General features: G+C 42.7%; 1 protein-coding gene and 1 pseudogene across 1 annotated transcript; one reads left to right on the forward strand and one right to left on the reverse strand.

The window, feature by feature from the left end:
- The first annotated feature begins 36,497 nt into the window (after window positions 1-36,497).
- On the forward strand, window positions 36,498-429,244 carry LOC117353835 (POU domain, class 6, transcription factor 2-like). The gene is made up of 5 exons (XM_033930243.1): window positions 36,498-36,559; window positions 65,056-65,227; window positions 335,539-335,630; window positions 337,122-337,350; window positions 429,043-429,244. The coding sequence occupies exons 2-5, from the start codon at window positions 65,062-65,064 to the stop codon at window positions 429,075-429,077; spliced, it is 522 nt and encodes a 173-aa protein (XP_033786134.1). The 5' UTR covers window positions 36,498-36,559; window positions 65,056-65,061; the 3' UTR covers window positions 429,078-429,244.
- A 37,660-nt stretch (window positions 429,245-466,904) lies between these two features.
- On the reverse strand, window positions 466,905-467,874 carry LOC117354890 (annotated as a pseudogene).
- Between the last annotated feature and the right edge of the window lie 69,038 nt (window positions 467,875-536,912).

Raw genomic sequence — 536,912 nt, forward strand, 5'->3', positions numbered from 1 at the left:
TTTAAAGCTAATATCCTGCTTTTTAAAGTTTATATTCTATCTTAAAAGTGACAAACCCCCTGGACCGGATGGAATTCACCCAAGAGTCTTAAAAGAATTGAAGGTTGAAATCGGAGAGTTATTGCAAAAACTTGCCAACCTGACAATTAGAACTGGACAGATACCGGACGACTGGAAGATAGCGAATGTTATGCCAATTTTCAAAAAGGGATCGAGAGGAGAACCGGGCAACTACAGACCTGTGAGCCTTACGTCTGTCCCTGGAAAGATGGTTGAAGCACTGATCATGGATAGCATAGTCCGGCACTTGGATACACACGACCTGATGGAAGCCAGTCAATATGGCTTCAGGAAAGGGAAACCATGTTTAACAAATTTACTTCAATTTTTTGAGACCGTGAACAAACAAATTGATACTGGAGAACCGGTGTACATAATATACATGGACTTCCAGAAGGCGTTTGACAAAGTTCCACACGAAAGACTTTTCAGGAAACTACAAAGCCATGGAATAGAGGGGGATTTACAAAGATGGATAGGCAAATGGCTGGAGAACAGAAAACAGAGAGTGGGCATAAATGGGAAGTTCTCCGACTGGGAGAAAGTGACTAGTGTTGTACCTCAGGGCTCGGTACTTGGGCTGATCTTATTTAATATTTATATCAATGACCTAGAAGAAGGAACATCCAGTGAGATCATCAAGTTTGCAAACAACACAAAGCTATGCTGGGCAATCAGATCGCAGGAGGATAGCGAGGAATTCCAGAACGACTTGTGTCAGTTAGAGAAATGGGCAGAGAAATGGCAGATGAAGTTTAATGTGGAGAAATGCAAAGTAATGCATTTAGGCAGTAAGAATAAGGAACACAAGTATAGAATGTCAGGTGCAACTCTGGGTAAGAGCGAACAAGAAAAAGACCCTGAAAACGTCAGCACAATGTGTGGCGGCGGAAAAGAAAGCAAATAGAATGTTGGGCAGGATAAACAAGGGAATCACAAGTAGATCAGAGAGGGTCATAATGCTACTTTATAGAGCAATGGTCAGACCCCACTTGGAATACTGCGTCCAACATTGGTCTCCCAACCTAAAGAAGGATATAAAACTGCTGGAGAGGGTGCAGAGAAGAGCAACGAAGCTAGTAAAGGGTATGGAGAAACTGGAATATGAGGATCGACTTAAGAGACTGGGATTGTTCTCCCTTGAGAAAAGGAGACTACGAGGGGATATGATCGAGACCTTCAAAATACTGAAAGGAATCGACAAAATAGTGCAGAAAAAATTATTTGCATTGTCCAATTTGACACGTACAAGAGGACATGGAATGAAGCTAAGGGGGGACAAGTTCAGGACAAATATCAGGAAGTTCTGCTTCATGCAGAGAGTGGCTGACATCTGGAATGCTCTCCCAGAGGAGGTTATTGCGGAATCGACCGTCCTAGGATTCAAAAGCAAACTAGATGCACATCTCCTTACGAGAGGCATAGAAGGATATGGGTGACTAAAAATTACGCCAGGTGTACACCTGGCAGGGCCTCCGCGTGTGCAGATCGCCGGACTTGATGGACCGAAGGTCTAATCCTGAGATGGCGCTTCTAATGTTCTTATGTTATGTTCTTCCGAATGTCATCTTCTTTTGCAGCTAATTAGATCTGTTTTGCTTTATTGTGAAGTAATGGTAGTAGATGAATGGCTGAGAGGTAATCTATAGGTTCAGATGATATAATATTATGATTTTTACTGATGTATGTGATATTGTGAACCAACTTGGATAAAGGCGGATTAGAAATGTTTTACATAAATAAATAAATAATTGGCTGCCAACAACTGATTGACATAAATTGGCATCAATTAGGATTTGTTTGTGCATCTGAATGTGTGCTGTTCTATAATGCTTGGCACCTAAATCCTAAAGTGCGCAGCTCACAAGGAACATGGTCATGGGAGGGGCATGGATGAGTTGGGGGCATTTTGAAAAGTTGTGCGCACTGTTACAGAATACTGCATCAGTATTCTCCAGCATTTATTTATTTATTTTTATTTAAAATTATTTATAACCTGCTTATCCACAAATCTAAGCGAAGAACAAAAATCACGTACAAAATCACATGGGCGCCAATATTTATGTCACATTTCAGCAGGTGTAAGTCTGGCACCCAAAGTTAGCATGTGGGAATTGGAGCTACATGCGAATCTATAAAGGGCATGTACCCTTCATACTGTAGAACTGTACTTAGTGCTGATTTTCTCTGGTGACCGTTTTCAAGTGCTGTTTATAAAATGCAACCCTATGTGCTGAATGTTACACTTAACTATGCTTGTACACACAGACAGTGGAACGCTTTTTTGTTTGAGGGCCCAAAAGCTCCACCCCAGACGCACCCAAACTCCGCCCCTGACTCTACTCCCATAATAATAATACTAATTGTAATGCAATTTTTTCTATCCATTTTTCATATACACACAATATAATCTTATTAATACATAATGATAACCACAAAATTTAAAAAACATTTTATGTATTGAATTACTTGTTGCCGAATTGTAGTTTGAAAATCTAATAAAGATATTTTAAAAAACCCACAAAGCACACTGTAGAGAAAATGTTAATTATCATTTATATTCGGGGTTTTTTCAAAGATGTCAAGGCAGATGACTTTTAAAATATGCAATGTCACCTCAGTAACAACTATAGAAAAATAGACAAATATAGTGCAAAATATAGACAGCAGATATAAATTCTCAAAACTGACACATTTTGATCACTAAATTGAAATTAAAATCATTTTTCCTACCTTTGTTGTCTGGTGATTTCATGAGTCTCTGGTTGCACTTCCTTCTGACTGTGCATCCAATATTTCATTCTTTCTTTCTTATCCAATATTTCTTTCACAATCCATCCCCATCTCCTTTGGGTCCAGGTCTCCCTCTCTTTTCCCTCTGCTTACCCTCCTCAGATCCAGTATCAGTTCTCCTTTGTACCTACCACCACTTTTGTTCCAGGTCTCCCTCTCTCACTCTCCCTCCTCTGTTATGATCTTCTATCTCTCTGTTCTTCCTCAGGGTCTCCCCCCCCCTCTGTCTGCACCTCCCATAGTCCAGCATCTGCCTCCTGTCTTTCCCCTTTGGGCCAGGCCTTTCTCTCTCTCTGCCTTTCTTCTGCTTACAACCCCCCTCCCCGGCCTTTCTCTTCCTCTCTCTCTCTCCTTCCTTCTTCTCTCTTTCCTATGTCCCCCTCACTGCCTTCCAGCCTTTGTCCCACCCCCTCCCCAGAAACTAGCCTGCCTGCCTGCCTCACTTCCTGCCACGCTGAAGCCAGCCTGCCTGCCTCCCTCCCGTGCTGAGGCCTGGTCTACCCACTGCCGATTCTTCTTTCCCCTGGTCTGCCATGCCAAAGCCAGTCTGCCTCCCTCCCTGCTGAAGCCTGGCCTACCTGCCGCTGATTCTTCTTCTTCACACACACAAACCCCCACGGTCTGCCTCCACTCACCTGCTGCTGCAGCAAATCCAAGAAGGGAAGAGCCATGCACATGCAGTGGCGCCAGCTCACAAGCATTCACCTGACATCAATTATGGCTGGCCCAGATCTTCTCTCCGACGTCAGAATTGATATCGGGGGGGGAGGCTTATGAGCCGGCGGCATGCATTCACTGCAAGCACCTGGCCTTTCCCTTCCCTTCCCTTCCCTTCCTGCAGTTACGGTGGTGAGTAGCGGCAATGGCAGTCAATGGTCAGCCCACGTACCCCCCTGACCTATAGGACAGGCAATTTTTGGGGAGGCCATGGCCCTTTACTGTGACGAACTTGTAGTGCATTTCGGAGATTCACTGGTGTGCTACCAAACGCTATTTTTCCAGGCTTCTTTTTGTGATATTTTTCTTTTTACCTTTATTACCATGGACCCCTGATGAAGGTTGTCCGAAACACGGACCGTGTTGGGTCCCCCGTCTGGTAAAAGGTTTTTAGTTAAGATTTATTTGTCAAAATAAAATTTGCCTGCACCGTGTACAAGTCTGCAGTTTTGGTTTGTTTGCTCTGGTCTGTTTTTTCACTGCAGACGAAGTTGGACCTCTGGTTCTTTTGTTGTTTTGTTGCTTTGCAGTTTATTAAGTACAATCATCTATTAAAATGCAACACATGAGATAATCAGTTCGTCTTTCTAATCCTTCTAGGTCCAACGCGGTCTGTGTTTCTGCTTCATAAGGGAAGCCTGCTTCAGGGGTGTAGATGTAAATCTAAAAAATACATATACTGTACATTTTACAGATAAAAAAACAAGGAAACTGTGTACATACAAAATCTTAAGGAATTCCATGAGTGTTGGAGTAACGGAGCATTTAGCCCTCTAGGCCATGGTAGAAACCTTTACTGTGGCTTAGTAAAAGAGGGCCTAAGAATGTTATAATGCCTCTGTATTGCTCTGTTTTGCAACCTCACCTTGAACATTGCATTCAATTCTGGTCATTGAATCTCTCAAAAAAGAACGAGCAAAATGATAAAGGGGAATAGAATTCCCCTCGTATGAGGAAAGACTAAAAAGGTTAAGGCTCTTCAGCTTGGAAAAGAGGCACCTCAGGGGAGATATGGTCTCCGGTCTCCCGTTTGCACGCACGGCAGCAGTCTTCTCGGCTGCAGAAAATGAAAGGAAGGGTGTGCTGGGTCCAGCTAACTCCAGGGTTGTCCCTAAAGCACAAAGCTCCTGATCGATCATGCCTCATTCAGTACCTTCCCCTGCTTCATGACGCCCAGGTCCTGGGTCGGGAGTTCATGTGCGTGGTCCTGCTCCATTGAATCTCTGCTTAAAACCCTAGTACCAGCTTTGAGCTGGTGTTGAGCTTTCAGTGGTAAAGGCAGGGTTTCATGTGTGTGCTGTGTCTGAGCATTGGGGAGGGAAGAGCTAAGCACCTCATTTGCATCTGTTTGACTACATCTGCATATTATTTGTGCCGATCTACAGCACCCATTATGTTTCCTGTGCTTGGTGCCTTCTTAACATTGTTGGCAGCCTGCACTAGTTTAGTGCAAATTGCATCTAGCGCCAGCGTTAGGTTCTGTGCATTGGCCCTTAGAAACGCGTGTTTTAGAATAGGGTAGAGGGCAGATCTATGTGTAACTGCAAATTACTGCCCATTAACACCAATAATTGATTGTTATAACCTAGTTAGCGAGTTTACTCGATCTGGAATCCATGCCCAGCTGTGGGTGACCTGAACAGAATCCAGTGGTTAACATTTGGTTTACTACATGGTAACTGCTAGTCTAAATCCGCATTAAAGGGCTTTGAAGTAATTATCAGTTGTCATGCGGTAAACCGCTTGTTAAGGGAAGGGGTAAAACGCAGACCTCAAGGACCTGACGGACCTCGTGGATCTAAAACCGCATGTCCTTAAAAATCTGAGGTCCGTGCCACTTGTAGTTAGTTTCTGGCTCTGACAGACCTCGATGACAATTGAGCGCTAACGGATCCATCTCGGCATAGGGAGGGAAAAGTATTAGGATCCGTCAACGCTAAAATGTCATCGAGGTCTGTCAGAGCCAGAGACTAGTGCTGGAGCGGCTCTAAAATGAATCCTTTAAACCGGTTCCCTGCAACCCCAATAAATGTAAAAATCTGAGGTCCGTGGCTCTGACAGACCTCTATGACATTTTAGCGCTGACGGATCCTAATACTTTTCCCTCCCTATGCTGAGACAGATCCGTCAGCGCTAAATTGTCATAGAGGTCTGTCAGAGCCAGAAACTAACTACAAGTGGCACGGACCTCAGATTTTTAAGGACGTATGGTTTTAGATTTGCGAGGTCCATCAGGTCTGTGAGGTCTGCATTTTACCCCTTCCCCTTGTTAAGTGCTTCTGGTGTTGGGGTCATGGCATGGGAAGACAATGGATGCAGAAGGCATTTGACAGTTAACCTGTTGCTACCTTTGCTTGAACCTTTTGAGAACATGGGTATAGTCTGAGTATGGATAGATAGAGACAGGTTTTTCACCCTCTCCAAGGTAGAGAGAACAAGAGGGCACTCTCTAAAGTTAAAAGGAGATAGATTCTGTACAAACGTAAGGAAGTTCTTCTTCACCCAGAGAGTGGTAGAAAACTAGAACGCTCTTCCGGAAGCTGTTATAGGGGAAAACACCCTCCAGGGATTCAAGACAAAGTTAGACAAGTTCCTGCTGAACCAGAACGTGCGCAGGTAAGGCTAGTCTCAGTTAGGGCACTGGTCTTTGACCTAAGGGCCGCTGCGGGAGCAGACTGCTGGGCACAATGGACCTCTGGTCTGACCCAGCAGCGGCAATTCTTATGTTCTTATGGTTTGGAATGTGATTTGATTTGACAGTTAACACCACACTTACTGCCTGCCAACTCACTAATGCAGAGTTAACACAGCACCATTTACTGTCTCTTAAACAGGAGGCAATAAAAGATCCCACGTTAAACAAGAGCAACCACCGCACATCAATGTGAATGTTATCGTATCGCCTTCAGCAGGGAAACTACTGGGAATGTTCCCAATTGGTGCTATGTTAAATGTGCAACTGCCACACAGTAAAGCTCCTCATTAAGCTGTAGTAATTACACATTTTACCACAATTCAGTGAAAGGGCCCCTAAGATATTGAATATCCAGTTGAAATGAACCAAATTAGTTAACTTTAATATGTTGTAACTAAACATATAGGCCCTTGTTCATGAGTAATAGTGGTATGGACTGGTGGTGTAATGTATTCTATTATTAGCCACAATGTTTGTACTGTATAGAGGAAAACCAAACAAAAGCCTTAATCTACTCTGCTGTATGCTAGCACTATCACTCTCCTGGTGTCGACTGTCTCTATTGAGAAGCATTGAAAGGAATCACAATGGTTATACAATCATACAGTTCTCTATGAGTGACACGCTAAGGCCATCATTATACAGCTCTTTGTTGGTGAGGCGTTGGGTTATTTGGCGAAAGAGCACCAAATTCTTCCCCTACCTGATTTACTAGGGAAGCTGAAAATATGTTTTAGGGGAAGAGGTATAGCCACTTTAGTATTATTGACGCAAAGGTTCTGAGGGCCTTGATTGAAACTCCTAAATATGTGTTTGCATACTGTCGTTCATTCTGTATCAATTGGTGGGGGTGGAGAAGAACAGTGTTATTGTTACTGTTCTTTCCAATTGCACCTGAATAAACCATGGCACATGAAGAACTGACCTTCCAATACTGTACAGACAGAGGAAAAATTAGAAAGCTGAAGATCCTGGCTTTCTGATTGTCAGCTCTATAAATCCTCCCTTCTATATTTGATCAGAAAATAGAAGGCCTTAGTTGTCAGTGATTGTCAGTACAGAACATATTGTAGAGTGTCAACAGGAAATACCAAGAGTACTCTTTAAATGAGTTATTTTTATTACACTTCAAAATGTTAACAAATAAAGAATTTTTTTAAACCCTCTTTTCTTGTGACTTGTAAAGATCCCACCTGTTTTCATCAGTGCTGCCCCCTTGTGTCTTTATTACAACATTATAACAGTGCTGCCCCCTTGTGCCTGTATTATAACTCTGTGAATGCATCTTGATGGAGTTCACATCAGTACATTTCATTTAGCTTTCCTGCACATTTTGAACATTTTCATTTCTGTAATTTTCTATGATTGAGGGCTTTCTTTTACACTGGGAGTGCAAACATTCATATATTGAGGCTGACGTGACTCAGATCACAGGCATCTGATTGTACAGGAGCTATGACAGGTTCCTAAAACAGTGATGATATGTGGAATATATTTTGTTCTTTCATTTGTATGACACTGTTTTTGATTAAAAATCAATAAAGAATTAAAAAAATATATATTATAACCCACAACATCCAAAAATTCTGTGCAAGGTGTCTGTAATGATGACAAAAGTTCAGAGTTATATAATACTTTTAATAAAACATGATTTTTACAATTTTTGTTGTTCACAAACATGCATTATTTTTTACTTCAGGGGTTGGTATTCAAAGAGATTAAAAGATCCAGGATTAAAAGATCCAGGAGAGGCTCCTAACTGTTTAAATCACTTGTCCAGGGGTAGCCACGGACATTTGGCAGCATTTAATTGGCTAGTACCATTGAATATTTTCACTTAGTGCATATGCTAAAACAGGCTAATTTGTGGATGGTCTGGAGCAGACTCTGCACTTATGCAGTTAATTGCTGAAATTCAGCACTTAACTGAAGGAATGAAGTGATTAGTGGAAATGTTATCTGTATATTGTTTTGTTGTGTTTTATATTGCTTTTTGGTGTTTTATCTTATGATTATGGTGGGTTTTTTTTCAGTAATCCGCTTAGGTGTGCTGCCTTCAAACATGTGGTAGTTAAACTGCTTCTCAAAAAACTCGCTGGACCCCATCTGCCGCTCCAACTATCGCCCTGTTTCCCTTCTTCCATTCCTATCTAAGCTACTCGAGCATGATGTCCTCTGTTGCTGTCTTGACTTCCTTTCATCTCAACATACTTTTGATCCTCTACAATCAGGCTTTTGTCCTCAGCACTCCACAGAGACTGCCCTTACCAAAATCTGCAATGACCTGTTCCTGGCCAAATCTAAGGGCCTTTACTCAATCTTCATCCTCCTTGACCCATATGCTGCCTTTGATACTGTTAATCACTTCTTATTCCTTGATACACTGTCCTCACTTGGATTACGTGAATCTGTCCTCTCCTGGTTTGCCTCCTACATCTTCCATCGCACTTTTAGTGTACGCATTGGTGGGTCCTCCTCTGCTGCTATCTCGCTTGTGGTTGGCGTTTCCCAGGTTTCTGTCTTAGGACCTCTTCTTTTCTCTCTCTACACCTTTTCCCTCGGTGCCCTGATCTCCTCCCATGGCTTCTAGTATCACCTATATGTAAATGACTCCCAGATCTACCTCTCTATACCCCAAATTTCACCTAAAGTTAAAGTCTCAGCCTGTTTGACTGACATTGCTGCTTGGATGACTTGCTGCCACCTTAAACTAAATATGTCTAAGACTGAGCTGCTCCTCTTTCTTCCTACAGCCTCTGCTCCTCTCCCTATATTCTCCATCTCTATAAATAATACTATTATCATTCCAGTCTCCTCTGTTTTCAACATTGGAGTCGTCTTCGACTCTGATCTCTCATTTTCTACGCACATCCAACAGACTGCTAAAGCCTGTCACTTCTATCTCTACAACATCACCAAAATTTGCCCCTTCCTCACTGAGCATACAACCCGGACCATGATGAGTCATCCATTCACATACTTTTGTCATACAGTGATTCAATCATATCTCGACTTCTCTCTGTGGACCCTCAATTGGAAAGAATAAAAGGGTATCATCTGCATAGAATCTATGTTGAACCCCCAAGGATTGAAAGACCAGCCCAAGAGATACCATATAAATGTTAAATAACACAGCAGACAGGGTAGAACCCTGGGGGACTCCCCTACTGATCTTTTTTTTTTTTTTTATCAGAGACTCTCCGTTCCCTTCTCACACAAAAGGATGAAAACCAATCAAACACAGCCCTTTCATTCCTAACTTTTTTTTAATTTTGAGAGCAGCACTTCATGATTAACTGTATCAAAGGCCCCAGATACATCAAGGGAATCCACACAGTAGGAACAACTCTTATCCATGCCTCCCCTCAAAGTATCAACCACTGAAAGTAATAACATTTCTACACAATGAGCCTTACGAAATCCATATTGAAACGGATTCAAGCAACCAATATCCCGTACATATTCTTCCAGCTGATTTAACACCAGTTTTCCCAAGAACTTTTCCAACAAAAGTAACAACCAATATAGGCCTGTAACTGGACATCTGTGTTTCATTGAGCCCTCCCTTTTTTAATATTGGCCTAATTGTTGTCACTTTACAAGTTGAAGGAAAAAGACCATCGGCAAGAGATTTATTAACTATAGATGTTACAAATAATGCAACTTCATGTGCTATCAGACACTTTTGTGTTACATGGATCATTTACTAATTGAGTCAGAGTAAGGTTTTTAATAACCTCAGACACCTCTGCTTCACTTATTTCTTTAAAGCAGTCCCAAGATCTGTAAACTGTCAGTATCCATAATAGCAATAGGGCTAGAGGCTTCCCCATTTATCTTATTTTCCAAGAAACATGCATATTCATTCTCCCCCAAACTGGTCTTACCCCTAAGCTCACATCCCCCATCAGTATGAAATAGCTCCATGGGGCGATTCAAAGCCTTTTGTATTCTTCCCTGAAAAAAGCGACTTCGAACAGTGTCACATAAGACCTTATATTCTTCTAATCTAATCATGTAGTCTTCATACTCCTCATTTCCCTTATGTTTTCTCTATAACCTCTCAGATTTCCTCAGTTCCTGTTTCACCACAGGGGGAATTTCTTTTCTCCACATCTGTGAACCGTGGTATTGTTTTTTACAACCACTTCTTTCTCAGGTGCTATCACATCAAGCGCAGCTTGTAGCGTAGAATTCCAAAGCTGGACATCATCATGAAGATGTCTGCTATCATCTATCACCAAACAAGGTCGCCATTTGTTAATTAGTTCAACCATATCAATATGCTGTCGCACTCTAATTTTATCCTGCAAACCATTTTCATCTCATATTTAGACAGCGTACAAGAAAGAAAGCAATGATCCGACCACAGGACTGCCTTTATCCTCACCCCGCCATCAACTCTATCACATAAAATGTTTGCCAAAAAAATTAGATCAAGCATATTTCCTGCAATATGGGTAGTTTCCTTTACTAACTGTTTTCGCTCTAAGCCTGCAAATATCACCTCTACCCCTTTGCTTAAGTCACTTGTATCCCACTCCATCGGTGTTACTGGAATGTTAAAATCCCCTATTACACACAGATTTGAAATGTCACAGCAACAACCCAACAAAAAATCAATGAAGGGAAAACCGTTAGAATCACTCACTCAAGGCGGTACATACACCACACACAACACTAAGGGCTCCTTTTAATAAGCTGCGGTAGCGTTTTTAGCGCGTACTAACCCCTGCGCTACGCAGAAAAATTAATGCTAGCTCTATGGAGGCATTAGCGTCTAGCACGCGGGGCATTGTAGCACGCGCTAAGCGTGCGCTTAGACCGCTAGCGCAGCTTAGTAAAAGGAGCCCTAAATCTTCATTCTGCACAACCAGGCATTCGCCTAATTCATTCACACAAGCATCCACCAAGGTAAAAGCCAAATTTAGTTTGTACAAAATAATGATTCCACCACCCCTTTTACGATGTCGACATGCCCAGTGACCCCTGTATCCGGGTGGACAACATTGCTTAACTAACACAACATCAGATTTCAACAGCCATGTCTCCGTCACACAGAGAATATCTAAACCCTCGGTTTCCAGTAGATCAAGAACAACTAACCATAAATATTATTCTGTTGGGCAGAATAGGTCTAAAGGCCCCAATCACAGACGAGCTGGCTAAATTATTGCAAATATTACTAAATTTAGCAATAAAAACAAATTCTTAGCCATAGGAAAGATTTCATGAGGATAGAGTATATTACTTGATGGAATTCTGTTATGTCTCATAGCTAAATTCTCATAACTAAATTCGAAAGGGCTTTTGCAGAAAAAAGAGGTAATTTGCACACATATCGTAAGATATGGAAACCTCTCATAAAATATAGGGGTCCTTTTACAAAGCCGCGCTAGCGGTTTTATAGCACGCACCGGATTAGCGCGCACTAGCCGGAAATCTACCGCCTGCTCAAAAGGAGGCGGTAGCGGCTAGCGCGTGCAGCAATTTAGCGCATGCTATTCCGCACGTTAAGGCCCTGGTGCGGCTTTGTAAAAGGAGCCCATAGTGATGTAGCAGATTTATTTTGTTGAAATTTATTAATGCACACCATGCTGTTAATTATATGTTGATTATTCTTATTATCTATTGGTAGTTGCTAGTGATCTACCTTTATTTGTGCTTTGTTTTAATTGTGTTAATTAATACTTTTTTTCTGATGTATTATATAACTGTTATTGTATAGGACGATTGTTGGTTCCTATGTATAATGTAAATCTGTTATGACTTGGTTGTATCTATATATATTATATAATAAAATTTATTGAACTAGAAAAAAAAAAGAAGAGAATATCTACTGTACTTTATTTCTAATTGATCTTGCATTAATATAACCCCATTGCAATCTTGAAAAAGTTAAGTCACCCATACCATAAGGGGGTATCTACAGTAGGGAAACGTACTCCTGGATTCAGCAACCTGCAGTACCAGGATCTCGCAGGGTTTCTGAATCCCATGGGGCATCAAGGTGTGGTAATGAGTGAAACTTTACCATACTTTGATGAATCCTCCCCCTTAATATCTGTATTATTTTCTATATGTTGCATTGTTCCGAGATTGAGCTTTGCTTGGATTTAGCTCAAATCGTGCACTCAGCACTGTTGCTCATACCCTTCATGGTTTAGCGTGGCACAATGATGACACTCAGGCGCTTGTCAACTCAAGTGGAATTTATTCGGCCGCAGCCATAACAGCACAATTACAACAATTACATCAAACTGTTATCAACTGAACATCATAATCAAGCATGAACGGTGATGAACTGTACACAGTAAACGCACTTCAGAAAATGGCATAACACACAATGTACATCACCAGGCAACATATAAGGAACTGATGGTCAGGCGCACAGCATCTGGCTCTCTATCCCGCACAATGTGGGGCGCCGTACAAGCTTCCCCAGCTCACCGGACCCTTCCCGTTCAAGGAGGTGTCCCCTCGTCAGCTGTACGTTGTTGTGAAGATCATGGCCTGGCCCCCTGCCGTCCAAGCAAGGCGACGTGCCCCATGTCTTAACCACTGTAAAGATGTCAGCCTTCTACCCATATGCTGTGCTTACCTGCCACCTGCCAGACTGGCTGCGACAGTAGTGAAGGGTGGGCGGGAGGGAAGTCGCGTCGATCTCCCTGGACCACCGTCGGGAAAAGGGGCGACCTCCCTTCCGCTTCCCCCTCATCTCCTAACCCTCCCCTCCCCCCCTCCCTCGCTGATTGGCGTTTCCTATCCTCCTCCCTCCCCCCCCCCTCCCCCTCCTATCTATTCGCTCCGGCTTCGGCCGATTTGGCCTCGCTCCTCCCTATACGGGATCGGAGCTTGTTCTCAAATCGTGCACTCAGCACTGTTGCTCATACCCTTCATGGTTTAGCGTGGCACAATGATGACACTCAGGCGCTTGTCAACTCAAGTGGAATTTATTCGGCCGCAGCCATAACAGCACAATTACAACAATTACATCAAACTGTTATCAACTGAACATCATAATCAAGCATGAACGGTGATGAACTGTACACAGTAAACGCACTTCAGAAAATGGCATAACACACAATGTACATCACCAGGCAACATATAAGGAACTGATGGTCAGGCGCACAGCATCTGGCTCTCTATCCCGCACAATGTGGGGCGCCGTACAAGCTTCCCCAGCTCACCGGACCCTTCCCGTTCAAGGAGGTGTCCCCTCGTCAGCTGTACGTTGTTGTGAAGATCATGGCCTGGCCCCCTGCCGTCCAAGCAAGGCGACGTGCCCCATGTCTTAACCACTGTAAAGATGTCAGCCTTCTACCCATATGCTGTGCTTACCTGCCACTACCCGTGATAGCGAAACCTCGCTTATCGCGGGTTCCCCCCAAGTGTCATGGCTGCGGCCCCGCCCACGTTAACATATGCCATATATCCAGACCGATGTCGGAGCAGTGTACCCCGCCAGTACAGACGCGGACCGCTGTCCTCTAGCAATTAGACTTTTGTTTTATTATTATATATACATCCACCTATTTGGATCTAAATTGAGGACTAGTGTGTGATTAAGATAAGAAATGTTTTTTCTTTTATACTTTGATTCATTATTAGGATTGAAAGTAAACCTAAATGTTATCTGCTGTGCGAGATCTCACACCCTTCATACTTACCGGGGTATAATAGTTATCTCCACGGCTGTGCGAGATCTCACACCTTTCATACTTACCGGGGTATAATAATTATCTCCACGGCTGTGCTCACACCTTTCATACTTACCGGGGTATAATAATTATCTCCACGGCTGTGCGAGATCTCACACCTTTCATACTACATTCGTCTACATTTAACTTGTTGAGTATATTCCGAGTTCTATATCAATAAGGTAGGGCCTGCTGGCTGAGGATAAACCATCGGTCTGCATTGCTGGCTGAGGATAAACCATCGGTTCGCATTTTCTGGACTAACTGTACACTGTTCGTGGTTTCTAGCGCCCACAGGATCAATGTAATGAGGAACTTCTGCTGTTAGAACCATACCCAAGGTACCTATACCCTGTAACTGTGACCCAAAGTATCTCGTCACCACCCTAATCTCAGAATGTGAGACCAATAAATGCTTTCGCAAATAATCAGGGAAGCCCTAATTATCTCTTGAGGTGCAGTAAGCCGACAGTGAAATCCCGTAATGTAAAACATCAGTATGAAGGTCCGTGAGGTGCTGTGAACCAAATGCGAGGCAACATCCATCCCTAACCCTGATGTAAACCGAATAGTAACAGCCATAAACCGAATGTAAATCCATGATTTTCGAATTGTAACTTTTGCTAGGGTAAAACGCAGTTGAAGTAATGTCACTTAATTATGAAGGTCTTGCGGCTAAACTATAAGGTAAACGATGTAAACCCGACGATGTAAACCCCGCAACAAATGTAAGGTAGTGCTCATGAGGTTATGTAACCTAATTATGAAGGTACTTCTAATTATGAAGGTACTTCAAACTCTAACCATCCCCGATGTAAACCCTGCATTGTAACATCCATAACCCAAAGGTAGGCCCTGGAATTTTTTTTTTTTTTTTTTTATAACCCGATTGTAGACCCGGATTACAAGCTCAATAAACCCTTCATAACATTAGTAAAACTGAGCGTTCGTTCTTACCTCTCAGATGTTGATGCTCCTTGCTGAGTAGGGGGCTCCTTACGTTCTTATGTTCCTGATGCCTGCGAATGTAAGCTGGTCCCAAGGCTACGGTCTCCGGTAATAAGGCAATTAAAGAAGTGGTAAGTAGCAAGGCCGTGTAGCAGATGAAGAGAGTTGAGTGATGCAAGCCAACAGTTAATAGAGGAGGTACGTGCACATCTGTTGTCAGTAGCATCGCCCCGTATAAGGGCCCGGTAAGGAAGGTAAATGAGGGCTCAAGGCTTACGTCTTTCTTCCCGTTTAAGGTCGTAAGCACGGTGGTAAATGATGATATCAAGGCCGTGTTGCCGATGAAGAGTGAGTGAGGCACGAAACAGTTAATACATGCGGTACGCATGAAGTGATATCATGGCAGTGTTGCCGATGAAGCGTGAGTGAGGCACGAAAACAGTTAATACATGCGGTACGCATGAAGTGATATCATAGAGGAGGTACGTACACATCTGTTGTCAGTAGCATCGCCCCGTATAAGGGCCCGGTAAGGAAGGTAAATGAGGGCTCAAGGCTTACGTCTTTCTTCGCGTTCAAGGTCGTAAGCACGGTGGTAAATGATGATATCAAGGCCGTGTTGCCGATGAAGAGTGAGTGAGGCACGAAAACAGTTAATACATGCGGTACGCATGAAGTGATATCATGGCAGTGTTGCCGATGAAGCGTGAGTGAGGCACGAAAACAGTTAATACATGCGGTACGCATGAAGTGATATCATGGCAGTGTTGCCGATGAAGCGTGAGTGAGGCACGAAAACAGTTAATACATGAGGTACGCATGAAGTGAGGGCCAGACCACCCTTGCCTGTAGCACCCCGTCTAAGGGGCCGCCCTAGTCATGGAGAAAACTCGAGGAAGCCAAATATGAGGGCTCAAGGTCTACATCGTAGTACCCTCTGTAGATAACTGGAGGAACCTGGATAGGAGCTGCTCCAGGCACCCAACTCATGGGCGCCCTTACCCATGAATGATCCATAGAAGCGATCCGTTGTTAGTACCACGAGAGTCCTTCAGCGGCCCGAAGCCACTGGAACAGAACATACGGATTAGCTGGGATAAGATATTAATGATGAGGGAGCTATTATGAGAACCTGACATGAAAGTAGGTATATCCTCCTGCGACACAGAAAGGTAATTTAGCTGACAAGGAAAGGGTCTTTCTAGTAATTCCGCTAATCGGGACTCGCTGAAAGGTTAATTGATCAGCTCTCTATGAACATGTCCAGGTCTGGGGTTGCTCTCGGGATAAATAGATAAAGGTTGCTGCCGATGGGCAGCCCAGATGGTCAGCATGACTCTTAATCGCCATCCGGTACACATCCTGGAGGGAAATATCATAATTCCATAGTCTTTTCTTATCATGAGATTGAATTCGAAAGTCCTAGATGGTAATTCAAGAAAGCTTGGGACAAGTACAAAGAATTTGTAAGGGAATAAAAGAGAGAATGTATGGCGGGCAGAATGGATAAGCCATGAGGTCTTTACATGGTTATCACGTGGAAGTGTAAAGTGATGCATGTCATATAAACCTAAAATAGAGGGCAGATAAGGGCCATGGCCCATCTTCCAGAAATGCGACAAGGAGGTGCCGTACTGTGAAAGATTACAGAAAATCGTCCTCTTCTTTCTGGGGTTATTTGTGGGGTTATGTTAGTGGCCGCCATTTCCAATTGTGGGGTTCTATTAGAGCTCTCAAAGGTGGCTATTGCCTCCCGTATGACTTGAGCTAATGTTAAGTGGTCCCTTACTAACCTATTAGTGGAGGGGATAGTCTCCCTCATAACAGGGGGGGCAACTTGTGTGGTGAGAGCTACCAGAGTTCTTACCCTGTGTGCTGGTATTCTGTGGTGATATGTGATCCACCGATGCAGATGAAGGAATCGGTGCTCCGGCAGGAGAGTCAAGTGGTGCATGTCGTGGTTGCAGTGGCTCACCTGGGACGGCCGCTGGCCCCGCTAATAGGCATTGGCGCACTGCGTTAACCCCATGTAGAGCTATCTGCTGGTGAACCTCGGTCATTAAGTCGGCGAGCTCCTGCAGCGCGTGTGGTTCTCTTCCTTTGTGTGTAGGCCGCGGGCTTTTTCTGCTGTGGTATCTTGGATCTTGGCTTCCGCTGTGATGGCATGGCTACAACAAATGCTAAGAGAATGAGACTGTCAGTACAAGAATAAGTACAGTGGAAACCCGATCTAGTACAAACATGTCATGTATAACTTTGTTGTAGACTGCTGGCAAGAAACTTAGCTGGCTATGAATGCTGTCTAAGCAGAAACTTAATAAAGAAAACATGAATGCTGTCTAAGCAGCAACTTAATAAAGAAAAGGAAAAAAAAAAAAAAAAACAAATATTGAATTTTACAGGTCACCCGCAGTGGATTGACAGTATAATAAATAGCCTCATATTACTGTGCTAGACTAACCAGGCCAGGCGGAAAACCGTGAGGGAATGGAAACATTATTATTATTTATTATTATTATTTTGAGGAGAGTAGTATTAAAGCAATGGTAGCAAGCAGGACAAATCCTGTTTCTCAGTAGAGAGAGCACAGTGAAAGCAAGCTATTAGCTCTCATGTGAGCACAAGCAGTGCAAATTAAGAGGCTTATGCGTATTGAAAATTGAGTCTTAGATGATTCCAAATGAAGGCCAATTTAGAAACTCATATTAAGGATTCTGTTTCTTTTTCTCATTTTTTCATGATTTTTCTGAAAATATAGAAGGAAATGCATTTTGTTTCAATAAATGTTATTATAATGCAGAAGGAATGTAAATGTGCGTGTATATTCCTGTTGTTAGGTGCCATCGACTCGTGCGACTTGATGAATTGCGGATCTAAAAAGAAATCAGTTTTCTACTGTATATATGTTGAAATATTTTCTATCAAAACATAGCACTGCTCCTCTGATTTTCACGGTGCATCAGGAACAGCATTCTCTTCCTAACTATTTTTACTTACAAAAGTAAATACAAACAAGAGTCAGATTCTTACCCCCTCCCTCCTTATGATTTTAATAGCTTCATAATTTAGGCTCTTCTATATTGTTATGCATTTTATTTAAACATTTATATCACAATTATAGGATGGATCAGATTGGAATGGTGGTGCTATATATTAAAGAGCTGACACGGAGCGAGGCCGGCGGTGGGCCACGTGGCCGCGCGCGCGGAGAACTTACCCGCTCTGTGGCCGGGGTCCTTGCGAGCGCGGCCGGCCGGCGCCTGACCATGTGGTGACGATCGAGGCCGGCGCCGGGCCTCATGGTGCCGCACTCGGCCATCTACAAATGGCCCGCCCCCTTCCTCACAGGGTAAAGGAGCGCACGGCGATGGGGAGCAAGGCCGACCCCCACCTCCCTGAGTGAGGGATCGAAACTCCTGTGGGCGGTTTTTTTTTTTTTTGTTTTGTGTGTCCCTGCGGGCGGCGCTCCCGACGTCCCGCAGGGGTCCGCCGCAGCGACGACGCAGGCCGGCGCCGGGCCACGTGGCGCCGCACTCGCTCCCAGCGGGCGCCCCCTCCCTCCTCTCCCGGCGCGATGGACAGAACCACAGGCGGCGAAAACTAGGGATTTGAGGGCTGCGAGTGCCGCGGTCCTCCCATCCGCCCGCTCCCCGCACACCCACCGCTCCGAGTGCAGAGCAAGGCGGACGGCCGACCCCGCAATGGGCCCGCCCCGGAAGAGAGGCGAAGCCGCCGGAGGCAGGCCGCCGGCCCCAGAGAGCTGAACTGTAGGCCAAAACCCCTCGATGCGAGAGGAGGCAAGAAGCCGCGCCAGCCTCCCTGGGTCTCCCCCGGGAAAACGGACGACCCCACGGGCCGCGCCGAGGCCAGCGGCCCGCAGCACAGACAGCACCCGACCGCTCCCCCAAGCGCCCAGGGCCCGGCCACATGTGCAGCGGCCCAACCCCCTCTCCGCCCGGACCCACCTCTCCGGCAGCTGTCCCAGTGGGGAAACCGACACCAGTCCCAGCCGGAGAGAGGACGCAGGAGAGGAAAACCGCGCCCGCACAGGCGAGGGAACAGCAGCCGAGGGCGGGAGGAAGGGAAGTCGCGTCGATCTCCCTGGACCACCGTCGGGAAAAGGGGCGACCTCCCTTCCGCTTCCCCCTCATCTCCTAACCCTCCCCTCCCCCCTCCCTCGCTGATTGGCGTTTCCTATCCTCCTCCCTCCCCCCCCCCTCCCCCTCCTATCTATTCGCTCCGGCTTCGGCCGATTTGGCCTCGCTCCTCCCTATACGGGATCGGAGCTTGTTCTAAATATAAATTTGTAATCATCATCCATATAATAACAATAATTTTGTTGGTTTTGTAGATGGGAGTGCTTTTCATTTGAAAAGTAGGATGCGGAGGTTTGTTGGAGTATGTTTGTTAGTATTTGTTAATTTTCAAATTTTGTTATTATTATTTTTCGTGTATATGGTGTATGAGAAGAGTTGTGAGAGCTGTGATTCCTGTTGTATTTAGGGGGGATGTTATACAGAGTGAGGTAAAAAACAAACAAACCCCCAACTAACTCCCTAGAGATTTTTGCTATTTTCTCAGCCACCACTTGTAAATTTCAATGTTAAATTTTATAGCTCCCCCCCCCCCTTTTACAAAGCCTTGTTAGGCTTTTTATCGCCAGCCATGGCGGTATTGGCTCCGATGCTCATAGAATCCTATGAGCATCAGAGCTAATACCACCGTGGCCGATAATAAAAAAAAAAGCCTAATGTGGCTTCGTAAAAGGGATGGATGGGTGGCTGGGTATTTATTGTTACTATCTACATTTATGTGTTGAATAGAATAAGATTATCTTTAAACATGGTAAGGCTGCCAGATGTCCAGATTTACTCGGATATGTCCTCTTTTTAGAGGACCGTCTGGGTGTCCATCCGGGTTTTGAAAAGCTTCCAGCTCGGGACTGCTTCGGGAGGGCATCTGTGCATGCGCAGATGAAACGCGGTGACATCACATGCATGCATGTGACATCACTGCATCACATGTGCGCATGTGCAGATGCCCTCTCGACGTGGATCCGTGTGCTGCATAAACTCGGCCACTGGTTCAAGCGGAGTTTTTGCAGCACACGGATCAGTAGATAATCCATGAGCTTTTCTTTATGGACCACAGGGACCCCTTGTCGAATCACGGATCGTGTTGGGTCTCACATTTCCAGTGGATTGAGTCATATATGTTTATATGTGTTTTTTTGTGTGTGGATTATTAAGTTGGATAAATAATAAAGTCTTTTGCTTTGGTTATATTTCTCTACTGCGGAGTCATTGGGTCAACTTCCTTGGTTTTACAGTGTAGTGATGTAGACATTTTTCTGGGGAACACTGTTGGAGGCCTACTATAAACTCAACCCCAAACCCCGAACAGTTGCCAAACAAGGAACTAATTATGAGCATCGGAAGCAGTGCTAAAAACTGCTTTTGTGGTTCTGTAAAATGGGGGGGGGGGGCGGTAAATGCAAATTATTGCTTATTAAGAAACCAATGATCAGTGCTAATTGTCTTGTTATTTACTTAAGTTGCAGGTGCAAATTGGACATGTGCAACTCAAAGTGCCATTTCTAGAATTTACGCGTTAGTGCATAGCATCGGTGAATGGAGGGACCAAATTATAGAATTTCCTCCTTAATGGCTTTTAAATATTTTATATTATAAACTCTTGTAGGTCCCCTTTCACTAAGCTGTGGTAGAGGTTTTTACAGCGGCCTGGAGTGCTAAATACTCTGACGTTGCTTTAACGCTCCTAGGAATTCTAGGAGCTTTAGAGCATTGAGGCCCGGATTCTGTATAGGACGCCTGTCCCGGGCATCCTATACACAATTGGAACAAAACCCGCCCAAAGTAAACCCGTTTCTGTAAACGACGTCCATGTTGCAGACGCCGGTTACAGAATTGGGTTTGTTTAGACGTGGCCGCTATACTTAATCGCGGCAAGGGATCTCCCTGCCGCAATTAGTATAGCGGCCACAGCTATGGCTGCCAGTCTTCCCTCTTCCCCCCGACAATCATGGCAGGAGGGTGCCCAACTTCTCCTGCCAACAGAACCTGCCCCCCCCCCCGAAGATCGCTGGCAGTAGGGTAACCAACCCCTCATGCCGGACCACCCCCAACTACCCCCAAATAAAATGCCCTAATCCCCTTCCCTGGCCCCCCCAATGGCCCCCCCCAAAGATCAACGGCAGGAGGGTGCCCAACCATACCTGCCGGCCCCCCCAATGACCCCCCCTCCGGAATCCCCTCCTTGGACTTACCTGCAAGTTGGCAGGATGGGTCCTCACACCGTCCGGCCAGCACGCCGACCTCTGTCCAAATGAGGTGGGCCTGCCTCTCCCCTGCCCAACCCACAGGATCCTAGGGCCTGATTGGCCCAGGTGCCTAAATCCCCTCCCGCTATAGGACCTGCATAAATTCTCCGGCACTAGATTTAGCCCCCAATATTCAGTATTAGTTCCTGGACATGGCCTGATACTAAATATTTGGGGCCTAACTAGGCAGTGACAGTAAGCATTAAAAAAATTATTGCCGCTGGTTAGATATTGCCCAGATGGTATTTTATTGTTTTATACTTTGTTGTACACTGTATTGGGTAGATTTTAGAGATGAGATATATAAGTCTAAATAAATAATGCATCTTCAAGGCCCCCCCCCCCTCCATTTCTCAGGAAATGATTGCACTCCCAATGCCTACCCTCTACTCCCTAGCACCTAATGATATAGTCCTGGGGATCTAGTGGGTGGCAAGTGTAATTCCTGGTTGCTTCTACCCTGGCACCTCTACTTCCAAAAATGTTGTCACTTGACCCCTTATGAGTAATTTTACAGTAGTATCACTAGGTTTCAACTGTGAAGTCAGGTTGTTGTTTTTGAACATGTAGCTATCAGAGAATGGGGCTGGGGAGTCTTTTAATGTTTTAAGTAAAAAAGTTGAGACCAAGGGTGAATATTTTTACTGTATACATTGGCTAATTAGTGTGTGTGTTTGCGTATATGGGAGAAGGGGAGTGAAGTGGGGCATGACAGCACTTTTAAACATCTTATTGCAAACTTTGATAGTGAGCCCCAATCTCCTATGGGAAAGGCCTTAGATGCCTGGGCCAATCAGAGCCTTAGGCCCCTCCCTGGTGCAGAAGGGAGGTGGGTGTAGGAGGGAGGGGGGAACAATTCCCTCTGCTGCTTTCCCTGCTGGGCAATCAGCTGAGCCAGGAGGACTCAGAGAGATCTGTGGCTCAGTTGATTGGGGCAGGAAAAACAGCTTTGACAGAAGGGAGGAGCTATGCTTAGTGATTGTTATTCTGAGCAAGTACCAGACACAGTTCCTCCCACTTTTACCAGTGATTCTCCACACAAATAGTGAACATATAATTTGCATGCTATTATGCTGAGAATTGCCCAAAACATAAAAGTAGGCATGTTTGGGGGTGGAGATGGACATAGGTGCCACTAGGCACGATTCTCTAAAGAACTTAGGTGCCTGCAGTGTAGGCCAGTAAAACCCTGACACCCAGCACCTAAGTTTTTGACAAGTGCCGTTAGGTGCCATTCTGTGAATGGCGCCTAAGCATGATTGACATGCAGCTGGCACCTTTTCTAGGCACCTGCTGATTTAGGCACTGTTTACAGAATCTGGCCCTAAGTCCAGTATGACCCCATCCTGCGTGGGTTCCATTACCAACTGCTGGAACAGTTCTCCTTGTAGAGAATCCAGGATCTCCTTACAAGGGAGAAGACGACCCCAATCAACATCTGGCATGTTAAAATCACCTATTAGTAAATATTCCCCTTTTTTAGATATATTCTGAATGAATGCCATTAAATCTCTGTTTACTTCTGTCTGTGAAGGAGGCCTGTATATCACACAAACGTATATACATTTTCCATTTCCTCTTTCCGGATTGACCCACAGTGCCTCTTACTCTGCTGATGGACTGATGGGCTAAAGTGAAAGATAGTAGGTGGGAAATGGACTTGGGTTTCTTTAGCATCAGGGCTTGGGTGTGAGGGAAAAGAGATTGTGTTTCTGGGAAAATTTTCTTTTACCATTGGAGGTTTTGAAGGGTGAGTGATGTGAAGGATTCTTTTACCATTTTTTTAAAAATAAAACTTTATTGATTTTCAAAACTTAACAGTGCAGTGTATTAAATCTTAACATATGACAAATCAAGAAAAGCACTTTAAACATACACATTAAAAAAAATAATAATAATAATTCCCCCCTTAACTAATCAAAAATATAAATGCATACAAACTTCCAATAATCTAGTTATAATAAATAATAGTGCATTCCTTCCTCCCTCCCTTCCTCTCCCCCCTTGATCTATAAGGAAATCCACAAAAATTAAAGGGACATGACCACTATATTGAAGCAATAAAAGATGCCAATGGGCCCCACACCAAGTTAAATGTTTTACTATGCCCCAAGATTTCCGCATTCATTTTTTCATATTTATAGGTGGAGCATACATTCGCCCACCAGAAAGTAAAGTTAAGTTAAGTTAAGGCAAAATCATCATCTTAACTGTTTGAACTCTCTCCCACCAAGATAAATATAAAGGGTTCCATTGCTCACACATTTCTGTAACCTTCAGCAATAAAGATTTTTCATTTACTTTCATTGTCTCTTCCAATGTTTTTGTATCAAAATACCTAAATATTTTATACCCTCTTCCTTCCAAAGGAAGGGGAATGAATCAAATAATCCTCCTGGACAATGTACATTTAGTGGAAGAACCTCAGATTTACTCCAATTTATTTTATACTCTGAGAATTTCCCAAATCTATCAATAAAAGCAAGTAAATGTGGAATGGTGGTTTCAGGATTCCTCAAATGAAGCAAAATATCATCTGCATAAGCAGAGACCTTATATTCCTGACCTGCATAAGGAATATCCTGTATCTCCTCTGCCTGTTTAATAGCCAATAACAAGGGTTCCAGAACAATATCAAACAGCAAAGGAGATAATGGACACCCTTGTCTAACTCCCCTCTCCAGATGAAAATGCTCTGAAAAAGTATTACATTTCTCCCTCCGTATTTGCTGTGATAGGGGATTAACAGAACCACAAATACAGAAAAACTGCAAATAACTTTTTCATATGTTATTCGCTGTTTTCTATTATAAACCATTGTGAATATGGTGAAACTGTGAATAACATGGCGGGAGGAGACCTGGCCTGTTCCTGAAGGAGAGGCAAAACACGGTGAAGAAAGTGCTGGGAATCGGCAATTTTCTCTGTAAATACTTGGAATCAGTGATTTCTCTATGCAAGCTGATGTAATTTTGAGGGAGGAGCCAGCAAGCTAAAAACCATGAATAATAGAAACCGTGAATACTGAAACCGCGAACGCGGAAGGAGAAGTGTATTAATATATAATCTGGCAGAAGGGGAACTATACAAGGTTTGGATCATTTGAATAAAACCTGATCCTATACCAAACCAATCTATTGCTTAATACATGAAGGTCCACTCCACCCGATCTTAGCATCCAAGGATACAGAAACTCTTTCACCATTAACATAGGGACTGTGCAGGTGGAAGGGAAGGAAGGCTGAGACTTGGGGGACACTTCATTTTATTATTAACGTTTTGGGGATGTCAAGAGAGGGAGACTCTCTTTAACCATTAAGGATAGGTTTGTGGGGTCATTTTTATTTAAAGTTAGGCAGGGTACAAATTTTCATTAAGCTGCTCGCCAGACATCTGGCTAAGGTAATTTTTAACCAGTTTGGCTGGGGCTGAAAATTATCATAAAGATAGCTCAGTGACTCCATGAAAATTTACCCCATATATACAAAGAAATACTCCTGTGTATCATACATCAGATTATAAGTATCTAACACTTTCCTCTTCCTACTCATACTTGAGCATTATGGTGGCATCTCCCCATAAATCAACATCAGCATGGAACATTGCTCGGGAAATACAAATGCGAGTGCATCACAGACTGATACGAGATTACAAAAATATATCAGAAGTCAAAAGTAGCTAGCGGAGAAACGGGTTTGTCTTTAACTTATTGAAATTGTTTGGAAGATCCTAATGTCCTGTCAGTGAAAGAATAATTTTTTCCCTTTACAATCTACTTAGCAAAGATTTATCGATCCTCTTTCCCCCTTCGCAGAGAATTACTGATCCATTTTAGAAAATCAGATTTTCACACCTTAGAGGAGAATGTGCACAGCACAGTTCCTGGGGGATTGCCTTGGAAGTTGACTTTGACATGAGGTCCCTAGGCAATGATGCACGGCAGCCTATAGCCTCGTCTCTGATTTGTTACACAGGATGGTAAAAGACTTTCCTGCATTTATAGAGAAGTGTTTGCACGGCAAGGATTTATTTTTTCCATGCCAGGGGATGTATTTAGGCAACTGTAATTTGTGTAAACAGCATTTTTTTTGTCTCTTTCCTCCCTGGTTGCATAGTTATGAACAGTAAGGTAAGATAAAAGTTCTTGAAATTCATGTTGAAAAGCAATGGGATACTGAAGAAAATGTTCTCCCTTTGTGTAAATAACTTCCCTGGCAGTGTTTTGCCCCTTCATTCTCATTACAGCAGCATCCTAGGTAGCTCAGCATTAGGTGTGCTATATTGAAGCATAGATCATAATGAAGGTGATTTATTGTAATTAAAAGAGCACCGAGAGCTTTTTTTTTTTGTTAGGCATATTGTTTCAAAGGCAAGCTTAATAAAGAGTATTATGGTTAGTTATGGATCTGTGTGCAAAGGATGCTGTTTGCGGAGAGTCATGTGAGGATTTGTCAAAGTCTGAAGTTGCTCATTTGAGCTGTCCTTGGTAGGGGAGGGGGAGGCTCTCAGCACAGCGAAAGGGAGATTTTTAACATCAGTAAGCGACAGGGAAGAATTGAACAGGAAAGGCAGCGGGTGTGAAGCATTCTTGGCAGGATTAGTTCTAGAACACTTGATATTATATAGCCACAAACATAACGGCATGGAATGGAAGTCGCTCCTACGTCTCAATATAATAAGGTGCATAGAGCTCGGGTCAAACTGGGTCACTCAGGGCTTTGATGCTGTGAGAAGGTCACTAGGGGAATCGATGGGCAAAAGCGGGACCTCTATTTTGGCCAATCAATGAGAAATCATATCTAAAGTGGACACTGCCGGGTGCAAGTCTCAGAGCTTCAATTGCAGATTTTACTTGTTTTCACAGACTCAGAAGGGAAATACTGTATTTTTTTTTCAATGCTGGTTTTTCTTATTGGCCTTCATGCATTCTCATTTTTTTATACAAGCACTAAGAAATAAGCCTAAATAAGAATGGTGATTTCCTTAAATTCTGTCATGCTTGAAATATGGTTTCAGTTTTCTTAAAACGGACCAATGAGAGGTCTTTGACTAGCTATAAACAGACAACAGTTGCTAGTTTAATTGGGTGACAGCATGCTGACATCTCAGACCAAACTGATCAAATGGCAGTACTGTGCTATGAAATTCACTCTGTGATTGTATAGAGGTTACTGACTCTCCTAGTTTGCTTCCAAGTCTGGATTCATATTGTGAATGAAGCTTTTGCAAGGCCAGAGGTAACTAACTTAAACAGTTTTCAAAGGTGAAATGTTCAAAATCCCTTTTGCGAGGCCGTTCTAAACATTTTTCTTTTCAGGTTTCCACTTATGCAGTTATCACTGACAGGGAAATGTGGGGACTTGATTTTTTATTTTTTTTAATGCTGATGACGGTGTAAAGGAAATATGTAGCTACCTAGCCATAATTATAGATTTTAGCTGAAATTTGGACGTGAAAGAGATCCAATAAACTGATTGGGCTGGCTACTAATTGTTCATAACAGTAACTTCAGTTGCCAAAATTCCTTTTTTTCCCCCCCACCAACCAGACAGCACTCTGACAGTGGAAATACTGAAAAGCAGCTATTATTGTACAACATCTGTGTAGCCCATAGTGGTTGATGAAAGAGTGTTGCAAGGTCGTTTGGGTATCATGGGGTTCTGATAACATCAATAAAACCACAAGAATAGAGCAAGAACAGTTGAACAGCGTCATCTGAGTGCTGAGATACCCCAATAAGCTCTGTAATACAGCTTTCATCAGTCATTGTTCTTTATAATATATCTCCCCTGAGTGGTGGATGAGGCTAACCAGAGAGTGATGGGAGAGAAGGCCGAGGACAAACGCTGCATTTTCAGAGCAGCAAGAGAGCATTTAGTGCAGAGGATAGAGGAAGCAGGGAATGGCTTCTGCCCTAGGATCACAAAGGCAATGAGGTTGGTAAAGCTTGGGGACAATTTGGCAACACGGACAAACACCAAAGTGAAACGGAAGGAATTTGGTTACGGGTGCATAAATATGCAAAATGAACGCCTGTAATAGCATCGATAACCACATTAAGATGAGGTATTTAGGGCCTACATCGACTGGCGCTGCCATAGGTGGCACTGGTCGCGTGTCAATCACACTTGGGTGACGTTAAGAGAATTGCGGTTTACGTTGAACATAGGCACAGGTAACGTAGGCCAGGGTTTTGCAGGCCCAAATTATCGGCGCCTCTGTTTGATGAGAATCGCATCTACAGAGGCACCCAGGCCCAAATTCTGTAACCCGCGCCTATTTTGGAGACGCCTAACTAGATAGGCGCCTATCTAAATTGATTAACAAGCTCAGTTAAGCTTTTTAATCAGCCTTACAAAATGTTGTGTTTAGTTTTTAAACCTCTCTGTCAGTATTTTTTTAAACACCAGCTTTATATATCCTTACTGCAAGTGATGCTAAATATATATATAGGGAACACTGATGTCAGAGAGGAAGTTCTGGTCCAGCCATTTGCTGCCTGGCTGGCCCAGAACTTCCTCTCCGATGTCAGAATTGATATCGGGGATAAGGCTTCTGCGCCGGCGCCTGGACCTTCCTTTCTTGCAGTTGTTGCTGTGGCGGTGAACGGGAAGCAGCAGCGTGCGGTGGCAGCAGACCGATGGGGTGAGCAGAAGAATCGGCGGTAGGCCAGGCTTCGGAGGGAGACAGACAGACAGACAGGCAGGCTGGCTGGCTTCGGTGCAGCAGGGAGGGAGGTAGGTAGGCTGGCTGGCTTCGGGGGAGGGGGTGGAACAAAAGCTGGAAGGCAGTGAGAGGGACTTAGGAAGGAGGGAGGGAAGAAGAAAGGAGAGAAAGAGGCAGGGGGGGGGGTTGTAAGCAGATTAGAAAGACTAGAGAGAGAAAGGCCTGCATTTCAGCTGCCTATCTTGGTCTGATTCTCAGCTAGGTAGCAGCTTTAGATCGCCTAACGCAACTTCGGGGGTTGCCACGCCTACTTTGGTGTTCCGTGGTCTAAAGCGGCTTCCTAACCACGACTCCAGCAGCCATTTCAGCCGCCTTTTATTTAGGTGTTGGTAGGCACTTCAACCCTGCCGTTTCTGACTATTGGCAGGGTGCCTACCAATGCCTAAATTTAGGCATTGGTTATAGAATTCCCCCCTTTGTATTTATACTGTGTTTTGTGGTATACATGAGCTTTATTATAAAAATAAATTTAACTCCTCTCTGTTTTGGACATAAGCAGTGTTCTTGGTTCATAAGCAGAATTTTGGTTGTTTTACTGATGTGAGTTTTAAGTTGTAAATAGGTTATATACTGAGGGGGAAATTCTGTACAGGATGCCAATCTCAGCAGCCACCTAAGAAGTGGCTGAGAATCGCAGACTGGCATCCTATATACAGAATCATGTCTGCCCTAATGGAGAGACACCTAACCCTGCCTAACCACCCAGATTTTCTAACTGACGTCCATGTCACAGACACCAGTTAGAGAATCACGCCTGATCCCTTGCCATCAGCTGATCATGGCAAGGAAATCTCCCTGCCCTTATCAGCTGAGTGGCTGTGGCAGGGAATCCCCCGAACCCCTTCCACGCGAAGTTGGCCAGCAGGAGGGATGTTCACTCCCTCCCGCTGCCATCCCTGAATCCCCCCCTGAATGTCCACAGCAGGCAAAATGCCCACTTCCTTTTGTGCTGAAAAATCCCCAGGTAGGAGGGATGCCCACTCCCTCCTGCCCCCACCCATTAACACACCTTTTCAGAGCCCCCCCACCTGTAGGACTTCCAGCACCCCCTAACCAGTAGCCCCCCCAGGCAGCCCCCCACACCCACCTGTCCCCTACACACCCCTGTAGGTTCATAGTTAGTGGCGCGCAAGACACCAGCGCGCCGACAATCCAGCACAAGAAAAAAGTGCACTGCCGAAAAACTTATTTTTAAAGAGCTCCGACGGGGGGTGTGGGGGGAACTCCCCCACTTTAATGCATAGTGTTTGCGCTGCCATTGGGGGGGGGCGTGGGGGTGCAACCCCCCACATTGTAGATAAAACGGAACTTTTTTGATTTTTTCAGGAAAAGTTCCGTTTTCCCTACAATATGGGGGATTGCACCTCCCACACCCCCACAACGACAGTGCGAACACTAAGCATTAAAGTGGGGGGGTTCCCCCCACACCCCCCATTGGAGCTCTTTAAAAATAAGTTTTTCAACGGCTTTCGGCGGCACGCTTCTTTTTTGCGCTGAATTGTCAGCGCTGGATTGTCGGCACGCTGGTGTTTGGCATGCGATTATCCCATTACCCCCCTGTACCTTTTAAGATGAAAGTCCAGCCAGAGGGATGCATACACACTCTGACAAGTAAGCCCGCCACTCCAAAATGGCAGGCCTTCCCCTTCCTGGTGCATTCTGGGATGCACCGGAGAGGGGTCTAAGTCTCTATTGGCCCAGATACCTAACATCCCTCCCAAAGGAGGGCCTTGGGCACCCAGGCCAACCGTATTTTTAGTCCTCCTTCCAGTGCATTCTGGGAAACAGTGAGAGTGGCCTAAGACTCTGATTGGACAGATTCCTAAGGCCCCTCCCATGATATCTGGCCAATCAGAGTCTTAGACTACTCCCACTGCATCCCAGCATGCACTGGTAAGGAGGCACAGGGTCACAAGGAGCAGCGTGAGGCTAAAGCTTTAACTACTTCCTAAATACGCATCGTTAAACCCAGCTCTTTCCAAACCTGTCCTAGGAATCCCAGACCAGACAGGCCTTCAGAATATCCACAATGAACATATATGAGACAAATCTGTATGCATGGCAGACTCAACATATGGATATTTATCTCATGTATATTCACCATGAACATCCTGAAAACCTGTCCATCTGTGGTGTCCCAGAATGCTATTTTTCTAATGGCCTTGTTTGCACGAAGGTAATACAGCACACACAAAAAGACTACAAATAATGCATGCAGTTTTGCACAGTTCAGTGCACTGGCCACTTTGAGTTCTGGCTGTCCCATCTCAAAAAGATAATAGCAAGAGTGGTGGAGTAACCGATTGTTATAAAAGCAGGTGGAGAACCAGATAATCTAGTGTTCAAATCCTACTGCTCTCACTGACACTCCCTGTGACCTAGGGCAAGCTTCTTCATTTTCCATTGCCTCAGGTACAATTTAGATTGTAGGTTCTCCCTGGGTAGAAAAACAACTTAACTGGAACTAGCCTTGGAAAAAAATGAGCAATTAAATCTAAATTCCAAAACTATAGAGTGACAAACAGGGGATGGAACTGCTTCCGTATGAAGATATGATAAAAAGGCTAAATAGATTGTTTCTTCAGCTTGGAGAACAAAACAGTGCAAGGGGATATGATTGTAGTTTAAAAAATTGTGAGTAGTGTGGAACAATCCTTTCAAATAAACCTAATACTGGGAGGCACTCTGTGAATTTAGCTGATGGCAGATTCATAGCAGTTTTATTTTTCAGTGAATGCACAATTAAGCTGTAGAATTTATTACAGTAGGATGTGATCATTTAGAAGTATAACTAGATTTTAAAAGGTTTGAATATATTCTGGAAAGGGAGAGGGGAAATACTAATTAGCTTTTATTAGCACTACTCCTATTTATCACTTATATAGCGCTAAAAGAGTGAACGCAGTGCTATACATTTTGACATTTAGGGCTCCTTTTATGAAGCTGCGTTAGGGCATTAACGCGTGGAATTGCGCGCGCTACATTGCCACACGCGCTAGACGCTAACGCCAGCATTGATCTGGCGTTAGTTCTAGCCGCATAGTGTGCGGTGTAGCGTGCGGTAATATCCTGCATGCGCTAAAAAATGCTAGCGCATCTTAGTAAAAGGAGCCCTTAATAGACGGTCCCTGCTCGGAAGAGGTTACAATCTAACTTGGACAGACATGACATGACATATAGGGGGTTAAGGATGCAGAACCCGAGGTGAGAGGAGTTAGGAGTTGAAAGCAGTCTCAAAGAGGTGGACTTTTAACTGGGCCTTGAACGCTGCCAGAGACGGAGCCCACCGTAGGGATTTGGGTAGCTTGATCCAAGCATAGGGCCTGGAGTCTGGAGTTGGCAGACTCACTTGGATTTACTGATTTTTGCTCTAAATTGAGGTTTCCAAGTTTCCAAGTTTATTGGTTTTTAATATCCCGACCATCAAACAATTGTCTGGCCGGTTAACAATAAAATTTTAAAAAAGAATTAAATGTAGTAGTATGTGCAAAAAGATGTCTAAAGTTAAACATAAATGACAAAGACTTGACGTACTGGAGTGTGAGGGCAGTAAGTGTGGAAAGGGAAAAAGTTAAGGTCTAAGGAAGATTGTATTTTTCCTATTTTTAGTTAATTTCTTGTTTAAATGATTCTGTACTTCCTAAACAAGTTTGTACTTGGTTATAATTTCTAAATATCAATAAAAAAAATAAAAAAAATATATATATTTATATATATATATATATATATATATATAATTTTTTTAATATAAAAAAAGGAATTAAGAACATAAGAATTGCCTTACTGGGACAGATTGAAAGTCCATCAAGCCCAGTATCCTCTTATTGGATTTTTCACTATTTCTGAATCACTGGTTCCAGCAGTGGCCAACCCAGATCCCAAGTAGTAAAACAGATTTTATGCAGCAAAACATAGCATCACAGAAAACAGTAACCCTCCCCCCCCCCCCCACCTCACCAACTAATGAGAACAAAATGTTGCATTATGACTATTCAGTACAATGCCCAAACAAATAGCAAATTATACTATCCCCCCCCACACACACACTCTCCCCCCCGGGGCCTTAGCAACAATCAATAGGCAAGCACGTATGTGTGCATGGAGCCTAAAAAAGTCAAGTTTCAAGTTTATTTCGTATTTGATAAAATTGCTTTTTTCAAAGATTACAAAGCGATGGCACCTATTTTAAGCCTATTTTATAAACTGGCAACAGAAATCAACCAGGCAAAAGACAGTCTCAAACAAAACAGAATCAAAGCTACAATCCCACCATTATGCTCATACCATATTTCTATAAAATATATTTTAAGGACTTCATACATGAAGCAACAGTCCATCACTGAAATAGTGCTTTCTTAATATAATCATCAGTCTATAGAAGTTTTTATATATGATTTGGTGATTTACATGAATTTATTCAGGTACTCAAGCATTTTTCCCTGTCTGTCCGTCCCGGTGGACTCATAATCTATCTAATGTACTTGGGGCAATGGGGGACCAGGTAGCCCACTCAGGTTCACAGGGGACAACAAGGGCTTAACCCACAACCACAAGAGGTTGAGGCTGTAGTTATAACCCCTGCACCACACTCTTAGGCATGGTATGGTAGAAAATAGCAAGGCAATCATTGTCTGATAGAGATGGCAAATGTAGTTAACAACAAAGCATGTAAAACATAACATGACAAAACATGGTATTGTGAGAAATACAGTAGTATGGTGAGCGTAGAATAGCAGAGCAGAGCCCAGCAGTCATAGTATTACAAGCATGGCTGACAAAGTGAAACATGACTTGGCAAAAATCGTAAGGCAAGATTGTATAGCATGGAAGACATGGTACAGTAAAGTTTGTCTTGGGAAAAAAAAAATCACTGTCTTTGTAGTATGATATTTGTGTGATGTTTTATGATGGTTGATATTGTTGTCATGTATGTGATTTTGCTTATGTTTGTACTCTGCTGTGACCCGCCTTGGGAAAGGCGGGATAGAAATCTATAAACTATAATCACTGACACAAATGTGTTTCAAGCTTGGGCTCTGTGTCAGGGTTATAATTTTGCAAAGCTCACACAAACAATATCCCCATTAATTTTTAGTCCCAAATTCCATATCTTTTTGAAACAGAAACAGAAAAATGAAGGAACTGAAAAAAACCCACTGTGGATATGGTACCAGAACAGCCTACTTTGTGCATTTTCACTTTGTACATGTATAAGCCTAATTTTAAAGTTTGTGATACGAATACGACAGCATCATCGAGTGGACTGACCACTACGCCCCTGAGGCAGGCTTCCGTTTGGAGGCCGAAACACAGACCGTGTCAGGTCTATATATGTATTTTGTTTGAGTCTATATAAATAAAATCTATTGTTTCCAAGGTTGACTTGCAATGTCCCACACCCCTCTTTGTGGTCAATTACCATGCCATTTAAGTTAATTGAAACAATTTGAGTTGTGCACTGATTTTAGTTAGGCATTGCTAGGCGTCTACAACTAGGGCACTTTGCAGCACCTAAATAAAGGTGTACTTTATAGAATCTAGCCTTCAGTGTCCACATTCAAGCCCATATGGTGTAAAAATGTCAACGTGTAAGCCAGAATTGCTCTCTATGTTGTGACAGGGATCTGGCTAGTCCTAATAAAGCCCGGGGAAAAGCCCAGGGAAAAGAGCAGGGAAGCATTAATAATGTGCCAGGGACTAAGGAGAAGAAATATCCTGTGTATAGGGAAAATCCTGAGCACAAGGTTAAGAGGGAGCCTGTCCCTTTAAAAACTCTCAGAGCTCAGGCTGGAACGGGAAGGACAGGGCTCTTTAAGGAATTAGCTAAAGCTGCTGTGAGGGGGCGTGGTTATGTGCCGAGTCTCCCTTTTTCTGAAGTTCCCTCGTCAGTGAGAGTGGAGGGACAGCTGGGACTGGAAGCTCAGGGGAAGCTGAGAAGGAAACCAGCTACAGCAGCTAACTTTTGGCCAGCCTTCAGAAGTTCTCACCAGGATAGGGAAATGCAAAACCCTGAAACACAATCTGAGGTTTGTGACATGGACTGGTTAGAGAATAATGCTATGTCTGGGGAAGAACACCCTATGGAATGGGAATAGGTTTAGGAAAACCTGAATGTCCTTTTTCCTTGGTAAAAGGGTTTTTGGTTTTGTTTCTTCCTTTTTGAGTTTTATGTTTTGTGAAGGATTGTGTATCCTGTTTTCAACCTGGGCTGGAAGCTGCTGAATTTACTGTTGGGTTAGATAAGTGGAACAGTGGCCACACCTGTGGGAGTACAAGTCCCTCTGCTCCTAGGAAAAAGGAACTGCCACTCAAATCTGCCAGAAGCCTAATTAGTGCCTAGAACCAGGTAGCCTAACTATTGCCAAGGCAGGTAAGGTTCTAGCACTGCTTGTGGAAATAATACCTAACAGGAACTGTATTTTATGTTCTCAATTTGTGAACTTAAATTGGCCAGCACTAAAGGGTGCAGTGATAAGAACTGGCACATAAGAGAAAGAAAGCAGAACAAGAGAAAATTGGAATGTTTTGGGTTTTTACTTTGAATGCCAAATTTTGACCTTTTTTTGTTGGAAACTTTTCTTGTGGATAAATAAAAGTGATATATTTGGACAAAACCCAGGCCAGTGTGGTGTGCAGTTTATGGGAGGCACCAGGCCGCTGTGATCCACCACGGTTACGCTCGCGCCAAGACTGGGATTCTGGGAAGTTACTAGGCCTCGCCAGGATCCCGGTCCCACAATGTACAGCTTGGCACTCAAAATTACCTCCCCACACTGAAATAACAGTGTCCTCAAGTACTCTCCAGCCAGAGTGTAACCAATGTAGCCAAGGAGACTCCAGTGTGCAATAAACATTTATACTCATTAAGTCAAAATCATATGTACCTTTGAATCCTGACAATATACACATCAGCCCTTGAAGATCCCATCATAAAAGCCAGAAAATAAGCAAATCTATCTAACACACATAGACTGACTTATGGGAAAACTTGCTTTCAGTTGATGAGGATGGTGCCTGGTAAACCAAAGGTAATTTATTTTCTCAACTTTATTACAATGCACTGTAGCAAACTTACCTCCATCATGTTTCATAATACGAATATGCAAGAAATCAACAAAATTCATACTCCAGGTGGATGAACTAACTAGAAGATTTATAGATCATCAATATAGTTTATCAACATTGAAATGACGTCAATTATTGTTACAATATTGTTGCAAAGAAACTTTGGGTCTAAATGTCTCTAGAGGTTCCGGCCCTAGATATATTTATGTGGATTACTATTTTGTTTTAATAAAGCCATTAACTTGTATATCAATTCTCCACAAGTTTTTGTTTTTCTGTTTGTGGTTTTTTGTGGCGTGAATAAGGTCAATTCCTTTTGCTGTTTTGTGCAAAAAAACTTTGTACAAATGGTTTTGTGTCAGGGGCAATATCTTCAAATAGTTTTGCGCATCATAAAAAAATTCAATATAAAAGGTAGCAAAAACTAATGCCACAGCTATATTTCAATTGTTATCAAGCCAAGCAGTGGAAGGAACCTGCAGAGTATCTAGCAGTCACAAACATGGAGAAAAAAACCTCAAACTTAAGTAGCAGCATAAATACAGAACTTTCGAGCTGCCTTTAATGTTATCATTGACATAAAAAAAATCTCCACAGAAAACTTTCTCCTTATCTCAAAAAGGTCCAAACCACTGTGCACAGGAAAGTTAGAAAAATACTTATCTTTAGCTGGAGAATCAAACACTCAGTTCAAAGGGCTAGATTCACAAAGCAAACCGATCGTGTACCGATCGGTTTGTGACCCAATTTTACTCCGGCCCGATTCACTTACCTTTCTGCCAATCCGATTCTGATCCACACATGCAAATGAGGGGAACGGCATGCAAAATAGGCTGGGCTGGCCGATCAACCCAAGAAGCGACCCAGTCGCAAACGTCCTTTCCCACTCTCCAGCAACATTGCCGCCCTGATCTCTGGCCTGCTCTCTGCACGCCATGCTCTCTGCTGCCCCGATCTCGCAGCCTTTACTCTGCAGAAGCCTGGGGGGAGGGGGGAGAGGAGGAGAGCAGTGGCTGTTTGCCACATTGTTTATCTCCTCGCACCGCCCTGTTCTCTGCCCTTCTCTTGCCTTTCAGCCCTGACTTTGCCGCCCCAAACTCCCCCTGCTCTCTGCCGCCAGGACTGATCTCTGCTTCTCTGACTCTCCTGCTCTCGGGCTTGCACTGCAGGGAAGGTAGCAGAGAGCAGGAGAGTCAGGGCCAGTGAGTTTTTAGCCTTTTAAGAGGCTGCTGCTGCCGCTGGGGATCGCCCTTCAAGACAACTGATGGAGGTAGCAGGAGAGTCGGGGGACCCCCCCCAAAAAACCCAAAACAAAACACAGCAAAAACGAACACGAACGCATGTGCAGACCATGTACAGGGAAAGCAGATGGTCTGCGCATGCGTCTGGATCGCACACTAGCGATCCATGTTGGTGCATGGGGGCATTCCTCCGATCACTCCCATTAGAATATTATTGCTTGAAGAATCCATTGGACCTGCCTGGATCGAACATGGATCAGTCACGATCGGGCAGGTTAGTGAATCTAGCCCATAGTCCCCAACTGTTCACAAAATCTTCAAGTCTTTAACTCTTCAAACACTCCAGTAGCTCAAAAAGTGGAATGGTTTGCATCTTCTAAGGCATGATGCATTTTGGGAACTTTTGATTGTGGGGGTGCCCTGGAAATAGTTCCTCCAGTGTTCTTTTTAGGGCTTGCCATGTTGAGATCCAACAGTTCATGGAACTGAAGGACTTACCCTGAGGCAGCCAGGTGATCTTGCAAAACAAGGATCCTTGTTGTGATTATGGATTCTTTTTGCTGGCGTGTTTGAAGATTTAAAGACTTGACGATTTTGTGAACAATTGGGGACAATGAACTAGGTGTTTGATTTTCCAGCTAAAGATAAATGTTTTTCTAAATTTCCTGTGCACAGACAGTGATTTTGGACCTTTCTGAAATATGGAGCAAGTTCTCTGTGGAGTTTTATTATGCAAGTGATAAGACTGAAGGCAGCTAGAAATATGCTGCTACTTAAATTTGAGGCTTTTTTTTCTCCACATATTTGTGACTGCTTAGATACTCTAGATCAGTGATTCCCAACCCTGTCCTGGAGGAACACCAGGCCAATCGGGTTTTCAGGCTAGCCCTAATGAATATGCATGAGAGAGATTTGCATATGATGGAAGTGATAGGCATGCAAATTTGCTTCATGCATATTCATTAGGGCTAGCCTGAAAACCCAATTGGCCTGGTGTTCCTCCAGGACAGGGTTGGGAACCACTGCTCTAGATACACTGCCTGGCTTGGTAACAACTGAAATATAGCAGTGACATTAATTTTGTGCATACCATGAGAGGATTGAACCTCACTCCTAAGCCAGGGCATACAGAGTATGATCTCAGTCTCAAATTTACCGCTACTGCTCGCTGTAGTATTTGGATTGTGCTTCTTGGAGGAGTTCATAAGATATAACATATACAGTATAGGCAATTTATCCAGGTGCACTTGGAAGTTCTTTTTAATCAAGCCTGCAGCATCCAAAACGATGGGAAATATTTATATCTTGCTGCCACATTTTCCTGATCTAAGACTGCATTTCTTGGTACTTGAGAATTTTTCTTCTCTCCACACGATTCACCAAATAATTTGTGGACTGCCTTATACGATGGGATCTTCAAGGAATTAGTTTTGGCCAATTTTGTCATGACATATTTCTGCAGACTTTTTGACAATTGCGTATCAATGTCATAGGAAAATTGGTAAGCTGCTTCCCCCTTCTATATATACTAAAACTACAGTAGCACAAGATGGACATAAAGGTTGTGGAACATATTCCTGGCGTGTCTTTGCCACTGAAGGTATAACTTGGAACTCCTCTCACTTTACTGCTTCTTTCACACTCAAGCTTGTGTGCTAAATGCTTCTAATTAAGTACAAAACTCGTGATGTTTTGAACTTATAATTTTCAGGGGGAAAACACAATTTTTTTGGGGGGGTCAGATGGATTAAGGAGCAGACTTCCTTTAATACCTCCTGTAAAAGGCAGCTCAAAATGAGCACTTTTAAAAATCCTATAAGTGCTTGGCAGTAGCTGTAAATAGAAACATGATGTCAGATAAAAGCCAATGGTCTATTCAGTCTGCCATCCACAGCATGCACTGTCCCCTCCTATCCCTAAGAGATCCCACATGCCTGTCCCATGCGTTCTTGAATTCAGACAGGGAAGAGGTGGTGGAGACAGAGACTACCGGTATGTCTAAATTCAAGAAAGCCTGGAATATGCATGTAGGATCTCTTAGGGAGAGGGGGAGATAATGGTTGCTGTGGATGGGCAGACTGGATGGGCCATTTGGCCTTTATCTGCCATCATGTTTCTATGTCATTGTCTCCACCATCTCTACTGGGAGACTATTCCATGCATCTACTACTCTTTCTGTTAAAAAAAAGTATTTCCTTGTGCCGAAGTTCATATATTTAGGCATCAACTTTCATCTTCTTTTTGAAATAGAGCAGGGGTGTCAAAGTCCCTCCTCGAGGGCTGCAATCCAGTCGGGTTTTCAGGATTTCCTCAATGAATATGCATGAGATCTATTAGCATACAATGAAAGCAGTGCATGTAAAAAGATCTCATGCATATTCATTGGGGAAATCCTGAAAACCCACTGGATTGCGGCCCTCAAGGAGGGACTTTGGACACCCCTGAAATAAAGAGTGCATGTTAGAATTTTTCTCCCTCCCAAGCCCTATTCCCTTGTCATCTGCAAATAGTGATTTCAAATATTTTTATTGAATTTCAGTAGCAAAAGAGAATACAATAATGGAAAAAAAAACAATAAGCATCAGGTAACAATTGAACAGTAAGGTTCAACACAACCAACCAGAACTCCAAAGGCATGACATACAGAGTATCTCAAAGGGAAACATATGGGAAAATCAGAAGGTCCAGGAGAACCAAGTGAAAACCTGAGGAGGAAGCAATGAAAGGAAAAAGAAGAAAGGAAAGAAAAAGATGAAAAAGGACCTAGAAATAGAAAAGAGAAAAGCGAGAGTGTAGAAGATGTAGGACGGACATCCCACCCCTAGGAGGGGAAACAGGTGGAAATAGGATAATGTAATGTAATTTATTTCTTATATACCGCTACATCCGTTAGGTTCTAAGCGGTTTACAGAAAATATACATTAAGATTAGAAATAAGAAAGGTACTTGAAAAATTCCCTTACTGTCCCGAAGGCTCACAATCTAACTAAAGTACCTGGAGGGTAATAGAGAAGTGAAAAGTAGAGTTAGAGGAAAAATAAAAATAAAATAAACATTTTAACAAGACAGCATTGATCTAAATACTTTGGAAGGTAGAAGAGAGGAGAGAAAGGAATAGAAGCAGAAGGGGGAGCCGTTGAACAGTAGAATTCTGGAGAAATTTAAATGATAGAAATAGAACAAAACAAAGACAAAAGGCAAAACAATAGATAAGATTAAAGATGAATCATAAGCTGGAAAGAAAAATAAAATAAAACTTTGTCTTCAATCCACGGTTTCAGCGTCAGTGATGAAGTGGAGCAAGTAAGTTTAGGAGGAGAGATTGACGTTTCCAGAAAGGGCTTCTTCAGGGAAGAGACTTGGCAGACAGTCCCAGGATGCCTATGTCTCCTCCCCTGCGATGTTTTCCCATCCATGCATTCCCTCCCAGACACACTGCCCGTGCCCCAGCCGCTCCAAGGAGGCTGCCCCAGATGAGGCCCACGGTGAATGCAGGATTCTCTCCTCTGCGGGAAAGCCGCCCGGAGCCGACAGTCGATCTTCTTAGCGGATTGCATGAGGGGAAGAGTCAGTAGAATCACAGGGAAAGACAACGGTTAAGGAGAAAAATGTTGAATAGGTTCCCATATTCTGGAGATGGGCAGAGTTCTGTTAGAAAATTCTGCTGCTTTCATCTCATATAAATGGATCATAAGAACAGTATTCCACCAGAAAACAACATTAAGTAAATCGGCAGATTTCCAGTTGTGAAGAATCATTTGAATCGTTAAGGCAATTAGAATATTAAGAAGAGATTGTTGACTGGCAGACAGAGGGTCTGGTACAGCTAGAGCTCTGAAAAGTAGAACATCAAATGAGAACTCAGAAGAGATAGGAATAATGTAATGTAATGTAATGTAATTTATTTCTTATATACCGCTACATCCGTTAGGTTCTAAGCGGTTTACAGAAAATATACATTAAGATTAGAAATAAGAAAGGTACTTGAAAAATTCCCTTACTGTCCTGAAGGCTCACAATCTAACTAAAGTACCTGGAGGGTAATAGAGAAGTGAAAAGTAGAGTTAGAGGAAAAATAAAAATAAAATAAACATTTTAACAAGACAGCATTGATCTAAATACTTTGGAAGGTAGAAGAGAGGAGAGAAAGGAATAGAAGGTCTTGATAAGGCGCCATATGTGTGTCCAAAACTCCTTAATGATAGGGCATGCATAGATCATGTGATGAAGGTCCCCCAGCTCCGAGTTACAGTGCCAGCATAAGTTGGAATCTCTAAGACCTGCCATGAACATCTTATTAGGTGTCCAGAAGACCTTTGAAAAGTAGAACATCAAATGAGAACTCAGAAGAGATAGGAATAATGCTCTTGATAAGGCGCCATATGTGTGTCCAAAACTCCTTAATGATAGGGCACGCATAGATCATGCGATGAAGGTCCCCCAACTCCGAATCATCTGCAAATAGTGGTAGTTTACACATGTAAATACTTAGAGGGGCATAATCAAAACATACATCTAAATCAAATTTGGTTGTATGTTATTAGATGCCCAAAGTTGGCAGTGGGAAAATGTCCATTCTAGAAAAATACATCAAACATATATATATATATATATATATATTTTTTTTTTTTTTTTTTTGGAAAATCATCTAACTAGACGTCCAGACTATTGTTTGTCCAGACCACCGGTATGTCTATCTTTAGACCACATTTTCAACTAAAATTTTGTGTGTGGTGCGTGGTTAGAGCTACAGCCTTGGTATCCTGAGGTTGTGTGAGTATGAATCCTGCACTGCTCCTTGTGACCCTGGGCAAGTCAATAAATCCCCATTGTCCCAAGTACATTAGATAGAGTGGGAGCCCATTGCGACAGTTAGGGAAAAATGCTTGAGTACCTGAATAATTTGTAATCCACATAGAATTGTAGGATATGCAGAATATAATAATAATAAAAAAAGTCCCAAACGCCCAGAACAAGACCATTTGGGCATGGGAGGGGCCAATTTTGTAATGGACTGGCCACCCATACCCAACAGAGCAGTGGGGCACCTTACAGGGCACTACTGTGAACTTTACAAAAAGGATGTCACATAAACATCTCACCAAAACTCCCTTGTAGGTTATGATGAGCCCCCCAAAACCCACTATACACACTTGTCTACAACCCCAATAGCCCTTATGGCTGCAGGTGGCACCTATATGTCAGTAGAGTAGGATTTGGGAGTGTTTTGGTGGGTGCACATGTTCCACCATAAATGTAGTGGATAGAGTAGCTTATGGGCCTGGGTCCTCCTCTCTATAGTTCACTAGCCCCCCCCTTCCCCCAGCTATTTAAGACACCTCTGAAGCTCCTCTAGGCTTTCCTATACCAGGTGCTGATGTTCTGGAGACAGGTATGTACATTTTTATTCCGATCTTTCTGGGTGTGTGATGGGGTCAGTGAACATCGGGGGAGTGTGTGTGGGTCTTTACTTTGTCTCTACAGTGGTTACCTGGTCACTTTGGATACCTTTTTGGATACCTTATACCTGTTTTTACATCGTCTAACTCACAACGTTTAAGTTCTGTCCTGGATGTCTAGTAAAACCTTCGATTATTCCTGCCTGATGACTAAGTCTAGGTCGACCCACATCCCACTCTAACCACTCCTCCAGATACGCCCCTTTTAGCTCTGGGCGCACAGTGAGATTCAGAGGCCTAAAAAGTCCCTTGACACACTTTCAGAAAATCTGTTTGATTATCGGCACTTGAACAACTTGTTTTTTAGGTGTCCAAGTACCAACTTTGGTGAGTTTTTAGATGTGTTTAAGTTTTGATTATGAGCCCCTTAGCTTTCTAAAACTGGGTGTTCTACAAATGTGTCTGAGGTACATTTGTGAATGTACAAATCACAACTAGAGCTCTGAAAACAACCACTACACTACAGACAACATCACCAAAAGTTTTTTTAAAAAAGGGGGGTGGGGGGTTTAACATTTATTTTATTTCATTTAAGCTTTAACCTTAAGTCATTAACATTATTGCTTTGTGGTACTGAATTCTATTTTACATCAGCACAATTAAGTTAAAGTGTGAGATAAACTTAAAACAACAACTTAGATATTTCTTCTACTTTCCATCAGTTTTATCATATAAATCATTATTTAATTACATTCTCATTTTCATTTGCTTCTCCAGCCAATACTAATAACTGGGAGTTCATAATCACCAGGGGTAGATATAAATAACTAACCTCGGTTCTGATCAATGTCAATTCATTTACTTTAGTTATTAAAAGCTTTTAGTTCGTTTCTTTGGTATGAGATTATCCTAGGGCTAGAAAACTTCAAAAATTGTCATTTCATCAGTTCTATGAGATCATGACACCAAGCTGCATGATAGAAACTCATTCTCTTCATCTTCACTAATTATTAAATATTATTTTTGTGTTAAGATGCAAAAGTTTCTCTCTTGTATGTAATTTCTTTTGAGGATTCACTTATACTGTCACTTTAAGCAGAATTCCCTGTCCCACTTTCATGATTGGCTGCATATGATATTCGCTCTACAACAGGGGTGTCAAAGTCCCTCCTCGAGGGCCGCAATCCTGTCGGGTTTTCAGGATTTCCCCAATGAATATGTATGAGATCTATTTGCATGCACTGCTTTCATTGTATGCTAATAGATCTCATGCATATTCACTGGGGAAGCAAGTGCAGTCCAGTGAGGAGGTAACCCACACATTTCCTTTCCTTTTAGTACGCGGCATCATAAATTGTGGCAAAAACTAACAAGAATTTGCAGCTCAACACAGAAGAGAAGTATAGCTGACCAGGTACATGCTGCCATCTTGGCCACTCCCCCCGAAGTCCAGCCAGAGTTCATGAGATATTGGAGGGGGTGGGGAAAGAGGTGTCAAGCAGTAGGTAGATATAGTGAAAAGAGGGAAATTGAGGACTGGATAGTAAGATAGAATTTAATCTAGGTAGAGGCAGAAAATAAATCGAAGAAAGGTGAAAGGAAAAGGAGGAGAGAAAAACAACAAACAGAAAATATTGGCAAGCGAGTTAAGAGAAAACGAGGAAAGCAGGAAACAGAGACTGGGACCACAATTGGGGAAAAAAATTAGTGTGTTAGTTGTGTTAATAAATAAAAATAGAAAATGGAAATGAGGTGTTAATTTTTTATTGAACTCATTTAAATTTTTTTTTACTAACTTTCAGAGAACAAAGCTACATTCCTAAGGTCAGAACAGGATACCATAACAGCTATGTACTGTACTTACCTGAAGAAAAGGGTTTTGATCTTTGAAAACTAATTGAAAAATGTATTTAGTCCAATAAAATTGTATCATTTTTCCATTGCTTGTATTATTTGTATTTGTTAGTTTATAATGTAGTGATTGGAATATGTCAGTTTTTGACATTTACATCTGCTATCTTTATATTTTGTAAAGTACAAGAGTCTGATTACCATTCTCAAAATTATGTGGTTATCATAATGGATTGTTAATAAAATTAGATTGTGTGTATATGAAGAATGAAAGGAAGAAATGGCATTACAATTAGTACTATTACTCTTTATTATTTCTTTTTTTATATATATGATTTGCAATAACATACAAGTTAAACAATCGTTACAACAATACAGAAAACAAATATACTAGATTACAAAAATAAAAATTTCAGAGGTCAAAGTATTTTTTCTTTTCTTAAACCACAATTAAGCAAGGGGCGTCCATAGACCCATGGAGAGGATTCAAAAGAAGAAAAAGAAAATCTTTATATAAGAAAGCAGACTACGCTAACCAAACCCATAGATTCTATTTATTCCAGTTCTATTAATTACTAGAGATCTTCTTAAGGTCTAGAAAGGCTCTCAGTTGTGAAGGTACAAAAAAGTTATACTTAATCCCCAGATATCGAATTAAACATTTACAGGGGTATGCTAATAAATAGGAAGCCCCAATCTTTTTCACTTCTTCACGCATAGATAAAAATTATTTTCTGCGATCCTGTGTAATTTTTGATATGTCCAGGTATATCCAAATCCTTTGTCCAGAGAAAGTCAGATGAGAATTTCGGAAGTAAAGTTTCATTACAGAATTCAAATCCTACTCAAATACAAAGGAAGCTAGTAATGTTGCTCTTTCCTTTACTTCAGAAAGAGAATCTTTTAATAAAGCAGCCACTTTATCTAAAAGGACCCCTCTGAATTTCTAAACAAACTGTATATTGTAATTGCTGCTCTTACATGATTCTGTATACTGTAATTTCATTAATTATCTGCATATTGTAACTCGCTGATTGTCCAGCTCTCTTCAGTTGTAAACCGCCTAGAAGTCGCACGATTGTGGCGGTATAGAAGAATAAAGTTATTATTATTATTATTATAAATCTTTTAAATCAGTTGTTTTTTCACCTTGCACTATATTTCCTTCATCAGTAGCCTTAGAAACAGAAGTTGGAATGTAATATATCTTTTTAAGAGGAGGAATAGCTTGTTGAGGAAATTTAAGAATTTCAATCAGTTATTTTGTGAAATATTCAACTAGGTTTATGGCTAATGATTTAGGAAAATTCAGTACTCGAATATTGAGCCTCCTGTTAAAGTTCTCAAATTGTTCTAACTTTCGATGTATAAAGTTCTTATCTTTTATCAAAGTTGTTACTTCTTTTAAATCTTTTATCTCAGATTTAACCTGTATATTTTGTTCAGTGGAATCTCGTTGAATTTTCTCAACATTTTTAGCAAGATGGTCAACTTTTTCTGAGTGATTAAGTATCTTTTGAGTTGATTTAATCATTAAACCGTCCATCCTTTGCAAGGCCTGCCAAATGATCTCTAGAGTCACCACCGAAGATGTTGTAGGTGGTGGAGAAATCACCACAGCTCCAGATGTAGATTGCTCGGCTTTCACTTCCTCAAGCACTCCTTCCTCCAGGCTTGAGTCCAATTCTGCGACTTCCACCCCTGGACTCACCACCGGGGCAACCTGTTTGAACGCTGGACACAGTGGCATGTTGGAATCCAGAGGGGACAGAGATACTTCATGTCCTAGAAGACCAGATGCTCCATCATCTAGATCTTTAGCAGGACCCCCTTCTCCCGGAAAATGGGTTGAGATTTGGGTCAAATACCGCTCCAAGGTCTGTTGTTACAGCGGCGATGAGTTGCTAAACTGGGAGGAAACAGGTTTAACAGCGCCTTTCCTTTTAGTATGAGGCATTTTGTAAAGGAGGCAATATCTGCAGCGGTATTAGCCGGTGTCTTGGAGAGAGGTAAGAAAAGCCAAAACTAGCGTGCATCCATCTTGGATCCACCCCTCGCCAGTGTGTTTAACATGCCAGCGAACTGAAAGTTAACTGTCACTCTTTATTATTTCTATAGTGCTACCAGACACATGCAGCGCTGTACATTAACCACTCAAGAAATGGCCTCTGCTCGAAAGAGCTTACAATCTAATTAAGATGGATACTGTGACAGGGAAGCCCCTGTCACGGGTTTAAAACCTGCTTTAAACTCTGCCACTAAAGAAAATGTACCTATTCCTAAGCCAAGGAAGCTGCCCATTAATCCTGTTCCCAGTGCTAAGATCAAACAGGCAGAGCAGAGAAGGGATGGCAGAGAAGAACAGAATACCTGTTCCAAGTCACTATAATCCCTTTTATAAATCATCTGTTAATTCTCTAGCTAAATCTCTGGTCAGGCAATCTGACACAGTAAGGGTTAAGGAAAGGGGTGGAGCTGACAGGCAGTTGTGATAGTTACACAGCAGAATAAATCAAAGCCAGCTAAGAACACCCACAGGCAATCAGGAACCTGGAGGAGAGGATGTTCCTCACAGAACAGGGAACTGAAGGCTAGGAGCTTTGTCTTACTGCCTTCTGTTAAGAAACTCCCTGTCCCACAGCACTTCCATACTATCAAAACTTTGCCTTCCAAGTAGAAACAAAATGAAGGGAAAAGCTCCATGAGCAGGGTTTGCCAAATACTGCTTCAGAGGATAGCCTGTATCCAGCTTCAGAGAGTGAGGAATCTCTTATGGAGGTAGAGGGAGATATCTCTGAGGGAAATGAAATGGATTGCAGCCCCGAAGCTGTGGACTATATGTCTGAATGCAGCATGAGTGAGTAAGGTACTGTGTGGGGGAAGGGAATGAAAGTTTGTTCTATGATAATGGTCTGGAGTACTTGAAGAGACATTTCTGTCCTTATGGGAGACTGTATAATGAATGAGAGTTTGATGTATGAATGTGAGGATTGGTTAGTAGCAGAAATTAAATCAGAATCCCTGTATGCAAGCAAAGCATAGTGAGTGGGGGATGGGTAATGCTAACTACCGGTAATTGTAAAAGGGAGAAATAAAGCCCGGAGTGGATTCAGTGACCTGACATTTCACATTCCTGATAGTGGGAATGTTTGGGAGGGGAATCTTAGACCATTAAAACAAGGGTGGATTGTTCCCAGCCCCCTGCCCAGAAATCAGAAGGCTAGTGGGGGTATTTATACTTCAGAGAGTCAGGTGGGGAGAACTTCCTGAAGAAACAGTGAGCTCAATACAATAATTGTGCCCAGTCTAAAAAGAGTGGAGCTAAACTCTTGTATTTGTGTTCTTGAAACCCAAAGGCTGCCCAGAACTGTGCAAAGCCTGGCAGCAGAATTATGAGAAAGAGAAATCCTGGTTTAAAGGGAAATGTTTGGGGATTTTTTCTTTCCTGATTTAAACACGGACTTGCTATTAAAGAGAACTTTTGTTTATGATAAATCTTTTCCAAGCCTCATCAGCCAATGGGGCGGCCTTAGAACCAGTGCAATAGAACTGGATAATAAAACTTGGAACTTGCAATTATTGGTGGAGAGTTTTTTTTTTCTCTGCTGTGTTTATCCCAGAGTGGTCCTCCAAAGAGCGCTAATACTTGCGCCTGGGGCGGGAGCTGGGTTGCCAGTGCTAGGCTTACCCCTGGCCCTGTCACAATACACAGAACAAAAGGTGAATCTATTCATATGCAGATAGGGATTTACAAGGGCACTGATGAGGCAGATAGGGTAGGGGATTATAAAAGGAATGTCACAGATATTGGTGGTTTACAGGTTGGTAGGGTTAGGACTTCAACACAGCTTCAAAAAATTAGGCCTTCAACCTGGATTTGAATACTACCACAGAGGGAGCTCGACACACCAAGTCAGACGAGTTGTTCCAGGCATACATACAGTGCAGCAAGGTAGAAGGGACAGAGTTGTGAGTTGGCAGTAGAGGACAATGATACTGACAAGAGAGACTTATCTGATGAATGGAGTTTTTGGACGGAGTGTAGTGAGAGAGAAAAGATGAGATACAGAGGAGCTGCAGAATGAATATTCTTGTAGGTCAGTAATAGGAGTTTGAACCATATGCGGAAACTGACAGGGAGCCAGTGAAGTGATTAGAGGAGAGGGGTACTGTGAGCATAATGACGCTGGTGGAATACGAGGCATGCAGCAGCATTCTGAACAGATTCATGGGGAGAGAGATGGCTTAGAGGTAGACCTGCGAGGTGCATATTGCAGTAATCTAGGCGTGAGGTGAAGAGATTATGAATGAAGGTCTTGGCGGTGTGCTCAGAAAGGAGAGGCTGGATTGTAGCAACGTTATAGAGAAAGATCCAAAAATCTTGGCCATCTGTTGGATATGTAAAGAGAAAGAAAGAGATGAGTCGAAGATGAGCCTGAGGTTGCAAGCCAACAAGATAGGGAGGACGAGAGCATTATCCATTGAAACAGAGAACAGAGGAAGGGGAAGGTGGGTTTAGGAGGAAAGATAAGGGGTTTAGTCTTGACCATGTTTATTTTTAGGAGGCAGTGAGACATCTAGGTGGCAGTGTCAGACAGGCAGGCTGATACTTGGACCTGGGCTCCTGTAGAAATTTCAGACATGGAGAGGTGGATTTGTATGTTGTCCACATAGAAGTGGTACTGGAAGCTGTGAGAGGAGATTAGAGCACCACGGAAAGAGGTGTAAATGGAGAAGAGAAGAGGCCATAGGACAGAGCCCTGAGGAACTCCGACCAATAGAGGAATAACTCTGGAGAAGGATCCTCCAGAGCTTATGCTAAAAGTGTGACGACAAAGATAGGGAGACAACCATCTGATAATAGAATCCTGAAACCCAAGCAAGGACAGTGTATCGATGAGGAGGAGGTGATCTACAGTGTTGAATGCCACAGATAGATCTAGGAGGATGAGGATGGAGTAGAGGCCTTTGGATTTTGCCAGGAGCAGGTCATTGGAGACTCTAGCAAGGGCAGTTTCCACAGAATGAAGAGGGTGAAGCCCAATTGAAGCAGGTCAAGGGTAGCTCTAGATGAAAGAAAGTCAAGACAATGGCGATGGATGGCATGTTCAAGTAGTTTGGATAAAAAGGGGAGGAGGGAGATAGGGCAATAGTTGGAGGGGTAGGTAGGATCCAGCAATGTTGTTTTTTTTTATGAGTGGCATAACTATGGCATGTGTGAAGGCATCGAGTACAGTCACTGTGGAGAGCAATAGATTGAGGATATGGCAGATAAAGGGGATGACAGTAGGAGAGATGGTGATGAGTAAGAATGGGATCAGAGGAACAGGTAGTGAGTTTGGAAGAGAAGAGAAAATGCGCAGTTTCTTCCTCCTTGATTTCAGCAAAGGAAGAAAAGGTGGCAGGGGTCAATGAAGGGTGGGCAGGGTGGACGGAAGGAAGGAGAAGCAGAGGCGATTCGGTCGAGAGCTCAAGGTTGATCTGGTGAATCTTGTCTTGGAAGTATTCTGCAATAGTCTGGAGAGAAAGTGAAGGAGGAGTCAGAGGTGAGGGCACTTTTAGTAAAGAGTTGAATGTGGCAAAGAAAAGACGAGGGTTGGATCCAAGAGAATCAGTCAAGTGGGCATAGTGGTCTTGTTTTGCAAGTGAAAGGGCGGATTGGAAAGAGGTGAGCAGGAATTTGAAGTGAACAAAGTCAGTATGAGCATAGGATTTCAGCCAGTGATGTTCCGCAGATCAGGCGCAGGAGTGTAAGTAGCGAATCTTAGAGGTCAATAGTGTTAGAGAGGAGGGGGAATACAGTGGTGGAGAGAGTGCATGGGTTGATAGTCTGAAGATTCCTGAAAGTGTTCGTGAGGAATCGGTCATGACTTGGGGAGGGGGGGAGGGTGATGAGTCATGAAAATTATGAGAAGATGGCAATTGAGCAGTCTGAGAAGAGGGCAACATCAAGGCAATGGCCGCCCTGGTGCCTGGGGGTATGGAGCACAGTTAAAGATTGAATGAGGATATTAGACCAAGAAACTTTGAGACATAGGAGTCAGATGTGTCCTCGGCATCAATGTTAAAATCAAGGATGAAGGAAGGAGATAAACGTTCAAGAAAGACAAGAGAACCAGGAAGATAGGGGTTTGTGAGGGGTTCAAAAAATGATGGAAGGGAGTGAATATATGGATGGAGTGGACTTTGAAGTAGGAGAAGCAGTGAGACTGGGGTAGGAGAAGAGGATGAAATCTACAGGAGGGAGAGAGTAACAGCCCAACCCCTCCTCCATGACCAACTGGGTGAGGTGTATGGGAGAAGTGGTAACAATTAGTACTATTATTATGAGGGTGGGGTCTGAAGTGGGGGTTTTGTCCTTCCCCCAAACAAAAAAAGTGTTCCACTGCCTGTCTGTCAGGCTCATAATAAAAAAAACCAGATGTCTAAAAAGCATCTTAAATCAGCACTTGGACGTCCAAGTGCTGATAATCGAAACTGTCTTTCTGTTTGTTTAGTGAGGTGTTCAGCCTCTGTACGTCGAGAGCATGAGATGGGCATGGTGGAGGTATGTTACGGGTAGGCTTTGGGCAGTCTCAAGGGTGGATTAGACATGGACGTCTTGCAGCGATAATAATCAAACATTTTTCAAAACATCCTGGATGGAACTTATGTTTGGAACTAGACCTGTTTTAGAAGGTGCCCAAACTGACCAGATGACTGCTACATGCAAGAAAGGAAGACACCTCCACACTCCCCCAGTGTTTTCTGACCCCCTTCCACCACACAAAAATGAGAACAAAAAGGTACATACCTGTCTCTAAAACAGCAGCATCTGATATGGGGAAGCCTAGTAGAATTGCATACAGGTGTCTTAAGTAGCCTGGTGGATGGGCTAATGAACTGTAGAGAGGAGGACCCAGGCCCATAAGCCACTCTAACCACCACATTTATGGTAGAAATTAACCCAAATCCTATTATACTGCCATAATGGTGCCACCTGCAGCCATAAGTGCTACTGGACTGGTACATAGGAGGGTATAGTAGTTTTGGGTAGTTTGTTGTTTTTTTTTGGGGGGGAGGCTCACCCTAAATTATAAGGGGGTTATGGTGAGATATACAGCTGGCACCTTTATATGAAGCTCACAGTGGTGCCTTCTAAGGTGTCCCATTGCTCTGTTGGGATATCTATGTGGCCAGTCCATTACTATGCTGGCCCCACCAAAATACAAATGGTCAGGATTAGGACATTTTCAACCTGGATATTTTCTGATTGAAAATGGGATATAAAGTTAGACGCTCTGGCAGCCCAGACATCCCAGTGGCCAAGACATCTAAGTAGATGAGGGGTTGTTTTTGGGTTTTTTTAAATTATATTTGGATGTCTGGCATTTTGCCATTCAAAAATGGCCATTTTTGTACCTCTATCTTTATATGTCCAGTTGGAAATGTCTAAGTTGGACTTAGACATTTTTTTGAAAATGCCCCTTCACGTGTCCATCTACTGCTTTGTGCCATTTTGTTAGGATGATTTTCTGTTTAAAAAATGAGCTCCATTATATAAGGAAGTGGAAAGCTAGTAACTCATTCTTTTTCAGAATTATCTTTTCCCTTTATAAACATACATCTGATTACTTAATTGCATATTTACTGTCTGAGTTACTTTTTCCCATGCTGCATCTATGGGGGGAAAAAGCAAATTGAATCCCATTAGCCCTAGTAAATGATGCCCTTAGAGGCTTTTCAATGTAGAACAGAATGGCAAAATGAAAATAGGCCCTAAAGTGCATGAAAAGAGGTATCTTTTAGTTCCAAAGTTTATAATTTTTGCCCCTCTGAAAGGACACCACCTTGTAGAGATGAAGAGGCTAGTGTGTTTCAGTGACTTGGGAGGCTATGCTGTAGAGCTACTCATATCACACAGGCCTCTGAGGAGAAACCAGATGAAGAGTGTCCCAAACTCGTGGGAGTCAAGATGGTATTTGAAGCAAAAGTGCTGTTAGTCAGCTCCTGTGTTGGTATCTGCTTTAAACTATTTTCTCCCCATTTGTACTGGTTACAGTGGGGAAGAAGATATGTATCTACAGTACCAGTGGGTGCAAAATTTTGTTCTTGAGCTGATTCAGACCATCCTTGAGGTTGCTGGCATCATGACCTATGGATCCACTACAGTGGCTTTAAAGGGCCCAACGTTTAATGAGTCAGGCCTTAGTGCAGTGCAGGCATCTTTGAGCCCTGAAAAGAGACTAACCTCTGCGGAACCAAGAAGCATGCTTGTTGGCTTCTGCACTGTCTGTGAATCATCAGGAGAAATGAGCCTCACTGAGCAGGGAGCTAGTTCGTAGAATGTTCCATTCGCCCCCAAGTTGGCCAGGGGTGAGATTATCGGGAAACAAGGTTTGACAACTGCAACAAAATCTTGTGCTGTTGGGTTGGTGCAGCACGACATCCCCTTCGGTGGTGTTTACAAACCAGTGGTAGTTGACTGTGATGCAAACTGTGGAGAAGTCTGGGGATATCCAGGAAAAAGAAAGTACAGGGTGTTTAGATCTACCCTATTAGTAACCTTTGCCTAGAACTAGATAGAATTTTGGAGTTACGTAATAATTTTTCAGATATATATATATGAACAATTTCTGGGTTCTAATATTTGTATTTTTTCCTGATCTTTCTTTGGCAACCCCAAGGTAACTTAAAGGACTTTTTCGGGATTCTTCCCAAGGGATTTGACAATGGGACTGTCTTTACTTATTAAAATGTCCTGTTATAAGTCATATAAAATTTTAATGGTGGTGATTTGTCATTTCTTGAACCTAAGCTATTGCTGGAATTTTTGGTTCCTTGAAGTCTGACTTTGTTGGTGGTTCCTTTTGGTTAGCACATAATTAGACTGTCACTGTATAGGATTCATCTGCCTTGTTGTTAGGGTTTTTTTCCTTGTTCTGAATGTATGTTTCATGCTTGACTGGCAGTAAATCCCAATGGAAACAATCAAATAAACAAAACAAAATGGGAAGGTCGAGATGTTCCAGTAGGGGCCTTTATTGTCAGTGACATAAAAACATTTAGTGACTCAATGCTGCATGTGTTGCGGTACTCAGGGTACCTTCCTCAGGAGTCTTGAAATTTGTTGTTTAAAAACCAAACGGTTGTGTTTTAAAGGTACGTTTTGAAAAAACTGTTGCCTCTCTCATAAAGAAGATTTAGACTGGCTCTCAATAAAAGAGTGCAATGAAATTTTCTGGCTCACTGTTGCAGAGAGCTTCACTGAGTTTGATCCTTGATAGGAAATCAAAACTGAGAGCATGCTCAGACAGGGCTAAAAAAAGCCAAGTGCTCATTAAAAATGCAAAAGGGCTTTGAAACTAGGAACTTGCTCAGACCAGGCTAGAAGTGAAAGTGCTTAATGAGTATGTAAAAATGCAGTAATATGTAATATATTTAAAAAGTTTAATAGTGTAACTAGCTCATTGAGTGCCTATATGTCCACAAAACTCTTCATAAAAATCTAATCTAATCTACAATTTGTGAATCGCTCTATGCCTAAGTAGGTTCTAGAAGGCTTACTGGCTCACTGTTGTAGAAGGCTTTACTGAGTTTGTTTCTTGGCACTATTTAGACTAAACTAAACTAAACCTTAAGGGGCTCATAATCGAAAGAGAAAAAGTCCAAAAAACGTCCTAAGTCGGCACTTGGATGAACATTTCCCAAATACGTCCAAGTGCCGATACTAAAAACGGGTTTTGGACATATTTCTAAATGGCCTAGGCCTTCATAGTGCCGCTGAACAACCAAAGCTAAATGGGGCGTTTTGGGAGGAGTGTCGAGGATGGGAGTTGGGCGGGACGTGGCCGGCTTAGACTTAGTCGTACAGCATGTATAATCAAAAGTTATACAGCCCACGATCGGAACTTGGACATGTAAAACATGTAAAACATGGTCTAAGTCACAAAAACCCACCTAAAGTCACCAAATAAGCACTGCAAACACATAAAACAGACCCCCACACACTATCCCAGTGATCATCAACCCCCACCCCCATAAAAATATTAATCAACTTTAAAATTCAGCCTCCAGATCATCATCACCTAGCCACCTGGTATAGGAAAGCCTAGTCATCCAGCACAGAGGCAGCTTAAGATGTCTTGGGGGTGGGTTAGGGACCCATGCCCATAAGCCCCTGTAATCACTGCATTGATACTGAAACATATGCACTCTCCTATACACCCCAAACTCTTTTTACTGGCATATAAGTGGCTCCTGCAGTCATAAGGGCTATTGGAGTGGTAGATAATTGGGTCTAGGGGATTCTGGAGATGATTTGGGGGCTCACCGTAACCTATAAGGGAGTTGTAAGGAGGAGAAGCCATGGCACCCTTTTTGTGAAGTTCACAGCAGTGCCCTGTAAGGTACCCCACTATTTAGGTGGCATGCCTGGGTGTGCAGTCCATCACTTTGCAGACCCCTCTAGACGTTTTGGACTTGGACGAAAAGTTGGACGAAAATGTAGTACAAAGATGGACAATTTAGCGACTTGGATGATCATATCAGCAGGACGTATAATTAGACGATTTTCGAAATGAAAAAAAATTTGGACGTATTTTTCGAAAATGTGTCTTAAGCTGTTTTTTTTATTTTGGATGACTTGCGAGTTGGACTTAGACATCCCTTTCGATTATGCCCCTCTAAACTTATCTTCTCTATAAATATAGAGCTCGACACGGTTTACAAAATTTAAAAGGGAAGTACAGTGGGAGTTTGTGGTAGGGGGAAGCGGAAATGTACATTTTTGAAAATAGCCAAGATTTCAGGTGTCTTGGGAATAGTTGGAAAGAGCCCAGGTTGCGCAGCTGGGCAGGGAAATTATTCCAAAGCTCTGTAGTTTTGAAGAGATTTCCCTAGTTTTCCAATGTAGGTTACGCCTTTTAGTGAGGGGAAAGATAATTTGAACTTTTGGATAACTATTAAACTATTTAACTATTAAACTGATATGTACCACTTCAGTGAGTGAGATTGAAGTCCAATGAAAGAGGTTTTTCTTGTGGTGCATTCAGGGTATATTCGTGGGGTTTTTTAAAAGTCAGAATTGAATGACTCCAAGGAATCTGAAAATTTTTCTTTTTCAAAGTAGTGTCCTTCACATTCAATACATTTTTTGCAGTGTTTCAAAAACAATTCAAAGACATGCAGTAGACTGTTTTGCAACATCACTTTTAGCAGTGCAGCTGTGGCATTTTTCACTTCATTTGGAGAGAACTTTCCATGCAATTGTTTCTTTCCACACTGTAACCAGGGCCAGATTATCAACAGGCTCAATAGGCATGTGCTTAGGGCCTGAAACTTTGAGGGGGGCCCGCTGAAGGAGGACAACTCACCTTGCTATATTTTTAAACAGCAATGGGCCCCCCCACAGCAACAGCAATGGCAACGGGCCCTCCCCCTGCAGCAACAGCCCCAGCCCCCAGCAACAGCAACAGACCGCTCCCCCGCCTACAGCAATGGCAACGCAGCCAGATATGTTACTGGAAGGTCCCGCGATGACTGCTTCTGCCGGTCCAACTCCCTCCAATGTCACTTACTTGCTCTGGAAGAAATGATGTTGGAGGGGGATGGACCGGCAGAAGCAGTCATCGCGGGACTTTCCTGTAACAGATTGACCGTGTTGCCGTTGCTCCGGGGGGGGGGGGCCCATTGCTGCAGGGGGCATTGCCCTTACTGTGGGGGAGGGGCATTGCCGTAAGGGGGTAACCCATTGCCAGCAGCTGCAATGTTTGGAGGGGGAGGGAGAAAGGAGAATGGAAGGGTGGTGGAGGGAGAGATAGGGGGCAGGGTAGAATGGAAGGGTTGTGAGAACAATGGTATGGAAAGGTGGTGGATGAAGAGAAAGGGGGCAGGGTGGTATGGAAGGGTGGTGGAAGGAGAGAAAGGGGCTGATGGAATTGGTGTGCAGGAGAAGGGGAGAGATATAAGGGGAAGGATACTGCATGGAATTGGGTTGAAGGGAAAGAAAGGGGGCAGATGCTGATTGAAGTGGGAGAAAGTGAGAAGAGAGAGTGAAATGCCCGACAATGGGGGTGTGGGAGAGGGAAGGGAAGGAGAGAGATGCCAGATCATTGGAGAAGGGAAGAAAAGATGATGGATGCCACACCAATGTGGGAGGGGGGGGAAGAAGAGATGGAAGGGAGAGGTTGACCAGCATCTTTTCTATCCCTCTTCTGCATTCCAGAAACCTTGCTTATAGGCCAGAACCTTCTTGTCTTCCCCTGTGATCCAGCATCCCTCAATCTCTCATCTCATCTCCTCCTCCAATGTAACACTTCCTCCTCTCTACCCCCAATTGTCCAGAAGCCCCCAAATACTCAATGGCTCAGTATTCTCCTTATCTCTACTTCTTCTTTTCCTCCAATCTCTCCCCTATTGCTGCCATTGTCTAGTATTTACTTGTACCCTCTTTCCCATACCATAGACCAACATCTTCCCCTTTCACTTCACCAGCAGTTCTCCCTTGCTGCTGTGGGTAGTAGCCAGAAGTCATCACGGGGGGAGGGGGAAGTCAGATGGAAAAGAAGAGTGGGATCTTTCAGCCAACACAAACTTCCTTTTATGGAGTGGGTGGGATATACTGTAGCAGGTCTCCAGCACAACTTAGGCTGAAAAGTCCTGCACTTCCTTTTTCATCTTAGCTTGCCCTGCCACTTATAAAAGCTTGAGGCCTTGATATGTGACCTGGAAAAGAAACCAAATGTGTATCACAAGCCTAATGCATATTATTTGGTATGTCTGCTTTTCAGCCATACAAACATGAAGCTGAGACTGGGCCTAAATCTACATGACCATAACTTTGCTGTCTAGATTTAGGTCTACTATTTGGCTTCTAAAAGGTGGCATATGATTTTGATCCCCTAATGACTGCACTAAGTACAGGGTTCCAGGAGGCACCTTGGTTGATGGATCCTGGCAGAAGACTATTGTAGCAATGCCTCGCCTAAGGAAATTGGGAGGGGATATAAGTTTTAGCATAAAATTCCTGAGTAGATATGAATGAAAGCTTATGGAGCGGAGGACCCTTCTAGATAATTAATTAATTAATATAACCCTCCTTTCACAAAACTGTAGCGCAGTTTTTAGCCCGGCTGCCACTGTAACAGCTCTGACACTCATAGGAAGTCTATGAGCATCAGAGCTGTTACTGTCGTGGCCGGCACAAAAAAAACACGCTACGGTTTTGCAAAAGAGGGGGGAGGAGGAAATAAATAAGAGTAAATAAATATTTAAATAAATAAAAATACATAAATAAAAAATTTGAACTACAAGTTCATAGATGCAGTGGGGGCAAAAGTAGAACTGGTTTAGCCTGTTGTATTGAGTGGGATTAGGTGGTAAAGTGTTCCATTTTGAAAACCTGAACTTCATCCTTGATTCTCAGGCAGCCTAAAGAGAGCTGATGCTGTTCCATTAGTGGTCATACCTTTTAGCTTGATGACGTGAGACATTAGATCAGTTCAAAATGGACCAAGTCCTACCCAGTGGGCAACACTAGATCGCTGCAATCATGAACATTCAATGGGGACCGAGCACATGAAGCAAAGGGAGAGAAAACAACAGTGTGAGAATAAAGGAAGAGCAGTGACGAGCCTCGGTTCTCTACATGCTACAAATAGTCATGAGTTCAGGAATGCTCTTCCTTGATGCTTTTGTAACTTAAACTGTACTTTTAAGGCCGACTTAGATTCAAGAAAGGTTTCTACCTTCAGTTCCCCCTCCCTTTGTTATTCTTTCTCTTGAGTGTTTTCTTTCTTTCTATCAACTGTAGTTCTAACCCTTCTTCCCTTTTGTTCCCGTTTGTCAATGTCTTTAAAAAATGTCATTTCCCCTGTTTTTTTTTTTTTGTTTAAATTGTATTTTAATTGGCGCATTGTTTTGGCGTTTTTGTACACCGCCTAGAAGACTTGATTGGGTGGTATAAGAAATTTTAAATAAACTTGAAACTTGGTGTATATAGTGCTGGGATAGAGATTAATATGATAGAAGCCTCCAAGGAAGAAAGCCAGAACCTCCCCTCACCCTCACCCCAATCATTGGCAATTATTTCATACATATTATACTGGTATATATTTCTCTGGTGGAATATATTGGCATAAAGAAGATACTTGTGAATCCTGTCTGGGGGGGGGGGGGGGTGGAACTGTTCAGTCTACTTAAAACATGCAGAAGTTCATACATAGCTTTCCCACAACAGATTATGACTGACTGCAGGGTCTCTTGTGAGATTTGTTATTCAGTGATATTATTTTACTGGATTTCATATGTAGGAAAAAGGAGATGATACTGCCAGTGGCGTACTTAGCATGTGTGACAGCCGGGGCCCATCATTTTTTGGCACCTCCCCCCATCTGTACGAAAAACATGATTTTTAGTAACAAGCCACATGTCACATATGAGTACCTAGGATAAGGCAGCATCTTACATACTGCAGTGAGAAGTACAACAGCAATACACCCATTGTAAAACTAAACAAGCCAGACTAATATAGATCAATCCTGCAGTGAATCCTAACAGAAAACCATGCCTTTCAAATACACAGAACACAGAAAACACCTTCGCCTAGTATGGAATATGTAATCACAAACTTACCCCTCCCCCTTTTACAAAACTGTAGTGTGGATTTTAGCCACGGTGGTAACAGCTCTGACGCTCATAGAATTTTGAGCATCAGAGCTGCTACCACCACGGCTGGTGCTAAAAAACGCTCCATAGTTTTGTAAAGGGGGGGATAAAATAGAAATATATAGACAAAGGTTAAATTGAACCAGCAAGAAGTTGGACTCTGCATACAATGCAATACCACAGAAACAGTGACACATGTCTCCTAAAGCAATAAATAAATAGAAAATTTTTGTTCTACCTTTGTCTTCTCTGGTTTCTGCTTTCCTCATCTTCTTGTTACTCTCTTCCTTCCATCCACTGTCTGCCATCTCTCTGCCCCTATATGGCATCTTCTCTCCTTCTATGTCCCTTCCAGAAACTGTATGCCTCCCACTTCCATCTCTCTTTTCACCCCATTGGTCTGGTATCTGTCTCCTCTCCTTCCCCCCTGCTCTGGAATCTCTCTCCGCTCCCTTCCTCCTGTTCTTCCCTGGTCTTCCTTCTCAATTTATTTTCTGCTTTTGTCTAAATTCTTTTTTACTATTCAGTCCTCAATTTCCTTCTTTCACTGTGTCTACCTATAGCTTGCCACCTCTTTCCCTCACTCCTTCCAGTAACTAACTCTATCCTCTTCCCTCAATCCTGCATGTGCCCTTTTTTTCTTTCTCCTCCCCACTTCCTTCCAGCATCTGCTCCCCCTTTCCCTCACACTTCCATTCAGCAGCTGTCCTTCCTCTCCCCCACACTTCCATTCAGTGTCTGTTTCCCTCTCTCTACCCCTTCCATCTACTGTTCACCCTCTATCTCGCCCCTTCCATTCACTGCCCTCTGTGCTCTTTCTATCCAGTGTGCACCCTCTCTCTCTCTCTCTTCCATATGGCATATTCCCTCTTTCTATGCTCCTTCCATAAACTATCTATTCCGTGCCTCTTCTCTCCTTTGTATATGATTGATTTCAACTCTGTCACCTCTCTGGTTTTCTTTCTCTGTCACCATCCCCTCCCCTATGCTCTGGCATCTCTCTCTTCTCCTTTCTTTCCTTCCCACCTCATAGTCTGGCATCATCCCTTCCCTGATTCCCAGCATCTCTCTCCTTACCTTTTCTTCCATCTCTCCCTCCCCCTCCATGCTCTGACATCTCCTCCTTCCTTTCCCCCTTCCTTTTCCCTTGATCTGGCATACCTTCCTCCTTCCCTCCATGCCCTGGCGTCTCTTCTTCCCTTTAAGCCCTGGCATCTCCTTTCATTCCCTCCAGTTGGGTAGAGCAACACTATCCCCAATTCTCTCCCCCTCTTCTCCCTTTCCTCCTTCTGTCACCCAAGGCCCGGTGTCCTGAACTTCTTTGGGCAGCAGCAGCATTCACAATTCACTGCTGTTGCCGGCTTCAGGCCTTCCTCTCTGTCGGGTCCTGTCTTCATGAAAACAGGAAGTAGGCAGGACCCGGCAGAGAGGAAGGCCTGAAGCCGGCAACAGCAGCAAATTGTAAACGCTGCTGCTGCCCGAAGAAGATAATGGCACCAGGCCTTGGAGCACCCGAGGCAGACCGCTTCTCTCCCCTCCCAGCCAAACCCCCGCTGACCCTCCTATCTCTCCCCCCCAAGTGAACCTTTCCGACCCTCCCAGTGAGAGCATAAAACCTCCCTCCAGTAGCGTCGGCTGCTTCGCGGCTTTCTCCTGCCGGTGCAGCATTGCTGATGATGTCATAAGTGACGTGGCAGAGGGAGGAGCAAGCCGCGAAGAAGCCGACGCTACTGGAGGTTAGGTTTGCTGCTCTTGCTGGAAGGGTGGGAGCACGATAGGGACCGGGCTGGCTGTGCACCCCTCCTAAGGCTGCACCCGGGGCAGACCGCCCCCCCCTTGGTACACCACTGGATACTTCCATTGTACAGTACGTGTCTCTGGTGAGGCCCCATTTGGAATACTGTACTGTGTGTGATTCTAGAGACTGCACCTTCAAAAAGATATAAATAGGATGGAGTCAGTCTAGACCAGGGGTAGGCAATTCCGGTCCTCGAGAGCCAGAGCCAGGTCAGGTTTTCAGGATATCCACAATGAATATGTATGAGATGGATTTGCATGCACTGCCTCCTTGAGATGCAAATCTATCTCATGAACAATTATTGTGGATATCCTGAAAACCTGGTCTGACTCCGACTCTCGAGGACTGGAATTGCCCACCCCTGGTCTAGACAGCTGCTACAAAATTGGTTAGTGGTTTTTGTCATAAAGGATATGGGGACCAGACTTATACCTCAATATGTATACTCTGGAAGAAAAGCGGGAGAGAGGAAATATGATAGAGATGTTTAAATACCTCTGTGGCGTTAATGTACAGGAGGTAAACCTTTTTCAAATGGAGGAAAACTCTGGAATGAGAGGGCATAGGATGAAGTTAAGAGGTGATAAGGCTCATGAGTAATCTAAGGAAATTCTATTTTACAGAAATGGTGGTAGTTGTGTGGAATAGTCTCCCGGAAGAGGTGGTGGAGACAAAGACTGTGTCTGAATTCAAGAAAGCATGGGATAGGCATGTGGGATGTCTTAGGGAGAGGAGGAGACAGTGGATGCTGCAGATGGGCAGACTGGATGGGCCATTTGGCCTTTATCTGCTGTCATGTTTCTATGTTTAATAATGTTTTTGAACCTGATTAGCTGGTAAATTGTTTATAAGACTAGTGGAAAATTGTGCATGTTAAGTAAATCCACTAATGCATACCTTACTGTACCTTCATGTCTGCAAAGTTCCTCCATGTGAGGTAATTTCTTGGATATTTAATCATATGTTTCATAAGCACCTTGACCTGGATTTTCAAAACAGCGCTCAATTGGCACACTAATTGACTGCACCAATTAAAAAGCTGTTAAAAAGATGAAGGCGCCTAACTGCTGTTGTTCCATCTAAGCTCTGGAACACATTGGCAGAGGATGTGGTAAGAGCGGATAGCGTAGATGGTTTTAAGAAAAGTTTGGACAAGTTCCTGGAGGAAAAGTCCATAGTCTGTTATTGAGAAAGACACGGGGGAAGCCACTGCTTGCCCTGTATCGGTAGCATGGAATATTGCTACTTCTTGGGTTTTGGCCAGGTACTAGTGACCTGGATTGGCCATGGTGAGAACAGGCTACTGGGCTTGATGGACCATTGGTCTGACCCAGTAAGGCTATTCTTATGTTATGGTTAATGCTGGAAGTGGCCTTGGGTGCAATTCATGTGAAAGGCACCAGAAATGTAGGCCTTTAAAACCCTGGCCTACATTTCCGGTGCCTACCTTTCACGTAGCCGCGATTCTCAAAACAGCGCCGTTGCATGATTCACACTCGATCAGCGCCGCTTTTGAAGGTGGCTGCCGATAATGGCACTGTTTAGAGAATCTGATCGCTTGTGCATTCAGGAACTTCTTCCTCTCACTTCTGGAAGGGCTGCCAGTAGAGGCATCATAACTTATTGATGTTCTGTTGACTCATGAGTGCTGCGGCTAGGCATAGTAATGAGTGTGGCTTTGCCCTCTTGAGGCCATTTCCCCCGTAAGTAGCAGGACTCTGATTTCAAAAGTAAGCAAACCTCACTGTTCATTGCTTACTTATCACACTTACATAGGCCTCCATTTGCTCCTCAGTGTGCAGTTTCTCAATTCAGACAGGCCTACGCAGTAACCAGACTGAACATTTAGCGAAAAAACAATTGCTCAAAGGTCCAAAAGGAGTTTCTTGACCCATGCCCTGTATTCTCTTTTGAAAAAAGAGCCTGCAGTGTCTATAGAAATGCAGAATTGTGATAATGCTTTAGATGTGTTGGCAATCACTGTTGAAAAAGCATAAACTCAGGACCACTCTTGCGAAAGATTATAAAAAGCCATGAAATGTTCAGATAATGGATCCAGGAGTCCTTATGGATCTTTCTCTTTTCACTAGAGAATGACACGGGGACAAATTTTCCCCTGCCCCCAAGGGAACCTATTTTCCCGGTGTCAGGTCAAAAGCGCGCCGGGACAAAGGCGCGCGCAGACAATTGAGCGCAGCGCGGAGGCGTGCGCCACAGAAAATTACTGTTTTTACGGCTCTGACGGGGGGGGGCGTGGGGGGAACCCCCCCAATTTACTTAATAGAGATTGTTGTGGGGGCATTATGGGGGGCGTGGGGGGTTGTAATCCCCCACATTTTACTGAAAACTTCACTTTTTCCCTGTTTTTAGGGAAAAAGTTAAGTTTACAGTAAAATGTGGAGGGTTACAACCCCCCAAACCCCCCCACAACGCCGGCGCGATCTCTATTAAGTAAACTGGGGGGGCTCCCCAACAAAACCCCCCGTCGGAGCCCCTAAAAACTGTAATTTTCTTCGGCGTGCGCCTCCATCTTGCGCTCAGTTGTCGGCGCGCGCCTTTGTCTTTCGCGGGGTTGTCTATGAACTATTTTCCCATCCAGGCAAGTTCTTTTTCTGCCCCTGCAAACTCTGTCCTCATCTGCACAAGTCTCAAACCCTTTAAAATCATAAGTGTTCAAGGCTTGTGCTTGAGCTTATAGGAATGGGACAGGGACGGCGACAGCAACAAAACTCACGGGGACAGGACAGTAAAATTGAGTTACTACGGGGAAAAATTTGTCCCCGTTTCATTCCCTATACCACACCCTGATTGTCACCAAATATATCAGATCTTATCAGATAATATGCTCACACTTATTCAATTGATTATATATATATATCTGTATGGATTCCTAACTTCTTTCCTGAGAAGTTGAGTGTAGGTATTATTGGGTTAATAATACGAAAACATACAAAAACAATGGTAGTAATGGTTGTGCTGCTAATCTAACACTGACAAGGAGCAGTATTTTATTTAGTAATTAACAGTGTAAAGGGGAGAGGAGCTGTCATGTCGGTTCTTATGCTGGGGAATGTGATGAAAGATGATATCAGCGGTCTCATCCTTTCCACTTGTTTAGGATTGTCAGAATGAGAAATGCCAGCATTATGAAAGCTCAGCTCTGTTCTTGATATGATAAAACCCTTCAAAAGCCAGCTTTCCACTCCCCCATCACACGCCAATAGCACCATCACCTCTCTCTCTCTGTTGCTTTTCTCCCTTTTCTTTTTCCCAGTACTTGCCCTTTTTTTTTAATTTATCCTGTTTTGTTAGATGGCAGAAATATAATTCTTTTCTTTCTTCCTATTATAAGCCACCATTTTTGTTTTATTATATGTTTCACATCCCCTAATGCCCTGCTGAAAATTACCTTGTTAAATGACAGTGTTTCAGAGCCATGAATCCTTTCCACCATTCCCTCTGAGGGTTGAACCAGTCAACAGACTGTAAAGAATAAATAATAAAAAAGTATTGATTATTTTGATGACTGTGAGATTCAATTAAGTATTAATTTTGCCCTCCAGTGGACCTATCAAGGTATTCAAAAGGGAGGATTCGGCTTGGCTAAATGTGCTCTGAGTGCTTCAGCCTTAAATAGGGAGAAAATGCGTTTACCTGCAGTATTTGAAGAGGAGTGCATTGATGCAAAGGGGGGTGGGAGTGCAATATTTAAGTGCTGTTCAAATTAAGCCCCAGCGACAGTGACAATGTTTGCAGCAATATGGGTATTGACTACAGAAGTGCATTTCATGACAGTTTAAACTATTTGTATTGATTAACATTTTCATAGATTATCATGTGTCATATCAAAATTCACTTTTCAGACATGAATACATTAAAAGCCCCACAGGCAAGCATCGACCAATGTGGTAATGGGACGCAGGGAGCACACTAGCCAACCTACTTGCAGGCTGGTCACCTGTTCTCTGCTTAGAAAGCATTTAGGCGTGAACTCCAAAAATAAATAGCTGCCAGAGAGTACAACCAGGTCACTCCGATCCATGTTTTATTTTATTTATTTTTTTTTGGGGGGGGGGGGCAGTGGTGGGGATCTCACTTCTGAGTTCTGTACTTTCTATTTCAACATCTATTATTGAAAATTTTTCGAATATAACAAATGAGCCCCTTTTGAGGGTGCATCTTTGACTGGGTATCTGGAGTTATGGGGCGTTCTGGGCATGATACCTTGACCCCCCCAAATGCCCTTCTGACTGAGACAAAGATAAACCGATCCAACTCATCAAGAGGCCTCTAAAAACTTTGGGCGTGTAACGCCCCCTTTCGCCATCCCAGGCACAATCACAGCAGTTTGTAAGTATCTTCACCAATCTTATTTGGAAAAGAAACCGCTGTAAATGTTTGTTACTGCCTTCTAATGTGTTTGCATCTTAATCTCACTTCTGTAAATTGACCCGAGCCCTTCCCTTCAGTCTTGTGGAAACTGTTTTATGTTAATTATTAGTTTGTTTAAAAAAAAAAAAAAAAAAAAAAAAAGTCTGTCTTCTGCCCAAGTAGCTCTCTGGAAGCAGGAATTGTTCTTGAAATAGTTATCGACTGTTCACTCTTTTTGTGCTGTTGGAATTCTTTCACAGCAGTTGTTGGTGGTTTTTTGTTGTTGTTGCTGTTTCCTTACTGCATTAAGCACAGAGCGAGCTGTAAAACAGTACTTGCAAAGCGCAGCCCAAATTAAAGCTGTGTTGGTTATTCTGCTTTCAAAGAAGTTGCTGTGTACTCTTCCACCCCCTCCCTCTCCTCCCCCCCCCCCCCCCCCCGCAGACTCTTGAATCTCTCACATGCCAGTTGGGCTTTAATAGGGTGGGGAATAATGGAAAACTCATTGGATCTGTAATAGCTCTTCACTTGACTGCAGCCAGCGGTAACAGCGCAAGCTGCCAGAGATAAGAGGGAGCGCGCGCGAGGAAGCTGAAGTGAAAAGACAGTGTACGGAGAGGGAAAGCTACCACTTCCCTCCCTCATTCTTATTTTTTTTTTACCCCCTCCCCCTCCTTCCTCCCACCCACCCCATTCCCGTCCTAGGATCCAATGATAGCTGGACAAGTCAGTAAGCCCCTGCTGTCGCTGCAGTGTGAAATGAACGCAGAGTCCAGAGGTGAGGACAAGGCAGCGACTTCAGACAAGGAGGTGAATGAGCCCCTGCTTGCGCCCGTGGCATCAAATGACAGCGAGGACACTCCCAGCAAGCTCTTCGGTAAGTCTGTCTAGCTATTCTGATTTTTTTTTGGGGGGGGGAACTATCGTGTTAGCCAGAAGAGCACTCCCCCCCCACCTCGTGTGTGTGTCTCTCTCTCCTGCTTTCTTTTGTGTACTCAATTTCCTCGCAAAGTGCTATGCTATGCAGTACTTGGTCATTATGTTGTGCTTTTGGAAAGCGTACAACTGTTCGACTTTTATTCTCGGAGGTGGGGGGAGATGTGGCCCTCATGGAAATTAAAGACTTCTTGGGTGCGCATCCCCAAAGTTTGATTTGTAGGTGAGAAATGGCAATAAGCAATCACTATACCAACATCCATTCCAGCATTTTGGTTTATTATGGGTCATCACAGACACGGGAATCAAAGGTTTCAATGGACAGTGCTGGAATTCTTTTTTTTTCTCAATGAAACAATATTCTAAAAGGGATGTCCTTGTTGTTAAGAGTTGAAATATGTTCCTTGGCAGTAACTACCTTGGACATAAAAAGCATCTTCTTGGGGCCATAGTGCCATCCCAAGTTGATTTTGAAGTCGAAAAAAAGAATTTGAAAAGCTCCCCAAAATCGCTAACATTTATCATGGTGAGAGCATAAGTAGTTGTCTCAGCCCTTCAACAAGCCAGAAAAAAAATCATTTGCCAAAATGCCACTAATTTTGTGTCCATCTACCTGCCGTTGTTATGAATGACAATCTGCCAGCTTCCTCTGACAACTCTTGATCTCCGATAAGGAGGATGAATAAGGCTGCTAAGGCAGGAATTTGAGTGATAGGTACCTGCAGCCAGGTGCCCCCTACATATCCGTATTCACTGTATTGGAAGTAGTGTTCAAATTCATGCTTCTGTCTACTGTTTGTGCTCTCACCCTGTGATGTGTACATCACTTTATTTTTTTTAGTAGCTTAGATGCTTATTTGAATTTAGAAACTGCACCTTTAAAAAACAACAAAAAACAACAAAACAATACCCACAAGTGGTTGGCTGGACAGATGCAAGTGACTTGACTGACAATTTGAACCTCCACTGCTGCTCCATTCTTGAGAAAAGATATTATAACATTCCAAGATTTTGTTATGCCACAGTTAATTAATTTATCATGTATTAACTTTTGCTTTACTGCCAAATTTGCACAAGCAAATCAAAGTGATGCAAAATAAAGAATTAAGTACATAATCAGGGAAAATGAAACCATCCATACACTACTAAAGACATTTAAAATATAATAAAGGCTAAAATAAATTATATTTAGTACGTGGTCTCTGGTGGCGTATAACTCGTGCCCCTAATAAAAGACAGGGCTCTTATACCAGTGATTAAGAAGGGTCAAAAGCAGACTGGAATAGGAAAGTTTTCAATTTCTTTCTATTCACCTTGTCCCGCAAGGATGGGCTGTCATCTGAAACGAATGTCATTCACAAATAAGAGTGCATAACATTTGCATTTAATGTGCACTTGAGTGTGTGTTATATGCACACAGTGTCGTCTCTTTACTGATTGTATGTGATATCACGCATGCATGCAGTATTGGGAAAGAGTATGAACTATGCGCATATAACACACTTTTAAGGAAAAGTATGCATTAGTGACATTTGATTTGAAGTGTGTGTGTGTGTGGGGGGGGGAATTAAATGAAAAAATTTCTGGTGGCACATCCCTCCTCTCTTGCAGGGCAACGTGAATATGGTGAAAATCACTAAACTTAGAATTCACTTTCAGGAAAAGCATACTTCATAGAAAAACAAGAGATGTAGTTTAAATTTCTTCTGTCCTCTCAGTAGGTGGTGTTTCTGGGGATGCAAAACTCCGTTTTTATGGTGCGTTTGTTTCAGTTCATTTCATACCAGTGAAAGACTGTGACTTGTTCTGTCATACTGCTGGCCTGCCTCTGTGCGGGAAATCCAAATTGCTGATAACACAGTGGCTTTTTTTTTTTATTTTTTTTTAAGCTTTCAGTTGTTTTGATCTGGACATTTTTTCTCTTCAAGTCTTTTAAACTCTAGTGTCTATGACAAAGTCTATATTATTCATACTCTTTGGGGGCTGTTTGTTTTCTGCAAGATCATTGTTCTATGGTGCTTCACAGTGAATTTACTGTAGTTTTTCAACAGGCATCGGATGTACTTATGGTATAATTAGAGAATGTGCTTTCCTTTTTCATGACTGATAGATCGTAAATAGATTGTGTTAATAACCTGTTGTTTGTCCCAGAAGTTACAGAGGCGAGAATGAACTAGAAATACTTTGAGCGAGCCAGGATGGAATAATCAGCAGTGATGATATGAATGTGAGAAAGAGAGAGAGAAAAAAAAAAATGCTGGAGAGTAAAGATCATAGATTCTCATTTAGCAGTTTATCTAGCATCTAACAGTAGCAGTCTGTCAATAAATTATATAAAATGCAGTAATGCATGTTAGAATGTGCAAAATGTCAATTGTGCTTCTGTGGTGCTTGCCCTGGCCTTACTATGGTTTGTGTATTGTGGTTTTATGGAGGGGGAGGGGAGAAGTGGGTTTTATTTTGGAGGAGGAAATAGATATAGACAAGTTTCACAATGGTGACAACCCATTCCCAGCCCCATTGCCTGTTAAAATCCTGATTTTGCACAGGTCGGCTCAGAGTATCGTGTTCTGTTCATGCATTCATTTGCACTGTAGTGATAGATCTGAAAGGGGGATCAAAGGGGGTCAACACAGCAATGCTCTCATTGAATTCGATTCAAAGCGGTGGGAGTGTATAAGCAAGAGAAGATTTCAGCGTGCGATGTAGATTTATAAGTGAAATTTTAAAAAGTGGGGTATCTAAAGTATTGTTTCTTTTTCACTGCTAACTGAAATATCTACAATACTCAAACTCAAACCCTTTGAAGGGCCACATTTTGGATTTGTAGGTACTTGGAGGGCCTCAGAAAAAGTAGTTAATGTCTTAATAATAATATTGTAATTTATAGCTAAAGAGATATATGATTAAGAAACTGTTTTTACTTTTGTGATTATGATAAACATACCGAGGGCCTCAAAATAGTACCTGGCGGACCGCATGTGGCACCCAGGCCGCAAGTTTGAGACCATTGATCTACAACAAATTCCACCCTTTACTTCTTTGCCACTACAACTATAGTCATAATATGTTGCATAGTCGATGGTGGCATACTCCTTACACATCAGACTTAGGGCTAGATTCACTATCAAACCGATCGTGTACTGATCAGTTTGCGAGCCCTTTGCGACCCGATTTCTCTCCGACCCGATTCACTAACCTCTGTCCCGATCATCCTCCGATCTGCGCATGCAAATGAGGGGCAACGGGATTCAAATGCAGACATGAAGCGATTCACTAAAATAAAAAAGCAGCACCGATTGGGCTGGCCGATCCAAAATAAGCGACTGCTGAGGACCAGTCGCTGAGGTCTTTTCTGACTGCCCTGCCTTCTGCCAGCCTGCGCTCTGCCCTGCTTCTATGTCCTGATCTCCTGCCCTGTCTCAGCCCCGATCTCCTGCCTGCTCCGATCTCTCCTGTCTGCTGCCCTGACTTGCTGCAATGCTCTCGCCCCGAATCTCTCCTGCCGCCCCGACTCTCGTGCCCTTCCCTGCACTGCGAGCCTGTGGTTTAAAGCGGGTTAAAACCATGGTCTTGCTGGGCTAGTAAAAGTAAAAAAAAGATGGTCTGCGCATGCGTCGGGATCGCACACTAGCGATCTGTGCGGTCGGAGGGGGGCATTTCTCCAATCGCCCTCATTTGTTTTGTAAATTTGTCGGGCCTGCACAGATCAACCACGGATCAGGAACGCAATGGAGGTTAGTGAATCTAGCCCTTAGGGCATCATGGCTCAACTAGTGCTTAGTACAAGGGCAGAGCGGTGTGCTATTTTCTCACGTTAACCTCAGAGGAAGTGTAATCTCTTGTTTAGATCATGGCTTCATACTGTTAGAATAAGTGCCAAGAAAATAAGACATTAGCAGGCTAGATAGATTTGAATTTTTCCATGCAGTTTCCATGCACATTCAGCTGAAGAAGTAAAGGGATAATGTTATATAAAAGTAGAAGAACAAACTTGATTTAGATCTTGCTAATGATGAATTCTGACTCTTGTGGATGACAGCCTTCTCTCTGATTGATGCAAAAAAAGAAAAAAAAGGCTTCTTATGATTTGCACTTTCTGTTATCATGTCTTCTTATATTTCTTTTGTAACACTTAGGTATTTGGATTTTGGAGATGCATGCATACTAAATGAAGTTTAAAAAAAAAAAGTTTCTGATTGCTTAGGGAGACAGTTTTGCCAGATACTTGTAGGCTAACAACATGACTGCGACCAACAGCATAATGTATTAATACTGAAAAATGACTACAGAAGCTCTCCCGCCTCTTTATACTAGCAAGCTTCTTCCAAAAGTCAGCATATATGCAACACCTTAACAACTAACAAGTCTGGTTTATTAAGATTTCAAAAAAGCATGCACTTGATAATCGGAACCAACTACCCAAGTCTACTGTACTTTTGTGACCATTCCAGTCAACCAGTTGACACTTGATTTGCAGTTTGGAATACTATCTGATAATGACATAATTAATAACATGTTTATGAAGCATTTTGGTCCAAAGCATCTCATGCACATAAAGCATCACTATAGTTAAAAAAATTAAACTTGGCTAAAGTGGGGTAGTTGTCATGTTATTCTGCTTTAAAGGTTAATGGCTGTCCTCAACCAAGGAAGATTTTAACATCCAAAAGACAATCAAAAAAATGGTTCTCCAATTAAAAAAAGTATCATCATATATTCATTTTTTTAAAATCTGTTTTTTTTAATATAATAACAATCAAAATATGATCATTCTTCTAAAATTTCCAGTGAATAGTTTACATAGTGCGACTTCTTCTGTCCTTTTACATTATAGACGTGAGACTTTACATTTTATTTTCTTTTATTAATTCCTCTTTTTTTTTTTTTTTTTTAATACCTGAGCATTACTTTAACATTTTTATTCTTTCCTTTCAAGGAAATACTAGCTGGAGTTATTTTGTGCCACACAGACGCTGACTGTCTGATATATTTCTCTAATGCACTTCTGCACATTTCTAAATAATTCAGGTGTAACCAAAAGCAGCAAAATTGAGCCGCAGAATCTTTTCTTCTAGGTGTTAATTATTTTCAGTGCATCTCTGGGACAAAATTTGTGCATGATGTTTTGAAGTGTTTAAGGTATTAGTAACTTCCGAGTTGACTAACCTAAGCCAAACAGGGCATTCCTGACCTTCTCATCAAGTTTAAATAACACTGGGTTCTGTTTCTACCAGTAGGATGATGTGATGCTTACCAAAGAAAGAGCAAAAATGAAAATAAAATGTAGTTAGTTTAGCTGAAGATGAAACAAACTGCAACCCCTAGTAGTCATATTTTCTCTGATTGAATGTTTTCCCCTAAGGGTTTACTAGTGATTGTAGATTTTTTTTTTTAGAGTGACTCCTAACTGAAGGCTCCTTTTACTAAGCCGCGTTAGGGCTTTAACGCGTGGAATAGCGCACGATAAATTGCCCCACGCGCTAGATCTTAACACCAGCATTGAGCTGGCATTAGTTCTAACCGCGTAGCGTGGGTTTAGCGCACGCTAAAATGCTGCGTGCGCTAAAAAGCTAACGCGGCTTAGTAAAAGGAGTCCTTAGATTTTATAAGGGTATCAGGAGCTAAGAATGCTGCTGCGCTGTTTGTTATCAGAGCCCATTTGTGCTGCTGAATACGCCGTGAACGGATAAAAGGTGCAATCAGTGAAGGTGATAAACAAATAGGAAAACGGAAGAAGAAACGTACTACTGAAAGGAAATAAAACATCTTAAAATGAGTTCACATAATATTTAGTTTTTAAAAAAAATTATTTTAGTATTTATATACCACTTATGGTTTACATTCAGGTACTCAAGTATTTTCCCCTATCTGTCCCGATGGGCTCACACTCTTATCTAATGTACCTTGGGCAATGGAAGATTAAGTGACTTGCCCAGGGTCACAAGGAATAGTGTGGGATTTGAACCCACAACCTCAGGGTGCTGAGGCTGTAGCACCAAGCACCGCACCACACAATAAAGATATGAAATAACGTATGTGATAGTAAATGAATAAATTACAGTGTGAAGACAATTTTCCTGCTTTTAAAGCAGGTTTAAGCTGTTCTATGCAGAGGGGAAATAAGGATGACCGCTGTGAGCCATATGCTTTGAAGTTTGCCCCACTTGTCTTTCTTCTCTTAGGACAGCAGCCCCTCTTCCTCTGAAGCTTGAACTGCTCAGGGCTGACAAATCTTGCAAGACTAAGAAGCTTAGCGTGGTTTAAACTTCAGAGGAGGAGCAGAGGTAAGTAAGTAGATAGGCTTTGTTCTCCTTCCCTTCCCGAAGAGAGGGGAAAGGAAAATCATGCCCGAGGAGAGGAGTTTGAAGAGAAAAGGAGCTCACACAAGCTGATTTGCCCCAGTTTTTGAAGCATCTTAAGTCTGCCCTGGTCATATGTTTAATGCTAAATTTCTCACTTTGGGCCTGTGTTACCAATACCTCAAAGCACCCAAATGCAACATTAATAATTGGTTAGTGATTTCACTAGGAATAACTTTAAGATACACTTCAGTTATATTTCTTCAGTTTCTTTATCATATTCCAGCTAATATATGTGAATTTTGTTTTAAAGATAAATTTGTATTAGGTTATCACCCCCCCCCCCCTCCAGAAGTTTGATCTAGACGTGAAGAAACATATTTCCTGGGGTACATGAATGTTTGTATTTGTATGTGTGTAGTTTACAGGTATATGTGGCTCTAAAAAACCCATTCCTGGCAGAGTCCTCAGATCCTCCAGACATATCTTTGAAAATGTGGCGTGGATATGACTCCAAGGGGAATATTTTCTGAACTGCACTAAGCAGGTAGCGGGGGTGGGGGTACAGGCGGGGTGGGATGTTAGTGTGGATTTGTAGTAATGGCTACTGCACGCTGGAGCAGTGTGGTAAAAATTCTGCACCAGGTGGGTGGGTCATGGGTAGAAATGGGATGTGGCCTGTACTAAACTAGCGCACAGGACATTGCCACATGCTGCCTCTCATAACTGCCAATATCTCGGCTGCACTTAACAGTCAGGTAAGCATGGCAGCTGGTCCTACAGAAATAATCAGCCCAAAGCTCTAGAACAATGGTTCTCCCCCATATCAGGCTGCCCCTCCTAAATCAGTACCTCATCCAAACTCCCCCAATCATATTCTCCCAAGTCAAAAGCCCCCTTCTTCAAGAACCTCCCTCCCCTGCCCAGCAAAGGCCCACTCCAGAGCAAAGCCCTATCCCCCCCCCCCCAGTAAAGCACAACTGGTCCTTACATGATGTATGGACTCTGGCGGTAGTACAGCAAGTCTATTTGTAAGGCTTAGCGCCGTCATTTGTACCAGGACTCAGATGGGGCAACAGTGGTGGTGGTGGTGGTGGTGGGGGGGGGGGGGGTCTGCTCCTGCCCTGTATACTTGGCTACTAGGGATTGCTTGAAGAAATGATGTAAGAGGGGTTAAGGAGTAGGTCAGGGCATGGTCCATGGCCAGGGGGTGGGGGCTTTGCTTTAGGGATAGAGGCTTTGCTTCAAAGAGGGGAGTTTTGATTGGAGGGATATTTTAGATTGACTCCTTATTTGGGGAACAATGGATGGTGATCTTGGAGGGTTGACCTGACTAGGGGGGTGGGGTGCGGGGGGGGGGGGGGGGAACGGATTATCAGGTAGAGTTTGATTTGGGGGCTGGGATCAGATCAGAGGGAGGAATTTCTGGCTGTAATCATTTTTATAATTATGATATGGGGCAGTGCTGGGGTCAGCCGATGCATATAACATGGACTCGTGTAATGAATATCTATCCTATTCAGTAAATTCAGGACAGACGCTGGCCCTACACCCCCCCTGCATTTAACACACTACTTAAGATATGATAAGTGTAAAAATGTACTTCATTTTAATAAACAGGTCCCAAAATATAAAAGCTATTAGGTGGACAAGGAGACACACACATACACACTTTGACAATAAACTTGTAAACCTTCTTAGGAAAAGAAGGCTATAATGGTGACCAAAAAGAATCAGAGCTCAGTAGAGAATAAGTCCAGAGAAGGCAAATTGAATATTCAGAGACACATGAGTAGTACCTCTTGATTAGAATATAGTATCTCTAATTTCCTTTTCAGGCCTCCCTCTCTTGTCAAGAAAATTCTCTCTCAGATTTTGCCATGTGCTTTTTAAAACAGCTGTAGCAATAGGGTGGATTTTTTTTTTTTTTGAGAATTTAATGATTCCGCATTTTTCATTTGGGATTTTGTTTGATTCTTGAAGGGATTTATGTGATCAAAAGCTTTTTTGAAAGTGCCTCTTAATTTTAGTGGACTGTAAATTGGGCCTCTGCTGTGCCTATTCTTATCAGTACCCCATGTCCATATCAGGCTCCTGCACGTAAAGTGGGAAATAGATCATTTTGTTGAAGGGGGAAGTGGATTCAGAGAAGGGAAGAGAAGGTGCTTGCCTTTCATTTGGAAAATGAGCCCAATTGCAAGAAATAATAGAAAGTGGGACATAAAAAAAAATATGGTGATTTAAAAATAAGATGAAAAGGAGACATGACAGTTGCTGGGTCTAATTATCTAGCTTGTACTGCTGCTTTGAAATCTGACAAGGAAGTGGCTGGAGTTCAGTTCACAAAAATAGCCATTTCTAATATAAAAGCAAAGGAAATCTAAAGGACCTTCCAGCACTTGAGATAGTGGTTTCCCTGGGTCATTGTGAGGTTATTTTGGGGGGCAGGGTGAAGAAGCTCACATCTTATATCCGTCAATCAGAGTGTTTATATTATATGTCCACTTGTTTGCCATTCTTTGAACTTTCTGAGCGGAAATTGTAATTTACGAATGCTTGTGAAGAAAAATTCTAGCACGATAGAATATTTGAACTACAGTTTCTAGAATGCTGTCAAACCTTTCATGATTTTCCTCTTTGTATTGTTGTTTTGTTTGTTTTTTACCTTATATTTTTCTGAAAGAGGAAAGAACTAAATATCCATGTTATGGATATATCGGATAGAGCAAGCTTCTTTCGGTAACCTGGATTTCTATCCATCTGTGGTACTCAAGATTACTAGATCAGTTTCTCTTTTTAATATTTTTTGTTTTGTTTTGTTTTAAAGAAAGATTTTGCTTATGTTAATGTTTAGACATAAGCCCCTGGCTATTTGAAAGGAGGTGCAATTACACATGCTTAGCAAGCCAATAGTTTGTAAGAAACCTGGTACTTTATGAACCTTGCTGTGTGGGGAAGCAGCATAGTATCCATTGGGCTTGAATATTGCTTGTACAGTTCTATGGCAGTGCCATGGCGGAAATCTCATATGCCCAGCTATGTACGAACAGGGTCCTGATTCCTATGCTAAAAGAGAAAGATGGTGACACACTCATCTTGAGCTGGCACCCCGTTGGGTTACAAGGTGTAGGTAGCAGTTTTTCCTGATGTCGGATTAATTCGTTTTTTTAGCAAGGCAAGCGTGGCCGTAGAAAGCTGTTACAGTAGCTGCTGTCCTGAGGATGCATGCTCTTTCTATTGATGGAGTCAGTACAGTTCTGGTTATGTTTTCATGTTTTGCTTTCTGCCTAAAATGAAGGTTGCCAACTGGATCCAGATTCGCCCAACAAGTTTGATCCAGTCCTGAGTTTACCCTATTGCATGCAGGGGCATGTAGTTCTGATTTCTTCATTGCATTCCCTAAGAAAAGCAAGATTACATCCTTGTGTGGAATGGGATAAACCCAAGACTAGATCAACCCTGTCAGATGAATCTCGATCTAGTTGACGTTCTTACCTAAAATAGGTTTCTTTTTCTTGCTATTAGAAATGCAAACACAGTAATGTACAAATAAATATGAGACAGCTCCCCTTTCATGAAACTTAAGGCCAAATCAGGAACAACAAAAAGACTTCAGGAATTTTATTTATTAAGAAAATGGTTAAAACCAACAGGGCAAATTTTGGCTATTGTAAACTCTTTTGAACTCCATTTGTCATCCTGTCATAATTAGAACGTTATTGTTAACACAATCAGTGCTAATTAGCCTTGTTAAGGATATAGTAAACATTGCTTATGAATGATAAAAGGGCTTTAATTTTGCATAATGTACATCCTTCTATGGATATGTACTATGTATATGTAAATACAGAAAGGGAAAGCTTAAGTTAAGGCTCTGCATTTGTTAACACACACACATACACACAAATAGACAGACAGACACATACATACAGATAAAGGCCAACTGGCTCATCCAGTCTGCCCATCCACAGCAACTACTATCTTCCTCCTCTCCCTAAGAGATTGCATGGGCCTAGTCCATACTTGAATTCAGACAGTCTTTGTCTCCACCACCTCTACTGGGAGACTTTTCCATGCATCTATCACCCTTTTTGTAAAAAAGTATTTCCTTAGATTGCTCCTCTTAACTTCATCATATGTCCTGTCACTCTGGAGTTTCCTTATATGCATATTTGTGCCACAAATGTATTTAAAAGACTCTATCATATCTCCCCTCTTCTGCCTTTCCTCCAAAGTATACATGTGGGGTTGGGGTCTTTCAGATAAAGCAGTGCAGTCATTTGCAAAGGGTGAGGCCTCCTAAGAACCTCGGATCTAATGTAGTGGGCGGAGTCCAACTGAAGGTGGGGCCCACCTTAGCCACAAAATCCTATTTCTTACTTTAGAAATAATCTACTTAAAGAGAATACAGTGGTACCTCGGTTTATGAGTGCACCGGTTTGCGAGTGTTTTGCAAGACGAGCAAAACATTCACAAAATCGGCGCCTCGGAAACCGAGCGGGCCTCCCGCAATTCGGCACCCCCGCTCGCATCGCACCCACCTACCCACCCACCCGATCACATTCCTTACCCCTATTTGGCACCAGCACCGGCGCCGGCACCGATGCACAGGACGTGCGGATGCCAGTGCCCGAAGATCTGCCTTCTTCTTTGCGCTGGGCCTTGAGCATCTGCGCATGTTCAAGGCCTTCGGGTTCCAGTTCTCTCCGAGATTCTCGGATCTCCGAGAATTTCAGAGAATGGGAACCCAAAGGCTTTGAGTATGCGCAGATGCTCAAGGCCCAACGCAAAGAAGAAGGTAGATCTTTGGGCACCGGCACCGGCATCGGCATGTCCTGTGCGTTGGTGCCGGTGCCAAATGGGGGTAAGGAATGTGATCGGGTAGGTGGGTGGGTGCCTAGGGGATGCAGGGTCATGGCAGGGGTGTGTGTGTGCGATGCGAATGGGGGGGTGCCGGATCACAGGGGAGGGGGGAGCGCCACGAGCGGGGGGATGGTGGATCATGTGGGGGGGGGGCGATACAAGCGGGGGGATGGCGGATCACGTGGGGTGGAGGGCCTTCATGAGCGGGTGGAGCAATGCCGGTTCTTGGGGGGGGGGGGCGGTAGAGCAGCGTCGCTGGTCTCAGAGGATGGGGGTGGGTGGGAACAAATCAAGCGAGTTTCCCTTAGTTCCTATGGGGAAACTCGCTTTGATATACGAGTATTTTGGTTTACGAGTATGCTTCTGGAACGAATTATGCTCGTAAACCAAGGTTCCACTGTATCACACTGTGGATGGGAAAGATCCAAACAAATAACTGCCACTAACTTTATGAGTCACCGCCGTCTCCAAACTACCCAAATTAGAATTATAGCAAATAAACAGTAAGAATTAAGGTTAGATTCAGCATATAGACCAGCTAATGTGTCCATGTAAAGAAAAGGGAGATCTACAGGGGTGTCTTAGAATCTGGTGACCTGATCTGAAGTTATATTACAGGTCTAGGGATGAATTTTGCAGCTACTAGCTTCAGGATTTTGTTTAAAATTGCAGAGGCAGAAACTTGACACTTGTAACCAAAAACCATAATTAGCAATGTAGGGAATCATCTGTTTATCCTGGAGTCTTAAAATGAAACACATTTGAATCAGAACAACTTAGATTTCTTTGTGCTACAAAACTCTTTGGAAGGACTCATGCTAGCATCCTCAGCATCTTAGAGTTTAATATCTGCAGCATCCATACTTAGCATGTTGAGCAAGGTGTGATATTTCTTCTTCTACCTTTAGTACTTCACAGACACATTCTTTTGCAAAAACAGTTTCAGCGGTAGTTAAATTACACTTCTGGTTATTATCTGGTTTCCTCAGTTTATTGAAAGTGAATCTGATGGAGCAGCTAATTAAAGCAATGTACACTTTCAGGACCAAGTACTGAGCTCGGGACACTGAATAAATCCTTCTTGCTTTTTGTTTGTACAAGTTCACGTAGGAATGGCTGGAATGGATAAAGCAAGGTATGGAAAAAAATGTGCCTTAAGTGTGTTCTTTGCCTACCGGAGAGAAAAGCAAAAACCTTTTGGGGATTAACAGAAATCAGATCAGTTTCTTTGCAATTCTCTTTAGAGAGTTGGAAGGGTAATTAGTGCAAGAAATAACAAGTGAAAGAAAAAGCCTCAGACTATTGGAGAGATGGACCCGCACTCTTCCACCCAAGCATCATAGGCAAAAAACTTTTGCATGTGGTATGTAATAGCAGGTAGGAGCTTAGCAAAAAATAGCCAAATGAAATACTATTGTAGAAAAACCACTATTAGCAAAAAAGCACAGCCAGGCCGACGATCGTTTTGTGGCAGAACGCCACTGCCTGGTGGCCTTGACAAAACTTCAGGCTATCTGTTTGAAGATCAAAACCACTGCATATACCGTATTTTACGCTCCATAAAATGGATTTTTTTACACACACCCACACACACACCGGTACCTTTTTAAAGTTGCAGTGGTCCAGCGCGATCTCCTGCTGGATGGCTGGCTTTGGTAGCAGAGTGGCGAGATGCGGGAGTGTGACATTTGCGTTTCCTGTCTGGTCCCACGCCGCTCGGTGATTGGCTGTGTTAGCATTTTAAATCAGTTTGCGCGTGCTAATCGGTTAGCGCACCTTAGTAAAAGAGGGGGACAGGTTTTTTATATTTCTCAAGCAGGCAGACTGGCTAGTGTTGAGATGTGGCTAGCGAGATGTCTATGTCAACCAACAGTTACATTTATTAGCATAAAAAGTCCCAGGATAGTTACTTGGCTTGATAATCTAATCTAATCTTTGATTATTTTATTTATTTTTTTTTATACCGATTCATCCCAATAGGAGGCCTCGACTCAGTTAACAAAATATTAGTAAAATTATACAGGAGATTAGAGCAGAAACTATGGGCTCCTTTTACACAGGTGTGTTAGTGTTTTTAATGCATGCACTGGATTAGCATGCGCTAGCCAAAAATCTACCGCTTGCTCAAAAGGAGGCGTAGCAGCTAGCGCACGGGGCAATTTAGCACGCGCTATTCCGCGTGTTTAAGGCCCTAGCATGGCTTTGTAAAAGGAGCCCTATATCTTTTAGGCCAGAATTTTATCTTTTATGATTGATTATTAGAAAAAGAAGGATCATTAGTAAATTTCTGAAATCAATATGTCGTCAGTATTTTACGAAAAGTGGGTAGGTGAGAGAGAACTCTAATCATAGAAGGAAGGTCATTCCAAACTTTTACAAATAAAAAAGAAAATGATCGACAAAAATTGGCCATAGTTTTTATTCCTTTAACAGGGGGAAAGCCAAGTTTATATTTCTGAGAACTCCTAGAATTAGAGATTTCTTGTGAATTAAATGAGACAGGAACCAAAGGAAAAAAAAAATACCATATAGGATTTTGAAAATTACAGTTGCACATTTAAATTGGATCCTCCAGTAAACAGGAAGCCAGTGAAAGAATCTCAGTAAAGGTATGACATGATCACATTTATGTTTACCGTATATCGGTTTAGCCGCCGTATTCTGGAAAAGTTGTAGCCTCCTTTTAAGCTTTGTTATCAAGCCAAGTATCTGTACTGGGACTTTTTATGCTAATAAATGTAACTGTTGGTTGACATAGACATCTCGCTTGCCTTTTTCTGTTTGTTTGGTTGTCACATATCGAGGCAAGTTCTTTCTTTTGTTTAGTGTTGAGATGTGACTGTGTTAACAATGAGAACCTGACTAGCTGGTGGAGGTGTAGTGTCAGATCTCTTCAGAAAGCCACAGGAGTGTGCTTTGTGTAGTCACATTGGGCAGAGGGACACTCGTTTGGACATAGGGCTGAGGTTTGGGGGAGTAGACTTTCAGGTTAGCCTCACAGCACTATGGTTAGCAATGCTAGAATTCTTTATTGTGGCTAGGCTGCAGGGTAAAGTTCAGATACTATGGCTTGTGTTTAATAAACCTGAAGTCAAAATTTTCCCCTATACTGCATCAAGTGCAAATTCTGTCTGTTCTCGTTTGAATGTGTCTGTGCGGAGGAGTGGCGGGTGGAGAATTTGTTACAACTGCTGGTATTAATACAGTACAAGTCCAAAAATCCAGATGCCAGAAATGCCAGAATCCTTTAAAATTACAATCCAGACCACCTGAGAATCTGGACTCTTGGGGAAAGAAATAGTAATGTTACAAACAGGAAAAAATGGATATTCAAAAACAAATTTTACAGTAAAATTCCTTTGTTTTATATGATTTTCTAATATAGTCTAATTCAATGAGAAATGGAAGGCCCTTTTTGATAGTGTGTCTAAGTCCAACTTTGGACATTTCCGGCAAGATGTCCAAAGGTTGTGGCAGGGAAACGTCTATTTTTGAAACCGCTACACATCCAAATTTTTTTCAAAAATCATTTACTTAGATGTTTAGCTTCCAGGATGTCCAACTTTAAAATGCCTAACTTTGTTCACCATTGTTGACCACAGAAACGTCCAAGTTCAAAACATCCAAATCCAGCCATTTGGACGTGGGAGGGGCCAGCATTGTAATGAACTGGCCACAAAGACATTCCAACAGAGCAGTGAAGCACCTTAGAATGCACTGCTGTGAACGTCACATAAAGGGTACCAGAAGTATATCTCACCATAACCCCCTTATAATGTATGGTGAGCCGGACCTACTATACCCACCTCAATAGCCCTTATGACTGCAGGTGGCACCTATATGGCAGTACATGAGGGTTTTGGTGGCCTTACACTCTCCACCATGGCTTATGGGCCTGGGTTCTCCTTGTTATGGCTCACTAGCCCACCCACCAGACTACTTAAGACACCTGTGTGGTGTTCTATTAGGTTTTCCCATTCCAGGTGCTGCTGTTCTAGAGACAGGTATGTACTGTTTCAGATTTTTTGGGGGCGAGAGGGGGTCAGTGACCACTGGGAGAGTTATTTTGGACCAGCATATGACTATGAAAAAACAAATAGATGCTGTGGTACGTAAGGGTTAGTAGCTATGGAAACTGCATATCATGAAACCTTTTTTTGAGTTTTCTGCTTTTAAACTTCTGGTACAATCTTTATTATTGAGTCTTTTGGATTATTGTAATATTGTGTATTTAGCAATTTCCAAGAAAGTCATGGTTCGACTCACATTGATTCAGAATATAGCGGTTAGAATGATCTACGGTCTTAAAAAATATGATCATGTGACTCCATTTTATTGTGAATTGCATTGGCTGCCAATGGAGGCTCGTGTTTTGTTTAAGTTGGGTTGCTTTTGCTATAAGGTTATGTATGGTACCGCTCCGTCTTATATGGTTAATAGATTCTCTCTAGCATCGTATAAAAATAGTAGAAAGTCTCATGCCCTGTTCACCTTTCCGTCAGAACAGGGCTGTAAAAGTAAGAAATTTCTGGACCATACTTTAGTATTCCAAGCAGCTTCACATGACAGAGAATTTTGATTGTTATTTCTTGGAGTTTGTTCTTATAAATATTTCAGAACTCAACTGAAAACTTATCTCTTTTCAAAATACTTGGTCAAATAATTTGTTTCTGTCATTCTTAAATTGTTTTTAGTTTATAATCTTTTGTAAACCGCGTAGAACTCATGTTTACACGGTTAAGAAGTATGATGTTGTGTTGTGTGTGTGTGTGAGGGGGGGGGGGGTCATTACTTAATCCATCCAGTAGTCATCTGGTCAGTTTAAGTATCTTTTTGGTACTTAGACGCTTTTAAAACAGGTGTAGCTCTGGTCGTATTGGGACATATTGGGAAATGTTCAATTATCATTGCAAGATGTATAAGAACCAAGAACATGCCTCCAACACATCCCCTTGAGTTTTGGATGCACAGCAGCTAGTATGCATCACAAAATATCCAGAGATATGGTTTTGAAAATTGGCACATGGACGTCCTGGCGATTAGGACGTCCAAGTGCTGGTTTATGCTGTTTTTTGGACATCTACATTTTTTTGAAAATGAGCCACATAATATTTACGTTTCTTTGTATGTATTCCTGTAAATATATCTATTTTGACATATAAAGCATTCTGTATTTGCTAATGAATATAGCAACAAAATTGGCTTGTTCATCTCTTCTTTATTCCTTAAATTTGAATTTTAAAAGTACTGCCCGAGAATCTGTAAAATCTGAAAATCTACATGGACCGAGCAATCTGGATTTTTTGACCTGGATTGTTTATCTATATATATGTACAGTAGGACAGCACCATTGAAGCTTTAATGCATGAATTGGCTCCGTTTGGAGTGAATTAATGATTGGTTGGCGTTTAACTGAATTTCTTTTTTGATTTTTATGCGATTTTTGCTTTTGAGTTTTGCTTGAATGTTGTTTTGATTATATGGACACTGGACACTGGTTTATTTTTCACTGGGGGTTTTGGAGGTGTGCACCGCAGGGCTACCAGAGCATGAAGCAGTGAAATTAAAGAGTGACATTACAGTTTGTTACCACATAGCCTCTTCCTGGTCAAGATAAGTAACATCTTTTTTGTCATTTTGACATATGCTTGAGAGATCATTGACGATAGATATACCATCTAGGGAGGTAGGGAGGGTGCAATGATGTGTGGCACGCTGCTTCATTAATGCCGATACTAAGGGCTCCTTTTGCTAAGCTGCGCTAGTGGTTTTAGCGCGCACATAGCGTGCGCTGAATTGCTGCATGCGCTAGACGCTAATGCCAGCATTGAGCTGGCATTAGTTCTTTGCGTGTAGTGCAGGGTTAGCGTGAGCGGCAATGCAGCGTGCACTAAAAACGCTAGCGCACCTTAGAAAAAGGAGCCCTAAGTATGATAGCGGTGTTTTACTGAGCACTTTTCAATCATTTTTATTTTATTATAGTGATTTATAGATTTCTTTATTGTTCTTTATCTTGTTAACTATCTTGTCCGCTTATCCCCCTCCTCCCTAACATCCCCCTCCCTGCTTACCCCACCATATAACCAACCCTAATCTCCTCCCTGCCTACAAGGTTCCTCCAATGTCCCCCCTTCCTTAAATTTACCCTCTTAGCCTCCACTTCCTTAAATTCACCCTCTTAGCCTCCACTATGTATTTAAACCTATCTCTTATTCTAGCATCTCTATGTATCTTTCCTTAAAATTTGTAACTTCCTGGAAATGTCCAGCCATCTTCAATTGTAATCCGCTTAGAACTGCAAGGTACAGGCGGAATAGAAGTCTCTAATGTAATGTAATGTATGCTACATACATGGAACTTTTGTACAACATGCTTTCACATGTGCTTCATGCCTGGACTGCTGTCAAAGCCTATTTGCCCCGTGCATATAGCTTTTCTATAAGGTACTTCACACTGTGTTTAACTTTTTTAGAAAACATTAACAGTTTTTCTGGGCTTCCGACCCTATCACGGAGGCTTGTTTATTTCAATTGTAGTGTGCTTGAGAATGTTATGGAGGATCATACTGTGTTTCAAATCCTTTAATCTAGGTAAACATTCTACAGACTGAAAAGAGACCCTGAGCGGTCCTTTTACTATGGTATGTTAAATTATGCAATCACTGTGTCATAATGCAAGAAATTAACATGTCGAAAGTGCAGATTTAATGTGGCATCTATGCGGGGGGGGGGGGGGGGGGGAGGTGTCAAGCAAGTTGTGCATTCAAAAGTACATTAGCATTCAATTGTAAACACTGATCGAAGGAGGCACCGTGGACCTGCACTAATTGCAAAATCGGTGAGTTTGCATGTGGTAGTTACTATACCTATACTATACCTTTTGAATCTGCGGCACACTAAACTCAGGGCCACATCTGGAAGGCGCAGATGTCGACACGATGACATCACACTCATCTGTGATGTCATTAAATTATGTCCACACATGTGCGGAGGCCCACCAGATAGAGCCCTGAGCCTTTGTGTGTGTGTGTGTGAGGGGGTGGGGGGGGGGTTGTGAGAGGAGGAGAGGCGCTGGCTGACTGTCTATAGTAGTGGTTCCCAACGCTGTCCAGGAGGACCACCAGGACAGTTGGGTTTTTGGGACAGCCCTAATGAATATACATGAGGCAGATTTGCTTGCCTGTCACCTCCATTATATGCAAATCTCTCTCATGTATATTCATTAGGGATATCCCAAAAACCCAACTGGCCTGCTGGTCCTCCAGGACAGGGTTGGGACCACTGGCCTACACTTGCCACGAGAGGCACATCCTGTAGGCAGTCAGCTGGTGCCTCTCCTCCTTGCCGGCATCTTGGAGTACATCTGCAATCTCACACAATTTGTGATACACTATACTACACTAAAGCGCAGATTCTATAAGAGACACTTGAGGTTAGGCACCTAGATTGGCATGCCTAGCTGATCTAGGCACCTAACTTAATTATTTAAAAAGCTTAATCAGCGCCAATAATGAGCAACTAGAACCTCACAATTGGCTTAAATTGCATTTAATTGGATGGTAGGTGCCTAACTTGGTGGATGCCTACCACATTCAGTAAGTGTGGTTAGGGGACGGATAGCGGGCGTGTTTGGCATGTAGGTGCCTTTTTTGACTAAGGTGCTGGTAAGTGCCTAACTTAGGTGCACTTATTTAAGCCAAGAAAATCCTGGCCTAACTAGAGTTTGCCTAAAGTTAGGATGCCTACCAGTACCTAATTGCACTATAGTTGCTAGGTATAATTCTAAAAATGGCGCCTAACTTATGATTGACATGCTGTAGGCGCCATTTATAGAATCTCCATCCTCATTCTCTGTCCTTGCCCTACCTAGTTATATCCCCTAACACAAAATGCCCGTAACACGTGAATTGGTGTACATTAAATGTAAAAATAACACAAAAGCAGATTCCATGTTTGTGCGGTAGCAATTAACATGCACCAATTTGCACATTAATCCCCGTAGTCTATATATGGGTGTGTTTTTGAGGTGCGTGCACAAGATAATTGGCTGATAATTAAGAACATAAGCATTGCTCTGCCGAGTCAGACCATGGGTCCATCATGCCCAGCAGTCCGCTCCCGCGGCGGTCCCCCAGGTCCATGACCTGTAAATGATCTTTTACCTAAAATATTTTATTCCCTAATCATTTAATATCCTGTATAGTAACCCTCTAACTATACCCTTCAATCCCCTTTTCCTTCAGGAAATCTTCTAATCCCATTTTGAAACCCAAAATCGTACTTTGCCCTACCACTTCCTCTGGAAGCGCATTCTAGGTGTCTACCACCCTCTGAGTGAATAAGAACTTCCTAGCATTTGTTCTGAATCTGTCTCCTTTCAATTTTTTTGAATGCCCTCTTGTTTTTGTTGCCCTTGCTAGTCTGAAGAATCTGTCCCTCTCTACCTTCTCTAAACCCTTCATGATCTTATAAGTTTCTATCATGTCCCCTCTAAGTCTCCGCTTTTCCAGGGAAAAGAGCCCCAGCTTCTCTAGCCTTTAAGCATATGAAAGGTTTTCCATGCCTTTTATCATCCTTGTTGCTCTTCTCTGGACCCTCTCGAGTATCGCCATATCCTTCTTAAGGTACGGCGACCAGTATTGAATGCAGTACTCCAGATGTGGGCGCACCATCGCTCGATACAGTGGCAGGATAACTTCCTTCGTTCTGGTAGTGATACATTTTTTGATAATGCTCAACATTCTGTTTGCCTTCTTTGAGGCCGCTGCGCATTGTGCCACCGGCTTCATTGTTTTATCCACCAAAACCCCCAAGTCCTTTTCCAGTTTGCCTTCCCCCAGTACCATCCCCCCATCGTGTAGTTATACATCAGGTTTCCTTTCCCTATGTGCAAGACTTTACATTTCTCTACATTGAAACTCATCTGCCATTTATTTGCCCACTCACTCAATTTGTTCAGGTCCCTTTGTAGTTCTTTACATTCCTCCACAGTTTTAACCCTACTGGAGAGTTTTGTGTCGTCCGCAAATTTTATAACTTCGCACTTCGTCCCTGATTCCAGGTCGTTAATGAATATATTGAACAGCAGCAGTCCCAGCACTGACACCGGCGGGACGCCACTCATGACCCCTTTCCAGTCAGAGTAGTGTCCCTTTACTCCTACCCTCTGTTTCCTGTCTGCCAGCCAATTTCTGATCCATCTGTGCACGTCCCCTTCCACCCCATGGTTCCACAGTTTCCTTAGTAGGCGCTCATGGGGTACCTTGTCGAAGGATTTTTGGAAGTCCAGATATACAATGTTTGTGGGGTCACCTTTGTCCAATTTTTCGCTTATCCCCTCAAAGAAGTGCAGTAGATTCATATGACATGATCTTCCTTTACAGAAACCATGCTGGCTTGTTCTCATCAGATTATTTTTTTCTATATGTTCATTGATACTGTCCTTGATCAATGATTCGACCATCTTCCCCGGAACTGAGGTTAAGCTCACCGGTCTGTAGTTCCCCGGGTCGCCTCTTGATCCTTTTTTGAAGATAGGTGTAACATTTGCTATCCTCCAGTCCTCCAGGATTACCCCTGTTTTCAAGGATAGGTTGCAAATCTGCTGCAGTAACTCCACTGTTTCGTCTCTGAGCTCTTTCAGTATTCTCGGGTGGATTCCGTCTGGGCCCGGAGATTTGTCAGTTTTTAATCTATCTGTTTGAGTACATCTTCGAGGCTTACCTCCATGCATGATAATTTTCCCTTTTGATCCCCCTTTGAAGATTTTTTCCGGTTCCGTCACATTGGATGTGTCCTCTTTTGTGAAGACCGATGAGAAGAATGTGTTTAGTCTGTCTGCCACTTCTTCTTCCATCTTCACCACTCCCTTCCTGTCTCCCTCATCCAGAGGTCCCACCTCCTCTCTCGCCGGCTGTTTTCCTTTCACATATCGGAAGAATGGTTTAAAATTCCGTGCCTCCCTGGGAAGTCTCTCTTCATACTCTTTTTTTGCTTTTCTGACCAAGCGGTGACATTCTTTTTGATGCTTCCTGTGCTCTTTCCAATTTTCCTCGGTTTTATCCTTTTTCCACATACGGAATGATTTTTTCTTGTCTCCTATCACATTCTTAACTTCATTGGTTATCCATGCCGGGTCTTTTGCTTGATTCTTTTTGCACCCTTTTCTAAATCTGGATATATACAGGTTTTGCGCTTTGTTTATCGTGTATTTGAATAAGGACCAGCCGACACTGTGATCTTGTGGAGAGCAGAAAGTACAGCGCTGGCGGCCAGTCCTGTTGGCGAGTGTAGGTAGGTGCTGGGAAGCAGTAAGGCTGGAGACTCGCGCATGCGCACTCCTGCGGCCACGGACCTACATCTCACGGATCAGGGAAAATGGAACATGCAAGTAGGAGTGCGCATACGTGGGTAGGGTTTTATTATATAGGATACTTATATAGTTGGTAAAATTCACTTACACTCAGAAATGTGTAATTTGGCCAAGAGCCAAAGCTCCTATAGCCAGACCCTCCACATAATCACTGTGTATGGCATTGTCATATGATACTGTGCTATTTGGTATGGCAATGACAGCAAAAAGTCAGATTTCTTCAAATAATAACAAATTATTACTTATAATGACTGGTGTTGCCATTCAACAAATTACGTATAATTGTAAAAACTGGAGTAGATTGAATTATAATTTCTGGTGGAATTCCTTATGTCATATTTATAAAATGGAAAGATTTATTGCAATACAGTGAGGATGTTTTAGGAAATTTCAAGATGTGTGGGAACCATTACCAAAATATTGTACTGATTAGATGGCATTTTTTCCCTTAAATTTACAGGTTCAAATAAGAGGGGGAGGGGGTAATTTTATGATTACATATTGTACAAGATATTGATTATATAATAGGAATGGGTGGGAAGGGTGGAAGATAGGAATATGTCATTTGTACTATTGATGATTATTAAGTGATATACTTATTGTTAATCTGTTGTAACATATTGACACACTTATTATAAGTTCGAAAATGAATAAAGATTTTTTAAAAAAAATACATGTCCTAAAAGAGAATCTTCTTATACTAAACATGCTAAGTAGCGTCTGATGTCATAGGCACTGTTTGGACTTCCCACTAGACAACTTTCAAATCTGATTGGGTGTGCTTTAGGTGTGGTTTGGGCAAACACATCTGTCCTGACTTTTAATCAATTCCTTCCCTTCTCAAAGCTTTTACTAGAAGCCATTAGTCTGTAGGGGCACTGTTACCAAATTCTAAACAAAGTTCCCTCTATAGCTCTATTCCTTAAGGGGCTACTTTTATCTTCCATAGGTCAGGGGTTCAAGTCTTGAGTGCGATTAGCAAATATTTCATATTCATTTTTCTACCAGAAAACCTTCAAACTCTTTGGCCATTCCTTTGCTTAAACATATTTGAGTTGATCTTTAAAATGATCTGTAGCAATTCTCAGATGTCTAAAGCAGCCTGTTCTCTCTTCCTAAACCCCCTTCCGCATGAAACCACAAACAGCCAAGCTGAACATACCAACAGGAATGTCTCTAGGGTACATCTCAAAAACATGTACCTTCCTTCAAAACCTGTCCAAGCCCTCTGAAGTTTTAGTAAACTCTTCTATCTGTTGCCCTGTGCAGATATTGCATAGAAAGAAATCCATTCCTACCACAATGGCTTGTAGCAGAGAGAAGATGAATGTATCTGCACATGTGCCTGCAAACTGCATAATGCTGCTGAAAAACAGCAAAGTCCACCACTTATGAGAGCTGTTAGGATGCTGTTCAAATGAGTAAAGGTGAGGGTGGGATTTGAACTGGGGAGCTTCAGAAGATGGACAAGGTGCAACAAGGCGCATTAACCTGGTGAGCCATAAATGGCATCTTTCTGTCAGAGGAGATGTTTCCTCCCATGACAGCTTAGGATGTCCTAGCCATGGGAAGGAGAAAATAAGTTTGCCTGGAAAGGGAAATGTGCTGCTAAAAATGGCAAAGTCCATCTTCTAGACCAGTGGTTCCCAAACCCTGTCCTGGGGGACCCCCAGCCAGTTGGGTTTTCAAGATATCCCTAATAAATATGCATGAGAGAGATTTGCATATAATGGAAGTGACAGGTATGCAAATCTCTCTCATGCATATTCATTAGGGATATCTTGAAAACTCGACTGACTAGGGGTCCCCCAGGACAGGGTTTGGGAACAACTGATCTAGACCCTCTTATGATAGCTAATAGGAAGCTGTTAGAAAGTTGAGATTTGAACCAGGAAGTTTGAGACAGACAGAGTGCAACAAGGCGCATTAACCTGGTGAGTCAGAAATGCTTTTTTTGTGGTGATTGTGATATGATAGCTAATTAGATGATACATATGCAGGTCAGTCAACTATTATATGAAAGGGCACTGAGATCCACCTGAGTAGAAGCTGATGTAGCTCTATGGGTTAAAGTCCTGTACTGATCATACAAAGATTGTGAGTTCAACACCCAGCGCATCTTTTAATTGTGGCATAATACCTTGAAGGTGCAGCTTGATGATCTCACAATGAGGTCAGCTTTGTGAAGCTGAAGAGCTCCATTTTGCAATGAAGGAAAATGCATGTTAAGATCTGTATCTGGTTTTTCTCTTTTTAAGCGCTGAAAAATGAAGTAATGTGTGCAATAATGATATGTTTTTCATGTTCTTTCTTTGCTTTCAAGAAAGAGCTGATTGCAGCACTGTTTGTTGAGAAAAAAGGGGGGTTCTTTTTAAGCAGGAAAGCCAAAGGTGGTGTAATAAGTAAATCATATTACTGTTTGAGCAGAAAAGTACTATGTTTTCCATGCAATATGTTTATATTGATATGCTCTATTGATATGGTGACTTATTAAATCTATTAGGAAGGAGAAAGAAGAAAAAAACCATATTCAAACTCACTATAGGAAATATCATTGTGAAAGCTGAAAGCACGCCTAATCTGTGTCTATATGAAGTCTCCGACTAAGAAAGCTGAAACTCCAATGAAATGAAGCAAAAACTACACTTAGACCAGCTTTTCCTTCGCTTTAAGCAGAGCCCAGTGTCTGATAAGCCTATCTTAAACAAGACAACTGATTTTTCTTCTCCTGCGTTGGGCTTTAAGCAGTAAGCCTAATTTAAGCCTAACTTTAAGTAAGCCTAACTTAAGCCTAATTTATGCCTAACTGAAGCCTAATTCATGCATAACTTATGTCTATCTTAAACAAGACAGCTGATTTTTCTTCTCCTGTGGTGGGCATTAAGCAGAGCCCAGTGTCGTCTGAGGTGCAGGGGCAGAGCAAGCTCACATGCCATTCATCAGCCAGAAAGTTGAAATTTTGAAAGTAAGCCTAACTTTAGCCTAACGTATGCCTAACTTAAGCCTAACATATGCCTAAATTATGCCTTCCTTAAGCCAAAAGTATGCCTAACTTAAGCTCCATTGAAATAAAGCAAAAACTACACTTAGACCAGCTTTTCCTATGCCTACATTTTCCACACTGTTTAGATGCCCTCTGTCGCCTAACTAGCGTCTATGTGGTGCCTATCCTTAACCACGCCCATGTTACGCCCATGGTAACAAACTTAGACGCGACTATTCCCTAAATCTGCGTCTATCTCGTGTCTGTGCTCTAAGGATGCTTAAAGGATGCCTAAGTTCGTCTAAGTTCCAATTAATGCTTCTTAAGACCCTTAAATCGCTCATTATCCACTTAAATTGAACACCTAAAGCACGCCTAAAGTTAGGCACACTTTACAGAATCTATGCCTGAGGGTCTATTTGTAGCTTAGGAAGCTTGTAAAGGCTTTGATCTGATAGACTTTGACCATGTATAGGGAGATAATTTCTTCTTAGATGATGCCGATTGGGTGTAAAATTCTTGGTTAAGCCTCCCTTTTATAAAACTGCGGTTTTTAGTGCAGGCCAGCATGCTGAATGCGCTGCGCTGCTCCCGACATTCATAGAGTTCCTAATAATCCATCTTTGAACCTAAGAAGCAATAATACTTTTCGGTATCAAGTCATTAGGAACATTAGATACAATAGACCTTTTAACTCCACATGGGCATATCAAGCAGCAAAACTGTGGAAAGCATTACCAACTAATATTAACCAGCAATCTAAATTTAAATGTTTTAAAAAAAAGTCCTAAAGGCCTATTTCATGAATTTATTTTTACTAATAATTCCTAAATATAGTAACACTAATGACTTACGTAAACCGCTGTGAACTTCATGGAGGTATTGTCGATATACAACTAAAAATGGTATCGTATGTATAATTGCTGCTTTATTTTTATTTGTGTTTTTTTAAAGTTTCTGATTCTATTCTAAGTCACCCAGAGCACATTGAATAAGGTAACTTATAAATCAAAATATGATATATAAAGGTACAAATCGTAAACAAATACATAAATGAATGCAATCTTTCTTAAAAAAAAGCCTATATAGACTCTCACTGGCTTCCGATAAAAGCAAGAACTCAATTCAAGTTCTATTGTCTGCTGTTTAAGATAACCCATGGAACTGCCCCCTGTTACCTAAACAACCGCCTAAACCGCTACCTCTCATCCAGATCAAGAAGAACTCAAAACCTATTCACCTTCCCACCTAATAATGGAACCCGTCTTAAGAAACTATACGACAGCCTTCTAGCGACACAGGCAGCAAAAATTGACCCCACAATCACCAAACTAATAATCAATACAACAGACATCAAAGTATTTCGAAAAGAAATCAAAACATTTCTATTCAGAAAACACGTCATTACCAACTAATATCCTCCCTTTATGCACAAGCTCTCCCTCTATAGAATAACACATTAATCAATTCTTAGAACCTTTCCTATCATACATACTCTGATTCCTATATAAACATTTTCCACCCTATCCAATAAACTTCTTATGTCATTATTAGGTAACTTCCAATCTGTAAACCGTATATACTGATATTCTCCACTATATTCTCTTATCACTTGATTCCCTGATATGTAATTTTCATAATTGAATCCTCTACCACACCATGTAATATACACGAATCACTGTTATGTAATTTATCTAAATAATCTTTATTACGCAATTCTTTTGGTAATGTCCAAATCTCCTATAATTTGTATTCCGCCTTGAACAATATATAATGTATTCAAAATTAATTTTCCTATGAACTGTTTTCCTACCTTCTTCTACTCTATGTTTATAACCTAACTAATTTATTTTTCTCAAGTACTTTAGCAAGAATGTGAGCCTTTGGGACAGTCAGGGAACTCTAAGTACTCTCTCTTCATCTTAATTAATCTTACTTATTGCATTTCTTCTGTTTCAACTGTAAACCGCTTAGAACTTCACGGTACAGCGGTATATAAGAAATAAAATTATTATTATTATTATTATTATTATTAAATGTTGACATCCCAAAGAAGTAATGGTTGGGACAAGCATACAACAGGACCCCAAGCAACAAGGCTCTAGCAATCTAGAAGAGAAGTGCACTCAATGGCTTCCACTTTATGATCTGAGAACATAAGAATAGCCTTGCTGGGTCAGACCAATGGTCCATCAAGCCCAGTAGCCCGTTTTCACTAGGTCACTAGTACCTTGCCAAAACCCAAAGAGTAGCAATATTCCATGCTACCGATACAGGGCAAACAGTGGCTTCCCCCCAAGTCTTTCTCAATAACAGACTATGGACTTTTCCTCCAGGAACTTGTCCAAACCTTTCTTAAAACCAGCTATGCTATTTGCTCTTACCACATCCTCTGGCAATGTGTTCCAGAGCTTAACTATTCTCTGAGTGAAAAAAAAAAATTCCTCCTATTGGTTTTAAAAGTATTTCCCTCTAACTTCATTGCGTGTCCCCTAGTCTTTGTAATTTTTGACGGAGCAAAAAATCAATCCGCTTGTACCCATTCTACTCCACTCACTTTGGCATCTCAGGCAGCTCTTCATGACAATGACTTTCGAATACTGTTGCTCACTGCTCGTTCCTATAGACATTTTAGAAAACAATTAAAGACCCATCTCTTCTCTAAATATTTGACCGACTAACTATCCTATTTTATATAACATGCTTATTTTCATAATCTTTTGTAAACCGCATTGAACTTCTGTTTGCGCAGCCAATAAGCACAATATGTTATTATTTTGTAGACTTCAATCATATCTTCCCTCAGCCATCTCTTTTCCAAGCTAAAAGAGCCCTAACCGTTTTAGTTACCTTCAAAAGCTAATCATAAACCATATTAACCCCCCCTTATCAAACAAATCCACATTAGGCTTTTTTATTGCCAGCGTTGGAGCTAATACTGCTGCGTCTGATGAGAAAAAAGCCTAACGTGGCTTTGTTAAAGGAGCCCTGCTCACCTAATAAAAAAGGTATTTTTTTCCTTTATGATTTTTGTTTTATTTCTACATATTACCTTGAAGAGTGGACTAACACAGCCACCACACCTTTTCTCTATTATAAGAAATAAAGAATAAATAAAATCATAGTCAGGCATTAATTCCCCCGGAAGAAACTTGGTTGCAGTTAAAGCTACCTTCTTTTACTCTTGAATAAAGAGAAACTTTAGCTTTCATAGCAATAAGAGTCTGCCGAGAGTGAGACATGAAAACAGACACAGCAGGAAATAACTATAATGACTAACCACATAACAATATATATACACAGAGACCTCAGTCATCTTAACATTTGCAATAGTGCTAATTTCCAAGTGCTTTTAAAATATGCTTCCACATGAGCTCTCTGAGCCCATAAAAGCCTGGCATGTAAAGTAAATTGTTTGTCACATGTCGACGACCTGCCATATTTATTGTCAGGCGAAATGGACATTAGTTGGAAAAGCAGTTGTTAAAGGCCAAACAATTTTTTTTAAAAAAAGATGGCGAAGATGTGCTAGGATTTTCCTTTTTTTTGCAACAATGAGCCACCCCTTCAGACATCAAAAGACAAGATAATAAGACACTTCAAGCACAATTCAAGATTATATTCAACATCTAAAGACTCATCTCTTGTCAGTTTGCATTTAGTCTCCCAGGGATGCGATGCTTCTATCATCATTCTGTCAAGAACAGCCTTGCAGAAGCGATGAGGGCTCTCATTTCACACACTTAGGTTTCCTTTTTTTATTTTTATTTTTTATCAAAAAGCCTACACTCATTCTGATTTAGCCAAAATGGAGAGATAATTTGAAAAAGGTCATGCACAAGAGCAAAAATCTTGTATTGATTTGTGTGATTAGAAGGCATTAAAATTGCACGTTTATGTTGGCTTCCAACATGTTTTTCCACTTTAGTAATATACTTTTTCAGCTCCTTTTCCTTCTCTCCTCCCCATCCTCAAAAAAGAGAAAAGACACTGTGATTTTTCAAGACTTGTCTCTTATGTGAGCTATAAGACTCTATAAAGCCAAATGATAAGTGAGGCACTTTTAAAATATTTACCTTTTCCTCCATTTCTTTGTTCCAAAGCATAGGATCACTGAAAATGTAGACACAGAACTAAGAAAAGTTATATGAACAAAAAATAGAATACAGTTGGCAGAAATAAAACAATAAAAGAGAAGTGGACATAGCAGAGCACAAAAGATGTACTTTCTATCGAATTACAAGCATGGTGTAAGAGGGGGTGGGCAGAGAGGTGCTGGCGCCCCTACCAAAATGGAGCTGGGGCGGTCCGCCCCCCCCCCCTCCTTCTTATTATTCCACTGTATTTGTGGTCTTTGTTTAATGAGAAGCATTCACACATGTAGGTTTGCAAAATGGCTGACATACACATGTAAATTGTATTTCTGGCGTTGACATTTTTTTTCATTTATACTTATAAAATGGCTGCTCCTGCTGCATGAACCTAGTATATGCAGGTGCACTCTTACAGGTATTTTAGAAAAGACTCTACGTTGGCAGATCATTTTCTAAAATATCATTGGAATTTAGCACATCCTGACACGTCTATCTCAATTCAATTCTCTACGATTTATCTAAAATGCAGCTCCACATATATTAGGAGAAGTAAACCATAAGCCGTAAATATCTCGCACCTATTCCTTGTGGATATCCTGAAAACAGAAAAAGCTAGAGTAGCACGGAAGTCCCTGAGGATCGGGTTGAGAACCTCTGGAACAGAGTAATGAGCACTGCCATGACCGAAGCATGCTGCTATTTTCCACATTTCACTTCTCGGGCTCAGCAGCCGGCCTTTGCCATTAATGCAGTACTTTGATATAGTGAGCCATGGGCATGTAATGGCAGGTGTTTTTTCTAAGATGCCATAAGGTGGTAAAATATCTAGAATTATTGGTTTAGTGAGTGCAAATACCCATGGGACTTCATTCATTTTCAGCTAGGAGCCGGCCTCTTAAATAGCAGTAGGACAGGTCATAAATGCTACTTTGAGTACAGGTACACAAGCCATGCAGTTTGCCATCACCGCGCTATAGTACCCTTTAATTTCTAGGTTCTTTTTCTTTTTTAAAAATCTTTATTAAATTTTCAAACTACAATTATGCATGCAAATAATTCACGTCCAAAAATTTAAAAATATCACTCCAAAACAAAAGCACCACACAAGCCAAGAAAGCTAGCTTATTACTTAAGCGAAAGAAAAGCCTCAGACAAACGGAGAGGTATACCCACACTCTTCCACCAAAGCATCATAGGCAAAAAACTTTCACACAAGTTTAAAGTTAGCAGGTGGGAGCAAAAAATAGCCAAGAATGATTAATAGTAAAAACCAATGAAGTTTCAAGTTTCAAGTTTTATTAAATATTTGATGAATCGCCTATTAAAAAAAATTTCTAGGCGATGTACATAATCAGAGTAATAATGTTCAAGAAACTAAAATATAACAAATATTGACAGGTTACAATATAATTTCATACAAGACATATCTGAGGAGTAAGGAAAAGAATAAAGTTACAATGTTGGGTTAGAAAAGAGGGAAAAACAAAAGGCTGGGTTTAACATTATCAAAGCACAAGATAGAGATATCTCTAAAGAAGGCAAATACTTTAAAGCTTAAGAGGGTCTTTAAATAAATGGGTTTTTAAAAGTTTGTTAGGAGTTAAAAGCGTCTTTGAATAAATAAGTTTTTAAAAATTTTTTAAAAGTTGTAATATCCTGTTCGGTTCTGATATATTGGGGAAGGGCATTCCACCATTGTGGTCCCATTACCGTGAACATGTCGGCTCTTCGTGTACCTATGATTTTCAAAGACGGTACGGTAAGAAGGTTTTGTTTGGATGATCGTAATGGACGTTGGGTTATATAAGGGATTAAAGATTTTGAAATGATTTTGAAATGAACACAAACAGACCAGGCCGACGATCGTTTTGTGGCCGGTAACCACTGCTTCAGGGCCTTAGCGCCAAATCCAGGCTATCAGTACGCAGATCCTAACTGCTGCTTTCAACCACCTCCCTGATTTTTGTGCAAATAATTCATGTACATATAATATTACAAGAAAAGCACAATGAACTTACAGATATTAATAAGCAATTATTAATCTTCATCTTCCCACCTAGTAATCAAGAAAATAAATACCCACAAGAAACTACCTAAAAAACATCCCCAAATCAATTCCACTGCAAACCTCTCCCCCCTCCCTCCCACCCTGGATGTGTATGTTTAAAGGTCAATAAAATAAAGTTAGTTATCTTTCCTTACAAAATTTAGCCAATGGCTCCCAAACATCCAGAAATTTCCTGCAACTTCCCTGCTGTATAGCCATCAAACGTTCTATTTTAAAAGTATAACAAAGAGATTCCCACCAGAAAGTGTAATTTAACCTATCCCAATTCTTCCAATTCTTCAATAAATGTTGTATGTCAACTCCTGTCATTATAAAGAGAAGTTTGTTATTCCTAGCAGATATTTGGCTTTTAGCTCTCATTAACGTACCAAATAGGATGGTATCGTACGTCAATGCCACTGGATTTTCCAATATTTTGTTCACCTGATCTCCAAAATTTAAGTATCAAGGGAAAATAGTACAGTAAATGGTCCAATGTCCTGGCTTCGAGATGACAGTGCTAGCATCTATTAGACTTTGAACTATCTAATTTCTGTAACTTAACTGGGGTCCAATACATTCTATGTAATAAGAAAAACCATGTTTGTCTCATAGATGAAGCCACCATTCTTTTTCTATACAGTATAGGGAAGGGCGTAATCAGGCCTGAGATTTCAGTTCCTCAGTCTGAATGAAGATGCCACAGAAGACAGAAGAAATGGAGGATATGGGAGTGTTGGAGCACGTCACGATTTCAATTTCTTTTAAAAACGTAGCCGAACAAAACATCCTACAATTCTAGGTTCCATGCAATATCCTTAGATAGATTCCATGTATCTATGTGTGTGTTTATCTGTATCTATATCTATATTTATCTATGTGTGTGTGTTTGTGTCTACCTATATCTATTCACCTATTTATGTGTATATGGAGAGAGGATTCCAAACAAATTATTTAGTAGTATACAAGAAATAATAGATACTGCCATTTTACTGCTTGTCAAAAACACCAGTATTAATAAAACAGCTTGAGATATTCTTCATTGGTATGCATCATCATCCTTCAGTGAAAAGGCAATATACTTTTCCATTGCTGCTTGGAAAATATTTTTTAATTGACCTTTAAGGCCATTGTATGGAACCTGGAAAATGCAAGAAGTTTGGCTCTAGTATTTGTTTCGCCATGTAATCCCACCTCTTATCTCCAACTTTCTGTGGGACTGATGGCAAGTCACTTTAAGCATTTAGGGGGAAATTCTAGAAACGGTACCTATATTTAGGCCCTATTGGTGCCTAAGTTAAGTAATAAATGCCGTTTAAAATGGCAAAAAATGGCACCATTAAAGTGCCTACCAACACCTAAATAATATGTGCTTGAATCGCACCTACATAGGTGCTTTAGGCTGCTGAACGCCACTGTGGGCATGGCTAACACTAGAAGTGGCGTCAGGCAGCCTTAAGCACCTAAGTAGGCACAATTCATGGCATAGGCACCAGAAATGTAGGCCCAGAAAACTCTGGCCTACATTTTCGGTACCTATCTTTCGCGAAGGTGTGATTCTCTATAGGGCACCATTACATGTTTGACACACAAGCAGCAGCCACTGATATCGGCACCTTATAGAGAATCTGGGCCTTACAGTCTAGTAGGTAACACTGAAAGAGATGCTTTGGGTCATTTAAATGATCGTGGCTAACTGCACCTATCACAAAACTTAGGATAGGGTTTTACTGGCCTACATTGCAGGCACCTAAGATCTTTTGAGAATCACACATAATGGTGCCTAAGGTCATCTCTGCCCCTAACCGTGCATACTTTGACCTTAAGTGCCGCTAGGCACCTTGCTGTAGATACGATTATGATGCCTCTCCTAAATAATAATATATAAAATGATGCCTACCCAAAAAATGATATATAAAGTATCCAATGATGCCAAAAAGCATACAATAGCGCTAAATCCAACTTCACTCGTTACAGGATTCTCAGAACGCCACCCAAAACAACAGCTGAGGTGTGGCAGCACTCCTCATTGATCCTTTTTTAACATGTGATTCAAATACTATTTATTCTTCTAGCCTTATTTAGTCTTTATTAATCTTTAATATTATTGCTTTGTTACTTCCTAAAGACTTAAATCATCAATGTGCATTACGATTAACTTAGCTTTTTCGTGGGGAATCATGCAGCCATGAAAAAGCTAAGTTAACTTTTAATGCACATTGGTGATTTAAGTCTTTAGGAAGTAACAAAGCAATAATATTAAAGACTGATAAAGACTAAATAAGACTAGAAGAATAAATAGTATTTGAATCACACGTTACAAAAGGATCAATGAGGAGTGCTGCCACACCACAGCTGTTGCTTTGGGTGGCGTTCTGAGAATCCTGTAACGAGTGAAGTTGGATTTAGCGCTATTGTATGCTTTTTGGCCTACCCTAGTAGGCACCTCCCAGTGCCTACTTCTTTCTAACAAGTTTTTAATTGGTTTTTAATGGCACGGTCAATTACTGCACCAATTAAAGTCAATTAAAACAATTGTTAGGTGGTAGGTATTTTAAATTCAACATTAGTTCAATTCAACTAGTTCAACTTCCCCAAAGCCCATAGAGATTTAAAGGGCTTTGGGGCTTTTGTGGCACAGCTTTGTAAAAGTGAGGGGAGGATAATTTGGCTAAAATGTTGTCTGGTTCTTCTGAAAAATAAATTTGGAATCAATACATGCTGTTCACGACAGATTAATTGACAAATATACGCGGGAACAAATTTGGGTTGTATCCTTTATTAGACAGTTTCTGGCGCTGATAGAAGGATTTCAATGTATCCAAGTGGTTGTCATTCTACTTGTAAGTAGCATTATGTGATCGCGCTTAAAATGTGCCTTGGCATTTTATTTTAAATTCAACATTAGTTCAATTAAATTTATTCTGCCTCTTTGGTTTTTTTCATTCTTAGAATTTTTTTCCCCTGCTTTCTGTATTTTAATTTTATTTCTCTTAGTGCTGGAAAGAAAAACAACCTTGTTTCAGATTTAAGCAACTAAACCAGATTCTTTTTCAAGTGCATGTATTGTACAAGCTGCCATTACTGCTTCTTTTGTAGGCATAGGAGCCAGCTCTGTAGGTACTAGTGGGTGCTGAGCACTCTCTAATATCGAACAAGCTCCTTCAATGTGTTCAAGGAAAGGCAACTTGTATTGCGTTTGGCACTCCCAATCATTTTGAAATGTTGGTGCGCCTATGACTTCATGTTATATTCTCTATAACTCTAAAGGTAAAGAGATGGGACTTGATATGTTGCTTTTTTAATGTAGTTTATATGGAGCAATGAAGTGTTAAGTGACTTGCCCAGAGTCACAAGGAGCTGCAGTGGGAATTAAACTCACAACTAGAGAATGACACGGTGAAAAAATTGGTCCCCGTCACCGCCCCGTCCCCGTCTCACCATCCTCTGCACCGCCCCGTCACCGCCATTCCCTTCACCGCCCCGTCACCGCCACTGCCATCCATTCCATTCACCGCCCCGTCACCGCCACTGCCATCACATTCACCGCCCCGTCACCGTCACTGCAGCATGCATAAAAGCCTCAAACTGACACATTTTGATCACTAAATTGAAAATAAAATCATTTTTCCTACCTTTTTGTCTGGTGATTTCATGAGTCTCTGGTCCTTCTTCTGATCCTTCTTCTTTCTTCTCCTGCCCCCCTCTTTCTTTCTCTCTCCCCCTGGCTCCCCTCTTTCTTTCTGCCTTTCTTTCTCTCCCTCTTGACCCCCTCTTTCTTTCTGCCTTTCTTTCTCTCCCCCCTTGGTCCCCCTCTTTCTTTCGTGCCATCGTGCCAATTTCTCCACTTCCACGATTCTTTCCCTACCCTCACCCCCAAGCCAGCAGCCGATTTCACCCTGCTCCTTCCTCGATGTCCTGAACTTCATCGGGCAGCAGCAGCATTCACAATTCACTTCTGTTGCCCGCTTCAGGCCTTCCTCTCTGTCGGGTCCTGTCTTCATGAAAACAGGAAGTAGGCAGGACCCGGCAGAGAACAAGGCCGAAAAAGAAAACCGGCAAACTAAGGAAAGCTGGAGAGCAGTAGCGTACCAAGGGGGGGGGGGGCGGGAGGGGCGAAAAAGGTAATGGCGCCAGGCCTTGGAGCACCGAGGCAGACCGAACCCCCGAACCTCCTCCCAGCCGAACCCCCGCTGATCCTCCTATCTCCCCCCCCCAAGTGAACCTTTCCGACTTTCCCAGCGAAAGCAGCAAACCTCCCAACAGTAGCGTCATCAGTGACGCGTCAGAGGGAGGAGAAAGCCGCGAAGGAGGTTTAATTACAGGTGTGGCAGTAGCGATTGGTCCTCTTCTTAGGGGGCGGAGTCAATGCGGCAACGTGCAAGTCGGGTTGAGGAGACAGACCACGCGAAGACAAACATGGCCGCTGGAAAAAAAATGACACCCGGTCAAGACCAAAGATTCACGGTGAAGACACGGTAAATAGCGGTTCTTTGAAGGGGGTACATTGGCCTGCGGGGACAAATCTTTTCACCTGCGCCTGCGGACGGTGAAAACTTTTTTCCCCGTGTCTGCGGCGATTTGAGTATAGAGTCTCTGAAGCCCGCAGCCAAACCGCAGGCTCCCCGCGGCTCACTGCGGGGATCTCTCCCCGTGTCATTCTCTACTCACAACCTCAGGGTCTAACCACTAGGCCAGGGGTTCCCAAAAGGTCGATTGCAATTGACCAGTAGATTGCGTTGCCTTTGCATTCTTCCTGCTTCCCCGACGCTGCAAAAGCCAGGCCCACAAGCCTCCTCCCCCACCCTGACATCAATTCTGACTTTGGAGAGGAAGTTCTGGGCCAGCCCATCGCTACCTGGCTGGCCTGGAATTTCCTCTCCAACGTCAGAATTGGGGGGGGGGGAAGGCTTGTAGGCCCGGCACGGGCCTGGCTTTTGTGGCATCAGGGAAGCAGGGAGAAATCATTAGCGGTGGCTTGGGGGTCAGGGAGAGAGAAAGAAAAACAGAAAGAAAGGGGGGGTAGGGAGAGAGGAAGAAAAAGTTGGACTCATGGAGGGACAGAGAGAGATGTTGGTTGGGGAATGGAATGAGGTCTGGAGGATAGGAAGCATGCAGGAGGAAGAAAGAAAGAAAGAAAGAAATATTGGATGCACAGTCAGAAGGAAGTGCAACCAGAGACTCATGAAATCACCAGACAAGAAAGATAGGAAAAATGATTTTATTTTCAATTTAGTGATCAAAATGTGTCCGTTTTGAGAATTTACATCTGCTGTCTATATTTTGCACTATTGCCTCTTTTTACTAAACCGCTATTGCAGATTAGTAAAAAGAGGCAATAGTGCAAAATACAGGGAGCCTATGAGCATTGGCAGCAGCACGGGGCATTCAGTGCAGCTCCATGCGCTAAAAACCGCTATCGTGGTTTAGTAAAAGGGGATTGTCTAATTTTGTATAGTTGTTACTGAGGTGACATTGCATATTTTAGTCATCTGCTTTGACCTCTTTGGAAAAAAACTCAGAATTTAAATTATAATTAACATTTTCTCTGCGTACAGTGTGCTTTGTGTTTTTAAAAATTTTATTGTTGGTAGATCATTTTGACTTGGCCATTTTAAAAGTAGCTCGCAAGCCAAAAAAGTGTAGGCACCCCTGCACTAGGCTATTCCGCCACTACCAGTCAAGCTGAGTCCATCTATTTAAAATTGGCATTAGGAATATCTTTGTCTGCCTATTCAGGAAAGAGTACATTTTAAGACCATTGCAATCATTCATCAGGTATTATACCATATTGCTCCAAGGGTACTAAAAGAATTGTTTGAAATTTACCAACCTAGAAGAAATCTAAGGTCTGAAAACACTATGAAATTGAGTTTAGAGGGGAGGATGCCTATTATTCATGTTAGAATTGGAGCATCAATGATGTCAGTGGCGGGTGTCAAACTTTGGAATGCTCTACCAGGTATACTGCGATTTTGTGTTGGAAAGATCGACTTTAAGAAAATGTTGAACACGCAGCTCTTTGTTAATGCTTTTCTATGAAATGTTGCTACTTTTATTCTTCCTGGAAGATATAGTGCCAATGAATATCTTGGTTTTAACTTTTTACAGTTTTATTGTTGAATGTTTTATTGATATGATGTTTGTCTATTGTTTATTCATACACATGGCGACTAAAGGGCGATCAGTATATTATGTGTGTAACCAATGTGTTAACTGCATAGTTTTATGCAGTATATACATTTTTAAATAAATAAATAAATAAAATCTTACTTTACATTTAGGCCGGAGAGAGGAAAAGTATGTGGAATGGCTAGGTAAGAAGTTTATGAAAATAAGAATTTTAAAACTTCAAAACAGGCGCTTTTGATAACTTGATTTAAAAGTTGACCACATGCACACCTACCTAGGGTTACTTATGTCCTTCTCATTCTTTCCCCAACCCATGCTGAAAATGTCCACGTTAATCTCTGGTTTTTAGTAGGTCTGGGTTGCCCTATGTCTTACTAAAGTTTCACAACCGTGTGTAAACAACATGCTGAATTCTGAGATGTAAAAATGCAAATACTTGGTATGGATTGCTGTGGAGAACAGGTTTGACAAAGCTGTAATTGCAACAGTATAGAACAACAAGTGGAGTAAGAAGATTGCAACAGTATAGTCATTACCACGATGTAAATTTATTTTAATGACTTCAATAGCTGAAACTAGATTACAGAAGAGTACCTATTTGACATAATATTGTAAACAGTAGTTAAGGCCATGGGGCCGAAATAAATACATTGTTCAAGACCGTAACTCGCCTTTTAAATTCATAGCTTTAAATTTGTATTAAACTGATTAAAACCAAATGGTTCTGGTACAGTGTGGCAGATTGATGAGACATGTTAAAAAAAGGTATTTTTCAAATCCTTTTGACTGTTCTCAGTAGCTTTAATCATAGCGCAACCCCCCTGGCCTTTAACAGAGTATCTTGGTACACAGCATCTGTATTTTGTAATTGTGGCATAAACTTCTCTGCATTTCACCTGAGATTAGTTAGATTGTGAGCCTTCGGGACAGTAAGGGAACTTTTCAAGTACCTTTCTTATTTCTAATCTTAATGTATATTTTCTGTAAACCGCTTAGAACCTAACGGATGTAGCGGTATATAAGAAATAAATTACATTACATTACATTACATCTCATCATAATCATGGTTTATCAACTGTTTTACTTGCCATTCTGACAAACAATGCTTCCTAAAATCTACCTATATGGATATCTAATTCCTGATGATATGGCACAACATTTTTCCTACTTATCTTTATACAGTATTTTATTTTTAGGAATTACCCTTTCTGATAGGAAATCTGAGGGCAGTAAAACTATGAATTGATCAGCTGCTAAATTGAAGGTTTCCACTTATGTTAGAAGAAACAAAAAAACAATGTAGAGAAATGATGCTCCTGAGATGGACTTTAATAATATTAAAATAATATTAAAACTTTGCAAACCACATAAAAACCTCTAGGACACAGTCCGCTGAAAAGCTTCTCAGGAACATCATTTCTCCACATTGTTTTTTGTTTCTTCTTGGATTTGAGTCAGTTCAGTGGCGTACCAAGGAGGGGGGATGGGGGGAGGGGTGGGGGGAGGGGCGATCCGCCCCGGGTGCACGCTCCAAGGGGGTGCAAAGCCGGCCGTATCCGCAACTAGAGAGTGACACGGTGGCTGTTACCCACGGCTAGCCGGGGGTAACCCGCCACAATGTGAGGAAAAACCTGGCTATGGGGGCAAGGCCATTCACTGCACCAAGGAGCGGTGAATGGCCTTTTCCCCACAGTTAAGGGAGGGAACGCGTGTGGTCACCTATTGCGCTCCCTACCTCCTTACTGCCGCCGCCGAGTTGAAACAGCTCCCTACTCCCTCCCTGCCCCTTACCTTCATGGCCACGAGTCTAAATTGCCTTCTTACAGCAGCCAGAGTGTTGAAGCTACGTGTGGCTGCCGTAAAGGTCATCTCTGACGCAACCGGAAGTTGCATCAGAGACAACCTTTACGGCAGCTATATGCAATTACAACGCTCCGGCTGCTGTAAGAAGGCAGTTTAGACTTCGCCGGCCACAGGAAAGGGCAAGGAGGTTTGTCGCACCGGGCCTGTTGTCCGGGGTGGGGGTGGGGGGTGAAAGCGCCACGAAGGTAAGGGGCAGGGAGGAGGAAATGTGGGGTGGAGAGGAAAAAGGGAACTGGGTAAAACAGAGTGGGGAGAAGGACACTGAAAGCACATGGGGAAGACAGAGGGGGGAGAAGGACGCTGAAAGCACATGGGGAAGACAGAGGGGGGAGAAGGACGCTGAAAGCACATGGGGAAGACAGAGGGGGGAGAAGGATGCTGAAAGCACATGAGGATGACAGAGGGGGAGAGAAGGATGCTGAAAGCACTTGAGGATGACAGAGGGAGAGAGAAGGACGCTGAAAGCACATGAGGATGAGAGGGGGAGAAGGACACTGAAAACACATGGGGAAGACAGAGGGGGGAGAAGGACGCTGAAAGCACATGAGGATGACAGAGGGAGGAGAAGAACGCTGAAAGCACATGAGGATGACAGAGGGGGGAGAGGGATGCTGAAAACACATGGGGATGACAGAGGGGGGAGAAGGATGCTGAAAGCACATGAGGATGACAGAGGGGGGAGGAGAAGGACGCTGAAAGCACATGGTATGGAATCATGGTGAAGGGTGAGAAAGGGGGTCAGGGTGGTATGGAAACATGGTAAAGGGTGAGAAAGGGGGTCAGGTTGTTATGGAAGGGTGTGGAGGGTGCAGGGGCGGAGCAAACTCACATGCCATTCATCAGCCAGAAAGTTGAAATTTTGAAAATGAGCCTAACTTGAGCCTAACTTGAGCCTAACATGAGCCTAGCATATGTCTAACTTAAGCCTAACTTAAGCTCCATTGAAATGAAGCAAAAATTACATTTAGACCAGATTTTCCTACGCCTACATTTTCCACACTGTTTAGACGCCCTCTGTCACCTAACTAGCATCTATGTGGTGCCTGTCCTTAACCATCCCATGTTACGCCCACGTCAACAAACTTAGACGCAACTATTCCCTAAATCTGCGCCTATGTCGCATCTGTGCTCTAAGGATGCCTAAGTCCGTCTAAGTTCCAATTAACGCTTAAGACCCTTAAATCGCTCATTATCCACTTAAATCGGATGCCTAAAGCATGCCTAAAGTTAGGTGCACTTTACAGAATCTATGCCTAAATATGCAATAGACGGTCTCTGCTCAGAAGAGCTTACAATCTAATTTGGATAGACAGGACATGATTTTAGCCTTGAAAGAGTACTTGCTCCTAAGAGCAGCTCAAAAATGTGTGCATAGTTTGCTTGAGATCATTTTCAAAGCTTAAGTATGCACTTTCATTTTGAAATCTGCAAGCACGTACTTCCATCTATGTGTGCAATTATAAAATTACCCCTTTAGGGCCTCTTTTATCAAACAAATTAGCGCAGGATGGCGTGGCAAGCGCACTAAAGCCCATAGGGATTTAAAGGCCTTTGGCACATTTGCTGTGCAGCACTCGCTAGTGCAGCTTCATAAAAGAGAAACTATAACTGGGCGCTTAGGTACCCCAAGGGCAAATGGTAGGGGCCATTTACGTGCTTAAGTTCAGCATTTATATACCAACCTTTACACCTGACATAGACCAGGCGTAAGTGCTTGCACTTAAATGTTGACACACAAATGCTGACTTACTCTATTCTATAAGGCAGTGATGTACCTGACCTGGTGGCCACCCAGTGTGTGGCAGTGTGTGTGGGGGGAAGGGGGTGCGTGTTGTGATTGTTTGGCTGCGGTCCACATGCACATTGTTTGGTGAAGCTCCAAGCTATCTCTTAAATCACTTTAATCATTAAAAGGATATATATATATATAAGATTTCTTGATAGGACTTTATCTTTCCAAGCAGGGAAATGGAATAAGAGTTTAAGGTTGTGGTAAGAGCGGATAGCTTAGCTGGTTTTAAGAAAGGTTTGGACAAGTTCTTGGAGGAAAAGTCCATAGTCTGTTATTGAGAAAGACACAGGGGAAGCCACTGCTTGCCTTATATCGGTAGCATGGAATATTGCTACACCTTGGGTGTTGGCCAGGTACTAGTGACCTGAATTGGCCACCGTGAGAACGGGCTACTGGGCTTGATGGACCATTGGTCTGACCCAGTAAGGCTATTCTTATGTTCTTAATCTTAAAAAAAAAATGTGATTTTATCAAATTATGTATTTTGATGGACTATTGCTGTGTTTTCATAGTTCGCTTCTTGTTGTGAACCACACTGAACTGTGAGGCATTGCGGTATAAAAATAGTTATTATTATCAGATCTGCTAATCCCCGGCTCTGTAACAGGACACTGAAGTCACAGGGGGTGGGGCAGCGGAGTCAACAGCCGCGTGCATGAGGACTGTGGAACCCTGACTGCTCCATGTCCCCCTGGTACACACACAGCCTGCACCCACGCTAGAGCTATAAGGCATCTGGGTGTTCAAAGCCTCCAGCATTTTGCCTATGTTTTGACCCCCTAAACAGAATTGAACCCTTACTGACTCAGCTCAAGGGTCTTCCACCTGGAGCTGGAGAACCCCCCCCCCCTCCTCAATACCTATAATACAGTGGTTAAATACTACAACAGCAGCATGTGTGGCCTGTGAGGATACAGGAAACCTAAGTGTTATTTTTGAATAAGTGGTGTAGCTGTTTAGCCTTATTGCACCTTAACCACAGTGGTTAAAATGTCATGTTCTATTTTAAATTCTTCTTGTTGATTTACCTCTACTGAGATCTGCAGTGCTGAGTTGGTGGTGACTGTAAAAATGAATGAATTGTACGCCTGAGGAGTATTGACATCATGTACTCATGCATAAAAAAGAAGTTAGCAGAAATTTACATATGGTTTCTTACACTTGCTTGAATGAACTGGTGGATGACTGTACATGGCTGGCACAGTGTAAATACTGCAGCTTTTGCCACGCTTGGTGGATTAGTAAAAATAATTGTGTAGTTTGACGGAGGAATTTATATCGTGTTTGGGAGTGAAAGCACATTGCAAACCTGGTGAGTGCGATGTACTTTGGGGAAGTTTAGACGGAAGCAATGCTATAGCCCTGTAGAGCAATTTCATTTTCTTATGGTCTTGAAATATCTTGTGCAGCGTGTTTTAATCAGTGAAATAAAATTATGGAATTTGCAGTTTATATTGATCTGGAAACCTTAAGTAGCCTAGCTTGGCCATGCATTATTGATAAGGTATTGTTTTAACATGAAGATTTTACAAAGGCAAATTTTAAGCTAATATATAATAGATGTAAAGCCCGGCTTGAAGCCTTCATCAGAATTTATGTGGCATTAAAAAGGATAGTGTTTACCTGGGGGTTATTATTTTGAAAGCCTTCAGGAGGTGTTATTTTTTGTATTATTGGCCTTTTTGAAAATATAATCCTGTCACATGCAGTACTGTACAGATTAGGGTATTAGGGTTCAATATTCAATGGTTTTAACCAGCCAGGAGAGGCTCCTGCTTAGCCAGCTAGCAGCAATATTCAGTCTAAGCTCATAAAGTCAGGACAACAAAAAGCATGCCTTAACTTTTACACTGAGCTAACCAGGCACTGGGTGAATACTGGCAAATGCCTGGTTAAATTCTGAGTTTCTGTGTTGACCCAAATATTCATGCCCCAGCATTGAGTATCCAGGGTTAATTCAGCCCACAGTTGTGAATGACTTATAAGTCTCTTACTGCCACAACTCAATATTGACCCCTAATTTTATAATAGGTCATTTAGATTGGGAGACCATTAAGAATCATAAAATCAGATTTAAGTTAGGTTAGTTTCAGGACAGCTGTGTAAGCAGTTCTACTTCCTTACTTGGATTACTGCAATTCACTATAGTATGGCATAACAGAAAAAGAGTACAAGAGATTACAGCAGCTGCAAAATACAGCAGCCAGACTGATCTTTCGACTAAACCAATCTGAGAGAGTTAGTCCACTGCTGAGGGAATTACACTGGCTACCCATTATAAAGAGAGTTCAATTTAAGGTTGCTTGTATGGTCCATAAAGCAATATACAAAGAAAATTCCAATGGACTATTCTAGAGGTTCTCAACACGCGGTACATGTACCCTAGGGCTACGCGTACCATTGTCAGGGGGTATGTGGCGTGGTGTGTCTCATTTCCTTCTACCTTCGCATATTTCTCGCATTCCTCGTCTTCTCTCTCCAGCCTCTCTCACCCCCACAGACTAGTAGCAGCAGCTCACTGTGTGCTTTTAACTAGAGAATGACACAGTGACAAAATTCATCACCTTTCCCGTCCCCGCGGATAACTGCAGGAAACCATCTTCATGTCATTCTTTAAGGAGAGAGGAAAGAATCAGAGTATGAATGGCCACAACCACTGACCCACAAGCTTTGCTTTGAAGAATGCTGGTGTAGAAGGACTGAGGTTGAAATAGACACTAGAAAATGACATGGGATTATTTCCCGCGGTTATCCGCGGGGACGGGAACGGTGATGAATTTTGTCACCGTGTCATTCTCTACTTTTAACTTCCTCACACAGCTGTCGCTAGCGTTAATTTAGCCAGCAATTCCATCAGGCAGCCTCGGAGCTTTGCTAGATTGAACAACCTCCAATGAAAGAGGAAGTTGCATCATTGGAGGCAGACCGACGTAGCAAAGGTCCCGTGACTACATTAACACTAATGACAACTGAGTGAGGAAGTTAAAAGCGCACAGTGAGCTGCTGCTAGGGGGGGAGGAGAGGTATTGCTGGACATATGAAAGGGATAGGTGCTGCTAGAAAGGGGAGGAGGGAAAGAGAAAGGAGAAAAGGTACTGTTGGACATGGAGAAAGGAGAGGTGCTGCTGGACAAGGGAGGAGGGAAAGGGAAGAGAGAAGAGGTACTGCTGGACATGTGAAAGGGAGTGATGCTGCTGGACTTGAAGGAGAAGGGGAGGGAAGGGATAGGTGCTGCACGCTGGAGGGTAGGGTGAGATAGTGCATGGGAAGAGAGCATATTAGCTGAGAGTGAGGTTGGGGGAAGGGAAGGAAGGAAAATTGTTGCAGGAGGGGTGAGTGATGAGAGAGTGAAAAGTTGAACTCATAGAGGGGAGAGAGAGAGATGTTGGTTGAGGAAGAGATTGAGGACTAGAGAAGAAGCATTCAGGAGGCAGAGAGAGATATGTTGGACTGCTGGAGGGAAAAGAGGGAGAAATGTTGGACTGGGAGGGGAGATGTTGGACTGCAGGGGGCAGAAAGGAGGAAGGGAGAGGGGGCTTATTTTTTAATTTCACTTGTAATATTCTTAATGTACAAAATATACTAGGAGTACTTGGTTCAATATATCATTCATCAACTCGCTGCCAAACCCGATGCCGACATGCATGTTTTGCTGTTTACGTCAGGGCAGGGTTTGTCTGCAATGAAAAAGCCAAAAGGCCAAATAAAAAAAAAAATATCAAAAATATTTATTTTGTACATTGAGAATATTACAAGTGAAATTGAAAAATAAGCCATATTCAAAATATTAATGAAGTTGAAATTAAAAAATTAAGGAAATTAAAAAAGTGAAGCTGATGAGGACGCTTGCGGCTGAACATTCTTGTCTCAATGGGCGAAATATGTCCTGTAGGAGAGCCATTTCTGATGACATCTAAATAATATTCTCAAATGAGATTTATTTAATATAACAGATATGCATATTGACATATTTAAAAAAATATTTACTGATCAACTTTAGAATTAATTTCCTTTTCTAAATGTTAAGTATCTGCCCTCTTTTATAGAGTAGACTCTTATCACATACCCCCTGGATGCTTAATTTTCCTACCACACACCCTCCGGATGCCTGATGTAATAATGTGCATGTGGGTATTATCATACAACATTGCACACAATGGGGGAAATTTTACATAAAGCGCCTACAAAATTGGCACTGAAAAAAGCGCAATTCTCAAAACCATGCTTAATGTTGGGCGTGGTTTATAGAATAATGCTTACGCCTGGGTCCTGCGCCTAACTTTAGGCACGGCCATTTGCACCAATAAAAACATAATGCAACTTCTATACTTAAATTTAGCCCAGTATCCTGCTTCTAACAGTGCCCAATGGTTCATAGACAACCCCGCGAAAGACAAAGGTGCGCGCCGACAACTGAGCGCAAGACAGAGGCGCACGCCAAAGAAAATTAGTTTTTAGGGGCTCCGACGGGGGTTTTTGTTGGGGAGCCCCCCCAGTTTACTTAATAGAGATCACGCCGGCGTTGTGGGGGGTTTGGGGGGTTGTAACCCACCACATTTTACTGTAAACTTAACTTTTTCCCTAAAAACAGGGAAAAAGTGAAGTTTTCAGTAAAATGTGGGGGGTTACAACCCCTCACACCCCCCACAACGCCCCCACAATGCGGCGCAATCTCTATTAAGTAAAGTGGGGGGGGGGTTCCCCCCGTTGGAGCCGTAAAAACAGTAATTTTCTGCGGCGCGCACCTCCATGCTGCACTCAATTGTCTGGGCGCACCTTTGTCCCGGCGCGCTTTTGACCTGACACCGTGCCCAATCCAGGTCACAAGTATTTGTCAGAATCCTGAATAGTAGTAAGATTCCATGCTACCAATCCCAGGGCAAGCAGTGGCCTCCCCCATGTCTGTCTCAATAGCAGACTATGGACTTTTCCTCTAGGAATTTGTTCAAGCCTTTTCTAAACCCAGATATGCTTATTGATGTAGCCATATATTCTGTCAATGAATTCCAGAACTTACGAGTATTTGTTGAGTGAAACATATTCCCTCTTATTTGTTAAAAAAACCAAACATGTAACTTCATTGAATGTCCCCTAATCTTTGTACTTTTTGAAATAGTAAAAAAATCAATTCACTTTTAGCCGTTGTATACCACTCAGGATTTTGTAGACCACCCCATTCCCTTTATCATTTTGGTAGCCTTTATTTGAACCTTGTATCCGTAATTTTTTTTTTTTTTTTGAGATACGGTGACCAGAATTGCATGTAATACTCAAGGAAAAGTGCACCATAGAGCGATATGAGTACAGAAGTGTTTTAATAATCTTTGTCTTATTTTCTATCCCTTTCCTTATAATTCCTAGCATCTTATTTGCTGGCCTTCAGTTTATTTGTAGCTTGGAGGACTTAAATATCTGTACCATTTCTCCCAGTCATGCCTTTGTTTGAAAGTATACGCATGCATATTTAATTTTGTAAGTCCATCCCTACATGCTTTATAACATAGGCCATGGGTAGGGAACTCCGGTCCTCGAGAGCCATATTCCAGTCGGGTTTTCAGGATTTCCCCAATGAATATGCATTGAAAGCAGTGCATGGAAATAGTTCTCATGCATATTCATTGGGGAAATCCTGAAAACCCGACTGGAATACAGCTCTCGAGGACCGGAGTTTCCTACCCCTGACATAAACCATTAGTGATATTAGTAACTGTTTTCTAAACCTACTCTACAGTATATGGTTTATATCCTTTTCAAGATGTATTTTCCAGAATTGTAGACAGGACTCTCTCTGAGATCCTACCAAAGACTTATAGGCCCAGATTCTCAAAATGGCATCGGAATAAGCTGGCACCTGAAAAATGGCACCAATCGCACGTCAAAGTACGGCGCTGATTTGAGAATCATGGTATGTGTCGAAAATAGGCACCGTAAATATAGGTCAGGGTTTTACAGGCCTACATTTCTGGCACCTATCTTCAATGTAGAATCATGCTTAGGAGCACCAAACTTCAACCCCGCCCATAATCATGCCTCTTGACGTTTGGCGCCAGTAAGCGTCTGTGTAGACGCAATTCAGGTGTCTTTTTTTTTTTTTTGTAGCTGCCTCGTGGCGCCTACTTTTTTTTCTTATTTACTTTTTAATTACTGCACTGTTAATGGCCAATTAAAACACTTAACTTAGGCGCTGGTTCGTGCACCTACTGATGCTTTCTGAATGGCGCCATTTTGAGAATCCAGGCCATTATGTACAGAGACACTATCACTCCTTTTTCCTTTTAACAGATCCTCTATTTGTGCATTTAAGCATCCATCTGGCTTTGCTTTCACTTTATCTACTTACTAGCTATCTTAAGATCAGATATGATCTCCTCCAGATCCTGCTCTGCTTTATTGCATAGAAGAACTTCATTCTCTCTTCTGTACCAATCCCTTGGGTTTTAGCAGCTGAAATAGATGACCCTGCATATTTTAACATTAAATGTTATCTGCCAATCTCTAGATCATTCCCCAAGCTTCACTATATCCTGAACTGATATACACAGCTTCAATCTAGCTGCAAATTTTGCTGGATTATCCATATCCATAGTATTTTATGAAGCCAAATAGGTGCTTATTTGTCATTAAAAATAAGCCAAAAATACTATTTGGTAGAGCTGAACTGAATAGCATATTTTACTAATTGACCGAATATGAATAATGAAAAATATTATTCAACTAATTATGAATACCGACTATGAATAATGTGCATTGAGCTTTAAAATAAAAAAAATAATGAAGCAAGGTGAAATCAGAGACCATGAAGGGCATTTTCGATATGACAACCAAATCTGTGTCTTGTTAAGTGATTATTTATTAAATTTGTCTCCCTTTATTATTATAAATTGTAAAACACTTACAAATTCTGATTTATGTTCAATCAAATTTTTAATAAACTTGAAACTTATTAAAACTTGAGATACCTAAGGCTACTTCTATGGCTGAGTGTTTCAATATCAAGTAAGGCAACACAAAGAATGATATCTAAGGGATATTTGTCCAAAAATTGAATCGGAACATGTAAATGGAAAAAACAGATTAGCATATAAGAACATAAGAATTGTCACTGCTGGGTCAGACTAGTGGTCATTGGGCCCAGCAGTTCACTCACGCGGCGGTCCTTAGGTCAAAGACCAGTGCCCTATTTGAGTTTAGCCTTACCTGCGTACGTTCTGGTCCAGCAGGAAATTGTCTTGAATCCCTGAAGGGTGTTTTCCCCTATAACAGCCTCTGGAAGAGCATTCCAGATTTCTATCACTCTCTGGGTGAAGAAGAGCTTCCTTATGTTTGTATGGAATCTATCCCCTTTTAACTTTAGTGAGTGCCCTCTCGTTCTCTTCACCTTGGAGAGGGTGAACAATCTCTGTTTCTCTACTAAGTCTATTTTCTTCATTATCTTGAATATTTTGATCATGTCCCCTCTCAGTCTCTTTTCAAGGGAGAAGAGGCCCAGTTTCTCTAGCCTCTCACTGTACGGCAACTTCTCTATCCCCTTAACCATTTTTGTCGCTCTTCTCTGGACCCTTTCGAGTAATACTGTGTCCTTTTTCATGTACGGCGACCAGTGTTGGACGCAGTATTCCAGGTGGGGGTGCAACATGGCCCAGTACAGTGGCATGATAACCTTATCCGATCTGATTGTGATCCCCTTCTTAATCATTCCAAGCATTCTGCTCACCCTTTTCGCCGCTGCCATGCATTGCGCGGATGGCTTCATTGACTTATCTACAAGTACTCCCAAGTTTCTTTCCTGGGGGGTCTCTCTGAGTACCGCACCGGACATCCTGTATTCGTGTATAAGATTTTTGTTACCGACATGCATCACCTTGCACTTTTCCTAGTTGAACCTCATTTGCCATTTCACGGCTCATTCCTCGAGCATGTTTATGTCTCGTTGTAGGTCTTTGCAATCCTTCTGTGTCCTCACTACTCTTAACTTTGTATTGTCCACAAATTTAATCATCTCGCTTGTACCAATTTCCAGGTCATTTATAAATATGTTGAGGAGAACCCTGAGCACCAAACCCTGCAGCACTCCACTCGTGATGCTTTTTCAGTCTGAGTATTGTCCATTTATCCCCCACTCTCTGTTTCCTATCAGCCAACCAGTTTTTAATCCACGTGAGTATATCACCCTCGATTCCATGGCTCGCAACTTTTCAAAGTAGTCATTCATGCGGGACCTTGTCGAATGCCTTCTGAAAATCCAGATATACAATGCCGATCGGGTCACCTTTGTCTATTTGCCTGTTTACTCCCTCGAAGAAGTGCAGTAAGTTTGTCAGGTAAGATCTTCCTTTGCTGAAGCTGTGCTGGCTAGTCCTCACCAGATTGTGTCCATCAAGGTGATTAATGATGCGGTCCTTTATCAGTGCCTCTTCCATCTTTCCCGGTACCGAAGTCAGACTCACTCAGATCTCCCCTTGAACCTTTCTTAAAGATCTGCGTAACATTCGCCACTTTCCAGTATTCCGGAATCCTTCCTGATTTTTGATCGACAGATTGGCTATTAGTTGAAGCAGTTCAGCTATAACCCCTTTCAGTTCCTTGATTACTCTCAGGTGGATGCTGTCCGGTCCAGGGGATTTATTGTTTTTGAGCCTATCAATCTGCCTTTATACCTCTTCTAGACTGATCGTCGATCCTGTCAATTTAACGTCTTCCTTTCCTGTGTATAGCCTGTCGGCTTCCGGTATCAGGAGGTTAAGAGATTGAGGATGCTTAAAAATGCCAGTACAATGATAGAGAATGATCCAGAAAGCATTAAAAAGAGATGGAAAGAATATATGGAAAATCTATACAAAAAAAGGCAATGAGGATAACATTGAGGAAATTTAACAGGAAACGGACACTGAAGAAGAACCAGATATTTTAAAAGAAGTCATAGAAGTAATTAAAGCTTTATCGAAAAACAAGTTACCTGGTTTGATGGTATTCCAACTGAATTAATCAAAGGCTCAAAAGCCTTTGGTCCTCTCTCGACTGTGTCAACAGATGTGGAAGGGAAAACATGGCCAACCAATTGGAGACGCCAAGGACTGTAACAACTACAGTATAGAACGATTGAATTAATTCCACACGCCAGCAAAATTTTGCCAAAAATAATACAACCAAGGCTATAATCATATGTTGAGAAAAAAACTACCTGAAGTTCAGGCTGGTTTCAGAAAAGTTTGAGGAACAAGAGACATTATTGGATATTGGAGAAGAGCAAATAATACTGTGTGGATCATAATAAACAATGGAAAACCCAAACACATAACTCAGGTGATAAAGAGCCTCTACGAAATCAAGAAGCTGCAGTGAGAACAGAATATGGCAACACTGATTGGTTTCCAATAAAATGTGGCGTCGGACAAGGATGCATCTTGTCACCTTACCTGTTCAACCTTTATGGTGAAGCCATCTTCAGAAAAGCAAATTTGAAAGAAGAGTGCATTGGTTTCAAAGTTGGTGGCCACTTGCACTATGCAGATGATACAACGCTCATCACCAGCAACAAAGAAGACATACTGTATCTATTGAGAAGTCAAAACCAAAAGTCATAACATGGGATTAGAACTAAACATAAACAAGATGAAGATCATGAACATAGAAAATGTTGAAGATTTTGAGCTTGAAGGTGATTGAAATCCTTTACAACTTCTATTCTATCTCCTGGGCTCTTTCATAAACAAAGAAGCGCCTAGCAGGGAAGAAATACTTCACAGAATAGCACTGGGTCACTCTTCAATGAAGGCTCTTGAAAAACTATTCAAAGGCAAGGAAATAAGACTCCAAACAAAGATCAGACTTGTCCACGCACTCATTTTCAGAGTGGTCAATTATGGATGCAAAACTTGGACACTACAGAAACAAGAGAGCAAGAAGATTGGCTCATTTGAGTTTTGATGCTGGAGAAGGATTTTATGTGTGTTGTGGACCGACAGAAGAACTAACAAATCAGTTCTGAAAGAGATCAAACTAGCTATGTCACTCAAAACCCAAATGATGAAGTTACGTGTCTTATTTTGCTCACACTCTCAGAAGAGAAAGATCATTGGAGAAGAACATCATGTTTGGGAAGATTTAAGGAACCAGGTGAACAGGGTGACCTGCAATCAGATGGCTGGACACATTGAAAACAACCATGGGGATGACTCTGGAGGACCTTACCGGACTAGCACAAAACCAATCTTTTTTTTTAGATCTATAAATTCATCAAGTCTCTAGGACTTGAGCATGAGTCAATGGCACCTAATTAACTTTACATTTCTGGCAATTTGCTCTTCTGATTGTGCTTTCCCCATATGTATATCTCTCTTGGCTTCTTTCAGTTTCATCCAATATTCCTTTCTGTGTTCCTTTTCAGTTTTTCTGTATTTCATGAACACCAACTCTTTTGTCTTTATCAGTTTGCTTTCTCTCGTGCTTTTATTTACTCTCCTCACATAAAGGTCAGTAGCCAGTTTTATAGTTCCTTTCAACCTTGACCACTTCTTATATATCTTCCCACTCTATCAGCTCTTTCGTCAGGTCCTCATTTTACTTAGGTCAGCATGTTTTAAATCCAGGGCTTTTGAGTTTTGTATGGCTATCCTCCACTTTAGCTGTTATATCAAACCAAACTGATTGATGACCAAAACCACCCAGGTGGGTACCTACTCTGATATTAGACACATTTTTCCCATATGTGAGCACCAGATCCAGCATTGCTCCTTCCTTCATAGGTTTGCCTGAGCAGAGTACTTTGAAAGGTATCCACAATCTCTCTACTTCTTTTCAATTCTGAAAATGGAACATCCAATCCACATCTGGCAGATTGAAATCTCCCAGAAATAGTATCTTTCCTTTTGTTCCTAACTTTTGGATATCTGCAACCAGATCTTTGTCGAGTTGCTCTGATTGTGTCTCACCATAAGCCCTTTCAGATGCGGTAAGCATGTGCAAGTATTTACCACTGCTTTGTAAAATAACCTTTTAGTATTTTACTAATTGATACTCCCATTTTTAAAGGATTTTTTAAAATTAGGAATTTTTAATAATTTGGGTCATTAGATAAACTACAATTTAAAAGATGGAATTTTCTGTATTGTTCTTTCTCATCTGATTTAAGAAAATTTACCAGGAAATTAGATTTTAAAAGCCTCATTGGTAATGGGCGCAGTTTTCAGCACTATGACTGCCCCCTCCTCCCCCCACCCTCGGTTATCAAGCTGCGCTGCTGAGCTAAATTTGCACTGGCAAGCTAAATTTTAAGCCGCCCATAGGATTAGAATGGGTGGCTCGGCATTTAGCTTCTGTTGCTCAACAGAGTGACTTTAAAAAAAAAAATCTTTATTCATTTTTAAATCTTATAAAAAGTATGACATCAAATAATAACATTTTAACTTAAATACAACACTTAATATTCTCCAATAACACTTGATAAAAAGGTGTGTGTGTAAAATACTGTTTTTCTTGATGTCGGTTGCAAGTGCCTCATGGTAAAAAATAAATGGTCTGTCTTCTCTGGGAAAGTATTTTTGATTAATAAGTGTTTCTTTAGTGAAGTTTTAAGCTTTTTACTTTGCCAATTTGCTGCTGCCATTGTAATTTTAGAACACGTTAAATAAACCAAAATAATGGGTCCTTTTACTAAGCTTCATTAAGAAATGGCTTTAGCACACCCTTTTGTGAGTCTTTCCCATGAGCTGAGGCCATTTTTACTGCAGCCATAAAACTCCCAATTTTCTGTTTTCTTCATTAATTGCCATGCGCTAGTTCTGCCATTAGCACATAGCCAGCCATTTTAAAAAATTGCCAAGGGAGCACTTACTGCCACTTGTTTTGTAGGTGTAAGGGCTCCCACACGTTATCCATGCTCTAATCAGTTAGCAAGCAGTAATGTAGATGAACTAATTGGTTAGCGCAGAAACACCTACTTTTTGTCCCTGACATGCCCACTAAAAAAATTCCCCCCAAATATTTTGCTCATGGTTACCTTGCACATATGCAAAAATTAATGTGTGATACTTTAATGCATTCCACACTAGGTCATTTTTTGCTGAATTAGATATGCGTTAGCACTTACCACAGCTTAGAGAAATGCTTTAAGCATTTAAAACGTGGTTTACCACACAGTGACTGCTAGTGTAGAGCCGTACTAAGAGGCTCTGCAGTAATTTAGTAGTTAACTACACTGTAGACCACACGTTTTTTTTGTGTGTTTGTATGTGTGTGTCATTTTTTTTGTGTGTCATTTTTTTCTTGTGATCTTTACATAGAAGAACACACGTCGGGATGCTGTGGAGCAAAACAAAAGGGGGGGGGGGGACCCGTTCTTCAAAAAGCCTTCGGGTGAAACTAGTTGAACCTTAAGGTCCTTCCCAAGGTTTAAAAAAAAGAATGAAGAAATAGCTAAAGCTAAGTACAAAAGTTTTGAAGTTGTATAAGAAAAGTTTATCAATTTGCACAAAACATAGAATATAGAGCACAAGCACTTTAAAAAACACTAAGGTCTGATGATGAATAAAAGCCAGAAAGAGAAACAAGCCTTCAAATAATTTGGCTGGTGGTTGGCTGGAACTGAAGACCATAGAGGTACTTAGAAATGTATTATCTGAAGAAAAAAAGATTGATTAGAAATTAGGCACTTTGAAGTTTATTATATGCCATTGTGGATTGATGGTGTATTTTTTATTGTGTGTCATCTTTTTTTGTGTGTGTGTGTGTGGAGGGGGGGGGTTGTGTGTGTCATGGAATTTGGCTTGGGTGCAGAGTGGGCATAGAAGGCATATGGCAGTTAACATGCTGATTAATGTGAAATCAATGCAGGACCACTTACTACTTTCTAAACAGGAGGTGCTGAGTGCTTCTTCATTAACTAGGAGCAGGTACCACACATTAATGTGAATGTTAATGGATGATCTGCAATACTGGGAATGCCCCCAATAGTTGTAGCATTAATTTTCTAGCTACCACGTGGTAAAATCCTGAGTAACTGCAGTTTTACTGGGTGTAATAAAAGAGCCCTTTATTTCTTATTACAGTGATTGAGTTGGGGGTTAGTCTATTGCATCCTTTTGTTGCTAAGTTTTTCTTTACTTTTGGTAGCGTTGTATAGTAACTAAGAGGTCTTTTTACTAAGCTGTGTTAGGCGCTAATACATGCCTAATGTAGCGGAATGGCCTAATGTGGAAGGTACTAGAGCATTCCATATTTTTTCCATGTGTATGAACTAACCGTGTGCTATATATTTTTTTTATTTTTCTGAGGGGGGTATATCAGGGCAGAGAATGGATTTCCTGCACTAACTAGTTAGAGCAGGGGTGCCCAAGATCACGATCGACCAGTAGATCACAAAGGCAACACAAGTCGATTGTAGAGCCATGATAGACTCGCGTTGCCTTTGCATTCTGTTCTCCCTGCTTCCCTGACGCCAGGCCAGGCGTGTACAAGCGCTGGGCCCACAGCCTTCCCACCCCAACGTCAATTCTGACGTCGGAGAGGAAGTTCTGGGCCAGCCAATTTCTACCTGGCTGGCCCGGAACTTCCTCTCTGATGTCAGAATTGATGTCGGGGTGAGAAGGCTGTGGGTCCGGTACTTGTACGCGCCTGGCCTGATGTCGAAGAAGCAGGGAGAAATTGGCAGAGGCAGGGAGAGAAAAATACAGACCAACAGAAAAAAAAAGAAAGGGGGGGCAGGGAGAGAGAAAGAAAGACAGATAGAAAGAAAGGAGTGCACAGAGAGAGAAAGAAAGAAAAGGGGACAGGAAGAGAGGAAAAGATAGAAAGAGAGAGAGGGAGGGGAAAATTTTGGGTTGGATAGTATTGCCTTATACTGAAGAGTACCAATATGACTGTTTATGTTTTGGGGTGGGGATTTGGCTATCTGGTGTATTGGTTGTATTGTTTTGTGCTGTATTTGCCATTTGAAAATTCAATAAAACTTGTTAAAATAAAATTTTAAAAAAAGAAAGAAAGGGGAGGGGGCAGGAAGAGAGAAAGAAAGAAAGAAAGGGGGGACAGGGAAAGAGAAAGAAAAAAAGGGGAGGGGCAGGGAGAGAGGAAGAAAAAATTGGACTCATGGAGGGACAGAGAGAGATGTTGGTTAGGGAATGGAATGAGGTCTGGAGGAGAGGAAGCATGCAGGAGGCAGAAAGAATGAAAGAAATATTGGATTTACAATTAGAAGAAGGAAGTGCAACCAGAGGCTCATGAAATCACCAGACTACAAAGGTAAGAAAAATGATTTTATTTTCAATTTAGTGATCAAAATGTGTCCGTTTTGAGAATTTACACCTGTTGTCTATATTTTGCACTATTGCCCCTTTTTTACTAAACTGCAATAGCGGTTTTTAACACAGGGAGCCTATGAGTATTGGGAGCAGCGCGGGACATTCAGCACAGCTCCCTGCGCTAAAAAACGCTATCGCGGTATAGTAAAAGGGGAGGGGGTATATTTGTCTAATTTTGTATAGTTGTTACTGAGGTGACATTGCATATTTTAAAGTCATCTGCTTTGATCCCTTTGAAAAAAAACTCCGAATATAAATTATAATTAACATTTTCTCTGCGTTCAGTGTGCTTTGTGTTTTTAAAAATTTTGTCAGTAGATCATTTTGACTTGGTCATTTCAAAAGTAGCTCGCAAGCCAAGAAAATGTGGGCATCCTTGAGTTAGATCATCTACATTACCATGTGCTAACTGGTTAGTGCATAGATAATGCAGGAGCCCATATTGCCTACAAAAGACTTAGGGCTCCTTTCACTAAGGTGCTCTAGTGTTTTTAGCGCGCACTGCAGATTACCGCACGCTAACCCCACATTACGCGCCAAAAACTAATGCCAGCTCAATGGTAGCATTAGCGTCTAGCGCGCGCTAAAACCGCTAGCACAGCTTAATAAAAGGAGCCCTTAATGATAAGTGCTTCCATGGTAATTTAAAAATGGCTGTGCAATAATGGCAACAATAGCACATGACCATTAACAGAAAAAATAGAAAATTGGGGTTGTTTATGTTTAAAATTTCATAAATATACAATTAGATTTGGGCAATAGTATGATACTTTTCTAAGGTTATTTTCCAATATTCAAAAAACACGAGCAACCTTAGATATTTTCAGTTCAATCCCGCTTTAAGACCTCAGCGGTGCAGCCTGCATAAGGATTTCATTCACAGTTTCACCAAGGTCTTCATCGGTCTATTTTTTATATATATTTATTACAAATGATTTATCTATAACTCTATATTTATTTGTTTTTATTTGTTTTTAATACTCATCTCTTTTATGAAGCATAGCAGGGGTTCTTCATTCCAACATAGGCTATGTTTCGCCTGTAGGGCTTTATCAAGGTATTTCCCCTGACAATATAAAAGAGGTATATCAGTAAATATAACTCAACCATAGTTGTTTTTCAAACAATTTTAAAACTACCCCACAGAAACATAGCTTAAAGTCTCTAAGGGTAATCTTACTAAACTTCAAACAGTATATTTACCGTAAATCAGAACATCTAAACTTAAAGTATTCTTGCAAATACCTTAGTTATGCCGGTTCCATGAGTGCTATATCATCAAAGTTCCTCAGCAAACATGGCCGCGGCTTTTTATGGAAAGAATTTAAACGTAATGATCTCATTTGTACATATCCAATCAGATTTCAAAATAGGCACGGAACTATTTAAACTGTCATCAATTCTACTTCCGTATTAAGACCCAGTGGTATAACAGTATTTAGTGAAAAAATCCATTTTTGTTCTTTAAAATTTTAACGTTCTACATAGTATTAAAAACAAATAAAAACAAATAAATATAGAGTTATAGATAAATCATTTGTAATAAATATATATAAAAAATAGACCAATGAATACCTTGGTGAAACTGTGAATGAAATCCTTATGCAGGCTGCACCACTGAGGTCTTAAAGCGGGATTGAATTGAAAATATCTAAGGTTGCTCATGTTTTTTAAAATTTCATAATACATTTTTTTTTAAATCAGGGTTTTTATGGCCATGTTAAAAATGACTATAGCCCATTGTAAGGGCACCTGTCAATTTCTACGTTTTCCTCCTTTTACTGGTAAAGAAGTACAGGAAACATTTGTCACTTTTACTTTTACCAAAGTAATAATTTTACTAATTTATACTACCTTAGTTACATGTGATGCTTGCAGTTAAACGTAAAAAGTAAAAGCCGACGCAAGATATAAATAGCAATCCTCAGTAAAACAAACGAAGCAGCAAAAAACTGGAATAGGATTGTGGTAGTGCAAATCTTGTTATGACAACAAAAGTAGATCATTTCAAAGTTTGTTGTTCAGGGAATACAGCCCTATGAGGACAGCAGAGTTGCTTGTGTTTGCTGAGTAGTTACTGGTCTCCATCCAAACAGAACAGTGATAAGTTGGGTCACTTTGAAGTAGAGATCAAGCTGAAGCTGATTGTAGTTTTTGATGAACAGAATAGACTGCTAAGCTCATTCCATGGAAAATTTAACATTAGAGTGATTCTTCACTGGATTGATAGTCTCTATATAGACTAGAGAAAATCTCCTTGTCTAGCTTAAAGAAGACCAAAGGATTTGCACACATTTGTTTTTCTTGCATCATTTCTGACACTCATAAGTTTGCCATTGGATGAAAAATTGTTAGAACAACAACAGACAGTGATTGATTCCAACTTTGTGAAAGCTTTCTCTGTAATTGGATATCACGACAATAATAATGATGAAGAAAATGAAGATGCAGATGATAATGACAATGATGATGATATAGCATTTTTTGCTATATAGAAATCAAGTGTTCCAGACAAAGATACCCTTGATCAATATCTCCAGACCTAGTCAGAAGACATCAGTAATATTACAGCTTGTTCTGATTTGGAGGACATATTTATTAGACTGAACATCTCACTTCCTACCAGTGCAATTGTTGAACGCTTTTTTAGCTGTATTGGTTTAATAATGATTCACACATGCACCTGTATGAGTGAAATTTAGTTTTACTAAAAAGAAAGTAGATTGAATTATAGAGCCATAAAGTTGTTGGGATAAAAATGTAAAGAATAATTGCATTCATTGTGGTTGCAGTACTTCCCCATTTACTCAAAAAGTATTATATTAGGCAATAACTTTGTGCTTTTGATTGCACTTTTACTTAAGTGTTAAAGCATATTTATTTTTACTTTTATTTAAGTGCATTGATATAGTACTTTGAACGACTTGAGCTTCCACTTTTAGTCTATCACCTACAATAAAACTAAGCTTTCATATAAATACAGTACCTGTAAGACTGAGCTTTGCGCTGAGAAGTAGGGTTAGTCGCAGGGGGAAGTGGGAGCAATAACTACAGAGACAGTGCCTTCAGTCCTTCTTTTCCCTGCAGCCTTTTGTCTTGATAAGCTTCCTTACGAATGTGTGACCAGTGGGCTGCAGGGGGAGGCGGGAGCAGTCGCTAGAGAGTGTCTTATCAACTTTCAGTCCTGCTTGTCCCTGCAGCCTATTGGCTGGCTAAGCTTCCATAGCAATGTCTGACCAGTGGACTGTAGTTATCTTTGTATCACTTTCCATGGCTCCCCCAGTTTGCATTAACTTCAAGTGTGTTTTCCCTTTTACATTCCATATCTCTTCCCTCAGCCTCTCTTCCCTTCACAACTCCTTATCTACACTGCAGCTCTTCTTCTGTAGCCAGCCAATAAGCTGCAGAGGAGACAGGACTGATAGGTTATGAGACATCAGCCTTCATTCCTGGTTTCCACAGCAGCCTACTGGCTGGCTAAGCTTCTTTAGGACTGTGTGATCAATGGGCTGCAGAGGGAAGCAGGAACAGTAGCTACAGAGACACTTCCTTTAAGCTTCTTTAGGAATATTTGAGCAATGGGCTGCAGGGGGAGGCAGGAGCAGTAGGTATAGAGACAGTGCCTTAGCAACCTTCAGTCATGCTTTTCTCTGCAGCCAATTGGCTGGCTAAGCTTCTTTAGGAATGTCTGACCAATGGGTTACAGTTATCTTTATATCACTTTCCAAGCCTCCCCCAGCTTGCATTAATTTCAGCTGTGTGCTCCCTTTTACATTCCATATCCCCTCCCTCAGCCTCTCACAGAGACAGTGCCTTAGCAACTTTCCTGCTTTTCCCTGCAGCCTATTGGCTGGCTAAGCTTCCTTAGCAAAGTCTAACCAATAGGCTGCAGGGGAAGGAAGGAGCAGTAGCTACAGGGACACTGCCTTTAAGCTTCTTTAAGAATGTCTGAGCAATGGGCTGCAGAGGGATAGTAGGAGCAGCAATTACTGAAGCAATGCCTTTGCAACCTTCAGTCCTGCTTTTCCCAGCATCCTATTGGGTGGCTAAGTTTCTAAGCTTCCTTAGGAATGTCTGACCAATGGACTTACAGGGGGAGGTGGGAACATCATAAAAATCCCTCAAATGACTCCCCAAATGAATTTTACGAAACTTCAGATCTAGCTAAATCACTTTCATATACACGAAAACCGTAGATTCACCTCATTTCATGAAAATCCTTTGGGCCATTTTCAAGATAAAATTTACCTACATTAGGGTTGTCCAGAAAAACCTAAAGTTGGAAAAACCGTGTGAATTGATTTTTCACATGAATTTGATTGTGCTTGGTCAGAAAATAATTTTTAAAGACCATCCTGGGGTCCCTCAAAGCCACTGATTACATAAAGCTCATTTATTTTCTTAAAATTTGCTTTTATTTTTGCTTAATGGAGCAAATTTATTGATATTGTAGTTATAACTTTTATGTTTTCACACTCAGCAATGATACATTGATAAAAATACATTTTCCCCCCTCTTTTACTAAGGCGCGCTAGCTGATTTAGCGTGCACTAAATGCTAACACATCCATAGAATATAAAAGGACCCTTTTATGTCAAGTCTGTTTTATTGAAAAAGAACAATAAATCAGTACAGAAATAACACTATAGAGGCATGAGGCTTTATCTTTACTATCTTAAGAAGACACTGAATGCTTGAGTGTTTGGAACACCATTGATGACTATACCAAATATATCTCATGCATATTCATTGGGGAAATCCTGAAAACCTGACTGGATTGCGGCCCTCGAAGACCGACTTTGACACCCCTACCATATGTGATCAGATGACTACACCAAAGTGTATGTGCTTAGTTATTAGTGAAGTATGTTAACTGCTATTTTTCCACAATTCAATGCAGATATTGGAAGGTTCATTTAATAAAATACTGCTACATTTTTTTTTTTTTTTTGCATAAAATGCCTTTTAATCATTATTTGCTAACAGAACGTTTTCCTATTCTTTTGTGGTTGTAACACTGCATTAGTGGTATTCTAAGTAATTCAACCCCACTTGTTATAATAAGCATACTGGAGACTCTAGTGTTATTTCTGTACTGATATATTCTTCTTTTTCAGTAAAACACACTTGACATAAAGGGCTCCTTTTACGAAGGTGAGCTAGTATTTTTAGCGTGTGCTACAATGCCACGCATGCTAACCCCACGCTACACGGAAAATACTAACGCCAGCTCTATGGAGGCGTTAGCGTCTAGCGCACGCAAAAGCCACTAGCGCACCTTCGTAAAAGGAGCCCAAAATGTCTTATCAATGTATCATTGCTGAGTGTGAAAACATAAATGTTATAGCTATAATATCAATAAATGTGCTCCATTAAACAAAAATAAAAGCAAATTTTAAGAAAAGCAGAGCTTTATATAATCAGTGGCTTTGAGGGACTCCAGGATGGGCTTAAAAATTTTTTTAATTATTATTATTTTCTGATCAGTCACAATCCAATTCTTGTGAAAAACTTTAATTTGCAGTTTTTCCAACTTTAGGTTTTTCTGGACAACCCTAGAGTACCATATATAGAATCCAGGGGTAACTCCCAGTATCAGTCATACAATAACAGACACAGTACATGGCAAAGAAAAACCTGCAATGTCCATCCCATCTGCTCAACAAGGTGGTCAGAGCCATGCTCATCACTCTCTGCAGGCCGCAGCCACCCAAGCATAACCTATGTTTGCCCATGGCTTTCCCAGATACTGTCCTATCTGTACTAAGCAGCTAGTGAGCAATTTTTTCCAAGCCAGATGGTTTTACTGTGCAAGAGCTAAAGGTTACTCTATGCTAGCCACATAGCACAGTTTAGTAAAGATCTTTTTTATCACCTCTATATAAATAGTACTCGTCCTAGCCAACTAGGAAACAAATCATCTACCAACAATATAGCCTGTGTAGTGCCATGAGGTAGGTGTGAAGAAAGTTTTGCAGATCAGTTTTTTAAATTTATTTTATATCTTTATTAATTTCAAGACTTACGAAAAGTGGAAACAAATATGCATACAGATACAACAATTAACAACACTTGTACTTGAACAAATATTAAAACAATTTACCCTCCCCCCCCCCTATCTGGATGTGTGTGGAAAATTAAGAATTCCAGGAATTAAGGATTTTACTAATTAAATCAATCTTCTATTTAACATATGCTTCCAACGGACCCCATACTTCTTTAAACTCATTCTTTCATACCTGTAACACAGACATGATGTTTCCCACCAAAAAGAAAGGTTTAACCTATCATAATTTTTCCAGTTCCTAGTTATCATTTGTATGGCCACCCCATCATAATTAGAAGTTTACTTTTATGTGTGTCAATTGGACTCTTAGATTTCAACATTGCCTCAAATAAGACCATGTCATAAGACAATGGCATAGAGACACCTAGTACCAGATTAATTTTCCCCCATATTGATTTCCAAAAATTGAGTATCAATGGACAATAAAATAACCAATGATCCAGTGTCCCTACTTTAAGATGACAGTGCCAGCATCTATTGGACTTTGAACTATCCAACTTTTGTAAATGAACAGGGGTCCAAAAAATTATTTGTAACAAAAAGAACCAAGTTTGTCTCATAGATGCTGATGCTGTACATCTCATCCTCCAATTCCAAATCAAACTTTCTTGTGGGAATTCAAATAAAAATGAATGAATATTTTCAATTCAACACCTCAGAGGAAATCTCTTTGGAAACTCTATGGGAGACTTTCAAGGCTACTGTAAGAGGGCAGATTATTTCATATTCAGCGCACATTAAAAAAGTATTTAGATCAATGCTGTCTTGTTAAAATGTTTATTTTATTTTTATTTTTCCTCTAACTCTACTTTTCACTTCTCTATTACCCTCCAGGTACTTTAGTTAGATTGTGAGCCTTCGGGACAGTAAGGGAATTTTTCAAGTACCTTTCTTATTTCTAATCTTAATGTATATTTTCTGTAAACCGCTTAGAACCTAACGGATGTAGCGGTATATAAGAAATAAATTACATTACATTACATTACATTAAGAAATTACTTAGATTAGAATTTTCCAATTTGGAACAAACTATTGTGACTTTGGAGTCACAATTGACTTTGAAATGGGAACAAGATACTTTGACTGCCCTGTTGAAAGCTAAATATAAATATAATGACATTTCCTCACAATTGGCTAGGAAAGATTTGTTTTGTCAGCAAGCTGTGTATTATGGAAACTCGAATAAAGTGGGACGATTATTGGTTAATTATCTCAAAGCAAGAGAAGAGTAAAGATTGCGGCCATTAAGGATGAAAAAGGTAAAATTTATACCCATATGTTTTAAATCAATTTTTGGATTATTATAAAGCTTTATATTCTTCTGAGCTATATTCAAATAAAGAGAATGAAGGAAGATAATTTTTAAATTTAATTAATGGGCCAAAAATTCCAGAGCATATAAAAGAAAAACTTGAGGCGCCTATATATGGTCCAGAACTCCAGACAGCATTGAAGTCTCAGAGCTGGATCTGCTCCGGGAAGTGATGGATTCACAGTGGAGTTTTTGAAATCTTTTCAAAATATACTGTTATCTCATCTCTTTAAATTATATCAATCACAACTGACGAAAGGTCACATATCAGGTACTATGGCAAAAGCTTTAACAATTGTTTTGCCAAAGCCAAACAGAGATCCCATGTTGGTTTCAAATTACAGGCCTATTTCTTTAATTAATGTGGATGGAAAAATTCTGGCTAAATTATTGGCTGTGAGGTTAGCTAAGGCTCTCCCTTATATGATTGGAATCCACCAAACGGGTTTTGTTGCTCAAAGACATTTTGTAAATAACACCAGATTGGCACTTCGTATGCTTAATTTAGCAAAAACAATAGGTAATCCGGCTTTCTCGGTTTCTTTGGATGCAGAAAAGGCCTTTGATCATGTAGAATGGACTTTTATGTACCAAGCAATGGATTGGTTTGGAATAGGTTCTGGATTTATTCAAATGATTCAAACCTTGTATAGTTCCCCCTCAGCCAGATTATATATTAATAATACATTTTTGGAGCGTTTTTGTCTGAAAAGGGAAGTTAGACAAGGAAGTCCCTTATCTCCTTTGCTTTTTGATATTGTTTTGGAACCCTTGTTGGCCATTCAGCAGGCAAAGGAGATTTAGGAATTCCATATGCAGGTCGAGATTATAAAGTTTCAGCTTATGCAGATATTTTGCTTCATTTGAAAAATCCTGAATCAATTATTCCTTATTTACTGGAATTGATTGATTTGGCAAATTTTCTAGTTATAAAATAAATTGGAGCAAATCAGAGGTTCTTCCATTGAATGTACATTGTGTAAAAGGTTTATTTGATCCATTCCCATTCCCTTTGGAAGGAAGAGGAAATAAAATATCTGGGTATAATGATTAAAAAAACATTGGAAGACACAATGACAGTAAATGAAAAGTCTTTACTGTTGAAAGTCAAAGAAATATGTGAGCATTGGAATCCATTACATCTTTCTTGGTGGGGGAGAGTCCAAACCATCAAAATGATGATCTTGCCTCTGGTTTGTTACCAAACGAGTATGTTGCCAGTTTATTTTCAAAGTTCCTTTTATTAAAAAAAACTGAATGGGGTTCTTACAAAATTTCTTTGGCTAGGTAAAACTGCTAGAATAGCCTTAGTATCTTTGCAAAAATCTCAATCGGTGGGGGTAAATTTTTCAAATTTTTACAGATATCAAGCATTTAACTTGTATCAGGGTATGTATTGGATTCTTCCTGAACTCATGGAGAATCTTCCGGATTGGCTGATATTAGAAAGTCATCTTATGGCCCCTTTACATCTTAGTCACAAATGGAAAATAGGGAGGTTTTTTTGTCTCTAAACGTTAGAGGTTTAAGGAATCCAAATGATGAATTATAATACTAATAAATAAAGATTCCTCAATACGAGAATGTATAAGTTGAGTAATAAATCTTGAAAGGTGAGTAAATAAAGTTTTTGCATCTTAGCCATATTTTGAGTATCAAGCTGCCTAGAATATACAAAGGCAATATGATTTTTCATTCAACCTGGAAGACACTAAAATTTATAGGTGCCTTAACTTCTGTTCCAATACAACAATCTACGTGTCAGTCCTTATGGGTAAACTTCAAGATACAAATCGGCGAGTCTAAAATTCTCTGGAAACATTGGTTGCAGGCAGACATATGTACTCTAGATCAGTGGTTCCCAAACCTGTCCTGGAGGACCTCCAGTCAGTCAGGTTTTCAAGATATCCCTAATGAATATGCATAAGAGAGATTTGCATACCTGTCACTTCCATTATATGCAAATCTCTCTCATGCATATTCATTAGGGATATCTTGAAAACCTGACTGGCTGGGGGTCCCCTAGGACAGGTTTGGGAACCACTGATCTAGATGATGTAATTCAGAATGAGAAAATGGTAAATTTAGTACAATTACAACAATCATTTGGTATATCAAAGTCCCAAGATTATAAATGATTACAGATGAAGCAGGCCATTCAGAAAGGGATCCCTGACTGGCAAAATTTAAAAAATCAGTATAGCTTGCTGGGCCTATGTTTCCAAACAGATTTGCAAGGGCATCAGGCCGCCAAGTGGTACAAATTAATATCTGAATATTTGACTAAAATACCTGAAACAAGCTTAAAAGACATTTGGAGTATTGAAACAAAGCATCATATTTCTGCTATACAGTGGCCACGGATGTGGAATTTGCAAATCGGTTTTAAACAGGGCCTACGTTGTGTTTTTTAACAAAGGATTTAAATATACAGCAAAACCTTGGTTTGCGAGCATAATTCGTTCAGGAAACATGCTTGTAATTCAAAGCACTCGTATATCAAAATGAATTTCCCCATAAGAAATAATGGAAACTCAGACGATTTGTTCCACAACCCAAAAACTTTAAAAGAAAATACTTTACTGTAGTACTGTAGTATTTAAAACAGTGACTACACTCCTGCGTCATAGAGAGAAGAACCATCGGCTCAGTTGTGACATGCGTATACAGTGTGTACTTATATTGCAAGACCTGCCAGCATCTTCAGCTCAGTTGTGATGATGTGCCGCACATATACGTGCTCATATTGCAAGAGATCGCTCGTTTATCAAGTTAAAACACTTGCACGCCAAGTTATTCGTAATCCAAAGTTTTGCTGCATATATATTTGTTTGCTTGTTTGTTTGCCATGGTCAGAGAATATCTTTCTGAAGGAATGTTTTCTCTATCCCAGTTAGATTTCTGTGAACAGGCCAGAAAGCCTTTGGATCACATGCCTATTTCAAGCTGTTACAAGGTTTCCAGGAAAGTTACAGACATGCCACTGTAGAGCCATTTCAAATCCACTGAGAGAATGCTAGAAAAAAAAAAAAAAGGGATAGATTATTGTTTCATAAAGCAGAAATCCTTTGTCAAGCCTCAGTCGACACGAACTGTGGCAAGTAGCTGATGACGGCGATGATCGTCTTCAAGATTACAATACCTGCTTATCCATCTCCTAGTAATTTCAAGAAGACCCACGGCTCATCCATCTTCTCCGAAGGGTGGAATGAATATTTGACTGTAGGAATTTAGCATTTACCCTTCATGGGTCAGCAGATAGGTTAGTCTTAAAATCTCTATGTCGAGGGATTATTTTAATAGAACCTTTTTCTTTGCCAGGCACATGCTAGCATTTCATTTTTCTCAAGAGAAACAATGCCAAGGGTGATATAAGTCCTTGTAAACCATGTAGTACCAGCATAAGCCATTCTGCAATGATGAACTGCATATATAGGAGGCTTCTCTGTTGTTGTGTGAAGGTTATTTTTATTTTCTGTAAAATTGGGTTAATCTTAAGAATAAAAGTGTAAATATAACAATAACTGGCATCAGATGCCTATTTAATCATTCATTAAAGGAACATTATAATATTCTCATTAAATCTGAAAAGCTGCTAGAAATTGGGTTTTCATTTTAGTTGTCTGCATAGCTCGGAGCAGTAGCACACACTTATATCAGAATTTTCCATCTGCCTATCAGTCAATAGTAAACCTTTCTTTTTTTTTTAAGTTCAATCTGTTTATTAAGTATTTCAAATATGAAAAAACAGTACAACTATCAGGAAATGTCAAAATCACAATCAGTGTAACTCACACAGATCCTAAAAGTAAAGAACATCATGTTGTCAATGAGAAAGTTACAATTTTTGTGTAGCTATAAAATCGTCAATGGGAGTCCACAACAGAAGCTGTGAATGATTGAGTAGAGGAAAACGTTTCTCCAGAGCAAATTGCTCAAAGTGTTTGAACAGACAAACCAAATTCCACCAGAAGGGATAATTGAGTCTGGAGGCCGATTTCCAGTGTTGTAGCACTTGTTGAAGTCCAACGGAGATTAGTAAGTCATTCAATTTGGGTTTACACGGAGAGTTCTTAAAGCATGGATGTAGGGAGCGTAAAATTATAATGTCATAGGAGACATCAACAGTACACTTCGTGAGGACTTTAATCGTGGACCATATAGCTTCCCAGAAAGAGTGTACAGCTTCACATTGAAAAAGCATATGTTGTAAATCCCCTGTTGCTGAATGACAGTGCCAGCAGCAATCATTATCTGTGAGTGAAGCTTTTTTCATACGTGAAGGAGTCCAAGTGATAGTCCACATGAGGAAGTAAAGGGATTGGGATAAGCTAGCTGATAGGAGAGGTCTGTTCGTTTTAGTCCAGAATGTATTCCATTCAGAATGTGTTAAGGAAACATTAAGATTCTTAGACCAAGTAGCTTCTGCCCCTACGAAATAGGAGTCTCGTAGGAGTTGATAGTATAATGAGATAGCTTTTCCTTTCTTTTTGACCATAGTACATCAGTTAATCATACATGTAGTTATTGACAATTGCAATTGAGATATTATATTCGTTAACAATGTCCATTGTTGATGCTTGTTATGCAATATGGGAAAACATTCTATAAATTTAGAGAATGGCATAATATTATCACCATCATATAATTGGTTCACAGTCCACACTCCTTGTTTTTGCCACAATTTCCAGGAGAGAGATTTTTTTGCATGTTTAATAGCTATATTATTCCAGAGTGACATGTTTCGGTGACCATATATAGAGTTTGTGGCAAGTTTATCAAGAACACGAAGGGCAACTTGAGTAGCTTTCATAATAGGAAAATGTTTGAGAGTGGATGGATAGGACATTGTGGGTAAAGCTTGGATAGGTATGGGAGAACATATGTGGTGTTTTAATTCCAGCCAGGTTGGAGGTGGAGATGAAGTATATATAGCAGCTTGAAGCCATTGGGTGCCATATTGAAGTAATGAGGCTAGGTGATATCTATAGAAATCAGGAAGGTTAACACCTCCATTCAGCTTGGCAGCTTTTAGTTTTTTCAGAGACAATCTAGGTTTTTTGTTTTGCCATATAAAGGAACTTATTTTTTGGTCTATCCACCTATATAAAGAGGATCTACATAATGATGGTAGCATAGCAAGTTGATAGTTTATTTTAGGGGCCAGAGTCATTTTAATGGAAGAAATCCTGCCCCACCAAGTGAGATAAAGTGGAGACCACTTGGCAAGTTGTGATGTGATCAAGGATTTGAGCTTAACTACATTAAATTCCAGGCTACGATTATAGTCTTTATGTACATAAGTGCCCAGATATTTTATTTCTTTTGAGGTCCACGCAAAGTTGAAGTGACTGACATCACTCGCCGAGATATGATCGTTAAGCGAGAATATAACAGATTTATCCCAATTAACTTTATAACCCGATAATTGAGAATAAGTATAAACCAGTTGCTGGAAGGCCGGAATGGATGATTGAGGATTTCGCATAAATAGGAAAATATCATCAGCATAAGCCGCTAATTTAATTTCTCTAGACTGGGATGAAATGCCTTGAATTTGGGAGGATTGGCGTATACCTGACAGTAAGGGCTCTAGTGAAAGATCAAATAAGAGAGGAGAAAGAGGACAACCTTGCCTGGTGCCCCTATGCAAGTCAATTGGTTTAGTTAAGGAGTTGTTGATAAGAATTTTGGAGATAGGTTTCCAATACAAGGATTGTATCCAAGAGATAAAGGATTCACCAAAATTAAACCATCTTAAAACCTGCAGTAGGAAAGGCCATTCCACTCTATCAAAAGCTTTTTCCGCATCAATGGCCAATCCCACTGCAGGTTCCACGAGGTGTTTTGCACATCCATTTATATTATGGAATAGTCTAAGGTTATCCCCAATCACTCTATGTTTGATAAATCCCACTTGATCAGGTGAAATCAACAACTCAATAACTTTATTGAGACGATTAGCAAGAAGTTTTGTCAGAATTTTGTAATCTACATTAAGCAAGGATATAGGTCTATAGTTTTTGACCAAGGTGGGATCTCGATCTGGTTTTGGAAATATTATTATCGTAGCTTCAGTAAAATGTCTTTGCTGATTAGGAAAAGTATGTATATGGTTAAAGTAAGTGAGTAAGTGAGGAGAAAGTTGTATAGCAAATTTCTGGTAAAACTCACTAGTTAATCCATCGGGGCCTGGGGACTTATGTGCAGCAAGAGAAAAAATAGCATCTTGAATTTCTTGAGTAGTTATTGGAAGATCCAGCTCTTGTTTAAGGTGTTGTGGTAGGGTTGGATGTTGAATAGTATCTAACATATGCATAATATCCTGCTGGGATGGGGAGATTTCCGAAGTAAGAGTGTAGAGTAGAAAGACTCAAACTCACTTTTAATTTTCGTGTTATCCGTTATTATACTATTATTTGAGTCTGTAATAGAGGATATACGGAGTTTATCTTTCTTACCTTTGAGAAATTGCGCTAAAGATCGTCCTATTTTATTATCTCCAATGTAATGTCCCGTTTTTTGTATAAATATATCTTGGTGAGCAAGACCGGAATATATAGAATTAAGTTCATATTTGAGTTTTATGTAATTGTCTAAAAGTATTCTGATTTCTCATGGGATCATTACTATATCTGATTTCTGTATCTTTAATGGTATTTTCCAAAAATTTAATACGTGCGGTGGTCTGTTTCTTTTTCCAAGCTGCCATGCTAATAATCTCTCCTCTCAGTGTGGCTTTATATGCTTCCCAATTGGTAGTGGGTGTGATATCAGAATTGGGAGTATTGTTATGAAAAAATTCAGCATTAAATTGAGTCAATCTTTCTACCAATTGCTCATCAGTGAGAATGCTGTTATTAAATCTCCATGTGCTGTGGGTTGGAGAGGCCGGAAGTATTTTTAAAAATAATGAAACAGGAGCATGATCTGATAATGAAATGGTATGAATGAGACTATTACTGAGGCAAGAGGCAAGGATGGAGGAAGTGAGAAAATAGTCAAGTCTGGCATAGGAATCATGTGGAGCAGAGTAATGAGTATAGTCTTTTTGAGTGGGATTCAATATCCGCCAAGGGTCTATAAGAGCAAAATTAGAAATCATAGATTGCAGTTCAGTTAAAGTTTTGGATTTGAATGAACGACAGCTGGAAGTTCTATCTAATATTAAATCCAAAGGTTGATTATAATCACCCCCTATAATTAAGGGAGAAGCAGAGTATGGAATTAATGCTGTTTGTATTGATCTAAAAAATTCTGGAGAATCTGAGACCGGTGCATATAAATTAAGTAGAGTGAAAGGTTTATCTTGAATCAAAACATGTAATAAACACCATCTACCCTCACTATCAGCTAGTTGATTTTGAATCTGGATTGGTAAGGATGTTTTAATGTATATGGAAACTCCGTTTTTTTTCCTGATGGCAGGAGAAAAAAAAGTCGGAGAATAACCCTTAAATACAGTTTTGGCATTGTCAGAGGCTGAAAGGTGGGTTTCTTGAAGCATTAAAATATCTGGAGCTAGAGGCTGAATGTAATGTGCAATTTTCTTACGTTTTATACAATTATTCATTCCATTGACATTAAATGATAAGAGATGTAAGTCTAGCATGTAAATCCTAAAAATAAAATATAATGCAGAGATACCTTAAAAAAAGACGCTGTGAAGAAAAAGATGAGGTTAGTTCACATGTAAATTGAACAACATAGGTAAATAAAGTGGTATGACATACTGATATGAAAAGATAACAACAATGACACACATAAAGAAAACCCCTCCTAAAAGGGTAGCAATGTGCCATCAATATAACAATAAGAAAAATATGGGTGGGATTGAAAACCACAGTGGTCAGCCGGAGCAAAATGCGGCCTACTCCAGAACTATGGGCATGTTAAAGAATTCAAGCTGCTTCATCTGCAACAGTGTCATGTGGGAAATAATGAAGTCTCCTCACTGCATTTTGATAGAATCTATGAATTTTTGCAGTTCCGCTGGATCCGAGTAAGTAGAAGTTTTGTTGTTATACGTGATTTTCATCCTGGCCGGATAAAGAAGGCCAAATCTTGCGCCGATATCTTTTAGCTCTTGTCGTTGTTGAAGAAATATTTTTCTTTTGGCAGCAGTCGTTTTCGCCAGATCTGGAACAAAAATAATTTTCCTGCCTTGAAACAGAAGTTGTTTCTTAGATTTCATCTCATTGAGGATCGCCAGCGCATGTTGGTATCGCAGAATCTTTGCGACAATGGGCCTCGGCGATTTCTGGTTCGGTAGAGGCCTAGATGGAACGCAGTGTGCTCTTTCGATTTCGAGCGGGAGAGTTAACTGAAGGCCAAGTAGGGACGGAATGAGATCCGTTAAAAAGAGAATCGTATCCGACCCCTCAGAAGATTCTGGAATGCCCAGAATACGAATGTTGCTCCGACGGCTCCTGTTCGCCAGATCTTCCAGGTCCGTTTGAAGTTGAATTACCGATTTCTCTAGGTTAAGAGCACGTGTGATATCTTGCGAGTGAGTTTTAGTCAGGTCTTCCAACGTATCTAACCTTTTTCTGGCATCCAAAAATTGAGAGTTCAGAGATTCAATTTCTGTACGAATCAATTGGGATTCTGCAACCTGTTTGTGCATTATTCCCTTGACTTCTCTAACCTCTGATATGAGCAGTTCTATTTGAGAGTCCAGCGACTTTGGCGCCATTTTATCAGGCGAGCCCGGATCATGCTTAGGTCTCTTACCACTCAGTAAAGGAGATGACAGAGGATCCGGTTTACCAGGTTTAGAGAGCGACATCTGTGAGCAGCACACTTGAAAGGGCAGAAAAGCGATTCTGAGTAGATTAAGAAGCAGCACGATTAGCTAAAGCAGAAGCCGACAGTGGAGAGGACTCACAACATGCTTCCGACCACCATGTTCGTCAGGCCACGCCCCCAATAGTAAACCTTTCTAATAGACTTCATACACAGGAATAAACCATGAGTGTAGGAAGGAATTTCTCCAAAGTAATTCTTTGCATTTCCCATCATAGCTTATTTTTATGGAAGGAACATGGAGGGTGATACTGAATAGAATCACCTTATAGGTGAGATAGAGGGGGGAGGATTCATCAAAGGATGCTACCTTGTTAGCGCGTGCTAAATGCTAAAGTCGCCCATAGGAATATAAAGGGAATATTTAGGGCTCCTTTTACTAAGCCGCGTTAGGGCATTAACGCGTTCTAAATTGCTGTGCGCGCTAGACGCTAACACCAGCATTGAGCTGGCGTTAGTTCTAGCCACGTAGCGTGGGTTTAGCACGCGCTAAAATGCTGCATGCGCTAAAAACGCTAACGCAGCTTAGTAAAAGGAGCCATTAGTGTTTAGCGTGTGCTAATCATTAGCATGTGCTAACGTGGTAGCGCCCTTTGATGAATTTCCCCCCGACTATTTTAGAGAATGACACAGTGACAAAATTCATCACCGTTCCCGTCCCCGCGGATAACCGCGGGAAACCATCTTCATGTTATTCTTTAAGGAGAGAGGGAAGAATCAGAGTATAATTGGGCACAACCACTGACCCGCAAGGTAGAAGGACTGAAGTTGAAATAGACAGTACAGAATGACAGTCTCTGGTATCCAGAACAGATATTGTGATGTCATAATGCCTCATTTCACCAATGCCTAAGAACCAGTCACATCAGTGATGTTACAATGGCTTCATTATCCTTGGCTCACATAAGAATCAGAGTATGAATGGCCACAATCACTGACCCTCAAGCTTTGCTTTGAAGAATGCTGGAGTAGAACAACCTGAGGTTGAAATAGACACTAAAAAATGACATGGGATTATTTCCCGCGGTTATCCGCGGGGATGGGGACGGTGATGAATTTTGTCACCGTGTCATTCTCTATTTAGAATGCTTGAGTAGATCAATGTAAGAAATCATGAAAGCATCAACACACCTTCATTTCCCCATAAAATTGACTAGACAAAAATGTCTCATTCTGCTGTTGTCTCAGTAACAGCCCCCAAATCCAAAACTGGGATAACTGCTTTGCCTCCTGTGGGTGATGTAACTTAATATGAAACAAAATCAAAAATACCCTCTGTGCTTTTTGTCAACTGTTAAATGTGGAAAAAAGTGCTCAGAAACTTGCAGGTAAGAGACAACAAGCGGGGGTCAAGCCCCTAAACTGTATGCCCCTAACGTTCAATCATAGCAATTTTAATTAATTATTGGTGCAAAATACTTTTCACTCTACGGATTTTTCCATAAATTTACTGAGTACTTTATAAATTTATAGAACACTTTTGAGTAATAAGAGTAGCGCTGTACAAAGTGTTATTCTTCGGTATACTGTGTAATTTACCGTTTCTCATCTCCTTTATTCTAAATACTTACCCTGTTCTATCCTGTTGATTTAAGGTTATATAAGTGACTGAACACATTTGGACAACAGTGAGCCAAACCAGTCATTCTTTGAGTATTTTATAAACCACACTTTTGAGTAATAGGAGTAGTCCTGTACAAAGTATTACTTATATAACCTTGGCAGGTAGCGACCATTACCAGGTTCACTAATTCCTCAGTTTTGTCCCAAGTCATAACGCATTATAACGTGCTCCAAAAATCTTTTGACTGAGCACCTTTCATATATTTTATTAGATATTTAGTGTTAGATTTTTGGTCAGATCTTCCTATTTGTATTTGCATTTTGAATTCAAAATCTAGAATTATTTAATATAATTTTTTTCTTCCGATTTTCTTTTTACTTGATCATATAAACCCAGAGTTGTCCCTGGAAGGCAAGATTACCAGACAGAAACTGACCTATGTTGGACATGTGATAAGGGGGAATTCACAAGAAAAGGAGGTGCTACGTGAAATGATCAGTGGTAAAAGGAAGCAGGGAGACCGAAGGCCCACTGGCTGGACACGTGATGAAGGCTAATTCACTAGAAAAGGAGGTGCTACTCAGAATGGTCGGTGGCAAAAGGTAGCAAGGGAGAACAAAGGCCCATTGGCTGGATACAATCAAGTATGACACAGGAATGAACATCAAGCAATTGAAAGAAACCATGGAAAACAGGGAAGCATGGTGAGGACTGACCTACAGAGGATCCAAGGGTCGGACACGACTGAATGAATAGTAGTAGTAGTAAATAATAGAAACAAAACGTATAAGAACCTACCACAAATCTACCATTACAGCATTGACTTCCAAAACTCGTATAACAAGGAGCCCAATTAGTTTCTTCATAGAGCTAATTTACAACAAACTTAAAATGAGACCTCTTACTTGCTTTAAAATATTGCCAGAGGATGCCGCTAAGAGGCAATACATGCCTTTTAGAGCAGGAAAAGGAGAAACCAACCTCTCCTGCCAAACATAATCATCCGGGTGTCACTATTTAGTGTGGTCTATTTAGTGTGATCTTGCAGACAGGGTCCATTCCTGGATTTTCAGTGGCATTAGCCAGCTAATGCCATATGTCACAGGTGTCAAAGTTGGTCCTCGAGGGCCGCAATCCAGCCGGGTTTTCAAGATTTCCCCAATGAATATGCATGAGATCTATTAGCATACAATGAAAGCAGTGCATGCAAATAGATCTCATGCATATTCATTGGGGAAATCCTGAGAACCCGACTGGATTGTGGCCCTCGAAGACCGACTTTGACACCCCTGTCATATGTGATCAGACAACCTTGTACTATCTAGGTAGTGCCAGGCAGTCCAGGATCAGAACCAGGAGTTACATGGTTAGCAATGATTTTAAGTCTTTTATCCAGTTACCTCTCAGGATACTGATCTGAATATTGCTGGTACCTAGATAAGTAGTACCAGTCTATGGTGCTGAATCTTCAGGTATTAACCAGCTTAAAGAGTTTTTTGTCTGCTTCTCTTGCTCCCAGCCATACAACCAAATTATCACAATTATTTCTGAATGAGTCTTCTCTTTAGTTGCTTTCTCAGGAACAAAATGCCACAGATATCTGCTTCCTTGCTCCATACAAACTGTGTAATGTTCCTCTTCCACCATACCTAGATACATTTTGCTGTTCTCTTCTGCCTCTAACGTGACCCTTTATCATCACAATGACCATCAAATAACGTGCAACTGATTCCATTCTGCTGAAGTTCCTCCTCAGATTGTACATCCAATTTTTTCGTGATTCTCACCTCAGCCTTCTTCACCATTTCTGTGATCAGTCACCAAAGCTGTGTCCAAGTGAGTGATGAGTCCTGCATCAATCCAGGCAGTAGTAGCACTCTCTGCTGTCTCTCTCAGTCCAGTTTGATGTCTTAAACTGGCAAGGGCTATGTTGGTTATATCTTCAATCAGTATAATATTTTGGCTTCTTCCTAGCTTTCTCTAAATCAGGGGTGTCAAAGTCTCTCCTTGAGGGCCGCAGTCCAGTTGGTTTTCAGGATTTCCCCAATGACTATGCATGAGCTCTATTAGCATACAATGAAGCAGTGCATGCAAATAGATCTCATGCATATTCATTAGGGAAATCCTGAAAATCCGACTGGATTGCGGCCCTCGAGGAGGGACCTTGACACTCCTGCTCTAGAGCAACAGGAGTTTCCTCCATTGGTTCTTCTGCCACATCATCCAAATCTTCCTCTTCTACTTCAAGCACAGATATCTCTATCATCTCTTGCTCTTCTACTGTTCTTTTTTCACTCTTCATTCTCCACTTTTCTTCATCCTCCTTTCTTTTTGTCTGCCTTTCCCTCTGTAGTTCTTGTCTTCTGGTCTCATGGAGGTCAACTGCTCTAATCTGATGAGGTCCAACACTCCTAACTTTCTCTCTTTGATCTTTTATAAAGGCTAACTCAGTCACAAAGAGTGTGTATTCCACTGACACTGGTAGAATTGCATCCTACATCAGTAGAACTCTTTATTTCACACTTGCAGGTATGTCCATCAATGTGTCGAGCTTCTCCATAAATCTGTCTTTCTCCTGCAGTTTTGCTCTGCCCTCAGAAACTTTGCTGGCTTGTTCCCACATGGATTTCAACTTTGCTTTAATCCTAACATGACTGTTTATAAAATCCACTGAATTTTGGATTTGCTTTGTACCACTGAGCAACTAATCCAGTCGTTAGGTCACTGACTAGTTCATCAGTGCTGCAATTTCATCTGTCTTGATCACTGATGCTTCTCAAATACAATCCATATCTAATGAGATCCCTGATAGTTGGTAGTTCAGCTATGGGTAGTTTTTTGCCTGATCACACCAAATGATGTAAATGAGGTTTTTTTTCTTTTGGACATTTTCAATATTAGATTGGGAATATGTTGTTTTCTATTTTCTTGGAACAATTACCTGATCTTACTGAGAGGACCCCCCTGTTCATTGACTGGAGCTCTGAAAAGCTCCTATCCCCTAATTTTTGAAGCCTTAGTGGGGGAGGGTGTTGCGTCAGTTCATTCCTTGCTAAGAGAACAGGTTGCCTTGAGTTGTCATTGAGTCCTGATATCTGCATGGTTCATTGTCCTTAAGAAGTGTGTGTGTGTGTATGTGTGGAGGGAGGGGGGAGACACCAAAGCAAAATTGGGCTCAGGGCACCATAACCCCTTGAGTTGGTCCTACATTTGTTTATTCTGTATGAGTTGTGTTTTATTTTTCTTATCTCAAACATTGGCAACTACAAATATTTAAATAAATACAAAAATCAAAAGCATGGGGGAAGCTACTGCTTGCCCTGGATCGCTAAAATGGAATGTTGCTACTCTTTGGATTTTTTGCCAGGTATTAGTGACTTGGATTGGCTACTATGAGGATGGGCTACTGGGCTAGAATGACCATTGGTCTGATCCAATGGGGCTATTCTTATGTTCTTATACCACAATAGCCAAGAATGACTAAAAATCAAAGAGCTTTCACCCATTGCAGTTTTGAAGTGATAAGTGTTTGTTTTTGTGTTGTTGTTTTTTTTTTTTTTACAATAAACAGATGCTGCCTAACAATGTCCACATTAATAATTACATGTATTGATTTACATATGCTGTTCTTGTTTCCCCAGACATTTCCCAGTTCATTTTTAATTGTAGGTGAAACCTATTCTAGTTGGGGTTTTGTTGCTAATGTTATGATTACTGCTAATGATACTAATTCTCTTTTCTGTTCCAAATATCTGCATTGCATGTACTAAGCCTGAATCACATGCACATTATGTCATTCCTATTAAAAAAAAGTGCCAATATTTCTTTTATTCCATATAATTTTCTATCTAGTTTAAAGAAATCTCATATCTGAACAAATTGGGAAAGCACAGAGACATGGCTTCAGGAATACTTTCCAACATAGATTTGTTAGAAGGTACAGGCATGAAATGAAGGATGTGGATGTATGTAGAAGATAAGAGATAGAATGTTGGATGGAATGTATGTGGGAATGTGTGTACTATATATACATGAATGAATGGGGGGGTGTACGAGGGGGCATAAGAACATAAGATTTTCCGCTGCTGGGTCAGACCAGTAGTCCACCATGCCCAGCAGTCTGCTCAGCGGTGGCCTGTAGGTCAAAGACCAGTACCCTATTTGAGTCTAGCCTTACCTACATATGTTCTGGTCCAGCAGGAACTTATCCAATCTTGTCCTGAATCCCTGAAGGGGCCTCCGGAAGAGCATTCCAGATTTCTACCACTCTCTGGGTGAAGAAGAACTTCCTTGTATTTGTACGGAATCTTTTCCCTTCTAACTTTAGTGAGTGCCCTCTCATTCTCTTCACCTTGGAGAGGGTAAACAATCTCTCTTTCTCTACTAAGTCAATTCCCTTCAATATCTTGAATGTTTCGATCATGTCTCCTCTCAGTCTTCTCTTTTCAAGGGCTAAGAGGCCCAGTTTCTCTAGTCTCTTATTGTACGGCAACTCCCCCAGCCCCTTAACCAGTTCTCAGCCCAACTAAGAAAAGAATGATGTAGAGTGTCACACCCGCATCCCTGAAATGTGCAGTGAGCTCACGGGGACATGACAAAACCTCTGACCCAGCGTGTCCCTTGCTACTAAGGGACCCTTCAGGACTTTATTCTGGCAAGGTAACTGCCTAATGGGGCATGCAGGTAATGAGTTCTAGACAGAAATGGCAAAATAATCCCTTTATTCCGGCCATTGACCCAATAAACACAAATACAGGCTTCAGCCTGGCAGTTGCCGGAAAGACATATTTTCCATGAAATCATAAGAAACAAAATATCAAAATCAAAAGTGTTCAAGTCTATTAGCAATGGTTCAAGTGTAGTCCCCTGCTTCTGGGCTTCAACATTAAAATAGAGCTTAGTCCTCTTCACCAGAGCAGATATATTTGCAACCTTAATCCCACAGTCCATTCAAAGAGTACTTGGTTAGTTAATGAACAGGAACAAAAATCCAAACTCCCTGAATATCCACTGCTTCTTCCTCCTGCTGCTCCCAAAACTCAGAGGAAGAACACATCTCCTCTGCATCAGACATTTACCAGTCTATGTTGCCAGCCTCCTCTGGCTGGGGAGAGAAGGACTTGCTCTCCTCTTCTGGTTGCCTCTCTCCTGTTTGCCTCCTTCCTCTTCCTGTTCTGAGGAGACACGTTTTATCCTGTGGAGAGCTACTCTCCCTCTGACTGGGTGAGGGAAGGGCTTTTCACATACTAGCCTTCCCCCTATGATAACAGGCAGGATTCTTTCTAGCCCTAGTCCTAACAGGCACAGGCTACTGAAAAAGTAGCAAACCTCTAGCAGCTGCAGGAACAGATTTGAACTGGGTACAGCTTTCTTGCCTATCCCTTTCCTGCCATGTCTTCTCTGACCCCCATCTCACTATCTGAGCAGTAGTCAGCTAGCTCTGTTAATTGTCATGCCACCTGATCAGCTCTCTTGCATCTGGGCTCAGTGTGTTTTCTTTCCCTTTCTGGGACAAAACCCGGGACGGATTCAGGTTTATTAAAGACAAGACCTGAAACAGACTTGAGTTTGTCACATTAGTCACAAAACTTACAAGTTATTCCACAGTTTTCTTGATACTTTTCATTTCATTTCATATCATTGAAAGTTCTAAGCTGCTTTTTATTGCTTGGACGGGGATACATCCGAATACATTCAACCTTATCCACCATAGGTCTTATGTGTCCCCTCCCTACAATATATCCTAGATATTTGACCTTCCATTGTGCTAGGAAAAACTTTTTGGGGTTCACTGTCAATCCTGCCTTCCTTACTGCCCTCAGTACTGTAGCTAGGTATACTAGATGCTGTTCCCACATTGTGGAGTGTATCACGATGTCATCGATGTATGTATCCGTGTACTCATGGTGGTCCCTGAGCACATCGCGGACTAAGCGTTGACATTTTGTAGCTGCCCCATGAAGGCCAAAAGGCATCCACCTGAATTGGAACAACCCCCACGGGGTGCTGAACGCTGCCTTCGGCTGCGTGGACTCTGTGAGGGGAATCTGCCAGTACCCTTTTGTTAGATCCAGGGTTGTCAAAAACTGGGCCTGGCCTACTCTATCCAACAGCTCATCAATCTTGGCATCAGGAATGCGTCAAATTGAGACACCACTGTTGAAAATTTGTCCAAATGTTAAACTGTGCTATCTTATTCTTGTGCTAGTGTGTCACTGTGCAAGAGAATAGCTACAGAAACGCATCACCGCGGTGAATTTCCTTCACATCGTGTCAAAAGTCATGTAGGATCTTGCAATAAAGATCCACATGCTATCCCATTCCTGAAGGCCTTTGGCACTTTCTGTTTGAAGTATGCATGAAATGTATTATGCATACATTTGTGCATTTAAAAAAATGGCACATTTAGTAAGGAAAGAGTATAACACAAGTCATATCCACAGGTTTACACCACTTCAGAGTTCTCTAACAATGCAACCAAGGTGCAGTAGCCATTTACTTCAAACAGATTGAAACATTCCCTCCTCTAAGACAAGATTCTAAGACAACAGAAAGCTAAGTGATAGACAAGCTTGTCGTAAGAATAAACAGAGCCCAGCCTTCTCTTTCTTCCCTGTCCAAGTATCAGTTAAGGGATGTGAAGAAAGGCCAGTTATTACCCTGGAACTCCTGCTATAGAGGTATGCATGCCACTGTGAAAAAAACTACTAGTAGAGTGGCCTGCTCCCCTTGAGCTGAAACTGCTACTCTGGTCAGCAGTTCGTCCCATTCCATGCTTACAAATGTGTTCAGTACTAATTTGACAATAAAGGAGAATTTATCAAAGAGTGCTACCACATTGGCGCACATTAGTGATTAGCGCATGCTAAATGCTTACGAATCCTATTATATTCCTATGGGTGGCTTTAGCATTTAGCGTTTGCTAATCGTTAGCACATGCTAATGCAGTTAGTGTATGCTAATGTAGTAGTGCTCTTTGATGAATTTCCCCTAAGTGAGAAAAATTGATAGTATTGATCGCTGCATGGAGTAGTGTAAAGTCAGCTCTGAGGCAACTAGATTTGAAAAAGTGTAAGCTATAGATAAAGCTGACACCTAGCTGCAGGCCAAACTAACTGCGGACAGTCATCGATGCTTCAGTTGGACATGGAAGGAACCTCCTCTGAGATGTCAGCCTTAATGAGTTTTTCTGTAAGGAGAATTGCAAGAGATTTGCAAGTGCGGAAATTAGAAATACTAGAGCAAGTCAAATCTGTGAGATCTGAAGTCATGACATTGGGCCTAGTGTGGGATGTGATTAAAGATTGAAGGCTTTTTTCTCTATATTTGTGGGTAAGATTAACCAAGATTTTGCGACCTTGTCTGGGGCTGTTATTGAGCAGGGAAAAAGGCCAATTGCAGCACTTTACTGAGCTAGCTCAAGTGGATGAGTGATTGAATAATTTACAGTTGGTAGCAGAGACTCAGGTTCAAGATAGAGGAGTGTTAACTTGAAAGTTGGAATTTCTGGAAAATCAAATTAGAAGAGACAACATAGGATTCCTTAGTTTTCCAAGGGCTCCATTAAGTTCACCAGTAGCTATAATCTAGAAATATCTAAGAGTTCTTCAATTTACATCTGATAATATGCCTCCAATTGTGAGAGCATAATATTTACTGGGACTGCAAAATCTAATAGACCTTAGGAATGTTCTATATGACAAGCTCTAACGGGGATTATGAAGTTGTCATACTTCTAGAAAAGTTATTTGGAGCTGCTTGAGATACTGTGCAGGGATTTGTTTTCTACATGAAGTATGTGCCAGGAAGATAGGTGGACACCTTTTCTGAGGTGTTTGTACAGTCCCATGGTGCAAGTGAAATATTAAGTGCGTAATGGTTCTCATTGTCAGACATTTAATGGACTATAACCAAGATACATTTATCTTTCAAATTGTTCCTAAGTTTCTTTCTTTCAGCATTGTATAACTAAATCCCAGTCATGGTTCTCTGTGAACCACGTCTCCGTGATCACCACTATATCCAACTCCTCTTCTTCCATCACAGCTTCTAGATCCAGAATCTTGTTTCCCATACTTCGAACATTAGTATATACTGCTTTCCAGACATTGCCCCCTTTTCTCATCTGTGTAGAGGTATTCAGTGATTTATTTACCTGAGGGCTTATGCTCACCCAGGAGCTTTGATCACCCTTCCCTATCACTTCTAGTTTAAAGCCCTCTTCAGTAGATTAGCCAGCCTACTGGCAAAGACACTTCTTCCCTTCTTTGATAGATACACATCATCCCTGCTCAGCAGTTCAATTTCCACTGGTATACCACTATTAGGTACTATTTATTTATTTATTCAATTTTCTATACCGTTCTTCCAAGGGAGCAAAGGAATGTCCCCTTTCTCCCCTCCTTTTTAACATAGCATTAGAACCTTTACTTATTCTACAATTCAGGGTCTATCCTCAATATCCACAATGCATAAAACCTTCACCATATGCTAATGATTTATTAGTATTTCTAACAAATCCCAAATCTTCAATTCTTGCCTTATTACAACTGGTTTCTAGCTTCTCTAGTTTTGTTGGATAGCAGATTAATTGGGATAAATCTCAAATTATGTCACTCAATGATCACACCACCCTACATGATAGTGGTAATATTACCTTCAAATGGTCTATTTCTCATTTAAAATATCTAGGGGTATTATTTCACAGGGATAACCCCCCCACACACACACACAGTTGATGTTGTTTAATCCTGCAGCAATATATATATATATAAAATCGGATGTATCTGTGTGTGTGTGTGTATGTATGTATGTTCCCCCACAGTATTTCTGTATAGCCAAATTCATTAGTATTGTCCACACCTTATAAGTAGTATATCAGGACAATATTATTTCATCCTTTTATATCATTTTTTATGCCCCTTCAGGTCTTCAGAAATGGCAGTATTAGCCAACTGTTTTCAATGGCTAAAATATTTCATTTGCACTGGCCTCGTCATCAGACCTGGTTAAATCCTTTTTTTGGGGGATTTTTAAAATAATTATAAAGTGCTATGTGCTTTTCATTCAATTAAATTATTTTTATAAGTTGAACTTATCTTTTCTTTAAAGATGCTCGTATCGGGAAGGGACCTGTTGCTTCAACATGTTTCGCTGTTAGGCTGTGTCAAGAAGATGCCTCCCTTTGTAACTTATTACACCATCCTGAACTTATAACTTGTTCGAGAGAAGTTACAAGTTCGAAATGGTGCAATAAGTTACATAGGGGGGACTCTTGACACAGCCTAACGGCGAAACATGTTGAAGCAACAGGTCCCTTCCCGATTTGAGCAACTTTACAGAAAAGATAAGTTCAACTTAAAAAAATAATTTAATTGAATGATAGGCACGTAGCACTTTATAATTATTTAAAAAATTTTTAAAAAGTATTTAACCGGGTCTGATGACGAGGCCAGTGCAAATGAAATATTTTAGCCATTGAAAACAGTTAGCTAATACTGACATTTCTGAAGACCTGAAAGGGCATAAAAAATGATATAAAAGGATGAAATAATATTGTCTTGATATAATACTGCATGTATGTTCCAGCATAACTCTGAAACACATGGACAGATTTCAACCAAACTTGGTATACATATGACTTACTATCTGGGAAAAAGTACTGTGGGGGTGGGAAGGGGTTAACATGTAAAAATTATCAAAACACCAGATATTAGTGTCTAACCCATAGTTTTTGGGCTCACTGAGATGAATACTGACACTCCCGATGCCGTTTATGTCCAAGTTCATCCCCATAGAGAGGGACATTCTTGTAGGAAGGGGGCGACATGTAAAAATAATCAAAAACGACAGATATTGGTGTATAATCCATAGTTTTAGGGCTCCCTGAGATGAATACTGACACTCCAGTGATGTTCAAGTCCAAGTTCAGCCCCATACAGAGGGCCATTCTTGTTGCTAAAAACGAAGATGTCCATGAAATAAACAATCAAATACTTCCCATTTTACCAGGCGTAATCACTAAATACAAGTCTATCGATACCAGATGATTGGAATAAATAAATATCTGGGCAACGCCGGGTAATCATCTAGTTAACTCTAAAATTGATAAACTCATAAATGGACTCCAATGTCATTGTCTTGGTGGGGCTGCTTAGAAGCTATTAAATGACCATAATGCCAATAGTTAATAAGAACATAAAAATTGCCGCTGCTGGGTCAGACCAGTGGTCCATCATGCCCAGCAGTCTGCTCACGCGGTGGCCCTTAAGTCAAAGACCAGTGCCCTATTTGAGTCTAGCCTTACCTGCGTACGTTCTGGTTCAGAAGGAATTTAACCTTTTCTTGAATCCCTAGAGGGTGCTTTCCCCTATAACAGCCTCTGGAAGAGTATTCCAGATTTCTACCACTTTAAACTTTGAGGAATAACTTCCTTACATTTGTAAGGAGTCTATCCCCTTTTAACTTTAGAGAGTGCCCTCTCGTTCTCTCCACCTTAGAGAGGGTGAACAATCTCTCTTTCTCTACTAACTCTATTCCCCTCAATATCTTGAATGTTTCGATCATGTCCCCTCTCAGTCTCCTCTTTTCAAGGCAGAAGAGGCCCAGTTGTCTTTCTATGCTCCCTAGACACACTCCTCGGTCCTTTTATAAATCTATTGAAAGCAGACTAGCTAGATACCTTTGGAGAAATAAACCGCCTAGAATAGCACTAAAAATTTTGAAATAATCTAAAATCAATGGAGGGGCTAGTTTCCCTGATTTCTATTTATATTATGTTGCAGCCCTTCTAAGATATAGGGCTCCTTTTAAGAAGGTGCGCTTGCATTTTTAGCGCACACACACGATTAGTGTGTGCTATAGCAAGCGCTAGCTGAAAAACTACCGCCTGCTTAAAAGGAGGCGGTAGCGGCTAGCGCGCACTAAAACCGCTAGCACACCTGTGTAAAAGGAGCCCATAGTGTCCTCTGGCTTAACTAATCAGGTGGCTCAAATAATCACTCCTCATGGCTAGCAATAAAAAGAGGACTATTATCCCCTATTCCCATAGAATGTCTGCCATACCTTTCTTCTACTCTGGTCCCAACTACCTCTGATACAATAATATTCACGCTTCATGCTATCCACATTTCTGATGCTATTCTTCCCACTAATCATTGGCATTCCTAACCCACCCCTTTATGGTCTAATGCAAAAATTGTGATTGGTAATCGTCCTGTTAATTGGAACTCTTGGAAAGAAAAAAGGGTTTAGTCTATCTACCATGTCATAGAAAATGGAAAGTTCCTCACATTTTCCCAATTAATGTCCAAATTTCAATTACCAGAATCAGAATTTTACCACTAGCGTCAAATGCAACATTGTCTACATAACTTAACTCCCTCTATCTTTTATTTTCCAGCTTATTCCAAATTTGGAAATTTATGTAAAATTGGTTTTATGCAAGGTCACACCACCCCTTAGTCTATAAAGAATTGAGAGATCAATTTTATCCAATCTCCAATAAACCCAGAGAATTGGGCTATATATTTTACACATATAATCTATCCCACTGCTTCTACCAGTTTAAGCCAATCACTTAATTTTATCAGTCATAAAGTAATATGGACTCCTAATAAAATGCATAGGGCTGGCCTCAGAGACAATAATATGTGTTGGCATTGTAATAATGATTTAGGTGATTCAATTCATATGTTATTTTCCTGCCCTTTTATCTATAACTTTGGTCTCAAGTATGGTCAGTTATCTATAACTTTGGTCTCAAGTATGGTCAGTTATTAAAAATATATTGCATATCCAATCTCCTATAACTTTTGATATTATTATTTGTTGTTCCCTAGCCATTAAAGACATTCTAGATCCTTGGCACAAAACTCTTCTCAATATTTTATTAGCAATAACCTTACAACAGATTCTCAATAATTGGAAATATAACCTTACAACAGATTCTCAATAATTGGAAATCTGCCAATCAACTTAACATTACCTTTTGGTGGATGTCAGTATGCCTGATTCATAAATACGAAGCAAAAGCTGCTGAATTTTCTAATAGGTTAATTACAGTTAATAAAATTTAGGATCCTCTATTAAAGTCTGGTCACACCGTTGATTCTCTAGATTCATGAATACAACACATCTCTTTCTTATCACATATAAATAGAACCTTATCTCTTTATCATTCAACATTGGGTTTATTTTACTTTACTGCCTGATATCTTTGTAAAATGTATATTACTATAACACTTCTTGTACAGCTAATTGACTGTTGAAACATCTTTCTCCTGGTTGTTGTTGCTAATATACAAAGTTTGTCTTTTGTATATTATAAAAAAATTGAAGTTTAGAGGGCATGGCTGTGAATTTCACATATAGAATGCCAGATGTACATCTCACCATAACCCCCTTGTAATGTATGGTGAGCCCTCCAACACTCCCCAAAACCTACTAAAACCACCCATCTACCACTCCAATAGCCCTTATGGCTGCAGATGGTACCTGTATGGCAGTATAGTAGAGTATTGGTGGCCACACACTTTCCACCATAAATGGGCCTGGGTCCTCCTCTCTATAATTCACTAGCCCGCCCATGCTAATTAAAACCTGTGTGCTGCTCTACTAGGCTTTCCTATACCAGGTGCTGCTGTTCTAGAAACAGGTATGTAGTTTCATTAAAATCTTTATGGGATGGGAGAGGGTCAGTAACCACTGGGGAAGTGTGGGGAGGTCTTGACTTAATCCCTCCAGTGGTTATCTGGTCAGTTTGGGTACCTTTTGTGGCACTTAAAAATTTTTGAAACAGGTCCAGTTCTGAATATCTAAGTTCCATCTGGACGTCTTGGGAAAAGTTTGATTATTACCACAAGAAGTCCAAGTGCTAAGCATGCCCATAACATGCCTCTAACATGTCCCCTCAAACTTTGAATGCACAGTGGCTAAGAAGCCTAGCAAGGCGTCTAGAAAGTCAGCTTTGAAAATCGGCACTTGGACGTTTTGGTGAGAAAAACGTCCAAGTATCAATTTATGCCATTTTTAAGCATTTTAGTGTTTTGAAAATGCCCCTAATAATGCATATTTTGCAAGGTCTACAAATTCTGAGTGGTGTAGAACAGGTACAAGTGAATTGGTTTTTTTCTCTATCAAAAATTACAAAGACTAGGAGACTCTTAGGCCCATATTCTATAAACAGGGCCTTAGGTTAGGCACCTAACTTAAGTGCAAAATACCATTTAAAAAAAGAAAAAAAAAGCATTAAAAAGATGTAGGTGCCTACCAGCATCTTAAAAAAAAAAAAAAAAAAAAAGGCAACTACATCGTGGCTACAGAAGTGCTTTATGGCACCTAACACCACTGTAGGCGTGGCTAATGCCTGAAGTGACATTAGGCATCATAACGTGCCTCTGTAGCCACGATTCACGTGAAAGATAGGCACCAGAAATGTAGACCTTGAAAACCTTGGCCTACCTTTCTGGCACCTCCTACCTTTCACGAAACCGTGATTCTACAAACAGTGCCGGTGTGTGATTGACATGCAATTGATGGCCGTTTTTTAGGCAGCCGCTGATACTGGTGCTGCTTGTAGAATCTGGCTCTTAACGAAAATAAACGAAAATGCAGGGAACTATTTTTAAAACCTATAGAAGGAAATATTTTTTCATTCAGAGAATAGTTAAGCCCTGGAAACACATGTCCAGAGGATGTGATTACAACAGTTAGAGTAGCTGGGTTTCAAAAAAGTTTGGACAAGTTCCTGGAGGAAAAATCCATAGTCTGCTATTGAGGCAGACATGGAGGAAGCCACTGCTTGCCCTGGGATCAGTAGCATGGAATGTTGCTGCTATTTGAGTTTTTGCCAGATACTTGTGACCTGGATTGGCCACTGTGGAAAAAAGATACTGGGTTAGACGGACCATTGATCTGACCCAGTATTTCTATTCTTATGTTCTTATGTACTGGGGTGGAGCATGTATTTGGATGCGTTCCTGCAAGACGTCCAAAGTAGGAACAGTAGAAACATCTATTTTCAAATGAAATGTCCAAATAATTTTTTTGAAAATCGCCTATTTGGACATTTTGCCAAGCAAAACATCTAGACTTTATTTGCTATTTTCAACCACAACAACGTCCATAGAAAAGGTAGACAGGGACAGATTCTTCACACTATGGGGAAGCACAAGTACAAGGGGGCACTCGGAGAAATTAAAAGGGGGCAGTTTTAGAACAAACGCTAGGAAGTTCTTTTTTACCCAGAGGGTGGTGGACATGTGGAACGCGCTTCCGGAGGCCGTGATAGGACAGAGCACGTTACAGGGCTTCAAAGAAGGTTTGGATAGGTTCCTAGACGATAAGGGGATTGAGGGGTACAGATAGGAGTTGAGGTAGGTTATAGGAATAGTCAGGGACCACAGCACAGGTGATAGACCTGGAGGGCCACCGCGGGAGCGGACCGCTGGGCGGGTTGGACCTCTGGTCTGACCCGGCGGAGGCAAATTCTTATGTTCTTGTAATGGACTGGCCATCCAGACATGCCAACAGAGCAGTAGGGCACTGTTATGAACTTCACATAAAGGGTTCCAGATATACGTCTCACCATATACCCCTTATAATTTATAGTGAGCCTTCCAAATCTCCCTCAAAACCTACTATACCCACCTGTCTACCGCTCCAATAGCCCTTATGACTGCAGGTGGCATCTATCTATATGACAGTATTGTAGGATTTGGGTGGGTTTTGATGGGCTCAAACCTAACACCATAGATGTTGTGGTTAGACTGCCTTATGGGTCTGGCTCTTCCTCTCTAAAGTTCACTAGTCCACTCACCTGGCTACTTAAGACACCTATGTGATGCTGTACTAGAATTTTCATACCAAATGCTGCTGTTCCAGAGACGGGTATGTACTGTTTCATTCAGAAATTTGTGGGGTAGGAGGGGGGTCAGTGACCACTGGTAGAGTGTGTGTGTGTGAGGGGGGATCATTACATCATCCCTCCAGTGTTCATCTGGTCAGTTTGGGTACTTTTTTGGCACTTAGACGCTTTCAAAAGAGGTCTAGCCCAAAATGTGTAAATTCCGCCCAGGATGTCTTGGGAAAGATTGATTATCTCTACAAGACGTCCAAGATTAGCATGCGCTCAGTATGGCCATAACATGCCTCTTAACACTCCCCCTTGACCTCTGGATGCACAGTGGACAAAACGTGTCACTAGTTGTCGTGGGACCCTTGAAAAAGAAGATATCTTCCTCCGCCTCGATGCGGCCCGTAAGATACTTGAACGTCTCGTATCTTATGGGCCGCATCGAGGCGGAGGAAGATATCTTCTTTTTCAAGGGTCCCACGACAACAAGAGGGCATCCGTTGAAAATCAGGGGCGGGAAACTACGAGGTGACACCAGGAAATTCTTTTTCACTGAAAGAGTGGTTGATCGCTGGAATAGTCTTCCACTACAGGTGATTGAGGCCAGCAGCGTGCCTGATTTTAAGGCCAAATGGGATCGGCACATGGGATCTATTCACAGGGCAAAGGTAGGGGAGGGACATTAAGGTGGGCAGACTAGATGGGCCGTGGGCCCTTATCTACCGTCTATTTCTATGTTTCTATGTTTCTATGTTTATTAAGGAGTCAATAGATAACAGAACCATCGGGACTTCATCAGAAAGGTTTGATTCCTAAACAAGTGACTAAAGATGATTAAAAAAAATAAATAAATAAAAGATTCCCAGTTTTAGCTATGCCTTCCTCAAGGGACTAGCAAGTAACTTAGCAGAACTTGATCCACAATTAACAGATCTGGACAATGTGAAGTGTAGAGCTACAAATTCTGGACAATATAGGGCTCCTTTTATCAAGCTGCGCTAGCGGGGTTAATGCGCATGACGTTTCATCGCGCGCTAACCCCCGCGCTGGCCAAAAACTACCGCCTGCTCGAGGAGGCGGTAGCGGCTAGCACAGCCGGCGGTTTAACGTGCGCTATTACGCGCGTTAAACCGCTAGCGCGACTTGATAAAAGGAGCCCATAAAGTAGAAAACTGAAAAATCTGCATATGAAATAAAATAACTTATAGGTAAGACATGCTAATAACGATTTTTATTGTGATATTGTTATTTTTTTCAGCGTTCTAAACTGAACATTTTTGTTAATTATGAGAATGTTTGCCTTTGGTTTATGTTTTGACTAATCTGTGATTAGTGAGACTTTGACATTGAAGCAGGAATTGCTGCCAGGTGAGAGCAATAATTTAAGTAAAGAAAGGTATGATGAGGTGATTCGGTAACACTTGAAAGCTAATGCACAGTGCAGGGACCGCTGGGCCTCTTTCTTGACTGGGCCTCCAGCAGTGAAGGGGCTGCTTTGGAGAAAATTGCACCGTTGAAGGGGGAAGTTATGAACATGGGCTGCTGTTAAGTTATTTTACAAGTCAGGTTATTTGAGCACAGGCTCTCATTTTACTAATTTCTGTAAACCAGTTTAATGTTTGACAGCTATTCCATTCAAACCGTTGCTTCTTTCTCCTTTCTTCTCAAGGTCAAACACACACATTCACCCCCCTCCCCCCGGAGGAAAAAAAAGAGACGATAGAGCTACAGTCATGTGAAAAAATTAGAACACCCCATGAAATATTCAGTTGTTTCTTAAGAAATGTTCACCTATGGATATCAAATCTTTTTTTTTAAATTTATCTCTGGAAAAGAAAGTGATGTAATTGCAGGTAAACAACAAAAGTTTTCCTTGATTTACTCATGAAACAAAAGATATCCACAAAAATGTGTATTCTAACTGAGGAATAAATTAGGATACCAGAGATAAATTAAAAAAAGGATTTGACATCAATATGTGAACATTTCTTAATAAAGAACTGAATATTTTATGGGGTGTCCTAATTTTTTCACATGACTATATAAACACATTTATGAAAAGCCTGTACGGAAAGAAATACATGTATCTGTGCACAGACAGTGCACTCTGTTAATAATTTGTATTAATTAGATAGATAAAAGTACAATTATGAAAACATATTTTAGAAATAAACAAGCAAAATTTTGTGGTGATACAGTATTAATATTTCCCGATGTGGCTAGATCCACTCAGATGAAAAGAAAGACTTGTCGTTCTTTAAAATCTAGAGTATTTAAAGTTTCCCTGCAAGTGCCTAGTGCAACTGCAGGGCAAAGAATATACTGTATTTTCTGGGATTTGATTCAATTGGAGAGTTTTTTGAATATGAATGAACAACATAAGATTTAAATTAACTGCTATTTTTTGAGAATTGTAATGGTTTCACCTAAATGTTTGAGGAAGTTTTCCTTTCCTAGAGTTTAATTATGTTGATAAATTGTTATTTAATGACTTTTTCTGTTAAGGGGAATCCTCGGTTTTCTTGTTTTAAATATTGCCCTATAAAGGAAGTTAGTCCTTTCGGAATGTAGGCTAGATGGAAGTAGTTAGATAATTAATGATTTTTTTCCCTTTATGATGTATGAGTTTAAAATTCCATTCTTTACTATTCTGGATATTGAACTGTTGTGAAAATTATATAAATTAAAAAAAAAATCCAGATATTGAGTGGTACTATCTAGATACTGGCTGTTGCTAAATATTTGGTAAGGTGGTCAGCAGCAAAATCTTATCCAGATAGTGACAATATTTAGTCTGCTACCTGGAAAACATAGGACAAATATGCTAAGTTAGAAAAATGTCCTAAGTTATCCGGATAAGTTACATTGAAAGCAGACTGAATGTTGCCGCAATCTGGATAGATTTCTGAACCACCGTAGCACTATCCACATACTCTCTTATTCTATAACAGCAGCAAGAAAGCTTGAGGAGTACCCTGGTGGTTAGTGCAGCGGACTGTAAACCAAAAGATCCAGGTTCAAATCTCACTTTAGCTCTTTTTCATTGTGAGCACAACAGATATACAGTAGAAAAATACCTACTGTGCCTAACTAGCCCCCTCTTTTACGAAGGTGTGCTATCCGATTTAGAACGCGCTAAATCGGCTAGCATGCCTTAGTAAAAGACCCTATATATAAGTTACCTGCAAGCCTGAAGGCTATTGAAGTGGTGTATATTTGGGTACAGAAGATACAGTATATTTCTGTTCCTGGATGGCTCACAATTACAAAATAAAAGCGTTCAATGGGGAATTGAACCTGGGTCTCTTGGTTTAAAGTTCATTACACTAACCACTAGACTCACCTTCTGCTCTCAGGGACTTTGCTGTGGCTATTCTCCTAAGAATGTTGTCAGATGGATGTCCTTGTCCATGGGGTGACTTTTTTTTTTTTTAAATATCATTCATATGTTGGACATTCCAGTTTGTGAAATGGAATGGCTGTTCATGCTGGATATTCTCAGAACTTAAACGCCCATCTCATGTACTTTTGAACAGGAAATCCTGTTGGAAAATAAATGTGAGATGATGTCCATCTTGGACGTTATGAGCTAGATGTCTATTCTGACTTGGATGTCCTTTTGAAAATGCTCCTTCACGTGTAATGTTGAGTGCACCACTTGATAGAATTAGGGGAAGACTGTGTCATAATAGGCACATTCTGAATATCAAACTGAAAGTTGCCACTATCCTGAGAAGTTCTGGCATTTTGATTACCTTATTAGGATATTCAGTGCCAGAAATAATCCAATGACTGCAGCAGCTGATTGTTGACCTGTTGATGTCATAGTCAACTGAACTGAAAGGATGGATTTTATAGTTCAGTCTGTAAGTGAAATGGTGTGGTGGCCGTGTTAATCCATTCTTCAAGGTAATATGTAGAAATAAAACAAAAACATAGATTAACTCCCTAATCTGAGGAAGAAGGGGTTTCTTTATGTGTTTGTTTTATTTCTACATATTACCATAGTTCAACCACAAATTGCATTACATTACATTTACTGTTTTCTATCCCGCCAATATCTTTCAGTTCTAGGCGGTTTACAATAAGAATTGGTCTGGGCATTCCCAGGGAGCTTACAAAGTTGAACAGAAAGAATGAACTTACAAGAATTGATGAATAACATGACCGATGGGATTTGGGGAGGTTTATAAGGTTTAGCAGATCATTTGACAAATTTTTTTGAATAGCGCAGTTTTCAATTCTTTCCTGAATGTTTTGTAGTTGGTCGTCTTGGTCAGTAGCTTGGAGATCTGGCGGTCTATTTTCGCTGCTCTGGAGGCTAGTAGGTCATCATATAATCATACAGGAAAGCTGTACGGTTCAGCCATTAGGTTTCACAGTAGAATGTCCTACAAATAAAATGAAATACACATTTGAGCACTAAGAAGCAGCCAATCAAGGATAGATGGGTGGCAGCAGTGGATTGGAGGGGGGGGGGGGGAGGAGGGGACAAGCATGCAGAGTCCTCATGGAATTATTCTAATTCTGTGTGAATATCTGTCTGTATTTTATTATGTGTGCCTATGCCTGTGTTTTGTCTTTGTGTGTATGTGTGTATCTGTATCTATGTGCTATAACTGACTGGTTTTTGTGAGTATGTTTGCCTGTGTGGTACTTGGGTTTTTTTGTGGCCATGACTGAAAGAGTAGAGAAAAGGGGAGAGGCAGTTTGAAAGAAGCAATTCCTTATTTCAGTATCCCAGAGTTTCTGTGCTACAGACACTGGAATTGCTTCTCCTTTAGAAATGCATTGTGCCATTTTTCTGGGGAGTTTCTTTCACAGAATCCTCCAGTCCAGTTTTGCCCATTTTTGAATTCAGGATATAATTTCACGGATTATTTCCCCATGCCAAATTTCGGCCCATTCCATTATATTTTGAAAGCATTTTGCTCTCTCAGAACAAACACTTTTGACCCAGTGCATATAATTTCTTTCCAACATTTGTTCAGTTGTAAAGAAAAAAGTACCAAGTCAGGTTCTACAGGAGTCAAATTTGACTGATTGGGTACATGTGAAATAAAACAGAAAAAAAACAAACCTCTTAGGGTCCAAACCAAGTGATACATGATTCCTTATCTTCAAAGAACAAAAAAAAAAAAAATCACAAAATGGTGATACACTATAGCTGTGCTAGAAACCACGTAGGTCTGCCCTTGGCCAGCAGTATATGTTCTGTAGTTTACTTGAACACATGTGCATATGTGCCCTTTGATGTGAGCAGAATCAGGCACAGATGGCATATGATATTGCACGGTATTCTAAAGGATTAAATTAGTTTAGGCTTTTTACAGTATTTCTCTCTCTCTCTCTGCTTTGATTATTCCATTGTGGGCCTCAGGTTATATTTTAGTGATCTTCACCTTCCCTGTTCTATTATTTATTACCTCCACACTCTTTGAGCAATGACCAGTGCTAATATGGAACCTCGTGTCCTTCTGGCTGAATCATTTTCTTTTGAAACTCAGATTGGAGCAAATATTCTGATATGTTCTACAAAAATAAATAAATAAACAGTCCCTTTTTTTTTTCCAATATACTGTACTTCTGAGACTGAGTTAAGAGTGGGGATTTTTTTTCTAGTTCATTCTCAGCAGACTTGCTGGAGAAAGGGATACACAGATTTGCTATTCATTGCCTTGTAATGTATATTTCTTACTTGCATGCACACACATCCACCCCCCCCCCCCATATCTACAGTATATCAGAGATATATGTGTGATATTAAAAATTATCAAATGTATTCTATAGTTTTCATACTTATATGTTTTTCTTTTATCTTTGTGCATAGATATTCATCTGCATCTGAAGACAGAAATGCTATCTAGATTAGTGCTTCTACATCTTTATGTGGCTGTGACCCCATGATTGTGACCAAATAAAATTATGTGACCCCCTGGAGGTGTAGAATAATGATACACCTAGGTTATGACCCCAAGCTCTCAGCCATCAGCTGTTTACTGCCTACACAAAGTCCCGCCTACTAGGTGAATACTTCTCTCGGCGTCTATAAATTTCACACAGCTTTTCTACAGGACGAACTGTCGATGTGTTCCATTTTGCGTGATGAAGGAGCACATCATTCTCCTTTGTGTGCTCCTTCATGCACCTTCTATAAAATCTTAGATTTGTTGTTTTTCCTTTTGTTGCTTTACCCTTTTTTAATTCTTGATGATCACTCTTTTTCACAAACCATTCCAGTATTATGGGGTCACAGACCCCCATTTTCCCCTATAAGGTCCCTCTCATCATCTCGAGTAAAGACTTTAGTTCCAATTTTTTTGGTACCTTTGGCTGTACCTAAATGTTTAGATGTACACTTATCAAGCTTAAATGTTTGCTCTCTTCGTTCAAAAACTCACTTAATTCATGCATTGTTGGAATAGGAATGCCCAAACATTTTTGTCCTTATAGAGACCTGACTTTCTCATGGGGATGAGACTCTCCTACATCAATCATGTTCTACTGGATATACATTGTTTTTGGGGGTTTTTTTGCCAACACCGTGATCGTCGGAAAGGGTCGTGCTGGCCGTTATGGTTTCTTCTAAAATAACTGCTCAGATGCAAAATCACAGTTCTTTCCACTCCTCTACTTTGGAGTACGTAGTTTTACAAATTTCTTCTCCTTTTCCTATGTTTCTCCTTCTTATCTATAATCTGTCCCCAGTAACACGTTCCTCACTTTTGGCCCAACAATTTCTTATTAGTTTTCATCTTACCTCTTCATCTGCACGTCTCATCCTAGGTGATTTTAATATTCACTTTGATGATTCTTTGAATATTCTTGTCAAGGGTTTTTCTACTTTGCTCCACGATTCTGATGTTTTACAAATAGGCTCAGATTCTGTATACGACACCAAGGAGGGGTGTCCTATATAGAATCGGGCCTACACTAATCCCAATTCTGTAATTAACATCCATGTTACAGACACCTGTTACAGAATCGGGTTAGAGTAGACGCGGCCGCTACATTTATCGTGGCAAGGGATCTCCCTGCTGTGATAGGCAAAGTGGCCACAGCCGCCTGCTCCCCCCCACGATCACCGGCAGCAGGGTGCCCAACCCCTCCTGCTGGAGGATGCCTCCTGATTGCCAGGAGGAGGGTGCCCAATCCCTCCTGCTGGAGATTGCCCCCACACTAACCCCCCTGCGGACCCCCCACTAACCTCTAATCATTAGCTGGATGGATGGGTCTTGCTACCGTCTGTCCGTCTGGCCTGCCTCATTGAAATGAGATGGGCCCACCCCTTTCCGGCCCATCCCTGCTAAGCCTAAGGCCTGATTGGCCCAGGAGCTAGAAGCCTTGGCCAATCAGGCTTTAGGCTTAGCGGGTTCGCCCATCCCCGTCCATGCCAGCTAAGCCTAAGGCCTCCTAGAGCCTGGACCAATCGGGGCTTAGGCTTAGTGGAGATGGGCCGTAAAGGGGTGGCCAGTAGCAAGACCCATCCATCCATCCAATGATTAGAGGTTAGTGGGGGACCGCAGGGGGTTTAGCATGGGGGCGTCCGGAGGGGGGGATGTCCTCCGGCAGGAGGGGTTGGGTACCCTCCCGGCGATCAAGGGCATTGGGGGGGGCATCCTCCAGCAGGGTGTTTTAGCATGGGCCTACATTGTAAGTGTCTCCCGCTCTACTAAGGAGACACGTAGGGCCGCCTAGGTTCGCCTAAGGCTACCACCTAGCCTTAGGCGAGCTTATGCAGTCTTGCGGGACTCCCTAGGCTCCCAGAGGTTATATAGGCGGCCTGCCTGGAGAGCATTTTTTTAAAAAAATGTGCGTCCCAATTGGTTGATTAGACACCTGTAGGACGCCTACAGCTGCCTAAAATCAGGACCCACGTTGCAGAATCTAGGCCCAAGTCTGCGGACTTACTCATTTTGCAGGTCACCTTCTTGACCTTGTCTTGATTCCTAAATCACTCACCTCCTTGTTTTTCTGTTCCAGTTTCTCTCCCAATACCATAGTCTGACCACATTCTCTTGCAGTTCTCATATACTATTACCAACCCTATGTCTTCTTCTGCTATTGTTACTTCTATGAAACCGGTCAGAAAACTTAAGTCTCTTGCTCCTGAAACTTTTTTGTAAGCACTGTGAATTTTTCCCGGATAATTTTTCATCTTCTCTTCTGTCAGATCAAATTAGCACCTGGAATAATATTCTTGGGTCTGCTCTTGATCTTTCCACTCCTTTGCACTCTCTCCCTTCAAAGACTCGCTCTTCTCAATCCTGGTACCACTCAGGCCTTTCACTTCTGTGTCGTTAACTTCACAGTGCTGAGTGATCTTGGCGCCACAACCCTTCATCTTGTACATTGTTCTTCTTCAAAAATACCTCATTAGATTATTCTTGTATGTTGCGAAATGCAAAGCACACATATACTTATAATATTCTTAAACGTGAACTAAATTCTTCATAATCTTTATCTCTTATTACATTCTCTTTCAAATCCACCGCATTCTATTCCTCTTTCTTCCCTTATTGCAGAAGATTTTGCTCTAGGATTCCATGTCAAAATTATCAAATTACAACAGTCCATAGTATCCGTACCTTCAGTGTCTCTTAATTCCCCAAGCGATACCTCTTTTTCTTCCACATCTATGGTGCCTGTAGCAACGTTATTCTTTTTTAATCTTCAAACTACTTTTTTGAAGAAGATAATCTTGTTTTTAAAGTCCTCATCGCCTCCAACTAAACCAATCTCAGCGTCTCTTCTCTTGCGCTTCCTAGATCCACTTCTGAAGCCGTTATTAACGATGGTTGACTATAGTCTTCTCACTGCTGATTTTCCTTCAGACTGGAATAAAGCAGTGGCGTACCTAGGGGGGGGCGGGGGGGGCGGGCCGCCCCGGGTACCAGCCCTAAGGGGGTGTTCCCGGCCTTGCCGTTCAGTCCCCCGCCACCCCCGAAGGACCGCTCGCCCCCCTGGCCTCCCCGCACCACCTATGAACAGCCGCAGCAGGATCGCGAAGTCAGCGTCAGCATCCCTGCGCTGCTTCCTACGACGCGATCCCGCCCCTCCTCTGACGTCAGAGGAGGGGCGGGACCGTGGCGCAGGAAGCAGCAGGGATCGCTGACGCTGACTTCGCGATCCTGCTGCGGCTGTTCATAGGTGGTGCGGGGAGGCCAGGGGGGCGAGCGGTCCTTCGGGGGTGGCGGGGGACTGAACGGCAAGGCCGGGAACACCCCCTTAGGGCTGGTACCCGACGCTGACTTCGCGATCCTGCTGCGGCTGTTCATAGGTGGTGCGGGGAGGCCAGGGGGGCGAGCGGTCCTTCGGGGTGGGTCGGGGCATCAGGCCTTCAGGGTGGGGCGGGCGGGCAGGCAAGCAGGCTTTCAAGGGGGAGGGGGGTGACAGGCAGGCAGGCAGGCCTTCAAGGGGGGACAGGCCTTCGGGGGGGGGTGCAGACATTCAAGGGGTGCAGGCCTTCAAGGGGGGCAGGCAGGCCTTCAGGGGGGGTGCAGACCTTCGGGGGGGAGGTGTAGGCCTTTGGGGGGGTGCAGACCTTCAAGGGGGTGCAGGCCTTCAAGGGGGGAAAGGCAGGCAGGCCTTCAAGGGGGGGTGCAGGCCTTCAAGGGGGGGTGCAGGCCTTCAAGGGGGGGGCAGGCCTTCAAGGGGGGAAAGGCAGGCAGGCCTTCAAGGGGGGGACAGGCCTACAAGGGGGGGGGACAGGCCTACAAGGGGGGGTGCAGGCCTTCAAGGGGGGGTGCAGGCCTTCAAGGGGGGTGCAGGCCTTCAAGGGGGGAAAGGCAGGCAGGCCTTCAAGGGGGGGGCAGGCCTACAAGGGGGGGGGACAGGCCTACAAGGGGGGGGGACAGGCCTACAAGGGGGGGGGACAGGCCTACAAGGGGGGGGACAGGCCTACAAGGGGGGGGACAGGCCTTCAAGGGGGGGTGCAGGCCTTCAAGGGGGGGTGCAGGCCTTCAAGGGGGGTGCAGGCCTTCAAGGGGGAGACAGGCCTTCAAGGGGGGGAAAGGCAGGCAGGCAGGCCTTAAAGGGGGGACAGGCCTACAAGGGGGTGGGACAGGCCTTCAAGGGGGGACAGGCCTTCGGGGGGGTGCAGACCTTCAAGGGAGTGCAGGCCTTCGGGGGGGGGGTGCAGTCCTTCAGGGGTGGGGTTTAGGCCTTCAGAGGGGGACAGACCTTCGGGGGGGAGGTAAAGTCCTTCGGGGGGTGCAGGTCTTCAGGGGTGGGGTGTAGCCCTTCGGAGGGGGGACAGACCTTCGGGGGGGGGGGGGTCTGGGGGTAAAAGTACACAGAGGGAGAGAGGGAAGGGGGGGTTGAAAGATACATGCATATGCCAGACTTTGGGGGTTAGAAATAATGGGTCTAAAAACAGAGGAGTGGGAGAGAGATGGTGCATAATGGGATTTAGGGAGGGAAGGAACAGAAAGGGAGAGAACTTGGAAACAGGGGATGGTGTGGAGGGGGGATAGAGATACTGGATAGGAGGATAGTTGGGAACAGAAAGGGAGAGATGGTGGATCCTGGGGTGGTGGGGAGTTGAGAAAAGGTGAATCTGTGGATGGAGACAAAAAAAAGGAAAGATGCCAGATCTCCGGGAGAGGGAAGGGAAACGGAAGGGGAGAACAGAGATGGCAGACGGATGGTTAGCACGGAGAAAGGAGACCCTGGCAAGCAAGACAACAAGAGCCTGGGACCAACAAGATTTGAATATTGATCAGAGAACAAAAGGTAGAAAAAATAATTTTATTTTCTGTTTTGTGATTACAATATGTTAGATTTGAAAAGTGTACATGAGACAGCTTGAAATGGGAACTTTTCTATTTTTGTGAATGGCAAGGCTGAGTTCAGTTAAAATATATGCTTTATAAGAAAATATAATAATGTGTTTTATAAAGTTTATAAGCATTGCTGGCATACTCGGTGAGGTGTTCCTAGTGTTGGTGGTGGTGGTAGCATGTCAGTGTGTTGAGAGGAAGAGGTAGTCTGGGAAATTCTGCTGAGCAAACTCTGGGCCCATTTCCACCCCCAGTTAGTCCACTCCACTCAACTGGTTCACACACTGAGTGGGTCTTTGGGTGTTATTTCTGGGTAGTTGTTTTAGAATCTCTTCCAGTGGTTTGTCAGTATCTCCTTCTGGTCCAAGGAAGGAAACTTTGTCAACCTTAGCATTGACCTTCAGAATATGTTTGTAACAGCGCTGCTTGTGTGGCATTAGGCTATGTAGTGATCGAAAGAAAAAAACAGACCTTTGCACATTTTTGCACTATATGGTGGGTGTATGAGGAGATTCATTTCCTGCACAGTTAAGTCCATTTTTTCTACTGAATAATAGTATAGGTACAATGAAAGTAAATAGCAAAAATGTTTGAGTAGATAATTAAGGAAATCTTTTTCATATTGCTTGCTTATGGACTGGGAAAAAAGACTGTTCAAGCAAATGTCTCCAGAACTGCTTTAATGGAAAAATGTGATTTTTTTTTTTTTTAAGTACTTTGTGAAATTTATTGTTGTTGTGAAATTTATTGTTATACTTTGTTTAAACTTAAAAAGCGGTGTCATTAACAGTGAATCTAATCGAAAAATCGATTCAACAGGGTGAATCGGATCGAATGAAATATTTTTCTCTGAATCGGGCAGCACTATTGGCTACCATGAGAATGGGCTACTGGGCATGATGGACCATTGGTGTGACCCAGTTAGGCTATTCTTATGTTATGTTCTCATCTGTAGGGGCCTTTGTTTTCACTTCTTATTTTAATGTATTTTTTTCCTGGGAACTTATCAGTGTTTTTTTATAATGGGAACAAAAATGGAAGAGAATTAATGTGTGTGGAATGGGGGGGGGTAACTAATTTCTTCAGCTAAATAATTCAATCCACTTCAAACAGACATAGGAGAACTCACGCACCATTCACACACCCTCCAACCAAAAACGTCAAAAGAAAAAAACTGTTCGACAACCTCCTAGCCATTCGAGCTGCAACACTTGACCCCCAACTCTACAACCTATTGACCTCGACCACAAACTACAAAACCTTAAAAAAAGAAATAAAAACCCTTCTATTAAAAAAACACATAAAACCAAACTAACATAATCAGAACTGTCCCAAGCATCACCTGCAACTACTCCATATGTACTTCTGATGTCATGACAATTCAGACATAATTTATGTTATGTTATGTTTGGAATAATGGTTACATAAATGAGGTTCAATAAAAGAAAATTTTCTGTGGGAGCATTTGTTGGAACTTCTGTTATCCTGATTTCTTCTATCTGTGGGCTTTCTTTAGCTAACCTACTTATCTGGGGCTTTCCACTTCTGCAGCTGCCCTTTTCACGGTCCACTTTGCGCTTGCACTCTCTGGGGAGGGGGGGTTGGGTCTGGGCTTGGTGGGGTAGGTGTGTCTGGTAGTTTTGTCTGGGTGGTGGCTGGGTGTTTCTTGGGTGCTTGTTGTGCGGTTTGGTGTGTCTGGTGAGCGGTCTGGGTGTTGTTGCTTGTGGGGGTTTTTTTCATTATAAAATATGGCTGAGGGTCTAGTCCGGCTTATTATTCTTGTGGGTTCTGGGGTGGGATTTGTTTGCTTGCCCCAAGTTTTGGCCTTTTGTTGTGTATTGCTATGCCTCTCATTGGCAATTTTCTCTTGGGAGAGGCTTGTTCATGCTTGTTGTTGCTGTTACTCTCATTCTGTGTTCTTTTTGATAATGTATAAGTTTCTGTACAGACCATGGTTGCTTGTCTGGACCTTTTGCCATTCTCAATAAAAATACTTTGGAAAAAAAAAAAAAAAGAAAATTTTCACTGCCTGTTTCTATTCTGACCATTTATTCCATTTCATGGTTATTGCAAAAAAAAAAAAAAAAAAAAAAAATTTTACATGAGGGGGGGGGGGGGTGTCAAAAAATGATGGGCCCCGGGTGCCACATACCCTAGGTACGCCACTGGAATAAAGCAATAGTTACTCCCTTGTTAAAGGATCACAAATCTGATCCCTCTACTGTTGCTAACTATACAGTAGACCAATTTCTATCCTTCCATTGTTTACAAAGTTGTGGAAAAAATAGTTGCTTCTCAGCTTTCTGATTTTTAAAATAACATTAATGCACTTCACATCCATCAGATGGGATTCCATTCACATCATTCCACAGAGCATACACTTTTAGGTCTCAAATCATATAAGACTAATTCTTGACAGTGGTCATGATGTAGTTCTTTTCTCTCTTGACATGCCTGCAGCTTTTGATCTAGTAGATCTGGTAGATATGCTTCTTATCCATACATATGCTGTTCATTATTCTAGTACTTTTCTAGTTCTTATCTTCTTCAATCCGGTGTTCTTCAAGGTTCTATTTTGGGTCCTATTTTATTCAATATTTATCTTACTCCTTTGACTCTTCTTTTCAGTCTCTTGGTTTCACATTCTTTATTTATGCAGATGATATTCAGCTTTGTTTTCCACTAGACTCTCATTCATCAGCTCTTTATTCATCTATCTCTGCTAAACTGGATAGTGTTGCTGATTGGCTATCATCTAACAAACTAAAAATGAACTCAGAAAACCACTGTAATGCTTTTTTCCTCAAGCTCTTTATTTTTAAATCCACCTAAATTTCGTGTGAAAGGTGTCTCTCTACCATTTACAATTACTATCAAGATTTTGGGAGCTGTGATTGAAAATACCTTATTTTTTCATGCTCATATCTCGAAGGTAGTCTTGTCTTCTTTTTTTGCTCTCTGTCAAATTTGTTCTATTTGTTTGTTTGTTTTTTTCATTTGAATTCTCTTTGTAATCTTATTCATTTTTTAGCTCTTTCTAAACTTGATTAGTGTCATTCTATTTTTATTGGTCCTCCTAATTATCAGCTAAACTGGTGCAAAATACTACAGTTAGATTGCTCTATCGCCACTCTAAACATGACCGTGTTACCTCGCTCTTAAAAACTGGGCATATTTTTCCTATTTTGTATCACATTCCTTTTAAATATAATATCTTATCCTTTCAGATTCTGTCTAGTGGGCTACCATCATTTCTATTTAGTTACTCGATTCGATATTCATCACATCAACATTTGCTGTCTGTTCCTTCTTTCAGGCAACTATTTCTCAATGTCCACAGAAATTCTTTTTTCACAGTCATGGCTCCTACTCTGGGATTTGCTGCTCCTCTATCTTCACACTGAACAATAATTTCTAACATTTAAAACCCAGTTAAAAGCTCACTACTTCTCTCAGTCATTTTCCTCATAATCTTTAGGTTTTTTTTAGGATATTTTTTTCCCTTTTATATTCCCTTTTGTTTTTTCCTTCCCTTCACGTCCTTTTTTACCTAAGATTTTATTGTAATTTCTTACCTACCATTTATTCCTCGTGTTTCCAATCATATTTGTTTGTTTTAAAGCCTCTCCTCTTTTTTTAAAATCCTTTTATTGTAAACCACTTAGATTTTAATCTTGGTTTTATATTGGCGGTATATCAAATAAATTGAACTTGAACTTGTTTTGTGACTCAGAGCTCCTTTTACAAAGGTGTGCTAGCAGTTTTAGCGCGTGCTATATTGCCGCACGTGCTACACGCTAACGCCTCCGTAGTGCTTGCGTTAGTATTTTTTCTGTAGCGCAGGGTTAGCGCGCACTAATCTTCAACGCACACTAAAATTGCTAACACACCTTCGTAAAAGGAGCCCTCAGTTTGGGACCCCAATCCAAAGTTTGGGAAGCTCTGATCTAGATCAGAAAGATTTTATATGACTTACAAGGGGGGTGCTGAAAAGTTCTCTGTACCATCAAGAAGAGAATGATATGGACATAGTTCAATCAATGACCTGAAACAATGTCAAAGCACAGAATTTTGTTTCTGCAAATAGGCACTTAATGATATAAGATAAGAACACACTTTACAGCTGCAGTGGCAAGATAACGCTCTTAATTTAAGAAATTTTGTTGGTTGGGCTGAGAAATTTTCAGCACCCCTTCAAATACATGTTAGAGGTTTTTCTCAGTTTTCTTGTGTAGTATAAGCTTCTTCTCAAAATGAAACAATTCATTTGTATTCACTCTGCATCATAGAGAACTGGGGCATAAAACAGCATTAGTGGAAATCCCCCTGCGGATCCAAAAACCACACAAGGGTTTGGTGTTCTGAATGGTCTCTGTCACTCCCTAGTAGCTAATGACTGAAACAGGATTTATGCCACGGGGAACTTTTAATTTTCCTGCATTGTACAGATTTCTGTGATGCAATGTGTAGTGACAGCTCCCATTTCACTACAGCTCATTAACAGCTTGTGGGCAAGACAGAATGCACCTGTATTTCTATGCACCTTCTGTATCCAACAGTCACACAGCACACTCTGCTTTTGGTCAAGCCATAGAATATCATTGCACAGGCATAATAAATTTAGCCTACAGTAAATATCTGAGGTTAGGGAGAAGAGTGAGGAATGAAAACATTCTCTGAGTGTTCTGTTCTCCTTGCTTTTCTGGAGGCCAAAACAGTTGCATCTTGTGTAGTCATGCAGGGAAACCTATACTTGCACCATCTGGAACTAGTCTGAAAGGACAAAGTTCAGGAAAAATGCAGCAAAGAATGACATCTAGGATATTTAAGCCAGGGTTAGGGCAAATTCAAAACAATAATTGGAAAAAGAAAAGTTTATTAGGACGCACCGAAGCTCTGTGTTACAAATGTGTATTTTTGTTCAGCTTTGTTTCATTTTGGTGGGTGCTATTTTGTTGAACACACGCTAAATTTCATCTGCTAGCATAAAATAATAAGTTAGCACAGAAGAGGGGGGCGCTAGCGAGCCCGATGGGATAAGTCGTGGTCGGCACTCGCTCCGGTGCTGATCCAGCAAAAACAATCAAAAAGAGCTTCATATTCAAAGCAATTTCGCCGGCGGAGATCGGGCTGAGAAGGGGAACTCGGTGGGGCACCATGGCAACGAGCAAACCGTCGAAACGCAAAAGCGCCGAGCCGGCTTCCCCGTGTAAAACTCCTCTCCCTAAGCCTGAGGACGCGACTTCCGCCGCCATCTTAGAAGAGCTGCGCTCAATACGTGAGCTTTTGGTGGACACGAGGCAGGACATCAACGAATTAAGGTCGGACTTTGCCTCCATGAAAGAGGAATTTGCCTCTACCCAGGCGAAAGTAGGTGAGCTAGAAACAAAATATATGGGAGCAGAAGCATCCATCAAATCATTACAAAAACAAACTGCTAGGATCCCAGCACTTGAAAGGGCACTTGAGGCTGCTGAGAACCGAGCACGACAGAACTGCTTCCGATTGCTGGGGCTACCGGATGGTAGAGAAGCCTGTGATCTTACAGAATTTTTGGCAGTATTATTACCTCAGCTGTTGAAAATGAATGATGACTTTAAAATTGAATTTGATAATGCTATCCGGCTCCCACAACCAAATGTGGTCCACAAAAAATATCCTCGTCCCATATTGGTCTCTCTGCTAAAACACCAACAAGTCCTAAAAATCATGCAACAAGCCAAACTGCATGCACCTCTTACCTTTGAAGGTAACAAAATCCTTATCTTGCCAGACTTAGCTAAGGAAACTGCTAAAAGACGGAAGCTACTATTATCATATCGTCCACAGCTCAAGTCCATGGGGGCTAAATTTGGAATGTTTTATCCTGCACGCCTGCGGGTGACATACAACAATGTGACTAAAGACTATCACTCTCCATCAGCCCTAGCTGACTTCATTGAATCGGTGAATCCTACCCTGATTGACAAAACCTGATGTTTTGTATGCCACACAGACTTGTGATGTATGGTTTTTACACATGTTGCTCAGTATTTCTCAGTGTTTGCGCCAGGAGTGTTGCTGTACCTGTGACTTTTCTCTCACTGTTTGCTGACCCACAGTATGTTAGTTGTCTGTTTGAAGTTTATATTTGTTATTGCAGTGCTCATCATACATACCTTTACAAGATCTGAACTGAAGATATTAGCTAATGAGAGGTTAATTATGTATATTACTATCTACCTAAAGTATATTGTATTTCGTGAGCTGTATCATGTTATGTTGATCTCATGTCTTTAACCCTTTTTTCCTTAAATGTGAAAGGACTTAACAATCCGATCAAAAGACTCAAAATCTTAAAATACACCGAATCTCACCAACCGGACGTGGTTTTTTTCCAGGAGACCCATCTAAATGTGCTGGAAGCCTCCAAGATTGCACCGAAGTGGGCATATCCACCTCTTTTCTCCCCATCTTTGGGTCGTAAAAATGGTGTCCTTACTTTAATACGTAAGAGACCAGACCTCAAAATTGTTTCCTCTGCCCATGATATGGAGGGCAGATGGCTTCAAGTTCAACTGCTGATAAATAATGCTCGTTTTTACCTCTATAACATCTATGCACCCAATCAAGACTGCCCAGACTTTTTCGACAACCTCATATCTGTAGTTGGAGCCTCCTCAGACGGTCCGTGTATCCTAGGTGGTGACTTTAATCTCATTTTAAGTCCAGAGAAAGATAGGAAATCAAGAACGCCTTATAAAAAACCCAAAGCCTGGTATCATCTTCAAGATTTGCTTTTTCAACTGAAACTACTGGACCCTTGGCGCCTACAACATAAAGATGATTCTACCTTCACATTCTTTTCACCACCACACACGTCTTACTCCAGGCTAGACTTTTTTCTCATCAGCTACTCCTTGGTGGAGAAACTGAGCAATTCAGACATACTGACATTATCAGTCTCAGATCACTCTGCTATTACATTGTCTTTACATAATCTCCTTCCACCTAAACCTCGTGGTATGTGGAGATTCAATGCCTCCTTACTGTCTGATCAGATGTTTATAGACCATATTAATCTTCACATCAGAGAGTTCTTCGAGCTCAACCCTGTAGGTGATACCTCTTGGCAAGTCACCTGGGACGCTTTTAAAGCCTATATAAGAGGCCAGATCATCGCTTATGCATCAAAAAAGAAGAAGGAAGATAGACAACACCTGTTAATCTTGGAAAACAGAATTTCCATTTTGGAAAAAGCTCATATTGCAGATATTACCAATCCTGATATATCTGTCCAACTTAGTAAACTCAGATGTGAATACAATTTACATCTTAGCACTAAGGCTTCAGCTGAAGTATTCTTTCAATCTGCAACGTACTATGCTACCAATAATAAAGCAGGACATCAACTAGCCAACTATCTGAAGATACTTACAGAGAAGACCCAGATACCAGCTATATGTACAGATACTGCCATCACCTTGACTGATAGTACGGACATATGCAACTACTTTAAGGATTATTACGAACAACTTTACACCTCGGATATGCCAGATATATCATGTGTCAAAGCATATCTCGATCAAACATTGGGTCCTAAACTAGACGAGCATGATAATGTCTCTATCACGCAACCCATACAGTTATCTCAACTCTCTGAATCCTTACAATCAATGGCCAAACGGAAGGCTCCAGGTCCAGACGGATTAACGGTTGAATTTTATCTGGCGTTCCAAACACTTCTGTTACCACTAATGTTGAAATATTTCCACTTTCTCATTGATACAGGGTACGCTAAAGGCTCCTTTACTGAAGCTGTGATCATCGTCTTACCAAAACCTGATAAAGATCCGATGAAGGTGCAGAATTACAGACCCTTATCACTCATCAATATAGACGCTAAACTATTTGCAAAAATTCTGGCATTGAGACTACAAACGGTACTTCCAAAATTGATCAGTATGGAACAGACTGGTTTCCTGAAAGGAAGACTCTCCAGTGACAACACAAGACTCTTTGCTCATGTACTCTCACTGGCTCCAACATACTTACCTGATGGAATCACAATGTCTCTCGACGCTGAAAAGGCTTTTGACAGAGTGGAGTGGCCTTTTCTAATTCAAACACTACTGTGGTTCGGCTTTTCCAAGGACTTCATCAAAATGATCAAGGTCCTATACTCTAATCCCTCCACTAGACTTCGCATCAACAATGTCTTCTCAGAATCATTTATGCCAACTAGAGGAACAAGACAGGGCTGCCCATTATCGCCTCTGCTATTCAACCTAGCGCTGGAACCTTTACTTCTTACTCTGAGGTCTGATCCATTGATTCAGGGACTCTGCATTGATGATATACATGTTAAAATGACGGCATACGCAGACGACGTTCAACTATATGCCTCTTTATCTTCCTTACCTTCCATTATCAATAATATAGATGCCTACTCGAAGGTATCTGGATACAAACTGAATAGAACCAAGACAGAAGTCATGCCACTAACGGGTAAGCCATGTGGAGATATTATCAAGCAGTTGAATCTAAAATATGCTCCAGATAAACTCAAATACTTAGGAATATATTTTGGTGACTCAATGGAAGAAACCTTGGTTTTGAATACATCTTTGATACTCCAGATCATCAACTCCACTACTTCTAGATGGTCACCATTAAAATTATCATGGTGGGGTCGGTTGGACTCTCTAAAAATGATACTGATTCCGAAAATTACCTACATATTATCAATGATACCTGCTCTTCTTCCGGCGGCATCCTATAAAAAATTCGAATCACTTTTATCCCAATATTTATGGAACAAGAAGACACCACGGATAGCTCTGAAAAAACTAAAATGCCACAAGGAAGGAGGTGGAGTCAACTTCCCTGACCTCTATTATTATCACTTGGCTTTCATTTGTAGACAGGGCTCCCAGTGGTTGTCTACCACCATAGAAGAACATCCCTCAATTTGGCTTATCCTAGAATGCAAACTTTTTGGTGAACAATATCTAAAATACTTACCATTCCTACAACCGGATCATAAGACTAAAGGAAACCCTGTCATTAATGCTACTAGGATTGCAATACAAACAGTGGACGATCAAGCTCCCCTTTCTTGGAGTGAAACAATGGCTTCACCTATTTGGCGAAACCCACATTTGAAGATTCAGGGCCAATACATAGAATGGCAGTCCTGGCGCAGGCTGGGAATATGGTCCATTCAACATTTGAGAGACAATGATGGTTTCACACCCTTCAACCAATTGATCCAGAAATTCGGTTTGTCCTCAAATCATTACTTTCGGTGGTTACAGTTAATGCATTGTCTAAATGCATATCTTAAACACAAAGAACTTTCCAATGATCAGCCTACTATATTACAATGGGTTACCCAACTACAATCTCTCCCAGGCCAAGCTTCGCGTTGGTATAAAATCTTACATAATAAGAAATTTACATCACCAACGGTACTTTATGAGATCTGGGCCAGTGACGTTCAACATCCAGACCTAGTCCCGGAATGGGAGGATATATGGAGGATATCTTTTAAAGCGATGAAATCTTCAGCTATGTCTCAGCTAATTCTTTTTCTATACCATAGAGTGTACTGGACCCCTGTTAAACTGCACAAAATTAATGCATCTATATCTGATAAATGTTGGTCTTGTACTACACACACTGGCACCTATGCTCATATGATATTTCATTGTTCCTTTTTACAACATTTCTGGAACATGATATGGCTCACCATATGTAAGATCCTACACATTTCTGATCCCATATCTTATAAGGTTGTTATATACGGTGCCCCTGCTCTCGTATCTCAGTTAGACAAATATGAATCTAGATTGTTTGCATGTCTGATTCTTATTGTTTTTAAATCTATATTATCCTCCTGGAAAGATTTCTCACTTCTCTCCTATGCCCACTGGTGGAACTCAGTGTGCTTATATGCCAAGTTTGAAAAGGTTGCTGCGGAAAAAACTAACTCTCTATCGACTTTCTTGAAAGTATGGTCTCCTGTTATAGATTATTGCTCGATATAGAGTCATAAATTAGCTTGACTAAGCCTTCACAGCCTTTCACATTGTGTATACTTACCTTTTTGACCTCTCACCGACGATAGTAACTGGTTGAACTTGTTCATAATTTTGATATTCACTGCTAGTTAAATTCAGATGGTCTCAATTGTAATTTTTGCTATTGATGATTACATTTGTTCATGTTATGGTTTTATTTCTGTTTTTCTTTTGAAACTTACAATAAAAAGATGGAACTTAAAAAAAAAAAGTTAGCACAGAACAACGGATTATTTTATTTTTAAACAAAATAGGGCACACCAAAATCGAACAAAACTAAATGAACTGATAATTAAAAAAAAAAAATCCCAGATGAAATGAAACAAAAAATTCTGCAACTTGTATTATATGTGTTCATATATATTTTATGAATTTATTAAGATTTTTATATACAATTTTCAATTAATTCAACTGGGAAGATATTACTTCTGTATTGAACAGAACAGTGGGTCTAGTGATGCAACAAAAAAGTTTGCAATTAAAAACCAGGAGTACAGGGAAGATAATGTATAGATCCTCGATATGTGAAATTGGGCATCTAAATTGTTACATTAAATATGGCATGCATGTGCCTCTGTCCCTAAATGTAAACACAGAACATAATACTGCACTTGCAACATTTAGAAGATAAATGTGCAAATGCTGGTGTTTGCACATATAGGGCCCAATATATAGCTGGCGACAGTATTTTGTATGATATTAAGCACATAACAAGCTATGGGTTGCCACATAAAGATAGGACTGACAATCCTATTCAGTAGCATAGCCAAATCATAGGTTTGGGTGGGGGGTTCTGAGGTCAAAGTGGAAGGGGTGCACAAAATGTTGTCCTTCCTTCCCCTTGCTCTCTACTCCTTACTGATGCTCCAACCCCACATACCTGAGTTGGTGGCCACCCAGACATGGCAACAGAACAGTGTGGCACCTCACAAAAAGGGTGCCACATAAACATCTCACCAGAACTCCCTTATAGGATATGGTTAGCTCTCCAAGCACCTCCAAAATACATTATACCCACCTGTCTACAACCTCAATAGCCCTTATGGCTGCAGGTGGCACCTACCATATTTCTCCGCATATAGGCTGCCGTTCTGCATATGCCGCACCCATGTATAGGAAGATAAGCCACCCCATGGTATTTGCCGGGGCTTATCTTCCGGTACCTCCCCTGCCTTTTGACATCATTCCCCCCCCACCCTCCATCCCCGATACCTTTATTGAAGCCCCTGGACGGTAGACGGCGAATCTCCAGCGGTGCAGGGCAGCCGCAATCTCTTCGGCATCCAGCCTGCCCCTGCACTACCCGCTGAATGGCTGACGTCAGCTCTCATGGGACTTCGAGAACTGATGTCAGTCACTCAGCAAATGGTGCAGGGATAGGCCGGAATGCCAAAGAGTTCGTGGCTGCCCTGCACTGCTGGAGATTCACCGTCCGCCATCCAGGGGGCTTTGATAAAGGTACCAGGGGTGGGGGAATGATGTAAAGTCCGTACATAGGCTGCCCTATATAACTAGGCCGTGCCCCATACATGGGCTTGTAAAACCCATGTATAGGCCGCGGCCTATATATGAGGCAATATAGTATATGGCAGTACAGTAGGGGTTTTTTTTTTTTGTGAGCTCACATTTTCCACCATGAATGTAGTGGTTTAGAGCAGTGGTTCCCAACCTGTCCTGGAGGACCCCCAGGCCAGTCGGGTTTTCAGGATAGCCTTAATGAATGAGAGAGATCTGCATATAATGGAGGTGCCAGGAATGCAAATCTGCCCATGCATATTCATTAGGGCTATTCTGAAAACCCGACTGGCCTGGGGGTTGAGAACCACTGGCAGGCCTAGTGGCAGGCAGGCAGGCCCCACACATCCCCAGTACCTTAAATCATCTCCCATACCCCCTCATGCCCCCAGTACCTTAAATCATCCCCTATACAACCACATGACTCCCAGTACCTTAAATCACAGTTCTTCAACCGCCGGTCCGTGGACCGGTATCGGTCCGCAGAAAATTTCTGCCGGTCCACGCAGGGCCGGCGAGATCAATTTGGCAGTTAAATTTCCTGCCGACTGCGGTTCCTGCTCACTAATGTTCCTCCCAGCCTCAGGCGATTAAGACAGGCTGCCGATGTCGGGTCCTTCCCTCTCTGAGTCTCGCCTGTTCGGAAACAGGAAATTGAAACAAAATAGACGGGACTCAGAGAGTGAAGGTCCCGACGTCGGCAGCCTGTCTTGATCGCTGCCCCTGCCGAGTTGCTGAAGAGGGCCGCGGAGAGAGCTGCAGCTTCAGGTGCAGGTGGAGGGAGATGGTCAGCGTGTGAAAGCAAGATCCTGGGGAGCCTTCACAGTGACTTCCTCCCCTCCCACCAGCTCTCCTACTTGCCAGGGCAGTGATTTACCGGCAACTTCCTGCAGGCAAGTACTGAGAGCTGCTGGAAGGGGAGACAGCCACTGTAGGAGGCAGGGAAGCTGCTGGATAAAGGGAGAGCTGTTACTGGACTTGGAGAGAGTTAGAAGGAGAGATGCTGCTGGGAGGGGAGGAGGGAAAGGGATGGGAAGAGAGTTAATGTTGGATAGAGGGAGGAGGGAAGGGAGAAGAAGGAGAGATGCTGCTGGGAGGGGAGGAGGGAAAGGGATGGGAAGAGAGTTAATGTTGGATAGAGGGAGGAGGGAAGGGAGAAGGAAAAAAGGAAGGAGGGAAGGGAGAAAGAAAAAAGGAAGGAAACAGCTGGCAGGGAGATTACAGGAGGGGAAGGGGGTCAGGGTGGAATGGAGAGATCAGATGAGGGAAAGGGGAGAGAAAGGAATGAGAAAGTAGAGAGACATTGATGTTGGATAGGGAGTCAGCAGAGAAATGAGAGAGGGATAAAGATGCTAGATCTGGTGTAGGAGAGATAAAAAGGAAGAAGGCAGTGAAGCTGGAATGAATGATGTCAAAAAGGAGAGGAGGAACAGGCTGGATGGACAGGGAAGAGGGGCATAGAAAGAAGTCAGATACATATGGAAGGGGGAGAGGGCAGACATTGGATGTAACGGGCAGATGCTGGAAGGAAAAGAGTGAAAAGAAGATGAAAGCAGAAACCAGAGACAACAAAAGGTAGGAAAAAAATAATTTTATTTCTATTTTGTCATTAGAATATATCAGAATTGAAATATATATCCTGCTAGAGACATAAGTGGGGACTGCAGTATTCTGTTAGCATGATATTTCTATGTAGCATTCTATAATAACTTGGCTTGTTCAATTTTCTTGATAGTAGAGGGGATATATGTGAAGGGGAGGGGAGACAGGGGTTTTGTTGGTCCGTGCTCTGTATATTTGTATTTATAAAATCACAATTGTTCAGAATATTGTTTCTTTTTATACTTTAATAAAATACGTTCAATATAAAATCATAATAGCGGCTTGAGCAGATGGGATCAGATGGTTTACGGGGACCGAGCTCGCGGAGATGGGGCGTAAACGGGGTTTTTAAATTTTAGTCCTAGTAGTTTGCTGGTCCACAAAATAATTATTTTATTTCTGCCGGTCCACGGGTGTAATAAGGTTGAAGAACACTGCCTTAAATCATCCCTCATATCCCTTAAATCATCCCCCATACCCCACGTGCTCTCAGTACCATAAATCATCCCCCACGTATCCCCCAGTACCTTTTTTTAATCATTCCCCTGTACCTTTAATCATCCCCCCTCGGTACCTTTTTTAATTCCTCCCATCTTTCCCAGTCAGCGGCGCACAGGCCAGAAGCGCTGCATTTTTTTTTTTTTTTTTAAACCCATCACTGCTACAACTTTATTTCCACCCGCCCACCCACTCGCCATTCTACCTGGTGGTCTAGCAAATTTCCTGGCCAGAAGCGCAGAGATCAAGAGCCAGTCCTCCGTGCTCCTGCCTGGGCCTGCGCCGATCTCCAAATGGCTGCAGTCAGTTCTCGGATAACATGCTATCTTCATTTGCTGTAAAAGTCAACAACACTACGTCTTTAAAGGTGGATATCACTGGGTCCATAGATCCCGGTGGCAACCATTTTGGTTCTCTGTAAATACAAAACAAATAAAAAGCAAGAAAAGAGCATAACACAGGCATAATGACTGCTAAACACAGGTAGTGGTGTAGCAGTGACATGACTGAGATGGCTTGGTTGGCACGACTTAACCCCTCTTCTATCAAACTGCGCTAGCAGTTTGTAGCGAAGTGGAACGCGCTGAATGGTCTGCACTCTATGAGCTCCGGGAGCAGCGCGGACCATTCAGCTAAAAACTGCTAACGCAGTTTAATAGAAGAGGCCCTTAATTAAAGAACTTGACAGAAATGTAAGAACCAAAGGGGAAAAGGAAGAAAAAAAAAAACAAGAAAAGAAAAAAGCATATGTGAATATGTTTGAAAAGTGCTGAAACTAAAAGGAGAGAATTAAAAACTGAATTGAGTCCTTTTGGAGAAACAGTATCATGCATATAGATGTAATGTTGCTCCTCTCTTAGGTAAAATTTGATTGTATCATATTGGGACAAACGTTGGGGGAGAGATTTGCAGTTGTTGCATTTTATAATTGTATTTTAAATTTTTATAATCTTTTTTCTATTTTTTATTTTAATTAGAATTTACTTTGTAATTTATTATTTTCTTTGTATTTTACTTTCCTATTGATTATGGAGTTCTTTTCTTTTTTGTTTAGTACTATATAAACCACTATGTTGATGTATCGAATAGTAGTCTATAAATACAGATGATCCAAAGTCCTTATATTAATATGATTTAGAATTATCTATTTTTTGTAATCTAACTGGGGTCCAAAAAATCCTATGTAATAAAAATAACCAAGTTTGTCTCATAGATGCTGACGCTGTACATTTCAACCTCCAGTATACATAATTGGAAGAACCATGACAGAATTAATTACACTTTTTGGTGGGTAAATGTGTGTACCATATATAAGTACAAAAGGATGATGGCGGAACGTTTAGGGACTAGTAAGTCTTTTAATGATGCATGGAGTCCATTGACTACTTTTGTTGCATTACAATAAGGGTCATGTTTCTTCCCTTTTCATTAGATTTTCTTTACAGATCCAGGGAGGGTGGGGGAAGGGAAATGTACATTGAGGAGTTAAATTATTAATTTAATTATAATATTGAAATCACATCATATGTATTATTGTATTAATAATTAAGATGAGGATGGGCGTAAATGATTAATGTAATAATTGTATACTTATTAGTGTATTTTATGCAGTATTTATGATTTACCAATTGCATTGCACTATCAAAGTTTGAAAATCAATAAAGATTTTTAAAAAAGCAGTCTATAAATACTAATAAACAACAACAACATAAACATATCACCTCCTCTCCTTGATGCAGGAACCATTTTAAAAATCAAAATTCTTAAATCAGCAGACAAATGATTTGATGCATACCAGTGTTCAACTAAAGATGCTGTCTTAACTTGTCCCGCAATGCTGCTCCTATGTTCTGTGATTCTAATCCTGATACATCTCTTCATTTTACCAATATATAAAAGGCCGCAAGGGCATTGTATAATATAGATGACATTTGAAGTACTGCAATTTGAATTATGCTTTAGCACATAAACCTTCTTAGTAACTGGATGTGTGAATGAAGTACATGCCATACTATGTTTACAAATAGAACAAGATCCACCTGGTGAGGTGAATAGCGGGTAGGAGAAGGTAATATTGAAGGTACCAACTTTTCTCTTAGATATTTATTACGTGCATATGTTATGGTAGGTATAATATCGTGGAAACAATCATATGCGGATAGAATATGCCAGTGTTTCATAATGATTTTGTGGTTCTTATGAGCTTGGTGGAAAAATCTCAATTTACAAGCTAACCCCATATTTTACTAAGGTGCGATAAGCATTTTAGCGCATGTTTAGCATGCGCTAAATCTACACGCATGCTAACCGCTAACACGCCCATAGACTAACATGCACGCATTAGCATTTAGCGCGTGGTTAGCACACGCTAATATTTAGCGTGCTCTAAAAAGCATAGCGCACCTTAGTAAAAGGAGCCCTAAGTCTGGTTTTGGTCTATGAAGACATGTCTCCAGCAAAGCAATGCTATCTGCCAACCTAGCTCTATTCAGACCATCTGTGATACGCTTAACAGGATAACCTCTATTGATAAACCTAGATGATACATCACACGCATTTGTTTCAAAATCACTCATATTAGTGCATAGTCTCCGCAATCTCAAGAACTGGCTAAATGGTAGATTTTTCTTAAGGCTTTTATTATGGAAACGAGTATAATGTAAATATGAGTTCCTGTCTGTTTCTATAACAGCGGAAGCTGGAATGGCCCGCTTTCTTAATGTTAACATCATCCTGCCCATCAAACCCTTGAACAACTCCCCAAAGAAGACCCGTAAACTTGCGTGGTGAAACCTGGCCGCAGCCCTGTTTATTGCAAATTAACATACTTAAATAACATTTAAATATTATAAATAACATTACAACAACTTTAAATAACCGTTTATATATTCAAACCTTCACAATGGTATCACCATTGCGACCCAGATCCCGAGCTACTGATACACAGATGTAAATGGCCCCCGACCCTGCCATCTAAGCAAGGGTCCGAGGGGTGGCATGTCCCCACATGCCCCATTGTCCAAGGTCATCCGACCAACCAGGCACGGCTCCCAACCGGCCCACCGCTCATCCCCATGATGAGACCAGCCGCCAGTAGCTCGGGATACCGCCACAAGCCTGTAACCCGTTACAGGCTCCCCCCAATAAACAGAGCTGCCACTAAGAGTCCAACACACGCTCGCCGCAGGTAGCAAAGTCATCCAGTAAGAGATCCCACCCAATATCTGAAAGATGCACCTGATCCCGGAAAAACAAACCCAAACAACAAACATCAACCCAGGAATGTCTAATCTGAACCCCGCCCCGAGCTTCCACCCACCGACCAATCTGCCTATTCACCTTAATGAGTCCCCGAGTCCATCGTCGCGACACCAACCGCTTCGGCCGCGGAATAATGTCCGACCAGACGAGCCGTGCACCCGGAAACCAACCCTGTATCACCCCCAGATCTCCTATTACCATGTCAATCAAATGCTTCCCACTAAGCACATCCACATCATTGCCCCCGAGGTGGAAAAGCAATAGATCGGGACGCCGAGCTCGATGCCGCAGATCCTCCATTAGGGGGAGCAGCTGGTGCCAACGCATACCCCGCTGACCCCACCAGGAGACGTAGACTCCGCGATGATGTAGACCCAAGTGCTGACCACCTGGTCGAATCACTGCGCGCTCCCCGGCCCAATGTACAAAGGAGTGCCCAACGATCCAAACTGACAGGACACGTCGCGCAGCACCTGAAAAGCAAAACTCAGCAGTCAGGCCCACATCCCCAGAACACAAAAGGTTAGTAACAAAAGGCCAAGCAGTGCACCCGCCCACATGTCCCCGAACAGCAGACATCTAAGCCCAGAACTCTACCGCCCGCCAAACCGCCCATCCCAGGAGCACCCATTAACCTAATCCATCTGACTGAGCATTCCCATGCGGGGCAGCAATCGGGCGAATGTAGCCACGATAAGCACCTGAAGACCATCTGCCCAGCCTTTGAATGGCCCCTTCAGGAACACCAGCCTCAAAAGCACTAGTGGCAGCTCCAATGCGAAAAGAGTGCGTGCCGAAGCGCGCCGGCTCTTCACCACACCGTCCCAGAGCCCGACGCAAGACAGTCAGAAATTGATAACGAGTGAGATGGACACCGTTCGCGTGCAGTAACAGGGCCACGTCAGAGCTAGGTCGAATCGCCATATAGGCTTCCAGGGACTGGACCGGGCATGAAGCACAGCCCCCCACTTGGCGCAAGACCAACGTGCGCCCCCTGCCCAGCTGATCCGACTTAGACCGTGCAATGAACAAACGCACCGCATCCCCTGACACGCGTACCTGACTAAACAAGAGACCTCGCAAACCCAGGGTGTCAGCCGGGTGGACCAGCAACTCACCCACCCGCAGCGCCCCGAAGAAAGCCAATGAAAATGCCACCCTAAACAAACAAGTCTCAAAACTAGAACTTGCTACCACAGGCAATGCCGCTATGAGACGAGACAATAAGGCATGTGTGATGGGCAGCCGAGCATCCGGCAGCCGCGGAGCCACCCGATCCCAGGCCGCCAACATCCTGCGAGGCAAAAACCCGGACGTTGGGCAGGACCACCCGAAAGCCCTACAAAAGTAAGCAAAGCCCGCCAGGTGACCCGCAGCCGCACTCCGGGAATAACCCTCCTGTTGAGATCCCGCTAAGAAGTCCGCTAACAAGACCTCCGAGACCGGACCGGGGACCCAACCCCGTGTATGCAGAAATCTACAAACAGTCACGAAACCCCGATTGTATCGAATCCACGTGGCTGGCGCTACCGATCGCTGCAACAAGCTCCAGATCCGTTCACCAACAAGCCCCATAAATGTTCCGGCATCGGCGACCCTTCCTCCTTCGCTGAAGGCGCCAACTGGCGAAACTGCAAAAATTGAAAGCGAGAAAGGGTATCAGCAAGCCTATTCAGAACCCCAGGGACATGGCGAGCCCTGATGTACAAATTAAGGCGCAAACAGCGCAAGACCAGCTCCCGCATTACCCGATTAACCTGTAAACATTTAGCAGCCTGCCTATTCACTACTTCGACCACCCCCATGTTGTCACACCAGAAAACCACTCGCCGGTTCCGCAACTTTTCTGGCCACAACTCACACGCGACTAACAAGGGGAAAAGCTCCAGCAGGGTCACATTACGAGTAAAACCTGCCACCCGCCAACTCTCAGGCCACGCCGCCGCGCACCAGTCCCCCTGACAATAGAGTCCGAAGCCTACTCCCCCCGCCGCATCCGATTGTAGCTCCAGATCCACGCTGGAGGTATCTGGGAACTGAATGGGAAGCGATCCGTTGAAATGCGCTAAAAAGAGAGACCACATATGCAGATCTGCCCGAATCCCAGCCGATATTCGAACAAAGTGTCTGCGATCCCGAACACCGGACATCGCCGCCGCTAAACGACGTGAAAAAGCCCGTCCCATAGGCAGAACCCGGCAAGCAAAGTTAAGAGATCCCAACAGAGACTGCACAACTCGCAAAGTGGATTTATGGGTACCCCGCACCATAGAAATCAAGGTTAACAACTGTCGCACCTTACCCTGAGGCAGCCGAGTCACCATTGCAACCGTATCAATCTCGATCCCCAAGAAGGTGAGGCAAGAAGTGGGCCCTTCCGATTTATCGGCGGACAAAGGAACTCCGAATTCGGCAGCCATCGCCTCGAAGGTAGATTTCAGCAGACCACAATCGCCCGCGCCCGCCCCCCCAACGAACAGAAAATCATCTAGATAATGAACAACCGAGTCCCTCCCCGCTCGGCGAACAGTAACCCAGTGTAGAAAGGAGCTGAACAACTCAAAAAACGCGCAGGAGATGGAACAACCCATCGGCAGACAGCGGTCAAAATAAAAGGCACCCTCAAACCGAAAGCCCAGCAACGGATAGGAGGACGGATGCACCGGCAACAACCGAAAGGCCGACTCAATGTCCACCTTCGCCAGTAAAGCACCGCAGCCCGCGATTCTCACCAGACGCAAAGCACTGTCGAATGATGCGTAGCGAACCGAACAGAGATCACGAGGAATACCGTCATTCACCGAACGACCCACGGGCCTGGACAAGTTATGAATCAGGCGGAATTTCCCAGGTTCCTTCTTAGGAATAATTGCCAAAGGGGACAACACCATCACCGGGAACGGGCGATCCGGAAAGGGGCCAGCAATCCGCGCCAAAGCAAGTTCCTCACGCAACTTACGCCGCACCTCACCCCGCAATAGCGAAACCGAAGAAGCATTGGAAGCCTGCACGGTAAACAAGGGAAGCAAACAGGGAATGACAAAACCGTCGCTAAATCCCCCCGCCAATATTGCAGCCGCCTGCCTATCTCCATAAAGGTCCAACCAAGGTCTCATGGCACCCACCCGGACCGGAGTGGGCAACCCCCGCACCCCGACCTCACTTGGTTGGAGCAAGGGGGGCCCCAGCCCCTTTTTTGGGGCACTTGAGAGCCGAGTGTCCCTGGCCACACAAGGAGCAGGCATGACGAAAGCGACAGTCTGTAAAGGAACAGGAGGATTTATTGAATTGCCAGCAGAGACCTGGACCCCCCCCCGGCTCCCGGGCCCCCTGTGGGACGAAAGGAACGACCCCCCCCCCGGCTACCGGAAACCCAGACTTACCCACGACACTCAGGCCGGACCCCCCAGGTTTAGCCATATGGGTGAGCCATAAATTAATGTCCTGAGTACCCCAAGACATGTGCCTGTTCTCTTCCATCTTGTCTCGGAAAGCTTCATCATAGTTGAGCCAGGCCCAACCCCCGAACCTCTGGTAACCATCGAGAATGGAATCAGCATAAGCCAACAACAGGCCGTAGTCCTGAGGACGCTCGCGTCCCCAAACACTGGCTAAACGCAAAAATGCCCGCGACCAGTTCACTATATTGCGGGACACCATACCCACTCTAGGCTTCCCCCCCTCCTTCTTACTCTTCCTCTTCCGACCTCGCACACGGCCCTCCAAAAGCCGAAAAACGTCCACGCACGAACGCTTCCTAATCTTACGACGAAGTGACCGTGGAACCTTCTCCCAAAGCTCCGACAGCGCCACCAGAGCCGGGGCCCCCCGATCGGCCCCCTCCTGTACTGAACTCTCACCCGTCCCCCGCCGAGGTGACTCTGAGGACGACGAAGAGGAAGAAGAGGTTAAAGTAGACGAAGAGGAAGAAGAAGAATCCCTATCCCGTCGACCTTTCCTACCTTTACCCTTACCCTTCCTCCGCCTACCCTTACCCAGAGCCCCAGCCGCTAAGGCCATGTTACCCGTGGTCAGGTCTCCAGCCAGTCTGCCTCCATCACCCCCTGCCCCTCCAGGAGTGGCGCCCTCCGCAGCTACCACCATAGCAGGACTTCGATGGGTAGCCCGATCGTGCTCCTCGATTCCAGGCCTCCGTGCAGCATCCAATCCCTCGGCGGTCACACCAGACGTCGAAGTCCCGGCGACGCACTCACGGTCAGCAGCAGAAGCCTGAGGGAAAAAATCAAGACTGGGGCCAGCAACCTGCACAGTAGAAGATGAAGTTAGCTCAGAGGGCCAGACCCCCGCCCTCTGGTCCCCCAACCCCTCATGCCCTCGAGAGGTACCCCCAAAGGGGATGCCCGAGCTCCAAGGCGGCGGCGGGACAACACCGAAGTATGGAGGGGGAACCGGGGCCCAGGGATTAGGACCCCAAGGAGACCCCCAAGGACCCGACGGCCAGGACGACCACCAGCTGGCCACGCTGCTAGGCAGCCCGTGGCCCATTCCCGAGGTAGAGGGCAAGACAGGGATCTCCGCCAGACCACCCCCATGGACTCCACCCCCCGCCACGGAAGAAGCCGCCCCTTCCTGCCGGCTAGACCCCGACCCTTCACTAGAACCCACCACCCCAGCTCGAACAGCCACAGGCACAGCAGCAGGAGGAATCTCTGCATTTAACACACCCACAGCCCCAGCAGCAAAAGGAGAGAAAGGCTCTTCCATCCTATCCCCTGCCCGTGCAGCACCACGGCTCTTCCCACGACCACCCTGCGATTTTTTACTGCCCCTGCGGGCCGACCCCGTGCTGCCTCGAGCAGCCAACACCTCCCCTCCTACCTCTAGCGCTATCGCGGTTCGGGCAGCCGAACGCGAGCGCCTAGGAGGTAAAGATCTACTCCTCCCAGCAGAGGCACTCACCGGGTCCCGGTCCTCTTCGTCGAAGGAATCACCGGCGATCAGGGACAGCTCCGCGGGATCCGCCGACATCGAGGAGGGTAATCGCGCCATAGCCCGCCCGACTCGCGCCGCCGACAACTGCGCACACCACAGGGAACCCGAGAGGGGCCGAGAGTCTCCCACGTGGCAGGCCTCAGGACTCGAAATCCGCCGACCCCGCAAAGTTGTCTCGGAGGACCGGAAACCGCTAAGGTCTTCCGAGACCCTCCTTACATATACCCTCCACCCCCCCGCCCACCCCACGGCCGTGACACTGACCTATCAGAGGCCAGTCCCTCGGCGGGAAGGCCTCCACCCCGATTTTACATTTTTTTACCTAACCCCTCCCTCTTCCCCAAAGCCTACTCGGCGGACGGCCCCGCGGGCCTCCCAGCTCCGCGTTAGAGCCGTCCGTCGAGACTAGCTCTTGGACTTTTTATTCTGTAAAAAGTAGTAATAAAGGAACAATCATGTTTCTTAATCTTTAAATTGAGAAAAGGAATCTCGTAGGCATGAAATTGGATTTGAAATTTGAGATTTGGGTCAAGTTCATTGAGCCAGTCGTAGAATTGCAAGAGTCTGTCTTCAAACATGGTTTTCCCATGCCAAATTTGGTTCCACTCTTAAGTTTCTGGAGTTATTTTGCTTCAAGAATAGATGGACCATCGATTAGATGTTCTCAATCCCTTAGTCACATGCTATTGGGTTGGAGAGAATAACAAATAAAGAAAAATGCGTAGAATGGCTCATGGAATTCTTTCCATCCCCTTTGTATGTGTGAGTGTGTTGTCTCTGGGTGTGCCTTTGTCCTGGAAGAACAGTTTGAATAGACTGGTGGTTTGTAAAGAAGAATAAAATGAAACAAGTGCGATAATACATCAAATCATTAGATGTCACTGACAAAACATTTAAAAGAATGGATGTTATAGTCTTACCACAGGGTGCCACTGTCTCACAGCAACATTTATTGATAGTTTGCAGTACATGAGAAAGCTATATGATTAAGCCGTTTCACAGTAGAATTACAACATAGGAAATGAAATAAATAAATCTGAATCCCCAGCCCCTAATCTATTGAATGTGGACATCGATTGTGCCGGATGGGCGCCAGATCAGCGATTGCATACTCCATGCCAGGTACAGGAGCTTCGGACTTTGCCTCCATCATGTCCTCATGGGCTGGGGAGCTGGCATGAGTCTGTACCTTCTGAAGAAAGTCGCGCCCAGTGGCTGTTCTGGAGTCTGGCGCAGTACGCTTGTATTCCGAGTCTGGGGACTCGACGCGATACATGTACTTCAACAGAGCCCTACCATGTTTGTGGAGTGGGCCTTTTCACCGGATTTTATTTGGCTCCTTTGAACAGCGTATCCTCAGACCCTACTTGTTTGATGCAGCTGGTGGGCATGTCGGGGCTATTTCGGTCTATGGCATATGTGGCAAAGCTTCCTTTTCTGGAGCTCTCTTGTATGGCCTTTGCAAATCTTGATTGCAGTAGTTGCCATGCAGATTTTATGTTTCTTCTGTCTCCTGCCACTGTATTTAATTTGGATCCGGCTGATGCCTTTGCTGAGACTGGTCTCCTCAGCCACCTTGAGCGCCTGGACTTGGAGGTGCTGATCTTTCTTCACATTTTCAATGGGCTTCTGTCTGCCTCTTTACGGCTGATGTTCTGAAAGAACTCCATGAGGGGGCACTTCATCTTTCCTTGCCCTTCGTTGAATATTAACATTGTTTTACAGGACCTTGGTGAGGCCCCCTTTGAAAGACGGTTTTTCTGGTCACCATTGTCTCAGCACAGTGTATTTGGGAGTTTCTGCTCTTTTGTTCAGGAAACCCTTTTTCCATTTGTCGGATACAGGCGTTTTCTTCCGTACTGTACCTTCCTTCTTGCCGCAGTTGATCTCGGCTTTCCAAGTAAATCAGGAGGTTAAGTTGCCAGCATTTCATCTGACAGGTTCGGAGTGCACAGATCAGGTCTTCCGTAATTTGGATGTCTGGAGGCTCTTGCTCCTTTATTTGGAAAGGACAATTGAGTTCAGGCTGTCTGATCACTTTTTTGTTCTCACTGCTGTCCCTCACTGTGATAGGCCAGCTTCCAAGTCCTTGATCATTTGATGAAATAGAATGGCCATTTCCGTGACTTCCATCGCCTGTGGCAAGCAGCCACCAATCTTTTTTTCAGCATTCAATAAGAAGTATGGCTGCGTCACGGGGTAGCATCTTGCGCGATTCATCTTGATAAAATTTGCAGGGTGGTTTCTTGGTCCTCTCTTCTTATTTGTGCCCAGTTTTATCGAGCTGTGGCAGTGCATCCTGATGCCATTTTCGGGACCTCAGGTGTGAGGACAGGCTCTTCCGCACCTCCCTAGCTACCTTGGCTTTTGTACGACATCTAGCGTATGGAATCAGGAAGAGATGTAACACAATGGAAAATTAGGTTTATACCTTCGAAAATTTTCTTTCTGTTAGTCTCTGGAAGATACCATATGACCCGCCCTATCTGTCTTCACTTGGTTGTTGGAGTAACCTGCTCCTTTCTGCCTCGGTCACTCTCATTAGAGGTGGAGCTAGGGCGGGACTGGAGCAGAGATGGGCGGTCCTGGGGGTGGGTCTAGGGCAGTGGTCTCAAACTCAAACCCTTTGCAGGGCCACATTTTGGATTTGGCGGTACTTGGAGGGCCGCAGAAAAAAATAGTTAATGTCTTATTAAAGAAATGACAATTTTGCATGAGGTAAAACTCTTTATAGTTTATAAATCTTTCCTTTTGGCTAAGTCTTAATAATAATATTGTAATTTATAGCTAAAGAGATATGATCAAGAAACTGTTTTATTTTACTTTTGTGATTATGATAAACATACCGAGGGCCTCAAAATAGTACCTGGCGGGCCGCATGTGGCCCCCGGGCCACGAGTTTGAGACCACTGGTCTAGGGTATCTGGATCTTAAAAACGTAAAATCTGGCAACCCTACCCATATGAATATTACAAGTTGAGTTGCACTCTTTATAAATAAATGGATTTGTGTTCTTCAAAATCCCTGTTTTGAGTAACATTAAAGTCCAGTGTTGCAGCGTGCTATTCACAGCAATGACAATAGATTGTTATTCTTCTTTTTAACAGCACATATTCATTGTTGCACAAAACACATAATTGTGAATTAACAAATGCTGCAGTGTTACTGATTCTTAGATCTAAACTGTACAGGTACTAGGTTAAACTGTGGACTCTAAATCAGATAAAATTATGGTTCTGGAAGAAGAAAAAAAAATAAAAGCCCCATTTATTTAAACAAGAGCACTTGGGATTTCATTTGGTTTTATTAGAAAAGGAATTTCGACTTTCCTTCACCACCACCTGCTGTCAGGCTGAGCAGCAAACACTGTTACAGTGCCTTGCAGATGCAGGCAAATTTTGCTGCTGAACCACTTTCACAGTCCAGAAAGCGTGACATTCCTTGTTACCAGTGGGAGGAAAGGGCTAATTGAGAAGTGTGTATAAAGGCTGTAATGAGTAGCATTTACATGTATTGATTAGAAGCGGGGCCACTGTCTCTCATTTATCACTGCCAGCAGCTGTGAAATTTTCCCCAGGTCGATTGCCATAGCTCCCATTCCTGCCTCTCTGATGCTTTATTGCTTTCTCTCCCCTTCCTGAACCGGATGCGGATCCACCCGCTGGAATAGGCTGGTAATTACTCCGGCTACTCCACCAGCTGCCACAATGGACGAACTGCTGGAGTGAAAAAATCCCATCCTGAATTTCTGATTCCCCCCCCCCCTTTTTTTTTTTTTTTTTGCATCATCGCTGCATAATCACATTTGACGAATAATTAACCTAGGTTAATACATCAAGGATCCATTTGCAAGTAAATTGAGTTCTGGAAAGGATTGTGGGTCTAAAGACTTTAGGTGACTGTGCCCTGCAGCTCCATTGAGTTGTCTGTTTTTACAGCTTTGATCCTGCTGAATGGTAGAGGTCTTTTGAACATGTTTGCACCACTGTTTAATGTTACTTGAACTTGGGGAAGAAAAACCTTCTGATTTTCCGCTTAGTAAGAACTATAATATAGTCACGTGTAATTACCCCAACCCCTTGAAGTACTACTAGGACTAAGGGGCATGTAATGAAGCTATTAAGTAGTAGATTTAAAACAAACATGAGTAAATATTTCTTCACTGAACTTGTGATTCAACTCTGGAATTTGTTCCCAGAAAATGTGATGAAAGCAGTTAGTTTAGCAGGGGTTTAAAAAAGGTTTGAGGCAGGAGCGCAGCCCCCTCACACCAGCCCCCTTACTCTTGCCCCCTTTTTCAAGTACCATGAACTTGAAACCGCAAGAGGTCACAGCAGCCTGCACAGGGGAGGGGGTAACCTGGTGAGGGGAGGGGGAAGCAGGAGAGAGGATCATTGTTGAAGGACAGAAGGGGTCACAGAGGAATATTTTTTAAAAAAAAGGCAAAATACTTATGTGGCCCTGGCCTGATATTTAGCTGGGGCCCACATAAGTTGAGTTGGCAAAGTTAGGACAATTTTTGAACTGTCTTAAATTCACCTATTCATCTTATGCAAGTTCCGGCTGAATAACCCCAGAGCCCGCATAAGCTCTGACTCCTCCTCAGCACTGCCACTTGGCCCATCCCTAACTTGCCCACTTTTTTTGTGGCTAGTCAGAGCTGATATTCAGTGGCACTTCCTGGCTTAGTGACGCTGAATATCAGCATTTAACCATCAATAAGCAATTTAAGTGGGTCAGAGCCTCTCTTGCCCGCTTAAATTTCTCTGAATATTGTCCCTAATACATTTTTTTGGCCTGCCTAGCTCTACTTTATATGCCGCTGCATTGCTCTAACTTGCAAGTTGATTGATCAACAAAGTGCATGGTGCCGCAGTTCAACAGCAAGCCAGGGCTGGCATTTGTCACCATATGCGGTAATGCAAGGCAAAGCAGTTTCCTTCAGAGCTCAGCTCTAGCACTAAGTGAAATCAATGGCCAAACAATCTAACACAATTGGTCACATATTGATAGAATTAAACACTGCTGTTAACGTGACGTGTCATTGATCTGACAAAAACAGAGTCCAGAGTAAAAGTTGCCTGAAGCTCTGAGACTTCTGCAGGCTCGTGTAGCAAAATGTTGAGAAATTATTTTTCCTACCCACTTCAAGTGTAATCTATTTTTCTCTCTCACACAATGTATATCACTCATGTATAAATTTCATAACTTAGGCTTCGTTGCCATAGAAAACATGAAGGGGAAGGAATGTTTGAAAATTGTGTTTTGCACCTCATAAACTGCATACATAAGCTGACATTAATGGGAGTTATAAAATAATTTGCATTATTGCAAGTATTGCACACCAGATAATTCTTGCTTTCTAAAAAGCTTAGAGTACAATTTGCATCGCTATTTACCAGCTACAGTCAGGTAAATTGCTACGTTAGCTGGTGCTTTTAGGATGCATATATGTGATGATATTTTTCAAAGATAAACTTCTTCTCACTTTGACATTCAGGGCATGTTCAAAGTTGTTAAATTGCAAGAAGACCTTGTGAGACTGGGAGATTGGGTATCAAAATGGCAAATGACGTTTAAATATGAGCATGTGCAGTGAGATGTGTGGGAAAGAGAAACCTGAACTATAGCTACATGATACAGGGTTCCACTTTAGGAGCCATCGTCTAGGACAGGGGTGCCCACACTTTTTGGGCTTGCGAGCTACTTTTTAAATGACCAAGTCAAAATGATCTACCAACAATAAAATTTTTAAAAAAACCACAAAGCACACTGTATGCATAGAAAATGTTAATCATCATTCTTATTCCAGGGTTTTTCAAAGAGGTCAAAGCAGATGACTCTATGCACTGTCACCTCAGTAACAACCATACAAAAATAGACAAATGTACTCCCTCCCTTTTTACTAAACCACGATAGCAGCTTTTAGCGCAGGGAGCTGCGCTGAATGCCCAGCGCTGCTCTCGACACTCATAGGCTCCCTGCGCTAAAAACCTCTATTGTGGTTTAGTAAAAGGGGACCTTAGTGTAAAATATAGACAGTAGATATAAATTCAGACACATTTTGATCACTAAATTTAAAATAAAATCATTTTCCCTACCTTGTCTGGTGATTTCATGAGTCTCTGGTTGCACTTTCTTCTTCTGACTGTGCATACAATCTTTCTTCCCTTCTTTTAGCCTGTATGCTTCTTCTCCTCCAGACCTCATTCCTTCCCCCAACTTTTCCTTCCTCTTCCCTGCCCTTTCTTTCTCTCTGCCTCCCTTTCTTTTTTTTCTGTTTCTCTTCTTTCCTTCTGTATCCCTGCCTGCCCTTTTTCTTTCTTTCTCCCTGCCCTCCCCCAAGCCACTGCCACTGCCATTACCATCGGGGACCAGGACCCAAACACCACCAATAACAGGCCCCAAGCTCTCCCTGCTTCGGCCAACCAGCATTCCTCTCCCCGACGTCAATTCTGCCGTCAGGAAGAGGAAGGCTGATCAGCCCAAGATCGTGATCAACCTATTGGGGGAAATGCTGCCAGGTCCTGCCTTCGCGGAAACAGAAAGTAGGCAGGACCCGGCAGGAACAAGAAAAAATGCTTCACTAACCTGTCTCCCGCATTAGCCTGTAGCGAACGCTTGCTTCAGGGCTCTCAACATGTGCGTGCCGGCTTCCCTTCTCCCCCCCTCCCCCCCTCCTGGACATAACTTCCGGTTTCGGAGAGAAGAGAAGCCGGCACGCACACGTTAGAGCCCGGAGCATAAGTTCGCTAGGGGCTGAAATCTCCAAGCCGGTTTTTTGGGGGTTTTTTTTTAATGTTCAGCAGCGGCAGATGACAGCTGGGCGGACCGCCCAGCTAAAAGGCCCTAAGGAGAACACTGGAGAGGAAGGCTGATCGGCCCGCAGATCAGGACGGCAACACGAGTGCGATCGACTCGAGTTGCCTTCCTGAGCTACTGGTCGATCGCGATCGACGCGTTGGGCACCCCTGGTCTAGGAGAAGGATCTAGGTGACATTTAAACCCTTAGCTCAGTGTGCGATGGTGGCTATGAAACCAAATTAAATATTAAGAATTATCAGGGAAGGAATGGGAAACAAAGATGAAAATGTTATAATGACTTTGCATCGCTCTATGGTATGTCTGAACCTCAAATGCTGTGTGCAGATCTGATCACTGTATCTCAAAAAAGATAGTAGAATTGAAGCGAACGGGGTCCATTTCTTGGTCCCAAAACTACCCTGCCCACATCCTGTCGCCTGGGTACAGATATCCGGAGGCATTCCCCTTAGAAAGAAAGGATACGCAGACAGTGTTCTAAAGAGATTGCCTAATCTTTTATTAGTTTACATCCAGCTTTATACCTTTTTTTGTACAAGGGTTAGTGGTAACCAACACAGGAAAAGGGGGTTGGACAAGAGAGGGGAGTGGGTGGACGAGCAGGATATGTGCTTCATTGTTTAAATCTAAAGGTGTTAAAGCTTCCCTTATCTCTCTCAACCAGTACATGGCAGTGGGGGGGTCGAACCTCCATCGTCTCAAACAGTTAACTTCTTTAACAAGATTAAATGGCCTTTTCCCAGAACATCAAGAGAACAAATACAAAACTGTGTCTGTGTTTGAGCCCCCCCCCCCCAGCACAGATAGAGACAGAAGACATAAGATATGTGTGTCCTTTTAAATGTGTCCTTTCAAGAATTAGAAAAGGTACATAGAAGGGTGACAAAAATGATAGAAGGGATGGGATGACTTCCCTATGAGGAAAGGCTAAAGTCATTAGGGCTCTTCAGCTTGGAGATCTGGGGGAGATATGATAAAGGTCTATAAAATACTGAGTGGAGTGGAATGTGTAGGTATGAATCACTTGTTTAACCCCGCCTAATCCAGCATAACTACTCCGATTCTCTAAACCAGGGGTGCCCACACTTTTTGGGCTTGCGAGCTACTTTTTAAATGACCAAGTCACAATGATCTACCAACAATAAAATTTTAAAAAAACACAACGCACACTGTACGCATAGAAAATGTTAATCATCATTCCTATTCCAGGGTTTTCAAAGAGGTCAAAGCAGATGACTCTATGCACTATCACTTCAGTAACAACCATACAAAAATAGACAAATATACTCCCTCCCTTTTTACTAAACCACGTTAGCAGTTTTTAGTGCAGGGAGCTGCGCTGAATGCCCAGCGCTGCTCTCAACGCTCATAGGCTCCCTGCGCTAAAAACTCTATTGCGGTTTAGTAAAAGGGGACCTTAGTGTAAAATATAGACAGCAGATATAAATTCAGACACATTTTGATCACTAAATTTAAAATAAAATCATTTTTCCTACCTTGTCTGGTGATTTCATGAGTCTCTGGTTGCACTTTCTTCTTCTGACTGTGCATACAATCTTTCTTCCCTTCTTTTAGCCTGTATGCTTCATCTCCTCCAGACCTCATTCCTTCCCCCAACTTTTCCTTCCTCTTCCCTGCCCTCTCTTTCTCTCTGCCTCCCTTTCTTTTTTTTCTGTTTCTCTTCTTTCCTTCTGTCTCCCTGCCTGCCCTTTTTCTTTCTTTCTCCCTGCCCTCTCCCAAGCCACTGCCACTGCCATTGCCATCGGGGACCAGGACCCAAACGCCACCAATAACAGGCCCCAAGCTCTCCCTGCTTCGGCCAACCAGCATTCCTCTCCCTGACGTCAATTCTGCCATCGGGAAGAGGAAGGCTGATCAGCCCAAGATCGCGATCGACCTATTAGGGGAAATGCTGCCGGGTCCTGCCTTCGCGGAAACAGAAAGTAGGCAGGACCCGGCAGGAAGAAGAACAAATGCTTGTCTCCCGCATTAGCCCGTAGCGAACGCTTGCTTCAGGGCTCTCAACATGTGCGTGCCGGCTTCTCTTCTCTTCCCTCCGAAACCGGAAGTTATGTCCGGGGGGGGGGGAGGGGAGAAGGGAAGCCGGCGCGCACATGTTGAGAGCCCTGAAGCAAGCGTTCGCTACGGGCTAATGCGGGAGACAAGCATTTGTTCTTCTTCCTGCCGGGTCCTGCCTACTTTCTGTTTCCGCGAAGGCAGGACCCGGTTTTTTGTTCAGCAGCGGCAGATGACAGCTGGGCGGATCGCCCAGCTAAAAGGCCCTAGGGAGAAAGAAAACTGGAGAGGAAGGCTGATCGGCCCGTAGATCAGGACGGCAAAACGAGTCTATCACAGAGCCCGGGATAGGCTCCGCGATCGACTCGCGTTGCCTTCCTGAGCTACTGGTCGATCGCGATCGACGCGTTGGGCACCCCTGCTCTAAACTGTGTTAAAGAATCATGTTGCCATTGAACTGATCGCAGCAAGGGAATCTCCCAGCCGCGATCAGCTTAGCGGCAACCGCAGTGGCGGAACCCTCAACCCCCTCTACCCCACAAAGTAGGGCAGCAGGAGGGATGCCTACTCTCTCCTGCCACCCCCCATCCAAAGCATCCCCCCAAGCATCCCCCAGCAGAAGTGCACAATTCCTCCTGCTGAACCCCCCCCCAAGCAACCCCTGGCAGAAGGAGTGCCCAATTCTTCCTGTCAGAACACCCCCCGAAACACCCCCACCCAACCGCGATAGGCAGGAGAAATGCCTACTCCCTCCTGCCACAACACCCCCATGAAACACCCCTCTACCCACCTGGCAATCCCCCTAAAGGGGAGACCACAACCCCCCCAAATCCCCTCCTACCTTGTAAACAGAAGGTCCGGCCAGAGAGAGGCATACTCCCTTCGCCAGCAGGCCTGCCTTTGGAAAATGGCAGACCTTCCCCATCCCCCACCTGGGCCAACCTTCCCAGTGCATTCTGGGGGTTTTAGGTATCTGGCCAATCAGAGTCTTAGCCGCCTCCTAATGCATCCCAGAATGCACAGAGAAAGAGACCTAAGACTCCGGTTGGCCTAGGTGACAAGGTATCTGAGCTAACCAGGGCTTTAGGCTCCTCCCTGGTACATCCCAGAATGCACCAGGAAGGTGAAGGCCTGCCATTTTGCAGTGGTGAGCCTGCTGGCCGGAGGAACTATGCCTCCCTCCACCTGGACCTTCTGTTTACAAAGTATGGGGGATTTTGGGGGGGGTGGTCTCCCCTTTAGGGGGATTGCCAGGTGGGTGGGGAGTCGGTCAGTTGCCAGGTGGGGGGTGTTTCAGGAGGGAGTGGGCATCTCTCCTGCCTATCGTGGTTGGGTGGTGGGTGTTTCATGGGGGTATTCTGGCAGAAGGGAGTGGGTATCCCTCCTGCCTATCACAGTTGTGTGGGGGTTCTGGCAGGAGGGAGTGGGCTTCCCTCCTACCTATCGCAGTTGGGTGGGAGTGTTTCAGGGGGTATTCTGGCAGAAGGGAGTGGGTATCCCTCCTGCCTATCACAGTTGGGTGGGGGGGTTCTGGCAGGAGGGATACCCTCCTACCTATCGCAGTTGGGTGGGGGTGTTTCAGGGGGTATTCTGGCAGAAGGGAGTCAGCATCCCTCCTGCCTTTCACAGTTGGGTGGGGGTGGGGTGTTCTGGCAGGAGGGAGTGGGCATCCATCCTGCCCATTATGGTTGGGTGGGGGTCTTTCAGAGGGGTATTCTGGCAGGAGAGAGTGGGCATCCCTCCTGCCTATCGTGGTTGGGGGGTTTGTGTTGGGGTGTGTTCTGGCAAGAGGGAGTGAGCATCCCTCCTGCATATCACGATTGGGTGGGGGGTGTTTCACGGGGTTCTGGCAGGAGGAATTGGGCACTCTTTCTGTATTGGGTTGCTCAGGGAGTTCCGACAGGAGGAATTGGGCACCTCCTTCTGTGAGATGCTTCAGGGGGGATGCTTTGGGGGTGGGTAGCAGGAGGGAGTGGGCATCCCTCCTGCCGCCTGACTTCATGGGGGGGTTGAGTTCTCTGCCGCAGCTGCTCAGTTGTTCATCACAGTGAGATTTCTTTGCCACAATTAGCATAGCGGCCGTGTCTATTTGAAATGTAGACCAGCTTTTTGTTGGTCTACACTTCAGGCTCCTATTGTGGCCTTAGGGAGATGTTTAGGGCCACCTAAACTCACCCAAGGCCACTTCCAAGAGAATCCACTCCCATGCCTAGCCTTGGGGGAGCTTAAGCATCCCTACATGTTTCCCTCAACCACGACAGATGTCTAAGGTGTAGGCAGCCTGCCTCAGGGTTTTTTTTAATGTGTGTCCTGATTGGCTGGTTACACAGTGATAGGACACCATTTATAGAATATGCCCTCAAAAGTGTATCTAAATTCAAGAAAACTTGGGACAAGTATATTGTATCTATATGGGAGGGAAGGGACTAGTAGATGGCATGGTTAGATAGATATACCATATGGTCTTTATCTGCCTTCATTTTTCTCTGTTTCTATTTTTCCAACTCTGCACTTCCATCCTAGCACACTTCTATGACTGCCATTAAATCCAAGTCAGTCTCTTCTATCAAAGCCTCTAGATCCAGAATTTTATTTCTCATATTATGGGCATTAATATACAAAGCTCTCCAGATATTGTCCCTTTGTCCTATTTTTCTCAAGATATTTAGGGGTCCTTTTACTAAGGCATGCTAGCCGTTTCAGCGTGCTAAATATTAGTGCGGGCTAAACACTGTGTCCATTTTAGTCTATGGATGTTATGGTATTCAGCCTATACCTGCTAGGTCTGTCCCCAGAGCAGTGCAGAAACCTGAAGCACAGGCACTAGAAATAGCTCATTTTAAACCCCAAACTAACCATTTGGGGACTTTTCTTCTTTGACCTTTAGAGGGAACAGGAGAGCAGATTTGCCTGTTCTACAACACCCACACAGCTCTAGTTTAGTTCCCAGCAGTCACGTGCAGGTTTGAAGTAGAACCATCCTTAAAGCCTTTTCACCTGAGAGTTTGGGGTGTGGCTACAGGCTATTACATCAGATAGCAGAACTGCTAGAGAGGCAGAAGGAAAAGCAGGAGCAACAAAGAAAGCAGGGAGGCTCAAGACTGATATCTCTGGATGGCAGTTAACAGCCAGAATGTATGGAGCTGACAGAGGCTGGTCCGGAGCCACCAAACTTAATGCCCCAGGATTTTCAAACCATGGAGCTGGAGCTTTATCCTAAGCTGCTGAATGGGGCCCTTCCAATGGAAGGTTGCTGGACTGAAGGCAAGTGAATTAAAATTGTCTAAATGTTTGACCTGGATACTGTTTGGCTAAGCTTTCTAAATGCCTTTTGTTGGGCAACCCTGAAGAAGGTGTGATGTTTGGTGGCACCTATAAGAACTTTAAAATAACTTTTTGGGATTTTGTGTGTGTGTGTATGTGTGTGTGTGGGGGTTATTTCCCTCTGGGTAGGGGGAAGGGCTGTTACCAGTCCCAGGAAGTGGGGACTGCTCTGTGTATTCTGTGGTGGGTTTGAGGACATATTATTTGCAAATTGTGACCACACAGCAAGTCAGATGCTGGGGCCTAGTGCCGTAGCACTAGCGCAGCCTGAGGTAGTGATATCATCCCAAAAGACTGTTTGTGAAATATTTGAAAGTTTTGAATCATTAATCTGCTGGAGAACCAGCTGCAGCTTTGAAAAGTCTGAATTGTACCGATTAGATGACATTTTATTTTATTTTTTTTTCCCTTAAATTTACAAGTTTGATTGTGAGGGGGGAGGGGAGGGTAAATTTATTGTTACATATTGTATAAGGTATTGATTATATGATAAGAAAGGGTGGGAAATAAGAGCATATTATTTGTACCATTGATTATTAAGTGTTATATTTATTATTAATTTGTTTGGATATATTGTTACACTTATTGTAAATTTTTTTTTTAAATCTTTATTCATTTCAAATCTTAAATCAAGTACAATATTGACATTTATCAATTAAGCATTCAAATACTCTTGAAATCCTATAATTATTATTTTTTAATTATTTATTATTTATCTTTTAAAATTTTTATTGTAAACTGGCCAGATACTTGCTGATGGTCGGTATATTAAAACTCAATAAACTTGAAACTTGAAAATATTACCCCCTCCCTTATTTATTTATGAAAATGATTTGTTTCAAATCATAATAAAAAAATGCCCACCCCCCCTTACCCCCCTTAATGTCTTAAAATTTTTATACAGGGAAGAATTTTTTTAATCTTTACAATAATCTATTAATGGCCTCCACACATCTTGAAATTTGTTATAATTTCCTTTTTCGACGGTTCTTATAGGTGCCACCAAACATCACACCTTCTTCAGGGTTGCCCAACAAAAGGCATTTAGAAAGCTTAGCCAAACAGTATCCAGGTCAAACATTTAGACAATTTTAATTCACTTGCCTTCAGTCCAGCAACCTTCCATTGGAAGGACCCCATTCAGCAGCTTAGGATAAAGCTCCAGCTCCATGGTTTGAAAATCCTGGGGCATTAAGTTTGGTGGCTCCGGACCAGCCTCTGTCAGCTCCATACATTCTGGCTGTTAACTGCCATCCAGAGATATCAGTCTTGAGCCTCCCTGCTTTCTTTGTTGCTCCTGAATTTGATTATGTTCCCAATACTAAGGGACCCAAGGAAAGGGTTTCCAAGAACTTTATTGGCTGGCACTAATCCAGGGACTGTTTGGAATTACAGTTTGTTTGCTTTGGACTATATTTTATATTTTTGAACATCCCGACAAGATTGATTTTCTTTCTTCCAATGTGGAACTGTTGAACTCTAGGTAAGCCGGCTGGTTTTAATTTTTTTTTTTTTTTTTTGTGAATAAACCCAAACCTTGCTTGATGCAATACACTTACCTGGTGTTGTGGTGTTCTCTTTTCTTTCCTTGTGCAGCACATAGCGGCTCACAAGAGTTTTCTTTTGTTACTGGTGCCCTAGGACCCATTGCCCTGAGGCTGCAGGTGACAACGCATTAACATTTAGCGTGCACTAAAATGGCTAGTGCGCCTTAGTAAAAGGACCCCTTAATATTTTACTTGCCTGAGGGATTTTAATAACCTGGGGGCTTTGTATACCCATCCCCAACAATTTTAATTTAAGGCTATTTTCAATACGTTCACCAGTTTGCTGTTGAAAATTTAGCTCTTAGAAATCATCCCATGTTCCAAGAAACTGAAACACTCTCAATGACCTGCACAGTGAGGCATTTATCTCCAGGATGTGAGCTTCTACTACTATTATTACACTAGTCAACAGTAAAAAAAGGGTTTTTTTTGCTACTGAGAACTCAAGAAGTGTTCTTAGTTAATTTAATGACGCTGATTTCAGATCTGTAATTTAAATTCAGCTAGCACGTCAAGTTTCTGAGATACACGTTACTGATATTTTAAACAGTTTGCTCTGAAAACAAACATGAAGATGATAAGGAGACACGTTTCAGCATATATTTACGCCTCTCTTAACTCACACAAAAGTGATGTCAGCATGTTCAGAAATGTTTGAGAGACTAGGACTGAACTTTACTGATATCTGCTTTCCATCACCTTGATATCTTGATGAAATCTTTCCCCATGCTCATCGCTGACATCACCAAAATTGGGTGGGAAGAATTTGAGATGAGAATGTAAGAAGTGCATTTTAAGTGACATTCTGGCACCCATTAGCTGATATGTTATCAGCATGTTCTCCACAAGCTCAGCATAATTCTCTGATCTTTGTTACCAAGAAAATTCTGAATCACCAGCCCAAATGCTTCCCATGCTGCTGATTCAGCTGGATTCAGATTTGAACGCATCATCAAGGATCTGTTCACGGATTTTGGATCCAACAAAAACACCTTCTTTGATTTTGGCTTCACTTTTCTCGAAACCAAACATACCGTATTTTTTGCTCCATAAGATGCACCCTAGATTTAGAGGAGGAAAACAAGAAAAAACCAAATTCTGAACCAAATTCTCCCTGACAGGCTTTGCACCCAGTTCCACACTCCTTGCCAGGCTCTGCACCCTGTCTCCCCCTCTGGTGGTCTACTGGTAGGCCGGTACAGGACATAGTGCAGGCAGGGACAGGGCAAAGAGCAGGCAGGCTTAGTGGCAGGCAGGCTCCATACCCCCCACGTACCCCCCAGTACCTTAAATCATCCTCCATGTACCCCCAGTAACTTTTAAAATCATCCACCATACCTTTTTTTAAAAAATTTCTTTATTTATAAATTTTAACTTTTTGACAAATAAAAAGAACAAGAAATAATACAATACCAGTATATTCACAGATACAAATATATCTTCACAATTTTAACAAAGAAATAAGTACCCCATACCTTTTTAATCATATCCCCCCTTTTTACCTTTTTAATCATCCCCCCTTGTACCTTTTTTTTTTTTTTAAACTCGTACCTTTTTAAATTCTTCTCTCCTTCCCTCGACAGCTCTGTATTATTTCCCGGCAGCAGGCGCACGAGTCAGGAGCGTGGCGGTCAGGCCCAATCTTTACATGCTCCCGCTTTGGCCCACGCTGCTTTCTGAATGGATGGCAGCAGTTTTTGCAGGATTCGCAAAAACTGCCGCCAGCCATTCAGAAAGCGGTGCGGGCCCAAGCGGGAGCGTGTAAAGCTTGGGCCTGACCACTGCGCTCCTGACTCGTGCACCTGCTGCTAGGAAATAATACAGAGCCATTGAGGGAGGGATATACGCTGGACCACCAGGCTTGAAAAAGGTACTGCAACGACAGCAGCGGTGGCGAGGGGTTTGCTTTAAAAAGGTGGTGCGGAATGGGGGGTTGCAATTATATGGGGGGGGGGGGCGGCGTGTGATGTTTAAAAAGCTGTGCGGGGGATTACAATTTTGCAGCTTTGCTTCATAAGATGCACTGAAAAAAAGTGTGTCTTATAGAGCGAAAAGTATGGTACTACTTAGGCACTGAAATACATCACCATTTCTGTCCATCACCTTGACAAAATTTTTTAGCAGACCCAGTTTTATGTGAAGTACTAGAAGATAAATTTTCTCATTAAGTACTAACGACAGGTGCTTCACATTGTATCTGACAGGTATGGATTCATCTCAGTTTGGCCATTGTTTCTTCCTGTAGTGGTTGGCATCATCATGGCTGTTCCAAAGACACAAGAAGCACATATATTTGGTATACCCCAGTTGCAGACCCAGGAGTGATACAACTTTGAGATCACCACAGAGATTCCACTGGTGATCTGCATAGCATTTGGAGTTTTAAAAGTGTCACCATCGACTCATACGTTTCCTTCAAACCAACTGCATGAGCAACAGGAACAGATGGCTTCTGGTTTCCATTGTGTAAAAGTACTGCTTTAAGGCTTGCTTTGCTTGAATCAATGAGTAGTCTCCATTCATCAGAAACATGTTCATATCCCAGTTCACGCATGAGACCATTAATATCAGTACATAAGAACTGCCATCTCAGGATCAGACCTTCGAGCCATCAAGTCTGGCGATCCGTACACGTGGAGGCCCAGCCAGGTGTACACCTGGTGTAATTTTAGTCACCCATATTCCTCTATGCCTCTCATAAGGAGATGTGCATCTAGTTTGCTTTTAAATCCTAGAACGGTGGATTCCGCAATAACCTCCTCTGGGAGAGCATTCCAGGTGTCCACCACTCGTTGCGTGAAGGAGAATTTCCTGATATTTGTCCTGGACTTGTCCCCCCTTAGCTTCAGTCCATGTCCTTTTGTCCGTGTCACATTGGACATTGTGAATAATTTTTTTCCTGCTCTATTTTGTCGATTCCTTTCAGTATTTTGAAAATCTCGATCATATACCCTCGCAGTCTCCTTTTCTCAAGGGAGAACAATCCCAGTCTCTTAAGTCGTTCCTCGTATTCCAAGTTCTCCATACCTTTTATTAGCTTCGTTGCTCATCTCTGCACCCTCTCCAGCAGTTTTATATCCTTCTTTAGGTTGGGAGACCAATGTTGGACACAGTATTCCAAGTGTGGTCTGACCATTGCTCTATAAAGCGGCATTATAACTTTCTCCAATCTACTTGTGATTCCTTTCTTTATCATGCCTAGCATTCTATTTGCTTTCTTTGCCGCTGCCACGCATTGTGCTGACGGCTTCAGGGTCCTATATCAGTACACCCAGGTCCTTTTCCTGTTCGCTCTTACCCAGAGTTGCATTTGACATTCTATACTCGTGTTCCTTGTTCTTTCTGCCTAAATGCATTACTTTGCACTTTTCCTTATTAAACTTCATCTGCCATTTCTCCGCCCATTTGGTAAAAGGAAGCCAGGATGGTGTGACGATCAAGGGAAAAATATATTTTGGTGTCCTGCCTTAAAAAGATTCCATTGCTTCAGCCTTGAACCCAACAATTCTGCTTTCTCCTTTGACAGTGTCAAGTCTCTAACCAAATCATTGAGATCTTCTTGAGTTAGCAGGTGAAGTTGTTTTTCATCCACTTCAGGTTCATACAACTCCTCCACAGCAGCAGAGGCACATTCTTCATCTGAACTTTTGGCACATTGTGGTGAAAATGTGGAGGAAGGAATTGGAACTGGATTCTCAGAGTCATGAGGAACGAGTTTAATTGCTGATGGGCAATCAGGATGCACAATTTTTGATTTATTTTTCTTTGTGAATTCAATAAGTTTTGTCATGCAAAAATAAGTCTCAGTGATGATTTGTTGGTTCACGCCACACCATGGGTACAGCGAAAGGCATCTTCTTCTGTTTCCCATTCAGCCACTGTGTTAATCTGGACTAGCAGACAGTGTAGCACACATGAGATGCCCACGCTTAATCTTGGTCGCCAACTTTACATCCAAAATAATGCTTGTATGCACTTTGAGGCCTGCTGGACAGATTCCAGCAGTAAATTATTAGCAGACATAACAGAAATTATCAGGATGATTAACACAACCTCGTCTGTTCATAATAATTATAATATCTTAGACAAAAACAAACAAAATATAAAAATTCACAGGTAGAAAAAGCAGCACAATCACTTTTTAGTATAAACTTTCAAATTACTGGTATATGTGATTGATTGAGCTGTCCTAAAATGCAATTTTGTGTTACAGAAACAGTAAAATACTGATGCTTCATGGTAGCATTATTGACGAAAATGATATAAACACAAAGGGCCTCTTCTATCAAACTGCACTAGAGTTTGTAGCGTGGTGAGCCGCGCTGAATGGCCCGCGCTGCTCCCGACGTTCATAGCATGGCTGTCTGTACTAAAAATTACTAGCGCAGTTTGATAGAGGCCCAAAGTGATGCATAACTTAAACAGGATGTGATAGATGAAAACTGGTTTCAGATTTAGAATCAGCATGTGGCTCTTATTAAGGTACAGGTGACAGAACTCTAGTAGCAAAATGCTTGTTGACCAGGGCTACTAATTATTTCTATTAACCTGTAACTCATACTGAGCTCTTTGGGAAGAACGGGATAGAAAATGAATGAATTAAATATATAATGCTTCCAGATGTACGCAGCACTATATAGTCTTGAAGGAGCTTACAATCTAAGCAGACAAGACAGACAAACAGATGCCATGGATACAGTTAGGGGGAATAGTTAATCTGCTGGCTTGGGTGGTGGACAGTAAGGAGTAGGGTTCTATGCTACAGCCTTTACCCTCAACATGGAGGATTGATAAGAACACCACCTGTACGCCTATCTTCATTACCCTCTCTCCCAGAGTCATGGAGTCAGTTTGCAGCCCCTAATTCTACCAACTGAAATCGCCACTGCAGTTGCTCGATATGTTCACTTGGATACCTAGCAGTATCTTTTGTGTTGACATGGATGAGCAGCAAGGGAAAATGGCTAGTAGGCTTGATGAGTCTTGAGAAACCCTCCATAATGTCTAGAATCTTGGCAGCAGGCAGACAGCAAACCTCCTAGGACATCATGTCTGGTTGGCAGATAGGCACCTCTGTACCCTTCAGAAGGGAATCACCAATCACCACTGCGCTTTACTTCTTAGTGGTTAGTGATCCAGCAACTTGGGATTTTTGAGCTTCATTTCCTCCTGTTATTGGTATATTTTAGTCTCTTTCACTTCCAGTTCTGCATATCAATTCTTCAGTTTTAGTGAAGATGGGAGTAGGGGAGTTATTGTGTAGGGTATGGTGATTTGTGTCCAGATGTTCTTTTTGAACACAGCATCCCCTTCCCTTTTTCTGGAAATCCTGACACCTCAAGAAGTATATCAGTGATGTATTTCTTATTGTCTTAGAACTAAGACTGAAAAGCATCCAAGACATTCTTTCCTGAAGATTTCAATGCGCAGACATCTTGCATTTCTCTTCCATCTCTCCATCCATCCCCCCTCCATTCTCTGGTTTTACCTCTCTTTCCTTTCCCTCCATCCCTTCTTTTTCTCTGGGCTGGCATCTGTCTCCTTTCCTTCTCTCCCTCCCTTCCCCATGGTTTGGCATTTCCTTTCATGCCCTGGCATCTCTCTCCTCTCCTTCCTTTCCCTCCCTTTCCCCTAGTCTGGCATCTGTCTCCTTTCCTTCCCTCCCTCCCCCTCCATAGTCTGGCATCTCCTTTCCTTCCTTCCTTCCTTCCTTTCCCTCCCTTCCCGAAGGTCTGGCATCTTTTTTTCTCTCTTCACCTTTCCCCGGCCTTTCTTCTTCCTCCCTCCTTCCCCAATTGGGTGCAGCATTTCTCTCCCTCTGCCCTTCCTCCCTCGTTCCTCTTTCTCTTTGACATACCTCCTCACATACAGAGCTTTCACAGCTCACTGCTCTTGCCAGCATTGGGTTTTCCTCTCTGCTGTGTTCCACCTGTTTACACAAATGTAGGACCTGGCAGAGAGGACGGTCTGACTCTGGCAAATATAGTGAGTTGTGAAGACTGCCACCACGGGGAAGAAGTGCACATCGCTGGCCCTCGGAATACCCCCTAATGGGCTGCAGCTGAGGTGGATCGTCCCCTGCCCCCCCCCCCCCGGGTATTTATTTATTTAAAAAATTTCTATACCATTTGGAACTAAACGGTTTACATAATTTACATACATAATTTTAAAACAAAAACATGATAAAATAAACATACAAACAATCCTCAGAAATCATGACAACAAAATAATACCATAACTTGCATAGTAAAGATCATGAATAGTTCATCAACTCTGCCAGAGTTATTAGCTAGAGAAAGGCATCTACAAATAATTGCATCTTAAGTAATTTTCTAGACATGCCCTTTTCATGGCAATTTTGTATCTGACCCACCAGGGAGTTCCATAACTTAACTCCTGCCCAACAAAAAGTCATTTTACCTGTCTCGGCAAGCCTTGGATTCACAGTCGTCTTCAGTAAAGCTAGATTCTCAAAGTGCAATGGTCTTTTTGGTGTATAACTAAATATATTATTTTTAAATAATTCTGTAATGTTTCCATTCAAGAATTGTTGACAAATCATTACTGCTTTATACTATACTCTGAAGGTGACTGGTAGCAGTGCAATTTTTGGTATATCACAGAAGTGGAGTTCCAGACCAGGAAAAAAAAATCCCAAATTTTCTTCCTTACAGCAAGTTTTGAGTCATGCCCTGACAGTATAATCTGTCTTCTCCTTTGCCAATGCCACACACAGTTAACACCTCAGAAAACACCACTAAACTTGACAGATGTCTTAAGACCCTCTCCTAATTTTCAGAATTCTTTTTATATATACCGAGTTCTTTTCTAGCCAGATTGTTTGTCATCAGATGGATTAAAAATTCCTTTCTCCTGCTGAGCCATGAAATAGAAGACCTGAGCTAGGAAATGAATCCAGAATACTATGGATGTTACCAGATCAGCCAACATTTTTGTCTTAATGGGGACATCTATAGAAAGATCTTCTCATCACTGAGAGAAGACTATATCAGTGTTCTTCCACAGAAATTTCCTGCCGGTCTACAGGGCCGGCATGTGCATCAGGCCCAAAACTGTGTTCTTCAACTGCCAGTCTACAGTGCAATCGATGCATTGTTAATGAGATTATATTGTGTGTATATATGAAAAATGAATGGAAAAAATAGTGTTACAATTAGGACTATGGGGGGCAGGGTCTGGGGTGGAGATTGGGTAATGGGCAGGGTCTGGCCCACAACTTAGCCCAGTGTTCTTCAACCGCCGGTCTGCGGACCAATGCCGGTCCATAAAATAATTATTTTATTTCTGCCGGTCCATAGGTGTAAAAAGGTTGAAGAACACTGGACTATATGATACAAATACGGTATACCACTTTGAACTCCAACATAGGAATTCTAGAAAAACCTGTTACTACTGTCCATGCCATGTGGACATTTTTAAAATGTTACTGGAGATTGTAAGATTTCTTATAGTGTATAGTTTGGTTCTCCTGCATCAAACAGCTCTGATACAATTTTTTTTTTTCATTCTACTGCACACTTCTTATATCTTTAAATCAAATGAGGCTTGAAATGTGTTTCAATGGTATCTGAAACTTACAAGAGGGTAGTAATGCATTTTTCTGTATTTGAATGTTTCTCTGCAGTCACTGCTCGCTGTATGCTCTGGGTCTGTATATCGGAACTATATTTGTCAGAAAATAAAGAGTGTTTTCCATGGTGGCTGTCATCAAATTTATTACTACATAGTCTGAAAATAGTGATAACAACAACAGAGGAAATGCCATCAGCGTGTTTTAAAATATGTGCATGGCTGCAAAAGGATAATGGACTCGGAAGGGAGAAATTCTCCCTCATATTCTATATAAGTTGTCCAAAGTTGGGTGCTCAAATTTTGACACAGAGCATGCATAAATTAATTAGTCAACTGGGTGTTAACAACCAATTATTGGTGTCAATTGACATTTAATTGGCACTAAAATGGATTGACGTAAGCATCTGCCTGCATAGTACTCTATAATGCTGCTTGCCCAAGGTGTCTCACATGCTGCCCGATAGGAGGTGTAGCCATGGGAGAGGTAAGGGCAGGTCAGGGTGTTCCAAATATTTAGGTGCACTGTTATAGAATACCGAGATTACATACACAACTTCCGCGCCAGGATTTACATCAGATTTCGGCAAGCATAAGTCCTCGCAGCCAAACTTTGGCGTGAGATCTGCTCTAAGTAATGTTCAGCACTCAGCCTGGAGTGCCCTTCTCAGCTTGAAGAATGGTCTGAAATTTGACAGCTAATATTTAATGCTAGGAAATACAAGGTCATGCATTTGGGCAGCAAAAACCCAAGGGAATGGTACAGTTTAGGGGTGAAGAGGAGCGGGACTTGTGATAATCTTAAGGTGGCCAAACAGTTTGAAAAGGTGACAGCATAGGGAGAGGTGTGGCCAATAGGAAAAAGGAGTTATTGATGCCCCTGTATAAGACCCTGGTGAGAATATTTAGAATATTGTGTACAATTCTGGAGACCACACCTTCAAAAAGATATAAAAAGGATGGAGTCGGTCCAGAGGAAGGCTACTAAAATGGTTGGTAATCTACGTCTTAAGGCATACGGGGACAGATTTAAAGATTTCAATATGTATACTTTAGAGCAGGGGTGTCAAAGTCCCTCCTCAAGGGCCGCAATCCAGTCGGGTTTTCAGGATTTCCCCAATGAATATGCATGAGATCTATTTGCATGCACTGCTTTCATTGTATGCTAATAGATCTCATGCATATTCATTGGGGAAATCCTGAAAACCTGAATGGATTGCAGCCCTCGAGGAGGGACTTTGACATCCCTGCTTTAGGGGAGATATGATAGAGATGTTTAAATACCTATGCGACATAAAAACACATGAGGTGAGTCTCTTTCAGTTGAAACTGCAGAGTGAGAGGGAATAGTGTGAGGTTAAGAGGCGATAGGCTCAGGAATAATCTAAGGAAATACTTTTTTTTTACAGAAAGGGTGGAAGATGCATGGAATAGTTTCCCAGTCCTGGTGGAGACAAAGACTATGGGCTCCTTTTTACAAAGGTGCGCTAGCGTTTTTAGCGCAAGCACCGGATTAGCGCGCGCTATCTGTAAAACTACCGTCTGCTCATGGTAGCGGCTAGCATGCATGGCATTATAGCATGCGCTATTCTGCGCGTTAACGCCCTAATGCACCTTTTGTAAAAGGAGCTCTATGTCTGAATTCAAGAAAGCACGGGACAGGCACATGGGATCTGTTAGGGCAAGGAGGAGATAGTGGATGATGCGGATAGACAGACTGGATGAGCCATTTGGCCTTTATCTGCCGTCATGTTTCTATGGCTCTTAGGCCCTGATTCTCCAAAGTGCCATCCCGATTTTAGGCAGCTGTAGGCGTCCTACAGCTGTCTAATCAGCCAATCGGGATGCACGTTTTTTAAAAAAAATGCTCCCCAGGCAGGCCGCTTATATTGAAGGCGAGGCCCGCAAGACACCTAGGCCCTGATTCTGTATAGGACGCCCGGGAGAAGCGTCCTATTCAGAATCGGCCTACACTAAACCCCGATTCTGTAACCGGTGTCCATGTTACAGACGCTGGTTAGAGAATCGAGTTAGATTAGACACGGCCCGCTACACTTATCGCGGCAAGGGATCTCCTGACCGATCGCTGGCAGGAGGGTGCCCAAACCCTCCTGCCAGAAGATGCCCCCCCCGACACTACCGACCGTCCCCCCCCGACACTACCAACCGCCCCCCCCCCCCGACATTACCGATCTCCCTCCCACCCCGACACTATCGATCGCTGGCAGTAGGGTGCCCAAACCCTCCTGCCAGAAGTCTAAGGTCTGATTGACCAATCAGGCCTTAGATTAAGTGGGGATGTACAGACCCGCTATGCCTAAGGCCTGATTGGTCCAGGCTTCTAGAGCCTGGGCCAATCAGGCCTTAGACTTCGGCGGGATGGGCCGGGAAGGGGCGGGCCCGCCTCATTTCGACCAGGCGTGCCTGCCGGCTGGATGGGCAAGACCCATCTGGCTGTAAGAACAGGTTAGTTTGGTGGGGTGGAGGTTTGGGGGTTGTTAACGCCGGGGGGGGGAGGGTGCGTCTTCGGGCAGGAGGGATTGGGCACCCTCCTGCCAGCGATCGATATTGTCGGGGGGGTGGAGGGTGCATCTTCGGGCAGGAGGGATTGGGCACCCTCCTGCCAGCGATCGATATTGTCGGGGGGGGGGAGGGTGCGTCTTCAGGCAGGAGGGATTGGGCACCCTCCTGCCAGCGATCGGACAGGCCGCGGCCCGCTATACTTATAGCAGCAGAGAGATCCCTTGTCGCGATAAGTATAGCGGCCGCGTCTACTTACAATGTAGACCAGCATTTTGCTGGCCTACATTTTAAGCTTCTCCTCTACTAGGGAGACGCGTAGGGCCGCCTAGGTTCGCCTAAGGCCCGCAGGTGAGCTTAGGCATCTTGCGGGTCTCCCTAGGCTCCCGGAGGCGCCTTCAGGCCTGCCTGGGGAGCATTTTTTTAAAAAAACGTGCATCCCAATTGGCTGATTAGACAGCTGTAGGACGCCTACAGCTGCCTAAAATCGGGACGGCACTTTGGAGAATCAGGGCCTTAGTGTAGATTTTTCCTGGTACCTAAATTTGAGTGCTATTTTTAGAATTTACCCTTAAATGTATTTTATGGAATTCTACAGCCTTGCACTGAACTAAAATGCAAAACAAACAACCTGCCCCCCAAACCACCTCTTCAATTTTCATTCTTTTATATTCAATTGTAATTCATTGCTTGAAAGCATGATGCAAAACAGAGAAAATGAGAAGTGACATTTAATGTGCTTATAAATCATCAAATAATATATCAAATTATAAATTTGTACATGAGATTTGGACTTTCAGAAGTTATAACAATTTGGTGTTGAAGATCTTACAGCAGTGTACTGAAATATGTCTATCTCATTTCATCTAAAAATAGCACTACAACACTTGCTTTCAGGCAATGATTTGTTAAATACAGCTCATGCACCTTTACAGTATATACCATCATTTTTACTTTCCTGTACTTATTTTCTCCACTTGTCTTTTTGTAAGCCAAGAAATTCTACAAAAATGGATATTTGAGGAGCAATATCTTATCCATTTCCATATGCCCTACCACCTTTTTTCAGGCACTCTCGTCATCTTCTGCCCTTAGGCTCCCCTCTATATTCCTCTATCAGTCTCCTATCTTCCACCATTTGTCATCTTTAGCTTCCTTTCTTATACTACAGCTCCAATGGTATGCTTTCTAAAGTGGCTCCAGGCGTGGGATGCTCCTGCTCAGGACAGAACCCTTCAATCTCTCTCTCTTCTTCTTCTATGCTTTCTCCCCTGTCTACTTGTATAGAACTCTATATTTTTCTTTTTAAAAACTGCCGCTGTAAAACTTGACTGAATTATCTATAAAACTTGTAGCGTTCCACCTGAAGTCTGAGATGGGTTTTTCTGGCTATAATTCATTGTTCGTTTGTTAGTAGTGGTGAATACTTTCCATGACCTGAAATCAATCTTTGTTCCTTATAAGAACAAAACCTTCCACAGAGTTCTAAGTAATGCAATACATCACAAGATGCTGCACTATAGATAAAGGTGACCAGACTACCCATTCCAGAAGAGAGACTTTTTGGCCAGTCCTGGTTTTAATATTTCATCCCAAAGCAGTGTAGAATTTATAGTCCATGATTCTATCTTTTAAATCAGTGCTTCAGGTCCCATAATGCACCAGGATGAGGTTGGCAGAAATCCAGGACTGGCCAAAAAGTCTCCCTTCTGGAACGGGTAACCTGATCATCCTGACTATAAAACATCCTGATCTGAATCCATACTCTTACCTAGCCAGTCAGGTTTTCAGGGGTCATATACATAAGATAGATTTGTGTACACTGAGTCTCCTATACTAGTGCTACCCGATTCAGGAAAAAATATTTCGATTCGACTCAGCCTATTGAATTGGTTTTTCGATTCGATTCAATTTTCCTGCCCAATTGGGTGTTTTTTCCAAACATCCTGATGGGTTTATTTTATAGCCTCTTCACCCCCTTTGCCTTTTCCTAATCACACTGGCGCTGTGGTGTAAACAAAAATGACTTTTCCTCTCTGTTAAATCCTAGCTCACGTTTGCAGTCTAACACCAGCTCTGGCAGGATACACTTTTCAAATCTGACATACTGTAATTACAAAACAGAAAATAAAATTATTTTTTCTACCTTTTGTTGTCTGGTCAATTTTCAAATCTTGTTGGTTCCAGGCTCTTGTTGTCTTCTGATAACTTGCTTGTCAGGGTCTCCTTCTTTCTTCTTTCTCCGTGCTAACCATCCATCTGCCATCTCTGTCCTCCCCTTCCGTTTCCCTTCCCTCCGCCGGAGGTCTGGCATCTTTCTTTTTTTTTTTCATCTCCATCCACAGATCCACCTTTTCCTAACTACCCTTTCATCCAGCATCTCTCCCTCCTTCCCCACCACCCCAGGGTCCACCATCTCTCCCTTTCTTTTCCCAACTACCCTCCTATCCAGTATCTCTATCCCCACCTCCACACTAACCCTTGTGTCCAACTTCTCTCCCTTTCTGTTCCTTCCCTCCCTAAATCCCATTGTCCATCATCTCTCTCCCTCTCCTCTATTTTTAGACCCATTATTTCTTCCCCCCCCCCAAAGTCCGGCATATGCACATCTCTTTGAATCTCCCCTTCCCTCCCTCCATGTACTTCTACACCAGGGCCCCCCCTCCCCTGAAGGCCTGCACCTCTCCCTGTTGGCCTGTTCCCCCCTTAAAGGCCTATGCCACCATCCCTGGCCTGTCCCTGCTTTTGAAGACCTGTCCCCCCTTAAAGGCTTGTCCCCTCCCTTAAAGGCCTGTCCCACCTGAAGGCCTGTGCCACCATCCCTGTCCTGTCCTCCCTTGAAGGCTTGCCCCCCATGTACTTCTACACCAGGACCCCCTTCCCTTGAAGGCCTATTCCTCCCTTGAAAGCCTGTCCCCCCCGAAGGCCTATGCCACCATCCCAGGCCTGTCCCCGTTTTGAAGGTCTGTCCCCCACTTGAAGGTCTTTTCCCCCCTTGAAGGCTTGTCCCCCCCCTTAAAGGCTTCCCCCTTAAAGGCCTGACCCCCCTGAAGGTCTATGCCACCATCCCTGGCCTGTCCCCCCCCCCCCTTGAAGGCTTGTCCCCCCCTTGAAGGCTTGTCCCCCCCCCCCTTGAAGGCTTGTATCCCCCCTTGAAGGCTTGTCCTTCCCCCTTAAAGGCCTCTCCCCCCCTAGAAGACCTGCAAATCCCCAAGGCCTGTCCCACCCCCACTTCGAAGGACTGCGCACCTCCACCCTCCACCCTCCCCCCCTCCCCGGGAAGGCCTCCGTGTTCCCCCTGGCCTCCCCGCACCGTTTACCTTCTAGTTGCAGCCTGCACAGAAGATCATGGTTTGCAAACTGCTTTTAGCTGTTTCCTCCACCACGATCCAGCCTCTGACATCAGAGGAGGGGCGGGACCGCAGCAGAGGAAACAGCTAAAAGCATTTTGCAAAGACCTTATAACCGCAATCCTCTGTGCAGGCTGCAACTAGAAAGTAAACAGTGCAGAGATGCCAGGGTGGGAAGCCGAATGCCAGGGTGGGAAGCCGGACGCCAGGGGGGGAAGCCGACAGCAGCACTTCCCAACTGACCATCCCTCCTCGCCCTCTAAAGCAAGTGCGGCAGTGGCCGGCCAGCAAGAGCAGCGTTGCCGCTCCTGCTTTAAGGGGCGAGGGTCCGAATCGGGAAGCCGATTTTTTTGATGTTTTAAATCGATTCACCTGAAATGAATCGGGCAGCACTATCCTATACTGTATGCGAAGGGGTGCTGAAAAGTTCTCAGCCCAACCAACCAACTTCGTAAATTCTGAACGTTATTTTGCCACTGTAGCTGAAAAGAGTATTATCTTATTTCATTAAGTGTCAATTTGCAAAAACGAAATTCTATGTTTTGACATTGTTTCAGATCATTGATTGAACCATGTCCACGTCATCCTCTTGTTCGGCTGAGAACTTTTCAGCACCCTCTCGTATACAAATGTACATTGCACATATTATGGTGGTATCCTAAAATTCTGACTAACTAGGTGTACCTCCAGGAGAGGGTTAGGAAACGCTATTGTAAAGTATACTGCTTTGAGATGTTCATTGACTCATAGTGGTATGGTAGTGGCAGTTAGAAAAATAGCTCTTTTCCTACTATTCTATAATATAATATGACCAAGTAAGTAGTGTGCAAGTGGATATAAAGCTGAACATGAAGTGGGTTTGGTGAAACTAGGAAGAGAAAATTTGCATATTGGATGTGCCTTGAAACTGTTGCTTTTTGTGTACTGTATCTTTATTAATTTAATTTGTTTTATATCCCGTCCTTCCCAGAGAGCTTAGAACGGGTTACATCTTTGTGTTTTACTTAAAAGTAGTCTTGAGAATAAAAAGGTAATTTCAGTTTTTTTAAAGTACAGGCATTCCCCGGTTTAAGAACCCCTGACTTACGTCAAACTCGTACTTACGAACTAGGGTCCTGCCTATCCCTTCCTGTGTCAACGTGTCCCTTCTTCCTCCCTTCCTGCCCAAACACAACCCTCCTCCTCCCTTCCATGTCCCCCAACGCACCCCTCGTTGTCTTTCCCTCCATTCTGCATCCAAAATTCGTGCCTCCCACGGGTGTTTACCTACTCTGGCCGGCTCCCTCCTCCCATCGTAGTTCTCTTTGCAAAGCCGTGGCTTGCAGCTGATAGCAGCAGTCTGATCCTTCGTGCCTCCCGCAGCTGTTTACTTCCTCTGGCCAGCTCTCTCCTACCAGTGGCACTTCTGTTCGCAGAGCTGCGGCTCCTGGTTCCAGCACGAGGCTCGCAGCTGACCCGGAAGCATGAGGGGAAGGCTTCTGGGTCAGCCTTGAGCCTTGTGCTGGAACCAGCAGCTGCAGTTTTGTGAACAGAAGTGCCACTGGAAGGAGAGAGCCGACCAGAGGAAGTAAACACCCACGGGAGGCACAATGGGTCAGGCTGCTGTGTCAGCCACGTGCAGGAACTGTTTCCAAGGCTTTGCAAAGAGAACTGCAATGGGATGAGGGTATTGGCCAGAGGAGGCATGAATTTGGGACAGAACAGAGGAAAAGACGATGAGGGTCGCATTGGGACACCGAAGGGAGGAGGAGAGTTGCATTTGGAAAGGAAGGGAGTAAGAAGGGGCGTTTTGCCACAGGGTCGCGTTGGAACACAGAAGGAAGGGAGGGAGCACAAACTTCGGGCAAAGGATGGAAGAAAGGAGGGAGGGAAAATGAACTTGGGAGATAGGATGGAACAATAGAGGGAGTGAGGGAAAGAGATGCTGAGATGGGGGAGGGAATAGAAAGGGAGAATTGTTGGGCATGGGTGTCTGAGTGAGAAGACAAGAGAGATAGTGCACAGGGGGAATGAAGAAAGAGATGAATTTGGGCAAAGGGGAGGGAAGAAAGAAACATTGGACATGGTGGTGGGAGAGGTGCGAGGTACAGATGCATGGAGAAGAGAGAGATGAGAGGGGGAAATATTGGATATGCTGGTGGAGAGGGACCAGTGGGACGGATGAAGAACAAAAGTAAATGTAAACCTCCCATTTTTTTTTCTTTCTATTTAAACTACAGTACTTTGTTTTGAGGACTATGTATTGTACAGGATCTGATTTACATACCAATTTAACTTAAGAACAGTTTTAAAAAATGGAACTCGTTCTTTTTTTTTTTCATCTTTATTGAAAATTTCATAAAACATCTAGCAATTGACCTGCAATCTTACAACGTGATAAAAATGGATAGTACACATAGTCAACTCGTTCTTAACCGGAGATTGCCTTTACTCTGCTTAACACATGCAGTTTATAGTATAGTTTAGCATTTAAAGTGTTTAACATTAAAGTTGTTTAGCATAATCGGCATAATCATTTAAAAAGAAAAGAAATGTCTGTCATAAATAAACATAGGATTTCTTTTACTAAGTTGTGCTAAATGTTAAACTCATTTTATTCCTATGGACTTCTTAGCATTTAGTACACTATAATCATTAGCGCATGCTAAATCCATTAACACACCTTAGTAAGAGGACCCCATAAAAAGCAAAGTAGGGTCTTATTTGTAGCAATCTATTTAAATTATTTGCTAGAGAAAGTACCGTAACCTTTAAAATGAACTTTTTGCAAAATAGGAAGTAAGAATCTGGGATGTTATTTACTTACTTATTAACTAATCATAGGGATGGATTAAAGAAACAAGATTAATGGCCCCTTTTATCGAGCTGCAGTAGAGGTTTATAGTGTGGGCTGGTGCGATTAATGCTCCGACACTCGTATAATTCCTATGAGCATCGGAGCACTTACCTCGCTGGCATGTGCTAAAAACATTTAGGGCTCCTTTTATCAATACACCCTAGCGGGGTTAACATGTGCAACGTTTCATCGTGCGTTAACCCCTGCGCTGGCCTAAAAACGACCGCCTGCTCAAGGGAGGCGGTAGCGGCTAGCGTGGCCGGCGGTTTAGCGCACGGTATTAAGTGCGTTAAACTGCTACCGCGGCTTGATAAAAGGAGCCCTTAGTGTAGCTTGGTAAAAGGGTGAGGGGTAATTGCTATGTGAATCATTGATAAATATTTTACCAACTTGGAAATTGTTTAAACTTGGAAATGGTTGACGGGGGTTATTTTACTATATATATTTTTTTAAAGTAGATTAGAGTATAGTTTAGCTCTTAAAGTCTCTGTTTAGAGATACATATAAAAGTGGCATGGCAGTTTAAAATGCTTTGAATATGTACCCCTTAGATTTTAGTATAAAAGCTTTAGAGTACATCTAGCAGTTAAAATATGTCTTTTGTTAGAGTTTAATATAACAGCAGTTTAGAAGATAGCCAGCAGCTAAAAAGTCTTTCTTTAGAATTTGATTATTTTGAATAGCAACTCTTGGGGCTCCTTTTACTAAGCCACGCTAGCGGTTTAATGCGTGTAATAGCGCAAGCAAAACCGCTAGTCGCGCTAGCCGCTACCGCCTCCTCTTGAGCAGGCGGTAGTTTTTGGCCAGCACAGGGGTTAGCACGTGATGAAAAGTCACGTGCGTTAACCCCGCTAGCGCGGCTTGATAAAAGGACCCCTTAATATTTATAAAATCACATAAAGAGGGTCAGCCAAGCTCTTCAGGACTTAGGGTTTTACAGAGAAAAATATGATAACCCTGGACACCCGACCCCGCTCCGTTCTACCAGCAGCCTCACCCCATTCCAACAAGCCACACCCTGTTCTGCCCCCACTCCACAAAGCTTCCTCTCTTCTGGGTGAACTCCAGCCACATATGGAGGGCCTGGAGCATGCGTGGATGTGTGTGACATCATCCATGCATTCTCAGAGGCCTTCCAAATGCTGCATTTTGGAAAGTCTGCCCGGGAGGCCAGACTAGGGTTACCAGATTTTCTGTCTGGAAAATCTGGACCCCCTACACCCGCCACCAAGCCCACCCAGCCCCACCCATCCCTGCCCCACCCAGCCCCACCCATCCACATGCCCCGGTTCTGCCCTGTCACGCCCCCAAGCCACACCTCCAATCCCGTCCTCCACTATCTTCTCTCATCGGGTAGGACATCCGCGCATGCGCAGATGCTCTCCTACCTGAAGGAAAGCTTTTCAAAACCGGAACAAAGTGCTAGGTTTTAAAAAGCGGTCCGGACCCCCAGACATGTCCAGGGAAATATGAACATCCGGTAACCCTAAAAAGAGGACATGTCTGGGTTTTCCTGGACGTCTGGTAACCCTATGCAGGACTCCAGAGAACCTGCCTGTCCTTAGCAATTGAAATCACAATTTTGAAAGCACCATCACCCTCCAGTGACAGCAATGCAGTTGGAAGATTCCTGTTCAGCTGAGAGAGGAAAATGCCTCAGACCAGTTAGGTTTTCATGATATTTGCATGCGCAACTGCCAATGCATGCAAATACATCTCATGCATATTTATTATGGGAATCCTGGAGACCAGATTGGCTTGCAGCCCTCCAGAATTGCAGTTTGAGCCGTTTTCTGTAGGGCTTAATATTCAGAAGCATTTATCTAGTTAGCAGAAACTGCTACCCAGATAAATGCCACTGACAGGAGCCTAGCATCGTCATTGATCAGTGGCTCTTCTTAAAGATCAGAAACCAACACCGGCAAACAAAAAACGGCAAAGTGGAGTTGAACTTGAAACTCCCAGGTTTATTAATCATATAAAGAGCAAAACAAAAAAAGTCAATGAAAACAGCTGCAACTGGCAAAAGTACAATGAAAGCAACAAATTGTCCCAGGTTTGTACCAATCAATGAAAGGATTAAACGGTTATCTGTACACAAATGATTCCTCCTTAGTGGCAGCAAATGATAATGACCACAGATCCAATATATCAAATCAGCTGACAGGTGGTGTAGCGGTAGAATGGACTCAAAGGATGAATGTATAAATGCCTTAAAAAATGCACAAATTCATAAAAGCACACAGGGAATGAAAAAAAAATAACACACCAAGGACGCCATTACTGAGCTGAAAGCTGAGCAACTGGCTGGATGTTTTTATTAATAATAATAACAGCTTATATACCGCAATACCGTGAAGTTCTATGCGGTTTACAAAGATTAAGCAAAGGTACAAATTGATTGACTTTAAGAGGGGAGGAAGAAAGAGGGTTAATAGGACAGGAAATCCATTTTTGAGGAGAGAGTGATCTTGGTGCAAGAGAAGATGTTCATGGTGTTTTCACTGGGGGGGGGAAACGAAGTTGGAATGTGAGCTTCTCTTGTGTCTGTTGGCTGAGAAGACGAAAAGATCAGTTATATATTTAGGGGCAAGTCCGTGTAGTGCTTTGAAGCAGAAGCAGGCAAATTTAAACTTTACGCGCGCCTCCATTGGCAGCCAATGCAGCTGCCGGTAGTAGGGTGTCACGTGGTCAAACTTCCTCAGCCCAAAGATCAGTTTGACCGCTGCATTTTGCATCAATTGTAAACGCTGCATGTTCTTTTGGGAAATTGCTAAATAGGTGATGTTACAGTAGTCAAGTAGACTCAGTACGAGGGATTAGACTAGGGTTCTGAATGCCGCTGTATCGAAATAAGTTTTAATGTATCTGAGTTTCCAGAGAGTGAAAAATCCCTTTCTGATCAAGGAGTCCATCTGGTCTCTCATGGTTAGGCACTGATCCAAAGTTACACCTAGTATCTTTATGGTTTTTAGTATTGGACCACCGAAGAAGGCATATATACATGCTGAACACGGACTGTGTAGGGTCCTACATTTTATATTCATCCTTTGAGTCCATTCTACTGCCAGTGTTGGTTTGTGGTTTCTTCTTAAATATCAGCCAGTGTACATGGTGCTACAGAGCACAAGGGAAGAAGGGAGGGGTTGTTCCTTAGGGATAAGGTCTATACAGTACTATGATTGTGGTGTGGTGGTTAGAGCTACAGCCTCAGCACGCTGAGGTTGTTGGTTCAAATCCCACACTGCTCCTTGTGACCCTGGGCAAATCACTTAATTCCCTCATTGCCCCATGTACATTAGATAGAGTGTGAGCCCACCGGGACAGACGGGGAAAAATGCTCGAGTACCTGAATGTAAACCACTTAGTCTATAAGTGGTATATAAATACTAAAAATAAGTAAAAAATAACAAAAATAAAACTAAACACTCCCTCTCCCCAACTAAGGGTCAGACTTCCATATAAGGCTTGCTGTTGCCCAGGGGGCTTACAGAGCATTCAATAAAGCTACTAAGTAGTAGATTTAAAACGAACTGAAGAAAATATTTCTTCACTCAATGGCGTACCTAGCATATGTGACACACGGGGGCCTATCATTTTTTGACACACCCCACCATCTATATGAAAAATATGATTTTTAGTAACAATCTACATATCGCACAACAAGAGTGTACCTAGGAAAAGGCAGCATCTTAAACACTGCAGTGAGCACTAGAACACCAACACATACATTGTAAAACTAAACAAGCCAGATCCTGCATAGTCAATTGATCCTGTACAGTCGATGCTATCAGAAAGCCATGTCCCTTTCATGCACACAGACAGATACAACCTCGCCCAATATGGAATAATCACAAACTAAAAATAGAAATATGTAGACAAAAGTTAAACTGAACTGCCAAGAAACCAGACTCTTCATACAATGCAACACCGCAAAAACAGTAATATATGTCCTCTAATTCTGTGCAAAATATAAAGACAGTAGATGTAAATTTGAAAAAACTGATACATAACAATCACCACTTTACAAATTAAGAAATAAAAAAAAACAAATAATGAGAAATAAGAAAATACCATTTTATTGAACTAATCCCCGTAAGCTCAGTCCTCATCCCCACAAACCACCTGATTCTATCCACACAAGCCTTGAATTGTTTTATATTGAACTTATTATATTAAAGTATAAAAAGAAACAATATTCTGTACAATTGTCAATTTATAAATCAGCATCTTCTCCCCACTCTCTCTTCCCCATTTCCCTTCAGCGTCCTCAGCCCACTCTCTCTCCACTTTCCTTCAGCGCATGCACATAAAAACAAGCAAGTAATTTTATATCATTTTCATTCTATTCATTCATAGAAATTAAAGTCTACATAATGCCAGTCACATAACAAAACATGATTTTACAAAAATAATTCCCTGCACAGTCAAGCCTGCAAGGATTACTAGATGTCTTTCAGCAGCTGCCCTCCCTCCCTCCCCCTTACCTTCGTGGCCAAGTCAAAATGATCTACCAACAATAAAATTTTAAAAACACAAAGCACACTGTACGCAAAGAAAATGTTAATTATCATTTATATTCCGCTGGTTTTCAAAGAGGTCAAGGCAGATGACTTTATGCAATGTCACCTGAGTAACAACTATACAAAAATAGACAAATATACCCCCTCCCTTTTTACTAAACCGTGATAGCTTTTTTTAGCGCAGGGAGCTGCGCTGAATGCCCCATGCTGCTCTCAACGCTCATAGGCTTCCTGCGCTAAAAATTGCTATTGCGGTTTAATAAAAGGGGCCCATAGTGCAAAATATAGACAGCATATATAAATTCTCAAAACGGACACATTTTGATCACTAAATTGAAAATAAAATCATTTTTCCTACCTTTGTTTGGTAATTTCATCAGTCTCTGGTTGCACTTTATTCTTCTGACTGTGCATCCAATATTTCTTCCCTTCTTTCAGCCTCCTGTATGCTTCCTCTCCTCCAGACCCCATTCCCTTCCCCAACTTTTTCTGTGTTTCATCCTGCCCCCTTCTTTCTCTCTCCATGCCCCCTTTCTTTCTGTATGTCTGACTTTCTCTCTCTCTCTCTCTCTCTCCGTGCCCCATTTCTTTCTTTCTTTCACCCTGCACCCTTCTTTCTTTCTCTCTCCATGCCCCCTTTCTTTCTGTATGTCTGTCTTTCTCTCTCTCTCTCTCCGTGCCCCATTTTTTTTTCTTTCTTTCACCCTGCCCCCTTTCTTTCTTTCTGGATCCCTGCCCCCCCCTTTCATTCTTTCTGGCTCCCTGTCCCCCCCCTCTTTCTTTCTTTCTGGCTCCCTGTCTCTCCCCCCCTTTCTTTCTTTCTCCCTGCCCTCCCCCATGCCACCACCATTGGGAAACATACTGCTGCCACCACCGCTAGGGAAAGGCTGCCACTGGCCATCGGAAACAGGCCGGCGCCAAGTTCGCCCTGCTTCTTTTCCCGCAGGCCGACCAACTCTCGCTGCCCGACGTCAATTCTAACATCGGAGAGGACGTTCCAGGCCAGCCAGGCAGCAATTGGCTGGCCCAGAACGTTCTCTCCGACGTCAGAATTGATGTTGGACGGCTAGAGTTGGTCGGCTCCCGGGGAAGAGAAGCAGGGAGGGAGAACTCGGCGCCGGCTTCTTTCTGATGACGGCAATGGCAGCCTTTCCCCGGCGGCAGTCTATTCTCCGGTGAGTGGCCAGCTGTGCACCCCCTTGGGCCGTGCACCCAGGGCGGATCTCCCCCCCCCTTGGTACGCCACTGGTGTAATTAAACTGTAGAATTTGTTTCCAGAGAATGTAGTAAACTCAGTTAGTATAGCAGGGTTTAAAAAAGGTTTGAATAATTTCCTAAAACAAGTCTTAACCTATTATTGAAATGTCTTGGGGAAATCCATTGCTTGTTCCTAGGATAAGCAGCATAAAATCTGGTTTACTCCTTGAGATCTTGCCAGGTACTTGTGAACTGGATTGGCCACTGTTAGAAACAGTGGCATAGTAAGGGGGTGGTGGAGGCGGACCATCCCAGGTGCCATCTTGGTGGGGGTGTTGGCATCTCTCCTCTTCTCGCCCCCCCTGTTCCTTCCCACCCCCTCCCCTGCAGGACATGCAGCTTCACTTCCTTGCCCCGTACCTCTCTAGCTTTTCGCCACCACGAGCAGTAGCTCCAACCTGCTGCTCATGCTGGCCTCGGCTCTCCCTCTGATGTCACTTCCTGGTCACAGGACCAGGAATTGACATCTGAAGGAGAGCCGAGTCTTGTGCAGGCAACAAGCTGAAGATGCTGTTTGCAAAGTTATAAGTACAGAGGAAGGGGAGCGTGGGCGGTGGGGAAGGAACGGAGGCAGAGAAGAGGGCGAGGGGCCCTACTTCCCCGGATGCCTTTCATCCTCACCACACCACTTGTTGAAAACAGGATTCTGGGCTTGATGGACCTTAGTCTGTCCTAATATAGCAATTTATATGTTCTTATAGGTATATGGGAAGCTGACTGCTAGCAGTAGTACTATGAGATTACTGGTCAGGGTCAGTGCTACCCAGTGACATAGCGAGGATGAGTGGCACCTGTGGCAGCACCCCTTCCCTGCCCCCCTCCTACCTGACACTCCCTACCGCGCACCCCCTCCTCCTCCCCTTATCTCTAATTTTCCCAGCATGAGCAGCATCACAAACTTGCTGCCCGCGTCATATCGGATCTCCCTCTGATGTCACTTCCTAGGCGCGGGACCCAGAAGTGATGCCAGAGAGAGCCGACACCAACGCGGGCAACAAGTCCATGATACTGCTTGCACCAGAAAAATTAAAGAGTTATGAAGGAAAGGAAGGGGCACAAACGTGGGGGGGGGTCAGGAAGGAGTTGGGGCAGAGAGGAGGATGGGTACTGGTGCCCCCACCAAGATGGCGCCCGGGGAGGACCGCCCCCTGGCCCCCCTTACTACACTACTGGTGCTACTATTCTGTTGGCTGAAGTACTGTTCCAGCTCTGTCAGGATTGGGGATTTGGGATTGGGTTGTTGAGAATTATGGGGGGGGGGGGAGACCTGCTTTTGAGGGGTTGAGAATTGGAGGAGGCCTTATTTTGGGGAATGTTGAATATCAAAGGGGAGGTCTGCTTTGGGAAAAGAGTTGAGATCATGCAGGTCTTTATTTGCTGTCATTTAAAGTTCACTTTTTTTAAAACTGCTTTCAACTCTTAACTCACTCACCCCTCAGTTGCCTCTCCCACTTTATCATTCCTTCTGCTAGAAACACCCCAACCCTGAGATGTCCCGTCTCTCTGTCCAAATTAGATTGCAAGCTCTTCTGAGCAGGGACTGTCTATTGAATGTTAAATGTACAGCATTGCATACACCTTTCAGTGCTTTAGAAATTATAAATAGTAGTAGTTGTTACTGAGCCAATGAGCACCTGCAACTGACTGCTAGGTATAGGTTGGCATGGGAGAAGCACATGTCCTCTTGTAGTGCACATTAAAACATTGTCATGTACATTAAAATATGATTTTAGTTATGTTGTTTTAGCACAATTCATAGGAAGTGGTGAAACATAATGGCTTTGATTCTATAAACAACGCTTAACTCATAGGAGCTGTTGAGCGCAATTGTCAGTCATCCACTAGGCACTTTTTATAGACTCGTGCTTAAGCATTCGTATGTTGAAGAACTTAGGTGCACTTCCATTTTAGATCACAGTGATGAAAATATAAACAATATGGAGGTCATAATCAAAAGTTTAAAACACTGTTCTTCAAGCATCGGTCTGTGGACCGGTGCCGGTCCACAGAAATTTCCTGCGTCAGCACGTGCATCAGGCCCAGAACAGTGTTCTTCAACCGCCGGTCCACGGTGCGATTGATGCGGCAATATCTTTGAGCCAGCTCCCTCTTTCTCACTGATTCAGTGCATAAAGCCACGGGCAGTGGCTCCTATGCATGTCCTGCGAACCAGAAGCCTTCTCTCTGATGTTGCAACATCAGAGGTAAGGCTTCCAGATGAGGCACGGGACATGCAAGGAGCCGCTGCCCGCAGCTTTGTGGACTGCATCAGTGAGGAAGATGGAGCCGGCCTGAAGATAACACCGGGGGTGGCATAAAATGGCCAGGCGGGAGCAGGCCAGTAGGTAAGGCATAGCATGGAGGGAGGGAGACAACAAAGGTAGTGGGGTATGATTTTATTTTTGAATTTAGTGATTGAATTATGTCAATTTTGAGAATTTACATCTGCTGTTAGTGTGCTTTGTGTAGTTTAATTTTGTGGTTAACCATTATGTGTTGTTAATAAGATTATATTGTGTATCTGTAAAAAATGAATGGAAAGAAATAGTGTTACAATTAGTACTATTATGGGGGCGGGAGCTGGGGTGGAGATTGGATAGAGATGAATGGGGTCTGGCCCACGACTTAGCCCAGTGTTCTTCAACCGCCGGTCCACAAAATAATTATTTTATTTCTTATCTCTCTCTATCTCTATCTCGTAGTCCAGGATCTGCCCTGTCTTCCCCCTCCCTGTTGGTTCAAGGCTACTTTTCCACCCCTCCTCAAGGTCCTTTGGTCTCTTTCCCCCTCCCCCCCCACCGATCCAGCATCTCTAAGGCAACCCACATCCCACCAGGGCCCTCTCAACGGGCACAGTCTTACCCTGACGTGCGGGACCTTACCTCTGCTGCTTCCCGCACACAGTAACTGTCAGGACCTCAGACTGGATCATCAAGCAGGATTGCAACTCAGTTCCCGCCTCCATTCTACAGGTTTGCAACTCGTTTCTCACCTCCATTTTTCCCTCTGGGCCTAACTACCACATTTCAAAGTAATTACGGCAGCCTGCAGAGCAAACGTAGCAGACTTCCGTCGGCCTCTGTATCATGTTCCCTCTGCTGTGGTCCCGTACCACCTCTGATGTCAGGGGTGGGACCGCAGCAGAGGGAATGTGCTACAGAGGGTGACGGCAGCCTGCTACATGTGCTCTGCAGGCTGCCGTAATTACTTTAAAGGTGAGACAGTAACCATGGCGGAATGCTAAAGGCGCTGGGGAGAACACTGACTCTGCGATCTACTGGCGTTGCCTGTGCGATCGACCGGTGGATCGCGATCGACGTTTGGGCACCCCCTGATCTACTGAATAGATTCATCTGTTCAAATCCTGCAACTTACCTTTTTCCTTTCTCTTACATCTTTTTAAGATATATTTTTAAAATATTGTCATAATATATTGTAAATAGCATTGTTTTATCATCACACAGTTAGCATACAGTATGTGTCTCTGTATCATCCCCAGCCTGGGAATCACACCCAGGTCCCCCTACATGAGAGTGTTCAGCATTGCCATGTGTCCATGCACAGGGAGGGGGAATATTTATGTGTCTATTTACTAAACATTAGTGCATGTTAATAGGCATTAGTTTGCACCAATGCCCCACCTATGGTAGTCTTATGAGTGCAGTAGCAGATAACGCATACTAATGTATGCTAAACAGGTCCCTTACTGAATCAACCGGTAAGTTGCCCTTTCAAAGCTTTGTATAATTCAGTGTTCTCATTTTCTTTAGTTACTTTATGTGAAGGAGCACTTGACTTAAAAAGCATTTTTTACATAGTTTGAAAATGTCAAATGTGCCAAAATAGTTTGATCTGCGATCTCGATCCAACGTCTCATCCACAATCCAAGGACTGATCATTGGGTAGGACTTACTAGTTCTAGATCCATAGTAGAATCATAAAGAGAAAACAATTTTGGGAAAATGTCAAAGTTTTTGATACAATTTTTTTTTAAAATCCTTTTTAGGCCAAGCACGTGTTATGATCTAATTCCACTCCCAAAATACTAGGACTAGGGGGCATGTGATGAAGCTACTAAATAGTATACAGTATAATCTCGTTAAAACGGACTCGCTTATAACGGAATATTGTCTATAGTGGATGAGGTCCACTGGTCCCGGCTGAAGGGGCACATACATTCCTTGTAAGTTTTCTATTTGAACTGCTGAAAACAGGTTGTATGTGCCAAGAAATCACAAGGCCATTTTCTCTTTGTGTTCTGAGCTCTGTGTCTTACATCTTGTGCTTTAGAGAGATAAGAAACATTGCTAGACCTTAGATGGAAACTTCCCACTAAAACCCCCCCTTATATTTGCTACCTCTTTCTAATGTATCCTGTTACCAAATATGGTCTTTCCTACAGTCATATGCTGAGAAAACTGACCCATGTATAATGCTATATAAATGGATGAAGGACTCATAATAAATGGACAATTTCTTTGGGACAAACCTGAGCCTGAGTGTCCTTTCTTCCTAAAGAGACTGTCCCCAGATGCATCTGACTTACAAATGACAGAGCATGTGAGGCAGTATTGGGACCAGAACCTTTTCACCGGCCGTGCGCCTTTATGAACATACAGAAAATAACCGCATATAAATGGACAAACAATTTGGTCCACAGAGCCGCTTTTAGCTGTAGTTTTGTTCGGCTATTAAGGACATGCAGGCTCCGCCTACAAAGCGCATGGCGTGCCGGTGATACAGAATCAAAATGCAGCCCAGAAGAAAATGACAGATTATTTTTCTTTCCAGTACAGTACGACATAATGCTTTAGATTAGAACATCTTTTAATGTTCTAGTTTTGCTATCATTTTGTGCCATACCAATGTTTTGCTGAGTTTTGTTACTGATGTTGCTGATATGCTTGTTCATTGATTATACATTGTTTCAAGTTGGCCTAAATAAAGTTTTTTTAAAAAAAAAATGCAATTCTGGATATAACGGACAGTTTTTCCAGCTCCCTTGAAGTTCATTATAACGAGATTATACCATATTTAAAACAGACCAGAAAAAATATTTCTTCACACAATGTGCAATTAAACTCTGGAATTCATTGCCAGAGAATGTGGTGAAATCAGTTAGCTTAGCAGGCTTTAAAAAAAAAGGTTTGGATAATTTCCTAAAAGAGACGCTCATAGGCCATTATTGAGGAAATCCACTGCTTATTCCTAGGATAAGTAGCATAAAATCTATTTTGCTACTTGGGATCTAGCTAGGTGCTTGGGACCTGGGTTGGCCACTGTTGGAAACAGGATAGTGGGCTTGATGGACCTTCGGTCTGTCCCAGTATGGCAATTCTTAAGTTTTTTTAACCCTGGGATTTGTGGGTGACATTTTGATTTGTAATCATAGATCACGGTTCTGCAGCTGTATCTACTAGAAATATAATATCCACAAGTCATAATAAATGCATTCCAGAGTGAATTGTGAATTGTGGGGTATGGGACTAAAGCAATAGGTCTGCGTGGCATACTGTTTCTTTTTATTGCTTTTCCAGCTTTACAGAACTTTGCAAACTGTTACTTTTAGTCATGTGCAGATGAATTCCCCAGTGCATGCCCCTTCGTGGTAAAATGATAAGGATTTCAATTCGGTGTCCCTGTGTGTTTTCCAGCATAAAATTGTACATTAGCCTCAGTGCTTCTCACAGCCATTTAATATAATGGTTCAACTTGTAGAGAGAGGTAAAAGGCAATTCAGATTTCATACTAACTCAGTCCAGAGTCCCTTCTGAGCAGAGATAACATATTACTGTGTGTCAAAACCATGTCAAATTGCATATGGCATTTTTATGATCTCACCTGCTACTCCATTATTGTTTAAGCTGAGAATTCCGAGTTCAGTTCGCAACATGAGGCCTTGATGGGGTTTTTTGTATTTTTTTTTGCTTGTGTCTTTAGAAATCTGGCCTGGTAAAAGATGCTAGCTGCTGATCAGTGGCTGAAGTCGGCATGATCTTCTACAGAAATAGTTTCAAGTTTCTTTATTTTTGATATACCGTCTATCAAAACAAATGTCTAGACGGTGTGTAATATAAAAAGATTATAAGGGATAGTTAAAATAAGTAAATACAAGCAATATTGTATGAGGGGAGCAACTTTTTCTTATTCTTTCAATTTTCTCAGCAGGTCAGAGCTAAATGTCCACAAGATGGTCCCTTCTGTTCTTATGATACCTCGGCAAAAATCATCATTTGAAAAAAAAAATAAAAAAATTTTCTCACTAATTTGGGACTCTGGAGAGGTATACGAGTATGAGCTTGTTTTTATACGGACAATGTTTTTTTGACATTCCTTATTACTTAAGGTTTCAGACTGAATTGTTACCATGAATTAAAAACGGCTAGGTTGATATTAAAAGCAATGTAGGGGGCGCCGTTGCTTGTTTGGCACGCGATCGGTGGTTACTGATATTAGCCCCCTATAGAGAATTAGGGCTTTAGTGCCGCTGAATATCAGTACCGACCACTGAACTGAAAACTGACAATAATGTGGGTGTTTCAGAGCCGGCGTCGGCATTTAACTGCCTAAGTTATGCCATCAAGTCGGACCACATAAAACTCAGTCCTATCTTTATCTGGTGTCATGTAGGTGGTTAAGTGCTGAATATTGCACTAAGAGATAGCCAGCTGCACAGACCCGAATATTGAATGCCAATGCCTGGACATGGCCCAGTATTGAATATTGGGGCATAAAGCCAGTGGCAACCAAAACACGCTCACCTCCAAAGGCTCAATATTTAACATAACAATATACTTCTATACCGCACCTACTTCTCAGTCCTGTGTGGTTAACAGAATAAAGATACTGGACATTCACAGTGAACCGCAATCCATTAATTGAACAATGTAACAAACAAATATGTTTTTAACAATTTATTGAAAGCCAGATAAATGTTGGAAGTTTAATATAAAATTGACAAGATGTTTATCCTATATGCCTCCCTGATAGGATAGAATTCTACTACAAGATTGACCCTTAAAGCAGTCAGCTGCCCCAATTTCTGCTGGGAATAGAGAGAGTGCTCCCTTTCAGTGGCGTACCTAGGGTATGTGACACCTGGGGCAGATTATTTTCTAAACCTCCCCCCAAATAAAAAAATATTTTATTTATTTATTTTTAAAGCCTGTCATCCTCAGAGAGCTCATAACAGGTTAAAATTTAACATTGACAGTGTTACACTATAACATTACATAGGGTTACAATCTCTAACCCCATGCTAGTGCTGTGGTGTATACAAAAAAAAACAAAAAACTTTTCTTCTCTCTATTAGGTCCTAGCTCAAGCTTGCTGTCTAATACCAGGTCAGACAGTATATGTACCGTATTTTTTGCTCCTTTAGATGCACTTTTTTTCTCCCCCAAAAGTGGGTGGAAATTAGGGTGCGTCTTATGGAGCGAATACCCAAAGCGCATCCCACCATTATCTATTTTTAATGCGGCCACCCTCCCTTGCTGGACAAGGCACCCTCAGCTGGCTGGCAGGCGACAGGCAGGCCCCGGCCCTCTTCCTCCTCCCCACTGCCCTCCGCAGGTACTTTTTTTTAACTGAGTTCTCATGGGAAGCAGCGCGGGACCAGGCAGGCAACCTGGTGCGCCGCTATGCACCAGATAGAGGGGTATAGATAGAGGATTACTGCGCAGGTCCTGGACCTGTTGGGCTGCCGCGTGAGCGGACTGCTGGGCACGATGGACCTCAGGTCTGACCCAGCAGAGGCATTGCTTATGTTCTTATGTGAGAACGGGAGGCAGCTGCATCAGCCGGCAGTTCTGGGAGGAAGCAGCGGGAACCAAGCAACCAGCGAACAGAAGTTAAAAAAAAACAGGTACGCATGGGGGGCGGCGGGGAGAAGGAAGAGGGCCAGGATCTGCCAACTGGCTGCCTGGGGGGGTAGAGAGAGAGAGGCTGTGGCCTGTCTGCTTGCCTGCCTGCCCTCCCTGCCAAATTAAAAATAGGGAGGGAGGAGGGAGAGGTCTTGGCTTTCCTGCTGCCTGCCTGGGAGGAAAGGCCTGCTTGGGAGGGGGGAGGTCTGCCTGCCTGCCTACCTATAAGCCTGCCCTGTCCATTCCTACTTGCCTGCTTGCCCTGTTCCTGCCTGCCCTGTCCCTACCTGCCTACCAGACACTAGGCCTGACTGCCCTGTCCCTGCCTGCCCTGTGCCCTGTCACGGCCTACCCTGTTCCAGCCTACCACTAGACCACCAGAGGGGTGACAGGGTACAGAGCTTGGCAAGGAGTGTGGGGTTGGGTGCAGAGCCTGGCAGAGAGAATTTGGTTCAGAATGTGTTTTTTCTTGTTTTCCTCCTCTAAATTTAGGGTGTGTCTTATGGTCAGGTGTGTCTAAGGGAGAAAAAAATACGGTATTTCAAATCTGACATTGTAATCACAAAATAGAAAATAACATTATTTTTTTCTACCTTTTGTTTGGTCACTTTATTATTCAAATCATGTTGGTCCGAGGTTCTGGCTTCTGTTTGTCTTCTGTTAACTCGCTGACAGGGTATCCTGCCCATTTAATGTTTTCTTCTTTCTCAGTGCTCAACATCCATCTTCTATCTCTGTACCTTCTCTTCCATTGCCATATCCAACATTTCTGTTTCTTTTCCACTACCTCTCTCTCTCTCTCTGTCTTTTCCTGCCTTGTGCCCTCTCTATTCCCCTCCATTGGGCATCTCTCCCTTCCTCCCCTCTAGTATCATGTGCAACATTTCTTTCTTTCTCCCCATGCGCCATCTCTCCCTGCCCTCCACCCTGTGTCAAACATTCCTCCCCCCTCTCTTCTCTATGTATCTCCCCTCCCCTTCACCATATGCAGGAATTCTCCCTCTCACTTCTTTCTACCTCTTTGTTGTATCTCTCCCTTCCTCGTCTGCAGCCCATGTTCAACAATTCTTCCTCCTTCCTATCCCCCTGTGTAGCAGCTTTCTATCCCTCTCTCCCAGAGCCAGTTTTAGGCACGCTGTGTGTGTGTGTTTGTGTGTGTGTGTGGGAGGGGGGGGCAGGGCAGAAATTAAGGAGGGGACTCCGCTTCTACCTGCCCGTCTCCCAATTTCCCCATCCACCTTTAAATGACTTCTTCACACACAAAACAGGCAGACCTTCACCATATATAGAACAATGGATCACAAATTAGAAATAGAAATATGAATACCAAAATTGAACTGGAAACTACAAAAAGTTAAACTCTGCAAGTACTTCATTTTGAACACAATCAGTGGCATAAAACTTAGGCTCCCATCTCCCTTGTTTTAGCTGGTAGGGATTAGGCCGGGTTACAAGACATCCGGATTTCCCCAGACATGTCCTCCTTTTGAGGACATATCTGGAGGTCCAGATGGCTTTTCAAAACCCAGCACTTTGTCTGGGTTTTGAAAAGCTTCATCCCTGCCCGACAAGAGCAGGCAGAGGGGAAAGGGCTGGAGGCCAGATTAGGGCATTACAGGGCGAGGATGGGCAAAACTGGGTGGGCCTGGGGGCAGGTCTAGGGGTCTGGATTTTCCAATTGGAAAATCTGGCAACCCTAGGTAGGGATCCCTAAGCCTCCAACTGACGGCCACCTCTTCCCTCTCCAACTTTCCAATTTCTGCAGCTAGCAGCAATATTGCAGAGCTGCTGCTGTCTTCCCTCCTCCCTGCCCCCTCCTTGGCTTTCATGCATGCATGAAAGCAGTGGCTGCTTGAGGATATTGCCATTAGCTGCAAAGCTTGGAGATTTCTGGTTGCCAGACTGGAGGACGATGTCTTCAGTTGGCAGGGCTTGGGAATCCCCACTGGCTCAAGTATTTATATATTGCACTCAGGTGGGGAGAAACTTTAGTGCCCATTCACTAATTTTGGACTCCAGTCCCTCCCCCAAATCAGCTGTATATGACTACGCCACTGAACACAATACAAAAGTAATTGTGATGGACATATCCCAAAGCTAACATATTCCAGTTAATAAATTCAAAATAAAACAATTTTTTTTACCTTGTTGTCTGGACATTTTGTTTTTCAATCATCCTGGTCCCAGTTTCTCTTTCGCTTTTTGTCTATCTTCAACTAACTCTTTCCAGTGTCTACTGTCCATGTTTTCTCCTCTTCTCTCTTGTTGTATTCCCTCCTTATGCCTGTCTCCAACGTATTGATTTTTTCCCTTTCAGCTTTCTGAACTTTTTATTTTCTTTTTTGCTTCTGTCTACTCAAACCTTGCTCTCTTTCTCACCCTTCTTCTTTTTAAATTTTGAGCCACTTCTCAATTCTCCATCTCCTCTCAGCCCCTAGCTCTCACATTTCCCGTCTCACTCCTTTCCCAGCCTCCTATTTCCTTCTGTCCACACCCCATTACCATATTTCTACCACTGTTCTCTCACTCATCTTGTCATATCCCCTTTGGCCTCATCCACATGGCTCACCACTTTCAGAATCCCCCTCCCTCTCTTCACTGGTCAAGCTATATCTCCATGTCCCTTTCTCTCCATCCCTTAACATCTTATTATCCCTGCTCTCTTCCCTCCTGCCCTCCCATGGGTCCATCTCTCTTCCTCTATCTCCATCTCTTTTCTGTTGTTGTTCTTCTTCCCTACCCCCCTTCCCCTTGATGCTGATCAACGAGATGGAAGAAAAATAAAAGAGATGCTGTATCTCTCTCTCTCTCTCCCTTCTACCCCCAGGCCTAACATTTCTCCCTTCCATCCCCAGATCCAATTTCTCTCCCTTTCTCTTCCCAACAGTTCCCCCTTCAAGTATCTCTTTCCCTCTTCCTCCACACCAACCCAGGTCCAATTTCTCTCCCTTCAGACCACTCACTGCCTACCATCTCTCTCTCTATCTCTCTCTTTCTTTCTCTCTCTCTCTCTCTCTTTCTGTCTCTGCCCACCATCTCTTTCTCTCTTTCTGTCTCTGCCCACCATCTCTTTCTCTCTCTGCCCACCATCTCTCTCTCTGCCCACCATCTCTTTCTCTTTTTCTCTCTCCCCATAAGCTCTCCCCCACACCCAAACTAGCACTTCTTAATTAATACTTCCCCCCTTATACTTAAAAAAACATCAGTTAGTCTAGAATGCTTCCTTCTCAGCCCAACATGTTCTCACCCTTCTCTCCCCACAAGTCTGATGTAGCCTTCACCTTTTGTCAAGCTGATAAAACTGGCGGCCTTGGCAGTTGCCCCTTCCTGCTCTCCATCTGCCTTGGTCTGACTACAATGACACAACTTCCTGTTTCTGCCCGGGTGAACTGCGGCAGATGGAAATCAGGAAGGGGAGCCATGGGCAATGTTGCTGAATCACTGCTAAGGCCGGCAGTGACTCAGCGTGACATTGGACCGGCACAGAGAGAAGGGGGAAGACATGCTGGGCCACTGGGACCACCCAGAGCCTTGGGGCCGGGCTGTGAGAAGGGGAAGTTCCTGGACCATGACTTTGGGAACACCCCATCATGACCTGCATCCGGGCGGTCTGCCCCTCCCACCCCACCCTTGGCATGCCACTGCTCCCTTTAACCATGGAGTGCTATTCTTGCAAAGCAAAGATCTTGAGCATTATAAAAAGGCAATATTTGATTGATTAGAACTGTGCATATACTTGTGCTGGATTTATCATAATTGGAATCTTCTAGAACCCTGTGCCAGTCCATAGAACCTCTAATCCCATCAATAAAGCTAAATTGGAGTTAATTTATTTTACCACATATACTAGTTGTTATTCTGTTATCAGTGGAATGATTGAAGGATTCTGGGATGGAAGTGGTGGGTTTTATGTATGAAGGCTTGTATAATTTAGAGGAAATGCAGGACAGGAGAGAAATTATAGAAATGTTTAAATACTTACATGGCATAAAACGCATAAGCTGAGTCTCTTTCAATTGAAAGGAAAATCCAGAGTGAGAGGGTATGGGATGAAGTTAAGAAGTGATTGGCTCAGGAGTAATCCAAAGAAATACTTTTTTACAGAAAAGGGTGGTAGATGCATTGAAAAGTCTTCTGGTAGAGGTGGTGGAGACAAAGACTGTGTCTGAATTTAAGAAAGCATGGGGACAGGCACGTGGGATCTCTTGAAAAGAGGAGGAGATAGTGGATATTACAGATGGGCAGACTGGATAGGCCATATGGCATTTATCTGCCATCATGTTTCTATACAGGACCAGATTAAAAGGTAGGCTCAGTAGGCACATGCCTACTCCAAGGAAGTAAGGGGGGCTCGATGCACTGTTCCAACATCATTGTCTGCTGTGGAGGTTGCATGGGATGTCTTCTGCTTCTGCTACCGTTTTGTCTCTCCTACCTTGGACTAACGGCATCAGCTGTTTATTATAATGCATACCCTGCGGGGTTAATGTTTTTAAAAGAAAAATACCTGGCCCACAGTGTGGGACCATGCTGATGCAGCTGGAGCTGCAGCGGTGGTCATGGGTTCCGAAGACGTCAGAGCTGCCGATGAATAAGATGCGTTGGACCGCAGTTGAGGAGTGTGGCCATGGAGCTGCTGTGTTACAGCTGGCGAGGCAGCAGGGGAAGTGCTGGGAGGGCAAGAGAAACTGCAGTTGCAAGGATCGCAGTGGCCAAGGAAGCACCACGGTTGTTGGAAAGGCTTCGGCGGTGTTCGCACTGCCGCACATGCACAATGACATCATTGCATATGCACAGTGTTGATGTCCATCGGGCCGTGCATGCGCAGAGGGTGACATGCACTGGGGAGGCCGTGGAACAATGCTGGACTATGTGGAGCGGCTCTGGGAAGCTCCCTGAAGACTCACATGGGCCAGGAATTTTGCATCCCATGAATTCTGCTGGGCGCCTGTCTGTGGAAGGAGGGCATTGGTGCATGCAGCTGCCAGCATATGGACAGAACCATACAGCAGAAGGTGGTATGGGCAGACAGCGTCAGGAGCTGGGGGAAGAAAAGAAAGAGACAGGAGGGAAGGTCCTGTCAAGATAGGAAAAAATTTTTTTTATCTGTGTGGGTTTTATTTGGAGGGGGGGTTAGGGAATTTCTGAAGAAAGTGTAGTTAGGGATGTCTGCTGCATGTTGTGATATGAACTATGTAAGGAGGGAGAGATAAATGCTGTATAAGGAGGGAAGAGAGAGATAGAACTGTTGGACTCTGCTGCACGTCTCATATTCCACCAGTGGCACTAAGCCCACATTACCCCTTTCCTCAAGTCACTTCATTGGCTCCCTATCTGTTTCCTCATACAGTTCAAACTCCTCTTAATGACCTACAAGTGTATTCGCTCCGCAGCTCCTCAATATCTCTCTTCTCTCCCTGCACCCCCACCCTGCACCCCCACCCCCACTCCGGGCACTCCATTCATCAGGTAAGTCTCTTATTTGTACCCTTCTCCTCTACGACCAACTCCAGACTCCGTCTCTCCTACTTTGCTGCACCATACGCCTGGACAAACTGCCTGACTTGGTACATCAAGCTCCGACTCTGGCAGTGTTCAAATCCAGATTCAAAGCTCACTTCTTTGAAGCTGCTTTCAATTCCAAACTCCAACCCACCTTCTAAGCACCTATATATGTCTGTAATACCCCCACCTAAGCACTGTGCATAGATGCACCTTCTTGTCCTGTTTATCTGTCTTGACTAGATTGTAAGCTCTTTTGAGCCGTGACTGTCTCTTCTATGTTTTGATGTATATCATCAGAGACAAGTGTAGTGTGGGAACGAAACAAGACAGGAGAGATGTGAAAAGATATGGATAGCAGACACTGGAAAGATAATTATCAGAAGACACAGAAAGGCTGAAGAGAAACTGGGATCAACATGATGGAAAACAGAATGTCCAGACAACAAAGGTAGAAAAAAGGAATTCTATTTTGGAATTTAACTGGAATATGTTAGCTTTGTATTGTTCAGTTTCATAGTCAGATGGGCTTTAGGTGGGATAGGGCCATGGGCAGGATGGGGCGGGGCCAGGGAGCCCAGTCAACTTGTCTGCCTAGGGCCCTTTGAAGAATTAATCCTGCTCTGTATCTATGTATTAGGAAAAGGTGTGTTCATATTATTGTAGATTTCAAGGATAGCAGCAGGTTTCCCAGTCAAAGTGGGTTAGAACTGTGTAGCTGGGCTGGGGATTATATTAATATCTATAGCAGGATGCTACAATGTGCATACAGCCAGGCACATTCGGGGGCTAACGGGAGGAGGAAACAGAGGCGTTGCTAGTCTAGTTCACAGCTATGGGGATTACAAGAGTTAAGAGAATAGTTTCCATATGAAAGTAAGAAAAATGAAGGGTTGCCAACTTAGTACAGAGTACCCTAAACACAAAGAGGGGTAGATCAGTAGGGAAATCTGATCCTGCCTTCAGAAAAGGACAGAGTGAACCTGCTGCTAATCTACAGTCCTGAGGAGGAAGGAATTGGAGGCTTAAGATTGTATGAGGTAGAAGGTTTGTCCAAGTTCTAGAAAAAATCCTGGCATACCCAAATCTAAGAAAAGGGGAGCACAAAGTCTCATCAGAGAGAGGTAAACCCAGGGCCACTTTTACCAATGGGCAAAGAGGGCAGCTGCCCCAAGCCCTGCATACAGGAGGCCCAGCTGCCTTGTTAACAACTGGTGAATCTATTCCTGAGTCTGGTATTTCTCTCTTCAATAACAGCTTCAGGTAGACACCATTAAAATCCCACCTCTCTCCCCTCCCTTCCAGGTCCACATTTGAAAATCTGGACTGGAATGATTTTTCCAAACTCTTCCATAAATATGCAAAATCATATTGTATGTTGATTCCTGCCCCACAGATCTTATGTTAGCGGCACCTCTAAATTTCAAATTGAAATTATTAGAATGGCTATTGAATTCTTTGATTTCAGGAAAGATTCCTCAAGAGGAAGGCAATATAATCATCACTCCAATAATTAAAAATAAGAGAGAATCGATATCATTACCAGCTAATTACAGACTGGTTGCATCAATCCCTTTATTTGTAAAAATTATGGAGGGTCTGGTCCAAATTCAGTTAACAAAATATCTTGAGTAACATTCTTTGCTCCATGATTCTCAATCTGCTTTTAGAACCCATTTTAGTACAGAAATGGTATTAGCTACAATGTTAGACTACCTAAACAAGTTACTGAGTAAGGGTAGCAGTGCACTGGTTCTACAGTTTGATCTAAGTAATGCCTTAGATTTGGTGGATCACTCGAAATTATTGGCCTGCTTAGATGCCATTGGGATTACAAGATAATGTACTCTCGTGATTTAAAGGGTTTTTGAATCCAGACTTTACCAAGTTAAGTCCAACAATCAGCTTTCTGTGGTCTGGAAAAACCTGTGTGGAGTCCCTCAAGGCTCCCCACTTTCACCCACATTATTTAATGTGTATCTTTCTTCTTTGGGTCACCATTTGATTAATCTGGATATAAAACTGTTTAGTTACACTGACGACATTATGATTATTATCCCTTGTAACTCAGCTCTGTCCCACATCACTCATACGGTTGAGTCTTTATTGAAACTAAATTCATGGATTCAAGCTTAAATTAAATCACAAAAAAACCAAGTTTTTGTGGCATCACCGCACAAAAAATTCCATGAACCATCAATTACTATAGACTCAACACTGTATATAATCCACCCGACAATTAAAACATTGGGAGTCGTTTTTGACCAACATCTGACTATGAAAAAATAGGTGGATTCCATGGTACAAAAAGGTTATTACACTTTATGGATGTTGCGGACCATAAAACCATACTTTGAGTTTTCTGCTTTCAAACTTCTAGTTCAATCATTGTTATTGGGTCTTCTTGATTACTGTAATATAGTTTATTTAACATGTACCAAGAAAGAGATGACTAGACTTAGATTAATTCAGAATGGCTAGACTTAGATTAATTCAGAATGCAGTAATATTGATCTATGGTTTGAAGAAGTATGACCATGTGACACCATTCTACCACGAGTTACGTTGGCTCCCGATGGAGGCTCGTTTATTGTTTAAGTTGGGTTGTCTCTGCTATAAAGTTGTGAATGGTACTGCCCCATTCTATATGACTGATAGATTTCTTATAGCATCTTACAAATACAGTAGAAGATCTCATGCTGTGTTCATTTTCCCATCTGTTCAAGGTTGTAAAAGTAAGAAATTATTGGATCGTACACTAGCATTTCAGGCAGCTTCCTACGATAAAGAATTTTGACCTTTGTTATGTAGAGCTTGTTCCTACAAACACTTTAGAACCCAGTTGAAAAACTACCTTTTCTCAAAGTATTTGGCCAAATAGTTCTAGGCGTCTTCTATGTTATTTTATTATTAATTTTTTGTTAACCGTATTGAACTTCTGGTTACGCGGTCTATAAGCACGATGTTAAGTTATATCACTCTCCTTCACCTCTGCTCGTCTGTACCTCTTTACCTAATTTAAGCCTTCAGCTTGCCATGGGGCCTCTCCTCAGATGAATCCCACCTCCTCTTGTGCAGCTTCCTTTTTTCTTCATGAAAAGGATGTGTCACATGCCTGAGGAGAGGCCCTGAGGCTGGCAGAAGGCTGCCTGTCTTAAGAGGTACTGAGGAGTGTGTGAACAGGAGAGAGCAGGGTGAAGGGAGAGGGGGAGAGAGGCAGGACTTACATGGAACTATGAAGAAGAGAGACACTGGACTGGAGAAGGGGGGATTATACTGGAGCATGGGGACAGGGGAGAGTGGGTGGAAGGGAGAGGGAGAGAGGCAGGACTTACAGGGTTGGGTGTGCGGAGAAGAGCGAGACACTGGATTGAAGGAGGGGAGAGATGTGGGACTCGAGGGACAGTGGGACACGGATTAATAGTCCTGGAAAAGGGAGAGATGGGGACTATGTGAACAAGTGCAAAGTGATGCATATTGGAATGCGGAACCCGAACTATAGCTATGTGATACTGGTTTCTATGTTAGGAGTCACTGCCTAGGAAAAATATCTAGGTGTCATTGTTGATGATACGTTGAAACTCTCAGCTCAATGTGCGGTGATGGCGGCGGCTAAGAAAGCAAAAAGAATGTTAGGAATTATCAGGAAAGGAATGGAAAACAATGATGAAAATGTTATAATACCCTTGTATCATTCTATGGTATGGCTGCAACTTGAATACTGATCAGGTTTAAATGATAAGACACTGCCTCTCAAGGGTTTTTTAAATACAGTTAAATTGTTTCCATACAAGAGCATGTGCTTTAGTATTGGTAACTGAATTTAATATATGCAACATGTCATGATACAGAAATCCATTTTTTAGGTTCATGTGAAGACATTACTTGTCAATAAAAATAGCCAGCAGCCCTTTCTCAGGCCTCAGCTCTTTCACCACTGTGTCAAATTTATACCCCAAATACCCCAGGAGAAAAACCTCTCTCATTGGCCTTCAAGTCTCGCTTTCGGATGAACCACCCTTGATATCTCTGCTTCGCTCCCCTCCCTTCTCCTGTTTTAGCAGCCTTCTTATCCCCAACTCCACCCCCTCTGCTTCCAGCCAAAAACATTGAAAAAAGAAGTGCAGAGGTATGAAGCTGCAGTCTAGGCTGCACACCTGATGGCTATGCCTGTCTCTTCCTTTCTGATGTGGACTTCCTGTTTTTAAAGCTCAGAACCAACAGGACCATCAGCGGTGTGATTTGGATAGCAGCTCTGGGCCTTTATGCCACATTTGTTTTGGAGGGAAGCAGCTAGGCTGATGGGGGGACTAAGGAAGCACATGCAGAAAAAAATGTTTTCTGAAATTATAGAATCACCCCAAACATACATGTAAGCACAATGACAAGAACGTCTATATACTTGCAGTTGACCTTAAGGTAGGCATGTCCTGGGGCCCAGTTTGAGTATCGACTATATGGGTGGAGGGGCATAATCAAAAGGGACGTCTAAGTCCGTTTACGTTCATCTCGCAAGTCGTCCAAAGTTAAAAAGAGCCTAGGACACATTTTCAAAAGATACGTCCAACTTTTTTTTTTTACTTTCGAAAATCGTTTAATTATTCGTCCTGCCGATCTGATCGTCCAAGCCACTAAATCATCCATCTTTATACCACATTTCCGTCCAACATTCCGTCCAAGTCCAAAATGGCTAGAACAAGCCCTGTTGGACGTGGGAGGGGTCTGCAAAGTGATGGACTAAACACCCAGATATGCCACCTAAATAGTGGGGTACCTTACAGGGCACTGCTGTGAACTTCACAAAAAGGGTGCCATGGCTTCTCCTCACTACAGCTCCCTTATAGGTGATGGTAAGCCCCCCCCAAACCACCTCCAGAATCCCCTAGACCCACTTATCTACCACCCCAATAGCCCTTATGGCTGCAGGAGTCACTTATATGCCAGTAAAAAAGGGTTTTGGGGTGTATAGGGCAGTGTACATGTTTAAGTATCAATGCAGTGATTACAGGGGCTTATGGCCATGGGTCTTCCTCTCTATGGGTCCCTAACCCACCCCCAAGATGACTTAAGCTGCCTCTGGGCTGGACGATTAGGCTTTCCTATGCCAGGCAGCCAGGTGATGATGGTCTGGAGGCTGAAATTTAAAGTTGTGAATAAAATTTTTATGGAGGTGGCGGGGGGGGGGGGGGGTTGGTGATCACTGGGTTAGTGTGTGGGGGTCTGTGTTATCTGTTTGCAGTGCTTATCTAGTGAGTTTAGGTGGGTTTTTGTGACTTAGACCATGTGGGAGTGTTGTGGGTTTGTTTTGGCCAGGACTATGGAGGGACCACAATTAGGATTCCCAGCAACAATTACTGAAAAGAAGAAAACTTCCAACCCTAAAAAGGAGGGCATCCTTAGTTAGACATGTTTCTATCGCATCAAGGGTATAACAAGGTGCTCTGATTGAACTGGAGGGATTAGTTAGGGTTACCAGATGTCCGGAAAAACCTGGATTTTAGAGGACTTTCAGGCACCCGGATGGACTTTCCAAAATCCAGCAGTTGTCTGGGTTTTAGAAAGCTCTGGCCATGTGTGGAGGACCTCTGAGAATGCACAAATGACATCAAACGCATCCACGCATACTTGGAAGCTCCCCCAGACACGGCCCGGAGGTCAGGAACAATGAGATGAGGCTTTCGAAGGTGGAAAGAGGCAGGGCTGAATGGGGCGTGGCTGGGGTGGAACAGGACGGGGCCAGGCATCCAGGATTTCATCGAGAAAAATATGGTAACCTTAGGATTGAGACAAAAGAGGTGACCTGTGATACTCAATCTATTTATTCACTATTAAGACCCAGGATTGGGGCATGATCCCTCCTTATTCCCTTAGCAGTTGCTGTCCCCCTCCCTCTCCCCTGAAAGTGAAACTGGAAAGCAATACCAAGCTCTGTAACAGCTTCAGGCATTATATGCATTCTGAATAAAGCAGTACAAGGATCTGAGGAGTAGTCTGGTGGTCAGTGTAATGGACTGTAAACCAAGGAACTAGCTCACCTTAACTATTTTTAATTGTGGGCTCTCCAGGAACAGAAAAATACCTACTGTACCTAAATATATAAGCCACCTGCAAAAGCTGGACACTATGGAAATAAGACAGAAAGAAGATTGACTTATTTGAGCTTTGGTGTTGGAGAAAGATTTTGCGTGTGCTGTGGACCACCAGAAGAACTAACAAATCGATTCTGGAAGAGATCAAACCAGCTATGTCACTAGAAGCCCAAATATTGAAGTTTACGACTTATCTTATTTGGTTCATACTGTTAGAAGAGAAAGATCATTGGAGAAGGATATCATGTTTGGAAAGACTGAAGGAACCAGGCAAAGAGGGTAACCTGCAAATCAACTGGCTGGACACATTGTAAACAACCATGGGGATGACACTGGAGGACCTTACTGGACTAGCACAAAACCGATCTCTTTTTAGATCTGTAATTCATCAAGTTGCTATGGCCCTTCTGGAGGGCCTCCGTGCATGTGCAGGTGTCAGCCTGATGACATCATCCATGTTCATGACGTCATTACATTGACATTTGCGCATTTCCGGATGCCCTGCAGTCGCGGCCCTGAGTTTAGCGTTTAATAGAATATTACATGCTAAGTTAGAACAGTGTACATAACAGCATAGGAACTCTTTACTAAACTGCATTAGGAAATGGGATTAGCATGTCGTACTGTAACACTTTCCCATGTTCTAAGCCCATTTCTAACGTGGCAATATTATAGGAATTTTTAACTTTTTTTTTTTTTTTCAGATCGCGTGCTAATGTTCACGATAGCATGTGATAACTGAAAGAAAATGAATGCAAGAGTACTGATCGCCTCCTATGTAGGAAGCGCTAAGTCTGCATTATCCAGTAGCTTGCGCTAATGCAAACACGCTAGCTGGTATTTGCGGTAGGCCTTATTACATGGCTTGGTAAAGGGGCCCAAAAGAGAATACTCAAAATGAAGCACTTAGAAGAAAACAACATTTAAAAAATTGAAATGATATGGAAACCAAAACTTTTTTCCAAAGCCCTCCCCCCCCCACCCCCGAACACACACAAAAAGAGAGAAGAAGCACTTTTTATTATCATCCTGCTAACCCCTTAAGTATTCATAGAGCAGTCAGCTTTATTAAATGAACCAGAGTATTGCTTGTCTCAGGAACAATTCTACTTGTGTTCCAAATTGTTTTTTCCTCCCTCACTGTCTTGTGTATATTTCTTTTTGTTTAGTTTTGGTTGTGAATATTATATTTTACGTCTCTTAAATTTGATATTGGATCTAATGCAATGGCAGAACACCGAGTGTTAAACTGTTTAACTCCAGTGGGGAAAACCCGAAGAGCTTTTAAAGCCCAGTGCATAAAATGTTAATATTGTATTAAGTGCTATGTTATTGTGCAGAATGCTTATTGTTAATGTCTGTGGGGAGGATCCGTTCCAAAGATTTCAATTTCAATAAATAGATTATGCTGTTGCACAGTGTACAATTAGGGTGCCAATAATGAAATGGTTATATGGTCCCCTGCCATCTTTTTGGTATTTTTTAATTTTGTAAATAACATCAAAAGAATTCTGAGGGGAAGCACTTATGCATTTATTTATTATTGATTTTTTTTCCCCTTAAATACATTTAACATTACTAGTTATTGCAAATCCAGTCACAGTATCTGTACGAAGGCATGCTGCTTCCACTTTATCAAACTCACCAAATACACAGGGAATAGAGAAAGCTGCCTGCTTCATATCAATGTATTCAATATTAATGAAGGCTTGCTGTGGAAGTTAATTTGCCAATTAATTTCTCAAATAAAATGCTTTTTGAAATTCTTCTCAGGGACTTTTGTCGCTGTTGTTAAAATCTGTATGTTCCTAATAATAACGTCTATAGCTGAAATTGCTGGGATATTGACATTGCATTGTAAACTACACAATCAGGAACAGGAAACGACCTCAGACATGAATGCCATCATTCTATAACTTGGTGCCTAACTTTGAACATCAAGGACCCAATTCATTATACAGTATGTTGCCCAAAAAATCGACGCTGACTATAAAGGGTGCCTAAAGTTAGGTGCCTAACTTAGAGGTCCTTTTACTAAGGCGGGCTAACCAATTTAGCGTGTGCTAATTGATTTAGCGCACGCTAAAGATTAGCATGTGCTAAATGCTAATTTGCCCATTATATATTTGGGTGACTATATAATACATTATATATTATAATATATTAGCATTTAGCATGTGCTAAATCAATTAGTGCACGCTAAATCGGTTAGCGTGCCTTAGTAAAAGGACCCCCTTAATTGGCAAAATGCTCCTAATAGCCTAATAATTGTTAAAAAAATTAATTGGTTGAAAGCAGCTGGATTCTCTATACCAGGGGTGTCAAAGTCCCTCCTCGAGGGCCGTAATCCTGTCGGGTTTTCAGGATTTCCCCAATGAATATGCATTGAAAGCAGTGCATGCACATAGATCTCATGCATATTCATTGGGGAAATCCTGAAAACCCGACTGGATTCCGGCCCTCGAGGACCGACTTTGACACCTGTGCTCTATACGGTGCCGATTTTCGGCGGTCGCCTAAAAAGTGGCTGCCAATCGCATGTCAAACATGCGATGGCACCATATTGAGAATCGTGCCTTTGAGAAATATAGGCGCCGGAAATGTAGGCCAGGGTTTTCCGGCCTACATTTCTGTTGCCTATCTTGCCATGAATCATGCCTACTAGGCACTTTTTGGCACCTAATGCCACCTCTGGCATTAGCCACGCCCTTTGTAGCATTAGGTGCCATAAAGGGCCTACGTAGGCATTATTCTGGCGCCTTTTATTTAGGTGCTGGTAGGTGCTTTCATGTTGTTGTTTTTTTGCCATGTTAAACGGCATTTGTTAATTAACGTAGGTACCGGTAGGGTATCTGCCATTGCCTAAGTTTAGGCGCCGTTTGTAGAATTTCCCCATAGATGCCTGTTTGATTCTAGAATAGATAGGCACTTATCGCATGGTGCTTAGTTGCGCTTAACATCTAAGTGGCCATTTCTGTGGGCAGTATGACTTAGGTGCTGCTAAGTACAATTTTTTAAAAACTTAGGAAAGCCCTGGCCTACATTGTTTTTACACAGGTGCCGCTAGCTGTAATTCTGTAAATGGCGCCTAAGTGTGATTGACATGGTCGGTGCCATTTTTCTAGGCGCTGCTTATCAAATCAGCCCTTAAGTGCAATTCTATAAAAGTTAGGTGCCCATTATAGAATCATGCCACCTAAGCGTTCTAGCATTTAAGAGCACCCTACTTATGCCAGAATGTTCTTGGCTTAAATGCCTCAGCCTAAGTTGGGCGCCTAACTTAAAAACAAACCCACAATTCATCCCTAACCATGTCCACTTTTAATTATGTGCCTTGCACTAGGCGCCGAACTGTTACAGAATCATGCATACCAAGTTAGGTGCCTAACTTTCAAGGAACTCCAATTAATGCCAATCAAGAGGTGTTGAGTGCTGATTATCAGTTTAGCCTATTATTCAATTAATTCAATTAGCCTATTCAATTAGTTTAGCCTATTATTCAATTAAGTTAGGTGCCTACGTTGGGTAGGCGCCCCAACGTAGGCACCTAACTTTAGTTCAATCTGTTTATTAACTTTTAACAGTTAAATACAGTAAATAACAAGTCCAGTTCACAAATGTTTATATGCATGAACAATAATCAGAAACATCCTTTGTGATAATACAGTTAAGATAATGAACAGTTACAGGTTTTGAAGACAGACGTCAATGGGTTGCCATATTTTACTGGTGGGTCTTGAGTGAGGCCTCTTGAATGTTTTAATGTACAACGCTGTAGAAATAATAAGTAGTAGTAGAAAGAGGAGGACAAACACATCTAGGAAATGGCCATTTTTTGAAACAAAAAGTTAGATGTTTTTCTGGTTTGAAAATGGCCATTTTCTCTACTGGATTTTTGGATATTTTTCCCAAAACGTCCAAAATCAGGTTTAGACGTCATATTCAAAATGCCACTTTATGTGTCTTTGTAAGATAGGCATAAAATAAGCACTTGATTGAGGCCCCAAACTATCCCCCTCTTTTACTAAAGTGCACTAACCGATTAGTGTGCACTAATTGATTTAGTGCACGCTAAACACTAACACATGCTAATCGGTTAGCTCACCTTAGTAAAAGAGGGGGTATGTGACCTATTATAAAAATCACTCTTCACCTATTGTGGTGGTGTTATAATGCGATTATTATGTAATTGTTGAAATTACTGTTTGTATTACTATTGTTTTTGGCTTTTATAGCATTGCATGCATAGAAATATACAATATTTTAGCATTACAATAAAGTGCAGTTAGCTGGGTAGGTATCTCCCTATTGTTTTAAAAACTACAATGCCATCATCCCTGAATAAGAAATCAGCTACCAATGGCAACATTCTGGACATTTCCATATGTCTTTTGAGTCCATTTTTAAAACCGATTTTTGAATTAAGCGTGACTCCATTCATTGCAGGTCTAGTTCTGTGACCAGGAAAGTTGCCACTTTGCCACTGACCTAGAAACCGGTTAATAACTCTGCGATATGCCTAGCAAGACAAAGGCATTACCTTATGTGATTTATCTATCATAGTCTTCCTACCCATTTTAATTCTCCAGTTCACTGAATAAAGGAGATATATATTTATAAAGCAAGCATAAAATTCAGAGCTTCAGAAGATTTATAGGCAATTATTTATCAAAATCACTGTACATCATTCTACCTTAAAATGTTTATAGGTGAAAAGTACAGTACATGGATAGATCAGCAAGAGTGGGTGAGTTGCAGTAATTCTCCACCAGCTTGTGCTGTAATGGCTCGAGATGGAATAAGGAACATTCTCAGGGCTTAACTTACTCAAGTTCACTGTACTCCGCATGTGGCAAACTGTTGTAAATGGTGATGGCACAAAAGCATGCCGGACACAGCCGTGCCAACATTTCGGCACAGACAATTGCACGCAAGACTCCAGCGCGCCACTGTAAAAGTTAATTTTAAAGAGCTCCAATGATGTGCGTGGGGGGACCCCCCCACACACACTTTGCTTAATACTGTTTGCGCTGCCATTGGAGGGGGGTACAATCCCCCCACAATATACAGAAAAATTAACTTTTTCCTAAAAAATCGAGGAAAAAGTTAAGTTTCCTCTATAATAGGCGGTTCTAACCCCCCAACCCCCCAATGGCAGCATAAACACTATTAAGTAAACTGGGGGGGTTTCCCCCCACACACCCCCATCCGAGCTCTTTAAAATTAACTTTTCCGGTGGCACGCTTCAGTCTTGCGCCCAATTGTCAGGGCTCAAATATCAGCGCAGCTTTGTCCCATGCGCAAATGACTGTGAACCGTAGTAAATACTTGTTTTTATTCTGAGATTTCAGCTGTGTATAAAGATACTGAGACATAAAAAATATTTGTGTCACATAACAGTAGAGACCACCATTTATACAGCTCACTAATACCCTCAACTCGACCCATGGGCCTAATCCATCAAAATAGACATGTGCTATTTGCTTTGCTTTCAGAAACCTCAGACTCGATTTTTCCCTGCTTTAGCTACATTCATTTAGATGGTGACTTTATAATAGTTTCATAATATTTCTGTCATTGTTTCACAAATTCCTTTTCTAGCTGCCTCTGAGGGGGAAGGAGTGGCCTAGTGGTTACAGCTGCTGCCTCAGCAACCTGAGGTTGAGAGTTCAATCCCAGCCTTCTCTATGTGACCCTGGACAAGTCATCTAATTCCTCCTTTGTCCCAGGTACCACAGTTACATTGTGAGCCTGCTAGGACAGATAAGGAAAATACTCGAGTACCTGATTACTATTCAGTGTATTGTAAACCACTTTGGGTGAATCACTTCACGAAAAGGCAGTTAATAAATTGTCTCTGAAATGTCAGCTTAAAGATTTTAACACATTTTTCTTATTTAAAAGTTTTCATGGTATTTTTTTTTTTTTGCCATTTTTGCTTGGTAATGGCTATAGTATATAACATAATCTTTAAAAAATTTTCTTTTTCAGTTCCCCTGTCTTTCTTTCATCATGCAAATCCCCTGATTGGATTCCATTTCTCAGTTTCAAGTTTCATTATTTTTGTTATACCGTTTATCATACAGGTATCTAAACAGTTAACAATAAAATAGAATATAAAAATTTAAGAAAAATAAAAATAAAAACATGTCTAAGCCAGAAGGAGGGAAGCACTTACGCATTGACGTACATGATAAAGAAGGGAGTAAATGGGAAGAGGAAAATTATTTAAATACATCAAGATTGAAAATAAAAATAAAGGGAGGAAAGAGGAAAAGGGAAGTACATTTGGGTAGGGGGGTGTCACTTCAAAAGAAGCGTTTTGATTGTCAAAAAGTTTAAACTTTCAACAGAGGTGTGCACCATATACTTCAACTGAAACCAGAAAAATAACAGTTAAGTTAATTGACTAAAATTAAAAAAAAATAAATCAGCGCTTTAAAAAAAATAATTATTTATGTACCACTTATATCCTTATATGCTATGGGTTCCTTTTACTAAGCTGCGCTAGCAGTTTTAGTGCACACTTAGCGTGTGCTAAATTGCCATACACGCTAGTCGCTACGCCACCATTGAGCTGCCGTTAGTATTTGGCGCATAGCGCGGGGTTAGCGCCTGCGGCAATGTAGCGGATACTAAAAATGCTAGCGCACCTTAGTAAAAGGAACCCTATGTTTTGGATTTTGCATTTGCCCAAATGATGGACCTAGATGATGAAGGGATCAAGTGATCATTACTGTTGTGGGCAATGCTCTGTTTGCTCTATTCCTATGGAGTGGAATTTCATACTGGATGTGAGAATCAAGAATATGTCTTAAAATATTTTACTATCTGCACATCTATATATGTTGTTTATCTAATCTGTTGCCCATGTCTGCTATTTCATGTGGGACAAACATCCAGACAGTTTAAGACAGATATGAGTATAATTTAGCACTGGCTTTGCGTGCTCTGTGGCAATAGGAAGAACCTTTAATTCACATTGTCAAGCTTATAAACATAGTGCATAATATTGGATTGCATTTTACCAGATGCTTGTAAGACGTCTCCATCGCTGGGAGCAGCGATGGATTTTCAGGTTAAATACTTTGGAGCTGAATGGGTTAAACACTGATCATGTTTGAATTTAAATGAAGTTCCCTCTCTAGACTGAAGACTAACAATGGTGTTCTCCTTATATACGTATGTCTTACTGAGAGCCATGTTGGATGTGGAGTTTTCAGTTTGGAGAAACCCCTGATGCAGCAAAGGCGAAACAAGGAGCTCTAGTTGGATCTGATTTTTTGGTGCGTGGAGATAATGAACATAAGCGGTGCCTCTGCTGGGTCAGACCAGAGGTCCATCACGCCCAGCAGTCCGCTCACGCGGCGGCCCATCAGGTCCAGGACCTATATAGTAATCCTCTGTCTATACCCTTCTATCCCCTTTTCCTTCCAGATCAGTAGCTGATGAATGTGTGCCATTTCTGGCATTTGAAACATTGCACCATTTTGATGATTAAACTGTGAATTGTGAACTCTTGTTAGATCTGTATCATTTGCCTATTGCTACTGGTTTTGACTTTTTCAGACAGTTTGATTATTTGAAGAATTTTTTTCTGTTTCTGTGTAGGGGGGGTTTTCTCCACAGTGCTTTTGTAGTTGGGGGATAGTGGTGACTATTGATTAAATTGCTGTAGCCCCCTGGATGAAATATATTCCCTGTTGAGAGCGTTTCCTGTTGAGTGCGTTTAGCACTGAGGCCATACTCCTAAGATATTGTCACTGTCTGGTTTGAGAGTATTGAAAATTTGCATTAGGGAGAATGTGAATATGATTTTTATTTGTTCATAGGTGTGTAACATATTTCCTGCTGCCTTAGGTGGCTTTTGAATAGTTGATTTCAATTACCCCAATACTGACTGGATAAATGTCATGTCAGGAAATGCTAGGGAGGTAAGGTTACTAAATTAAAAAAAAAAAAAAGACTGCTTCATGGAGCAGCTGTTCCAAGACCCAACACGATGGGAAGCTATTATAGATCTCATTCTTACTGAAATGCAGGACAGTGTGACAGTTTTGGGGCTGCTTTGCAATAATGATAATATGTTCAAATTTGAGATAATGGAGTGAAAATGCTAAGGAAATCTGAAAGAGCTTTTAACTTTTGAAAGGGCAACTATGATAACCTTTGCCGCTGCTCTTTTTAGACTTTTTAATCCCGTTTTCCTGATTTTAAATCAGGCATGGGTCTACAGCATGGTTCAATCCAATATAAGACAGAGACTGTTTCATTGGTTCTTAATAGATATTCATTCATTTGTTTTATCTCTGGTTGATGTGTACTGTTCCATCCCCACTTTGGCATTTTCAGTTTATATTCCGTGGTGTTAATTTCCTTGTTCTTTGTTTTGTACATTGTTTAAATGTACCATCTTGAAAGCCCAGACCAGTTGCATTCCACATATCAAGAACGGTTGTAGGAAAGCAAAATAACAGCCAACATAGTTAAAAGATGAGCAGAAAGATGCCATTAGAGCAAAAACATGGATCAAAATGAAGAAAATGGGAAGCAGCATAAACATTGGCAAGTCTGATGCAATATCAATAAAGAAGGCTAAAAGAGAATTTGAAAAGAAGCTTGTTCTAGAGCAGGGATCTCAAAGTCCCTCCTTGAGGGTCACAATCCAGTCGGGTTTTCAGGATTTCCCCAATGAATATGCATTGAAGAATTGCGGCCCTCAAGGAGGGACTTTGAGACCCCTGTTCTAGAGGCAAAAACTCAGCATAATACTTTTTTCAGGTACATTAGAATCAGAAAGTCTGTGTGGGAGTCATTTGGACTGTTAGACCATAAAGCATGGGTGTCAAAGTTCCTCCTTGAAGGCCGCAATCCAGTCAGGTTTTCAGGATTTTCCCAATGAATATACATGAGATCTATTAGCATACAATGAAAGCAGTGCATGCAAATGATCTTGTGCATATTCATTAGGGAAATCCTGAAAACCCGACTGGATTGTGGCCCTCGAGAAGGGACTTTGACACCCCTGCCATAAAGGAATTAAAGGACCAGTCGGAAAGAAAAGGCAATGGCGGAAAGACCTAATAAATGCTTTGCTTTGGTCTTTACTGAGGTATTGCAACTATGGCCCCGACACAACAGTAGTCAATTTGTTTAAGGCTGTTTTTGAAAAGAAAAGGATTCTATTACCTAAGAGCATTAAGTTATGGTACAGGTTTATTGATGAGATATTTTTCTTTTCCTTGGATTTTGCTTGGAATTTGTGGATTGGCTAAGCTACAATTTACTATTGTCTATAGTAAGAGGAAATTTTATTTTTTAGATATACTTTTGAGGAGAGAAAGTATGTGCCTCTCTACTCCTGAAGCCTTGAGAGACGTCTCCTGTGATATAGACAAATTTCCTGTGATATAGTCAAATTTCTTCAACATAAGAACATAAGAAATGCCTCTGCTGGGTCAGACCCGAGGTCCATCGTGCCCAGCAGTCCGCTCACGCGGTGGCCCAGCAGGTCCAGAACCTGTGCAGTAATCTTCTATCTATACCCCTCTATCCTCTTTTCCAGTAGGAATTTGTCTAATCCTTTCTTGAACCCCAGTACTGTACTCTGCCCAATCACGTCCTCTGGAAGCGCATTCCAGGTGTCCACCACACGTTGGGTAAAAAAGAACTTCCTAGTATTTGTTTTGAATCTGTCTCCTATCAACTTTTCCGAGTGCCCTCTTGTTCTTTTATTATTTGAAAGTTTGAAGAATCTGTCCCTCTCTACTCTCTCTATGCCCTTCATGATCTTATAAGTCTCTATCATATCCCCTCTAAGTCTCCTCTTCTCCAGGGAAAAGAGACCCAGCTTCTCCAATCTCTCAGCATATGACAGGTTTTCCATACCTTTTATCAGACGCATCGCTCTCCTCTGAACCCTCTCGACTAACGCCATATCCTTCTTAAGGTACGGCGACCAATATTGGACGCAGTACTCCAAATGCGGGCGTACCATTGCCCGATACAACGGCAGGATAACCTCTTTCGTTCTGGCTGTAATACCCTTTTTGATTATACCAAGCATTCTATTCGCTCTCTTAGCGGCCGCTGCACACTGTGCCGTCGGCTTCATTGTCATGTCCACCAATACCCCCAAGTCCCTTTTCTTGGTACTCTTATTCAATAATATCCCTCCCATTGTATAGTTGTACCTCGAGTTTCTGCTCCCCACATGTAATACCTTACATTTCTCAACGTTGAACTTCATCTGCCATCTCGTCGCCCAATCTTCTAGTTTGTTCAAGTCCCTTTGCAATTCTTCACATTCCTCTGTATTCCGAGCTCCATTAAATAGTTTAGTGTCGTCCGCAAATTTTATTATCTCGCACTTCGTCCCTGTTTCTAGATCATTTATGAAGATATTAAATAGTAGCGGCCCGAGCACCGAGCCCTGCGGGACACCACTCGTGACCTTCCTCCAGTTGGAGTAGTGGCCCTTCACTCCTACCCTTTGTTTTCTACCCTCCAACCAGTTTCTGATCCATCTATGTACGTCTCCTTCCACCCCATGGTTCTTCAGTTTCAAGAGTAGACGTTCATGGGGCACCTTGTCAAAGGCTTTTTGGAAATCTAGATATATGATGTCAATGGGGTCTCCTTTGTCCATCTGTTTGTTAATCCCTTCGAAGAAGTGCAATAAGTTTGTTTGGCACGATCGTCCCTTGCAGAAACCATGCTGGCTGACTATCAGAAGTTCGTGCTTTTCAAAATGTTGATCAATGCTTTCTTTTATCAGTGCTTCTGCCATTTTCCCAGGAACTGAAGTCAGGCTAACTGGCCTGTAGTTTCCCGGATCACCTCTTGATCCCTTTTTAAAGATGGGCGTAACGTTGGCTATCTTCCAATCCTCCGGGATCTCGCCTGTTTTCAGGGATAAGTTGCAAATTTGCTGCAGTAGTTCCGCTATCTCCTCCTTTAATTCCTTCAGAACCCTTGGATGTATGCCATCCGGACCCGGGGATTTGTCAGTTTTCAGTTTTTCTATCTGCCTGCGAACGTCCTCAATGCTCACTTCTATGAATGTTAATTTTTCTGCTTGACTTCCGTTGAAGAATTGCTCAGGTTCCGGCATGTTGGTCGTGTTTTCGTTAGTAAATACAGACGAGAAGAACATGTTAAGCCTTTCTGCCACTACCTTCTCCTCCTTCACCACTCCTTTCCTGTCTCCGTCGTCTAGCGGTCCCACTTCCTCTCTAGCTGGCTGCTTCCCTTTAACATATCTGAAGAACGGTTTGAAATTTCTTGCTTCCCTGGCTAGCCTTTCTTCATACTCTCTTTTAGCTTTCCGAACCTCACGGTGACATTCTTTTTGATACTTCTTGTGCTCTTTCCAGTTCCCCTCAGATTTGTCCTTTTTCCATTTCTTGAATGAATTTTTCTTATTGCCTATCGCTTCCTTCACTATTTTGGTTATCCACGCCGGGTCTTTTGTTCGATTCTTTTTGCACCCCTTCCTGAATCTGGGGATATACAGATTTTGCACCTCGTTCACCATGTCCCTGAAGAAGGACCAGGCATGATTTACCGTTAGCCATGTTTTGAAAGTGTTCCTAAGTTTTTTCCTTACCAATTCCCTCATTGCTTCGTAGTTTCCTTTCTTGAAGTTAAAGGTTGTCGCTATGGATCTCTTGCCTTTTGATATTCCTACTTCAACCTTGAACTTGATCATATTATGATCGCTGTTTCCCAACGTCCCCACTACTTCAACGTCCTTTGCAGGTCCTCTTAACCCATTTAGGATTAGATCCAGAGTGGCATTTCCTCTCGTCGGTTCTCTAACAAGCTGCTCCATGAAGCAATCTTGTGTGGCTTCCATGAATTTTGTCTCCCTAGCGCATTTCGAGCTTCCAAGCCTCCAGTCTATCCCGGGGTAGTTGAAGTCTCCCATAATAACCGTGTTGCCAATTTTGCATTCTCGCTTCATCTCGGCTTCCATTTCCTCATCGATATCTCCGGTTTGCCCGGGTGGGCGATAATATAGGCCCATCCTTTATTTCAGGCCCTTTCCTTCCCGGTATTTTAACCCATAGAGATTCCAGCTTGTTGGTCGTCTCTGCTGTGTCCATTCTTGTGGATTGTATGCTTTCTTTTATGTACAGGGCTATTCCACCTCCTTTTTGTCCTGACCTGTCCTGGCGATAGAGCTTGTATCCCGGCAGTGCTGTATCCCATTTGCTTTCCTCATTCCACCATGTTTCAGAGATTCCAATGATGTCGATGTCTTCTGCATCGACCACGGCTTCTAGTTCCCCCATTTTGTTTCTTAGGCTCCTTGCATTAGCATATATGCAATTTAGATCTTGGTATTTTGTTGTCCTCCTTTCCTTTCCCTGTGCTTCGGTCCTTAATTTATTTTCTTTTGCTGTAAACATTGTAACCTCTTCTGGGTTAGTCGACTCCTGCAATTTATCCATTGTTTCTTCCCAGCCATTTTTCCCCTCAGTATCTTCACAGGATACCGTCTTCCGAATTGTCGACCCTAGGTCAACTGTCGGCTTTCCCCTTCTTCTTAGTTTAAAGCTAGGTCTATTCCTCTCTTGACGTTGTTTGCTAGGAGTTTAGTTCCCGCTGCGCTCAGGTGGAGTCCATCTTTCCTGTAGAGCTTGCTCTTGCCCCAAAACGCCGTCCAGTTCCTCACGAAGTGGAATCCTTCTTCCTCGCACCATCTTCTCATCCACGCATTTATTGATTGTAGTTCCTCCTGCCTTTTCACATCTGCCCTCGGTACTGGTAGGATCTCTGAGAACATTATCTTCTGGGCCCTCATCCTCAGCTTCCTTCCCAGAATCTTGAACTGTTCTAGTAGCGTGAGAAGAGTTTAAGGTTCAAAGATATTAGGCCAATGGCTCCATGAGTGAGGATACCCTACATAGATTATTAAGCAGGCTTACAAGTGGGTACTTAATAATCAAAGAAATTTGTTATGCATGGAGAGATCAGAAGACACCTTAGACAATGAAGTAATGACATAGCTCGTATGTTATGCAATACAGCACATGCGCTAATGCTGTAGCCAGGATAATAAGCAAGCATTGGTCTATGTTAACAATGCTTCCTGTTTTGCAAATTAACAGTTTCGTATTGTATAATGTCGTGGAAGAAATGTAAAGAGACAACTAAGTCCAGCAGTTTTGAAAACAGAGGATCATAACAGGGTTAGCTTTATACCTGATCATTCAAGTTGTAATAATTATTTAACCTGCCAGAGTACTTTGTCAATAACCAGTTTTGTAAATCCTTATCATAAATGTTATTATTTGAGACATCAGACACTTGTGACACAGATTATGTGACCTATTGCATTCTATACCCCTATAAGAAAATGCATATGGATTAGATCTCCCATAAGTTTAGAGTTCATATGGCAGAACACCGGAGTGCCTACCGACAGAGAACAAGGGGAGCACCCATGGTTACGCACTTGAAGAATTTAATCATGCTTTTTAAGATTTGAAGTATGTTGCATTAGATCATATTTTGCCAAGTTCCAGAGGTAATGATTAAAGGAGACAGCTTCAGCTTAAAGAACAATTCTAGATTTTTACTCTTCATATTTTTCGACCTTATGGTCTCAGTGCAGCAATTGATTGGTTCTATTTTTTTTTTTTTTTTTTTATGAACCCTCTCACCAAATAAAAAAAAGGATGAAGATTGATTGATTGGGGTTTATAAAGAGGTTTAGGTGCCATTTTGAAGTGCTCACACTTAATAGAGAAAAGTACGTAAAAGCCGTGAGTATGAGAAGCATCTGCTTGTTTATTTTTTTTGTGTGTGTTTGTGTTGGAAGTGAGTCTGTCTTTTTGATTTGGTTCACAGATATAACAGAGAGGGGGGAGGGCACTACATAAGAACATAAGAAATGCCTTCACTGAATCAGACCCTAGGTCCATCTTGTCTGGCAATCCACACACGCGGAGGCTAAGCTAGGTGTTCCCTGATGAAGACCTTGTTTACCCATATCCCTCAATGTGATTTGCAAGAAGGTGTGCATCCAACTTGCCCTTGAATCCCAGAATAGTGGTCTCTGTCACAACCTCCTCCGGGAGAGCATTCCAAGTGTCCACCACTCGCTGTGTGAAATAAAACTTCCTGACGTTTGTCCTGGGCATGTTGCCCCTCAATTTCAGTCCATGACCTCTTGTCCAAGTCACATTTGACAACATGAATACCGATGTTTCTTGCTCTATTTTGTCGAAACCTTTTAGTATTTTAAAAGTCTATCATATCCCCTCGCAGTCTTCTCCAGGGTGAGCAATCCCAGTTTTCCGAGGCGTTCTTTGTAGCTCAAATTTTCCATACCTTTTACCAGCTTGGTGGCTCACCTCTGCACCCTCTCTAGCAGGGTTATATCCTTCTTTAGGTAGGGAGACCAGTGCTGGATGCAGTACTCCAAGTGTGGTCTGACCATTGCTCTGTAAAGCAGCATTATGACGTCTACCAATCTACTCGTGATTCCCTTCTTTATCATGCCCAACATCCTGTTTGCTTTCTTTGCCGCCGCTGCGCATTGAGCCGACAGCTTCAGGGTCCTGTCTATCAGTACCCCCAGGTCCCTTTCTTATTTGCTCTTGCCCAATGTCACACCTAACATTTTATATTCATGTTCCTTGTTTTTCCTGCCCAGGTGCATCACTTTGCATTTTTCTATATTAAACTTCATCTGCTACTTTTCCGCCCATTTCTCTAGCTAGTTCAAATCTCTCTGGAGTTCTACATTGTCCATTTGTGACCCGACTGTCCGACATAGTTTTGTGTCATCTGCAAACTTGATTATGTTACTTGTTGTTTCCTTTTCTAGGTCATTTATGAAGATATTGAATAAGATAGGCCCAAGAACCGAGCCCTGGGACACACCGCTTGTCACCTTTTCCCAGTCCGAGAACTTCCCATTTATGCCTACCCTCTGCAATCTGTTCTCCAACCATTTGCCTATCCATCTTAGTATATCACCTTCTATTCCATGGCTTTGCAGTTTCCTCAGAAGCCTAGCTTGTGGAACCTTTTCGAACGCTTTCTGGAAGTCCAAGTATATTATATCCACCGGGTCTCCGGTGTCGATTTGTTTGTTCACCTTCTCAAAAAATTGAAGTAGATTCGTCAAACATGACTTCCCCTTCCTAAAGCCGTGTTGACTGGCTCTCATCAGGTCGTGATTTTCCAGTTGTTGCACTATGGTATCCTTGATTAGTGCTTCAACCATCTTCCCAGGAACCGACGTAAGACTCACAGGTCTATAGTTGCCTGGATCTCCTCTTGATCCTTTTTTGAAGATTGAGATGACATTCGCTATCTTCCAGTCGTCTGGTATTCGCCCGGTTCTAATTGACAAATTAGCTAGGGATTGTAATAGCTCTCCGATTTCTACCTTAAACTCCTTTAGCACGCTCGGGTGAAGTCCATCTGGTCCAGGGGATTTGTCACTTCTTAGTTTGTCTATCTAATAGTATATCATGTCCAAATCCACATTCACTGTGATGAGGCTTTCCTCAATTTCTCCCTTGAATACTCTCTCTGTTTCGGGCATTGATGCAGTGTCCTCTTTGGTAAAGTCAGACGCAAAGAATGAATTTAGCCTATCTGCAATCTGTTTGTCTTCCTTGATGCACCCTTTCTTTCCTTGGTTGTTGAGAGGGCCCACTGCCTCCTTAGCTGGATTTTTCCCTTTTATGTATCTAAAAAAGGGCTTGAAGTTTTTGGCTTTTTGCGTTATCTTTTCCTCATAGACCTTTTTGGCGTCTCTTACCGCCTTGTGACACTTCTTCTGGTCGATCTTATGACTGTTCCAGGCCTCCGTTGTTCGTTCCCGCTTCCATTTTTTTAACGAGTTCCTCTTTTCCCTTACCACGTCCTTCACCTCTTTAGTTAGCCAAGCTGGTTCTCCTTTGTTCTTATTTTTCCTTCCTTTGGATATCTGCGGAATGTGCTTCGGTGATGGTATTTTTTAGTAGGGACCATGCTTGATCGACCGTTTTGATTTCGGCTGTCCTTTTCTTGCACCGATTTTTAACCATGGCTCTCATGCTGTCATAATTCCCTTTTCTGAAGTTAAAGGTAGTGGTTTGGGTCTTGGTTCATTTCTCCTTCCCGATGCCAATTTTAAAATTGATCATGCTGTGATCGCTTGTCCCCAGCGGGACTGTGACTTCCACATCTGTTGTCCTTCCAGTAATGCCATTTAGGACTAAGTCCAAGGTTGCAGCTATAAAATGAACAGTTTGGGATAAATTCAACATATTAATCAGCCTCGTGGAAAAATCAAAAGTAGGATGTGACCTGTAATTAATGGCACAACACTTCAATAAAAAGGTTATGGGGGTAATAATGAAAAAAAAAAAATAAAAGTCTAAAAAGTGTCCTAAGTGGCTACTTGGATGATCAAAAAGCCTGATCGTCCAAGTACCCATAACCAAAGCTGGTTTTTAGATGTATCTAAAACCAACTTAGGCCTTTCCCCTGCCTCTAAATGCACAGTGGAATAACCACAACGAAAGCTCTTTGAAGGGGGTTGGGGATCTCGGATTTCTGAGCCATTTTTTAAACCCTTTATTTGGCATTGTTGCTCAGAAGCAACGTGCAGCCTGTTACTTGGCACTATTGCCCTCGTTCAACATCAAGTAGCCGTTTCACCTTCTGCCAATTAAAGGGTTAAACAAGCCTTCAAAGTTTAGACCGGCATGGAAGTTAGCGTGCCTTCTTGAGCCTTTACAGTCTAAACAGACATGGAAAGGCAGAGTGTGCCTTTGTTAATAATGGGAACAGGGTTTGGGGTCTCTTGAGAAAACATAAGGAGTGTAGTGTTTAATTTAATTTAATTCTTATATACCGCTAATAACCGTGAAGTTTCTAAGCGGGTTTACAAAAATGATGCATTAAAAGATACAATAAATAAAAATAAATAAGATAGGTACTTGGAAATTCCCTAACTGTCCCAAAGGCTCACAATCTAACTAAAGTACCTGAAGAAACAATTTTTGTTTGAGTGATTGATTGTCTTTATTGAATGGATTTAATCTTTCCTATCAGAAAATGGAGTTCTTTTCATTTAGGGCTCCTTTTACGAAGGTGTGCTAAGCGTTTTAGCACTCGCACCGGATTAGCGCGCGCTATTGCACGCGCTAGCCAAAATCTACCGCCTGCTCAAAAGGAGATGGTAGTGGCTAGCGCACGTGGCAATTTAGCGCACGCTATTCTGCGCATTAAGGTCCTAACGCACCTTCGTAAAAGGAGCCCTTATTCTTTTGATTGTTTTCTTTTTTTATTATTACTGTAAACTGCCTGGATCTGATGAAAGAGTTGGCGGTATATCAAGTTCTTTTAATAAACATAAACATGATAACTTCTTCTACAGAAATGTAGCATAATTGTCCTGCTAAATTTACATCATTGTTCTGGAAGTCACTCTGCACCACAGGCCTTACTATTAATAGCTCTTCTAATTTCTACAGAAGGAAAAAATGTAATTTAAGATTCTGGCTGTGCAGCACTGAGATTGGGAAGATTCCAGTCTCCAGAGTGGTACTTTTTTTAAATGTGACTTTTGTCATTAAAACACAGAGAAAAAACCCCAAAACCCAGAAACGCAGAATTAGTGATTTTTAGAAAACAGCTTGTTTGATCCAAGTTTCTCTTTTTTTTTTGCCATGAGATGAAAAGAAAACGAAAGCATCAAATTCTCCCCCTTCTACTGTAATGAGAGCTCTGGGACTACAGTAAAGAACCTACTTGAAGATATTACAGCCTAATCAGGAGTCAACATATTGAGGACTTTGTTCTGGATGGTAACTAAGAGCTATAGAACTGCATGGATGACTTACCATTTTTGAGGTCAGCATTTGGCAGTGAGAAACTGTTTAAAGATAACTAGGAAATCTATCCAGTTGCTTTGAAAATTATTCTCTTAATAATGCTGTCGGGAATTACATTACATTACATTACAGATTTCTATTCCGCCATTACCTTTCGGTTCAAAGTGGATTACAAAAAGAGTTATGGAAGAAGGGTTACAACGTTAGATCAGAGAAGGTTTCCAAGAGAGGGAAAAGTAGGATCTGGGGTTAGGGAAGGGATGGTAAGAGGGGGGTTAAGCTTTATCATGATATTAAGCTTTATTAAGGGATTTCTTGAAGAGTATAGTTTTTATTTCCTTTCTGAACATCTTGTAGTCTGGGGTTGTTGTCAATAGGTTGGAGACTTGGTTGTCTATCTTCGCTGCCTGAGTGGCCAGTAGTCCGTTGTATAGTTTTTTCCTTTTTACTTCTTTGATTAGGAGGTAAGTGAATGGGGTATCCAAGTTCCAAGTTTATTATAAGATTTGATTAATCGCCTATTCCAGGTTCTAGGCGATGTACATCATAAATTACAGAGTTAGGGTAAAAATACATATTTAGAACAACTTAAAACAAATCAAAATAACCTAAAACACATAACATGACTAAACATATACAATAGAACAATAAACATACGTGATGACAATAGGTAAGGTAATGGGAAGAAATACAATTCAATATAAGGATTTAAGGATTTAAGGATAAAAACAGTAGGGAGAGGTGCCGAAATTTGATATGGACTGCAAAAAAGATTCAATATAAAATGTAAAAAAATCAATTAATCACTAAAAGCATCTTTAAAAAGAAATCCCTTAAGTTTGCTCTTAAATTTATCTAAAATTCTTTCTTCTCTTAAATAAATTGGCAAGGCGTTCCAGGTTAGAGGAGCCGTAACTGAAAAAAATAGAATGTTGTCGTGTACCTATAACTTTTAACGATGGAACAACTAATAGATGTTGATCAGTTGACCGTAACACTCTTGAAGTTTTATAGGGGATTAAAAATTTATAAATAAAAGCCGGAGTTTTAAAAATTATTGATTTAAAAGTGAGCAAATTTAATTTATACATTATTCGATATGTAACTGGCAACCAATGTGCTTTCTCGAGCAAAGGTGTAACGTGATCAAATTTCTTATCGTTTTCAATAAGTTTAATCGAGGTATTTTGAATAATCTGCAAGCGCTTAATTTCCTTTTGTGCTATTCCTTTAAATAAGGCATTACAATAGTCAATCTTTGAAATAACTAAGGAATGTATCAAAATATTCAAGGATTTTGGACAAAGAAATTTTTTCATTGAACGTATTTGGCGGAGACTATAAAAAGTAGATTTCACAACATGACTAATATGATCATGATAGGTTAGTTTTTCATCAAAAATTACTCCGAGAATCCTGATCTTATGAATAAGTTTCAGAGGAATACCTTTAATAGTAATTGGGCTAATGAGAGTAAAAGTATCCTTCCAAGGGAATAGTAAAACATTTGTTTTATCAATATTTAGAGCAAGTCTATTTATTTCCAGCCACTGATGAATCTGGTATGTGTTTTTCTATGCCTGGTAGAGGTGGTTTGGATGAGGCGGTCGTTTAGGTAGGTTGGGCTGTCTCCATTTATAGTTTTAAATAGTATACAGTAGAATTTAAATTGTATTCTAACACCCAGAGACCCAGTGTTGTAATATTACAACATCACATTTAAGGCTACAAAATAAACCCTCCCCCATTTTTTTTCTTTTTAAAACTTCATGTACATTACTAATAGAACCTATTGTTCAGTTCTGCAACACCATTGGATGGTTGAATGTGTAAATAGGTCTGTTTATCTGGCCATGAAGTCATACAACCCTGTTGCCTGCTTTGGAGTATATCATCTTGTTGTTTTGGACGGGATACATCAGGACTAAAGTAAGTAAAAAGCTTGAAATATTTTTTTATGTGATCATTAATATGTGTAGATCATGCAGATTTTATGACATCATTGAATATACTGATTTTAAGAGATTTAGAGCTGGTTATTTCTATGTTGTAATTTTACAACAGTGGGTCAAAGTGATAGCAAGGTTTTGTCTGCACTCCCCTGAGACCCAGTGTTGTAATATTACAACATCACATTTAAGGCTACAAAATAAACCCTCCCCCATTTTTTTTCTTTTTAAAACTTCATGTACATTACTAATAGAACCTATTGTTCAGTTCTGCAACACCATTGGATGGTTGAATGTGTAAATAGGTCTGTTTATCTGGCCATGAAGTCATACAACCCTGTTGCCTGCTTTGGAGTAATGATGTCCATTCCCTCTGCACACCACTGGAGTACTTTCAGAAGTTTGTGACAGAAGATATGATCAACGCTCTGGCAGATAACACAAATCAGTACAGTTTTCAGAAGAAAGGATCATCTATAAACACAAACACAAAGGAAATAGAGCAGATGATTGGCATGTATCTGAAGATGGGTCTTGTCCAAATGCCTGGAGTCCGTATGTACTGGGAAGCAGACACAAGATACAGTCCTGTCGCTGATGTAATGTCATGAAACAGATTCCAGTCTCTGTTGACATCATTACATTTTGTGAACAATCTAACCGTGTCTGAGATGGAACAAAAAAGTGACAAACTCTGGAAACTCAGACCATGGCTTGATGCTTTCAGAGAGAAATGCCTAAAAGTGGTCCCTGAAGAACATAACTCTGTTGATGAAATGATGATCCCTTTCAGGGGGAAATTCAGCAGCATCAAACAGTACATGCGTGGCAAGCCAAACCCATGGGGGTTCAAGCTGTGGGCAAGGACTGGAATCTCTGGTATACTTTGTGATTTTGATGTGTACCAAGGCAGTGTGAATGGAATACGGGCAAGATCTGAACTTGGACTATCAGGGGATGTTGTGATGAAACTTGCTTCCACACTTCCACATAGTCACAACTACAAGATCTATGCAGACAACTTTTTCACCAGCATCCCATTGATAGTTAGGCTGCTGGATTGTGGAATTCATTACACAGGAACAGCCAGACAAGTGCGCCTTCCAAACTGTAATCTTGAGGATGAGAAAAGCTTGAAGAAAAAGGGAAGAGGAAGCTTTGATGTCAGAGTGGAGTCAAATCACAACATTTGTGCTGTGAAATGGTTTGACAACAGACAGGTTACACTTGTGTCTTCCTTTGCTGGTCCACAACCAGTGGAGAAGATTCAACGCTGGGACAAAACTGCCAAAAGATTTGTTGAAGTTGAGAGGCCTTATATCGTGGCTGCCTATAACAAATTAATGGGCGGAGTGGATTTGTTAGACTCATTTGCAGCAAAATACAAGTTTCCACTGAAGTCCTACCGCTGGTACCTTTACTTCTTCTGGCACACCATTAACCTAGCTGTGATCAATGCTTGGCTCCTGTACAAAAGGGACTGCAAAGCTTTGGATATCCCAAAGAAACAGATGCTAAACAGGAGAATGTTTCAGGCCCAGTTGGCATCTTCTCTTATCCTGATCGGAACGGCTGGGTCAGTGTCAAAGCGAGGGCGACCATCTGCAAGCCCAGTTTCATCAAGAGGGGGCACCTTGACTTCCCAAAAGAGGCAGTTTACAGATGATGGAGGTTCTTCAGCTGCCATGACAGCCAAAAAGTCAAATGCACACCCTCCAAAGGAAGTTTGCAAGGACATGATTGGACATTTTCCCATCAAAGCCGATAGAGGACGGTGCCGACACTGTGCAAAAGGCTATACCAACACACTTTGCAGGAAGTGCAATGTTCGCCTGTGCTTTTCAGAGCAAAATAACTGTTTTTGGAACTACCATAACTGAATAAATGAACAAATAAAACATGCACATATAGGGCTCGATTCACAAAACCGTGCTATGAAGATAGCACAAGTGCTATTTCATAGCCTGGCCGTTTTTACCCGTATTTGCGCTAACATGAAATTTTTTGTGCAAAAATACGAAATTTCTTGATTACCGCTGATAGAAGTCAATGGGCGCTTCACAGGGAAAAATTTGCGTTTTTATATGATACTCATTTTTTGTATTAAATTGATAATAAAAATTACTTTTTTCTTTATTATACTATTGTTGTTGTGTATATACATAAACTTAGGTGGGTCTTTATAAGCTGTAAAGTACAAATAAACTTTTAATTATTCCTTACATGTGTTCAGAGAGAGAGTGACACTATTGAAATTCTGCTACCTTACAGGCCCAGCGTTGCAATTTTACAACATCCTCCCCAAAAGTTACTAAAATGTCAAAATAAAAAAAAAAACACTGATTTAGGGATCACAAGCCTCCTATAACAACATGTGAACGTTCTAAAACATTTTTTTACGTTTTTTTCTATATTTGGGTCTCTGGGAGCTAAGAGTAATATGCTGCTTCTTCCTTATAGCTTAATTGATCATGTAGAAAAATATGAGGCAAACACTGGTTGTGTGTAAAAAGCATGGAAACAGATTCTAGGGTAATGTTCAGGTCACTGGAATCATTGCTAGAAAATGGAGAGTAGCTGATATGAAGGACTCCTCATGGTAAATCTGATAAGTTCTACTTGCAGAAGGGAGAATAGGCTAAGCTTAACACCAACAGTTCCCAAACTGTGGCTCAGGATACCAAGTGAGGTTGAAAACAATGTACCCTCTAAGCCAGCGGTCTCAAATTTGCAGGCTACGGGCTGCATGCGCCCCCCCCCCCCCAGGTCCTATTTTGCTGCCCGTGGTCTGTACGCGATCTTGCACACTGGGTAGGAAGAGAGGCTCTGGCACCAGTGTCAGCTGACTTGAAACTTCCTGCTTCTGTCACTTATGCTGGGACTCCTGCCTTCACGTATCTGCCGGGACTCATTACCTCCTTTCTCTAGCCTGCTGCTGCTGGTCCGGGAGTGTGGAGACAAGGCGAAGGCAGGAGTCCCGGCAGATATGCGAAGGCTGGAATCCCAGCATAAGCAACGGCAATAGGAAGTTTAAAATCAGCTGATGCCGGTGCCAGAGCCTCTTTTCCTGCCCAGTGTGCGAGATTGCATACAGACCGTGGACCGTAAAATAGAGGTATTGCTGTGGAGGGGAGGAAAAAGGGAGATGGGGTACTGCTGGACAGGGGAGGAAGGGAAAAGGGGTACTGCTGGACAAGGGGAGCAGGGAAGGAAGAAGGGGTACTGCTTGATAGGGGGGAGGTAAAAGGAAGAGAGAAGATGTGCTGCTGGACCTGGCAGAAAGGGAGGGAAAGGAAAGGTGCTACACACTGGAGAGCAGGGTGAGATGGTGCATGAGGGAGAAAGCATGTTGGGTTTAGGAGTGGGAAGGAGGGATGCCACTGAGGGAAGAGGCAAGGACAGAGAGAAAAAGCGTGCAGGAGGCAGCACGTGTTGAACTCATGGAGATGGCAAGATGGATGGGGAGGGCAGAAAGGAGAGAAGGAGAAATGTTACACTGGGGAAGGGGGAGAGGGAAGAGAGTGAAAAGTTGGACTCATGGAGGGAGAGAGAGAGAGAGAGAGATGTTTGGTTGAGGGAAGGAGGACCAGAAAAGAAGCATGCAGGAGGAAGAGAGAAAAAAAATGTTGGACTGGTGGAAAGGAGGGACAAATGTTGGACTGGGAGGCGGGCCAGAAAGGAGGAAGGGAAGGGAGATGGACTGCAGGGGGCGGAAAGGAGGAAGAGAAAGAGAAATGTTACACTGAGGGGATGGAGGGAAGGAGAGAGATGTCAGACCATGGAAATAGGGAAAAAGTTTGTGTAATCAAAAAAACACTTCCCTGGATATGCAATAGTAATGATTTGACATATGTAAAGATCAGCTCAGAGATATGGAGGGGCTTTTACAGAAGGCAAACCCCCCCCCCCCCCCATATACCACCTCACCTCCCAATCACTGCTGTATCTTCCATACTTTGAAGCATAAATAGTGCCAGTTCGTGCCAAATTAATATCAAATCAGTGTGAACAAATAAAAAAATTAAAGTTGCTTCAGGAAACCAAACAGCTTAGAATTTAGCCGCACTCATCAGAATGTACTGGGCGGCAATGGGTACTTTAAATCTTCAATGCAGCTTGAATGTTCAAAAAGACACATGAGGTAAAACTCTTTATAGTGGGGGGGTGCTGTTTCATGATCACATTTCCAGGAGTGAGGGATAGGGAACTCTGCAGGACTTCAGGAAACTTGCCTGTCTAAGGAGATACTTTTTTAGAGAAAGGGTGGTAGATGCATGGAATAGTCTCCCAGAAGAGGTGGTGGAGACAGAGACTGTGTCTGAATTCAAGAAAGTATGGAACAGGCACATGGAATCTCTTAGAGAGAGGAAGAGATAATGGGTACTGCGGATGGGCAGACTTAATGGGCCATTTGGCCTTTATCTGCCATCATGTTTCTATGATTGAAAATATGATATTGAAGCACTAACCCCAACTGGAAGGACTGTAGGTGAAGGACTCCTGCTTGGTTTAGAGGAAACATTGCTTGCAAAATCCTAATTTGAGGTTGTGGCCACCTTGATGTTCAATATCCACATGTGTGGAAAGAGAACTTAAAGGAGCTTGCTGCTTTGCTTTGTTGCCTATCTAGAAATGTTTATACCATTTAATTTTAAACTCCATTTACTACATTTTCCATCATCCCTACCACTTCTGCTTATGCATTCAGGTCTCCTCAATGAAACCCCTACTGCCACAGCCATTACTGGGACTGTCAAACTGCCCTGCCACCAACCCGAAGGAGCTTTTTTGCCTGCCTTCATGCACCAAGAGTATCTTTCTTATTGTGCCTCTGTTCTTTCTTACTTATGTATTTATTAGGATTTATTTACTGCTTTTTGGAAGACATTCACCCAAGGTAGTGTACAGAAAGAATAAGCCAAACATAGGCAATAGACAGTTACAGTAGAAAACAGAATGCTGTTTACAATGTCAACACAATAAACATTAAAACAGTGTTCTTCAATGCAAGGCCTTTGAGCCAATGGCAACCTTTGGGGATGTCTTGAATGACTCACACAGTCATTCAATTTTTGTTGCTGCTGCATAGTGGCGTACCAAGGGGGGGGCAGGGGGCGGGGGGGGGGGTCCGCCCCGGGTGCACACCTTAGGAGGGTCCACAGCGGGCCAGGTCCAGGTCGTCTGGTCCTGGTCCGTGCATTGGGACCATCGGCAGTGTCTGGGCTGCAACGACGATGAGCGGCATCGGTGGCCCCCCCTTGACTACAATTCATGATCGGAAACGCCCCCCCCCTGCGATAACAAGATCAACAACAGGCCTCCTTCTACCCTCGGCAACAACAGAATTTCAGATCGGCAATGCGGTGCTCAGTCAAAAACTTCCCTCTGACTGAATTGCCTGAGCGGAAACAAGAAGCTGAGTCAGAGGGAAGCTTTGGACTGATCACCGCATTGCCTATCTGAAGTTCTGTTGATGCCGAAATAGGAGGCCCGTTGCCTATCTTAAGTGTCATTGCAGGGGCGGGGCGGGGGGGGGGCATTGCCGATCTAGTTGCCAAAATCGGAAAGGTGAGAGGAAGGGAGAGAGATGGGCCTATGGTGGATGGAGAGATTGAGAGAAGGGGGCAGATGATGGAAGTGGAGAGAAGGGAGAGAGAGAAGAGGGCAGAAGATGGAAGTGGAGAGAAGGGGGAGAGAGAAGAGGGCAGATGATGGAAGTGGGGCAAGAGAAAAGGGCAGATGATGGAAGTGGGGAGAAGGGGCAGATGATGGAAGTGGGGAGAGAGAAGAGGGCAGATGATGGAAGTGGGGGAGAAGGGAGAGCAAATGCTGAATGGAAGAGGAGAAAGAGAACACATACTGGATGGAAGGAGGGATAAAGAAAAGGACATATGCTGGATGGGGAAGAAGATAGAGTTAGTGAAATAGTGGAGGGGAGGAGGAAAGGGGTGGCATGCTGTGGGCAGACACAGTGAAAAGAGGGAAACTGAGGACTGCTTAGTAAGAAAGAATTTAATTTAGACGGAGGCAGAAAATAAAGAAGGAAGACCAGATAAGGAAAGGGAAGAGAAAGAGGAGAGAGAGATGCCAGAGAATGGGGAAGGAGACAGAGATATCAGATCTGAGCAGAGGAAATGAGAAGACAGAGATGCTAAAAACCACAGGGGAGAGGGAAAGAGAGATGAAAGGAGAAAGATGCCAGACCATGAGGGAACAGAGGGAAGATGATGGGTGCCAGACCAAAGGGGGGGGGGGCTAGAGGAGAGATTGCAGGGGGAGACAGACAGTTTCTGGAAGGGGCAGACAGTGGATGGAACGGGCAGATGCTGGATTGAAGAGACAGGGCAGACGCTGGAAGGAAAAGAGTGAAAAGAAGATAAAAGCAGAAACCAGAAACAACAAAAGATTAAAAAAATCATTTTATTTCTATTTTGTCATTAGAATATATCAGATTTGAAATATATATCCTGCTAGAGACATAACTGGGGACTGCAAAGCCCAGGCAGTGCTTCTTTAGCTAGATGGAAGGGGTAGAGAGAGAGGGCACATGATGGAAGGAGGAGATAAATAAAAAGAGGGCACGTGATAGGGGGGGAAAGGATTGAGTTAGGGAAATACTGGAGGGGTGAGGGAAAGAGGTGGCGAGCTGTAGGTGGACAGTAAAAAAGGAAATTGATGAGAGGGTAGTAAGAACGTAATCTAGATGGATGCAGAAAATAAATTGAAAAGGAAAATGGAGGGAAGAAAGGGATTGCAGAAGAGAGGTGTGGGAGAGGGAAGGAGAGGAGAGAGATGCCAGGCCAATGGGGGTGAAAGGAGAGATGGAAGGGGGATGCATACAGTTTCTGGAAGGTGTATAGAAGGAGAGAAGATGCCATATAGGGCCAGAGAGATGGCAGACAGTGGATGGAAGGAAAATAATAATAATAATAACAGCTTATATACCGCAATACCGTGAAGTTCTATGCGGTTTACAAAAGATTAAGCAAAGGTACAAATTGACTGACTTCAAGAGGGGAAGAAGAGAGTAACAAGAAGATGAGGCAAGCAGAAACCAGAGAAGACAAAGGTAGAACAAAAATTTTCTATTTATTTATTGCTTTAGGAGACATGTGTCACTGTTTCTGTGGTGTTGCATTGTATGCAGAGTCCAGCTTCTTGCTGGTTCAATTTAACCTTTGTCTATGTATTTCTATTTTATCCCCCAGTTACAAAACTATGGAGCGTTTTTTAGCGCCAGCCGTGGAGGTAGCAGCTCTGATGCTCAGAATTCCATGAGCGTCAGAGTTGTTACCACCATGGCTAAAATCCACACTACAGTTTTGTAAAAGGGGGAGGGGTTAGTTTATGATGGCATATTCCATACTAGGTGAAGGTGTTTTCTATGTTCTGTGTGTTTGAAAGACATGGTTTTCTGTTAGGATTGACGGTGTAGGATTGATCTGTACTAGTCTGGCTTGTTTAGTTTTACAATGGGTGTATTGATGTTGTACTGCTCACTGCAGTATGTAAGATGCTGCCTTTTCCTAGGTACTCATGTGTGACGTGTGGCTTGTTACTAAAAAATCATGTTTTTCGTACAGATGGGGAGGAGGTGTCAAAAAATGATGGGCCCCTGGTGTCACATATGCTAGGTATGCCACTGCTGCTGCATATAGACCATGGACTTTGTATTGAAGAACACTGCCTGGTCCAATCTGAACTTTCTCTGCCCCCACTTCCTTCCCCACTTCACAAGACTAGCATCCCTCCCTGCCTACTTCCTGCCTCCCCAATGGTCTTACAAAGGATCACCTTCCTAGCAGTAATATAGCCAGGCTTTAACCCCAGGGGTCTTTCTTCTAAGTGTGCCTTGCATGTGGCAACAAGAAGTTACTGCAGAGGAAAGGCCCCTGGGGTTAGCCAGAGAGCCTGGCTAAATCGCTGCCAGGAAGATGATTGTGAGATCATTGGGTGGGTGAGAGGATGCCAGACATGCGAAGTGGGGAGGGAACGGAAGATAGGGAAAGAAAAAGAAGGATTAGCCCAGACCAAGCAGAAGGGGAGAGTGGGAGAGATGCTTCACTCGGAAAAATCCAGAATGAGTGATGCCAGCAGTGGGGCTGCTTACCATGGGATGCAGTTGAAAAGAAGGAAAGAGAGAGGAGAGAACCTGGACATCAGGGTGCTTGCTGACGGATGTGGGATGTGGATGAAAAACAGGAAAGAGGGGGGAGAACCTGGGAAGGGAAAGAGGCACATCAAAGAGATGGATGGGGAGAGAGCATAGAAACAAACATTTAAAAAACTTTTAAAATCTTATTTATTTATTGAAGCTTTTAATATCTGAAATTTTTACAAGCTTCAGAGATGCTTTTAACTGTGCTTTGGATTTTAGCCCCTTACCTCTTGTTTTTTCCTTTTTCTACCAAATATAAGATTGTAAACTTTAACTTTCCCTACCACCTCATGTCTGTATTTTACGTAATTATATTGTTAAATGATAGTTTCTCTGTATTACTTTCTATATGGATTTTGTACATCGCCTAGCAATTTTAATAGGCGATTCATCAAATGAATAAATAAACTTGAAACTTGAAACTTGGAGGGGCATTGCTAGGCATGGGGAACAGGCAGGGATAAAGAGGAATAATGTTGGATACAAGGGAAGCAAAGAGAGAGAGAGGAGATGGTGCACATGGGTGGAGGGAGGGAAACAAAGAGAGAGAGGAGATGGTGCACATGGGTGGAGGGGAGAAGAAAAGAATAAAAGAGAGGGGGAGATATGTATATGGATGGAGTGGAGAGGAAGGAAGGAGAGAGGGAGGAGATGATACAGATGAATGATGCTTGATGCAAGGGAATCAGAGAGAGGAGATGGTGCACATGGATGAAGGGGAAGAGAAAAAATGGAGAAGATGGTACATATGGATGGAGAGGAGAGGAAAAGAAGAAAAGAGAGGAAGGAGATGTGCATTTGGATGGAAGAGAGGAGAGGGAGGCAATGATGGTCATGGATAGATGGGAAGGGAAGAGATAGAAAGGTAGATTTGAGATGCAGGGAGAACAATGGAAGAAAGCTGAATATGAAAAATATCTGTGCCAAAGCTGGGGAGAGTGTGTCACAGTGGTTAAAGCTACAGCTTCAGCACCCCTAGGTTGTGGGTTCAAACCCATGCTGCTCCTTGTGATACTGGACAAGTTACTTAATCCCCCCATTGCCCTAGGTGCATTAGATAGATTGTGAGCCCACCAGGACACTCGATGAAGTTACAGGGAAATACTATTAAAACCAATAGGTAAGAGCGGATAATGTAGCTGGTTTTAAGAAAGGTTTGGACAATTTCCTGGAGGAAAAGTCCATAGTCTGTTATTGAGAAAGACATGGAGCAAGCCACTGCTTGCCCTGGATCAGTAACATGGAATGTTGCTACTCCTTGGGTTTTGGCCAGGTGCTAGTGACCTGGATTGACCACCGTGGGAGCGGGCTACTGGGCTTCATGGACCTTTGGTCTGACCCAGTAGGGCTATATTCTTATGAACTCATTATCCAATTAATTTGTACACATATCCCTGCAGTGCGCTCAAATTTGCTTTCCATATATAGATTCCTGGGTTAGGGCACACTATCTGCTACCACAGCCCGTTATGGGTATGGTGGCAGATAGAATTAGAGCCTGCATTAATTTTCTCTGTCTTAATCCCATGCATATAAAATCCTAATTTTGAAGATTTCTTTTTCCTCATGCTCTATGGCAGTGTTTCCTAAGTCGGTCCTGGAGTACCCCCTTGCCAGGCAGGTTTTCAGGTTATCCACAATTAATATGCATGAGATTAATTTGCACACACTGCCTCCATTGTATGCAAATCTTTTTCATGCATATTCATTATTTTTCCACAAATACTATGTTTGTCATACCTATTTTAAATTTTGTACATGCATTGAAGATATGATAATGCATTTTAATCAAAGTTTTATTAAACTTTAAACTTGATATCCTGAAAACCTAACTGGCAAGGGGGGGGAGGGGTACTCCAGGACTGACTTGGGAAACACTTCTTTATGGGATCAATATTCTGTGGCATTTATTCAGTTAGGAAGGGGGTATAAAGGATAATTTATATAAAATTTATAAAGAGGTTTTTTATCTGCTATAATAAAACCCTTAGTGCGCATGTGCACTTCAAAATTCTGTGCGTCCGTGATCCGTGACTCTGTGCCGCTCATGCATAGTGCCTGCCTCAGCTGATTCCCTGCCCCGACGCCAGCTGACTTTCTGCCTTTTGACTACGCTGCCGGGACACCTCTTCTTCTCACCCATGGACCGGCAGCGGCAGCAGCCACGGGGCATTTGCTAAGCTGGCCCACTTCGATAATGCAAGGTGGGCCGGCCTAGCAAAAGCCCCGATGCTGCCCAGGCTAGCGGATGCTGGGAAGGGAGAAGGGCTACTGCTGGAAAAGAAAAGAAAGAAAGACCTAAGTCTACACATCTATTCTAGCACCCGTTAATGTAATGGGCTAAAACACTAGTAATTTATAAAGAGGTTTTTTATTTGTATGATAAAAAATGGGTTATTAGAAACAATGGATTACTTACAACAAAGAAGCTAGACACTAAGGTGTAGGAAATTTATTGAAGCAGATTTTATATAAATTATCCTTTATACCCCCTTCCTTTTTTGATTGATGACAGCTTTGTGGGTTGGATAACTTGGGAAATGATCCGGTTTTTTTGTTAATTTATTCAGTTAGGGGCAGATCCTGCCTGGATAAGGGTTACCACTGATTTTCAGCAGCATTATGAGGATAAGAAGATATAACTCCTTTATTGGTTACTTCTTTAGTTGCTAGTACAGGCATACATTATACTTAAGATTACTTGCACAGTTTTTAAAATTTTACCATGGCCAAGGACCAGAATATTTAATTCATTTAATAGCTGTGTTAGCAATAGGCAGGACATCTGGTATGCTTGACCATCGATGTTTAAACCTTCCTTTGTTAAAGGAGAGTACATTTTAACCATTACTGGATAGTTCATTTCCTTCTCAAGTGGAGTATATTTAGGGGAGCTTTCCTTTATGCATGAAACTACAACCTTTTTATTTCTCTTTCCACAGGCAATTGAAAATTTTCCCCCTCTTCTACGAAACTGCGCAGAGAGACACACTGAATGGCCCGTGCTGCTCCCAATACTCATAAGAACTCTATGAGTGTCGGGAGCCGCGCGGGCCATCCAACGCGGCTCCCCGCACTAGAAACTGCTAGCGCGCTCATGGAAATACCAAATAACACAGTGTCATGTGATAATGCCACCGGATTTTCCAGTAGATTATTCACTCGGCCCCAAATGGATTTCCAAAAACTAAGTATCAATGGATGATAGAATAGTACATGATCTAATGTGCTGCTCCCAATACTCATAAGAACTCTATGAGTGTCGGGAGCCGCGCGGGCCATCCAACGCGGCTCCCCGCACTAGAAACTGCTAGCGCGCTCATGGAAATACCAAATAACAGTGTCATGTGATAATGCCACCGGATTTTCCAGTAGATTATTCACTCGGCCCCAAATGGATTTCCAAAAACTAAGTATCAATGGATGATAGAATAGTACATGATCTAATGTGCTGCTCCCAATACTCATAAGAACTCTATGAGTGTCGGGAGCCGCGCGGGCCATCCAACGCGGCTCCCCGCACTAGAAACTGCTAGCGCGCTCATGGAAATACCAAATAACACAGTGTCATGTGATAATGCCACCGGATTTTCCAGTAGATTATTCACTCGGCCCCAAATGGATTTCCAAAAACTAAGTATCAATGGACGATAGAATAGTACATGATCTAATGTCCCAGCTTCGAGATGACAGTACCAGCATCTATTAGACTTAGAGCTATCTAATTTCTGTAAACGAACTGGAGTCCAAAATGCTCTATGTAACAGGAAAAACCAAGTTTGTCTCGTAGATGCCAACACCGTACATCTCATCCTCCAAGCCCAAATTTGTGGCCATTGAGATGTAGTAATTTGATGCTTTATCTCAATGCTCCAAATGTCACGCAGACCATCATCATCATCATGACAGGGGTTGCCATACAGCAAATTATGAAAAATTTGAAAAATTGGGATCGGCTGAGTTATAATTTTTGGTGGAATTCGTTATGCTACATCTTTAAAATGGAGCGGGCAATAGCCATACAGCAGGGGCATTTTAAGAAATTTTGGGATGTTTGGGAGCCATTAACAAAATATTGTGCAGAATAAATATTATTTTCTCCCTTTGTTCATACATGTCCAGGTTGGGGTGGGGGGAAGGAATATTTTATGATTTCTTATGCTTAAGAACAATTGTTGGGTATAAGGGAGGGTGATATTTGATGTGAGTTTGTTTTTGATGATATAGTAAGTGATGTTAAAGGATAAAATGATTTATCTCATGTTACACTTGTTGGAAAGTTTTAAAAATGAATAAAGATTTAAAAAAAACAAAAAACTGCTAGCGCAGTTTTATAGAAGAGGAGGTTTGTTTTATTTCACAAATATTTAGTTGGAGAAATGTGTTTCTTTGTTCAGTTTCACGTGCTAGTATTTTACTATTTCATTCACTACTTGTTTGGTTTTTTTTATTATATTTGAATTTGTTATAATTTCCCAATATGTTTACTGGTTTCTTCTGTTTAACCCACTTGAGACCTATCTTGGAAGAAAGCAGGCTAGACATCCCTGATTCTGTAAGCGGTGCCTGCCGCATATCAGTCACCGCCAGAGATCACTTCCAGGGTCAGTGTTTTACAGGCCTACATTTCTGGCACCCAGGGTCCTTCCTGAATTGCAGCCAGCAGTGCATAGTGATGCCGAAGTCTGGCATCATCTCTAACCATTCTCACTTCTGGGCTTTGACGTCACTATGCACTACTAGCCGCCAAGGACCTAGGTGTCTGTCCTGAAGCTGCATAGTGGCAGCTGTTTTTTGTTTTGTTTTTTTTACAAAGGTTTAATTGGGTTTTAATGGCATAACCAATTATCATGTCACTTAAACCCAACTGAACCAATTAAGTTAGGCAGCGGTAGGGTAGCTACCACAGCCAAACTTTTGGCGGCTTTTGCAGAACCTGGCCCTAAATTACTGAGATTAGATTAGTCTAGGAAAATGCCACTGAAAATGTTTACAGATTGTCTCAGGACTATTTGGATAGCGGTGGGGTGATCTGAGATGAAGCCAAAGCATTCTTGGAAGCTATCTGGATAGCTTGCGCTGCCTAACATATCAAGAGAATTATCTAGTTATCTGCACTGAATATCGGTGATACCCAGAGTTGGGTGTAATATATTACTATGTAATATTATTTTTACAAGTAATACATTATTTTTCACAGTAACTTACCTAGACAAGTAATTGTAACATATTCCTGTTTCCTAATAAAACTAGTGACTGTTTTAGATTACTTTTGGAAAGTAACTTATCCAACACTAGTTACTCATTACTTTTAAATGTACTATTACTTTCTTTACACTTTCCTTCAATTTCTTTCCTTTTCTTTGACAATTGAGGGGCATTGTCTATTGTTCACTGTGTTGGAATCCTCAGGAAAGATGTTGGTATCCTCAGGAAAGATTAAATAATACAAAACAATAAACCATAAGATTTTACTTACTAATATATTACTTGCCCAACACGGTGATATCTGAGTAACTCCTAGGAGCTGCCTTATACTCTGATTTCAGTGCAGTTGTCCGGGTGTGGCTCACTTTCGAATAACTTCTAATGTATTTTTATACCCAGATAACACTGACTATGGTGTTTAAATATTGGAGGGTCACATTTTCAGTGAGTTGAAGTGTGGCAATGAAAATAAGTCAAGACCTCCTGGTCTGGTGTTTCATCTTTGCCAACCTGAGAGGCACTTCTGTATTGTAGGATAATAGGAAATGCAGAATAGGCCTTGAGCACTTTTGGCTAAGACGCACATTTATTTTAGTTCCTGCAATGATTCCTATCGAAACACTTTCCACTGTGATAGTAAAGTAGAACAGTGTTGGGTTTTTTTCTTATTTGTTAATATTGAACAAAAACAGCATGCATGATTTGTAAATAACCAGACGTCTGTGGCAGCTTGCTGAGTTTGCTCTTCCAAAGCATTTTCACTGATGCCTGATCTTCACTAAGCACAGCATTTTCATCGCATGTTGATACATAATCAGGACATAGAAAACTGGATATAGATGGATAGATAAATATGCAGGGGAAAGTGAGCTATTGATTTTATTGACTGGGCTGTTAACTTCTGGCACTACAATGAAGCTTTATTTATTTGTATACAGAAGGCTCAATTACACAGATACATGTCATACAACTGGGTTATTTACAAGAGAACCACACTGCTTCATAAATAATGTAGCTTTGCAATGTTTTCATCTGAAGTTTTGCCATTGCCAATTAGGGGGCATTATAATACCGAGGAAACATTTTAGAAGAAAGCAATGAAAAGATCATGGCGTGGAAAAAGCGTCCCTGCGTACAGGGGACCCTTGTGTTCCGGTATGGGCATTTTTCATCAACAACAGAACCAAGAATGTGGTAATAATACATTTCCTTGCTGCTGTGAAAAATGAGCATTCAGCATATTTGTTTATTGGAAGCTTCTAAACCGCTGCTAATGACTGGGGAGTCAATTCTGAGCGGTTTGCATGAGCTTCAGTAATGGTGTTACAATAAATGAGCTAAATACATGTATGTGAATCTTAATTATTTATACCATCTATATACATATACTATATTTATTGTTTCTGTATTCTCATATACTCGTCTTTCTTTGTATTACTTGTGAGTTCACTCTTTCGTGTTCCAAGTGGGAGGTAGCCTGCTGTTTCCTCCATGTTGCTATTCCTCCTAAATGTTTTACATAAGAACATAAGCATTGCGTCTGCCGGGTCAGACCATGGGTCCATCATGCCCAGCAGTCCGCTCCCGCGGCGGCTCCCCCCAGGTCCATGACCTATAAGTGATCTTTTACTTAAAACATGTTATTCCCTAACCGTTAAATATCTTGTATAGTAACCCTCTAACTATACCCTTCAATCCCCTTTTCCTTCAGGAAATCATCTAATCCCATTTTGAAACCCAAAATCGTACTCTGCCCTACCACCTCCTCTGGAAGCGCATTCCAGGTGTCCACCATCCTCTGAGTGAAGAAGAACTTCCTAGCATTTGTTCTGAATCTGTCTCCTTTCAATTTTTCTGAATGCCCTCTTGTTTTTGTTGCCCCTGCTAGTCTGAAGAATCTGTCCCTCTCTACCTTCTCTAAACCCTTCATGATCTTGTAAGTTTCTATCGTGTCCCCTCTAAGTCTCCGCTTTTCCAGGGAAAAGAGCCCCAGCTTCTCTAGCCTTTCAGCATATGAAAGGTTTTCCATGCCTTTTATCATCCTTGTTGCTCTTCTCTGGACCCTCTCGAGTATCGCCATATCCTTCTTAAGGTACGGTGACCAGTATTGAATGCAGTATTCCAGATGCGGGCGCACCATCGCTCGATACAGTGGCAGGATAACCTCCTTCGTTCTGGTAGTGATACCTTTTTTGATAATGCCCAACATTGTGTTCACCTTCTTTGAGGCCGCTCCGCATTGTGCCGCCGGCTTCATTATTTTATCCACCAGAACCCCCAAGTCCTTTTCTAGTTTGCTTCCCCCAGTACCACCCCCCCCCCCCCCGTCGTGTAGTTATACATCGTGTTTCCTTTCCCTATGTGCAAGACTTTACATTTCTCTATATTGAAGCTCATCTGCCATTTATTTGCCCAGTCACTCAGTTTGTTCGGGTCCCTTTGTAGTTCTTTGCATTCCTCCACAGTTCTAACCCTACTGGAGAGTTTTGTGTCATCTGCGAATTTTATAACTTCGCACTTCGTCCCTGATTCCAGGTCATTAATGAATATATTGAACAGCAGCGGTCCCAGCACTGACCCCTGCGGGACACCACTCATGACCCCTTTCCAGTCAGAGTAGTGTCCCTTAACTCCTACCCTTTGTGTCCTGTCTGCCAGCCAATTTCTGATCCATCTTGTCACAACCCTAGTAATAAAGCTAAGCGTGTTCCAGACAAGGCTTCTTCTAACCCTAGCCCTCCGTTAAAAAGGGCTAACCAATGTGACAGGGCAACCCCTAGTTCTCAGCTAGGATCAGAGTTCCAGTTTAAGCACCAAGTCACTAAGCCCTGGGGAGGGGAGGAAGAAGGGGAGAATAGCCTAGAACGGCAGGAGGTGTGTCCTAGAGAGCAACAGCCTAGGAAACAAGTTCCTAGGGCAGGTAATACTCAGCTGCAAGGAGGAAAGCTCAGAGTAAGGAACAAGCTGCCCTGCCCCCTTTCAAGCTAGGGCGTGGTCAGCTGCATGCTTTAGAGGCTGCCCTGAGGAGAACTAAGTCAGTCTACCCTGGATCATCCCAGGAAGCAGGATCCCAGGACCGGACTCCTGAAGCTGCTCAAATCCAAGACATTGAGATGTCAGAGGCCGCTCCTGTCCCTGAGGCCAGCCAAACAGCCAACCCGGAACCCATGGAGTTTCTGGAGACTGCCATGGAGCCATAGGATGACTTAATGGATGAAAGTTAAGTGCCTCACCTTGATTTTTCCTTGTGTGTTTTAAACTGTGGTGATTTTTGGCTGTGAATTGCTACAGGTAAGTGAGCTGTGCTGAGCTCACAGCCACGAGGGTGCCTGTTTTTGTGTTTGGACATTAAAGCAAGGTGTATTTTGTTTGGCAAGTTTTTGTCCTACCTTTTTGCAGAGTGTTTGGGACTTATTGTATGCTGATTGTGTGAAGGAACAGTAGCAGGGAGATTCAACCAACCATCCTCGGGTTGGGTTTGTGTGGCCAATTTTTGGCAAGCTGTTTAAAAGCTGATTTAAGGTGGATTCAGCTACTCCCTTCCCCCACCAGTGTGCTTAGCTGGTTGGGGCAGGCCGGTTACAAACCAGGCCTCTGCAACATTGCTCTCAAGCATTAGAGCAACCTTGTGAAAGACTCTGATAAATCTGGACAATTATTATAGTTGGGGTTTTTTTTTGCTCAGACAGTGAAACTAATAGAGCTGAGCCACTGGGTATTGTTTAGGACACTTACCTGCTTGCACCTACCAAGAAGGTGAGGGCTATACTTTGAAAGCCCAAGTTTTTTGTTCATGTTTCTTTGGAGTTGAAAGACTAATTACTGATAAAGTGTTTCATAGCCAATAAAGTGAGACACAAGTTGCTGAATGAACTTTATTGAATCTGACTAATTGGTTTTTTTTTTTTTTAAATATAAGCCAGCAGAACCTCCAACTTATTTTGGAGGCACGTATAAATCGGTCGTGGCTGAGCGGTGAACAGGGCCTAGGTCTAAACCCGACACCGGCAATGCCACAATCTGTGCATGTCTCCCTCCACCCAATGGTTCCACAGTTTCCTTAGTAGGCGCTCATGGGGTACCTTGTCGAAGGCTTTTTGGAAGTCCAGACATATGATGTCTATGGGGTCACCTTTGTCCAATTGTTTGCTTATCCCCTCAAAGAAGTGCAGTAGGTTTGTTTGGCATGATCTTCCTTTACAGAAACCATGCTGGCTTGTTCTCATCAGATATTTCTTTCTATATGCTCATTGATACTGTCCTTGATCAATGATTCGGCCATCTTCCCCGGAACTGAGGTTAAGCTCACTGGTCTGTAGCTCCTCGGGTCGCCTCTTGATCCTTTTTTAAAGATAGGTGTGACATTTGCTATCCTCCAGTCCTCCGGGATTACCCCTGTTTTCAAGGATAGGTTGCAGATCTGCTTCAGTAACTCCACTGTTTCGTCTCTGAGCTTTTTCAGTATTCTCGGGTGGATTCCGTCTGGGCCCGGAGATTTGTCAGTTTTTAATCTATCTATCTGTTTGAGTATGTCTTCGAGGCTTACCTGCATGTATGATAATTTTCCCTCTTGTTCCCCCTTGAAGATTTTTTCCAGTTCCGGCACATTGGATGTGTCCTCTTTTGTGAAGACCGACTAGAAGAACGTGTATAGTCTTTCTGCCACCTTTTTCCTCCTTCACCACTCCTTTCTTGTCTCCCTCATCCAGAGGTCCCACCTCCTCCCTCGCCGGCTGTTTTCCTTTCACATATCGGAAGAATGGTTTAAAATTCTGTGTCTCCCTGGCAAGTCTCTCTTCATACTCTTTTTTTGCTTTTCTGACCACAAGGTGACATTCTTTTTGATGCTTCCTGTGCTCTTAACAATTTTCCTTGGTTTTATCCTTTTTCCACTTCCGGAATGATTTCTTCTTGTCTCCTATCACATTCTTAACTTCATTGGTTATCCTTGCCGGGTCTTTTGTTTGATTCTTTTTGCACCCTTTTCTAAATCTGGGTATATACAGGTTTTGCACTTCATTCACCATGTCTTTGAATAAGGACCAGGCTTGCTCCACCGTCTGTGCTTTCCTGGAGTGTTCCTGAGTTTCTTCTTCACCATTTGTCTCATGGCATCATAGTTCCCTTTCTTGAAGTTAAATGTTGTTGCAATGGTTCTCTTCCCCATTGGCATTCCTACTTCCACTTTGAACTGGATCATGTTGTGATCACTGTTTCCTAATGGTCCCACTACTTCCACTTCCTTGGCAGGTCCTTTCAGCCCGTTGAGGATTAAGCCCAGAAGAGCTGTCCCTCTCGTTGGTTCCTTGACAAGCTGTTCCAAAAAGCAGTCCCTTACAGCCTCCAGGAACTCCGTTTCCTTTGTACATTTTGAAACTCCAAGACTCCAGTCTATCCCGGGATAGTTGAAATCTCCCATAACTAAGGTGTTTGCGTTTTTGCATTCCCGCCTCAATTCGGCTCCCAGTTCTGTATCCTTTGCTTCAGTTTGCCAAGGTGGGCGGTAGTACAGTCCCATCTTTATCTCGGCTCCCTTTCTTCCCGGTATTTTAACCCATAGTGACTCCAGTTGGTCATTTGACGCTGCTGCGTCCACTCTGGAGTGAATGGTGTCCTTTATGTAAAGTGCTACTCTTCCACCCTTCTGATGTGTCCTGTCTCTTGTACCCTGGCAGTACTATGTCCCATTTGTTTTCCTCATTCCACCATGTTTCCGTGATCGCTATGATGTCTAGGTTCTCATCTTTGGCCATGACTTCTAGTTCCCCCATTTTGTTCTTTAGGCTTCTTGCATTAGTGTACATTCAGTTCAAGTCTCGGTATTTTTTCCTCCTTGTTATTTTCCCTTGCGTTTCATTTTTCTTTCCGTCTCCTTCCTGTCCTGCAGCCTCCTGGTTATTGTCTCTCTTGTCATCCCCTTGTGGTATGTTCTTATTGTCCTCCTTTTGTTCCTTCTCTTCATCTTGCTCCATTTTGTCTTCTCCTTGTAGTACACTCCTTCTATCCCCTTTTGTTTCGTCTGGCTCCCTTGGTTTTTCAGCTCCTGTTTTGTGTCATTTGTGTCTTCCCAGCACTTTCCCCACTCAGTATCTTCTCGGGATACTGGCTTTCGAATCATCGACATCTGGTTGACTGTCGCCTTTCCCCTTCTTCCTAGTTTAAAGCTTGCGCTATTCCTCTCCTGACGTTGTTTACTAGTAGTCTCGTTCCCGCCGTGCTCAGGTGTAGTCCATCTCTCCTGAAGAGCTTGTTCTTGCCCCAGAATGTTGTCCAGTTCCTCGCGAAGTGAAATCCCTCTTCCTCACACCATCTCTTCATCCACGCATTTATTGATTGTAGCTCCGTCTGTCTCTTCACATCCACCCTCGGTGCTGGCAGAATCTCCGAGAACGCTATCCTCCGAGTCCTCATCTTCAGCTTTCTTCCTAAGAGTAACGTCTTTATTTCTTTCTTGAACTTTTTGGTGTCCTTTTCTAGTTTTAATTCCTTCAGACACTAGTAAAAATGCCACTTTTTATCCAGATATGGAGGAGTGGCCTAGTGGCTAGGGCTGTAGTCTCAGCACCTGAGGTTGTAGGTTCAAGCCCAACACTGTTCCTTGTGATCCTGGGCAAGTCATCTAACACTCCATTGTCCCAGGTACATTGTGAGTCCACCAGGACAGATAGGGAGAAATACTTGAGTAACTGAATGTAAACTACTTAGGCCATAAGCAGTGTATAAATACTAAAATGAAAATATTAATGGATTTCTCACCCACTTCTTTTTTTTTCTTTACTTGTTTCCCTTTTCTTCTTGGCTCAGTAATTTTCTTCTGCGTTGTTGGCCTTCAGTTGGAACAGATTTTATTGGGATAGAGTGCCATCAGCCTTCATTCAAAACTTTCTGGATCTTTTCCTTCATTTTAAGCCCTACTCCCTTGCTTTTTTTCTGAATTCAGAACTGTTGAGTTTACTACAGACCTACAGAAGTTATGAACCACAAAAAAAAAAAAAGAAAAGAAAAGGAATGAGAACTCCTACATAGCGAAGCCACAGAAACCATACAAAAGTAGGGGTGGACCAAGAACTTCCTGTACACAAGAATAAAATATAAAACACTCTTTCTATTGGCAAAGCACAACAGATAAAAAGACCAAATATGGGGCCATGTTTTGGCAAATAACCACCTGCTTCTAGAGTCACAAATGCTTCTTTATTAGCCTGACTACTTGGTCTCAGCACCAAATGCTCTGGGATTCCAGCAGCAGCCAGAAGTTAAGGAGGTCATTTTACAGCTTTTACATATGTAAATACCCTATTTGTATAAAATGCCTCCACCCCTCACACTGATATTTAAATACGGTGGTCAGCACTGATTTCAAAAGCTGATTATGGCATTTACCGTATTTTTTGTCCTATAAGACGCACCCATCCATAAGACCACCTTCCCCCCCTTCCCCCCTCCCCCGGTAGAGGAGGAAAAACCAAGGAAATAAATTTCCTCCTCTACAGGGGGGTGCGTCTGGTGCTGGGAAGCCCAAAGCAGCCCATCCACAGCCTGAAGCAGTCCGCCCGCAGCCCACAGCCTGAAGCCGCCAGCATCCAAAGGAGCCCGCCCACAGCCCAAAGCTGGCCGCAGTCGAAGCAGCACGCCCGAAGCTCACAGCCCAAAGCCACAATGATTGGCTGAAGTCAGTTTGCATCGAGAACTGACATCAGCCAATCACTGAGCAGTGCAGGACCAGGCAGGAAGTGCAAAGGTCGTGCTCCTGCTTTGCGCCGCTCTGCTACCAATGCCAGCATTCCAGCAGGAGAGCGCACTGGACCAGCGCAACTTTAAAAAGTTACCGGGGGGGGGGGGGAGGAAGGTGTATTCACTCCATAAGACGCACTCACTTTTCCACCCCCTTTTTGGGGGTGGAAAAAGTGTGTCTTATGGAGTAAAAAATACAGTAAATTCATATCTGGATGTTCATTCTGGGTTGTATCCAGATTTGGTCAGCACTCAAAATCTGGGCAAAGGAAGGCTGCTTGAAGTTTACTTAGAATTTGGATTTTTGCTCATATCATTTTAGCAATATCTCAAGGCAGTGCCCCCCTGCTCCTTCCCTGCCCCCTACTGCCACACATGTGCGCCGCTTCCCTTCGCCCGTACCTATGTAATGTTCATGGTGCAAGCAGCAACCCCCAACCTGCAGTCTTGCCAGCGTCAGCTCTTCCTCTGTTGTCACTTCCTGGACCTGCGCCTAGGAAGAGACATCAGAGAAAGAGCCGATGCTGGCGCGACAGCAGATTGGGGGTTGTTGCTTGCACCTGGAATGTTACAGGGGAAGGGATGCAGTGTGCGCATGGTAGGAGGAGGTGTGGAAGGAGCGTGTAGAGGTTGGGGGGGGGGGTTGGAGAAGAGGATGGGGGAGGGGTGCCACTGCCCCAGTCACCTCTCACCCTCGCTACGCCACTGTCTCAAGGTAAGTTACGCTCAGGTACAGCAGATATTTTTCTGTCTCTGGATAAAGCTCACAATCTAATTTTGTATTTGAGGCAACAAAAGGTTAAAGGATCCTTTTACCAAGCTTAAAAAGGTACCATCGCAGGACATGCTCAGGCGTAGAGTTATCATATGTCTGGGAAAACCCAGACATGTCCTCTTTTTAGAGGAATGTCCGGGGTCCTGGATGGACTTTCCAAAACCTGGCAGTTTGTCCAGGTTTTGGAAAACCCCGAGCACCAGCCGCATCTGAGCACATGTGGATGACATTCACACACATCTGCACATGCTCCAGGCCCTCTAGACGCAGCCGGAGCCTGTGGAAGAAGAGAGGAGTTTTGTGAGGGCAGGTCTAAGAAGCTGAATTGGGAACGGCTGGGATGGAACAGGTGGGGCCATGTGTCCGACTTTTGCGGCCTGAAAAATGGTAACCCTACTCAGGCACCCATGTTAGTTTTGGGATTGGCATATGTTATCTGTACACTGACACACTTTTTTATATTTTTAGCACAGGGTGCATGTTTGAAGGCAGAGCGTAGGCGTGTCCTGCCCTAATTGGTTAGCATGTGGGCATTGCCATACAGTAACTGATTAGCATAGGATTAGCATGAGAGTCCTTACCCTCTAGAAAATAGGTGGTGGTGGTAAGGGCTAACGGGAAATTAGTTCTTGGCCATTACTGGGAAAACAGAAATTGCAGCCATTTGACAGCTGTGCTAGAAGTAGCCTCACTGCATGGGAAACCCAAATGCATAAGAGCGCACAGGCCACTTTCTAGTGTGGCTTAGTAAAAGGGCCCCTATGTGGCTTGCCCAGGATCACAAGGAGCTGCAGTAGGGTTTGAAGTGGGCACTACTGTGTGTTAAGGCCGGTGATTAACTATTGAAGCACTGCTTCAGTTGTCAGGCTGGCTTGGATGTATAGGGGGAGATATGGCCAGTAGTAAAAAGGAGGTATTAATGCCCCAGTATAAGACTCTGGTGAGATCTCATTTAGAATATTGTGTACAATTCTGGAGGCTGCACCTTCAAAAAGGTTTTAAAAAGGACGGAGTCAGTCCAGAGGAAGGCTACTAAAATGATGCATGATCTACATCATAAGGTGTACGGGGATAGACTAAGGGCTCCTTTTACGAAGGTGCATTCGGGCCTTAACCTGCGCTAAAATGCCATGCACACTAGCCGCTATCACTTCCTCTTGAGCAGTCGGTAGTTTTTCGGCTAGTGCACCCTATAGCGTACGCTAAAAACGCTAGCGTACCTTCATAAACGGAGCCCTTAAAGATCTCAATATGTATACTTTGGAGGAAAGGCGGGAGAGGGGAGATATGATAGAGATGTTTAAATACCTACATGGCATAAATGCATATGAGGCAAGTCCTACTGCCAAATAAGTGCTTGTTAACCCCAATAATTGATTGCTAGTACCTCCCGTACGAGGAACGGCTGGATAAATTACAGCTATATTCACTCGAGGAACGCAGAGAGAGGGGAGACATGATCGAGATGTTCAAATATCTAATGGGCCGTATTGAGGTGGAAGAAGATATCTTCTTTTTCAAAGGTCCCACGGCTACAAAAGGGCATACGTGGAAAATCAGGGGCGGGAAGCTGCACGGTGACGCCAAGAAGTACTTTTTCACCGAGAGAGTGGTTGATTGCTGGAATAGTCTTCCACTTCAGGTGATCGAGGCCAGCAGCGTGCCTGATTTTAAGACAAAATGGGATCGTCAAGTGGGATCTCTTCACAGAGAAAGGTAGGGGAGGGTCATTAGGGTGGGCAGACTGGATGGGCCTTGGCCTTATCTGCCGTCTATTTCTATGTTTCTATGTAATTGACTACTTTGACACAGATCTGGGATCTGCACCCAAATTTGGATGGCTTGTATAGAATCCAAGGGTTAGAAGACAGGCTTCATTGAGAATAATGGGGCTTACATTTTTAAAAAAGTGTCGACTCGCATTAATGCATATTAATGTACGTTGATGTGAAGTCAATCGTTAATAAACATTAATAAATGAGGCTCTCAGTTATATAGCATGGTATATTACAGGGACTTGTGTCATTCTCTTTATGCTGAAATTCTGTTAGACGCGTGCTTTTTGTTAATTTTTGTTTCAGATTAGGTGATTTCAGAAAGGTCAATACCAATAAAACACTGAATGTTTCTTGTTAGCTTATAAGTCTTTAAGACCTTATATAGATTTGCCACTAGACCTTATGATCCTAAGTCACAGTACACATTTAATTCTGTTGAACATTGCCTGAAGTATCATCAGTATAATCATTCAGTGAGTCATAACTTTACATTCTATTCACTTTGTTATTTCTTAATCTAAGAAAGCCTTTGTAGGATCATAGTTAGAGATGTTAAAAGAGGAAAATCCTGTTCTTTGCCTGTGAAAAAAATGATACTTTAGGAAGGAAAGTAGGTTAGCAAAAATGGGAATTTTGATAATTACTGTACAGTATATAAGAGGGATCTTCAAAATGTTTCCGCATTTTGATGTTTTTGAGCACTATTATCTATCTCAAAAGCAAATTACATCACTTGCAATTCCCAGCATCTTACTAACTCACCCTCTTCCCACTTCTCCCGCCCCAACCATTTCTTGGAAAAATATGAAAGTGCAGAAATGTTTTGAAGAACTCTCATATTTCTCCAATGTCTTAGTCAGTAGTGGTAGCCTAGTGGGTGCATTGAAAGATGCCAGAGTTGCAGTTTTACTCCCCAGTCAGTGAAGAGTTGGCCTTGGTTAGAGATGATCCTTCTGGAGTAATTATGGGTAAGCATCCTAATCTTGTGGTTAGAGCTTCAGTTGAAGTGATACTGGGGGAGGGGGGGGGTGGAGAAGAAAGCTAAAAATGCAAAATGTAGGGCAATGGCACACAACCAAAGAGGAAAGAGTGACTAGCAGACGTGACAAGGCTGTCATCAGTCCTTTTGAGCTGAATCTGGAATACTTGCCTCAGTAGGTTTGTATTGTGATAAAGAACAGCGCTGTTTCCCCTTTTGAAGAGCAAATCTAAGAGTCAGGAAAAGTCATCCTGAACTTTTTGGTAGATGTATTTGCATAAACGATTTCTTCTGTGGAAATTTTTTTTTTTCCTTCTTGATGTCTTATTGCAGAAAAGTAAATTCTTAACTAAAGGTGCACCGTCTCAAAACTGTGGAAGGAAATTATCTTGCTTGAAACTTAAATTTGTCTCAAAAATTACTTAGGTCAAATTATAATAGTTTGGCTTTAAAGGAAAATGAAAAACATTTGTTTTTGAAACGTTTTAAAAATACATGGAACTGACTGATGATTTTAACCTGACTCCAAATTATGTTCAGTAGGCACGTACTTGCAGTCTCCAATTTGACATAATCCTCAAAATAAATATGACAAATTAAAGTAAATGCTGGTTTTTCTGTTGTTATGTAATGGAGTTTAAAAAAAAATAATGACAGGATCATAATATAATCAAATTTCACAAAGCACTCACTCTGCTTGACTCTAAATGGGACTAAAATCTTAGAAATGAGAGGACAATAAAATAATCCTTTGTAAAAAGGATAAAAGAGTAATGTTAGCTAAGTCTATTAGTGACACAACACCCTATGAATGCACTCAAATTAATAGCATCTCTTACCAGCAGATACTTTTCAATTACTGTAATGCTGAAAAAGAAATAACAAATGGCACTGTAAGATTTTTTTTTTTTTTCTTGCGCTGTTTTGTATAAATCTAAGCTCCATCAGTTTTGCAGACTCGTATGTTTTGATCTGTTAGTATTTTCTGTAATATTTAATCCCATTAATGTCGGGGTACTTGGCTTGGCGTTGTGGCATGAGAAAAAAGTTGTGTCTCTTTTGCCTATTTTTAAAATTATGTTTCTTGCCCCAACTAGGCCCTGTGCTTGCTGTTTTTAAGCTGAATGGAAATGTTTCTTTTGAGTGTCTAACTTCTCCGGGTGACTCATTTCCTCACTCTTACAAAGCCTTTGAAGCCCATAAAAGAAGAAAAATGTGCTTAAATTAGGAAGTTAAGTAGGCTCCTGTTTTGAGCTCTTTTACAAAGACACAACATGGAGGAGCATTTTTGCTATCACGTCCAAGTCCAATTGTAGACATTTTGCTGAAAAACATCTAAAATGCTCATCCTAAACATAGCAATTTTGAACCAGAAAAATGTCTATTTTTTGTTTCAAAAATGTATAATTTCCAGACATTTTTGTGCTTAGTATGTATTTCTTTAGGTACCATTAAAACAAAAGGCCTAGAGAAAAATGTACAAGAAGAAGCCATAGGGATGGCTGTGTGGCACCATTCCTAGTAAACTGGCCACACAGGCATCCCAGCAGAGAAGAGGGGCAGCCTAGTGGTCAGTGCAGTGGAGTTCACATAAAGGGACCCAGGTACACCTGTACATATGTTCTTATGTTACACCCTTATTTTAGATTGTGAGCCCTCCAGGAACACCTAAAAACCGACTGTACCTAACTAGAAATAAGAACATAAGAAGTTGCCTCCGCTGAGGTCCATCTCACCCAACGGTCCGCTCCCGCGGCGGCCCATCAGGCCTATTGCCTGAGCAGTGGTCCCTGACTATTTCTATAACCTACCTCTACTCCTATCCCTATAACCTACCTCTACTCCTATCACTACAAAGCCCTCAGGTCTGCAAATGTCCCTTATCTATAGGTACAGTTGGTATTTTGTGGGGTTTGGAAGGCTCACAATTTCAACCTTAAGAGTACTAGTTAGAGTGGGACATTGACCTGGATCCCGTTCTCTATAGTCCACTGCACTGACTGCTGTTATGCATTGTCACTGTCACATCTTTGGGATCAGTGGCCAACTAATTTCTCTATTCGACTTTTTGTGATTGAGTCATTATTAAAACAAGTCCAGATAAAAACATCCCAATTTTTGCCTAATTTATGGAGGAAGATTTTACATATTATGAGGAAATGTAGGCTAGTGAAGTCATGTGTTTTTTAAACATCATTTTGCACTGTTGGTTCAGATGTTAGTGTTACCTGAACTTGATTACTATAATTCTTTATATTTGAACTTAATATCCAAAACTGATTAAAAAATTGCAGTTGCTGCGGTTAGATTAATTTTTGGTCTAAAAAGATATGAAAGTGTTGCATTAGCGTATAAGAATCTTCATTGGTTATCGGTTGAGAGGTGAATTAAGTTTAAATCAGCTTGCGTGGTTCATCGTATTTTACAGACTGACTCTTCAGATAACCTGATTTTGCTTTTTTCTCATTTCCATTATTCTTCCATCTGATTATGTGGTACTTTATTACTAAATTTTCCACAGATTAGAGGAGTATGATATAAACGACAGCTCAACTCATCTTTTGTTTACACTGCTATTAGTTTGGAATAATCTACCTGTTCACAATAGGAATGATGTCAATTACTTAAGGTTTCGCAAAAATTTGAAAACTTTTTTTTATACTACCGTATTTTCACGCATTTAACGCGCGCGTTATACACGATTTTACAAACCATGCATAACTTGTGAGCGCGTTGTACAAATTTTTTTTTTCATTCTGATCCGGCATTCTCGGAGAGAGCGAGACCAGAAGGCTTTGAGCATGCACAAATGCTCAAAGCCCAGTCTAGCCTGGCGCAGGAAGAAGGAGGATCTCTCTCGCACCGCCCAGCCCAACCCAACGAGGGAGGATCTTCGGGCACTGGCACATCCTGTGCATTGGTGCTGGTGCCGGAGCCCAATCGGGTAAGAGTTGTCTTTGTGGTGCTGGGGGGGATGTAGGATCATGGGGGGGGGGGGGTGACGCGAGCGGGAGGGGAGGATGCCGGTTCGGAATAGGCGGGAGGAGGTTTTAGCATGCGCGGTATACGCGTGTGCGCGCTATATTAAAATTTTATTACATAAATTTCTGTTTCCCGTGCTCTATACCCGTGTGCGCGTTTTACACGGGTGCGCGGTATATGAGTGAAAATACGGTACTTGTTGTAATATTCATGGTATGATGATATTTTAATTATTGATTGCTTTTATATTCTCCTGTAGATTTTATGGCTTCATTGGATATAAACTGCCTTGAAACTTTTTGGTATAGTGCGATTAATAAATTGTGTATTAGATTAGATTATCTTGTTCCAATATCCAGGGAAAATGACCAAATTCTGAGCCCACCCAAAACATGTCCCTAATATTTGTCCCCCCTTGTGAAATAGATGAACTGCAGTGAAAACCATCTCAAATCTGAGTTTTAAAAAGTGAGAGTAGGACATTTTCCTGTGACAATTGTCCATTTGGCACTTTGTGCCACTTTTGAGACATTTTTCCCTTTTGGAAAGTGAATGCCAGACACCTCTGTGTCTTTATTAAATAGCCAAATGAAAGCTGCTAAAATGTAGCTGTTAACATTTACATGTGCTTGGGTTCAGATGTAAATCTATGTAGCTAAACTAGGCATGCATTATGACTTCACATGCATGCACCCCAACCTACATGCCCAAACATGCCTATACATGGCCTATGCACGGTCTTGCCACCATACATATTTTTATGTATGCATACCACGGGGTAATTTTACTAAAGCCTTGTTGCATGCATAAAACTGGATTTTTGTACATTACTTGCCGGATTCTGTATAGGTCGCCCACAGTTGGATGTGCAATTTTGGGCACAGATCCCAGATCTATATGTAGCCAATTAGTTGCTAACAATTATTGGGGTTAACAAGCATATAGTTGGCAGTATGTGCAAATCTGTCCAAGGCAGTATTCTATAACATGTACACCTAAATTTCTTAGAGTGCAGCTCCAAAGAGAATGTGGCCAATAGGAAGGGGCATGGGTGTCTCAGATGTTATAGAATACCTGCATTTGGTTGAAAACACATGCACCAGCTTATGACAGGCGTAAAGGCTCATGCTCAAGGTTAGGCATGAATAGGGTTACCAGGTGTCTGGGAAAACCCAAATATGTCCTCTTCTTAAAAGACTGTCTGGGTGTCCAGACGGATTTCCAAAACCCAGCAGTTTGTCCGGGTTTTGGAAATCCTGAACTCGGATACGCGTCGGAGGGAGGCCTCCGAGCATGCAATAGGAAAAGATGTTCATATTGGGAAAGGCTGTCCACGTATCAAAAATAAGTGCTGTTTACTTTTCAGAAATTTTAAACTAGAAGGAAGGTAAGAGAGAGTGGGCCCTTGGGCACTGATCTCTTGTCTCAGTGGTCAGACTAGAGAATGACATGGGGAAAAATTCTGTCCCCATCACTGCCCTGTCACCGGACCACCGTCCCCTTCACCGTCCCGTCTCTGCCGGCCCCTTCACCGCCCCGTCCCCGCAGCATCCACCCTTCCCTCTCGCCACCTCACTGCCCTTCGGCACCCCTCACGCAGTCCATGCATCTCCCTCCCTCCCCCTTACCTTCGCGGCACATTTTAAGGTTTTAGTAGCTTGTTGAAAGCCACCAGAGTGTTCGTACAGTCGTGTGCATATGTGGGCAGAAGCTTCTCCTCTGACGCAACCGGAAGTTGCATCAGAGGAGAAGCTTCTGCCCACACATGCAAGGGAGGGAGATAGATAGATTCGGGTAAGGGGGAGGGAGATAGATAGATTCGGGTAGGTAAGAAGGAGGAAGGGGGCTGCACAAGATCGGTGATCACGCGCGTTCCCTCCCTTAACTGCGGGGACAAGGCCATTCACCGCTCCATGGGGCAGTGGATGGCCTTGTCCCCGTACCTGCGGTGAGTACCTTTCCTCCATCTACCATTTTCGTGGGTAACATCCACCGTATCATTCTCTAGGTCAGATCCACCCCTGTATAGAGGGTTTCCTTCACTCACCCACTTTATGAATGCTCCTCCCATTCAGCTTCCCATTAGTCTAAAACTTTCCTATCTGGCCCTCCTCTTTCAGGGCACTGGAAATAAAATATAGTGGAACCTTGGTTTATGAGAATAATTCATTCCAGAAGCATGCTTGTAAACCAAATTACTCGTATATCAAAGTGAGTTTCCCCATAGGAAGTAAGAGAAACTTGCTTGATTGGTTCCACCTCCTCTCCCCCCCCCCGATACCACTAGTGCACTTCCACATACCCCCATGAACTGGCATAGCTCCCGCTCGCAAACGCCCCCCCCCCCCCCCCCGCAAACCGGCATCGTCCCTCCTCGTGAACGACCACCCGCCCAAACTGAAGCCTTAACCTCATCTGGCACTGGCACGCGGCTCCAACCCACAGGAGGTGCTGATGGCCGAAGATCGTGCTGCTTGCCGGACTGGGCCATGAGCATCTGCACATACTCCGGGCCTTCTGGCACCCGCCTCTCTCTGAGATTCTTGTAAAGAACGAGAGCCAAAAGGCCTTGAACATGCGCAGATTCTCTAGGCCCAGTCCGGCAAGCAGCACAATCATCGGGCACCGGCACTGGCACCTCCTGTGGGTTGGTGCTGCGTGCCAGTGCCAGATGGGTGTAAGGCTTCAGTTTGGGGGGGGCAGGCGTTCATGAGAGGGGGGGCGATGCCGGTTTGCAGGGGGGGCGGAATTCGCAGGCGGTGGGCGATGCCGGTTCATGGACGGGGGGGACTCGCAAATCGAGTCAATGCTTGGTTTGCGAGTCACGATTTGCGAAAATGTTTTGCTCATCTTGCAAAACACTCTCAAACCGCGTTACTCGCAAACCAAGGTTTGACTGTACTCCTCTGTTCAATGTGGTCTGTTGGCATGGAGACTCATATCTGACATAAAGCTGTATCAAGAACCATCCCACTTCAAAATGCCTTGTTGATATATTCCTCACTCGTATCAATATTATTCATTTATGTGCTTTCCCAGCCTAGGTGCCCTGATATAAAATTTGCTAAAGTGTGTTAATGCCTTAATGCATTGTAAATGTCTCTGTTGGTATCTAATGTACTTTAAAATGACACTAATACATGTTAATGGTAACACTTGTGCTTTTGCTAGGGCGAATGCAAAGAAGCTGTCTTTTTGAAGCAGCCAGCCATGTAGTGAGAGGGAGCAGTTCATCTGCAAACCTTTCCTGCTGTCTCTGAAGGTCACTACAACCTAGCCCTCTTGGACTGCGGTCACCCCAAGCCCCTTGCAGCAGCTAGCCAGGTACTGGGAAGGTTGCACTTCATCTGCATACCTCTCCCAATGCCTTAGAGATTAACTCCCCCAGCATATGTTTTATTCTATTTAAGTATTTATATAACACTTAAAGCCTAAGTGGTTTACATTCGGGTACTCAAGCATTTTTCCCTATCTCTCTCCAGTGGGCCCACATGCTATCTAATGTATCTGGGGCAATGGGGGATTAAGTGACTTGCCCAGTGTCACATGGAGCAACATGGGATTTGAGCCCACACCCTCAGGGTGCTGAGGCTGTAGCTCTAACCACTACGCCACACACTCCCCTCCTGCCACCTTGCATTCTTTGCAGCAGCTTGACAGATAATGGGGAGGTTGCAATTTATCTATCTCGGTGCACTTCGGTGGACACCATATCCCAGGGTATTGCAAACTGTGTGCCAGGTGTGCAGCGAGAGACACATCCTGTAGTCAGTCAGCTGGCGCCAGTGCCTATCCTTCTCTCCACGCATCTTCCCTTCCAGCATCTCCCCCCCCCCCCCCATGGGTGGCTCAGGGCCCTGTCTGAGGGCCTTCGCACATGCGTAGACATTGACATGATGACATCATGTATGCACGTGATGGTATTGCGTCGACGTCCGTACATTTCTGGAAGCCTCGAGCCGCTGACGCCATGTTTAGCGTGCCGCGGCTTGGCAAAGCTTGCAGATTTCTGCCCTAACCCATGTGTGCTTGGATTTCTGCCACCCCACAGCCCTTTCCCTAGCAATCTAGGAGGCGCATGTCAGAGTATTCCTTGAGGTCAGAAGATTTTTTCCTTCTCTGCATTTCCTTTAAGCTCCACTGAATTTTTTCTTCCCGATACTAATACTCCATAATCTTATTTTGTATAGCAAATCGCTACAATTCCACTGAAAGCATTCTCTATTTTCTTTACCTCGTCAGTCATTCTGGAGACCATTCTGTAACTGGGCAACTCCTGTTAGGTGCCCAATGCGGCACCCAGATGCTCATTCTTAGGGTTACCAGATTTTACTTACATAAAATCCGGACACATAGACCCGCTCAGTTCCACCCATCCCTGCCCCGTTACACCCACACCTAGCCAGTGCCGGGTTGTGAAAAGCTGTCCGGACACCTGGACATGCCCTCTAAAAAGAAGACATCTCAATACTCCAAATGTCTGTAAGACCATTTTTTTGTTTTTTATTCACATATCCAGATAACAATTTATACCACAAAGCGGCTTGTTGTCCCAGGAAATCCACTTGAAAACAAAGGAACTCCAGACTATATTGATTATTCAGATTTTTCCATTCAGGGAACCCTACCTGAATAGCCTGCTTCAGCTGCAACCATTTAACATTTTGTGATTTATTAAGACCGAATCTATGTTGCAGCTGTGAAAATTCAAGCAGTTTACCATCTGAAATAACGTCATTTAGAGTTCGAATGCCTGCAATGATCTAGGTTTTCCATAAGATTTAAAATGAATAAAGAATTTAAAAAATAAAAAGAAGACATCTGGTAACCCTAGTCATTATAGAATTCTAATTAACCCTGTATCAGTGCACCTAACATTTACACAAGCCATCGTATTGGGCACATGATTATGGTAAAGGCATAGAGCTATAGGAAGATTTACTGCTGGATTGATGATGTTTTGAATGTATGTTATATCTTATTGCAACTCACATACAAGTTTTATGACAGTTAATAATTCAGTGCTGCCCCCTTCAAGCTGTCTCCCATCACTGTGCATGGCCGTCATCTCTCCTGGACCTGACCATGGCTCTCTCCTGGGTCCCCATCCTGCATCCAAACACACAGTACCTTTTCCAAATGCAGGTATATCTTTGGCCCCGCAGCTTCAGCAGCAGCCATACTCAAAGGCTGCCTGTGGCCTGAACCAGCCTTTTCCCTCTGACCCAGCCGATCCCCTTCTGGCACAACTTCCTGTTTTCAGTACCAGTAGCAAAATAGCCCAAACTGACTATAAACAACATCATGATTGAGTGGCTGGATTGTGATTGTACCACTAAAAAGATTATAGAAAATGAGCAGGCCAAGATCTTGTGAGACTTTAAAATACCAAACAGACATGTATTTGAAACACAGCACTCCTGACATCACAATCATAGAGTGAATTGTAGAGTGGCAATACATAGTGACAGAATTAAATTAAAAACAGTTGAAGAACATAAGAAAATACTATGATGTACAAAATGAAATGGAAAACTTGGGGAGTAAAAATTTAAGGGGCAATTTACATTACATTACATTAGGGATTTCTATTCCGCCATTACCTTGCAGTTCAAGGCGGATTACAAAAGAATTATCCAAGATGTATTACAACAAGAACTTACAAAAAAAAAAAATTAAACGTGGCCGCTGAACTGATCGACAAGGGAAACCTCCCTGCCGCAATCAGTTTAGTTTAGTGACCACGGTAGGGATCCATCCCCCTCGCTCTACGAAGACTACTGGGAGGAGGGGATGCCCAGTCCCTGCTGCCGGGACCCCCGAAGCTGCACATGCACGGATGCCCTCCTGCCTGACAGTGATTCGATAGAAGCTTTTCAAAACCTGGACAAAGTGCCGGGTTTTGAAAAGCCGTCCAGACCCACGGACGTGGCCTCAACACGAGGACATGTCTGGGGAAATCCAGATGTTTGGTAGCCCTATGGACGGGCCAATTGGCCTTTTTCTGCCATCATATTTCTAGGATGCTATGTTAAAAGTGTAGAATTCAAAAAGTTCAAATGCTTTCAAAAACAAGAACACAGAAAATACTATCTGGTAAAACCAAAAGAGACACAAAAACAAGTAGGAGCATAAAAGTGGATAGAAAGAAAAAAATAAATAGGTAATGAACTTATGTGAAGTAACAATTTTTTTTTCTTTGTGCACATTTGGTTTGATAATACACCCTAACAATTTGGGGGGTTCTTTTACGAAAGGGTGGTAAGCCCTTATTTATTATATTTATTAGTATTTATACATTACTGATAGAGACTAAGCAGTTTACATTCAGATACTCAGATATTTCTCTGTAACTGTCCTGGTGGGTTCACAATCTGATTAATGTATCTGGGGCAAAGGAGTGTTTAAGTGACTTGCCCAGGGTCACAAAGAGCAGTGCTGGGTTTGAACCCAAACCTCAGGGTGCTGAGACATGCAGCTCTAACCACTAGGCCAGTGGTTCCCAACCCTGTCCTGGAGGACCACCAGACCAGTCGGGTTTTCAGGATAGCCCTAATGAATATGCATGAGAGAGATCTGCATATAATGGAGGATCCAGGCACGCAAATCTGATCCAGGCATATTCATTAGGGCTATCCTGAAAACCCGACTGGCCTGGTGGTCCTCCATGACGGGGTTCGGAACCACTGCACTAGGCCACTACGTCACTCCTTAGGGCAGGGTTGTCCAACGTCTGACCTTGAGGGCTGCAGTCCAGTCTTGTTTTCATGATTTCCCCAACGTATTTGCATGCGATCTATTTGCACGCACTGCTTTCATTGTATACAAATAGATCTCATGCATATCCATTTGGGAAATTCTCAAAACCCGACCTGGCGAAGGCCGAGGTTGGATGCCCCTGCCTTAGGGCCATATTCTATATATGTCACTGGAAAAATTGGTGCTGAGTAGTGCAGTGATAAGTGTGAATCTATAAAAGTTATGTGCACCTTATAGAATCACACTTAGGGCTCCTTTTACTAAGCCGCGTTAGGGATTTAACGCGCAGAATGGTGCGCGCTAAATTGCCACACACGCTAGACCTTACCGCCAGCATTGAGCCGGCGTTAGTTCTAGCTGCGTAGAGCGGGTTTAGCGGGCGCTACAATGCTATGTGCCCTAAAAACGCTAACGCAGCTTAGTAAAAGGAGGCCATAGCGTCGGTGTGCATCATAAAATTTTAGACGCACCCATTCTAAGCCAAGGAAAACTTGTCCTAAATGCCTGCACCAAAGTTGTGCGCACGTCAGTGCATAGACAAAAAACTCGTACATACAGTGGTACCTTGGATTACGAGCATAATCCGTTCCAGGAGCATGCTCATAATCCAAAACGCTCGTTTATCAAAGCAAAGTTCCCCATAGAAAATAGGGGCAACACCGACGATTCGTTCCAGAACCCGGGATCTGTACCTGTCAGGTGCCAGGTGATGCAGCGCCGCCTCCTCCGTCCGTCAACCAAAGAAAAACCCCACAGTGCCGTTTCGGGGGGGGGGGGATGCATCTAATGTCCGCTAGCCGCCGGAGAACCTTGCAGTGACGCTTCAAAGGGATGCCTCATCCATCCGCCGGTCAGCCCTCCAGGTTGGATGCCCCCCGCATGCTGGAGAGCCCCCACCCGAGCCCATGCAGCCGAGCGCCACGCCACGCATGACATGCACAACGCCAATGATTGACGCTGTGCGTATCACACGCAACACGCAGGCAGGACGGCACCCGGCCGCGTAGGCCCAGACAGAGGCCCTCCAACCTGTGGAAGGCACCTGACTTGGAAGGCTGGCCGGAAGACGGAAGAGGAATCCCCCGAAGCGGCGCTTCCTAGGCTGTAAGTGCTCGATTATCGGGGCAGTGCTCGGTTTGCGAGTCAAAAGTTTGCTGAGTGTTTTGCTCGTCTTGCAAAACACTCGCAAACCGGGTTACTCGCAAACTGTGCCCATGATCACATCAAAAGATACTTTTCCCCATTTATTTTAAAACCTTAATCTCTTTTAGACAAGATGGTATAAACCAAATATTTAAGAAGTATTCTGCAGAGAGTAATAAAGCTTTTTCTTGTATTTGCTAGAGTTGGCCCTATGAAAACAATTTGTATTACTGTTTATATGCTATAGAAGTTTTCTGAACTTGGCAGAAGGAAACCTTGATTCTATTTCACTTTCATCCATATTCCTTTAATAATAATAATAATTTTATTTTCATATACCGCCCTACCACATAGTTCTAGGCGGTTCACATACAGTAAAAATTATACAATCAATGAATAAAATACAATTTACTAAAAGTACACTAAGGGCTCCTTTTACGAAGGTGTGCTGGTGGTTTTAGCGCACGCACCGGATTAGCGTGTGCTATAGCGCAAGCTAGTCGGAAATCTACCACCTGCTCAAAAGGAGGCAGTAGCGGCTAGTGCGCGTGGCAATTTAGTGCGCGCTATTCCGCACGGTAAGGCCCTAACACACCTTCGTAAAAGGAGCCCTAAAATCCACTAAAATATGCAAGCTATGAAAACAATATGCATTTACCAATCAGAATTCTAAAACATTGTTTACAAATTTATCAAATAAATCAGTTTTTAGTAGTTTCCTAAAGGACATATATGAGTGAGCCTGAGAGATAATGGTACTTAACCATAAGTTCATTTTACCTGCCTGAAATTTGCTTTTCGTGATTATAAACTTTTGATTGTAGCCTGTCGTGCATGAAAACTTATTAAAATTCATGACTAATGAACAGCAGCGTTGCTAAAGTATGCAAAGCTGCTTATGAATGGCCAATTATTTAAATGGCTTCAGTTACAACACTGTATACAGGCCTATACTAAAGTTTTGCAGCCCACTAATGTAACTCCAAGTCTATTAATCTTTATTAACAAAAGATCTTCCAAGAAAGGTGCAGCGTCTGCTTGGTATAAAATTTTGCAAGATAATAAATTTCCTAGACTGGTCGGAACTGAATCCACATGGTCACATGAGCTAAAAATAGAATTGTCCGTTAAACATTGGGAACAAGTATGGCTCGTAATCGAAACAGGCCATCTAAAACCAGGTCTAAGTCCACAAAAGGTATCCAAAGTTACCAAATAAGCACTGCAGACACAAAGTACAGACCCCCACACACAGCTCCAGTGATCACTGACCCCCCCTCCCCTATAAAAAAAAACGTAATAACAACTTTCCATATCTGCCTCCAGAACATCAGCACCTGGCAGCCTGGCATAGGAAAGCCTAGTAGAGTTGCACAGAGGTGGCTTAAGTGGTCTTAGGGGTGGGCTAGTGAACCATGGAGAGGAGGACCCAGGCCCATAAGTCACTCTAATCACTGCATTCATGATGAAAAATGTGCATCCCTAAAAAAAACCCTAACCCTTTTGTACTGCCATATAAGTGGCTCCTGCAGCCATAAGGGATATTGGGGTGATAGATAGCTGGGTCTAGTAGATTCTGGGGGTGTTTGGGGGGTTCACCATGACCTATAAGGGAGCTGTTGTGAGATGTTTATGTGGCACCCTTTTTTGTGAAGTTCACAGCAGTGCCCCACTACTCTGTTGCCATGTCTGGGTGCCCAGTCCTTTACTTTTATGGCCCCTCCCTCGTCCAAAAGATTTTTTTCTAGGTGTTTTTGACTTGGATGAAATTTTTGGACAAAAATGGGGTATAAAGATGGATGAATTAGTGGTCTGGACGATCAGACAGCTAGATGCACAGTTGGATGGTTTTCGGAAAAAAACAAAAATGCTGGACGTATTTTTTGAAAATGGACCTTTTCCCTTGTCTGACTTTGGACGACTTGTGAGTTAGACCAAAACGGACTTAGAGCTTTCTTTTGATTATGCCCCTCGTAAAGTCTACGGCTATAACCCAATCTATATATTTTGTTGTACATAAAGCCTTATGGACTCCATACAAATTGAGCAAAATCAAAATTATTGAATTAAATAAATGCTGGTCCTGTGTCAAAGATATAGGTACTTTAGCTCACTTACTTTTCCAATGTGAACATTTACAGTACTTTTGGAAACAAGTTTGGGAGTCCATTTGTTTGTTTGTTAACATTCAAGAACTAACCATAAATGTTATTCTGTTGGGCAGAATAGGTCTAAAGGCCCCAATCACAGAAGAGCTGGCTAAATTATTGCGAATATTACTAAATTTAGCAATAAAAACAATTCTTAGCCAATGGAAAGATTTTACGAGGATAGAGTATATTACTTGATGGAATTCTGTATATCTCGTAGCTAAATTCGAAAGGGCTTTTGTTGAAAAAAGAGGTACCATATATACTCGAATATAAGTCGAGATCTCCTTTTCCCCCCAAAAAGGAGGAAACATGGTTGACTCGAATATAAGTTGGGCAGCTTAATATTCAAGTGCCCTGTCAGGCTCTGCACCCAGCACCCTTCCTTCTTCCCCTCCCCTGTCAGGCTCTGCACCCAGCACCCTTCCTTCCTCCCCTCCCCTGTCAGGCTCTGCACCCAGCACCTTTCCTTTCTCCCCTCCCCTGCCAGGCTCTGCACCCAGTACCCTTCCTTCCTTCCCTTGTCAGGCTCTGCACTCTCCCTCCCAGGCACTGCCCTCTGACCCCCTCCCCATCTTTATACCTCAATTCGCGGGAGCCAGTAAGGAAGCCGCTCAGTGCCAAGAAGCAGCACCAAATCGCGCTGCTGCTCATGCCGCTCAGATGAAGAAATTGGATCACGTAGCCGGTTAACAGCAGGGCAGGAGTTTGGAAAGCTTGCTCCTGCCCGCTGCACTTCCACCAGGGATCAACAGAGGTATGTTAGGGCAGGGAGAAGAAGGGGGGCAGAGCCCGGCGGCAGCGGGCTTAAAAAATTCTGGGAGGGGGCATTGACCCAAATATAAACCGGGACCCCCATTTTTGGGCCAATTTTGTGGCCCAAAAATCCCAGTTTATATTCAAATATATTCGGTAGTTTGCACACATATCGTAAGATATGGGAACCTCTCATAAAATATAGTGATGTAGCAGATTTATTTTGTTGAAATTTATTAATGCACATTCAAGCTGTTAATTATATGTTGATTGTTATTATCTATTGGTAGTTGCTAGTGATCTAACTTTATTTGTGCTTTGTTTTAATTGTGTTAGTTAATACTTTTTTCTGATGTATTATATAACTGTTATTGTATAGGACGATTGTTGGTTCCTATGTATAATGTAAATCTGTTATGACTTGTTGTATGTATAAGTATTATATAATAAAATGTATTGAACTTAAAAAAAAAAAAATGAATGGCCAATTGTGCAAAACCTAGTTTGTGAAATCAAGAGATGGGTTTATCTTTTTATAGCTGTTCCCAGAAGAAAATTTCAGACAGAATTTGCTACCAGATTTGCTACCAAAGAGTTGTTTTTTTGAGGCCTCTGTGTAGTGATTTTAAAGTGTCTTCAATAAGGCGCACAGGAAAGGAAGGAGACTGGATGAATGGAATGCTGTAAGCATGTTCTGTCCACTTTCATTTTCAATGGTAGGCAAAGGACCATCAGAATAGAATACTTTACATGGAAGGCAACCATCACAAAGCAAGTTCCAGCAGCTCTGAACTGACTGCTCAACTTCTGTGAATTCATTTCCTGCTCAGCCATCAATCTGCTTCGTTTCTTCCATATTTTCAAAGAAAACTATGATTATTGAATCCCTCGCACATTAGGCCGAGGATGCACCCAAGGACATGTATACAGGAAGGATACATATTGGCTGGAGGAAAAAACACCATTCTGGGTTATTTTTTTTCCCTTTTTTTTTTTCAACATGAAAGGGCAGGCATGCATAATATCATGTGGAAGAGGTGCAGAGCCTTAATCATAAACATGAAATTGTGATGCCACTTCACCTCTTCTCGGTGGCTGTTCCGAATGTGAGTTGGAAGAGACAAATTCAGGATTCCTTTGCTGATAGGAAAATAACACTGTCTTCTCAAGTAAGCAGGCGCATTAATAGAAAAATGTATTCTATGGTATTAAAGCACTGATACTAGAGAAATATAGTGATTTCCTGCTATCTCACAATGATGAGCCCTTAAGAAAAGTTGGTTATAGCTTTACTACTCTCAAAACTCCTGATTCTTCCTATTGAGGAAGCTTGATGAAAGAGAGAAAAAGAAAACCATGGCAAAATCTGAGTTTAGCACAGGCTAACTCTGGATTTTCCTGTGCACTAAGCTTAGATTTACTGTTCTAATATATTAAGAACTATTTTTTTGTTGTTGTTGTTAAAGTCCCGACCTAGGTAGCATGCAGGACTTGAAACATTGTGGGAGTGTGTAGGGGAAAATTCTATAAATGGTACCTAGGTACATAATCACGGATGCCTAGTGATGCCTAACTTAGATCCACAAGGAACTAAATTGTTTTTAATTGGTTTAAATTGACCACACTATTAAAAACAGATTAAAAACCTTATTCTAATTATCGATTTAAGTTGCGCGCAGATATTTGTGTGGTGCCTAGCAACACCTACCAGAAAAGTAGGTGTGATTAGGGGCAGAGAATGAGCATGGTTGACTTGGACATCACTAGGCGTCTGAGGTAGGCACTGGGGAATTAGGCCAGGTAAACCCTGGCTTAATATACTGGCACCCGTGGAGGGGCATAATCAAAAACAACATCTAAGTCCCCTTTTGGCCTAAGTCCCTAGGTGCACAAAGTAGGCAGCAAGGAAATGTCCATTCTTGAAAAAAAAACATCCAGAATGTGGGGGTTTTTCGATAATGGCCTACCTGTACGTTCAGCAGTTTAATCGCCCAGACTGCCACTTCTTGTATGTTTGGAGCACATTCCCGACCAAAAAATCACCCAGGTCCCATACGCCCAAAACAAGACCTTTTAGGCGAAGGAGGGGGGCCAGCCCTTTGCCTAAAAGCACGATTCTGTAACCAGTGTCTGTCATAAACAACACCGGTTAGAGAATCCTGGAACTGTTCCCCCCCCCCCTCCCAACGATTGCAACAGGAGGGATACCCAGTCCCTCCTGTCTGAAGCCACCGTGACCACGAATGTTCCTCTACAGGAGAGATGCCCAATCTCTCCTGCTGCGATCCCCAAACCCTCCCTAAACATTTCCCGGCAGGAGTGATGCCCAATCCCTCCTGTCAGACACCCCGCTGAACCCCCTGCATGATTGTGCTCTTCACTGGCAGGAGAGATGCCCAATCCCTCCTGCCGGACAACCCCCCTCGAACCCCGTGCGATCGATTGCGCTCTTCACCGACAGGAGGGATGCCCAATCCCTCCTACTGGACACCCCATAAACCCCTGCCAGTCTGCCCAGCCCACTCCCTTAACCCCCCGGACCCCCCTCTAACCTTTTCGTTATGACTGGATGGATGGGTCCTCCCTCTGTCTAGCCGGCAGACTCATCTTCCTCTGAATGGTGGGCCTGCCCCTTCCCGGTGCATTGTGGGATGCACCAGGGAGGGGCCTAGGGCTTGATATTTAGAGTTCATTTGATTTTATGATTTGAGGTCCAAACCTCGAGCTATAGGAAACCTCCTAATAGGCACCTGAAGATGGACAAAGAGTTTAGCATTGTTATGGGTGGACATGTTAAGATCAAAACAGCTTGAATTTGATACCTAAAATTACTTGTATACATAGCTGCTGTGCGGATAGCCTTACTCAGAGAACAAAGCGCACGTCATGTCTGCTGAAAAGGTGTTGAAGTACCAGAGTAGCCGCATGTATGAAAAACAGAAAGCCTGCTATACTTCTGCTACATAATTCATTTTCAGCCTAAATTCCCCATTGTTCGGGCATAATAGATAACTAAATCACACATGAAAAATTTAGTGACAAGCTCTGTTCATGCATATTATTAGGAAATTGTCCGAGCCTTTGCCAATTATGATAGGTCATCTTGCCCTGGTTATTAAATGACAGCAGTCATTAAAATGCCAAACATACTTTGACGGAATTCACTTTATAAAATGTCAGCAAGTCTGTGTGTTTTTTTTATTAACTTGTTCCAAATCAATTTAGAAATTTCAGGAGAAGGCTTGTAAGTATTCCCAAAGCAATGTCCATTTCTGACTTCCTGCACAAAAAATATTACAAATTAATCAGATTTTCAGATTTCTGCATAATGGCTTTGCACATCTATTGCTTAACCCTATTAGAAAATGCTGTTATGATTGACATGTTGTGTGCAAATAGAAGTCAATTGAATAATATGTAGCAGTCAATTTTATTGGTATCGTAATGTGCTGAAGTATTTTTTTTTTTCACATTTTACATTATTTATAAGACTCTCTCCTTGGAGGATATATGGAAGAATTTGTTTCAAATGAGCTGATAATACATTTTATAACATTATAAGTATGACAGCATCTTTCTCATGGCAGATCATGGTAAAATAATAAACAGACTCTGAATTGTCTTGAACATCCTATTCAGGAGAGGATAAATATTGAAAGGGCTCATCTGGAAAGGTGTACTGAGAACTGGATGGCACCAGCCTAACATAAAAACACACACACAAAAAGTAACTAAACGTTCTCCTTCCTCTCCCCCATGCACATACAAAATTGCAGGGCTATTTTAGGACCTGATGATCAAAAGACTTTTATGACTTTAAACCACCTGCAAAACAAAAGTGTATATCTATCCATCCCTAAAGAAAGTGAGCATTATACAACATAAAGAAAAGAGAGAGAGAAACGCAAAAAATTTGCATATGTTAAATTATCATTTTGACCCCCATCACTTATAGGCACTGAAAGTTGCTTCAGCTTTTTTTTTTTATTTTAATCTTTATTAAGTTTTCAAAACTAATACAAAGTGCAGGAAATTATACAAACATTAATAATCAAAGTAAGCACTTATATTCAATCAATAACAATGCAGAGAAAAAAATATCCCCCCCTCCCCTTCTAACACATTAAATCAAAGAATAAACCAAAGAAATAGCCCCCCCCCCCAACCCTGTCCTGGATGTGTATGGAAATAAACAAAAATTAAAGACAAAAGACAACTATAATGAAGTAATAATAATTTAGCAAATTCTCACTGTCGTGGCACTAAAGTAAAACATTTATGTTTATAAAATGTATATTTAGGCCTACAGCACAACCGGTGATGTTCCGGTAATGTTTCAAAACTGTTTCTTCTCTTACTCAGCACAATCACTGTACAAATGTTGTAAAAAATGGCTGCTGTTAGCAGTGTTTCTTTTACAGCAAAACCTAACAAAATATTTTCACACGTTTTCAACTTCTCTTATCTCATTTATTGGGCATTACTTTGGAGATTTAGAGATGCATTATGACTTTCAGTGCTGTATTCCACTGCTGATAATGTTGCCTTCCAGGGCAGGATTAACCAATAGGCCTAGTAGGCACGTGCCTAGGGCCCGAAATGGTCAGGGAGGCCCGATGAAGGAGGGCATCAACATTGTTTTTTTCCAAACGGCCCCTCCAGCATCGATCTGCAACACGGCCCCCCCCCCCCCGATCGGCAACGCGGGCCCCACCGATCAGCAACGCGCCCTTCCCCCTCCATCGACGGAAAGTAAGACAAGCAAGCAACACGAGTAAGAAAGGCAACGGGAACTGTAATTTTGCAAACGGTGCTGCTTGCCCAAAGCTTCCCTCTGACGCAGCTTCCTGTTTCCGCCTGGGCGCATGGTGGGGTGGGGCGGGGCAGGGGGCTCAGTATACTTGTGAGTCTAGGGGCCCTCGACAAATTAATCCTGCCCTGTTGCCTTCATAAACCTGTGGGGTCAATTTGACCCCAGGTGTGTATAATCAGCATACTCAACGTTAAACTAGGTTAAAACATAGAAACATAGAAATAGACGTCAGATAAGGGCACCGGCCCATCTAGTCTGCCCACCCCAATGACCCTCCCCTACCTGTCACTGTGAATAGATCCCACATGCCTATCCCATTTGGCCTTAAAATCAGGCACGCTGTTGGCCTCAATGACCTGAAGTGGAAGACTATTCCAGCGATCAACCACCCTTTCAGTGAAAAAGAATTTCCTGTCACCGTGCAGTTTCCCGCCCCTGATTTTCCACGGATGCCCCCTTGTTGCCGTGGGACCCTTGAAAAAGAAGATATCTTCAAAAGCAGCATTTATCACAGACAACAGGAAACACATTGTTTGTTACTATCGAAAAGGTACCTGTAATTTGAAATCAAAATTACAATTTATAAGTAAGCAACTAAACTAATTTGTCAGGCTGGGATCAAAATGACCCCAGGTGTGTACAGAAGGGTTAAATAGGAATTAAAACCACAAATGGAAGCGTTTACATGAAATCTAACATGGCTATGTTGTGGATTATGCCTTCATCAGGCATTAAAAAAAATCATTTAAAAAGACACTTGCAAATGAACAATAATTTGGTAGCATTACAAATCTGTTGGTCCAAATGAATAAACTTTAAAATCTTACAAGGAGATTCTAAAAATGGCTGTTAGGCATGTCGGTGTACTATGTGCTACTCTATAAGGTACTGAGTAAGGGTCTTAGCTCACACCTGTAAAGGGAACATACGCATGGGCATGCCATGGACATGTCCACCTTCAATGTGTGGATCTTATAGAATACTATCAGATATGTGCATTGAATTGCGCATTTAGACTCGCCTACTTTTGTCTGCCATTTAATTGACTTTAATGGGTGTATCTTCCTTATGGGTGCTCAAATCTGCCTGATTCCATGATAGAATTAGTATTCCCTAATCTATATTGGGGTATCCAAAAGGAGGCACCACTTTATACAATTGCCCCCTGTGAGGGAGTGAGGAATATGGTAGCAGGTGCCCCTGAGAACATTCCCTCACTGATGTTGCAGTTAAGTCACCTTACAGCAGGTGGCGCTAACCTTTCATGTCATAGACTGAGTTATAGGGTTGGGGCTCAGGCCAGGAGGTGGTTAAATGCCTTGGAGCAGAGTAGATCAGAGAGGCCCTGAAGGAAGAGGTCTCCAGGGGTTAGACCTTGAGTTCTGAGGTCTCTTTGGGGGAAGACTGCTAGTGAAGGAATCCTCCCAAGGTGTTGGCTGGGCTGCAGTACTTGTAGAGGGGACCCAAGGAAGTAAGCAGTGGCCCTATATTTAGGGTTACCAGATGTCCGGGGAAACCCGGATATGTCCTGAGTGCTATTGGGATGGTAGATAGATGGGTCTAGTAGGTTTTGGAGGGCCCAGCAAAAATTATAAGGGGAATATGGGAAGATGTACTTCTGGCACTCTTCATGTGAAGTTCATAGCAGTGCCCTCTTAAGGTATTCCACTGCTCTGTTGGTGTGTCTGTGTGGCTAGTCCATCACAATGATGGCCACTCCCACGTCTAAATGGTCTGGATTTGGATGTTTTCAACTTGGATGTTTCTGTGGTCAAAAATGGGATATAAAGTTAGGTGTCCTAAAGGTTGGATGCCCTGTTGGCCTAGATGTCCAAGTAGACGATTAAAAAAATAAATAAATAAATTTAATGTCTAGTGGTTCAGCTTTCAAAAATGGATGTTTCTGGGATTCCGACTTTGGATGTTACCAGGAAACATTCAAATAGGACTGAAACATCCTTTTCGAAAATGGCCCTCCATACGTCCGCAGTTACACCGTCCATAGACCTGGCGTTAACTATGATCATGTTAATATGGCAGGGATGCACATAACTTACAATATTCAGCTTTATGGGATAAGAACATAAGAATAGCCTTACTGGGTCAGACCAATGGTCCATCAAGCTCAGGAGCCCGTTCTCATATTGGCCAATCCAGGTCACTAGTGCCGGAAATGTAGGCCAGTGTTTTCTATGCCTACATTTCCAGCACCTACCTTTGATGTGCATTGCGCCTCTGTAGGCGATTTACACATCCTAATGCCACTTTCAGCAACATTAAGGCCCTGATTCTGCAAAGCGCGCCTAAAGTTAGGCTCTATTTGGGCGTCCAAGATAGGCAAAAAAGGGCTGACATGAATATACAAAGTGGTAGAACTAGCCAGAAACCATTTCTGGCTAGTTAAATTGATTTTGGGGGGGCTACTCATTGATATTCAGTGAAACTTAACCACTTAGGTTCAAATTCTATACATGGTGCTAATTAAGTGCTGTGGCTCAATGGGTAAAAGCCTTGTTTCTATCTTCCAGAGGTCATAGGTTCAAATCCCAGCATATATTTTAATTGTGGCATTCTACCTTGCAGGTGCACCTTGATGATCTCATAATGAGGTCATCATTCTGTAGCTCCACACCTCCATTTGCAATGAAGTAGAAGCCATGATAAGGTCTGTATCTGTTTTTTTCTGTTTTTAAGCTTTTGCAAATGAAGTTATATATACAATCTACATATTTTTTTCATGTGCTTTCTGTGCTTTAAAGAATGAGCTGATTGGAGCACTGTTCAGTCAGAAAAAAAGGGTAGCTTTTTAGCAAGAAACATAAAGCTGTGTTTTTCATGTGCTGTGCTTCAGTTAATGGATCCTTTCCTCTAATTAGCAAATAGCATTGTTGCTTGTCCACAAAAAGAGAAGGTTTTGCATGCAATACTGTATATCTGTTTTGATGTGCCCTGTTTATGTGGTGCCTTATTAAATGTATTTTGAGCTTAAAGCAAAAATAAAAACCCAGAGAGCTATTTAGAGATCGCATTACGGACATCCAAACTGTGCCTAAGTAGGCTTGAGATGGACGCCCTAGGTTGCTCAGCGTTATGCAAACGAATTGAAGGACGCCCATATTGAAGTCTCGCCCATTCCACACCCCTGCCTATTCCATTAGGCATGAGTTTTCCCAATGGGCATCCATGAAATTGTGGACGCACCTATAAAGTGACGTCCACATCCTTTGGATGTCCATGTGCCAATTTTCGCTCTTTAAGACCCTTAAATGGCTCATTAACCACTTAGTTTGGCTGCCTAAGGCCCTCTCACCCTTTAGGCGCACTTTATAGAATCAGGGGCTAAGTGCTAATGGAAGCGTGATTCCAGTACTGATTTTTTAGGTGCTGGTAGTAACTAACATCGGACTAAGGTAAACAAACACCTAGGGCGTCCCTGAGACTACATATGAAATGGGAGCCGGCATATACCTTCATATAACATCCCCCACCCCAAATCCAATTCCCTCTCCCCTGACAAGTCCTCCACCCCACAACCATGCTTCCCCCCTAGTGTGGACTCCCCCCCCCACCAAAGATTTGATAAGCATTCTTCTTAATATATATACAGTAGATAGATATAGCATAAAACAGCTGAACCCATAAATATGCATCTGAGTCAAGGCTAACACTTAGCCTCAACTCAGATGCATATTTATGGGTCCAGAAAATAAAAGAATGACTACACATCCACACATTGATTTCTTGAGAAATGGCACTGTAAAAGAAACTAAGACAAAATTAAGCAAGAAAATTAAGAACAAACTTAATGAACACAACCTTTAAATTTATTAGAACTCTAGCATCCCGAGTGTATTATTCAGTCTCAGATGCACCTTGTGAAGCTGTAAAAGAAGTCACATCAATTCAGGATGAATGAATGTCATATAAATCTGGATTCAAACTTACCACCTCTAAACTTTTCTTTAAAGCAGCTGTGAATTGGAATTTAGTCAATGGGGATATATCCTTATTCACTAACCAAACTTAGCAACTGCAGTCTGCAGGCCTAATAGTCAAATATGTGTGTGCACTGTGTATTGATGCACCTTCTTGTCCAGTTTGCCTGTCTTGACTAGATTGTAAGCTCTTTTGAGCAGGGACTGTCTCTTCTATGTTTTGATGTATAGCCCTGTGTATGTCTAGTAGTGCTTTAGAAATGACAAATAGTAGTAGTAGAGGATGCTCACAATACCCATTACTTTCCTCCTGAGCTCCAACACTTTTCCATCCAATCTATCGTAAAATATTGCAAAGAAAAGAATCTGTTGTTAACTGCAACATAAGAACATAAGAATTGCCGCTGCTGGGTCAGACCAGTGGTCCATCGTGCCCAGCAGTCCGCTCACGCGGCAGCTCCCAGGTCAAAGACCAGTACCCTAACTGAGACTAGCCCTACCAGCGCACTGCTTGTTCAGCAGGAACCTGTCCAACCCTGTCTTGAATCCCTAGAGGGTGTTTTCCCCTATGACAGACTCCGGAAGAGCGTTCCAGTTTTCTACCACTGTCTGGGTGAAGAAGAACTTCCTTACGTTTGTATGGAATCTATCCCCTTTCAACTTTAAAGAGTTGCCTCTCGTTCTCCCTACCTTGGAGAGGGTGAACAACCTGTCCTTATCTACTAAGTCTATTCCTTTCAGTACCTTGAATGTTTCGATCATGTCCCCTCTCAATCTCCTCTGTTCGAGGGAGAAGAGGCTCAGTTTCTCCAATCTTTCACTATACGGCAACTTCTCCAGTCCCTTAACCATCTTAGTCGCTCTTCTCTGGATCCTTTCGAGTAGTACCGTGTCCTTCTTCATGTACGGTGACCAGTGCTGTACGCAGTACTCCAGGTGAGGGCGCACCATGGCCAGATACAGCGGTATGATAACCTTCTCCGATCTGTTCGTGATCCCCTTCTTTATCATTCCTAGCATTCTGTTCCCCTGTTTTGCCGCCGCCGCACATTGCGCAGACGGCTTAATCGACTTGCTGATCAGAACTCCCAGGTCCCTTTCCTGGGAGGTCTCTCCAAGTACTGTCCCGGACATTCTGTATTCATGTAACACGGTTTTTCCTAAAGCCTTTTTGAGATGAGGCACTAATTCACTAAACTCAAAGACCCACCAAAAAAAAGTAAAAAAAAAAAAGGCAGTATGAAACAGAAGAATGTCATAACTTGTGGTGAAACCTGTATAAGCCTTGCTTTTAATGTGTGCTTAGGCGGCCGCCTAGTAGCGTGTGAACTAGGTACACAATCAAATTAATTGGTTGAAGGACCAAGGCCAGGGCTGGAATTACTCTGGAAAATTTAATAAGTTTCATATTTATTATAGTTTGATATACCGTCTCTTAGAACAACTTCTGAGGTGGTTTACAAATCAACAAAATCATCTACAGAAAAAGAAGAAATCAGTTCAGACTTTTATAATTCTCCACAAAAATGACTCAGCCAACTCAAATGAACTTTTTATCTGACCCAGAACCTTACTTAATATCTAAAGGCAGTTCAGCATTTAACAGTGGCAAGGTATAATATATGGCAATGCAAATTTATTTATTAATTTAAAACATTTATAGTCCGCTCTATCAACATTTCTAGGTGGAGTCCAACAAACATACATAATTGTATAACAGGCAAATACATTAAATCAGCAATTACTTAATAAACTTCAAAACACTTAGGGCTCCTTTTACAAAGCTGTGATAGCGCGCTTAGCGCACGCTAATTTTCCATGCGTGCTAGACGCTAGTGCCAGCATTGAGCTGGCGTTCTAGCCGCGTAGCGTGGGTTTAGCACACGCTAAAATTCTGCGCGCACCAAAAATGCTATCGCAGCTTAGTAAAAGGAGCCCTTAATAAAAAAAAAAAAATCTAGAACATCAGCATTGATATACCTCCCTAAACAAAAACATTTTCAACAAAATCTTGAAACAGTCAACATCACCAAGCCCTCGTGGTTACCGAGGTAATTGGTTCCATAACTGTGGTCCACGCACACAGAATATAGACTTCCTATATTGTTTGGGGTGAATTTCATGAATAGATGGGACCAACAGGGCATTAATGTTCAAGGAACGTAAATTCCTGCCAGCCAATGTTTTAATAACAAGTAACAACAATTTATAAGGAATACGATACTCAATTGGCATCCAGTGCAATTCTTTAAGAACAGGAGTGATGTGTTCAGATCTAGAAGTTCCAGTAATTAACTCAGCCACCGAATTCTGAGCAAACTATAAATCGAATATTTCTTAGGAACACCCATTAGCAAGAAATTACAATAGTGGAACATGTGGAAAAATCAGACTTTAAATAACCAAACAAAAATCAGAACTGGTTAACAGTGACTTCAAAGGGTGCAAAAGCCTCAACTTAAAAAAGATTTTGTTAACAATATAAGAAACATGCTCTTTCATCTTCATAGTATCCAAGGGGTCCTTTTATCAAGGCGCGGTAGGGGTTTAACGCATGGAATACTGCGCGTTCAACCGCCTGCCGCGCTAGTCACTAACGCCTCCATTGACGAGGCGTTAGTATTTTGGCTTGCTGCGAGGGTTAGTGCATAATGAAATGTCCGACGCACTAACCCCCGTAGCGCACCTTGATAAAAGGAGCCCCAGATATACTCCTCAAGTTTTAAGTGTTATTATAAATGAAATTGTCTCTTCCTTAAATGTAACCAGTGTTGGAAAATCATAAATAACATGACCCAAAAGCAAGAAGATTTTTGTCTTCTCCACATTCGATCTGAGATGATTACAGCCAATTGACAATAATAGCAAACTAGGTACAAAGAGACTGATATTCAGCTGCCAGGAGACAGCTTGGATAACTCTTGTGCTCGGTGCTGAATGCGAATATTCAATGCCACGCCATTTCTGTTGACCAGCATCGAATATCTGAGGGAGGGGGGTGGAGGTGGCTGGCATTAACTTACCTAGCTATGCCAATATTCATCGCTGGCTGGTTAAGTTAATAGCAGCCAAAAATAGGCCTGCTATCTGCACAGTATAATTTGGTCACCAAACTTAGCCAGTCAGTGCTGAATATTGCTGGTAATCATGCCATATAGCCGGTTAATTTTTTTTTTTTTTTTTAATTAAATAATTTTTTTAACATTGTTACATCACAAAGTTAGGGATATGAAAATTAACATATACTGTACATATATTCTTTCTAGGTCCCTAAGATAAGAACATAAGAAGTTGCCTCCGCTGGGTCAGACCAGGGGTCCATCGCGCCCAGAAGTCCGCTCCCGCGGCGGCCCATCAGGTCCATGACCTGTAAGTGATCCTTTGTCTAAAACCTTTCAATCCCCATTATTCTTCTATCTATACCCTTCCATAATCCTATCTCTACCTCTATCTATATCCCTCAATCCCCTTATCCTTCAGGAACTTATCCAATCCCTCTTTGAATCCCCTTAATGTACGCTGTCCTATCACATCCTCCGGAAGCGCATTCCAGGTGTCTACCACCCTCTGAGTGAAGAAAAATTTCCTAGCATTGGTTTTAAACCTGTCCCCTTTCAATTTCTCCGAGTGCCCCCTTGTTCTTGTAGTTCCCAATAGGCTGAAGAATCTGTCCCTTTCCACCTTCTCCATGCCCTTCATGATCTTGTAAGTCTCTATCATGTCTCCTCTGAGTCTCCGCTTCTCCAGGGTGAAGAGCCTCAGACTTTCTAGCTTATACCGTCACTGAAGTTTATATATACAATGAGGTCTACTATCTTCTCGGTCACTGCCCCTTCTCTTTGGAACAGTATTCCAAATTATTTACGCGAAGAATCAAATCTTAATAACTTTAAGACGAAGCTAAAGACATTTCTCTTCCTTGATGCCTTTGAGGCCTAATTGTCCTTTTAAAGGCAATCGAGCGAAAATACTATTGAGTTTAACATCATCCCTTAATTGTTCTCTTTTACTTTGCCTAATGTAGTTCTTGCCTTTTACCTTTTGTTCTTATCTGTCTTTGTTTTAAATAGTTTTTAAAAGTTTTTATAGGTATAGTTTTGTGACGTATTGTCACCTCAAACTTGTATTTTAGTTAAGTTTGCCCTCTGTTTATACAAATTTGTACACCGCCTAGAAGGCTGATTGGGCGGTATAAGAAATTTTAAATAAACTTGAAACTTGAAACATAAAGAAATAAATTGTTTATCAGAAAGATTTTCATCTAGTCCACATTAACGAGAAGAAAGTGCCTATCTTAAGAAAAAAGAAAAAAATTAAATAGGATATCTTCCTAAATTTCCAGGCACTTAATCTATATTTTTCCCCTTACATTTGAAATCAGAATTGGCACTCGGCACTTGTTGCCTCCCACCCACTCTCAATACCTTGCAAGTATTACACAGACAAGCTGTTCTGAGACAATATGTGGATTTATTAATGGCCGCAGCCGTCAATGCCCTACTACAATATCATCTACAAACAGCAAATACCAACATACCAAAACTTTCACCATGCACAATTCAGATACCAATGTATATCATCATATTCATTCGCCTGAACATTTTATATATATATATACATATATATACCATAGGCACAACATCATATAGCTGCATCTCAGTCTTTACACCCATCAACTGATCCGTGTCCTGCCCAGCATATCTGGCTGGGCCACCATTGTTCTCGTGGGAGAGCCGTTCAAGCTGCCCCGCCTTCTCCCCATCCCATTCAAGGAGGGTCCCTCCACCTGTCGGATTTTGAAGTCATGTCATACGGCCTCCCCGCCGTCCAAGCTGGGAGACAAGCAAGCCTCTGAGTGCTTACCTCACTTGCTTCTGCAAGGCTATACGTCGCCACATCTTTTGCTATCAACATCTGTAACGCAGTGTTCTTTCTTATTTGTATGCTGTGCCTATGACCCCACTAGGATTCTTTCCGCCACAACCCGAGATAACGAAACCTCGCTTATCTCAGGTCCCCACCAGGCATATGGCTGCGGCCTTGAGATAAGTACTATAGCATATCCATACTCATATGTACACCCTTTGGCGTCTACCCCTTGTCCATACACTGAACCCCTCACCTCAGGGATGCTCGCTCTCACCTCCCAGATGCTTCTGAGTAATGGATCCAACCTCTTACCTTTTTCGCGGGCTCCTATTGGGTGAAACTACTAACCGAGCGAGCTGGTACCACTACCAAGTCTGAGGTATCAAGCAACTACGAGTGGTAAATGATGGTATCATGGCAATGTCGCTGATGAGGAAAGAGAAACTAAGCGAAGAAAGAAAAAACAGTTAATACATGACGTGCAAGTGATGTTCCTTGGCAAAGCATTGTCAGCGGTCAATCCCACTAGTCAGATCACACTCTGTATTTGATAAGAATTGGCCAACCGTATGAGTGCTCCCCTAACCCCTCACCTCAGAAAGGCCACTGAGTAATGGTCAACAAACATGATTAAGGAAGCTAATGAGTGCCGATGGCTGTGTGCCGACAACAGCTGGCGGAGCTGGTCCAGCGTGACAATGGCCAAGGACAGACAAGAGAAAGTGGACATTCCTGCATTCCAGCATGTGAGATCTAACATACAACTATTACTGGTCTGAGTTCTGTCAGCCCATTGAATATCATGGAAGATTGGCCCGCTAGCATGTATAATGCTCAAACGCACCATCCAATGCTGGTGTCGAGCGACCTAGAACGCTGTCTACACAAAATGGCTAAAGAGGAATTGATACCACCTTGCTGTTAAGCGACCTAGAACGCTGCCTTCACAAAAATGGCTAGATGAATTGATACCAGCTTGACACGGCCCCAATTGCTCCTGTATATAGATGTCTCACTCGTACCTGCAGATAATGGTTTTAACTGCATTGACATCGAATGAACCCCTGCATCGTTCACTCCATCTGCCCTCTGCCACTTCACGACTGTCGCCTACCACTCCTCAAATCAATATCAATCTCCTCCTGGTAATGTACACTAATGGTAATGTACACTAATGATGCTTCCTGATGTACACTGATGAAATATGCGGGCATAAAGGAACAGAAAGAACAGAAATCCAAGAGACTTTCATTGTGGGTCAACCCTGCTGCTGTCTCCATTACCTCAAGATCTGAATCGCCAAGGGGCAACCAGAGAGAACAATAAGATCGTATGGTATTGTTGACGAACTAAGTTAACCAATCCCTTGGATATCGAAGTTCTCAAGAAGCAGCTACCTCCCCACCTGACCGTACCAGAAGTTCTCAAGAAGCAGCTACCTCCCCACCTGACCGTACTAGAAGGTGGGCCAAACACTTGGTTACGTGATAACGCTAGCTAGACAAGATCCTATGTCTCAATGGGCTGAGACAGCAAATCCTGCCCGAATCATCAAATATCAAAGAAGAAGATGCATTAGCAGGCACAGTGTGCCTCACTAGTCGCTGCAATACTGTCACCCCTGTGTGTGGCCCAGTGTCCAAAACACACGGCCTCACAAGCAGCTGCATTACCATCACCAAGGGTACAACTTAAGCACTGAGGTCGTGGGGCCGAACCCTATCCCAAACACATCGCTGGATCCCCTGGCAGCTCTAGGAACTGACTGCGAGGCCCGAGGCGGACAGATAAATGCCAGAGTACAGTGAACTGTTCAAAGTTCTTTGGGGAAATTATCCAACAAATTGAATAGATGGATAGCTAAATTCCGTTGTGGAGAGTCTCCTTGGCTCACGAGGCCATGGTTAAGGAGCTAGAGGAGTTGCCATACAGTGAGAGATTAGAGAAAACTGGGCCTCCTCTCCCATGAAAAGAGGAGACCGAGAGGGGACATGAGCGAACATTCAAGATAATGAAAAGGTAGGTTGTGCCCCTTCCATTGTACGGAAAACAAGAGGATACTCTCTAAAGTTAAAAGGGGATAGATTCCATACAAACGTAAGGAAATTCTTCACCCAGAGAGTGGTAGAAAACTGGAACACTCTTCCGTAGGCTGTTATAGGGAACATACCCTTCATGGACTCAAGACACAGTTAGATAAGACCCTGCTGAATCAGAACTAGCAGGTAAGGCTAGTCTCAGGGCACTGGGCCCCGACCTCGGGGCCGCTGCCTGAGCGGACTGCAGGGCACGATGGACCACTGTTCTGACCTAACAGCGGCACTTCTTATGTTCATACTGCTGAAATGCTCAATGCAAAACTCTCGCGGCAATTCTTATGACCATACTGCCGAAATGCTCTATGTAAAACTCCAAAACCAGGCCGCACACCATACACTGCGAGCATGACAGGCACCAACCCCCACACCGTGAAAGGAAATAAGGCCGATACTCTCCCCCTTGCAATGGGTACCCCACCCTCCTATGCTCAATTCCTAGAAATCTTTCTCCATGGTATAGGGTTCTAGGCCGAAGAATAGGGGGAGGGCAGCCGCTAAGCATCTGCGAGGACACTCCACGATGGCTCCCAGTGCTGTCCACCACTACAGAGGCAAATTAAACTGTTGCTCCTCCTAAACTTCCCTGTATCAGTAGTATGAGACGTGGGTAGACCGTGAGTAGACACGTGGATTTTTTACTGTGAGAGCGGGCTACTGGGCTATCCTTATGCCCTTATCTTCTTGAGTGCACCCAGCTCGCCTCTGATAGTCCTGACAACAGAATTGAACAGACTCCAGTCCTCTTTAGATACCCCTTCACTTAATTCACACTGGGACCTCATGAGACATGCCACGTCTCTTGAGTCTAGATATAACCGAATATATCTGAACAAGTTACTTCTGCGGCATGGCCTTAATCTTTATGCATATTCTATATGTTGATCCATGACCTCATCAAGCAATGCCTGCTGATTTCAAATCACCAACAAAACCAAACGCAGGCCAGCACCCATTACCTTACATCGACCTATCCAGACACTTAGATACTGTATATTAACCTATCTTACCTTGTTAAAGTTCTTAGCGCACCGAACAAACAAACCGTATAAATGTAAGGAGGTTCTTCTTCACCCATGGAGTGGTGGAAAACTGGAACGCACTTCCTGTTAGACAAGGTCTTGCTAAACCAGAACGTAGGCATGGATGCCCTCTTGCCCGACACAATTTCAGGGGAAGCTTTCCAAAACCTGGACAAAGTGCCGGGTTTTGAAAAGTCATCTGGACATATCCAGGAAAATCCGGACATCTGGTAACCCTAGATAAAGTGGTCCCGGGCTGAGAAAAGAGGATGGGACCCAGAATGGCTCCCTGTGTGTAATACAGGGGTTGAACGAAGCGATTGGAGAACATGATTAAAATATTCTTGAGGTGACTTTAATATAAACAGTTTTGAAATTAGTGCGTGTATTTCAGAAAGTGAACTGTAAATAGTTGTGGATTATTTCTACAATCTGCTGATTTCCTTAATGAACGATAAGGTTGTGGCTGAGTGTGATGATTGAACCTGAGAAAAGTGATCCTTCAGCTTATCTGAGTAAGTTCGGCCCTGGCCTATGCCTAGCTAAGAGACATAAATTCTTTTTGTAAGCCCTGGTTGTGGGTATCTGACCCAAAGAGCTGGCCAGTGCCCGCTCTTAATGGGTCATTAAGAACGGGATCTCCAGGAGAGCAGACTTAGGTGGGTGGGTCTGTGGAGTGGGCAGACTTGATGGGCTATGGCCCTTATCTCCCGTCATTTTTCTATGTTTCTATGTTTCTATGACTGTGCAAGTGGGACCAGAAATCTGCATCTAATGAAAGTATGCAAATCAAGTTTATGCATATCCATTGTGTATATCCTAAAAACCCGACAGGCAAGGGAGTGCTCCAGGACCGAGTTGAGAAACACTGCCCTATTCTATTCTTGAATGCTTTACAGCAGCCTTGTCCAAAGAAGCATGTCTATAATGAATATGCATAAGAAAGATTTGCATGTCCATTATTTCCGCCGTATGCACATTTCTCTTATTCATCTTCATTAGGCAAATCCTTAAAACCTAGCCTGTCTGTAACCCTCATGGACTGAACTTGGACGAGCCTGCTTTACAGCTTTTAAAACAAGAATTACCACCTTAATGCAATCTTTAATTTATTTGTAGGTTTGAGTAGTGCACTTTGGCATTGAAGGCAGAATAGCTCAAAAAAGATGGACACTGATATTTTAAGTTAATCCCTGAAAAAAAAAAATAGAACCTGCAACTTACTTGATTTTTATTGCTTCTTTCCTCTGACAGAATGAAATTACCTCTGAGGAAAGGAGAGGTCTCCCCTCTCTTCTTCACCTCCTCCAGCACATAAACTGAAACAAAACAGTTCTTAATGTCATAGAACGTGGTATTTCTTTATATAAACAAAAGAAAAAAAAAACCCTTGCAGTCCAGTCCCTTTGTTCACTGCTGTGGAGTTGTATAGATTTCACTGCCACTCTACTCAGGCCCAGGTGCACAGTCACGGTTCTTCAAACAGAAATCAATACTTCTGTCTACCTTAATGGCCAGCAATCAAACAGAAGTCCAGTGAGAAAGAGGAAATCATAAAGAGGTGACAGCTTGCTCTTCTGAAGCCATGATTTCCAGCACCCTCTAACAATAATACTTCCCAAAACCAGTTCCATCATGAACTCTCAACTTTACTGTATCTAAGTGAAAGGAGGCAATAAATTTCATTTACTAGTTGTGGCTTCAGAATCCCAATCTCTGTTAACAGTTAAAGATTGTGGGACCATTGATGCAAATTTCCTGCCTTAAATGGGAGGGATTGTGATGCAACATGAAAACATAAAGCCTTTTCTTGAAGAAGGAGACATTGTCGCTTTTTTTCTTCCATCCTTGGGAGTGGTTGGAGCTCAAGAGGAATGCCTGGACTCCAAGTAGGGTGGTCCTTGGATCTGGAGATCAGAAACATAATGGCAGATAAAGGCCAAATGGCCCATCCAGTCTGCCCATCCGCAGTAACCATTATCTCTTCCTCTCTCTAAGAGATCCCACGTGCCTATCCTTATACGCCTTATGACGAAGACCACGCACCATTTTAGTAGCCTTCCTCTGGACCGACTCCATCCTTTTTATATCTTTTTGAAGGTGCGGCCTCTAGAATTGTACACAATATTCTAAATGAGGTCTCACCAGAGTCTTATACAGAGGCATCAATACTTCCGTTTTCCTACTGGCCATACCTCTCCCTATGCAACCTAACATCCTTTTAGTTTCACTGTCACTTTTTCAACCTGTTTGGCCACTTTAAGGTCATCACATACAATCAAGTTTCAAGTTTATTATTTATATGATAAACCACCTATCATTACATCTAGGCGGTTTACAATATATTTTTAAGAAACACATCTAAAAATACCAGGGGCTTAAAAATTAAAAATAAAAACATCTGACTGAAATACACAGTCATAGAGACACAGTGACTGGAGCCAAAAGGGGGGAGGGGGCAATTACAATATTCAAACAAAAGGAAAAAAAAAAAAAGAAAATTAAAAAGGTCACACAAGTAAAGCTAATGGCAGCAGCGAGACATCACAGCAGCTTTAGTAAGACCACACAGGTTTGGTGGTCACGTTGTAATAGGATTTGCATAAATTTAGAACAGTAGACTGAATATTGCCGCTAACCAGCTAAGTTGACGCTCTGTCTTAATTCTGCCCCTGGTCCACCTGTAACTTATATTAAAAAAAAACCAAACCAAAAAACACCTCATTTGTGAAAATGCCCAATGGCTAAGAAAACTATTTTTGTATATATAAATATATGTTTTTGAGAGTTTCAGTAATGGGAACTCAACATAACTGAAAAATCCCCATGGAATCTTACAGAACTTTGCCCATCTAGTTTTTAGCACGCGCAGAATTTTAGCGCGCGCTAAACCCATGCTACATGGCTAGAACTAACGCCAGCTCAATGCTGGTGTTAGCATCTAGTGTGCATAGCAATTCTGCACGCGCTAAAACCGCTATCACAGCGTAGTAAAAGGAGCCCAAAGTCTTGAATCCATGTTGCATCTTTAACTCTCACCTTTTTTTTATATTGTTATGTGTATAAGTATTACTTTTGTGATAAAATGATTCATAATACATCTTTTCAAATAGAATCCAAAAGCAGTTAAAACAACACCTATAAAATGACAGCGTTATAAATATTTTACTTAGCTGAATATTAGACGCAGTCCCAATGGCACCCGCCAGAGTGCTCTGTTTTGTCTCTTCTTCCACGATTCACTAACTTTTTGAAGACTTTTTTCTTCAAAAGGGGCTGCGTAACATTTATACACATAATAATATATATTTTAAAAAAAGGGTGAGAGTTAAAGATATACCATGGACTCGAGACTTTATTTGCTTCACGGGGCAAATTCTGTGAGATTCCGCAGGAATTTCTCAGTTACACTGAGTTCCCTTTACTGAAACTCTCAAAAGCACACACCATACAGTATATATTATACACACACATACACACTCCCCGGGCATTTTCACAAACAAGGTTCTTTTTGGTTTTATACATTGGGGAATACCTCCTTTATCATTCCTTTTGCACCGCCTGTAACTTAGCCAGTTAGAGGATAGCTGGTTAGTGATGTTGTTCAAGCAAGAGCAAAGTGGAAATGTCCAATCAGAATGGTGCACAAAAAAGTGTCTTTCAACTCATCTGATAAATCCAATGATCTTTATTCATCCAAAACAATTCAAACATCCAAAGCAACTCAATGACGCGACATGATCATGTTTCAGCCATCCGACCTGCATCAGGAATCTTAGGAGTCTTTGGGTATCAAATGGTCTGTTAAGTAACAAGTGGTCTAAAGTAAAACGATCATACCGTTGCTCCGAATCTGTAGTGCTGCAAAAAAACAGCACTTCCTAGTTAAATGCCGCTGAATATCAACAGCTGGCTTGCTCAGTCTGATTTAACCAGGCAGGAGTCTGTCTTGCCGGGCTAAATTCCTTTGAACATTGACCCCATAATGTTTGCCCTTAGTGACTAGGGGCCTGCAAAACGGGCACCTGCTGTGTGTCGATCACCACCAGGCGCCACATAATGAATTGTGTCTTTTTTTTTTTTTTTAGCCTAGGCGCCTTTAATGTAGGCTAGCATTTAAAGGCCTACATTTAAGGCGCCACTCTCAAGCCTACGGAGATGCATAAGGATGCCTAGAAACACCTAAGACCACTTCTGGTGCAAACCACGCCCACACCAGCCTTGGGCGTCTCTATGTGCCTCCATAGGTGTGAGACAGGTGCCTAAAAATGGCACCTTCATTGTTTTTTTAAAAAAAGTGCATCCTAATTGATTTGTTAGACGTCTACTACCACCTAACTTCGGGATGCCATTTGGAGAATTTGGTTCTAACTGTGCGTCTATATATTGACACCCAGAGGGGACATGACTGACATATATTCTATAAAGGAAAGTAGACACCTACTTTCCTGTATAAAATACTAGTGTAACTAAATACATGCCCTTGAATGCCTTGGGCTTTGTGCCTGTGTTCTGGTGAAATATGCATAACATATTATTCTTTACGTTACATATGTAGGTGTGCACCCCACACATGCTCTGGCCAGATTTTTTTCCCACGAATATACCCATCTGCAATCTACATACTTTTGGAGATATGCACGCAGGAGTAAATTCTATATATGTCGCCTAAAAAAACAGCAGCATAAAAATTAGTGCTTGGTGCTCTTCTATAAACCACTTCTAGAGCTAGGTACGGTTTAAAGAATCATGTGTAGCACTTGCCTGAGCTTCTAACATTTAGGCCCAGGCATTTAGGCCAATGAAAACCAGGTCTAAATGCCTGTGGATCAGATGTGCGTGTTGGAAGTATTCTGTACTAGTGCTTGTTAACTGGTAATTATCGGCGCTGTTTGGTTTGTTAATCAATTAAGTTGTGTTTGTGGATCTGCAGTGTGCACAGATTCGCACACGCAACTTTGAGCGCAGTATTTAGAATCGGGTGGATAGCTACAGAATAGCACTGAGGTGCATTTGTAGCATTTACATGCATATATTCCATAAAGTTTGACATTTTGGAGCTTTTTTTATGAAGGTGCGCTAGCGGTTTTAGCGCACGCACCGGATTAGCACACGCTAGCTAAAAATCTACCGCCTGCTCAAAAGGAGGCGTAAGGGCCAGCACGCGGGGCAATTTAGCGCGCACTATTCTGCGCGTTAAGGCCTTAGCGCACCTTCGTAAAAGGAGCCCTTTATCCTTCAAAACATTCAAATAAAGTTACATTAATTATGGTAGTCTTCAGCATAATCCACAACCCTGCTTGACCATATCCTGATACTGCCCCCCCCCCCAAACCATAACTTTTGGTGCTTGATTCGCTGTGGGTATAGCATACCTCAGGTTATGTCTCTGATTTAAAGATCTCCTTATCTGTCTTCAGGAGCTGCAGAACTGAATGAGAAAGCTTTCATCTGCAAACGTAATTCACTCCCATTGATCAGCTGTTCTCTGCTTATACTTGTGATAGAAAGCGAGCCAATATTTGATATTTTTGACAGACCACAGGTTTTGAAAGTAGGCTGATACGATCGAAATCCAGTATCAAATAATCTCCTGTGTTTTGTCCTGTTACTTGGTTTCTTCAAAGGACTACCTGCAATTCTGGCTCTGATAACACTTGATGATGCTCTTGGGGAATGTTTAGCTGCCTTTATGATCCTATTGTCCATTTGTACATCCAAAGCTATTGGTCGATCTGAGTGTGCCTGAGCCTGAAAACTGTTTTGTCAGACCGTTGCTATGACAGTTGACTGATCAACTTCAGCATCATTGCATTTGCTCTTATTGATATATTTTCTTTGTACAGAATTATGATCTGTGCATGGTTCTCTAAGGTAAGCTTTTTCCCATGTACCATGGAAGCAAGCAAGCAAGCAAATCAAAGACACCAAATATGTACATGTCTTATATGTAGAGATTGTATAGATGTCTTAAATTTTCATTTTGTTGCACCCTGTAAACAAAATAGTGTATATTCAATATGTTTTTTTCACATAACAGATTTTTTTTTTTTTACTCAAGTCAGAATCAAATTTTAATGGATCTGATTCTTTGTTAGAGTCAAGTTAATCAAATTACAGTAATACAGTGGTCTAAGAGATCATTAAACCTCTATTGCTCACAGCTATGACTGCTATCTATTCTTAAACCAACAAACAATAACTTATTCAGTAGCTATTCATAGCTGATACACCACTCCAGACCCTTTATAGTTCTCTACTCCTTTCCAATTTTTTTTTTCTCTTTAGGCCAAGTTGGCCTAGAGAACTTCTCTCTTTTTCTCAAGGCACCTCCCTTTGCACCCTCAATACTCTACACTCCTGGCTAGTGCTGGCAAAGGGCTGCTACCAAAACACTCCAGGCCCAAATTTGCAGGACTTTGTTTTTTTTAGTTCCATCCAAATTAGTTCCATTTATTATGATGGATTTCTTATCCTATCTTCCCTTACATGATCCTAGGCATGCAATGCAAAGGAGCAGAGACTTCTGAAACTTACTATAAAACAAAAAGACATCTAAGATTTTGTCAAGATATTAAGCTGGAAGTTCCTTCATGAACAATGTCGATTGAGAAAAGATCTTTTATTATGACAATTATGGGATGAGTCTCTGTAACTTCTTACTTCTTTTTTTTTAATCATTATTCATTTTCAAAAGCCAACATTAAGTGCAACAGATTAACAAACAAATATTACAATAATCAGCACTCAATACAATCAAATGATATAATAAATATATAACACCCCCCTCCCGCACCCTGCCACCTACCCTTCCTGGATGTGCATAACAGAAATCAAAGGGAAATACGTATGTTCATTTCATACAAAATTTTGTTAATGGATCCCAAATTGCTTTGAATTTATAATACTGTCCCAATTTTAACAAATTCATATGTTCAAATTTATAAATTTGGCATAAAGTTTCCCACCAAAAACTATAATTTATATTATCCCAATTTTTCCAGGTTTTTCATGATCAGCTGCATAGCAACTCCTGTCATGACGAGAAGCAGCCTATTCTGATTTGCATTGATTGGACTTTTGGGCATTAAGAATGTTCCAAACAACATAACATCATACGTCAATGATAATTTAACTTCTAGGATCATGGTAATTTGACCTCATATAGATCTCCAAAATTTAAGTATCAAGGGGTAATAGAACAATAGATGATCCAGCGTCCCTCTATCGAGATGACAGTGCCAGCATCTATTTGACTTAGAACTATCTAATTTTTGCAACCAAACAGGGGTCCAGAAAATTCTATACAACAGAAAAAACCAAGGGCTCCTTTTACAAAGCCGCGCTAGGGCCTTGACGCACGGAATAGCGCGTGCTAAATTGCCGCACGCACTAGCCGCTACCACCTCCTTTTGAGCAGGCGGTAGATTTTCGTCTAGCGCATACTAATCCGGTACATGTGCTAAAACGCTTAGCGCACCTTCGTAAAAGGAGCCCCAAGTCTGTCTCATAGATGCTGATGCTGTACTTCTTAATGTGCGATTAATATCAGATTATGTGACTTTTTGTTCTGTAGTAAAGACATGTTAATAAAACATAAACAAGGTTGTTTCAAAAGTATTTTAACTGGCTTTCTTTTATCCCCCCCTCTTTTACGCATGCATAGCGTGGATTTTAGCGCCGTCAGCAGCGGTAACTGCTCCGACGCTCATAGAATTCCTGTGAGCGTCAGAGCAGTTGCCAGCGCTAAAACCCACGCTATGCGTTCGTAAAAGAGGGGGGGGATAATGATATAGATGTTTTGATCATACAACAAAACAAAAAAAATGCAGCACTCTGTTAGCTAAGAGTAATGTCTTTAAACGGAACAAAAAGCGTCAGGTTTGTCTAGGCAGGGCATACGTGCTCAAGTCTCCTCCACCCACATCACTGGCTGCAAAAAACTTCCGTGAAGACTTTACACTTGCCGCTAGGCTAAATTTCAGCTTGGGACAAAAATCGCTTAATTAGCAATGCTGCTAAAAGTGTTGAAGTAAACATAGTCTCTCAAAGGCCAACATTTCACAGATCACTACCGCTTCTTCAGGGCTTCCTGACACCCCACTTCTTCACACCATTTGTACTGTTTGCATGCACGATTAAAGCACGAAAGTGTGGGACAGGCACATAGGATCTCTTAGAGAGAGAAGGAGATAGTGGATGCTGCAGATGAGCAGACTGGATGAGCCATATGAACTATATCTGCTTTTATGTTTCTATGTAGCTAATCTAGAAAGAAAAGTAAGACCAGATGATAGGGTCCACTTTAGGGGTCAGCAATCAAGAAAAAGATCTAGGAGTCATTCTAGACAATTTGTTGAAACCTTCCATACAATGTGTGGTGGCAATCAAAAAAGCAAACAGGATGCTAGGAATTATTAAAAAAGGAATGGCAAATAAGACTAAGAACATTATAATTAAGGTGACCATACGTCCTGTTTTGAACAGGACAGTCCCGTTTTTGCATCCCCTGTCCCATTGTCCCCACACACAGCTTCGGGACGCCAAAATGTCCTGTTTTCAGGGACAGCGTCCCGAAGCTGTGCATGGGGACAACGGGACAGGCGATCGCTTCCTGTCCCTTCCTGCCGCACCAAAAAAGCCTCCCTCCAGGTCCGCTGCCGCTACTCCTCTGCTTACCTCCCTGCCGCTAATCGCGCCCAGAAGCCTTCTTCCCGACATCATTTTTGACGGCAGCGAGGCAGGCTGGCTCTGGGGGAGGTAGGCAGGCAGACAGGCTGGCTGACTCTGGGGGAGGTAGGCAGGCAGACTGGCTGACTTTGGGGAGGCAGGCTGGCTGGCTTTGGGGGGGAGGTAGACAGGCTGGCTCTGGGGGAGGCAGGCTGGCTCTGGGGAAGGTAGGCAGGCAGGTAGGCTTTGGGGGAGGCAGGCAGGCAGGATTTGGGGCAGGCAGGCTGGCTTTGGGGGAGGTAGACCGGCAGGCTTTTTGGGAGGGGGTGGGACAAAGGCTGGAAGGCAGTGAGGAGGACATAGGAAGGAGGGATGAAGGAAGGAAAGAAAGAGGCAGAGAAGGGGGGGGGGGGTTGTAAGTAGAAGAAAGACTAGAGAGATAAAGGCCTGGACCAAAGGGGAAAGACAGGAGGCAGAAGCAGGGCTTTGGGAGGTGCAGACAGAGGGGGAGAGCCCTGAGGAAGAGCAGAGAGAGGCAAGATCATAACAGAGGAGGGAGAGAGAGGGAGAACTGGAACAAAGGTATAAAGAACTGACACTGGATCTGGGGGCACTAAGGACATAGGAAGGAGGCACTGGGGACACTAAGGACATAGGAAGGAGGCACTGGGGGCACTAAGGACATAGGAAGGAAGGAGGGAGGGAATAGAAAGGGACAATTGTTGGGCCTGAGTGCAGAAAGAAATGAAAGAAAGAATGCACAGTCAGAAGGAAACGCAACCAGAGACTCATGAAATCACCAAACAGCAAAGGTAGGAAAAATGATTTTATTTTCAATTTAGTGATCAAAATGTGCCAGTTTTGAGAATTTATATCTGCTGTCTATATTTTGCACTATATTTGTCTATTTTTATATAGTTACTGAGGTGGCATCTTTGAAAACCCCCCAAATATAAATGATAATTAACATTTTCTCTGCGTATAGGGTGCTTTGTGTTTTTTTAAATTTTATGGTTATGAAATAATGATATTGTGTGTACATGAAAAATGAATGGAAGAAATTTGGGCAGGGCTAAGGCGGGATTGGGGGTGGGACTAGGGCGGGATTGTCCCGTTTTGATGAAAAAAATAAATGGTCACGTTAATTATAATGCCTCTATATTGCTCCATGGTATGACCTATCTCTAACACCCTGCTAGTACCAGATACAGTATGAGCGAAACGAACCCTAGAGCCCCTAGCGCTAGCGGATGTGGTACAGCTCTGCCTCTCCCGACTACCTCTAATGTCACTTCCTGCCTGGTCCCGTGAACAGGAAGGGGTAACTAGAGAAAGAATATTATACCTTTTTCTGCATAAAAGGTCTGTTCTTAAACCAATGCTTAGCTATATTTTGCAGATAAGTTCGCTGAAATTAGACTCGCATGTACCACTTTTCTGAAGGTGTATTATTTCTATATGTTCTATCAATCGAATTAAATTCCTGAAACCATTATTTTAATTTTGCACCGGATTGGAAAAAAAAAAAGTGTTTGCAGTTTGAGAAGTCCTCTGCATCTTGCATGTTTAATTCTTTTCAGTCCCATAAATCTGCAGTTTTAAAGTTTAAGATTCAGGAGCAGACTGAAATGTGAGCACTGCCGCTGGCAGGTCAGTCTGTCTAGCTAACTGCACCAGAAGGTGAAATTGATTGGATGGTGAATGGGACCCAGGCAGGAGCCAATGCAAACTGTTTTGCTTGCATAAACCCAGTCCGATTTGCTCTGTAAGTCTTCATGCATATGTAGAAATAAAGATTAATTTAAAAAATGTAGAAAAGAATATCTAGGGAATTATAGTGTGTGGACTTTGGACTGTGGAAACAAGTAAGACTGAACTGGATCTGTAGAAAAAGGAGGATTTGAGTCAAATCACCTCATATTTAACAGCTATCGCCGAACATAGAATTTGTTTTGAATAGGGCTCAATTTTGAGAATTACAAATGCATGTAAATCTCCCAGGGCTAGATTCTCAAAACTTTGCGTTAAAAACCAGTGGGCCGCTGTTCCATGCGTTATTGTAGTGCAGTGGTTCCCAACCCTGTCCTGGAGGAACACCAGGCCAATTGGGTTTTCAGGCTAGCCCTAATGAATATGCATGAAGCAAATTTGCATGCCTATCACTTCCATCATATGCAAATCTCTCTCATGCATATTCATTAGGGCTAGCCTGAAAACCCGATTGGCCTGGTGTTCCTCCAGGACAGGGTTGGGAATCACTGCTGTAGTGAATTTAAAAAAGCGAGTCATTGTTCAAAAAACACACATGCAAATGAGGTTGTCAGAGCGTAGCAAAGGTTCGCTAAATTTGCATATGCTCATCGCTGGTGATATTGATCGGCAAATGTGCAGAACAAACACACACACAAAAACTACAAATCTAGGGTGAGAGGGAAGGGAGGGGGGAAAGCATTATTATTTGTTGAAATTTATATAGGCGTTTCTACTTTTATTGGTAAAAGGGGGGGAGAAAATGATTGTTTTCAAAATGTTTGTATATTTAAAGTGCTTTTCCTGATTCGTTTATGTTTAAATTCTTTGTAATGCACTGTTAATATTTGAAAAATAATAAAGATTTTAAAAAAAGCAACAAAACCCACAAATCAAAGATCAGCAGGAAGGATACCCACTCCCTCCTGCTGCTAAGTAATACCCCCCGACACCCCCCCCATCAGCGGTTTCAGATGCCTACTCCCTACTACCGCCAAGCAACCCCCACCCCCTGACACCCCCTGACAGCGGGAGAGATGCCCACTCCCTCCCTCTGCCAATCAACGCCTCCCTGACACCCCTTGGCAGCGGGAGAGATGCCCACTCCCTCCTGCTGCCAAGCAATGCCCCCTCTGACTCCCCCCTGGGCAGTGGGAGAGATGCCCACTCCCTGCCACCATCATGCAACCCCCCCTCCCGCCACCCCCCAATACCTCTGACAACCCTACCCCCCTCCCCCTTACTTTGTTAATGATGGCTGGCCGGAGGGATGCCTACTCCCTCCAGACAGTAGGCTCGTCTCTTCAAAACGGTGGGTCATCCCCTCCTTGGTGCATCCTGGGATGCACAGGAGAGGGGCTTAAGGCTCTGATTGGCCCAGATTTTTATAAGGCCCCTCCTATGGGAGGGGCATTAGACATCTGGGCCAATCAGAGCCAGGCCCAGTGCATAATATCAAAGAACATAAGAAATGCTTTCACCGGATCAGACCATAGGTCCATCTAGTCCAGCAACCCGCACATGCGGAGGCTACGTATGTGTTCCCTGATGAAGACCTTGTTTACTTGTATCCCTCAATGTGATATGCAAGAAGGTGTGCATCCAAATTGCCCTTGAATCCTAGAATGGTGGTCTCCGTCACAACCTCCTCCGGGAGAGCATTCTAAGCGTCCACCACTCGCTGTGTGAAACAGAACTTCCTGACATTTGTCCTGGGCCTGTTGCCCCTCAGTTTCAGTCCATGACCTTTTGTCTGAGTCACATTTGACAATGTGAATAACGATGTTTCTTGCTCTATTTTATCGAATCCTTTTAGTATTTTAAAAGTCTCTATCATATCCCCTCGTAGTCTTCTCTTCTCGAGGGTGAACAATCCGAGGCGTTCTGAGTTTTCCGAGGCATTCTTTATAGCTCAAATTCTCCATGCCTTTTACTCGTGGCTCGCCTCTGTACCCTCTCCAGCAGGGTTATATCCTTCTTTAGGTAGACCAGTGTTGGATACAGTACTCCAAGTGTGGTATGACCATTGCTCTGTAAAGTGGTATTATGACGTCCTCTGATCTACTCATGATTCCCTTCTTTATTATGCCCAACATCCTGTTTGCTTTCTTTGCTGCCGCTGCGCATTGAGCTGATGGCTTCAGGGTCCTGTCTATCAGTACCCCCAGGTCCCTTTCCTGTTCGCTCTTGCCCAATGTTACACCTAACATTTTATATTCATGTTCCTTGTTTTTCCTGCCCAGGTGCATCACTTTGCATTTTTCTATATTAAACTTTTCCGCCTATTTCTCTAGCTGGTTCAAATCTCTCTGGAGTTCTTCGCTGTCCTTTTGTGACCAAACTGCCCAACATAGATTTGTGTCATCTGCAAACTTGATTATATTACTTGTTGTTTCCTCTTCCAGGTCATTTATGAAGATATTGAATAAGATGGGCCCAAGAACCGAGCTCTGGGGCACACCGCTTGTCACCTTCTCCCAGTCCGAGAACTTCCCATTTATGCCCACCCTCTGCAATCTGTTCTCCAGCCATTTGCCTATCCATCTTAGTATATCCCCTTCTATTCCATGGCTTTGTAGTTTCCTCAGAAGCCTTGCGTGTAGAACCTTGTCGAACGCTTTCTGGAAGTCCAAGTATATTATATCCACCGGGTCTCCGCTATTGATTTGTTTGTTCATCTTCTCAAAAAACTGAAATAAATTTGTCAAACATGACTTCCCCTTCCTGAAGCCGTGTTGACTGGCTCTCATCAGGTCGTGATTTTCTAGGTGTTGCATTATGCTATCCTTGATAAGTGCTTCTACCATCTTCCCAGGAACCGACGTAAGACTCACGGGTCTATAGTTGCCCGGTTCTCCTCTTGATCCTTTTTTGAAGATTGGGATGACATTCGCTATCTTCCAGTTGTCTGGTATTCGCCCGGTTCTAATTGACAAATTAGCTAGTGATTGCAATAGCTCTCCGATTTCTACCTTAAACTCCTTTAGCACGCTCAGGTGAAGTCCATCTGGTCCAGGGGATTTGTCACTTCTTAGTTTGTCTATCTAATAGTATATCATGTCCAAATCCACATTCACTGTGATGAGGCTTTCCTCAATTTCTCCCTTGAATACTCTCCCTGTTTCGGGCATTGATGCAGTGTCCTCTTTGGTAAAGTCAGACGCAAAGAATGAATTTAGCCTATCTGCAATCTGTTTGTCTTCCTTGATGCACCCTTTTCTTCCTTGGTCGTCGAGAGGGCCCACTGCCTCCTTTGCTGTTTTTTTCCCTTTTATGTATATAAAAAAGGACTTAAAGTTTTTGGCTTCGTGTGCTATCTTTTACTCATAGACCTTCGTGTGCTATCTTTTACTCATAGACCTCTTACCGCCTTGTGACACTTCTTCTGGTCGACCTTGTGACTATTCCAGGCTTCCGTTGTTTGTTAATGTTTCCACTTTTTAAACGAGTTCCTCTTTTCCCTTACCACATCCTTCACCTCTTTAGTTAGCCAAGCTGGTTCTCCTTTGTTCTTATTTTTCCTTCCTTTGGATATCTGAATGTAGAGATTCTGTGCTTCGGGGATGGTATTTTTTAGTAGGGACCAAGCTTGATCGACTGTTTTGATTTCGGCTGTCCTTTTCTTGAGCCGTTTTTTAACTATGGCTCTCATGCTGTCATATTTCCCTTTTCTGAAGTTAAAGGTTGTGGTTTGGGTCTTGCTTCGTTTCTCCTTCCCGATGCCAATTTAAAATTGATCATGCTGTGATCGCTTGTCCCCAGTGGGACCGTGACTTCTACATCTGTTGTCCTTCCAGTTATGCCATTTAGGACTAAGTCCAAGGTTGCGGTTCCTCTTGTTGGTTCTCCCACCATTTGTTCTAGGAAGCAGTCCCCTATCATTTCCAGGAACTTTGTTTCCCTGCCGCAGTTTGAGGTTCCTAGGTTCCAGTTTATCCCCGGAAAGTTGAAGTCTCCCATGATCGTTACGCTACCTCCAAGGTTGATTTCCTCTATCATTTCTGCGTCTGTTTCTTCTGTCTGCGCTGGGGGTCGATAGTAGAGGCCAATTTTTTGTTTCTGCTCTGTTTTGTCTAGGAATCTTTATCCAGAGGAACTCCAGTTTTTCTTTTTCTTCCATCTTCCCTTCTCTGATAGACTCTACTCCTTCTTGGACATACAGGGCAATACCTCCTCCTTTTTGCCCTATTCTATCTCTTCTGTATAGTTTGTATCACTGCTGTACTGTGTCCCATTCATTTTCCTCGTTCCACCATGTTTCTGTTATTCCAATGATATCTGGTTCTTCCCGTCTTGCTAGTGCTTCCAGTTCCCCCATTTTGTTTTGCAAGCTTCTGGCATTCGTGTACATACAATTGAGCTCCCTTTGTACTATCTTCTTGGACTTTTTAGTCTTCACAACCCTTTTTGCATCTATTTGAGCTCTTTCACTGTCACTTTCGATTTCAACATGCTCTTCCCCTTTATCTGAGTTGTTGCTTTTAGTTTCTTCTTTGGGATCTCCTGATGCCTGCGCCATCGACTGGTTGTCGACTGTCGGCTCTCCCCTGTTCCTTAGTTTAAAGCCTTCTCAATGGTCTTCTTCATGTTTTCAGCCAAGACTCTTGCTCCTTGCTTGGTGAGGTGTAGGCCATCCTTTCTATAGTATCTGCTTCTTTCCCAGAATGCCATCCAGTTGCGCACAATGTCGAATCCCTCCTCATCGCACCAGTCTCATCCAGGCGTTGATTTCTCGCAGCTCATCCTGTCTCTTTCCATCCACTCTCGGTACCGGGAGGATTTCGGAGAAGGCCACTTTCACCTCCCTGACCTTCAGCTTTCTTCCGAGTGAGCGGAGTTGGCCCTTCATTTCTTTCCTGTCGTACTTCCGTCTGCTCACATCGTTGGTTCCCACGTGGATAATCACAGCAGTGTCCTCTCCTCCTGAGCTGTCTATGATCCTGGTGATCCTGCTGGCCACATCCTTCACTCTTGCACCAGGCAGGCAGGTGACCAGTCTATCTTCTCTTCCTCCTGCGATGTGGCTGTGCACATTGCGTATGATGGAATTTCCAACGATGATCCCTGTCTTTCTTATTCGGGGGTTCTTGGGGGTTCGCAAGTCCGTATCCATGGTGTAGGACTTGTCTTCCCTCTTCTGTGGTGCATTCCCAGATGGCCTCTCATTTCCGCTAAGTGTGTGCTCGTCCTCAACCTCCACTTCAGCCTCTTCCTCAATTGTAGTAGTGCCTCTTTCCATATCGCCTGGGCTCTCCTCCTCGGTTGTTGTTCAGGTACTGAGTTCCAGCCCTGGGACCTCCACATGTTGCTGGTGGGCTTCCTTGATCACTTTGCTAGTACTGGACTCCCCTAGGAACTTCTCCTGCTTGTGGTTTTCTTCTTTCATGGCGAGGAGGTTTTCTAGTTCTATCACAGTTCCCTTCAGCAGCCGGACTTGCTGTTTCAGGCTATCCAGCTCCTTGCATCGATTGCAAATGTATGCCCTAGCCCCCGAGGGGAGATAGTCATACATATTGCAGCCAGTGTAGAAGACTGGAAAGCTCATCTTCTGGCTTCCGTGGACGGTCATATCCTGTTCCCCTTCTGAGTTGTCTGTGCTTATGTGAACCTTTTGTCCCTGCTGACTGTGTGTGTCCTGTCCTCCTGTTAGCTGTCCTCCTGTGCTGCTGAGTTCTCTGCGAGTGCTTGTTCTAGGTGTGTGTGTTGTGTGGCTAGGTAAAAACAGGTTTGTAACTTACGTTTTGGGGCTCTCTGTTAGTCGGCCTAGCTTCCTGGCTCCTTCTAAAGGCTCCTTCGCAAAGGCGCTTTCGCTAAGGCGAGCGCCTTTGCCGCTCGCCTTCGCTGCGTGCCGAACAGCTGTGCGCCATTGGCTCCACTCCCCCGCGTTGGGGTGGGGGAGCTCCCTCTCACCACTACCCACCGCTGCCTCTGCTTCCCTTCTCCCTCTCTCTCTGCTTCCTCTCTCTCCCTCCTGCTGCTTTCCTCTCCGGTGCCTGCTACCTCCTGCACCGGCCGAAGCTACAGTCCTGGTGCTGCGGTCTCCTCCTTTTAAGGGGGAGTCCGGGTGCGCTGGTGGTAACGCATTGGGGGTGGGCAGAGCTCCCTCTCGCCGCTATCCCACGCTGCCTGTCTTCGCCTCTGCTTCCCTTCTCCCTCCTTCTGCTTTCCTCTCCGGTGCCTGGTGCCTGCTGCCTCCTGCACCGGCCAAAGCTTGAATTAGGAACAGCAGTAGGAATATTCAATTCAATTGCCAAGTTTCTTCAGTCAAATCAACTACCAGTTAACAAATGCTTGAGCTTAGCAACTGATGGCTATAACAACACTATGTGTGGAAAAAATAATTCAATCATAACACAGTTTCGCGAAGTTTGTCCAGATATTGTGCACATAAAGGCCCCGATTCTGCAAAGTGCATCCCAATTGTAGGCAGCTGTAGGCGTCCTACAGCTGTCTAATTAGCCAATCAGGAGGCACATTTTCTTAAAAAGATGTTCCCCATGCAGGTTGCCTATATTGAAGGCGCTTCCATGAGCCTAGGGAGGCCCGCAAGCTCTCCTAAGGCTAGGCCTAAGGCTAGGCCTAAGGCTAGGCCTTAGGCAAACCTAGTCATCTTCTCACGTGAGTCAGCTGCTTTGGGTCCAACTTAAACATGTGGTCATGCCAATTATCAGATAGCAGGCCATAGAGCATCTGCTAATTCTGAAAAACAGCTGAATTATGTATGTCAAGCACAAGCTTGTCAGCTATTTTAGAGAGAGAGAGGCAACTTCCCTTGTCTTCCATTTTAAAGTTAGCATCTATCGAGTGGCAAACCAAGTGGGGGCATGGGGGGTGGTCTGCCCCGGGTGCAAGCCATGAAGGGGGTGTTCCCAGTCTTGGAGTCATGATCCGGGAACTTCCCTTCTCACAGCCCGGTCCCAAGGCTCTGAGTAGTCCCCGTGGCCCAGCATGTTCCCAGCCTTCTCTCCTGTCCGATGGCCCTTTACCTTTTGTGAAGCTGAAAAAACTATTGGCCTTGGCAGTGATTCAGTGACATCACCCGCGGCTCCCCTTCCTGTTTTCCGCATCTGCCAATGACACAACTTCCTGTTTCCGCACGGGCCAAAAATTGAAAAATAATGTTTTAGGATAAATGGTGGAATGAAATCAGAATTTGAACCTTTGGGGTTTAAAGATTGCAAAATGCGCTGGATTTCGTTTAGAGAAGGAAGATTAAAATGAGAGCAAGTTGCATATAAGTGGCTTGTGGTATTATAGAAATAAAACAAAAAAACTAAGGAAATAAGATAATACAGTAGACTCATAGTTAATCGGCACCCATGGGGATTCATAGATGCCAGATAAATGTAGTTTCTGGTTGCTTGAGAGTTACTATTAAAAATAAGCCTAACTAATACTATACCTCATACTATGCCATAACATAAACTGTTCCAGACAAACTACAGGACATATGGTAGGCAAAGCATGGGCATACTCAGGTGTGGTGTGCCAAGTGTACACTTAAATTTCCACCAGAAATTGATTTTATTTTCATGTTTATTTAAAGTATTGTATTACAGTATTTCTTAGATTTTTTTGGGGGGTGGGGTTGCTTGAGAGTTCTAGTTAATTGAGTTCCAGTTAACAGAGTCTACTGTACCTTTTTTATTGGACTAACTCAAATTACCTTGATTGGTTCAACAAGGACTAACTCAATGCATTATGATGAACTTTCTAAGGTAACCCTTCTTCAGGTCAGAAATAAGCAAATGTTGACAAATATCAGAATAGTATATAAGGAAAACATGAAAGCATTTCAGTGATAGTTTCATAGGAAGAGGAAGGGGTGGGTAGGTGCAAGAAACAGAAGTAACAAAGCAGTTTTAAATGTTTTTGTAGTGGGAAAGAAAGCCAGGACTACTAAGTCCTGCCTGGTAGTATCAAAATATTTCATCATTTTAATTTCAAAGATCTTACGTTCTTAGAATGTCTTAAAATTTCCTTTTAGTATGCTCACTATAAAATCATTGTACAGTGGTCAGTTTTTCCAAAGTGTTGTTCGACACTTGGTATTGCAATTTTTAATATGATATCTTTGTAAGTTGAGCCTATTTTTTAGCATTTGGCCTGTTTCACCAATGTAACATCCCTCTTTGCACTTTTTGCATTGAATGATGTATGCATGTATGTATGTTCTGTTTATTTGATATACCGCTTTTCCTTACAATTATTGTTGGATCAAGGCAGTTAACAATAGGGTCTTAAAACTTCCTTATCTGTCCAAAAAGACTCGCAATCTAACAAAGCACCATATTAGAAAATAAACATATGAAGGATCCCTTTATGTTGAATGTTTTTTCCCATATGAGTGACCGTAGGATCCTTTGAGATGTGCTCACACAGTTTGCAACACCGCAAGCAGTGGCGTAGTAAGGGGGGAGGGGGGCGTTCTGCCCCGGATGCCATCTTGGTGAGGGCACAGGCACCCATCCTCCTCTTTGTCCCCCCATTACTTCATCGACCCCCTCACTTCCCCTTCCCTTCCCCCATATCTCTGTAACGTTCATGACATGAGCAGCAACCCCCAATCTGCTGTCGTGCCAGCATTGGCTCTTCCTCTGACATCACTTCCTGGACCCATGCCTAGGAAGTGATGTCAGAGGAAGAGCTGACGCGACAGCAGGTTGGGGGTTGCTGCTCGTGCCATGAACGTTAAAAAGGTACGCCGGAAGGGAAGCGGCGCTCGTGCGGCAGGAGGGGGGAGGGAGAGTGGTGCCTCTCTCCCTTGCTATGTGTGGGGATCTTGCTTTTTCCAATTTTTGTGTTATATTAGGTGGCTGACGGAAGGCCTGCACAAGTGGAGCTGGGAACGTTTCTTTTAGTAATTCATCTTCCTGGAATAGTAGTTGCAGAATTTGTACAATTTTTCTTAGTTTTTCCAGAACTGGATTGTATGTCATTACTAGTCAAAAAATGTATTATGTCCCAATACAAAAGGTGTAATTTTATCTTCTTTTTTTTTTTTGTTTGTTTTATTTATATTTATATTCATTGTAGAAATTCTGAAAAGCAGACTAGGTTGTAACTCTCAAGAACCAGGTTTGGGAACACTGGTGTAGACAATTTTATGGTAATTATATGCAGTCTTCTGAGAACACAAAGATGAGTGAATCATGTCTGTAGGTTAGATAGGATTAGCAAAACAAAATAGAGTAAATCAGTACATATAAGGGGTTCTGTATGATATCATGACATAGAAAAGAGTTGTGCATTCATTTTTCACACAGTTTCTGCTTTGAGAAATGAGACTAGCTGTTGCTTGCCTAAACATTAAAAATGTACAGCAAACACACACACACACACATGAGACGGTCATATGTAAAGCAATGTCTGATGCAAGTCACACTAGCTTTGCTGATGATATTTCAATTCTAATGTTGTCAGGCAGCCGTATGGCCATGAATGAGCCAGCTGGTCTGAATGCACATTAACATAATTTATGCAGCTGATAAGTGATTCAAGTACTTGACTTATTGATAAACCACTTAAGGATATCATTTTCAGCTTGCTGCTATGTGACATCACAGAAGGATATAATGTGCTCTTATCTCAGTCTACATATTAACGTAGAGCCTCTTTTTGCATTCCAGGGGCCAGAGGAAATACAGTTCATTCTGATACAGGAACAACTGACAAGCACCAGCCCTGCCAGTCACACCAAGGATTCCCTGTTGGGACCCAGGTAAGCACATTTATCTCTTACATTACAAAATAAGTCCAATTCAATTATATTTAAGATCAGCTACTATAGGAATGAGCAAAATAGGCAAAAAAGAAAAAACAATTTGGCCAAAAATTAGCATTATTGTACATGAAGGTAATATGTGCATACTATTTTTGTTTAATGATAATATTATTGTTATAGGGAAAAATTAAAGATAAATTTTAATCACTATACAGTTGTTTTTAAAATTCAAGTTTAACAATGAGTTTGACATTGATGAAGGTCCAGTGATTCCCTTATGTCTGTTAAGTCTACAGTCCTTGCAGAGCACAGCCGGTGGTCTGTGTGTGTGCTCATGTTATGAAACCAGGGCTGTGGAGTGAGATTTCCTAACCTAAGTTCATCAGACAGCCCTCGTGGAATCCTGAAATCAGACTGTTCTTCAGAATCATTGATTTTGTAGTTCAGCAGTTGTCGAGATAAGACTGGGAACACAAAGAAAAGCTCGGTTTAGATGTAGCATCTCTGAATTCATGAATGCAGGTGGGCATATGTGACAAGCCATATAATAATCCAAGTTAAGCTCTGTATGTATGGTCGCAACACATTCCAAGACAGGCAGTCCCTGCTAATCAATATTTTCACCCGACAGCTTGGATTTCTCAACTCTCAAAATCATTTGGATTTGATCTGGTACACATAAAGTTCAGTTTCAAGGTTTAAGACTCCTGGGACTTCTTGTGAGGGTCAAATGCCTGTGTTGAGAGATTCTTTATTCAATTAAATGAAGGTTTCATGTTTTTGTCATATATGGCTGCCATGACGTGATTGGAACATCCACTGTCTAATTATTCAATCTTACAATTCAAAGAATTCATTCCCTTAAACATATTATTTGGAAATCATTGTCTCTTTCTCGTGATCTATCTGTTGAGGATAAATTAATAGTTAAATTCCTAAAAGAGAAGTCCATAAGACACTATTAAGATGGTTTGGGGAAATCCACTGCTTATTCCTAGGATAAACAGCATATAATCTGTTTTACTCCTTGGGATTTTGCCAGGTACTTGTGGCCTGGGTTGGCAATTGTTTAGTCAGGATCCTGGGCTTGATGAATCTTTGGACTGTCCAGTATGGCAACTCTTATTCTCTTACTAGAAAGATAACTCCCAGTTATCTGTTTTCATGTGATGGAACTGGGTCATCATGTACAGGAAATTTGAAAGAATTCAAAACACTAATCAATCTATCAGTATAGCCAAAAATCTAAATGGAAAAACAAATCAGATAATTTTCTATCCCTATTTGTTTTCTTAGACATTATTATGTTGCACTTTTACCTTCTTAAATATTAATGTATATAATTTTTTATTTCTTATAATTATTATTGCACATTGCTCATTGTTAGTTTGTTGGTTGTCTCAGTTCTTTTTGTGAAAATTGTTCAATAAAATGTAATAATTAAGAAAAAAGAAAATGCAGGGATAAACTCTTGTGCGTTTCTTTCAGTCGCTGCTGACGGCACACCAGTTGGCCTCCGCAGTTGCAGGGGTGATGCCAGGGGGCACACCAGGCCTCAACCAGCCTATCCTTATTCCTTTCAACATGGCTGGCCAGTTGGGAGGCCAACAAGGATTGGTTCTGACTCTGCCTACAGCAAATCTGACCAACATCCAGGGGTTGGTTGCAGCAGCTGCAGCAGGAGGCATCATGACTTTGCCATTGCAAAATCTACAAGGTAAGATTAAAAAACATTTTCGGGTGGGGGGAGGAGAGGACTTTATGAGCATCCTTTCCTGCTTTTGATAACAATAAAATGATTGCTTCTAAGAAGAATATCTAAGCAAAGGTTTAAAGCTGTTATTTGCCATGTCATTCCTTGCTGACGCCACAGTAATTTTCTGTGTACTTGAGAGAATGCAGCAGGTATATTTTAATGTATTTTGGCAAAATGGGTTCGCTTCATGCTTTTAAGCATTTGCTAGGATTTTTGTTGTTGGTTGTGGTTTTAGGAAAATTTCACAATTTCTTTGAAACATCTGCTACAGGGACTATATGTGGAATGTAACTTCCGTTAACGTTATAGCTCACTTTCCTTGTCTTTGAGAAGCTGAAAAGTCTTGCCTTGTTTACTCATGTTCCTAATAAGCATTAGCCAAAAGACTGATTGATATGATTTATGTTAACTATTCTCTCTCCCACTGTGTTTTACTCTTGTTAGTAACTGGTATATCTTCCCTGCAAGTGAGTGCCCGGGGATTACCGTATCTTTATTCCATGGGCCATGCTATCAGATTATCAGAAAAAAAATGTGATGAGAATCATGGGATAACAACTTTTCAAAATGAATGGGGGTGCTAAACCTAATGGAAAGTGCACAATCAAAGGAGTTTGCTTAAATGTTGGGGGTGGTCAAGTACCTACAGCACCCACAGAAGTGGCACCTATGGTGGGCCCCCATTCTTAGTGCTTCATTTAAATAGTAGAGAGTTAAAATGGTGGAGTTCATGGATCTTTAGACCTCTGTAAGAGGTTTTTACCCTCTTTTTGCAGATACAGCTTCTAAAAATAAACTGCCAACTGTTTTCCAACAGACACAAAATGGGAGAAACATTTTAGAATACCTTATCCGAGGTTCCATTTCTATAGAGAAAATGGGAGCTCTCAGTGCATGCTCTTTGTGGCACACTAAGGGTTAGATTCACTAATCTGACTTCTGGGTCCGATCCGGGGCCGATTCCAGCAGGCCCTCCCAATTCACAACAGCCAAATATTATAATGAGGGTGATCGGAGGAACGCCCCCCATCTACCTGCACGGATCGCTAGTGTGCGATCCTGACGCATGCGCAGACCATCTGCTTTCCCTGCAGATGGTCTGCATATGTGTTTTTTGTCCGTTTGTTTGTTTTTTGCTGGTTTTTTTTTTTTTCCGGGCCCTGACTCTCCTGCTCTCCTAGGGAAGGGCTATCTCCAGCAGCGGCAGCCTCTTCCCTTTCGCTGACACTGTCAGCTGGTCATGCCCTGCTCTCTGCGCCTTCCCTGCAGTGCGAGGCCGTGGGTTTAAAGCAGGGTTGCACTGTGGCGTGCAGTCCCTCTTTAAACCCGCGGGCTCACACTGCAGGGAAGGCGGCAGAGATGCAGGGCTAGTAGCAGAGAGGACATGGGGGAGAAAGCAGGGCTGGAAGATCGGGACTGGACAGGCTTCCATTTGCTTGCAGAAAAAAAATCCCCAAGACTGACTGTAAGATCGGGGCAGAGTGCAGGGCGGCAATAGAGCAGGAGAGTCGGCAGAGACGTGTGCGAATGGTCCCCAGCAGACACTTTTTCTCTTGATCGGCCAGCCCAATCGGTGTACCAGATTTGTTTTGTGCATTGGGTCGCTGCCTACTTTGCATGCCGTTCCCCTCATTTGCATGCGCGGATCGGAAGCGGATCGCAGGAGAGGTTAGTGAATCGAGCCAGAGGGAAATGATGTCGCAAAGGGGTTGCAAAGCGATCGGTACACGATCGGTTTGCTTTGTGAATCTAGCCCTAAATACTTTCTAAGTGATAAGGCCCTCTTTTACTAAGCTGCAGTAGAGGTTTCTACCACAGCCCGGAGCACAAAATACTCCGACGCTGCTCTGACACTCATAGAATTCTTTGAGCATCGGAGCATTTAGCACTCTGGGCCACTGTAGAAGCCTCTATCGCGGGGGAGGGAATTTCCAGTTGTTGCTGATGACTTGACAGATTGCTTCCACCAACAGAGCTTATAGCAGGGGGAAGGAACAACAGCTAATGAGCTGAACACACACCTGTTGGCACCCTGACTTTATCTCCCACATAGTTTAAAGTGTAATATCAACAGACCTCTCTTGCAGCTGAAATGGTTTTTACTAGAAGGTTTAAACTAATGTCTCCGTCATGCCATTAAGTTACACACAGCAATCTATCATTCATAAATCATAAATGAAAAGACATAACTATAAAAGCTTGTTTAAAATTTGAGTGTGCATGTAAAACAGACAGGGAGATAATGCAGAAACAGCACAGGGTAAAAGCAAGTGTTTCTGAAAGGCTCTTGAGTATGGCAGGATAATGAAATCTTAATGACGAAACAGGCATAATAAAAGCGTGTCCCTGCTCATGAACTATTCCAGTAATATGTACATATAACATAATGTATCACTGATAAACATTATTTCATAGAACTGTTGGCAGCACAGATTCATCCTCCTGTCATGATGTTTGCAATAGCCGTGGTAAGTTTTTGCATTTTTTTGCATTATCCATACCTTAACTGTAGAAAGTAAGGTATGAAAAGTGCAAACCCAGCCTTTGTCTGGCATTTAGGACACAAACCATTTTATTGCATAAGCACAGCATTATATGCATTGGCAGATAGCATGCCCACCCACCCAAAAAAAATAAAAACAGCTGCAGTGGCCAACCCTGATCCCCTGGACCAGCATCCTCTACCTCCACCCTCGGATCAGGGCTCCTTAATTTGATCCCCCAGCACATACCCACCCTCCCAGTTGGAACTTCCAGCATATACCCCCCTTGATCCTCCCATCACAGATAACACCCCCCACCCACCAACTTGAGCAGATCCCCCATGACAGACCCTGACTCTATTCCCCCCCAGTAGTCCAAGGCCAAACAGAAAGAAAGACTCCTATCAGTGGTCCTGTAGGGCTATCGCTGGGGGTAATTGGCACCATTTTGAACCTGATGCAGCCCCAGGGCAGAAGTGGACAGGCCCTTTTCCTTCCTTGGCCACTAAGTTGCCATGGAGAAGCTAGGTAAGTCCTGAGAGAATCGGGGGAGGGGAGTAGGGAGGAGGATTGGGGTCTGTGATAGGGGATTGAATCAGGAGAGTAAGTATGTGCTGCTGAGGCTTTATCTGTATAATTGAGGCTTTATCCACCCTAATCCAACCCCCTATCACAAAATTCTGCCACATTAAGTGCAACTGGGCTATCGGCAGTCAGAATACCTTGTGTGTGGTATCAACCTGTGTACTACCTGTTCCAGCTGGTCTCTCCTTTGTAGCTCTCCTTTGTCACTGCTAGCACGTCTACTGTACAGAAAAACCTACAGTGGTTTGCAAAAGTCCTGCATCACATGGTGAAATTTGAGTATTTAGTCATTTGAGACTCAGGTAACATAATTTAAGCTACTAACTGAACATAATTTTGTCTGGAAAGTATAATTCCATGTAACTTCATGAAATTTCTGGCAATTTCTTGATAACTCTGACTATTCAGTTACATCAGATTGATCAGAATGATTTTGATAACAGACATAAGAGTTTGTGTGAAAATTAAATCAAAATTCACCAATCAGCAGTGTAGCATTTGCAGCAAATCGGAAGTGATATTTTCGCAGCCCATCAGCATTAAGCTTCACTACATGGCAGGAAATATAAACTTCTGGGATTCCTTCAATTAGTATAATTGAAACTGATTGACCAGTGACATCAATAGCAATGAAGTCCAAATTTCAGTTCTTGGAGGAAAACCGGGTCCGAATGGTGATTCTTGGTGAAGAGGGGTATTCCAGCAGATTGCACAGAGTGTGGGATACAATCAAAGTACAGTGATCAGGGTTCTTCAGAAGAAGAAGGAGACAGGAGGAACACAGGATAGACAGCGTTCAGGTTGACCATGGGAGTGGCCTAAGGGATCTGGAAAATCGGAATCTTAGGCCACTCCCAGTGCATCCCAGAATGCACTGCGAATGGGGCCTAAGATTCCGGTTGGCCCAGGTGCCTAAGGCCCCTCCTACAGGAGGGACTTTAAGTTCCTGGGCAAATCAGGGCCTAATGTCCCTCCCTGGTGCATCCCATGATGCACCAGGAAGAGGCAGTTCTGCCATTTATGAAAAGGTGGGCCAGCCATCTGGAGGCAGTAAGGATGCCTCTGACTGGCAAATATTTTAAGGTAGAGGGGTTCCGGGGGGGCTGGGGGCTGATGGGGTCCAGGGGTAGAGGGGGTCCAGCGGGGGGATGCCCACAATGATTGGGGGGTGAGGGATTCCGGCAGGAGGGACTGGGCATCCCTCCTGCCGTCGATGTACAGGGGAGGTGTCTGGCATGGGGGACTGGGCATCCCTTCAACTGGCGATGTACAAGGAGAGGGTTTCTGGTAGGGGGGGACTGGGCATTCCTCCTGCCAGGGATGTATGGGGAGTGGAGATTCTGCATGAGGGACTGGGCATCCCTCCTGCTGGTGATGTTCGGGGATGGGGGGTTCGGACAGGAGGGACTTGGCATCCTTCCTGCCGGTAGTCTTCACGGGAAGGGGGGCCTAGGGGGGCCGCTAAACATATAAGCTCAGTGGCAACCCGATTCTCTAACTGGCGCTGTGACATGGATGCTGGTTAGAGAATCGGATTATTAGGCAGGCTTAGGCATCTGTCTGTGAGAACAGATGTGATTCTCTATAGGATTCCTATGTGTGATTCTCAAAAACCGCTTAGGCGAAGACACAATGACAGTAAATGAAAAATCCTTATTGCAGAAAGTCAGAGAAATGTGTGAGCATTGGAACCCATTACATCTTTCTCGGTGGGGGAGAGTCCAAACTGTAAAAATGATGATTTTGCCAGTAGTTTGCTACCAAATGAGTATGTTGCCGATTTATTTTCAAGGGTCCTTTTTATAAAAAATTTAACAGTATTCTAACTAAATTTATTTGGCTGGGTAAAAATGCTAGAATTGCCTTGGTATCTTTGCAAAAGCCCATTGTGGCGGGAGGGGTAAATTTTCCAAATTTTTACAGGTACCATCAAGCTTTCATACTGCGTCCGGGTATGTATTTGATCCTTCCTGAAGTCTTGGAGCATCTCCCGGATTGGCTAATTCTGGAAATGCAATTCATGTCTCCATTAAAGTTGAATCATATCTTGAGCATTAAGTTACTCTGCATTTATTTTTTTTATTTTTTATTTTTATCTTTATTGAGTTTTCAAAGCTGCCAAAAAATGCAATATAATATACATACATACATACAATAATACTCATACATGCATTTATAATCAATCAGTATCCATACAACTATAACCCCCCCCCACCCAACCAACATTTTCATCAGGGAATAAAATCACACAAAATATATACCCCCCTCCCCATCCTCCCCCCCAACAGAAATGAAGATAAAAGACAACTATAACGAATCCACAAAAGGTGTCAATGGGCCCCAAACTAACTTGAATATCTTAGAATGCCCCAGCATATCCGCATTCATCATCTCATACTTATAACTTAAGCATACATTCTCCCACCAAAAAGTAAAACTAAGGCGATCTCAATTTTTCCAATTACGGGTAACCATTTGCATGGCTATCTCGGTCATAATAAGGGAAAGGCAACATTTATATCTATCCAATGACGGTTTAAGGTGCAATATCATCCCGCATATGACTACCATATTTTCACGTAGATAACGCGCACCCGTGTAAAACGCGCACACGGGTATAGCGTGCGGAAAACACAAATCTAAGTACAGAAATTTTTATATACCGCGCACACCCATATACCGCGCATGCTGCCCGACTCTCCCGTCGCCGCCCGACTCTCCTTTTGCCCGCCCCGACTCTCCTCTGGCCTCCCCGACTCTCCTTTCGCCCGCCCCGACTCTCCTCTCCCCTTTGAAGTCCTGTCCCCACCCTGAAAACCTGATCCCCCCCCCCGACGTCCGATTCACCCCAACGCAGGACCGCTCGCACCCCCACCCCGAAGGACCGCTCGCAAGCACTCCCGTCCTCTTGCCCCAGCCAACCGCGGCACCCCCGACACGATCGGGGCAAGAGGGAGCTCAAGCCTTCTTGCCCCAGCCAACCGCGGCACCCCCGACACGATCAGGGCAAGAGGGAGCTCAAGCCCTCTTGCCCCCCCCCCGACACGATCGCGGCAAAAGGGAGCCCAAGCCCTCTTGCCCCGCCGACTCCCCAACTCCCCGACAATATCGGGCCAGGAGGGAGCCCAAACCCTCCTGGCCACAGCGACCCCCTACCCCCACCCCGCACTACATTACGGGCAGGAGGGATCCCAGGCCCTCCTGCCCTCGACGCAAACCGCCCCTCCCCCCAACGACCGCCCCCCGCAAGAACCTCCGACCGCCCCCCCAACCGACCCGCGACCCCCCTGGCCGACCCCCACGACACCCCCACCCGCCTTCCCCGTACCTTTGTGTAGTTGGCCGGACAGACGGGAGCCAAACCCGCCTGTCCAGCAGGCAGCCAACGACGGAATGAGGCCGGATTGGCCCATCCGTCCCAAAGCTCCGCCTACTGGTGAGGCCTAAGGCGCCTGGGCCAATCAGAATAGGCTCGGGAGCCTTAGGTCCCTCCTGGGGGCGGGGCCTGAGGCACATGGGCCCAACCCGACCATGTGCCCAAGGCCCCGCCCCCAGGAGGGACCTAAGGCTCCCGGGCCTATTCTGATTGGCTCAGGTGCCTTAGGCCCCACCAGTAGGCGGAGCTTTGGGACGGATGGGCCAATCCGGCCTCATTCCGTCGTTGGCTGCCTGCCGGACAGGCGGGTTTGGCTCCCGTCTGTCTGGCCAACTACATAAAGGTACGGGGAAGGCGGGTGGGGGTGTCGTGGGGGTCGGCCAGGGGGGTCGAGGGTCGGCTGGGGGGGTGGTCGGAGGTTCTTGGGGGAGGGCGGGCGTTGGGGGGAGGGGGGTATGCGTCGAGGGCAGGAGGGCCTGGGATCCCTCCTGCCCGTAATGTAGTGCGGGGTGGGGGTAGGGGGTCGCCGTGGCCAGGAGGGTTTGGGCTCCCTCCTGGCCCGATATTGTCAGGGAGTTGGGGAGTAGGCGGGGCAAGAGGGCTTGGGCTCCCTTTTGCCCCGATCGTGTCGGGGGGGGGCAAGAGGGCTTGAGCTCCCTCTTGCCCTGATCGTGTCGGGGGTGCCGCGGTTGGCTGGGGCAAGAGGGCTTGAGCTCCCTCTTGCCCCGATCGTGTCAGGGGTGCCGCGGTTGACTGGGGCAAGAGGACGGGAGTGCGTGCGAGCGGTCCTTCAGGGTGGGGGTGCGGGTGGGAGTGCGTGCGAGCGGTCCTTCAGGGTGGGGATGCGGGTGCGGGTGGGAGCGCGTGCGAGCGGTCCTTCGGGGTGGGGGTGCGGGTGCGTGCGAGCGGTCCTTCGGGGTGGGGGTGCGAGCGGTCCTGCGGGGGGGGGGGAACTATGTAAAAAAAATTTTGTACAACGCGCTCACGCGTATATCGCGCAAGGTTATGCACGGTTTGTAAAAACACGTATAACGCGCGCGTTATATGCGTGAAAATACGGTACCTCATATGTCAATGGAATTGATGATTCCAATATGGTATTAATCTGTCCCCATATTGACTTCCAAAAGTTGAGTATCGAAGCACAATAGAACAGATGATCCAGTGTCCCAATGTCTAGATGACAGTGCCAGCATCTATTAGATTTAGAACTGTCTAACTTTTGTAACCTAACAGGGGTCCAAAAAGATCTATGTAACAAGAAAAAACATGTTTGTCTCATAGATGCTGACACTGTACATGTCATCCTCCAAGTCCAAATTCATGGCCATTGAGTAGAAGAAATTTGCTGCTTTATTTCAATGCTCCAAATGTCTTTTAGGATAGCTTTTGGTTTCTTATTCATATAACCAGATATTAATTTATACCACTGGGTGGCCTGATGCCCTAGGAAATCTGTCTGTAAGGCATAGGACCTGCAAGCTATACTGATTTTTAGATTTCACCAAACAGGGAACCCCTTCTGAATGGCTTGCTTCAACTGTAAACTCTTATAAATTTGAGACTTTGAAATACCAAAAGATTGTTGCAGTTGTGAAAAATCAAGCATTTATAAGGACAATAGTATTCTCTTTACCACTTGGTTTACTTTGAAATTTATTGACAATTTAATATCTATACCAATAAGACAATCCACGTATCAATCCTTATGGTTAAACTCCAAGATTCAAGTTGGCGGGTCTAAAATCCTCTGGAAGCATTGGCTACAGGCAGGTATACGAACTTTGGATGACATTTTATCATATGGGAAAATGCTTGCTTTTTCATAACTTTTTCATTCGGAATATCTAAGTCTCAAGCATTTAAATGGTTGCAGTTGAAGCATGCCATTCAGAGGGGGTTCCCTGAGTGGAAAAATGTAAGTAATGAGTGTGGCTGGCAGGCCTGTGCTTCCAGCTAGATTTCCAAGGGCATCAGGCTGCCAAGCGGTATAAATTCTTCCCCGCGGGGCAGACCAACTCTTGCCGCCCGACCTCAATTCTAACATCGGAGAGGACGGTCTGGGCCAGCCAGGCAGTGATTGGCTGGCCCAGAATGTCCTCTCTGACGTCAGAAAAGGGTGGCGAGAGTTGGTCGGCCCCGCGGGGAAGAAAAGTAGTGAGGGAGAACTCGGTGCCGGCTTGTTCCTGATGGCGGCAGTGGCAGCCTATTCCCTGGCGGCAGCCTATTCTCCGGTGGGTGACCAGCTGTGCACCCATGACGGACCGCCCCTCCCCCTTGGTACGCCACTGGGGCAGAGAGACAGAAAGAAAGAAAGGGAAGGGGCAGGGAGAGAGGAAGAAAAAGTTGAGGGAGGGAATGAGGTCTGGAGGAGAGGAAGCATACAGGAAGCTGAAAGAAGGGAAGAACTATTGGATGCACAAACAGAAGAAGAAAGTGCAACCAGAGACTCCTGAAATCACCAGACAACAAAGGTAGGTAAAATGATTTTTATTTTCAGTTTAGTGATCAAAATGTGTCCGTTTTGAAAATTTATATCTGCTGTCTATATTTTGCACTATGGCCCCCTTATGCTAAACCGCAATAGCAGTTTTTAGCGCAGGGAGCCTATGAGCGTCGAGAACAGCGCTGGGCATTCAGCGCAGCTCCCTGCGCTAAAAACTGCTATCGTGGTTTAGTTAAAAGGGAGGGGGTATATTTGTCTATTTTTGTATAGTTGTTACGGAGGTGACATTGCATAAAGTCATCTGCTTTGATCTCTTTGAAAAACTTTGGAATATAAATGATAATTAACATTTTCTCTGCGTACAGTGTACTTTGTGTTTTTTTAAATTTTATTGTTGGTAGATTATTTTGACTTGGTCATTTTAAAAGTAGCTCGCAAGACCAAAAAGTGTGGGCACCCCTGGTATAAGGAATCTGGCCAACTGGAATTTTTGGCCACTCCCAGTGTATCCCAGATTTCACTGGGATATGAACCTAACATTCCAGTTGGCCCAGGTGCCTTAGGGCCCTCCCTGGTGCATCCCAAGATGGTGGGGGTGGGGGATCCAGGTGGGGGCGAGGGTGAACTTTGGAAGGGATAAACTTTCATGGGGTTGGGCAAACTTATGGGGATGTGGGGGCTGTCGGCAGAAGAGACTGGGCATCCCTCCTGCTGCTGATAATTGGGGGAGGTTTGTGGGTTGTCATCAGGAGGTACTGGGCATCCCTCCTGCTGCGGAACATTGCAGAAGGGTTCAGGGGATTGCAGCAGGAGAGTTTGGGCATCTCTCCTGTCGGGGAAAATTGAGGGAGGGTTCTGGGGATTGCAGCAGGAGAGATCTCTCCTGCCGCGATCGTTGTGGGGGGTCGCAGCAAGTGCCAGGTAGGAGGATTGTTGCGGAGTTGGGGGGGGGGACATTTCCATGATTCTCTAACTGGTGCTTATGACAAACGCCTGTAAGAGAATCGTGCTTTTAGGTAAAGGACTGGTCCTTCCCACGCCTAAAAGATCGTGTTTTGGACGGGTGATTTTTTTTTTTCGAGAATAAGGCTTAAAGGTGGACGTAGTAATGGTCTGGGCGATTAAACTCCTGAATGTACAGGTAGGCCATTCTTTAAAAAAACCCACATTTTGGATGTTTTTTTCAAGAATGGACATTTCCCTGCTTCCTACTTTGGGCATCTAGGGCCTTAGGCTAAAAGGGGACTTAGATGTTTTTTTTAAATTATGCCCCTCCACGTGCACACATTATATATTACTATTCTAAACATTTATGTGCATAATTGGTACATAAATGTTAGTTACAGAATTACTTCTTTTGTGGATAAAAGTGAATGCGTAGATTTCAAAGCTTATGTAGGTATCAGAAAAGGGGATATGGCCAGGCAGGCAAAGTACACAGTAAACCATACATAGATTTCTTCCTCCTGGTTAGTCCATTTGGCTTTGCTTCTCTTAGGCTTGCTTCTCATGAAAGTAGTGATCAGAATCACTATATTGTCACTGAGGCTCTAATGAACAAGAGAAGGGGATCTAAGAGTATTAGAGAGGGACACTTTTAAAAAGTGAGACTTGGTATCTCTGACACATTTACTAAGGGAGTCTTGAATTTGTCAGGATTTATTCCATTTATCTCATGCATATTCATTGTGGGTATCCTGAAAACCTGATTGGCTGGATGTGTCCCAAAGACCGAGATGAGAACCCCTGCACTAGACAGACTGAGGCCTAGGACAAAAACTGAATAGAGTCAGCCAGTGCTGTGATCCTCGAAGATCTGCCTCAATGACATTGCTACGCTATGCAAGGAGGTTCTCCTGTCAGTGCTAATCCTGATTCTAAGTTCAAAACCCCCCACCAGCTGAACTAAGCTGTTCGACCTCCCTTTAAAGAAGGAAGAGAGCTAAGCAAATAAAGTAAAAAATTTCACATGTACAGTGGTGCCTCACACAACGAACTTAATTCGTTCCAGGAGCAAGTTTGTTATGCGAAAAGTTCGTTATGTGAAACGCGTTTTCCCCAGTGACTAACGACTGCCTGCAGTGCCTGCGCGGAAGGATGCAATACATCGGCAGTGATCGTGGAAGCTCGGGCGACTTCGTTGTGTGAAACGAAGTTCGTTGTATGAATCATGAAATGAAGTTCGTTGTGTGCAGCGTTCGCTGTGCGAGGCGTTCTTTATGCGAGGCACCACTGTACTTTAAACCTGTTGAAAGTATTGTATTGTATCGCCAAATGTACTGTCCAATGTAACTTCTGTGAATGTTGGCTTGTAATACAACAAAGAAAAATGGGGAGACCCAATGATCCACAGTGAGAACAATCCACCGATGAAAACAAAAAACTGTGGCTACAGATGTTCTGGAGATAATTTATTATATACTGACATATAAAAACATAAAAATTCAATGAAAAAAAGTACAATGATAAAAAATACAGTGGTAAAAATCCAACCGGACCCTACACGGTCCGTGTTTCGGCAAACATGCCTTCCTCAGGGGCCCAATTGTTTGCAAACTCACATATAAAGAATTGGACTGAAAACAGTCTATTGTCTTTAAACATGTGAGCAAGGAACACTGCAGACAAGCTGAAGTAGCAAAAAAAAAAACGCTATGTTGGCTTGTAAACCATTTTGAGCTTCCGGGAGGACAGGATAGAAATCAAATCAAATCAATAAATCAAGTTATTTTCTTTCAAACTATCATAGTGAGATAATAAGAATCTTTTTTCTTTTTGCTTCTACATCAGTCAGGTTTCAAAAGCTGTTTTACAGTATTTATGAATTTAACAGTAATGCTTCTTACCCTTCTTCTGTTCTAACCAAAGATATCAAATAACCTGCAACTGATGAGAGCAGGAGAATGGCCTTTCATATTCCCTTAAGCAAGAAATTATTGTTTTGGAGTTTAACAGTTGAGCAATTCAGTGATGGGTGTTAGCAGAGCATACAAATGTTAGGAATTTCTGTTTAACAGAACTTCAGCTGCCTCCAAGGCCCAATGTTGCAGGAAGAACAGTCACAGCTCCAGGAGATGAAGGCCTCAAGGTATATTCTTGCATCAATCAGTGTGTTCAGTGAGATATATAAGCCAAACATCGCTGCCTCTTAGCATCTCAGCTGTGATGCAGGATGCAGCCTGACAACAGGTTCAAAACATCAATGCTTTCACCTTGGAGGTTTAAAAATAGGAAATAAAGTGATGCTAAAGCTCAATGATCTTTGAGTAAAATGTGGTTGTAAAACATGTCTCCATCTCAATAGATTTCTCTGCAAGGTTTCCTTTTCTCTTGGTTTTATGTTTGAAATCCTTGTGCCTTATAGCTTTGGAATATTGCTTGCTGTGGAGATGTTTCTTCAAGGATGAGTGTAAAACACACTTTAACAGCCCAGCATATTAAAAAGGAAGCATTTTCAAAATCATATCAAATTATGCTTTGTAATGATGTTAATGTTGCTCATAGGTTCACGGAGATGGGGATTGGGGGTTTTAAGAGGTTAAACAGGTTGGAGAAGGAAAGGGGGAGGTATGAGTAAAGGCGGGAAGTCAGAGTGTGAGGTTTTCAGAATTTGGGGAGTTGCAAAACTGAGACTGTGGTGGCTTTGGGTGTTCCTTTGAATGGGTTTGAAAGAAATATGACCTTTCCTCCCTCCACTTGTTTTAAAGGAGGTGGTTGAGGGTACCTGATGTTTAAATTTTGAATTTGTTGTTGCAGTTTAGGGGGTTAGGTTTGGGTAATCTAATCTAATCTTTGGTTTATATCCCGGGTCATCTTCCAGCTCGACTCGGTTCACGTATAATTAAGACTAGAGTACATAGCAGAAAACATAGGAGAAGGAAGAACTAATTAAAAACTAAAGTACATAAGAGAAGCATAAGAAAAATAACTATAATATCATCATTTCGTTGAGGCTGTAGTTAAACCATTTAAAAATTGCGAGAACAACAAAGTTTTCAGGAATTTACGAAATAATTGCAGCTGGCCTAAAAGCCTAATGGAGTTGGGAAGTTCATTCCAGATCTCTGCAAACTTTGAAAACAAAAGATCTGGTTTAGGCTAGGGCAGAAAAGGTACAAGTGACACCACCGTGCTTACACGTTAAGGACGGAGGGAAGGAAAAGGGATTTGAGTGATCTTCAGTTTGCCATCAGCGTAGGCTGGGGAGTAAAGGAAGGGTGATGTGATGACTGTATGGACTGACTAGTACAATACCATCTAGACATAATACATTTATTTTAATACTTATTATGAAGCGATTATAATAGATAATATTTGATAACAGTGAATATAAATAGAGCTGCAGCCAAGATTTGCCACCTGGAAGTTGTGTCTTTGTAAATTCATTTAGTAAAGTTAAGTAGGTTCCATATATTGATGAATGTACAGAGTTTGGATAGTGCAAATTCCTAAGTTAACACCTTGCTGCATTAAAGATACTTTTAACATTCTATGCTGGAGGTGACAAGAGTGGTTGTTTTTCTTGCGATTCTTAAATGGAATATTGGAAACGACTGCACAGTACATGAGGTGTAATATTTAACTTACAGTAGCCAGCAATTTTTAAGCTGCTCAATGTCAGGCCATGTCTGGGCTCCAGCATTGAATATCTGGTTACAGTGGCCAGATAGAACTTAACTGTGTGCCAGCTGATATTCAGACCAGTGCGCGGTTAGCTTGGTGGATAAAATTAGGACAGTTATTCTCTTTTTTTTTTATTGAAAAGCTTTTTATTGAGGTATACACCATCCATATACAGAAACACAATCAATATCAAAAAGAAGCACTGCATATCCAACATTGCAATAACATTCCAGCCCACGAATGCAAAAACAGAGATATGTACAGCACAGACAGTCAAAGGATAGCGATAATCCCCCCTATCTTACTCCTTAAAATCAGACCACCCACGCTCTCCACCTCCCAATTGGTGAAGCACATAATCCAAGTCCATAATAAAACGGTTCATAGTCATTCGCGTGCGAGACACCAGCGCGCCGACAATCGAGTGCAGATCATTCAGCGCAAGACACCAGCGGGGGGTTTGGGGAGTTGGAATCTTCCATTATAGAGAAAATGGAACTTTTTCCGATTTTGGGGGGAAAAGTTCAGTTTTCTCTATAATGTGGGGGGTTGCACCCCCACACTCCCCCCCCCCCCACGGCAGCGCGAACAGTATGAAGTAAAGTGGGGGTGTTCCCCCCCACACACACCCCATCGGAGCTCTTTAAAAGTAAGTTTTCCCTGTTTGCTCAAAGCTGCATACTGAATAAGTGCCCATATGCCTCTTTCCTTCATCCCAAATGAACTTAATCCTTGGCTGGTCTCATTGCTGAACAGCTTATTAAAGACCGGCCACTTACCCATACAAATGTGCCACATTGCACTTGCTCCTATTTAAAAAAATCAAGGAGCCAGTCAATCCACACCATCCAATTTTAGACCCATAGCTGGAATACCACTGCTTACCAAACTACTTGAAACACTGGTTTGTACACAGATCACAGCCTATGTTGACAAATTCTCTTTCAGTATGGCTTCAGAGTTCAACCCAGCACAGAATTACTATTACTAACTTTAACCACCAAAATCAAACAGATGTTCAGCACTGGGCCACAATCAATTCTCCAATTTGACATATTAGCTGCATTTGACTGTTGATCACAAACTTCTAGTGAACTAGATCTGACCAGAACTGTCCTCAGCTGGTTCAAAGAGTTCCTGACAAACAGAGAATACTGCGTATGGAAAGATGGCACTTTTTTCTCAAAGCTGGAAAGTGTTTGGAGTGCTCCCAGGAATTCCCACTATCACCAGCGACTTCGGGCCGCGTGGGAGCCCTGCTTCGCCCCCGAAACCCCCTGCAAGCCTCACTGATTTTTCAGGAACAGCACCTCTGCCATCCGGTGCTGCTCCTCTTCAGACCAGCGACTTCGGGCCGTGTGGGAGCCCTGCTCCGCCCCCGAAACCCCCTGCAAGCCTCACTGATTTTTCAGGAGCAGCACCTCTGCCATCCAGCGCTGCTCCTCTTCAGACCAGCGACTTTGGGCCGCGTGGGAGCCCTGCTCCGTCCCCGAAACCCCCTGCAAGCCTCACTGATTTTTCAGGAGCAGCACCTCTGCCATCCGGTGCTGCTCCTCTTCAGACCAGCGACTTCGGGCCGCGTTGGAGCCCTGCTCCGCCCCCGAAACCCCCTGCAAGCCTCACTGATTTTTCAGGAGCAGCACCTCTGCCATCCGGTGCTGCTCCTCTTCAGACCAGCGACTTCGGGCCGCGTGGGAGTCCAGCTCCGCCATCCGAGCCCCCCTGTGACTCAATTTTTTTGTCTTTATTTCTGTCAAGTCTCTTTATAACTGTAAAGTTCCATCCTGACTTAGTCAACAATCCCTATTAAAGCCCGGCTAAGGCTCTCCTGATTCTATTCATTGTTTAAATTTGCCAAAGATCATCAGATTCTATTCAACTGTTTTTGCTCTGCTCTCAATCGATTCTACTTACTTTTCCAGTTTTGCTAAAGATCCCCAGATTTTACTCAATTGTCTATCCCCTGCTAAGGATCTCCAGATTCTTCTTAACTGCTTAAGCCCTTGCCCAATTACCAGTTCCACCAGATTCTATCCAACAGTTTTAGTCCTGCCCAATCGTCCTGCTCTCCTCAACTCCAAGCCTTCCGCTATTCTCGCCTCCCACCCTCCAAAGGTCCTCCAAACCCCCCCACCATGAAACCACAACTATGGATCCTTCTTCTCCTTATCTGCTCATCCTCCAATCTCTCCTTCTGCCTGAACCCTCCCCCCCTAACTTACCGAACCCCATCACTGTTAGTCCTATCTACCCTGGTGCCAAAATCCTCACGCTTTTGCGCACCAGAAGTCACCCCTCCAAACCCTCCCCCCCCCCGAAGAATCAATCACGCCTCCTTAAAGCCCATTCCCCCTGCCAACCCTCCCAACCACTCCTCAGACTCTCTCACCCCAGTCCCATCTCTATACTGCAACGCCAGATCCGCATGCAACAAAACCCAAATATTGAAGGATCTTCTTGAAGATCTCAACCCCGGATTCTTATTCATCACTGAAACTTGGATCGCAAAAGACGACACATTCTCTCAAAACGAACTCTGTCCCCACGGTTACCAAGGCCTCTTCTCCCCCAGAATTAACTGAAAAGGAGGTGGTCTGGCACTCCTCCATAAATCATTCTTCGACGTCCAACTTCTTGAAAAGGGTAGCCATGCCTTCCTTGAATACATGCTCGCCTCTGTCAATGACGAGCTCCACCCACACCCACTAGGTATCCTGCTTTTATATCGCCCTCCTTCATCCCCCTGGAACAAATCATCTGACCTCGTCCTTGAGACCATTACAAACGCCTTCCTCAAATTCCAAAGATTACTAATCATTGGGGATATCAATCTTCACATAAACGATACCACCAACAAGGATGCAATTGATCTCAACAACTTCCTCACCTCTTTAGGCTTCCCCCCCCCCGGCTCCCTCCCCAACCCATGAAAAGGGGCATGCGTTAGACATCATCAGCTTCATCGACCTCACCGTATACAAAACTTCGATCGACGACTCCCGCTGGGAACCCGTCCCTTGGTCCGACCACTTCCTAGGGGCTTTCTGCCTCCCCGTTTTCATGTCCCTCCTCGAACCCCCCCCCCCTCATTCCTCCAATCCCATTACCTTCCGAAAAAAAATTGCGAGCGATTTGTTCTGGGCCAAATTCCTCAACCTAATTCCAACCATCCCAAACCCTTCAAACCCTGAATCCAACTGGCACAATTGGACCACCCTCTCTGAGACCACCTACCACTCCCTTGCTCCTCTAACCACAAAATCTGTCTCCTACTCCGCAAGGCCCCCTGATATCTTCCCTACCACAGACAACTAAAGCAGAAATGTCGAACACTGGAACGTCAATGGAAAAAATCCAAATCCCCCACCGACAGACAGTCCTGGAGGGCTCTTATCAAGTTCTACAACACGGAATTAAAAAAATCAAGGAAGAACTACTACGGCAACAAAATCTCCAGATCCAACAACCAAAGTAACACTTTGTTCAACATTTGGCGTTCCATATCCACTAAACATGATTCCTCCTCATTCCCCTCTTCTCCATCTGCTAATGATCTAGCAAAATTCTTCAATCAGAAAGTGACTACCTTACGATGCTCCTTCCCCCCTACATCCGCCTACAACTCTCTGGTGCTCACTACCTCCAACCCTAATCTAACCGAGACCAACCACATCCCAGCCGATAGATTCTGGACCGCCTTCGAGCTCGTGTCTGATTCCCAGGTCTCTAAACTCTGCCTCAAGTTAAAATCCTGCGCCTGTATTTTGGATCCTTTCCCCTCCTACTTATATGAGAACATTCCAGCACAGGCCATCTCATCTCTCACCAAACTTCTAAATTCTGCCCTGCTCTCAGGCCTATTTACTACAGAAATGGGACACATTTCCCTATCCCCTCTTTTGAAAAAAGCTGATCTGGACCCCTCCACTCCTTCCAGCTATCGCCCAATAGCTAACATCCCTCTCCTGACCAAAATGCTGGAGTCCATCATAGCCACCCAACTCTCATCCTATCTTGAGAGATTCTCCATTCTCCTACCCTACCAACATGGATTCAGACCCAACTACAGCACTGAATCCCTCTTAGCCTCTTTAATTTCAAAAGTCCAACAACTTCACTCCCGCAATAAGTTCGCTGTTCTTCTTCAATTCGACCTCTCTGCAGCTTTCGACATTGTCCACCATGACATACTAATCCTCCAACTTTCTGAAATTGGCATAAATTCCACAGTCTTAGACTGGTTCTCAAAATTCTTACGTTCCCGCTCCTACCTCGTTAGCACGAATGGTACCTCATCCTCCCCTTGGAAACCGATCTGCGGAGTCCCTCAGGGTTCACCTCTATCCCCGATTCTTTTCAATGTTTATATGTCCTCCCTGAAACTCCTCCAACTATCCACCTCTGAAACACTTTACACCTATGCCGATGACATCCTTATACTTCTAGAGACCGACTCTAACCTCACCAACCTCTCTGATAACATCTCATCTTGTATAACAAATCTCCAATCCTGGGCCCTCACCGTTCAAATGAAGCTAAATGAGACCAAAACAAAACTACTTTGGCTCGGCCCGAAACTGGATCAGCTACCCTTCCACATCCCACTTCCCTATGGCACCAACCTGCAGCTTGAGCACTCTAGCAAAGTTCTGGGAATCATCATTGACTCTGCACTGTCCTTTAACGACCACATCAACTCCCTAGTAAAAAAATGCTTTTTCAATCTTCATATGCTAAGAAAAGTCAGATCCTGCTTCCACCAACAACATTTCGCTGTCCTTGTCCAATCCATCATCTTATCCAGACTTGATTACTGCAACTCCATCTACCTAAGCCTAACAAACAAAAGTCTCCTCAGACTCCAACGGATTCAAAATACCGCGGCTAAACTAATCTTCACAAAAGGCAAATTCGACCTTGTCTCCCCGCTTCTGTCTAAGCTTCACTGGCTCCCAGTCACCCTCAGGGTTCGCTACAAGTGCGCCTGTCTCACCTTCAAATCTCTTCACGGCATCCTTCCTCCCCTCTTTCCACTATCCTGGCTCTCGAGTACTCACTCCACCAGATCCACTCAGAAATTTAAACTATCCTTCCCATCTCTAAACGGCATTTCCCATACAGGAAAACTTGGAACATCCCTCCTCTTCAGGATCACCGAGCTGTGGAACAGCTTCTCTGCCCAACTTCAGAGTTCGACCTCCCTCCAACACTTCAGAAAACATCTGAAAACCTGGCTTTTCTCCAAAATGTAACTACCCCCCACCTCCATTATTCCAAGTCCCCTCTTTCCTTCCTGTTTACCAGCCCTTCTTCCTTCCATTGGAGTTCCTTTCTCTGTTTTAATTCCTGTAAACCGTGTCGAGCTCCACTTCCGTGGAGATGATGCGGTATATAAACTTAAGGTTTAGTTTAGTTTAGTTTACAACATATTTATGAGCTCCCTAGGTAATCTCTCCTTCACCAAAGAATATCTGCTATCCTATGTAGATGACATATTTCTTCTTCTTCCACTCAATTCAGATATGAAGGAAGCTTCCATAAAAGTCTCTAAAGGCATTGATAAAATTGATTCTTAGGCATTACACAACCAACTAAAGCTAAACACTACCAAAACAAAATTAATCTGATTTCACAATGCCACACAGACTGTTCTTGTGAACTGATCAGATGTTACCTCTACAACAATCACATTGCCATACTGGTTCAAATGCTAGTCCTAATACAACTAGACTACTGCAACTCACTCTACGCTCCACACAAATGCACAAACTTCAAATGATTCAGAACACAGCAATCAGATTGATTTTAGGCTTTAAAAAAATACAGTGTTACCTCTGGCTATTATCGCATATTACACTGGCAACTTATAAATGCAAGAATTATGTTCAAACTATCCTGCATCATGTTCTACACCCTTAATACCAACAAACCAGAACAAATAATTCTCCAACTCCTTCTTCATATCACCTAGAATCAACAACACACCCAACTGATCTGTCCCTCATCAAACTAATGAAATGCAAGTGATTAATACTCTTTTTACTTAAGTAGCCACAGGAACCTGGAAGGGCCTTTACAAAACCATAAGCACAGAAATAAACTACCTCAACTTTCGGAAACCAACTATGCACCCGTGACGGACCGCACCCCCCCCTCCCCCCTTACCACAACCTCCAGCGATTAACTATTCGCTGAGTGAAAAGAAATTTCCCTCTGCAACTTCATCGAGTGTCCCCTAGCCTTTGTAATTTTTGACAGAGTGAAAAATTGATCCACTTGTACCAAATCTTTCAGTTTCACACTGAAGCTTTTTAAGATCATTTATTTATTTAGTAAATTTGTACCCTGCTTAAACCTAAGCGATTTCCAAAGTACATACATATTCATAATGTAACAAATAAAATCATAAAACAAACATGAAAACATAATCTCATATTACAAAAACATCACATTTATAAATAAGCTTCCTCTATTTCATTCTCTTGATCACTGCCTCTTCCTCGAGTTCCCTCGAATTTTTGCAGCCCAAATGTGTGAAAACATACTTGTTTGATAAATCCTTACAATGTATCAACTCAACCTCCCCTCTAAACTAAGAACGACAAACATTAACTTAACTACGACTCTCCTCATCTCAACGATGGACCTAGCAACACAACATCTCAGAAAACCAAACCCACTGACTCTGCAAGTCGTTATTGAAATAGATTACTCTTGCTCAAACATTTTAACACCTCCAATTTTTTTTTTGTATTTCTGTATAACCCTAAATTATCTGTGAATCTGTACCTGACATCTCCTTGTAATTGTGTAAACTATTTTTCGATGACAGTGTAACTGTAATTCCCCATTTTCTTTATGGGCTTCTTAACTATGAATTTGGCTTGAACCTGTGCTTGATATCTTCCCACAATTATGTAACCTTTACTTAATAAATTATTGTAACTGTAATTCCCCATATCACTATATGGGCCTCTTAGCTTGTAAATTGCCTTGAACCTGTACTGGATAAGTGTGATACAGAAATTCAGATTAGATTAGATCAATTTGTGACTACATGTCCACCAAATTGCTCTGTAGTTCTTCTGAATAGCATGCACTAGTTAATTAGTTAAAATATTTATTTATTTATTTATATACCACTTAAAGCCTGAGTGGTTTACATTCAGGTGCTCAAGCATTTTCCCTATCTGTCCTGGTGGGCTTACATGTACCTGGGGAAATTGGGGATTAAGTGACTTGCCCAGGGTCACAAGGAGCAGCATGGGATTTGAACCCACAACCTCGGGGTGCTGTGGCTGTGGCTCTAACCACTGCACCACACACTCCCACACTCCCAAATAATTTTATTTTTAAAGCTGTCCTATCTAGGTGGTGCCCCATAGCCGGTTAACTACTGAATATCGCACTTAATCAGGTATGGTTTAGTCACCTTTGCAAACCCTTAAATGCAATGCCAAAGCCTGAACAAGGACCAGCATTGAATTTCCTGGCATAATGCTGGCAGCAGTCAACAAAACACCGAGCACCACTGGCTGAATATCGAACCTTACTATGTTTAGAAGAGAAATGAGCTGTGTGGAAAATTTGCCTCACTGATTTCAATTGTTCATTTTTTTTTTCCCTAAACACAATAATATCTCTTACAACAGCTTCAACAGTATGATATCTGACCACTTATTAGTACAGTTGCAAGTTTTTGAGTATCAAATAACAATCCTCAAATGCCATAAATGGGCTTGTTTTTCAATGTAACCAAATATGTAAATTAACCACAAACTAGATCCTTTGCATGTCCCCAAAATGGTACCAATATGCATTGGAGATGTCTTCAAAGCCATATCCAGACCAAGGAGAACTCAAGCACACTTTATCCACCCCCCAATCAAAGGCATGCAAAGCAAAAAAATATATGACGGTCTACTAGCCACCAGAGCAGCAAGACTAGACCGCCACCTCTCAAACCTGCTGACCACGACGCTACAAACATTCAGGAAATAACTTACTATTCAAGATATTTGTCAAATGATCTAACCAAACCGTATTGATCCTTCCCAGATTCCGATGCATACTATATAAACCTTGTAATCTCCCTGGAAATGCCCAGGCCAATTCTTGTTGTAAACCACCTATTGGCGGGATAGAAGACCAGGGCCACTGGAATGCATGTAACCCATTTTGCAATGACTGAGATTTCCCACGACTGCATCCTGGGAACTGTGCAACCCTCTCCCACCACAACCCCTGCAAAAGAAACATTGTTTAGGCTTAAGAATGGAAACCAGATTGCCCCCTCCCATATTGCCTCCCCCCATACACACTTTCTGCTTCTCTATTGCCACTGTCGAAATTTTAAAGTCCAGTGTCTCCCATTTTTTTTTAATTTGGCAATTGAAAAGCTAATGTTCATGTTACCATGTACTATATAGAAGGAGAAATCAGGAGATATGGAAAATAAGAGGGAAATATTCATTTGGTATCTAGGAGGTCTATTTCAAACAGTAATTAACCAAATATGATAATTGCTTGGAGGATTCACATCAAAACTTGTCGGCTGGTCTTATTTATTTAAATCTCTTTGTCTGTTTCATAGATTAATATTTTAATGTTTTCACTGTGTTTGAGATAACATGAAGTGCAGTTTCTGTTCATTTGTAATCCCCTTCTAGGTACATGAAATAGCTTTCAGCCCAACACAAAGGCAGTTGTCTCACTTGTGTATTTTAATGAGCCCCAGTGTCAGTAATAATCAAAATGATGTCTTGCTTAGAGGACTGGTGTATGCCCGGGTTCTCTGCTGTGCTAATAGAAACAGAACAAAAATGACAAGGACAAATAAGGGCTTTGCTATGCAGTAATTGTAGGGCCCTCCCAATTCCTCTACCGCTTCCTGAAGGCTGCGGCTTTATCTTACCTTCAGACTAGTCCCAATCTTTTCAATGTCATTGGCACCAGCTACAGGTGTCATCTACCTCATGAATTTCAGCCAGTCTTCAGGGACCACCCGGCCACAATAAATATGCCTGAGATATATTAGCATATACTTCCTTCATTGCATGCAGATTTTTCTCATGCATATTCATAGTGGGTATCCTGAAAACCTAACTGGCCAGGTGGCTCCTGAGGATAGGGTTGAAAACTACTGATCTGTATGAAAAATAAGCAGAAATGGTATGTTATCATGGGTTAACAAAGCTGGTGAAAGGTATGGAGAACCTGGATTACGAGGAAAGACTTAAGAGACTGGGGTTGTTCTACCTTGAGAAAAGGAGACTACGAGGGGATATGATCGAGACATTCAAAATACTGAAAGGAATCAACAAAATAGAGCAGGAAAAAACGTTATTTATAATGTCCAATGTGGCATGGACAAGAGGACATGGGCTGAAGCTAAGGGGGGACAAGTTCAAGACAAATATCAGGAAGTTCTGCTTCACGCAACGAGTGGTGGACACCTGGAGTGCTCTCCCAGAAGAGGTAATTGCGGAATCCACCATTCTAGGATTTAAGGGTAAGTTAGATGTACATCTCCTTATGAGTGGCTTGAAGTGACATGGGTAAGGGTAATCTATATGCACTTCTCTTTACGAGAAGCTTAGAGCGATATGGGGACCAAAACTATGCCAGGGTACATCTGGCGGGGCCTTCGCGTGTGCGGATCGCCGGACTTGATGGACCTAGGGTCTGTTCCGGAGATGGCGCTTCTTATGTTCTAATATGCATGGGTATACTGCTGAACTGCTCTGTGACACTGGATTCAGGAGGCTCCTGCAAACACCATAAATGTGTGAGGTGGTCCCAGCATCATAGGAACCAACTTTTCAAAATGATTGGGGGTGCTAAACTCAGCACAATTACCCTGTCTGTACAAAGGAAAACAAAGAATGGCAGGATTATGGCCACAACTAGTCAGTTTACTACTAGATTCCACAGTATTAGGCTTTTTATGTTCATCTATATTTTTTATCCTTATTTTAGATGTATATCTAAAATATTTATGGTGATGTGCTCAGACCTGTAACCCAATAAATAGTGAAGCCACTATCATGAGTTTAACAAGATGGCCCGAGGATTTTGAAAGAATCAGGTCTCAGCAAGCCGATATCAGATTTCTAGTGTCCCTCCCCGACGAAGTGGACGAAACTCGAGTCGGGGGGACGGGAATTGTTAAGAATTGATGAGGATAAACACAATCGTCCTTGAATTTTAATCTTCACTTTATTAGTTATAACACAGCCACCAGTGAGATTTAACAAGACCAAGATCAACAACCAAAACCTCTCCATTCAGATAAGTAATATCACAGTATTTGAAAAGTAACAAGATTATTTAGGGAGGGTCGGGGACAGGTGGTTGCAATGATGGTCCCCTTGTTAAACTCATGATAGTGGCTTCACTATTTATTGGGTTACAGGTCTGAGCACATCACCATAAATATTTTAGATATACATCTAAAATAAGGATAAAAAATATAGATGAATATAAAAAGCCTAATACTGTTGAATCTAGTAGTAAACTAATTGATAGTAGTTCACAGAATAATATTGTATATCTTCCTATTATTGTTCAATATAGACACAACTAGTCAGGCCATGTTTAGATCAGAGCTTAGCAGAGCTTCAAAGTATGAGCGTCGAAGTAGTTACTGTCGCTGCCGGCGCTAGAACCCGCACTATGCGTTAGTAAAAGGAGGGGGTTAATTTGGAGATAGACACCTGAATTCTTAAGTGCAATTTTACAAAAGATAAGTGCCTATCTCCAAATTGGGTATGTTTAGGGATGGAGAAAGACTTTAGGCACCTTTCCAGGTACTAGTGACCCGAATTGGCCACCGTGAGAACAGGCTACTGGGCTTGATGGACCATTGGTCTGACCCAGTAAGGCTATTCTTATCTTTTTATGTTCTTAGGCATGATTCTCTAAAGGACTTAGGCGCCTATAATGTAAGCCTTTAAAACCCTGGCCTACATTACAGGCACCAAAGTTTTAAGTTCAGCACTGCTAAGCGTGTTTCTGTAAATGGCACCTAAGCATGATTGACATGTGGCCGTTGCCATTTTACTAGGTGCCAGCTGATTTAGGCATCGTTTACAGAATCCGGGCCTAGGCACCTATGTTTTTTATGCGCCAATTATAGACTCTCCTCCCTCCCACCACAGTCTATCTAGCCCACAGTCATATCCCTCCCAGTCCATCCTGGCCTATTCATACCACCCACAACCCAGGTAGGATGATTTTTTTGTTTTTGTGAAAAGGAACATGATACGAATACAGTACAAAAGAATAGCCTTACTGAGTCGGACCAATGGTCCATCAAGCCCAGTAGCTTGTTCTCACGGTGGCCAATCCAGGTCACTAGTACGTGGCCAAAACTCAGGGAGTAGCAATATTCCATGCTACCGATCCAGGGCAAGCAGTGGCTTCCCCTAAGTCTTTTTCAATAACAGACTATGGACTTTTCCTCCAGGAACTTGTCCAAACCTTTCTTAAAACCAGATACGCTATCTGCCCTTACCACAACCTCCAGCGATTAACTATTCGCTGAGTGAAAAAAAATTTCCCTCTGTAACTTCATCGAGTGTCCCCTAGTCTTTGTAATTTTTGACAGAGTGAAAAATTGATCCACTTGTACCAAATCTTTCAGTTTCACACTGAAGCTTTTTAAATCATTTATTTATTTAGTAAATTTGTACCCTGCTTAAACCTAAGCAATTTCCAAAGTACATACATATTCATAATGTAACAAATAAAATCATAAAACAAACATGAAAACATAATCTCATATTACAAAAACATCACATTTATAAATAAGCTTCCTCTACTTCATGCTCTTGATCACTGCCCTCTTCCTCGAGTTCCCTCAAATTTTTGCAGCCCAAATGTGTGACCTTGCATTTCTTAGCATTAAATTTTAGCTGCCAAATTTCGGACCATTCTTCAAGCTTTGCTAGATCTTTCCTCATATTATTCACACCATCAAGGAGGTCTACTCTATTGCAGATTTTGGTATCATCTACAAATAGGCAAATCTTACCTGTAGCCCTTCAGCAATATCACTTACAAAAATGTTAAAAGAATAGACCCAAATTTGCCTGACATTTCCTATTTTGAAATGGGCTACAAGTTTCTTTGTAGAATGTACATGGTGCCTTGACATGCATAAAGAGCCACACTCTTCTCTGCGGGCTCTTGCCCGAAATGTAGTCACCCTAAAGCCACCTTGTCTCACATGTTCTGGGATTGTCCCCTGGTGTGAAATTTCTGGTCTGCTGTCTTCTCCAGGTTCAGATGTATGTGGCAAACCAGATGGCACTGTAATACACTTCTCCCTCCGGATTCGAGGGGGATAGGGGCAGAACCGGACCGCGAATGGTGAAATACCGCAAATATCTTCTGGTCCGGCTCTGACCCACCCCCGTCTCCCTCCCACCTTCCCCCAGCATCCCGGCCTTACCTGGTGGTCTAGCGGGCTTTCGGGGCAGGAGCGATCTTCCTACGCTCCTGCCCCGTGCAGATTGCCAATAGGAAATGGCTGCCCCACAGCCATTTCCTATTGGCTAAAGAGGGACGAGTGTTGCTTACTATTTGGCAGCCCTTTTTGGATACCTTAACCCCGCATGCACACAGCCGTATCTTACTTGGTCACCCTTGATTTGAGCTCTTGGTGTCCTTGGTGACCAACTCCGCCCCCTACAGCCCCTGCTGAACAGTCCGCTGGGCTTAAGTCTCCCATGTTCAAATTCCATCGTGATCTGTACAGTTTACTTGATTGTATTATAAAGGCTCTTATCCAATTAGCCATCGCTAAGCCCCTCCGCTGGAATTTGTCCAGTTACTAGTCTCTGCCCATTGCTAAGGCTCTTTTCTGACCAAAAAAAACCCCCCCACCATGAAGCCACCCCTTTGGGTCCTTATACTCCTGCTCTGCTCATCTCTCAACACCTCCCTCTGCCTGAACCCTCCCTCTCCCAACCTGCTCGACTCCTCAAATAGTCACAATTCTGGCCCTGGCACCAGAATCCCCACCCTGACGCGCCCCAGGAATCACCCCACCAGAAAAAACCCCCGCAAAGTCAATCCCACCTCTCTAAAGCCTGTCCCCCATGCTAACCTCCCCTGCCATGCCTCTAACTCTCTCACCCCTGTCCCGACCCTTTACTGCAACGCCAGATCCGCATGCAATAAAATTCAAATTCTGAAGGACCTCCTTGAGGACCTTGATCCTGGATTCCTGTGCATCACAGAATCATGGATCTCAAAAGACGACCTCTTCACACAAAACGAACTCTGCACCCATGGCTACCAAGGCCTCTTTTCACCCAGAATCAATCGCAAAGGAGGTGGCCTGGCACTCCTCTACAAATCCTTCTTTGATGTCCAGCTCCTCGAGAGAGGCACCCACGCTTCATTAGAATATATGCTAGCCTCAATCAATGATGAGCTCCGTCCTCACCCACTGGGCATCCTGTTACTATACCGTCCACCTATCCCTTGGTCCAATTTCTCTAACCTTGTCTTCGAGACCATAACTAATGCCTTTCTCAAATTCCAAAGATTACTAATCATCGGAGACGTTAATCTCCACCTTGACGACTCCACCAGCAAGGACACGATAGAATTCAATTACTTCCTCATCTCCCTAGGTTTCTCCCCCCCCCCCCCCCACATCCGCTCCTACCCATGAAAAAGGGCACACCCTAGACCTCATCCAGTTCCTCGACCTCACCGCGTATAAAACGTCTGCCGAAGACACCCGTTGGGAACACATCCCGTGGTCAGACCATCTCCTAGGGGCCTTCTGCCTCCCCATCTTCATGTCTCATCTCGGATCCCCACCCCGATCCCCCAATTCTATTACCTTCCGGAAAAAAATTTTGAGCGATCTATTCTGGACCAAATTCCTCAACCTCCTCCCCTCCATTCCCAAGCTTGCAGACTCTGAAAACAATTGGCACAACTGGATCGCCCTTTCCAAGTCCACCTACCACTCCCTCGCCCCCCAAACCACTAAATCCATCACCTATCCCCATAAAGCCCCTTGGTACCTTCCACTCCATAGAGACCTGAAACAAAAATGTCGAGCCTTAGAGCGAAAATGGAAAAAATCCAAATCCTCATCTGACAGACAGGCCTGGAGAGTCAATATCAAACTCTACAACTCAATATTAAAAAAAGCAAGGAAGAACTTCTATGGAGACAAGATCTCCAAATCCAAAAACCAGAATGGCACATTGTTCAACATTTGGCGCTCCCTAACCACTAAAAATGACTCCACCCTTCTTCCCTCATCTCCTTCAGCCGAGGTCCTAGCAAAATTCTTCAATGATAAGATCTCTACCTTAAGGCGCTCCTTCCCGCCCGCAATCTCCTACAATTCTCTGGTGCCCCCCGAACCCAACCCCACCCTAGCTGCTCTCAAACCCATCCCTGCCAACAGATCCTGGACTGTCTTTGAGCTCATATCTGATTCTCAGACCCTTAAACTCTGCCTCAAGTTAAAATCATGCAACTGCATCCTGGACCCATTTCCCTCCTACCTATTTGAGAAAATCCCTGCACAGGCCATCACATCTCTTACCAAACTCATAAATTCTGCCCTATTATCAGGCCTATTCTCCACTGAAATGGGACACATCGCATTGACCCCTTTACTGAAAAAAGCTGACCTAGACCCCTCCATACCATCCAACTACCGTCCAATAGCAAATATCCCTCTCCTCACCAAACTGCTCGAGTCTATCATATCTACCTAGCTCTCTTCCTACTTAGAAAGATTCTCCATCCTCGTACCTTACCAATATGGCTTCAGACCCAACTTCTGCACTGAATCCCTATTGACCTCTCTAATCTCTAAGGTTCAGCAACTGCATTCTCGTAACAAGTTTGCTGTCCTTCTACAATTCGACCTCTCCGCAGCTTTTGACGTTGTCCACCACGACATTCTAATTTTCCAACTCTCCGAGATAGGCATTAGCTTCATAGTTCTTGATTGGTTCTCCAAATTCTTGCGCTCCCGCTCTTACATGGTTAACATGAGCGGCACCTCATCCTCCCCCTGGACCCCGACTTGTGGTGTCCCACAAGGCTCACCCCTCTCCCCAATCCTCTTTAACATTTACATGTCCTCCCTGAAACTACTCCAACTATCCCCTCTTGAAACTCTTTACACTTACGCTGATGACATCCTCGTCCTCCTTGAGACCGACTCGAACCTCACTAACCTCTCCACGAACATATCCTCATGCATAAAGAACCTCCAATCCTGGGCATTCACAATGCATATGAAACTAAACGAGTCCAAAACAAAACTCCTTTGGCTCGGCCCAATATTATACCATCTACCTTCCTCCATCCCATTGTCCTCCGGCCCCCCATTACAGCTCGAGTTCTCAAGCAAAGTTCTGGGTGTCACCTTAGACTCTTCTCTATCCTTCAACGAACATCTCCAATCCCTGGTGAAGAAATGCTTCTTCAGCCTTCACATGCTAAGGAAAGTCAGACCCTATTTTCACCAAAAACACTTCGCAGTCCTAGTACAATCCATCATCCTCTCCAGATTGGATTATTGCAATTCTATCTACCTCAGCCTAACCAAGAAAAGCCTCCACAGACTTCAGCGGATTCAGAACGCCGCAGCTAAGCTTGTTTTCACGAAAAGCAAATTTGATCGCATCTCACCACTCCTGTCTAAGCTCCATTGGCTCCCAGTAATCCCCAGGATCCACTTCAAATGTGCGTGTCTGGCCTACAAGATCCTACATGGCATCCTTCCTGCCGTTATCCCTCTATCCTGGAACTCCCCAACCCCTACTTCCTCCAGATCTTCCCAAATTTTTAAACTATCCTTCCCTTCCATAAAAGGTATTTCCCATGCAGGCAAACTTGGGTCATCCCTCCCCTTTAGAATCACTGAGATCTGGAATAACCTCACCTCCCCACTCCGAACCTCAAGCTCCCTCCAACTCTTCCGCAAACACCTAAAAACCTGGCTATTCTCAAAACTGTAACACTTCCCCCCTCTTAGGCCTCTCACCTTCCCCTTTACACCTAACTCTCTAATCTCTCCACTGTAGTTCCTCTCTCATCCTTCTTCCTGTAAACCGTGCCGAGCTCCGCATTCGTGGAGATGGTGCGGTATATAAACCCAAGGTTTAGTTTAGTTTAGTTTAGTTAGTTTTCCCTCACAGTCCTGCATTGATGATCTTTGTGATAATGTTATGGTTGATTATCTTGTTCTGTCTGCCAGCTTTACTTCAGTGCTGTATTGTAATTGACTATTTTCTTGCAAATTTAATAAACTATGATTGGGGAAAAAAAAAGAATAGGCCCAAGAGCTGAACCTTGAGGCACACCACTAACATCCTTTTCCTCAGCGCGATCTCCATTGACACCCTATGGTTTCAAGTTTATTTAAAAATTTGATAACCCCACCTTATTAAATTTCAAAGCAGTTTTACATAATATAAAAACAAAGTATAAAAAGGCTGCCACTTTGGGGCCCATCCTGAGAACACTCAGTATATTTATTAGACAGCTGCATGGAACACTCTCAAATGCTTTGCTAAAGTCTATGGGCAAGATTCACTAAAGATAGCGATTCAATCGCTGTTGGCCAATTCCTGGCCGATTTTGAAATAGAGATTGATTCACTATCTTTTTTGCATGCAAATGTTTTGCATGGAGGTGCAAATCATTTGCATGCAAACTCCCCGACTCGGACAGTAGTGACAGGAGAAGCAGCCTTCTGTCACTGCTGTCAGGGTTTCTGCCGGGGGTTGTTTTTTTTTTCTTTTTTAATGGCAGAGATATTTTGCATGTATTACACACACAAAATATCTTGCCAATAATCTAATCTAATCTAATCTAAACCTTAAGTTTATATACCGCATCATCTCCATGAGAATGGAGCTCGACACGGTTTACAAGAACTTAAAATAGTGGGTAGAGAAGAAGAAAAAGGATTACATGAACTTATGTGTAGAAGGGGGGAGAGAAAGGAGGGAAGGATAGAGCTACAATTTGCTGAAAAGCCAGGTTTTCAGTTGTTTGCGGAATAACTGAAGGGAGCTCAGGATCCGCAGCGGGGTGGTGAGGTCGTTCCAAAGACCTGTGATTTTGAAGAGAAGGGATTTTCCCAGTTTGCCTGAATAGTGGATGCCGCGTGGAGAGGGGAAGGCTAGTTTAAGCCTCTGACAGCACTCCCTCCCCCCAACTCCCCCAAAATGGCAGGAGGGATGCCAACTCCCTCCTGTCGTTGGAACCCCCACTGCCATCCATCGGTGCCCAACCCCCCCCTCCCCTGTACCTTTAAAAAGTGATCTCCAATGATGGGAGCAGGAGGAACTGCAAAGTCATCCTGTTCTTTCTCCTCCGCCCGGCTGCGATGCAAATGTGGGCCTTAGGCCCCACCCCAGTGTATCATGTGATGCATGGGGAGGGGCCTAAGACCCTGATTGACTCAGGTGCCTCAGGCTCCTCCCTTGGGAGGGGCCTGAGGGGCCTGAGCCAATCAGGGACTTCCTTAGGGCTAAGCCTAAAGAAGTCCCTGATTGGCTCAGCCCTAAGGAAGTCCCTGATTGGCTCAGGTACCTTAGGCGCCTCCCATTTGGAAAATGAAACATTGATGGTTTACGTGACATATGGTAACAGGAACTAATGGTGTCTATATCTGATGATCTATGGCAATTCATGTTCCTTAAACACATCCGACGTTGTCAGTCCACTTCCATGAAACAATCCCTATTTTTTGTGATTAGACGTGTATTATAGACTCCTGTAAGATTAAACAAAATTAATTCAGAGTATTCTCCTTTATGTTGGTCTTGTGGACATGAAAAAGGAACGATAGATAATATGTTATTCTATTGCCCTATGGTTCATAACTTCTGACACATAAAATATAAGGGACCTTGTTTCTTCAAAGGTGATAACCATATAACAATTCAAAAACTAATCACCTTATTTCCACATAAATAAACAACCAAATACTTTTATGGTCACACAGTGACTCTAGATTTCTAAGTGAACGCTCAGACCCATAACCAAACTCTAGTGAAAAGTCACGGAGTCAGTTATAATAGAGACCATCACAGCAAGTTCACTGTCTCTGCATTATGGGTCTGAGCGTTCACTTAGAAATCTAGTCACTGTGTGACCATAAAAGTATTTGGTTGTTTATTTATGTGGAAATAAGGTGATTAGTTTTTGAATCATAACTTCTGACAACAAGTGTGGAGTCATATTCAAGCAGTATTACATATAAATGTTCCCTTAACATATGCTGGAGTGATCTTTAATCTCTTTGCTTCAGTTGATATCACTAAAATTCATAAAAGTTTAGTAGCTATAATTACCGCTGTAGCAATCCAAACCATTTTGAAAACTTGAACAAATGCATCCTTGTTATCTTTCTAATTTTGGTGGAATGCAGTGTGTTTAATTGGGAAATATGAGGCGGTCATAAAGGAAAAGAGAGGTAAAGGGGCCAAATTTAGATTATTATGGGTGCCTATACAAGAGTTTGCAGATAATAGTTGAATTATAGTGAAAGAATGGAGATGTATGTAGGCATGGATGGATAGATGTTAGAATTTCAATCTCTGCAAATGGGATGGGTGGATGGGGAGAGAGAGTTTATTTCAAGGATTTTGTTTATTAATATCCAAAGCTTTGTGTTAATGTTATCAGCAATTTGTTTAATTTGTTTCCCTTGGTTTAATGTATGTTGTTATACAAAATTTCAATAAAAATTCTGGAACTAAAAAAATATATATATATTTATTTATTTAAATAGAGTAACTAGTTACATTTATTAGTTACTATACAAGACTGGAGATAACATCTGGGCCCTGATTCAGGCTTGATGCCTCTGGAGCCATGGTGATACCCTGCCTTATGGCAATCAGATTTGACACTTTTTTTTTTTCTTTTTTTCTCTTTCTCTGACTGAGGAAATATAATTTCTTCCTTTCTCCTTTATTCTTTCACTTTGTTTCTTTTACTCTCATTTTTGCTTGTATCTCTAAACCGCTTAGCTGTGACTCTTTTCTCTCTCCATATTTTTTTTGTAAATCGATGAAACCAATGCTATTTCAACAGTTGGGGGGACATGGTACAAAGGAGTGTTAATTTGTCTTTTCTTTAGTAATTCACATGTTAGTTAAACTGATTCCCAGTTTATTGAAGTCTTATGTAAACCGAGTCGAGCCCCTACTTCAGGAGATGATATGGTATATAAATCTAAGGCTTAGATTAGATCCGATTAGATTAGATGATGAAATGTATATCCAAAATAAATTGAATCTTGAATCTACTGCGATCCAACTGTTTCCGCTGATGCATAGAAAGACAGTACAGTGTTAAGCAAGCAACATAATCACACAGCTTTTTTCCCTTTGATTTTCCCTACATAAGCAGCATTTACGTTCAAACAATTTTTATTGATGCAAACAACAATAGATACAACACTTGTATAACAATGATGATGCATTGATGTGGTCAATATTACATACCAAGGTGCTTAGTATAATAACGAGGCATCGAGTAAAATACATCCCATATAAACCTAGAAAATACCTTCATTCCCATCAAACCCCACTCAATCTATGTATGACTACATGTTTTAAATCATTTAATACCCTCTACCTTCCCTCCCCAAACCCTCCCTTCCCTTCCCCATTCAAAGGTACTCTCCATCCCCCATCAAACCTCAATAGGACTACATGTTTGAATCTATTTAATACCCTCTACCTTCCCTCCCCAAACCCTCCCTTCCCTTCCCCTTCCAATGGTACTCTCTACCCCTCCTCAATCTCTGTTAGGACACCAATCTTAAAACTGCACTACGACCTTTAGGAAATAAGGCTTGCAAATATGGATCCCATATTTGCATAAACAACATCTTTCACTTCCTCATCCTTCCAGCATCTATAGCTTCCCAGATGGCCAACTGATGCAACTGGTTTTGCCATTGCCAAAACTTTGGAGGGTCAGGGATCGTCCAATATTGAAGAATACATTTTTTGGCCAGTAGACTCATTTTCCTACACAGCGTCCTATGTCCCTTAGGCAAATGAAAAGCTTCTGGCAAATCCAAAATAAAATGGGAGGAAGAGTAGCAGAAAGATCTTCCAATTAACTCAGACATATAAGATATTATTCGCTTCCAAAAATGCTGAATAATGGGACAAAACCAAAAAGCATGTCCCAAAGTGTGCTCCCCCAACCCACATTAATGACATAATGGAGTAGGAAGACCTCCACCATAGAACAACTGTGTACGAATATAATAGGCACGTAATGTTACCCTGTAATATGTTTCTCTTAACCATGAACATTGTATCACCCCCAGGTGTAGCCCTTAAAGAACGGGCAACATCCCAATGTCCCAAATTGAGCAGCATTTATAAATTCATCATTTTTTGTCCAGTGTGTCTTTCATAATTAGATTGTAAGGTCTTATGTGCAGGGACCATCTCATGTGTTTAATGTACAGCACTGTGTGCGTCTGGTAGCTCTATAGAAATAATACGTAGATAGTAGTAGTAGTAAGACAGCGGTAGAAACACAGCAAAGGGAGGGGACGGATTAGCTGATGTCACGGGGGAAACCGAATGTGTGCTGGAGCCACTGCTAGTGTTTTGGGGTGTTTTCTACTCTAGTCAATAAAAATGTTTTACTATTTTCTTGACTCTCACCAAGATATATATCAAGCTCAATATATACCTCAAACTCCTCACCTCTAATGTATAATCCCTAGTTCCTCAGAAGTATCACCTGGGCTCAAAAGCTTTCACAGCCCTAGGCTTTATGTACTACCTCCTCACTGGAGCCGTTATCAATTTTTACTCACAAACTTTATTTTTTAATTTTTATTTAACAACCCTTCTAGCATATTTCAAGGGTACTTAGCTTTTAATTGTGGTCTTCTTTTGAGGGAAATAGGAGCCAACATGTTTCACCCACAGAAGGTTTTTTCAAAGCTTATCATCCCTTAGCAAGCTTTACACCGACATATATGACCACTGAATGTTGATAAGACTTGAAAAAACCTTCTGTGGGTGAAACATGTTGGTTCCTATTTCCCTCAAAAGAAGACCACAATTAAAAGCTAAGTACCCTTGAAATATACCATACATTAGAGGTGAGGAGTTTGAGGTATATATTGAGTTTGATATATATCTTGGTGGGAGTTTGATTGGTGATCCTCACAAGAACATTTATATATAAGAATTGAGTGCCGGTTGGATAAATTTATTATTTTCTTGAGACATAGTTTAATATACGGCTTCCTTACCTTTGGCTTTCCCCACATTATGGTCTTATGTCCTTAGCCTGAGATCAGCAACATAAAAATGCATTGGGGGGGAAGGGGGGAAAAGTTTTGTATTCCTGCTTAGCTGAGAAGAATCCTAATCAGTAACTTTATCAATGCATCAAATTGTCTTTGTAGGTTTAAATTGTATCAGCAATCTTGGCCTCCATCTATGACCTAATCCTAAGATTTATTTAATTTTATTTCAAGGTTTTTCCTGTTCAGTAATTGCCATTTTAAGAGTAATTGTCGTGGTAACAAGAGTTTGCATCATGGATGCATTATGTCCAAATAATGTCATGGCTAGCTATACTGTGCAGCATAAAAGAATTATACTATCTTCACATGATTTATGCTGAAAAGTCTCCTGAAATCATTGAAAAATATCTACATAGCTGTAAAATTACATAATTAAAAACTATAGATACAGCTTTTTACCAGCTTCTGTATTGATTTAGACATTTACCAACATCCTTCAAGATACACATAGCCTAAATGATCTGAGCTTTCATTTGTAAATAAATGAAGAAAGTAGACAGGCACAAAGCGAGTAAGAATGTTTCTTTTCACTCTCTTAACTGTAGGTGTAAGCCTCTTTCACTGATAGCATGCCAGTTAATGCACAGTAACAGTTAATGCATGGTACTGTCTGCTTATAAGGAGCCACCTAAAGTTAGGAAGCACCCCCACATTCTGTATTTAGCACTATACGTTGTGCGTGCAAATCAGCGTGCACATCTGATTTGTTTGCACAACTTAATTATTTAACAATACCAATTGGCACTCATAATTGATACTAATTGGCACCAATTAGAAGCTACACACACAATTTGGTAGGCCTGCCCACTTTAGGCTCAATCCCACCCAAATTTTCATACCCTTGCTATGGCTGGTGGGGGATCCCCAAGCTCCAATGGTCCTCGAATGACAACTGCTCCCTTTCCCACTTGCTCCAGTCCGCAGCACTACCCAAGCCATGGGCTGGAACAAGGGGGAGAGGAAGTAGCTCTTGTCTCCAGAGGACCCTTGCAACGGGTGGAGCTTGGAGTTCCCCACCAACTCAGGTAATGTTTTGAGTTGGACCAGGGGAGGGGATGAGAAGACCAAATGTGTCTACCCAATTTGCCCATCAGCCCACCCAAAAATCTGAGGGCTGGCTATGCCGCTGTTATGAAGTGCAGCACGTCAGTTCTAGTGCATGAATCTCAAACAGGGACTTGGTCAGGGGAGAAGCATGGGCAGATTGAGGATGTTCGTAAAAGGTATTTGCATTGTTATAGAATACACCTGATCCATGCACAGTTTTTCTTAGATAAGGTATTTAGACTTGGTTTTCCTTAGCCTAAATGGGTGCACCTAAATGTTATGCCACGTATGGTCACTCGGTGTGATTCGATATATGGCACATCCCTTTTATAGAATTGTGCTTATGATTGGTGCCAGTTTTTTAGGCACTATACATAGAATCAGGTTCTATGTATGCTCTTAAGTACAAGTATGAGGGGCACACTATACTGACATTTAACACTAGCAGAACACACAAACTTAGTGGTACAAAAATGCTTTTTACATTGTGGAAATTAAGAGTCATTAAAAAATATTTTGATCCTTTATTGTTCAGACTATTGGTGCAGGCATTAGTTTTATCTATTTTAGACTATTGTGACATCATCTATTTAGGAGCACCCAAAAAATTCTAAGGAAATTAAGGATAATTCAGAATACAGCTGTTCAATTGATTTTTGGTTTAAAAAAGAATGGCCATATTACACATCTCCCTCGTTATTCGCGGGGGATAGGGGCAGAGCCGTACCGCGAATAGGGAAATACTGCAAATATTGGCTCTGACCCACCCCTGCCTCCCTCCTGCCTTCGCCCGGCATCCCGGCCTTACCTGGTGGTCTAACAGGCTTTCGGGGCAGGAGCGATCTTCCTATGCTCCTGCCCCGTGCAGATCACCAATAGGAAATGACTGCCGTGAGTTCCCATAGTCTCTTGAGACTACGGCGGGAACTCACAGCAGCCATTTCCTATTGGCAATGTACACGGGGCAGGAGCGTAGGAAGATCGCTCCTGCTCCGAAAACACGCTAGACCACCAGGTAAGGTCGGGATGCCGGGGGGGAAGGCAAAAATATGGGGTGGTTCCCCCTCCCCCCCCCAAAAAAAAATCACGATTATGTGAAATCGCGAGTGCGGAAACCGCAAATGGGGAGGTGGAAGTGTAGTGTATATTATCGTTTACTTCATTGGCTGCCTTTGGAGACATTAGGATTGTCTCCAGCTTACCTTTTTCCTCATTTTGTGTTGCATAGACCATCAAGAAGAACTAGAAACTTCTACTTTATTTGCTTATCCAAAAATTAATGGGTGTAGATATAAAACCTTCTTAGATAGGACCCTAGCATTTCAAGCTGGTAGGCAACAATCTTGGTTAGGTAAATGTATTCAGAAAGCTGTTATCCTATTGCTGTTTTTGGAAATTAATTAAGACCACTTTGTTCGATAAGTTTATTACTCAGTGAATTTTATTATTGAAATTCTATTTTACAGATATTTGTATTTTTTTACTGTATTATTGTATTTCACTGAGTGTCTAGCTCATTTTAGTGTAAACCGCCTAGAACTTTTGGTTATGGCAGTATAAAAGAATAAAGTTATTATTATTATTCAATAATTTATCTGCCTGAGTATGAAAGAAAGTAGCAAGTGAGTTGGAAGAAGTCTGTGCATGTTGTGGCATGTCTCAAGGTTACTCATGCACAGTTACGGCTCATTGCGAGTCTAACATTACAAGAGACAGGATGTCAGGAGAGTGCTCATGCAAATCAAGTAAGAAACTGCTAGATTTGGAGCACCATTCAGTGGTAAAATTTCTCACAAAAGAAGGGAAACAGCCAAAGGCGATCTGTGAACACATGACTGCATTTTATGGTGCATCTGCCCCATCATCCTACAAAGTAAAATTTTGGAGCAAGCAGTTTAAGTGGGGTAGAGAGTCCATTGAAGAATAACTGACAATAAATTAAGACCACAAGTAAAGAAATGAGCTAGAAGTGGGCGAACCCAGATAAAGATTAAGGGTTCCTTTTACTAAGGTGCGCTAGGGCTTTAAGGCGAGGAATAGCGCACTCTACATTGCCCCTCATTGAGCTGGCGTTAGTTCTAGAAGCTTAGCGCGTGGTAATTTCCTGCGTGCGTTAAAAATGCTAGCGCACCTTAGTAAAAGGAGCCCTAAGGTGTAAGTTTTGAATCAGACAACTTTACTTCTAATGCAGACGATAGTGACAATAATGATGACAAAAGTATTTTTTTGCCATATGGAAGTCAAGTCTTTCAGAGATTCCCTAGATCAAAATATGCAGACATAGTCAGAAGACATCAGCAGTATTGTAAACTGGCCTGATTTGAAGGACATTTTAATCCGATTGAACAATCCACTTCCTGTCAGTGCAGTTGTTGAACACCTTTTTAGCTATCCTGGATTAATAAGTCATAAGTGACTCAAAAAAGTGACATTCATTTTCAAAAATTTTGTTTTACTAAAAGGAAAGTGGATTGAGCTGTAGGACAATCAAGTTATTGGGATAAAAACATTAATAATAGTTGCAATCATTCTAGTTGTGATGTACTTTTTGCTCAAAGTATTTTATAAGGCAATAACTTTTTTTTACTTTCACTTAAGTAAATTTTTAAATATGTTCCCTCAATGTGGGGTCCTTTCACTAAAGTGCACTAGCTGTTTTAGCGCGCGCTAAATGCTAATGTGTCCATAGACTTTAATGGACGTGTTAGCGTTTAGAGTACGCTAATAATGGCTTACGCACCTTAATAAAAGGACCCCTATACTTTTACTTTAGTATTAAGATATATATTTATTTTCACTTAAGCACTTTAACCTAGTACTTTAAACAACAATGGCAGCATCTCAATCCAAAACCCGAAGCTCCAGTTCTGTATCACAAACTTCATATTGCCGAACAACGGAGCTATCTCTCTTACAACACATCATACAAAAATATTTCAATTGTGATTATCATCTCAAGAACATTGTGGGATGCACTGGGGAGGGGCCTAAGGCCTGATTAGCCCAGGTGCCTCCTATGGGTGGGGCCTTAGGCACTTGGGCCAATTGGAATCTTGTGGACGGGTGGGGGTGGGGATGGATGGGGGTCCTGGGTGGGTTGGGGGGTCCAGCAGTGGGGTGTGGGGTGTCTGGCAGGAGGGACTGGGCATTCCTTCTGCCGGCGATCTATGTGTGGGGGTGCCAGGCAGGAGGGCTGAGCATCCCTTCTGCCGCAATTATTTAGGGAGGTGCCAGGCAGGAGGGTCTGGGCATCCCTCCTGCCATGATTGTTAGTGGAAGGTGCTGGGCAGGAGGTACTGGCCATCCTTCTTGCGATCGTTTGGGGGGATGGGCGGCTGCGGTTGCTAAACTTATCTCGGCAGGGAGATCCCTTGCTGCGATAAGCTCAGCGGCCGCATCTACTTACAGTGTAGGCCAGCATTTTGCTGGCCTACATTGTACGCATCTGCCGGATGTGGGGGTGAGGGGTGCTGGGCAGGAGGGACTGTGCACCCTCCTGCTGCGATCATTCCTGGGGGATGCCGGGCAGGAGGGTCTGATAGTTAGTAGGGTCTGATCGTTAGTGTGTGAGGGGGTGTCTGTCATGAGGGACTGGGCATCCCTCCTGCTGCAATCATTTGGGGAGATGGGCGGCCGCTAAACTTAACTCGGCAGGGAGATCCATTGCCGCGATAAGCTCAGCGGCCACATCTGCTTACAATGTAGGCCAGCCCAGGGAGACGCGTACGGCCACCTAGATCCACCTAAGGCTACTTCTGAGCCAAACCATGCTCACATCTAGCCATAGGCAAGCTTAGGCGGGCTTGCACACCTCCCTAGGCTCCCGGAGGCGCCTCCAATGTAGGCGGCCTGCCTCAGGAGGTTTATTTTAAAAACGTGCATCCCGATTGCTGGATAGATAGCAGTAGGATGCCTACCGCCGCCTACCATCAGGACGCCATTTATAGAATTTGTCCCTTAGTGTGCGCTGACTCCCTTAACATGCGTTGTCCTGCTGTATTGGTCCAGTTGAGTCAGGTAGGATCCCATCAAGGCTCTCTGGAAGACGGCTGTTCATCCAAATTTGTTTTTAAGAAAGACAATTCTGCATTCTATTATAAATTAGTAGAAAGAGGGATAAATGTGGTAATGTTTTCTTTCTGTGCAGAAATGTAACTTTTAGCAATCGTATGAGAAGCAAAGAGAAGGCTATCACATAAATGATCTGAGCTTATAAACTATGTTTTAAATATTTAAGAATGCATACTAAAAATAACATAAAATATTAAATATTAAAAGATACTTGTTCTCCCCCTGCATTTTTATTTTTATAAGAGAGTTACTCTAATGTGCAGAGTAAACAAATTAAAATGATGGAACCGCATTTATTATTTATGAAAAAAATACAAAGCGCCAAATAAGATTCTTACATATACATACAGTAGGCAATGGAGAGTGCCACTGTGTTACACCGTAAATGCGGCTGTGAATGAATCGCTATAGGAAAAGAATCTGCTATTCAATGGCAAAGCTGGAGTTTTATCAATTTAGCTGGGTTGTTGCAATAACACTGTCTACTTTAATTAACTCTGCTTTCACTAGTGCAGTACCAGATACCTTTAAACTTATACTACAGACAATGGAACAATTTTAAGAACAATTTATGAGGTTAAAACAGTGGGTAAAACGGTGCTTTATGCTTTTTTATGTCAACAAACCTTTACCTTTTTTTTTTTTAGTTTGTTAGTTCATTTACCACCTCTTTTAAGCTAAACGCGCTAAATGCTAACTTGTCCATAGAATATAATGATGTGTTAGCGTTTAGCGCGCGCTAATATTTAGCGTGCACTAAATCGGCTAACACGCCTTAGTAAAAGGCCCCTGTAGTTTTGCTTGTTGATTTGATTTTTTTTAATTGATGTGTTTAGTCTTCATGGTTTAAAATATGTCTGCAAAGTTTTAAGCCACTTAGATTTGTGATAGGCAGAATGTAAATCTTTTAAAAGAAATAAAATACCCTTTCCGAAACTTTTTCCACTTGTTAGGTAGCTCAATTTAGGTGGGAAATGCCACTACGCACATAGGGGTTGATTCTGTAAGTGGCACCGGAAACAACAGGTACCTAGAAAACTGGCGTCTGCCACATGTCAGTCACGTTCAGGTGTTAACTTCAAAGTTATTTCTCCTTCACCTTCCTTATCAATAAATACAATTTCAATTTTTATGAGTGTTTCATTTGTTTGCAAATCGAAATAGCTCCCACAAATGTTTACCTCGCTCCTGAAGAAAAGTTTCTAGTTGAAACATGCATGTCGGGAGAGGTGCAAGAAGAACTGTCTACTGTTAAGATAAGTGACGGTTTTCCTATAACTATAGCGCTAATAGAAATATGAACACTATTAGGCTTTAGGTGATATTAAAAGTTAATGGATATATCTTTTTTAAAAAAATAATAAATAAATAACAATAAACAAATAAACAAATGAGCTAAAAGGCCAAAAAATAAAGGTGTTTAATAAAATTTGGACTGACGCAGAATATAGTAACCGGCAGTGTGGTGCCTGGTTACAAACAGAAGGTCCATACAAATGAAACACTCATAAAAATTGAAATTGTATTTATTGATAAGGAAGGTGGAGGAGAAATAACTTTGAAGTAAGACTTGAAACAGACTAAACATTTGAACAAACAACAGGTGATTTTGAACTGTGTGATTTATTATAGTCACTTTCAGGTGCCACTTAGAGAATCGCGGCTACTTAGGTGCTGGTAATGTAGGCCCGTATTTTAAAGGCCTAGATGTCTGGTGCCTAGGTTCATCACAGAATAACGCCTTCTGGTGCTTAGTGATGCCTAAGGCCAACTCTGACCCTACACATGCCTACTTAGGCATGCAACATCACTAAGCACTGCTAGGTACCTGAGAGTTAGCCGCCAGTCCAGGAGGTACCTAGATGCTTTTAGATTGACTTTTAATGGTGCAATCAATTATCGTGCCCGGGTCCAGACGGAATCCATCCAAGGGTTCTGAAGGAATTAAAGGAGGAGATAGCAGAACTACTGCAGCAAGTTTGCAACCTATCCCTGAAAACAGGCGTGATACCAGAGGATTGGAAGATAGCCAACGTCACGCCCATCTTCAAATAGGGATCAAGAGGTGACCCGGGAAACTACAGACCTGTGAGTCTGACCTCGGTTCCGGGGAAAATGGCAGAAGCGCTGATAAAAGAAAACATCGATGAACATTTGGAAAGAAATGAACTTCTGATACCAAGCCAACATGGTTTCTGCAGGGGGAGATCGTGCTTAACTAACTTATTGCACTTCTTCGAAGGAATCAACAAACGGACGGACAAAGGAGACCCCATAGACATCGTATACCTAGATTTCCAAAAAGCCTTTGACAAGGTGCCTCACGAGCGTCTACTCCGGAAACTGAAGAACCATGGCGTGGACGGAGATGTGCATAGATGGATCAGAAACTGGTTGGCGGGTAGGAAACAGAGGGTAGGGGTGAAGGGCCACTACTCGGACTGGAAGAGGGTCACAAGTGGTGTTCCGCAGGGCTCGGTGCTCGGGCCACTACTATTTAATATATTCATAAATGATCTAGAAATAGGGACGACGTGTGAGGTAATAAAATTTGCAGACGACACCAAACTATTCAGTGGAGCTCGGACTAAAGAGGACTGCGAAGAATTGCAAAGGGACCTGAATAAACTAGGGGAATGGGCGACGAGATGGCAGATGAAGTTCAACGTTGAGAAATGTAAAGTACTGCATGTGGGAAGCAGAAACCTGAGGTACAACTATACGATGGGAGGGATGTTATTGAATGAGAGTACCCAGGAAAGGGACTTAGGGGTAATGGTGGACATGACAATGAAGCCGACGGCACAGTGCGCAGCGGCCGCTAAGAGAGCGAATAGAATGCTAGGTATAATCAAGAAGGGTATTACAACCAGGACGAAAGAAGTTATCCTGCCGTTGTATCGGGCGATGGTGCGCCCACATCTGGAATACTGCGTCCAATATTGGTCGCTGTACCTTAAGAAGGATATGGCGATACTCGAGAGGGTTCAGAGGAGAGCGACACGTCTGATAAAAGGGATGGAAAACCTTCCATATGCTGAGAGATTGGAGAAACTGGGTCTCTTTTCCCTGGAGAAGAGGAGACTTAGAGGGGATATGATAGAGACTTATAAGATCATGAAGGGCATAGAGAGAGTAGAGAGGGACAGATTCTTCACACTTTCAAAAAATAAAAGAACAAGAGGGCATCTGGAAAAGTTGAAAGGGGACAGATTCAAAACAAATGCTAGGAAGTTCTTCTTTACCCAACGTGTGGTGGACACCTGGAATGCGCTTCCAGAGAATGTAATAGGGCAGAGTACGGTACTGGGATTTAAGAAAGGATTGGACAGTTTCCTGCTGGAAAAGAGGATAGAAGGGTATAAATAGAGGATTTCTGCACAGGTCCTGGACCTGTTGGGCCGCCGCGTGAGCGGACTGCTGGGCATGATGGACCTCAGGTCTGACCCAGCAGAGGCATTGCTTATGTTCTTATGTTCTTATGTTCTTAAAGCGCTTAAAACAATTTAGGGGCCAGATTCTGTAGCCGGTGCCCAAGTCGGTGATCGCCTTAAAAGCAGCTGCCTGTCAGTCATTTGAGGGCGTCAGTTACAGAATCACTTCTATTCAATCCATATAGGCAGCTGAAATGTAGGCCCGAAAAACCCTGGACTACATTTCAGCTGCTTATCTTTGTTGCTAGACCACAGCAGCCGATCGTGGCAAGGGAATTCCCTCTCAAGGTTCAAGGTTCAAGGTTTGTTAACATTTTGATTTATCGCTAAATCTGTTTACAAAGCGATGTACAAAATAAAACATAAAATATAGAGATACAAAATTAAAATGCAATAACATAAGTTTAAGACAAGACAAACTTGAGATGGAGGGAAAGAAAGGGAAAAGATTACATCTGTCTAAGTTAGGAAAACAAATATGGGAAAAAACATAAGGGAAAGGGTTTGATTAAAAGTTAGAATGCTAAGAAAAGATTAAATAATATTAAGAATTAAAAGCGTCTATAAAAAGGTGTGTTTTCAAAGATTTTTTAAAAGAATGTAAATCTCTTTCAATTGTAATATATTGTGGAAGAGAATTCCACCATTGTGGGCCCATGACAGAAAACATGTCTGCTCTTCTTGTTCCTATTGTTTTCAAGGAGGGTATGACTAATAAATTTTGGGAGGATGATCTTAATGAGCGAATGGGATTGTAAGGAATTAACATTCTTGATATAAACTGAGGCTCATTATAAAGTAAAGTTTTAAATATAAGCAGCAATACCTTGTATAAAATATGGTGGCTTATGGGAAGCCAATGAGCATCGATGAATAGAGGCGTAAAGTGATCAAATTTCTTTGCATTGTAAATCAATTTAATAGCGGTGTTTTGAATAATTTGAAGACGTCGTTTTTCTTTTTGAGTGATGTTAATTAATAAAGAATTACAGTAATCGATCTTTGTTATGACTAAAGAATGGATGAGAATGTTACGAGATTTAGGTTCTAAAAATTTAGTGATCGGTCTTATTAGTCGCAGGGACTCCCCAATGGTGCGATTCTGTAACCGGTGCCCTAGAATGATTGACAGGCAGTCTGACTAGGGTGCCGGTTACATAATTGCGTCTTTGGGGAGTCCCTGTCACTCAGCTGATAGGAGAGGGAATTCCTCTGCCCCGATCGGCCGCTGCGGTCTAGCGACAAAGATAGGCGGCTGAAATGTAGGCCAGGGTTTTCAAGGCGTACATTTCAGCTGCCTATCTTGGTGTGATTCACGGCTGGGTAGCCACTTTAGCCCACCTAACGCCACTTCCAACATTGGCCACGCCTACTTTGGTGTTCTGCAGCCTAAAGCGGCTACCTAGATATAATTCCAGTGACCATTTCAGCCGCCATTTATTTAGGCATCAGTAGCTGCTTCAACACTGCCATGTCTGACTGCCTTTTTCAATTACTTAGGTATCGGCAGGGTGCCTATTGACACCTAAATTTAGGTGTTTGTTACAGAATTTACCCTTAGGTGCCTAATGGTGCCTAACTTTCAGCAACTTTTTTCTGAATCCAGCCCGTAATGCTTGCGTGCCTTTTAAATTAGACTTGCAGAACTGTTCCTTGGTTCTCCCATGCAAATTTGTGCATACACAGAAAACTCTGTAAATGTGTGCATGCCTCTTTATGCATGTATTCTATTTTATAATATACGTGTGTACTTTCCAACTCTGCCCAAATTCTTGGAATGCCTACATGTAGACCTTGTAAAAGTTGCACATTTCTACATGTAAAACATGCTTCACCTATGGAAAACACATTCTAAAAATTACTTTCCCGATGCATTCCATAGGACTGATCTCTATGAGGACCATTTTCAAACTTCCCCCAAAGGAAAAGGGCCCCCCACTCATCTGTACCTGCCTTTTAGGTGGCTACATTATCCAAATAAAAATCCTGCTTGCTTTTACTAAAATCGAAATGGGCATGCACATTTCCAAATGCCACCCTGACTCAAATCCCCAAAACACCTCCCTCTACAAAAAGTCAGATTCTCTAAATTACATCCTGGGTCAGACTAAAGATCTATCAAGCCCAGTATCCTGCTTCTAACAGTGGCTAATCCAGGTCACAAGTACCTGGCAGGATCCCAGAAAGTAGCTAGAGTTCATGCTCTGTACCCCTAGGGATAAGCAGTGGCTTTCCCCAGCTTTACCTTAATAACAGTATATTGACTTTTTCTCCAGGAACATGTCCAAACCTCATTTAAGTTCAGCTACGTTAACCATTTTTACTACATCCTCCAGCAGTAAGTTCCAGAGCTTAAGTATGCACTGAGTGAAAAATATGTTCTCCCATTTGTTTTAGATGTATTATTTTGCAACTTCGTGACATCTCATAGTCTTGGTATTTTTTTGAAAGCCTAGATGATTGATTTTGCATTTACCCACTCCAGTCCACTCATGATTTTATAGATCTCAGGCTTCTCTCCAAGCTGAAGCGCCTTAACTTCTATAGCCTTTCCTCATAGGAGTGTCAGAACATCCCCTGTATCATTTTGGTTACCCTTCCCTCTATCATGTACCTAGGATTTAATTTACATACACATCGGCATGCAGTTTCCAGGTCCATGCATTATTTTGTTAAGAGAGCATTATGGATGTTTGTGATGCACCATGACTGTAATAAAACATAGGAACTAGCTGTATAAACTTAAGCAAAATAGATACGTAATAATAACATGCATTTTCTTTGGAAAATTGATTTTGTATGTGCCCATGTTCCCTTGTACTGCATAATCTGATTTAGGGTGAAAGAAAAGCCTTAGCTCTACATATTCAAGATCTGACATGAAATAATTTGAGTTGGCTATGCTTGTGAGATAACTCACCAGGGAGCAAGTACACTAAATAAATAATCGAGACACTGTAGAATGTATACTTCCATATTTTTCAAAGCCAATGCAGCTAACTTGCAATGAAATGGTAACGTGAAGACCCAGCGCTATAATTTGATTGATTTATTTTGACAGCAGCCAAATAATTGAGAGTGAAAGGTGTCAGTACAGATGAAATATTGTATCAGCCACATTCAGAAGGCAACCCCAGCAGCAATAGCAAGTGGAGGTTTATTTTCTTTGATATCCCACTGTTACTCACTTCCAGTTTATTACAGAAGCGTGAAAGCCAGACATTGTTTCCGCCTAGACTTTTCTTTTGGAAAGCATAGAAACTCCGATTTTTTTTTTTTTTGGCCCAGAAATAAACACTGACAGTTGGGTTTCTGATAGATAATTTGCAAAGCAATTTTGTTCTAATCTACCTCCCTTTGCATTTCCTTTTATTGCAGTACACTGTAATTTTTCACGGGCTGTTGCTACCAAGCTTTTCACAGTTAGCATGAAAACCAAAAGACCGTAAATGTACTCCAGAGGTGAGCCGCTAACACCCTTCCCACTGGGTGGAGGATTTACTGCTCACTGCATGGAAGCACAGCCGCCCAGCAATTCCTGGAAGCTCCATCTACATTTTGAAGTTGTTTTGTTTTCTTTTTAAGGCTCAAAGTAAATTTCTGCTTTTGCTCCTAGAAGGCACCGACAACAGGACTGTGTGGAAATACCGGAAGTCGATCTTAGCACAATTTCGAGCACAAAGGACAGGGTACAGATCTCAGCCACTTGCAAGTACACTGACAAGGCATTCCATTCATGCAGCACATCGGACTGTTCTGAAACATTAAACAGCAATATTGGAAAGTTTTTTGATATATCAGTTGGCTGATGAAATAATTACAATTTTCTCTTTTATTTCTTCTTTCGTTTTGTAAAGAGGTATAATAGTTTAATATGGCTGGCCTACTTTTGCTCTGCACGTTTCCCTTTCTCCCCCCTCTCCTTGCTTCAGAAAGTGTGCCATGTGGGCAACAATTTCTGACCAGGGCTTACGCTCGATTCCTACAAGTGCATCCAGTTTCTTTTGGACATCATTAGGAAGTCCCTTTTTTTAACATGTGAAAGACAACAGTCACATTTTCATCCCACTCATTACTTGTTTCCATCCTCCACAATTCTTGAATCTATTTTACAAACAAGTGAATGTCCTCACCCTCTTTCAATTTATGGTTAGTGACGCTGGAAAAATCACAAATTCAGACACAGACTCTGTTTCCACCACCATAGAAACATGACGGCAGATAAAGGCCAAATGGCCCATCTAGTCTGCCCATCCGCAGTAACCATTATCTCTTTCTCTCTCCAAGAGATCCCACTTGCCAATCCCAGGCCCTCTTGAATTCAGACACAGTCTCTGTTTCCACCACCATAGAAAACATAGAATATCTGGGTGTCGGAAGCACAGAGCTTCCCATATGTACGCCCTGAATCATTAAAGGCAGCTCCATCATATTGAGGATTTGCCAAAGTCATATGCCCCAGTCTGGCACAGACAAAGATATTGTGCGCTGTATTTCCTATCAATTTGGCTTGGAGTGCTTTTATGTCTCCCAGAGCCAAATTGTACCCTGCTGGAAGATGTTCAAATTTTGCAATCCAATTGGATGCACCTTTCACTGATATGTTTCTCTTCTATTGGATATTGTTGTTCTTCCCCCTTTCCTATTGTATCTGTAAGTTTGGCTGTCCTATCTGTGATACTTTATGCATTGGTCTTTGTAAAATAACCTTTTTATTTTAACTTTACACTGCCTAGAAACTCTTTATAGGCGATTTAACAAATTTTAATAAAACTTGGAAACTTGTAACTGGGCACAAAAATTGTTCAGGTCCATAAAGGACCAAGGGATATAAGCATAACGCAACTGTGGACTGCCGCCTCTGGGCACAGGAGGGGCCATAAAACCTGCCTATTTCTGTTTATATTTTTCCCAGGCTCGCAAGCCCTGCTCCAGGTACTCGTGTCCAAGACATCCCATTGTGGATTAGGAATAGCGCCTCTAATGCAGGCTCTGACAGAGTTAAGATCCATGGTAGAGAAACTACCAGATCAGGGCCATTTGTGAATAACATTCCTGAGGTACTCGGTCCATACTGCCAGAACCTCTGACCAGCATGTCACATAAGCATCTGAGCCCTCCCCCTCCTGTACAATGCCTTGGTAACTACCAAGGAGTCTGTAAAAGGGGCTTCCTTAAGCAGAAGGGGTTCCTCCTCCTCTGGGACACCTTCCTGATTTAGTTTCTGCTGCAAACAGGTCATATACGGACTTTTATAATAACATAACATAAGAATTTAATTCAAGACCGCCATAAAGTTCAATGCAGTTTACAAAAGACTAGCTACGATATATAAATCAACGAGAAGAATATGGTAGTATTAAGAACTAAGAAATTTAATAAACATGAAAGTCTTAAGTCGTTTCCTGTAATGAAGGTAAGAAATGGATGATGATGAAAGCCGCTTGAAATCCTTGTCCCATAAAGCAATTTGAAAAGAGAGGGTTTTATCATGATATCTTTGGTACCTATAGCCCTTAGATGGAAGAAAAACAAAAAAGGCTTTGGCAATACGCGAGTGTTGCGTAGAATAACATCAGGTAGGATGGAACCAAACCCATAAATACCTTATAATAGAGACACCCCAATTTAAAAAGAATTCGTGCCTCCACAGGTGACCAATGCAATTCACGATAACAATATGTGATGTCATATTTTCTCAGTCCATAAATGAGCCTAACCACAGTATTCTGGATTATAAGTAGATTTTTCTTAGTGTTTGCCAAATAGATGATAGTGCAATAATCCAAATGGCCGAGAGCCAATGACTGTATCAGAATCTTAAAGGCAGAGAAGCCAAAATAGTTTCTGAGTGTGCGAAGTTTCCATAACATATTGAAACCCTTGCGGACCACTATGTCCACCTGGTTGCGCATGGTAAGATTCTGATCTAGATTAACCCCTAGGATTTTTAGAGTTGATTGAATTGGATATTGATTATTTTTTATTAGTAAAGATGTCCCAATTGTGTCATTACCTGGAGACACACAAAAAAAATTGGTTTTGTCAGAACTAAGCTTTAAACTAAATTCTGTCATCCAATCTTCCATTCCTCATCCTGACCTGGGCAACCCTCTCCTCAACCTGCTGAGTCTGTCAAACTCATCCTTGTCTTCGGCTTCTTGAGCCGCGAGATTACTCTGAGCTTGTTCAGCCCATTTTACAAGATATCTATTGCCAGCTGTAACAGGGCAAATATTTTAAAGCCTGGAGGTCTGGAGCCAGAGGCTTTCAAAGGGATCCCCCAATTTAAAAACCTCATGCATTGGTGGCTGCGAGACTGGGGTTGCTGAGGGAAGTGGCTGAGCCCAACATTAAGCTAACCTCGGGTGGGGGCGAGTCCATGGATTCATACCCATGGGTGCTGCAGCAGCTGTTTAAGCCATCTGACAATACAGGGGTGGGTTCAAGCCTAATTCATGTTTGAAAGAGGATTCTAGGATATATATTTTTTTTAATGTTACGACCTCCAAGAGCTTCCAAATGCTCAAATGCTTCTGCAAGGACTTTCTATTTTTTTTGCCTTGGAGGATTCAATCCAAATTTTAATGGAGTCAAGGGTAATTAATTGGAATGATCCTTTTAGGGGCCTTGGGGTGGACAAATCTTTCATGCCCTTCTGCCACTTAGTACAGAGGTCAAACACAAGCTTCTCTATCTGAGATGTGGGATTAAACAAAGAATCTCTAACTTTTTCTACAGGTGTGCTAGCCATGCTCACTAAATCCTATGTATACATCTTCAGGTAGATAGCTATGTAGTGGAATATAACTAACTCTATAATTAAAACTACAACTAGGAACCTAACTCACTTCAAAACTGTCTCCCATGATGACATCACCGAGATACTAGACACTATTTGCTCATCTGGCTCAAACCTAGACCCCTGTCTGCCACGCCTCCTAGTGGCAGTGAAAGATGCCTTTGTAGACTCCATCCTCTCTCTCATCAATACATCTCTACAAACAGGCAAAGTTCCCACAAACTGGAAGTCAGCGGTCATCAGGCCGATCTTGAAAAAAATCCACGCTTGATCCTAACGTACCCGGCAACATTAGACTAAACTAAACTAAACCTTAGGTTTGTATGCCGCGCCATCTCCACAAGCGTAGAGCTCGGCACGGTTTACAGGGTTAGGTTGAAAAGGAGCTACAATGAAGGGTTATATGAAAGGAGCTAGGAAGATAAAGAGGGACAGGGTACCAAAGAGCGGGAGGTGTTAGATTTTGAAAAGAGCCAAGTTTTCAGGTGTTTGTGGAAGGATTGGAGGGAGCTTGAAATTCTGAGCGGGGATGTGAAGTTGTTCCAGAGTTCTGTGGTTCTAAAGGGGAGGGATGTTCCTAGTTTTCCTACGCGGGATATACCTTTTGCAGAGGGGAATGATAGCTTCAGTTTTTGGGAGGATCTAGTGGAATTAGGGTTAGAGGAGTTCCAGAAGAGTGGGATAACAGGAGGGAGGATGCCATGTAGGATCTTGAAAGCTAAACAGGCACATTTAAAGAGGACTCTGGAGTGAACTGGGAGCCAGTGAAGTTTGGACAGGGGTGGGGAGAAGTGGTCGAACTTGCCTTTAGCGATAATAAGCTTGGCCGCAGCGTTCTGGATTAGCTGAAGTCTATGGACCCATCTCCAACCTACCCTTCATCTCCAAGACCCTTGAAAAAACAGTGTTAAACCAATTACACTCTTTCTTTTTTTTTTTTTTTTATAAATCTTTATTCATTTTTAAACTTATAATAAGTGTGATAACATATCCATACAAATAACCATAAATATATCACTTAATAATCAACAATGATACATATAATATTCTCTTATCTCCCCCCCTCCCCACCCTTATCTATCATATAATCAATACTTATACAACATGTAACAATAAAAATACCCTCCCACCCCATAATTGAACTTGTAAATTTAAGGGAAACAAGATTTTTCTAATCATTACAATACTTTCAACGATGAACAAGGAGCCCTATTCACCTTCCAATTGGGATTCAGGAAATTCCACAGTACTGAAACCGTCCTCGATATCATCGATGACTGCTAGAAACTCACGAATAAAGGTAACAATGTCCTTCTGGTGCTGCTAGATCTCAGTGCGGCATTTGACACTTGACCATTCTCTCCTCCTTGCACAACTCTCTGAAATTGGTATCCGAGATGCTGCGTTACAATGGTTAACCTCTTTCCTGAATAACTACAGACTATTCAGGAAACAACTACAGACAATTCAGAATACAGCTCTGAGACTCGTCTATTCATTGAAAAAACATGATCACATTACTGAGGCATTCATCAATTCTCATTGGCTTCCAATCCAGGAAAGAATACAATTTAAATTCTACTGTATACTATTTAAAACTATAAATGGAGACAGCCCAACCTACCTAAACGACCGCCTCATCCAAACCACCTCTACCAGGCATAGAAAAACACACACCCCATTCACTTACCCCCCAATCAAAGAAGTAAAACGGAAAAAAACTATACAACGGACTACTGGCCACTCAGGCAGCGAAGATAGACAACCAAGTCTCCAACCTATTGACAACAACCCCAGACTACAAGATGTTCAGAAAGGAAATAAAAACTATACTCTTCAAGAAATCCCTTAATAAAGCTTAATACCATGATAAAGCTTAACCCCCCTCTTACCATCCCCTCCCTAACCCCAGATCCTACTTTTCCCTCTCTTGGAAACCTTCTTTCATAACTCTTTTTGTAATCCGCTTTGAACCGAAAGGTAATGGCGGAATAGAAATCTGTAATGTAATGTAATAATAAATCCCAAAGCGTACTGCTCAATGATGTGCTATTGAAACCGAAACCAATCAAAAATGGTATTCCAAAGGGGGCTCTACTATCCTCCCTATTATTCAATATCTACATTAGACCTGTCCTAGACATGGCCCACAAATATCAAATACAGATTCACTCCTTCAGGGATGACATCCATCTATACCTACCACTAGGAGAAACCCGTGACGCCCAGATCGCAAAACTTCTAAACTACCTCTTGGAAATCAAAAACTGGATGTCCGTCAACAAATTACAACTAAATGCATCCAAAATGGAACTCCTTTGGATCCACAAAGAACACTACAACTACATCCAGCCTTTGCTACACTGGGACTCGACTACCATATCTGCGAAAGACCTAGGAATATTACTTGACTCCAATCTGTCGCTTTCTGACCACATCTCTCAGGTGGTATCTTCCTCATTTTACTACCTGCGCCAACTCCAGAAAATAAAGAACTACTTTTCTGAGTCCAACTTCACCCAGCTACTCTATACCTTAGTTTTCTCCCACATGGACTACTGCAATGCGCTATTGAATGGTCTCATGGCAAAGGACATAATGTCTCTAGTGTGTACAAAATGCGGTAAACTTCTAAAAATCCTCCATTCCCGCAACTCTGTCTCCCAGGCTCTGTCATCAGCTCACTTACTACCCATTGCCAAACGTGTCTTCAAAGGTCTGCTGCTAGCATTCAATTCCTTGTACAACATGGTGCTAGGCAACATGATAACCAATCTTCCTCCATATGTGCCGAACAGGTCCCTTCAATACGAGGTTGAAATAAGCCTCAAAACACCCCCTGGCCATGCCTTTCAACTACAAACTTCCAAACGAGGTTCCTACTCTCATTTCATACTGATACCAGTGGCTCAGTATGAAGTGAGAGTAGGAAAGAGAAGACCCAGAGTGAATAGCGAGGGGCGAACACAAGGCGGGGGGGGGGGGCTCCGGGGGACTAGGGCAGGATGGGAAAGAAAGGGGCTAGGCAGGGATAGGTGGAGGGGAGGGGCAGCGGGAGATTTGAAGACCAGACTCTCCCAGCGCAGCCATTCTTTTGCGGCGCGCCTGGGAGAGCAAACTTCCGCCCACCCATACCCAAAACTTGAGGTAGTGAGGGTAGTCACAGATGGCAGGGATAGTGCTTAAGAAAAGGAGGGGGGAACCCAACACAAGCGGGGAGGGGGAACAGTTGAGAGGGGAGTAGGATTTGCCGCTCTAAAGTGAGGGCTCCTACCCCTTCAGAGATGAGAGACCCCTCTTGGATGGAGGGGCAAGCAGAGGATGGACCATCGCTACCCCCAATCACTTGGACGGCGATCGGGGGGGTCAGCCAATGGGGCCCGAGACGCTTGAACGGCGGCTCAGGCCAAGTGGGAGTAGAGTATTCGCTTGAACGGCGGGGCCTACTTATATGCAGTGCTGGTGGACTCCCAGCTTGGACCCTGCTTGGTAGGGTGGTAGGCCTCTCCCCCGAGGGTGAGGTTAGTAGAAGTTAGGATTGGTATTTGACAAGTTATTGTTATTTCAATATGTTATTTATATACAGAAATGTTGAACATAAGAACATAAGCAATGCCTCCACTGGGTCAGACCCGAGGTCCATCGTGCCCAGCAGTCCACTCACGCGGCGGCCCAACAGGTCCAGGACCTGTTCAGTAGCCCTCTATCTATACCCTTCTATCCCTTTTTTCAGTAGGAAATCGTCCAATCCTTTCTTGAACTCCAGTACCGTACTCTGTCCTATTACGTCCTCTGGAAGCGCATTCCAGGTGTCCACCACACGCTGGGTAAAGAAAAACTTCCTAGCATTCGTTCTGAATCTGTCTCCTTCCAACTTTTCCAAATGCCCTCTTGTTCTTTTATGTTTTGAAAGTTTGAAGAATCTGTTCCTCTCTACCCTCTCTATGCCCTTCATGATCTTGTAGGTCTCTATCATGTCTCCTCTGAGTCTCCGCTTTTCCAGGGAGAAGAGCCCCAGTCTCTCCAATCTTTCAGTGTATGAAAGGTTTTCCATGCCCTTAATCATTCGTGTCGCTCTCCTCTGGACCCTCTCAAGTATTGCCATATCCTTCTTAAGGTACGGTGACCAATACTGAACACAGTACTCCAGGTGCAGGCACACCATTGTCCGATACAACGGCAGTATGACTTCTCTCGTTCTGGTTACCCTTCTTAATAATACCCAACATTCTGTTTGCCTTCTTCGCGGCTGCTGCGAATTGTACTGTTGACTTCGTTGTTGTGTCCACCAGTACACCCAAATCTCTTTCAAGGCTACTTCTTTCTAACACTAATCCCCCCATTTGGTAGCTGAACATCAGGTTCTTTCTCCCTAAATGCATGACCTTGCATTTCCCTACATTGAAGTCCATCTGCCATTTATTCGCCCACTCCTCCAGTTTGCTTAGGTCCCTTTGTAGGTCCTCACACTCTTCCGCATTTCTAACCCTTCTACAGAGTTTAGTGTCATCCGCAAATTTGATAACTTCACACTTCGTCCCCATTTCAAGGTCATTGATAAATACATTGAACAACAGCGGTCCGAGTACAGACCCCTGCAGAACTCCGCTCGTGACCTTCCTCCAGTCCGAGTAGTGACCCTTCACTCCAACTCTCTGCCTTCTGCCTGCCAACCAGTGTTTGACCCATCTGTGCACGTCCCCTTCCACCCCATGGTTCCACAGCTTCCTAAGTAGCCGCTCATGGGGTACCTTGTCAAAGGCCTTTTTGAAGTCGAGGTAAATGATTTCTACGGGTTTCCCTTTGTCCAATTGACTGTTTATCCCCTCAAAGAAGTGCAGTAAGTTTGTTTGGCACGATCTTCCCTTGCAGAAGCCATGTTGGCTCGCTTTCATCAGCCCATTTTTTTCGATGTGCTCACAGATGCTGTCCTTTATCAGTGCTTCTACCATCTTGCCCACAACCGATGTCAAACTGACCGGCCTATAGTTTCCCGGGTCTCCTCTTGATTTTGGTTAATATTATTGCATTGTAACCATGCTGCGGCTATAAATAAAAAACTTCCTTAGCGGAAATTTAACCATGGTGTCTGACTCTGACTGTGTGTGGGGAGAGAAAGGGTAGACAGGGGCCCCAGTGAGGTCTCCCCAATCTTGTGTCATTTGGCATTTTGTATGTGACGTCATCCGTGCATGCTTGTTGAAGGCTCTGCAGACGCAGCCAGAACTTGGGGCTTTCCAAAACCCAGGCTAACTGCCGGATTTTGGAAAGTCTGTCTAGGAACCTAGATAGTCCTCTATAAAGAGGATAGGTCCAAGTTTTCCTGGTCGTCTGATAACCATAATTAAACACACACTTCAGCACAGTCTGTTACCATGAATATGAGGGCAGAGCAAAAATGCTGTAACAATTAGCCAGTATTCTTCAAAAGATGCAAATCATTCCATAACTTGGCATAATTCACATAGCTTTACCGTAAAAAATATAAAGTCCAGACTTCTCAACTTACTTAAATAATCTTTACTGCGCCATCAGAAGCGGCACCCCAAATATACAAGGTATAATTTTATGGGGCTGTTTGCCGCTGATGCTTCCTCGTAGGCTCATAGGATTCAAAATATGGATAATGTTAAATTCAATAATTTAATTTATAGTGATATTTCAAAAATCAGCTAATAGGCTTTTAAAAATAGTTCATTGAAAACTTATTTTTAAAGTCTTGGTTCAGCTAAAGTGATACCGAGAACAACAGAACGCCAATGCATGTTTCCTGTAACGGTACTGCTTCACGGCGTGGCAAAATTACAAAATAAACAACAATTAGCCAAACAGACTTTGGAGAACCACTGCTCATCTCTGGAGCTAAAGGAAATAGACCATATTTGTTGCAATCTGCTGGGTGCTTACCTGTGACCTGCACCGGCCACTGACTCAATGGGCCTTAATCTGTCTCAGCCAGAGAGGAGTGGGCTCGTGGGAAATGTTCTTATCAGACATTACAGCACCAATAATGTATGTTAACACTTATGTTAGCATTAAAGCAAAGGTATACTAAATAATTTATTACTTACTAGCTCTTGAAAAACTAATTTGCTTTAAAAAAAGCTAAATGTTAATCCAGATACTTCAATGCAAAAAAAATTTACATACTGGAGAGGTATCTTAACTTTTTGTGTTAATGCCTGCGTTAATATGTATATTTAGCTTCTGCTTTAACCCGAGCCTCATTTTCATCTCATTAACATCACCCATTAATATGTGCATTAAATACTAACCTGAAGGCTTTATTCAAAACAGACTTTTTTTTCCATTGATTTAACAAATAAATACATTCTTTCTGGCAAGATGTTTTAAGTAAATGGCTTATATGTGAGAGAATGGGCCACATAGTACAGCAGTTATTAAAGAGACAAAATTAACAGCATCTCTTCTAAGCTTTTTTAAAATCACTGTGGTTTACTTCAAGGATTTTTATTTATTTAACTTATGCAATCTGACCTCAGAAAAAAACAGGCTTGAAAAGGTGTGCAGAAAGCTTGATATAAAGGCATGTTTCTCTATGTAAGATCTGAGGAAGCACATTTTGGCACTGAGTGCAAGTGACATGCATGGTGGGTATGGGTTAAAAGAGCGTCTACAAGTACTCGTATATAGCATAGAATGTTGCTACTACACTTCCCCCTCTGTATTCGCGATTTCATTAACTGCGGTTTTGGTTATTCGAGGTTTTTCATTTGCAGGCTCCGCCCCCCCCCAAATTACATCAGAGGAAATCGCTGCTCCCAGCATTGCACAGAGAAAATCACTGCACTTTCTTCACAGGTTATTTGCAGTTTTGTGTCTTTTCTAGGGTTTTTTTTAAACAGAAAAACTGCGAATAACATACAAAAAGTTATTTGCGGTGTTTCTGTATTTGTTGCCATGCGGTTCCCCTATCACCGCGAATACGGAGGTTGAAGTGTATTTGGGATTCTGCCAGATACTTGTGACTTGGATTGGCCACTGTGGAAACTGGATACTGGGCTGACTCAGTATGGCTCCAGAAAAAGGAGGACGGTTTGAGACGTCCAGGTTTTACTTCCGTTGCTTTCAATAGACGTAAAGCCCCGATGTCTCAATCTGTCCTCCTTTTTCTGGAGCCATATGGTAACCCTGCCATTATGGCTATTCTTATGTTAAATCTGCAATGTGCCTGGGCATCAATAAGTGTAATTAGGTGATATGGGGCTGAGTGTGTCTGCAAGTATGTTATTACATATGTAGAAAGTGAGATAAACTTGGCCTACCTTAGTGGAGTTTCTGCAGCTTACGCTTCTGTGGTGAAAGCAGTGGTGTAATAAAGGGGGGAGGGGCAATTTCCCCAGGCACCATGTTGGTGGAGGCACCAGCACCCATCCTGCTCTCTGCACCACCTTGTCCCACTCCCCCCCCTTGCCATACGCACACCCCTTCCCTTCCACCATCCCTCTAGTTGAAGTTGTTGCTCGTGGCAGTCAACCACATGCTCCTCGCGACCCCGTCAGCTCTCCCACTGACGTCACTTCCGGGTGCTGTGCATAGTATTCCAGGTGGGGGCATACCATGGCCCAGTATAATGGCATGATAACCTTTTCAGATCTGTTTACGATCTTCTTAATCATTCCTAGCATTCTGTTCACCCTTGTAGCCGCCGCCATGCATTGCACAGATGGTTTCATTGACTTGTCTACAAGTACTCCCAAGTCTCTTTCCTGGGGGCTCTCTCCGAGTATAGCACCAGACATCCTGTATTCGTGCATATGATTTTTGCATCACCTTGCACTTATCCACGTTGAACCTTATTTGCCATTTCGTGGCCCATTCCTTGAGTGTATTTAATAATAATAATAATAATTTTTGTCTCTTTGTAGGTCTTCACAATCCTTCTGTGTCCTCACTACTCTGAATAACTTTGTATTGTCCACAAATTTAATCACCTCACTCGTCATGCCAATTTCTAGGTCGTTTATAAATTTGTTGAAGAGCACAGGCCCGAGCACCGAACCCTGCAGCACTCCACTCGTGACACTTTTCCAGTCTGAGCATTGTCCATTCACCCCCACTCTCTGTTTCCTATCTGTCAATCAATTTTTAATCGACGTGAGTATATCACCCTTGATTCCATGGCTCACAATTTTTCATGCAGAACCTTGTCGAACGCCTTCTGAAAATCTAGATATACGATGACCGGGTCACCCTTGTCTATCTGCCATTTACTTCTTTGAAGAAGTGCAGTATGTTTGTCAATCAAGATCTTCCTTTGCTGAAGCCGTGCTGGCTGGTCCTCATCAGTTTGTGTCCGTCAAGGTGATCGATGATGCGGTCCTTTATCAGTGCCTCTACTATCTTTCCCGATACCAAAGTCAGACTCACTGGTCTATAGTTTCCCGGATCTCTCTTCGAACCTTTCTTGAAGATTGGCGTAACATTTACCACTTTCCAGTCTTCTGGAATCTTTCCTGATTTGATCGACAGATTGGCTATTAGTTGGAGCAGTTCAGCTATAAGCTCTTTCATTTCCTTGATTACCCTTGGGTGGATGCTGTTTGGTCCCGGAGATTTTTTGTTTTTAAGTCTATCAATCTGTCTGCATACCTCTTCTAGACTGCCTGTCAACCCTGTCAGTTTCCCTGCTTCATTTCCAGTGTATAGCCTGTTGGCTTCTTGTATATTGGATATATCCTCTTCGGTAAATACAGACGCAAAAAAAGTGTTCAGTTTGTCGGTGATGGCTTTGTCCTCCTTTAGTACTCCCTTTATTCCTTGGTCATCTAACGGTCCCACTGCTTCCTTCATGGGTCATTTCCCCTATTTAAATAATTCCTAGCATCCTGTTTGCTTTTTTGGCTGCCACTGCACATTGGGCGGAAGGTTTCATTGTATTGTCTACGATGATACCCAGATCCTTTGCTTGGGTGCTAATCCCCAAGGTGGACCCTAGCATCCGGTAACTGTGATTCAGGTTATTCTTCCCAATGTGCATCACTTTGCATTTGTCCACATTAAATTTCATCTACCATTTGGACGCCCAGTCTTCCAATCTACTCAGGTCCGCCTGCAATTTTTCACAATCCACATGCGTTTTAACAATTTTGAACAGTTTAGTGTCATCTGCAAATTTAATCACCTTACTCGTTGTTCCAATTTCCAGATCATTTATAAATAAGTTAAATAGCACTGGTCCAAGTACAGACCCCTGTGGCACTCCACTGTTTACTCTCCTCCATTGAGAAAAATGACCATTTAACCCTACCCTCTGTTTTTTATCCAAAACAGCAGGAGGAATGCACATTTGGGGAAGGGAGGAGGGGGAGGGGAGAGGATGGTTTCAGGGGCAGGGGGTACATGGTGCATAGTTGGCCTTCGGTGGCAGGATGTTTTCGCGCAAGATGGGGGCAGTATGGCAGGAGGGAATGGACACTCTCCTGCTGATTTTCGCTAGCATGGGGGGAGGATTACCGGTGCCATGCTTGTTGAGGCTCATCGGAGAGGGCAGTCATCAACGGTGGGGCTTTTTTCTTTTTTAATGGGGCAGATATTGTGCGTGTGTAACACACACAACATCTGTGCCCACTAAAAATAAAGAAAAACAAATGTGTCCTGCCTCGAAGAGCTGAGTAGCAGGAGGCTTTCCTCTACCTCTCTCCTGTTCGGGCTTCCCCTGCTGGCTCTGCATCTGTGTGAGAGTCACTCTCACAGTGATGAATTGGACAGGAGAGTCGGGGATTATGATGAACCACCGCGTGAATCATTTGCATGCAAACTTTTTAGTGCATGAATAGCTCTTTTTTAATCATCAAAAAAATCAGATTGGAGCAGACCCACACTGTTTTACTGGTCCTTTTTAGTACATCTGGGCCCTGGACATCTCAATTCCAATTTCTATGTCCTATCTTGAGTAAAATGATCTGGTAGCTGTGTTAGAGAGAGATATGGATGGGTGATAAGAAGGTGACAAAGCAGTATAATTCTATGGTTTGTAATATTATGACACCCACTAGAGAGGACTTGAGATCTTGTTTTTTATCGCATTACAAACCATAGAATTATACTGCTTTGTCACCATCTTATCACCCATCCATATCTCTCTGTCTCTCCCAGCCCTCCCTGTTTCTCACCTTACATACCCTTTCCTTCTTCCTGTGAGACTACCAGTGAAGTACTTTTATGTTTCTCCTATATATACCGATATTTGTCAACATTTGCTTATTTCTGATTTGAAGAACGGTTACATTTGAAAGCTGATCAAAATATGCATTGAGATAGTCCAATATAAAAGGCATTACCTTATTTCCTTTATTTCTATATACTGTATGTCCTGTCCAAAATGGGTCTGAATGTGCATCTTCATCCATGCTCTACCCAGAAGCCTGCCCATTTGCTTACCCCCTCTCAAATACACAATCCCCCAGATTCTAGGGTTATCATACATCCGGATTTCCCTGGACATGTCCTCTCTTTTGAAGACATGTCCGGGGGTCCGGACGGCTTTTCAAAACCTGGCACTTTGTCCGGGTTTTGAAAAGCTTCCTGTCAAAATTGCGTCAGAAGGGGGCATCCGCGCATGCGCAGATGCAGCGTGGTGATGTCACATCGCATCAGCGGATGTCATCTGGCGGTGGAGCTGGGGAGCACAACGAGGCACGATGCAGGTGGAATGGGACGGAACTGGGTGGGCCTGTGGGCGTGGCCATGGGTCCGGATTTTCCTTCGGGAAAATCCGGTAACCCTACCAGATTCCATATATGATGCTCAAAATTGCATGTGGAAAAAAATTCCACGTTCGGTTTAGTTGAGTAATGAAAAAGATTTGTGCTGATAATTGGCACTAATCGGCAACAATTAGAATTTATACATGCATCATGCGTGTTCTCTAAAGAAGCAAGCGTAAATTCGAAAAGGGTGTGTGGCCATGGGTAGATCATGGGCATTCTAAGAATTTGTGCACACTATTGCAGAATATGCCTGATCCGTGTCTAATTTGTGTGAGGATTTGCACTAGGTTTCAGTCCTCATCCTATAAGTTAAGTATGGATCACAATGTAAGGCGCTATTCTATAAGTTGCACCCAACTTAGAGCACCGTTTATAGAATACCATTTAACGTTCATTTTTTTCTAAGGTGATTTTGGGGCGCCATATATAGAATTGTATCTAATATGTAAGATACATGCGTATTTACTGAATAGCACTAAAGTGCGTATTTTGTATATATGTAAGCATGTGCTAAAATATGCTAATATTCTACATATTTAGGAACGCAACTGACACATAATGTTAGTTCCTGCTTTATAGAATTATTCTCCCAGAATTTTTTGGTCTTGAAGCCTCTCAGCACTGCCATTGTTGGTTCTACTTTGCCATGTCACACTGCCTTGGAGTCTTAATGCTGCTGTTGGTGTTGCTTTTTGTCCCTCGTGGAACACTAGGATGTTTCTGTCTCTGTTGGTGCTAATTTTGCCCCTCTGTGATTGGGTATTCGTAGCACTCATAGGTGTCGGAACGGAAGGAACTACAGGGGCCATGGCCTCCCCAAAAATTGGCAGTCAGAAGTATGGCTCTCCTGACTCACCCACCTTCCACCTTCCCGCTGCTGAAATTTAAAATCTTCGGGCAGCCAGCAGCCCAATGAAGCCTGCCTCCTGCTGGAAGTCTGCCCCGGAAGTGTTCTTTATGCAGCATCCTGCCTACACGGCAAGAGGAAGTTCTACAGAAAGAACACTTCTGGGGCAGGCCGAAGCTGGTTTCGTTGGGCTGCTAGCTGCCTGAAGATTTTAAATTTCAGCAGCGGGGAGGTGGTAGGTGAAAGAGTCAGGAACTGGGGAGAGGTTATACCACAGAATCCACCTGAGGGGGAGGACTTGGTTTTGGGAATGAAGAAAGGACAGATGCTGCATGGGTTGCGGGGGGAGAGGGGTTGGTTGGGAAATCAAGAAGGATAGATGTTGCATGGGCTCAGGAGGTTGGGAAGGCAGGGCAGGACAGATGCATGGGCTGGGGGGTTGGGAAGGCAGGAAAGGACAGATGCTGCAAGGGCTGGGGGTTAGGAAGGGAGGGAAAGAGAGATGCTGCCAGTAGGTGAGGGAAGAGAATAAGAGAATTGTTGAACATAGGTGTATGGAGTGGGAAGGAAAGAGAGATGGTATACATGGGAAAAGGAAGAAAGAGGGAGAATTGTTGGACATGATAGTGGTGGGAATAGGGAGGGAGAAATGTTACACTGGGAGGGAGGAGAGATGACTCAGAGATGTCAGATTTCAGAGAAGGTGGTGATAGAAGGAGGAAAGAGAGAGATGTCAGACCACTGGAATGGGTAGGAGAGAGAGAGATGCGAGACCACAGGAAGAGGGAGAGAAGGAGAAAGAGATGCCAGGCCATAGGAGAGGAGAGAGATTCCAGGCTATGGGAAGGAGAGAAGAAAGATGCCAGACAATAGGAGGGGGAAAGGGGGAAGACAGAGATATTTGACCTCGGGAGAGCGAGAGAGAGGGATGGGATGGTGCATAGGGATGGAGGGAGAGGGAAACAGAGGGAGGAGATGGTGCACAGCAATAGGTAATATAGAAGAAATGCTTCTTATGGGTAGATGGAAATAGGCGAGAAGAAAGAGAAAGGAGATGGTACACATGGATAGAAGGGAAGGGAAGACATGGAAAAGTAGATAGATTTTGAGACGAAAGGAAATGGAAGAAAGTTGAATGTTAAAAGTTAATGCTAAAGAAGGATGTAGGACAGAAAATGAAAGAGAGAAAAACAGCAAATGGATAAGAAGGCCCTGGAAACACAATTAAGAGCACAGACAAAAGGAAGTGCAGCCAGAAACTGGGAAAAGAGGGTTAGAAAAATAAAATCACCAGACAATAAAGGTAGGGGAAATGATTTTATTTTCAATTTAGTGATTGATATGCGTCAAATCTGATGTCTTTATTTTGCACTGTTCAGGAAGAAATGCATTTATTTCTATTTCTCTGGGGTTGTACTGCATGCAGAGTCTTAAATATATTAGTACTTTTAGTTTCTAGTCCTGTAACTGCAATAGGGTCATCTGTGTTCTGCATGTGTGACCAAAGCCAGGTGTTCTGATAGGAATGAATGTTAAAAAGCATACAGTGTGCTATGTGTAGTTAAGTTTTGTGGTTAACCATTATTTGTTATTAATAAGATTATATTGTGTGTATATATGAAAAATGAATGGAAAAATTGTATTATAATTAGTACTATTATTATGAGGGCAGGGTCTGGGGTGGAGCTTGGGTGGGGTCTGAGGTGGTGATTTTGCCCCCCACCCCAACAAAAAAGCATTCTGCTGCATATTCTAGCACTGTTCTAGTGCTCTCTGCAGTGCAGGATTAAGTTATAGGCTAATCACATGACTAGACTAAACCAGAGCTGGATTAAGGCATAGGCAAACTAGGCACATGCTTTGAGCCCAAACTTTTAGGGGGGGCCCTATCAGATATGCTCAGTATTCAGGCTAGAATTGCCAACTGTCTGGATTTTTTCAAGATTCTAAATAGTTGTACATTACTTGCCTCCAGTGGCATAGTAAGGGGGGCAGACTGCCCCGGGGTGGTGCTGGTGGGGGTGCCAGCACCCATTCTCCTCTCTGCTCCCCACTCCTTCCCACCCCCACTACTACACACATTTGCCCCTTCCCTTCCCTCATACCTCTTTAATGTTTGCTGCGCGAGCAGCAACCCAACCTGCTGCTTGCGTCAGTGCCGGCTCTTCCTTTGATGTCACTTCCTGGACCCGTGCCTAGGAAGTGACAGAGGAAGAGCCAACGCTGGTGCAAGCAAGCAGGTTCGGGTTGCTGCTCGTGCCAAGAATGTTAAAAATGTATGGGGAAGGGAAGGGACACGATGCGCGCAGCAGGAGGGGGCAGGGAAGGAGCGGATAGGGGTGGGTGCAGAGAAGAGGGCAGGGGAGGTGCGCCCCCACCTCAGGTGCTTCTCACTTTTGCTATGCCACTGTTCTTTCCATGGAAAAATGGTCTCAAGTCCCCCTCATCGATTTGTATCAAAGCAGTTCCTCTTCATGAAGTAGCTAAGATTCAAATTCTGGGTATAACCATCGATTAAAAAGTCAAATTATTAGGATCAAATAAGTACAGTAGTCAAAAGTAGCTTTCACAGACTTCGAATGATCAGATCCCTGGCAAATTTTCTCGACACATATTCTATAATCACTTTAATACACTCTTTAGTAATATCCAAATTAGATTATTGCAATTCCCTTTATAAGAGAGTTGCACGTAAGGAATTAAGACGGTTATAAATTATCCAAAATACTGGAATAAAAATCATCACCAAGTCCAGAAAGTTTGATCATGTTACATCCCTTTTAAAGCATGCTCATTGGCGACCAATAAACCATAGAATCAAATTTAAAATATCTTTATTAACTTATAAAGTATTATCTTGTAAATCTTCCCTATTCTAAGAATTCAATACAAAGCAATTATGTTATGTCATCAATTTCTATATGGTTTGATGCCTGAAATTTTTTAAAGTATGATGTCTGGTTATCAACCACTAAGATCACTGCGTTCCGAAAGTGCTGCATTGTTGAAAACAAAGGCTAATCCTAAATATGTGGAAACAAATGTCATGACTTTTACATGTGAAGGAGTCAAGCTATGGAATGGCCTTGTTGGCCCAGATTTGAAAATGTGGAAAAAGGAACTCATTTAGGAACATGTTAAAAACTCAACTATTTGTAGATGCATTTTTTTGAGCAATTGATTTTATGTAAGATTGAATCTGCCTGCTTTTGTTCTTATTTGTATTGACTTTTAATATTTTATGTATGTAACCCCCTGTAAACAGTTTTTGAAAAAAACGGTATAGAATTATAAAAATAAGTAAATACCTTTAAGAACATTGAGATCTGATGATAAAAACCTCCTGTTTGTCCCATCTTTAAGAATCATTAATACCAGGAGGGATACTATCTGTTCAGTTGTAGCTCCACAAACCTGGAATTAACTGCCAAAACAACTGAGGGAAGAGAAGTCATTAGATAAATTTAAAGGATCACAAAAAAGCTTTCTGTATAAAGATGCATTCGACAGATAGGATTCCTACGAGGCTCTGCATATTAATTTTTCCTGTCCTCATGTTCTGTCCATTAATGTTTTCTTTCCGATTACAATTGTAGTTTTCTCCGCATTATTTCTTATCTAATAAGTCGTGATTGTCCATGTTAATGTTCTTAATTGTTTTGTCTGTCTTCACCACATAAAATTGTACATCGCTCTGAACTTTTTAAAATTGCAATTTGATCAAAAATTGTATTAAACTTGAAACTTCTCAAAGCCAGAAGAATGGCTAAGGGTGTGGATATTTTTTTAGAGATTAGCCCATTACAGAGGCTGCGGTAGACTCCAGCCAATGGGAAGATTGCTCTAGTCACATGATGGAGGTACTGAGATGCTATAGGGGAAACAGATCTCTGCTACTAGTGAGTGGGGGTGGGGGTAGTTGAAAAGGATTAGTGAATCAATCGCTTTGCTATTTTGCAAGGGGTTTTACTAATTTGCATGGGTTGGGTTGGATTGGATCGGATAGGAGATTGATCGGGCAACAGTTTAGTGAATCGGGTTGTGGTTGGGGAACGATCGCAAAACCAGTAAAACTGGTTTTGTGATCATCCTTACAGGATTGCTAAGTTTAGTAAATCTAGCCCTTACTTTCTGTTAAGTGTGTGTGCTGTACTACAGACCATTCTGCTCTCTTGCTCCTCTGGTGCTTCTGGAGAAAATAACACCAGTTTCAGGATTTTCTGTTTTTACCAGAGCTGGAATGTCTCTAACAGCCTCAACTGGCCCTGCTGTCTTAGGGACATTCCTAGCAGGCATACTCTGCAAATCACAACGTGGAGGGACATTTTCAACAGGATGTCTGAGTTTGGACATTTTGAGAAAGACATCCAGAAATCCAGTAGAGAAAATGTTCATTATCATTTTCAAAACTGCAAGACGTCTATCTTTTTTTTTTTTTTTAATGCCTTATGTAGACGTTTTGGTCCTTAGTACAGCTATCTTTTTTGGCCATTCTCGAATATAAAGACGTCCACATGAAAAATGCACAAAAACAAGCTTTTCTGACGTCCAAGCAGCCAGCATTCTTAGCAAACTGTTCACAGTCTACTGAGCGTAGGGGTACTTTAGTAAAATCTGCCCCCAGGCCCATTCAGTTCCACCCATTCCTGCCAATTTACACTGCAACCCTCCCCCCCTTTCCCGGCTACCTGCTCTCGTTGGGCAGGCGGAAATCCGTGCATGCCCAAAGTGATTTAGAGGAAGCTTTTCTAAACCTTGACAAAGTGCCAGGTTTTGAAAAGCCATCCAGACCCCCGGACATGGCTTCACATATTTAGGTGGTGGGAGGGGGTTGTGACCAATGCCTTAATCTCTCGATCTGGTCAGTTTGGGCACCTTTTTGATCCAAACAGGTCTAGGTTAAAACAGGTCTAGCCCCAAACATCTAAATGGTGCCCCAGACATTTTGTTAAAAGTTTTATTATCCTTGCAGAACGTCCAACCTAAGCCTGCCCAAAACACGCCTCTAACACATCTCCTTAAGATTTAGACGCACTGGAGAGAAAGTGACCAGAAAGACATCTAGAAAGTCTGTTTTGAGAATGCCCACTTGGACGTTTTAACTAGTAAGACGTCCATGTGGTGGTTTATGCTGTTTTTTGGACGTCTTTTTTTTTTTTTTTTTTTTTAATGAGCCCCATAGGCAAATTCCTTGAACACTGCCTCCTTCCTGCCTATATCATTTCAGAAATATTTAAAAAAAACAACATATTTTCTCCTCCCCCTTTTACTAAATCGCATGGAAAATGCTCTGATACCCATTCAAATCCTATAGGCATCGGAGTATTTACCATGTCGACCTACACTGTCAGGCTTAGTAAAAAGGGGGTTACTTTGTTTTTTCCATTTATGAAACTTTTTTTAATTTGTAAAACTTTGCAAATGTATATCTTATACACATTGCCCTTAAATCTCACTCTTTTGAGTAGTCTACTCTTGGCAGCTCTGGTTTGTACCAGGGGCAAGGGAGAGTGAAAATGTCTTGCCCAGCTTCCCTGATTCTCAGTCCACTGCTGCAGAGCTGTCAAGTAACCCAGCTCCAGGGGGGAGACTTTTTGACCAGTCCTGTTATTGAACTTATATTCCAAAGTCAGTGGGTTCTATTGTAGTCACTGATGCCACCAAATGAAATCAGCACTTCAAGGTCCCATAATGTACTAGGATAGGGTTGCAGAAATCCAGGACTGAGTTTCCCTTTAGAACTGGGTAACTTGGCTGCTCACCAGCTGTAGCTATTAAGCTCCATTCAAAGCATGTGCTTGCATAGTCCCAATGTTCACACACAACGTATTACTGCTGTCTTCTATGCTATGTTGCATCACACACGCTTGCCTTACCAATTTTGCCAAGTCATGTCATTCATGCTTTGTAATACTAGGCTTACCATAATATTGCTCTCCATATTATGTTTGCCATACTATATTTTACCATGCTTTGTTAACTGTTTTACCATCCATGTCAGACAATGTTTGCCATGCTATCTCTTGTCTGAGTGTGGCACAGGGGTTGGAGCTGCAGCCTCAGCGCCCTCAGGTTGTGGGTTCAATCCTTGTGACCTTGGGAGGGTTGCCTGATCCCCCCATTGTCCCAGGTACATTAGATAGATTGTGAGCCCGCAGGGTCAGACAGGGAAAAATGGTTGAGTACCTGAGCTCCCCTGGGAGAATGGTATAGAAAATTGAATCAATAATAATAAAACCTTTAGCGCACATACACACTTGAAACTCTGTGCCTCCATATGCACATTAGAATAATTCACCTTCTGCCACCGATCACCAGTACCTGCGTCAGCTGATTTCCTGCTTTCTGCCCCGATTGCCGATGCAGGCTGACTTCCTGCCTTCTGCAGGCTATACGCTGCCGGGACTCCTTCTCAGCAGCGGCAGCTCAGTGTGATTTTAACATAGTCACACAGCTTCCACTAGCTTTAGACACGGTTTCATCAAGCAGCCGCAGGGCCTTTGCTAGGCCAGCCCACTTTGATGATGCGAGGCTTAGCAAAAGCCTGAAGAAACCGCAGCTAAAGCTAAACTAAAGCTAGCAAATACTGGACAGGGGGAGCAGGAAAGGGCTACTGCTGGACAGGGAGAGCAGTGAAGGGGTGCTGCTGGACAGGGGAAGGTAAAAGGAAGGGAGAAGGGCTACTGCTGGACAGGGGGAGCAGGGAAGGGGTACTGCTAGACAGGGGAGGTAAAAGGAAGGGAAAAGGACTACTGCTGGACAGAAGGAGCAGGGAAGGGGTACTGCTAGACAGGGGGGGAGGTAAAAGGAAGGGAGAAGGGCTACTGCTAGACAAGGGAGAAGGCCTACTGCTGGATAGGGGGAACAGGCAAGGGATGGTGGTGGACATGGAAGGTAAAAGGAAGGGAAAAGAGGTGCTGCTGGATAGGGGAAAGGTAAAAGAAAAGTAGAAGATGGGGGAGGGAAGGAGGACCAGAGGAGAAGCATGCAGGAGGCCCTGGAAACATAGATAAAAGCATAGAAAAATAAAGTCACCAGACAATAAAGGTAGGGAAAATGATTTCATTTTCCATATAGTGATTGAAATGTGTCAGTTTTGAGAAAGGAAAGATGTTAAACTTTAACTGTGAGGGCCGCAGAAAAAAATAGTTAATGTCTTATTAAAGAAATGACAATTTTGCATGAGGTAAAAACTCTTTATAGTTTATAAATCTTTCCTTTAACAGTTAAATAAGGAAGGTAAAAGGGGAAATGGGAATCTGAATACGGGGGTAAGACATAAGAAGAATAGCAATACCCACCAATGTAGCACCCATCAATGTAATGGGCTTAAACACTACTGAATAAATAAATAAATAACATATCCACAGCTAGGCTCTGCACTTTTCCCTGATACTTCTGGAGAGGTAAATTAATGGCAGGGGAGGGGGGGTCCCTGGTAGAGGGCCAATATATATCTGTTTGCTTAGGGCACAATATAGTGTTAATCTGGCCCTGGACTCAACAAATGCTAATTCAATGGCTGATGAGGCAGATTTTTGCGCTAATTGGACAACTGCTGCCATGAAGAAGAGTTGGGGTTGAGGGAAGAGTCACTGCCACCCACAGAGTTCTGTACGAGGGGGTACTGAAAAGTTCTCAGCCCAACCAACTTCCTAAATTCTGAGCATCATTTTGCCACTGTAGCTGAAAAGAATATTATTTTATTTTGCAAAGCGCCAGTGTGCAGAATCATAATGCTATGTTTTTGACATTGCTTCAGATCATTGATTGAACCATGTCAATGAAAAGTGTGGAATTTTCAAGTGTGGAACGCTGAGCCTTTATGAAGTTCCTATTCCTACAGAAGAAAACTCCAAAGGACATCCATGAATGTATAATGCAAACATTGAGTGACAAATGCCCATCATACTCCACAGTGAAGAAGTAGAGTACAAACTTTCAACGTGGAGATTTTGAGACCATAGATGCAGCAAAATCTGGGAGGCCTCAAACGGTGTCAGCTCCTGAAATTGTTGACCGTGTCCATAACCTAATTTTGGCAGATCAGTGAATATCAGCTAAAACAATTGCTGAGACTGTTTTGGTCCCCTTTAAGAATCAGAGGAAGAGTAGTGCTAGGGGTTAGGAAAGCTCTCCAGAAGCCGAGATTACATTCACTTACTGATGTGTCTGCCTCTTCTGAGAAAGACCTTTCTGAAAATGAACCCTGTCAGGATGCCCTCCCTTTATGATAGCGAGTTGGAAACCATGCACATTGAGAAAATAATTGTATGCAAACCTATTGCCAGTAAACAAAAGCCATGCACTAGGACAGTGTTCTTCAACCTATTGACACCTATGGACCGGCGGAAATAAAATAATTATTTTGTGGACCGGCAGTTGAAGAACACTGGGCTAAGTTGTGCCAATCTCCACCCAATCTCCGCCCCAGACCACGCCCCCATAAAAGTACTAATTGTAACACCATTTTTTTCATTCATTTTTCATATATACACACAATATAATTGTATTAACAACACATAATGGTTAACCACAAAATTAAAATACACAAAGCACACTGTATGCTTTTTAACAATCATTTCTACCAGAAAACAGATAACCCCATGCAAATGCAGAACCAAAAACTAAAAGTACTAATATTAATTACAAACAAACCCTAAGATGCAAGACTCTGCAAGCAGTACACCCCAGAGGAAAAGAAACAAATGCATTTCTTCCTGAACAGACAAATCAATCACTAAATAAAAAAAAAAAAAAAAGCATTTCCCCTACCGTTGTTGTTTCTCTCCCTCCATGTGCCTTGCCTTATGGCCTGCCCTCCGGTGTTATCTTTTGGCCGGTGCCTGTTGATCAACGCGGCGTCTTTGGGCCGGCTCCCTGAGTGCTGCATTGCACAAAGCTGCGGGCAGCAGCTCCTCACGCGCGTCCCATGCCTCATCTGGAAGCCTTCCCTCTGACATTGCGACATCAGAGAGAAGACTTCCGGTTCAGGTGCAGGCCACGCGTAGGTGCCTTTTCTCACGGCTTTGTGCACTGCAGCACTCAGGGAGCCGGCCCAAAGATGCCACTTTGATCGCACCGTGGACCGGTGGCTGCAGAACACTGTCTTGGGCCTGATGGAGGTGCCGGCCCTGTGGACCGGCAGCAAATTTCTGCAGATTGGCACCGGTCCATGGACCGGCAGTTGAAGAACACTGCACTTGATCAGGTGTAGGCAATTCCGGTCCTCGAGAGCCGGAGCCAGGTCAGGTTTTCAGGATATCCAAAATGAATATGTATGAGATGGATTTGCATGCACTGCCTCCTTGAGATGCACATCTATCTCATGCATATTTATTGTGGATATCCTGAAAACCTGACCTGGCTCTGGCTCTGGAGGACCGGAATTGCCTACCCCTCAACTAGGATACAAAAAACCCATCACTATATATGATGACCATAGGGGGAGCCTAAGAGAGGTAAATCCCAGGTCAGCTTCACACAGGTTTGGGTGGGGCACACACTCTGAAAAGCAGGGAGCTTTCATTCCTGGGGAAGAAGGCAGAGAAACCAGAGGGAGCTGATTTCCCAGAGAGGGACCCAGATAATGACCAGAAAATGCTGGAAGCTGAAGAAGCTCCTCAGTATTCTGAAGAGGAAGCTTTAAACCTAGAGGAGCCCATGGAACTGACTGACCAATTTGTTACAGGAGAAGGCTTAGAAGAAATGGAAGTAAGGTAAAGTGAGACAACTTACCGTTTGCCTGCGAGAAGAATTATTCCTGAAAGTTTTAAAAGGAATGTTTTTCTTTTGTGTAGCCACAGAGGTGTGGACTGTTTTGGTAAAAAGTTTTTCTTTTTTCCCTCACTGAAGTTAATGGATTTGCACTGTGAAATGCAAAGAACCGTTGGTGTGGTATTTATAATTTGTTACACTTAGTGGGCGATGGGCACATCAGTGTGCTGAAGATAGAACTGGTTGTGTTTGCAGAGTTTTAAACTTACTTTCTTTTGCCACATCTTATTTTGGCTCAGTGAAGAGCTGAGGATTATTTTGGGAGGAGTCTGCTAATACCTTGGGAAGGGATTTTTGAAAGTTGTAAAAAGCTAGTGAAAGCAGACTCAGTAATCCTCCCTGCCCAACTTTTAGAGTTGGAGGCTCCAGCCGTTTAAGACAGCCAACTGAAAAAGACTTTGGGAGATAAGGCCAATGAACCATGTTTGTAAAGCTTGTTGTCCATTGAGAATTGGAAGTCAGAACATTTTTGCCTGTAACTTTTTTTCTAATGAACTGTGTTTCCTATTGCTTTTTTTTTTTTTAATTCAGTATCTTATCCACACTCCTCAAAGTTCAACACCAAATCCTGAATATTGAAAAAGTAGTAAACACTTAAAGGCCTGAGCCCCACCACTCCACTGCTATATATAACTTGATAACGGGAAGAATTACGTGGTCATCACCGGCCTATACTTGTAGTTTTTGTGCTTTCATTATCTTAGTATCTTCAACACACTTTTATATTTTTTAAGAACGATAATAGCATAATCTAATGCTTAAAGCCACTTATCTTTAAAGCTGACATGACTCGGGAGAGCATTAGTTAATCTTTAAGACTGTTGAATCTGAGAGGGATTTTTTTTTTGTACTGGGTTTGGCACCTGCATGCTGAGAAGTACCCTGTAGGGCTTTCCTCCTATTGGGAAGTGTGCCACACTATTGTTTGTCATCAGGCAGGGTCTGTGCCACGTAGTCTGTAACCCCCAACGGTGACAAGACACTACAGATATCCAGGGAACATGTTGGGTGTATAATCCATAAGCAACTGGGTATGTTGAAGCTGTCAGCCATTGGTTGCCCAAATGTTTTAATGCTGATGAGAAACGACGACAAGCAGACACTTCCAAGTTGATTTTGCAGTATTTTCAGTGAGCTGGTGCCAACCTTTTGGAATGACTAGTTACTGTTGATGAAACATGATTACACCATTATGATCCTGAGACAAAACAACTGTCCATGCAATGGCGGTGCTCAGGTTTTACAAAGCCAAGGAAATTCAAGACCCAAAAGTCAGCAGGAAAGATCACAGCCACAGTGTTTTGGGATCAGGAAGGTGTTGTAATGACCGACAATCTTCCAAGGGGCCAAACAGTTAATGCAGAATACTATTGTAACTTGCTGTGCCAAGTAAAGGACGCATTGAAAGAAAAAAAGGAGAGGGAAGCTGCAGAAAGGAGCTCTCATTTTGCAAGACAATGCACCTACTCACAAGGCTGGCAAAACAATGGATGTTTTGATGCAGTTGTGGTTTCGGTGCATAGACCATCCATCCTACTCGCCAGATCTTGCTCTTTCTGACTATTTTCAGTTTCTAAACCTTGAAAAGAGTTTGAAAGGGCGACAATATTTTAGTGATTCAGAGGTGACAGCAGCAGAACAGTATTTCAGTGACCAGACATCAGAGTGTTTTTTTAGAAGGGTTACAGAATCTTCAGACATGATGTGCCAAGAGTGTTGAAATTGGGACGAATATGTGGAATAACTTGTAAGTTTCATGGCTCCACGTCATTCCCTTCTTGCTTGGGATGAGAACTTTTCATCAGGCCCTTGTAAATTCTCATTACACCCTGTGCATGTCTTCCAGTCAGCAGGTGAAATCAGTGAGCAGTAGTGCTGCCCGATTCACGATTTGAATCGGTTCACCGATTCACTTTGGGTGAATCGATTCCTTTTTTAAAAAATCAGCCTCTCCAATTCGATGCCCATAGATTGACTGCTATTGTTTTGGGGTGGGGTTATGCGTAGCACGGATTGTATCTGAAGTGTGTGAGTGGGTGTTTCTCTCGCCTTCTCCCTTCCCCTTCGGGAAGAGAGCTGTTAGGTGATTGGTGAACGGTCATGCGGGCAGGTTAGTTCCCCTACTTCCTATGGTGGCTCGCGGCTGGTGAGGGAAACGGTGGGCGAGTGAAGGTTAGGCCCCTTCTACTAAACCGCACTTGCGGTTTGTATCGCCGGGAGCCGTGCTGAATGCTGCGCGCAGCTCCCACTTCTCATAGAGTTCCTATGAGTGTCGGGAGCTGCGGGCAGCGTTCAGCGTGGCTCCCGGTGATAAAAACCACTAGCGATGTTTAGTAGAAGGGGGCCCAGTCTAGAAACAGTTCTGCATACCTCACCTTGTTGTCTGTCACTGCCATTATGATGAAGAAACCCGCGAAGGAGCCCAACCGCCACTGCTTTGAGTGTGAGCAGCACGGGGTGATGTAAATTGACATCACCATCAGAAGCTTCGTGTGCACCTCCTGCTCCAGCCTCTTGTAAGTATCATCTGATAAGAGTCCCAGGGTATTAATAATCATCTCGGCTGGTAATAGGGCTTATGCTGTTCCTATGTGTATTCCCTATTTCCCTATCATAGTAATGCAACTGGGTTCATAGTCAAATGTGTGTGGACAAATGCGCGGACATGTCTTGCGCTCAATTGTCTTGCGTGCTATTGTCTTGCACGCATTTGACTTGCCACCATGCAACTGTCTGTTCTGTGCCCTTTCTGTGAATTCTAACAGTATTGCTAACACCATAAATGTCCGCGGAAAAAACATTATTGGCCCTGTACTTAGTTATTCCTGTCCACACTTCTTACATGGATTGATTGCTTCCCTACATCAGCTTTAAAAAATGAGCAAAAAGAACAAACTTTTTTGTTTATTTTCTTTACACCACAGCGCCTGTGTGGGTAGGAGAGGGCAAATGGGGTGAAGAGGCTATAAAATAAGCCCACTAGGATGTTTGAAACAAAACACCCAATTGGGAAGGAAAATCGAATAGAATCATTGATTCAATAGGCTGAATCGAATCGAATCAAAAATTTTTTCCTGAATCTGGCAGCACTAGTGAGCAGTGCTTCTTACTTGCTGCTTCCTCCTCTGCAATCAGAATCACACAGGGTCTTATTTGTGTAAGATTTAAAATGTATTTATATTTTGATGGAAACCCAAAGCACTTGTCTGTTGCCCTGACTCTGTTGCTCTTGGTGCTTCGGACTCTTCATATTGCTGCTGTTAGTATTCTGTTCCCCTCTGTCTGTTCCTTGGATGTTCATGCCACTGCTGTGATCATGTTTGCCCCTCTTTTGGTACCTTGAGCTTTTCATTGAACTATTTGTGCTGCTTTGCATGTCTCATAGTAGCTTTGGCGAGTGGTGTACCTAACTTGGTTGCCACCCAGATGTGTGGAGCTCCTCTTGCACTCTCTCATCCTCCCTCCAGTATGAGAGTGTGTTGAGCAGTTATGAAGCCTCAGTCTACAGGCATGTGGCTGTTGGTTCTGCCGTGGAACAAGAAGTTGACGTCAGAAGGGGGCAGGGGACCGGCAGAACTGATAGCTATGCACCTGTAGACTGAGGCTCTGCTATTGCTCAGTGCATCCCCATGCTGCCTTAACCCGGAGTGAATTGCACCCATCACTCTGCCTTTGATAAGCCACTGACTTTGGTTCATGCCACTGTTGGTGCCCTTGACCCCTCTTTTGGTGCTGTGGGGTATCTTGGAGTGCTATTGCATTTGTTGTTGATGCCTCAAAACCCCAGTTTTAGAGTCCAAATTAGGGTACTTTGCTTTCCCCAATGAATGAAACAAATGAGCTTATAACCTGGAAGTGAATGAAAGAGGAATTGGACCCGAAAACAAGCCAAACCAAAAATTTAGGCATGCACCTCCATTTGTGATGTTTAGTACATCATCCTCAATAAAGTACATGTTGCATAGTATGTTGAGGTGGGAACTAAGATATCCTGGTTCATGTCTTCACAATTCCCCCAGTATTTTGCAAAAAGCTCTACCAAACATGGAACCTTTTGTAAAAGATTACAATGATATGCTGGACTGGATGCGCTTTTGCTAGCATGTCCTGTAGGATCAACAATTTTAAAAAGATACTCATAGTAAAAGAGTATCCTGTTTGCTTCAGATTCCTATGTCAGCATCTTGATTAAAATTCCTGCTTCCAAAACACACCTGAGCTTTTGTGAAAACGGGATAAAAATCAAAATCAATCAATAAATAGCTCTATTAGTGATCAACTGCTACCAATTTGGAACCAGCAACTGCTGAGGCAGGAATTACTGGGGATCCCTTCTGCTCCCACTAGACCACAGAGAAACCCCCAGTAAGAAAGAAAGGTGGAACAGGGGTGGTGGGGGTGATATAGGTGAGAAGCACGATTAGGAAAAGTCTGGTTGCTTGGTTGGTGGCTGAATTGTGGGGGAGGTGTCTTTGTTTTGTGAGGGTGGCTGATGAGGGGACAACTTGATGTCAGGAAGGGAATGGGAGATTTGGGAAGGTTTGACAGATGTCAAGGAGGATATGGAGGAGTGTGTGTGTTGTGGAGGAGGGTGTTCTCTTAGTTTTGCACCTACCTCTTCATGCTGGCACTTGTGCATGTCTAAATTCAGCTTTAAAAGCCAACATACCATATTTTTCGTTCCATAAGACGCACCCTAGATTTAGAGTAGGAAAACCAGAAAAAAAAACATTCTGTACCAAATTGTGTACTAATATATACCAGGCTCTGCACCCTGTCTCCCCTTCCCTGCCAGGCTGTTCATTTCATTTTTCATATACACACAATACATACAGCAGATATATATGATCAAAACTGACACATTTTGATCACTAAATTGAAAATAAAATAATTTTTCCTACTTTTGTCTGGTGATTTCATGAGTCTCCTTCCTTCCTTTCTTTCTTCACTGAGGCCCAAGAATTGTCCCTTTCTATTCCCTACCTCCCATGCAATGGCGTACCTAGCATATGTGACACCCGGGGCCCATCATTTTTTTGACACCCCCCCCCCCATCTATATGAAAAATATGATTTTTAGTAACAATCTATATATCGCACAAGAGTGTACCTAGGAAAAGGCAGCATCTTAAACACTGCAGTGAGCACTAGAACACCAACACATACATTGTAAAACTAAACAAGCCAGATCCTGCATAGTCAATTGATCCAGTACAGTCGATGCTATCAGAAAGCCATGTCCCTTTCATACACACAGACAGATACACCTTTGCCCAATATGGAATAATCACAAACTAAAAATAGAAATATGTAGACAAAAGTTAAACTGAACTGCCAAGAAACCAGACTCTGCATACAATGCAACACCACAACACCACAAAACCAGTAATATATGTCCTCTAATACTGTGCAAAATATAAAGACAGTGTAAATTTGAAAAACTGATACATAATAATCACCACTTTACATAACAATCACCACTTTACAAATTAACAAATAAAAATAAAACAAATAATGAGAAATATGAAAATACCATTTTATTGGACTAATCTCCGTAAGCTCGGTCCTCATCCCCACAAACCACCTGATTCCAGCCACACAAGCCTTGAATTGTTTTATATTGAACTTATTATATTAAAGTATAAAAAGAAACAATATTTTGTACAATTGTCAATTTATAAATCAGCTTCTTCTCCCCACTCTCTCTTCCCCATTTCCCTTCAGCGTCCTCAGCCCACTCTCTCTCCACTTTCCTTCAGCGCACGCACATAAAAACAAGCAAGTAATTTTATATCATTTTCATTCTATTCATTCATAGAAATTAAAGTCTAAATAATGCCAGTCACATAACAAAACATGATTTTATAAAAAGAATTCCCTGCAGTCAAGCCTGCAAGGATTACTAGATGTCTTTCAGCAGCTCCTCTCCCTCCCTCCCTCCTCGTTACCTTCGTGGCCAAGTAAAAATGATCTACCAACAATAAAATTTTAAAAACACAAAGCACATTGTACGCAGAGAAAATGTTAATTATCATTTATATTCCGCGGGTTTTCAAAGAGGTCAAGGCAGATGACTTTATGCAATGTCACCTCAGTAACAACTATACAAAAATAGATAAATATACCCCCTCCCTTTTTATTAAACCGCGATAGCGTTTTTTAGTGCAGGGAGCTGCGCTGAATGCCCCACGCTGCTCTCGACGCTCCCTGCGCTAAAAACTGCTATTGCAGTTTAGTAAAAGGGGCCCATAGTGCAAAATATAGACAGCATATAAATTCTCAAAACGGACACATTTTGGTCATTAAATTGAAAATAAAATCATTTTTCCTACCTTTGTTTGGTAATTTCATCAGTCTCTGGTTGCACTTTATTCTTCTGATTGTGCATCCAATATTTCTTCCCTTCTTTCAGCCTCCTGTATGCTTCCTCTCCTCCAGATTTCATTCCCTCCCCCAACTTTTTCTTTGTTTCATCCTGTCCCCTTCTTTCTTTCTCTCTCAATGCCCCCTTTCTTTCTGTATGACTGTCTTTCTCCCTCCGTGCCCCATTTCTTTCTTTCACCCTGCCCCCTTCTTTCTTTCTCTCTCCATGCACCCTTTCTTTCTCTATATCTGTATTTCTCTCTCTTTCCCCATGCCCCATTTTTTTCTTTCTTTCACCCTGCCCCCTTTCTTTCTTTCTGGATCCCTGTCCCCCCCTTGCTTTCTTTCTGGCTCCCCCCACCTTTCTTTCTTTCTCCCTTCCCTCCCCCATGCCACTTCTGCTACCACCACCATGCTGCCACCACCGCCGGGGAAAGGCTGCCACTGGCCATCGGAAACAGGCCACGCCTAATTCGCCCTCCTTCTTTTCCCGCGGGCCGACCAACTCTGGCTGCCCGACGTCAATTCTAACGTCGGAGAGGACGTTCCGGGCCAGCCAGGCAGCGATTGGCTGGCCCAGAACGTCCTCTCTGACATCAGAATTGACGTTGGACGGCTAGAGTTGCTCGGCTCGGGGAAGAGAAGCAGCAGGGAGGGAGAATTTGGCGCCGGCTTCTTTCTGATGACGGCAATGGCAGCCTTTCCCCGGCGTCAGCCTATTCCCCGGTAAGTGGCCAGCTGAACACCCCCTCGGGCCTTGCACCCGGGGCGGACCGCCCCACCCCAACCCCCCCTTGGTATGCCACTGCTCCCATGTCCCAAGTTCGAGCCCCCTCCCACTCACTGCCTTCCAGCCTTTGTTCTTTGACCTACCTCCATCCCATGTCCCGAGTTCATGCCTCCTTGCCCTCACTGCCTTCCAGCCTTTGTCCTGTCTGTACTCCCTGCTGCGCCGTAAACTGCCTTCCTCCCCCCCCCTGCATGCTGAAACCTGCCTATTATTTTACAAGAGTTTGCAGTCCCAAGGCAAGACATTTACAAGTCCACAAGTGCTGCGAACAGTTAGGTCTAGCTCCTAGAAGTAGTGAAAAAAAAACAGCCAGATCTTGATGTCAACCATAGGATATCCACTTGCCTTTTGTTGAAGAAAACTCCACCGATTCCTCTTCCTCTGGCCCCGGTCCACCACCGCTGCACCACAACTCAAAGAAGGAAATGGCCAGCATGCAGCGATTGCACGTCACCGGCCCACAAGCCTTCGCCCAACATCAGAACTGACGTCAGTTCTGATGTCGGGAGAAGGCTCGTGGGCCGGCGACATGCAATCACTGCACACTGGCCCTTCCCTTCCCTTCTTTGAGTTGTGGCGGCCAGCAGGGAAAGGAGCAGCAGCAGTCAGCAGTCAGCCCGTATACCTCCGAGTGGGTCATTTTAAAAAAGGTACAATGGGGTGGGTGGGGGGTGTTTAAAAAAAGTTACCTTTGCTTCATAAGACGCACTGAAATTTCTACCCAATTTTGGGTGGAAAATAAGTGCGTCTTATGAAGCGAAAAATACGGTAGGATATTTATAATGTAGATATGGCTTTTTCTTGTAAGCTGCAAAGTCTGAACCTTTCCCTTAGGCGTACTCAACCCATGCACAAGCCACACACCTACCATGCCACCATGAAATGTCTGTAGCCTAGTGGCTCTTCACATGCAACCAGCAGCTTTCCAAAACACTATTTTTATCTGCATGCAATTAAGATGTGTAAATGTTGCCATGTACATATCTAGGTGCTTCTGAAATGATGTCAAATGAGTTCTCTATGTTAAAGCCAAAGGTTTACTATACTTAATTTCTTTTTATTTTTCTACTGATTGATTCTTTCACTTTATTATAGTGATTATTGCAAGTCCTACTGATTTTAAAATAAGGTAATACACAATAATTTAGAGCATCTGAGGCATAATTACTATCATTTGATGAATACGAGGAGCACCTGTGAGAGGACTGGGACCTGGAACAAGCAGCAATGATGTTTAGTTGTAAAAAAAATCATTTTAATTTATATATTTTTGAATTCTTCATCTTTTCTTTTTTTTTTTGCTCTCTCTCACACACATAATTTTCCTATCATTAATTATAAAGGGGCCAATATTCAAAACGATTTAGTTAGCCGCTTACCGGTTTATTCACCTAGTTGAGGCTAGCTGCTAATATTCAGCAGGACTTAACCAGCTATGTACCCTTGACAAGTTCCTGTTGAACCGTAACGTACACAGGTAAGGCTAGACTCAATCAGGGCACCGATGTTTGACCTAAGAGCCACCGCGGGAGCGGACTGCTGGGCACGATGGATCACTGGTCTGACCCAGCAGCAGCAATTCTTTTTTTTTTTTTGGAATTTTTTATTTATATTATTCAACAAAATTTTACAAGAATACATCTTGTTACATTAAATACAGGAAAGAAAAAACAATACAGAAGTATTACAAATTCATACTTATGAAAATATTTTTTCCTTTCTTAGACCACCATAATAGGGGGATGGTCAATCGAAAATTTTTGAGAGAAATTTACCAAGAAACTTAATTAAACAATTAGGCTTTATGTTCTAAACACCAGCTATTAATTTCTATTTCCCCTCAGTCCTTGAGGATTTTCTTTACATCCAAGAATTCCTTCAGGTGGTTAGGAGAAAAAAATGTATATTTAACTCCCAAATACCTAACTAAGCATTTACAGGGGTATGCTAACAAGAAAGTTGCTCCCAATTTTATAGTATCTTGACGCATAGAAAGAAATTCTTTCCTCCGTTCTTGTGTAGTCTTTGCGACATCAGGATATATCCAAACTTTTTGCTCCCCAAATAATTTCTGTGAATTTTTAAAGAATAGTTTCATAATCATGTTCACGTCTTGCTCAAAAACGAATGATACTAAGAGCGTAGCTCTAACATTATCAGTAGAAATTGTTTGTTCAAGAAGAGCAGTCACATTAGCAAATTCTATTTCATTATTTTCCCTCCTTATCTCTTTCTCAATCTCGTCTTCTCCTTCTTGTCTTCCGGGTATCTTCTTATTTGGTAAATAGTAGATTTTATTTATAGGGGGAATACAATTTGACGAAATCTTTAAATTTTCAATCAGGTATCTTTTTAATAAGTCCAAAGGCAATGTACCCGGAATTTGAGGAAAATTTAAAATACGGAGGTTCAAACGCCTGTTAAAATTTTCAAATTGCTCCAATTTCTTATTTATAAGGAAACTATCTTTAATTGAAGCCACCTTGAATTGTTGTAAATGCAGTATATCCTCCTGCATCTGCTTAGTTTGAGCACTAGAATCCCTTTTCATTACTTCCACAGTTTCAGTCAGCAAATCCAATTTTTCCACTATTTTTGTTACCTTTTCAGATGATTTTTCCATTTTTGACTCCATCCGCTGAAGCAAAGACCAGATGCCTTGAAGAGAAACCTCCGTCGGAGAGGACAAATCCCCCTCTCTCTTGTTAGCTTCCATCAGCAAACTGTTTCCAGACGCTGTGCCCTCGTCGGGAGACCCCGCGCCTCCACTTCCGGGATCGGGTGTCTCTCGCCACATCGCTCCGGCAGCCGCTGGACACGGAGGAGTATGGGAAACCGGAGGAGACAGCGATGTCTCTATGCCCGAAAGGGCAAGCAACTCCCTCTCTTCGCCGCCCAACACCGGGCTCTCTACTCCGGATATTGCTGGTGCCAGAGGAGCCGAAAAGAAGGTATCCATCGTTAGCTGCCGGGGGGTAGACGCCAAGGCCGGCGAGGAAGGTCCCCTGACCACCCCTTTTCTCTTCGGAGGCATAAGGAGAACGAGGTAAGTAAATCAGGCAAAAACTGAAGCTAAACGAGGAGAGATCTTAACGCGTCTCTCACAGCTCCTCACATCGCCGCCATCTTGACCCGCAGCAGCAATTCTTATGTTCTTAATAGCGCCATTAGCGCTGAACCAATGGCATAGCTGGGCAGGTTGGCGCCCGAGATGGTGACGCCCAGCACTTGCTGAGCGCCCCCTACTCTTCCCTACTGCACTGTGCATCCCCCCCTCCTGCTTGAGTGCCCCTTCCCACTCTTCCCCACCACTTGCATGCCCCCCACCCTTCGTGTACCTGTTGAAATGTTTGCTGGCACGAGCAATATCTTCCATCAGCTGCTCAAGTCAGCCTCGGCTCCCTTTTTGATGTCACATTCTTGGTCCCACGACCGAGAAGTGATGTCAGAAGGGAATCGAGGCTGATGAGAGCAGCAGGTACAAGATGCTGCTTGTGCTGGTGAACATATCAACAGGTTCCAGCAGGGGAGAGCCGACGGAGGAGGGCTGCAGTCTGGCCATCGGACCAACGGTCGGCTCGGGGGCCCGTTCCAGCGGGGCACCCGACACTGTCTTCGCTCCTCCCCCATTCTAGCAGGGGAGAGCCGACGGAGGAGGGCTGCAGTCCAGCCATCGGACCAACGGTTGGCTCGGGGGCCCGTTCAAGCTGGACTTCAGTTTTGACTGTTTTGTTTTTATTTTCACTTCTTTTTAGTTTATGATATATTTTTTTTAATCTCACTCATTGTTTTGCCACTTGTTTTGTTTTAATTTATCATTCAAATTTCATTAAAATTTCCCCAGAATTCTATTGCTTCAACGGTTCTCCCTCTGCATCTATTCCTATCTCCCCTCTTTTTAACCTTTCAAATTCCTTTGATCATTGTAATCTTATTAAAATGTTTATTTTCTTATTTTTCTCCTCTATCTCTATTTTTCTTTCTTTATTACTCTTCTAATTGTCATTTTTTCTGGTACTTCAGTTAGATTGTGAGCCTTCGGGACAGTAAGGGAATTTCTAAGTACCTATCTTACTTATAATTTTAATGCACCAATATATTCATTGTAACCCGTTCTGGGCTCTTTTGGGAGGACGGGCTAAAAAAATTGAATAAATAAATAAATAAATAAAGGTATGCTGAGGAGGAGGAGGAGAGGTGCCGGCACCCCTGTGAAGATGGTGCCCAGAGTAGTCTGTACCCCCCTCCCTCCTTACTACACTGAACACAAAGCCAGCTATCTTGAGGGCATTCTGGGGCAGAGTCGGCACCTAAGCAGCCGGGGTTAGCCCACAAATGGAACCTCGCAGTAACCCATAGCCACTGAAGGCCAGATTCTCTATATGGCGCTGTTATCGCCGCTGCCTTCAAAAGTAGCACCGATCGCTTGTCAACACGCAACACCGTCGTTTGGACAATCATGGCTACGTGAAAGGTAGGTGCCAGAAATGTAGACCAGGGTTTTAAAGGGCTATATTTCAAGTGCCTACTTTTCACGAGAATCGCATCTAAGGAGACGCCTAATGGTGCCTAAGGCCACTTCCTGTGTTAACCACATCTACAGTGGCCTTAAGCGCCACAAGGCACCTATTTAGATGGACAATGGCACCATTTTTGGCGGCGCCCACGAGCACCTCCATTTTTTTATTTTTTATTAATCAGTGCAGTCAATTACTGTGCCAGTTGAACCAATTAAACCAATTAAGTTTTGTGGCACCTAACGGCGCCATTTATATAATTTGTTCCTAAATGTTGACGAAATTGGCTATATGTTAGTGGGCTTAAAAATAACTGGATATTCTAAGCTAAAACCTGCCCTGGTTCCAGTTTTGAATATCCGGTAGTAACACCATCGGCGATGAGCTGAATATTGAGCCCAATTTCTTCTCATGTAAGTTATTTTATTTTGCTTGTATACCGTATTTTTCGCTCCGTAAGACACACTTTTCTACCCCCAAAAAGGGGGTGGAAAAGTGGATGTGTCTTATGGAGCGAAGACAACCCGCCCCCCTCCTCCCAGTGCCTTTTTAAAACACCGCTCGCCCTTTAAAAATACAGCCTGCCCGCCGGCCCTTCTTTTTAAAACACAAACACCCCCCCCCCCCCCCGCCCAGCAGCACCTTTTAAAACGCCTCGTAAGCCTGGTGGTTCAGCGGTGTATGGGCCGGCAGGAGCGTGCTTTCTGCACTGCTGCTTGGGCCTGCCCCGCTTTCTGAATGGCTGCGGGACTCGTGAGAACTGATTGCAACCATTCAGAAATTGGGGCGGGCCCAGGCAGCAGCACAGAAAGCATGTTCCTGCTGGCCCATACACTGCTGGACCACCAGGCTTACAAGGCGTTTTAAAAGGTACTGCAGGGAAGATTGCATGCAATCGCTGCTGCCGGAGTAGTAAGGGGGAACATGGGGATGGGGAAGAGCAGGTGGAGAGTAAAGAAAGGGACTGCATTGGAGGAGCGAAAGAGGGGAAAAGATGCCAGAATCGGGTGGGAGGGCAGGCTGAGAAGAAATGTGGCGGTGAGATGGGGTGGGGGGAGGGGATCTTTAGAAGAAGGGGAAAGACGGGAGAAGCTGAACATTGGGAAAGGGAAGAACATAGAAGAGAGATGCTGGGCGAGGAGGGATAGCAGGGTCAGGGATGCAGACTGTCAATGGTAGACAGGGACAGGGTAGGAACAGTGGGATATAGAGGCAATGCTGGAAAAAGGGCAGATGGGGACATGGAGGTAGGATAGGGGCAGGGACAGAGAAGGAAGATGCTGGGTAGGGCAAATAGGGGTGCAGAAGGAACAAGGATGGTGGACCTGGGAATAGAAGAAATGTCAGAGGGACAGGAGACCCTGCACAAGCAGAAGAAACAGATAAAAACAGAAAAGAGACACAGGGAGTCAAAGTAAATTTCCAAAACGTGTTCAAACAAGAAAGATAGAAAAACGTATTTTATTTTGCATTTATTAATTTAAATGTTAGCTTTTGGAAGTTAACATCTCTGATATCTTGCATTAAAAAAAAAAAAGTATTACAGGGCGGGGCTGTTTTAAAAGGAAGGGCGGGTGAGTGGATGCGCGGAGAGGGTTTTCTAAAAGGTACCAGGGGGACAGAGGAGGAAACATTTATTAGTCGGCTGGGACAGATCCCTCCTGTCCCAGCCTACCACTAGACCACCGGAGGTGAGGGGGGGGGGCAGTGGGACAGGGCATTGGGACAGGGTACAGAGCCTGGCAGGGAAGGGGGGGACAGGGTGCAGAGCCTGGCTGGGAGGAGAGCCTGGCAGGGAGGGGGGGGGCTGGGTGCAGAGCCTGACAGGGAAGGGAACAGGGTGCAGAGCCTGAGTGTTGGGTTGGGTGCAGAACCTGACAGGGAGTGAGAGAGACTGGGTGCACAATTTGGTTCAGAATGTTTTTTTTCTTGTTTTCCTCCTCTAAATCTAGGGTGCGTCATATGGTCAGGTGCATCTTATGGAGTGAAAAATACAGTAATTTTGTTAAACTTTTTTTTTTCAATCGCTAATGTTACATTTGTACATTACCTAGATCAGATTCTCTCAAACCTTTGTAGCTCCAACACACTAAACAGAGCACAGAGCAGATTTTTTTTGCAGCACATTATAATTGAAATTATAAAATTCAAAACCAACAAAAAATTTAATTTGAGTTATTTATTTAAAGTTATTTAAGCTATTTATGGACAATTGTAACAACAGTGAAACTAAAGTAAATAAGAACATAAGAATAGCCTTACTGGGTTAGACCAATGGTCTATCAAGCCCAGTAGCCCATTCTCACGGTGGCCAATCCAGGTCACTAGTACCTGGCCAAAACCCATGCTACCAATACAGGGCAAGCAGTGGCTGCCCCCATGTCTTTCTCAATAACAGACTATAGACCAGGGCTGCCCAAGTCCGGTCCTCGAGATCTACTGGCAGGCCAGGTTTTCAGGATATCCACAATGAACATGCATGAGAGAGATTTGCATACCAAGAAGGCAGTGCAGGCAAATCTCTCTCATACATATTCATTGTGGCTATCCAGAAAACCTGGCCTGCCAGTAGATCTCAAGGACCGGACTTGGGCAGCCCTGCATAGACTTTTTCTTCAGGAACTTGTCCAAACCTTTCTTAAAACCAGCTACGCAGAGTGATGCTCCTGGGCAAGAAAGCCATTTTAACTAATTGGTTATCTAGTGATCCGCCGTCTTATGTACACCTCTGTAAAAATTATGTTATTTTCTATTGTTTGGCATACTAGCACTTCTTTGAAAATTTAATTAAAATATTTAAACATAAAACCGCTACGTTATCTGCTCTTATCATATCCTCTGGCAACGTGTTCCAGAGTTTAACTATTCTCTGAGTGAAAAAAAATTTCCTCCTATTGGTTTTAGAAGTATTTCCCTCTAACTTCATCAAGTGTCCCTTAGTCTTTGTAATTTTTGACAAAGTGAAAAATTGATCCACTTGTACCCATTCTACTCCACTCAGGATTTTATAGACTTCAATCATATCTCCCCTCAGCCATCTCTTTTCCAAGCTGAAGAGCCCTAACCGTTTTAGTCTTTCCTCATACGAGAGGAGTTCCATCCCCTTTACCATCTTGGTCGCTCTTTTTTGAACCTTTTCTAGCACCACTATATCTTCTTGAGATAAGGAGACCAGAATTGAACGTAATACTCCAGATGAGGTCGCACCATGGAGCATTATGACATTCTTAGTCTTGTTAACCATCCCTTTTTAAATAATTCTAGCATCCTGTTTGCTTTTTTGTCCGCCACTGCACATTGGGCGGAAGGTTTCATCGTATTGTCTACGATGATACCCAGATGCTTTTCTTGGGCGCTAATCCCCAAGGTGAACCCTAGCATCCGATAACTGTGATTCAAGTTATTCTTCCCAATGTGCATCACTTTGCATTTGTCCATATTAAATTTCATCTGCTATTTGGACGCCCAGTCTTCCAATTTCCTAAGGTCTGCCTGCAATTTTTCACAATCCGCATATGTTTTAACAACTTTGAACAGTTTAGTGTCATCTGCAAATTTAATCATCTCACTCGACTTTCCGATTTCCAGATCATTTATAAATAAGTTAAATAGCACCGGTCCTAGTACAGACCCCTGCGATACTCCACTGTTTACTCTCCTCCATTGAGAAAAATGACCATTTAACCCTACCCTCTGTTTTATATCCCATAACCAATTCCTAATCCACAACTGAACTTTGCCATCTATCCCATGAGACTTTAATTTTCTCAGCAGCCTCTCGTGAGGAACTTTATCAAAAGCTTTCAGAAAATCTAGATACACTATATCAACCGGCTCACCTTTATCCACATGTTTATTCACACCTTCAAAGAAGTCAAGCAAATTGGTGAGGCAAGATCTCCCTCGGCTGAACCCATGCTGACTCCGTCTCATTAAATCATGTTTGTTTACGTGTTCCACAATTGTATTTTTTATAATCGTTTCTACCATTTTGCTAATCAATGCGATGGATGTGCTTGTTTTTTTTAATACAAAATAACTCAAAATGTGGCTCTTAGTCAACAAGCATTTCAACATCCACCATCTGCAATCTCCCTTTTTTTTTTTTTTTCAATTTAATTTCTGTCAGAGCTGAAAATCCAAGTTCACAAAAATAAGTAGATCCAAACGGTAACAAAGCCTTGATTGCTTTGTTGCTCAAGTTAGGATAACTACTGCATAAAAAATGAAGCTAAAATTACTTGTTAGTTTTCAAGTACCAATCGCGTCAAAGAATTATGCTTGTCTGGGCGGTTGTATCCTTACACCCACAGATGCTCCTAACATTGACAGACTCTTGTGTATGCGACTTGCATGTCATCTATTCTAGTACATACTTATGAAAAGAATTTTTAAAAATAAAGTAAAATTCTGGAATCTCTCGTGGCACACCCGGAATCTCTTCGGGGCACACCACTGTGATGGGGCGCATAGTTTGAGAGACACTGGCCTAGATAGTTGACTTTAGGGACAGTATATCAAAGTTGAAACTTGAAATGTAATCCAGTAGATTTTTAAAAAATGGGCTGCAGTATTCCAATTAACCCTAAAATAACATAACATAATTTTTTAATGTATATATCGCAAAAGCCTTTTGGTTCTATGCGGTTTACAGAAGAGATAAAAACTAAATAAATAATAAATAAATAAAACTAACCCTTTCTTTTACTAAGGCGCGCTAATCGATTTAGCGCATGCTAAGTGCTAACGTGTCCATTATATTCTATGGTTGCATTAGCATTTAGCGCGCCTTAGTAAAAGGATCCCTAAATATTTAAATAATAATTAAATAACTAAATAACTGACCATTGTCAGTAAGCTACAACATATCTTGGTGGGAGGGGTGACAAACCTGCTGAATATTCAGAAGTTTGTTGTATTATTTTCTTTGCAACTTTAAAAATATTGCAGAGAAATAGCATTTTGCTGAATGCACCACCTCTTTTCCAAGACTTGTGTGTGTATCTCTTGTCATATTCATATGAAAAATGCTGATGCATTATTTACGAAAAGCCTGGACTCTGTTGTAAGTCTGCTTTGTCTTAGTAATATCTCTACTGTAAAGCCATTTAGTGTCTCATTTGTACAATTCCAGTGCTTAAATAATAAATACCAAAGCAACACTGAAACTTTAAGGCAATACAATTCACCTTCATTGCTTTTGTCCCTTTTAAGTGCTGGGTCATTCCATTTTCGTTATTGTACCCCGAGGACCAATTGTAATTCACAAAACAGTTGAGAGCATATCTAAGCAGGGACATGCTGGCATGGTAGGGATTCACATTGAGAGCTTGTCAGGTCAATGAAGTTTCTTTATGAAAAGTGAAGCTCATCTTGAGGGATAAAAATGAGTCGATGGGATAAGGAGCAGATGTAAATGTTTGCATGTAGTTTCTTGGAGTAATTGCATACAGGCGTGCAGGTATCTTGTCTTTCTTAAATGCAACAGTGAGCTGCACCAGGACAACACAACAATGCATCTTTCATGCCATCATGGCAGGAGTAGTGAGAATGTAGTACCATGCTATATGTATGTAGGGTAGGCACAGTCCCATTCACATTAGTTTTTTATGCAGGATACGTTAACTACTTTGGAGGCATTTCTATAAGGGGGCACCTTCTTTTAGGTGCCCCAATATTACGTGGTGAAAAAAAAACTATTCTAAAACTACATTGGGGCATCTTATAGAATGCTGGCATAACCCAATATAAATTTACCCACTCTTCCACTAAACCGTGTTAGCAGTTTTAGCGCAGAGAGCCAGGCTGAATGGCCCGCACTGCTCCCGACACCCATTGAGTTCCTATGACCTTCAGGAGCAGCGTGGGCCATTCAGTGTGGCTCTCTGCACTAAAACTGCTAACGCGGTTTAGTAGAAGAGGCCCTTAGGTGTCAGCAATTAAGAACATAAGAATAGCCGTACTGGGTCAGACCAATGGTCCATCAAGCCCAGTAGCCCGTTCTCAAGGTGGCCAATCCAGGTCACTAGTACCTGGCCAAAACCCAAGGTGTAACAATATTCCATGCTACCAATACAGGGCAAGCAGTGGCTTCCCCTGTGTCTTTCTCAATAACAGACTATGGACCTTTCTTAAAACCAGCTACGCTATCTGCTCTTACACATCCTCTGGCAACGCGTTCCAGAGCTTAACTATTCTCTGAGTGAAAAAAAAATTTCCTCCTATTGGTTTTAAGAGTATTTCCCTGTAACTCCATCGAGTGTCCCCCTAGTCTTTGTCATTTTTGATGGAGTGAAAAATCTATCCACTTATATCCGTTCTAATCCACTCAGGATTTTGTAGACTTCAATCATATCTCCCCTCAGCCATCTCTTTTCCAAGCTGAAGAGCCCTAACTGTTTTAGTCTTTCCTCATACGAAAGGAGTTCTAACCCCTTTACCATCCTGGTGCAACTGTGAGTGCCTCCATGTGGTAAGGAGAAGCTTAACTTCCTGTATTCTGTATGTTACATGCATATGTGGTAACTACACCCATGTCCCTCTCATACTCTGCCCATGTGATACTCCCCTGGCATTTACACACTAACTCTCAGATTCCTAAAATTGGGCATGGATCCCAGACTGGCACCAAAAATAATTAATTAATGGGCTCCAATAATTTAATTCTTGGAGTTAAAAAGTACTTAATTGACACTACTTATAAGTTGGGCGTAGATCTGGTTGCACGCTATTCTGAATCAACGGGCAGCTAAACTGGATTGCGTGCAGCTTAAAAGGGGTCGTAGCTATGGCCGGGTCACAAGTGTTCACAAAAGATGAATGCAGTATTACAAAGCAGCGTAGTTCCAAGCCCAGCTTGTGTGCTAGGATTTACATCAGGTTTCAGCTGGTGTAAGACATCATACTGCAAATTGACAGTTTTCTTTTCAGAAATGCCTTCGAGAACTGATCTACTTAGATACAACTCCCAATTTCATCCCACCCAAGCCACATTTAGCCTTTTGTTCTTCTTTACTGTAACAGTTTGTAGTTCTACCCCTCCTTCCCTGAGTCTGAAGTAAAAGTCAATGTCTTTTTTAATATATTCTTTTTCCCATTTTTTTATTATGGAAATTGGTTAGAAATTTTTATAAGCGCTGTATTAAATTTTTAAGAAAACAAACTTGAATTCAGCACTCAATGCTTTTCTATATAGAGCACTCATCCTGGAGTACCTTTTATCAGTGGCATAGTAAGGGTGGGGTGGGAAGGTAGACCACCCCAGGTGCCATCTTTGTAGGGGTGCTAGTACCTCTCTGCCCCTCTCCACCACCACATTCACGCCCCCCCTCCCCCCGGTATATCTTTAAAGTTTCACCAGTGCGATAACTTCTCAGGCCTGCTGCTCGCTCCAGCCTGGCTCCCGTCTGAAATCATTTCCGGGTTGCAGGGCCAGAAAGTGACATCAGAGAGAAAGCTAACGCTGGTGTAAGCAGCAGGCAGAAGCTGCTCACGCTGGTGAAGATTTAAAGAGGTACGGGGTAGGGAGGGTGCGAGGGAAGGAGTGGTTTGGGGATGGAGAGGAGGGCACTGAAGGTGCCAGCGCCCCGGGCGCTTCCTACCCTCGCTACGCCACTACCTTTTTATAAAATAATATCGAGTCAGCACCCGATTTTGGGTGACATTTATAGTGTAGAATTTTCTCCTATGCCTCTAACAGCCGTCCTTATGGAATAGTGCTCAGTCAATTTGCTGCCATATACATGCATGAATGCCAATATTGTTTGTACATTTATACACACAAGTGGCGTGCAACTGGAAGCACCCTGTTATAGGCTTGCCCTTTTTATCTGCAGATGTTTCATGCATGGAAATAACTTTGCTTGTTTATAATATTATCCCAAAATGTAACCACTTAGGCCACATGTCTAACTTAATAGCATATAACAACCCTTAGCAAAAAATTTTGGGGTTTTGTTTTTGTTGGGGGGGTGGGGCGGGGAATAAATATTTTTCTAATGCACATTAAGAATGTTGGAAGGTTCAATCAAGCATGTACTTTGAGCTTTCAGGAGCAAGCTGTAGTCAGGCATTTTAAATGAAAATTGATTTGTGATTTACATGGTCAGTGGAAAGAGAATTAACTTATGGAAAGGCTGTAATGAAGTATTAGACAAGTAAAAAAAAAAAAGTAGATGGTGATCTAGTGGAACTAAAAGTCCCATCTGGAAGAAATCTGTGACATTTTTACATTTATCTATGTTCTGCATGAGTTGTAATGTTAGTGGTAATTTTATGGGACTGAACTGAAATGAAAATGGTGTTATCGCAGATTGCCTACAATATAGGCTTGTGTTCAGTGAAGAGTCCCTGTATCCCTTTTCTCCATTTTCGTATAATATGACTCATTGCACTTTTTTTTTTCTCAGCTGCCATTGTTGGATCCATTCAGCCTTTTACTTGAGGTTATTAAAGAAGAACATCAAATGTTCACAAACACAATCTAAAAGCACATTTAAAAGCAACACGGCCACTTCCATTTACTTCTGCTTTGTTTAGGCAGCATCCAGAAAAGAACCCTTGAGAAATCTGAACTTAAAGCAGCAAAGTATTCTGAGCTCAGAACTATGGCCTGTGTATTTTGCTTTCTGAATTTTAATTTATCATACATTGTCACAGAGTGATATCGTACTGCAAACAGGATTAAACTTTTAACTGGATGCTTTAAAATGCAGGGGTTTTTATTTCCCCATTGTGATATATTTTTATTTCTAATTGTTTCTATGATATTCACAAACTGTGGGTGACAGGGTGAAAACAAATTAGAAAACAGAGAAATATTAGTAGAGGACTGTACAAAAACCCCTTTCTATAAGCAAAAAAAAAAAAAAATTTCAACATGTATGAAAGTGTTGGGATACATTGGTATTTGTCATAAATAATAATATGGTATAAATAAGACAGGAAGATATGTCTTGAGAAATATAGAAACTAATAAAGAGGGAATGACATGAAATACAAAAAAAGTTAAAACTAACCAGCTTACCAAGCTTTACCATAGTATGTCCTAGTTTTTGGCTCTCCACAAGCATTCCGCTGGGGAAGGCAGTTTCTCTTTTGCAAAAACATATGCTAGGGTTACTTTTGTGATCACTTTCCCCCTCTTCTACGAAACCGCGCTAGCAGTTTCTAGCGTGGCGAACTGTGCTGAATGGCTCACGCTGCTCCCGACGCTCATTGGAACTGAGCACGGGCCATTCAGCGTGGCTCTCTGCGCTAAAAACCACTAGCGCGGTTTCGTAGGAGAGGGGGGTTTATGTATGCTTTTCAAAATGAATTACAATAGAAAAAGTCATTCCCCTGTGAAAAGATCTAATATTTTCATAAAGATGACTATATATTTGCTTCTTTCAATCAAAAGTATATATCAAAAAGTATATGTTCAGAGACCTGAAGGCAAAAAACAAGGGGCGAACCCAAAGAATATCACCTCACCACCAAGTCATATTTCTTGATTTAAGCATATGCAATGACTGGGTGGTGAGGCAAAATTTCTTGTTTTTAAAAATAAAAATTGCTGCAACACTGGTAGATGAAGTACTTTGCTAATTTATGTTTCAATCATGTTTATTGGAAATGAGGTACAATAACATCTAAAATATATAAGAGGCCTGACCACAACTTCCAGTAATGAAGCAAAAAGGAGTAAGTGCGGTACAGTTCCAGCAAGTAAGACTAACATTGCCACGGTTTTCGAATCTCTGCCCAACCTATAACCAACCCCACGAACCCACCCCCGCGAAGACCTGCTCTGCACATCTTTAGAAATACAAAGCATTGACCACAGACTGAGGTTAAAGAAAGTTCAGAACTCTGCTTCGTGCAACATGTGGCATGGAGTCACAAAAAGGTTCCCAAGTCTGTTGAAACAGTTGACCTTTAGAGGAGGATAGGAATCGAATACCTTGCTGCTCCAGTGTTGAGAGCGATATCATTTGAGTATGCCATACACTCCAAAGTAGAGCATCAGGAGTCAACCAGGCGAGCAACTTTGCCGATTTATAAAAGTAGGAAAAGGAAAGGTGAGCAAATTACCTCACATTACTTCTTTAATGTTCATGAAGTTTGAACACTACTATTTGTGATTCTGAAGGTAACCTGGATTGGTCACTGTTGGAAGCAGGATACATGGTTTGATGGACCATTGCTCTGACCCAGTACGGCTGTTCTTATGTTCTTATGAGCCACTCTCAGGTTAACAAGATTGTTTGGCTTCCAAGCCCACATTTGTCTGTTGCGAGCTATAAGGAGAGCACATATGTTGTGGTTTCAGTTCTTTAAGAATGAATGCGCCGTTCAAAAATAAGATTGTTATCATTATAAACACGATGGTAAGATTGGTGTTACAAAACAGACAAATTATAATGTTAGGCTTTTATTTAGCCCTTGGCTCAGCGTTGGATGCTTTCGACAAACCTTTTACGTCGCATGGCAAATTTTTAACTCGTAGTGCTCTGATATTGCGTATATCATTCTAACAGTATAACAGACCCGTATTAGCATTCTGTGGTACTTTTATATCAAAAGCGTGCTGTGTATGTTTCAGACTTATTACTTTTCCAGCAATGGACCCCCCTGAGGAAGGCATTCTCACCTGCTGAAACATGTGGGTCCTACCCACATTTCAACTTTGTATCACTGCCACATAGCACTTTCGCATTTGGCTCTCTGCACCCCAGGACCGTTTTGGCAAATAATAAGCGACATTGCCTTATAGACCAGCACCAATTTGGAATTACAGTGTTCCCTCGATCATTCGCGGTTCGCAGTCCCGGTCAATTGCGGTATTCTCCGACCGGGACTTCCTGTACTGAAGTCGGGCTTCACCAATCAGGAGCTGCATGTCAAAGCAGCTCCTGATTGGTGAAGCCTGACTTTAGTGCAGGAAGAGGCGGTTGGAGCATACCACGAGTGATTTCCACTCACCGGTGCTCCAGCTGCCCTCTCCTGCCTCCCCAGGCGAAAAACCGTATTTGTGGTTTTTCGATATTCGCGTAAGTTCCTGGAATGGAACCCCTATGAATATCAGGGGAGTACTGTATTTGATATCACCAGTTGGTTATACTGCACTCCAAATACCAGTTTTGAAATTTTTCCATATAGACTATCATTAACCAGATGCTATATTGTTTGATATTATTTTTTATACAGTATTCGCCTGCATCATTTTATCATTGATGTTTATAATAAACCTAGTAGAATTCATTGCATCAACTCCACCTATTCTTGTACCTGTGTGAGCAAGAAATTTTTTTGCAGAGGCTTTATTCAAAGCCATTGTGCTATATTTTGCCACTAAATCACAAGGAACCTAGAATGGGACCTAGAATGGTGTTTTTCTGTGTTTTGTACAATTAATGTTTTATGATTTCAGCTCCTTACACATGAAGTAAGTATGCAAGCATGCAGTCTTAGACACAATACATGCATTTGCTTAGCTTAATCTTCCTGAATAGGGCTAAAATGCCTCTGATTTAAACAATAATTCCCCCCTCCCCCCCCCCCTCTTTTATCAAGCTGCGCTAGAGGTTTATTTGTGCGGGCTGGCAAGGAAAGCGCTGTGATGCTCATCGGAATTCTTTGAGCGTCGGAGCATTTACAGTCCTAGCTCACGCTAAAAATCTTTAGCACATCTTGATAAAGGGGAAGTTTGGCCAAATAAGAGCGATATTTGGGGAAGCTCATCACTCTTTATTAAATTGCTTCCTAAATGACACACTGAAGCTGAAATCCTATTTAGTTCAGTCAGTTTTATTTTTAACAAATGAGATCCCAATTTGACAACTATATGATAAATTCAACAAGTTAAAAATGCTCTAAAAAAAAAACAAACAACTAATGGCAAGCCAGCCTCTGGTAATTACAGTATATACTTCTTAACAAACAGCATGGTACAGAAGCAGCTTGTCAGTTCCATCGTGTTTATTGCATAAACATATTCTCAGAGGTGGGAAAAAAAAATCTAAGAATTGTAGCAGAAGCACTACAAGCTTGAACCACTTCCGAAGAATAAAGTCACACAGCAAAGTAAAGGCTGGCACAGCCTTTATAATCATAGGATACCCAAAATGGGTCAATATTAGGTATTGGCTTTCCATCCTGTCTGACTGAAACAATATACTGAAGTGAATTTAATCAGTAAATGGTGGTAAATGAACCTTTTAGAAGCATTAGCATTGCAGAAAGACAAGATCTGAGGAGAGATGCTAAATGGCTCTTGCGGTTTGTAATTGCAGCCCTGGGCATAATTATCCTGCTAATTAATAGCTGCTAAGGCTGGACCCTTGCTCCTTTGCCCATGTATAAGTTAATGAGTGCTGCTATGGGAATGTGTTTTTGGCAGATTTGCAGAGACTGTCAGCAGGATAAAAGGGCCCCAGAGAGAAGGCCTTGGCTCAGATGATCCTTGGAGTCTCTTTCTCTACTAACCACAAGTACATCACTGCATGATCAGATAACGTCTCTACAGACCACAAAGATGTGAATGGCGGTTTGGGATAGGAGAAGGAAGACATCTATTTCATCATAGGGCTCCGGATTAATGAAGCTGAAGCCTGCATTTAACTTCAGAGCGATACAGCCGATATGAAGAAGGTCAAATTATTCCCCCTCCCCCTTTCATTAAGCTGCGGTAGAGGTGTCTACTGCAGCCCGGCTCCATCGCCGCTCATAGAATTCCTATGAGCGTCAGAGCAGAGTCAGAGCATTAAGTGCCTTGGACCACAGTAGACAGCTCTTATCGCTGCTTAGTAAAAGAGAGCCTGTGTGCTTTTCACATTACTAAAATGAATAAATTGGAAAATTTTAATGGAAAAAAAAAATCATTTTTGTATCTGATTTCCCTTGGATTTAATATCTCTAAAATGGGTCAGTTTTACACCTTGACAGTAATGAACCTTACTCCTAAGCTGGGGCACGTGCAGTGTGATCTTAGTCTCTCAAATTTACTGCTAACACCCGCCTTGGTACCTGCATCATACCAAACAGAGCTCCTTTCTGGAGTTCCTCACAAGGCCCCTGAAAGAAATGGGCCAGAATACTCGAAGAGCAGGACTTCCTTCTACATACTTCTAAGATCACTAAGGTCCTTCCAAGGAATATCCCTAACTACACCTTCTCCAAAGGAACTCGCACGATATGATGCCCACCAGTGAGCCTATGGAGTAGCCCCCACACTCTGGCATGTGTATCCTTGCAGAAAGGCTTTGCCTACAAGACTAACTCTACTTCAAGAAGAAGGTGAAAGACTGACTCTTCTCTAAAGCCTTTACTGGAAGAAGCAACTAACTAGCTAGTCATATACACAAAAGGACTAACATCGGCTGCACTTACCGCAACAGGACTTGCCTATGACACATACGAGATCTTTTATGAATACATGTACAATGCTTTCCTTACATTGGTCATGCTTATCAAACTCGTATTACTCTATCTTGTCTGCCTATGTTTCACTGCTCCTTTACCCCCTGTGCTGTCTGTTAAAATGTTTTAGGGCTTGATTCACTAAAGACAGTGATCATCACTAACAGGTTTAGCGATGATCGCTGCTAACCGAATCAATTCTCTAAACGGCCCACCGCATGTTTTTCCCTTCCATCGCCCATTTTCTAATCCGATCCGGCCATGCAAATTAGTAAAATCCCATGTAAAATAGCCAAGTAACTGATTCATTTACATCGCTTGGCTATTTAGCATTGGGTTTTACTGATGCTAAAACCCGATTGCTGTAGACCTGTCGGTAACTGTGTTACCGACAGGTCTGCCGGGAGTTTTTTTTTAAATGGCACAGATTTTACATGTATTACACACAAAATATCTGTCTCATAAAAAAATTTTCTTAATCCCCCAACGCCAGCCCTCCCCCAACAATCCCCAACAAACGTGCCCCCCCAACAAACACAGCGACCTACAAATGGCAGGAGGGATGCCCACTCCCTCCTGCCATCAAGAACCTACCATGGTGACTCCCCCACCCTTCGAATTCCCTGTACCTTTTTGGAGAAGTTGGAGAGGGAAGGGAAGCTCAATCCATCCCGTTCATAGGCCCACCAATTCTAAATGGTGGGCCTTTCCCTTCCCGGTGCATAATGGGATAAATAGTGAAGAGCCTAAGGCCCTGATTGGCTCAGATGCTTAAAGGCCACTCCCCTTTTTTAATGGGCCAGATATTGTGCGTGTATAACATGCACAGCATCTGTGCTCATTAAAAAAAAACAAGAAAAAAAAAAGGTTTCCAGCCTGAACAGTTGAGTGACAGGAGGCTGCTTTCAGGGCTTCCCCTGCCGGATCTGCGCAGGTGTGAGTCGCTCTCACAGCAATCATTGGGCAGCAAAGTCGTGGATTATGATGAACATCAGCGTGAATCATTTGCATGCAAACTTTTTAGTGCATCAATATTTCATTCTGAATCAGCCAAAAAATTGGATCTATGCAAACCCACATGGTCTTACTGATCCTCTTAGTGCATCTAGGCCTGAGACCACAAACAAGTCTGAGTCTGTGTGAAGAGGAAGGGGATCTGTACCTTTCTGTTTTTTCTTAAAAAAAAAAAAAATACACAAAAAGTGACCTAATTAATCCTGATTTATATATAACATCATATTAGCCAGTCTTCCGAAGTTTCTGTAGCATTACACCCCCCTCCCCCATCAAATCTATCTAAACATGTATTACCTTCATTTAAAATCAGCTTTCAAATGTGATTAACCTGGTCTGACTGGAGAGGTTGATTAAGACCCCGACTTCCAGCCTTGATTTAGTAAAAAGTCCTCAAAGAGTTCCCAGATGCAGCAAATTTCCTTTAGTTTCTCTTTCAGTATCATCTAGATGTCATTTCCTAAAGCAGAAGAAGCATATTTTAAGTTAAACACCACCCTATCCCATCCTCAGAGGGTATTTTATAATACATATATAACCTTATGACTTTAAACAGTTCCTGCTCCATCCTCAGTCAATATGGAAATGTGGTTGAATTTGGAAATTTACTGTATGCTGTTTCTGCTTTTCATCTTTTTACTATTTCACACCTTATCCGCACCTAGAGTGAGCTTGGAAGTTTCCTTTGCATACATTTCCTGTGATGATATATTGTCCCAGTGGAAAATTTCATTTACTGGCTGTGCCCTTTGGTGAACCTGTTGCTAGTCGAGGAACATGATAAGCGTATAAGTAGCATGCTACTTCATTTATCATACATCGTTTTAGACACTGAAATATCTCATATACAATTCTGCATTCTGCACCAGGGGGAAATCAGTAACCCAGCAGGAAGAGCAATCTAGAAATAAATTGTCATTTAATAACACGCAAATGTATCGTTCTGATAAAAATTAATTATAGTGCATGCTAAAACTGCAGAGGATTGCATTTTTATGCTCTTTTTAATCATACGCTATCAAGCACTAATAGAAAATACTTGGCTTTCGTGATCCAGTGTTTAATAGGATTATAGGTGCTATATTAAAAATAACTTCCAACTTCTAATATTCAGATTGTTTTCATAAATAAAAGAGAAAACTAAAGTTGGCAGTGTTTGTAGTTTTTCTTAACTCTGCTGTCTCTAGGCAGAGAGAACACAATATAAAAGCTGAAAAGTGAACGGCTGTTAGACCTGCTTAAAAATCACCTATCCTCTTTTGCTGGGTATGTCTGTTTTTCTGCCCCGTAATAGGGTCAGTGATGGTGGCTCATCAATCCCATATATTTAAACAGGGGACAAGACAATATCACAGACTCCTCCAGCCACTATGCACAAGACAGATGCATGCAGCCTTGAAGGAGCGGGGATTTTAAGTTAATGCGTCTGCAAACTATTTTGTTTTAAGACCCACAGCTATCCAGCCAGGAATGCAACCTCGACTTCAACAGGAGAGAAGGGCTGCCTTTTTATCATCATGAAAGTTGTCCTTTCAATAAAGGTCACATTGGAGCTAAAGCAAATCCACTGCTTTTCAATTTGAGGTTTTCAAACCTAACTACAGCATTTTAAGTACGCTCGAAAATATAGATAAAGAAAGGATACAAGAAAAATCTGAAACACAGCTCTTCTATTCTTCTTTCTCATCACTTTCTCTTCCTTCCTGTTTTGGATCTGCTTTCTAATTTGTTGCTGGAGTTTCTTGGATATAGGGGAAAAGTTGGTCTGCCACTTTACCGGAAAAATGCCAGCTAGGAGTCATTACAAGAAGAGAACAAGAGACATCAAAAACATATCAAATAATATTTTCTTAATAAACTCTTTATATGTTATAACGGTAGTTTATTTAGATCTTTTTTTAAAATACTGTATGTTTATTGGAAGTGGTAGGACACTCAACAAGCAAGTCATACAACAGTAGCTAACATTAAAAAAAAAATGGCAATCAACAAAAGATACATATGATAATGAATCTCTTCCCCCTCCCAAAAGAAGGAAACCAAGCAATATACAATTCCGAGCCACAGTAAGAATCCAAAAAGGAGCATCTCTAACATCTCAACATGACTCCATCGTAGCATCTCAACATGACTCCATCGTAGCAAAGAACCAAAAGGTGCAGAGAGTACAGTCATGTCGTTCTACTACAATTTTTATATACCAGGAATCCCTAAACAACCAAACAGCCTCCTCTCCAATAATCCCAGGGAGGGGGTTTGTATTTTGATCTTCTATTTAAATTTTTTGTTTTATATATAGTAAAATGAAAGCAGATAAACACTTGGTCTATCCAGTCTGCCCATTCATGCCATCTACTATCCCTTCCTTTCCCTTCGAGATCCTACAGCAGGGGTGCCCACACTTTTTGGGCTTGCGAGCTACTTTTAAAATGATCAAGTCAAAATGATCTACCAACAATAAAATTTTTAAAAAACACAAAGCACACTGTACACAGAGAAAATGTTAATCATCATTTATATTCTGCGGGTTTTCAAAGAGGTCAAGGCAGATGACTTTATGCAATGTCACCTTGGGTTCAACTATACAAACATAGACAAATATACCCCCTCCCTTTTTACTAAACTGCGATAGCAGTTTTTAGTGCAGGGAGCTACGCTAAATGCCCTGCGCTGCTCTCGATGCTCATAGACTCTCTGCGCTAAAAAAACGCTATTGCGGTTTAGTAAAAGGGGGCCATAGTGCAAAATATAGACAGCAGATATAAATTCTCAAAACGGACACATTTTGATCACTAAATTGAAAATAAAATCATTTTTCCTACCTTTGTTGTCTGGTGATTTCATGAGTCTCTGGTTGCACTTTATTCTTCTGACTGTGCATCCAATATTTCTTCCCTTCTTTCAGCCTGCTGTATGCTTCCAGACCTCATTCCCTCCGCCAGCTTTTTCTTCTTCTCTCCCTGCCCCCTCCCCTTTCTTTCTTTCTGGCTTTCTTTCTGTCTCCCTAGTCCCCCTTTTTTCTGTCTCCCTACCTGCTCCCAAGCCACCGCCATCAGGGAACAGGCCTCCAAACCACTGCTGCTCCAAGCTCTCCTTGTTTCCCCACACAGAAGCATCGGGCCGACCAGATTTCCTCTCCCCGACTTCATTTCTGAGGTCAGAGAGGAAGTTCCGGGCCAGCCAGGCAGCGATTAGCCCACTATGGATCAATATAAATGCCGCCTTTTCTTTATCATGACCGGGATAGCAATGCAGATGATTACTCGTAATTGGAAGAACTATGATCATTTAAATTTTCATTTCTGGTGGGCAAATCTTTGCTCCAGATATAGATATGAAAGGATGAACGCCAATAGTTTGGGGCATGGTAATATATTTAAATTGCTTTGGGGCCCGTTGACATCTTATATTACCTCACTATAGTAGGCTTTGAGTCAATTTTAATTTATTTATGTACACATCCAGGGAAGGGTGGAGAGGGGGGTAGTTCTGTCATAATTTGATCTTTGAATATTTATACTTGGGATGGGTAGGGGCATGGAAGGATATGACTAATTTGAATAGGGTAAGGTTACTGGGGAAATTATGCTTCTGTGGTTTATTAGATAATCATTGGGTGGGTGGTAGAAAATGGTTGATTATGTATATTTGTAAGTTAAGTGTGTTTATATTGTTTATTATATGTGATATATTTGTCTAATGCACTATTGAAGTGTGGAAAATCAATAAAGAATTTCATAAATTGTAAGTTGTGAAAGTCCTCAGTATTCACTCCTCTTTAATCAGGACAAACCTGTAATGAGAGTCGTGAGCAAAAGTTACCTACTTAAATGTGAAACATCCTTGTTCTTTGTAAATTCCAGTGCAAAAGTGCTCAAATTATGGGCTCCTTTTACGAAGCCGCATTAGCGGCTTTATTGCACACACATTTTTAACATGTGCTAACCCCTGCGCTAGCCGAAAAACTACCGCCTGCTCAAGAGGAGGCGGTAGCGTCTTGCACGGCCGGCAAATTAGCACGCGTTAAACCACTAACGCGGCTTCGTAAAAGGAGCCTTATGTTTGTTCTTTTTTTCTTTTTTATATTAGTTCATTTTAAATACTAAAACTAATTCATTTAAAAAAAAAAGTAGCACCACAATCACTCCCAATGTGTAATAATCATTTGCAAAAACATCCGATGAGAACAACATTTAAATATAGAATTGAAAAATTCTTATACGTTCCGCTGGCATCCACTGCTTCAAAATAGGATAGAAAAGATTTCTTTGAAAAAAAGCACAACAGTCTGTACTTATCTGGGAAAATCAGTAAGAAACTCTTCAAATGTAGAGAAGTCCTTGCTCAACAGAGCTCCATTTCAGGGATTAAATCCCCTTTCTCAGGAGCACACTGGATGCAGACAGCAAATCGCGGGGGGGGGGGGGGAATCGCTAGATTCACCAAGCAAACCGATCATGTACCGATCGGTTTGTGAGCCCTAAGCAACCCGAATTACCTCCTGCACTATTCACTAACCTGTATAGCGATCCGATTCCAATCCGCGCATGCAAATGAGGGGAACTGCATGCAAAGTAGGCAGGGACACGATTCACTAAAAAAAGTTCCCGATCCAACTGGGCTGGCCGATCAACCCAAAAAGTGACTGCTGGAGACCAGTCGCAAACGGCTTTCCGATTCTCCTGCTCCATTGCCGCCCTGCACTCTGCCCCGATCTTCAGGGGTTTTTTTTCCCTGCAAGCAACAATCCCTATCTTCCAGCCCTGCTTTCTCCCCCATGTCCTCTCTGCCGCCTTCCCTGCAGTGTGTGCCTGCGGATTTAAAGCGGGGCTGCATGCCGCAGTGTAGCCCCGCTTTAAACCTGCAGGCTTGCACTACAGGGAATGTGGCAGAGAGCAGGGCATGATGAGCTGACAGTCAGCAAAAGGGAAGAGGTTGCTGCCGCCGGAAAGGGGAGAGCAGGAGAGTCGGGGCCCACTCAAACAGCAAGCCTGCTGAGTCTTTGGGGAAAAATGCTGCCCTTCCCCACAGTACAGCTCATGGTTTTAAAGCGGGACTGTACTGCGGGGAAGGGCGGCATAGAGCAGGAGAGTCTAGGCACGCGTACAAAAAACAAACAAACCAGCAATAAAAATTTTTAAAAACCTGGACACAAAACGCATGCGCAGACCATCTGCAGGGAAAGCAGATGGTCTGTGCATGTGTCAGGATCGCAAAGTCGTGATCCGTGCGGTTGGAGGGGGGCGTTCCTCTGATCGCCCTAATTTGAATTTGTTCGCGTTGTGAATTGATCGGGCCTGGTGGAATCGGTCACAGATCGCCCCCAGAAAAAAGGTTAGTGAATGTAGCCCAAATCAAAATGTTTAGTTTAGTTTATCATACTATTTTTCTTTTTGGGGTTATCGTTATATCATTTAAAGTTAATCCATTTTTACAATGACATGTTAATTGGTTTTTAATTGGTGCAGCCAATTAGTGCACAAATTAAATCTAATTTAGATAACAGTAGGGTGCTGCCTAACTTAGGGCACCATTTTTAGAATCAGTCCCTGTCTGTTTATGCTGTTTGGTTTGTTTTCACACTGAAAAAAAGTACTTAGTTATTTGCATGCTATTCTGTGGGCTGTTCTTGATATGTTTGCAATTGTCTGTTTTGCTCACAATTATGGTAAAAAAAAATACTTCTTGCTTTATTTCTTGCGATTTTGTATAAGAACTAAAATTTTGGGGTGAGCTAAAATTTGCCTTGAGTTTGTGAACTGAACAAGAACTATACGTGTTGGGAGAAGACTGAATAAAAACTAAAATATTCATCATTGACTAGAGTAAAAATGGCAACAAGTACCTGGACCCAGATTCTCAAAAATAAAATTGGCATTTAATGCGGTCATTAAAATGGTTTCCAACAGTTTAGCCTCCATGTATTTTAACGGCGGATTATCAAAATGGCGATCTTTGGCGCGCTTTCTAGCAGTCTCCTACACTGTCATGCAAATGAGCTCTTCAGTATTCAAATGAGCACTCTGGTGGCTTCTTAAAAATATCCAAGCCATTCTCCAAGAGTGGCATTGGCTTTTGGCATCAAAAATCAATTCTCAGCAGTGGGAGAGTTGCCCATGCTCTCCTTCCAAACTGACAACCCAACCCCCCCCCCCCCGACCCATAGGAGGGGCCTTATGTGTCTGGGCCAATCAGAGCCTTAGGCCCATCCCCAGATGGAACCGGGGTTCTGATTGGCCCAGAAGCATAAGGCCCCACCCATAGGAGGGGCCTTTAAAAACCTGGGCGAATCAGAACCTCAGGCTCCTCCCTACACATCCCAGGATGAACCGGGAAAGGGATGGCCTGCAATTTTCAAGAGTTGGGCCTGCTGGCTGGAGGAAGTAGGCATCCCTCCAGCCAGCCATCTGAAAATAAGGTAAGGATGAGAGGGTGGGATCGTTGGAGGTACGGGGGTTTGCGTGGCAGCAGGAGAGCATGGATTGGGGGTATTGGTTGTCGGTGGAAGACATTGGGTATCTCTCCTGCTGCCGGTGGTGTATATCATTTGGAGGCAGAAGAACATGAGCAACTCTCCTGCTGCTAAGGGGGGGGGGGAGTTGGATGTTTTGGATGTTGGTTGTTGGTGGGAGATATTGGGCTGGGGTTGGGCATTTGACTAGGTATTGGGGGTGGGGAGGATGATTGGCTACAGTGGTGTAGTTAAGGGAGGGCGCAGTCCACCCCAGGCACCATCTTAGTGGGGCACTGGCATCTGTCCTCTTCTCTGCCCCTGCTCCTTCCTGCACACACCCACACACCCTCCCCCACCGCCACATGCATGCGTCCCTTCCCTTCCTTCGTACCTTTTTAATTTTCACGGCGCGAGCAGTATCACGAACTTGCTGCCTGCATCAGTGTCGGTACTCCCTGATGTCACTTCCGGTTCCCGTGCCTAGGAAGTGCTATCGGAGGGAAAGCTGATACGATACGGGCAGCAGTTCGAGATGCTGCTTGCGCCTGTATATTAAAAAGGTATGGAGGAAGGAAAGAAGGTTGCATGTGGTATGGTGGTCAGGAAGAAGCAGAGGGCTGAGAGCCACTCACCCTTGCTATGCAACTGATTGGTGGGGTGGGATGGGGAGGGGAAGTGGAATACAAGACAAATTTCTTATTTGTTTATCGTATTTATAAATACTGCCTATCAAGGTTATCTAAGTGGTTTACAATTGAGCACTCAAACATTTTCCCCATCTGTCCCAGTGAGCTCACAATCTATCTAATGTGCCTGGGGCAAATGAGGACTGAGTGACTTGCGCAGAGTCACATGGAACAGCATGGGATTTGAACCCACAACCTCAGAGTGCTGAGGCTGTAGCTCTAACCACGCAGCTACTCCTTCCTCAATCCCAATCACAGCCCAATCGTGGCACAAGCCTCTTTATGAGGCTTTCTCAGAGTGTCAGGCTGCATGTTAGCAGTTCATTGTCTTTCCATACATAAGGCAGCTTGTGAGGTCAGAAGTAAATTGTGTTGTTTGTTTTGCATACTAATGATCTGCTGTGTGTGCCTTTACCTACCTTTTGTATTACTTAAATTGAGCTGTGCAGCCCAATCCTTTGTTATTGGTAAATAATGCTGCACAATTTTAGTTAAAATGAAGACGTATGGTGCCAAAATCCCGCCCTGGTACCAAGTGAACTCAAACCACAAAGGAAAAGGAGGAAACTGCAAAGCTCAAAATAAATAAAGACAACACTTTTCAAATGATTTATCAATTAATTCTTCATAACATTTTAATTATAAGACCACTTTTCCATTCAGTATTAGTGCTCAAAACATATAGAAAAGGCATTATTTTCACATGCTGAACAGGGCAAAATAAACATTGTTAATACCTATGCATTAATGGAATGAGACTATTGAAAATTGATAAGATGCAAAGGAGATAAAGCTTGCTAAAAAAAAAAAAAAAAAGTTTGTTTAATAAATTATTTTTTCTTGGAAAAACTGGTTTCATACCTCTTGGTTTCCAAAAGTCTCTTCAGTTATAAAGCACTGTAATGCTTTAGGTCCTTAGGGCACAAACCTTGTGCTGTAGATCACAATTCCTGCGCTTGTAGCAACTGAAAAGTGGTAAATATTATTGCCTTTAGAAGCAACCAGAATTGGGATAACATGATGAATGGAGAGTGACCACCTGACTCTGAGGGATATATGTGCAAAAGTGTGTTAGAACTGGCAAGAAATGTGCAGGATCTACTGATTGGAAGCTCATATAAACCCGTTGTTAAATACTGCATTTCTTAATGTAGGGCCCCTGTTATAAAGCCATGGCAGCGATTACCATGCAGCAAATGCGACACAGCCCATGCAGTTCCTGTAGGCTGCGTCCCATTTGCTTCTGCGGGTTTGTAAAAGGGGCCCTTAATGAGATGCAATACAGTACTACATTAAAATGTGGGGATGTGCACAGGACAAACATTTAGGTTCATTTTCAGTTCATTGGGACTTCTTTTCTGATTTTTATGGCTCGTTTCACAGTGCCTCCATTTAGGTGCCCTGAGAACACAAAGTAGGGGGATCCATTATAGAATACTGATGTAATCTGGCATTGGTACACTTAACATTTACACATTCGCCGTTTCATCAGCCATATACCTGACGCACATGTAGTCATCTAAATGTGTCAGGACCCATGTAACTTATAGTATTTTGTAAGTTATATACAGTGTTCCCCCGCGAATTAGCGAATCGCAGACTCGCTCGTTCGCGGTCTGCTCCGACCGCCTCTTCTTGTAGTAAAGTTGGGCTACACCAATCAGGAGCTGCGAGTCAAAGCACTGTGAGCAGACCATGAGTGATTTTCCCACTGGCACTCCAGCTGCCCTGTCCTGCCTCTCCAGCTGCCCTCTCCTGCCTCCCCTGCCTTTTGACAGGTGAAAAACCGCATTCACGGTTTTTCAAAATTCATGGGGGTTCCTGGAATGGAATCCCTGTGAATTTAGGGGGAGTACTGTACTCGTATGTAAGTGGAAGCCCTGCCCATGCTCCGTCCCTGTATATGCCCCCTTTGCATATTTGTGTAATGTAAGTTGAGAGGGTATTTGTAGAATTATAGACATCCTGCTGCCACTTCCATGGTATATGTATACTTACATGTGTAAGAGCTAGTATTCTAGGTGGTATCAGCACCTTCGATTAACATCCTGGTTCACTCACTTGTTATTTCCCACACTGATTACTGTAACTTCTTATACCAGAGCATAACACAAAAAGAAATACGCTGACTGCGACTCTTACAAAACACTCCCATCAAACACATTTACAAGGCAAAAAAAAATATGATCATGTCACCCCTTTACTCCGCGAAGCCTATCGGCTGCCTATTTCACATCGCACAACAGACAAAATTCTTTTACTCACTTACAAAATTAAACATGCAAATTTCCCGGTCTTCCTTCAGAAATATCTGATTCCGTATGTTTCACCTCGGGCACTGCGATCCGATAACCAAAACGTACTTTTTCAATTCCCTCCATACGGGAACTTTTCTATGATACGACCCGCAAAGCTATATTTTCTGTCGGAGCACCCTCTCTATGGAACGCGCTCCCATTAAATATCAGACTCGAAACATCCCTGAACAAATTCAAGTCCAAACTAGAAACCTTCCTCTTTAAGTATGCTTACCAAACTTGAGAAGAGATGTTATACTCGGCTAACATGATCCACACAGGCAAGGAACAAGAAACGCTTCCATGAAGCGACCCCCCCTCCCCCATTTCCTTTTCCATTACCTCTTTACGCTCCTCCTTTTTTTTTACTTTTTTATATCGATGTATTTTTTTTTTTGTCTTGGCTTCCCCCTCTTATTTTAACTTTTATTAATTAGTATTGTAAACCGCCTAGGTATTTATTGATAGACACTATATTAAGTACCGAATAAACTTGGAAACAGAGGCAGGTAGTTTACTCCTGGTGGAATTCTGTGCAAAATAATTTGAAAATTAAAAAAAATTTAATAGTAGTGTTTTGTGTAGAATTCCCCCACTATAAGGCCTGAAATTCCTTCCTGCCTTTTCCCTTCTCAGGCTCCTTCCTCCTCAGTTCTCTCTCTCATTGCAATTGCAGTTCTGTCTCCCTCTAAATTCCAACATGACTCATAATTCTGTCTATCCCTAAAGTCTTTGCTGGCATGCAATACCATAGTCTCTCATTCTATCTCCTCACCTTTTCAGCTGTCACTGTATCTTTACTCCCCTTAACCACAGCAAGCCTTCAGCGTGCTACTCCTACTTCCATGGCTTTTTCACCTTATTACTCTGCCCCACCCCCTATGGTCATGACCAAGAATCTCTTCCTACCCTCCCATCCCTCTTTCTGGTCTGGGTAATTTTCTCTTCCTTTCTGTACCCTCCTCCTCCTCACCCCCACTTGCAGATTCAGCATCCATGTCTCCTCCCCTCCCCTCACACTACCCCCATCCCACCCCACCAACTTTCCTTATAAAATACTAGTGTAAAGCAAAAATATGTGCCAAGTGCACAAAACTCACTGTGAAACCAATTTTAACCAGTTTAGTGTTGAAATATTTCAGTTATCAATCCATAAAACGGCAAATCGTGGTCTTTTGCGTGGTTTGTAGCAGTCTTCGATAATTGTATGTAAATACAAGCTCATCAATATTAAAATGAGCATACCGATCAATGCCCAGATGATGCACAAAATGAAGTACCAGTTTTTAATGTTCTGAAATCTCTGACAGGCCTAGAGGAGCTGTGAGTCCCAAACAGCAGCCTTTAAAAAAATTTTTTAATGGAACAGAAGTTGTGTGTGTTACACACACACACACAATATTTGTCCTCATTAAAAAAACAATTGGCTAGAGGGAAGCCAACTCCCTCATATCTCAGCCACCTGGACCCCTCACACACCCAAAATTGAAGATTGGCAGGGGGCATGCCCACTCCCTCCTTCTGCCATTGCAGGGCCCCGCTGTAAACCCCTGAATCCACCTACCTCTGAATTGAAGATTGGAAGGATCGATGCCCACTCTTTCCTGTCACCAGGGCCCTGCCATGAACCCCTACCCCCCCCACCTTTAAATTGAAGATTGGTAGGAGGGTTGCCCACTCCCTCCTGCCAGCAGGCCAGCCTCTTCAAAATGGGGAGCCTTCCCGGTGCATTTTGGGGGCCTAAGGCTATTAAATTAGTTACTGGAAAAAGCAAACGAGATCTTGCTACTTCACTTTTGATTAAAGAGCATTGACTACTTGTTTATTATCAGGTGCAGTTCAAGTTGATCTTAATTCTTTTTAAAACTCTGCTTACAGGGGTTTTCAATAACGCTTTTTAGGTTGTTGAAACCTTATAGTCCATTTAGGTTATTGCATCTGAGTCAAGAATACCTTTTGGAAATTCCAAAATTACATGAGCAAAATTAAATTGCACAAGAAAAGCAGCTTTTTTGTGTTGGTCCAGTATTATGGAATTCACTTCCAGTGACTAAAACTGGAATCCTCTGCCCAAGTTCAGGAAGGCTTTCAAAGCATATTTATTTTAGCAGGCATTTGGGAGTGGGCATCCCTCCTTCTGGGGTCAGGGTGTGTGTATGTGGGGGGGTCCGAGTGGCCAAAACAGAAGAGAGTAGGCATTCCTCCTGCCAATCTTCATTATAATGGTGGGGGGTCGGCACAATTTTTTTTATTTAATGGGCATATTGTGCGTATGTTACACACACACATCTGTGCCAAGAAAAAGAAAAAAAAACAACCCTACTGTTTTTGCCCTGAACAACTGAGCAGCAGGAAGCTGCTTCAGGGCTTTCCCTGCTGGCTCTGCACATGTGTCAATCGCTTTCTCCAATGACTGATCGGATGGGATTACGGTGGATCTCCGCAAAAATCATTTGTATACAAAATTGTTTGAACATTGATTGCCATTTTCAAATCAGCTAATTTACCAACACCACGGCGACTCACAGGATTTTAACAGCGATTTTAGAGCATCCGACCCTAAGTTAGATGTGAAAACTTACACCAGCTATAGACCTGGTATTTTTATTTATTCAGGACTTTCTATATAGCTTTTACTAACAAGTAGGACAAAGAGGTGTACAAAACTACTAATATAAAATAAAAAGAAATACAATCCAGCAGGAAAGTAAACAGTCAATCAACATAAGAGATCTATAAAATTCATTCAGTATAGAGTGGTGTCAGGGCCGGATTTTCCTATAGGCTAACTAGGCTTCAGCCTAGGGCCTCAAGATCAAGAGGGGCCTACATTCAAATTGTTAGCAAAATTAAAATTACACTATTCTAAAAACAGTGAATACTAAAACACTGAACCGAAAATAAAGAAAAATTCTGCACTTCGGGATCTGAACCGTCTCCGGCCGCAATGGGGCGCTGACTCGGCTTCTCCCTTTTTTTTCTCGCCCTGGGAGGAGGATCGGGGAGGGAAAGACGTCAGTCCGTAAACAGCCCCGCGGGGAGAGAAGCAAAACGTGGATCCGTCAGGACAGGGTGGCCCAGACTGGCATCGGAGGGGGGGGTGGGAGGAGTTTAATGGAAGGCAGGATGGCATGGAGGGGTGTTCAATGGAAGGGGGATGGGAGGCAGGCGGGCATCAGAGGAGGGGTGAGGTGAGGAAGGACGCACTGGGGGCACTATGGACATAGGAAGGGCAATGTTGTGTGTTATGTTTGATTAATTATTGTTACAAGTACTATACATGGTGCTGAGAATAAATGTTCAAATAAGTGTTCTCGACTTTTTTTTAGTTATTATCCGTGTCACATTTTTTATAAAGGTTAGTACCAATAACAACATGTTTCATTTAACATATTGATATATATCACAGTAATGATGTATTTTATTATCTCTCATGTAATTTACAAACTTAAAAATGGGAGGTGAAAGGGCCTCATAAGTGGAATAGCCTAGGGCCTCTTTTCATCTAAATCCGGCCCTTGTGGTGTTAGAAAGAAATACATTTTGGCTCTAGGCCAAAGCTTCATAGATCAAAAATGGGAGTAATATTAAAGTACAGTCCCAGTCCCAGTCCCAGTCCTAAAGCTATTCAAAACTATACACTATAAGGGGCGTAAGGCTCAGACCACCAGGAAAGTAGCTGTTTCCATCATGCAATCTTAACATGGTTCTGTACGGCCTCAGTCAAGTTCTGTGCAAGCCTATTCAGTGTTTGACCTTACAGTCAAGACCATTCTCCTCGTAGTTATTTCGTCAGCGAGAAGAGTCTCGGAGCTGCAGGCACTGTTGTGCAGGGAGCCTTTTCTCAAGATCGCAATGGTGGTAGTTTTCCTACCCACAGTCCTGTCCTTTTTTGCTGAAGGTCATTTTGGCATGTCATGTCAATCAAGAAATAAGATTACCAGCATTCCAGACCGTAAGGATCAGACACTGAGAAAGCTGGATGTAAGGAGAGTCTTCCTATGTTATCTAGAGGTCACCAATGAGTTCTGACTGTCTGATCATCTGTTTGTACTCACCAGTCAGGCTAAATAATATAGACCAGTGACCTAGGCTACCAGTTCAAGATGGATTTGCATGACCATCTTGTCAGCATATATTGCCTGTGGCAAGCAAACACTGGTTCCCTTGAAAGCACATTCAACAAGAAACGTGGCTTCTTCATGGGTGGAAGCTCAGACAATTTCGCCTGATGAGATTTGTAGGGCAACGACCTGGTCCACACTGCATACGTTTTCCAAGTTCTATAGAGTGGACGTGGCAGAGTGGGAGGATTCAGTATTTGGGTCCTCAGTGTTATGAGCAGGCACAGAGGTCCTGGCCTAGATTTCTGGGACTGCTATTGTATGTCTTTACAGTCCAGAATGACATACCTATTGCACTAGAAAAAGAGAATAGGTTTGTACTTTGCTAATATCTTTTCTAGTAGATAGGTGTGTCATTCTGGAGCCTCACCCTGTCAGCTATTTCTCATCTGCCTACTCTCTCAATCAGATGGTTGAAGTCAAAGCTGTGATTTCTTGAATTCTTGAATTCCGTTATAGTTTTCATCTCCACCAACTCCCTCAGCAGGGCATTCCAGGCATCCGCCATCCTTACTTCTAAGTCGGTGGTCTCAAACCCACGGCCCGGGGGCTACATGTGGCCTACCAAGTACTATGTTGAGGCCTTCAGTATGTTTATCATAGTCATATCATAAAGTAAAATAAAACAGTTTCTTGATCATATGTCTCTTTAGCTATAAATAACAATATTATTATTAAGACTTAGCCAAAAGGAAAGACTTATAAACTATAAAGAGTTTTACCTCATGTAAAATTGTCATTTTTTTAATATGACATTAACTATTTTTTCTGAGGCCTTCCAAGTACCTACAAATCTAAAATGTGGCCCTGCAAAGGGTTTGAGTTTGAGACCACTGTTCTTTCACTTACCCTTCTCTGGAAAAGGTTAGTTTGCTTATTAATATCTTTCATATATTTAAGCATCTGTACCATATCACCCCTAGCCTTTCTTTCCTCTAGGGTATACATATTCAAGTCTCTTTCAGTACGTCTTTTGGCACAAGCCCTATATCATTTTTGATGCTTTTCTCTGAACTGCTTCAGGTCTTTTCATGTCCCTAGCCAGATACGGCCTCCAAAAAACCTGAACACAAGACTCCAAATGGGTTCAGCTTGCCCTTCGGCATACTGTTATACCGTAGAACATTTCTTACCACCAGAATTTACCACATATCCCACAAGTATAGTGTACAGTATTCATCGTGAAGTAGAGAAATAGTGTTCTTTGAAGCAGAATGGCCTTATCCAAAAATTAATGGGTGTAGATATAAGACCTTCTTAGATAGGACCCTACCATTTCAAGCTGGTAGGCAACAATCTTAGTTAGTTAAATGTATTCAGCAAGCTATGTTATCCTATTGCTGTTTTTGGAAATTAATTAAGACCACTTTGTTCGATAAGTTTATTACTCAGCGAATTTTATTATTGAAATTCTATTTTATAAATATTTGCATTTTTTTTACTGTATTATTGTATTTCGCTGATTGTCTAGCTCTTTTTAGTGTAAACCGCCTAGAACTTATGGTTATGGCGGTATAAAAGAATAAAGTTGTTATTATTATTATTATTATTACTACTACTACAGGGATTATGAAATATGCCCTTATGAGTGACATGCTGCTTGGTGGCTGGATCTCAGTAAAATATTTTTATGGATAAGGTTAACCCCTTATTTGGCACTGTTGCTCAGAAGCAATATGTGTTTCCTACGGCTCTTATGGACGATCTGCATCTCCAAATGCCTGTTACCTTGGCACTGTTGCTCTCATTCAACATCAAGTTACGTAAAGCAGCCGTTTCACCATTTGCCAATTAAAGGGTTAACTATGAAAACTTTGGTACCAAGGTATGCCATTAGATGCATGGTTTGGTCTAGAAATCCTTAGTAAAAGTAAATCTGATTTAAATTAAAATCTAATACACCCACCCTTAGCCTACAGCACTCAGCTCTATAGCTCTTAACATTTTCAGCACCAGATGACTAAAGAGCTTTGTTTTCTCTTTAAAATCCTTTCCGAGTTCTTCTTGCACACAGAATGGCTATGCCCCTCTCCAGACTTACAGCCCCACGTTGCATTTTATTCCTTTTAAAATCACGCTTGGGAAAATTGAGAAGCTTCTTTTGAAGGATTACATTACAGCTCTGATTTTTATTTATAAAACATAAAGGACTAATATATATCAGTCAGGACATTTTGCTTCCAAAGTGCAGTGTGGCAAAATAATTGGAAGGCAGTTACGGTGTGAAATATATGACAGCTTTACAGGACATAAAAAGCAGCTTTTTCTTTGTAATGGTGTAATTGCCTTAAACCCCCGCAATCATAATTGTTATCAAAAAATAATCCCAAGGAAAAGGCTAATATAAGGTGAGCAGACTATTACAAGAGCTCTAATACACTCGATTCCTTGAACGGTGAATGCAGCCTCTCAATCTCCCGGTGCTTTTAGTGTCAGTCAGAGAGCACTCAGTCATTTCTGTGCATCAAGCCTGCAGTATTGATTTTTTTCCCACTGACTGAAGCAGCCATATAAGCATAAATTTTGCATGAGGCTTTCACTTTGTAGACTCTTCTTTGGTCAGATGACACACGATGTGAACATGAAGACTGTATAATAACAATGCACGGTCAACCTGCAGGCATTAAAGCACGGGCTCTCGCCGCTCTGAAAGACAGAAGCTGGAATTGGGAGAATGCCGCATCTCTAGTGTGTTAGAAACAAATACTGTATCAGTCCAGCTTGGCAAGCTGTGTCCTATTTTCTTTCACCATTTCTTTAGTGATCTCACATCGTTTCTTTGCAGAAGAGTGAAACAACAACAAAATCCTTCTTGCTGATTTTAGCTATTGCTAATAAAACCCTCCAAAAACCCAGTGACCTGGAATGAAACAAAATCTGTGCTTTTCAGGAACTGAGCATTACATTTTAGACTTCGTCCTGCTCATTTCCCCCCTCTACCTGTTACTTCTTTTCTATTTTCCTTCCTGCTTTTAGAAGACTTTTTTTTTTTTTTTTTTTTACCAAATATAATACGAGAGGGTGAATCAAAAATTAAAGGCAGTTATTAAATTATGTGATAACCAGGACAGAGCTAGCGAAATACAACATATGAACTTGTACATTGCCTGTTGGATAGTTTGTCCACTCACAGTGCAGCACTTGGCCTTTAGTCATGTGGCAATGTTGAGAACAGAAACACGGACGCTCCGTTGCAAGATTGCACCATCAAAGAGGCTTTCCCCCGGGGTTTTGGCAGCCTGATTTGGGTAGGGACTTTGGGGACAGTTTTTTTGTTAAGGGTGCTGAAACGCACGGCTGGCCTAGTCTATAATGCTGAATTACTGGAATGTCACTATCACACAGTCTTGCGGGCTTATGTTTCCCAAAGTCAGGCTTACTATATGGGCTGTATTTGACATTCAACTCTGTGTGTGTTGTTCTGTTGAGGTTAACTCTTATTTTCATGGTATCTGGCATTGTGAGGGGATACAGGCCTTTCAGAAGACGCTGGCTTCTTCTTGCAGGACCTTTTGTAGGTTCCCGTGCCTGTATTGGTGCTTTCTATGTTATTTGTTTAATTTTCCTTACTCTCCATGTACACTTCTTCAGAAAAACTATTTCTTAGTAAATGTTCCATTTTGGGGAAGAAATGTATCTTATGTTGTTGGTTCTCTTCCGAACCCCCCTCCTTTTGGCTTTGGAGGAATCGACTACATGAGCTTATGGGCTGGGAGGCCTGTTTGGCCTGTTCTTCTCGTCACCAGAGCAGAGACTTTGTCAACACTTGGACTCCATATTTGAACATTTTGCCCCCTGCGAGTTGTAGCCATATCCTGAATAGACTCCAATTGTAATCTGGTATACCTGTTTGACATCTAACCCCCACCCCCACCCCACCACCCCCGTCTGTGTGCTGTAGTATTTCTATTGGTGGGGGATGGAGGGAAGGGGGGTGGGTGGGGTTCTTTCTGGGGGTAGGGGTGTTGATCATGACCTTGGAGGACATAAGAGTCCAGTCCTCCGCGGTAGCTCGTTGCTATTGTAAATCTTGTCTTATGCTTTTGTTATACCTGCTGTTGTCACTGTTTAATAAAAAGATTTAAATATAATATAAAGAACAACTTGCAGCAGTGTGCTTTCTTTATACAGAGGGAGTGAAAGCTGTGGAAATTCACTGTCGGATATTGGCTCAGTATAGACTTAGCACCATGAATCAACGAAAGGTTTATGATTGGGTAAAAGGTGTAAAGCAGGAAGAACAAGTGTAACCAGCAAAGGTCGTTCTGGACGCCCATCAAGATCATGCACACAAAAACACATTGACAGGGCGAATGCCTTGATTAGAGAAGACCGACAGATAAAAGTGTCTCAGTTAGCTGCAAATTTGGATATCAGCTATGGAGCTGCATTTGCCATAATGCATGATGACTTGGGATACAGGAAAGTATGCGCACGATGGGTTCCCAAACAGCTTACTGATCTGCACAAGCAACAGCGTGTGAAGGATGCGACCCACTTCCTGAGACAGTATGAAGAAGATCCAAGTATTTTGGAGAGAATTGTCACCAGCGATGAGACATGGATGCATCACTGCGACCCGGAGAACATAAGACAAAATATGATGAAGTAAAGGAAGCGGTGCTCACCTGGTTTCAGGAGCAGCTGAAAAAACTGCAGGAATGCAGAAACTAGATGAACGATACAACAAATGTGTCATTTTTATGGGGACTATATGGAAAAGTGATATGTTCAGTTGCTCACAGTTATTTCTATTAAAGCTGTTAAATGTATATTGCCTTTACTTTTTCATTTACCCTCATACACTGGTATTTGATATTAGCATCGGTATTGAAAAAAGAGTACATACCCAATAAAAATACACTTATATATCACTGTACCTTTCAGTTTAAAGTGGTTTACAATATAATACATTTATACTAGCATAACAGATTATAAGTCTTTAATGCCTTTCTAAAAACCTGATAAGAATTAGAATTCTGTATTAGATTACCAAAATTCCTTTCCCATAACGCAACCTGGTAGGCTAAAATTATTTGGAAAAAGCGCTTATAAACGCAACCTTTAACAGAAGGAAATGCAAATGTTGTAAGGTGGCAAAGGGTTAATTTTCTATTGATGAAAAGGAAGTGATCAATTAAATCATTTGGTACAAGGCCCGCCAACATTTTAAAACAGATGCATCCCAATTTAAAGAGTATCTGTGCCTCGACCAGAAGCCAATGCAACATCTGGTAATAATTTATCACACGCTCTTACTTTTTCAACTTAAAAATTAGCCAAACAGCCGTATTCTGGATAAGCTATAGTCTTTTGATATTTCTTTTATGAGAGGCTAAATAAATAATATTACAGTAGTCCAACCAACTCAAAATCAAGGATTATACAAGAAGTCTAAATGCAGGAAAATCAAAATATTCTGATTGTCCTAAGCTTCCAAAGCATGAAGTAGCCTTTCTTAACCACAACATTTGTTTCAGCATCTAAATTCAAATTGCTATCTAAAACACCCAGAATTTTAATTTCAGGGATAATAGGATGATTAATTCCATTCCATTAATTTGTCTTCTTGAATTTTGTTATTGGGAGAGGCCCAAAAAAAATCTATCTGTGATAGAAGATATACTTGAAAGAGCCTTGGCCTTTCAATCGCAACCTTCCATTCATACAGAATTATGTTGTTGTAATCATGTCATTGGGCCGAGTGGTCAACACCCATCACACATCTGTCCCCAGGAACTATTGGAACAAATACAACATATCAACACTTTATTCACATAGTTAAAATCTCTGACCAGGTCCATCCTAGTAATCTCTGGGTCCTCCCTGGACCCCACAGTCTTCCGGTTTTCTTTGGACCACTCATTGGCCCTCTGGATCTTCTGGCAGCTTCTAGTATCATTACTGATCTCTCCACCAGTCGCCACTGGCCCCGCTGGTCCCTCTGCTGGTTGCTTGCCAGACCTTTGGCCAGTGTTCACCCAGGTCTATTGGGTTCCCTGGGCTCCTCTGGCAGTTTCTGGTTCCATTACTGGTCTCTCCACTAATCACTTACCAGACCCCCCTAAGTATTAGACCTTGACTCTTCTGGCTCTTCTTGTGGTGCCACCACTAGTCCCTATGCTCCCTAGCCTTTTGGGTCCCACCACTGGTCATCAAACCTGAGCTTCTCCCCTGGACTCCAGGCTCTACTGGGCCCTCCAGCTACTCCTTCCAGTTGGGATAAAATGACTGAAGGACTGAGAGAGTCCTCAGTGTGTGCATCCAAGAAAAGATGTCTGAGTGACTGGAAAAGCCTGGAAGGAATAGGTGGAGGGCCCAGAGCCTGGAGTCCAGGGAGGAGCTCAGGTTTGACAACCGGCGGTGGGACCCAAAAGGACGGGGAGCATAGGGACTGGAGGTGGCCCCACAAGAAGAGCCAGAAGAATCAAGGTCCAAGGCAGAGGGGGGTCTGGTAAGCGATGGATCTTTCTAGGACTTGCGTCCTATTTTTCAGCTGCTCTCCATGAGGACAGCCTGTCGCTAACTCCTCTGGTCTCTCATACCACCACCACCACCACCACCACCGCCACCGCCACCAGGCCCTCTGCTGGTCGTCAACCCTGGGGTACTCTCCTGGTCACCTCCAAGATCTGCAGGGTAGGGCAGTCTAACTGGCTTACTGAGGGTTAGGTCACAAAGCAGCATTCCTCCCCTAAAGGGCCACCTGACTCCCAAAGGAGCTTCTGTTCTTTTCATCTCTCAGCTTTGGACCTGTCCTTTTCATCACCTTACTTCACTCAGGGGGAGTGGATAGCTCTCAGAAGCCTTTGCAGGATCTTTATGCAAAGTAGCTCCTTATTTCTGCTGCTGACTCCCTCTGCTGGCCAGTAACAGGAACTTTACCCTATTACAGTTGTATACCAAATTCCCCGCTCATTGATATTCCTCTACTTTGACATTATGGTTCAATCTAATTTGATACTTATTGAGAATTTTCAAAACATTATATAAGAAAATGACAAAAAAATATAAAAGTAATACAAAAGTAGGCATTAGTCAAATATATAATAAAACAAAGAATATAGTAATCATCAAAGCCCCTTATTATCTCAAAGAAATCCAAGTAAAAATGGAAGGTACAAGAGAGGCATTAACCGAGGGGCTCTTCTACTAAAAGGTGTTAAGTCCTAACGCATGCTTAGTGCGGGAATAAAAGCTACTACAAAATGTTTTAAAGTGTTTTGCTGTATTTTTCGTGTTCATGTGCCTTAGGCCCCTCCCCGGTGCATCCCACAATGCACCGTGAAGGGGAAAGTCCACCATTCTGTGAAGGCGGGCCTGCCGGCCAGAGGGAGGAAACATCCCTTCAGCTGGCCAACTAAAAAAGGCATTGATGGGGTCAAGGTGGGCTTGGGGGGTCAGGAGCATGTCTTTTGGGTGGGGTTTCCGGCAGGAAGGACTAGGTATCTCTCCTGCCGATGATCTCTGGGGGTGTAGGGTGTTCAGGCAGGAGGGAATGGGCATCCCTCCTGTTGATCTTTGTAGGGGTTTGGGGGGGTTCCAGCAGGAGGGAGTGGGCATCCCTCCTGCCAGGTGGATGTCTTGGCAAGGTGGTGGCAGGAAGAATTTGGCACTCATCCTGCCGCAGACATTCGGGGATGGGTGGGGTGACAGCTTCGGGGGTTCTGGCAGGAGGGACTGGGCATTCCTCCTGCTGGGTGGATGACTCGGTGAGGTGGCAGCAGGAAGAATTTGACACTCCTTCTGCTGTGGACATTCAGGGGGAGGGGCGGCTTCTTAGAGGTAGACGATTTTCAAAAAAATAAATATTTCGGACGTACTTTTTGGGAATGGACATTTTGTTCCTGCCAACTTTGAGCAACTAGCGCCCTATGTCCAAATCAGACAAAGATGTTTTTTATTTTTTTATTATGCCCCTTCACCTGTCTAATGCAGGGTTAACATAGGAGAACTTAGCACCTCTTAAACAGAAGGCGGTAAGTGCTCCTGCATTATATTTTTGTAATTGCCCCATGCTAATGGAAACCGTGTATAACCTGCAAAAAATAGAAATTATCCTTAATATACTCCTGCAGTAAATACTTGTATTCCTCTGCACACTTGTTAGGCTATGCACAGATCATATAAAATTATACTAGTCAGTTATAGTAGAAATTACAGTAATCCATTAAAAACTAACTTCAAAATTTACTAAATAGAAAAATTTTCAAACGTTTCCTGAATCTCATAATAAAGGAAGAACATTCCAGCATTTTGGAGCTGGGAATGCAAATGTTGCATTGTGATACTCTTTGTATTAATTATCTCATTAAAGGGTATCAAGGGATTAAGGAATATTTAGAATGCTCATATACAAGGGGGTGCTGAAAAGTTGTCAGCCCAAACAGCCAACTTCTGAGTGTTATTTTGCCACTCTAGCTGAAGAGTGTTATTTTATTTTGTTAAGTGCCAATTTGACATTGTTTCAGATCATTGATTCAACCATATCCACATTATTCTCTTCTTGCTTGGACTGAGAACTTTTTAGCACCCCCTTGAATAATATATCTTTCTGAGTTTGACCCTGAAGATTCCTAAAAATCTGGGCTTATCACACTTAAAGTACAATGTTAGCACATGCTAAACCCAGATCTGCTGTGACTTATTGAAGGGCCTGTGAGGGAGTCTACAGGAGACTGCCACTAGAGAATGGCACTGGGACAAATTTTTCCCTGTCCCTGCAGGAACTCAATTTCCCTATTCCATCCCCGTGAGTTTTGTCACTGTCCCTCTCTCTGCCCTTTTCCTGTGATCTCTGCCTTAACCACACGAGCCTTGGACACTTATGATTTGAAAGTGTTTGAGGCTTGTGCAGATGAGAATGGAGCCTGCAGGAATTTGGCATGGACAGGAAAAGAACTTGCGGGGATGGGAAAATGAGTTCCTGTGGGGACGGGGAAAATTTGTCCCTCCATGTCTTTCTCTAGCTGCCACTTCCCCATAGGCACACTCCCTTACAATTTCAGAGCTACCTTAAAACCCTAGTAGCGCTCAGTGGGGGAAGTGACACAGGACGGTTGGAGCCAGGAGGGCATGGCCTAGGTCCAGGAAGTATAAAAGTCTGGGCCAGAGCTAGGTTAAGGAAGTCCAAAGGAAAGCAGCAAGACCTACTGTAGATGCCTCCACCTCGAAGCTGAGAACTGGCAGACTTTATATTTTGACCCAGCTGTCTGTGGGCCAACCTAGTGTATCTGCTAGAGAAATGGTCCCCAACGTGTGGCCCTAGGGCTGCTTACGGTCCTCAAAGTCCTCCATTGTGGCACTCAAACAGTTGACTGAAATGCTCTTCAGATCTGTTAATTTCAATCTTGCCTACATGATATACAAGTAATAACTGCAATCTCTTAGTATTATTCCTAATCCTCGCTTATAAAAGTTGCTACTATTGACACTCCAAAATAAACTTAAAATATATAGTCAAATCTTAGATAGCGAGTAATGTGGTTTGCGAGTGTTTTGCAAGACGAGCAAAACATTTGATTAAATTTTAACTTGATAAAAGAGCGTTGTCTTGCAGTATGAGCATGTATATCAAGTTTTCAAGTTTTATTAGGATTTTATATACCGCCCATCAAGGTTATCTAAGCGGTTTTACAATCAGGTACGCAAGCATTTTCCCTATCTGTCCCGGTGGGCTCACAATCTATCTAACGTACCTGGGGCTATGGAGGATTAAGTGACTTGCCCAGGATCACAAGGAGCAGCGCAGGGTTTGAACCCACAACCCCAGGGTGCTGAGGCTGTAGCTTCAACCACTGCACCACACACTCCTATATGCATGTCACATCAAGTACGCACAATATACGTGCGTCGCATCGCTGAGCGTGGCTGAACATAATTCAAGCACCTGCAGTTCAAGTGCACACAACATACGCACATCTCACGCTGAGCACGGCTAAACGTAATAAAAGCATCACGCCAAATTCACTCGCAGCATAGTGACGGTTCGAAATGAGCAAGGTCTTGCAATACAAGTACGTATAGTACTGTATTTTGTATTAAAGTTTTTGGGTTGTGGAATGAATCATCTGAGTTTCCATGATTTCCTATGGGGAAATTCACTTTGATATACGAGTGCTTTGGATTGCAAGCACGCTTCTGGAACGAATTATGCTTGCAAACCAAGGTTTTACTGTATTTGATATTTAATGCCTACTCTGAACACGCAGCTCAAGGCAGTTTGCAAAATTAGTAATATGTGTAAACTTGAAATCTTTTGATGGCCATCATACCTTTCTCATAGTCACACTGTGGCCCTTTCCATTAAAAAGGTTGGAGACCGCTGAGTTAGAGACTCTGATGATACCTTAGATCCAGGGACTAGGCCAGAGACCCATAAGAACTGCTGCTGAGCCAAGAGACTTTCATGTATGCTGTAGCCTGCAAGAGAAGGCTACCCAAAGACTCTGTTGTGTTTACAGAATTAGATTGAATATTGCTTTCTCCCCACCTATGAAGTGAACAGGAGCCTTCCTGTATACCTTTAATAAAATATTATATGTTTCACTGTAACTTGTTGGAATATGTGTGGCTTGTCTTACCTGGCCCCATAAACCGCCCTTAATTATTTATCATAATTAACTTAGAATATCATGTAATGGGCCTTCCCAACCTTAAACTGCGTCAACCTAAAGGAAATTTAACTGTAAACAAATACTATCAGTCAAAATGCATTTGTAGGGCAGAATTACGGCATAAAAGATTCAGCATTAGTTTTCACATGCCCAGCAAGTATAAGCTCAGGAAAGAACTCCAAACTAAGGGGGTCTTTTACTAAGGCTTGCTAGATAATTTAGCGTGCGCTAAATGCTAACGCTAAATCGTCTGGCGCGCCTTAATAAAAGACCCCTAAGGGTACGCTCACAGGGAAAATCAATGGCTTTTTCCTCCCCAGCGCTCCCTCTTTCCCCTCCCTGAAACGAGCAAAGGTGAACCGTGCTATGAAGTGGATTGGATGTCTGACTTAAAACGTTTCCCTAGACTTGGCATGTTTGTTTATGAGTTTATAAAATAAGCTGGTTAAGAGATAAATTGTTCTTCATTGAAAATTGATTGCCTGTGTGAGTGCAGCCTTGGTTTTCAGCCAATACCATCACTCACAATTTCAAGTTGGCAAAAACATAGAACTTTTTTTTTTCCTATAAGTTCAATGTTACTAAATTATAATAGACTTTTCCCTGTATGATGCATTTGAGAATAGAATACGAGTATAACATAACAGGATGAGGTTAGGGGAAATGTAAAAATTGCAGAGATAAAATAAATCATTCAAAGTGCTTACCAATAAATTAGAAACAGAGAATATGATGGTATAAAAAAGACCATACAGCTTGTCTAATTAGCCCTCTTAACACCCACTATACAGATCTACACACTCTTCCTCTCCTTTAGAAATTAAGATTGGTCTCTGCTTCCTTGAATGCAGACATTGTCTTTCTCTCCACCGCATCTACTGGTACTTCCACAGACAAATATTTCCTTTGATTACTCCTGAGTTTATCCCCTTTAACCCTCATTCTATGAACTGTTCAAATCAAGACAAGATCTGGAAGATCCAAATGTTTTTTTCTTTTTATAGATCTGCACACAGAACCCACACTGCTGATATAAAAATGATCTGAATGGGAAAACTGTCAAAAAGAAACCTCGTTTATGATCTCATTAGGGTTATCATATGGCTCCAGAAAAGGGAGGACGGATTGCGACATCCAGGTTTTACTTCCATTGCATTGTGGTTGCAGTAAGTGTGTCAGTCGACATAGCCAGTTTTGAGAGCTCAGCCAGGAATGGGAGCCGATAGTAAGCGTCCCCTCCTGAGGAAGCTGTAAAATAGTGAAACTCAAGTCAGGGGGCCGGCTTGAAGATAACAGCAAGTAGGAATAAACTGATTTAGTGCACGGAACAATAGCAGATATCGCCTCACAGCATTAATACATGACAAGATAAGTAGCACTTTTTAAGGGAAAAGTAATATACATAGTTTAAGAAGCGAGATTGAAGTGGAGGGACCCGATAGTGCTATGATGGTCCCGTGACAACCTGTGCTGGAGAATTTTATATTTCACTTTATTTTGAGGTTGTGGGTCTGAGCATATCACTTACATTTAAATAAGTAATTTATAAAATACTCAAGACTTTTTATTAGTTTTTGAAATAAGATTCTGTGATATTGCTACATATTGTTCCTTTTTCTGGAGCCTAATTACAACACGCATCTTCTGAGGAATGCAAAAAAAAAATGTTCCTAAGCCTGTAACTTGGAATTAAAGTGCTTTGGACTGATAAAATGAAAATGGAACCCTTTGTTCACAACTAGGCAATATACATTTGGTAAAAATGAGGTGAAATATAAAAAACACAGAGAGGCTCATTTTCAAAACATAAAAATGTCCAGAAAGTGGCAAATGGATAGTTTTTTTGCCCAATGTTCAAATCACTATTTTTGAAACCTAGTTTCAAGATGCATTTCTAATGTTTGTCCACAAGCCATCTAAATCTGAAGGCGGTTTGTTGGGGACTTGTTTTGAGCCTTGGGAGGGGTCTTAGGTGCCTGGGCCAATCAGGGCTTTAGGCCTCTACCAGTGCATCCCAGGATGCACCGGGAGGGGGAGGCCCGCTATTTTGAAAAGGTAGGTCAGCCAGCAGGAGGGCGTGAGTATCCCTCATGCTGGTGTTCTAAAAAAGATACCGGGGAAGTTGGAGGGGGACGCCCACTAACCACTAGGGTTTCGTCTTGGGGTCTTGGTGTAGTGGGGGTTGTCGGGGGGGGGGGGGTTGTTTTCCATCAGGGGGTGGACCTTGACAAGGAGGGGTCCCTGACACTGCAGCAGGAGGAAGTGGGCATCCCTCCTGTTGATCTTTCAAGAAAAAAAAAAGTACCCCGATGCTGGGGATGTGAGGTTCTTCTAGCATTAATGGTGGGAGCTTTTTTTTATTTAAAGGCATGGCTTGTGTGTGTGTGTGTTGTGTACACACAACAGCTGTGCCCATTAAAAAAAAAAAAAAAAGCAGCCTCTGCTTGCCGGTTCAGGCAGGGAGAGCAGGAGCTGCTTTAAAAAAAATTTTTTTGCAGGCAAGCAGGTAGGAGGAGGAGCTCCAGGCTCAGTTCCTCCCCCCCTCCCCCCACCCCCGTTTATTGGTAATTCTCTGCGCAAATAGTATGCATATAATTTGCATTCTATTATGCTGAGAATTGCCAGTAAAATAAAAATTACTCTCACCAAGGTATTTTTTTACCATGGTGTCAGAGCTTAGTGAATCTGGCTCTGAGTATCTAAACTTTTTGCAAACACTTGTATATCACATTATCACCACTATATTTTCAATATCAACACTGTGGGGTCCTTTTATTAAGGCGCGCTAACCGATTTGGCGCACGTTAAAGATTAGCATGCGCTAAATGCTAAGGCGCCCAGATAATGGATGCCTTGGCATTTATAATGGATGCCTTGGCATTTAGCGTGCGCTAATCTTTATCGTTTGCTAAATCGGTTAGCACACCTTAATAAAAGGACCCCTATATTTTCAATGAAAAGTGTACCGGTGAAATATAACAATGTTTTTCATTTGGAGAATAGCACTTCCTGCACTGTAAACCAGCACTGTATTTAGAGAGGAGTAGAAATACAATGCTGTACAGGTAATGCACTAATTTTTAGCACTCAATTTAGGGATCTTATACAAGGGTAATTGGCCACAAGATAAATATTGTTAGAAATCTTGAATTATTACTTATGCAGGATTGTTATGAATTCACTCTGATTAAGGCCCAGATATGTTCTTTCTTCTTTCTGCTGCTTCTGGTTGGAGTGATGAAGGGGGTCTTGCCTCTGCAGAGGGTAGCTGGAGGGGATGAGCCTTGCTGGAAAAGACGTCTTCTATTTGCGGAGTGGTTGGGAGTGGAACATGGAGTCTTGGGTACAAATAAGGAGTCCAGTGAAGATACAGAGAGAGAGCTTATGTGAAGTCACCTGGTGTGTAGTAGCCAAATCACAATTAAGGAATAGTTGAAACTGGTTCAATTTAGGTATGGAGATGGAGACATAGAAAGTTTCAAAATTAAAACACACGCATGCTATTATTTTGGAACTTGTGGATAAGGTTTATAAATAAAAAGTGCTTGTAGACCATGACTCAAAATGTAGTGTTTGAATTACCCTCTAAGGCAGGGATCTCAAAGTCCCTCCTTGAGGGCCGCAATCTTGTCGGGTTTTCAGGATTTCCCCAATGAATATGCATTGAAAGCAGTGCATGCACATAGATCTCATGCATATTCATTGGGGAAATCCTGAAAACCTGACTGGATTCGGCCCTCAAGGAGGGACTTTGAGACCCCTGGGCTAACGGCTCCTTTTACGAAGCCGCGGTAGCAGCTTTAACGCACGCGACTATTCATCACGCGCTAAGCCTCACGCTGGCCTAAAAACTACTGCCTGCTCAAGAGGAGCCGGTAGTGGCTAGCGCGGCGAGCGGTTTAGCGTGCAGTATTACGCACGTTAAACCGCTACCGCGCCTTTGTAAAAGGAGCCCTAAGTCTCATCATTTAGGTCAGTGGTTCCCAACCTTGTCCTGGAAGACCACTAGCCAGTTGGGTTTTTGGGATAGCCCTAATAAATATGCATGAGAGAGATGTGCATATAATGGAGGTGACTGGCATGCAAATCTGCCCCATGCATATTCATTAGGGTTATCCTCAAAACCTGACTGGCTGGTCGTCCTCCAGGACAGGGTTGGGAACCACCTTTTTTAGGTTAATGGTACACCATTTGGTAGGCCTAGCAATTCATTTATTAATTGCATATTGTTACATGCCTCACCACAAACCGCGTTAAAGGCAAATTACAATGAGCCAAATATTGAAAATACTGTGTCAAACTCTTCACTTATCAAATAAAAATCTCAATCTCATCCCCTGGTTCATTCACATCCAAACCTGATTGATTCCTCTGTGTTTTGTCCTGTCCCTTAAAACTCAGAGCGGACGTTTGCCTACTGCCTCTGAAAGGAACTTATAATCATATTTTTTTGTCATCTCCCAATAAGTTTATATTGTTAAATATGTGATTCTTTCCTCCTTCGGCTTTCGTGATGCATAATGATTTTTGTCTACGGTGAGCAATCTATTCATCTAGCGTTTGAAGAACACACTGAATGTGTCCGTGCTTTCACTGTCCTGAGGCATCTTTTCTACACATTTGATGTGCATCTTCAGACTTACATTTAGTATTCTGTAACAGATTTGATATGCAAATCTGCCATTATAGAATAGTTGCTTAGCCCCCCAGTTTTTTGGAACCTAACTAAAGGAGTCCCCTGGGTGCCTCCTAATTAGGATGGGGATGACGCTGGAGGACCTTCCCGGACTAGCACAAAACCGATTTCTTTTTAGATCTGCAATTCATCAAGTCGCTTGGACTCGAACACGAGTCGATGGTACCTAACAGCAACAAGTTGCCTCTGCATTAACAGCATGTTAGTCAGTTACGCCTAGATCAGGGGTGTCAAAGTCCCTCCTCGAGGGCCGCAATCTAGTTGGGTTTTCAGGATTTCCCCAATGAATATATATGAGATCTCTTTGCATGCACTGCTTTCATTGTATGCTAATAGATCTCATGCATATTCATTGGAGAAATCCTGAAAACCCGACTGGATTGCGGCCCTCGAGGAGGGACTTTTTTACACCCCTGGACTAGATTTTCTAAACCAGTGGTTTTTAACCCTGTCCTGGAGTAACACCAGGTCAGTTGGGTTTTCAGGATAGCTCTAATGAATATGCATGGAGCAGATTTGCATGCCTGGCACTTCCATTATATACAGATCTCTCTCATGCATATTCATTAGGCCAGTGGTTCCCAACCCTGTCCTGGAGGAACACCAGGCCAATTGGGTTTTCAGGCTAGCCCTTATGAATATGCATGAAGCAAATTTGCATGCCTATCACTTCCATCATATGCAAATCTCTCTCATGCATATTCATTAGGGCTAGCCTGAAAACCCGATTGGCCTGGTGTTCCTCCAGGACAGGGTTGGGTATCACTGCATTAGGCTATCCTGTAAACCCAACTGGCCTGGTGGTCCTCCAGGACAAGGTTGGGAACCACTGCTCTAAATAATGCCATAGTCTGTTATTGAGAAAGACATGGGGGAAGCCACTGCTTGCCCTGGATTGGTATGAAACTCTAGGCACACTAATAATTACTTTTGAAAGAAGAACATTCACATATAGCAACCAACAACAGTAAGAGGTAATCCCACTGCTTACAAAACTTCTTTCAGAATAACTTCATTATTCTATTTAAGGTCCTCAGCGGGCCACCACACACTCAAATCATTTCATTGTGTGGGGCTTTATGCTCCCATTCGTCATTGGACCCGTATATATAACATCAATTTTTGTGGAAAAATTTTTTGTAGAAATGCTAAAAGTACTTAGCTTATGGATTTGATGCTAGCCGGGAGGGTAGAAACATCAGCCACCAACATGTTTCGCCCATACAACTCTAGGGCTTTATCAAGGCACCCTCTCCCATTCATAACCGGTTTACTCCCACCATCGCGTCGTAGACGATGGTAGCATGGAATATTGCTACAACTTGGGTTTTGGTCAGGTACTAGTGACCTGGATTGGCCACCGTGAGATCGGGCTACTGGGCTTGATGGACCATTGGTCTGAACCAGTAAGGGTATTCTTATGTTCTTATCAGCAGCCACCGATCGTGTATCAGTCACGCAATGGGGCTGTTTAGAGCAGTGATTCCCAACCCTGTCCTGGAGGAACACCAGGCCAATCGGGTTTTCAGGCTAGCCCTAATGAATATGCATGAGAGAGATTTGCATATGATGGAAGTGATAGGCATGCAAATTTGCTTCATGCATATTCATTAGGGCTAGCCTGAAAACCCAATTGACCTGGTGTTCCTCCAGGACAGGGTTGGGAACCACTGGTTTAGAGAATCGCACCTCCAGCAAAGGTAGACGCCAGAAATGTAGGCCAGGTTTTCATAGTTTACATTTCCAATGCCTACCTTTGCCATGAATCATGCCTCCAGAGGCACCTACCAGTACTTAATGCCATTTCCATCATTAGCCATGCCTTCAGTGGCATTAGGCACTGGTAAGCACCTCCGGAGGCATGATTCTGGTACTGTTTTTTTAGGCACCTGTAGACATCTAGTAATTTCTCTTAAGTCTGCTTTTAAACGGTGCTTTGGACTTAACTTAGGTGCTGGTAGGACGCCTACTGGCACCTAAGTTAAGGCGCTTTTTATAGAATATGGACCTTGGTGTGTGGTAACTCCAGCACATTAACTCCAACATATTAGCTCCATGTCCATTGTCTACCCAGGAACACCTCCTTACCAAAAACTCCATTAACACGTGACTTGCCATACACTAATGGGGTTTGTACCACAAAGACAGGTTAATGTATCCTTGTATTATCTGTCACCATGCGTTAACACCTAATGCAGCTTAGTACAGTGGTTCCCAACCCTGTCCTGGAGGAACACCAGGCCAATTGGGTTTTCAGGCTAGCCCTAATGAATATGCATGAAGCAAATTTGCATGCCTATCACTTCCATCATATGCAAATCTCTCTCATGCATATTCATTAGGGCTAGCCTGAAAACCCGATTGGCCTGGTGTTCCTCCAGGACAGGGTTGGGAATCACTGGCTTAGTAGTTTCAAGTTCATTATTTATTTGATATACCGCCTATCTTTACATCTAAGTGGTTTACAATAAATTTAATAAAAACATAACTGATAAAACAGGGGATTAAAAGATAATATTATTACTGGGAAAATTTAAGAGCAAATTAAAGAGTCTTCTTTTTAAAGATGCATTCAATGATTAACTGAATTGCTTATGGCTCTTAGTCCATTTTTAATTAGTTTTACTTATTTATTCCCTTCCCTATTTTTTGTTAACCCTAATTGTATTTCTTTATAACCAAATTGTAATTCATTCCTAGCTTTCCCTGTGTTTTTGATTGTATGTGTAATTTGACTTACTATTATGTTTTAGTAGATTTGGTACTTGTCATTTATGTTTGTCTTCCTTTACTTTGTAATTTTTATCACTTTGTACATCGCCTAGAATTCGGATTAGGCAATTAATCAAATGTCACAATAAACTTGAAACTTGGACACACAAACAATTTTCCAACTCTCTTTCTCATTCTGATAAATTCCGCCCGACACCACCTACATTGGAAGCTGCTACAGCTACATTGGAGGGTGCAGGGCTTTTCCCCTCATCGCATGACATATGGGGTAATCAATTCAGGATCAACCACAGATTCTTCCAGGGGCTGATCAATGCAGTATTCATGCTGATGCTGCAGACGTTGGTTTTCTTCCCACTGCACTGGGGGATGGGGAGCTCTGAATGATGGGCAGGCAGTGGCTCTCTGTGGCCCAGATCCTCTGTTTGGATGAGAACACTAGGAAGCGCTTGAGCAGGTCCAGGGCTGGAGGAGATGCATCTGGTACAATATGTTCCAGTGGTATCAGTGGGTTCTCCTTGAAGGAGATCTTGTTGTAATCGGGGAGTTCTGTGATTTCCGGCCAGATTTTCTCATTTGGAGTGCCCAGGATCCGCAACACACAGCACACTTGTTCAATATCATTCTTTCCAGGGAAGAGGAGCGAATTATTGAGTAGCTCCCCAAAGATGCAACCTACCGCCCAAAGGTCCGCACCTTCATCATACTTCCGAGCACCATACAGAAGCTCAGGAGCTCAGTACCATCTAGTGGCCACCTGATGGCTATGTAGACCAGGGGTCCCCAAAGTCCCTCCTTGAGGGCCAAATCCAGTTGGGTTTTCAGGATTTCCCCAATGAATATGCATGAGATCTATGTGCATGCACTGCTTTCAATGCATATTCATTGGGGAAATCCTGAAAACCCGACTGGATTCGGCCCTCAAGGAGGGACTTTGGGGACCCCTGATATAGACAGTCGCCTTCATTGGAGAACACTCTTGCAAGTCCAAAGTCTGCAATCTTCAAATGTCCCTGGAGCTCTTGAGGAGGTTGGCAGGTTTTAAGTCTCGGTGCATGATGGAGTTCTCATGGCAAAATATCACGCCCTTCAGCAGCATCTGCATGTAACCTTTGACCTGACACTCTTGTCAGTGGTTGCTCCAAATTGCGCAGGACCTCTGAAAGGTCAGATAGCATGTATGGTACTCAAAGACCAGCACAAAACCTGTGCCATGGGAAAACACAGAAGAAGGACCCCTGCATTACTGGCTGTAAGGACAAATGCGTGTGTGTGTGTGGGGGGGGGGGGGGGGGGTAGGGGGAGGAGAATAGCAGAGTCTGGAACCAAAATTATATCTTGTCCTGCATTTCTACCTTGCATTTGTTTGGCTGAAAGAAACTGTTTGCCATTGGTTTCCTATAGGACATTGTTGAGTTCATCTGATATGGGGTGAATTAGAGGGCTGTAATTTTAAAAGCACAGTAAATACCTCAACTCAAGACAATACTCCTTTTTTATGTTAGCAGCATGGAGGTATTTCAGGCATTTGGAGCTCTGGCAGTTTGTATAAATGTGTGTTCCAATTGCAGTGCCGCAGTGTATATACAAACAAAAATTGTTACTTACGGTATAGCTCAATTCAACAAAAATTCTATTGTTCAAGAGGTTTTGAAATGGTATCATTCAGAGATCAAAAGTTGAAAGAGTCACCAGCACAGAATAACCAAAAAAAAAGGCTCTTTATTCCCCAGCAGCTGTACAGTGTCAGTTTGAGGAAAAAGGGCCCTGCTGCTTTGTAGTTTCTAGCTCTGGAGATTGTGCAGGAGTCAGTTTGTGATTTCATGATGAGCACTGCTCAGTCTAACCCTTGCTGTAAGAACAAAGTTTGTAGAGTCATCCCAGGCCCAGTTATCCTAGTGATGCAGGTAATTGCAAGACCTCATGGTAGTTAAGAAGTACTAACTGGGTTTTCTGGTGCTTTGAGACTATAGACGTGGAGGGGTATAATCGAAAGGAACATCTAAGTCCGTTTTTGTCTAAGTCGCAAGTCGTCCAAAGTAAAAACCAGCCTAGGATACATTTTTGAAAAATACGTCCAAAATTTTCTTTGTTTCAAAAATCGTCCTGCCGATCTGATCGTCCAAGCCGCTAAATCGTCTATCTTTATACCACATTTTCGTCCAACTTTTCATCCAAGTCAAAAACGTCTAGAACAAGCCTTGTTGGACGTGGGAGGGGGTCTGCAAAGTGATGGACTGAACACCCTGACACGGCACCTAAATAGTGGGGCACCTTAGAGGGCACTGCTTTGAACTTCATAAAAAGGGGGCCATGTCTTCTCCTCACTACAGCTCCCTTATAGGTCATGGTGAGCCCTCTGAACCACTTCCAGAATCCCCTAGACCCACTTATCTATCACCCTAATAGCCCTTATGGCTGCAGGAGCCACTTATATGCCAGTAAAAAAAGGTTTGAGGGTGTATAGTGGAGTGCACATGTTTAAGTATCAATGCAGTGATTACAGGGGCTTATGGGCATGGATTCTCCTCTCTATGAGTCCCTAACCCACCCCCAAGATGGCTTAAGCTGCCTCTGTGCTGGACGACTAGGCTTTCCTATGCCAGGCTGCCAGGTGATGATGGTCTGGAGGCTAAATTTTAAAGGTGTGATTATGATTTTTAGGGGGGGTCGGTGATCACTGGGGTAGTGTGTGGGGGTCTGTATTATGTGTTTGCAATGCTTATTTGGTGACTTTAGGTGGGTTTTTGTGAATTAGACCATGTTTTAAATGGTCTAAGTCACAACGTCCAAGTTCTGTCGATCCTTAGGCCGGTTTTTGGATGTTTTTCTCTTTCGATTATGAGCCCCTTAGCTTGCAAGCATTCAGTAAATCGAGGAAGCCAGAGGAAATCAATATACTCATGGGTCAATCTACAGCCAATGGCGATGAGAGGTTTGTTTTTAAAAAAAAAAATGCTGATTGCCACTAGCTAGATTAGATATATTAGATACATATATTCAGTGCTGGGTCATATCCGGGCTCTGACACTGAATACCCAAGTCATTGACAGTGCCCAGAAGTTAATGCCATATGGATGATATTCAGTGCCACTACTACTTATAATTTCTGTAGCGCTGAAAGGCATACGCAGCACTGTACATTTAATATACAATACAGTCCCTGCTCAGAAGAGCTAACAATCTAATTTGACAGACAGGATATCTCAGGGTTGGGGAGATTATGATAGAGGAAATGAGAGAGATATTGAGAGGCTTCAGAGTGAATGCACTTGTAAGTAAGTAAGAAGAGTTTGAACTGTATTCGGAAATGGATGGGGAGCCAATGAAGTGACTTGAGGAGAGGGTTAATGTGAGAATAGCGGCTCTCATGGAATGAGTCATGCAGCAGCATTTTGAATGGATTGAAGGGGTGAGAGATGGGTGCACAGGAGGCCTGAGAGAAGTATGTTGCAGTAGTCTAAGGGTGAGGTGATGAGAGCGTGGATAAGGGTTTTGGTAGTGTGTTCAGAAAGGAGAGGACATAATTAAGAAAAGTTGGGACCTGCTATTTAAGGCACTCCAATTTGGTCCAGTTAGCTATATATTGCTGATGTACACATACATCTTCTGGGGTCTACCCTGATTCTGCTCCCTGAATTGTGCCAGGGCAGCCAGAGCAACATTCAGCAACAGTCCCCAGTGAAGTGCTTCCGTCTCTTCCCTTCCTCTGTTCCCACATGTTGCAATTGGAATTGTTCCCTAAATATATTCTTTCTTCACATTTTCTGTTTATATAACGTAACATAAATGTGTATTTATATATCGTATAAGCCTTTTGGTTCTGTGTGGTTTACAAAAGAGCTACAACTGACCGAAGTCAGTGAGCTACAACACAACTTGGCAAAAGAGGTTAACAGTGGAATTACAAAGGTGGTTGGCAGTAAAGATTTTCAAAGACAATGACATAGAGCTACCATATAACCTGGCAGTGGTTAACAATAAGATTTATAAAGGTTAGCAGTTGAAATTTATTTGGTAATCTGTTTGTAGTTAAGAGAGTAGTTATCTCCCCCTCCCCCCAATTAAAATTTTAATCCATTGTAAACCGCACAGATCATTTGTACACGTGGTATATCAAATAAAGTGACTGTGAAAGTGAATATCTGTGGACAGCCAGCAGACCGTGATTTAACGGGACAAGAGCCTTTCCTGCCTGGTTAAATAGTTCTGAATATTGAGTTCTCAGTTTGTCATGGCCTTGCTACTTATCTTCCCTTCACTATGTACCCTGATCATGCTATTTACCCAATGCATTTTCACTTTTCCTTACATCGTAAAAGTGTCACTGTACTATCAATATTTTTGCTACTACTAAGATTATCTGACAATTGCCCCAGGAGGCAACAACTTCTGTTCATTTTCATCGTGCAAAAAAGTATGACCATGTCACACCCCTCGTATATTCCCTTCAATGGCTTCCTATCCAATACCACATTCAGTTTAAAATTCTGTGCTTGACATTTAAGGCCTACCACTTTGGTTCTCCAGCCTATCTGTCATCAGGAAATATTTCTTATACTCCCTCCCACCATTTGTGTCTCTTGATGAGCATCTCTCACTTTTCTATGCCCCCCCCCCAAAAAAAAAAACCAATCAAACAAAAAACCCTCGCAATGAATCTATGTGAAATTCAGCTTTTTTTTCAGGCACCCAAGCTTTGCCCTACTTAACTACATAAGATCTGAACCATCATTCACTTTGATCAAATGTTATTTGAAGATCTTCTATCTGTTTATTGGTAATCTATCACCTAGTCTTTGAGTTGTCTTGAGCCTAGAGAATAACACGGTGACAGAATTCATCCCAGCGATTAACCATGGGAAACCATCCCTGTGTCATTCTTTAAGGAGAGAGGGAAGAATCAGAATATGAATGGGCACAACCACTGACCCTCAAGCCTTGCAATGAAGAATGCTGGTGTAGAAGAACTGAACTGAAGATGGATATTAAAGAATGACAGGATGGTTTCCCCTGGTTATCTGTGGGGACGAGGACAAATTGCAATAGTGCAGTATACTTTTTTTTTTTTTCTTTTTCTCTTCCTTGTACTTAGCTAGTTTTCTCAAAGTATGAAGAGTTTTATTCATTCTTGTCTGGATTTGGAGTTCCTTTCCGTATTCTGAATTTGTAATGTTATATTGTAAACCGTTTCAAACTGATCCCAGAGTATGTGGTAAGGCAAATACTATAGTATGGATGTACTTCTTGTTCTGGCATAGAATAATTTTTTTGCTTGGGCAATAGACTTTTTATACTTCTACAAACATTATGTATCACAGTATATGAAAAGTTGGCTTCAACATGCTTCACATTTTAAAATGGCAAAAGGAAAATCCTTCTTGGATAATAGTAAGAATAGCAGAGGCCAATGTCGAGAATCTGAGAGACCCATTAATAGTGAAGTGATGGAAGAGTCCTCGGTTAACACAACTATATGCTAATGACAAGGAGCGCTAGTTGTCACTTAATACCCACATGGGGTTAGGTAACATAGAAACATAGAAAAAGATGGCAGAAAAGGGCCATAGCCCATCAAGTCTGCCCACTCTAATGACCCACCCCCTCTGCCCACACTAATGACCCACACCCTGGCTTTACCCTCCTAGAGATCCCACATATATATCCCATTTACTTTTAAAATCTAGCACGCTGCTGGCCTCAATCTCCTGTAGTGGAAGTTCATTCCAACAATCGACCACCCTTTCGGTGAAGAAATACTTCCTGGAGTCTCCATGAAATTTCCCTCCCTTGATTTTCAGCGGATGCCCTCTTGTAGCCGAGGGTCCTTTAAGGAAGAAGATATCATCTTCCACCTCGATACGGCCCGTGATATATTTATGCGTCTCGATCATGTCTCCTCTCTCTCTTCGTTCCTCGAGTGAGTACAGCTGCAATTTATTCAGCCTTTCTTCATACGGGAGTGTAACATCCCTGGACTCACTCCCTATAGTGACATATACAGTACACAAACGTGCCTCAGTGAAAAAAAATGTAAAAAAAAAAACCCATACTCGAAAATTGGCTAATGCTATTCAGCACATTTCAGTGTGCATAGTTCATATCGAGTCTGAAATGAAAGAGATCAGCAAGATTTTAAGCTGGATATTATCAAAACAATTTAGCATGGTGCTTATCTCTTAGCTGTAGTCCATAAAAAGACATATAATCCGCGTGCATGTCTTTATATTCGTCATAGACTTTATAAACAGCATGGACTCTGTTTTCAATAGGAAGTAGGCAAATGCCCAAGTAACTGGTCAAATTATGGACTTAACCCACCAAATATTTTTTCTAAGAGTGTAATATTATTTGAGTGTGTGCCAGTTTAATTTAGAAGTTTCTCACTTATCATAATACTAATAAGCAAATGGTCAAAATAAGCAGCTTGCAAAATTGCTAATTGATCAAGATGAATTTTTTTATCTTCCCCCTCCCCCCTTTTTTTTTTTTTTACAAAACTGCGGAAGCCGTTTTTAGCATAGGCCGGCGCAATGAATGCTCTGTGCCACTCCCGACACTCACAGAGTTCCTATGAGCGTCGGGAGCGGCACAAAGCATTTAGCGCACCAGCCTGTGCTAAAAACGGCTTCTGCGGTTTTGTAAATGGGGGGGAGGGAGAGGGTTATTGTTTGGGCTAGTAGGGGAATGATTGTGAGGGATATTGGAATACTGTGGAATGAGGGCTGTACGGGGGTGGGGGGAGGTGAATGCTTGTGATGTGAAGAGAAACACAGTGCAGAAGGAGGATGTAATGGTTTTGTTCCTGACTTGGGAGAAATTGAGTCAAAGGACTTGATTAACGAAAACCTTTTTGTCAGTTGTTTCGGTTTTCAGAACACCAGGGGTGTGGATAAGGCTACTTATGTTTTGTTTGGTGGGGGGGGGGGAGGTTCTGAAGACACAATTTCACTCATCTTTCTGAAAGAGCCTTGGGATGAAGGCTGCCAGGTGGTTTCAGGATTGCACAGGACCACTTGCATTGTATAATATGATGCAGAAGAATGTATGAGAGTGGATATCTTTACGCGATCAGTGTCTTGCTTCAAGAGCTGTTTCATTACCCTATTATTTACTTTTGAAAATATGCTGTTGATTAAGAGGTAAATTAGCAAATTAACTTGTTTGAAGCTCTGTAGTTTGGCTCACTATGAGATTCTTGTAGAATCGCTGTGACTATTGTTCCAGGACACTTCAGTGTCCTGCCTTGCCCTGACTCCATTAGACTAAGCATCTATAAGCAGTCATCAATTATTGCTCATTTCAAAGAGGTTTTAAAATGTAATCCAGCAGCGCCGCTTAACTAAATGAATCCGGATAGCTGATCTCCAGTGAATTAACAGAGCAGTGCGAGAAGAGCTCATAATGAATCTGAGTTAATAACTAGAGAAGATCAAATTAATTACGAGGATCTCCCGGGAGTTGGCAAGGAAAAGAAGCCCTTCTTTACCTGCTACAAAATTTGATGATGGCATGTAGGATTTGTTTTCTTTGTTCTTTATGATTAGATGCATTTAAGAATACTGCAAAAAAAAAAAAAAAACACCAAACAAGAAAAAATTAAATAATCTTGGAATTATTGTAAATAACTTTGACTTCCCCTGTCAAAACAGCCTTTTTTTAAATTTGAGTTAAACATTTAGCTCCTGATTCTATAAAGTGCACCTAAAGTTAGGTGCCTACATGGGTCTGCCTAGCCGAAATAGGCACTTAACTTAATAGGCTTAATCGGTGCTGATAATTGGCAATTAACATCTCATAATTGTTGTTAAGTGGAATTAATTGAAAGTTCGACCCCCAATTCAAAAAACGTGATTCAATAAAAAGTAGGCACCTAGGACTGGATTCTGTATCGGACGCCCAGTCTCAGAAGTCGCCTAAGCGACTTTTGAGAATCGCATAAGGGCATCCTATAGAGAATTGCATCTGTCCTCATGGACAGACACCTAAGCCTGCCTAATAACCCGATTCTCTAACCAGCGTCCATATCACAGGTGCACCCCCCGCGAAGACTACCAGCAAGAAGGATGCCCAGTCCCTCCTGCCGGAACCCACCACTCCTGAACATTGCTGACAACTACCCCCTCCCCAAAGGACACCAGTAGGAGGGCTGCCCAGTGCCTCCTTCTGGAACCCTCTTTATATCACCTTCAGAAGGGATGCCCAGTCCCTCCTGCCGGAACCCTACCCCCATAAACATCGTGTGCATACCCTACTGCCGGACCCACCCCCTCCAACCCCTAGACCCCATAAGGCCCCCCCTGGAACTCCCCTTCCTTAAAATGTTGGCCGGCTGGGGACCTAAGATTCCAGTTGGCCAAATCCCTTAGGCCACCCCCCATTTTGGAGTGGCAGACCAGCTGGCTGGAGGGTATGAACATCCCTTCAGCCGGACATTCAACTGATAGGTAAAAGTGGTGTTCGGGGTAGAGTTAGGGGTGGGGGCCCTGAGCCTTGGTGGAGGTGTCAGGAGGGTTCGAGATTGGGAGTGGCAGCAGGAGGGAGTAGACATCCCTCCTGTCCAGCTTGTTTCAAGGGGGGGTTCATGGGTGAAGGTTCTGGCGGGAGGAAGTGACCATCCTTCCTGCCAGCTGACTTTGCTGTGTGTGTGTGCGGAGGAGGGTGTTCCTGCTGTGGCCGCTCAACTGATCAAGGCAGGGAGATTTCTTTGCTGTGATCAGCTCAGCGGCCGTGTCTATTAGAAAAGTAGGCTAGCATTTTGATGGTCTACATTTCAGACAACTGTCATGGCTCTAGGGAGACGTCTATGGTCACTTAAATTCATCCAAGGCCACTTCTGGATGAAACCACGCCCACACACAGCCTTGGGTGAGCTTAGGTGTCCCTATGCATCTCCCTAGACCCGTGAAAATGCCTATAGTGTAGGCCGCCTGCCTCGGGTAGGTTTCTTCTAAGAACTTGCATCCCCATTGGCTGGTTAGACAGCAGTAGGATGCCTACCGCTGCCTAAAATCGTGACGCCATTTATAGAATCTGTCCCTAAGTGCATACAAATAAACACACTGTCATAGAAATACCTCCTTAGAGCCTAACTCTGCTTTTGAAAATTTACCCCTGCTTGTTACAGATGCATTTTTTGACCAATCATATAGAGTGTTATACAATAAATATAGGTTAAAATGTATTTTATATTTAGGAAGACAGGCAAATGCACCACTTCAATGATATGTCTAAGGTAGGAAGTAAACAATAATACCAAGATCTTTTTTCCTTACGCACTGACTGAGAAAAGTATTAGTTTAATTTAGCTAAAGCGAAATAATATTAGTTATATTTGGACCATTGCTCTTTAATGTTCTTGCTGGAGCTATGAATCAAAAATGGACAAGAGGCATAAAAATTACCAATTGACAGATGACAATGCATATGGAATTAGGCTCTTCAATAATGACAACAGAGATGAAAACAAGTCCTGTAATTAGAAGCCTTCAGTGGCCCTGGTACTATAAGTTCACAAATGCAAAAGTCAATCACATTTCTATGTCAAATATTTATAGAGGTAAAACGTGATGACATTTCGTACATATATTTTTGAAGAGGTTAAAGGTTAGGGATTGGGAACAGCTTTGTAAGATTCCTTTCATTACACTGACCTCCATTTCTAACAGGGCATTTCCCATTCTAATGACATGACTCATTTACAGGATCCTGTAGAGAGACTGTTCATATTTTGTTGGGGGGGAGGGAATGTTGTTTCCCTTCTTAGAAATAGATCAGGGAAGCTGTTACCTTTAATACAAAATTTTAAGAAATTAAAAATAAGGAAGCCTTTAACTAAAATGCATTAAGCAGTTGATGCAGGGATTGGCATGACGTGCTAATTTCCATCTTCATAGCATGGCCTGGAATCAGGAATGGGCAGTGAGTGTGTCTTGCAGTTAATGCAGGGTAACCAAAAGGCAAGAATAAGTGTATGTTACAGAATTCTAGCATTTATCTGTTCTCACTGAAGTTCCAAATCATTAGATATGTAAGTCTGCTTAGACTATTGATCATATGTTCATGATAAACTGGTTAACACAGAAGACTAAATTGCTATATTTACTCCAGTTGTGCAATGATGGAAATAGGGAACCTCACAACAATATTTGAGCACTATTCTTATATTTAAAATTATTTAGGGCCAGATTCTGAAAACAAAATCTGCCTTTAACGTCCTTGCTACATAGGTTCCAGCTGATTTAGCGAGCACATATTTTAGCCGTTTTTTGCGAGCTTTCTAGCAGTCTTCGACACTGCTATGCAAATGGGATCTTCAATATTTAAATGAGCACTCTGGTGGATTCGTAAAATTTGCTGAGCCATTCTCTAAGAGCGGAGTCAGCTTTTGGATACAAAAATCAGCGACTGGTCCGGTAGTGCCGGTACAATGCTAGCATTGTGAAAAACACATCTCTGGCACGTGTTTTGACATGCATTTTAACAAATTAAAAAAAAAATTCCAGATTTTAGTTCAGCAAGAGAGATGCCCTCATTCTCCTACCGCGTTGCCAACAACCAACACCTCCCCCTCCCCCCTCCCCCAGGACAGGGGCCTAAGGCTCTGATTGGCCCAGGTTGTTTAAGGCCTCTCCTATGGAAGGGGGCTTATGTGTCTGGGCCAATCGTAGCCTCAGGCCCCTCCCCGGTGCATCCCAGGATGCACCGGGGAGGGGAAGGCCGGCCATTTTGAAGAGGCAGGCCATCTGGCCAGAGGGAATAGGCAGCTCTCCAGCCAGCCATCTAAAATAAGGTAAGGGGAAGAGCGGGGGAGGGGTCTTCGGAGGCACGGGGAGTGGGGGTGTTGCATGGTGGCGGGAGAGCATGGACATCTCTCCTGGTGCCAAGGGGGGGTTGGAGGGGGTGTGGGCATCTCTCCTGCTGCCGAGGGGGCTTGGGGGGTGTTGGTTGTGGCAGGAGAGATTGGGCATCTCTCCTGCTGCCAAGGGATGTGTTGGTTGGTGGCACTGTGTTGGTTAGCGGTGGGAGAGATTGGGCATTTCTCCCACTGCTGAGGGGTGTGTTGGTTAGCGGTGCGAGAGATTGGGCATCTCTCCAGATTGGGCATCTCTCCCACTGTTTTTATTGTGTGTGTGTTTATTCCTTAACAACAGCAGCAGATGAATCCAGAGACCAATGGGATAGCACACATCTACCAGCAGGTGGAGATAGAAAAACTGATTAACAGGTGGTCCTTTTGGCTGGCACACCTCCTGCATCTTCAGTATGCTCTATCTCCCAGCAGGTGATGGTTGCTATTCACCTAGCTCCTGGATTCTGGCTGTGACTGGGCAATTATTTTCTCTTGTTGAGGTTTCTCTTCAGTGAGACGGCAATTCTGTTTCTCCTGTTGAGGTTTCTCTTCAGTGAGACGGCAATTCTGTTTCTCCTGAGACAGGGGTGTCTGAACGGTACTGACTTTAGGGGTTACACCTGGGCCTCCCCCCCCCCCCAGGCCTACCTTACCCTCCCTCCAATGATAGAGGGTCTGACTGGGTCTCGATTTTTCTTCTTTCTCTTCTCTGTAAAAAAAAACAAAAAAACACAAAAGAGACCACAGTGACTATTAAACAATTCTACCCTATCAACAAAGTTGTGAGTATATGTTTTATTTGAACTTCTTTTCTGGTTTCTGGCTGTGGTGGAGCTACGGGTTCGGTGTGAGTCTACAGGAGGAATATGTTTTTTTTTTATCAAACGCTATATATTGTAGAGTTGTGGAAATGGTTTAGTGACTGACAAGTAAATTTACATTTGTATGAAGTTTATTCAGTAAAGGGCTTCGGGTATATGGTTAGAGCTCTGTTGACGGAACTGGTGCCTTCCCACGTGTTGTAGACGCGCTTGTTTTTGTACTCTGGCAGCAGCGCAACAGCAGTAGTGGGATTTCTCCCTGAGGCAGACTATGCTTGGCAGTTCCCACGGCCAGGTGGAGGCAAATATTTGGATGGCTCTGGGTGTGTTCTTCACATAGCCGTTTCCTGACTGAGTGCAAGAGGCGCGTACTTATTTTCCTAAGTTGAGGAGAACGAAGCAGCATTCATTTATTTCTCTCCAATGTTCATTTTAAGCATTTTATGCTATGACAGTGGGAAAAATATTTTAATGGTTGGCTCTGGGTAGGTTTTTAATGCACTTTTGATAGAGCTGGCTCATTTTGGCATGAAACAGGCATGCGTTTGGAGTCTCTGGTGCTAACGGGAGCACCGCAGCATTCATGGGGTTTATTTTGCAGCTGACATAGGTCATTGTATCCCGCGGCTTCCCTGCTGTCAGGTTCTACGCGTCGGGAGTGTTTCAACAGCTTTTGCCACTGTTGCGGTGATATAACTTGTGTGTGTGTTTCCCCACTCTCTCTACTTGGAACCCCGAGAGGGACATGAAGATACCCGTATGAAACACTGGGTACTCTCATACCGCTGACATCACTGTGCAGCAATTTGCCTTCTGCAAACCCATAACGGCAAAAAATGAGATTGGGCGGCTGAGCATAGGGCGGAATCTCTTTCTTAAGCACTGTGAGGCGTAACAGTACAGTCCCGATTAAAGTAGTTAAGTATTTTCAAGTAGAGAGAGTGGGGAAACACACACACAAGTTATATCACCGCAACAGTGGCAAAAGCTGTTGAAACACTCCCGACGTTTGGGGTAGCAGCGTTACATCTTTCTTGCCTCTGGTTTCTCTTTTTTAAGTGTTTTCCCCTGGCTGATGATCGGATGGATTTGCCATCTCAAGCTCGCTTTCAGGGCACAGTAATCAGAGAATCTCCGGATTGGCTGCGCCATCCATGCTATGCAGATCTGATGAGTATTTCGACGGCTGAACTGTTGAGATTCCCTGTATCTCTGGATTTACTCACCTAGGGTCCAATCAACATGGATATTGGATATATTATAACTCCTATTCATTGGTTTTTTGATAACTTCATAACCTTATCACACATTAGTAAAAGATCATTGGAACGAACTTTTATTAAACTTTGTATGCCAACTGAAGGACCTGGCTTATCTGGGGCAGCTGTCAAAGCTGTAAACCTGTCCCACTCATTCAGCCAGGACACCCTCTCCCTCCTTCCTGTCATGCTTAGAGGAAGAAAAAGAGGATCTGCTGGATCGATAATAGCAGAGGTCCAGAATGACAGCTTAGCAGCTGTGTGCCAATGTTAGGTTTTTTTTCCAAATTCATTTTTAATATTTTAGAAAGCTATGATAACTAAAACAGCATACAATTTTATTTATTTATGTTATTATAGTGCATCTTCCCAGGAAAGCACAAAGTGAAGGATTTCCTTAAAGAGAATACTAAAACCCCCATATCTACTTGTGTATTTCTCTCTATATGCTATTCATACATATATATATATATATATATATATATATATATATATACACACACACATTCACACACACGAATAAGAATCCTATATCGACAAACTCAACAGGGAGTAACCTCTAATATCAGTAGTCCCTAAAATAACTACAGTAAGTGCCTGAATAAATAAGATTTTTTTTGTTTCCACAAGAAAAAAGGCAAATCATCTGTTTGACAAAGGAAAACATGGTGCTAAAACACAAGGCCATTCATAGGGCCTGATATTTAAAGAATTTATGATCCTAACTTTACTAAGGTGGGGTAAGTTTTTGCAATTACCATGAATTAGTTGCAGAAACTAACACATAGTAAACAAAGACTGCAGTCAATGTAGGGGGTATACCTAACGTGACCATTTATTTTTTTCATCAAAACAGGACATCTATTAATTGTCAGTCCTGCCCCCAATCCCGCCCTAGCCCCGCCCCCAATTCTGCCTCCGATTTCTTCCATTCATTTTTCATGTACAAATAATATCTTATTCATAATGGTAACCATAAAATTTTAAAAAACCACAAAGCACACTATATGCAGAGAAAATGTTAATTATCATTTATATTTGGGGGGTTTCAAAGATATCAAGGCAGATGACTTTAAAATATGCAATGTCACCTCAGTAACTATAGAAAAATAGACAAATATAGTGCAAAATATAGACAGCAGATATAAACTCTCAAAACTGACACAATTTGATCACTAAATTGAAAATAAAATCATTTTTCCTGCCTTTGCTGTTTGGTGATTTCATGAGTTTCTGGTTGTGTTTCCTTCTGACTGTGCATCCTTTTTTTCATTTCTTTCTTTCTGTCCTTTTCTATTCCCTCCCTACTTCAATTCTGACGTTGGAGAGGAAGTTCTGGGCCAGCCAATCGCTGCCTGGAGGGCCTGGAACTTACTCTCCAAAGTCAGAATTGATGTCATGAAGAAGGCTTCTGGGTGGCAAGAAGGTGCAGCCGCGGCGGGCGGACAGGGGTTTGAATCGGTGCTGGAGGGAGGGGAAGCGATCGCCTGTCCCGTTGTCCCCACGCACAGCTTCGGTACGCTGTCACTGAAAACGGGACATTTCGGCATCCTGAAGCGGAGGATTAGGACAATGGGCCGGCCGGTCCAATAACGGGCCAGTCCCATTGAAAACGGGACATATGGTCACCTTAGGTATACCCAGCATTTGCTCTGCATTTACCACACAGGGTAGATACATGAGGTTAGGACCGGGTTCTTGGAAAGAAATGTGATCTGACTAGTGGGGGGGAGGGTAATCAGACCATTAAGATTGGGATTGAGAGGGGAATTTGGGCTACTAGTGGTGGGATAAGATCATCAGAAATATAGGGGATCAGTGATCTGAGGAAGGTTGTTGAGACGAAAGTTCAGTGATAAGAAGCCATGTTACTTGACTGCTGATAGTACACCTGCACTTAACACCTTTACTTCAGGTAGCAGTAGTGTGCAGTCACACCATTGGTTGGGCTGGAGTGGGAAACTTAAACCAGAGCTGGGCAGACTGTGTCCCAAAAATATCAAGTCTTGATCTGCAGACTGGACAATTTGTGCAGGTCTTTATCTGCTATCATCTACTATGGCACTTATTTTCAAAGCATATAGACATTTCAAAATGCAGAAACGGACACCCATGTGCTTGAAATATTCAAGTACCAACTTTGCAAAGGCAGAAAAGGGACAGCCATCACTGCAGCATGTCCAAATAGCAAGGGAGCGTGTTATGGGCACGTTTTCTGGGGGGGATTAGGAAGGGCCTCCAGAGTTGTCTTACATAAGTTGCCAAAAAAGCAAGCACACAGCAAAGTTTTTTTGGTGATTGCTCACAATGCGTGAGTGCATCTTGGGCAATTTTTGTAAGACAGTCTGAAGATAGATTCACTTATATGCATACCAACAATTCCAAGGCCTTTGCCTCCCATCTTCCGCATATGATTGGTGTTCTACTGTATATCTGTGTATATAGAGTAAAGGGGATGGGACTTGATATACTGCTTTTTCTGTGTGTGGTTACAGTCAGAATGGTTTATATATTTTAGACAGGTATGTATTTTGTACCTGGGGCAATGAAGTGTTAAGCGACTTGCTCAGAGTCACAAGGAGCTGCAGTGGGAATTAAACTTACAACCTCAGGGTGCTGAGGCAACTGCTCTAACTACTAGGCCACTCCTCCTTTTCTATAATGACACTGGAACACCAGATTCTGTTGTAGAATAGTAGGACAACTTAATATTGGTGCATCTTACATTTATGCACCGGCAGTTACTCCAGCCATAGACATGGTGGGTCTGTGGATGCCTAAATAGGGTTACAAGACATCTGGATTTCCCCCGGACATGTCCTCCTTTTGAGGACATGTCCAGGGGTCCGGACAGCTTTTCAAAACCCGGCACTTTGACTGGGTTTTGAAAAGCTTCCCGACATAATCGCGTCGGAAAGGGGCATCCCCATATGCGTGGACGCAACACGGTAAAGTCATTGTGTCGTGTCCACGCATGTGTGGATGCCGGCTGGGGGGCAGAACAGGGCGGGAAAGAGGCGGAACTGGGTGGTCCTGGGGAGCGTGGCATGGGTCCAGATTTTCCCAAAGGAAATGCAGTAGAATGCATAGAACTTATAGCTCTCTTGCCCATGCTCTGCTCATGTGTATATTCCCTTGTATTTACATGCTGGTACTTTCATCAGAAAGTGTGCACTTATGCACTTAAGTGCTAGTATTCTGTTCATTAACACATGCAAGGGGTGCATACATGTGGGTATCCAGTTGTAGACTTGCCCTTAAGCTGCTTCATAGAAACACCCCAGACTTTTTCTGAACAGGTTGCAAGTAGCTGCCATTTGATATGTTCCTAATTCAAGGTTTATTAAATATTTGATGAATCGCTATATCTTTATACAAAGCGATGTACATAGTAATAAAATTAGTTAGAGTTAAAATACATACAAAATACATAAACATTAGAAATCGGACAAGACAGACATCAATTGGAAGGGAAGGAGGGTAAAAGTTACATCTGTTATATTAAGAAAAACACTTAAGGGAAAAAACAAAAAGGAGCAGGGTGATTCTTAAAAGAAAATTTAAATATTAAAAGCATCTTTAAAAAGGTATGTTTTTAGGGATTTTTTAAAGGAAGATATGTCTTTTTCGATTTTAATGTATTGGGGCAATGAATTCCACCATTGGGGACCAATTACGGAGAACATGTCTGATCTTCGTGTGCCTATTATTTTTAAAGAGGGAACAACTAATAAATTTTGAGAAGATGATCTAAGTGCACGTGCGGAACTATGGGGAATTAACATTTTTGATATGAACTGAGGTTCATTGAATGTCAGGGTTTTAAATATAAGTAGCAAAACCTTAAACCGTATGCGATGGCTAATAGGAAGCCAATGAGCGTCAATAAAAAATGGTGTTACGTGGTCAAATTTCCTGGCATCATAAATTAATTTAATAGCAATGTTTTGAATAATTTGCAATCGTCATTTTTCTTTTTGAGTAATGTTGAGCAACAAAGAATTACAATAGTCTATTTTTGCTATTACTAATGAATTAATTAATATATTGCGTGATTTGGGCTCGAGAAATTTGGTTATGGATTGTATTAAGCGTAATTTATAGAAACATATTTTAACTATATTATTGATATGATCTTTGAATTCTAATTTCTCATCGATTACAACTCCTAAGATTTTTAATTTGGGAACGATTTCAATTGGTGTATTATTAAGAAGGAATGGCGAATTCAATCTGATGTCTTTTTTCCAATTAAAAATCATTGCCTTTGTTTTAGTTATATTTAATGCTAATTTATTTTTATTAAGCCAATTTTGAACTAATTCGAGTTTTTTATTTAATGATTTAATGTCTTCATGATTTTCAGGATTGAATGGGTGAGTTAGTTGAATGTCATCTGCGTATGAGAAAACAGTAAAGCCAACAGACTGACACAGATTCAATAGTGGTGCAAGAAAGATGTTAAATAAAAGAGGTGATAAAATAGATCCTTGAGGAATCCCAAAAGACGTTGTGTATGCATTGGAATATTCTTTATTAAATTTAACACATGAAGTTCGATTAGTGAGGTATGATGTGAACCAGTTAAGAACTTGATCGCAGATGCCAATTGATTCTAGCCGACTGAGAAGGAGGTCATGATCAATTGTGTCAAATGCAGCGGAAATATCCAGGGAAAAAAGGGCAACAGATTTATGATGGTCCAGGAAATAATGAATATTATTCGTTAAGCTGATCAGGGAATGTTCCATATTATGATATTTGCGAAAGCCTGTCTGATTAGGATGCATAACATTGGTTGACTCAATGAAATCAGAAACTTGATTAAATATCAATTTTTCAGTCATTTTGGCTAAGAAAGGGATATTTGCAATTGGGCAGTAATTTAAAGGGTCATTTTTACTAGTTTTGTGGTCTTTAAGTAAAGGAATGATAGTAGAAGTTTTCCAAAGAGCAGGGACTGAAGCAGTTTGTAGGCTTTTTAGAATAATCGTGTGGATGAAAGGACCAAAGAGATGAAATAATTTTTTTAAATAGAATGGATGAAGAATTTCAGACCCAGAACTCTTTAAATTTATTTGAGAGAAAAGTGCTTTGATATCATTGAGAGAGGGAAGTTTGAAATTTGAGCATTTAGCTGTTGGAAGGTGGTCTCCAGGATGTTTACTTGAAGGACTATTAATTATGTTAGAAAAAAATGTACTTTGAATGTTATTGATTTTCTGGTTGAATGCATCGGCAATATCTTGTGCTTTCAAAAGGGATATCTGAATTGTAGTGTTTTTTGAATTGTGAGATGTGATAGATTTTAAAATGTTAAATAGGGTAGCAAAATTTTTTGCCTTATAAATTTTTTCTGTAAAAAAATTTATATTTGCCTGATTAATTTTTGTTTTATATATGGCTGCTTTTTCTTTAAAATTTAGAAGATTTAATTGGGACTTAGTATGACGCCATTTTCTTTCTAATGCTCAAAGTTGTTTTTTTAGAAGATGTAGTTCAGCCGTATACCATGGGTTGGACAATTTTCGTGCCGATAAAGATTTGAAAATTATTGGTGCTTTAGTATCTAGGAGTAATTGTAGAGAAGAGTTCCAGTATGAGAGTTGATCTTCTATTGAGGTAGGCATATCATTGATAGTGGATACATCAAAAAAAGGTGAGATATCAGTATCTTCTACTCTGGCAAGATCGCAATATGGGATTAGTTTGGATTCAGTTTGCGTTTTGTGAGTTATTAAGTTAGGGAAGGATATGGTAGTAGAAATGAAATAGTGATCAGACCAGGGTACCGGGGTGGCTAATGGAACTGAACATTTAATATACTGAGATTTGGGAGAGAAAATCATATCCAAAGTATGATTTGCTGAGTGAGTTGGACCTACTATAGTTGGGAACAGATTTAGCGAATGAAGCATATGTAATATATCCTGATTGTTGATATCTGAAGCATTATCAAAATGAATGTTGAAGTCTCCTAAAACCAGAGGGAGTGGTGAAGCTGAGCAAAAATCAAAGATAAGATCTTGGAGTAGAGTTATTTTGTTTTGTCCTACTGGTGGAGGAACATATAACAACAAAAAATTAAGATTAATATTTAAATTGAGTTTGAGGTCAAGATATTCGATAGTGGAATTTCCATTAGATTGGTCATTAAGATTAATTAGATTAGATTGGAATATAACGGCAAGACCACCGCCTTTACGGTTTGGGCGATGGTTAAAAAGATAATCATAATTCGGAGGACAACAGTATGAAAGATAAGCTTCCTCACCATCAGAGAGCCAAGTTTCTGTAATGAAAAGTATGTGTAATCCTTGGAAGGTAATAGCGTCTTTTAAAAGATGATGCTTACTCTTAATAGATCTGGCATTAATAAGGCCGAGCTTTAAGCTGTTATTTTTCGGGGAGTCTTGGAGAGAGGAAGAAGTAGAAATTTCTAAAAAAACATGGATGTTGATGTATTGATGATCTATATTTAGAGGGGCGATACCCCCAAAAGGTTGGAATATTGTTATTAGATAATTTCAAAGACATATTACAGATTGTGTCAGTATTAGTAAATGGAAATAAAAGCCCTAAGAGAAGGGGGCAAAGGATAAAAACAATTACAAACTTAGTTTGCTGATAATAAAAAGTCCGAGTAGGTGCATAGATTAGGGCTGTATTCTTGTTACTGGCGGCGCCCTCAGTTTGCGCACGAAGGAGCGCACTAATCACAAAGACTAGAGAAAGCAGATCTGCATATTACAGATATCTTAAAGATGCCTACTCCGAATAACTAATATACATTAAAAGCTATCACAGGATTAAGGAATTCCATCCTGAACCACAAATATTTCTACTGCGGTAACAAATGTCTATGTATAAATCATAAAAATTGCTGTAGACAACAGGATGGCACCGCAGTATGCTAACCTGCTGAGGACAAAATTGGAAGAGACATTCATGAATGGATACCAGACTAGATCTTCCAGACATTATTGGTATATTGACAACATGTGTATGATTTGAACCGGGAAGAAGAGATTCTCAGACAATTTTACAATTCTATTAATGCATTCCATCTTTCGATCAGATTTGAAATAGAACAGGCCATAGAAAAATTAACAGATGACATGCTACAAACATCTCTGTATAGAAAATCAAGTGAAAGATGTGGCTATTTCCACAGTCCTCCCATACAAAAAGGTCAGTTAAATATAGCCAAGCTATACAATATCACCAAACGTGTTCCCACCCAAAAGACAAGGATAAATACCTCAAAATCCTTGCTAAATCCTTTCAACAACAAAACCAAACAAAAAATACAGTCCACCTGATATTCAACCAGAAATGGGCAGCACTGTTAATGTCCTCTATCCGTGTTAAACCCTGATATTCAGAGCCATGCCATATCCTGTCACTGTAGGGCTACCATGTTTGTAAAGACAAAATAGAGGACACATGGGATCTGCCCCATCCCCATCCCCACCCTTCTAGGCAGCTTCTGATGTGGGGCTGCTCTGCTGAGGAACACACTGTCAGCTGTGTCGATCTTTTACTCCCCCCCCCCCCCTTATAGCATATCCTTATTCCAAATGGCTTCCCACTCATCTGTAATGCTGTAGTCCTTGACTGAACAAACAGCAGAGCCCCCCTGGCAATGCTCACAGCCAGAGCTGGTGCATAGTACTGGATGTCATAAATGAATCTTCAGATGTAAGCCTGCCCCCACCCCACCTCTATTTTTCAGATTTACAGCTGAAGATTTATTTTGGGTATTCTGTACTCTGCACTAGCTCTGGCTCCTAATCTACTCTCAATATTGGTCGCCGTATCTTAAGAAGGATATGGCGTTAGTCGAGAGGGTTCAAAGGAGAGCAACACATCTGATAATAGGTATGGAAAACCTGTCATATTCTGAGAGATTGGAGAAGCTGGGTCTCTTTTCCCTGGAGAAGAGGAGACTTAGAGGGGATATGATAGAGACTTACAAGATCATGAAGGGCATAGAGAGAGTAGAGAGGGACAGATTCTTCGAACTTTCGAAAAATAAGAGAACAAGAGGGCATTCGGAAAAGTTGAAAGGGGACAGATTCAAAACAAATGCTAGGAAGATCTTCTTTACCCAACGTGTGGTGGACACCTGGAATGCGCTTCCAGAGGACGTTATAAGGCAGAGTACGGTACTGGGGTTCAAGAAAGGATTGGACAAATTCCTACTGGAAATGGGGATAGAGGGGTATAGATAGAAGATTACTGCACAGGTCCTGGACCTGTTGGGCCGCCGCGTGAGTGGACTGCTGGGCACGATGGACCTCGGGTCTGACCCAGCAGAGGCATTTCTTATGTTCTTATGACATGTCTGGGGAAACCCAGACATCTGATAAACCCTAGGCCACTGGTATTGAATATCTGGTTTTATTTTTGGCTTCTAAAACTTAACCAGTTAAGGCAATATTCAGTGCCTGACCGCTTAAGTTAAACCAGTCACAGACTGCTATTTATGTGGCCCAATTTAACCAATTATTTTATGCGGTCAGGTGCAGAATATCAGCACCAGACCACGTAATTCCCCCAAGGTAGCCGGTTTTGTGGTAGGTGCTAACCAGGATTATTCAGTGGAGATAACCAGTTAAGTCCCGCTGAATATGTGCAGTTAGCTGCAAACAAGATATTTAACTGGTCAGAAGCTGTTTCTGGCTGGTTAAGTAGCTTTAAATATCACCTGGTATAATTCTAAAATGATCTCCACTACAGTGCATCTTCACTCAAAAACTTCTAGGGAAAACCATACTTCAATACAAAGCAAAAACAGAGTACTATATACATCTTGTACAATAACATACTACCTTCAGCTATAAAACCTAAAACAATACATAAAAAATCCACAGTCATTACCGCTGGAGGAGAGGAGGAGATGGTGTGGATGAACAGATTGGATGGGTCATTTGACCTTTATCTGCCATTTTATATTTATAAGTCGTCATCAAAAACAGTGGTTAACTTATCCACTATTTTGTCTTACAACCCTTATTAATGTATGCTTTTAGTCTCTTAATCAGGATCCTCAGCGGCACCACTTAGAGCTCAAATTATCTCATTGCTCTAAGATTTATGTGTCAACTCGTCATCGGGTCCCACTTTTTAATCTTATTTGTCTATTTAAGACTTTAACTTTTATGTGCATTGAACTTATTTAAGATTATTTTAAGCATATACACTTAGTTTAGAATTATGCGGTCTCTGGCTAGGGATCTTACTGCCAACATGTTTCGCCTGCTCAGCTTTGTCAAGGCTCGACCCCTATCAAGACATAAAAGCTATAATTATTTCTTGTTCTTTCAGAAACAATGTAACCCAGTTTTAACTTACACCCGGCAACAAAGTATCTATACTCTTACCTAACTATTACACTATATACAAATACTTGAATCTACAGCACGAGTTGAACCAGTTACAATGGCGAATAATAGATTGTGTGGAGAGGGGGTGAGAGGGTGGTAATGGCGAAGATCTGTTAAACTATAAAGAGCAACGCTGGATTTATACGTTGAATACAGTATTTCCATACGGGTTGAATGCTGAGCTTGAGTGGAACTCTTTGATCTAACACATAGCCTGGGGGAGGGACTTTTCAAGTAATTGTATATAGTACCCAATAAACATTAAGGGGATGGATCTTTGAGTTCTGAGCCACGTTATGACCTGGTCTCAGCTGATTGGGCCTTCCTCTCCATTTAAAGCAGAAAATTACGCCGCCGTTCATATCTGAACACTAAGTGGTCACAGTTCCTGGCGGTGTAATAGTTAGGTTTTTGATGACGACTTGTAGCAGATTTACACCCTTTGTAAGATATTTATATCTATAGTGCAGATTCACTGATTTTCTATTTATAAACATTTATTAACACAGCTACAATACTATTTTATCCTAAAGCTTTATCTTTAAATGTACTTTATCTTAAATGTACCTGCCTAATTTTCAAGATCCTATATGGCATTATTCCTCCCCTAATCCCACTATCCTGGAATTCTTCGAGACCTGACACTACCAGTTCCGCCCACATACTCAAACTATCTTTCCCCTCGTTAAAAGGTACCATGTATGCAGGTAAATAAGGGAAATCCCTTTTCTTCAAATTCACTGAGCTTTGGAATAACCTCCCTGCCCCGCTGCGGAACCTAGGCTCATTCCAATTATTCTGAAAGCATCTGAAAACCTGGCTTTTCTCCAAAACATAAAGCTATCTATTTAAAATGTAAAGCTAGCTGTCCTCTTCATAACCTCAAATTTCTTATGTCCTTCCCACATTTTTTGAATTTACCTGTAAACCGTGCCGAGCTCTATCTTTATGGAGATGATGCGGTATACAAACTTAAGGTTTAGTTTAGTTTAGTAAAGCAAAAAAAAAAAACAAGAAATAGAACATATTTTTCTACCTTTGTTGTCTGGTTTCTGCTTTCCTCATCTTCTCATCATTAATAATAATAATAATAAAACTTTATTTTCTATACCGCCAACACCCAAAGAGTTCTAGGTGGTTTACAGACAAGAAGAACTAGACAATCAGTGATCAAATACAAGTAAGCAACAGGCACAGAGATAATTACATAGTTCTTAGTCGGATAAAATTTCTTAAACAAGTAGGTCTTTACTAGTTTCCTAAAAGAACACTATGATTCAGTTTGACGGAACATATTAACTAACCAAGATTGAGCTTTGCCTGCTTGAAAGGCCAAAGTTCTATCAAGGAACTTCTTGTAACGGCAATTTTTAGGATTTGGAAATGTAAATAAATTGGTATGACGAATAGACTTAACCGGTCTATGCAATTCAAAATGAGAGATAAGGTAGAGTGGAGACAATCCAAATAACAGTTTATAACAGATGCAGGCAAATTTAAATAATATTCTAGCTTCAACAGGTAACCAGTGCAGTTGCCGTTAATAAGGGCTGACATGTTTTTGTTTTTTCAACTCGAAGATTAAGCGAACTGCTGTATTTTGAATTAATCTCAATCTTCCGAGAATTGTTTTATAAGATCCCAGATAGATTATATTACAATAATCAAGAATGGACAAGATTAGTAATCTGAATGGAATTGGATCAAAATATTTTTTAATGGTTCACAATTTCCATAATGCCAAAAAAACATTTCTTTATAAGTATATCAGTATATTCCACTAAGATTAAATGATGATCTAGTGTTATTACCAGAACTTTAAGAGAAGAGACTATTGGATATTCTAGGCCTCTTAGATTAAGGGTCTTATCCATAATTTTGTCATTTGGGCTGGCAAGAAAAAAATCTAGTTTTTTCAGTATTTAATTTCAACTTGAAATTAATGGTCCATCGTTCAATCTGATTTAAGAAGTAAGTAATCTGATTTTTTAACTCTGTGGTAATGAAAGTAACTGGTATCAAAATAGTAATATCGTCATCATAAAAGTGAAATATTATATTTAAACTTGGTAGTAGATCCGCCAAAGGGGCAACATAAATATTAAACAAGGTAGGTGATAATGGGGAACCTTGTGGCACCCCACAAGAATTGCTCCAAGATTTTGAATATTGACCATTAATAAATACTTGATATGATCTTTTTTTTCAAGAAGCCTTCGAACCAGTCCCAAACCTTTCCAGATATTCTCATAGCCTAGTAAAATCTCATGGTCTACTAAGTCAAAGGCACTGCTAAGATCTAGCTGAAGAATTAACACACTAGTGCCTTGACTAAATAGACCATGGATGTGGTCAATCAAGAAAGCTACTACGGTTTCCATACTAAAACTTTTTCTAAACCCAGATTGATGATCATGAAGAATATTAAATTTTCCTAAATACTTTACTAATTCTAGGTTGACCAAGCCTTCCATTACTTTACAAAACAAAGGTGTACTTGCAAAAGGTCTATAATTAGTTTTGGCTGATATAGATTCTTTGTGGTTCTTTATAATATGAGTAAACAAAATGTAACCTAACTCTTCCGGAAATAACCCATTTGTCAATGAGGAACTAGTTCATTTGTACAAATCAACTTTAAATGTAATTGAGGCATTCTTCATTACGATTGGTGAACAGGTGTCTAATAAGCAGTTCGATTTAACATACTTATTGCACAAAGCAATAAATTGTTGCCAATCTAGAATATCAAAATTATTCCAGAACATGTCAGTTCACTCAGCTGCATTGGTTGAAGATAGAGAAAATCATTCATAGTGGAATGCAAGTTAACTCTTAGTTTACAGATTTTATTATTAAAAATTTCTGCTAAATTATCAGCCAACGGAGATTTTTCATTATTTGATCGCATTATCGAAGTAGTGTCAGTTAAGGAGTTCACTAGTTTAAATAACTCTCTACTGTTGATCTTAGTTGAACCTACTTTCTGAGCATAATAGTTAGAATGCTTATCTTTGATGAGATTTTTATAGGTTCGTAGTTTACTCCTGCAATTTACCTTATCCTCCTACTTACTAGATTTTAACCAAATCCTTTCCAATTTTCTTAGTTTCTGTTTGAAATCCAATAATTCAACATCGTACCTATCATTTAAAGGTCTTTGTTTTCTCTTACGTGGTTTTAATGAGGCTATTTCATCTAAAATCTGATTACTTTCCATATAGTTGGAAAGATTGTCTCAGATTCCAATTTAACCGCTAAGTCATAATGGGCCCAAAATTCAACTTGGTTCACCAATCCTCTGTTAATCACAGTCATCTCTTTCCTATCTTTTAAAAAATTTCATATTCTTCCTTCCATCCATTGTCTGCCCTCTCTTTGCCTCTTCCATATGGCATCTGCTCGCTTTCTATGCCTCTTCTAGAAACTGTCTGCCTCTCTCCTCTTCCCCCCCCCATTGGTTTGGCATTCATCTTCTTCCCTCTGCCCTGTGGTGTGGCAATTGTCTTCTTCCCTTCCATCTCTCCTTCCTGCCCTCCCCCCCCCTCTCCAAGCAGATTTTAGCATCTCTCTCTCTCCTACTTTCCTCCCCCTAGATCTGGTATCTGTCTTCTCCCCCCATGCTCTGGCATCTCTCTTTCCTCTCCCTTCCCCTTCCTTTTCTTCCCTGGTTCTTCCTTCTCAATTTATTTTCTGCCTGACCAGATTCAATTCTTTCTTACTATCCAATCCTTAATTTCCCTCTTTTCATTGTGTCTACCTACAGCTTGCCACCTCTTTCTCTCATCCCTTCCAGTATCAACTCTATCCTCTTCCTCCAATCCAGCATGTGCCCTTTTTTCTCTCATTCCTGCATCTGCTGCCCCTCTCACTCCGCCCCCTTTCATCCAGTGTCTGTCTCCACACAATAAACCTAAAGTGCCCCTCGATCTTGTAGGGTCATCTCCCTCCCTTCCCCTCACCTTCGCAGACATTTTTCCAAACCAAAGTACCCTGACACGGCAGCCATTCTCACTAGTTGCACGCAGCTGCCCTGAAGCTTCTCTGATGCGATCTAGCAGAAACAGGGAGTTGCATTAGAGGAGAAGCTTTGGGGCAGCCGCATGTAACTAGTGAGAACGGCTGCTGTGTCAGGGTCCCTCTGAGAGAGAAAGCTTTGGTTTGGAAAAATGTCTGCAAAGATGAGGGGAAGGGAGGGAGATAGCCCATTAAAGGGAAGAGATGCCCGGTCCACAGGGCCCCCTGGAGCTTTGGGACCCAGGGCAGCTGCCCTATTTGCTCTCCCCTAATGCTGGCCCTGCTCCAACTATTGAAGCTGTCATCAAAGCCCTACTCCAGCCCATCCAAAACATTCCAGACACAATCAGGGCTTAGACCACAGAAGTATGCTTGGCAGTGGTACTAAATTTCCTAGCCATATTCCAATGGGGGAATGGCCATGGAAGGTGCATGGGCAGGTCAGGGGCATTCCCAGAATTTAGGCACAGTATTATAGGATACATGGAGGTATGTGCCTAACTGCCATCAATAGGGTGTTAGCATTTACATCTGCTTTTGGCAGGGGTAAATGCTCCCGCCCCAAATTAGGCGCAAAATGAGTGCTAAGCTTGCATATCACATCTTTAAAAGCCATCCCATGCAGAGCACCCTTTAAAAAATAGTAGCTTAGCGCACATCAACCCATTGTCTAACATTGGGCACCATTTATTGAATCAATCCCTAAGGCCCCGATTATATAAATGGCACCTAAAACATAGGCGCCAAGGAGCATGGCGCATAATGCATATTAATCTTAAGTTAGGTGCCGTTTACAGAATTATGCCTAATGGCATCTAAATTGGATTTAGGTGCACCTTATTTATAAATAAAATGCACACTAAATGCACCTTATTTATGCTAGGGTTTTCTTAGCCTAAATACCAGCACACAAGCCCAATTTAGGCACCTGCATGCAAAACACATCCACAATCCGCCCTTAACCATGTCCACTTTCTAGTAGGTGCTTTGGACTAGGTGCTTAGCTGAAAGAGGCTGGCACCCATGCAGTCAGGGCCCTCAGGGGATTCACCCCACCCCCTGAAGGCCCTGAGGGCATTGCTCTGAATTTGATTGGATAAGCAGGCAACAGGCAGAAGCAGTCAGCAATCAAATTCAGATCAGTACTTGTCAGGGCCTTCAGGGGTTTCAGAGAATCCCCCATCCCAAGAGCCCTGGGGGGGGGTTAGTTTATTTTTTTGTTTGATGCAGTTTGGTTGAGTAGGCTGCCTACTCAACAAATCAAACTGCATCAAACAAAAAGTAAAAAATAATATATTTAATAAATAATAATTAAAAAAAAAAACGGGGCTGGAGAGCTGGAGATTCACTGAATCCCCTGAAAGTCCTCACTGCACATCACTGCGAGCTAGGCTCATACCATCCAATTATTTTAAATTTTTTGCCAGTTATGAGCTGCTAATTGCTCATTATTGGTGCCAATTACATTTGTTAAATAAGTTAGGCTCCTAGATCAGCTAGGGGTGCCAATCTAGGCACCTAACTTCATGTGTCGTTTATAGAATCTTTAGTGAAAGAGCCCTTGGATTGGAAGCCCTCCAGAGGTATTTGAATGTAACTCACCCTGAGTTGCTATATCTATTATAAAGGCATGGGCTAATCCCAAATAAGAATGTATTAAAAAAAATATATATATATATATATATATATATATATATATATATACACATACATACATACATACATACATGCATTCAATACATACACACTTCTGATTTAGGCTTTTCTTATGGCAAAATGTGATTTGGATTTATTTCTTTTACTTATAATAATAATAATAATAATTTTATTTCTTATATTCCGCCCAACCAGAAGATCCGGGCAGTTCACAGTGTGAGCTTGCCGGTGCCGGGTTTAACGCTGGCCCCCGGTCAACGCTCAGCAACGACCGACCTCGACGTGCCTCCAGAAGAAGTTGGAGGTCCTGCTGGTTTTTATCAGTATAATAAAGAAACAAAAAAAAAAAACAAGTGGTCAGAAACACTAAAGTTTTATCACCTTTGAGTCTCACTTTATTGCCTAAGTAGCAATTTGCCAGAGTTAAGTCTTTGAACTCCAAAAAGAAAACATGAACATAAAATCCGGGCTTCTAACACATAGCTCACACCTTCCTTGCAGGTACAAGCAGGTAAGTAATCAAATAGTTCATAGTAGCACTGCCCTATCAGTCCCACAGTCCAAGAAGGGCAAAAAATAAGGCTACAAAACTTGCCAGCTTTATCAGAGTCATTCAAGGTGCTGCTTAAACACTTGTAGAATGTGTTGTCCAGGCCTGGCTTGCAACAGGCCTTGCCCAACCAACCTAACAGGCTGGTGGGGGAAGGGAGTAGCTGAATCCACTTTAACTAAACTTGCCACAATTGGCCCCACAATCCCAACCCGAGGATCTTGTGTGGATTCTCCCCACTATTATCCCTTCACTCCTTCAGCAACCAAGTCCCAAGCAAGCAGCAAAAAGTAAAAATGCCAAGAAAAAAAAACCCACACTACATTCAATGTCCCAAAAACAGGCACCCCTGCAGCGGTGAGCCTAGCACAGCTCACTTGGCCCCAGACTTGTGCTTCCCGACAGTCAAAGAAGAAAACTTCAATATTCAAAGCATGCAAAAAAGGTCAAGCAATTTCACTTAGCTTTCATCCATGAATATTTCTTCCGGTTCCATGGCAGTGTCTATAAACTTCGTGGCATCCGGGCTAGCTGTCTGGCTGGCTTCAGGGACAGGAGCTACATCCAACATTTCAACGTCCTGGCTTTGTGTAGACTCAGGAGCCCAGTCCCGCGAGCCTCTTTCCTGGGCTGGCCCAGGGTAGATTGACTTAGCCTTTCTCAGTGCAGCTTCTAAAGCATTCAGCTGAACACGCCCTGACCTGAAAGGGGGAAGGGCCTCTTGTTGCTTCCACTGGGTTTTCTTTTGAGCCTTAATTGGACCCAGCAGTTGTGCATTACCTGAGCTTTGAGCCTGCCTCTTAGGCTGTCCTTTTTTGTAAGGCACCTCCTGCTGCTCCAGGCTGTTCTCCCACTCATCTTTCCCTCCCCAGGGTTCTGTAACATGGTGGTTCAATTGGAACTCAGACCCTATCTGTCTGTCTGAGTTTAACCTGTCACACTGGTTAGCCCTTTTCAGGGTAAGGCTTGGGTTATGAGGAGCCTTATCTAGAACAAACTTAGCTTTTAGGCTAGGGTTGTGACAACAGCAAGAGAACTGAGGCATATCAGCGAAGATTCAAGATACAGTAGGAATCGGTAGGATTCAATTCAATGCTATACAATACAATAAAATACAGCATGATACAATTTAGAGTGAAGGAAAGCGAAGTCATCGCATAAATTTACCAAACAAATAGGTTTTCAGTGATTTTCTAAACTCATAGTAAGATTGGGAGTGGGCAATCAGAGAACACATCCAAGAGTTCATTCTCCCCGCTTGAAAGGCTAGAGTTTTGTCTAAAAAACTTTTATAACGGCAGGCTTTCGGAGTAGGGTACATGTGTTCTTGCTTGATGTGAAAAGATTTAACTGGGAAGATAAATATGATGGTAATAATCCAAAGATAGCTTTATAACAGAAGCAGCTGATTTTAAAAATGACTCTGGCTTCAAAAGGGAGCCAATGGAGTTGCATGTAAAAAAGGGTTATATGGTCAAACTTTTTCAGTCCAAAGATCAAACGTACAGCAGCGTTTTGAACCAGGTGAAGTCTTTGTAGTGTGTTTTTTTGTTTTGCTTGCTGGGTTGATTGGTGGATGGCGTTAAGAGAGATGGGCCTCCCTGGATAGTTTTGTGGCTTCTATAGGTGCTGGTGTTTGGGGTTTTTTTTAAATCTAATTTCATTCTTTTGTCCCCTTCCCACCTTAATGTGGACTGGAGGATATATAGAGCCCTGAGGCACGAGCTTCCAGTCAACTAAGACATTTATTATTAAAAATGCTGAAAAATAAAACTTATAGAAATGTCTTTTTTCCCTGTTGACATTTTTACAAAGACTGGTATTTTCCATAAAAGTATTGTGTTATTGCTAAGCAGTTTAACAGGATAAGAATGAAACTGCAGTCAATAATAAACTGTTTCTCCCTTGAAAACAGGGCACAGGGACCAGATTTAAGCTTTCTGCAAGAAACCTGCAGGTCAGTTTCCTTGTGCTGCTGTGAAATAGCACATCTTTTGGTCAAGCTTTTAATTTTCTGCAATTTTTCTGATCACACTGATGGAACATGGAATAAAAGGGAGAAATTGCTCTCCTTTATTGTTAGGCAGAGATTTTCTCTGAAGAAAAACAGCAACAACAAAAATAAGAACAACTCATGCGCATTGGTAGAGAAGTTGAAGACATAAGACAATATTATTTCATTTCACTTTAACCATTTCTAAGCCACCAATCTTGAACATTCTAGGCAATTTGCAAAAAAAATATAGCAAGAATAAAACCATAAAACATCTTGTTACACTTTTAATAAAATGGCAAACACGTCTTTCACATACAGGCAATATTTTAAACTAAACCTCAAGAAAAGCCATAACATAAGAACATAAGCAATGCCTCCGCTGGGTCAGACCTGAGGTCCATCGTGCCCAGCAGCCCGCTCATGCGGCAGCCCAACAGGTCCAGGACCTGTACAGTAATCCTCTATCTATACCCTTCTATCCCCTTTTCCAGCAGGAAATTGTCCAATCCTTTCTTAAACCCCAGTACCGTACTCTGCCCTATTACGTCCTCTGGAAGCGCATTCTAGGTGTCCACCACACGTTGGGTAAAGAAGAACTTCCTGGCATTTGTTTTGAATCTGTCCCCTTTCAACTTTTCCGAATGACCTCTTGTTCTTTTATTTTTTGAAAGTTTGAAGAATCCGTCCCTCTCTAATCTCTCTATGCCCTTCATGATATTGTAAGTCTCTATCATATCCCCTCTAAGTCTTCTCTTCTCCAGGAAAAAGAGACCCAGTTTCTCCAATCTCTCAGCGTAAGAAAGGTTTTCCATCCCTTTTATCAGACGTGTCGCTCTCCTCTGAACCCTCTTGAGTAATGCCATATTCTAATTGACATCTAGAGGAAGCTTATTCCTTGTCCATGTGCCTGCATGTTATAATATGTAGTTTTTCTGCCCAGCAAGATAAATTCATAGCATAAGATTATGATGCTATGCTTCATATGTGTATTGTGACACATTTTGTGTCATCGGTGCTTCCAGTGGGAGCTGGGTGAGTCTATTTCCTGCTACAGGGTTTGTGGAGAGCAGGTTTAAAAGCAGACAGCAGGTAGTTACCCCAGGGAAGCTTAATTGCCTTCCCTAACAGCTAGGGTTGACAAGCAAGCTCCAGCTGCTTGTCCTTATAGTGAACATAATTAAGCCTACTATAATATTAACCCATCTTAACAGAGTTAGGCCTAGATTCTCAAAAAAAACATATTAAAAAACAATGGGTTGCTATCGCAGCCATTCTGGTAGCAATTTTTAAAAAAGCAAGTCATTCTCTAAAAAACGCTCATGCAAATGAGGTTGGTGGAGAGTAGTGAAGACTTGCTAAATTTGCATGTGCCCTTCACTGGTGATAGTGATGGGCACATGTACAGAATAAACGCAAAAAGATAAAAAACAAAAATGCAGTCTCGCAAAGTTTGCCCAGGATCTCGCAACAGTCATTTTTCACTATGGAGACTGCCGAGGAGGAGCGTAAAGGGATCACTGCCTCACTGCTGGACCACTGGGGACTTAAGGTAGACCTGCAGGGGGACCGGGAATGGAGGGAAGGGAAGGGGTGGGTCAGGCTAGTTGCACAAAGTTGCCGTGAAGGAGGGATTGAAGGTAGCTCCAGTTCCCCTCTCCACTGGATCACCAGGGCAATATTGGAGGCCCACGGTGCCCCCAGACTGACTGTCTGCACCACTGGACCACCAGGGCAGTACTGCAGGAACATGGTGGGTCTGGGAAAAGGGGCCATTCCGGGAAGGGGGGGGCAGATTGGCTGGCTGTTTGGCTGCAAAGCCGGCAGACAGGACACTAGGAAAGGGAGGAGCGGCTTTTGCCCTGTACTTCCTCCTTTTTGGGGGGGAAAAGATTAACTTAGTTTATTTTGGAATAGGTATACGATTCCTTCGTGCATCTGTTTTCGCATGATGGCAACTGTTCCAGGCAGCTTGCACATCCTCTGTGCATGGCCTGCTCACTATACACTAAAGGCTCCTTTTACCAAGCTGCGGTAGCGTTTTTAGCGCGTGCTGCAGGTTAGCGAGCGCTAACCCCCACGCTACGCGGAAAAACTAACACCAGCTCAATGGAGGCGTTAGCGTGTAGCATGCGCTCCAATGTATCGCTAAACCGCTAGCACAGCTTAGTAAAAGGAGCCCTAAGTAACCAGATAATGGGCAGCCTTAGTTTGGGAAAACTTGCAGGTTTTATGAAGTCTGTGTAACTTGTGATTGCGTATCTAGAAAAGGTCACAGCATAAGAGCTCCCTTCAGCATGCACAGTCTTCCATTGAGTATGTTTCGGCAGAGCAGACGCAAAATCATTCAAACAAATGAACACCCAGGAGGCAAACTGGCAAGGTTTTTCAGCAGCTGCACACTTGAGCTTGCACCATGTATGGAGGGTGGGCACCTTATGCTTCTTCACTCAAGTCTTCATATTGACTGAAGCTCATTAAGTGTTTTTCCGCAGTACAGAAGTAGCACCTCTCCATGTGTAGTGTACAGTACAGGAACTTCTTGACATGAAAAGATAGTGTGTGAGCAACTAGCAAAGACAATTTTATCTGCTAATGCCCCAACAGCATCCTAGCTGATTTATTCCAATGTCACCCTTTTTACATTACATTACATTACATTAATGACTTCTATTCCGCCCGTACCTTGCAGTTCTGGGCGGATTACAAAAGAAACTAGCTGGACATTTCCAGGAAAATTACAATTTAGGGTTTTGGATTACAAAAAGATGACTGGACAGTTCCAGGAAATTTACAGTTTGGGGAGCTGTTTACATGGTTGAGACTTTGAGGAGAAAGATTTGCAGAGGGGGAGAGACTTTGAGGGGGAATTTGTAAAGAAGGAGAACAGGGGGTATACAATGCTATTATGCAATGTAAACAGGAAGGAAAGCATATCTGATTTCCCCATTTCTAACAGTTAGGTAGTCATTTACTGGGAGTTAGTACCCGCCATCTGCCGCAGGCACAATTTTTTTTCCTACAGACCAGGTGGAAATAGCTACAATTTGCTTATTATGTTTAGAATATTTGCACTATGTGTTGATAATGCTCAACCTGAATGTGCAAATATTTGCAGATATGTGATTAAATTACAATGTTTTAGTTTAAGAGGGGAAAAAAAATTATACTTAATGTTTATATTCTATTTTATTATCAATTGAGGATGTCCCACTATTCTGATATTGATTTATTTAACAAAGCGTAAAGTATATATAGATTAATTTCAGAATCCTTAGGTTGGGGTCTTTACAATAAATATTTTGAGTGTAAGTGTTAGAATTGGAGTTTCCCTGATAATATATTATTCTGAGAATTATTCTGTATAGGATGTGGGGGTATCCTGATTGATAGTAGATATATCGTATATTCATGGTATATTTCTAGTTTTTGTTAAATTAATGATGTATAGGGGCAAAAAAAATGGTCAATATTTTCTGATAATTACTGAAATTCTTTATATAGGCTATTTAAAGTATTGTGGATATAAATATTAAATTATTTCATTTGTTTATGGGGTAAAGGTATTATTAGGTATTTGTGATGGGTGAAAGGGTGATTTAGTAATTGCAGGGTGGAAGAGAGATGGGTATGCGGGCCTATTTGAAGCGTGTCTAAGTTCACATGATTTATCTATTGGGGTGGGTTGGGGAGGGATATGTGGGGTATGGGTTTATGGATGTATATGGAGGGTTATTTTATGAATTTTTTATGTGGGTGGGTTGGGAGGTGGGTGGAAAGGGTTAAGGATGTGTGGCAATTATTCTGGTATCATTTACTTATGTATTTTTATACTTTAATTAATTCAAATGGCTATAAAATTTTACTCGTTAAATGTAAATGGGCTTAATCACCCCATAAAGAGGAAAAAAGTATTGAATTTCTTGGAAAAGCAAGAGGCTGATGTCTATTTCTTGCAGGAAATGTACCTCTTTCCAGTTGAAGCCAGTAAACTGGAGGGTGGATGGGTAAAACATTCTTTTTATGCGCCTGCTGTAGGAAAGAAAGCTGGTGTGGTTATCCTGGTCAATAGGAAATGCTCTGCGGTATTTAGTAATGCTAGTGCTGATCCTATGGGAAGATGGATTCATATTGCGATAACCTTAGGAAATTATACCCTGAAGCTTTTTAATGTTTGCGCCCCTAATACGAATCAGACTGATTTCTTTAAAAAAAAAAACTCCAACATTTAATTCTATCAATTGCTACATCTAATATAATTGTGGCTGGAGACTTCAATGCTATCATGGATTCATTGCTGGATAAACAACCTAGTAGACAACTAAAGTCACTAGGCTTGGACAATCTTGTGAAATCAAGCGGTGTAAAAGATATATGGAGGCTTTTTCATTTTAATGCTCTCAAATTTTCTTTTTGTTCCAATGGTTCATCAATCATTTTCTAGAATTGATTATTTTTTTGTATCAGTTAACTTAATGAGGCAGGTTACACAGGCTAACATAGATCTAATCCTTTTGACGAATCATGCAGGTATTTGGATTGAGTGTCGAGTTGGTGAAAAGGACTTTACTAGACCTGTTTGGAGATTCAATAATACATTGCTTGCGGATTCAAACTTTCTTGAGGAAATAAAACAAAAAATAGTTGACTATTTTCAACTCAATACCTCAGAGGAAGTCTTATTGGAAACTATTTGGGATGCTTTTAAAGCTACGATGAGAGGACAAATAATTTCTTATTCGGCACACATACGGAAAATGCTGAAATTAGAATGTTCTTTTTTTAAAAATTCTTTATTGATTTTCTAAACTTTAAAAGTGCAATACACAAATATATATCATATAATAAGTTAATAAAAGCACATTCAACTTACAAATATGCATAACCAACCATTTTCTCTCACCCACCCCCCATCCAATGATTATTCAATAAAACACAGAAATATAGACTATCCCAATAACCTTACCCTATTCAGATTAAAAATATCTTCCCACCCTCCTCCCACCCCATGTGGACATACTCAAAAGTCAAATTAGGACAGAAATAGCCCCCCACCCTACCCCCACACTCTTTCCTAGATGTGTTCGAAAATAAACCAAAACTTTCAAATTTTCTAATTTGGAACAAAATATTCAATCCTTAGTCACAATTGGCTTCGAAATGGGAACATACTACTTTACAGGCCCTCTTGTAAGCTAAATATAAATACAATGCGATTTCTTCACAATATGCAAGGAAAGATTTCTTTTCTCAACAAGTTCTGTATTATGGAAACTCGAATAAAACGGGAAGATTATTGGCTAATTATCTCAAAGCCAAAAAAAGGAAAGTAAAAATTGTGGCTATTAAAGGTGAGAAGGGTAAAACTCATTCTCAAATTGGAGATATTTTGAATCAATTTTTGGAATTTTATAAAGCTTTATATTCTTCAGAGCTTTATTCCAATAAAGAAATGGAAGGTTTAGAATTTTTAAAGTTAATTCAGGTTCTAAAAATTCCCGAGCATGTAAAAGGAAATCTTGGTGCACCTATATCACTAAAAGAGCTTCAGACAGCGTTGAAGTCCCACAGAGCTAGATCCGCTCCAGGTGGTGATGGATTTATGGTGGAGCTTTTCAAATCATTTCAAATTACTCTTGTACCTCATCTTCTAAAATTATATCAGTCACAACTGACTAAAGGTTGTATTTCAGGTACTACGGCTGAATCTTTAACTATTGTTTTGCCGAAGCCAAATAGAAATCCCATGTTGGTCTCAAATTACAGGCCTATTTCTTTAATCAATGTGGATGGAAAACTCCTAGCTAAGTTATTGGCTTTAAGGATAGCCAAGGCTCTCCCATACATGATCGGTATGTACCAAATGGGTTTTGGTGCTCAGAGGCACTCTTCAAATAATACTAGATTGGCATTTCATTTGCTAAATTTATCAAAAACAATGAATGATCCGGCTTTCTCTGTCTCTTTGGATGCAGAGAAGGCCTTTAATCGAGCGGAGTGGACTTTCATGTATCAAGCAATGGATTGGTTTGGTATAGGATCTGGATTTATACAAATGATTCATACCTTGTATCTCCCCTTTAGCCAGATTATATATTAATAATACTTTCTCAGAGTGTTTTTGTCTGGAGAGGGGAGTTAGACAGGGATGTCCCTTGTCTCTTTTGCTTTTTGATATTGTGTTGGAACCCTTGTTGTTGGCTATAAAGCAGGCAAAGGAGATACAGGGAATTCCTTATGCAGGTGGGGAATATAAGGTCTCTGCGTATGCAGATGATATCTTGCTTCATTTGAGAAATCCTGACTTTACCATTCCGTATTTACTAGAATTGATTGGCCGATTTGGTAAATTTTCTGGTTATAAAATAAATTGGAGTAAATCGGAAGTTCTTCCGCTAAATGTACATTGTGTAAAAGGACTATTTGACCCATTCCCATTCCTTTGGAAGGAAGAGGGTATAAAATATTTAGGTGTTATGATTCAAAAAAATTCTGGAAGACACAATGACAGTAAATGAGAAATCTTTATTGCTGAAAGTCAAAGAGATGTGTGAGCATTGGAACCCTTTACATCTTTCTTGGTGGGGGAGAGTACAAACTGTCAAGATGATGATATTGCCTGTAGTTTGCTACCAAATGGGGATGTGACCAGTTTATTTTCAGGGGTCCTTTTACAAGAAATTAAATTGAATTCTCACTAACTTTATTTGGCTGGGTAAAACTGCTAGAATCGCTCTAGTAACTTTGCAAAACCTAATTGTGGAGGGTGGGGTAAATTTTCCCAATTTCTACAGATACCATCAAGCTTTTATCATGAGACAGGGTATGTATTGGATCCTTCCTGAGCTCATGGAACATCTTCCGGATTGGCTTTATTTAGAATGGCAACTCATGTCTCCTTTGAGATTGTGATTAATAATAAATCGTAATCTCTGCTCAGAGTATAGATTCAGTTTTATATTTAAATACTCTAAGTATCCAAAGCAATTCTTATAAACTATTTAGTCCAAGAATCTTTGAGCCTCAGCCCCACCACTCCACCGCCTCAAAATGCTTTCATTGCGGCGAGCTTTATGTGGTCATTTCCTCACTGGTTTATCTTTTGATTTAAAATTTGGAAAAGGTGGATCACCTTGGGTGGTTATGGGAAGACCCTTGAAACAGCAGTAGGCGAAACATGTCGGGTCTAACCCTCCCAAGCCAAATAAACTAAAAACTAAAGAAGATAGAAGGAGTAAACTATACAGCTATTTATATATTTATGAAATATTTAATGAATTGGGTAAGTACTAAGCACTTTAAAGAAAATGAAATAAATAAAGAGTAGCAATAGCAAGATGCACAAAGCACTTTTAAATTAATGGAGAAAGAAAGAAATTAAGTAGAAATGAGCCAGTGAGGAAATGACCACGTAAAGCTCGCCGTAATGAAAGCATTTTGAAGCGGTGGAGTGGTGGGGCTGAGGCTCAAAGATTCTTGGAATAAATAGTTTATAAGAATTACTTTAGATACTTAGAGTATTTAAATATAAATGATATCCTTTGAGACTGTGTCATGTTTTAAGTTTCAAGTTACCCAGATATGTTAAGGACAATAGTATTTTATTTGACACCTGGAAAACTTTGAAAATTAACAACAGTAGAAAAATCCACGGGTCAATCCTTATGGCTAAACTCCAAGATTCAAATTGGCGAGTCTAAGATCTTCTGGAGGCATTGGATGCAGGCAGGTATACGTATACTAGATGATGTTTTATCAAATGGGAAAATGCTTGATTTTTCATGACTGCAACAATCATTCAGTATTTTAAAGTCTCAAATTTATAAGTGGTTGCAGTTAAAGCAGACCATTCAGAAAGGGTTCCCTGATTGGCGCAATCTAAAAAATCAGTATAGCTTGCTGGTCCTATGCTTCCAGATAGATTTGCTAGGGCATCAGGCATCCAAGTGGTATAAATTAATATCTGCCTATATGAATAATAAGTTTGAGAGATATTCGGAGCATTGAGATTAAGCAGCAGATTTCTGCTATTCAATGGCCACGAATTTGGTCTTGGAGGATGAGATGCACAGTGTCAGCATCTCTGAGACAAACTTGGTTTTTCTTGTTGCATAGGATTTTTTGGACCCCCGGTTCGTCTACAGAAGTTAGATAATTCTAAATTTAACAGATGCTGGCACTGTCATCTTGACATTGGGACATTGGACCATCTGTTGTTTTACTGTCCTTTAATACTTAGTTTTTGGAAGTTGATATGGGGACAGAGTAACACTATACTGGAGTCATCGATCCCATTAACAATGATGTAGTCATATGTGGGACGTTATTACATCTTAAACCCCCTTTGGACTGATATAAAAGCCGGCTACTCCTTATTATGACTGGGGTAGCCATACAGATGGTTACTCGTAATTGGAAAAATTGTGATCGCCTTAATTTTCCTTTTTGGTGGGCAAATTTATGTCTCTGCTACAGGTATGAGAAAATGAATGCTGATATGTTGGGGCATAGCACATTGTTTAATTTGATTTGGGGCCCATTGACGTCTTTTATTATTACTTCGTTATAATTGTCTTTTATCTTTAGATTTTTGTGGAATTACACACACATCCAGGGAAAGGTGGGAGGTTGGGAGGGGGGTATATCTTTGCTTTGTTATGTTCTATGTCTACAGGTTATAGAAGGGAAGGGAGGGGTTTAGTCTTTATGTATTATTATTGACAGATTATAAGTGCTTACTGTAGTGGATTAATGATTGTATATATATTGTTCTGTACTTTTGTTGGCTTGAAAAATTAATAAAGTTTAAAAAAAAAAACAAGCAAACTTCCTGCTGCTTCAAAACTGCACATTTTGCCTAGAAACCTGCTGGGATGGAGTCCTTGGGCTCTCCTGTTGTGGATTCTTCCTAGGATTGTGATAATTTAGTGTTTTTAGAGTATCCTTGCGCCACATGCTACATGGTACAGCTGGGGGGCAGGGGGCGGCAGTGTCCTACTTAGCTTCTCCCCTGCTGCTGAAGCAGGTGACCAAATTAGAGGTCTGCACGGGAACGGGGATCGCGGGGATCCCGCGGGTCCCGCGGGGATCCCGCGGGTTCCCCCCCTGGCCCACGGGACTCCCACGGGGACGCCCCCTGGCCCACGGGACTCCCACGGGGATGCCCCCCTGACCCACGGGACTCCCACGGGGACGCCCCCTTGCCCACGGGACTCCCACGGGGATGAAAACAACCTACCTAAATTCTGGCGATGCAAGTCTGGCGTCGCGTCGGGAAATAGCCATGTTGAGCAGTGAGCTCAGCACGTACACAGATGAAAGCCTTGCTTGCTGATTGGTCCGGCGGCCCCGCCCCACCGTGCCGCCGGACCAATCAGCAAGCAAGGCTTTCATCTGTGTACGTGCTGAGCTCACTGCTCAGCATGGCTATTTCCCGACGCGGGCATTAGGCTGTTTTTTGTCATTTCGGGTGGGGGATGGTAGCGGCAGCAGCAGCCTGAAAAAGAAATCATCCTGGCCGGGTTCGGTGTCATGCTCCGGAGCTTCTACAGCCTTCCTATCTCCCTCTCCCTTCTACCTGCGGCTCTCTTCGGCAACTTAGCAGCAACGATCGACACAAGCTTCTGGCGTCGGGGCCTACCCTCTGCGAGTCCCGCTTGTTTCAACTTCCTTTTTCCACAAAGGTGGGACTCGTAGAGGGAAGGCCTCGATGTCGGCAGCTTGTCTTGATCACCGCTGCAGACGAGTTGCTTAAGAGAGCAGGGGGGTGTTGCCAGGTGCAGGTAGAAGGGAGAGGGCCAGATGCAGGACTCGTGGGTGAGGGAGGAGAAGAGAGAGGGGAGAGAAACAAAAGGAAATATTTCATACTGGGCTGGGCCGGAGTGGAGAGAGGGTGGAAAGATTCTGGCTACAGGGTGCATTAACAAAGGAAAAAGGGGGAAAGCTGAAAATGGAGATAGTGACACAAAGAAGAGAAAGGGTAAGCAGGACCTTCTGAATAAGGATAGAGATACAGAGGGGACATGAAGAGGAGGTGAAATAGAGACATAGAAGTAATGCTGAAAAAGTGTGTGTGGGGGGGGGAGATAAAGACATTGAAAGGGCAAATGGTGAATATGGGGTAAAGACAAGGACAGAGACAAATGAAGATTCTGAAAAAGTGGTGAGATAGGGATATAGGTGAGATGGACACAAAGAAGGGTGATGCTGGAAAATAGGTGGAATGGTAATTCTGACAGACACAGAAGGGAAATGCTGGATCAAGGAGAGATGGGGCTCAGGCTGGATGGAATGAGGAGAAATGCCTTGTTGGCCCGGAACTTCCTCTCCTACGTCAGAATTGACGTCAGGGAGCGGAATGCTGGTCAGCGCGACGCTTCTGCAGGGAAAGCTTGGGACAGCGGTGGCTTGGGGACTATTCCCCGATGGCGGTGGCAGCAAACCGAGTGGCTTTGGGGGAGGGCACGGAGAAAGAAAGAAAGGGGGCAGACAGAGAGACAGAAAGAAGGGGGAACAGGGAGACAGAAAGAAAAAGTTGGGGGAGAGAATGAGGTCTGGAGGAGAGGAAACATACAGGAGGCTGAAAGAAAGGAAGAAAGATTGGATGCACAGTCAGAAGAAGAAAGTGCAACCAGAGACTCATGAAATCACCAAACAGCAAAGGTAGGAAAAATGATTTTATTTTCAATTTAGTGATCAAAATGTGTCTGTTTTGAGAATTTATATCTGTTGTCTATATTTTGCACTATGGCTCCCTTTTACTAAACCGCAATATTGTTTTTTAGCGCAGGGAGCCTATGAGCATTGAGAGCAGCGCGAGGCATTCAGCGTAACTCCCTGTGCTAAAACCTACTATTGTGGTTTAGTAAAAAGGGAGGGGGTGTATTTGTCTATTTTTGTATTTTGTTACCGAGGTGACATTGCATAGAGTCATCTGCCTTGGGAAATGTATATGGCAGATATCTTTGTTTTGTGTTCAAAAGAAAAGGAAATGCATTTCTGGTTTTATTTCTACAGTGTTGAAGTACTTGTTGGCCCTTGCTGTGACTGGTGGGGATCCCCAAGCACCGCCAGCAGAGGACCTCCTCTAGAGATGGTCAGAACTCCCCTCCACCAAGCGCAGCAGTCGCTGGCAGCATCCATGAGCCACTGAGGTGCCAGCATCTGTGACTCAGGGACGCTACTGCTGCCTGCCAAGCTTGGCAAAAGGGACCCCAGGCCAACTGCAAAGGAAGTCCTCAGCTGACAGTTTGTGGGTTCTCATCAGCTGAGTATTTATATTTTATATTTACATTAGAGGTTCTGGTAGAAACCCATTTACAAAGTATGTATTCTTCCCAATTAATATTTCCAAATTAATAGTCTCTTTGCTTATTTGTAAATGGGTCTCTACCAGAGCCTTTAATTCAGTAGCATAATTAAATAAAATAACTATTTCTGAAGTTTATAGGGAAGGATGGTGACGGAGGGGATTCCTCGCGGGGACGGGTGGGGACGGAGGGGATTCCTCGCGGGGACGGGTGGGGACGGAGGGGATTCCTCGCGGGGACGGGTGGGGACGGAGGGATTCCTCACGGGGACGGGTGGGGACGGAGGGATTCCTCACGGGGACGGGTGGGGATGGGTGGGATTTTGGCGGGGACGGGTGGGGACGGGTGGGATTTCTGTCCCCGCGCAACTCTCTAGACCAAATACTCATCTAGCCCAGCGAGGCGTCCTTCCTTGCTTTTGGGGCTCAGTATGACTGGTAATTCTGTTAGCCTGGCTGCGGACCCTCCGCAGCCTATGAAATGCTAATTTATGTCATCTAAGGGTGACTCTAAGCCCCAGGAGCAAGACACTTTTACTAAATTTATGAAATTTTTGTGGTCCGAATTTCAGAACAAGTGTTCTCCCCCTGAGCAGTCCCAATCCACCTTCACGGCATCTCTTAGTGGTGGTGTGCCTTTGGGCCTCAGCCTGCTGTGGCTTTTGCGCTGACTGATCCTGATCTGGGGGACCTGGATGCAGATGTTTCCCTTACTGATCCCTTGTTTGCATGTATAGCACTTCCTGGGGCAGGAGATCAGGGGTTGTCCTGGATCTATGGATCCCTCTGGGGTCTTGGATCCTGAGGATGATTCTACGTTTGCGACTCTGCCAAACCTTATTTCTGAGTCTTTGCAGGAATTGAACTTACCGTATTTTCGCGGATATAATGCGCGCGTTATACGCGTTTTTACCTACCGCGCATACCCCTCGCGCGTTATATGCCTGAGCGCGGTATACAAAAGTTTTTAAACATAGTTCCCACCCCGCCCGACGCCCGATTCACCCCCCCAGCAGGACCGCTCGCACCCCCACCCCGAACGACCGCTCGCACGCGCTCCCACCCGCACCCGCATCCACGATCGGAGCAAGAAGGAGCCCAAGCCCTCTTGCCCGGCCGACTCCCCGATGTCCGATACATCCCCCCCCCCCCCCGGCAGGACCACTCGCACCCCCACCCCGAAGGACCGCCGACTTCCCGACAATATCGGGCCAGAAGGGAGCCCAAACCCTCCTGGCCACGGCGACCCCCTAACCCCACCCCGCACTACATTACGGGCAGGAGGGATCCCAGGCCCTCCTGCCCTCGACGCAAACCCCCCTCCCCCCCAATGACCGCCCCCCCCAAGAACCTCCGACCGCCCCCCCAGCCGACCCGCGACCCCCCTGGCCGACCCCCACGACCCCCCCACCCCCCTTCCCCGTACCTTTGGTAGTTGGCCGGACAGACGGGAGCCAAACCCGCCTGTCCGGCAGGCAGCCAACGAAGGAATGAGGCCGGATTGGCCCATCCGTCCTAAAGCTCCGCCTACTGGTGGGGCCTAAGGCGCGTGGGCCAATCAGAATAGGCCCTGGAGCCTTAGGTCCCATGGGCCCAACCCGACCATGTGCCTCAGGCCGCGCCCCCAGGTGGGACCTAAGGCTCCAGGGCCTATTCTGATTGGCCCACGCGCCTTAGGCCCCACCAGTAGGCGGAGCTTTAGGACGGATGGGCCAATCCGGCCTCATTCCTTCGTTGGCTGCCTGCCGGACAGGCGGGTTTGGCTCCCGTCTGTCCGGCCAACTACCAAAGGTACGGGGAAGGGGGGTGGAGGGGTCGTGGGGGTCGCGGGTCGGCTGGGGGGGCGGTCGGAGGTTCTTGGGGGGGGCGGTCGTTGGGGGGGGAGGGGGGTTTGCGTCGAGGGCAAGAGGGCCTGGGATCCCTCCTGCCCGTAATGTAGTGCGGGGTGGGGTTAGGGGGTCGCCGTGGTCAGGAGGGTTTGGGTCCCTTCTGGCCCAACTACACAAAGGTACGGGGAAGGCGGGTGGGGGTGTCGTGGGGGTCGGCCAGGGGGGTCGCGGGTCGGCTGGGGGACGGGCGGAGGTTCTTGGGGGGGCGGTCGTTGGGGGGAGGGGGTTTGCGTCGAGGGCAGGAGGGCCTGGGATCCCTCCTGCCCGTAATGTAGTGCGGGGTGGGGTTAGGGGGTCGCCGTGGCCAGGAGGGTTTGGGCTCCCTCCTGGCCCGATATTGTTGGGGAGTCGGCGGTCCTTCGGGGTGGGGGTGCGAGTGGTCCTGCTGGGGGGGGGGATGTATCGGACGTCGGGGGGGGCATCAGGCTTTCAGGATGGGGACAGACCTTCAAGGGGGGACAGGACTTCAAGGGGGGACAGTGCACGGAAAGTCAGGGGGGGTGAACGGAGAGTCGGGACAGCGCACGGAAAGTCAGGGCAGTGCACGGAAGTCAGGGGGGGTGAACGGAGAGTCGGGACAGCGCACGGAAAGTCAGGGCAGTGCACGGAAGTCAGGGGGGGTGAACGGAGAGTCGGGACAGCGCACGGAAAGTCAGGGCGGGCGAAAGGAGCGTCGGGCATCATGCGCGGTATACCCGTGAGCGCGGTATACAAAAGTTTTTGTACATATCATCGTGATTTCTGCGCGCTATACCCGTGTGCGCGTTTTACACGGGTGCACGTTATATCCGCGAAAATACGGTAATCATTCAGCTGGCTCCATCCAATTTTTCCTTCTGGCTTTGTGGTGTGTGCTCGCAGTGCTACCTTTTCCTAGCACCCGGATATGAGTGTTCTGGTCTTGGAACAGTTTGGCTCTCCAGAGGGTGATCTGAAATTTGCCAGAGCTATGTCACGCTTGTATCCTCTGGCACAGGAGTGTCAGCAGCTTTTGGGTCAGCTCAGAGTGAATTATTTGGTGACGCAGGTGACTAAATGCATCTCTCTCCCCAGTGAGGGTGGTGTAGTGTTAAAGGATATGCAGGACCGCCGTGTGGATGTGGTCTTCAGGAAACGTTTTGATGCAGCTCATCTGGTATCAAAGCTGCTTCAGCGACATCTTTTGTTGCACATGCCTGTCTCTCTCAACTGCGCACACTGGAGAGTGAGGCAGTGGATACCCCTCCTCAACTTGTGATGGCTGGGACAGATTATATGGCTGATGCATTGTATGATCTCATGCGAGTTTTGGCAAAGGTGTCAGCATACTCCATCTCTGCCCGCAGAATGCTCTTTGGCTAGGCTGCCTTTAAAGGGGCAGTTATTGTTTGGCAATGGTTTGGATGACTTCATGAATTCTGTGATGGACCGTCTCCCTAAGACTCTGTCAGATAGCAGACCCAGACCCTCCAGGGGTTCTGGTCATTCTAATATTCGTGGCTCAAGGCAATTCTGTCTGTATGTGAGTGCCACTTTGCAGAGATTTTCACAGGGCTCCTGACGACGATATACGGGCTACAAGTGTTCACAGCCTTTAACCTCCCATTCTGCACCCTCTGCCAAAAAAGCACAATGACGCCAGACCTAGGGATGCCCCTTTTCAGATAGGGGACCAGCTCTCAGCATTTCTCCCTGCTTGGATGCGCATTATGTCAGACCAGCAAAATGTGCAGCTAAGAAAGCAAATAGAATGTTAAGAATTATCAGGAAAGGAATGGAAAACAAAGAGGAAAATGTTATAATGCCTTTCTATTGCTCCATGATATGGCTACACCTCGAATACTGTGTGCATTTCTGGTCACCGCATCTCTAAAAAGATATAGCAGAATTAGAAAAGGTACAGAGAAGGGCGAAGAAATTGATAAAAGGTTTGGGACGACTTCCCTATGAGGAAAGGCTAAAGCGACTAGGGCTCTTCAGCTTGGAGAAGAGACGGCTCAGGGGTGATATGATAGAGGTCTACAAAATACTGAGTGGAGTGGAAAGGGTAGATGTGAATCACTTGTTCACTCTTTCCCAAAATACTAGGACTAGGGGAGGGTGTGGACCTGGGAAGGGCATGGTTAGGCGCAAGCATGTACTCCAACCATTGAGATAGCGTAAGTGTTCGGCTCCTTAAGGCAGACACATAAATGTGGACCTATTCTACACAACCGCCATGATATGGCTACACCTCGCACAAGCTGGAATTTGCCCAGCCTCTGACAGATTGGTTCGTGGACTCTCCTACAGGTCGCCTGGACAAATTGCTCAAGGTTCAAGCCACCGTTCAGTGCTTGCTGGATATTCAAGCTATAGAGCCAGTGTCGCCCATACTCTCGGGCTCAGGCAGATACTCTATATGTTTTATAGTACCAAAGAAAGGCTCAGAAGATTGGAGGCCTATTCTGGATCTTCAGCAAGTGAATGCAGCTCTCAAGGTTCCACACTTTCGAATGGAGGCCATGCGTTCGGTCATTACAGCAGTGGCCCCAGGAGAGTTTCTTGCCTCTCTGGATCTCCCAGAGGCGTACTTGCACATTCCCATTTTTCCAGCCCACCACAAATTTTTGCAGTTTCATGTTCTGAAACAGCATTAGCAATTCTCAGCCCTGCCTTTTGAGCTGGTGACAGCACCCTGGACCTTCACCAAGGTGATGGTGGTAGTAGTGGCTTACCTGCGAAAGATGGGTCTCCAGATTCACGACTTTGCTGATCAGAGCTCCCCTGTTGGCCAAGGGACGGCACACGGTGGACTGCACCCATTCGTTTTGATCTCTTCCTTTTCCTTGGCCCGGAAACCCTGATGAGATTTGTTTCCCGCTGAAGAGTAGAGAAGAAAGATGGCAGAGAGGTAAGCGGGAAGTGGAAAGCCTGTTGCCATGTTGAGGTGCCGCTGTCATGCACTGTGGGGGTCTTCTGCATCCGTTTTAAAAGAGACTGCATGTGCAGATGTTTGATAAATCTCCTGCCTAGCTTTAATATGAAAATCATGTTCTGTCTGGTGCAGCAGTCGTTGCACACTAAGTAAAATATACTACGTTGCATTATCTGGAAAAATGACATAGCGGTGTATGGGCAACTGCAGAGCTTAAATAAAAGCAAAACAAATTAGATATGGGCACTGGGAGACACCCTTCTCAGTCCGTAAAATGATGGATTATGTGTTCACAGCTGGATTTTGCACAGGGCTGCATTTGCTAAAATATTAATAGATGCCATTTAGCTCCACAGTCAAAACAAAATCATGATACTGAGGAGAATTGCCACTTTAGACACATTCCAAATTCATAAATACGAATTCGTAGCAGATTAGAGCCATCATGGGAAGCATTCTGCTGACAAATATCAACCTCCTTCTCCAACAACTGTGGAAGAGAAGAATTACACACTCTGCTCTTTCTGAAGGGGGGGGGGGGGGGAAGGAAACAAGCAAGCGAAGAAATAAAATAGGCAGACTGCTGTTATCTACATACTGTACACTCCAGCAGCTGTAGAGGAAGTATGGTCATGTGTATCGGTGCTTTTCCTGTTCGTAAATTGTATTTATTTTAAAATTTTCTATTTCGTACTATCCTACTATTTTAGACAGATCACAATTAAACATACATAAAATTCAAATGGCAGAACAATCACAATAGGATATGATTAACATCAACATTCAAAAATACAGTCCCCCCTCCAGTCTCAGTCGTTGCTTTCAAAGAAATTCAGTGCTCTACCTACAAAACCTACTCAAATAGAAAGGTCTTCAGAATTATTTTTTATTTTTAAATCATCAACTTTTCTTCATTGCCTAAGCCTTAAGACTCTATGGGCTCCTTTTACAAGGTGCGTTAGGGCCTTAACGCGCAGAATAGAAACATAGAAACATAGAAAGGTGACGGCAGAAAAGGGCTACAGCCCATCAAGTCTGCCCACTCTACTGACCCACCCCATTAAGTCTGAGTGCTGCTCGACCCACGTAGGGATCCCACGTGGATGTCCCATTTATTCTTAAAGTCGAGCACGCTTGTGGCCTTGATTACCTGCGTCGGAAGTTTGTTCCAGTGATCCACCACTCTTTCTGTGAAGAAATACTTCCTGATGTCACCTCTAAATTTCCCTCCCCTGAGTTTGAGCGGGTGCCCCCTTGTGACCGAGGGTCCCTTGTGGCCTTGATTACCTGCGTCGGAAGTTTGTTCCAGTGATCCACCACTCTTTCTGTGAAGAAATACTTCCTGATGTCACCTCTAAATTTCCCTCCCCTGAGTTTGAGCGGGTGCCCCCTTGTGACCGAGGGTCCCTTGGGAAGGAATATATCGTTTTCTACCTCGACACGACCTGCGCGCTAAATTGCCACACGTGCTAGACCTTAACGACAGTATCGAGCTGGCATTAGTTCTAGAAGCGTAGCGCGGGTTTAGCACATGCTAAAATCCTGCATGCGCTAACAACGCTAGCGCACCTTAGTAAAAGGAGCCCTATGTTCCTCACACTAACACACCAGTTCAAAAAATGCCTTTCCCTCTGAAAACAAACACGGCAGACAGAAAAGCAGAAAACCTAATATTAAAGTTTAAAATTTTTTTTTTTAAAAAAGGGAAGAGATCAATTTTACTTTCTGTGGAGAGTGAGTTTTCCTAAACACTAGTGCGTACTGTATAAAATAGCTCCAAGAGTGGCGATGTTCAGCTGAACTGATATACAGTAGTTATGCAGTTTGATTTAGGACTGCTGTGTTCTATTAGTTTTAAAAGTATTACTGTGTAACTTCATGAGGTGTCTCCTAGTCTTTGCACTTTTTAAAAGAGTAAGCATTTACCCATTCAACTCCACTCAGAATTTTAGCTAGACCCATTTTAGTTAGAACATACACATCAGAATTGATGCATCCAGGTGAGGATGCAGCTCTGGTATTAAAGGAAAGGATGTGGCAAAGTAGACCTTTTCTAAATTGCATGCAGGAATGCACTTGTATTTGGAGCAGCGTGTTCACAAAGATACATGCTAAAAACCTGAAAGGAGAAACCACAGCAATTTGCAAGCACTAATGCCAAAATGTGCACATGGAAGCAGGGCAGGATTAATTCTTCGAGGGCCCCTAGGCACACAAGTAGACTGGGCCCCCTGGCCCTGCCCTGCCCTTGCCCCGCCCCCATTTATCTGTTTTCTTCTTTACTTCTTTAGTTCCACTTGTATCAGCCCCTTTCTCTCCTTCCACCACCCTTCCATATCACCCTGCCCCCTTTCTCTCCCTCCACCACCCTTCTAGGTCAGAGGGGGCCCGCTGAAGAAACAGAGGACCCGGTATTTTTTTTTCCTTGGCAACGTGGACCCCCCATGAAAGATTGGTAGTGCTGGGCCCCCCTGGAAAGATCAGCAGCGCTGCCCCCCCCCCGGGAGATTAACAACACCGCCCTCCACCGGCATCACCATCAACCAACCTGAATAAGTGACGGCGGAGGGGGTGGACTGGCAGATGCAAAGAGTTGCTGCAAGGTCCCGCGATGACTGCATCTGCCGGTCCAACCCCTCCAATGTCATTTACCTCTTCCCTGAGCAGAGTCGGCAGACGCAGTCATTACAGGACCTTGCAGCAACTCTTTGCATCTGCCGGTCCACCCCCTCCGATGTCACTTATTCAGGTTGGTTGATGGCGATGCCAGGGGAGGGCGGTGTTGTCAATCTCCTGGGGGGGGGGCCCAGTGCTGCCGATCTTTCCGGGGGGGGCTCAGCGCTGCTGATCTTTCCGGGGGGTGGCCCACATTGCAAAGGGAAAAACAAAACAAAATGAGTCCTCTGTTTCATCGGGCCCCCCTGACAACTTCGGGCCCTAGGCACGTGCCTAGTTGGTCTATTGGTTAATCCTGCCCTGCATGGAAGCTATTCCACAACTTACATTTTTTAAAATTAAGGTACAGTAGGGTTTCCTATCCCCATGAGGCCTAGGGTACTGAAGGCAGTAGACAGTTAAGTGACTTGGCCATGACCACAAGGAATGGAATTTGAATCAGGCTCCCTCGGTTCTCGGCCCACTTCTGTAACCATTAGGCTTCTCCTCCCCTTACATGTGTATGCCTGCCATTTTGCATACCTACATGTGCACATGTCACTAATTAACAACAGAGGCCTCAGTCCTTATTCCCCTGTGCTTCCCCCTCCCTCAATTTGAAAATAAATAAGAGGAAGAGTTACCTTATTCCCTCCTGTTAAGGGCTTGTCCAGACTAGCACTTATTACAGACCTCCATGTGCAGGGGAGCAGTTGTACATCCAGATGTTGGCATATAGGGATATCTTCCCTCTCTCCTTAAAGAATGACATGGGAATGGTTTCCTGCAGTTATCTACTGGAACGGGAACGGTGATGAATTCTGTCACCATGTCACTACACATGCATTTTCTTGCTCACATGGGAAATACACATGTTGATTTTAGTTCTACCCAAGCCCTGTCCGAACCATGCTGAAATCAAGCCCCCTTTCAAATATACACAAAGTGCAGATATACATGTATAGATGCTGGCATTCTAAAATTGGGTTTTACATCTGAATTCAGTGGAGACTTATACTTGTAACTGTAGGTATTTACATGTGTAAATCATGAATATGGTTTCTAAAATAAGGTCCTTTAAGGGTTGTTTTTTTTCTTTTCCTTTCCCAATGTTCTGTTTGCTTTTTTGGCCACCACTGCACATTGGGCAGAATATTTCAACATATTATCCATGATGACACACTATAGCCACTGTAGCCACAAAGCGAGACTCATCGGTGCCCCTAGAGGCTACAGTCAAAATTACGTGGGCATGTGACCCTGTAAGGAGTCACCCTGCAGAGACTGCAAATATATCCAAAGAAAAAAACAATCTGCTAAGTTCCAGGGTTCAGTTCCAAAAGAAAATTTAATGTCAGAATGTTTCAAGTAAAGAAAACCAAAATGGCCAAGCAAAAACACAAGGTAACTTGCAAAACAAAACTTCAAAAGAAAACCCTGTGTAGAGATCAGGTTTTCCCCACACAAACCACTTAATCCTCAATGTGGTTTTACTCTCCAAACAGCTTCTTTTCACTAAAGTTTTTCCCCAAGCCTAAACACATTAGGTCTCAGGTAAGTTCAGTTTTACTGCTGCAGTAATCCAATATTCAAACCGCCTCAAATAAGAAAGCCTCCAGCAATCAAACAGCACTGCTGGGCTTAGGAGAAGTGCCTTAAGTTTGCCTTCAGAAAAGCAGAAAAAACAGCTTTCAAAATCCCTCCCGTTTGGTGGCAAACTTCTCCTCACAAAAAGGCACTCTCAGCTTCCTACCCCAAATGAGCTGAGAACAAAACAGTTAAACAAAACCCCACAGTTCAGGCAGTCAATGAAACAGGCTGATAAAAAAAACCCTCAGCCAAAATAGCAAATAAAAAATTCACAGTTCTCTGCTCACTCTCTGCAAATGGCTGCTAAACCTATTTCCATCTGCTCAGGTGCTGCACCTAAATCTTCAGGAGCCAGCTCTCCCTGAAGTTCCATTGGAACCTCTTGGTCTGCTGCTACCACCTCTGAAGTGGTTCCAGATTCTTCCACTTCCATTGGGTCACAGGCATTACCCTCACTGGAGCCAGCAACCTCTTATTTAGGGAGAGACCTAGCTTCCCTAATAGTTTACTGAAATCAGGGGAGCCACGCCCTGCTCTGACTGAGCCTGCTCTCACCTGGGCCTCTCTCTGACTCATCCGGTGGACACTAGGGCAATAGCAGGGACCAAGGCAGGCACGGATCCTGACTGGTCACAACCTAAATTCTTTTCCTAGGTGGTGATTCCTATCTATTATTGTTATAAACCAAATCTCCATAGAGTTCTATGCAGGTAGTGACGACCCACCTTAAAACCCCAGGAAAAGTCTTCCTATTCCATGTTGCTGCTCTCAGACTATGAAATCCTTATCTATTTATTAAAGTCCTGCTTAAACACCTTCTCTGTAATCTTTCCTGTTTATAGTTCTTTCACCTTTGTTGTAGCTCGCTGACTCTTCTCAGCCACCTTTTCTGTAAACCATCTCAAACTGAAAAGCTTTCGCAGTATATAAAGATTTATGTTTATGCATGTTTTGTAATTTCACTGCTAGTCAAATGCCCAGTTGTTCCATCCTAACTCTTTCCCATCATACAATTGGAGAGATTTTCGCCAGCACTATCTAATAGTGAAAATCTATAGATAGAAAACATTTATATATTTAAAAATTTATATACCGCTTACAACTATGCGGTTTCCATATCACATACATAAAATCTTGTTTCCCCTCCGATTATCACATATAACATAGACATGTCAAGACAACATCGTTAATTGTCCCTGTTATAATAGGGATAGAGCACAAATTCAATCAATTCAGAAGTACAAACAAGCTTACATGTTTAGCGACATCCTATAAGGCCATTTAAATGGCGAGTTGTAAGCTTGTATGGGTGCGCTCGTTAGTTTTTCATTCACTGCTCATTTTATACTCCTACTTCAAGGCCAAAGTTTCTTATCTGTTTTTTGTTAGAACAATCTGTGTCCTTTCAATATTGTCCCACATCTGCACCCTCTAGTCACCAGCTATAAGCATGGGAAAGGGCAGAAGAAGGAAGTTTTACATGAAGAAATTAGACTATGCAAAGTTTCTGCCATATTCGTTTATTCTACTTGTATAAATTAGGCCTTCCAGAGAGCAGACCTGGATGGAGTTTGGGGTTTGTACGTGTGAAGCCCAATTTTGTATAGGTTGCACAAGTCACAAAAGGGATGCCCAAAGTTTGCAAAATATTTACAAAAGGCAGTCTAAGCATGTAGCCTTTTCTAAAATATGTTTGTGGCCACAAAAATATGCATATTCACATATATGCAGGAACATCCATTTCAGGAAAACAAAGAACAGCGTCATTCAGGAATCTGTTCATGTAAGTGACGGCACTTATTTGCCATTTGGTATGATAAGATATAGTACAAGGTAAGATATGACTTTTGCTATCTGCAAATGCTGAACATTAATGGTTAGAGCAGTAGGCTGAGAACCAGGGAAGCTAGTCTTCAAATCCCACTGACAGGGGATAATTCTACAGAGTGTACCATAAGTTAGGTGCTAATTAGGTGTCTAACTGTGAGCAGATAGCAGATAAGCACCAAAACGGAAGCAAAACAGCAGCTATACACACTAGTACACTTAGGTGCTATCCCAATAAATAAAATTCTATAATTGGGTTCCTACATGTTCTCGCATGTAACTTCAAAGGAGGTGTTCACTTGGGAGGGGCATGGGCATTCCCATATTTTGGCATGAGTGCAACCAATGTGCCATTAGAATACTTACAATTGCCACATTTAGGCACAACCATTTACACCTGCCATAGACATGGTATATAAGTGGTCACACCCAGTGGAGTAATAAGGGGATTGGGGGTACAGACAGCCCCGGGCACCTCTCTTCCTCTCCACTTCCCATGTACCTCTTTAAAAGTTCACCAATGCAAGCAGCATCTTCCACTAGCTGCTCGCACTGGCCTCAGCTCCCTTCTGACATCACTTCCTGGTCACAGAACTAGGATGTGACATCAGAAGGGTGGAAGAATAGAGGACTTCTATCTTTTATACTGCTGGGCCAAGACTATGGAACACATTGCCCTCCTCATTAAGATCAATGAGGAATCTTGAAATTTTCAAGAAGGCACTGAAAACTCTTGTTTAAACAAGCTTCTGGTGATAAGCTGGATAATATTTGATGTATTATAAAGATGGTTGCAATGTAGATTTGTTCATTGTATTTGTTTACATTTTTTATTATGTATGTTTATATGTATTCTGCTGTAGATCGAGCATAACATTACAAGTCATTTATACACCGCAAAACTTCCCAGTTCTATACAGTTGACAAATGCTAATACTGTACTGTACATGCACAGAGAATTACAAACTTAAATTACAAAAATACTTATCTGTAAAATTCAGCCAACAAGTGAGTTTTCAGCGTCCTTCTAAAGGATAGGTACGAACAAAACTTAGTCATCAAATTGCCAAAATTCTTGCCCCAGAGAGTTATGCAGAATAGTAGATTTTTCAAGATTATTTATTAATTCAATGTTCACGAAATCTTCCATGAGTTTAACAAGAAACTGCTATAGGTCTTCCCTGAGTTTAACAAAAAGCTGCTATAGGCAGTGGCGTACCTAGGGTATGTGGCACCCGGGGCCCATCAGTTTTTGACACCCCCCCTATGTAAAAAAATATTTTTTGTAATGACCATGAAACAGAATAAATGGTCAGAATAGAAACAGGCAGTGAAAATTTTCTTATATTCCAAACATAACATAACATAAATTATGTCTGAATTGTCATGACATCAGAAGTACATATGGAGTAGTTGCAGGTGATGCTTGGGACAGTTCTGATTGTGTTAGTTCGGTTTTATGTGTTTTTTGAATAGAAGGGTTTTTATTTCTTTTTGAAGGTTTTGCAGTCTGTGGTCGATGTCAATTGGTTGTAGAGTTGGGGGTCGAGTGTTGCAGCTCGAATGGCTAGGAGGTTGTCAAACAGTTTTTTTCTTTTGACGTTTTTGGTTGGAGGGTGTGTGAATGGTGCGTGAGTTCTCCTATGTCTGTTTGAAGTAGATTGAATTATTTAGCTGAAGAAATTAGTTACCCCCTCATCCCACACACATTAATTCTCTTCCATTTTTGTTCCCATTATAAAAAACACTGATATAAGTTCCCAGAAAAAAAATACATTAAAATAAGAAGTGAAAACAAAGGCCCCTACAGATGAGAACATAACATAAGAATAGCCTAACTGGGTCAGACCAATGGTCCATCATGCCCAGTAGCCCATTCTCATGGTAGCCAATCCAGGACACTAATACCTGGTCAAAACCCAAAGAGTAGCAACATTCCATGCTACCGATCCAGGGCAAGCAGACACTTCCCCCATGTCTTAATAACAGATTATGGACTTTTCCTCCAGGAATTTGTCCAAATCTTTCTTAAAACCAGCTACACTATCTGCTTTTACCATAACTTCTGGCCACTTCATTTTTAAGTTTAGATCTTTCCTTTCAAACAGAGATCTTGCTAGATGTCAAATACAGCACAAGGTAACTTTACATGGACTTAGCTGTGCAGGAAATGTGAATCTCCTCATACACCCACCATATAGTGCAAAAATGTGCAAAGGTCTGTTTTTTTCTTTCGATCACTACATAGCCTAATGCCACACAAGCAGCGCTGTTACAAACATATTCTGTAGGTCAATGCTAAGGATAACAAAGTTTCCTTCCTTGGACCAGAAGGAGATAAACCACTGGAAGAGATCCCAAAACAACACCCAAAGACCCACTCAGTGTGTGAACCAGTTGAGTGGAGTGGACTAACTGGGGGGTGGAAATGGGCCCGGAGTTTGCTCAGCAGAATTTCCCAGACCACCTCTTCCTCTCAACACATTGACACGCTGCCACCATCACCACTAGGAACACCTCACTGGGTAGGCCAGCTATGCTATAAACTTTATAAAACACATTATTATATTTTCTTATAAAGCACATATTTTAACTGAACTCTCTGACATCCTCAGCCTTTCCATTCACAAAAATAGAAGGAAGAAAAGTTCCCATTTCCTGCTGTCTCATGTCCCCGGCCTATACAATATTTTTTTTCTGCAGACCCTTTAAAAGTCTGACCAAATCCTCGTTTCACTTGCATTATAAAGTACTGAGGATGCCATCTCTCCCCAAACCCAGGTCCTAAAGTCTAAGACAGTAGCGCAAACTAATGCTGCCAGATACAGGAAAAAAAATTTTGATTCGATTCAGCCCTATTGAATTGGTTTTTCAATTCGATTTTCCTGCCCAGTTGGGTGATTTTTTTCAAAACTCCTGGTGGGTTTTATAGCTTTTTCACCCCCTTTGGCTTCTCCTAACCACACTGGCGCTGTGGTGTAAATAAAATAAAGAAACAAAAAGGACTTTTCCTCTCTCTGTTAAATCCTAGCTCACGTTTGCAGTCCAACACCAGCTCTGGCAGGATACACATTTCAAATCTGACATATTATAATCACAAAACAGAAAATAAAATTAATTTTTCTACCTTTTGTTGTCTGGTTATATTTCAAATCTTGTTGGTCCAAGGCTCTGGTTTTCTTCTGATAACTTGCTTGCCAAGGTCTCCTTCTTTCTGCATGCTAACCATCCATCTGCCAACTCTGTCCTCCCTTTCCATTTCCCTTCCCTTCCCAGGAAGTCTGGTATCTTTCCTTTTTTTCATCTCCCTCCACAGATCCACCTTTTCTTAAATACTCTTTCATCCGGCATCTCTCCCTCCTTCCCCACCATCCCAGAGTCCACCATCTCTCCCTTTCTTTTCCTAATTACCCTCCTATCCAGTATCTCTATCCCTCCTCCACACCATCCCTTGTGTCCAATTTCTCTCCCTTTCTGTTCCTTCCCTCCCTAAATCCCATGGTCCATCATCTCTCTCCCTCTCCTCTATTTTCAGACCCATTATTTCTTCCCCCCCCCAAAGTTTGGCATATGCACGTCTCTTTGAACACCCCCTTCCCTCCGTGTACTTCTAAATCATGGTCCCCCCCAAAGGCCTGTCCCCCCTTAAAGGTCTGCCTGTCCCCCCTTGAAGGCCTGCACCCCCCTTGAAGGTCTGTCCCATCCCCTTGTAGGCCTGTCCCCCCCTTGAAGGCCTGCCTGCCTGTCCCCCCTTGAAGGTCTGCACCCCCCAAAGGCCTGCACCCCCCCGAAGGCCTGTCCCCCACTTGAAGGCCTGTCCCACCCCCTTGTAGCTTCTCCCCCCCCTTGTAGGCCTGTCCCCCCTTGAAGGCCTGCCTGCCTGCCTTTCCCCCCCTTGAAGGCCTGCACCCCCTTGAAGGCCTGCACTCCCTTGAAGGCCTGTCCCACCCCCTTGTAGGCCTGTCCCCCCCTTGAAGGCCTGCCTGCCTTTCCCCCCTTGAAGGCCTGTTCCCCCCCTTGAAGGCCTGCACCCCCTTGAAGGTCTGCACCCCCCGAAAGGCCTACACCCCCCCGAAGGCCTGCACCCCCCCTGAAGGCCTGCCTGCCCCCCTTGAAGGCCTGCACCCCTTGAAGGTCTGCACCCCCCGAAGGCCTGTCCCCCCTTGAAGGCCTGCCTGCCTGCCTGTCACCCCCTCCCCCTTGAAAGCCTGCTTGCCTGCCCGCCCGCCCCACCCTGAAGGCCTGATGCCCCGACCCACCCCGAAGAACCGCTCGCCCCCCTGGCCTCCCCGCACCACCTATGAAGCAGCCGCAGCAGGATCGCGAAGTCAGCGTCAGCGATCCCTGCGCTGCTTCCTGCGCCACGGTCCCGCCCCTCCTCTGACGTCAGAGAAGGGGCGGGATCGCGGCGCAGGAAGCAGCGCAGGGATCGCTGACGCTGACTACGCGATCCTGCTGCGGGCTGCTTCACAGGTGGTGCAGGAAGGTCAGTGGGGCGAGCGGTCCTTCGGGGGTGGCGGGGGACTGAACGGCAAGGCCGGGAACACCTCCTTAGGGCTGGCACCCGGGGCGCACCGCCCCCCCCCCCGCCCCCCTCTTGGTACGCCACTGGCTATAGGTCTTAATTACTAACATGAGATAAAGAATCCCTGGGGTTCTTAACTATTGTTGTAACAATTAAATGTCCCAATACCATAGGAAATATACTATTATGTAATAACAGAGTAATCCAAGGCTATAAATGTTTTGACTAAATGGATACATTGTGGATACATTGAGGTTAATGCTGCCAATTGGATCCAGAATTTCAGGACAGGGTTGATCCAGTCCTGGGTTTACCCCATTGCAATACAAAGGAACAGCGGTGGAGACAAAGTCAGGATAGCCAAAATACATGTGCGATGAATTTATTATATAATAAACAGATGACACTATTGTGTAACAAACAGAAGACTTGATACGATTCGTGTTTCTGCCCCTAAGACTAAACTAAACTAAACTAAATCTTGGGTTTATATACCGCATCATCTCCACAGGTGGAGCTCGACACGGTTTACATGGTTAGTGAAGGAACGGAACTCCAGTAGATTTATAGAAGTAGGTAAGAAGAGAGGTTAGGTGTGATAATACTAGGGAGGGGATGAGGTTACGTTTTGGAGAAGAGCCAGGTCTTCAGAAGCTTACGGAATGGTAGAAGGGGGCTCAAGTTACGGAGAGGGGAAGGGAAACTATTCCATAACTGAGCGATTCTGAAGTGGAGGGAGGAACCGAGTTTACCAACGAGGGAGATACCTTTTAAGGAGGGGAGGGATAATTTTAGTTTTTGCGTGGATCTAGTGAAGAATGGATTTGAGGAATTCCAGGATAGAGGGATAAGAGGTGGAAGGATACCGTGGAGGATCTTGAAGGTTAAGCAGGCACATTTAAAGTGGACCCTAGAGATGACAGGAAGCCAGTGGAGCTTGGACAGGAGCGGAGAGACATGGTCAAATTTACTTTTTGAGAAGATAAGTTTGGCCGCTGTGTTCTGGATTAGTTGGAGTCTGTGGAGGCTTTTCTTTGTTAAGCTAAGGTAAATGGAGTTGCAATAGTCCAATCTGGAGAGGATGATGGACTGTACGAGCACGGCAAAGTGTTTTTGGTGGAAGCAGGACCTCACTTTCCTCAGCATGTGAAGGCTGTAAAAGCATTTTTTTATCAGGGAATTGAGGTGGTCGTTGAAGGATAGCGAGGAATCTATGGTGATGCCCAGAACTTTGCTAGAGAACTCCAGTTGTAGAGAGGAGCCTGTGGGCAGTGGGATGGAAGTGGGTAGATGATCAAGTTTAGGGCCAAGCCAAAGTAGTTTGGTTTTGGACTCGTTCAGTTTCATTTGTACAGCGAGGGCCCAGGATTGAAGGTTGGTTATGCATGAAGAGATGTTTGCTGCGAGATTGGTGAGGTTTGCGTCGGTCTCGAGGAGGACCAGGATATCGTCTGCGTAAGTGTAGAGTGTTTCTAGGGGGGAAAGGTGGAGGAGGTTCAGGGAGGACATATAAATGTTGAAGAGGATAGGAGATAGGGGGGAGCCTTGTGGGACTCCACATGTCGGTTTCCACGGGGAGGATGAGGTACCATTCTTGGTAACGTTGTAAGAGCGAGAGCGTAAGAAGTTTGAGAACCAGTCAAGGACTGTGGAGCTAATGCCTATCTCGGAGAGTAAGAAGATTAGAATGTCATGATGGACAACGTCGAAGGCTGCAGAGAGGTCGAATTGGAGGAGAACGGCAAATTTTTTGTGAGAATGAAGTTGTTGGATCTTCGAGATTAGGGAAATCAGGAGGGTTTCAGTACTGAAGTTGGGTCTGAAGCCGTATTGATAGGGTAGGAGGGTGGAGAATCTTTCCAGGTAGGCTGAGAGTTGGGAGGAGACAATGGACTCAAGCAGTTTGGTTAGGAGCGGAATGTTCGCTATAGGGCGGTAATTGGATGGGATGGAGGGATCTAGGTCAGCTTTCTTCAGTAGGGGGGTCAATGCAATGTGTCCCATTTCAGGTGAGAAGAGGCCCGATAATAGGGCAGAATTTATGAGTTTGGTGAGAGATGAGATGGCCTGTGCGGGTATTTTCTCAAATAGATAGGATGGAAATGGATCCAAGGTGCAGTTGCAGGATTTCAATTTCTGGCAGAGCTTGAGGACCTGCGATTCGGATACTTGCTCAAAGGCAGTCCAGGATCTATTGACTGGGACAGGGGTGGTGACATTTGGAGTAGGAATGGGGGTGGCGAACACTAGAGAATTGTAGGAGACTACGGGAGGGAAAGAGCTTCTTAAGGCGGTGACCTTTCCATTGAAAAAGTTTGCTAGTAGGTCGGCTGATGGGGAGGAGGGGAGTATGGAAGGGTTGGTGTTGGGGATTAGGGAGCGCCAGATATTGAACAGCATGCTGTTCTGGTTGTTTGATCTGGAGATCTTGTCACCATAGAAGTTTTTCCTAGCACTTTTGAGAGTGTTGTTGTAAAGTTTAATATTGACTCTCCAGATTTGTTTGTCTGTGGGGGATTTAGATTTTTTCCATCTGCGTTCCAGGGATCGACATTTTTGTTTTAGTACCCTGTGGTGTGGGAGGTACCAGGGGGCCTTACGGGAGTAGGTGACGGTTTTGGTGGAAAGCGGGGCAAGAGAGTGGTAGGTGGATTTTGAGAGAGTAATCCAGTTGTGCCAGTTGGTTACAGAATCTGAAGGCTTAGGCTTGGATGAGAGATTGTTGAGGAATTTGGACCAGAACTGATCACTTGAAATTTTCTTGCGGAAAGTAATGGACTTGGAGGTGTGGGGTGAGGTTCCAAGGTGTGACATGAAGATGGGGAGGCAGAAGGTTCCTAAGAAGTGGTCGGACCAGGGAACGTGGTCCCAGCGGATGTCATCGATCGAAGTTTTGTAATCCGTGAGATCGAGGAAGCTGATGAGGTCTAGTGTGTGGCCTCTATCATGGGTTGGAGAGGGGACAGGGGGGGAGAAGCCAAGGGATGTGAGGAAATTATTGAAATCAGATGCATCCTTGCAGGTGGTGTCATCGAGGTGGAGGTTAATATCTCCGATGATCAGTAGTCTTTGGAACTTGAGGAATGCGTTAGATATGGTCTTGTAAACAAGCTCGGAGGAATTGCTCCAGGGGGTGGGTGGGCGATATAGTAATAAGATACCCAGTGGGTGAAGATGGAGCTCATCATTGACTGAGGCTAACATGTATTCTAGTGAATGATGGCTGCCTTTTTCGAGGAGCTGAACATCGAAGAAAGATTTGTAGAGGAGTGCCAGGCCGCCTCCTTTTCGGTTTAATCTAGGAGAAAAGAGGCCTTGGTAGCCCTGAGGGCATAGCTCGTTTTGTGTATAGAGATCGTCTTTGGTGATCCAGGACTCTGTGATGCAGAAGAATCCAGGATCAGAGTCCGCGAGAAGGGGCAGCAGGGGTCTAAAAACAATAAATAAAAAGTAAAAATATAAAAAAGAAATAATAAATAATGAGTCCCGTGAGAACTTGCAGCAGTCATTCAGCTAGCGGTCCTGCTCAGTTCACTACTGGACCACCAGGGAAGTAAGAGGTATGTGGGGGGGGGGGGGCAGAAGGGAAGTAAAAATCATCACAGTCAGCCAGGACCAGAGACGGGAGAGATCCCTCCGGTCTTGGCCCCCTGCTGGACCACTAGGCCTTACAGCAGGGCTGGCAGAGGCCTGCAACAGATCTGGGAGGAGGGCAGGTGGGCGCTGACCTGAATATAAGCAGAGATATCTATTTTGGGTCCATTTTTTGGCCCCAAAATATCCAATTTCTATGCAGGTGTCTTAAATCTATGTAGATTACTTTACATAGACTATTGGAGAATATAAAAAATGTGTGTCAGATGCATGCAAGGACCTGTAGTTATGATTTCCCCATTGCATTACCTAAGAAAAGCAAAACTACAAGTCCTATCATGCACTGGGGTACGCCCAGAACTAAATCAATCTGTGATTGTGGTGTGTGCACTGCCTGCTTTTCAAAGGTCAGGTTGTAGCCGATTCAGTTTGGTATACAGTACATGCATTGAGTTTGGTTTTCCCAGGATTTTGTGTTCTTTAGATCCTCTGGGGTAGGTGATGAAGTGATCATATCATTTCAGAGTTATTTAATTTTAGTCCTAGAGCTGAGGATCTCCTGTACTATGGGGAGATCTCTGGTGTAGATACTGAAATGGTGGGAGCTCAGGCTATACTCCTATTTCACCCCTTATTCTTGTCTCAGGCTCTGTCTGAATATTATTTATTTTTACCCTACAGCTGATTGATGTCATTATATCATATTGCCCTCTCCCCTATTCCAGTTTGCAGCAATATAAAACTGAGGATAGTGTGCTAAATAGAACCAAATCTTTTGTAAAGTCAATAAAACATGCAAAGTATCTCCCTGAGGGAGTGTATTTACATGTTTGTTGATCAATGTCTGGAAGGTTTCAGTGCTTTGGAAGGAGCCCAATTTAACTTTTGTGCAGAGTTCTGCTGTTCGTTCGAAATTTTAATATCCATTGCTTGTGCATATTACAGAACAGATCGCTAATCTCACCGTTGACACAGATTTCTCTATAATTATTTTATTTAATGGTATTCCCCTTTATGGAGATTGCTATAATTTACCTTGCAGGGCAATCAGATTAAATAGTTTTCGTTAGTGCTTTTTTTTTTTTACTTTGTATACTGTTGTATTAAAGCATTTCTTTTAATAATTTATCAAGGCCATATGCTTCAGCTGTTTTCCAAGCTTGACAGCCCTAAATTATCAAGCCATTCTGTAAGAGGAAAATATCTCATCATTCTAATCATGTTTGTCCCCTAGTTATGCTCCTTTTCTAGTTCTGCTATAAGTAGCACTGACCTCTCACTTGCTCCTTTTAAACAGCACTTGAATACCACTATGAAGCATTCATCTAGCACAGTGTCTTTCAAACTATGTGCCCCAAAGAGATTCCGGGTATGCCACAAGAGATTCCAGAATTTTACTTTATTTAAAAAAAAAAAAAAACCCTTCATAAGTATACACTAGAATAGATGACATGTACGTCAAGAGTCTGTCAATGTTATGAGCGTCTGTGTGCATAAGGATACAACTGCCCAGACAAGCATCATTCTTTAATGTGATTGGTCCTTGAAAACTATCGGCAAGTAATTTTTTTTTATTTTTTATGCAGCAGTTATCCTAACTTGAGCAACAAAGCAATCAAGGCTTTGTTACCATTTGGATCTTCTTATCTTTGTGAACTTGGATTTTCAGCTCTGACAAAAATAAAAATAAAAAAAAGAGAGCGACTGCAGATTGTGGATGATGAAATGCAAGTTTGCGTGTTGACTATTAAGCCACATTTTGAGTTTGCACTCAAAACAAGCACATCCATCGCATTGATTAGCAATTCTATTCTATCTACCATTGTTGCAATTACTCATACATAGCTTAAAGGACTTTAAATAAATAACTCCCCTCCTTTACAAAGCCACACTAGCGTTTTTAGTGCTAGCCGTGGTGTTAACAACTTGGACGCTCATAGGAATTCTATGAGTGTCGTAGCTATTACCGTTGCAGCCGGCGCTAAAAACACTATAGCGGCTTTGTAAAGGAGAGGGTTAATTTTTTGTTGGTTTAGCAGTTTTTTAAATTATGCAATTTTCAAATATTACAAGTTTACACTTGATAAATAAAATAGATTACACTAGAAAAATTCCAGTAGCAATTTGTTAAGGCAATACAATAAACAAAAGTGTAACTCTATATTTACCTCAATTTAAAGAAAAAAAGAAATAGATAGAGAGGAGACAAGATTACAGAAATCTTGGAGGAAAAAGAAACAACATAATTTCAAAAACAGGAAATTTTTTCCCTTTCAGAACCATTTAGGAATCATTTTTCTATCGTGAGATTAACATCATAATCAGAGGGGGTGGATACCGCTATAGGAACCAGAGGTTGCTTTGCCTCTAAAAAATTATTTAAATGTTCTGGGTCCCAAAAAAACATACGTTTTATCACTAATTTTAACAATGCATTTACATGGAAATTGAAGAAAAAACTCTCCTTTCAGCTCCAACACCTGAGATTTGAGTGCCAAAAAGACCTTTCTTCTCAGTTGCGTGTCCCTACAAAGGTCAGGAAACATCATTACTGAATGACCCAGAAACTTTATATTCTTAAAGCGAAAATACAATCGAAGTATCCAATTCCTATCAAATTCCAGAGCAAAGGATGCAATTAAGGTAGCTGTAGACACTACTGATCTGGAATCCTCTAAAAAGCCAGTAAGGTCAAAATTGGCTTCTGATTTCTGTTCTTTAACTAAATTAACCAGCGGGCTACCAGAGTTCACATAGAAAGCTTTGGTAATTGGAGGGATTGAATCAGATGATATTTGTAGCATCTCTCTTAAATATTTCTTTAACATTTCAATAGGTGATAACATTGGTGATTGTGGAAAGTTCAACAACCTCAAATTCAACTTGCGCTCATAATTTTCTAATTTCTCCAACTTTTGATGAATATTCAAATTATCTTTAATCAAAGCTGATTGAGTAGATTGCATTTTCTCAGATGTTCCTTCTAACTGCTGAACTCGAGCCTCAATACTAGAGACTAAATCCCCCAATTGCTTTTACTGATATTTAATCAACTCTGGAATCTGTAAAGCATTATCTAGTCGTGCAGTCAATTCAGCTTCCAGTAAATTTACAGCGTTCCACACGACCTCTAGAGTAATTTTCTCAGGTCTCTTCTTCAGCCTCTGGGTAGTTCTCATTCCAGCAATTGGTACTTCTTCAAAGCTTCCAGGGTCCACTCCTGAGGGAAAATTCTCCACTAGGCTTCCTCCTTCTGCTCCCAAATAGACCGCTGCTGCTGGGTGTCCCATTAATCCGGGTGAGAGGGCAGGCAGCGTCCCCGCATTAGAGGAAGTCCCATTGACCACTTTGGAACTAGAGACTTCACTCCCCAACTGCAATTGCGCTCCACCACCAGACTGATTGGGAGGTGTCAAAGCCACAAGTAGATTCTTCCTCCACTGCCTATTTCTACTCCCGAAACGTCTGTTCCTTTGGCAGAAGGAATTCCTGTAGCGTACGTTGACCTAAAGTCGGAGAGACAGCCGCCTCAGCTGGGTAAGTATGCGGCTTGCCCTTCTGCTTCACCATCACTATAGCAAGCAATGTCACTACTCAAACGGAGCTTCCTTCTGCACATCCGATCACAGCGCCATCTTGTACCCAGCTCGGTTTTTCAATTTTATAATTTCAATTATGCCTCGCAAAACATTTGCTCCGTTTAGTGCGCCAGAGCTAAAAAAAAGTTTAAGAGACACTGATCTAGCACCAAAGGATAAATTCCAAGACTGATAAATGATCCATTCTAGTGTGGAGTAGTATAACTCATCACTTCCATTGGCCTTGGTAGAGGGGTAAAGGAAACAGCAAATGTGCCACTTTGTTTTATATATCTATTTACAATGGCCACCTTAACAGAACGTAGAGTTTGATTGTGACTGAATTAACATTCAAGAATGCAATAGGGTTTATTTTATTTTATTTTTTTAAAGTTTATCCTACACTATTCAACTGTAACACTTTCATCATCTTATGATTCTTGATTCATCAAAGATGAAAGGAAGGGTTCACTCTTTCGATGTTGTTAGATTGCCATTACAGCTGCATGGGATTATCAAAAAAGTTACAGTTCGAGTAATATTCAAATCTAATCTAATTCTTAGTCGTAAATACCGAATCATATCCTAGAAATAGGAGATTGATTCGGTTTACATAATTAGATACATGAAACATAGTGGTTTTTAAGGTTTTGCGAAAGATCTGAAGAGATAAATACAATCTAATTTGAGGAGATAGTCCATTCCATATCTCAGTTAGTAAGTATGGAAAGGAGTTTGAAATTTTACTAATGGACTTGATTCTTCTTAATGATGGAAAAGAGAGCTTATAGATATGAGTTGTTCTCGTGCCCGAAGATCTCATGGTGTTTAGAGATAAAGACATCAAAGGAACAAAAAGTTCATGTAAAATAATATGGTACCATGTGTCTTCATTCTTAGCTTTGCTTTAAAACAAGTAAGACAATAGAGCAGGAGTGGGCAGTCACGGTCCTCAAGGGCCATGACCCAGTTGGGTTTTCAAAGGTTTCCACAACGAATATATGTGAGATCTGTTTGCATTCAATGAAAGCAGTACATGTAAATCAATCACATGTATATTTGTTGTGAAAAGTTTGAAAACCCAGCTGGGTCATGGCCCTCGAAGACTGTCATTGTCCACCTCTGCATTTGAGGCTTTGTAGCATTTTGGTATATGCTCTTCCTGTGAAGATAATAAATGGATGGATAGATAGATAGATAGACATAGATAGACGGACAGATAAATACATGCCTGCACCTCATTCTCATTACAGAGCTGATTTCCCAATTTGCTGTTCAGGAAAATAATCTTTGAGACCGTGGTGCACTATACAACACTAAAAAAAAAAAAAAGAAAAGATGGAACATGCATGACGAAGAGCATCAAAGATGAAGGCCAGGCTTGAAGCACAGTTTCATTAATACTGGATGGCAGGAAAATAGCCAAGTCCCAGATAATGAGGAAGGAGTTGCAATTTTTTTAAAGCTATCTGGTGACAGGGAAAACAAAAATGACATTCAGCTGACGAATGAGCAGAGTTTGACCTAGCCTTTCGACCCCTGACAATCAATCTTACCTGCTACTTCCTAAAGAATTATAGCTGTGTCACTCACATTTGACTCTGGATTTTTACTATTCTCCTTTTCTATTTATTTTTTTTTTCCTTTAGTGCATGATCTAAGAAGATGAATGTGTGTATAGCAGAACACACAAAATATGGGATACTCTCCAAGAAAGGGGACAGCCATAAAATGTGTTCACGTACTGCTGAATTGTCAGGAATATTTTTTAACTGCTTGACAAAACAATATCAATAAGTTTCCTGAAGCAATCTGGACAAGCTTACTTTTCTCCCTTTCTGAAGCTTCTTCTGGTAACTAAATGAATCAGAAAAATACAAACTGCACATTTCAGGTGAAATGCCACTAGGAAGCAAAGCAAAGCTCTGGCAGGTTTTATGTCCCACCTTTTAGGTGGATGTGGGGAAAGGGAGGAGAGGTCACAGGGAACGGATAGAACCAGTCCTGGTTTAAATTCCCATCACATAATGATGAGGTTATAGTTCTTCAGTGTAAGTCAGAACAACATATTTGAGCATGTAGTAGGCAAAAACCTGGAAGATCCTGCATTGGCCCCTCTAAGCTGAGCGGGACTCCTCCAGCTGCATCAGTATCAGTGGGAGGTGGTGCTTCAATCTTGCGATTTCAATCACTAGAGACAGGCAAGTTCCCTGGAGTTCTGCAGAGCTTGTCTGTCCCTCACTATTAAAAATGTGATAGTAATGTAGCACACCCCCTCTGGCAAGACTTGAAGTGGAGGACTCCTACTCAGTTGAAAGGGAACTATTTTGGTATTTATTTTTATTATTTCTAATGATCTGTATTCATTTTTATGTTATGCTGTTTTAATATTTTTGATATTGAGTATTTTTTCCATATGTTTTATTGGTCTGCCACTTAAAACCACTAGAGATGGGCTAGTTATAAATAAACAAATAAAATACCGTATGTCTGAGAGAAGGATTTATTTCTGCAAGGCATACATCCCTCTTTAATGTTGCAAAGTAGAATGCAACTTATTCTACGATCGGAAGGGGGCCTGGACTCTTTATTGTAGCCAGTGGTTATCATATATTCAGAGGTCTTTTGTTGTCGGTCTGCCTTGAGACACAAAAACAGTGGCAAACCAGCATGTGAACAGCTTTATTGCACTGCAGTTCACAGGCAGTAGAACTGACCACAGGGAGTTCTTCTAACCTTTATAGAGGAAATATATTTAGTGACAGACGGTTCTTGAAACTAAAAATGAACTGTAGTCTGGTAGAATCAGAAAGAAATCTCTCACTGTTAACAGTGCCACACAGCTAAAAGTCGTTTCCTCAGTCTGCTTAGTCATTGGCTTCAGTGCATTACTTCATCTATGGTTCACAGAGCAGCAGTAGAGAAACATCCTGCTAGTGTAATATATATATATATATATATATATATATATATATATATATATACACACACACACACACACATACTGTATGTAAAGAGCTGTTTTCAAAGCTAAAATAGAAATTGATAGTTTTATACCTATTGTATTGTTTTTTGTTTAATTTATCTAAGCTTGATAACCATGCTACTAGATAATGGTCCAAAATGCAGAACTGTCACCAGCATATCATAAATGCAATGGAATATCTAAGCTTCTGGGGTAACATCTCCAAATGTAGCGCCAGGTGTGCCTGGAAATTCTTTTTAAATCAAGCCTATGGTACTCACAACAATGGGAAATATTTCTGTATCTCTCTGCCTTGATCCCAGACTTCATTTCTTGCTATCTGAGGATCTTCTCTCTCTCTCCTTGATAGAGTGGATAACATGAGGAAGGACCTATCAAAGCTTGAGGAATAGTCCAGAATTTGGCAGCTAAGATTTAATGCTAAGAAATGCAAGGTCATGCATTTGGGCTGCAAAAACCCAAGGAAACATTACAGTTTAGAAGGTAAAGAACTTTTATGCATGAAAGAGGAGCGGGGCTTGGGTGTGATAGTATGTGATGATCTTAAGGTATCCAAACAGGTTGAAAAGGTGATGGCGAAAACTAGAAGGATGCTTGGGTGCATAGGGAGAGGAATTGCCAGTAGGAAAAAGGAGGATTTGATGCCCCTGTATAAGACTCTGGTGAGACCTCATTTAGAATACTATGTACAATTCTGGAGACCACACTTTCAAAAAGATATAAACAGGATGGAGTCAGTCCAGAGGAAGGCTACTAAGATGGCTGGTGATCTTCATTTTAAGGCACACACGGACAGACTTAAAGATCTCAATATGTATACTTTGGAAGAAAGGTGGGAGAGGGGTGATATAATAGAGATGTTTAAATAGCTACGTAGCATAAATGCACATGAGGAGAGTCTCTCTCAATTGAAAGGAAGCTCTGGAATGAGAGGTCATAGGAAGAAGGTGAAAAGGGATACTACCACTACTTCTACTTATCACTTATTTAGCGCTGTACATTTTGACATTTATAGGCAGTCCCTGCTCGGAAGAGCGTACAATCTAACTTGGACAGACAGACATGTCATATAGGGTTGGGGATGTAGAACCCAAGGTGGAAGGAGTTAGGAGTTGAAAGCACTCTCAAAGAGGTGGGCTTTTAACTGGGCCTTGAACACTGCCAGAGATAGAGCCTGCCGTAAGGATTCAGGCAGCTTGTTCCATGCATACGCCGCAGTAAGGCAGGGACGGAGTCTGGAGTTGGCTGCTGAAGAGAAGGGCACAGATAGAAGGGACTTACCAGCTGAGTGAAGTTCACCAGAGGGGTAACATAGGGGGAGATGTGACGAGAGATAATGAGGGGCAGTTGAGTGAGTGCATTTGTAGGTCAGTAAGAGGAGTTTGAATTATAGTCTGAAACGGAGGGGAAGCCAATGAAGTGACTTTAGGAGAGGGGTAACGTGAGTATAGCAGCTCTCCTGGAATATAAGTCATGCAGCCAAATTCTGGACTGATTGGAGGGGAGATAGATGGCTAAGAGGAAAACCTGAGTAGCGAGTTGCGGTAATCTAAGCGCGAGGTGATAAGGGCGTGGTTAAGTGTTTTGGTAATATGCTCAGAAAGGGAGGAGTCAAAGATGACCCCAAGATTATGAGCAGACAAAACAAAAAAGGATGAGAGTGTTGTCCACAGAGACGGAGAGCGAGGGAAGCAGGGAGGTGGGTTTAGGCAGGAAGGTGAGCAACTCTGTTATAACCATATTCAGTTTTAGATGGCGGCGAGACTTATAGGTAGCAATGTCAGACAAGCAGGCTGAGACTCTGGTTTGGGTTTCAGTAGAGATATTTGGTGCATAGAGGTAGATCTAGGTGTTGTCAGCATAGAGGTGACACTGGAAGCCATGGGAGGAGATCAGTACTCCAAGTGAGCAAGTGTAGATTGAGAAAAGAAGTAGTCCCAGGATAGAGCCTTGAGGTACACCAATTGATAGCGGGAAAGCTGTGGAGGAGGAACCACCACTGCAAACACTGAAGGTGTGATGGGAGAGATAGGAAGAAAACCAGGAAAGGGATAACCCTGGAATCCCAACAAGGACAGGCAAAGATCAACAGTAGGCAATAATCAACAGTATCAAAGGCAGCAGACAGATCGAGAAGGATAAGGATAGAGTAGAGGCCTTTGGCTCTGGCCAAAAACAGGTCATTGTAACATAAGAACATATGAATATAAGAAACGCCTTCACCGGATCAGACCAAGGTCCATCTAGTCCGGCGATCTGCACACGCGGCGGCCCAATTTAGTACTCCTTTATGGAGTCCCGGATTTACCGTATCCCTCAATATGATATGCTAGAAGGTGTGCATCCAATTTGCGCTTGAATCCCAGCATAGTAATATCCTCCACATCCTCCTCCGGGAGCGCATTCCAAGCACCTACCACGCGCTGTGCGAAACAGAACTTCCCGACATTTGTCCTGAACCTGCTGCCACTCAGTTTTAGTCTATGACCTCTAGTCCGTGTCACATTTGAGAATGTTAGTAATGCTGCTTCTTGGTCTATTTTATCAAATCCTTTTATTATTTTAAAAGTCTCTATCAAATCCCCTCTCAGTCTTCTCGAGGGAAAACAGTCCTAGTTTCTTGAGTCGATCTTTGTAGCTCAAATGCTCCATCCCTTTGACAAGTTTCGTGGCTCGCCTCTGAACTCTCTCCAGCAGAGTTATATCCTTCTTAAGGTATGGAGACCAGTGTTGGACACAGTATTCTAAGTGCGGTCTGACCATTGTTTTGTATAGTGGCATTATGACCTCTTGTGATCCACTCATAATCCCCTTCTTAATTATGCCCAACATCCTGTTTGCTTTCTTTGCCGCCGCCGCACATTGTACCGAA

Source organism: Geotrypetes seraphini, chromosome 2 (genome assembly GCF_902459505.1).
Source record: "Geotrypetes seraphini chromosome 2, aGeoSer1.1, whole genome shotgun sequence".
In the NCBI taxonomy this organism is placed as follows: domain Eukaryota; kingdom Metazoa; phylum Chordata; class Amphibia; order Gymnophiona; family Dermophiidae; genus Geotrypetes; species Geotrypetes seraphini.

Excerpts from the sequence above, each read along its gene's own strand:
- LOC117353835 (XM_033930243.1), top strand. The coding sequence starts at position 65,062 with ATGATAGCTGGACAAGTCAGTAAGCCCCTGCTGTCGCTGCAGTGTGAA. Across the intron at positions 335,631-337,121 it reads GATTCCCTGTTGGGACCCAG|TCGCTGCTGACGGCACACCA; the intron begins GTAAGCACATTT and ends CGTTTCTTTCAG. Across the intron at positions 337,351-429,042 it reads GCCATTGCAAAATCTACAAG|CTGCCATTGTTGGATCCATT; the intron begins GTAAGATTAAAA and ends TTTTTTTCTCAG.